Genomic DNA, 564,299 nt, shown 5'->3' with positions numbered 1-564,299 from the left:
GGAAGGACAATGCAGGAGGATTGCTTGAGCCTAAGAGTTCAAGACCAGCCCAAGAAACATAGTGAAATCCTGTCTTTACAAAAAAAAATAAAGATAACAAATTAGCCAGGTGTGGTGGTGTGCACCTGAGGTTTAAGCTACTCAGGAGGCTGAGGCAGGAGGATTGCTTGAGCCCAGGAGTTCAGAGTTACAATGAGCTATGATCATGTCACTGCACTCCAGCCTAGGCAACATGGTGAGACCTTATCTCAAAAGGAAGTAAGGAGAGAAGGAAGGCAGGAAGGCAGGAAGGAAGGAAGAAAGGGAGGGAGGGAGGGAGGGGGAAAATTGAAGAAGATACAAATAAATGGGAAGATATTCTGTGCTAATGGATTAGAATAATTTATATTGTTAAAATGTCCATATCCACAAAGCAATCTGCAGATTCAGTGCAATCCCCATGAAAATCCCAATGACATTTTTCACAGAAATAGAAAAAAAATCCTAAAATTTATATGGAACCACAAAAGACCCTGAAAAGCCAGAAATATCTTTATCAGAAAGAACCATGATGAAGGTATCACATTACCTGATCTCAAAATCTACTACACAGCTATAGTAATCAAAACAGCACAGTACTGGCATAAAAAAGATATACAGACCAGTGGAACAGGAAGCTCAGAAATAAATCCATGCATTTATGGTCAGTTGATCTTCAACAAGGGTCCCAAGAATACACAATAGTGAAAGGACAGTTTCTTCAATAAATGGTGTTGGGAAAACTAGATGTCCACATGCAGAAGAATGTAATTAAACCCTTATTTCACACCATATACAAAAACCAACTCCAAATGAATTAAAGACTTAAATATAAGACTTGAAACTCCAAAACTACTAGAAGAAAACATAGGGAGAAAGCTCCATGACATTGGTTTGAGTAATAATATTTTGGCTATGAGCTCAAAAGCACAGGCAACAAAAGCGACAATAGACAAATCAGACTGCATCAAGCTAAAAAGCTTCTGACAGCAAAGGAAACAACCAACAGAGTGAAAAGAAAATCTACAGGAAGGGAGAAAATATTTGCAAGTCATACATTTAATATCCAAAATATATAAGGGACTCAAACAACTCAGTAGCAAGAAGGCAACCTGATTTTTAAAATGAGGAAAAGTAGTTCCCAGAGGCTAGGAAGTGTAGTGAGGGTGATGGAGGTGGGAGCACTCAGAGGTAGTTACTGGATACAAACACTATAGTTAGGTACAATGAATAAGATCTAGTATTTGATAGCACAACAGGGTGACCACAGTCAACAATAATTTACTGTACATTTAAAAATAACAGAAAGAGGCTGGGCGTAGTGGCTCACGCCTGTAATCCCAGCACTTTGGGAGGCTGAGGTGGGTGGATCATGAGGTCAGGAGATCAAGACCATCCTGGCTAATACAGTGTAACCCCGTCTCTACTAAAAATACAAAAATTAGCCTGGCATGCTGGCAGGCACCTGTAGTCCCAGCTGCTCAGGAGGCTGAGGCAGGAGAATGGCGTGAACCCGGGAGGCAGGGCTTGCAGTGAGCCTGCCACTGCACTCCAGCCTGGGCAACAGAGTGAGATTCCATCTCAAAAAAAATAATAATTAAAAAAAGTAATAATAACAGAAAGAAGGCCAGGCATGGTGGCTCATGCCTGTAATCTCAGCATTTTGGGAGACCGAGGCGGGTGGATCACTTGAAGTCAGGAGTTCAAGAGCGCCCTAGCCAACATGGTGAAACCCCATCTCTACTAAAAATACAAAAATTAGCCAGGCGCAGTGGCATGGACCTGTAATCCCAACTATTCGGGAGGCTGAGGCAGCAGGAGAATCGCTTGAACCCATGCATTTGACAACATTCAACAGGCGGAGGTTGCGGTGAGCCGAGATCGCATCACTACACTCCAGCCTGGGTGACAGAGTGAGCCTCTGTCTCAAAAAATAAATAAATAAAACAGAAAGAGTATAATTGGAAGGTTTATAACACAAAGAAATGATCAGTGCTTGAGGAGATAGATATCCCACTTTTGCTAATGTCATTATTATGCATTGTATACCCATATCAAAGTATCTCATGTACTCCATAAATATATATACCTACTATGTACCCATAAAAATAAATAGTTAAAATTTTAAAAATTAGCAAAGGACTTAAATAGACTTTTCTCAAAAGAAGACATATGAAGAACCAATAGGTATATGAAAAGATGTTCAACATCACTACTCATCTGGGCAATGCAAAGCAAAACCACATGAGATGCCACCCCACACCTGCTAGCATGGCTGTCACTGAAAAGACAAAAGGTAACAAGAGTTGGCAAGGATGTGGAGGAAAGGGAATGTTAATTAATATAGCCATGATGGAAAGCAGTATGGAGGTTCTTCAAAAAACTATAAACAGAACTACCATATGATCCAGCCGTCCCTCTTCTAGGTATACATCCAAGGAAATGAAATCAGTATATTGAAGAAATATCTACACTCCCACACCTAACTGTACATCAACAGATGAATGGATAAAGAAATGTGACTTATACATAATGGAACACTATCTAGCCTTAGAAAGGAAGCAAATCCTGTCATTTGTGTCAACATGGATGAACCTGGAGGACATTATGCTAAGTGGAATAAGCCAGGCACAGAAAGAAAACTAGTTCATGATCTCACTTATATGTGGAATCTAAAAAAGTCAAACTCAGGCCAGGCGTGGTGGCTCACATCTGTAATCCCAGCACTTTGGGAGGCGAGGCAGGTGGATCACTTGAAGCCAGGAGTTTGAGACTAGCCTGGCCAACATGGCGAAACCCCGTCTCTACTGAAAATACAAAAAGTTAGCTGGGCATGGTGGCACACGCCTGTAATCCCAGCTACTCAGGAGGCTGAGGCAGGAGAATTGCTTGATCCCCGGAGGTGGAGGTTGCAGTGAGCAGAGATCACGCCACTGCACTGCAGCCTGGGAGACTGAGCAACAGAAGACTAGAAAGGTGGTTACGAGGGTTGCACAGGGGGAAGGTCTGGGGAGATGTTGGTCAAAGGATACAAAATTTCAATTAGACAGGAAGAGTCAGTTCAAAAGACCTTTTGTACAATCACCATGACTATAGTTAGTAACAGTAACGATGTAATGTATTCTTGAAAATTGCTGAGAGTGTCTAAACCACCAAAAAAAACCAACAAAAAAATCCAAAAAAAACAGTATGTGAGGTAATGGATATGTTAATTAGCTTGATGTAGCCCTTCACAGTGTATACAAATTTCAAAACATCATGTTGTAGATCGTAAATACTTGCAATTTTTGTCAATTAAAAATTATCTTAATTTTATAAAGATCACACATTTAGCCAAAGACTCCAATAGAACATACTTGCAGAAATATTACATTTTTTTTGGCTTAGTTCTCAAAGCATGTGGTTGAGCTGCTGCTGCTGTGCTGGCCAGATATTTACACTGTATTCATTTAGAAGAAAAGTAGCAACAGGAAGTAGACTTCTCCCCGGAGGTTTCCAAACCATTCACTTAAATCTGAGGGCCTCACAGCACTCACACCAGCTTCCTCCTGTGGTCCCTCCTGTGGTCCCAGCTGGCTCTGGCCTGCCGCCCATCCAACAGTCTGCAAAAAATCCGTAAAGCAGAGAAGAGATTCACTTCACTCCGTGTGAGAGCAGTAACATTCTGATCACTTAACAACGGATGCGTCCAGTTGTTCCCACTTTCTCCTAGGAGCTCTCTCATCCATTGAGTTGTTCCCTAACTTCACTGACAGTATTACACGAAATCACTCTGCTCAGAACCCCAGAGCTGCACAGCCTCCACCAACAATTTAAGTCTCTTTAAAGTATCCAAAGTCAACACTGTCTCCTTGGTGACACAGGAGATTCTGCTTTGGTTGAGCTCTGCCAGGACTGGCTACATAATCTGGGGAAGGTACACAGTGCAAAATGACCCTCATTGGCAAAGTATCAGTGAGTTTGAGACAGCATCAGCAGACCATTCCACGCAGGCCTGTGAGGCCGGCCCTCAACTCCAGCCTCCCACTCCCCGCACTGACTGTCCCTTGCTCCCTGAAGAGCTTCCTGAGTGATACAGCCTCTGCATTGAAGTGTTGACATGCGCTTCATTGTGAAACTATATTTACTCAGGTGCGATTTGTCACTTTCTTTTGATTCCAGGCATGCAGGTTCTGAGCAGAGAATCTAGACTCTGGCCTCCTCTGAACTTGCACCAGGCCCCAGTTGCCTGGCAGCCCCTTGTCTATGCCAGCACTGCCTTCCCCAGGCTGTGCCCGCAGGGCCCCCAGGCAGGGAGTGAAGCAGACGCGTGCGCATGTTAAACACAGGCACATTCTTCACTTCCACCAAGAACTACTCAGATCCCACGCTGCCAGCTTTCCAGGTTTCCATGAAAATTCAGATTTTAATGTGAAAAAACTTTTAAATGTTGACAACTAAATAAAATTTTTAAAAGAGACTGTGCAAGCAAAACAATGGATGGGTGTGAGCCCTATGTAGTCGTGAGCTGCAGTTTACCCTCTGCAGCACCTACGCTGTCTCCAGGTGTCATTCCCGGCAGCCCGCCCACGAGGACATTCACTTGTAAGGGAGGAAAATGTCCTTCTGCTGTCTGAGGGCTTCCAGCTGGGACTGACATAAGACAGATTAGCTGGACAAAAGCACACAAATTTGATTTGTGTGCAGTGGAAGCCCTCACAAGAAAGATGAAGACCCAAAGAAGCGGCTAAACCTATGTGCTTACATATTACATTGGACAAAGAATAACAATTGCAGAAAAGTAACTGAAATATATGGGAGACTAAAGAACAATAACGGTTATTTTAACAAGATCTGTTTGTGCAGATTTCTCTCAGCCTCAACTTCCGTTCTCTGCTGAAAAGAATGTTTCTCTTTGCTGGTACAAGATGGTCACTTTTTTTGTTTTGTTTTTTGGAGACGGAGTTTCGCTGTTGTCGCCCAGGCTGGAGTGCAATGGTGTGATATCAGCTCACTGCAACCTCTGCCTTCCGGGCTCAAGCGATTCTCCTGCCTCAACCTCCCCAGTAGCTGGGACTACAGGCACCCGCCACCATGCCTGGCTAATTTTTTATATTTTTAGTAGAGACAGGGTTTCACCACGTTGGCCAGGCTGATCTCGAACTCCTGACCTCAGGTGATCCACCTGCCTTGGCCTCCCAAAGTGCTGGGATTACAGGTGTGAGCCACCACGCCTGCCCAGTGGTCACATTTTATATGGGTATTTTATCCCCTGCTTCTGAAAACAAACAAAAAAAGATCAGAGTGCCCTTCCCACACCTGCTTTTTTCCAGTGTTTTTAACTTAAAATAGTTAATTTTGAGTGAATAGCAGCATATTTTGGGGTGGCGCATCCTGAACTCCTTCCCCCGCCACGAGGCTGTGCTTCCTCCCCTATAGGCCCTACTGGGTTTCACAGGTGCATGGAGCCACTGTTAAGATGTGTGTCCCTCAAGAGTGGCAGAGGCCTTGGGGGTGTGGCGGTCCCTCTGATTGCCACGTGGATAGGCAGGGTCTCAGCAGATGACGGCTGGAGGAGGTGAGAAGGCGGAGCGTGGAGCGTCTTGACAGGGTGGAGGGGAAGCTGGCATCAGATGTAGCCAGGTGTCCTGAATAGTTGGGGGCGAAGGCCGGGCGAGGTGGCTCACGCCTGTAATCCCAGCACTTTGGGAGGCCGAGGCAGGCGGATCACGAGGTCAGGTGATCCAGACCACGGTGAAACCCCGTCTCTACTAAAAATACAAAAAATTAGCTGGGCGCGGTGGCGGGCGCCTGTAGTCCCAGCTACCCGGGAGGCTGAGGTAGGCGAATGGCGTGAACCCGGAAGGCGGAGCTTGCAGTGAGCCGTGATTGCACCACTGCACTCCAGCCTGGGCGACAGAATGAGACTCCATCTCCAAAATAAATAAATAAATAAATAAATAAATAAATAAATATAGTTGGGGGCCAGTGGTGAGAAGGGGGTGGTCGGTTGAACAAGGGTGGTGAGAACAGTAGACCAGAGACCCTAGAAAGGATGTGCTGGGAGAGAAGCCTCAACGGAAAAAGACCAGTAAAGACAAGGCCACCCGCTCGCAGTTCCACCCAAGGCTTCCCCTTGACGTCCAGGTCTCAATGGAGAACTCCTGGATGGCCTTTGGGGCCGCTGGAGAAAAACAGCAGTCCCCCCAGATGCTCCCGGTGGCTCCTGGTTGTGACTCAGAGCCACCTTTTGGGGCAGGCCCCAGCATCTTTCAAGGGAAGAAGCACAGATTGGTTTCCTGCCCGGGCAGCCCCATGAGGTTTGCCTCCCAAAGGCGTTTGTGGGATTGGCCTCCTGGGAGCCCGAGAGGAGCAAACACTTGTAGAATTTGTTCATTTCTCTCATTGTAAGTTTCTGTTTGATGAATTCCATGTTCCCAGGAAATGCCCTCGGCACTTTCAATAACACAATAGCTCTTGTTGAGGTAGGGGGTGGGGGTGAGGGACAACTTTGTAAAGCCCCTTATTGACACCATGAATGGGGAAGGCAGTTGGCACCATTCCTTCCCAGAACTGGGGCCAGTCTGAGCAGGCCAGCCCTGGGGAGCCAGAGAAGCGAGGCAGGAGCTGGGGGAGCACACAGCTGGCCCTGCCCAGGCCCAGGGGCTGAACTCTATCCACAAAGCCTGACTTTGTGGATAGGACGTTAGGCCAGAGAAGTCCAGGCCCAGGCAGGCCCGGTGTTGACTGTTGACCCTCAGAGAGGAACTCAGCTTCCAAGGAGGCTCAAAGGACTGGCATCCTCTTGTGTCCATTAGCCCCTGGTAAGAAGTGACAACGTGCTAGCAGCCCTCGCTCACTCTTGGTGCCTCCTCGGCCTCAGCGTCCACTCTGGCCGCGCTTGAGGAGCCCTTCAGCCGTCGCTGCACTGTGGGGGCCCCTCTCTGGGGCTGGCCAAGGCCGGAACAGGCTCCCTCTGCTCTCAGGGAGGTGTGGAGCGGGAGGCGCCGAAGCCAGCCGGGGCTGAGCGTGGCGCTTGCAGGCTGGTGCGGGTTCCGGGCTGGCACGGGCTCACGGGGCTCCCTCACTAGGCTCAGCCGGCCGGCGCCTGCTGGGCTTGATCCGGGACAAGCTCCCTCTGGGCTGCTGGAGTGCCTGGGCTAGGTGCTGCGAAGTCCCCCGGCGAGTGCCATTGAGAGGTGAAGCCAGCTGGGCTCCTGGGCTGGGTGGGGACTTAGAGAACTTTTCTGCCTAGCCAAAGGATTGTAAATGCACCAATCAGCACTCTGTGTCTAGCTAAAGGTTTTGTAAATGCACCAATCAGCGCTCTGTGTCTAGCTAATCTGTTGGGGACTTGGAGAACTTTTGTGTCTAGCTAAAGGATTGTAAATGCACCAATCAGCACTCTGTCAAAATGGACCAATCAGCTCTCTGTAAAACGGGCCAATCAGCTCTCTGTAAAATGGACCAATCAGTAGGATGTGGGTGGGGCCGGATAAGAGAATAAAAGCACTCCACCTGAGCCAGCGTCGGCAACCTGCGGGGGTCCGTTTCCACGGTGTAGGAACTGTTCTTTTTCTCTTCACAGAAAATCTTGTTGCTGTTCACGTTTTGGGTCTATACCAACTTTATGAGCTGTAACACTCACGGCGAAGGTCTGCAGCTTCACTCCTGAAGCCAGCGAGACCACGAACCCACCAGAAGGAAGAAACTCCAAACACATCTGAATGTCAGAAGGAACCAACTCCCGACACACCATCTTAAGAACTGTAACACTCACTGCAAGGGTCCGTGGCTTCATTCTTGAAGTCATCGAGACCGAAAACCCACCAATTCCGGACACACTGGGATTTAGAGAAGTGACCAGGATTTCTTCAGACCACCTGAGGCCATTGGCAATGGACACCTAGCCACGTTTAACCTTTTCACACAAAGTGAGCATCAGTAGACTAACCCTAGGAGGTTTCGGGTGGACACTGACAGGTGTTGGGCATGTCCTTATAACTGGAATTATTGACAATATCTTTCAAAAACTATCTGTGCAACAAGGAGCCAGGTGAAGATTTGGCAACTACAGTACCTCGCAGATTCAATCAAAGTCGATGAAGTATGTCTTCTTGCCTAAATAACCCAGTGTGGTTTTGAACGCTGAATCCATTAACCAAGTAGATCCTTCCACTTTCATTCTCTCTAAATTGTGTATCTTCATAGCAAATGATTTCCTTTTGAGATGACTTGTGTTCTTTAACTTTACAGGAAAGATGTGCAGTAGTTCCCGTGTTCCAAAGTTTCACTTTCCGTGCTTCTAGTTACCCACTGTCATGTACAATCCAAAAACATGACCTATGATAGGTGGCTTTGAGAGAAAGAAAGAGGCCACATTCACGTAATTTTTTTTTTTTTTTTTTTTTTTTTTGAGAAGGAGTCTTGCTCTGTCGCCCAGGCTGGAGTGCAGTGGTGTGATCTCAGCTCACTGCAAGCTCTGCCTCCCTGGTTCACCCCTATTCTCCCACCTCAGCCTCCCAAGTAGCTGGGACTACAGGTGCCCGCCACCACGCCCGGCTGATTTTGTTTTTGTGTTTTTAGTAGAGGCAGGGTTTCACCATGTTAGCCAGGATGGTTTCGATCTCCTGACCTCATGATCCGCCTGCCTTGGCCTCCCAAAGTGCTGGGATTACAGGCGTGAGCCACCGCCCCCGGCCCACGTAACTTTTATTACAGCATATTGTTATCATTGTTTTATTTTATTATTAGTTGTGGTTGTGAATCCCATACTGTGCATAGGTGTATGTGTACAGTTTAGGAAAAAACACAGTATATATAGAGCCCAGTATTATCGGCAGTCTCAGGCATCTACTGGGGATCTTGGAGCGTATCCCCCACAGGTAAGGGGGACTACTGTATACACTTCATATATTTGCTTTTTTAGAAACATCTTCTAGAGTAAATGAATGAATCCTTACAGCCTTTTACATCGTGTGTTTCATCCTCCTTGCCTGCAAAGCAACGCAGAATTTCTGCTAATTAAGGTAGCTCTAAATGTGCTGTTTAGAACTGTAAAGATTAATTGTAGTAATTATGCTTAATTGTGCCAGTGGGTAAAGGTAGTGGGGAGGACGGGTGGAAGGGGAGGGGAAAAGTCAGTGTCTCTGCCCTCAGCTGGGGGAGGCTGACTTTCTCAGTTGGCAGACACACCTTCTGAAACAGACAGATGTGGGCAAGGCCCCCTTTTCCAAAGCAGAGGGAAGCAGCCCATGACTTTGCTCTAGCCGAGCCTGTCTCCACTGTACTCGTCAGAAACACTCTGCCAAGTCAGCCTCTGCGACTCTGTCTTGGGCAAGTTAGCTTTGGTGGTTTCACCTGCACATTGAGACATTGGGCGTCAAGGGGAGACCCCTCACGTGGGGCTGTGTCTGGAGCTAGTTGTGCGATTACAGGAATGACTGACTCACATTCCCACCCCTCCCCCAGTGCAATGGAGACTTCACAGCTTCAGCCTTTTAGTGTCAAGGTTCTGGTATCTTGAGGCTCTGGTCTTGCACCAGTTTCGGTGATTTTGCACCCATTTCTCAGCATGTTGTTTCTACTTCTAGTATTGATGAAGCAAGTATTTCACAAGACGCTTCAAAGTCACAGTCTCCCCATTGAGGGGTCAGGCACGGTGGTGGCTGCAAAAGGCACGGAGGTCCGTGCTGACCTGGAGATGGATGGGTGCCTCTGAGTCTTCATGGTAGATGGAGTGCGTCTATGCGAGAGGTGCTTTGTCCTGGAAAGTTGCTGAAAGGGGGAAGAAAGGAGGCTGGGGGTGGAGTAGGGAAGGGAAGCGTGTCTCAGGGCAGTACCAAGGGTCCAGGTGCACCTGAAGCAGGAAACCAAGGCAGCTCTCTGCTGAGCGTCTGATCAAACCATGGTGATCTCACTTTATACCAATGATTGTTATTTCTACCATACACAGTCATACGCTATAATTGCCAAAAATGTAGAACTGAAACAACAAAACAATGGATTTGCAAAGAACCAATAAAATCAAACTTTTTGTGCCATGTAGTTACTTATTGCTATATAGCAAATTACCCCCAAAACATAGTGGCTTAAAATAGATATAAACATTTGTTACCTCGTATGGATTCCACAGATCAGGAATTTGGGAGCAGCTTGACTGGGCCGATCCAGCTTTGGGTCTTCCATGAATTACCATCAAGATGTCAGCTACAGGCCGAGTCTGGTGGCTCACGCTTGCAGTCACAGCACTTTAGGGAGCCAAGGTGAGAGGATGGCTTGAGGCCAGGAGTTCAAGACCAGCTTGGCCTAACACAGTGACAACTCGTCTTTTTTTTTTTTTTTAACTGCAATGGCTTCAATATCTGAAGGCTTGACTGGGGCTTGAGAGCCGGCTTCAGGAGGCTTCACTGGCATGGCGGGCAAGCAGGTGCTGGCTGTGGGCATCAATTCCCTGCCACATGGACCTTGCCACAGGGTTACTTCAGAGCCTCACAACCTGGAGGCTGCCTTCCCCCAAAGCAAGTGATCAGTAGAGCAAGCTGAAGCCACAGGGCCTTTTATAATCTAGCCATAGACGTCACACTGTGTCACTTCTGTTGTTGACACAGGACTGGTTGCTCTATTTAGCGTGGGAGGGGATGACACAAATGTGCAAGACCAGGAGGCGAGGATCGCCAGAGGCCATCTTGGAGGAGGGTTGCCACTCCAGGGAAAATGAAAGCTACCTAAGATCACAATTAACACATATGTGTTCTTGGGGAAAATGATCAACTGATATTTTCAGAACATCCAATTTTGTTCAAGTTTCAAATCCTTCATCCTGCATTTGAACCATATGTACTTTAGCAGAAGTGACTGAATGCCACTTTTCTTTCTGCTTTCTGCAACCAAAGCTCCATGGAATGCTCAAAGGTGTGATTTGCAGGAGTAAAAGGAGGCAGGAACTCCATCCTTCTCTTTTCTTGAAATGTATGTTCCAGTTGAAACTCACTGGAACATACATTACCACATGTTTGAAAATACCACCAGGATAAAAAAAAAAGTGCCCTTAATTAATAAATCAAGACTAGGAAATAATTGAAATTCAGCGAAACTCAGTTCTAATATAAAGACTAAAGGAGCAATTTGCTAACATGACAGATAGCATCAAACTCAGAGAAGTGAGAGCAGATACAGGGATGAGTTAAAAAAATGTTCTGATATTAACAAAGTCGCTTTCATATGATGTGACTGGGGCCCACGTGAGAGGAGGTAACATTATCTTCCCTCAAGTAGCAAGGCATTCAAGGAAACTTTCAATTAAATGCAGGCAGCATTTGTAGCAGAATGATTGTGTGCAACGCACTGTGCTGCTTACTTGCAGAGGAAATCTACACACAGAGAAGCTTGGTCCCAGTGCTCAGGGTGCTTAGCCCTCGGGGCAAGAGATAGACACAGGCACAAATAAGAGGAACCTGAGTGCCCACGGGGAAGTACAGGCAAGGGATTATGGGAGAGCTGAATGAAGATGACCCCAAGGAGGGCTTCCCAGAAGAGTTGGCAACTGAGTGAGGCATTGCAGGATGCACAGAATGTTGATGGACAGGGCTAAGGAAGACAGGGGACGGGAAGCAGAGCAATTCTAATGGAAGAGCTTAGCAGTGAGACAGAGGTAGGCAAATGCCGGCTGCGTTTGGAGAAGACACCATCTAGACTCTAACTAGAGTGAAGGGTTAGAAGTGGACAGAGGTAGAGGGTTGTTCTTGATGGGAGAAGAGGCTGAGAGGGTACACTGGAATTAGAACGTGAGGGTTTGTTAAAGTATGAATTTATTCTGAAACAATGAAAACCACATTGCCAGAGTTCACATTCTGGCTCTGCACACTTAGCAATTGTGTGAACTTGAGCAAGTTACTTAAACTCCCATGCCCCAGTGTCTTCATTTGAAAAAGGGAATGATAATGGTACCTACTTCATAAGGTTATGAGATTAAATGACTTCATCATAGAAAGTACTAGGACAGTGCCTGGGACACTATTCCATCCTTGTCATCATCATCTTTGTCATCATTTGTTTAGGGAGATAACTATGACAGTTCTGTGAATGGAAAGTAGGGACGGGTCTGTGGAATGTTGCAAAAATAGAATGGCAAGGACTAATTATTAAAACCAGTGCATGGCCCCACCTAACCAGCAGGAAGGCAGGGCTTTCAGAAGGAATTACGTGGGTATTCAGTGAGCAGTAAGTGCCTCTGCCACAGAATGAATGTATTGGGCAGGAAATAATATTTGGTTCTAGATATATTAGTCAGCTAGCAAAATACTACAAACTGGATGGCTTAAACAACAGCAATTAATTTTTTAAATTTTTTATTTATTTTATTTATTTTTTTTGAGACAGAGTATTGCTCTGTCGCCAGGCTGGAGTGCAGTGGTGCCATCTCGGCTCACTTCAACCTCCGCCTCCCGGGTTCACGCCATTCTCCTGCCTCAGCCTCCCAAGTAGCTGGGACTACAGGCACGTGCCACCACACCCAGCTAATTTTTGTATTTTTGGTAGAGATGGGGTTTCACCATGTTGGCCAGGATGGTCTCAATCTCTTGACCTTGTGATCCACCTGCCTCAGCCTCCCAAAGTACTGGGAATACAGGCGTGAGCCACTGTGCCAGGCCAGTAGTTACTTTTCTGACAGTTCTGGAGGCTGGAAGTTCAGGAGCTACATACGGGCAGGTTTGGTTTCTCCTGAGGCCTCTCTCCTTGCTTTGCAGGTGGCCACCTTCTCATTGTGTCCTTACGTGGTCTTCCCTCTGCAAGTGCACGTCCCTGGCATCTCTGTGTGTCCAAGTTTCCTGCTCTTAAAAGGATGCCAGTCGGATTGCGTGAGGACCCACCCCAATGGCCTCATTTTAATTTAACCATCTCTTTAAAGATCCTTTCTCCAATACAGTCACATTCTAAGGTATTGAGGGTTAGGGCTCCACCATACACATTTGGGGAGTGGGAGAAGGGACACAATTCAGCCCCTAAAGGGTGTATTGAGTTTGACCTAACTGAAGAAATCACCTAACACTTGCCTTAAGAATAAATCCAGCCAGGTGCAGTGGCTCATGCCTGAAATTCCAGAACTTTGGGAGGCTGAGACAGGAGGATTGCTTCAGCCCAGGAGTTCGAGACCAGCCTAGGCAACATAACGAGACCCTGCCACTATTAAAAATAGCAATAATAAATAAATATAAAGAAAAGAATACATTCCATTTGTTAGATATTGCCAAGTTTTACCCTACATCAAATGAGTCCACCCAAACTAAGGAGCAATGATCATAAATGTGATTTCTGTTTAGTTTTTGACAGAACCAACACATTAAATTTCCTAAACATGAAATAAAAAGAAAAATTTCTTTTATAGAAAGAAAGAAAAGTCTGACATCTGAAATATGCATAACAAAGAATGAAACTCACTCACAGCCGCGAAGTAAGTAGTGGATTTAACCTGGCATTGGTTAAAGAAATTGAGGTTACCAAATTGATCCTATTAAAATAAAATTAATCTCAGCGTCATACAGTAAACACTGACAACAGGCAGCATGTCCATGATTTCGTTTACAGGATTCACTAATTAGAATTCTATGTTTTCCTGTGGCTCAATCTGCATATGCTGCCAAAAATTGGAAGAACAATTTAAAATTCAATCATACAAAGTAAGCAAAAAGCAAACAGATATGTTTGAGTTTTCCTGTCTTCATTCAACATGTTTTAGCATTCAGAAGAAAATAGCCAGTAAGTAGAGTTATAAGAAAATGTACCTTAAGAACTTTCAGTGAAACTTCAATCTGGTAAAATATTTTCTCACCATAGTACTTTTTGAAAAGCAGACAATAGGACACACTGTGAGCTGCAGTTCCAAAATAGAATATGAGCCTGGCTTCCCCCTTAGGTGGTTTTCCACAATGGGCTCTCAAGGATGCTGTAGGATCTTCTTCTTTTTTTTTTTTTTTTTTTTTTTTTTTTGAGACAAGGTCTCATTCTGTCACCCAGACTCCCAAATAGCTGGGACCACAGGTGTATGCTACCATGCCAGGCTAATTTTTATTTTTTGTGGAGATGGGGTCTTGCCATGTTGCCTCAGCTGATCTCAAACTCCTGGGCACAAGCAATCTACTTGCCTCGGCCTCCTAAAGTGCTGGGATTACAGGCATGAGCCACTGCACCTGGCCTGTAAAATCTTCTCTAGCGACCTATCTGCCTGCACTATACAATTAAGCAATTGGTTTTTTAACCTTGTATTCGTGATTCATATATATCCCCACCCCCTCACTTTAAGGGGTATCTACCTTACACATTTTACATCTTCCACAATGCTTCTCATGAGGTAGAACATGGCTGCCCCATGGGAAATCCTTATTACTACATTAGGGAATAATTTACATGTTGTAAAATACAGGGCTACTCTAGGTCAGTAGCTTTCAAGCTTTCACACACTAGTTTCCACCCATCACTCAGTTAAATTTTTCTTCACCTCCTCAGGGAGTGTGATCAAAATCATCTCCCCCCAACTCCACCTGCTCCTTAAACAGCAAGGAAGATAGGAAATCAAGGCCAGGCTAAGGTCCAGGCAGGCCCTGCTGAATGGACCTGTCTTCTTGGCATGCACCTTCCTGTAGTATTTGTGGAGGTGTCCTGTGTTATAGATTCAATGTCAACCCCAGCCACCACCAAACACATACATAGTTGACTTTTGAAAAACATGGGATTGAACTGCCCTGGTCTGCTTATACACAGCCTTTTCTCTCCTCTGCCAACCCTGAGTCAACAAGACCAATCCCTTCTCTTCCTCCTCCTCAGCATACTTAGCATGAAGACAATGTTGGGAGGCCAAGGCGGGTGGATCACGAGGTCAGGAGATCGAGACCATCCTGGCTAACACGGTGAAACCCCGTCTCTACTAAAAATACAAAAAATTAGCCGGGTGTGGTGGCAGGCGCCTGTAGTCCCAGCTACTCAGGAGGCTGAGGCAGGAGGGTGGCGTGAACCCAGGAAGACGGAGCTTGCAGTGAGCGGAGATCGCACCACTGTACTCCAGCCTGGGCGACAGAGCGAGACTCCGTCTCAAAAATAAGATAAAAAAATAAAAATAAAATGAATACAATGAAGAAGACCTTTATGATGATCCAATTCCACTTGATGAATAGCAAATACATTTTCTCCTCCTTACGATTTTTTTAAATAACATTTTCTTTTCTCTAGCTTACTTTATTGAAAAAATACAGAATATAACACATATACAAAATATGTGTTAATCCACTTTATCTTATCAGCAAGCCTTCTGGTCAACAGACTAGTAGTAGTTAAGTTTTTGAGGAGTTAACAGTTATATGCACATTGTCAACTATGCAGTGGGTTGGCACCCCGCCTCATGTCGTCCAAGGGTCAACTCTATACAGTAACAACTGCAGCATGTCATAAACACTTGTTTACAGGGGATCAAGAACAGCACTGAATGTCCAAGAACCCACCTACTAGAGGGATGTAGGTGGATAAACCACATACAGGAAGGAGGAACAGAAATCACATCACATTCATTGATGGACTTGGAGAACAAACAAAAGCCATTTCTGGTAGCTGTTATAAAAAACTTGAGGTCCACCTAAATGATGTCTTTATCTTGTTGGTTGAGAATCACTAGACCATGTGACTCCTCATGTCATCCCTTATCACTGGGCAGTCAGAGAAGTCTTCCCAGGGATTGGTGGAGGACAGGACCGGAGGCAGGGAGACCAGTTGAAAGGCCATCTGTGGCTCAACCCAGGCAAGAGGAGACAAGGGCCTAGAACTAAGCCACCACAGGGACCAGAACATAGTGACAGACAAAGATATCAAGGAGGTAGAATTGATGGGATTCCACAGCTAGCTGGATGTGGGGAGGGATATGAAGGAGAGAGAAAAGAGAGGAGGCAGGAATGACTCCCTCCTAGTGTTCTGACCCTGTGGGTTCCATTTATAAGACCGAGAAGGCAAGAGGGAAAGACTGTTGATTTTTGTCTTGGACAGGTTCTATTGGAAATTCCTCTTAGAAGATTCTTAAAGTAAGTGGAGAGAGGCTGAGTGGAAATTTAGAGCTGGGAATCCTACAGAGAGTGTTCAAAGCCAGGGATGGATTGGCTCTCTTGGGCTGGGTGGGGGACATTTGTGCCCTGGAATACTCCATTCTTGGCATTCAAAAGTGAGCCCTGTTGGGAACTCTTCACATGACTGAAAACTTGTATTCTTTTTTTCTAGTTCAAGCAAATATATTCAGACATCTTACACTATCACTCTATTACTACTAAGAAAAACAAAAACCAAGACTGAAGCCGATGTCTAAAAATTCTCATTCCCGCTCTTGCTGACCAAAATATTGTCCCAAGGAATAACTGTGTGGGGTCACTGTGTCACCATCTGGATTGGACATCTTTTTTTTTTTTTTTTAGACAGAGTCTTGCTCTGTCGCCCAGGCTGGAGTGCAGTGGCGCAATCTCGGCTCACTGCAAGCTCCGCCTCCCGGGTTCACACCATTCTCCTGCCTGACCCTCCCGAGTAGCTGGGACTACAGGCGCCTGCCACCATGCCTGGCTAATTTTTTTGTATTTTTAGTAGAGACGGGGTTTCACCGTGTTAGCCAGGATGGTCTCGATCTCCTGACTTCATGATCCGCCCACCTCGGCCTCCCAAAGTGCTGGGATTACAGGCGTGAGCCCCCGTGCCCGGCCTGGATTTGACATCTCTTATCCGCCACTTTGGGTTTTTTGTTTGTTTGTTTGTTTCTGTTTGTTTGTTGAGACAGAGTCTCGTCCTGTCGCCCAAGTTGGAGTGCAGTGGCATGATCTTGGCTCACTGCAAACCTCTGCTTCCCAGGTTCAGGCAATTCTCCTGCCTCAGCCTCCCGAGTAGCTGGGATGACAGCCACGTGCCACCACACCTGGCTACTTTTTGAATTTTTAGTAAAGATAGAGTTTTGTCATGTTGGCCAGGCTAGTCTCGAATTCCTGGCCTCAGGTGATTTGCCCTTCTTGGCCTCCCAAAGGCTGGGATTACAGTCATGAGCCACGGCGCCCGGCCTTATTCACCACTTTGGATCCTCCAGCCTCCTCTATCTGTTATTTTAGCCTCCATGGGGAGGCTACAAAGGAAAAGTCTCTAGTAGGCCAATTCAAAGATTTACCTGTATTTGGAACATTTTATAGAAAAAGAAGACATCTATTGTTAGACTACTAAAAAAAAAATGTTTGGTTAAACAAAGGTCTCCAGTCTCTCCCCATCTCTACTAAAAAAAAATACAAAAAAAATTAGCTGGGCATGGTGGCAGGTGCCTGTAGTCCCAGCTACTGGGGAGGCTGAGGCAGGAGAATGGTGTGAACCCGGGAGGTGGAGCTTGCAGTGAGCCCAGATCGCGCCACTGCACTCCAGCCTGGGCGACAGAATGAGACTCCGTCTCAAAAGAAAAAAAAAGAAATAATACCTACCTTTACTAAGTCCAAAGAGTTTGAATTTTTCTCTTATTTTCTATTTCTTAATTATTATTATTATTATTTTACTTAGAATACACTAATGATCCCCAAACTGCAGTATGACAAAAAAATCCTGCTGTGGACTATTCTGTTTGTGTCCCATAGGTAAAAATAATGCCTGAGACTGCACTTTATAATATCATTTACTTATAAGAATAATGTCATTTGAAATTAACATTATCCTTTAAGTTTGGAGGCTTTATTTTAAATGTTTGATGTTTCTCATTATGTGTCAAAGTCACGTTTTCTATGAAACACATCTGACGTTTTATAAAGATAAATTTTTAAAGAAAGGAAAGTTCATAGCCAATTTATTTTTAGCTGCTGAAAAACAGAAATAGCCCAAATGTCCATCCACAGTGGAATGGCTAGGACAGGTAATAGAACCGTGATATAGTCACACAAAGGGATACTCCTTGCCATTTTACAAAAGAACAAACCACTGATACACACAACTGGGATGACTCTCATAGTTATTATGAGAACAAAAGAAGCTGGACACACTGCACAATGCTATTTTTATGGAGTTAAAGAACAGGCAGGCCAGGCATGGTGGCTCCCGCCTGTAATCCCAGCACTTGGGGAGGCCGAAGCGGGTGGATCACCTGAGGTCGGGAGTTCGAGACCAGCCTGACTAACATGGAGAAACCCCATCTCTACTAAAAATAAAAAATTAGCCGGGCATGGTGGCGCCTGCCTGTAATCCCAGCTACTCGGGAGGCTGAGGCAGGAGAATCCCTTGAACCTGGGAGGCGGAGTTTGTAGTAAGCTGAGATTGCACCATTGCACTCTAGCCTGGGCAACAAGAGCGAAACTCCACCTCAAAAACCAAACCAAACCAAAACAAAACAAAACAAAAACACAAAAAGAACAGGCAAAAACAAATCAACGGTGGGAGAAGGCAAAGTAGTGGTTACCTCTGAAGGGGAAGGCTGTTAGCTATGACGGGTCAGGAAGGAGCCTTCTGTGTGCTGGAAACATTGATTTTTCTTTTTTCAGCTTTATTAAGGTTTACTGAACAAATAAAACTTATATATATTCTGGTGTACAACATTATGCTTTGCAACATGTATATGCAATAAAGTAATTAAATCAAGCTGATTGACACAACCATAAGCTCACTGACTTATTTTTTTATGGAGAGAGCATTTAAGATCTACTCTTAGCAATTTTCTGGAATATAATACACTATTTTTAACTACAGTCACCATGCTATACAATAGATCTGCAGAACTTATTCATCCTGTCTCACTGAAACTTGGACCAGTATCTCCCCATATCCTCGTTCTACAGACCCCGATAACCAACATTCTCCTCTCTGTTTCCATGAGTTCAACTCTTTTAGATTCTACATATAAGTGAGATTATGCAGTATTTGTCTTTCAGTGCCAAGCTTATTTCACTTAGCATAATGTTCTCCAGGCTCATGCATGTCACTGCAAATGACAGGATTACCTTCTTTTTTTAAGGGTGAATAATATTCATTAGATATATGTAACTATATATATGTATGACATTTTCTTTTTTTTTTTTTTCCCGAGATGGAGTTTCGCTCTTGCTGCCCAGGCTGGAGTGTGCAATGGTGTGATCTCTGCTCACCACAACCTCTGCTTCCTGGGTTCAAGTGATTCTTCTGCCTCAGCTTCCCAAGTAGCTGGGATTACAGGCATGCGCCACCATGCCAGGCTGATTTTGTATTTTTAGTAGAGACGGTGTTTCTCCATGTTGTTCAGGCTGGTCTCGAACTCCTGACCTCAGGTGATCCACCCGACATTTTCTTTACCCATTTGTCTGTTGATTGCATACATGGGCTATTGCAAATAATGCTGCAATGAACATGAGAGTGCAAATATCTCTTCCACGTACTGATTTCATTTCCTTTGTATCTATATGTAGAAGAGAAATTACTGGATCATATAGCTGTTCTATTTTTAATTTTTTGAGGAATCTCCATACTGTTTTCCATAATGACTGTACTAATTTGCCAACAGTGTACAAGTGTTTTCTTTTCTCCACATCTTTGCTGACACTTGTTATCAAAAGAGTCTTTTTGATTATAGCCATTCTCACAAGTGTGAAGTGATATCTCATTGTGGTTTTGATTTGCATTTCCCTGATAACTAGTGATGCTGAACATTTTTCCTTAAAACTATTGCCTCTATATGTTTTCTTTTGAGAAATGTCTATTCAGGTCCTTTGCCCATTTTAAAATTGAGTTGTTTTCTTACCATTGAGTTGTTTGAGTTTCTTATATATTTTCTATATTAACTCTTTATCAAATGTATGGTTTGCAGATATTTTCTCCCATTCCATAGGTTGTCTTTTCACTGTATTAAATTGTTTCTTTTGTTGTGCAGAAGCTTTTTAGTTTCATAAAATCCCATTTTTTGTTTTTGTTGCCTGTGCTTTTGGTTCACATGCAAAAATTCTTTGCAAAGACCAAGGTTGGGAAGACTTCCCCCTATGTTTTCTTCTAGTAGTTTTACGGTTTCAGATCTTTTGTGGTTCCATGTGAGTTTTAGAATCATTTTTTCTATTTCTGTGAAAAAGTCATTGGAATTTGGATAGGAATTGCATTGAATCTGTAGGTCATTTTGGGTAGTATGAGCATTTTAACATTATTGATTTTTTCCAGTTCATGAACACAGTGTAGCTTTGCGTTTATTTCTATCTTCTTCGATTTATTTTATCAATGTAAAACGTGATATAGTTTTCAATGAACAGATTTTTTTCTTCTTGGTTAAATTTATTTCTAAGTATTTTTATGCCATTGTAAATGAGATTGTTTCCTTAATTTCTTTTTCAGATAGTTTGTTGTTAACGTATAGAAACGCTACTGATTTTCATAGGTTGATTTTGTATTCTGCAACTTTATGGAATTTATCATTTCTAACAGTTTTTTATTGAAGTCATTAGGGTTTTCTATGTATAAAATCATGTCATCTGCAAAGACAATTTAATGTCTTCCTTGGACACACTTACTTTAAATCCTGGTGGTGGTTACATGTAGATAAAAATGTGTAAAAATGTGTACTTTTGTATGTCATATTGCCAAAAAAGGAAACAAAAACAATGTTCTGATTAGATACCCATTTTAAAGGCCACTTTTGAGGAGTGAATTTATGATAAACTCAAGTTTCTTTGATAGCATCTTACATTTTCTAATGCTGTGTACCTTTGCAACATACCTTTTCATATGGTACAGCCATAAAACCTTGATCATTGTTGCTTCCTCTCATTTCAGTGTCACGATAACTCTGGTGGTGTGGGCTGGCATCATTATTTTCATTTTATAAATAAGCAAATTGCAGCTCAAAAAGATTAAGAGACTTATTCAAAGTTATACAGCTGATTCATTACCAAGTCAGAGCCATAACTCAGATCTCCTGAATCCAGTGAAATAATCATTTCATAACAATCAGCACCACCCCTTTACCTAAGAATGGCTCCCAGGAAGAAGTTCATTGTGATTTCCCTTTGGTTGCTCCTGGAATTTAAGTGATGGCTGAAAATTACCTGGTAACAATCAATACATATGCCACATATCGTGCACATACGACGTGCAGTGTTTCCCATTGTCACAGTGGGTTTATTTCTCTCAACAAAATTATGGATAGAAATATCTATCCCCATCTTACATTTGTAATAGCTAAGACTTAGAGTGACTGGATAACTTGCCCAAGGTCACACAACAAGGAAATGGGAGGCCTGGGATGATTTAAACCCAGATTGTCCTGACTTCAAAGTCTGTGTGTTTAAACAGTAATGGTCTCGCTTCTCGAGCAAGTTTTAACAGAAAGCGATTTTCCTTAAGTGCAAGCAACCATGTCCCATCTCCAACATGTTTGTGGAGCCCCAGTCCTTCAGCCTGAGGACTTGCTGCAACATAGTAGCATCTGCCATATTTAGTTCCCAGGAGAGAAAATTCCTCACTTGCACCACAAAGATGTTAATGGGGTTGGGAGGAACACAGAACTTGAGGTGACACTCTTGTCAACATTTAAGTAACCTTAAACCTGTTTATTTATGCAAAATTAGAGAAAAATTATGCTTCTGTATTAGTAGTACCAGTTAGAGTGTTAAATCTAAATGTTACCTCCATAAAAAAAGTTATGCGTTAGAAACCGGATCTACACCTTAGGACCAAGCTTTTCAAAACCGGTCTCTTCACTTAGCAGTTCACATATCATCTCCCTGCCTTCTATGGTACACCAGGCTGAGGTCTCCCCACAGCTCTCTGTGACATGTTGCTGAGACGGAGAAAAGCTATTGGCAGCAGGAGCTGGCCTGGTACTCACAGCTAAGCCCTGATGTTCTGTGGGACATAATCTCATAGAACATCAACACCAGACAACAAGCACCAGCCCCACTCAGGATGGAGGAAGACGAAGACAAGACCTCCCATAATCATTGCAAGGCTCTTGTATCGGTTCGAACCCCAAGAGCACGCCAACAAACAGCACAAGGCGGTGTGGAGCAACACGCTGTTTTAATGAGCGCCTGGGTGCAGACAGGCTGAGGCCTAAAACGGCGTCAGCACCAAATGAGGATGGGGCAGGGGTTTTATAGTCTCCTGTAAACAGGACGTGTCTCAGTCTGATGTAACTGCTACGCAGTACCCGGACGGCCTCTCTCTCGGTCTTCAGGGGGTACGTGTCTTCCAGCCAGCTCTCTTCCTGCTTCTGCTATCCTGCTGACGCACGCTGCTGGCGCAGGTGGTCTTGCGCTTTGGGACTGGCCCTGAGAATGGAGGAGTTATTCACCCACCACCCCCAGCTTCCAGGCCCCGGGGAAAGTCTTTCATTCCTGTCTATTTCGTTACAGAAAAAGGGAAAAGGGACGACTTTTTCAATAACTGCTTCAAGCGTGACATGGGGTGACGTGGGCACCTTGGAAACAAAGAAAAACTGAATTTTGGGGATATTCTTGAGAGACGGGTTGGTATTCGTCGTGTCGTTGTAGCAGGAGCATCGTCTGGATTGTCTGGCGGTTAACTGTAGTTTCAACAAGACTTTTCATAGCTTTTATTATTAGTGGGATAATACAGGGAGAAACAGGAGGAACCCAATGATGAAGATTGCTGTCCCTACCAGCGTTCTAAATCCTCCTAAATTAGAGAACCACTCTCTAGAAGGTTTGTTGGGTCCCATCCCTTCCAGGTTTGGACTGGTCCATGGGCTACTTTTCTGGTGTTTGAAGCGATTTCTAGTACTGCTTTTCTGTTATCGTCTATGTTAAGACAACAATTGGAGATATTAAACTTACCACAGACCCCACCTTCTTCTGCTGATAAGTAGTCTGGTGCTGGCCTGTTTTGATAAATTGCCGGGGGTATTTGGTTTTGTTGTTGCGCAAGCGTTTCCAGGGCTGAAGCAGTTTGGTTAGTGATTATCTCTAGAATCGCCTGTAGTCTAATTATTCTATTTCGAATATATATGGGAGGTGATAACCCCATGAACCATCCTCAGCCCAAGTGGCAGGACCATAATATTCGATGATCCGTTGCAGAAGTCATTCGTCCCGTTGCCATCTTTGGCTTCCTCCTACCTTTAAGGATCTTTTTGTTGTTGTTGTTGTTTACGTTATTGTATACAGGGACTCTGAGGGTGTTGCCCGCTGTTAATGTTTTGGAGGAAGGAGTAGCCTTGGGGGTGAGATTGACCCTGGTACGATGGATCCAGCAGGGGAGTCCTTGGACTCTCACTGCAGTTGGTGTGCTGAGTATCACAGTGTAGGGGCCTGTCCACTTCGGCTGTAGGTTGTTGTGACGGTCGGGTTGGCAGATAAACACGTCTGTGCCTGCAAGACAGTTATGTTGAGAGGACAAAGAGGTGTTGACAGGAAGGGGCATGGCCTCATCTGCTGCTTCATGAATGAAAGACCGTGTCTGGATTAAGAAAGGGAGGTAATTCCTGAGTGGCTCAGTGTCTGGTAAGATGGAGGCCCCAAGACAAAAGTTTGGTCATACATGATTTCGAAGGGACTATAAAAAGAGGGTGACTTTGGTGTTGTGCAGAGTCTCATGAGGGCAAAAGGGAGATTTTTTCCTCCACGCCTGGTGGGTTTCTAGAGCCAGCTTGGTAAGTTGGGCTTTAAGGACAGAGTTAACTTTTTCAACTTTGCCGGAAGATTGAGGCCAGTAGGGTGTGTGGAGAACCCATTTTATACCTAAGGATGTAGAGACACCTTGGGTAATTTGGCTGATGAAGGTGGGCCCGTTGTTGGACTGGATGGATGTTGGGAGTCCGAAACAGGGAATTATATGCATGATGAGAGTTTGTGTGACGACATTTGCACCTTCTGAAGTTGTTGGGAACGCTTCTACCCACCCAGAAAACGTACAAAGATTAGAAGACAGTGGAACTGTGTATCAGGCGGCATGTGAGTGAAGTCTACTTGCCAATCTTGCCCGGGTACCCAGTCCTGGGCTTGGTGGGTAGGAAAAGGCAGTGGCCAGAGGGAGCCCTGGGGTGACACTGAGTGGCAGATAGAGCAGGACTGGGTGATTTCTTGAACGTGGCTGGAAAGGTGAGAACGAGTGAGAATAAGGCGGAGAAATTGTAAGAGAGGTTTGTAACCGACATGGATTGAGTTGTGGAGACTTTGGAGGATAGGGATTGTTTGAGAGTGAGGAAGAACAAAGCGCCCTTCCTTGACATACCATAGTCCTTGCTTTTGAAGGTTTTGGGCTCGGAAGTCCTCCTTTCCTCCTGAGGAATAAAGAGAAGAGAACAAGGACAGGGACAGAAACTGGCCTTGCATGGGTTGTAGGGCTAGTTTGGCCACCTGATCTGCTAGTGCATTTCTGGCCGATATAGAATTGTCTGGGGTTTGGTGACCCCTGCAGTGAACGATGGCAACTTTCTGTATCCGTTCAAACCCCGAGAGCGCGCCAACAAATAACACAAGTTGGTGTGGAGCAACATGCTGCTTTAATGAGCGCCTGGGTGCAGACGGGCTGAGGCCTAAAATGGCGTCAGCACCAAATGAGGACGGGGCAGGGGTTTATAGTCTCCTGTAAACGGGACGTGTCTCAGTCTGATGTAACTGCTATACAGTACCTGGATGGCCTCTCTCTCGGTCTTCAGGGTGTATGTGTCTTCCGGCCAGCTCTCTTCCTGCTTCTGCTGTCCTGCTGACACATGCTGCTGGCCCAAGTGGTCTTGCGCCTTGGGACTGGCTTTGAGGAGGGAGGAGTTATTCACCCACCACCCCCAGCTTCCAGGCCCCAGGGAAAGTCTTTCATTCATGTCTGAACATGGCCAAAAATAAGAGCATTCCTGAAATCAAAATGACCAGCGTCTCTCTGTCCTGGCCAATATGAGTGGCTGCTGCTTCTTTACCCAGTAGGGCTCTAGCTGCTTCCTTTTTTTTCTTTCTGGATAAGAATGACCAAGATACTCAGTCACAGAATTCCCCACTTCCTGACAGCATCCAAGGCAGAGCAAAGCTAGACTTCCTCAAGTCCTCCCCAAAACACAAATGCAAATTCTCTGTCTTTTCATACCCTCTTACTGAGACTGTCCAAGTTTCCCCATGGTGTGTGTCCTCCAGCACTGCAGTGCGTGGTAAACCCAATATGTTTAGCTCCGGTGTGATCCTGTGGGTCTTTGGCTAAAGACTGATGTCCTCAGCTACTTGCCTTCCAGTTCCTGTGTCATTGAGAAGTGCATTACATTTAGAAAACAAGATGAAACATACTTCAGTATAAATCACTTAATCCTCCTTTTAAGACTGAGAATTCTTTGTAATTATAACATAAACCAGAGTCAATGGTGGTCAGTGAAAAGACAAGTGCTTTTGCCTAGGAATACAAATTTTAATGAGTGCCTATTAAAACAGGCCCTCCTTTTAACTTCTTCCTTATTTAATACTTAACGTAAGAGGAAGGCCAAGGGGGCTGATGAAGAGTGTTCATGTCTGGAAGGTCAGACCCCAAGGAGGAACATGCAGAGAGCCTGATCCACAAATGCAAGGAAGGAAAAGGCAGGCTCCCCACTGTTCCAGGCAAGAACATAGCCATGAACCAGGGAGACAGGGTCCCTGCTCACTGGAGGCAAGTATTCTCATGAGAGGAGATAGCAAACAATGAACAGGATAATTTCAGAGAGTCGGCGGGGGCTGGTGGGGTGCGTGACATTAGAGGGTAAAGAGGGGTGGACTCATAAAAGATCAGTTCTAAATATTGCTGAAGCATTAGCAAAAGAAGATGAGCTATATCTTTTTTCTACAATGCATATATGCTGTCCAGATGCCACCAGACTTCTGGGAATTTCTATAATGAATTCCAGATAATGTAACAATACTTTGTAAAGCAGTAACTTATACATGGCTGCTGACTAGGAGCTCAGCTTGTGCCATTGACCAGGAACCCAGGCTGTGCCACATTTGGACCAAGGTTATAAATGCAGTTGCTGCCTACCCCTCCTCAGAATGAGTATAGGATGATGACACGCTGAACTGCCACTAAGGTATACAAATATTCAATTTCTAGGTAATTCTTTTTTTTTTTTTTGAGACAGAGCCTCACTGTGTCACCCAGGCTGGAGTGCAGTGGTGCCACCTCGGCTCACTGTAACCTCCACTTCCTGAGTTCAAGCAATTCTCCTGCCTCAGCCTCCTGAGTAGCTGGGATTACAGATGTGTACCACGACTCCCGGCTAATTTTTTTTTTTTTTTTTAGTGGAGACGGGGTTTCACCATGTTGACCAGGCTAGTCTCAAACTACTGACCTCAAGTGATCCACCCGCCTCAGCCTCCCAAAGTGCTGGGATTACAGACATGAGCCACCACACCTGTCCAATTTCTAGGTAATTCCTTATTGTAGCTATGGAATCACTTATCTTGGAAAAACAATAATCAGGAACATAGATAATTGGGTAATATGATCTGGGATTGTATTTTTCCATATTGGCTCAAAATCGCTTCACTGAGCCTCCAGAATCCCCAGCGTAGAAGGCCAGCGTGGTGGAGAGGCAAAGCTGCCACTCAGAGCAGCCACTGTCTGTGTGGGTTGGAAGTTTGCCTGCGGCCAGGCAGTTCCCTCGCACTTATGGGTGAGTGCTCCATCAAAGGGGGCCGTTCTGCTTCCAAATACTAAAGGAGCAAAGCATGAGCTGGGGCCAGCAGCTTCAGAGCAAGTTCCCACCATGAGGCTGCCCACAGGGTCAGAAGGAGCCATCGTTCATCCTTCTGTAGAGCCACCCAGCAATGCCCTTGACTTGCATAAAGTCTCTGGCACTCATAGCCTTCTCATCAGCAGCTGCTGCTGCAGCCTGCAACAGGCTAATGGTACCTGGGCTCACCAATAATTACACAGGTGACAGCTCCTCATTTGTAATAAACATCAAGAGAAGGGCTTTTGCTGTCACCCTCACCCCAAAGTGTCAGTCACAGCCACACAGCACTCCCCCAACCCCTGCCCCAGCCATCTGTACACAAGCCAAAGGCTTCCAATGACTCCCCAGTGACCTAAAAATGAAGGAAGTCAAGAAGCTCCGCACCTGGGCTCTGAACTTCGTTCCAACACAATTTTCTCCCATTCCATATCAGGCTTCCTTTGGTGCAGACTTTCTCCCTTCATTGAGCCTGCACTTTCTCATTCTATGCCTCTGCCCTCAATATCCTTCCCACCTAGGACCCCCTCCCCCAGGTGGGCAGGACCAAATTCCACCTGCCATTATTCAGGTCCTGGTTCTCAGGCTTCCTCCTCCCCAACACCTGCTTGCACCGTCCCAGCAGAGAGGAATCTTGCCTCCTCTGAGACCCTTGGGACCAGTTCTGGGCTTCTGGCTTTCATGTCTCATCATCCACCTGCAATACACAGTCCAGCTCCCTGAGAAACCCTGGGGTCTCCAAGTCTCACTCACACATGCTTCATCCATAGCACAGCACAGACCCTGGGCATGATAGGGACTTCATAAATGGCTATGGAATGAGTGGAAGGCTGTGATGATACTGTCTATAAGACACATGAGCTTGGAATAATAATTCTGTGTTCTCCCTTTACCACTTCTTCCTTTCTTCATTTGTTTTACTTATGTATTTTTTTTGTCACCTGCCTTTGAAATTGATTCTGCCTATTCCCAATTTTCCACCTCTAAAGTCCTCCACCCATTCCAAGAAATGTTTTCTGTTTTTCCTCCCTTTTATGTCTTTCCATAAAAAATAAAAGTCTTTCACTAGAACAGACAAAAATACAACAAAGAATGAAAAAACCAGAACCCAGGAGGAGATGTGATTTTACCAGGGATATGTCAAGACTCTGTGAACTTGCATAGTTCACAAGCACGTGGAAGCCCATGGTAGGATTCATAGGAGTGTGCTAGGGCCTCTCTAACATCGAACACACATAGGAGTGTGCTAGGGCCTTTCTCCTGCTCAGTGTCAGGGTCCTTTCAGAGACTCCTTATGAGTCTCCGGGCTTTTATCTCTTTCCCTGTTCTGGCCACCAAAAATCAGCCTTCATCCTCTCCTAACAAAGCAGCCCCTCACTGTCCCCTAGGGCCATTCTCTCCCCATCTGCCTAGAGCCAGTTCACCCATCACCTGCTTTCTCCTCTTTATCTCTTTTGCTGCCCAGGAAGCAAGTGTGTGGAACCTTTTCTTTGTGTGTTTTTGACAGGAAGCAGGCACTAGTCAGCAAGCACACATTTGCAGAGGTTCCGGAAGTTCTTATGCTCATGGTTCCTGAAGGACCCAGTAGACTTGGCCCTCCACTTACATCAAGCTTGAGGTTGGGGCTCACTTGTCCCCTCACCCTCTACCCTTCCCTGAAGGCCGGGAGTCCTTTCCTCCACCATAGTCCTTCTTCCAAGACAATCCGGCAGGACAAGTGTGATCCCCTGTATCAAGCGGGCGACTCTTTGTCCATTTCTACCTAAGGAGCAAATAGTTAGAAGTAATGTCAAGATTGTCAGGTGCAGTACTTGGATTAGCTATTAAAAATAATTTCCCAATGGTTACACACTGCTTTCAGGGAACAGGGGGGTCACTTTCTTTTTTTTTTTTTTTTTTGAGACGGAGTCTTGCTCTGTCACCCAGGCTGGAGTGCAGTGGCGTGATCTCTGCTCGCTGCAAGCTCTGCCCCCCGGGTTCGTGCCATTCTCTTGCCTCCCGAGTAGCTGGGACTACAGGCGTGAGCCACCGCGCCCGGCCACAGAGGGGTCACTTTCTTTAGGAAACTTTTAAAACATGTAGAACCTCATGTATCTGGAATAATTCAATATCTGCCCAAAGCTGGGGAAATAAATGGACCCGCTGCTCAGAGCCCTGTGGTCTGTAGCAACCACCATTTTGACAGTGTTCTTTTATTTCTTTAAATAGTCACGCCTTCTAGCGCAACACAGTGTCTTCTTAATCACTAATTTGTCATAACATGTGTCTAAGCAGTTGAGAACATCCCAACAGAAACAACTTTAAGAATCCAAGACTCTCAAAGCAATGGATTCACTGGCAGAGGGGCTGGCATGTGGGCTGTGGGTTGCTGAGGAAACCGCTTTCTCCTGGAAGGCATCCCGAGAATGGGAGAAGCTCCCTTACCACTGAAATGTGGATTAAAGCCTAAACTTCCTCCCAGGCCAAAAGAAGAGAGGGGCCCTGTACTGAGAAAGTCAGTCTTCTCTCTTGTGAAGAAACATTTGGATGTTACTTAAAAAAAATTTGTTGCTACTGTGAAGGAACAGTAAGTTGTAAAAGGAGAGAGAGTTTCTACAGCACAGGAGTTAACAGCAAATGGCCTTTGGGCTCAGGTGACCATGGCTTGAATTCTGGCTGTGGCACTACTAACTACCTTGTCCCAGTTATTTACCCTTTGTAATGGGAATGAACCTGCAGCCATGTCACAGCACAGCTACACGGCTCCCATGAGAGGCGTCCATGTGACGTGCTTAGCACGGTTGCCCGCACACTGTCGGGGGTGGATTGAGGCTGGCTCATGCTGCTGTTAGGATGCTTATGATGATTATTGTGTTATGCATATGATGCTCCCAGGAAGTTCCAGTTTTTGAAGGGTGGGGAGGAAAGGAGGATTTGTCCCTGGACTAAATTAGAAAGCAGCAGTGAACTCAGAGACACAGAAGGGGCTGTGCTGCTCAGATGTAGGTCCCTGGTGTCTTAGTCCCAGGAAGTTCACAGCTGGACTCCTTGGGACTAACTATACTGCCCGGTGGCCAGAGGAGGATGTGGACGGTAGCCCCAGAACTTGAAGGGTTCTCTAAGCCTTTCCTCTCAAGGCACTCATTCTGGAGTTTTTGTTTTTTTGTTTTTTTGAGACGGAGTCTCTCTTTGTCGCCCAGGCTGGAGTGCAGTGGTGCAGTCTCGGCTCACTGCAACCTCTGCCTCCCGGGTTCAAGCGATTCTTCTGCCTCAGCCTCCCGAGTAGCTGGGATTACAGATGCGCACCACCACACCCAGCTAATTTTTGTGTTTTTAGTAGAGACAGGGTTTCACCATGTTGGTCAGGCTGGTCTCGAACTCCTGACCTCATGATCCACCTGCCTCGGCCTCCCAAAGTGTTGGGATTATGGGCATGAGCCACCACGCCCGGCCCATTCTGGAGTTTTAAAAGAGTAGCGCCTCTCTAATCAAGTACCACACGTAAAGAACTGCATTCAGCCAGACTTCACAGTCTCAATAAATAACTCCACTGAACCCCTACCCCTCTGAGATGTTGTGAAGGGTCAGATAAAGTAGCTGTCTCTTTTGCCAGGGTAAAAACTAAACTCTGCTTTCTCTTATTTAACAACAACAACAACAACAAAAACGAAAGCAGGCTGGATGCAGTGGCTCACCCCTGTAATCCCAGAGCTTTGGGAGGCTGAGGCAGAGTATCACAAGGCCAGGAGTTCAAGACCAGACAGGGCAACACAGGGAGACCCCATTTCTAGAAACAAAAATTAAAAATTAGCCAGGTGGTCGGGCTAATTATGAAGTGTACACAGTAGCCCCCTTATCTGTGGGGGATATGCTCCAAGACCCCCAGTGGATGCCTGAGACTGCAGATAATATTGGGCCCTATATGTACTGTGTTTTTTCCTAAATTGTACACATACACCTATGCACAGTATGGGATTTGCAACCACAACTAATAATAAAATAGAACAATGATAACAATATGCTGTAAGAAAAGTTATGTGGGCCAGGCGCAGTGGCTCACGTCTGTAATCCCAGCACTTTGGGAGGCCGAGGCAGGCGGATCATGAGGTCAGGAGATCGAGACCATTCTGGCTAACATGGTGAAACCCCGTCTCTACTAAAAATACAAAAACAAAATTAGCTGGGCATGGTGGCAGGCGCCTGTAGTCCCAGCTACTCAGGAGGTTGAGGTGGGAGAATGGGGTGAGCCCGGGAGGCGGAGCTTGCAGTGAGCCAAGATTGCGCCACTGCACTCCAGCCTGGGTGACAAAGTGAGACTCTGTCTCAAAAAAAAAAAAAAAAAAATTAGCCGGTTCTCAGGAGGCTGAGGCAGGAGGATTGCTTGAGCCCAGGACTTGCAGGTTGCAGTGAGCTAAGATTGCACCCACCACTGTACTCCAGCCTGGGCAACAGAGCAAGACCCTATCTCTAATATATATTAAAAATTGTAAAAATAAAAACAACAGCAAGGACACTCTCCATGGGGCAGACATCAACTCTGGAGCTTCTCCTCTTCTGTTTCCCAGACTGAAGGGAGTCAGGGAGCCGTGGACTCCTGTGGTGCCTCTCTGTGGGGCCTGGTGAGATATGTTTCCACTTCCACATCATTTTCAACAGTGTCACTATGAAGCACATGGGCAGATTGAAGTGGAGCTGAAAACTGGTCGGCTTCCAAAGAAAATTACCATAAATGGGAAACCTGAATATAGCTATTCATCCTCTAGCTTCAGGCTATGAATGGCTCATTAATTAGGGCCAGAAAACAGTGGTGCCGTCTCAGACAGGATGGCAAAAAGGAAATTCTTCTTAACCAGGGGCCATGGCTAAGATTGGTGTTCCCGGTGCCCAGCCCAGCTGTAGGCACATGGTAGGTGGTCCTCACGTGGGGAATGAAGAAATCAATACAAGGTTGGTGTCAAAATATTGGGGTTTAAGCCCCTGCTCCACCATTTCCAGACACCACAAGCCTGCAAAAATCCTTTCCAAATTGCAGATTTCCACCTCTGTAAAGCAGACAATAAACAACACACATCTCAAGAACATTGTGAGAATTATACAGGCTAATTCCAAAGAAAAGGTTTTTTTTTGTTGTTTGTTTGTTTGTTTGTTTGTTTTTTTAGACAAAGTCTCGTTCTGTCGCCCAGGCTGGGCTCACTGCAAGCTCCGCCTCCTGAGTTCACGCCATTCTCCTGCCTCAGCCTCCCAAGTAGCTGGGACTACAGGCGCCCACCACGAAGCCCGGCTAATTTTTTGTATTTTCAGTAGAGACGGGGTTTCTCCGTGTTAGCCAGGATAGTCTCGATCTCCTGACCTTGTGATCCGCCCACCTTGGCCTCCCAAAGTGCTGGGATTACAGGCGTGAGCCACCGCGCCCGGCCCAAAGAAAAGTTTTTAAGAGATACAGATTTTATATAAGAAAGAGAGAAAGGAACTGAACATTCCCTTAAAACCTGTATTTCACTAAGCAGACTGAGAAAGACCTTTCATATCCACTGCCCTGTGTAATAGAATACAATGTGGTTTATTATCAAATATTCATTAATGAAGTGTTGATTGACCTACTTTATAGTGGAGGATTCGACTGCTTCCTCCAAAGCCATCACTGCTCATTGGAGTGGTGGGCTGCTCCTGGACCAGTGCTGCTCACAACCTGCCTTCCTTCCACTACCCGGGAAGAGCCGCATCCCTGGGTGGGGAGCTCAGCGTGGATGCTTGGAACTGTAAGCCTTGCTTGGGTGGATTGTGCACCTTCCATCAGGGCCTGGGGCAATGTGACTGACCCAACTCAGAGGAATTGTGCCACCATTTATGATAAATGCTGAGTGTGTTTAATTTATAATAGACTCTTTATAATCTAGATTTTCTTGGGCACTCTGGCAGGCAAAATAAACAGGTTCAATTAACTGTTGACTAACAGATCAGTAATGGACCTGAAAACAGACAATCCAGGTGGCATTTTAGGGTCATATAAAACTTCCTAAACATCTGCTTGGCTTCCTCCCCATCTCACTGCTCCCTCTCCCTGATCTCATTCCCCTTTTAGAGGTTGGTGAGAGTATGCTGACAAGGAAGACTCCTAAACTTATGTAAGAAGGGACACAGCCAGTCAAGAAAGGACCCACCTATTAGCATTGCCGTGAGAGCTGAATTCAGCCATGTGCTTAAATAAAAGAAATAACTTCCATTTACTGAGCCCCCACCGTGTGCCAGGCACTGTGCTGGGCACTTTGCATGTGCTGTGCAGAATCCCTGTGAAATAGAAATTATTATCTCTATTCTGCAGATGAGGCTCAAACAAGATAAATAACGTGTCCAAGCCCCCAGAAGTACATTAAATGATAGAATTGAAATCAAATCTGTCTGACTCCTAATCTATGTTTTAACCAATACATCCCTTCCATAGCCTACCTGCTATGGTCTGAATGTCCCCCCAAATTCATGTATTGAAACTGAACTCCCATTGTGGCGGGGTTAAGAGGTGAGACCTTTTGGGGAGTGATTAAGTCGTGAGGGCTCCACCCTCCTGAGTGGATTAGTGCCTTGCAAAAGGGCTGAAGGGAACTAGCTCAGACCCTTTTCTGCCCTTCCACCTTCCACGCCATGGGGACACAGCATTCTCCCCTTCTGCCACATAAAGACCCTCACCAGACACTGAATGCCACACCCTTGAACTTGGACTTCCCAGGCACCAGAACTGTTAGAAATAAATTTCTATTGATTATAAATCACTCAGTCTGTGGTATTTTGTTATAGCAACACAAACAACAAAGACACCACCAATTGCCTCTCACATTGACAACCCAGTATGTGTGACTTCTGCTCTCCTCCCCTGGAAATGCCAGTAACATAGAGATTAGCCAGTTTCATTCATGACAACTAGCTCAGCAATCAGTTTAAACATCTATACATATTTAATCACAGACCTGCTTGTAAATCGATTTCCCATGAAAACTTAAACTGGACAGGATTTGACAGTCACTCAGATTCCGGTCACTTCTGGGGGTGCAGAAGAGCAAACAACAGGCTTATAGCACAGGAGAGGCCCCGTTTGAATCCTGACTCTGCCTCTTTCTGGCTGCATTGGTTGGGTTTTCATTTGCAAACAGTAGAACCCATCTGTAGCCAAAAACCAGCCTATTGAAAGGGAGCTTATCAAGATGACGGGAGGGCTGGAGATCCACGCTGGCCAACCGCAGAAGCCCGGTGAGGCTGGGCCCAGCCAGGGTGATCACAGGAACATCCTAAAGGATGCCACCCTTGCCCCACTGGGCAGTCGACTCCCTGCTGAGCAGCATCGTGGATTCTCCCCGCCTCTCCTTTCCAAGTCAGCGTCCCGGGAACAGCATCCAGTGCTCATGCTCAGGCCATCACCTGCTGCCTCCCTGTTGGAGGCTGAGAGAGAACATCTGCCCTGCAGGCTCCGCCCTCCCACTGTGGAGCTTAAGGGAGCGCTGTGCTTCACATGGTGCAGGTGTCCCATGAGTGGTAACCCCCTCCCTCTCCCCCTTCCCCTCCCTCCACCACTGATGGCTGTAGCTCCTCCAGTCTACCAGACCCTTGCAAATAGTCCAGCTCCTGCCCAGCCTTTGAGAAGCAGGAACTGGTGACGGTCATCCCATCCTGACACTTCCCCCTCTTCGCTGCTGTGGCCACTTGCTGTCCCCTGGCCACAAGATGTGAGCTTTTCATAGAGTCCCTGAATGGTTCTGTATTGCTGGTCACAAAAGATCTTTGTTTGTTTGGTTGGTTGGTTGGTTTTTTGAGTTTTTTTGTTTTTTTTTTTCTTTGAGATGGAGTCTCGCTCTGTCACTCAGGCTGGAGAGCAAGTGGTACAAACTCTGCTCACTGTAACCTCTGCCTCCCGGGTTCAAGTGATTCTCCTGCCTCAGCCTCCTGAGTAGCTGGGATTGATTACAGGCACATGCCACCACATCCAGCTAATTTTATTATTATTATTATTTTATATATATATATATATATTTTTTTTTTTGAGACGGAGTCTTGCTCTGTCACCCAGGCTGGAGTGCAGTGGCACGATCTCAGCTCACTGCAAGCTCTGCCTCCTGGGTTCACGCCATTCTTCCACCTTAGCATCCTGAGTAGCTGGGACTACAGGCGCCCGCCACCATGCTCAGCTAATTTTTGTATTTTTAGTAGAGACAGGGTTTCACCATGTTAGCCAGGATGGTCTCAATCTCCTGACCTCGTGATCCACCCGCCTCGGCCTCCTAAAGTGCTGGTATTACAGGCGTGAGCCACTGTGCCCAGCCAATTTTTTTATTTTTAATAGAGATGGGGTTTCGCCACGTTGACCAGGCTGGTCTCGAACTCCTGACCTCAAGTGATCTGCCTGCCTCTGCCTCCCAAAGTGCTGGGATTACAAGTGTGAGCCACCGTGCCTGGCCTGGTTATAAAAGATCTTATTAACACTGGGCTACAAGTGAAATGATGGAAAGACAGCAAATCAGTTGCAGGAAATATTCTGAGAATTTCTTTTAGAAGTCATAGGGACCCCAGAGAGAACATTTCATTTGATGACAAGCGATCTGGGTTCAAAAGCAACCTCTGTTACTAACTAGTGTGACCCTGGGCCTGTGCATTCACCTTCCAATGTTTCTTTCCTCACCTAAGAAATGTAGTAAATAATATTTCCTGAGCAACCTGCAACTTGAAAGTCAACAAGTGCCTCCCATAGAAAGAGCTGCACAAACAAAGGTTGTCTTTGAGAGGGCAGAGGGAGAGCTGTGCAAGGGAAGGACAGGACTGTGGAGGGTGTCTGACCTTCCATATGGCTCCTGCTCTGCTCAGTTCAGCCCAAAGGCAGAGCCAATACAGATTTCCCAGCCACAGGCGCCAGCACACCTACTTGTAGGGGCCTGTCCTTCCTACAACAGCAGTGGGTGCCCAGAATCCTGCCTCCCTAAAACTATATTCACTCTGTCTACATAGCTTTCAAAGTACATGTTCTGATGCAGTAGGTTTAAAAATCAGCCTTTTTATATGTCTTTTCCCTTTGCTGTGGCTCTATCATGCAAAGCCTCATTGGGAGCTGGCTAATACAGCTCACACTCTGTGAAAGACTTGCGGCTCATCCCAGATGACCACTTACACATTCTCACCAACCACATATGAACAGAGGAGCATCTTGTAGAAAGACCGAACCCATGCCCTCCCCTCTTCCCCAGCCTGGAATGAAGTAGCCACGTTTACAGAGGAAAAAGACATAAAAATCAGCTTTTTCAACACTGTCAGCACTATGGGTGGTTTCTTTCTAAAGCCAGAAAATTTGGTAAAAATGAAGGGCAGCTTAAATTTGACTTGGTGAAGCCAAGGGAGAGACAAACATAGTTATCCTAAGCAGTACTGCAGCAAAGTAAGGTATGATTGCTTCCATTCTTTGAAGATAACTCCAGCCACCATTTTTCTCAGAAGTCCTAACTTTTGCATTATGTGTGGGTATGAACTTATATACCCACGAATATTTATAATTCCAAGATGCAACACTCACGCTTGCATTTTCTAAAGTCAAAGGCATGGAAATGTCTGTGACGCTGTGCTGGAAATCAGATAACTTGCTAGCTGCGTATCACAAAGGAAATGCAAAGAAAACAAAGGATCTACAATTGTTAACTTAATGTCCCCTGTCACTCAAGGGACTTTTGAGAAACACAATTTATAACTGTATTAATCTTTTCCAAACACAGACTTCAAAAATAAGCAATAACCTACTCTGATAATAACTATATAGCTATGAAAAAAATCACTCATTGAATCATAATTTGATTAGTCCTTTTTCAGGAGGCTCTGCGATAAAACTTTGCTTTATATACAGGATCACAGACTTTTGGAGATTGATGAAGGCTTGTTCTATTCCCTAATTTCGTATTCAGATGAGCAAAGTTGACCTGGAACAGTCAACTGGCTGTTCCAGGGTCACCCAGCAATAGTGGGCAAGGGAGAGCAGAACCCGCCCACTACTCTGACACTGGCGTCCCTCCGTTGCCCCACCTGTATACAGCAAGCATTTATTTATTATCACCCCATTTGCTCCACGGAAGATGAAATACATAAAAGCCTCCATACCAGGACCAACAAAGCCTACCTAATGAAAAGAGACAGGTCGCAAAGCATTTGGCAGGAACGGAGTCATTTCAGGTGGTGACTGGTTTTAGTCTAATTTATTTCTGAGTGAGGAAGATGCATTGATTCATTTTTCTGTCAACCTAGTCATACCACTAGCTTTTCATCATCGTACATATCCATTTGTTACATGTTCTTACCAATGCAAGTTCCTGTTCACAAGTATTTCAAACATCAAGATTTTAAAATGTGTCTTGAACCTAAAACCATTTTTATCATTACAACCTCAACTTATAAACAGGTTGTGTTCAGAAGTCCATTTGCACATCATTTTTGTTTTATTTATTTATTTTTAACTTTTTTTTTTTTTTTGAGACGGAGTCTCGCTCTGTTGGTGGAGCTGGAGTGCAGTGGCGCGATCTCGGCTCACTGCAAGCTCCACCTCCCGGGTTCACACCATTCTCCTGCCTCAGCCTCCCGAATAGCTGGGACTACAGGCGCCCGCCACCACGCCCGGCTAATTTTGTTTTTGTATTTTTAGTAGAGATGGGGTTTCACCGTGTTAGCCAAGATGGTCTCTATCTCCTGACCTCGTGATCTGCCCGCCTCGGCCTCCCAAAGTGCTGGGATTACAGGCGTGAGCCACCGCGCCCTGCCTATTTTTAACTTTTTGAGACTGAGTCTCACTCTGTTGCCCAGGCAGGAGTTCAGTGGCATGATATTGGCTCACTGCAACATCTGCCTCCCAGGCTCAAGCAATCCTCCCACCTCATCCTCCCAAGTAGGTGGACCATAGGGGCACACCACTATGCCTGGCTAATTTTTTGTATTTTTGGTAGAGATGGGATCTCACCATGTTGCCCAGGCTAGTCTCGAACTCCTGAGCTCAAGCAGTCCACCCACCTTGGCCTCCCAGAATGCTTGGGATTAAAGGCGAGAGACACCACACCTGGCCTTGCACTTCATGTTTAGAACCTGGAACTTACTTTCTACCAGAAAGGATTCTAAAAATAGAAATTAGGTGCCCAGCCAGGTCTTCCCAGGAGTCTAACCCACAAAGCCCATAGAGTCACTCAAGCGGCCCCCCAAGCACTCACGACCCGGGAATCTGAGCCCCTCCTCTTTCCTGCTTCTCCTTCATTCAGGTGAGGACAGTAGTAGGAATCCAGCCCTTTTCCTCTCCCAAAGTCCACTAAAAGAAAACCCAGAGAGCACACCTGAAATGGAACCTCTTCCATGTGACTGAGAGCCAGTTCAGCTGCGGTGTGGCCAAGATTTTCATTTGGATTCCTCCTGCTGCTGGGGGACAAACGGCTCCCCTAGAGCCTCCTTCCTCAGACCAATTGGCTGTGGGCCTTTTGCACTGGAAATTCAGGAAAATCTCGTAGTACAAATCTAGCTGACAATGAAGGTTCCTGAAAGTTCTACCACTCTCTTCCTAATTCCAACAAGATAAACAGTTTATACCCACCTCAGTGAGATAAATATGGGCTTTGGAGCCAGACGAAACATGAGTCTAAATCTCTGCCTTCCACTTTCTAGTGAAGTGTCTAGTGTCTCCGTGAGACAGTGCATATGTGGACGCTTTTATCCCTGGTGTCTGGTGCTCCCCACGCTATGGCACCAATCTCCCTCAGGAGTCTCCCTCCTCCCAGCAGCATTTCCGGTCACCAGATGCAATGAAAACGGAGAGAAAGGTAAAGTGAGAAACACTAAACAAAGGAATGGTGATACGGCACAGGTTTCTCTTAGGGCTTAATTCTTCACAGTGTCATGGGGTGAAGAAGGGGAGCTCTCTTTCCCAGGAGGATGGAGGAAGAAAGGAAGGCAGGTTCTGTGATCCCCACAAGACCTGGGACTCCCTGCTCACCAAGCCCCATTCTCACTTGGCTTTCCCAAGTGTGCTGAAAGGAAGGATCACAAATACTTGGGAAGGTGAAAGAATAAAACACACTCCACCAGCCTGAGCTCCATCCTGCCTTTAGAACTACTGATAAACATCAGGGATTTTTCTGTGCTAGCAAGGAGGGACATAAGTCTAATCATGCACATCTGTTTTACAAAGTTATCCATCTCCTTCTCCCAGCAAACCCCTCTGATTTGAGTTCTACTGCAAATGCCAACCACCTCTGCAGGGTTTCCCATGATGCCTCATTCATTCAGCAGAGGCACATTAACCACCTATGATGTGTTCATCACTGTGCCCAGTGCTGGAGTCACCAACCACAGGCCATGCAGATAAGGCAGAGGGCAAGTGTGCTAGCTTGAGATTGGACTTGCTCCTGGGCAGCCCACCTCCGTTCCTTACCAAAGTGCCTTCAATCGCTGGACTCCAGGTTTCAGGCTCCACCACTTCACACAGCCCTTCACACTCCACTTTTACATGTCTCTGTCACCGAGGGACTGGGACATGCAATCCCTTGCTTGAGTCACATGGTTGGTTAGTGGCACAACAGGAACTAGAATCATGGACCCTCCTGTGCTCCTCCCTGGACCACTAGACCAGGCTTCCTTTGAATTGTCTACTTGGTCAAGGCTGAGGTTGAAAGTAGGAAGACATAGCCAAAGTTTAATGGAAGAAGGAAGGTGTATGAAGCCCAAATCACATCCACACATCAGTTTTCTCCTTGTGCTTTAGTTTCCTTGGATGTGAAATGAAATTGATAAATGAGAATCCGGTCTCCAGATGATTCTCCTGAACTGCCCCTCCTGGCAGAAGAGCAGGAGTGAGTATATGTTTTGCTCCTAAGGACCAAAACCCAGCCCACAGCAGCCCTCTACAAAGCAGTAATTTTTTGATGTTCCTTGTTTTCACTGAAAAAGAAAATCAAGTCCAGTTCTGCATTTTACACCGTAGTACAGTTGGATTTGTTTTAATATAAACAAATATGAATACGCTTATCCTGTACAAATTTTTGACCAAAATGAGTCTCTGGAGCAATGCACCAGCTGACCCTGTGGTTTCTTGCACTTTTGTCACTCATCTGAGTCCTAACGGGTACATGGCTCAGTGTGAGATGTGGAGACTTACACATCTCCTAAATCTCACCCGCACATCATGCAGGCGTACACTTGAGCTTCAAATAAAAAGCTGGGGAGTCACACTCAGGTTTGGATAATGAGTACCGAGAAGAGATCAATTCAATAATGATTTTTGCATTTATATGTGCTCCATATAAATGACCTCCCCCTTGCACCCACGCCAGCTTGGCCCAGGACCCAAGATACCCCTGGAAGAGGTTCAGTCAGGTGCCAGGCAGAGTTGTCCGCTGGAAAGAAACACACCTGCTCCCGCTTAACAAACTAGCATACCGTGGATCTTCACAATAATGTGGAACAATGAGGGATTGCTTTTCAATGTTTAAAATCACTCCATCATTTACTAATCACTAAAAAGTTTATTGTCAACTTCTTGTGAAAAGCAACCACACTTCTTTTTGATAGCTCTTAGTAACCAAAACTTTTTTTTTTTTTTTGAGACGGAGTCTCGCTCCATCGCCCAGGCTGGAGTGCAGTGGCGCGATCTCCACTCACCGCAAGCTCCGCCTCCCGGGTTCACGCCATTCTCCTGCCTCAGCCTCCCGAGTAACTGGGAATATGGGTGCCCGCCACCACTCCCAGCTAATTTTTTGTGTTTTTTTTTTTTTTTATATAGACGGGGTTTCACCGTGTTAGCCAGGATGGTCTCAATCTCCTGACCTCGTGATCCACCCGCCTCAGCCTCCCAAAGTGCTGGGATTACAGGCGTGAGAGCCACCGCGCCCAGCCAGTAACCAAAACATTTTAAAAATTGTATTTAAGCACTTCCTTTTGTAGGGTAGCTAATGCACTGTGCAGGTATCTGCTCAGATTTTGGAATTTTCATATGTTCTCTCTGTGGGATGGATGGATCCCTCATCCATCCACTGAGTTAGAACTGGTAAGAGTTTCCAGCCTTCTGATTTTCTGAACACGCAGTGCCGAGGTTAAGATGGAGGGCAGGAGTTAGTGGGAACCCTTTTGTTATCTATGAGGCTTCATTTGCCTAACTTTCATCATTTCTGAACCTCCATAAGGGCAGTTTATTGTATTATAAAAGGTTATTTGCATAAAAATCTTCATTTGTTTTCTTGAAATTATGTTAACAGAAAAAACAGCACACGACAGTATAAACACCTCTCACACAAACAGCTATCAAGAGATAATTTAAATGTTTTCTAGGGAGGCCGAGGTGAACAAATCGCTTGAGGCCAGAAGTTCAAGACCAGCCTGGCCAACATGGTGAAATGCTATCTCTACTAAAAATACAAAAATTAGCTGGGTGTGGTGGTACATGCCTGTAATTTCAGCTACTGCCGCGAGGGGGTGGGGGTTGGGGGTTGGGGGCTGAGGCAAGAGGATTGCATGAGCCCAGGAGGCAGAGTTTGCAGTGAGCTGAGATTGCCTGGGTGACAGAGAGAGACCCTGTCTAAAAAAAAAAAAAAAAAAAAATTTAAATTTAACATTTATGAGGGCCTTTTTTCTATGAAGTTGCCTGTATTTCCATTTTTTTTTTCAAAAAGTATATCTGTATTGGAGTTAAAAATGGTTTGATGGAATAATATTTCAACTAACTGAAATTATATTTTAATTATTATCCATCTCCAATATTTATTATAGTCCTAGTGTACAGTTTGTTGAGCCCATATTTTCCCTGAGGACTGAAGTCACTGTGAGTAAACTGCCACAAGGTTATTTTATTTCTGGAGGTTGTCTCCCCTAAGTACTGTGAAAACCTATCCTCTTGACGGGGTGCCAACATGGACATTTTCTCATTCACCGAGTAGGAGAAGTCTGCAGGCACTTTTCATTATTTAAGAATTCATGGCCCGGCGCGGTGGCTCATGCCTGTAATTTGGAAGGCCGAGGCAGGCGGATCACGAGGTCGGGAGATCGAGACCATCCTGGCTAACACGGTGAAACCCCACCTCTACTAAAAATACAAAAAAATTAGCCGGTGCGGTGGCGGACACCTGTAGTCCCAGCTACTCGGGAGGCTGAGGCAGGAGAATGGTGTGAACCCGGGAGGCGGAGCTTGCAGTGAGCCGGGATCCCGCCACTGCACTCCAGCCTGGGTGACAGAGCGAGACTCCGTCTCAGAAAAAAAAAAAAAAAAGAATTCACAGCAAAAGATAAAAGCTTTTATTTTTGTTATTTATTTTTGTTTTATGAACGTGGCCCTTTCAGCTTTATAAGAACAATCCATATCGGTGTGCGAAAACCACACACAACCACTCTCCCGAGGAACACACATCCAGGTAGCCGAAGCCTGAATGAAACAGTATGTTTGCCCTTGGTTTTCATGGAAGCCTCAGGTCCTCCTACCGCCTCCCCAAGGCCTGTGCTCATAGCTTTTCTAGACCCTAGGAGACTGGACCCGGGCAGCCCGCTCACCTCTGCCTCGCTCTTTAACTGCAGCGCCCTCTGGTGTACGTCTTGATTTTAGCAGCCGAAGTCACTGGCCCTGTGTCATGCTGCTGGTGCGTCCTGGTGGTAGTTTTATCTTCTGTTTCTCTCAGGTAGCATCTAGAGATAAGTTAGAACGACAAGAGTTTGTAAGAAAAAAATAACAATAAAAACTCTGGAAGCCAGATTCTCCAATGCCCACCATAAAATGCCAAGGAAATAACCTCACTCTCCCCTAAGGACCTGGAGACATTGGCTTAGGAACTCACCTCATTTAGGGCAACTGCCTCATCTGAAAGACAAGAAATGAACACCCGGAGGAGTTAAGTGGCTTGTCAGGCTGATACAGTGAGTTGGGTTGACCACCTAGGCCTTCTGCTATCTATGATGGAAAGAGCTACAATTCACTGAGTATTTATTACCACGAGCCAAGCACCATGCTAAGTCTATTACAGGCATTGGCTTATTTGAGGCCCACAGCAATATATTGAGGTGGGTACTATCATGATGCCTATTTTACACACAGAGAAGCATAAGCTTTGCAATCAAGACTGAGGAAACGTGCATGCTCCATGTCACACAAACACAGGTTTTGAAGCAGGCAGTCTGACTGCAGGGCCGGTGCTTGAAACCACTACTGATCTTACTGTCTTTGTGGCAATTGTATACTTAGATATGGATATGCACATATGTAGATACATGGATACAGGTGTATGGATGTACATGAATTTACACGTGTATGATATATCAGTAAGCAAGATATGGTATCATTTTGCATATTTTGAAACTTAAACCAAATGGTATTATAATTGTATGTACTTGGAGGGCAGATGGGGGAAGGATAAATCCATTCACCTGCTTTCTGCTGTGCCTTCCTATACTACAGAAACAGGAAAGCTAAAAACTACATTTCCCAGACTCCTTTACAACCAGAGTCAGGATGTGGTGCAGATTCAGTCACTCTAATGTGGGGGAATTGCAGCAGGGACCAGGCATCTGCTGCTCTTGCTGCCAAGCCCAGCAGGGGAGATATTCAGGTTTCTGGGCAGCATTAGCTGAGGTCTTGGGCTCTGGTCGCTGGCTCTGAGGTGCTGAGAGCAGGGCACGTGGCATCCACTTTGAAGCTGAAAATCTTCGCAGGCACAGTGGGGTCTGGAGCAGGCAACAGCGGATGTGGCTTCTGAGGGTGGTAGGTTTCTGATTATGGATGGATTCCTTCCTTGTCTTGGTGGCTTCCTAACTGTGGCAGTAGTGATGTGGTAAAGAGTCAGCAGCCTTTTGATCCTAGTGGCTCACATGGGCTTTGGATGGCTTCATGGGGCTATGCAAACAGATGTTGGAGTCCAGAGTCTGCCAAGAGTGGGACTGGACCCTCGGAGTAAAGGTGGACTGAAGATCAACCAGTCTTCAAACAGAAGGCAGTCCAGGTTCAAGGCTTCTGAATGTCCCAAAATATCTCAATTCCTGCAGCAAAATTCAAGCAATTTTATAGCTACAAAGTGCCTGATATAAGCAAATGAAATTCATTTCTGGAGGAAGGTAATATCATCCTATTTTTTTTTTTTTTGAGATGGGGTCTCATTCTGTCACCCAGGCTAGAGTGCAGTGGCACGATCACAGCACACAGCAGCCTCCACCTCCCAGGCCCAGGTGATCCTCCCACCTCAGTCTCCCGAGTAGCTGAAACTACAGGTGCATGACACCATGCCCAGCTAATTTTTGTATTTTTACTAGAGACAAGGTTTTACCATGTTGCCCAGACTGGTCTCAAACATCTGGCTTCAAGCCATCTGCCCCACCTCAGCCTCACAAAGTGCTGGGATTATAGGAATGAGTCACTATGGCCAGCCCATCCTACACTTTATATTCTGTCAACAGCAATTTTTAAAACATCGTATCCAGAACATAGACAAAGATAACCAACCACATAGGGAGATAAGATAGCAAAAATGAGAACCAGCTGAAATGTGCAACAGAGACAGAAGATACATGGAACCTCTAGATCAGTCCTCTGATAGAAATATAATGCAAGCCACAAGTGTGAGCCACACAGGGAATTTTAAATATTCTAGTGAACAATATTTTTATTGTTCACTAGAATATTCAATATTTTTATTGAAAAAATAAAAAGAAACAGATGAAATACATTTTTACAATATTTTTAACTCAATATGTTTTAACTCCATTTTTTAAACCAAAACTATTATTTCAACATGTCATCAATAGATAAATGAATAATTAGACATTTGACTTTTTTTTTTTTTTGAGACAGAGTCTCACTGTGTCGCCCAGGCTGGAGTGCAGTGGCGCGATCTTGGCTCACTGCAAGCTCCGCCTCCCGGGTTCACGCCATTCTCCTGCCTCAGCCTCCTGAGTAGCTGGGACTACAGGCACCCACCACCACACCCGGCTAATTTTTTGTATTTTTAGTAGAGACGGGGTTTCACCGTGTTAGCCAGGATGTTCTCCATCTCCTGACCTCGTGGTCCGCCCGCCTCGGCCTCCCAAATGCTGGGATTACAGGCGTGAGCCACTGCACCTGGCCGACATTTGACATTTTTATACTAAACCTTTGAAATTTGGTGTGCACCGTATACTACAGTACATCTCAATTCAAAGTAGTCACATTTCAACCTTTCAATAGCCTCATGTAGCTAGTAACTGCTGGGTTAGACCTCGCAACTTTAGATTTAAGAATTATCTGGCCAGGTGTGGTGGCTCACGCCTATAATCCCAGCACTTTGGGAGACCAAGGCGGGAGAATCACCTGAGGCCAGGAGTTCAAGACCAGTCAGGCCAACATCATGAAACCCTGTCTCTACTAAAAATACAAAAATTAGCTGGTGTGGTTGGGCACGTCTATAGACCCAGCTACTCAGGAGGCTAAAGCACGAGAATCAATTGAACCCAGGAAATAGAGGTTGCAGTGAGCCGAGATGGCACCACTGCACTTCAGCCCGGGCCACCCAGGAGACAGAGCAAAACTCTGTCTCAAAAATAAAATAAAATAAAATAATTATCAGGCAGGGATTTAAAAATAACTATGCTTACTATGTTTCAATAACTTTAAAAAAATGAAAAAACAACAGAAAAAAATTCATTACTTCAAATGTAAGATACATGGGCTATCGAATAATCTATAAGTATAAAACTAAATAACTGGAATGAAGAACTCAACAGATGGCTTTAATAGCAAATTAGACAGAGCTGAAAAGAGAAGTGTAAACTGGAAGGCAGGTCAAGAGAAACCATTTGGAATGCAGTACAGGAAGACCGAAGGGTAGAAAAATTTAGAAGAGACAGTAAAATTCAGAAGCCACAGCTGCTGTGGCAGACACTATGGAATGGTTCACCCCACATTTAATTGGAATCCTAAAAGCACAGGTAAAAGACAACACAGAAGGCATATTTTGAGAGACAATGGCTGCAAATTTTAAAAACTGGCTAGGAGGCTGTTATCAAATTGTCTTTCCTATTGATTGTATTTTATCAACAGTTGCTTTTAAATTTTTCTCTTTTAAGTTGTTCTCTTCAAAGATATTCTTCTTGAAGACGACCTTTAAGATATTCTGCAATTTCATCACAATGCACCTAGGAGTGAATTTATTTTTATTTATTCTAATTGAGATTTGTTATGTTTCCTAAAATTGAGAATCTATGTCTTTCATAAAATCTGAAAAGTTCTTAGCCATTAGCTCTTTGAAAATTTCCTCTCCCTCATTTTCTGCTCTCCTTTTGGAAGTCCAGTTAGAGGCAGGTTGGCCTTTTTCATTGTACATCCATATCTTTACACTTCTCTCTTGCAGTTTCAGCATGAAACTCTCTCTCTACCAAATTTTGAATGATTTCTTCAGATCCATCCAGTTCAGTGACTTCATCCTCTATTTAATATGCTGCTTCATCAGTGTGTTGAGTTTCAAATTTTAATTAACATATTTTTCATTGCTGTAAGTGCTGCTTGGTTTTTTCTATTTTAGATACAACTAGTCTTTTTTGACAATGTCTCAATATTTGCAGTGTGTTTTATTATGTCTTTAATGATTTAAGGATACATATTTTACTATTTTCTTTGTAGTTCTAATATCTGTAGTTCTTCAGGGCCGAACCTACTCTGTGGGATTGGCTCACTCACTTACTGTGGTTTGACTCGACACATTCTGTAGGTTTCTGAGCTTTTTGTGGCATGGCTTTCTTACTGCAGGAAACCTCTGTTGCCTACGTGAGGTTGTGTTCTGCAGAGATATTATGTTTGATTCTGTTCAATGCCTGTGGATCTCCACAAGCCAGGGATCATTTTTGTTAATTTTTTGGCTTGCACATTCCCGGATCAGTCAGGTAGAAAACATTCTAACCCTTAGGAAAGCTGCAGTGATGAATCCTCGGGGCAGAGTGCTTTACTGGATTTTACATGCACAGTGCTGCTCTCGCTGGTCATCATTGGTGCTGCTGTGGCTCTTTGTTAGTTTCTTGGGTGGAAGAGGCACCTCAGCAAAAAAGCTTTGAAAACAAGATTTGAAATAACTTTATTTTGAGCAAAAGCTTTTCCTGGTTTTCTTGCTCTGTTGTTGCTATGGCACGTGGTGCCTGCCAGTTACAGCTAAACAGTCAGTTTTGCCGTTTCTAGGCAGAAAAATGCTCAAATCCCAAGTAAATGTCCAGGCATCCCAGGAGGTGACTCTGGTAATGTGTATTTTCATTACTCATTTCCACTCTTAAAGGTACAATTCTCCTGACGTTTTAACATTTTCTAGGGTGCCATCCTGTATGTTAAATCCAAAACTGATGATTTCTTCTCAAAGGCAGTGTTACCATAATTGACACAGTTTAGATATATTATAAAAAGTATTGAAATCTATTCAACATTGTTCATTAAGCTTCTGTTAGGGTCATAAAATATCCTGTCACGTCTGATTAACTCAACTAAGTTCAGTTTTTAAACGACACTGCTGTTCTACAATGTGCTATTTGTTGTTAAAGCCTAGAATTTATAAGTGTTTCCAGTAACTGAAAGAGATTGGGTATTTTACTAAGATATCTATTACAATTATCATAAATTTAAGACTGTGGGCCGATTTTATGAAATCTATAAAATATAGAAATGATAGGAAGTAAAAATGAATTTAATAGAGTTCTAGCATTCATTTTGTCTAAAAGCCAATGTCCAGTGAAAACATTGTTGTTTTTCTCTCCTGCAAACCTGAAGCAAGCACTGCTAGAAATGTGATTTTCTACAGAATTGGCATGTTAGTAAGATGATTCATGACTGAAGTAATATCATTCATCTGTTTAATGTTTATAGCTTGGGAACATGCCTTATCATATGGCCAAATGCCTACATGTTTCAATATACTCCCAAAGATAAGAGACTTTAAGCTCCTATGTTCACAAAGGAGTATTGTCTGTAAATTACATCTCAATAAATTTAATATTTATAAAAGATAGAAGGAGAGAAGACTAGCAGTAGTCGAATAAGAGAAAACCAATAAACTTGTCCAATCTACAAGTGCTTCTATGAAAAGGTAGGTTAAACTAGAAACCATTCTCCACCTCTTTGAGACTGTGACTAACAGCCTGGAACGGTACAAATCCACTGGATGAAGACAGGAAAGAATCTCAGGCTTCTGGCTCCCTCCCCCATATTACCCCAGAGAAACAATGGAAGAAAGAAGGAAACATTTGGCTCTCAGACTACACAACAGCAACCCTGGTTGCAAGATAACAATGGAGTATTCTTTCTAAAATATGAAGGAAAAGAACTTCAGCCTAGAATTTTATATCCAGTCAAATTCTCATTTAAACAGGAAGATATCTTTTCTGTTGCAGCTATAACAAATTGCCACATACTTATCTGCTTAAATCTGTACATCTTTATTATTTCACAGTCCTCTAGGTTGCAAGTCTGAGATGGCTTGATTTGTTTCTCTGCTCCCAGTTCCTCAAGGTCAAGGTCAAGGTGTCCACCCGCTGGGCTCTGATTGGGAGGTTCTAGGAAGTATCTGCTTCCAAGTGCACTCAGGTTGCTGGCAGAATCCAGTCCTTGGACCTGTGGGACTGAGGTCTCAGCTTCCCTGCAGGCTGTCAGCTGCAGCCCTTCCCTAACTCCCAGAGGCCCCTCTCCAGTCTTGCTCATGGCCCCCACATCTCAGAGCCAGCAACAGTGCATGGAATCCTTCTCATGCTTAGAATCTCTCTGACATTAGACGCATATTTCTTGGCTCCAGCCTGAGAAAATTCTCTGCTTTTTAGAGCTCATGTAATGGCACTGGGCCCACTCAGAGAATCCAGTAAAATCTCTCTATTTTAAGGTCAACTGATGAGTAGCTTTAATTATGACTGTGCAGAGCCTAGACTAGAGGTACCTAGACTCTCAGTGCCCAGACTAGTGGTACCTAGACTCACAGTACCTAGACTAGCGGTGCCTAGACGAGGAGCAGCTGGTTTCTCTAGGCCCTCACCCCTTATTATCTCCATCCCCTTCTTCCTTGTCCCCTTTCCTTTCCCATTTCCATTCCCACTTTCATATGCATTCCTTCTTTGCTTAAAATACTGGATTTTCCTGCCGCTGGTATGCACCAGGCTCAAACAAACAGGCTAAGACAGCCGTTAGTTGTCCTATCATCAGTGTTTTCTAGAACATATTGTTCTAGAAAGGTACAGGAAACTTGAAGGGACAGCTGCCGAATCCTGCCCACCACAGTGTATTAGAAATATTCAAAACGTAGAAAACTTGAAGGATATTTGCCTCCTAAAGATCCAAGTTGGAAATAGTTTAGAGGAAGTTACCTCAATAGCGAGAGAAACACAGGAGATACGACAAGAGAACCGAGGAGGACAAGTGACTAAGGAATCTATTCCAGATTACTGTTATTTCACAACAAGGGGAAATGTGAAGTTAGGATCACAGAAACAAAGAAGTGTAGCTAAGAATAACCGAGAATTACAGCTAGGAAAGATATCAGGAAAATGGGGCTGGAGGTGGCACACGAAAGGGATAGGAAAACATGCTGAGACTTCTAAAATTAGGAATAAAACAAAACCAATAATACCAATAAATGTGACACATATTGGTATGAGTCATAGGTTAAGGGCAGCCACCCTGAGAAGAAAACTAGAATGTATAACTTTTAAACCAACAGAAAAAAAACCCTCAGTATACTAAATAGAACACAGTTACGGAGGGGAAATGCCAGCAATAAAAAACACAATAAATACATGTGCACCAGGCACAGTGGCTCACGCCTGTAATCCCTGCACTTTGGGAGGCCAAGGCAGGAGGATCGCTTGAGCTCAGGAGTTCAAGACCAGCCTGGGCAATATAGGCAGACCCCATCTCTACAGACAAATATAGAAAATTAGCCCAGTGGGTGGCGCATGCTTGTAGTCCTGGCTACTCGGAGGCTGAGGCAGTAAGATGGCCTGAGCCCAGGAGTTAGAGGCTGCAGTGAGCTATGACCACGCGGCTGCACTCCAACCTGGGCAACAGAGGAAGACCCCATATCTTAAAAAAAATAAATAGATAGGCTGGGCACGGTGGCTCATGCCTGTAATCCCAGCACTATGGGAGGCAGAGGTGGGTGGATCACAAGGTCAGGAGATTGAGACCATCCTGGCTAACAAGGTGAAACCTCGTCTCTACTAAAAATACAAAAAAAAAAAAAAAAAAAAAAAAAAAAACTAGCTGGGCGTGGTGGCGGGCGCCTATAGTCCCAGTTACTCGGGAGGCTGAAGCAGGAGAACGGTATGAACCCAGGAGGAGGAGCTTGCATCAAGCCGAGACCGTGCCACTGCACTACAGCCTGGGCGACAGAGAAAAAATAAATAAATAAAAATAAATAAATAATAAATAAAAAAGATGGCAGAGCTAAATCCTAAACAGTAGTAATTACAATAAAAGTGAACTACTAAACTTATCACATAAATCACTGAAACTCCCAGGTTGGATTTTAAAATATCAAATAATATACACTATTTTCAAAAGACAATGTTAAATGTAAAGATTAAAAATAAAACGTGCTGTATCTGCGAAGAAAGGCTACTTTTTAATTTTTTTTGTATTTGTTTCTTTTAGCGACTACAATATGCTTTATTGTTCTTAGAAAGGACTCAGGGTTTGGCTTTAAATCAGGCTGCACGCTTTTCATCAGTCTCGCATCGCTCTCCCCATGCCAAGCTGGCTCTAGCTAGCAATGTCGCATTAAATCCCAGGGCAACCTTCAGGAACTTCCAGAAGCCTCCCCTCTCCTGACCCCCTGCAGTCCAAGACCCCCATATTTGCCCACACCCCTGCTTAGGGTCCAGCCCTAGAACTCACTGCCCCGCCCCAACCTGCCCTGGACCAGCCTGGCAGCAGGAGCAGAGGCTGGAGGCAAACACCCAACTTCGCGCCAGCACCTGTGCCACTGGGGACCAGGAGCCCAGGGTGTGACACACCCAGAGGAAGCAGAGAGCCGCTGCGTGAGTCACCCTGGCCCTCAAGGCTGTCACAGCTCCAGTAGCCCTGCCCCGCCCACTTGCAACTCCAGGCCATGGGGCAGGAAATGCTTGAATCCTTGCTACCTCTCAGACCCCAACCCTTCTTTTCTCCTCTTTCCTCCTGGCCCGGTTATCTTTTCCCATTTCCATTCCCACTTTCAGACTCGTTCTTTCTTTGCTTAAAAGGCAAGTATTTCAGCCATGCGCGGTGGCTCACGCCTGTAATACCAGCACTTTGGGAGGCCAAGGCGGGCGGATCATGAGATCAGGAGTTCGAGACCAGCCTAGCCAACATAGTGAAACCCCATCTCGACTAAAAATACAAAAAACTAGCCGGGCATGGTGGGGATGCCTGTAATCCTAGCCACTCAGGAGGCTGAGGCAGGAAAATCGCTTGAACCCGGGAGGCGGAGGTTGCAGCGAGCCTAGATCACACCACTGCACACCAGCCCGGGCGATAGTATGAGACAACGTCTCAAAAAAAAAAAAAGGCAAGAAAAAGACAAGATTTTCCTGGCCCTGGTGCACTCTAGGCTCAGTCAAACCAACTGAAGACAGCAGTTTGCTGTCCGTCATCACACTATGTTTTCTAGAAGATTCTATCCTGATGAAGCACCCCCCAGACTGGTTGAAAACCAAAGTTACTCTTCCTTGGAAAATCTTTGTGGACACCCAGGTGGAGATTCAAATTTCCAAGTTGGGGCCAGGCGAAGTGGCTCACGCCTGTAATCCCAACACTTTGGGAGGCCGAGGCAGGCAGATCACCTGAGGCCGGGAGTTCGAGATCAGCCTGGCCAACACGGTGAGACCCTGTCTCTATTAAAATTGCAAAAATTAGCCGGGGGTGGTGGCAGGTGCCTCTAATCCCAGCTACTCGGGAGGCTGAGGGAAGAGAATCGCTTGAACCCGGGTGGCAGAGATTGTAGTGAGCTGAGATCGTCCCATTGCACTCCAGTCTGGGCGACAGAGTGAGACTGTCTCAAAAACAAACAAACCGGAAAACAACAAATAAAACCCAACAACTAAAAAAGGCAAAAAAAAAAAAAAATTACCAACCTCGATGCTGCCACCTTCAGGCCGCTGGGGGTTACAACCTCCGCTCCAGCTCCCCTCTGAACCTGTGCTATTCTTCTGAGTCCCATTCACTCCCACAACTGTCTCATTCATTCACTGGTTCACTCAGCTTCCAACCACCCTTACATCACGTCAGGCTCACCAGGTGATGGAGAGAAAAATCATCCTCTGTGGGTCTGAAAAACATGCCTGAGTCTTGATGGTGGGTCTTGTTTTCATTTCCTCCCCATCACAGCGCCCCCAGGGCCATGAAGAGGCCATGGCCTGGGCTCAGAGATCCAGCTCTCCTCAGGGTGGGCCTGGCAGTTGCTGACTTCAGGGAGAGCTGGAGGCCTCACAACTGAAATAGGAGACCTGCCCTGGGTCCTTAGCATGTGCAAGGACAGGGTTCCTTGTAGAATCTGCTCATTTCATCTGTGTTCATAGCATTTGTCATTTTCCACATGCAGACATCCATTCCTAGAAAGCTGAAGAAGCTTGCACAGGAATATTCAGCCACAATATCAGCTGACTTCCATATCTGAATGCATGATCTCTAGATCCCGGCCATTACAATAACATTTGGGCCACTTCTATCCCCATCCTGGGCAGGCCTGAGTCTGTTGGCCAGATGCCTGCAGCAGGGGTGAGTCAGGAGGGCCCAGGTGTGCACAAAAGCCCCTCCTCCTGTCCTGCTTGGGGCTCTCCTGCCAGCCTCCTTCTACCTTCCTCCTGTTCCCCCAGTCACTGGCCCAGGTCACCTGGCCTCGGGGTGGTGCTGCCAGGGCCTTCCCAGAGGCCTCCTCCCAGGACTAACCTGGGCTCCTGCCCCCAGCCCTGTACATGGGAGGCTCTTCTCACACACAGATCCTGGGACCCGCCAAGCTCTGCCCCTCCCAAATCTGAGAACTGCCCACCCTTGTGTGTCTGTTGTCCTCCAAACTACCCTCCACATGGCCCCTCCTGCACAGGGGCTCTAGTGCATCAGGCCAGAATCTTCTAGGCTCCTGTGTCCCTGCTCAGTCACAGAGGTGGCTGCCCTCCCATGACTCTGTCCTGAAGCAGAAACAGGCCCTGGGCTTTGTCCAGGCCTCCTCCTCTTTCCCACAGCCTCAGGACCCTCGGGATTGATGATCACCAGGTGCAGGTGATCCCAACATGAAGACTGTACGGAGTGGGAGGTCTGTGCCGATTTTTCTCATTCAATAGGGAATGGGCTGAGTGGCTGGGGCCTGAGTGGCACTCAAGATCTCTGTCCACTCCTCATCCCAGGCTAAAGCCCTCCCTTGCGGCCAAGGGCCACTGGGCCCATCACCTCCCTCTGGCTTCTGCCCACAGATCTAGATGTTTCCATGGTGACTGAGACGAGGATACACTCGGGTTGCCGCTTTGAGGATGGCTGCAGTCACCATCCAGGGACAGGGCAGAGATGCGCGTGCAGCCATGGATTTGCGTGTAGCTGGCCACAGATGGGTGTACAGCAAAGTGAGCCCCACGCATGCGTAGACCCTCCCTCGGCTTCTGCTCTCCATGGAAACACAATTGATCATTTGATCACTGATCACGGTAGGCCACTAGGGCTTTCTTTTCTTTCTTTTTTTTCCCAGAAGTCATAAAGGGATATAGAATATACTTTATTCTATATATATTCTATATATTCCTCATGCTTTTAGTGGAGAGGCAAAGAAGGTCTGCTCCGGACTGGGAAGCAGCTGCGCCCTGGACGGAGAGGGGCGGGGACTCCTTGGCGCAGGCTGAAGGAGGGCAGGTGTCGCTGGCGGAGGCAGTGACGGGGGGACACAGCCGCCACTGGATATCCCTGTGCAAGTTTCTTCGCTTTCCTGTGCATCAGTGCTTACATTGGGGTAATAATAAATGGTGTGTTAAAAAATTAAATGAGGCGGTCAAGAAGGAATCGTGTCCTGGCCCGCGCGGAGCCTGGGGTGGAGGGTAAGGGTTGGCCAGAGGGGGCCGCTGTCAGGCCACGAGCCCGGGGCGGGACGAAGCGGAGCCACAGCAGGCATAGGCTCCCCGGGTCCCAGCCTGGGGTGGGGCGGGGAAGGGCGGGACGGGGCGGGATAGGGCGGAGCATCCCTCCAAACGTGGGCAGGCGTAGGCTCCCCTGGATCCCGGGGCGGGACGGGACCGGACGGGGCCGAGCACACTCAATCACTAGCTGGCATGCGAGGGCCGAAGTGATTCATACGCTGGTCTCCACATCGACTGCGCCTTGTGTCCCGGGCGCTCCTGGTCTACAATGGCAGCGGCCGCCAGCCCCGCGATCCTTCCGCGCCTCGCGATTCTTCCGTACCTGCTATTCGACTGGTCCGGGACGGGGCGGGCCGGTGAGTTCGGGGATGGAGCCTAAGCGGGGCGGGGGCCAAACCTGGGGGGCTGTGGACTGCAGCGGGTTTCAGAGGAGGGAAGCCTTCTAGAAGGACCGGCGCGATCTCCCCGGACTGCCCCCACGCTCAGTTCCGATTCGCTGCTCTTTTTCGCCAGGTCCGCTTCCTGCGGCTGCTGCTTGCCCTGCAGAGCAGGAGGGGGGTCAAAGAAGGCGAAAAAAGAACCGCAGGAGGGTGGAGGGGCCAAAAAGCTGCAGAGGGCGAGGTGGGGAGGGGATCCCTGGTGCAACCCCGCAGCCCCACTCGTCCTCGGGAAGGAGAAACCAGAGCCCCCGGAACCCGAGCTGGGGTCAAGACATGGGTGACGCCAGCGTCATATAGAATAGTCACTAAGCAGACAGGAGTCAGCAAACCCTTTCTAGAAAGGAAAGGCTGAAGGCACTTTGGTCCTTGCTGGCCGTGAGTTCTCTGTCTCTGTGTCAAGTCCCGTCCCTTTGTAGAGCAACAGCAGGCAATGGCAACCTGCAAGTAAAAGAGAAACCTGAAATGGACCCTGTCCTAGGTTGCAGACTCCAGATGAGGGCACATGCTGTGTCCTGGCAATTGCTGCCCCATCCCCTAGGGTGTCATCTCTAAGTTGTGTAAGTTGAAGAGTCACAAGTGTGTCCTACCCTGCCTGTGGCTTCTGGGAGGTGTGGATGTGATGAATGTGAGGGGGAGTCCCATGGTTCGGGGCCTACTGCTCCCCTCCTTTGTTGCTGAGTAGCATTAACGGTCCCCAGGGGCCATTCAGGGACCCTCCCTGAAGCCTCAGGTGTGACCTGAGGGTGGGGGGGTGTAGCCATGTGGTGTCCTGGGGATCAGAGCCAACTGCTTGTGCAGCTTCTTGGTTCCCTGTGGCCCTGCTCCTGCCCATCCCAGGAGACCCACCTGTGTCTTCTCACTGTGGGGCCTATCTTCCTAATGACCTAAAGGGTGAGGAGCACACCCTGTGATGGGCAGCTCTGAGGCTGTGTGGTCACTGCCCTCCCATAGCTGGAGGCCCATCTCCACAGGGGCCCAGGACCACAGCAGGAGCCACTTTTAAATGAGGGGATTTCACTGCTGTGAGTGGCACAGCTTTGCTTCTGAGCACTAGGGGACCCTGTTGGATTCTGTGGTTGGGAATAGCCATGAAATCCACATAGCACCTTTTCCAACCACACATGCTTCTGGGATCTTAGGGAGTCCAGGGTCAAATAGCTGTAGTGGCAGGTCCAGCCACACCCCTCATCACAGAGTGTGTATGGCTGCATCCCAGCTATAAGAGCAGAGTTGAGTAGTGACAGGGGAGGTCATATGACCAGCACAAACTATAATAGTTACTACATTAACTACAAACACTATCCATTCCCGGTAGAAATCCAGGAAATGTGAAATTACCATTGAATGGGTCTATGAACCCAGCACATCCCTCTAAGCTGGACCTGACACAGAAGTCCATCTGTTACTTTGCCCCAAATGCACCTCATGAGTAACAGGGGAGCAAGTTAATGCTTCACATCCCTGGGAAGAGCTCGGATCACACACTGTGTCCACTAGGAGTGTCTGAGTATTTGCTGTTTCATGGTGTACAGTTACCAGAGTGACTACCCATCTGGCTCTGTGGGGGAGGCTGAAGGAGTCATTGCAATTGCTGTGGGGTTGAAGGAGCCCACCAGGGGCTCTGGGCTCTCCTTCTAGTAATGGACTCTGCGTCTGAGATGTGGCTCAGTTCTCAAAGCTGGGCGAGGGAGCTCAGTTATTTCCCGGGGTGACAACTTTCAGCCTCCTGGTCATCCATCCTTGCATTTTGTCTTTGTGGTAATTATTTAAATCTAGTAGTATCCGGGTGGAGTCTCCATCTCTTTTGGATCTTGGACCCTTTTGTTCTATGAGCCATGGGCATAGCTTTGTAAGACTGAGGACCCCAGCTAGCATTGTGACTTCTCTAATTATTTCCATCATTGCACCCTCCTTCCTGCTGACAGTTGACGGCCTCCACTTGAGATCTCTTATTTCAGGATTTTCCATCCCCATTACTACTGGGAGCCCATTTCAGGAAGAGCATCTCCTACCCCTGACCCTGGGCTTCAGCAACAGGCATCCCTGAGCTTCTTGACAGTCTGCTGCCTTCTCCTGGGGCCTTCTTTATATGCTAGGTAAACAGGAGTCTTCCAGGCTTCCCTTGAGCACAGAGGGTGAACATTGTTCTGGATTTTCATACTGCAGTCACTCTGGCATGGGCACTTCTCTTAGTATTTTGTTCCTTCCTGTACAACCTGCCACGTAAGACCTGGGTTTTCTGTTTCATGCGGTGTGGGTCATTCCTTTTTCCAAGGTTCCAAGGGCAACCTACTAGCAGCTGACCACATTCCAGGGAACTTACCATGTCTTGTTACCCATAATAAATGAACTCATCCTTATCCAATGTTAACTACATCGTACCCACTGCACCACGCTCCAACATCCTCAGGGTGCCCTCCCACACTCTCCCGCCTCTTGCAGTCCACCTGGGCTGCTCCTGCAGATCCTGCCATCTAAGTCCTTCTTCCTGTAGTGGGCCTGCCACCTCCCTGGCAGGGTCCTGTGCTGACGGATGTGAGTATAGGCCTGGGCAGAGTGGGGAGATAGACATGTTAGCGACCCATGGTTCCTCCACAGGCAGAGACCACCGTCCAGGAAGAGAAATCCATGCTCTGCCAGCCCAGCCCTTCAGGAAACCCTCTTGCTGTCACAGTGTTTGGGGTCTTTCCCCCACCCCAACACTCTCTGGTGTTTTTTTTTTTTTTCCTTAGACGCTCACTCTCTCTGGTATAACTTCACCATCATTCATTTGCCCAGACATGGGCAACAGTGGTGTGAGGTCCAGAGCCAGGTGGATCAGAAGAATTTTCTCTCCTATGACTGTGGCAGTGACAAGGTCTTATCTATGGGTCACCTAGAAGAGCAGCTGTATGCCACAGATGCCTGGGGAAAACAACTGGAAATGCTGAGAGAGGTGGGGCAGAGGCTCAGACTGGAACTGGCTGACACTGAGCTGGAGGATTTCACACCCAGTGGTGAGTGAAAGAGACCAAGGACAGAAGGGAGCAGACTGTGGGCTCAGGGGCTGTTCTGTGTGTGGGGAGAAGAAATTAGACATGGGACCTCCATGAAGCCCAGCAGCAAGGGCAGGACTTGGAGGAGACAACAGGACCAGATGAGAATGGTCTCAGCATAGGAGGATGTGGGACAGGGAAGAGAATTTGTAAACACCAGGGCTGATCTCTTTCTGATTGGGGCAGGACCCCTCACGCTGCAGGTCAGGATGTCTTGTGAGTGTGAAGCCGATGGATACATCCGTGGATCTTGGCAGTTCAGCTTCGATGGACGGAAGTTCCTCCTCTTTGACTCAAACAACAGAAAGTGGACAGTGGTTCACGCTGGAGCCAGGCGGATGAAAGAGAAGTGGGAGAAGGATAGCGGACTGACCACCTTCTTCAAGATGGTCTCAATGAGAGACTGCAAGAGCTGGCTTAGGGACTTCCTGATGCACAGGAAGAAGAGGCTGGAACCCACAGGTAACTGACAGGGGAGCACTGGGAGCATGTTGGAGATGCCATCGAGTTACACCCTTGTCTGTCAGTGTCTGAGTATGGTGGGTGTGGGTGTATGGGTGTGAGTGGGTGTGAGTCTATGTATGTGTGAGTGTGAGTGTGTGTTTGAGTGAGTGTAAGAACATGAACCCCTCATGGGGGCCTCCTCCTTGGGGTGCCTATGCTCTCCCTCCTGACTCCTCTTCCTCACTGCACTTGCTTTTGCTCCACTCACTGTGGATTTCTCACCAGCCTCAAAACTGTGGGCGTCATTGTGTTTCTAGACCTTTCTCCTTAGATTTCCCTCCTCCTAGGATCACTTTTCCTTTCCTCTCCCTTGGTTTGTTTCTGGAAATCCATCAAAACCACCTCGAATGGCAGCCCCGAGACTCTCCTGTCCCGGCCCTAGGGCATCACCTCCTCTTCCGCCACAGCAGGAGGGTGGGCTGTGCTGTCACCTTGCTTCCCTCAGCAGCTGTGTGAGCTCCCTGAGGACAGGGAGCACCCCTTCTCCCTTCCTACCCCCAGGACCTGTCACAGCGGCTGCCCCACAGCAGGGGAGACAAATCCTCTGCCTTCCCGGATGACCTGGGGTAGCAGGAGCTAAGGAGCCATCTCCTCAGATTTGGAGCGTGGACAAGAGTTGTCACTTTTGTGTTTCCCTTTCAGCACCACCCACCATGGCCCCAGGCTTAGCTCAACCCAAAGCCATAGCCACCACCCTCAGTCCCTGGAGCTTCCTCATCATCCTCTGCTTCATCCTCCCTGGCATCTGAGAAGAGTCATTTAGAGTGACAGGTACTGTGGGCAAAACTGTGAGGGGAACGAGAGACAGATGGGTGAGGTGGGAGGAAGGGAAAGGAGAATTTCCAGAGTCCCACCTCTCCCCATGGCCGGGACCTTCTCGTTCTGACATGAGACAGGTGAATGAGACCTGGTGTCGCCTGTTTGCAATGACCTGGGCAGCTCAACCTTGAGTTCTGATGGATTCTCACCATCAGGGCCAGAGGGAAAGGGAGGGACCCATATCAAGGCTCAGGGCCGGTTGAGTTCAAGAGGGTTTAGACAGTTCAGGCCTATTTCACAGCAGGTTTCTATCTGGGAAGGGTAGTGGTGTGTGGCCTGCAGGCAGCAGGAACTCAGGCATGGGCAGTCTGCACAGTAGGAGAGGAGTAGCATGGCCACTTCACCAAGGATGTCAAGGGAAGGGGTGTCCCTGGAGGAGGCTAAGAAGAGAGAAACCTGGGGGAATCCCAGGACGAGGGGGCTGTGAGGGCCTTGGCCCACCCAGTTCCTAAGGCTGCATTCCCAGAGAGAGCACCTTGAGTCCCAGCAGTTAAGGTGGAAGGTGAAGAGTAGAGCGTGTCCAGGATGAGGTTTAGGAAATGGCCGAGCCCCTTGGACCCATGGGATTCCTGGCTAGGCCCTGGGACGATGCCACTGCCATTCTGCCTCGTGCACACTCCAGATCCTGAGCCAGCTGATGGCCCTGCCTGGAGCAGAGTGGACTCAGCTAGGGCAGCTGAGCTGCTGCTAGAGGTCCGTGGTCACCACTGAGCTTGGCCAGGAATGAATGGGGCAGGGCAGGGACAGTCCCATTCAGAGCTATGGGTGCAGCTCCCAGGGTGAGGAGAGGCTGAGAGCGAAGGAGAAAGAAGGTTTGCCTACAAACCCACCCAAGGCCAGGGAACATGGATCCAGAGACCTCTCTTTGGACAGGGCTCCCCCAGGTCCTCTAGACCCTTCTATGAAAGGGAGGAGCAGGCCCTGAGTGAGGGTGCAGACCCCTCATTACCAGCCTCAGGTCTGAGCCCCTATGGGCTGTAACAGGACCTGGGCTGCCTCTGTGGTGTGGTGAAGGAGGGTGGAGGTTGGGAAAGGCTGCACAGCCAGGGGTAGGGTTGGAGGGAAAAACATGTTCCTTATCTGGGGGAGAAGCTCTGAAATGGGGAGGGCCTGGGAAGGATCACCCAGGAGAACAGACCCAGGTTTTTCTCAGCCACTTAAACCAATGCTTCATCTTTCCTCAAGGTGGAAGGTGATATCAAGAAGCCTCTGTTAGCCTGGTCTGGTTCCTGCTCTCCCTTCAGGGAGGCCGCCTGTCTACTCACCACTGTGCCTTTCTGGAAAGCAGGAGTTCAAGCCTTAGCAAGCCCAGAGGCCCCCAGCAGATGATGAGGACATTGTCGGCTCAACATCTCAGGCCACTCATTACCTTCGCTCATGATCCCAGCAGCCATTTTTCTTTTTTTTTTTTTGTTTTTTTTTTTTTTTGAGACGGAGTCTCGCTCTGTCGCCCAGGCCGGACTGCGGACTGCAGTGGCGCAATCTCGGCTCACTGCAAGCTCCGCTTCCCGGGTTCACGCCATTCTCCTGCCTCAGCCTCCCGAGTAGCTGGGACTACAGGCACCCGCCACCGCGCCCGGCTAATTTTTTGTATTTTTAGTAGAGACAGGGTTTCACCTTGTTAGCCAGGATGGTCTCGATCTCCTGACCTCATGATCCACCTGCCTCGGCCTCCCAGAGTGCTGGGATTACAGGCGTGAGCCACCGCGCCCGGCCAGCCATTTTTCTTAACACCTTCTGCCACTTTCTCTCGGTGCTAATGGATGGAATTCCTGCACAAGTTTTAACTGAACAAGAAATCCCAGCAAAAGGCATTTTCTTTCTACTTCTTTGATTGTGGAAAAGCAGACATTTCTCTGAAGCATGACCTTATTCTTCGAAACGGTATTGCTAGTAAAATAGCATGCAGGACTTCAGACCTCAGGGATCCTTTCCATGCACTGACCAAGAATTGTATTAATCCTTTTTATCATTATAGTTTTTTTACATTTTCTCATTCTGTCAACCATATTGGAGTGAAGTGGCATAGTCATCACTCACTGTAATCTCCAACTCCTGGGCTCAAGTGATCCTCTAGACTCAGCCTCTAGAGTAGCTGGGACTACAGGCGCATGCCACCATGCCTGGCAAATTGTTTTATATTTAGGTAGAGATTGGGTCTTCCTATGTTGCGCAGGTAATAAAACTGTGAAAATCCTGGAATATAAGCTAAGAAATACCAATGTGGACATAGGGCCTGGCAAAGATTTCATGAAGAAGACACTAAAAACAATTGTAACAAAAACAAAAATTGACAAATGGGACCTCATTAAACTAAAGAGCTTCTGCACAGAAAAAGAAACTAGCAACACGGTAAACAGACAGCGTGTAGAATGGGGAAACTATTTGCAAACTCTGCATCTGACAAAGGTCCAATATCCAGAATCTACAAAGTACTTAAACAATTAGACAAGCAAGAAAAAAAAACCCAATTAAAAAATGTGCAAAGACATGAACAGACACTTTTCAAAAGAAGACATACAAGTGGCCAACAAACGTGAAAAAATGCTCAATATCACTAATCATCAGATAAGTGCAAATCAAAACTGCAATGAGTTACCATCTCTTACCAGTCACAAAGTTGGAGATGGTGGTGAGGCTGCAGAGGAAAAGAAACAGACACTGTTGGTGGGAAAGCAAACTTGTTCAGCCGCTATGGAAAGCAGTTTGGAGATTTCTCCAAGAACTTAAAATAGAACTACCATTCAAGCCTGCAATCCCACTACTCGGGATATATCCACAGGAAAAGAATTCATTTTATCCAAAAGACACCTGCACCAATATGTTCATTACAGTGCTATTCTTACTAGCAAGGACACAGAATCAACCTAAGTGCCCAGCAACACTGAATTGAATGAAAAAAATGTGGTACATAAACACCATGGAAATCTATGCAGCCACCAAACACAGCAAAATCATGTCCTTTTCAGCAACATGGATGGAACTAGAGGCTATTATCCTAAGCAACCTAATGCAAGAACAGAAAACTACATACTGCATGTTCCCATTGGAAAGTGGCAGCTACACATTGAATTCACATGAACCAGAGGCACTGGAGATTACTAGACAGGTGAGACAGGAGGGGCACCTGGGCTGAAAAACCACCTGTTGGGTACCATGCTTACTGTTTGAGTGATGAGATCATTGGGACACCAAGCCTCAGCCTTCCAAAATCTACCCATGTAACAAACCTGTATGTGTACCCTTTAATCTATAATAAAGGTTAAAATTAAAGATTCGTAAGTAAAATAAAATGACATAGAGCCCTCCAAAAAATGGGGTTAACTGAGTGGAACGAGAGAACTTTGCACTATGAACGCTAACCCAGATCAAAAACTAAACTCTAGTCATTTAAAATAATCGTAAGTTGTATATGATGATAATTGTATAAAAGTTATACGTGAAAGTGCCAAACCCTAAAATTAAACACTGCATAATGAAATTATACAAGATTTCCATTTCCATCTTGTTCTTTATACCCTTACTTTTTTTTTTTTTTTTTTTTTTTTTTGCCAGTTTCAAGTGACATTTTTTTTGTTTATCCTCAGGAAATCCTTGCTGTCAGCCTTCTCCTTCTACACCCACCCCCTCCTTTTCCACCGTCCACATCAGCTCTTCCTCTGGTCTGGGACTGTGGCATTCTTGGCACTGAAGGCACAAGAGCTGCATTCAGCCTCAGGAGAGAGGAGGACACAGGGCAGGTTGTGGAGGTGGTCTCACCATTGGAGGGGAACCTAACAGCTTAGGCCCTCTATCACAGATGGCTGTGTTTCTCCACCAGGTTAGCTACAACCAAGCCAACCTTGCCCCTTTCCTCATTGTTTTTTTTCTAATTCTTCCCAACTCGTACTTGAAAATTTATATTCTTCCTCCTAATATTTCTTCGTATTTCTTGTCTGCACAATATATCCTGATTTATTGTGCCCAGAAAACAGTGGACTCACCATGTCCGTGACAGCTGCAAGGACACAGTCTCCACTCACTGGAGGGGCATGCTGGGCTTGGAGCCCCTCAAAAGCCCCTGCCCCAGAGAACTCTATTTGACTAGTCTGGGACTCACTGGAAAAGCCCCATTCATTGGGTTTGTCATTATTTGACCAGCTGAGGTCTCTCTCTAGGGGAAAAGCCAGATCCTCAGACCACTGGCTAAAAGCAATCATTCCAACTGTACAACCTCACCGTTTGCATGTGGGACAAACAAGAGACTAGTGGGGGAAATTGAGAGAAAGATTTGGGGAATAAGATGTGCATAGGGGCCGGCACGTGCCCAGGAAGCACCTGAGAAGGCCACATCTCTGACCTTTGGCTGACCTGGAGGCTGTGTGCAGGCAGGAAGTGGAGCTGCAGTGGTGACATCAGCTGCCCGCCTGAGTGCGGCAGGGGCAGGAGTGCACCACACACACAAAGCCCTCCGCACTGAGGAGAGACTTACCGGCTCAAGGCATTGATGCAAACCTCTATCCAACCTCACCTAACTGAGCAGAGACTTCAGGGTCCACCTGTGACAGGGAATACAGATGTTATAAGATCCATCCAGGAAAGTCAGTAAACAAGCAGCAGCAACACACCTTGAAGAGAGGGGACATCTGATTCTCAGAGATGCCACGTTGTATTCTTGTAAATGTTCAGTTTCATCTCAAAAAACATAAGATGTGCAAAGAAGCAGGGAAGGATCCCCAGACACAAACAAGGAACCAGCCCTTGGAACTGTCCCCAAGGAAGCCCAGCCATTGGCCTTAGTGAGTTACTTAATGTCACTCCGAGGCGATGGCAGTCAAGGGGAGACTGTGTGGAGGAGGCTGTCCAGCTTCCTTATTTCCATGGAGGACTCAACAGATGTGGTGCTAGAGACTGAATGTCTGTGTCCCCCCAAACCTAATCCCCAATGTGTACTAGGAGGGGGAAGTTTGATAGGTCATTAGGTTTTGAGAGAAAAGCTTTCAAGAATGGGGTTGGAGGGCCAGGCATGGTGGGGTCGTACCTGTAATCCCAACATTTTGAGAGCCTGAGACCGGAAGATCACTTGAGGTCAGGAGTTCAAGACCAGCTTGGCCAACAAGGTGAAACCCTGTTTTTGCTAAAAATACAAAAATTAGCCATGGTGTGGTGGCAGGCACCTGTAATCCCAGCTACTCGGTAGGCCAAGGCAGGAGAATCACTTGAACCCAGGAGGTGGAGGTTGCAGTGAGGCAAGATCGCGCCATTGCACTCCAACCTGGGCAACAAGAGGGAAACTTTGTCAAGGAAGGAAAGGGAAGGGAATGGGAAAGGGAAAGGGAAACTGAAAGGGAAGGGAAGGGAGAAGGAAGGAAGGAAGTTAGGAAAAAAGGAAGGAAGGAAGGAAAAGGATATAAAAGGAAGGAAAAGAAAGAGAAAGAAAAGAAAAAAGAAAACATGGAAGTAAATCCTTGTGACGTCGGGTTTGGCTAAGGCTGCTTAAGTACTGTATGCCAAAGCACTAGTGACGAAAGAAAAATAGTTTAATTTGACTTATTCCAATGGTAAAACTTCTGTGCTTATAAAAGAATGCCGTTTAGAAAGTGAAAAGACAGCTTACAGCATGGAGAAAAAATGTGCAAATTATATATCTGGTAAGGGACTGGTATCCTGAATCTATAAAGCACTCTTACAACTCAATATTATAAAGATAAATAATGCAATATAAATATGTGGAAAGGATTTGAATGGACATTTCTCCAGAGAAGTATACATTGGTCACTAAGCCCATGAAAAGAGGCTCAATATTAACAGCCATGAGGGAAACGTAAATCACACCCACAAGGAGATGCCACCTCACACCGAGTAGGAAGGCTGTCATCATAATCACAGTGAGGACATGGAGAGACTGGATCCTTCACCCCTTCCAGGGGCAGCGCGAAGAGAGATGGAGTCGGGGTGGAGTGTGGGCGAGAGTGTGGTCTGCAGGGCTGTGATGGTGAATATTAGGTGTCCAGTGTGGATGGTCACCATACCATGGACTGCCAGCGGGGCTAGAGGAGAGCAGGCGGGAGAGGGTGAGGTGACTCTGCGGGTGGAGCTCTCTGGCTTCTCTTTGCGTTCCCTGAGAGTTCTTGCTTCCTTCCTCCTTGGACATCAGACTCCGGGTTCTTTGGCCTTCGGGCTCTGGGACTTGCACCAGCAGTTTCCGACTTTCGGGGTCTCTGGGACATTTGGCAGGGGCTGAAGGCTGCCCTGTGGGCTTTTCTGGTTTTGAGGCTTTCTGACTTGCACTGGCCTCTGCTGGCTTGTCTCCTCCCCAGCTTGCAGACGGTCTACCATTGGACTTTGCCTTGAAATCGTGTGCACCAATTTTCCCTAATAAATTCCCGTTCATATATATACCTATATCCCATTGGGGCCGTCCCTCTGGAGAACCCTGACTAACTGGGGGTGGGGGGTTGTCCCTGTGTCACCCTCTCCCCATTTTCGGGGCGGGGGTTTCTTCTGGTTCTCCTGCCACCTGCTTCTCCTTCCCTTTTTCCCATCCTCTCTCTGAACGTACTTTTCCACACGTTCTGGGCTCAGGACGTCCATCCTGGAAGGGGCCTCAGCCCAGCGGAAGAACCAGGGACCCTGTACTGCAGGCGACGGGGTGGGGAAGGGGACGACTACAAGCTCCTGGCCCGACCCGTGGACCCTAAGGACCAAGTGGATCACGGGCGCCACCCACCAGCACCCTCAAAGCAAGCAGGAGGGGGATCCGCGTGGGAGCCGCTCTGTTGGAGCCCGAAGGACCCCAGCTGGAAGGTGACGTCTCCGCAGGAGCCAGGTGTAAAGTCGTCCCAGCCCCCCGCGCCAGGCTGTGGGAGGAAACCAGCAGTCACCTCTGATTTCCCCTCATCTCAAGCCCCAAGAAAAAAACCTTATCCCTGCCACGATGGGCTAGTCCTCCCACGTCTTCCAAAGGCGTTTCTGCCCGCGGTGACCCGCCCGGGGCCAGTCCCTCCCGGTGGGACATCCGCGGCAGCCGGGCGCCCCCTGTGAGGCATCAGGCTAGTGGGGACCCCAGCCTAGTAGTTCATCTACCTGAAGAGATAAAAGATCTTTACAGGAGAACTACAAAACACTGCTTAAAAAAAAAAAAAAATCAGACACAACACAAATGAAGGGAAAAAAATATTTCATGCTCATGGGTTGGAAGAATCAATATAGCTAAAATGGCCATACTTCCCAAAACAATGTATAGATGCAAAGGTATCACTATCAAAATACCAATATTGTTTTTCACAGAATTAAAACAATCTATTCTAAAATTTATTTGGAACCAAAAGGAAAAAAAAAAGTTCAAGCTGTCAAAACAATCCTGAGCAAAAAGGACATGTGGAGCTCGCACGGTTCCAACCCTCAGCCTAAAGTCAAGCCCAGAATAGATCAGCCTAAGCCCAGCCAAACCAAAGGTCCGGGAGAGAAAAGCAAATGCTAACTGTCTGTGACATTGAACTTCAAAGGGGCCTGTCACGTTATGTGGGTCATCCCAGCAACAATGAAGATATTTCTGTATCAGTCAGTCAGTAAATAATTATTGACAATGTGCTAGAAAGGTGGAGTGATTTGAGTAGATTTGCTCCCTATTCTCATAGAGATTACTTTCTAGAGGGGAAGACAGATGATGGATGAATAAATATAAATTATTCTATTACGTTGGTGCAGCAGTAATCTCGGTTTTTGCCATTAAAAGTAATGGCAATAAAAAGCAGGGAGGAGCCGGTGCTGCAGTTCATTAAAAGTAATGGCAAAAACTGTGATGACTTTGCACCAACCTGATAGAATAATTACGAGTGTGCAAAACACTGCAATGGGAAAGTTCCAAGAGCTAGAATCGCATCTAGCTTCCTGGAGTCAGGAGACAGGGGTTGGCAACCTAACCAAGGTTAAGTCCAAGTGATGGGGGCAGGCAGGGAGTGATATTTCAGTGGAGACTCCAAAGATAAATGGTAATTAGAAAAGTGAACCCAGACGATGAGAGAGGGAAGTGTTTCAGGCAGAGAGAATAGCGTGTGCAAAGGCCTATGTGGGGAGGATGTCGTGTGTTCATCGACCTGAGGGGTGCTCTGCAGGCTGGAACTGAGCAGGTTGAGAGGAGGATGGGGAGCCGGGGAAAGGCACCCCACGCAGAGGGCACAGCAGAGGCAGAGGCCCGGAGTCGGGCCTGAGCCTGTGTGGTTTGAAGAACTGACAGAGGCCTTTCTGGCAGGAAAGAGAGCAGGGCCGTGCTGGGCACTGTGGGCTGTGGATGGGAGCTGGCATTTATGCTCGAGTGATGGGAACGTGTTAGAAGATTTTAAGGAGGGCAGTAATATTTGGGGATAATGCGTATTCTGGGAATCTCAACAAACTAAATTCATAGTTTGAATGTTCATAAGACTTCTGCACAGGCAGAGAGAAATAAGATCATTTCTACAGCTGTGACATAAGATCATATTAAAAAATATTACTAAGTTTTTAAAGGTCATTTCAAATGGTGGATTTCTATCTTATATTTGAACACAAGTAGATTGCAAGGTTGGGGAAAGCAGAAAAGTTTCCTGACTTGTGTGAACATAAAAGAAATATCAATCTGAAAGCAAAACATTTATTCATTTACTTCCTCTGCAGTTTTCTTGACTGCTGAATTTCATAAGAAGGGATTGTTCATGAGGGTCATGGAGCTGGGGACCTGGGGAGGAGCTGGTGTTCTCCTAGTTTGAGGGTCGTGGAGCTGAAGACTCAGGGAGGAGCTGGTGCTGCTGTTCTAGTTTGAGTATCATGGAACTGGAGCACCGGGAAAGAACCCACTCATGTATTAGGGTAATAGATCTGGAGATCCGGATGGAGCTGGTGCTGCTGTTCTAGTTTGAGGGTTGAGGAGCTGGAGACCCAGGGAGGAGCTGATGCTACTGCTGTTCAAATCTGAGGGTAATGGAGCTGGAGCCTTGGGGAAGAGTGTTGCTGCCTTTCAGGTCTGAGAGTCATTGAACTGGGGCTCCAGGGAGGAGCTTGTGCTCCCGTTGTAGTTTGAGGGTCATAGAGCTGGAGACCCAGGGAGGAGCTGGTGATGCTGTTTTAGTTTGAGGGTTGTGGAGCTGAAGATCTAGGGAGGAGCTGATGCTGCTGTTCAAGTCTGAGGGTCCTGGAGCTGGAGGCCTGGGGAGGAGCTGGTGCTGTTGTTCTAGTTTGAGGGACATGGAGCTGGAAACCTGGGGAGGAGCCGGTGTTGATCTTCTTTGAGGGTCATGGAGCTGGAGATCCGAGGAGGAGCCGGTGTTGTTCTAGTTTGAGGGTCGTGGAGCCGGAGACCCGGGGAGGAGCTGGTACTGTTGTTCTGGTTTGAGTGTCGTGAAGCTGGAGACCTGGGGAGGAGCCAGTTTCGTTCTAATTTGGGAGTCGTGGAGCTGGAGACCCGGGGAGCAGTCGCTGTTTTTTTAGTTTGAGGGTCGTGAAGCTGCAGACCTAGGGAGGAGCGCTGTTGTTCTAGTTTAAGGATCGTGGAGCTGGAAACTCAGGGAGGAGCCGGTGTTGTTCTAGTTTTCAGGTCGTGGACCTGGAGACCTGGGGATGAGTGGTATTGTTCTTGTTTTAAGGTCATGGAGCTAGAGACCCAAGGAGGAGCCATTGTTTTTTTAGTTTTAGGGTCATGGAGCTGGAGACCCAAGGAGGAGCTGGTGTTGTTCCAGTTATAGAGTCGTGGAGCTGAAGACTCGAGGAGGAGCTTGTGTTGTACTAATTCGAACGTTGTGGAGCTGGAGATCCTGGGAGGAGCTGTGTTGCCCTTGTTTGAGGGTTGTGGAGCTACAGACCCAGGGAGGAGAAGTGTTGTTCTAGTTTGAGGATCATAGAGCTGGAGAACCAGGGAGGACCTGGTGTTGTTCTAGTTTGAGGATTGTGGAGCTGGAGACCTGGGGAGGAGCTGGTGCTGTTGTAGTGTGAGGTGCATGGAGTGGAGACCCAGAAATGAGCATTATTGTTTTAGTTTGAGAGTCATGGAGCTGGAGACCCAAGGAGGAGCTGGTGTTGCTGTTTAAATTTTAGTGTTATGGAACTGGAGAACCGGGGACGAGTTGGTGCTGCTGTTCTAGTGTGAGGGTCATGGAGCTGGAGACCTGGTGAGGAGCTGGTGCTTCTGTTGTTTAATTCAAAGGGTGGTGGAGCTGTAGACCAAGGGAGGGGCCGGTGTTTTTCTAGTTTGAGGCTTGTGGAGCTGGAGACTCAGGGAGGAGCTGGTGCTTCTGTTCTAGTGTGAGGGTTGTGGAGGTGAGGACCCAGGGAGGAACTTTGTTGTTCTAGTTTGAGGGTTGTGGAGCTTGAGACCCAGGAGGAGCTGGTGCTGCTGTGGTTTCAGGTTGAGGGTCATGGAGCTGGAGACCTAGGGAGGAGCTGTGCTGTTGTTCAATTCTGGGGGTCGTGGAGCTGGAGGGCGGGGAGGAGCTAGTTCTGGTGTTCTAGTGTGAGGATCGTGGAGCTGTAGACCCAGGCAGGAGCCAGTGCTGCTGTGTAGTTTGAGGATCGTGGAGCTGGAGACCTAGGGAGGAGCTGGTGCTACCACCATTTAAGTCAGAGGGTCATGGATCTGGAGGTTTAGAGGAGGAGTCCATGCTGCTGTTCAACTGTGGGTAGGATCCAGTGCTTCAGTTGAAGTCTGAGGGTTTGGGAGCTGGAGATCCAGGAAGGAGCCGATGCTGTTCTATTTTAAGGGTCGTGGAGCTGGAGACCCTAGGGAGAGGCTGGTGCCGCTGTTGTAGTTTGAGGGTCATGGAGCTGGAGACCCGGGTAGGAGCCGGTGCTGCTGCTGTTCATGTTTGAGGGTTGTATAGCTGGAAACCCAGGGAGAAGCCAGTACTATCGCTTTTAAAGTTTGAAGGTCATGGAGTCTGAGACCTGGGGAGGAGCCAGTGCTGCTCTTCAAAGGGCTCCTCCTCGGGTCTCCATTTCCACGACCTTCACACTAGAACAGCAGCAGCAGTTCCTCCCCGGGTCTCCAGCTCCATGACCCTCACACTAGCAGCACCGGCTGCACCTTGGGTCTCCAGATCCACCACCCTCAAACTAGAACGGCAGCAGCAGCTCCTCCCCGAGTCTCCAGATCCACAAGCCTCAAACTAGAACAGCAGCACTGGCTCCTCCCTGGGTCTCCAGCTCTATGACCCTCAGACTTGAGGAGCTGGAGACTCAGGGAGGAGCCAGTGCTGCTATTCTACTTTGAGGGTTGTGGAGCTGGAGACCCAACGTGCAGCTGCAGCTGCTCTTCTAGTTTGAGGGTCTTGGAGCTGGAGCCTTTCTGAGGACCTGGTGCTGCCTTTCAAGTCTGAGAGTCGTTAAGCTGGAGATCCAGGGAGGAACCAGTGTTGCTGTTGTAGTCTGAGGGTTGTGGAGCTGGAGACCAAGGTAGGTGCTGATGCTGCTGCAATTCAAGTTTGAGGGTGGTGAAGCTAGAGACCCAAGGAGGAGTCAGTGCTGCTGTTCCTGTCTGAGGGTTGTGGAGCTGGAGACCCGGGGAGAGGCTCGTGCTGCTGTTCTAGTTTGAGGGTCATGGAGCTGGAGATCCGGGGAAGAGCTGTTGCTGCCGTTCAAATCTGTGGGTCCTGGAGCTGGAGCCCTGGGGAGGAGCCGGTGCTGCCATTCATGTCTTAGGGTCATGGAGCTGGAAACCCAGGGAGGAGGCGATGCTGCTGTTCTAGTTTAAGGATCGTGGAGCTGAAGACCCGGACAGGAGCTGGTGCTACCGCTGTTTAAATCTGAAGGAAGGTCGTGGAGCTGGAGCCTTGGGGAGGTACCGGTGCTGCCTCTCAAGTCTGAGAGTCATTGAGCTGGAGATCCAGGGAGGAGCCGGTGCTGCTGTCATAGTTTGAGGATCGTGGAGCTGGAGATGGGAGGAGCTGGTGCTGCAGTTCAAGTTTGATGGCTGTGGAGCTGGAGACCTAGGGAGGAGCTGGTGCTACCACTGTGTAAGTCTGAGGGTCGTGGAGCTGGTGGCCCTGGGGAGGAGCAAGTGCTACAGTTGAGGGTCTACAGTTTTGAGGGTCAGGGAGCTGGAGACCCAGGGAGTAGCTGGTGCTGCTGTTTTAGTTTGAGGGTCTTGAAGCTGGAGCCTTGGGGAGGAGCCAGTGCTGCCTCTCAAGTCTGAGAATCATTGAGCTGGAGGGAAGCTGGTGCTGCTGTTGTAGTTTGAGGATCGTGGAGCTGTAGACCCGGGGAGGAGCTGGTTCCGCAGTTGAAGTTTGAGGGTCGGGGAGCTGGGGAGCTGGAGATCTTGGGAGGAGCCAGTGCTTCTGTTTAAGTCTGAGGGTCATGGAGCTAAACATGGAGCCAAATTTGGGGAAGTAGAGAGAGAGAGTCACAGGACGCCACTTGAAACTGTAGATGTAGCTGTACCCCAAGCAAGTTAAGCTTGGGAACTTCTCAATTCTAGTGATTAATACATTCTTTTTCCTCTTACACAGTTTGGATTTGTTTTCTGTCTCATGAGACGGAAAGACAATGATTAATACCCTTAAGAACTGAAAAGCTTAAAAAAACTAATGATGTTGGTAATAATAATAATAATAATAATCGGAATTAAACCATCATTATCCTGACTGACAGAGACGAAATTACACACACACTATATATATATTTTCAATCAGTTAGTAAAATAAAAAATGAATTGAAAAATAGACCCAAGCAAAGCTATAAAATCTTCTTTCATGGAGACGCAATGGAGGACAGAGATTAATCTGAGAGCTGCTGTTAATGGAGAAACTGAGAATTTACCATTTTTCCTGTGAGGTTTTGGTGCAGAATGATATTCTGTGAGTTCTGGCAGCTGAGTCACTTTGCACAGCCTGGTGATGCAGTTGGTGTCACAGAAAGACCCTGTCCCAGCTGATCCTGCCTCTCTGCTATGATGAGTGCGGCCTCTGATGCCCGACAACTGACTGTGTCTTGAGAGGAGACCAGGCCCATGAGCACAAGGGTATCCATCCATGGTGAGGTTCCATGGATGGAACACCATGGATGTTCCTGATGTTCCTTCCTGATGTGTATCTGCCATCTTGCTATTTAATGGATCTTTTTTATAATTGCCTTCTAAACATTGAACAGAAGAAAGTATTTATACAATATGGGTAGAATATCGACACGTTGGACACACAGGACCTCCACCAAGTTTAGGAAATAGAATCTGAAGAGACTTAACTTTGGATGCTCCCTGGAGGCCCCTCCTGAATCCCAGTCCCTTCCCTTGTACAGAGGGAGTCACTTTCTGCTTTAGTCTTTATTATTCCCATGCTTTTCTTCTTAGTACATTTCTTTCACCATGTATGTGTACATCCCTAAACAATATGCCATTTAGTTTTTGAACTTTCTGTTGTCTTTTTGAGACAGGGTCTTGCTCTGTTGCCTCAGCTGCAGTTTTTGAACTTTGATGTGAAGGAATTCTTTTGTGTGGCTGCAATGAGTCTGAGCATTTGCTTGATGTCTATTTTTGTCCTCCATTCTCTTCCTGAGACCCATCCACATTGACGTGATTCATTTTCATTGCTGCGTGATCTTGATCTCCCGTGGTATGAGGGGAACATGGGAAATGTCTTCATTTTCCTGTTGATGAGTGTTTGGCCAGGTTGGGGCCCTTAGGGCTGTGTTGCTAGAACGTTCTTGAGCATTTCTTTTGTACAGAAGTGCAAGTTTCTTCTGGTCTGTAGCTTTCAATTTTTAAAACTTCATCCCTGGTAAGACATGTAATTTTTCTCATAACCCACAACACACATCCTTTCATATACAAGTATACTAAAAAAAAAAAAACAAATTTACAACCATTCTTAGAAGGGGCTGAGTGTTCTTGTTGCTCTCCATTCTCCCCAACCCTTGCATTTATTGGGTTGTGGGGGTTTTGCCAGTCTAGTGGGTGTCATGTGATACCTCATCCTGTTAGGCTGAAACCCTCTTCATGTTTTTATTGGCCATTCCTTCACATTTCCTCTTCTGTGAAGGGCTGGTTCAACTCTTTTGCCCATTTTCCCTTTAGTTGTCTGAATTTTTGCCTTTTTCTTTTGTTATTATTATTTGAGATGGAGTCTCACTCTGTTGCTCAGGCTGGAGTGCAATGGCACGATCTTGGCTCACTGCCACCTCCGCCTTCCTGGTTCAAGTGATTCTCCTGCCTCAGCCTCCAGATTAGCTGGAATTACGGGTTGCATGTCAAACTCTCCCTTCTGGCTGGCAGCCTGTGCATCACTCACTCTTCATTTCTAGACCACCAGGAATTCGAATTCAAGCCTTAGCAAATCCAGAGGCCTCCAGCAGATCAGGATGACCCCATAGACTCAGCATCTCAGGAGCCTTAATCCCTTTGGCAATAATCCTATTGCTGGAATTTCTTAAAATGCTTTGCCATTTTCTCTTGTGCTACCTGATGGAAGAATTCCTGCCCTTAAAGTTTTAACTTATTGAAGAAGAAATCTCAACCAAAAGAACATTTTCTGTCATCTTCTTTGGTTGTGGAAAAACAGATGCTTCTCTAAACCATGATTTTGTTCTTCTAAAGCATTGCCACTGAAATACCATGGCCGACTTCAGAACACCAGGGATTCTTTTCATGTCGTGAATCAGAATTTTCTAATTTGTTCATAAGAAAATATATAGGCATGATTCTTTCCTTTGGTAATTTATCTGCTACTGATATTTAATTAAAAATATCTATTTTCTTTCTTTTTTTTTTTTTTTTTGAGAGGCGGAGTCTCACTCTGTGGCCCAGGCTGGAATGCAGTGGCGCGCGATCTCAGCTCACTGCAAGCTCCGCCTCCTGTGTTCCTGCCATTCTCCTGCCTCAGCCTCCCGAGTAGCTGGGACTACAGGCGCCCACCACCACGCCTGGCTAATTTTTTTGTATTTTTAGTCGAGACGGGGTTTCACCATGTTAGCCAGGATGGTCTCGATCTCCTTGAACCGGTGGTCCGCCTGCCTCTGCCTCCCAAAGTGCTGGGATTACAGGCGTGAGCCACCGCGCCTGGCCAAAAATCTCTATTTTCTAAAATATTTATTGACTTCTGAATTTTGTGTTATAATCCAGTAGAGAATTAATGGGATTTCATTCTTTCTTCATGTGATTGAGTAATAAGCTAGGGATTCCGCTAGACTCTTTGGGAAGAAGGTAACTAAACAACACTTCTAAATTACAGGACCTCTGACTGTCAGTCTTGAACATTGTCCTAATACTTGACAGACACCAATGTTCCTATTCTTAAAAGACGTGACTGGCTGGGCACGGTGGCTCACGCCTGTAATCCTAGCACTTTGGGAGGCCAAGGTGGGTGGATCACCTGAGGTTGGGAGTTCACTACCAGCCTGACCAACGTGGAGAAACCCCGTCTACTAAAAATACAAAATTAGCTGGGCCTGGTGGTGGGCGCCTGTAGTCCCAGCTACTTGGGAGGCTGAGGCAGGAGACTCGTTTGAACCCTGGAGTTGGAGGTTGCAGTGAGCCGAGATCACGCCATTGCACTCCCACCTGGGCAACAAGAGCAAAACACTGTATCAAAACAAACAAACAAACAAACAAACAAACAAAAACAGGCTGGGCGCGGTGGCTCACGCCTGTAATCCCAGCACTTTGGGAGGCCAAGGCGGGCGGATCACAAGGTCAGGAGATCGAGACTATCCTGGCTAACACTGTGAAACCCCGTCTCTACTAAAAACACAGCAAAAAAATTAGCCGGGTGTGGGGGCGGGCGCCTGTAGTCCCAGCTACCCGGGAGGCTGAGGCAGGAGAATGGTGTGAACCTGGGAGGCAGAGCTTGCAGTGAGCCAAGATCACACCACTGCACTCTAGCCTGGGCAACAGAGCAAGACTCTGTCTCAAAACAAAACAAACAAACAAACAAACAAAAAAACCTTTTTCTGGTTTGGCCCCAGTACACTACACCCTGGGCGGTGACGTTCCTTGTCATCCCTCAGCCCTGACCACAACTAATTCTATTAGAAGTAATCTCCACATCAGATTAATCTCTATTTTTAAGAGTTATTTTATTCCTCTGTGGACAAAAGATCAGATTTGGAATGTATAAAAAACTCCTTCAAATAAATAAGAATACATCTAATTCTCCTATGATTGGGCAAATGCCACGAGCAGTTCAGAGATTCCGAAGAAGCCCATGAAAGATTTGACATGTCCCACATAATCAAGATAACACACATGAAAGGACAATGCAATGCCCTCTCACACCCATTCTACTGACAGATGTTTAAATCTGTCTACACCAGGTGGTGGGCAGGAAGTGGAACATCAGAGACTTCTTCCATTGTGGGTAAGAGTCTATATTGAATCGTTCCTTTGACACAGACTCAGGTGATATCCAGGACAGTGGACACTGTGCTCATCCCACTACCCAGCAATCCGAGTCAGTTTCAGGCTCCAAGCATGTTCCAGAAAGCATGGAGATATTTGGTTGTTTACTTTGCTGTTGTTTTCATATTAAAAAGTTAGCAATAAAACATTCCACTAAAGTACAGCATGTTTTCTCATGTTGGTGTTAGATTTCTGTTTCTATGTCAGACTAGAACATCTGAACTAGCAAAAGATTAAGCAACCAAAACGCTGGATAAAAAGATGTTAAATCTTTCAAATATATTAATGAGGACCTCTGAGTGACACACAGGAAGAAGTACCACATCAATCCAAATCTCTCCTCATATTTCCAGAAATACAGAGGTCAAGTAATGGGGCAAATAAAACACCCTGATCTGTATTTTCAGTAAAATAAGTAGATAAAAAATGCCTAAATCCATCAGATCCTTGTTTGTAAAACAGATAATCAAAACAACTGGTGAACTTTGAGTGGTGTCTGAGCATGAGATGGATGTAACGTATGGATGTGAAATCTGTTTTGGTGATTGTATTGTGCTTATTAGGAGAGTGTCATGGTTGTTAGGAAGAACACTAAAGTATGGGGCATGAGGTGGCATCATTAAAGATGAGGCATCAGCGTGGCAGCTCGCTCTCAAGTAGTGCAGGCAGAGAAGTCCTCTGGATTCTGCCTGCAAATACTTTGCAATTCTTGCTTGTTTCAAATTTTGTTGTTGTTGTTGTTGTTGTTTACTAGTTGAAAATAGGAACTTAAGAAAAATGTACTTTTCAGAAACTGATGTAAAGATATAAATCCCTCAATAAATCCACTATGGTTTCTTCTCCTCCTCCGAAGCCAGGGCCTCCAGGTGTTTCCCTCTCACCCTCTGTTCTCTGCTTAAGGCAGCTTCTCCTCCCTTCTCCTCTCCTGCAGGCAACTCCTAGGTCCTTCTAGAGCCTGAAGCAGCTCAGCCTAAAACAGGAGCTGGGGTCATTCAGGTTCACAGGCCTTGACCCTCACTTGAATGCAGGAGCTGGCAGGAGGTGAGTCAGAGAAAAGGCTCAGCAGCTATTCTGAGATTAGATCAGCTGTCTTAGCTGCCTAGGTGTGTGCATGTGTGTGCATTGTATGTGTGTATGTGTGTCTGTGTCTGTTTATGTGTGCATGTGTGTTTCCATGGATTTTCTGGCTGGAACTCATGACTATAATAGGAATTTCCCACATATCCGCCCTGTCCCTTCTCACCTCCTGACATCTCTTCTTTTCTGATCCTCTATAGTCAAACCCTCCTGGCCTACTCCTGGTCCTATCTAGTTGCCTTCAGGCTTTCTGTTCTGGTGCATCTTCTAGAGGGTATCATATTTCCCACCAGCTCAGAGCCAGTCATGCTTTAAAAGTTGGGCACAAATGTCATCTCCCGTTAGGTTAGCCATACCTTCTTATACTAGGATTCTCCAGAGAAACAGAAGCAAGTGTGTGTGTGTGTGTGTGTGTGTGTGTGTGTGTGTGTGTGTGTGTGTGTGTAGCAGGCTAGAGAGAGAGAGAGAGATTATTAGAAATTGCCTATCGCCAATATGTGACTGGCAAGCCCACAATCTGCAGTGTGGGCCACCCGGCTGGAGACCCAGGAATGCTGATGGGGCAGGTGCAGTCTGCGGAGAATTTTTCTTTTTTGGAGAGGCCAATCTTTTAGATGTTTTCAAGACTTCCACTAATTAGATTCAAGCCCACCTCTGTTACAGGGGTAATCTGCTTTACTCAGCGTTCACCAATTTAAATGTCAATCTCATCCAAATCACCTTCCAGGTTGACATATCACATCACACCTCCCCAGGCTAAATTATTCCCCCCTCCTGTGTCCTGAACCCACGGTGAGAGGATTTCGCTGTGTGAGATCAGATTGAATGAAGAAAATGTGGCCCACATACACCATGAAAATCTATGCAGCCGTGAAAGACAACAAAATGAAGTTCTTTCCAGCTACATGGATGGACCTGGAGGCCATTATCATAAGCAACCTAACACAGGAGTAGAAGACCACATGCTGCAGGTTCCCATTTACAGATAGGAGCTAAACATTGAATACACATGAATGTAAAGATGGAGACACTGGAGATCACTAGACAGGGGAGCGGGGAGGGGAACATGGGCTGAAGAACCACCTGTTGGGTACCATGCTTACTGGCTGAGTGATGGGATCACTAGGACCCCAAGCCTCAGCCTCCCACAATTGACCCATATAACAAACCTGCATGTGTACCCCTTACAATAAGAATTGAAATAAAAAATGAATAAATAATTAAAATGACATGAGGCCAAAAAAAAATAATTAAGTGGTAGGAGCAAGAGAGAGCTCTGCACTATGAACTCTATCCCTGCTCTAAAAATATACACTCTAGTCATTTAAAATAATTCTAAGGTGTATGATCATAATTTTATAAAAATTACATATGATTACACCAAAACCCTAACATTAAACACCGCATGATAGAATTTCAGATGATTTCCACCTTGTTCTTTATACCCTTCTTTTTTGTCATATTTTCCAGTGATATTTTTTGTTTATTCTCCACAAGTCATTGCTTCCAGGTGTCCCCTTCTGCACCCACTCCCTCCTTTTCTACTGTCCACCTCAGCCCTTCCTCTGGCCTGGGACTGTGGCTTCCTTGGCACCGAAGGCACAAGAGCTGCATTCAGCATCAGGAGAGAAGAGGATGCAGAGAAGGTTGTGGAGATGGTCTCGACAAAGCAGAGAAACCTAACAGCGCCCAGTCTCTATTGCAGATAGCTGCGTTTCTCCACCATGTTAGCTGCAACCAAGCCAAACTTGTCCCTTTCCTGATTGGTTTTTCTCTCACTCTTCCCAACTCCCACTTGAAAATTCACATTCTTCCACCTACTATTTATTTCTACTTCTTGTCTTCACAATATATTCTGATTTACTGTGCCCAGAAAACACTGGTCCCACCATGTCTTAAGTTACCATCTAAAGTGTAGTGAATGAATGAACAAGAAAGAAGCCCCTGCCCCAATCACTGCCTCTGATTTATTCACTCACAGGATTAGTATAGCCTCAGCACCAACAATGGGCTGTGCTGCGGATGCTTCCCTGAGGAAAACAGACAAAATCCCTGCTCCAGTGGGGACAGCAGGTGAACGTAATGAGCAGGTGCATTGCATCGGGCATAGGAAGGTGACAGATGATTCGGGGGCGGGGAACAAGGTTGTGGGGAGGAAGAGTGGGAGGGGAGCCCCCAGGTCCTCAGTAGCCTGAACAGGAAGTTCTCCCAAGAAGGTGACCTGTGAGTCCTGGCTTCAAGGAGGTGAGCATTCCCTCAGGAGGCAGAGCCGGCGAAATGGCCTGGAGTGGTCCAGGGAAAATCCAGAAGGTGCCTCCGTAAGATTTTCAAGACAACCTTAAAACAAAGGCTGGGTGCGGTGGCTCACAGCTGTAAATCCCAGCACTTTGGGAGGCCAAGGTCAGTGGATCACGAGGTCAGGATATCAAGACCATCCTGGCCAACATGGTGAAACCCTGTCTTTACTAAAAGTACAAAACTTAGCTGGGCATGGTGAGGTGTTCCTGTAGTCACAGACACTCAGGAGGCTGAGGCAGGAAAATCACTTGAATCCAGGAGATAGAGGTTGCAGTAGGCCGAGATCACGCCACTGCACTCTGGCCTGGGGACAGAGCGAGACTCTGTCTCAAAAAAACAAAACAAAAGAAAACAAAAAACAAAACAAACAAAAAAGAAATACCGGAGAATGTATTTTGTAAGTAATTAGGACCAAACAATCAATATTTATCACCGAGCAATTTAATCATGATTTAAGAAAATATTTCACATGAATTGAAAAAGTAGTATGTTTATTTCGTGTTTTTTTTTTTTTTGAGCTGAAAGGGCCAGGTGTCATTAATTAACAGCAGTTTATACACATTTGTTTCCTTCCCACGGTTGTTTCCTTCCCAGGGCAGGCCCAGAGCCCTTGAGAAGCGCAGTCTCTGAATGAGGGAGGCAGGAACGCAGATTGGACACATCCTTGGCGGCACATCCAGCCCCAACAGTATACAATCCTTCAAGTTGGAATTCCGTTGGGTATTTGAGAGGGAGCAAGGTTGGGGGTAGAGAGGGAGTCTTCGACAGGACTCACATCTCAGTCCAGGCCTCCTCACTATCCAAGTCCATACAAGTTTTAGGACCCTGAGGGGCAACAATCAGGCCTACCCACCTCAACAGGGGCAAATTCTTCCATCTGTGCCCAGTTCACACACACCCGCTTCCACTGGTCGCACAGTTCAGGAGAATCACCCTTATGGTAAGACACAGACCACGTCCTCACTGCCCCTCCCCGGCACCTCTCTTCAGCGGCACCTGTGCAGGAACTGCTGGGAAGATTGAGACCTGCCTTCTAAGTTCAGCCACATGTGCCCTCATCCGCAAATCTTTCATCAGTGACAGGATGGAGGCCACACGTGGACCCAGGTGGACACCTGTGCTCCCCAATCCATCACACGCTGCCCTGCCTGCGTGCTGCCAGCGGCTGGTTCCCAAGCCAAAGCTCCAGCAGACCCCGAATTGGGACCTAAAGCCAGTTTGCATAGGCACTTGGCAATTTTTGGTAGGGAGGTGGATAAAAAAGTAGATGGGTGTGAGAAGAATGAAAGAGTTTCATTTGATAGACTGATTAGAGATCTGAAGTGATTTTACTTTTCTTTCCTTCACTTTAAGCAAATCATGAAATTTCACAGTCATTTCTGGGGAGGGGGCAGAAGGAAGGCGGTGTTAAGAATCATCGGGTCTGTGGGCCGTCGGTCCATGGAGGTGAAGGCAGGGTGGGCCCTCACTGGGGCAGCTGGAGGAGCACGGACCGCCCCGCCGGCAGGTAGGTGATGTTCCGAGAGCCTGAGAGCTGGTGCGCGATGTCCTCTGCAGCTTCCAGCTTGCTCAGCTCCATCAAGCTGTCCCCTGAGGTGGCCAGTTCGTTGGCAATCAGCTCAGCTTCCTTGGAGTCGCCCTCAGTAGAGATGATGGCCACCTTTTTCTGCTGCTCAGCCTTTTCCACAATTCTGGCCCTCTCTGCTTCCTGCTGAGCCACCTGTTTGGCTTCCACCGCTTCTGTGAACAACTTCTTGAAGGCCAGATGTGTCCAGGACACGTTGTCCAGGATGAGCCCAAAGATGGCTGCTTGCTCTGTAAGGTCGTCACTCACCTGCCTGGAAACCAGCTCTCTCTGGGTGATTAGTTCTCCAGCATCAAAACGAGCCACCACTGACTTGAGGATCTCAGTCATGATGGACGTCAGCACACGCTCATCATAGTCCTCTCCGGTGATGGCGAAGATGCGAGGAAGCTGGCTAGAGACGGGCCGGAAGAGGATGCACAGTGTGATGTTGACATTCTGTAAATATTTGCTACCAGTGATGACTGGCACAGTATGTGGTCGAGAACGGCAGTCAAAGATCATTGATTTCTGTACCCATGGGATGAGAAAGTGAGTCCTTTCCCTACCACAATGTCTGGTAATCCACAGAATCATTCAAAGATGACAGCTCTGTGCCCAGCATCCTTATTATATAAGCCTGACTTCACCATGCCTCCTGCAACAGCTAAGGCCAGGCCAAACTTGCCGATGGACTCAAACACTTTGGCAGCCATGTTTTCTTCTGCTGGATCCTCTCACACCTGTTTCCACTCTGACCTCCACAAGAATTCCCCCTATTTCATTCTTAAATAGACACATGTGTTTATTAATGGACATGTGTACCTGCTGGGCACTGAGCAACTTCTCAAACCTTGCAAGCAGATTGGACACAGCCATCCTTATTTCCTATTTCATACCGATTTTTGCAGAGGTTCTTGGTTTTTTATCACAACAACTGTTGAAATCACAGATTTTAAAAATACTATGTCATCTAAAGCAATGTTGCATAGTCTAATGTTGAAATTATAAAAAATCTTGGACTAGTACTTTCTAGTGTGGTCCAGCACACTATTTCAATAGGCCCAGAGGGTTTGCTCAAGGTGCGTTTGTGCCCTGAGCTCCTTGGCACACAGCTTGGGATCCACAGCCAAGGGCTACAGAGAAGACAAAACAGACGTTGACATCATGGTGGATGAGGGGTCCATAAAGAGTTCCTTTTTAGGGGTTGGGGCAGTTCCTCCCACCCTGCAGATAAAGATGCTCTGAGAGTAAAGAGCAGAGGGGTGCTCTCTGGTGGCCCAGCAGTTCTGCCCCACGGGAGAGGTTTCTCGTCTGCTGCAACGTAAACCAATAGGACTCTGCTTCATCCCAGAACCAAGGGGACCAGGAATGAAGGTCAGAGTGAGGAGCTGTCTGAGTGTTTCAGATCACACAGTGACATCCTGATTGACGACTTCAGAAATCCTTCATGAGCGAGGAGGCAGCCCCTGAGGTGACAGGTGAGTGGGCAGGATGGGCCAGACATGACAACTCTTGAGATGACACCCAGTTTCTTCTGTGTGTTTATGTGTCTTTGTGTGTGCACGTGCATTTGTGTCTGTGTCTCTATTTCAGTATACATTTGTGTATGTGTGTGTTTTTGTGTGAGTGTATGTGTATGTGTGGTGTGAGTGTGTGAGAGACTGTGCGTGCATATCTCTGTGTGTGTTTGCGTGTGTGTGTGTTAACATACATGTATGAATGGTGAATTGATTTCCTGGTTGATTTGCTGTGGATGGAGACAGGGACTCCAGGGGGGTTCCTGCCCACCCCTCCTTCCCTATCTTCCCTCCTGACATTCCCTCCTCCCTGTGGAAAGAGTCTACCCCAGTAACTGAGGTTTCATTACTACAGACTTCTCACAGATTCCCAACGTTCTATGATATTTGTACCCCCAGGCCACCTCCTCATCCTTGTCCCTCTGCCAGGTGCCCTGTTTTCTCTTCCCACCTGGCTATGCTGTATTCTTCCCATTCCCAAAAGAAGAGTCTGAAATGCCACCTCCCGAGAAGCCTCCATGCAACTCCCCAGGCAGAATGAGTCACCCCCTCTTCTGTACTCTGATAGCCCCAACCACCTCGAGGACATCACATCAGCAGGAGCAGCCACGTGGGTATTTGTTTCTGTCCCTGGATTCTAAGTTCCTGAAGGACTGGACACATCCATCACCCACATGTAAACCCAGCACCTAGCACAGTGGCTACCATACAATAGGGTTTAAGACACATGGGAGGAATCCAATCATCAGACTACCCCAGGGCTGCTAGAACTCAGAAAGGGATCCCCATCATTTGGGGGATTGGACGAAGGTCTTCATTTCTGTTCTTTCCAGCACCAACCTCCATGGCTCCACTCATCCCTACTCCTTCCTCCTGTTAAGATTGGCCAGTCAGGAGAGGTGTAGAGGCAGGAGCAGCTACACCTGGTCTCCTCCACCACCCACAGTGGGGTGCACCCTTGATGGGACCTGGTGAGCATGACAGCCCCTGAGCCATGGGGACCTGGAGCCTCTGCAGCCCCACAGAGACCAGGAGGAGCTGTTCAGCCACTTGCAGAGACAGCCAGAGAGTGCTTCAAGGACTGCATGGAGCTCTGCAGAAGCAGGGCGTTCAGGGCCCTCTTTTGAGGGGCATGAGATATTTAGGCAGGATCATGTCTACAAAAGAGGCTGTCACTTTGGCTTATCAATACTTTCACCTCCTTACCCCTTCCAGATCAGAGTGGGCGCTTTACTTGTTTTTATGGATTATTGTGTCAACCAAAATGAGAGGTTAGAATCAACCTAAAAATTTGAAACTTCTTCAAGATTTGACGAATGCACAACATTTTAATACCACTTCTATCTTTAGGAAGCTGTGGCTAAAGAAAACATTATATTATATAGCATTCCCCAAATTACTTATACAGAATTTTAAAAATCTACATAATGTCATACAACCATGTGAAAAGTAAAAACTAAAAAGCAATAACTTTTGGGGCCAGGAGTGGTGGTTCATGTCTGTAATCCCAGAACTTTGGGAAGCCAATGCCGAGGATTGCTTGGGGCTAGGAGTTGGAGATGAGCCGTGGCAACGTGGTGAGACCCTGTCTCTACAGAAAATTTTAAAACAGACCAAGTATAGTAGCATGTCACTGTAGTCCCAGCTCCTCAGGAGGCTAAGGTGGAAGGATCACTTGAGCCTGGGAGTTTGAGGTAGCAGTGAGTCATGGTGGTGCCACTGCACTCCAGACTGGGTGACAGAGTGAGAGCCTGTCTCAAAGAAAACAACAACAACAGCAACAATAACAGCAGAAATAACAAAAAAAAAATTTAAACTCCAATAAGCTAAATTGACAGAAGACTTGTGGGACCCAAATGACCAAATCATGCAATTTCTTACTTTTGATGTATTCAGGGGTATGCTGAGTGTTACTATTCTCAGAAGGTTACATCTCATGAAATATAATTTCCTCTGGCAAATCCACTCCTTAGTCCAGGTCCTCTGAGAAGCAGACGCCTACACAGGATTCATAAGGGGACTTCATTGGTGGAAACCCTGGGAGAACCGTTCAGCAGGAGGCAGTTCTGACACCAAGTGCAGGAGGAGGGACAGGAGGTGGGACAGGTGCATCCTACACTGCAGTGAATGGTGCTGGGACAACTGGATGCCACATGCAGAAGAATGAGGCTGACCCCTTCCTTACAGCACACACAAAAACTAGCTCTAGATGAATGGCAGGTGTTCACCTAAGACATGAAACTATGACAGTCTCAGAAGAAAGTAGAGCAGTAAATTTTTGTGACCCCGGATTTGGCTAATGCTTCTTAAGTACTGTATGCCAGTAGTGCAAATGGCAAAATAAAAGGTAGCTTAATTTCATTTCATGCTAATGTAAAACCTCTGTACTTCAAAAAGACTTCCATTTAGAAGGTTAAAACACTTTAAAAATTTAGAAAATGTTTGAAAATCCTATATCTGGTAAGGGGCTGCTATGCTGAATACATAAAGAACTCTTGCAACTCAACATTATAAAGCAAAATAACCCAATTTAAATATATGCAAAGGATTTGAATAGATATTTCTCCAAAGTGAGACACAAAGTGGTCACAAAAGAATAGAAAATTTTAGGCAGCAGTTTCAGGTGACTAGCAAAAGGAATTTGTTGAAATATCTGTTAGGCTCTGGGCTGATAAAACCCTAAAAGACAGGATGTGGACCAAGCTGGCTAGGAAAGAGTGGACCAAACATGGCCCTGGATTTGACCTAGGTTTCACCTAGGACCTCATTATATGCTCATTAACATACTAAACACACACCCACCAGTGTCCTGGCAATTCTGAGAATACCCATATTGGGTGTAAAAATGGGTGGCACCACAGTTCTGAGAAATCTCCACCTTCTTCCAGGAATTTTGATGAATATTCCACCCCTTGGTTGAAGAAACGCTGAAAGTTGGCAGCCCCAAACCCCCTTGCCCCTGCCTCTCTCTTGAGTTCCCCTGCACTCCCTTTACTTGAGTGTGTACTTTTCCTTTTACAATAAATCTCCATCCTTTCTCTATTTTCCTACTCGTCCTTGAATTCATTTCCTCATGCGGTGTCAAGAGCCCCACACCGGCTAGAGTCGGGGTCCCATCAGCGTTTGGGGACCTCCCCTTGCCCACTGGCATCAGAAGAAGAATGCAAATTGCAGTGAGCCCAGGAAAAGGTGTTTGGTGTTCACAGCCCTCAGGGAAATGCCAATCGCACCCACAAGAGGCATCCCGCTGAAATGGCTGATCCCAAACACAGTGAGGGTGGAGGGGGTGGGGCCTGCGTTCCTTACAGGGCAGAGAGCAGGAGACGGAGAGTCGGTGGAGTGTGGGGGCTGTGCGCGTGTCCCCCTCTCCCCACTTTCGTGGTGGGGGTTGCTCATTGTTCTCCGGCCTTACCTGCTTCCTTCCTCTCCCTTTCTCCCGCCCTCTCTCCGATCCTTCTTTTCCACCCATCCCAAGGTTTTCTCCGCCTCACGACGTCCATGCTCCGGGCCCCCAGCCCAGTGGAGAAACCAGGAGCCCTGGACCGCGAGCGGCGGGGTCGGGGAGGCGACAACGGGAAGCCCCTGCCGGACCCTGGACACTCAGGACCTAGTGCGGCCCGGGCGCCCTCCCGCAGCATCCCCAGGGCAAGGAGGATGGGGGTCCTCGCGGAGGCCACACTGCCGGAGCCCCACGGATCCAAGCGGGACGGTGAGGTCTCCACACTGAGCCGGTGGCAAAGTTTCCGCGAGGATGAAGTAGGAACCCCGTGCTCCTCACCCCACCGACCCCCGCATTTCCTGGCTCCTTCCCTTGCCGCTACCGGCGAGTCCTCCCAGGTCTTCCAAAGGCCGTTTTGTCCGGACGCTGTGGACTCGGAGGCCCGGGAGCATCGGCCGCAAGCGGGGCACCAACTCCGCGGTCTCCACTGGGCAGGACCCGGGTCCAGAGCTCGGGGACAGCGGGCGCCCTGGGAGGAGCGCGCAGAACTCGGAGAGGACGCGGCGGGGTAGAAACAGAAACCCCCAGGAGAGAACTTTCCCCGAAAGTCATCTGTGGTTGAAATCAGCAATCACCTGTAATGTCCCCCCTATGACAACACCGTTGGGTAAATTTCTAGAACCAGTGCCTCATCACTGCAGCAGCCTCGTGCGACTCTGCCCAGATTGCCCGTCCCCGGACTCTCGTAGCCCACAACAGATCAGGCGAGCTCAACTGGTGACCGTCGCCGGGGCTCCCGGCCCCACCCTTCCTTACTACTTCACCTCCATATATTCACGTGTATCAGGATCGAAACCATGAAAAGTCATGTGTGAAAGGCTCCCCCGCCCCTGCCTGCGTCCACTCTCATTGGCCACACAGACGAAACTTTATTGGATTCTTTTCATCTTTCCAGGGAATCTTTACTCCATTTCAAATGCATATGAATACATATTCTTCATTCAGACTTGGATATTTTTGACTCTTGATGAACCCTGTCACCTTGTCCCTCAGGAAGCCTGTACCAGTTTCCCCTCCCTCTGCAGTGGATGTTTCACCATCCTCTGCCCAAGCTGGGTCATCACAATCACAGACAAGAGTGTTACCAGCATTGCCATCCCGTGACATGAGACACTTTAAAGGTGCATTACTTTGCACAGCAATTCTGTGTCTGGAAATCTATTCTACACAATTGAATTGAGATTCATTCAAGCACACTTTCTGCAGCATTTGGTTTCTGTAAAAATAACTGACTGGAGACCATCTAGATCTTCAGACATAGACACTGGTTACATGTTGTGATGCAGTCATTCTATACAATGTCGTGCAGAGAAAAAAAGGAAAAGAATCTGTATGTGTGGGTCTTGGAACATCTTCAGAGTGTTTTATTTTGAGATAGAATCTGCATGCAGCAGAGTGCCTATGGGCTTATATTTAAAAACCAGCATTGATATGTATACACATCTCTATTGTTAGTAAGGAAAACAGTGTTTCCACAACTTATTGCTAATCTGTTTATCCATTTTAGGAAAAATCAATATAGTTGAAAAGCCATGGTGGCAGGAATTGGTCATCACCGATCCAGATTCTACACTGCCCTACAGATGATCCCAACTGAGGTTGCCAGAGGAACAGGATGTGGAATGCAGTCACGTTTCAGAGAGGAACGTAAAGTCAATCTGGACCAGGAGTCTTGCCCTGACCTCTGCCTCTTCACCCAACCCCCACCTGGTCAGGCAGTGCCCTAGAGGGGCTGGGAGGATGCTGGGAGGGCAGTGATGATGGGGAGCCAATGGTGAGAGCATGGTGAACACAGTGAGCCTGGACCCTGCAGTGTCTGGGAAGGAGCTGGTGTGATGCTGGGAGCATTGGGAAGGCAGCGAGCCTGGGCTCAGCACTCACTGCTCCTCCCATCTGGGACAGGATTGGGGTGGCTGATGAGAAAATTTTCCTGAGTAGCACAGTCCCCAAGCCTGGCAGAATGACTCGCCCCGATTGCACTCACAGCCAAGACCCACTTGGACCCTGGACCGATCTACCACATGGCATGGTAAAGGCAGGAGTATGACTACTACTGAGGCTTCTGCCAGGGCATGGGAAACAGCAACCCGAGGGGCTCAGACTACCCTGCACCCCACTCTCCCACACTGAGTGGGGAGAAAGCCTTGAGCCCAGGAGATTGAGGTTTCAGTGAACTATGATCGTGCCACTGCACTCCAGACTGGTCATACACATGCTCACACGCACAAATTAAATTGTGGCATGATACATGTAACATGAAAGTTTGCATCTTAACCATTTTTAAATGTAAAGGCATCTTTTTCAAAATGCAGTATTTCCACCTGCCTGAGCAATCCTAGGCCTTCCTCACCTGAATTTTTTCTTCCTAAAGCAAGGACCACTTTAAAACAGATAGTGTTAGCTTTCAATAGCTGTTGTAAAAAAATACTGCAAATTTAGTGGCTTAGCACAAGACATATTGATTTTCTTATGGTTCTGGAGCTCAGAAGTCCGAATGGTCTCAGGGGGATAACGTCACTGCGCTGTCAGAGCTGTGTTCCTTCAGGAGGCTCTCAGAGAGAACCTGTCTCCTCCTTTCCTTTTCCAGCTTCTCCAGCTGCCCACATCCATGGCACAGGACCCATTTCCCACCTACAAATGGAGCTCCACCAGGCTGGGTCCTCAGTGTGCCCTCTGTCTCGTTCTCCCTCTTCTGTCCCCATCTTCCTATATAAAGATCCTGTGGTTACAATGGACCCCTGGGAAATCCAGAGAATTACCCCATCTCCAGGACAGATGATGAGCAACCTCAGCTCCATCTGCAGCCTTCATTCCCCTTTCCATGTAACCCAATGCAGAGGTTCCAGGGACTCAGACCCGCATCTTGTCAGGGAGGTAGGGGTGAGGGTAGAATGATTCTGCCCAGCATCCATATCATATACTTTTTATATTTATCATTTTTCCACCTTAAAATGGCGGAGGGAGCAGAGCAATCTTGGAGAAGAGATTTTGCATCCTATTAAAATTAAGCATGCAGCTCATCCCTCTGCTTTTAGCACTTTGTAAGGCCAAGGAGGAAACATTGCTTGAGCCAGGAGGTCAAGGCTACAGTGAGCTATGATCACACCACTGCATGCCAGCCCAGGTCAGCCCAGGAGGTCAAGGGTGCAGTGAGTTATGATCATGCCACTGCATGCCAGCCTGGGTCAGCCCAGGAGGTCAAGGCTACAGTGAACTATGATCATACCACTGCATGCCAGCCTTGGTCCGCCCAGGAGGTCAAGGCTGCAATGAGCTATGATCTTGCCACTGCATGCCAGCCTGGGTATCAGAGTGAGACCCTGCCTCAGAAAATAAAATAGCATAAAATAAGATTAAAAGTTGTTTTTAATCCAATCTAGGTTGTGATAAATTAAGATATTAATTGCTATTCCCCAGGAAAACCACTAAGAAAGTAAGATTTTAAAAATAATCAAGGAAAAAGAAACAAAAGGAAACTAAAGTGATGCAGTAGAAAATATCTATTTAACACAAAGGAAGGAAATAATGGTGGAAAAGACCAACAGGAAAGATATAGGACACATGGAAAAGTAAGAGCAAGGTGACAGGTGTAAATTCTGCCTTAGCAGTAATTCCATTAACTCTCAAACTATTAAATACTCAAAAGCAAAAGCAGAGGTTGACAGAATGCATTTTATAAATGATCTAAAGATACAATATAGATCCAAAGATACAAGTAGGTTGAAAGTAAAACTATGAAAAAGATAAAGCACACCAATAGTAAAGAAAGACAGTTGAGATTGCTATTAACAATTTTTTGTCTGTGTTTCTAGAGACAGGGTCTTGATTTGTTGCCCAGGCTGGCCTTGCTCCTGGGCTCAAGCAATCCTCCAATCTCGGCCTCTCAAAGTGCTGGGATTACAGGTGTGAGCCACAGTGCCCGGCCTGAAATTAATAACATCAGGCAATATGGTCTTTAAGACAAAAATATTTTCCAAAACACTCTTTAAAAATGAAATGATCAAGAAGAAAATGACAAGGAAAATCAGAAAATACTTTAAGGTGAATTAAAACAAAAACACAGCATATTATAACTTATGAGAAGTAGCTAAAGCAGTCCTTAGAGGGAAATGTATTGCTGTCAGTGTGAATATATTGAGAAAGATAAAAGAAACAAAGGAGTAATCTCAAATTGAGAACCTAATATTTCACTTGAAGAAACTCAAAAAAGAAGCCATCTACTCAAAATAAACAAAGAATAGAAATTAAAAGTGTAAATAAATGAAGTAGAGAAGAGAAAAACATTGGAGAACTCAACAAAACCAATAGCTGAGTGTTTGAAAAGCTTGTTCATTGCCATTGGAGGTGGCTTTGATGGATTTCTAGAAACAGACCACAGAGAGGAAAGGAAAAGTAATTCTCAAGAGAGGGAACACTAAGGAGAAAGGTCTGAAAACACAGTGACACCCACAGTTTCGAGGCTGGTGAGAAATCCACAGTGAGTGGAGCAGAAGCAAGTGCAGTGAGGAAGAAGAGTCAGGAGGGAGAAGGGAGAGGAGGATGGGAGAGCACAGGCATGCCAGCATGACTAGGAGGAGCCTCCCATGAGGGGGTCATGTTCACAGTCGCACACACACTCACACTCACACACACTCTCACACATAAACCTACACCCCCCCCACACACACACACACAAGGGTGTACTTCAACGGCATCTCCAGGGCGCTCCCAGTGCTCTGCTGTCAGTTACCTGCGAGCTCCAGCCTCTTCTCCCTGTGAATGGGGAAGTCCATAAGCTAGCTTTTGCAATGTCCCTTGGAGACCTTCTGGAAGAACATGGTCACTTCCCTTCATTCTTCCACTTCTCTTTCTTCTGTCTGCCTCCAGCATGAATCACTGTCCACTTTCTCTTCTCTGAGTCAGAGAGGAGGAAGATCTGTCTATCAAAGTCTAAATGCCAAGATCCACTACTATGTCCATCACCTTCCCGCTCACGAGACATCCTGGCCTGCAGGGTGAGGGGTTCTGCCCCCTTGGAAAGAGATCAGCTCTGGTCTTGACAAATCCTGTGCCACCACCCTGTCCCACTTCCAACCTCCTGCTCTTGCTCTCGCTGCCATATCCTGTCCTTGCCTCTGGCCCTCTCGGATTTATATTGCTACAGGAAATCAATAATTGCCTCCAACCTACTACTGTCTGCTCCCTCCTGTCCTGGACCATTTTAAACTTATCCCTGGGTGTGTCATTCTCCAGCTGAATGTCCAGCAGTTGCTCTGTGAGCATGTCCACCACCTTTTTCAGTACTGGATTCTGTGCTTTCCAGGCCCGTGTGACATTTATTTTCTTCCGCAGGGAACTGAAGGATTTAACTGTGTTATTGCAACAGTCAGAGAGAAGAAAAATCTTTTTATCCACCTGACCTTGAACCTCGCACTACCGTGGTTCAGATCTGAACTTAGGGATGATGGTGACGTCATAGCAAAGAGAGTGAGGGCCTGAGCAGGAGAAATGTAGGTGACGGTTGGGTGGGAGTAAAAGGACAGCTAGACACCGCTCCCCCACACTGTGACAGCAAGAGGATGCCTCTGGAGAGATGGGTTGGCCAAGTAAGAAGTCCCCTCCTGGCCAGGCCTGGTGGCCTACGCCTGTAATCCCAGCACTTTGGGAGGCCGAGGTGGTCAGATCACCTGAGGTCGGGAGTTTGAGACCAGCCTGACCAACATCGAGAAACCCCATCTCTACTAAAAATACAAAATTAGTCGGGTATGGTGGTGCATGCCTGTAATCCCAGCTACTTGGGAGGCTGAGGCAGGAGAATCGCTTGAACCCAGGAGGCAGAGGTCGCAGTGAGCCAAGATCACGCCATTGCACTCCAGCTTGGGCAACAAGAGCAAAACTCCATCTCAAAAAAAAAAAAAAAAAAAAAAAAGAAAGTGAAAAAGAAGTCCCCTCTCCAGGGCTATGGCCTCCACCAGGTATAGGCGAGTGCTCCTCCCTTGCTTGAAGACAAGGAGGAGGAGGAAGACCCTGCCTGCTGAGAAACCACATGTCCCAAGAAATGTCCCAGTGCCCCTATGTCCACATTGTTAACACATGACCATGCCGGGGAGGTGCCTGGCCTGCTAGAGGAGGAAGGGCCTGGATGGCAAAGGATCCTTAGCAGGAGGTGGGAGAGGGGAGGGGCTGCCTCTGAGGATGCTGAACATGTTGAGGGTGGGGTGAGGACAGAATCCAAGTTGGATGATGGAGAGTTAATTATCATGGTCACAGGATTTAACATGTTGGTAAAGCACCTGGTGATGGTGCCCATCTGCTAAGAGGATGCATTCTGGCAACCTTGAACAAAGAGATGATCCATACAGCAAAAAACAGAAAATCCAGAACTTCTAAGGCAGGGAACAGAGCAAGGGATCAAAGAGTCAGAGAAGTGCCCATGCTGGAGGGGTCTGAGTGTGAAAATCCAGAACAATGTCCATCTACGGTGGTCATGGGAAGCCTGGAGGACTCCTGTTCACCCAACATATAAAGAAGGCCCTGAGAGAAAGAAGCAGAATGGGAAGAAGCCCAGGGATGCCTGTTGCTGAAGGCCAGGGTTGCAGACAGGAGATGCTGTTTTTGAAATGGGCTCCCAGGAGTAATGGGATGAAAAATCCTGGGCTCAACTATCAGTAGCGTGGAAGGTGCAATGATGGAAAGAATTGGAGAAGTCACAATGCCTGCTCGGGACGTAAGCCACAGAGAGCTATGCCAATGGCTCATATAAAACAAGGAGATCTGAGAGGCAAGCAACACAGAGACCCAGCCCGGATACAGCTGGATTGATATAATTATAACAAGTGAACATTAAACACAAGGATGGATGACCTGGAGGCTGAAACTAGGCAGTCTATTAAAAACCGGGCTTCTCTGACCAACTTGCAAAACCAAGCCACTTCTCAGACTCTGAAGCCATTACTAGAAGGAGACACCAGGTTCCAATGAGGAAGGACCTTTCAACCCCACCTCAAGTGCAATGAGTCTTTCTGGCCTTCCGCATAGATATTTATGGCCTCTAGAGTTTGCTGTGAATGGTGATTTTGTAAACTCTTAAAGGTTTGCAGGGAATATATTCTCTGTCATAACTACTTAACTCTGCTGTTGTAGCTCAAAAGCACTCACAGACAATCCATAAATGATGAAGGAGGCTGGACCTGTTTTGAGCATCCTAGGACCCAGGACACCCTAATCTCCTAGAGGTACCTGTGGTTGCAATTACTAATTGGAAAATCACAACATGGATGGTTAGTGTTACAGAGGCAAGGCAATGACACTGACAGCAGGGAAATCCCAACATTAAAAAGTGGCTCCTGTAGAGTACTGGCAGAGATGGGGCCTTTAGCCATGGGAGGGCAGTGATCACACAGCCTCAGAGCTGCCTGTCACCGAGTGTGCTCTTCACTCTCTAGGTCATTAAGAAGATAGGCCCCGCAGTGAGAATACGAAGGTGGTTATCCTGGGATGGGCAGAAGCAAGGCCACAGGGAAACAAGAAGCTGCACAATCAGTTGGCTCCTCTCCCCAGGACACCACATGGCTGCAATCCCTCACCCTCAGATCACAGCTGTGGTTTCTGGGAGGATCCCTGATGGCCTCCATAGAGCAAAGAAGCTACTCAGCAGCCAAGGAGGGGAGAGTAGGCTTCAAACCATGAAACCCCACTGCCATTACATCCAACCACCCAGAAGCCACAGGCAGGATGGGAACCACTTCTGATTCTTCAACCAGCAGCTGAGACACCACTTGGAGATGACACCTTAAGGGAAGGGGCACCAATTGCTGGGACACTGTAATCCATTTATTTGGGTCAGCAACCTAGGACAGTGTTCAAATCTGGTCCCTCTGTCATTTGCAGGTTGTCCTGGCCTGCTGTTGCTCTATAAAGGAACAAAACTTGACACAGAGACAGAGAAACCATGGCCTGCAAAGATCAAAGTGCCTCCCACCTTCCCTTTCTAGAAAGGTTTTGCCAACCCCTGTTTACATAGTGACTATTTTCTATGATGCTGGCTCCCCATTAGGAAGAACAGGCAGGGCTGGGACCCAAGGGAAGAGTGGATGCCTCTACTCACCAGCATTCCTAGGGTCACGAACAAAACAATGAAAGAATAAAAAGGAAAAATGAAAGCACAGACTTACTGAAATTAAAGTACACCTGACCGAGTGGTAGCTGGCTGGGGGAAGCCCCTCAAGAATGCAGCTGGTTACAGAATTTTCTGGTGTTGGAATACCCTTAGTGGTTTCCCATTGGTTACTTGGTTACACACTATGCAAATGAGAGAGTGGCCTGTGCCCAAGGGAACAATCAGAGACTGAAGTGAAGTTACAAAGTTACACCCTATGCACCTGAAGACTGGTTGCAGAAGGGGACCAATCAGAGGTAATTTCTGCTTTTCATCTGCAAGAGAGTTGAAAGTGGAGAGGTCGCGGATTGTCAAGGGAGTATCCTCTGGTCCTTTTGTTGCTTGGGCACAGAGAGGTGGGGCTCCTTTTGATTCACTTCTAAGAAGTCAGAGCAAATCACCCTTAGGTTCCCTACATCCAGACCCTATTCGCCTGCCTCACTGAAGCCTCCTTCAATGGATTTGGGGGTGAGGTGGGCCTATGGGGTGACGAAAGGTGACAAGGTTGGGTAGAGAGGGAGTAAAAGGATGTGACTTGGGTGGTGGCAGTGAACGGTGAGGGGAGGGGTGGGAAGTGTCTGCTGATCTCCTGGATGCAGGTAAGTGTCTGCAGCAAAGTGCAGGGGGAAGTTCAAGGGCAGGGAGCCCTGGGGGTGCTGGAGAGTTTGTGAGGTGGAGAGTGGATGAGAGCAGAGCAGGCCTGTGGCTGCTGAGGGCGGGGGTCTGGGGTTGACTCCCTGCGGAACCATCCACTTTCCCATACCCCTAGCCACACAAGGTCCCCCGCCTCCCGCACCAGACATGACCAGGGAAGAGTAACCTTGGTTTACAGATGCTCTCCGGCCCCAGCTGTATAGAATCTGCCAGAAAACATTTCATCCCTCCTCACCTCCCTCTTCCCCACCACTCCAGACTACAGCTTCCTGCTGCTGGCCAGGGCTCCCAGTTCCCAAGGGCAGGTGAGGCTGGAGAGGGGGCGCTTTGCCATCATCTCGCCCTCTCCAGCCCTCTCACTGCTCTCCTCCTGCCATTACTCCTTCGAGGACCAACACAGTGATGGTGGCCACTGCTGCTGGGAACCTGGAGCCAGGAGGAGGACAGCCCAGGAGGAAGCACAGTGGCAATGCTGAGTCTCGACCACGTCCCCCAGGCTTTTACAGGGCTAGGTTCGGCAGGTTCCCAACCACCAGCTGGAGCCAGTCCACGCCCCACCCACCTGCTCTTTCTCCAGATCCAGAGGAATCGCTCTGACCCTTTTTTTGTATCTGCCCCTCACCCCTTCTTTTCTCCTTCCCTTCCCTCCTGACCCTTCCTTTTCCCATTTCCATTCCTGATTTCAGGCTCGTTCCTTTAAACAAAGTTTAAAGGGCAAGGTTTTCCTGCCCCAACCACTCACAATTGTACCCTCTGGGTTCAATCAAAGGGGCTAAAGAGAGCAGCTTGCTGTCCTTCTTCAATAATGTTTTCTAGATTTTATCCTGCTGGGGCCCAGACCAGCTGCAAACCAAAGTTATTCTTCCTTGGAAAATCTTTGTGGCCGCCCAGGCAGGCATTCACATTTCCAAATTGTGCCAGCAGTGAGGTCTCCAACCACGATATCCTCACCTTCAGGCCTCTGGGGGTTACAACCTCCACTCCAGCTCCACTTCTGCACCTGGGGTTTTCCCCTGAGCCCCATTCACTCCCACAACTGTCTCATTCATTCAGTCATTTGCTCAGCCTCCAGCCACCCTTAAATCATGTTAGGCTTACCTGGTGATGGAGAGTAAAACCACCGTCCTCTCTGGGTCCAGTCTTTGCCTTCATTTACACCCATTCAAAGAGCCCCCAGGGCCATGAAGAGGCCATGGCATGATCGCAGGGCTCCAGCTGTCATCTGGTTGGGTCTGGCCTTTGCTGATGTTATGGAAGGCAGGGCTCACATGTGAAATAGGAAACCTTCCCTGAGTCCTTAGCATGTGCAAGGACAGGGTTCCTGGCATAAACTGCTCATTTCCTCTGTGTTCATAGTATTAATTTCCACATGTGGACATCCATGCCCAGAAAGGTGAAGAAACTTGCACAAGAATATTCAGCCACAATGCCAGCTGACTTCCATGTCTGAATGCATGCTCTCTAGATCACGGCCATTATAATCACCTTTCAGCCACGTCTATCCCCATCCTGGGCTGGCCTGAATCTGGTGGCCGAGAGTCTGCAGCAGGTGTGAGGCAGGAGGGCCCAGGTGTGCACAGAGTCCCCTCCTACTGTCACCTGGCTGTGCTGCCTGGGACTCTTCTGCCAGGCTTCTGCCTTCCTCCTGTTCCCCCAGTCCCCCGGTCACTGGCCCAGGTCACCCAGCCTCAGGGGTGGGGGCTGCCAGGGCCTTCCCAGTACCCTCCTTTCAAACGCTCCTGTTCCCAGCCCTATGCATGGGAGGCACTTCTCACACACAGATCCCTGGACCTGCCAAGCTCTGCCCCTCTCAGATCTGAGAACTGCCCACCCCCGTGTGTCTGTTGTCCTCCAGACCACCCTCCACATGGCCCCTCCTGGACAGAGGCTCTAGTGCATCAGGCCAGAAACTTCTAGGCTCCTGTGTCCCTGCACAGTCACAGAGGGGCTGCTATCCCATCCCCCTGTGCAGAAGCAGAGACAGTCCCTGGGCTTGGTCTAGGCCTCCTCCCCTTTCCCGCAGCCTCAGGGCTCTGGGGATTGCTGGTCACCAGGTGTGCATCCTCCCCACATGACAACTGTGTGGAGAAGAAGGTCTGTGTCTATTTTACTCATTTAATAGGGAGAAGGCTGAGTGGCTGGGGGCAGTGTGGGACTCAGGGGCTCTGCCCATTCCTTATCCCAACAGCCAGGGATCGCTGGGCCCCCCACCTCCCTCTGCCTTCTGCCCACAGGTCTAGATGCCTTCATGGTGACTAAGACAAGGGGGCACTTGGGGTTGCCCCTTTGATAATGAGTCCAGTGACCATCTAGGGGCTGAGCAGAGGTGTGGGTGCAGCCATGGATTCAGGTGTGGTTGGCCACGGATTGGTGTGCTGGAAAGTGAACCCCACACGTGTGTAGACTCCTCCCTCGGCTCCTGCTCTTCGTGGAAACACAATTGATTACATGATTGAGCAAGTTGTTCACTAGGTCTTTTTAGGAAGGGATGTAGTATATTCTCAAAGACCTCATGCTTCTAGCAGAGAGGCAAAGAAATGTGTGAGCAATTGTCACACAGGGAGATCTGGATGCACCCACTGTGAACCCAGGTCTCAGGGAGCAGGAGGGTGTTCTGTATTGTGGGAACATGCAGGACACACATGGGAGGGGGTATTTGTGCCCGGCTTTGAAGGATGGCTGGCTCTTTGCCCAGGGGGAAGAGGCCAGCAGAATGCGCTGACAGTTGGGAACCACTAGGAACTTTCAGTTGAACCTGCTCTGCTGAGCCCCCTGTGCCATCGGTGGACCTGGGCCAGGGCGGCTGCTGAACTGGGAGCTCAGAGGTAATCTCTCTGAGGAGCTTTCTAAATCAGCAAGCGTGTCACAGGTTGAGATTCTAGGGATGAGGTCCTCAATGCTGTCCTCGATTTTAATGAGCAGCCTTTTGGCCAGTCTGCACTGGGTGAAGCAGAAGCAAGACATAAATTGTTAAGATAATTTTTAAAGCTGCTTAATTTTGGTAAAAACATAGAACATAGAATTTACCATCTTCACCAATTGTTTACTATACAATATGTTGTTTTGAACCTCTGAAACCCTACCTGCTGTTTCTGTAATAAAACCTAGCCCAGGCCGGGCACGCTGACTCATGCCTGTAATCCCAGCACTTTGGGAGGCCGAGGTGGGTGGATCACCTGAGGAAAGGAGTTTGAGACCAGCCTGGCCAACAAGGTGAAACCCCATCTCTACCAAAACTACAAACAATTCGCCGGGCTTGGTGGTGGGCACCCGTAATCCCAGCTACTCCAGAAGCTGAGGCAAGAGAATCGCTTGAACCCAGGAGACAAGGCTGCGGCGAGCCGACATCGGGCCGTTGCACTCCAGCCTGTGCAATAAGAGAGAAACCCCATCTCCAAATACATAAATAGATAAAGAAATAAAAAATAAAACCCAGCCCGGACTGTAACCACGCCCACCGGGGACTGGGGAAGTAGTGGAGGGGACGCGAACAGGCCCATGGCTGTGCCCAGGGCGGGGTGAGCCAGGGACCCCGCGGCGCAAGCGGAAGGAGGGAGAGTGCCGCGGACCCAGGCGGGGACAAGGAGACGCCGAGGCCGCTGAATATTCCTCTGCACGTTTCTTCACCATTAATAAAAAATGCTATAATGATTAAATGAGTCTGTCGTGGAAGGAATCGTGTCCTGGCAGGAGTGGGGCCCGGGCACGAGGCCACCAAGCTGCCGGAGCGGGTGAAGAAGGGAAGGGACACTAGCATGGAAACTGGATTTCGTCCAGACAATGAAACGAAGAGGTGGAACGCGCCCAGTGACTACGCCCAGTAGCATTAAAATCTGGCTTTTCAGAATCGAGGTGACTCATTCCCCGGTACATTCCCCAGTAACTAACAGTATATAAGCCAGCCTTTCAGCACAGAGGTGATTTCATCTTCCAGGATCCACCTTGATTAAATCTCTTGTCCCCAGCCCTCCTGGTCCCCAATGGCAGCAGCCGCCATCCCAGCTTTGCTTCTGTGCCTCCCGCTTCTGTTCCTGCTGTTCGGCTGGTCCCGGGCTAGGCGAGACGGTGAGCTGGTGGATGGAGCCTAAGCGGGGCGGGGGCCAAACCTGAGGGACTGTGGACTGCAGCGGGTTTCAGAGGAGGGAAGGCTTCTGGAAGGACAAGGGAGATCTCCCCGAACTGCGCCCCCAGCTCAGTTCCCCTCCTGGGCTCCTTCCCGCCGGGTCCACTCCCCAAGGCTGTTCTTGCCCCAGTAGGGGCGAAAAAGAGCAGGGTGAAAACGAGGCTGGCAGGAGGGTGGAGGGGCCAGAGGGCTGCGAGGGCTAGGTGGGGCCCGGATTCCTAGTGCAGCCCGGCAGTCCCACCCGCCTTTCGGAAGGAGAAACCAGAGCCCCCCCGGGAACAGAGCTGGGGTCAGGACTGGGTGAAGGGGGGTACCACAGGGATACAATCACAGACGCCCCCACCAGCCACAAGCCTGCTCTGCTCTCACCTGCTCTCTACCACACAAACCCTCCAGCACCCCCAGGACTCCCTGCCTTTGTTTTCCCCGCACTTTTCCTGTAGACACTCACCTGCACCCAGGGGCTCAGCAGATACCCGCCACCCCTCCCCTCACCATCCACTGCCACCACCCAGGTCACATCCTCTTACTGCCCACCTCAGCCCAGCTGGTCACCCCTGAGGTCTCCCCATCCATGAAGGGTACCTCACCACCTCCTACACCACGTCGCACCTTCTGCCTCTTGCCTGAGGACACACCCCAACAAACACACCCCAAGCTCCCCTCAGAACCTGTGCAGGGGGGATGGGAAGCACCATTTCCTCCAGGATGACCCTGGGAACTCTGGTGAGTAGAGGCACCCACTTCTGCCCTTGGGGCCCAGACCGCCTGTTCTTCCTACGGGGGTGTCAGCGTCATAGAGAATAGTCACTGTGTAGACAGGGGTCAGCAAACCCTTTCTAGAAAGGGAGGAAGGATGCCCTGTGATCTTTGCAGGCCATGGGTTCTCCGTCTCTGTGTCCAGTCCTGTCCCTTTGTAGAGCAACAGCAGGCAATGGCAACCTTCAAAGAGGGGGGACCAGATTTGGACCCTGTCCTAGGTTGCTGATCCCAGATCAGGGGATTACAGTGTCCCAGTGCCCCATCCCCTAGGGTGTCATCTCCAAGTGATGTCTCTGATGTCAGTTGGAAAGTAGAAGGTGGCCCTACCTTGCCTGTGGCTTCTGGGTGGTGTGGATGTGATGGGAGTGGGGGTCCCATAGTTGGGGGCTTATTCTCCCCTCCTTTGTGCTGAGTGGCATCCATGGGGACCATCAGGTACCCTCCCTGAAGCCTCAGGTGTGAGCTGAGGGTGAGTGGGTGCAGCCACGTGGTGTCCTGGGGATCAGGTCCAACTGCTTGTGCAACTTCTTGGTTCCCGGTGGCCCTGCTCCTGCCCATCCCAGAAGAACCACCTGCATCTTCTCACTGCTGGGCCTATCTTCCTAATGACCTAGAGGGCGAGGAGCCCACCAGTAATGGGCAGCTCTGAGGCCTTCAGGAATAGGCATCCCTAAGCTTCATTCCATTCTGGTGCCTTGTCATGGGGCCTTCTTTATATGCATGGCAAAAGGCCCCATCTCTGCCAAGGTGCAGTACTCTACAGGAGCCACTGCTTAATGTTGCGATTTCCTTGCTGTGAGTGGCATTGCCTTGTCTCTGAATATTCACATGGAATCTCTGTTGTGATTCTCCAATTAGACATTGTGACCACATGTACCTCTAGGATCTTAGGGGGTCTTGGGTCATTGGGCACTTAAGGTAGGTCCAGCCTCGCTCATCATTCATGGATTGTCTATGGCTGCTTTTGAGCTTCAACAGCAGAGTTGAGTAGTTACAATGGAGAATATATTCCCTGAACACCTTTACATGTTTACAAAATTGCCCTTCACAGCAAACTCTATTGGCCATAAATATCTCTGGAGAAGGCCACAAGGACTCACTGTCCTGGCTGCAGGGTTAAAGGGTCCTTCCTCACTAGAAACTGGTGTCTTCTTATAGTCATGGGTTCAGGGTCTGAGAAGTGGCTTCATTCTGCAAATTAGGCAAAGCAGCCTCGTTCTTGATGGACTGGCTACTTTCAGCCTCCTGATTTGGTTTATCTCTGTTTCTTGTAATTATTTAAATCCAGCAGTATCCGGGGTGGGTTTCCATCTCTTTTGGACTTTGGACCCCTTTGTTCTATGAGCCATGGGCATAACTTTGTATAACTGAGGTCCCCAGCTGGCATTGTGACTTCTCTAATCATTTCCATCATTGCACCCTCCTTGCTCCTGACAGTTGACAGCCTCCACCTGGAATTTGGAATTTCAGAATTGTTCATCCCATTACTCTGGGAGCAGATTTCAGGAACAGCATCTCCTACCCCCAACCCTGGCCTTCAGCAATAGGCATCCCTAAGCTTCATTCCATTCTGGTGCCTTCTCATGGGGCCTTCTTTATATGCTGGGTAAACAGGAGTCCTCCAGGTTTCCCATAAGCACAGTGGATGGACATTGTTCTGGATTTTCACACTTAGACCCCTCTGGCATGGGCACTTCTCTGAGCCTGTGATCTCTCCCTCCACTACCTGCCTTAGACTTTCAGATTTTCCATTTCTTGCTGTGTGGACCATCTCTTTGTCCAAGGTTTCAGGAAGGCCTCCTCATAGCAGATGCATGCCATCACCAGGGGCTTTGCCAACATGTTACATCCTGTGACCATGATAATTAACTCTTCTTTATCCAACGGGGTTCCATCCTCACTCTGTTCAACCAGCACCAGCATCCACAGGGGTGGACCCACACCCTCTCCCACCTCCCGCAGTCCACGTGGGCTACTGCTGAAGATCCTCTGCCATCCAGGCCCTTCCTCCTCTCTTGCTAGAGAGGCCTGGCACCTTTCTAGCAAGGTCATGTGTTGACTGATGTGGGCAGAGGGGCAGTGGGACATGTCTGGGGACATGTGGTTTCTCAGCAGACAGAGACTTCCTCCTCCTCCTCCTCCTTGTCCTCATGCAAGGGGCGAGCACTCGCCTTAAACTTGTAGACACCACAGTTCTGGAGGGGGCACTCCTTCCTGGGCCAGCCCAGCCTGCCAGAGGCATCCTCTTATTGACACAGCGTGGAGGGGGGCTAACTAGGGGTCTTTTCCTCCCCACCCACCCCTCACCTGCCTTTCTCCACAGACCCTCACTCTCTTTGCTATGACATCACCGTCATCCCTAAGTTCAGACCTGGACCACGGTGGTGTGCGGTTCAAGGCCAGGTGGATGAAAAGACTTTTCTTCACTATGACTGTGGCAACAAGACAGTCACACCCGTCAGTCCCCTGGGGAAGAAACTAAATGTCACAATGGCCTGGAAAGCACAGAACCCAGTACTGAGAGAGGTGGTGGACATACTTACAGAGCAACTGCTTGACATTCAGCTGGAGAATTACACACCCAAGGGTAAGTTTCAGATGGCCCAGGACAGCAGGGAGCAGATACAGTGGTAGGTTAGAGGCATTTATAGTTTTCATGTAAAAATACAAAAGGGTCCTGGGCACGGTGGCTCACGCCTGTAGTCCCAGCACTTTGTGAGGTAGAGGTGGGCCGATCACAAGGTCAGGAATTCGAGACCGCCTGACCAACATAGTGAAACACTGTCTCTACCGAAATGCAAAAATTAGCCAGGCATGGTGGCGCATGCCTGTAATCCCAGCAACTTGGGAGGCTGAGGCAGGAGGATCCCTTGAACCCGGCAGGCAGACGCTGCAGTGAGCCGAGGTGGTGCCATTGCACTCCAGCCTGGGCAACAGAGTGAGACTTTGTCTCAAAAAAAAAAAAAAAAGCCAGGTGCAGTGGCTCAAGCCTGTAATCCCAGCATTTTGGGAGGCTGAGGTAGGCGGATCACAAGGTCAAGAGATCGAGACCATCCTGGTTAACACAGTGAAACCCTGTCTGTACTAAAAATACAAAAAAATAGCCGGGTATGGTGGCGGGCGCCTGTAGTCCTAGCTACTTAGGAGGCTGAGTGAGCCGAGATCGCGCCACTGCACTCCATCCAGCCTGGGTGACAGAGCGAGACCCTTTCTCAAAAAAAAAAAAAAAAATACAAATGGGAAGGTCATCTTACCCCTCAAGAGTCTAGAGGCAAGGCCAAGATGTAGCAGAGAGAGTAAGGCCAGCAAATTGTAAGGGGAACAGGATGGGGGTGCAAAATTTGTCAAGATCAGAGCTGATCTCTCTCTGATGGGGGCAGAACCCCTCACCCTGCAGGCAAGGATGTCTTGTGAGCAGAAAGCTGAAGGACACAGCAGTGGATCTTGGCAGTTCAGTATCGATGGACAGACCTTCCTACTCTTTGACTCAGAGAAGAGAATGTGGACAACGGTTCATCCTGGAGCCAGAAAGATGAAAGAAAAGTGGGAGAATGACAAGGATGTGGCCATGTCCTTCCATTACATCTCAATGGGAGACTGCATAGGATGGCTTGAGGACTTCTTGATGGGCATGGACAGCACCCTGGAGCCAAGTGCAGGAGGTAACAGGAGAAAAAGAAACGGGGATCTTAAATGAGATCAGAAATGGGGATCTCAAGAAGTTAGTTCTTGAGTTCAGCTTCAATCATCCCAGTGTACACGTTTATGTTAAAATGACCTCCTCGTCGGGCCCTCCTCCTGGGGTTACTGGCATGCCTGTGCCCTCCCACCCTCCTCTTCCTTCTCCCTCCTGACTCCTATTCCTCACTGCACTTGCTTCTGCTCCCCACACTGTGGATTTCTCACCAGCCTTGAAACTGCAGGTGTCACTGTTTTCAGAACTTTTTCCTTAGTGTTTCCTCTTTTGAGAATCACTTTTCCTTTCCTTTCCCTGGTCTGGTTCTGGAAATCCATCAAAACCACTTCCAACACCAGCCAGAGATCCTCCCCTCCCCAACTCTGGGGCATCACCTCCTCTTCCCCCACAGCAGGAGGGTGGGGTGTGTTGTCACCTTGCTTCCCTCAGCAGCTGTGTGAGCTCCCTGAGGACAAGACACACCCCGTCTCCCTTCCTAAGCCAGGACCTGTCATACTGGCTGCCCCACACCAGGGGGGAGGGGACAAAACTTTTGCCTTCCAGGATGACCTAGGGTGGCAGGAACTGAGGAGGTGTCTCCTCAGATTTGGGGCCTGGACAAGGGTTGTCACTTTTGTGTTTCCATTTCAGCACCACTCGCCATGTCCTCAGGCACAACCCAACTCAGGGCCACAGCCACCACCCTCATCCTTTGCTGCCTCCTCATCATCCTCCCCTGCTTCATCCTCCCTGGCATCTGAGGAGAGTCCTTTAGAGTGACAGGTACTGTGGGCAGAATTGGAAGTGGAGCAAGGAGCAGGTGGGTGAGGAGGCAGGATGGGGAAAGAGAATTCCCGGAGTCCCGCCCCTCCCCGTGGCTGGGACCTTCTCATCCTAACATGAGACAGGTGAATGAGACCTTGTGTTGCCTGTTGGCAATGTTGGCAATGACCTGGGCAGCTCAGCCCTGAGTTCTGATGGTTTCTCACCTTCAGAGTCCAGAGGGAAAGGGAGGGGCCCATACCAAGGCTCAGGGTCTGTTGAGCTTGAGAAGGTTTAGCAAGTTCAGGCCTGATTCAGAGCAGGTTCCTATTCAGGAAGGGTGTGTGGCCTGCAGGCAGCAGGAATTCAGACATGGGCAGTCCTCTTAATTGGGTTAGGTGCATCATGGTAGCTTTACATGAGGTGTGACAGGGGAAGGGGGATTCCATCTCTGAGGCTAAGAGAGATCTGGGTGTAATCCCAGGAGGAGGGGGCTGGGAGAGCCTTGGTACACCTAATTGAAAAGGAGGGAGTGCAGGGCTGCCTTCCCACAGAAAGTAGGTGGAAGGTGAAGAGTAGAGGCTGCTCAAGAGAAGGATTTTTAAAAAGTCAGTCCCATGTACCCGTGGGGTTTGAGTCTGGGCCCTGAGGCAGCTCCCCTGCCATCACACTCCTGCACACCCCAGATCCTGAGCCCAGTCATAGCCCTGCCAGGAGCAGAGTGGACTCAGAGGAAGGAGCATCTGAGCTGCTGCTGGGGTTCCACGGGCACCACTGGGCTGGATAAGGAATGGAAAAGGTGGAACAGGGACAGTCACCTTCAGAACTATGGGTGCTGCTCCCAGTGTGAGGTGATGCTCAAGAAGAAGGGGAAAGAAGGATGTTTGCCTGCAGGCCCACCAAAGGCCAAGGGCACAGGAATACAGAGCCCTCTCTTTGGAAGTCTGTCCCACCCCTTGCCATGTTTTAGACCCTGTCATCAGATGATAAAGAGGGCCTTGAGTGAGGGAGCGGACCCATCACTACCAGCTTCAGACCTGTGGGCCCCTCCACTCCATCCCCTGGTCAGGTGCAGGGCCTGGGCTGACTCTGTGATGTGACAAAGGAGGAAAGAGGTAGGTCCAAGCTGCAGTCGCCAGGGTTGGGGCTCAAGGGAAAAATAGGTCCCTTAGTGCAGGGGGCTCTGAGACATAGAGTGACTAGGGAAAGATTACCGTGGAAAAGTGATCCGGGTTCTCTGCCTCTTAAACCAACATTTGGGTCCTTTCTGAAGGTTAAAGATGATACCAAAAAGCCCCTGTGAGCACGGTCTTGATCAACCTCGCCCTTCTGTCTGGCCAGCTGCCCACCACCTACGGTGTATGTCCAGCAGCCTCCAGCAGATGATGATGACACCATGGACCCAATAGCTCATTCACTGCCTTGATTCCTTTTGCCAACAATTTAACCAGTGATTATTCCTAACATATTATGCAATTTTCTCTTGGTGCTACCTGATGGAATTCCTGCACTTAAAGTTCTGGCTGACTAAACAAGATATGTCAACATTTTCTTTCTTCTCTTTTTGTTTGGAAAATCAAGTACTTCTTTGAATGATGATTTCTTTCTTTCATTACTGACATGATTGTCAGTAAAACAATCATGTTAGACTTCAGACCTCCAGGGATTCTTTCCATGTCCTGAAAGAGAATTGTTTAATTATTTAATAAGAAAAAAATTTATATTAATGATTGTTTCCTTTAGTAATTTATTGCTGTGTACTGATATTTAAATAAAGAGTTATATTTCCCAAAAACCTACTGAGTTTAGAATTTTGTTGTATTACTCAGTAGAGAATTAATGTTATTTCATTTTTCCTCCATGATATGGAGTAATAAATGAGTGATTCTGCCAGACTTTGTGTGGAAAAAGAGAATCTACAAAACATGGCTGAAAAAAATCAGAGACAAAACAAATACATGGAAAAATATTTCATGCTCATGGGTTGGAGAATCAATATAGCTAAAATGGCCATACTTCCAAAAGCAATTTATAGATGCAACACTATCTCTATCAATACCAATGTCATTTTCCACAAAATTAGACAAATCTAATCTAAAAGTTCTTTGGAGTTAAAAAAGAGCCCAAATAGCCAAAACAATCATAAGCAAAAAGAACAAAGCCAGAGACACCACATAGCCTGACTTCAAACTATAATATAAGGCTACAGTGATCAAAACAGAATGGTACTGGTACCAAAATAGACACTTAGATCAGTGGAACAGAATAGACAGCTCAGAAAGAAACCTTCACACCTTTTAACTTTCAACAAAATCAACAAAAAAAGCAATGAGGAAAGAGTCCTAATTCAATAAATGGTGCTGGGATAACTGGCTAGCCATGTGTAGGAGAACGAAACTGAACCTCTACCTTTCACCATATATGTAAAATAACTCGACATGAATTAAAGATTTAAATGTAAGTCCTAAAACTATAAAAATCCTGGAAGATAACCTAGGAAATGCCACTTTGGACATACAGCCTGACAAAGATATCATGATGAAGACACCAAAAGCATTTGCAACCAAAAACAAAAATTGACAAATGTGACCTCATTAAACTAAAGCGCTTCTCCACAGTAAAAGAAATTAGCAACACAGTAAACAGCCTATAGAATGGGAGAAATATCTGCAATCTATGCATCTGGCAAAGCTCTAATATCCAGAATCTACACGGAACTTAAACAACTCAACAAGCAGGAACAAAATTCCAATTAAAAAATAAGCAAAGAATGTGAACAGACACTTTGCAAAAGAAGACCTGCAAGTGGCCAACGAACATGAAAAAATGCTCTTTGGGAAGCCGCGGTGGGCAGATCATGAAGTCAGGAGTTTGAGACCAGCCTGACCAACATGGTGAAACTCCGTCTCTACTAAAAATACAAAAATTAGCCAGATGTGGTGGTGCATACCTGTAACCTGTAATGGTGCATAGTCTGATGTTGGAACTATGAAATACCTTGGACTGGTACTTTCCAGTCTTTTCCAGCAGATGGCACTGTTCATCTTTCAAATATTTCAATAAGCCCAGAGGGTTTGCCAACAGCGAGTTTGTGCCCTGAGCTCCTTGGCACACAACCTGGGATCCACAGCCAAGGGCTAGAGAAGACAAAAGAGACATTGACATCATGGTGGAAGAGGAATCCATAAAGAGTTCATTTCTGAGGACTGGGGCAGTTCCTCCCACCCTGCAGATCAAGATGCCCTGAGGGCAAAGAGCAGAGGGGTACTCTGGTGGCCCAGCAGTTCTGCCCTGGGGGAGGATTCTCTTCTGCTGCAGTGAAAACCAACAGGACGCTGCTTCATCCCAAGGGGACCAGGAAGATAGATCAGAGTGAGGAGCTGTCTGAGTGTTTCAGATCACACAGTGACTGCCTGCTTGATGGCTTCAGAACTCCTTCATGAGCTGGGAGACAGCCCCCAAGGTGAAAGGTGTGTGGGCAGGATGGGCTCGACATGACAACTCTCAAGATGACACGCAGTTTCTCCCATGTGTTTCTGTGTGTCTTTTTGTGTGCCCGTGTATGTGCATGGCTGTGTCTGTATTTCTGCATGCATTTGTGTATGTGTGTCTCTGTGAATGTGTGTGCCTGTGTGGTGTGAGTGTGTGTGAGAGATTGTGCCTGCATGTCTCTGTGTGTGTGCATGTGTGTGTGTGTGTGAGATAACATGCATGTATGAATGTTGAATTGATTTTCTGGTTGACTTGCTGTGGAGGGAGTCAGGGACTCCAGGGGGCTTCCTGCCCACCCCTCGTTCCCTGTAGCCAGTAGCACAAATGGCGTAATAAAAGGTAGTTTAATTTCATTTCATGCAAATGTAAAACTTTTGTGCTTCCAAAAGAACTCCAATTAGAAGATTAAAAAAAAACTTCCAGAACGAGAGAAAATCATTGAAAATCATATATCTGGTAATGGACTGTTATTCTGAATATATAAAGAACTCTTCCAACTCAATATTACAAAGGGAAATAACCCAATTTAAATATATGCAAGGAATTTGAATAGACATTTCTCCAAAGTGAGACAGGTATACTACACGGTGGTCTCAAAAGAATAGAAAATTTTGGGCAGCAGTTTCAGGTGACTAGCAAAAGAAATCTGTTGAAATATCTGCAGTGGCTCTGGGCTGATAAGTTGCTGAGAAACAGCATGTGGACCAAGCTGACTAAGAATGAGTGGATCCAACATGGCCCTGGATTTGACCTAGGTTTCACCTGGGACCTCATTACATGCTGATAAACACACTAAACACACACTAGCCAGCTCCCTAGCAGTTCTGAGAATACCCATATTTGGTGTAAAAATTCGAGGCACCAGAGTTCTGAGAATCCCTGTCCTTCTTCCAGGAATTTTCATGAATATTCCACCCCTTGGTTGAAGAAACCAGGAAAGGTGGCAGCACCAAACCCCCTTGCACCTGCCTCTCTCTTGAGTTCCCCTGCACTCCCTTTACTTGAGTGTGTACTTTTCCTTTTACAATAAATCTCCGTCCTTCCTCTATTTTCCTACTGGTCTTCGAATTCACTTCCCCAAGCGCTGCCAAGAGCCCCGCACCGGCTGGGGTCGCGGTCCAACCGGCGTTTAGGGACCTCCCCTTGCCCACTGGCATCAGAAGAAGAATGCAAATGGCAGTGAGCCCAGGAAAAGGGGCTCAGTGTCCACAGACCTCAGGGAAATGCCAACCGCACCCACAAGGCGACGCCTCACCCCGCTAGAATGGGTGACCCCAAACACTGTGAGGCTGGAGGGGGTGGGGCCTGCGTTCCTTACAAGGCAGAGAGCAGGAGACTGAGAGTTGGTGGAGTGTAGGGCTGTTCCTGTGTCATCCTCTTCCCGTTTTCCTGGCGGAGGTTTCTCTTTGTTCTCTGGCCCTCCCTGCTTCCTTCCTCTCCCTTTCTCTGGTTCTCCCTCCCATCCTTCATTTCCAACCATCCCAAGGTTTTCTCCGCCCCACGACATGCATGCTCCGGGTCCCCAGCCCAGCGTAGAAACCAGGAGCCCTGGACCGCGAGCGGCGGGATCCGGGAGGCGACAACCTGACGCCCCTGCCGGACCCTGGACACTCAGGACCTAGTGCGTCCCGGCGCCCTCCTGTAGCGGCCCCAGGGCAAGGAGGATGGGGGTCCTCGCGGGGCCCACACTGTCGGAGCCCCACAGATTCGAGTGGGACGGTGAGGTCTACACACTGAGCCGGTGACAAAGTCCCCGCGAGGATGAAGGAGGGACCTCGTGCTCCTCACCTCAACAGGCCCCGCATTTCCTTGATCCTTCTGACACGGGAACCAAGGGTCCCTTGCCGCGACCAGCGAGTCATCCCAGGTCTTCGAAAGGCCGTTTTTTTCCGGACGCTGTGGACCCGGAGGCCCGGGGGTATCGGCCGGCAGCGGCGCACCCACTCCGGGGTCTCCACAGGGCAGGACCTGGGTCCGGAGCTCGGGCGAAGCGGACGCCCTGGGCGGAGCCCGCAGAAGCCAGAATGGACGCGGAGGGGTCGAAACTGAAACCCCCAGGAGCGAACTTTCCCCCAAAGTCATCTGTGGTTGAAATCAGCAATCGCCTATAACATCCCCGGTGTGTCAACACCGTTTGGTAAATATCTAGAACCAGTGCCTCGTCACTGAGGCAGCCCCGCGCGCCCCTGCTTGGGTTCCGCGTCCCAGGACCCTCGGGGCCCACAACAGATCAGGCGAGCCCATCCGGTGACCCTCCCTGGGGCTCCGGCCCCACTCTTTCTTACTTCTTCACCTACATATTTTCACGTGTTTCAGGATCGAAACCATGAAAAGTCATGTGTGAAAGTCTCCCCCGCCCCTGCCTGCATCCAATCTCATTGGCCACAGCCCGGAATGAGACATGATTGGATTCTTTGAATCTTTCCAGGGAGTCTTTATGCCATTTCAAACGCATATGTATAGATATTCTTCATTCAGACTTGGATATTTTTTGCTCTTGATGAAACCTGTCTCCCTGTCCTTCAGTTTCCCCTCCCACTATAGTGGATGTTTCACCATCCTCTGCCCAAGCTGGGTCATCACAATCACAGACAAGAGTGTCGCCAGCATTGCCATCCGTGACATGAGATGCTTTAAAGGTGCATTAATTTGCACAGCAATTCTGTGTCTGCAAATCTATTCTACACAATTAAATTGAGATTCATGCAAGCACAGTTTCTGCAGCATTTAGTTTCTCTAAAAGTAACTGACTGGAGACCATCTGGATCTTCAGACACAGACACTGGTAACATTTGTTGTGATGCAGTCATTCTATGTAATGTGCAGAGATAAAAAGGAAAAGAATCTGTATGTGCAGGTATTGGAAGATCTTGAAAATGTGTTATTTTGAGATAGAATCTGCGTTCAGCAGAGTGCCTATGGGCTTATATTTGTTTTAAAAATCAGCATTGATACATGTACACATCTCTACTGTTAGTAAAGAAAACAGTATTTCCATAACTTATTGCCAGTCTGTTTGTCCGTTTTAGGAAAAATCAATATAGCTGAAAAGCCATGGTGGCAGGAATTGGTCATCACCCGCCAACATTCTACACTGCCCTACACATCGTCCCAGCTGAGGTTGCCGGAGGAACAGGATGTGGAATGCAGTCACGTTTCAGTGAAGAACCTGAAGTCAAACTGGACCAAGTGTCTTGTCTTGATCTCTGCCTCTTCACCCAACCCCCACCTGGTCAGGCAGTGACCCTGGAGGAGCTGGGACCATGCTTTGTGGGCAGTGAAGATGGGGAGCCAATTTTGGGAGCATGGTGAACATGGAGAGTCGGGACCCCACAGCAACTGGGGAGGAGCTGGTGTGATGCTGGGAGCACTGGGAAGACAGGGAGCCTAGGCACAGCACTTACTGCTCCTCCAATCTGGGACAGGATTGGGGTGGGTGATGAGAAAAGTTTCCTGAGTAGCACAGTTCCCAAGCCTGGCAGAATGGCTGGCCCCGGTTGCCACTATGCCCAGCCCATCCTACACTTTATATTCTGTCAACAGCAATTTTTAAAACACTGTATCCAGAACATAGACAAAGATAACCAACCACATGGGGAGATAAGATAGCAACAACAAGAACCAGCTGAAATGTGCAACAGAGACAGAAAATACATGGAACCTCTAGATCAGTCCTCTGATAGAAATATAATGCAAGCCACAAGTGTGAGCCACACAGGGAATTTTAAATATTCTAGTGAACACACTGAAAAAAATAAAAAGAAACAGGTGAAATATATTTTTACAACATTTTTAACTCAATATGTTTTAACTAAATTTTTTTAACCAAAATGATTATTTCAACATGTCATCAATGGAAAAATGAATAATGAGACATTTGACATTTTCATACTAAACCTTTGGAATTTGGTGTGCACCATATACTGACAGTACTTCTCAATTTAAACTAGTTGTATTGCAAGCTCTTAATAGCCTCATGTAGCTAGTAACTGCTGGGTTAGACTTTGCAGCTTTAGATTTTAGAATGATCTTGCCGGGGGCGGTAGCTCACCCCTGTAATCCCAGCACTTTGGGAGGCCAAGGTGGGTGGATCACCTGAGGTCGGGAGGTCGAGACCATCCTGACCAACCTGGTGAAACCTCTTCTCTATTAAAAATACGAAAATTAGCTGGGTATGGTGGTGCGCGCCTATAGTCCCGGCTACTCAGGAGGCTGAGGCACAAGAATCAATTGAACCCAGGAAGTGGAGGTTGCAGTGAGCCGAGATCATGCCACTGTAATTCTGCGCTAACCAGCGAGTGAGACTCTGTCTCAAAAAAAAAAAAAAAAATTAGAATTATCAGGCACGGACTTAAAAATAAATTTTCCTGGTTTTCTTGCTCTGTTGTTGCTATGGCATGTGGTGCCTGCCAGTTACAGCTAAACAGTCAGTTTTGCTGTTTCTAGGCAGGAAAATGCTCGCATCACAAGTAAATGTCCAGGCATCCCAGGAGGTTTCTCTGGTAATGTATATTTTCATTAGTCAATTCCAGTCTTAAAGGTACAATTCTCCTGACTTTTTAACGTTTTCCTAGGGTGCCATCCTGTATGTGAAATCCAAAATTGATGATTTCTTCTCAAAGGCAGTGTTACCATAATTCACACCATTTAGATATATTATAAAAAAGTGTTTAAATCTATTTAACATTGTTCATTAAGCTTCTGTCAGAATCATAAAAACATCTTGTCATGCCTGATTAATTCAACTGAGTTCAGTTTTGAAACAGCACTGCTGTTCTACAATGTGCTATTTATTGTTTAAGCCTAGAATTCATTAGTGTTTCCAATAACTGAAAGGGATGGAGTATTTTACTAAGATATCTGTCATAAATTGTAATAAATTTAAGACAGTGGGCCGGTTTTATGAAATCTATAAAATACAGAAATGATAGGAAGTAAAAATGAATTTAATATAGTTCTAGCCCTCATTTTGTCTAAAAGCCAATGTTCAGTGAAAACATTGTTGTTTTTCTCTCCTGCAAACCTGAAGCAAGTAATGCTAGAAATGTGATTTTCTACAGAACTGACAGGTTGGTAAGATGATGCATGACTGAAGTAATATCATTCAACTATTTAACATTTATAGCCTGGGAACATGCCTTATAATACGGCCAAATGCCTACAAGTTTCAATATACTCCTAAAGATAAGAGACTTTAAGCTCCTATGTTCACAAAGGAGTATTGTCTGTAAATTATGTCTCAGTAAGTTTAATATTTATGAAAGGTGGTAGGAGAGAAGACTAACAGTAGCTGAATAAGAGAAAAACAATAAGCTTGTCTGATCTACAAGTGCATCTATGAAAAGGTAGGTTAAACTAGAAACCATTCTCCACCTCCTTGAGACTGTGACTAACAGCCTGGAACAGTACAAATCCACTGGATGAAGACAGGAAAGAAGCTCAGGCTTCTGGCTCCCTCACCCATATTACCCCAGAGAAACAATGGAAGGAAGAAGGAAACACTTGGCCAACAGACTACACAACAGCAACCCTGGTTGCAAGATAACAACGGAGTATTCTTTCTAAAATATGAAGGAAAAGAACTTGAGCTTAGAATTTTTTATCCAGTCAAATTCTCATTTAAATAGGAAGGTATCTTTTCTGTTGCAGCCATAACAAATTGCCACATACTTACCTGCTTAAATCAGTACATCTTTATTATTTCACAGTCCTCTAGGTTGCAAGTCTGAGATGGCTTGATTGGTTTCTCTGCTCCCAGTTCCTCAAGGTCAAGGTCAAGGTGTCCACCTGCTGGGCTCTGGTTGGGAGGTTCTGGGAAGCATCTGCTTCCAAGTGCACTCAGGTTGATGGCAGAATCCAGTCCTTGGACCTGTGGGACTAAGGTCCCAGCTTCCCTGCTGGCTGTCAGCTGCAGCCCTTCCCTAACTCCCAGAGGCCCCTCTCCAGTCTTGCTCATGGCCCCCACATCTCAGAGCCAGCAACAGTGCATGAAATCCTTCTCATGCTTAGAATCTGTCTGACATTGGACGCATCTTTCTTGGCTCCAGCCTGAGAAAATTCTCTGCTTTTTAGAGCTCATGTGATGGCACTGGGCCCACTCAGAGAATCCAGGAAAATCTCTCTATTTTAAGGTTAACTGATGAGTAGCTTTAATTATGACTGTGCAGAGCCTAGACTAGCGGTACCTAGACTCTCAGTACCTAGACTAGCGGTGCCTAGACTAGGAGCAGCTGGTTTCTCTAGGCCCCTCACCCCTTACTCTCTCCATCCCCTTCTTCCTGGCCCCCCTTTTCTTTCCCGTTTGCATTCCCACTTTCATACTCCTTCCTTCCTTGCTTAAAATACTGGATTTTCCTGCGGCTGGTATGCTCCATGCTCAATGAAACAGGCTAAGACAGTGGTTAGTTGTCCTATCATCAGTGTTTTCTATAACATATCGTTCTAGAAAAGGTACAGGAAACTTGAAGGGGCAGCTTCCAAATCCTACCCACTGCAGTGTATTAGAAATATTCGAAATTATAGAAAACCTGAAGGATATTTGCCTCCTAAAGATCCAAGTTGGAAATAGTTCAGAGGAAGGTACCTCAACAGCAAGAGAAACACAGGAGATGCGACAAGAGAACCAAGGAGGACAAGTGACCAAGGAATCCATTCCAGATTACTGTTATCTCACAACAAGGGGAAATGTGAAGTTAGGATCACAGAAACAAGGAAGTGTAGCTAAGAATAACCGAGAATTACAGCTAGGAAAATTATCAGGAAAATGGGGCTGGAGGTGGCACGTGAAAGGGATAGGAAAACATGCTGAGACTTCTAAAATTAGGAATAAAACAAAACCAATAATACCAATAAATGTGAATACATATTGGTATGAGTCATAGGTTAAGGGCAGCCACCCTGAGAAGAAAACTAGAATGTATAACTTTTAAACCAACAGAAAAGAACCCTCAGTATACTAAATGGAACACAGCTACGGAGGGGAAATGCCAGCATTAAAAAACACAATAAATACATGTGCACCAGGCACAGTGGCTCACGCCTGTAATCCCTGCACTTTGGGAGGCCGAGGTGGGAGGATCGCTTGAGCTCAGGAGTTCAAGACCACCCTTTGCAATATAGGCAGACCCCATCTCTACAAACAAATACAGAAAATTAGCCCAGTGGGTGGCGCATGCTTGTAGTCCTGGCTACTCGGAGGCTGAGGCAGTAAGATGGCCTGAGCCCAGGAGTTAGAGGCTGCAGTGAGCTATGACCACGCCATTGCACTCCAGCCTGGACAACAGAGAGAGCTAGTATCAAAAAAAAAATAAAAAATAAAAAAATGGCATAGCTAAATCCTAAACAGTAATAATTAACAATAAACGTGAATTACTAAACTCATCACATAAATCAGCGAAACTCCCAGGTTGGATTTTAAAATATCGAATAATATACAGTATTTTAAAAAGGCAATGTTAAATGTAAAGATTAAAAATAAAAGGTGCTGTATCTGCCAAGAAAGGCTACTTTGTTTTTTTGTATTTGTTTCTTTTAGCGACTACAATATGCTTTATAGTTCTTGGAAAGGACTCAGGGTTTGGCTTTAAATCAGGCTGCACGCTCTTCATCAGTCTCACATCTCTCTCCCCATGCCAGGCTGGCTCCAGCCTGCAATGCTGCATTACATTCCAGGGAGACATTCAGGAGCTTACAGAAGCCTCCCCTCCTCCTGGCCTCCCTGCAGTCCAAGAACCCCCATGACCCCTGTTTAGGGTCCAGCCTGGAACTCACCGACCCGACCCACCCTGGACCATCCTGGCACCAGGAACAGAAGCTGGATGCAGACACCCAACTCTGTGCCAGCACCTGTGCCACTGGGGACCTGGAGCCCAGGGCGTGACACACCCGGAGGAAACAGAGGGCCCCCACGTGAGTCACCGAGGCTCTCGATGCTGTCACAGCTCCAGTGGCCCCGCCCCGCCCACTTGCAACTCCAGGCCCTGGGGCTGGAAATACTTGGATCCTGGCTCCCTCTCAGACCCTAACCCTTCTTTTCTCCTTCACTTTCCTCCTGGCCCCCTTATCTTTTCCCAATGCCATTCCTGCTTTCAGACTCATTCCTTTTTTGCTTAAATACAAGATTTTCGGCTAGGGCGTAGTGGCTCACAGCTTTAATCCCAACACTTTCCGAGGCCAAGGCTGGCGGATCATGAGGTCAGGAGTTCGAGACCAGCCTGGCCAACATAGTGAAACCCCGTCTCTACTAAAAATAAAAATAAAAATAATTAGCCAGGTGTGGTGGTAGGTGTTTGTAATCCTAGCTACTGAGAAGGCTGAGGCAGGAGAATCACTTGAACCAAGGAGGTGGAGGTTGCAGTGAACGAAGATTGTGCCACTGCATACCAGCCCGGGCAACAGTACAAGATTCCGTCAAAAATAATAAAATAATAATAATAATAATAATGACAACAACAATAACAAAGGCAAGATTTTCCTGGCCATGGTGCGCCCTAGGCTCAGTCAAACCATATGAAGACAGCAGTTTGCTGTCCATCATCACACTATGTTTTCTAGAAGTTTCTATCCTGATGAAGCACCCCAGACTGGTTGAAAACCAAAGTTACTCTTCCTTGGAAAATCTTTGTGGACACCCAGGTGGGCATACAAATTTCCAAGTTGTGGCCGGGAGCAGTGGCTCACACCTGTAATCCCAGCACTTTGAGAGGCCAAGGCAGGTGGATCACCTGAGGCCAGGAGATCGAGACCAGCCTGGCCAACATGGTGAGACCCTGTCTCTACTAAAATTGCAAAAATTAGCCAGGCACAGTGGCAGGCACCTATAATCCCAGCTACTTGGGAGGCTGAGGCAGGAGAATCACTTGAATCCAGGAGCCGGAGGTTGCACTGAGCTGAGATCATCCCACTGAACTCCAGCTTGAGCAATAGAGCAAGACTTCGCCTCAAAAAAAAAAAAGTAGGGACATGGATGAAGCTGGAAACCATCATTCTCAGCAAACTATCCCAAGGACAAAAAACCAAACACCGCATGTTCTCACTCATAGATGGGAATTGAACAATGACAACACTTGGACACAGGAAGGGGAACATCACACACCAGGGCCTGTTGCGGGGTAGGGGGAGGGGGAAGGGATAGCATTAGGAGATATACCTAATGTAAATGACCAGTTAATGGGTGCAGCACACCAACATGGCACATGTATACATATGTAATAAACCTGCATGTTGTGCACATGTACCCTAGAACTTAAAGTATAATTAAAAAAAAAAAACTAAAACACGAAAAATGGGCAAAAAAATTTTACCAACCTCAATGCTGCCACCTTCAGGCCCCTGGAGGTTACATCCTCCGCTCCAGCTCCCCTCTGCACCTGTGCTATTCCTCCCAGCCCCACTCACTCCCACAACTGTCTCATTCATTCACTGGTTCACTCAGCCTCCAACCACACTTACATCATGTCAGGCTCACCAGGTGATGGAGAAAAAAATCATCCTCTGTGGGTCTGAAAAACATGCCTGAGTCCTGATTGCGGGTCTCGCTTTCATTTCCACCCCCTCACAGCACACTCAGGGCCATGAAGAGGCCGCGGCCTGGGTTCAGAGCTCCAGCTCTCCTCAGGGTGGGCCTGGCAGTTGCTGACTTCAGGGAGGGCGGCAGGGCTCACAACTGAAATAGGAGACCTGCCCTGGGTCCTTAGCATGTGCAAGGACAGGGTTCCTTGTAGAATCTGCTCATTTCATCTGTGTTCATAGCATTTGTCATTTTCCACATGCGGACATCCATGCCCAGAAAGCTGAAGAACCTTGCACAGGAATATTCAGCTGCAATATCAGCTGACTTCCATGTCTGAATGCATGATCTCTAAATCACAGCCATTACAGTCACTTTTGGGCCACTTCTATGCCCATCCTGGGCTGGCCTGAGTGTGGTGGCCAAATGCCGGCAGCAGGGGTGAGGCAGGAGGGCCCAGGTGTGCACAGAGGCCCCTTCTCCTCTCACCTGGCTATCCTGCTGGAGGCTCTCCTGCTGGCCTCCTTCTGCCTTCCTCCTGTTCCCCCAGTCACTGGCCCAGGTCACCCAGCCTCACGAGTGGTGCTGCCAGGGTCTTCCCAGTGGCCTACTTCCAGGACTAACCCGGGTTCCTTGTCCCCAGCCCTATGCATGGGAGGCTCTTCTCACAACACAGATCCCCAGACCCACCAAGCTATGCCCCTCCGAAGTCTGAGAACTGCTCACCCCCGTGTGTCTGTTGGCCTGCAGACCGCTCTCCATGTGGCCCTTCCTGGACAGTGGCTTTAGTGCATCAGGCGAGAACCTTCTAGGCTCCTGTGTCCCTGCTCAGTCACAGAGGTGGCTGCCCTCCCATGACCCTGTCCTGAAGCAGAGACAGGCCCTGGGCTTGGTCCAGGCCTCCTCCTCTTTCCCACAGCCTCAGGACCCTAGGGATTGCTGGTCACCAGGTGAAGTTCTCCCCACATGAAGACTCATTCAATGGAGAACGGGCTGAGTGGCCGGGGGTAGAGTGGGCTCAGCTCTGCCCACTCCTCACCCCAGGCTAAGCCCTCCCTTGCCACCAGAGGCCACTGGGCTCCCCACCTCCCTCTGGCTTCTGTCCATAGATCTAGATGGTTCCATGGTGACTCAGAGGAGGACGCACTCGAGTGTCCCCTTTGAGGATGGTTACAGGGACCATCCAGGGACTGAGCCGAGGTGCGGATACAGCCATGGATTTGGGTGTGGTTGGACATAGATGGGAGTGCAGCAAAGTGAGCCCCACCCATGCGTAGACCCCTACTATCGGGTTCTGCTCTCCATGGAAACACAATTGATCACATGATGGTTGATCACAGTAGGCCTCTAGGGCTTTCTTTTCTTTTTTTTCCAAAAGTCATAAAGGGATATAGAATATACTCAAAGACCTCCTCATGCTTTTAGTGGAGAGGCAAAGAAGGTCCGCTTTGGACTGGGGAGGCGGCTGCGCGCTGGACAGAGAGGGTCGGGGACTCCGCGACGCAGGCGGAGGGAGGGGGTGTGTCGCTGGCGCAGGCGGTGACGGGGTCACCGCCGCCACTGTATATTCCTGTTAAGTTTCTTCACCTTCCTGTGCATCAGTGTTTACATTGGGGTAATGATAAATGCTGTGTTGAAAAATTAAACGAGGCAGTCATGGAAGGCACCGTGTCCTGCCCCGCGCGGAGCCCGGTGACGCCGCCACCAAGCCGCGGGGCCGAGGTGGAGGGGGAGGGTTCGCCCGCCGGGGCCGCTGTCACGTGACGAGCCCCGGAGCAGGGCGGGGTGGAGCATGCCCAAACAAGGCAGCCGTCGGATCACGCCCCTTGGATCCCAGCCTGCGGCGGGGCGGAACGGGGCTGGACGGGGCGGAGCGGTCCAATTCACTAGCCTGAATGTGAGGCACCAGGCGATTCCTCCGCCCATATCCGCCTCGACCCCGACTCCCGTCCCCTGTGCCCCAGGTCCCCAATGGCAGCGGCCGCTTGCCCCGCGTTTCTTCTGTGCTTCCCGCTTCTGCTACTGCTGTCCGGCTGGTCCGGGTCAGGGCGGGCCGGTGAGTTCGGGGATGGAGCCTAATCGGGGGCTGGAGCCTAATCGGGGGCTGGGGCCAAACTTGGCGGGCTGTGGACTGCAGCGTGTTTCAGAGGAAGGAAAGCTTCTAGAAGGACCGGCGCGATCTCCCCGAGCATCGGCCCCCCCGCCCCCGGAGTTCCCCGCTGCGGCTCCTTTACGCTGGGTCCGCTTCCTGCGGCTGCAGCTTGCACTGCAGACCAGGAGGGTTTTTAAAGAGCGCGGAAAAGGCACCACAGGAGGGTGGAGGGGCCAACGGGCTGCAGAGGGCAGGGTGGAGCGGGGATCCCTGATGCAGCTCCGCAGCCCTACTCGCCCTCGGGAAGAAGAAACCAGAGCCCCCGAAACCCTAGCTGGGGTCAGGACAGGGGTGAAGCGGGGTTCCACAGGGATGCGATCACAAACTCCCCCACCAACCACAGAAATGCTCTGCTCTCACCCGCTCTCCACCCTCCAGCACCTGTAGGGCTCCGCCCTGGAACTTCCCCTGCAATTTGCTGCAGACACTCACCTGCACCCAGGGGCTCACCAGACACTTCCCACCATTCACCACTTCCTCACCATTCACTTCTGCTACTCAGGTCTCATTCTTTCACTCCCCATCTCAGCCCAGCCCTGTCACCCCACAGGCCTCCCTCACCTCCCCATCCATGAAGGGGCCCTTAGCACCTCCCCACACCAACTAGCACCTTGTCCCCTTTTGCCTGAGGGCACACCCCAGCAAACACACCCCAGGCTTTCTACAGAACTTAATGCAGGGGGGACGGGAAATCCCATTTCCCTCAGGATGACCCTGGGAGCGCCCGTGAGTAGAGGTGCCCACTTCTGCCCTTGGGTCCCAGACCCGCCTGTTCTTCCTACTGGGGAGCCAGGGTCATATAGAATAGTCACTACGCAGACAGGAGTCAGCAAACCCTTTCTAGAAAGAAAAGGCTGAAGTCACTTTGGTCCTTGCTGGCCGTGAGTTCTCTGTCTGTGTGTCAAGTCCTGTCCCTTTGTAGAGCAACAGCAGGCAATGGTAACCTGCAAGTAAAAGGGAGAGCAGATGTGGACCCTGTCCTAGGTTGCTGACCCCAGATGAGGGCACATGCTGTGTCCTGGCAATTGCTGCCCCATCCCCTAGGGTGTCATCTCCAAGTTGTGTAAGTTGAAGAGTCACAAGTGTGTCCTACCCTGCCTGTGGCTTCTGGGTGGTGTGGATGTGATGGATGTGAATGGAGGTTCCATGGGTCCAGGCCTACTGCCCCCATCCTTTGCTGCTGGGTGGCATCATCGGTACCTCAAGGCAATCAGGGACCCTCCCTGAAGCCTCAGGTGTGAGCTGAGGGTGAGGCGGTACAGCCACATGGTGTCCTGGGGATCGGGGCCAACTGCCTGTGCAGCTTCTTGGTTCCCTGTGGCCCTGCTCCTGCCCATCCCAGGAGACCCACCTGTGTCTTCTCACTGTGGGGCCTATCTTCCTAATGACCTAAAGGGTGAGGAGCCCACCCTGTGATGGGCAGCTCTGAGGCTGTGTGGTCACTGCCCTCCCATAGCTGGAGGCCCATCTCCACAGGGGCCCAGGACCACAGCAGGAGCCACTTTTAAATGAGGGGATTTCACTGCTGTGAGTGGCACAGCCTTGCTTCTGAGCACTAGGGGATCCTGTTGTGATTCTGCGGTTGGCAATTGCCATGAAATCCACATAGCACCTTTTCCAACCACACATGCCTCTGGGATCTTAGGGAGTCCAGGGTCAAATAGCCATATTGGTAGGTCCAGCGTCACGCCTCATCACAGAGTGTGTATGGCTGCATCCCAGCTACAAGAGCAGAGTTGAGTAGTGACAGGGGAGGTCATATGACCAGCACAACCTATAATAGATACTACATTAACTACAAACACTATCCATTCCCGGTAGAAATCCAGGAAATGTGAAATTACCATCGAATGGGTCTATGAACCCAGCACATCCCCCTAAGCTGGACCTGACACAGGTGTCCATCCGTTACTTTGCCCCAAATGCACCTCATGAGTAACAGGAAGTTAATGCTTCAGATCTCTGAAAGGAGGTTGGATCACACACTGTGTCCACCAGAAGTGTCTGGGTATTTGCTGTTTCATGGTGTACAGTTACCAGAGTGAATGCCCATCTGGCTCTCTGGGGGAGGCTGAAGGAGTCATTGCAGTTGCTGTGGTGTTGAAGGGGCCCACCAGGGCCTCTGGGCTCTCCTTCTAGTAATGGACTCTGGGTCTGAGATGTGACTCAGTTCTCAAAGCTGGGCAAAGGAGCTCGGTTATTTCCTGGGGTGACTCCTTTCAGCCTCCAGGTCATCCATCCTTGTGTTTTGTCTTTGTTTGTTGTAGTTATTTAAATCTAGCAGCATCCGGGTTGAGTTTCCATCTCTTTTGGATTCTTGACCCCTTTGTTCTATGAGCCATGGGCACACCTTTGTATGACTGAGGTCCCCACCTGGCATTGTGACTTCTCTAATTATTTCCATCTTTGCCCCCTCCTTCCTCCTGACAGTTGACGGCCTCCACTTGAGATCTCTTATTTCAGGATTTTCCATCCCCATTACTACTGGGAGCCCGTTTCAGGAACAGCATTTCCTACCCTCAACCCCAGCCTTCAGCAACAGGCATCCCTGGGCTTCCTGATAGACTGCTGCCTTCTCCTGGGGCCTTCTTTGTATGCTGGGTAATCAGGAGTCCTCCAGGCTTCCCATGAGCACAGAGGATGGACATTGTTCTGGATTTTCGTACTGCAGCCACTCTGGCATGGGTGCTTCTCTGAGCCTTTTGGCTCTTTCCTCTACACCCTGACTTAGAAGTTCTGGATTTTCCACTTCTTGCCCTGTGAACCATCCCTTTACAAGGTTCCAGGAATGCATCTTCAAAGCAGATGGGTGTCATCGCCGGGCTTTGCCAAAGTGTTAAATCATGTGACCCATGACAATAATCACTTGCTTATCTAAACTGAATTCTGCCCTCACCCCACCCACTGTGCTGGAGCATCCCAGGGCAGCCCCCACACCCTCTCCCACCTCCTGCAGTCCACATGGGCTGCTGCTGAGGGTCCTCCTCATCCAGGCCTTTTCCTGCCACAACAGGCCTGGCACCTCCACCACAAGGTCATGTGCTGACTGATGTTGGCACAGGGCAGGTGAGACATGTCTGGAGGGGACATGTGGTTTCATGGCTGCAGGAACCTTCCCCTCCATGTACTCAAGCAAGGGAGATGCTCTAGTCTTTAATTAGTTGACATGACAGGCTTGGCTGGGGCACATCTTGCTCTGCCAGCCCAGCCCCTCAGAGGCCTTCATTTGCAGTCACCATAAGGGGGAGGAGGGGTCTCAGATTCCACTTTCCTCCACACCAACCCTCTCCTGTGTTTTTCTTCCACAGACACACACTGTCTTTGCTATGACTTCATCATCACTCCTAAGTTCAGACCTGAACCACGATGGTGTGAAGTTCAAGGCCTGGTGGATGAAAGGCCTTTTCTTCACTATGACTGTGTTAACCACAAGGCCAAAGCCTTTGCTTCTCTGCGGAAGAAAGTAAATGTCACAAAAACCTGGGAAGAACAAACTGAAACACTAAGAGATTTCTCCCTTCTCTCCCACACAAGCACACTAAGACAAACTGAAACACTAAGAGATGTGGGGGATTTCCTCAAAGGGCAACTGCCTGACATTGAAATGGAGAATGTAATACCCATCGGTAAGTTTAAAATAGTCCAGGACAGCAGAGAGCAGACACAGTAGTGTCTTAGAGGCATTTATTGGTTTCCTGTAAAAAATAAATCAGAAGTTTGTGTCACCCAAGAGGTTGAGGAGCATGGGCCGGATGCAGCAGAGAGAGCAAGTCCAGGAGCCAGGAAAGGAAGCAGGGTGGGGCTCAGGATTTGTCAAGATCAGAGCTGATCTCTTTGCAATAGGGCAGAGCCCCTCATTCTGCAGGCCAGGATGTCTTGTGAGCATGAAGCCCACGGACACGGCAGAGGATCTTGGCAGTTCCTCTTCAATGGACAGACTTTCCTCCTCTTTGACTCAAACAACAGAAAGTAGACAGCACTTCATCCTGGAGCCAAGAAGATGACAGAGAAGTGGGAGAAGAACAAGGAGGTGACCGTGTTCTTCCATAACATTTCAATGGGGGATTGTAAGACATGGCTTGAAGACTTTTTGATATACTGGGAACAAATGCTGGATCCAACAAGTAAGTGAGAGGTGAAAAAAGGCAGCTCTCTTGAGTTCAGATCTTATCAGCCCGTTGTGTGAGTGTGTGTGTGTGTGTGTGTGCGTGTGCGTGTTTAAGTGAGTGTGAACATGACCCCCTCATGGGGGGCTCCTCCTGGGGGTGCTGGCATACCTATGCTCTCCATCCTCCTCTCCCTTCTTCCCCCGACTCCTCTTCCTCACTGCACCTGCTTCTGCTCAACCCACTGTGCATTTCTCACCAGCCTCAAATCTGTGGGTGTCATAGTGTTTCTAGACCTTTTTCATTAGTGTTCCTTCCTCCTAGAATCACTTTTCCTTTCCTCTCCCCCTGTCTGTGTCTGTATATCCATCGAAACCACCTAGAATGCCAGCCCCGAGACCCTCCCCTCCCTGGCCCTGGGGCATCATCTCCTCTTCCGCCACAGCAGGAGGGTGGGCTGTGCTGTCACCTTGCTTCCCTCAGCAGCTGTGTGAGCTCCCTGAGGACAGGGGACACCCCCCTCCCTTCCCAACCCAGGAACGGTCACAGCAGCTTCCTCACAGCATTGTGGGACAAAAGCTCTTCCAGGATGAGTTGAGGGGGGCAGGAGCTGAGGAGGCATCCCCTAAGATTTGGGGCCTGGACGAGGGTTGTCACTCCTGTGTTTCCATTTCAGAACCACCCTCTCTGACCCCAGGCACAACCCAACCCAAAGCCATGGCCAGCACCCTCAGTCCCTGGAGCCTCCTCATCATCCTCTGCTTTATCCTCCCTGGCATCTGAGGAGAGTTCTTTAGAGTGACAGGTAATGTGGGCAATATTGGGAGGGGAGCAAGAGGCAGATGGGTGAGGTGGGAGGATGCAGAAGGAGAATTCCCAGAGTCCCACCCATCCCCATGGCTGGGACCTTCTCATCCTGACATGAGACAGATGAATGAGACCTAGTGTCACCTACTGGCAATGACCTGGGTAGCTCAGCCCTGAGTTCTGATGGATTCTCACTGTCAGAACCAGAGGGAAAGGGAGGGGCCCATACCAAGGCTCAAGGCCTGTTGAGCTTGAGAGAGTTTAGCCATTTCAGGCCTGTTTCAGAGCAGGTTCCTATTCGGGAAGGGTAGTGGTGTGTGGCCTGCAGGCAGCAGGAACTCAGGCATGGGCAGTCTGCACAGTAGGAGAGGAGCAGCATGGCTGCTTCACCAAGGATGTCAAGGGAAAGGGCGTCCCTGGAGGAGGCTAAGAAGAGAGTGATCTGGGAGAATCCCAGGATGAGGGAGCTGTGAGGGCCTTGGCCCACCCAGTTCCTAAGGCTGCATTCCCAGAGAAAGCAGCTCGGGTCCCAGCAGTTAAGGTGGAAGGTGAAGAGTAGAGCGTGTCCAGGGTGAGATTTAGGAAAAGGCCAGGCCCCTTGGACCCATGGGAGTCCTTGCTGGGCCCTGGGGCGATGCCCCTGCCATTCCGCCTCTTGCACACTCCAGATCCTGAGCCAGCTGATGGCCCTGCCTGGAGCAGAGTGGACTCAGGCAGGGGAGCTAAGCTGCTGTTGGAGTTCCATGCTCACCACTGAGCTTGGCCAGGAATGAATGGGGCAGGGCAAGGACAGTCCCATTCAGAGCTATGGGTGCAGCTCCCAGGGTGAGGAAAGGCTGAGAGTGAAGGGAAAAGAAGGTGGTTTGTCTACAAGCCCACCTAAGGCCAGGGAACATGGATCCAGAGACCTCTCTTTGGACAGGGCTCCCCCAGGTCCTCTAGACCCTTCTATGAGAGGGTGGAGCAGTCCCTGAGTGAGCGTGCAGACCCCTCATTCCCAGCCTCAAGGAGGGTGGAGGCTGGAACAGGGTACAGAGCCAGGGGTAGGGTTGGAGGGAAAAACATGTTCCTTATTTGGGGGAGAGGCTCCAAAATGGGGAGGGTCTGGGAGGGATCACCCAGGAGAACAGACCCAGGTTTTTCTCAGCCACTTAAACCAACACATCATCTTTCCTCAAGGTGGAAGGTGATATCAAGAAGCCTCTGTTAGCCTGGTCTGGGTCCTGCTCTCCCTTCAGGGAGGCCGCCTGTCTACTCACCACTGTGCCTTTCTGGAAAGCAGGAGTTCAAGCCTTAGCAAGCCCAGAGGCCCCCAGCAGATGATGAGGACATTGTCGGCTCAACATCTCAGGCCACTCATTACCTTCGCTCATGATCCCAGCAGCCATTTTTCTTAACACCTTCTGCCACTTTCTCTCGGTGCTAATGGATGGAACTCCTGCACAAGTTTTAACTGAACAAGAAATCCCAGCAAAAAAGCATTTTCTTTCTACTTTTTTGATTGTGGAAAAGCAGACACTTCTCTGAAGCATGACCTTATTCTTCCAAACAGTATCGCTTATTCTTCCAGTGCATGCTGGACTTCAGACCTCAGGGATCCTTTCGATGCACTGACCAAGAATTGTATTAATTTTTTTTATTTTTATGGTTTTTTACATTTTCTCATCCTGTCAACCATACTGGAGTGAAGTGGCATAGTCTTCACTCACTGTAATCTCCAGCTCCTGGGCTCAAGTGATCCTCTAGACTCAGCCTCTAGAAATAGCTGGGACTACAAGCGCATGCCACCATGCCCGGCACATTGTTTTATTTTTAGGTAGAGATTGGGTCTTCCTATGTTGCTCAGGCTAGTCTTCAACTCCTGGCCTCAAGCAATCCTCCCACCTTGGCCTCCCAATGCTCTGGGATTACAGGCATGAACCACAGTGCCTGTTGTAGAAATTTTAAATTATTTAATACGGAAAAGTATTACATTCATGATTATTTTATTTAGTAATTTATTAGCCTAGATTTATAGTTAAATAAAGATGTCTATTTTCAAAGAACCTTATTGACTTTGGAATTTTGGTTTATAACCCAGTAGAGAATTAATGGAATTTCATTATTCTGCCATGTTGTTTTTAGTAATACAACTAGGGATGCTGCTAGATATCTTTTGGAAACAGAGACTTTAAAGATCACTCTTAATTTACAAGCAGGCTGGCTGTCAGTCTATTTACAAGCAGCCTGGCTGTCAGTCTTCACTACTGTCCTGATGCCCTGGGGGCTGGCAGATATTCCTGCCTCTATCCCTGCTTCCAGAATGTGATGCTTTCTGGTTTGGCCCCAGCCCACTCCACGCTCGGCAGTGGCTTTTCTCATCATTCTTCAGCCCTGACCACGCTCACTTCTAGTAGAAGAAATCCTCACCACAGATGCATCTCTATTTGTAAAAGTTATTCTATTCCCCCACAGATGAAAGATCAGGAGCAAACTATATAAAGAACTCCTAGAAATTAATAAAGTGCACCTAATTCTTGAGCAAATGCTCTGAGCAGTTCAGAGATGCTGAAGAAACCTGTGAAAGCTTTCATAGCTCTGACACAATCAAGAGAACAGTGGTCTACCCCTGCACACCCACCCTACTGATAATTTTTTAAATCTGTCTCTACCAATTGGTGGACAGGAAATGGAATATCAGAGACTTCTTACATTGTAGGTAGGAGTCCAGATTGAATCACTACTTTGACGTCTACTCAGGCAGTATCCAGGACAGCGGACGCTGTGCTCATCCCACTAACCAGCAATCCCAGAGTCAGTTCGGGGCTCCAAACGTTCCAGAGAGCATGGAGATACTAGACTGCTGACCGTGCTGTTCTTTGCCATAGCAAAGAGTTAGCAATGAAATATGCTAGTACAGTACAGGATGCTTTTCAATGCTGATGAAAGATTTCTCTTTTGCTCTACATCAGACTACAAAATCTGAACTGGCAAAAATGAACCAATCCAAATGCAGGATGAAAATGTTAAACTTTTCCAACATGTTAGTGAGGATTGCAGATTTACACGCAATAAAAATAATCACATCAATTTAGATCACTTTCCATATTTCCAAAAATATACAGATCTACCACTGGGACAAATAGAACACCATAACGTATATATTTAGGAAAATAAGGGGGTAGGAAATGCCCACATATATCAGCTCCCTGGTGATTAAAGACATTCTTAGAACAATTGCTGAACCCGGAGTGGCATCTGAGCATGAGGTGGTCGTAATGTCTGGAGTGAAATCTAATTTGGAGTTTGCACAGTGGTTATCTGGAGATTGTCCTGGTTTGCAAGGAAACCACAGTAAAGTATGGGGCATAAGGTGGCATCATTAAGATGGGGCATCAGTGTGACAGCTCACTCTTAAGTAGTGCAGGCAGAGAAGTTCTCCGTAATGTGCTTGCAACCACTCTGTTCATTCTGATTGTTTCATATTTCTTTTACTAGTTGAAGATAGAAATTGAAGAAAAACTTACTTTTCAGAAATTGATGTGAATACCTCCATAAATGGCTGCAGAGCTCCTCCCCTTCCTGCAAAGCCAGGGCCTCCAGGCATTTCCTTCTCATCCCTCAGCCTCAGGCAGCTTCTCCTGCCCCCTCCTCCTCTGCAGGCAGCCCCCAGGCCCCTCTAGAGAATGAAGCAGCTCAGGCCCAGAGTCCCTTCATCACCTAAATATATGGCCTAATCCAGATGAGACTCAGATCTGTGAAGGGTTGGATTTCCATGGGCACAGGAGCTGAGGGAGGGTTCTCCTTCCGCGTGGGGCTTGCTTTACCACACAGCCATCGATGGTCGCCCAGGCCTGAGTCTGCAGCTGTACCTCCTCTCCATTTGGTTCATCCATGTGGTCACTTCATTTAACCACAACTGAGGAATCCCCAGCAGATCCTCGTGTCAGTCACCACGGAGGCATCTAGACCTGTGGGCAGAAATATGAGGGACATGAAGAGCCCAGTGGCCCCTGGCTGGTGGGGAGGGCTTAGCCTGGGGTGAGGACTGGGCAGAGCCCCTGAGTCCCACTCTTCCCACAGCCGCTCAGCCCTTTCCCCATTAAATGACAAAAAGTAAGCACTGACCTCCCTCTCCACACAGTCTTCATGTGGGGATCACCTTCACCTGGTGGCCATCAATCCCTAGGGCCCTGAAGCTTTGGGAAAGAGGAGGAGGCCTGGACCAAGCCCAGGGCCTGTCTCTGCTTCCGGACAGGGGCATAGGATGGCAGCTACCTCTGTGACTGTGCAGGGACATAGGAGCCTAGAAGGTTCTCGCCTGATGCACTAGAGCCTCTGTCCAGGAGAGGCCACATGAAGGGTGGTCTGGAGAACAACAGACACACGGGGGTGGGCAGTTCTCAGACTTGGGAGGGGCAGAGCTTGGTGGGTCCCGGGATCTGTGTGTGAGAAGAGCCTCCCATGCATAGGGCTGAGGACAGGAGCCCGGGTTAGTCCTGGGAGGAGGCCAGTGGGAAAGGCCCTGGCAGCCCCCACCCCGAGGCTGGGTGACCTGGGCCAGTGACTGGGGGAACAGGAAGAAGACAAAAAGCTGGCAGGAGAGTCCTGGGCAGCACAGCCAGGTGACAGGAGGAGGGGCATCTCTGCACACCTGGGCCCTCCTGCCTCACCCCTGCTGCAGGCTCCTGGCCACCAGACTCAGGCCCACGGAAGCTGGGAATGGAAGCAGCCAGGTGACTGTAATGGCTATGATCTAGCAATTATGCACCTCCTCCAGCAACCACGGGGACCCAGGACACAGTTATCAGGAATCCAGAGTCCTTTTCAAACTCACAGAGGTTGGTTTTTCTCTCCTTCATCAAGTGAACCTGACATGATTTAAGGGTGGCTGGAGGCTGAGCAAGCAAGTGAATGAAAGAGACAGTTGTGGGAGTGAATGGGGCTCAGAGGAAAACCCCAGGTGCAGAAGGGGAGCTGGCGTGGAGGTTATAACCCCCAGAGGCCTGAAGGAGGCAGCAGGAAAATCCTAGCTGAAGAATAAGGCAAGACAAAAAAAGAAAAGGCATTCAAATAGGAAAAGAACAAGCCAAAGCACCTCCCTTTGCCATGATGTGATTCCATACATAGAAAACCCGAAAGACGGCTGGTCATGGTGGCTCACACCTGTAATCTCAGCGCTTTGGGAGGCCAAAGTGGGTGGATCACGAGGTCAGGAGTTTGAGACCAGCCTGGCCAATATTGTGAAACCCCATCTCTACTAAAAATACAAATAAATTAGCAGGGCGTGGTGGCGGGCAACTGTAATTCCAGCTACGTGGGAGACTGAGACAGGAGAATTGCTTGAACCCAGGAGGTGGAGGTTTGGAGTGAGCCGAGATCGCACCACTGCACTCCAGCCCGGGCAACAGTGCAAGACTCCATCTCAAAAAAAAAAAAAAAAAGAAAACCCGAAAGACTCTGTCAAAAGGCTCCTGGAACTGATGCATGAATTCAGTCAAGTTTCAGGATACCAAATCAATGTACACAATCAGTAGCATTCTTATGCACCAACAACATTCTAGCTGAGAATGAAAGCAAGAACACGATCTTATTTACAACAGCCACAAGGAAAGTGCAGTACCTAGTAGTTCATCTACCTGAAGAGATGAAAGATCTTTACAAGAGAACTACAAAACACTGCTGAAAAAAATCAGAGGCAACACAAATAAATGGAAAAAATATTTCATGCTCTTTGATTGGAAGAATCAATATAGCTAAAATGGCCACACTTCCCAAAACAATTTATATATGCAAAGCTATCTCTATTAAAATACCAATATTATTTTTCACAGAATTAGAAAAATCTATTCTAAAATTTGTTTAGAGCCAAAAAAAAAAGAAAGAAAGAAAGAAAAAAAGAAAGGAAGCTCGAACTGTCAAAATCCTAAGCAAAAAGGACAAAGCCAGAGGCATCACATTGTCAGACTTCAAACTATACTATAAGACTACAGTGACCAACACAGACCAACACTGGTACAAAAATAGACAGTTAGATGAGTGGAACAAAATAGAGAGCGCAGAAATAAACCTGCACACCTAAAGCCATCTAATCTTCAACAGAAATGAGTAATGGGGGAAAAACTCCCTATTCGACAAATAGTGCTGGGATATCTGGCCAGCCATATGCGGAAGAATGAAACTGAACCCCTACCTCTTCCCACATATGTAAAATAACTAGATATGGATGAAAGATTTGAATGTAAGTACCAAAACTGTAATAATCCCGGAATATAACCTAAGAAATACCAATGCGGACATAGGGCCTGGCAAAGATTTCATGAAGAAGACACTAAAAACAATTGCAACAAAAAAAATTAACAAATGGGGCCTCATTAAACTAAAGAGCTTCTGCACAGAAAAAGAAACTAGCAACACAGTAAACAGACAGCCTGTAGAATGGGGAAGACTATTTGCAAACTATGCATCTGACAAAGGTCCAATATCCAGAATCTACAAGGAACTTAATTCAACAAGCAAGAACAAAAAACCCAATTAAAAAATGGGCAAAGACATGAGCAGACACTTTTCAAAAGAAGACATACAAGTATCCAACAAACATGAAAAAGTGCTCAATATCATTAATCATCAGATAAGTGCAAATCAAAACTGCAATGAGTTACCATCTCTTACCAGTCACAAAGTCAGAGATGGTGGTGAGGCTGCAGAGAAAAAGAAACAGACATTGTTAGTGGGAAAGCAAACTTGTTCAGCCACTATGGAAAGCAGTTTGGAGATTTCTCCAAGAACTTAAAATAGAACTACCATTCAATCCCACAATCCCACTACTCGGGATATATCCACAGGAAAAGAATTCATTTTATCCAAAAGACACCTGCACCAATATGTTCATTACAGTGCTACTCTCACCAGCAAGGACACAGAATCAATCTAAGTGCCCAGCAACAGTGAATTGAATGAAAAAAAATGTGGTACATAGACACCATGGAAATCTATGCAGCCATGAAACACAAGAAAATCATGTCCTTTTCAGCAACATGGATGGAACTAGAGGCTATTATCCTAAGCAACCTAATGCAAGAACAGAAAACCACATACTGCATGTTCCCATTGGAAACTAGCAGCTAAACATTGAATTCACATGAACCATGGACACTGGAGATCACTAGATGGGAGGGAGAGGAGAGGCACCTGGGCTGAAAAAAACACTTGTTAGGTGCCATGTTTACTGTTTGAGCGATGGGATCATTGGGACACCAAGCCTCAGCCTCCCAAAATCTACCCATGCAACAAACCTGTATGTGTACCCTTTAATCAATTATATAGGTTGAAATTAAAATGAATAAATAAAATAAAATGACATAAGGCCAAAAAAATGGGGTTAACTGACCAGAGTTAACCCCATTTTTCTCTGCACTATGAACCCAAACCCAGCTTAAAAAAATAAACTCTAGTCATTTAAAATAATCATAAGTTCTGTGATGCTGATTGTATAAAAATTATACATGAAAGTGCCAAAACCCTAAAATTAAACGCTGTATAATGGAATTACAGATGATTTCCATCTTCTTCTTTATACCCTTACTACTTTTTCTCCATTTTCAAGTGACATTTTTTGTTTATCCTCAGGAAATCCTTGCTGTCAGCCTTCTCCTTCTGCACCCACCTCCTCCTTTTCCACTGTCCACCTCAGCCCTTCCTCTGGCCTAGGACTGTGGCTTCCTTGGCACTGAAAGCACAAGAGCTGCATTCAGCCTCGGGAGAGAGAATGACGCAGGGCAGGTTGTGGAGGTGGTCTCGGCATTGCAGAGGAACCTAACAGCTCTGGTCCTCTATTGCAGACGGCTGCGTTTCTCCACCAGGTTAGCTACAACCAAGTCAACCTTGCCCCTTTCCTCATTGTTTTTTTTTTTTTTTTCTAATTCTTCCCTTCGTACTTAAACTTTATATTCTTCCTCCTAACATTTCTTTCTACTTCTTGTCTGCACAATATATGCTGATTTATTACGCCCAGAAAACACTGGACTCACCATGTCCATGACAGCTGCAAAGCCACAGTCTCCACTTGCTGAAGGGGCACGCTGGTCTTGGAGCCATTCAAAAGCCCCAGCCCCAGAGAACTCTATTTGGTCTATCTGGGACTCAGTGGAAAAGCTCCATTCATTGGGTTTGTCCTCCTTTGACCTGCTGAGGTCTCTTTCTAGGGGAAAAGCCAGATCTTCAGAGCATTGGCTAAAAGCAATCATTCCAACTATACAACCTCACCGTTTGCATGTAGGGCAAACAAGAGGCTAGTGGGAGAAATTGAGAGAAAGATTTGGGGAATGAGATGTGCATAGGGGCTGGCACGTGCCCAGGAAGCACCTGAGAAGGCCACATCTCTGATCTTTGGCTGACCTGGAGGTTCTGTGCGGGCAGGAAGTGGAGCTGCAGTGGTGACATCAGCTGCCCGCCTGAGTGCGGCAGGGGCAGGAGTGCACCACACACACAAAGCCCTCAGCACTGGGGAGAGACTCGCCGGCTCAAGGCATTGATGCAAACCTCTGTCCAACCTCACCTAACTGAGCAGAGACTCAAGCCTCAACATAGAGTCCCACCGTGTCCTCTGGCCCCCTCCAATCCTCTCGTCCCTCCCATCCTCCTGCTGTTATAGGAGATAAGAAAGAAATCATTTAGGTAGATAGGGTAAAAATAGTCCACGGCAAAAAATTTTCCTTCTAACAAAAAACAGCTCAGAAATTGCTCTCTTTCTAACCCCAAGCAGTTCAAAGAAATCACTTCTCTTCTAACAAGAGCAGTCTAGAAGATCAATAAAACACAAGTAAGCAACTCGGGCACACAACTTCCCCTGCGCAGGCGCCGCTCACCAGCAGCCTCAAAGCAAGCAGGAATGGGATCCGCGCGGAAGCCGCACTTTTGGAGCCCCAAGGACCCCAGCTGTAAGGTCACGTCTCGGCAGGAGCTGGGTGTAAAGTCCTCCCCGCGCCCAGCACCAGGCTGTAGGAGGAAACCATCAGCCGCCTCTGATTTCCCCTCACCTCAAGCTCGGAGATAATAACTGTCCCCTGCCGCGATGGGGTGGAGTTCTCACGCGTCTTCCAAAGGCAGTTCCGCCCGCGGGTCCCGCTAGGCGCCCGGTGCCTGCTGGTGGGACATCGGCGGCCGCTGGGCGCTCCCTGCGGGGCATCAGGCAATCGGGACGGGACCGGAGCTCGGGCGCAGACGGTGCCACGGGAGCGCGCAGAACCCTGAGGGATGCTGCCGGGCGGAACTGAAACCCCTCGCAATGAACTTTGAGGAAAGGCTTTAGCGGTTGAAATCCACAAAAGCCTTTAATATCCTCCCTGAGGCGCGCAAGAGACAAAAATGACTTTAGAGCGACTCCGACCCGATTTCATCACCCACAGACACACAAAAACCAACCACACAGAAAAAGTACAAAACCCAATCCGTGCTCTTTGTGAAACACTCATTTAAGACAATAAAGAAGCAGCGCTCAGATGGGAGAAAAGATTTGCAAAACAATGAAGTGAAATGATCTCCTGGAAAGGATGGGAAGCAGGAGACAGGAGGAGTGAAACGTCAGGACTTTTCTCCGCGCTTCGGCTCCACCCGGGTGACCAAAGCCCCACACGGCTCAGCGGGAAGCTCCGCAGTTTCCCCTGCGCGGCGAACACCGGTGTCCTCGGCATTCCGTCGCCAGGTCCCGGTCCCAAAGGCGCTGGCTGAGGGCCCCACGTTGATTCATTGCATTCTGGCTCTGCTTCTGCTGCAGGACTGTCCCTGGACGGCGCGAGCCGGTGAGTTCCAGGAATGGGTCGGAGAAAGAGGAGAGGGCGTCGCGGAGGACGGATCTTTCTGACCGCGCCGCACCCTTCTCAATTCCCCACGCAGGGCTCCTTCTGCCCCTGTCGCGTCCCTGGGACTGCTTCTCCCGGCCCGAGAAAACACAGTGGCGGAAACGAGACCAGAAACTAAGGGCAGTGAAACAGCTGGTCGCCTGGAATAAATGCTTGGTCTCGCGGCCAAGGAAATCAAGGACGGGGACGCAAATCCACGGAGTGAGATTGGAGCAGGAGTTTTATGGGAGAAAGGAAAGAACAGCTCTCTGTCACAGAGAGGTGTCCCGAACGGGTTGCCAGGTTGTAGTAAAAATGTCAGAGTTTTTATAAATGGGCCAGTGAGGAGGGGGTGTCTTATCTCCATAGGGCCCGAAGAAGCGGTTAGGACCAGGTGTGCCATCTGCATAGGGCAGAGTCTCTAGCAGCCCACACCCCATTCTTTGATCATACAGTCAGGCTCTTGGTTTGTGTTGCTCTGCGCTGCTTATCTGCCTGTGACAAAAGAGGATGAAGAGTTTCTGTGCCTGTTCCCAGGCACCTTCTTGCAGCTGCAGGCATCCCCACCCCATGCGCGCTTCCGGCTTCCCTATCTCAGTGTGCCTAAAGAAATGGACAGGGGCCAGGCGCAGTGGTTCATGTCTGAAATCCCAGCCCATTGGGAGGCTGAGGCCAGTGAATCACCTGAGGTCAGGATTTCGATATCAGCCTGGCCAACATGGTGAAACCCCGTCTCTACTAAAAATGCAAAAATTAGCTGGGCATGGTGGCGGGCGCCTGTAATCCCAGTTACTTGGGAGGCTGAAGCAGGAGAATCGCTTGAACCCGGGAGGCAGAGGCTGCGGTGAGCCGAGATGGCGCGACTGCACTCCAGCCTGGGCGACAATAGCGAAACTCCGTCTCAAAAAAAGAAAACAAAAGAAAGGACAGGAATGTGCTCATTGAGGCTCCGTTTCCATCTTCTGTATGTGAAGTTCGGTCATTATCCAGGAAGCTCCCCCTTCTGTGCCTATTATGTGCTCCTTCTGTGAGGTGCTTATCTGTGTTTTACAGCCTGATCTTCTAGGATGCTCTTTGTTAGAAGCCAAGTGATTTCTTTGAACTGCTTGAGCTTAGAAAGGGAGCAATTTCTGAGGTGCTTTTTGTTCGGAGGAAAGTTTTTTGACGGGGACTCTCTTTACCCTATCTACGTAAATGATTTCTTTCTATCTTCTATAACAGCAGGAGGATGGGAGGGACGAGAGGATTGGAGGGGGCAGAGGACACGGCGGGACTCTGTGTTGAGGCTGGAACCTCCACTGCGCCCTGGGGCTGAAGGAGCCTGAGCTACCAAGACACAGGCATGACCAGAGGTGAGGGAGGGGATGTCGCAGAAACAGGAGCACACACATCCCGGACAAACACAGATGCTCTGTTCCCACCGGCTCTCCACCACACAAACCCTCCCGCACTCCCAGGGCTCCCTGCCCTTAAACTTCGCCCTGCACTTGGTGCACTCACCTGCAACCAGGGGCCCAGCAGACGCTTCCCTCCCAATCCCCTCACCACCCACTGCCGCCAAACAGGTCACATCCTTTCACCTTCAATCTCAGCCCAGCAATGTCACCCCACAGGGCTCCTCCTAGTCATGCTGGTGTGCCTGTGCTCTCCCATCCTCCTCTCCCTTCTCCCTCCTGACTCTTCTTCCTCACTGCGCTTGCTTCTGCTCCACTCACTGTGGATTTCTCACGAGCCTCGAAACTGTGGGTGTCATTGTGTTTTCAGACCTTTCTCCTTAGTGTTCCCTCTCTTGAGAATTACTTTTCCTTTCCTCTCCCTGGTCTGTTTCTAGAAATCCATCAAAGCCACCTCCAATGCCAATGACCAAGCTTTTCGAACACTCAGCTATCAGTTTTGTTGAGTTCTCCAATGTTTTTCTCTTCTCTACTTCATTTATTTACATTCTAATTCCTATTCATTGTTCGTTTATTTTGAGTAGATGGCTTCTTTTTTGAGTTTCTTCAAGTGAAATATTAGGTTCTCAATTTGAGATTACTCCTTTGTTTCTTTTCTCTTTCTCAATATATTCACACTGACAGCAATGCATTTCCCTCTAAGGACTGCTTTAGCTACTTCTCATAAGTTATAATATGCTGTGTTTTTGTTTTAATTTATCTTATTTTCTGATTTTTTGTGATTTTCTTTTTAATCATTTAGTTTTAAAAGAGTGTTTCAGAAAAAATTTTTGTCTTAAACACCACATTGCTTGATATTATTAATTTCAGGCTGGGCATTGTGGTTCACACCTGTAATCCCAGTACTTTGAGAGGCCCAGATCAGAGGACTGTTTGAGCCCAGGAGCAAGACCAACCTGGGCAACAAATCAAGACCCTGTTTCTAGAAACACAGACAAAAAATCGTTAATAGCAATTTCAACTGTCTTTCTTTACTATTGGTGTGCTTTGTCTTTTTTATACTTTTACTTTCAACCGACTTGTATCTTTGGATCTACATTGTATCTTTAGATCATTTATAAAATGCATTCTGTCAACCTCTGCTTTTGCTTTTGAGTATTTAATAGTTTGAGAGGTAATGGAAGTATTGCTAAGGCAGAATTTACACCTGTCACCTTGTTCTTACTTTTCCATATGTATTTATTGTATTTTTTAGTAGAGACAGGGTTTCTCCATGTTGGTCAGGTTGGTCTTAAACTCCCAACTTCAGGGGATTTGCCCGCCTCAGCCTCCCAAAGTGCTGGGTTTACAGGCATGAGCCACTACACCCGGCCCCTTAATTATTTTTAAAATGTTACTTTCTTAGTGGTTTTCCTGTGGAATAGCAATTAATATCTTAATTTATCACAACCTAGATTGGATAAAAAGCAACTTTTTATCTTATTTTATGTTATTTTATTTTTGAAACAGGGTCTCACTCTGTGACCCAGGCTGGCATGCAGTGGAATGATCATAATTCACTGTAGCCTTGACCTCCTGGGCTGACCCAGGCTGGCATGCAGTGGTATGATCATAGCTCACTGTAGCCTTGACCTCCTGGGCTCAAGCAATATTTCTTACTTGGCCTCCCAAAGTACTGAGAGCAAAGATGTGTGCCTCATGCTTAATTTTAATAGGATGAAAAATCTCTTCTCCAGTATTGCTCTGCTCCCTCCTGCATTTTGTGCTGTAAAAATGATAAATATAAAAAGTATATGGTATGGGTCCTGGGCAGAATCATCCCACCCCCACCCCCACCTCCCTGACAAGATGCAGGTCCGAGTCCCTGGAACCTCTGCACTGGGTTACATGGAAAGGGGAATGAAGGCTGCAGGTGGAGCTGAGGTTGCTTATCATCTGTCCTGGAGATGGGGTAATTCTCTGGATTTCCCAGGGGTCCATTGTAACCACAGGATCTTTATACAGGAAGATGGGGACAGAAGAGGGAGAACAAGACAGAGGGCACCCTGAGGATCCAGCCTGGTGGAGCTCCATTTGAAGGTGGGGAAATGGGTCCTGTGTCATGGATGTGGGCAGCTGGAGAAGCTGGAAAAGGTGAGGAGGAGACAGGTTCTCTCCAAGAGCCTCCCAAAGAAACACAGCTCTGACAGCGCAGTGATGTTAGCCTCGAAAGACCATTCAGACTTCTGAGCTCCAGAACCATAGGAGAATTTAAGAAAATCAATGTGTGTTTTTGTTTTGTTTTGTTTTGTTTTTGAGTTAGAGACTCGCTCTGTCACCAGGCTGTAGTGCAGCGGCATGATCTCGGCTCAGTGCAACCCCGTCTCCCGGGTTCAAATGATTCTCCTGCCTCAGCCTCCTGAGTAGCTGGGACTACAGCCACATGCCATCATGCCTGGCTAGTTTTTGTATTATTAGTAGGACGGGGTTTCGTGATGTTGGCCTGGATCTCTTGACATCGTGATCTGCCCAACTCAGCCTCCCAAAGTGGTGGGATTACAGGCGTGAGCCACCGTGCCTGGATGAATGTATGTTGTTTTAAAACACTAAATTTGTAGTAATTTGTAACAACAGCTATTGAAAACTAATACAGTCTGATTTAAAGTGGTCCTTGCTTTAGGAAGAAAAAATTCAGGTGAAGAAGGTCCAGGATTGCTCAGGCAGGTGGAAATACTGCATTTTGAAAAAGATACTTTTACATTTAAAAATGGTTAAGATGGAAACTTTCATGTTACATGTATTATATCACAATTTAATTTGTGTGTGTGAACATGTGTGTGACAGAGTCTTGCTCTGTCACCAGTCTGGAGTGCGGTGGCACGATCATAGTTCACTGAAATCTCAACCCCCTGGGCTCAAGGCTTCCTCCCCACTCAAAGTGGGAGAGTGCAGGGCAGGGTAGTCTGAGCCTCCTGCTGGTCATCCTACACTTGCTGTTTCTTATGCCCTGGCAGAAGGCTCAGTAGTATTCACACTCCTGACTTTACCATCCCCTGCGGTAGATTGGTCCAGAGGCCGAGTGGGTCTTGGCTGTGAGTGCAACCGGGGTGAGTCATCCTGCCAGGTTTGGAAACTATGATATTCAGGAAACTTTTCTCATCATCCACCCCAATCCGGTCCCAGATGAGAGGAACAGTGAGTGCTGCAGCCAGGCTCCCTGCCTTCCCAGTGCTCCCAGCATCACATGAGTTCCTCCCCAGATGGTGTGGGGTCTGGGCTCTCTGTGTTCACCATGCTCTCACCATTGGCTCCCCATTTCACGGCCCTCCCAGCATCATCCCAGCCCCTCCAGGGTCACTGCCTGACCAGGTGGGGGTTGGGTGAAGAGGCAGAGGTCGGGGCAAGACCCCTGGTCCAGTTTGACTTTAGGTTCCTCTCTGAAACGTGACTGTATTCCACATCCTGTTCCTCCAGCAACCTCAGTTGAGATGATGTGTAGGGCAGTGTAGAATCAGGGCTGGTGATGACCAATTCCTGCCACCATGGCTTTTTAACTATATTGATTTTTCCTAAAACGGATAAACAGACTGGCAAGAAGTTATGGAAACACTGTTTTCTTTACTAATAGTGCAGACATGTGTACGTATCAATGCTGGTTTTTATAACAAAGATAAGCCCATAGGCACTCTGCTGCACGCAGATTCTATCCCAAAATAACAGTTTGAAGATCTTCCAAGACCCACACATACAGATTCTTTTCCTTTTTATCTCTGCACAATATTGCACAGAATGACTGCATCACAACAAATGTAACCAGTGTCTATGTGTCCATCTTCCCAGCAGTTCCTGCACAGATGCCGCTGAAGAGAGGTGCCAGGGAAGGGCAGAGAAGAGGCAGTCTGTCCCTTAACATAAGGCTGATTCTCTCGAACTGTGCGACCGGCAGAAGCAGATGTGTGTGAACTGGACACAGATTGAAGAATCTGCCCCTGTTGAGGTGGATGGGCCTGATTGTTGTCCCCCAGCGTCCTAAAACTTGTATGGACTTGGATAATGAGGAGGCTTGGGCTGAGATGTGAGTCCTGTTGGAGACTCCCTCTCTACCTCTCACCGTGGTCCCTCTCAAATACCCAACGGAATTCCAACTTGAAGGATTGCATCCTGGTGGAGCTGAACTTGCCTGCCAAAGATGTGTCCGACCTGCGTTCCTGGCTCCCTGGTTCAGAGACTACCTTTCTCAAGGGCTCTGTGCCTGTGCTGGGAAGGAAACAACCATGGGAAGGAAACAAATGTGTATAAACTGCTGTCAATAAATGACACCCAGCCCTTCCAGCTCAAAAAAAAAAAAAAAAAAAAGACACCCAGCCCTTCCAGCTCAAAAAAAAAAAAGAAAAAGAAAAAGACACCCAGCCCTTCCACTCAAAAAAAAAGAAAAAGAAAATGACACCCAGCCCTTCCAGCTCAAAAAAAAGAAAAAGAAAAAGACACCCAGCCCTTCCACTCAAAAAAAAAAGACACCCAGCCCTTCCACTCAAAAAAAAAAAAAGAAAAAGACACCCAGCCCTTCCACTCAAAAAACAAAAGAAAAAGACACCCAGCCCTTCCAGCTCAAAAAAAAAAAAGACACCCAGCCCTTCCAGCTCAAAAAAAAGAAAAAGAAAAAGACACCCAGCCCTTCCAGCTCAAAAAAAAAGAAAAAAAAAAAAGACACCCAGCCCTTCCACTCAAAAAAAAAAAAAGACACCCAGCCCTTCCACTCAAAAAAAAAAAAGACACCCAGCCCTTCCACTCAAAAAAAAAAGACACCCAGCCCTTCCACTCAAAAAAAAGACACCCAGCCCTTCCACTCAAAAAAAAAGACACCCAGCCCTTCCACTCAAAAAAAAAAAAAGAAAAAGACACCCAGCCCTTCCAGCTCAAAAAAAAAGAAAAAGAAAATGACACCCAGCCCTTCCAGCTCAAAAAAAAGAAAAAGAAAATGACACCCAGCCCTTCCAGCTCAAAAAAAAAAAGAAAAAAAAAGACACCCAGCCCTTCCAGCTCAAAAAAAAGAAAAAGAAAATGACACCCAGCCCTTCCAGCTCAAAAAAAAAAAAGAAAAAAAAAGACACCCAGCCCTTCCAGCTCAAAAAAAAAAAGAAAAAGAAAAAGACACCCAGCCCTTCCAGCTCAAAAAAAAGAAAAACAAAAAGAAAAAGACACCCAGCCCTTCCAGCTCAAAAAAAAAAAAGAGAATGAAATAAATATACTACTTTTTCAATTCATGTGAAATATTTTCTTAAACGGTGATTAAATTGCTAGGTCATGAATATTTCTTTCTTGGTCCTAACTACTTAATAAATACATTCTTCGGTATTTCTTTTGTTTTGGGGTTGTCTTGAAAATGTTACGGAGGCACCTTCTGGATTTTCCCTGGACCGCTCAAGGCCATATTCGCGGGCTCTGCCTCCTGCGGGGAATGCTCACTTCCTTGAAGCCAGGACTCATATGTCACCTTCTTTAGAGACCTTCCTGTTCAGACTACTGAGGACCTGGGAGGTCCCCTCCCAGTCTCCTTCCCACAACCTTGTTCCCCGCCCCCAGAATCATCTGTCACCTTCCTACACCCGATGCAATGCCCCTGCTCATTAGGTTCACCTGCTGTCCCCACTGGAGCAGGGATTTTGTCTGTTTTCCTCAGGGAAGCATCCGCAGCACAGCCCATTGTTGGTGCTGAGGCTGTACTTACCCTGTGAGTGAATAAATGAGAGGCAGTGATTGGGGCAGGGGCCTCTTTCCTGTCCATTCATTCACTACACTTTAGATGGTAACTTACGACATGGTGGGACCAGTGTTTTCTGGGCACAACAAATCAGTGTACATTGTGAAGTCAAGAAGTAGAAAGAAATGTTAGGTGGAAGAATATGAATTTTCAAGAAGCAGTTGGGAAGAGTGAGACAAAAACCAAACAAGAAAGGGGCAAGGTTGGCTTGGTTGTAGCTAACATGGTGGAGAAATGCAGCCGTCTGCAATGGAGACTGGGCGCTGTTAGACTCATCTGCAATGCTGAGACCACCTCCACAACCTACCCTGCATCATCCTCTCCTGAGGCTGAATGTAGCTCTTGTGCCTTCAGTGCCAAGGAAGCCATAGTCCCAGGCCAGAGGAAGGGCTCAGGTGGACAGTGGAAAAGGTGGTAGGTACAGAAGGGGACCCCTGTAAGCAATGAGTTCCTGAGGATAAACAAAAAATGTCACTTGAAAATGGGACAAAAAAGAAAGGTATAATAACAAGATGGCAATTATCCATAATTCCATTACACAGTGTTTAATGTTAGGGTTTTGGTATAATCATATGTAATTTTTATAACATTATGGTCATATACCTTACACTTATTTTAAATGACTAGAGTTTATTTTTTTAGAGCAGGGTTAGAGTTGATAATGCAGAGTTCTCTCTCACCCCTGTCAGTTAAACCCATTTTTTGTTTTTGCCTCATGTCATTTTATTTTCTTTATTCATTTTTAATTTCAACTCTTTTTATAGATTAAAGAGTACACGTGCAGGTTCGTTACATGGGTCAATTGTGGGAGGCTGCGGCTTGGGGTCCCAACTATCCCATCACCCAGACAGTAAAAGCGGTACCCAGTGGGTGGTTCTTCAGCCCACATGCCCCTCCTCCCTCCCCTGTCTAGTGATCTCCAGTGTCTGTGGTTCCCATCTTTATATTCATATATATTTAATGTTTAGCCCTCCTCTTATAAACGAGAACCTGCAGAATGCAGTTGTCTGTTCTGTTAAGTCACCTAGGATAATGGCCTCCAGCTCCATCCATGTTGCTGAAAATGACATGATTTTGTTGTCTTTCGTGGCTGCATAGATTTCCATGGTGCATACGTACCACGCTTCCTTCATTCAGTCCCCTGCTGCTGGGCACTTAGATTGGTTCTGCGTCCTTGCTCATGAGAATAGCACTGCAATGAACATATGGGTCTATTTGATTGAATAAATTATTTTCCTTTAGATATATCCCCAGCAGCAGGACTACTGGGTTGAATGGTAGTTCTATTTTACCTTCTTTGAGAAATCTCCAAACTTCTTTCCGTAGTGGCTGGACTAGTTTGCTTTCCCAGCAACAGAGTCTAAGTGTTCCTTTTTCTCCTCGGCTTCACCAACATCTGTGGTTTTTTTGACTTTTTAAGAATTGCCGTTTTGGGCCGGGCGCGGTGGCTCACGCCTGTAATCCCAGTACTTTGGGAGGCCGAGGCGGGCGGATCACGAGGTCAGGAGATTGAGACCATCCTGGCTAGCACCGTGAAACTCCGTCTCTACTAAACATACAAAAAATTAGCCGGGCCTGGTGGCGGGCGCCTGCAGTCTCAGCTACACGGGAGGCTGAGGCAGGAGAATGGCGTGAACCCGGGAGGCGGAGCTTGCAGTGAGCCAAGATTGCGCCAATGCACTCCAGCCTGGGAGACAGCGAGACTCCGTCTCAAAAAAAAATAAAAATAAAAAATAAATAAAGAATTGCCGTTTTGACTGGTATGAGATGGTAGCTCACTGTGGTTTTGATCTGCATTTCTCTGATGATGATTCATATTGAGCATTTGTTCATGTTTGTCCGCCACTTGCAGGTCTTCTTTGAAAAGCGTCTGTTCATGTTCTTTGCTTACTTTTTAATAGGGTTTTTTCTTCTTGCTTGTTGAGTTGTTTAAACTCCTTGTAGATTCTGCATATTAGACATTTGTGAGATGCATAGTTTGCAGATATTTCTCCTACTCTATAGGCTGTTTACTGTGTTGCTAGTTTCTTTTGCTGTGCAGAAGTTCTTTAGTTTAATGAGATCCCATTTGCCAATTTTTGGTTTTGGTTCCAGTTGCTTTTGGTGTCTTCATCATGAAATCTCTGCCAGGTCCTATGTCCAGAGTGGTATTTCTAGGTTATCTTCCAGGATTTTTATAGTTTTAAGACGTACATTTAAATCTTTAATCCATGTTGAGATATTTTACATATATGGTGAAAGACAGGGGTTCAGTTTCATTCCTCTGCACATGACTAGCCAGTTATCCCAGCACCATATGTTGAATAGAGAGTCTTTCCCCATTGCTTATTTTTGTTGATTTTGTTGAAGGTTAGATGGCTGTAGGTGTGAAGGTTTCCTTCTGAGCTCTCTATTCTGTTCCACTGATCTAAGTGTCTATTTTTGTACCAGTACCATTCTGTTTTGATCACCATAGCCATATATATATATATATATATATATATATATATTTTTTTTTTTTTTTTTTTTTTTTTTTGAGACGGAGTCTCGCTCTGTCACCCAGGCTGGAGTGCCGTGGCGCGATCTCGGCTCACTCCAAGCTCCGCCTCCCGGGTTCACCCCATTCTCCTGCCTCAGCCTCCCAAGTAGCTGGGACTACAGGCGCCCACCATCACGCCCGGCTAATTTTTTTGTATTTTTAGTAGAGACGGGGTTTCATCGTGTTAACCAGGATGGTCTCGAACTCCTGACCTCGTGATCCGCCCGCCTCAGCCTCCCAAAGTGCTGGGATTACAGGCGTGAGCCACCGCGCCCGGCACCATAGCCGGGCAATGTGATGTCTCTGGCTTTGTTCTTTTTGCGTATGATTGTTTTGGCTATTTGGGCTCTTTTTTAATTCCAGAGAACTTTTAGATTAGATTTTTCTAATTTTGTGGAAAATGACATTGGTATTGATAGAGACAGTGTTGCATCTATAAATTGCTTTTGGAAGTATGACCATTTTAGCTATATTGATTCTCCAACCCATGAGCATGAAATATTTTTCCATGTATTTTTGTTGTCTCTGATTTTTTCAGCCATGTTTTGTAGATTCTGTTTCCACACAAAATCTAGCAGAATCACTCATTTATTACTCCATATCATGGAGGAAAAATGATATAACATTAATTCTCTACTGGGTAATACAACAAAATTCCAAACTCAGTAGGTTTTTGGTACATAGAACTCTTTATTTAAATATCAGTAGAGGGCAACAAATTACTAAAGGAAACTCATTAATATAATTTTTTATTAGATATTTAACAAATTATCTTTCAGGACATGGAAAGAATCCCTGGAGGTCTGAAGTCTAACATGATTGTTTTACTGACAATATCATTTGGAAGAACAGGGTCATCATTCAAAGAAGTAACTGATTTTCTAAACAAAAGCAAAAGAAAGAAAATGTTGACATATCTTATTTAGTCAGCCAGAACTTTAAGTGCAAAAATTCCATCAGGTAACACCAAGAGAAAATAGCATAAGATGTTAGGAATAACCGGTGGTAAAATTGTTGACAAAAGGGATCAAGGCAGTGAATGAGCTATTGGGTCCATGGTGTCATCATGATCTGCTGGAGGCCTCTGGACATACACAGTACGTGGTGGGCAGGTGGCCAGCCAGAAGGGAAAGTTTGATCGAGACCGTGCTCACAGGGGCTTTTTGGTTTCATCTTCAGCCTTCAGAAAGGATACAAATGTTGGTTTAAATGGTGAAGGAGAACCCGGATCACTTTTCCAGGTCTGGAAACTCAGTGACACCCGCAGTTTCAAGGCTGGTGAGAAATCCACAAGGAGGGGAGCAGAAGCAAGTGCAGTGAGGAAGAGGAGTCAGGAGGGAGAAGGGAGAGGAGGATGGGAGAGCACAGGCACCCCCAGGAGGAGCCCTCCATGAGGGGGTCTTGTTCACACTCACTCAAACACACACACACACACACACACAGACACTGGACTGATTAGATCTGAACTCAGGACAGCTACCTTTGTTTTCTTCCCACTTACTTGTTCTCTTCAGCATTTTTTCCCAGTGTATCAAGAATTCCTCAAGCCAAGTTTCCGTCTCCCAGTGAAATCTTCTGGAAGAACATGGCCACATCCCTGTTCTTCTCCCACTTCTCTTTCATCTTCTTGACTCCAGGATGAAGCACTGTCTACTTTCTGTTGTTTGGGTCAAAGAGGAGGAACCTCTGTCCATTGAAGAGAAACTGCCAAGATCCTCTGCTGTGTCCATGGGCTTTGTGCTCACAAGACATCCTGGCCTGCAGGGTGAGAGGCTCTGCCCCTTTGGAAAGAGATCAGCTCTGATCTTGACAAATTGTGAGCCCCACCCTGCTTCCTTTCCTGTCTGCTGCCCTTGCTCCTTGACCTCTCAAGTGATATAAACCTGATTTATTTGTTTATTTTTAATTAATTAATTATTTTTTTAACTAGGCTAAGAACATTATTAACCTTTGTTTCAAACTTTATTCTCAGGCTTCTTTGGCTTAATTAGCTGCAAAGAATAAATTGTGTATATGCAAAAACTGAAAAGAGCTCAGTGTCCAAGAGGCTTGGGCTCAAAAGTATTAGACACCTAGATTTTATCACATCCATAAACAAACATTTCTTAAAAAGCAGTCATAATATAAAATAGCAGTTCCTAGTAACTTATTCAAGTTTTATCTTCAGAAGTTGACTCAATTCAGTTTGCCTCATCCTTGAAAGCCTCATAAAAATTCTCCACAAGATCTGGAACTTCATCATCATCATCCTCTCCAGTTGCAAATGGTGCTGTTCCATCCACAGATTGTTTGGGCAGAGCTTCAGCCAGTCTCCTTAAACTAGCCAGACTGTCTACACCAAGCTGGATTAAGATGCTGGGTAGCATTTCTGTCAGCTGCTTTGTCTTAGCATGGCCTGTAATGGTGAAAGTGTTCCCTGCCAGAGATGTCTGAACTTCAGGGTTGTTAAAGTGGATCACTGTTCCTTGGTTTGTAAACATATTCACCTCTTCAATACCAGAGATATTGTTTACCCCTAACTTCTTTAAGGAGAACTGAAAGTTTTTATCTTCTGCTGTGGCTGTTCTATGAACCACCTTCTTCTTTCTGCAAGCAGGTCCTTTCCCACCAATGCACACTTGTGCCTGCAGTTTGGCAAGTTTTTCCTGGTTCGTGATTGTTTCTTTCATCTTGTCGGAGTGGATAAGGGGCCGCATGGGAGACTAGGGTTGGTGTTCAGGTTGTCTCAGGTGGACCAACTGAGATTAGGCACACACAAGCTGGGATGCCCACCTGATTTATTTGTTGCATGAACACATTAAAGGTTTCTAAGCTATTATAGTGTCTGCTCCCTCCTGTCCTGGGCCATTTTAAACTTACCACTGGATATTCAATTCTCCACTCGAACGTCAGGCAGTTGCTCTTTGAGGAAATCCACCATGTCTCTTAGTGTTTCAGTCTGTTCTTCCCAGGCTTTTGTGACATTGACTTTCTTCCCCAGAGAAGCAAAGGCTTTGGCCTTATGGCTAACACAGTCATAGTGAAGAAAAGGCCTTTTATCCACCTGATCTTGAACTTCACACCATCGTGGTTCAGGTCTGAACTTAGGAGTGACGATGAAGTCATAGCAAAGGCAGTGTGTGTGTATGGAAGAAAAACACAGGAGGGGGATGGTGTGGCTGGGAGTGGAACCTGAGACCCCTCCTCCCCCTTATGGTGACTGCAAGTGAAGGCCTTTGAGGGGCTGGGCTGGCAGAGCAAGACGTGCCCCAGCTAGGACTGTCATGTCAACTAGTTAAAGACTAGAGTGTCTCCTTTGCTAGAGTACAAGGCGAGGAAGGTCCCTGCAGCCATGAAACCACATGTCCTCCCAAAACATATCCCACCTGGGCTCTGCCCACATCGGTCAGCACATGACCTTGTCATGTCAGCAGCCAGGCCTGCTGTGGCAGGAAAAGGCCTGGATGAGGAGGATCTTCCTCAGCAGCCCCTGGGGACTGCAGGAGGTGGGAGAGGGTGTGGGGGCTGCCCTAGGATGCTCCAGCACAGTGGGTGGGGTGAGGACAGAATCCAATTTGTATCATAAAGAGATTATTGTCATAGTCACAGGATTTAACACATTGGCAAAGCCCCTGGTGATGCTGCCCATCTGCTATGAGATGCATTCCTGAAACCTTGGAAGAGGGATGGTTCACAAGGCTAGAAGTAGAAAATCTAGAACTTCTAAGGTAGGGCGTAGAGGAAGGGATCACAGGCTCAGAGAAGTGCCCATGCCAGAGGGGTGTCAGTGTGAAAATCCAGAACAATGTCCGTCCTCTATGCTCATGGGAAGCCTGGAGGACTCTTGTTTACCCAGCATATAAAGAAGGCTCTGGGAGAAGGCAGCAGACTGTCAAGAAGCTCAGGGATACCTGTTACTGAAGGCCAGGGTTGGGAGTAGGAAATGCTGTTCCCTAAATGACTCCCAGGAGTAATGATCTGAAATAACTGATCCCAGGTAGAGGCTGTCACCTGTCAGGAGGAGGGAAGGCCAAACAACCTGCAGTCTGATGTCCAAGGAGGAAGGAAGCAAGAACCCGCAGGGAAGGCAGAGAGAAGCCAGAGAGCTCCGCCAACAGAGTCACCCCACCCTCTCTCACCTGCTCTCATCTAGCCCAGCTGGCAACCCATGGTATGGTGCCCACCCACACTGATAGGGGTCTTCCTCTCCCCATCCCCCGACTCAAACGTCAGTCTCCTCTGGCAACACCCTGACAGACACACCCAGAAAGAGTACATTACCAGCCATCTAGGCATCCCTTATCCAATCCACTGGACACCTAATATTCACCATCACAGTCCCACAGACCACACTCTCATCCACACTCCACCCCAACCCCAACTCCCTGCGCTCTGCCTCTGGCAGGGGTGAAGGATCCAGTCTCTCCCTGTCTTCACTGTGATTATGATGACAGCCATCCTACTAGGTGTGAGGTGGCATCTTCTTGTGGCTGTGATTTGCATTTCCGTAATGGCTATTGATGTTGAGCCTCTTTTCATGGGCTTAGTGACCAATGTATACTTCTCTGGAGAAATGATCATTCAAAAACTTTCCACATATTTATATTGCATTATTTCTCTTTACAATATTGAGTTGTAAAGAGTGCTTTATATATTTGGGATACCAGTCCCTTACCAGATATGTAATTTGCACATATTTTTTCCATGCTGTAAGTTGTCTTTTCACTTTCTAAATGACATTCTTTTTGAAGCAAAGAAGTTTTACCTTTAGAATAAGTCAAATGAAACTATTTTTCTTTTGTCAATATTGCCTTAGCATACACTACTTTAGCAGTCTTAGCCAAACCCCAAGGCACAAAGATTTACTTCCATGTTTTTTTTCTTTCTTTCCCTTCCTTCCTTTTTCCTTTTTCCTTCCTTCCTTCTTCCTTCCTTCCTTTCCTTCCCTTTCCTTCCTACCTTCATTCCTTCTTTTCTTCCTTCCTTCCTTTCCTTCCCTTTCCTTCCTACCTTCTTTCCTTTTCTTCCTTCCTTCCTTTCTTCCTACTTTCCTTCCTTCCTTCCTTCCTTCCTTTCTTCCTACTTTCCTTCCTTCATTCCTTCCCTCCTTCCTTCCTTCTTTTCTTGACAAAGTTTCACTCTTGTTGCCCAGGCTGGAGTACAATGGTGTGGTCTTGGCTCACTTCAACCTCTGTCTCCCAGGTTCAAGCAATTCTCCTGTCTCAGCCTCCCGAGTAGGTGGGATTACAGGCACCTGCCACTATGCACAGCTAATTTTTGTATTTTTAGCAGAAATGGGGTTTCACCATGTTGGCCAGGCTGGTCTCGAACTCCTGACCTCAAGTGGTCCACCCCCCTCAGCCTCCCAAAGTGTTGGGATTACAGGCATGAGCCACCACACCTGGCCATCCAGCCCCATTCTTGAGGGCTTTTCTCTCATACCCTAATAACCTATCAAAGCCTCCCTCTCCTAGTACACATTAGGCACTATGTTTAGGGGCACATAGACATTCAGTCTCTAGCGCCACCTCTGCTGAGTCCTGTCTCCATGGAAATGAGGAAGCTGAACAGCCTCCTCCACACAGTCTCCCCTTGACTGCCATTGCCTCAGAGTGACAGTGAGTAACTCACTAAGACCAATGGCTGGGCTTTCTTGGGGACAGTTCCAGGGACTAGTTTCTTGTTCGTGTCTGGGGATCCTTCCCTGCTTCTTTGCACCTCTTGTGGTTTTTTGAGATGAAACGGAATGTTTACAAGAATACAATGTGACAGCTCTGGGAATCAGATGTCCCCTCTCTTCAAGGTGTGTTACTGCTGCTTGTTTAGTGACTTTCCTGGATGGATCTTATAACATCTGTATTCCCTGTCACAGGTGGACCCTGAAGTCTCTGCTCAGTTAGGTGAGGTTGGATAGAGGTTTGCATCAATGCCTTGAGCCGGCGAGTCTCTCCCCAGTGCGGAGGGTTTTGTGTGTGTGGTGCACTCCTGCCCCTGCTGCACTCAGGCGGGCAGCTGATGTCACCACTGCAGCTCCACTTCCTGCCTGCACAGAACCTCCAGGTCAGCCAAAGATCAGAGATGTGGCCTTCTCAGGTGCTTCCTGGGCACGTGCCAGCCTCTATGCACATCTCATTCCCCAAATCTTTCTCTCAATTTCCCCCACTAGCCTCTTGTTTGCCCCACATACAAACGGTGGAGTTGTATGGTTGCAAAGACTGCTTTTAGCCAATGCTCTGAGGATCTGGCTTTTCCCTAGAAAGAGACCTCAGCAGGTCAAACAATGACAAACCCAATGAATGGGGCTTTTCCAGTGAGTCCCAGATAGGCCAAATAGAGTTCTCTGGGGCAGGGGCTTTTGAAGGGCTCCAAGCCCCTGGTGCCCCTTCAGCAAGTGGAGACTTGTAGCTGTGGCCTTGTAGCTGTCATGGACATGGTGAGTCCAGTGTTTTCTGGGCATAATAAATCAGGATATATTGTGCGGACAAGAAGTAGAAAGAACTGTTAGGAGGAAGAATATAAATTTTCAAGTACGAGTTCGGAAGTATTAGGAAAAAAACGAGGAAAAGGGCAAGGTTGGCTTGGTTGTAGCTAACCTGGTGGAGAAACGCAGTTGTCTGAGATAGAGTACTCGAGCTGTTAGGTTCCTCTGCAATGCCAAGACCACCTCCACAACCTGCCCTGCATCCTCCTCTCTCCCAAAGCTGAATGCAACTCTTGGGCCTTCAGTGCCAAGGAAGCCACAGTCCCAGACCAGAGGAAGGCCTGAGGTGGACAGTGGAAAAGGAGGTGGTGGGTGCAGAAGGAGAAGGCTGACAGCAAGGATTTCCTGAGGATAAACAAAAATGTCACTTGAAAATGGAAAAAAAAGTGAGGGCATAAAGAACAAGATGGAACTCATCTGTAATTCCATTATACAGTGTTTAATTGTAGGGTTTTGGCACTTTCATGTATAATTATTATACAATTATCATCATACAAATTTTTATACAATTATCATCATACAACTTATGATTATCTTAAATGACTAGATTTTATCTTTTTGAGCTGGGTTTGGGTTCATAGTGCAGAGTTCTCTCGCTCTGGTCAGTTAAACCCATTTGTTTTTGGCCTTGTGTCATTTTATTTTATTTATTCATCTTTAATTTCAACCTATATAATACAAGGTACATATACAGGTTTGTTACATGGGTAGAATTTGAGAAGCTGAGGCTTGGTGTCCCAATGATCCCATCGCCCAGACAGTAAGCATGATACCCAACAGGTGTGTTTTTCAGCCCAGGTGCCCCTCTTCTCTCCCCGGTCTGGTGATCTCCAGCATCTGTGGTTCATGCGAATTTAATGTTTAGCTGCCACTTTCCAATGGGAAGATGCAGTATGTGGTTTTCTGTTCTTGCATTAGGTTGCTTAGGATAATAGCCTCTAGTTGCATCCATGTTGCTGAAAAGGACATGATTTTCTTGTGTTTCATGGCTGCATAGTTTTCCATCGTATCTATGTACCACATTTTTTTTCATTGAATTTACTGTTGTTGGGCACTTAGATTGATTCTCTGTCCTTGCTGGTGAGAATAGCACTGTAATGAACATATTGGTGCAGGTGTCTTTTTGATAAAATGAATTCTTTTCCTGTGGGTATATCCCGAGTAGTGGGATTGCGGGATTGAATGGTAGTTCTATTTTAAGTTCTTGGAGAAATCTCCAAACTGCTTTCCATAGTGGCTGAACAAGTTTGCTTTCCCACCAACAGTGTCTGTTTCTTTTGCTCTGCAGCCTCACCACCATCTCTGACTTTGTGACTGGTAAGAGATGGTAACTCATTGCAGTTTTGATTTGCACTTATCTGATGATTAGTGATACTGAGCATTTTTTCATGTTTGTTGGCCAATTGTAGGTCTTCTTTTGAAAAGTGTCTGTTCATGCCTTTGCCCAATTTTAATTGGGTTTTTTCTTCTTGCTTGTTGAATTGTTTAAGTTCCTTGTAGATTCTGGATATTGGACCTTCATCAGATGCAGAGTTTGCAAATAGTTTTCCCCATTCTACAGGCTGTCTGTTTACTGTGTTGCTAGTTTCTTTTTCTGTGCAGAAGCTCTTTAGTTTAATGAGGCCCCATTTGTCAATTTCTGTTTTTGTTGCAATTGTTTTTAGTGTCTTCTTCATGAAATCTTTGCCAGGCCCTATGTCCACATTGGTATTTCTTAGGTTATATTCCAGGATTTTTACAGTTTTAGTACTTATATTTAAATCTTTCATCCATATTGAATTATTTTACATATATGGGGAGAAGTAGGGGTTCAGTTTCATTCTTCTGCATATGGTTGGCCAGATATTCCAGCACTAATTTTCGAATAGGGAGTCTTTCCCACATTGCCCATTTCTATTGAAGATTAGATGGCGGTAGGTGTGCAGGTTGATTTCTGGGCTCTCTATTATTTTATTTACTAAATAAAATAATCATGAATGTAATATTTTCATATTAAATAATTAAAAATTTCTACAACAGGCACTGTGGTTCATGTCTGTAATCCCAGAGCATTGGGAGGCCAAGGTGGTAGCATTGCTCGAGACCAAGATTTGAAGACCATCCTGGGCAACATAGGAAGACCCTACCTCTACCTAAAAATAAAACAGTTTGCCAGTCCTGGTGGCATGTGCCTGTAGTCCCAGCTATTCTAGAGGCTGAGTCTAGAGGATCACTTGAGCCCAGGAGCTGGAGATTACAGTGAGTGAAGACTATGCCACTTCACTTCAATATGGTTGACAGAATGAGAAACTGTAAAAAGCCATAAAAATGAAAAGGATTATCACAATTCCTGGTCAGTGCATCAAAAGGATCCCTGAGGTCTGAAGTCCAGCATGCTATTTTACTAGCGATACTGTTTGGAAGAATAAGGTCATGTTTCAGAGAAGTGTCTGCTTTTCTACAATCAAAGAAGTAGAAAAAAAAATGCCTTTTGCTGGGATTTCTTGTTCAGTTAAAACTTGTGCAGGAGTTCCATCCATTAGCACCGACAGAAAGTGGCAGAAGGTGTTAAGAAAAATGGCTGCTGGGATCATGAGCGAAGGTAATGAGTGGCCTGAGATGTTGAGCCGACAATGTCCTCATCGTCTGCTGGGGGCCTCTGGGCTTGCTAAGGCTTGAACTCCTGCTTTCCAGAAAGGCACAGTGGTGAGTAGACAGGCGGCCTCCCTGAAGGGAGAGCAGGACCCAGACCAGGCTAACAGAGGCTTCTTGATATCACTTTCCACCTTGAGAAAAGATGAAGCATTGGTTTAAGTGGCTGAGAAAAACCTGGGTCTGTTCTCCTGGGTGATCCTTCCCAGGCCCTCCCCATTTCGGAACCTCTCCCACAAATAAGAAACATGCTTTTCCCTCCAACACTACCCCTGGCTCTGTACCCTGTTCCAACCTCCACCCTCCTTCACCACACCACAGAGCCAGCCCAGGTCCTGTTACAGCCCAGGGGGGCTCACAACTGAGGCTGGTAATGAGGGGTCTGCACCCTCACTGAGGGCCTGCTCCTCCCTCTCATAGAAGGGTCTAGAGGACCTGGGGGAACCCTGTCCAAAGAGAGCTCTTTCTATCCACGTTCCCTGGCCTTGGGTGGGCTTGTAGACAAACCACCTTCTTTTCCCTTCACTCTCAGCCTTTCCTCACCCTGGGAGCTGCACCCATAGCTCTGAATGGGACTGTCCTTGCCCTGCCCCATTCATTCCTGGCCAAGTTCAGTGGTGAGCATGGAACTCCAGCAGCAGCTCAGCTCCCCTGCCTGAGTCCACTCTGCTCCAGGCAGGGCCATCAGCTGGCTCAGGATCTGGAGTATGAAGGAGGCAGAATGGCAGGGGCATCGCCCCAGGGCCTGGCAAGGACTCCCATGGGTCCAAGGGGCCTGGCCTTTTCCTAAATCTCACCCTGGACACGCTCTACTCTTCACCTTCCACCTTAACTGCTGGGACCCGAGCTGCTTTCTCTGGGAATGCAGCCTTTGGAACTGGGTGGGCCAAGACCCTCACAGCTCCCTCGTCCTGGGATTCTCCCAGATCACTCTCTTCTTAGCCTCCTCCAGGGACACCCCTTCCCTTGACATCCTTGGTGAAGTGGCCATGCTACTCCTCTCCTACTGTGCAGACTGCCCATGCCTGAGTTTCTGCTGCCTGCAGGCCACACACCATCCCGAATAGGAACCTGCTCTGAAACAGGCCTGAATTGGTTAAACCCTCTCAAGCTCAACAGGCCTTGAGCCTTGGTATGGGTCCCTCCCTTTCCCTCTGGCCTCTGACAGTTAGAATCCATCAGAACTCAAGGTTGAGCTGCCCAGGTCATTGCCAACAGGTGACAGCAGGTCTCATTCATCTGTCTAATGTCAGGATGAGAAGTTCCCGGCCTCTGGGACTCTGGGAATTCTCCTTCCACATCCTCCCATCTCACCCATCTGCCTCTTGCTCCCCTCCCAATATTGCCCACAGTACCTGTCACTCTAAACAACTCTCCTCATCTGCCAGCTAGAATGAAGCAGAGGAAGATGATGAGAAGGCTCCAGGGACTGAGGGTGGTGGCCATGGCCTTGGGTTGGGTTGTGCCTGGGGCCAGAGAGGGTGGTTCTGAAATGGAAACACAGGAGTGACAACCCTTGTCCAGGCTCAAAATCTTAGGGGATGTCTCCTCAGCTCCTGCCACCCCAGGTCATCCTGGAAGGCAGACCTTTTGTCCCCCTCTGCTGTGGGGCAACCTCTGGGACAAGTCTTGGGGTAAGAAGGGAGAGGGGGTGTCCCCTGCCCTCAGGGAGCTCACACATCTGCTAAGGGAAGCGAGGTGACAGCACAGTCCACCCTCCTGCTGTGGAGAAAGAGGAGGTGATGTCCCAGGGCCAGGGAGGGGAGGGCCTCAGGCCCTGGCATTGGAGGTGATTTTGATGGATTTACAGAAACCGATGAGGGGAGAGGAAAGAAAAGGTGATTCTAGGAGGAAGGAACACTAATGAAAAAGATGTGGAAACACTATGACACCCACAGATTTGAGGCTGGTGAGAAATGCGGTGGGTAGAGCAGAAGCAGGTGCAGTGAGGAAGAGGAGTCAGGGGGAAGAAGGGAGAGGAGGATGAGAGAGCACAGGCATGCCAGGACCCCCAGGAGGAGCCCCCCATGAGGGGGTCATGTTCATACTCACTCAAACACACACACACACGCACTCACACACATACACCAGCTGATAAGATCTGAACTCGAGACAGCTTCCATTTATCCCCCTCTCACTTACTTGTTGGATCCAGCATTTGTTCCCAGTACATCAAAAATTCTTCAAGCCACATCTTACAATCCCCCAGTGAAATCTTCTGGAAGAACATGGTCACATCCCTGTTCTTCTCCCACTTCTCTGTCATCTTCTTGGCTCCAGGATGAAGTGCTGTCCACTTTCTGTTGTTTGAGTCAAAGAGGAGGAACTTCTGTCCATTGAAGAGGAACTGCCAAGATCCTCTGCCGTGTCCATGGGCTTCATGCTCACAAGACATCCTGGCCTGCAGGGTGAGGGGCTCTGCCCCATTGCAAAGAGATCAGCTCTGATCTTGACAAAGCCTGAGCCCCACCCTGCTTCCTTTCCTGGCTCCTGGACTTGCTCTCTCTGCTGCATCCGGCCCATGCTCCTCAACCTCTTGGGTGACACAAACTTCTGATTTATTTTTCATATGAAATCAATAAATGACTCTAAGTTACTACTGTGTCTGCTCCCTGGGCCATTTTAAACTTACCAATGGGTATTAAATTCTCCACTTGAATGTCAAGCAGTTGCCCTTTAAGGAAATCCACCACGTCTCTTAGTGTTTCAGTTTGTTCTTCCCAGGTTTTTGTGACATTGACTTTCTTCCCCAGAGAAGCAAAGGCTTTGGCCTTGTGGTTAACACAGTCATAGTGAAGAAAAGGCCTTTCATCCACCAGGCCTTGAACTTCACACCACTGTGGTTCAGGTCTGGACTTAGGAGTGATGATGAAGTCATAGCAAAGACAGTGTGTGTCTGTGGAAGAAAAACACAGGAGGGGGTTGGTGTGGGGGGAAATGGAACCTGTATCCCCTCCTCCCACTTATGGTGACTGCAAGTGAAGGCCTCTGAGGGGCTGGGCTGGCAGACCAAGACATGCCCCAGCCAGGACTGTCATGAAAACTAGTTAATGACTAGAGCGTCTCCCTTGCTTGAGTACACGGAGGGGAAGGTTCCTGCAGCCATGAAACCACATGTCCCCTCCAGACATGTCCCACCTGCTCTGTGCCGACATCAGTCAGCACATGACCTTGTGGTGGAGGTGCCAGGCCTATTGTGGCAGGAAAAGGCCTGGATGAGGAGGACCCTCAGCAGCAGCCCATGTGGACTGCAGGAGGTGGGAGAGTGTGTGGGAGCTGCCCTGGGATGCTCCAGCACAGTGGGTGGGGTGAGGGCAGAATTCAGTTTAGATAAGCAAGTGATTATTGTCATGGGTCACATGATTTAACACGTTGGCAAAGCCCCAGTGAAGATGCCCATCTGCTATGAGCATGCATTTCTGGAACCTTGTAAAGGGATGGTTCACAGGGCAAGAAGTTGAAAACCCAGAACTTCTACATCAGGGTGTAAGGGAAAGAATCAAAAGGCTCAGAGAAGCACCCATGCCAGAGTGGTTGCAATATGAAAATCCAGAACAACGTCCATCCTCTGTGCTCATGGGATGACTGGAGGACTCTTGTATACCCAGCATATAAAGAAGGCCCCAGGAGAAGGCAGCAGACTATCAAGAAGCCCAGGAATGCCTGTTGCTGAAGGCCGGGGTTGGGGGTAGGAAATGCTGTTCCTGAAATGGGCTCCCAGTAGTAATGGGGATGGAAAATCCTGAAATAAGAGATCTCAAGCGGAGGCCGTCAACTGTCAGCAGGAAGGAGGGTGCAATGATGTAAATAATTAAAGAAGTCACAATGCCAGTGGGGGACCTCAGCCTTAAAAATGTATGCCCATGGCTCATAGAACAAAGGGGTCAAGGATCCAAAAGAAATGGAAACTCAACCCGGATACTGCTAGATATAAATAATTACAACAAACAAAGACAAAACGCAAGGATGGATGACCTGAAGGCTGAAAGGAGTCACCCTAGGAAATAACTGAGCTCCTTTGCCCAGCTTTGAGAACTGAGCCACATCTCAGACCCAGAGTCCATTGCTAGAAGGAGAGCCCAGAGGCCCTGGTGGGCTCCTTCAACCCCACAGCAACTGCAATGACTCCCTCAGCCTCCCCCAGAGAGCCAGATGGGCATTCACTCTGGTAACTGTATGCCATGAAATGGCAAATACCCAGACACTCCTAGTAGACACAGTGTGTGATCCAACCTCCTCCCAGGGACCTAAAGCATTAACTTGCTCCCCTATTACTCATGAGGTGCATTTAGGGCAAAGTAACAGATGGACACCTCTGTCAGGTCCAGCTTAGAGGGATGGGCTGGGTTCATAGACCCATTCGATGGTAATTTCACATTTCCTGGATTTCTACCGGGAATGGATAGTGTTTGTAGTTAATGTAGTAACTATTATAGGTTGTGCTGGTCATATGACCTCCCCTGTCACTACTTAACTCTGCTCTTGTAGCTGGGATGCAGCCATACACACCCTGTGATGAGGGGTGACGCTGGACCTACCAATACAGCTATTTGACCCTGGACTCCCTAAGATCCCAGAGGCATATGTGGTTGGAAAAGGTGCTATGTGGATTTCATGGCAATTGCCAACCGCAGAATCACAACAGGATCCCCTAGTGCTCAGAAGCAAGGCTGTGCCACTCACAGCAGTGAAATCCCCTCATTTAAAAGTGGCTCCTGCTGTGGTCCTGGGCCCCTGTGGAGATGGGCCTCCAGCTATGGGAGGGCAGTGACCACACAGCCTCAGAGCTGCCCATCACAGGGTGGGCTCCTCACCCTTTAGGTCATTAGGAATATAGGCCCCACAGTGAGAAGACACAGGTGGGTCTCCTGGGATGGGCAGGAGCAGGGCCACAGGGAACCAAGAAGCTGCACAAGCAGTTGGCCCCGATCCCCAGGACACTACATGGCTGCACCCCCTCACCCTTAGCTCACACCTGAGGCTTTAAGGAGGGTCCCTGATTGCCCTGAGGGACCTATGATGCCACCCAGCAGCAAAGGAGGGGCGCAGTAGGCCCAGAACCATAGGACCTCCATTCACATCCATCACATCCACACCACCCAGAAGCCACAGGCAGGGTAGGACACACTTGTGACTCTTCAACTTACACTACTTGGAGATGACACCCTAGGGGATGGGGCAGCAATTGCCAGGACACAGCATGTGCCCTCATCTGGGGTCAGCAACCTAGGACAGGGTCCACATCTGCTCTCCCTTTTATTTGCAGGTTACCATTGCCTGCTGTTGCTCTACAAAGGGACAGGACTTGACACACAGACAGAGAACTCACGGCCAGCAAGGACCAAAGTGCCTTCAGCCTTTCCTTTCTAGAAAGGGTTTGCTGACTCCTGTCTGCTTAGTGACTATTCTATATGACCCTGGCTCCCCAGTCGGAAGAACAGGCGGGTCTGGGACCCAAGGGCAGAAGTGGGCACCTCTACTCACCGGCGCTCCCAGGGTCATCGTGAGGGAAATGGGATTTCCCGTCCCCCCTGCATTAAGTTTTGTGGAAAGCCTGGGGTGTGTTTGCTGGGGTGTGTCCTCAGGCAAAAGGGGACAAGGTGCTAGTTGGTCGGGGGAGGTGCTAAGGGCCCCTTCATGGATGGGGAGGTGAGGGAGGCCTGTGTGGTGACAGGGGTGAGCTGAGATGGGGAGTGAAAGGATGCGACCTGGGTGGTGAAAGTGAATGGTGAGGGGAAGGGTAGCAAGTGTCTGGTGAGCCCCTGCGTGCAGGTGAGTGTCTGCAGCAAAGTGTAGGGGCGAAGTTCCAGGGCAGGGAGCCCTGGGGCTGCTGGAAGCTTTGTGTGGTGAACAGCAGGTCAGAGCAGAGCAGGGCTGTGGCTGATGGGGGAGTCTGTGATCGCGTCCCTGTGGAACTCCCCTTTACCCCTGTCCTGACCCCAGCTAGGGTTCGGGAATCTGGTTTCTCCTTCCCTAGGGCCAGTGGGGCTGCGGGTCTGCACCAGGGATCCCCGCCCTACCTTGCCCTCTGTAGCCTTTTGGTCCCTCCACCCTCCTGCAATTCCTTTTCAGCCTTCTTTGACACTCCCCCTGGACTGCGGTGCTAGCAGCAGCTGCAGGAAGCGGACTCGGCGGAAAGGAGCCCCGGAGGGGAACTGAGTGCCTTCAGCCAGGCACGTTCGGGGAGACAGCGATGTTCGGGGAGACCGCGATGTTCTGGGGGATCGCGATGTTCGGGGAGACCGCGATGTTCGGGGAGGCCGCGATGTTCGGGTAGACCGCGATGTTCTGGGGGATCGCGATGTTCGGGGAGACCGCGATGTTCGGGGAGGCCGCGATGTTCTGGGGGATCGCGATGTTCGGGGAGACCGCGATGTTCGGGGAGGCCGCGATGTTCGGGTAGACCGCGATATTCGGGGAGATCGCGCTGGTCCACCCAGAAGCCTCCTGGCCTATGGGGCAAGCAGCAGCCGCAGGAAGCGGACCCGGAGGAAAGGAGCCGCGGAGGGGAACTGAGTGCCTTCAGCCGGGCATGTTCGGCGAGATCGCGATGTTCGGGGAGATCGCAATGTTTCGGGGGATCGCAATGTACGGGGAGACGGCGATGTTCGGGGGTACCGCGATGTTCGGGGGGACCGCGATGTTCGGGGAGACCGCGTTACTCGGGGGGACGGCGATGTTCGGGGGGGATCACGATGTTCGGAGGGATCGCGATGTTGGGGTAGAACGCGATGTTCGGGGGCATCGCGCCGGTGCTACCAGAAGCCTCCTGGCCTGCGGGGCAAGCAGCAGCCGCAGGAATCAGACCCGGCGGAAAGGAGCCGCGGAGGGGAACTGAGTGCCTTCAGCCGGGCATGTTCGGCGAGATCGCGATGTTCGGTGAGATGGCAATGTTCGGGGAGATCGCGATTTTCGGGGAGACCGCGATGTTCGGGGAGATCGCGTTGCTCGGAGAGAGGGCGATGTTCGGAGAGGCCGCGATGTTCGGGGAGACCACGATGTTCGGGGAGACAGCACCGGTCCTTCCAGAAACCTCCTGGCCTGAGGGGCAAGCAGCAGCCGCAGGAAGCGGACCCGGCGGAAAGGAGCCACCGAGGGGAACTGAGTGCCTTCAGCTGGGCATGTCTGGGGAGATCACGATGTTCGGGGAGATCGCGATGTTCGGGGAGACAGCGATGTTCGGGGGCACCGCGATGTTCGGGGAGACCGCGACGTTCGGAGGGACCGCGACGTTCGGGGAGACCGCGATGTTCGTTCAGGGAGATCGCGCCGGTCCTTCCAGAAGCCTCCCCTCCTCTGAAACCCGCTGCAGTCCACAACCTCCCAGGTTTGGCCCCCGCCCTGCTTAGGCTACATCCCCGAACTCACCGACCCATCCTGCCCGGGACCAGCCAGACAGCAGGTGCAGAAGCGGGAGGCACAGAAGGAACGCGGGGCTGGCGGCCGCTGCCATTGTAGACCTGGAGCTCCGTGGACAGGAGGCGCTGATGGTTCCCTTCGAGGCTCACACCACGGCTGTTTATAAAGCTGCCCAGCCCGGCCCGCCGCGCGCAGGGATACACTGGGCGGGATCCTAGGCATGCACTTTTTTGGGGATGCTCCACCCCGTCACGCCCCGGGCTCGTCATCTGACAGCGGCCTGGCTGACGCAACTCTCCCCTCCGACCCGCCCCCGCGGCTTGGTGGCGGCGTGCGCGGGCCCCGAGCGGGCCAGGACGCCGTTCCTTCCGTTCCTTCCATGGCCCCATCAAATAATTTTTCAACACAGCATTTATCATTACCCCAGTGTAAACACTGATGCACAGGAAGATGAAGAAACTTGCATAGGAATACTCAGTGGCGGCGGTGTCTCCCTGTCACCGCCTGCGCCAGCGACACCCGCCCTCCCTCCGCCTGCAGTCGCGAAGTCCCCGCCCCTCTCCGTCCAGGGCGCAGCCGCTTCCCCATTCCGGAGCGAACCTTTTTTGCCTCTCCACTAAAAGCATGAGGTGGTCTTTGAGTATATTCTATATCCCTTTATGACTTCTGGAAAAAAAAAAAAAGAAAAGAAAGAAAGCCCTAGAGGGCTACCGTGATCAATCATGATGTGATCAGTTGTGTTTCCATGGAGAGCAGAAGCCGAGGGAAGAGTCTACGCATGCGTGGGGCTCACTTTGCTACACACCCTTCTGTGTCTAACAACACCCAAATCCGTGGCTGTATCTGCACCTCGGCTCAGTCCCTGGATGGTCCCTGCAGCCATCCTCAAAAGGGACGCCCGAGTGCATCCTCCTCTGAGTCACCATGAAACCATCTAGATCTGCGGGTAGAAGCCAGAGGGAGGTGGAGGGCCCAGTGGCTCTTGGCCGCAAGGGAGGGCTTAGCCTGCAGTAAGGACTGGGCAGAGCCCCTGAGTCCCACTTTGCCCCCAGCCACTCAGCCCATTCCCCAATGAATGAGAAAAATAGGCACAGACCTCCCACTCCACACAGTCTTCATGTGGGGAGACCTTCACCTGGTGACCATCAATCACCAGGGTCCTGAGGCTGTGGGAAAGGGGAGGAGGCCTGGACCAAGCCCAGGGCCTGACTATGCTTCAGGACAGGGACATGGGATGGCAGCCATCTCTGTGACTGAGCAGGGACACAGGAGCCAAAAGGTTCTGGCCTGATGCACTAGAGCCTCTGTCCAGGAGGGGCTACATGAAGGGTGGTCGGCAGGACAACAGTCACACGGGGGTGGGCAGTTCTCAGATTTGGGAGGGGAATAGCTTGGTGGGCCCAGGGATCTGTGTGTGAGAAAAGCCTCCCATGTACAGGGCTGGGGGCAGGAGCTCAGGTTAGTCCTAGGAGGAGGCCACTGGGAAGTCCCTGGCAGCACCACCCCTGAGGCCGGGTGACCTGGGCCAGTGACTGCGGGAACAGGAGGAAGGCAGAAGGAGGCTGGCAGGAGAGCCCCAAGCAGGACAGCCAGGTGACAGGAGGAGGGGCCTGTGTGCACACCTGGGCCCTCCTGCCTCACCCCTGCTGCAGGCATCCGGCCACTAGACTCAGGCCTGCCCAGGATGGGCATAGAAGTGGCCCAAAGGTTATTGTAATGGCCGGGATCTAGAGATCATGCATTCAGATATGGAAGTCAGCTCATATTGTGGCTGAATATTCCTGTGCAAGCTTCTTCAGCTTTCTGGGTGTGGATGTCCGCATGTGGAAAATGACAGATGCTATGAACACAGATGAAATGAGCAGATTCTACAAAGAACCCTATCCTTGCACATGCTAAGGACCCAGGGCAGGTCTCCTATTTCAGTTGTGAGCCCTGCCACCCTCCCTGAAGTCAGCAAATGCCAGGCCCACCCTGAGGAGAGCTGGAGCTCTGAGCCCAGGCCATGGCCTCTTCATGGCCCTGAGTGTGCTGTGAGGGGGTGGAAATGAAAACAAGACCCACCATCAGGATTCAGACACGTTTTTCAGACCTACAAAGGATGATTTTTCTCTCCGTCAGCTGGTGAGCCTGACATGATTTAAGGGTGGTTGGAGGCTGAGTGAACCAGTGAATGAATGAGACAGTTGTGGGAGTGAATGGGGCTCAGAGGAAAAGCACAGGTTCAGAGGGGAGCTGGAGTGGAGGTTGTAACCCCCAGGGTCCTGAGGGTGGCAGCATCGAGGTTGTAGACCTCATGGCTGGCACAAGTTGGTAATACTTTTTTTGTCTTTTTTTTTTTTTTTCTTGAGACTGAGTCTTACTCTGTTGCCCAGGCTGGAGTGAAGTGGGATGATCTCAGTTCAGTGCAACCGCCTCCTCCAGGGTTGAAGCGATTCTTTTAACTCAGCCTCCCAAGTAGCTAGGATTACAGGGCCTGCCACTGTGCCCAACTAATTTTTGCAATTTTAGTAGAGACAGGTCTCACCATGTTGGCTAGGCTGGTCTTATAAACTCCTGGCCTCAGGTGATCCACCTGCCTCAGCCTCCCATAGTGCTGGGATTACAGGTGTGAGCCACTGAAACTGGCCAAGACTTGGAAATTTGTATGCCCACCTGGGTGTCCACAAAGATTTTCCAAGGAAGAGTAACTTGGTTTTCAACCAGTCTGGGGGTGCTTCAACAGGATAGAATCTTCTAGAAAAACATAGCATAATGATGGACAGCATAATGATAGACTTCAGCTGGTTTGACTGAGCCTAGAGTGCACCAGGGCCAAACGAATCTTGCCTTTTTTTTTTTTTTTTAGACAGAGTCTCTCACTGTCGCAGGGGCTGGTGTGCAGTTGTGCAATGTCGGCTCGCTGCAACCTCCGCCTCCCAGGTTCAAGAGATCCTCCTGCCTCAGCCTCCCCAGTAGCTAGGATTACAGGTGCCAGCCAACACACCCGGCTAATTTTTTTGTATTTTTAGTAGGGACGGGGTTTCATTATGTTGGCCAGGCTGGTCTTGAACTCCTGACTTCGTGATCTGCCCGCCTCAGACTCCCAAAGTGCTGGGATTACAGGCATGAGCCACAGTACCCAGCCGAAAATCTGTGCTTTAAACAAATAAGGAACGAGTCTGAAAGTGGGAATGGAAATGGGAAAAGATAAGGGGGCCAGGAGGAAAGAGAAGGAGAAGAGAAAGGTTGGGGTCTGAAAGGGAACAAGAATCCAGACATTTCTGGACCCATGGCCTGGAGTTGCAAGTGGGCGGGGTGGGGCCACTGGAGCTGTGACAGCCTTGAGGGCCGGGGTGACTCACACAGGGACCCTCTGCTTCCTCCAAGCATATCACACCCTGGGCTCCAGGTCTCCAGTGGCACAGGTGCTGGCGCAGAGTTGGGTGTTTGCCTCCAGCCTCTACTCCTGCTACCAGGCTGGTCCGGAGTGGGTCGGATCAGTGAGTTCCAGGCTGGACCCTAAGCAGGGGTCGTGGGCCAACATGGGAGATCTTGGACTGCAGGGGTGGGGGGTCAGGAGGAAGGGAGGCTTCTGGAAGTTTCTAAAGGTCTCCCTGGAATTTAATGTGGCATTGCTAGCTGGAGCCAGCTTGGCATGGGGAGAGAGATGTGGGACTGATGAAAAGCGTGCAGCCTGATTTAAAGCCAAACCCTGAGCCCTTTCCAAGAACAATAAAGCATATTGTAGTCGCTAAAAGAAACGAACGAACAAATAAAGTAGCCTTTCTTGGTAGATACCTTCCATTTTTAAGCTTTACATTTAACATTGCCTTTTGAAAATAGTGTATATTATTTGATATTTTAAAATCCAACCTGGGAGTTTCACTGATTTATGTGATGAGTTTAGCAATTCAGCTTTATTGTAATTATTACTGTTTAGGATTTAGCTATGCCATCTTTTTTGTTTGTTTGTTTTAAGATATGGGATCTCCCTCTGTTGCCCAGGCTGGAGTGCAATGGCGTGGTCATAGCTCACTGCAGCCTCTAACTCCTGGGCTCAGGCCATCTTACTGCCTCAGCCTCCGAGTAGCCAGGACTACAAGCATGCGCCACCCACTGGGCTAATTTTCTATATTTGTCTGTAGAGATGGGGTCTGCCTATATTGCCCAGGCTGGTCTTGAACTCCTGAGCTCAAGCGATCCTCCCACCTCAGCCTCCCAAAGTGCAGGGATTACAGGCATGAGCCACTGTGCCTGGTCCACATGTATTTATTGTGTTTTTTAATGCTGGCATTTCCCCTCCATACCTGTGTTCCATTTAGTATACTGAGGGTTTTTTTCTGTTGGTTTAAAAGTTATACATTCTAGTTTTCTTCTCAGGGTGGCCGCCGTTAACCTATGACTCATACCAGTATGTGTCACATTTATTGGTATTATTGGTTTTGTTTTATTCCTAATTTTAGAAGTCTCAGCATGTTTTCATATCCCTTTCACGTGCCACCTCCAGCCCCATTTTCCTGATAGCTTTCCTAGCTGTAATTCTCGGTTATTCTTAGCTATACTTCTTTGTTTCTATGATCCCAACTTCACATTTCCCCTTGTTGTGAGATAACAGTAATCTGGAATAGATTCCTTGGTCACTTGTCCTCCTCGGTTCTCTTGTCGCATCACCTGTGTTTCTCTTGCTATTGAGGTACCTTCCTCTAAACTATTTCCAACTTGGATCTTTAGGAGGCAAATATCCTTCAAGTTTTCTGTTTTGAATATTTCTGATACACCATGGTGGGCAGGATTTGGAAGCTGCCCCCTCAAGTTTCCTGTACCTTTTCTAGAACGATATGTTCTAGAAAAGACTGATGATAGGACAACTAACGGCTGTCTTAGCCTGCTTGTTTGAGCCTGGTGCATACCAGCGGCAGGAAAATCCAGTATTTTAAGCAAAGAAAACATGATTATGAAAATGGGAATGGAAATGGGAAAGGAAGGGGGGCCAGGAAGAAGGGGATGGAGAGAGTGAGGGGTGAGGGGCCTAGAGAAACCAGCTGCTCCTAGTCTAGGCACCGCTAGTCTAGGTACTGTGAGTATAGGTACTGCTAGTCTAGGCTCTGTACAGTCATCATTAAAGTTACTAATCAGTTGACCTTAAAATAGAGAGATTTTCCTGGATTCTCTGAGTGGGCCCAGTGCCATCACATGAGCTCTAAAAAGCAGAGAATTTTCTCAGGCTGGAGCCAAGAAATATGCGTCCAATGTCAGAGAGATTCTAAGCATGAGAAGGATTCCATGCACTGTTGCTGGCTCTGAGATGTGGGGGCCATGAGCAAGACTGGAGAGGGGCCTCTGGGAGTTAGGGAAGGGCTGCAGCTGACAGCCAGCAGGGAAGCTGGGACCTTAGTCCCACAGGTCCAAGGACTGGATTCTGCCATCAACCTGAGTGCACTTGGAAGCAGATGCTTCCCAGAACCTCCCAACCAGAGCCCAGCAGGTGGACACCTTGACCTTGACCTTGAGGAACTGGGAGCAGAGAAACCAATCAAGCCATCTCAGACTTGCAACCTAGAGGACTCTGTGAAATAATAAAGATGTACTGATTTAAGCAGGTAAGTATGTGGCAATTTGTTATGGCTGCAACAGAAAAGATACCTTCCTATTTAAATGAGAATTTGACTGGATAAAAAATTCTAGGCTCAAGTTCTTTTCCTTTATATTTTAGAAAGAATACTCCGTTGTTATCTTGCAACCAGGGTTGCTGTTGTGTAGTCTGTTGGCCAAGTGTTTCCTTCTTCCTTCCATTGTTTCTCTGGGGTAATTTGGGTGAGGGAGCCAGAAGCCTGACCTTATTTCCTGTCTTCATCCAGTGGATTTGTACTGTTCTAGGCTGTTAGTCACAGTCTCAAGGAGGTGGAGAATGGTTTCTAGTTTAACCTACCTTTCATAGATGCACTTGTAGATCGGACAAGCTTATTGTTTTTCTCTTATTCAGCTACTGTTAGTCTTCTCTCCTATCGCCTTTCATAAATATTAAACTTACTGAGATATAATTTACAGACAATACTCCTTTGTGAACATAGGAGCTTAAAGTCTCTTATCTTTAGGAGTATATTGAAACTTGTAGGCATTTGGCCGTATTATAAGGCATGTTCCCAGGCTATAAATGTTAAACAGATGAATGATATTACTCCAGTCATGTATCATCTTACCAACCTGTCAGTTCTGTAGAAAATCACATTTCTAGCATTACTTGCTTCAGGTTTGCAGAAGAGAAAAACAACAATGTTTTCACTGAACATTGGCTTTTAGACAAAATGAATTCTAGGACTATATTAAATTCATTTTTACTTCCTATTCTTTCTATATTTTATAGGTTTCATAAAATCAGCCCACAGTCTTAAATTTATTATAATTTTGATAGATATCTTAGTAAAATACTCCATCCCTTTCAGTTATTGGAAACATTAATGAATTCTAGGCTTAAACAATAAATAGCACATTGTAGAACAGCAGTGCTGTTTCAAAACTGAACTCAGTTGAATTAATCAGGCATGACAAGATATTTTTATGATTCTGACAGAAGCTTAATGAACAATGTTGAATAGATTTAAACACTTTTTTATAATATATCTAAATGGTGTGAATTATGGTAACACTGCCTTTGAGAAGAAATCATCAATTTTGGATTTCACATACAGGATGGCACCCTAGGAAAACGTTAAAAAGTCAGGAGAATAGTACCTTTAAGACTGGAATTGACTAATGAAAATATACATTACCAGGGAAACCTCCTGGGATGCCTCGACATTTACTTGTGATGTGAGCGTTTTCCTGCCTAGAAACAGCAAAACTGACTGTTTAGCTCTAACGGGCAGGTCCCATGTGACATAGCAACAACAGAGCAAGAAAACCAGGAAAATTTTTTGCTCAATGATTTTTTTCATTATTTTAAAGCTATTGAAACATAGTAAGCATAGTTATTTGTAAATCCCTGCCTGATAACTCTGATATTTTTTATTTTATTTTATTTTATTTTTTGAGACAGAGTCTCACTCGCTGGCCAGGGCTGAAGTGTAGTGGCATGATCTCGGCTCACTGCAACCTCCACTTCCTGGGTTCAATTGATTCTTGTGCCTCAGCCTCCTGAGTAGCTGGGACTATAGGCATGCACTACCATACTGAGCTAATTTTCGTATTTTTAGTAGAGAAGGGGATTCACCAGGTTGGTCAGGATGGTCTCGACCTCCCGACCTCAGGTGATCCACCCACCTTGGCCTCCCAAAGTGCTGGGATTACAGGGGTGAGCTGCCGCGCCCGGCAAGATCATTCTAAAATCTAAAGCTGCAAAGTCTAACCCAGCAGTTACTAGCTACATGAGGCTATTAAGAGCTTGCAATACAACTAGTTTAAATTGAGAAGTACTGTCAGTATATGGTGCACACCAAATTCCAAAGGTTTAGTATGAAAATGTCAAATGTCTCATTATTCATTTTTCCATTGATGACACGTTGAAATAATAATTTTGGTTAAAAAAAATTTAGTTAAAACATATTGAGTTAAAAATGTTGTAAAAATATATTTCACCTGTTTCTTTTTATTTTTTCAATGTGTTCACTAGAATATTTAAAATTCCCTGTGTGGCTCACACTTGTGGCTTGCATTATATTTCTATCAGAGGACTGATCTAGAGGTTCCATGTATTTTCTGTCTCTGTTGCACATTTCAGCTGGTTCCTGTTATTGCTACCTTATCTCCCCATGTGGTTGGTTATCTTTGTCTATGTTCTGAATACAGTGTTTTAAAAATTGCTCTTGACAGAATATAAAGTGTAGGATGGGCTGGGCATAGTGGCAACCAGGGCGAGCCATTCTGCCATGCTTGGGAATTGTGCTACTCAGGAAACTTTTCTCATCACCACCCCAATCCTGTCCCAGATGGGAGGAGCAGTGAGTGCTGTGCCTAGGCTCCCTGTCTTCCCAGTGCTCCCAGCATCACACCAGCTCCTCCCCAGTTGCTGTGGGGTCCCGACTCTCCATGTTCACCATGCTCCCAAAATTGGCTCCCCATCTTCACTGCCCACCAAGCATCGTCCCTGCTCCTCCAGGGTCACTGCCTGACCAGGTGGGGGTTGGGTGAAGAGGCAGAAATCAAGACAAGACACCTGGTCCAGTTTGACTTCAGGTTCTTCACTGAAACGTGACTGCATTCCACATCCTGTTCCTCTGGCAACCTCAGCTGGGACCATGTGTAAGGCAGTGTAGAATCTTGGCGGGTGATGACCAATATCTGCCACCATGGCTTTTCAGCTATATTGATTTTTCCTAAAACGGACAAACAGACTGGCAATAAGTTATGGAAATACTGTTTTCCTTACTAACAGTAGAGATGTGTACATGTATCAGTGCTGGTCTTTAAAACAAATATAAGCCCATAGGCACTCTGCTGAACGCAGATCCTATCTCAAAATAACACACTTTCAAGATCTTCCAATACCTGCACATACAGATTCTTTTCCTTTTTATCTCTGCACATTACATAGAATGACTGCATCACAACAAATGTTACCAGTGTCTGTGTCTGAAGATCCAGACGGTCTCCAGTCAGTTACTTTTAGAAAAACTAAATGCTGCAGAAACTGTGCTTGCATGAATCTCAACTTAATTGTGTAGAATAGATTTCCAGACACAGAATTGTTGTGCAAATTAATGCACCTTTAAAGCGTCTCATGTCACGGATGGCAATGCTGGCGACACTCTTGTCTGTGATTGTGATGACCCAGCTTGGGCAGAGGATGGTGAAACATCCACTATAGCGGGAGGGGAAACTGAAGGACAGGGAGACAGGTTTCATCAAGAGCAAAAAATATCCAAGTCTGAATGAAGAATATCTATACATATGCGTTTGAAATGGCATAAAGACTCCCTGGAAAGATTCAAAGAATCCAATCATGTCTCATTCCGGGCTGTGGCCAATGAGAGTGGACGAAGGCAGGGGCGGGGGAGCCTTTCGCACATGACTTTTCATGGTTTCGATCCTGAAACACGTGAAAATATGTAGGTGAAGAAGTAAGAAAGAGTGGGGCCGGAGCCCCAGGGAGGGTCACCGGATGGGCTCGCCTGATCTGTTGTGGGCCCCGAGGGTCCTGGGACGCGGAACCCAAGCAGGGGCGCGCGGGGCTGCCTCAGTGACGAGGCACTGGTTCTAGATATTTACCAAACGGTGTTGACACACCGGGGATGTTATAGGCGATTGCTGATTTCAACCACAGATGACTTTGGGGGAAAGTTCGCTCCTGGGGGTTTCAGTTTCGACCCCTCCGCGTCCATTCTGGCTTCTGCGGGCTCCGCCAGGGCGTCCGCTTCGCCCGAGCTCCGGACCCAGGTCCTGCCCTGTGGAGACCCCGGAGTGGGTGCGCCGCTGCCGGCCGATACCCCCGGGCCTCCGGGTCCACAGCGTCCGGGAAAAAACGGCCTTTCGAAGACCTGGGATGACTCGCTGGTCGCGGCAAGGGACCCTTGGTTCCCGTGTCAGAAGGATCAAGGAAATGCGGGGCCTGTTGGGGTGAGGAGCACGAGGTCCCTCCTCCATCCTCGCGGGGACTTTGTCACCGGCTCAGTGTGTAGACCTCACCGTCCCACTCGAATCTGTGGGGCTCCGACAGTGTGGGCCCCGCGAGGACCCCCATCCTCCTTGCCCTGGGGCCGCTACAGGAGGGCGCCGGGACGCACTAGGTCCTGAGTGTCCAGGGTCCGGCAGGGGCGTCAGGTTGTCGCCTCCTGGATCCCGCCGCTCGCGGTCCAGGGCTCCTGGTTTCTACGCTGGGCTGGGGACCCGGAGCATGCATGTCGTGGGGCGGAGAAAACCTTGGGATGGTTGGAAATGAAGGACGGGAGGGAGAACCAGAGAAAGGGAGAGGAAGGAAGCAGGGAGGGCCAGAGAACAAAGAGAAACCTCCGCCAGGAAAATGGGAAGAGGATGACACAGGCACAGCCCTACACTCCACCAACTCTCAGTCTCCTGCTCTCTGCCTTGTAAGGAACGCAGGCCCCACCCCCTCCAGCCTCACAGTGTTTGGGGTCACCCATTCCAGCGGGGTGAGGCGTCCCCTTGTGGGTGCTGTTGGCATTTCCCTGAGGTCTGTGGACACTGAGCACCTTTTCCTGGGCTCACTGCCATTTGCATTCTTCTTCCGATGCCAGTGGGCAACCGGTGGTCCCCAAACTCTGATGAGACCTCGACCCCAGCCGGTGTCGGGCTCTTGACACCGCCTGGGGAAATGAATTCTAGGACCAGTAGGAAAATAGAGAAAAGACGGAGATTTTTTTGTAAAAGGGAAAGTACACACTCGTGTAAAGGGAATGCAGGGGAACTCAAGAGAGAGGCAGGTGCAAGGGGGTTTGGGGCTGCCACCTTTCCTGGTTTCTTCAACCAAGGGATGGAATATTCATGAAAATTCCTGGAAGAAGGACAGGGATTCTCAGAACTCTGGTGCCTCGAATTTTTACACCAAATATGGGCATTCTCAGAACTGCTAGGGAGCTGGCTGGTATGTGTTTATTATGTTTATCAGCATGTAATGAGGTCCCAGGTGAAACCTAGGTCAAATCCAGGGCCATGTTGGATCCACTCATTCTTAGTCACCTTGGTCCACATGCTGTTTCTCAGCAACTTACCAGCCCAGAGCTGCTGCAGATATTTCAACAGATTCCTTTTGCTAGTCACCTGAAACTGCTGCCTAAAATTTCCTATTCTTTTGAGACCACCGTGTAGTATACCTGTCTCACTTTGGAGAAATGTCTATTCAAATTCCTTGCATATATTTAAATTGGGTTACTTCATTTTATAATATTGAGTTGCAAGAGTTCTTTTATGTTCAGAATAACAGTCCCTTACCAGATACATGATTTTCAATTATTTTCTCTCATTCTGCAAGTTTTCTTTTTACCTTCTAAATGGAGTCCTTTTTGAAGCACAAAAGTTTTACATTTGCATAAAATGAAATCAAACTACCTTTTATTTTGCCATTTTTGCTACTGGCCTACAGTAGTTAAGCATTTGCCAAATCCAGGGTCACAAAAATTTACTGCTCTATTTTCTTCTGAGACAATCATAGTTTCATGTCTTAGCTGGACATCTGCCATTCATCTAGAGCTAGTTTTTGTGTGTGCTGTAAGGAAGGGGCCCATCTCATTCTTCTGCATGTGGCATCCAGTTGTCCCAGCACCATTCACTGTAGTGTAGGATGCACCTGCCCAACCTTCTGTCCCTCCTCCTGCACTTGGGGTCAGAAGTGCGTCCTGCTGAACGGTTCTCCCAGGGTTTCCACCAATGAAATCCCCTCATGTGAATCCCATGTAGGCATCTACTTCTCAGAGGACCTGGACTAAGGAGTGGGTTTACCAGAGGAAATCATATTTCATGAGATGGAACATTCTGGGAATACTGGCACTCAGCATACCCCTTTCTACATCAAAAGAAGGACATTGCATGATATGGTCATTTGGGTCCCACAAGTCTGTCAACTTAGCTTATTTGTGTTTAATTTGTTTTGTTATTTCTTCTTCTGTTGTTGTTTTGTTGTTGTTTTCTTTGAGACAGGCTCTCACTCTGCCATCCAGTCTGGAGTGCCGTGGCACCATCTCAACTCCCTGCAACCTCAAACTCTCAGGCTCAAGTCATCCTCCCACCTTAGCCTCCTGAGGGGCTGGGACTACAGTCACATGCTACTACACCTGGTTAATTTTTAAAGTTTTCTGTAGAGACAGGGTCTCACCATGTTGCCACGGCTGATCTCCAACTCCTAGCTTCAAGCTATCCTCCAGCATTGGCCTCCCAAGGTTCTGAGATCACAGGCATGAGCCACCACTACTGGCCCAAAAAGTTATGGCATTTTAGTTTTACTTTTCACATGGTTGTATGACATTATGTAGATTTTTAAAATTCTGTATAAGTAATTTGGGCAATGCTATATAATAAAATGTTTTCTTTAGCCACAGCTTCCTGAAAATAGGAGGGGCATTAAAATGCGCATTTGTCAAATCTTGAAGAAGTTTCAAATCTTTAGGGTGATTCTGACCTCTCATCTTGGTTGACACAATAATCCATAAAAACAAGTAAAGCACCCACTGTGATCTGGAAGGGGTAGGGAGATGAAAGTATTGATAAGCCAAAGTGACAGCCTCTTTGGTAGAAATGATCCTGCCTATATATCTCATGCCCCACAAAAGAGGGTCCTGAATTTGCCACTTCTCCAGAGCTCCATGCAGTCCTTGAAGCACTCTCTGGCTGTCTCTGCAAGTTGCTGAACAGCTCCTCCTGCTTTCTGTGGGGCCGCGGAGGCTGCAGGTCCCCTAGGCCCAGGGGTTGTCTTGCGCACCTGGTCCCACCAAGGGTGCACCCACCACCATGGGAGGTGGAGGGGACCAGGTATAGCTGCTTCTGCCCCTACTCCTCTCCTGACCAGCCAATCTTAATAGGATGAAGGAGTAGGGATGAGTGGAGCCATGGAGGTTGGTGCTGGAAAGAACAGAAATGAAGACCTTTGTCCAATCCCTTAAATTATGTGGATCCCTGTCTGAGTACTAGCAGCCCTGGGGTAGTCCGATGATTGGATTCCTCCCATGCATTTTAAACCCCATAGTATGGCAACCATTGTGCTAGGTGCTGGGTTTACATGTGGGTGATGGATGTGTCCGGTCCTCAAGTCACTTAGAATCGAGGGACAGAAACAAACACCCACATGGCTGCTGCTGCTGATGTGATGTCCTCGCCGCCATTGGGGCTATCGGGGGGCAGAAGAGGGGGTAACTCATTCTGCCTGGAGAGTTGCATGGAGGCTTCTCAGGAGATGGCATTTCAGACTGTTCTTGTAGGCATAGGAAGAATACAGCGTGGCCAGGTGGCCTCGAGAAGACAGGGCATCCAGCAGATGGACAAGCATGAGGAGGAGGCCTGGGGATACAAATATCACAGAACTTTGGAGAGCTGTGAGACGTCTGCACTAACGAACCCTCAGTTACTGGGGTAGACTCTTTCCACAGGGAGGAGGGAATGTCAGAAGACAGGGAACAAGGGGTGGGCAGGAACCCCCCCTGGAGTCCCTGTCTCCCTCCATAGCAAATCAAGCAGAAAATCAATTCACCATTCATATATGCATGTTATCACACACACACACAGACACACATGCACACACACAGAGACATGCAGGCACAGTCACACACACACACTCACACCACACAGGCACACACACACACAAACAAACACACATACATAAATGCATGCAGAAATACAGACACAGCCATGCACATACACGGGCACACACAAAGACACATAGAAACACACGGGAGAAACTGCCTGTCATCTCGAAAGCTGTCATGTCGAGCCCATCGTGCCCATGCACCTTTTACCTCGGGGGCTGTCTCCCAGCTAATGAAGGAGTTCTGAAGCCATCAAGCAGGCAGTCACTGTGTGATCTGAAACACTCAGAAAGCTCCTCACTCTGACCTATCTTCCTAGTCCCCTTGGGATGAAGCAGCGTCCTGTTGGTTTTCACTGCAGCAGAAGAGAATCCTCCCCCGGGGCAGAAATGCTGGGCCACCAGACCACACCCCTCTGCTCTTTGCCCTCAGTGCCAAAGAGCTCAGGGCACAAACTCGCTGTCAGCAAACCCTCCCGACTTATTGAAATATTTGAAAAATAAGCAGTGCTGTCTGCTGGAAAACACTATAAAGTACCAGTCCAAGGTACTTCATAGTTCCAACATCAGACTATGCACCATTACAGGTTACAGGTATGCACCACCACATCTGGCTAATTTTTGTATTTTTAGTAGAGACGGAGTTTCACTATGTTGGTCAGGCTGGTCTCAAACTCCTGACCTTGTGACCTGCCCACTGCGGCTTCCCAAAGAGCATTTTTTCATGTTTGTTGGCCACTTGCATGTCTTCTTTTGAAAAGCGTCTGTTCACATTCTTTGCTTATTTTTTAATTGCAATTTTGTTCTTGCTTGTTAAGTTCCATGTAGATTCTGGATATTAGAGCTTTGCCAGATGCATAGATTGCAGATATTGCTCCCATTCTATAGGCTGTTAACTGTGTTGCTAATTTCTTTTACTGTGGAGAATCTCTTTAGTTTAATGAGATCACATTTGTCAGTTTTTGTTTTTGGTTGCAAATACTTTTGGTGTCTTCATTATGATATCTTTGCCAGGCCCTATGTCCAAAGTGGCATTTCCTAGGTTATCTTCCAGGATTTTTATAGTTTTAGGACTTACATTTAAATCTTTAATTCATGTCGAGTTATTTTACATATATGGTGAAATGTAGAGGTTCAGTTTCATTCTTCTGCACATGGCTAGCCAGTTATCCCAGCACCATTTGTTGAATTGGGACTCTTTCCCATTGCTTATTTTTGTTGATTTTGTTGAAGGTTAGAAGGTGTGAAGGTTTCTTTCTGAGCTCTCTATTCTGTTCCACTGATCTAAGTGTCTATTTTGGTACCAGTACCATTCTGTTTCGATCACCGTAGCCTTATATTATAGTTTGAAGTCAGGCAATGTGATGCCTCTGGCGTTGTTCTTTTTGCTTATGATTGTTTTGGCTATTTGGGCTCTTTTTTAATTCCAAATACCTTTTAGATTAGATTTTTCTAATTTTGTGAAAAATGACATTGGTGTTGATAGAGAAAGTGTTGCATCTATAAATCGCTTTTGGAAGTATGACCATTTTAGCTATATTGATTCTCCAACCCATGAGCATGAAATATTTTTCTATGTATTTGTGTTGTCTCTGATTTTTCTCAGCCATGTTTTGTAGATTCTCTTTTTCCACACAAAATCTGGTAGAATCACTCATTTATTACTCCATATCATGGAGGAAAAATGAAATAACATTAATTCCCTACTGAGTAATACAACAAAATTCTAAACACCGTAGGTTTTTGGGAAATAGAACTCTTTATTTAAATATCAGTACAGAACAATAAATTACTAAAGGAAACAATCATTAATATAAATTTTTTCTTATTAAATAATTTAAAAATTCTCTTTCAGGACACGGAAAGAATCCCCAGAGGTCTGAAGTCTAACGTGATTATTTTACTGACAATATCATTTGCAAGAAAGAGATCATCATTCAAAGAAGTACTTGATTTTCCAAACAAAAAGAGAAGAAAGAAAATGATATATCTTGTTTAGTCAGCCAGAACTTTAAGTGCAGGAATTCCATCAGGTAGCACCAAGAGAAAATTGCATAATATGTTAGGTATAACTGCTGGTAAAATTGTTGGCAAAAGGAATCAAGGCAGTGAATGAGCTATTGGGTCCATGATGTCATCATGATCTGCTGGAGGCCACTGGACATACACCGTAGGTCGTGGGCAGCTGGCCAGACAGAAGGGCGAGTTTGATCAAGACCGTGCTCACAGGAGCCTTTTGGTATCAGCTTTAACCTTCAGAAAGGACACAAATGTTGGTTTAAGGGGCAGAGAACCCGGATCACTTTTCCAGGGTAATCTTTCCCTAGTCACTCTATGTCTCAGAGCCCCCTGCACTAAGGGACCTATTTTTCCCTTGAGCCTCAACCCTGGCGACTGCAGCTTGGACCTACCTCTTTCCTCCTCTGTCACATCACAGAGTCAGCCCAGGCCCTGCACCTGACCAGGGGATGGAGTGGAGGGGCCTGCAGGTCTGAAGCTGGTAGTGATGGGTCCGCGCCCTCACTCAAGGCCCTCTCTATGATCTGATGTGAAGGCCTAAAACAGGCAAGGGGTGGGGCAGACTTCCAAAAAGAGGGCTCCATATTCCTGTGCCCTTGGCCTTTGGTGGGCCTGCAGGCAAACATCCTTCTTTCCCCTTCTTCTTGAGCCTCTCCTCACACTGGGAGCAGCACCCATTGCTCTGAAGGTGACTGTCCCTGTTCCACCTTATCAATTCCTTGTCCAGCCCAGTGGTGCCTGTGGAACCCCAGCAGCAGCTCAGACCCCCCTTCCTCTGAGTCCACTCTGCTCCAGGCAGGGCCATCAGTGGGCTCAGGATCTGGGGTGTGCAGGAGGATGATGGCAGGGGAGCTGCCTCAGGGCCCAGACTCGAGCTGCACATGTCCATGGGACTGACTTTTTAAAAATCCTTCTCTTGAGCAGCCTCTACTCTTCACCTTCCACCTTAATTCCTGGAACCCAAGCCACTTTCTGTGGGAAGGCAGCCCTGCACTCCCTCCTTTTCAATTAGGTGTACCAAGGTTCTCCCAGCCCCCTCCTCCTGGGATTACACCCAGATCTCTCTTAGCCTCAGAGATGGAATCCCCCTTCCCCTGTCACACCTCATGTAAAGCTACCATGATGCACCTAACCCAATTAAGAGGACTGCCCATGTCTGAATTCCTGCTGCCTGCAGGCCACACACCCTTCCTGAATAGGAACCTGCTCTGAATCAGGCCTGAACTTGCTAAACCTTCTCAAGCTCAACAGACCCTGAGCCTTGGTATGGGCCCCTCCCTTTCCCTCTGGACTCTGAAGGTGAGAATCCATCAGAACTCAGGGCTGAGCTGCCCAGGTCATTGCCAACATTGCCAACAGGCAACACAAGGTCTCATTCACCTGTCTCATGTTAGGATGAGAAGGTCCCAGCCACGGGGAGGGGCGGGACTCCGGGAATTCTCTTTCCCCATCCTGCCTCCTCACCCACCTGCTCCTTGCTCCACTTCCAATTCTGCCCACAGTACCTGTCACTCTAAAGGACTCTCCTCAGATGCCAGGGAGGATGAAGCAGGGGAGGATGATGAGGAGGCAGCAAAGGATGAGGGTGGTGGCTGTGGCCCTGAGTTGGGTTGTGCCTGAGGACATGGCGAGTGGTGCTGAAATGGAAACACAAAAGTGACAACCCTTGTCCAGGCCCCAAATCTGAGGAGACACCTCCTCAGTTCCTGCCACCCTAGGTCATCCTGGAAGGCAAAAGTTTTGTCCTCTCCCCCCTGGTGTGGGGCAGCCAGTATGACAGGTCCTGGCTTAGGAAGGGAGACGGGGTGAGTCTTGTCCTCAGGGAGCTCACACAGCTGCTGAGGGAAGCAAGGTGACAACACACCCCACCCTCCTGCTGTGGGGGAAGAGGAGGTGATGCCCCAGAGTTGGGGAGGGGAGGATCTCTGGGCTGGCGTTGGAAGTGGTTTTGATGGATTTCCAGAACCAGACCAGGGAAAGGAAAGGAAAAGTGATTCTCAAAAGAGGAAACACTAAGGAAAAAGGTCTGAAAACAGTGACACCTGCAGTTTCAAGGCTGGTGAGAAATCCACAGGGCGGGGAGCAGGAGCAAGTGCAGTGAGGAATAGGAGTCAGGAGGGAGAAGGAAGAGGACGGTGGGAGAGCACAGGCATGCCAGTAACCCCAGGAGGAGCGCCCCACGAGGAGGTCATTTTAACGTGAATGTGTATACTGGGATGATTGAAGCTGAACTCAAGAACTAACTTCTTGAGGTCACCATTTCTGATCACATTTGAGATCCCCGTTTCTTTTTCTCCTGTTACCTCCTGCACTTGGCTCCAGGGTGCTGTCCATGCCCATCAAGAAGTCCTCAAGCCATCCTATACAGTCTCCCATTGAGAAGTAATGGAAGGACATGGCCACAACCTTGTCATTCTCCCACTTTTCTTTCATCTTTCTGGCTCCAGGATGAACCGTTGTCCACATTCTCTTCTCTGAGTCAAAGAGGAGGAAGATCTGCCCATCGAAACTGAACTGCCAAGATCCACTGCTGTGTCCTTCAGCTTTCTGCTCACAAGACATCCTTGCCTGCAGGGTGAGGGGTTCTGCCCCCATCAGAGAGAGATCAGCTCTGATCTTGACAAATTTTGCACCCCCATCCTGTTCCCCTTACAATTTGCTGGCCTTACTCTCTCTGCTACATCTTGGCCTTGCCTCTAGACTCTTGAGGGGTATGATGACCTTCCCATTTGTATTTTTTTTTTTTTTTTGAGAAAGGGTCTCGCTCTGTCACCCAGGCTGGATGGAGTGCAGTGGCGCGATCTCGGCTCACTCAGCCTCCTAAGTAGCTGGGACTACAGGCGCCCGCCACCATACCCGGCTAATTTTTTGTATTTTTAGTACAGACAGGGTTTCACTGTGTTAACCAGGATGGTCTCGATCTCTTAACCTCGTGATCCGCCTGCCTCAGCCTCCCAAAATGCTGGGATTACAGGCTTGAGCCACTGCACCTGGCTTTTTTTTTTTTTTTTTTTTTGAGACAAAGTCTCACTCTGTTGCCCAGGCTGGAGTGCAGTGGCACCACCTCGGCTCACTGCAGCGTCTGCCTGCCGGGTTCAAGGGATCCTCCTGCCTCAGCCTCCCAAGTTGCTGGGATTACAGGCATGCGCCACCATGCCTGGCTAATTTTTGCATTTTTGGTAGAGACAGTGTTTCACCATGTTGGTCAGGCTGGTCTCGAATTCCTGACCTTGTGATCGGCCCACCTCTACCTCACAAAGTGCTGGGACTACAGGCGTGAGCCACCGTGCCCAGGACCCTTTTGTATTTTTACATGAAAACTATAAATGCCTCTAACCTACCACTGTATCTGTTCCCTGCTGTCCTGGGCCATCTGAAACTTACCCTTGGGTGTGTAATTCTCCAGCTGAATGTCACGCAGTTGCTCTGTAAGTATGTCCACCACCTCTCTCAGTACTGGGTTCTGTGCTTTCCAGGCCGTTGTGACATTTAGTTTCTTCCCCAGGGGACTGACAGGTGTGACTGTCTTGTTGCCACAGTCATAGTGAAGAAAAGTCTTTTCATCCACCTGGCCTTGAACCGCACACCACCGTGGTCCAGGTCTGAACTTAGGGATGACGGTGATGTCATAGCAAAGAGAGTGAGGGTCTGTGGAGAAAGGCAGGTGAGGGGTGGGTGGGGAGGAAAAGACCCCTAGTTAGCCCCCCTCCACGCTGTGTCAATAAGAGGATGCCTCTGGCAGGCTGGGCTGGCCCAGGAAGGAGTGCCCCCTCCAGAACTGTGGTGTCTACAAGTTTAAGGCGAGTGCTCGCCCCTTGCATGAGGACAAGGAGGAGGAGGAGGAGGAAGTCTCTGTCTGCTGAGAAACCACATGTCCCCAGACATGTCCCACTGCCCCTCTGCCCACATCAGTCAACACGTGACCTTGCTAGAAAGGTGCCAGGCCTCTCTAGCAAGAGAGGAGGAAGGGCCTGGATGGCAGAGGATCTTCAGCAGTAGCCCACGTGGACTGCGGGAGGTGGGAGAGGGTGTGGGTCCACCCCTGTGGATGCTGGTGCTGGTTGAACAGAGTGAGGATGGAACCCCGTTGGATAAAGAAGAGTTAATTATCATGGCCACAGGATTTAACATGTTGGCAAAGCCCCTGGTGATGGCATGCATCTGCTATGAGGAGGCCTTCCTGAAACCTTGGACAAAGAGATGGTCCACACAGCAAGAAATGGAAAATCTGAAAGTCTAAGGCAGGTAGTGGAGGGAGAGATCACAGGCTCAGAGAAGTGCCCATGCCAGAGGGGTCTAAGTGTGAAAATCCAGAACAATGTCCATCCACTGTGCTTATGGGAAACCTGGAGGACTCCTGTTTACCCAGCATATAAAGAAGGCCCCATGAGAAGGCACCAGAATGGAATGAAGCTTAGGGATGCCTATTGCTGAAGGCCAGGGTTGGGGGTAGGAGATGCTGTTCCTGAAATCTGCTCCCAGAGTAATGGGATGAACAATTCTGAAATTCCAAATTCCAGGTGGAGGCTGTCAACTGTCAGGAGCAAGGAGGGTGCAATGATGGAAATGATTAGAGAAGTCACAATGCCAGCTGGGGACCTCAGTTATACAAAGTTATGCCCATGGCTCATAGAACAAAGGGGTCCAAGGTCCAAAAGAGATGCAAACCCACCCCAGATACTGCTGGATTTAAATAATTACAAGAAACAGAGATAAACCAAATCAGGAGGCTGAAAGTAGCCAGTCCATCAAGAACGAGGCTGCTTTGCCTAATTTGCAGAATGAAGCCACTTCTCAGACCCTGAACCCATGACTAGAAGAAGACACCAGTTTCTAGTGAGGAAGGACCCTTTAACCCTGCAGCCAGGACAGTGAGTCCTTGTGGCCTTCTCCAAAGATATTTATGGCCAGTAGAGTTTGCTGTGAAGGGCAATTTTGTAAACATGTAAAGGTGTGCAGGGAATATATTCTCCATTGTAACTACTCAACTCTGCTGTTGAAGTTCAAAAGCAGCCATAGACAATCCATGCATGATGAGCGAGGCTGGACCTACCTTAAGTGCCCAATGACCCAAGACCCCCTAAGACCCTAGAGGTACATGTGGTCACAATGTCTAATTGGAGAATCACAACAGAGATTCCATGTGAATATTCAGAGACAAGGCAATGCCACTCACAGCAAGGAAATCGCAACATTAAGCAGTGGCTCCTGTAGAGTACTGCACCTTGGCAGAGATGGGGCCTTTTGCCATGCATATAAAGAAGGCCCATGACAAGGCACCAGAATGGAATGAAGCTTAGGGATGCCTATTGCTGAAGGCCTCAGAGCTGCCCATTACTGGTGGGCTCCTCACCCTCTAGGTCATTAGGAAGTTAGGCCCAGCAGTGAGAAGACGCAGGTGGTTCTTCTGGGATGGGCAGGAGCAGGGCCACCGGGAACCAAGAAGCTGCACAAGCAGTTGGACCCGATCCCCAGGACACCACGTGGCTGCACCCCCTCACCCTCAGCTCACACCTGAGGCTTCAGGGAGGGTACCTGATGGTCCCCGTGGATGCCACTCAGCACAAAGGAGGGGAGAATAAGCCCCCAACTATGGGACCCCCACTCCCATCACATCCACACCACCCAGAAGCCACAGACAAGGTAGGACCACCTTCTACTCTCCAACTGACATCAGAGACATCACTTGGAGATGACACCATAGGGGATGGGGCACTATTCACTGGGACATTGTAATCCCCTGATCTGGGATCAGCAACCTAGGACAGGGTCCAAATCTGGTCCCCCCTATTTGAAGGTTGCCATTGCCTGCTGTTGCTCTACAAAGGGACAGGACTGGACACTGAGACGGAGAACCCACGGCCTGCAAAGATCACAGGGCATCCTTCCTCCCTTTCTAGAAAGAGTTTGCTGACCCCTGTCTACACAGTGACTATTCTCTATGACGCTGACACCCCCGTAGGAAGAACAGGCGGTCTGGGCCCCAAGGGCAGAAGTGGGTGCCTCTACTCACCAGAGTTCCCAGGGTCATCCTGGAGGAAATGGTGCTTCCCATCCCCCCTGCACAGGTTCTGAGGGGAGCTTGGGGTGTGTTTGCTGGGGTGTGTCCTCAGGCAAGAGGCAGAAGGTGCGACGTGGTGTAGGAGGTGGTGAGGTCCCCTTCATGGATGGGGAGACCTCTGGGGTGACCAGCTGGGCTGAGGTGGGCAGTAAGAGGACGTGACCTGGGTGGTGGCAGTGGATGGTGAGGGGAGGGGTGGCGGTTGTCTGCTGAGCCCCTGGGTGCAGGTGAGTGTCTACAGGAAAGTGCAGGGAAAAATTCAAGGGCACGCAGCCCTGGGGGCGCTGGAGGGTTTGTGTGGTGGAGAGCGGGTGAGAGCAGAGCAGGCCTGTGGCTGGTGGGGGTGTCTGTGATCGCGTCCCTGTGGAATCCCGCTTCACCCCTGTCCTGTCCCCAGCTCCGGTTCCGGGGGCTCTGGTTTTTCCTTCCCGAGGGCGGGTGGGACTGCCAGGCTGCACCAGGGATCCCCGCCCCACCTCGCTCTCTGCAGCCCTCCGGCCCCTCCACCCTCCTGCCAGCCTCCTTTCCACCCCGCTCCTTTTCGCCTCTTCCCGGGCAAGAAGCAGCCTCGGGGACTGCACCCAGCAGGAAGGAGCCGCCGACCGGAACTGAACGGGGGCGCAGTTAGGGGAGATCTCCCCCGTCCTTCTAGAAGCCTCCCCTCCTCTGAAACCCGCGGCAGTTCACAGCCCTCCAGGCTTGGTCCCCGCCCGGCTTAGGCTCCATCCACGAACTCACCGGCTCGCCCAGCCCGGGACCAGCCGGACAGCAGGAGCAGAAGCGGGAGGCACAGAAGGATCTTGGTAGCGGCGGCTGCTGCCATTAAGGACCCAGAGCGCTAGGGATGAGAGACTTGATGGAAGGAGAGCCTGGAAGATGAATCACCTCAAGGTTTTAAAGCCTCCCTATGTACGGGCGCGCCCCCCGTTTCCCGCTGTCATAGCGTCAAGCGGGTCATAGCGTCACGCGGCTAGAAATATGATTGGCTGCCCTGACGGTGTCCCTCCCCTTCCCGGGCGTCCCTCCCCTTTGTCCCAACCCCCTTCGGGTTGGTGTCTGGGTGTCCGCCCGGCTCCTGCCAAGACACGGTTCCTTCCACGACAGACTCATTTAATCATCACAACATTTTTTTATTGAAGGTGAAGAAACTTGCAGAGGAATATTCAGCGGCGGCGGCGTCTCCCTGTCCCCGCCTGGGTCCGCGACGCTCTCCCTCCCTCCGCCTGCGCCGCGAGGTCCCTGGCTTATCATGCTCTGGGCGCAGCCACGGGCCTGATCGCGTCCCCTCCACTACTGCGCCAGTTCCCAGTGGACGTGATTACAGTCCGGGCTAGGTTTTATTATTTATTTATTTATTTATTTATTTATTTAGAGACGGAGTTTCGCTCTTGTTGCCCAGGCTGGAGTGCAGTGGCGTGATCTCGGCTCACCGCAATCGCCGCTTCCCGGGTTCAAGGGATTCTCTGGCCTCAGCTTCCGGAGTAGCTGGGATTACAGACGCCCTCCACCACGCCCGGCGAATTGTTTGTATTTTTGGTAGAGATGGGGTTTCATCTTGTTGGCCAGGCTGGTCTCAAACTCATGACCTTAGGTGATCCACCCGTCTCGGCCTCCCAAAGTGCTGGGATTACAGGCGTTAGCCACCGCGCCTGGCCCGGGCTAGGTTTTATTACAGGAGCAGCAGGCAGGGTTCCAGAGGTTTAAAACAACATATTGTGCACTAAACAACTGGTCAAGATGGTAAATTTTATCTTCTATGTTTTTACCAAAATTAAACAGCTTTAAAAATATATATTAAAAAATTATGTCTTGTTCCTGCTCTGCCCAATGCAGATTGGCCAAAAGAGTCTACTTATTAAAATCGAGGACAACATGGAGGACCCCGTTCCTAAAATCTCAACCTGTGACACACTTGCTGATTTAGAAAGCTCCTCAGAGAGATGGGCCCTGAGCTCCCAGTTCAGCAGCCTCCCTCGCCCAGGTCCACGGATGGCACAGGGGGCTCAGCAGAGCAGGTTCAAGTGAAAGTTCCTGGTGGTTCCCCACTGTTAGTGCATTCTGCTGGCCTCTTCGCCCTGGGCAAAGGGCCAGCCACCCTTCAAAGCTAGGCACAAATGCCCGGTCCCATGCGTGTCCCTCATGTTCCCACAATACAGAACACCCTCCTGCTCGCTGAGACCTGGGTCCACAGTGAGTGCATCCAGATCTCCCTGTGTGACAACTGCTCACACAATTTAATTTGTGTGTGTAAGCATGTGTGACAGACTCTTACTCTGTCACCAGTCTGGAGTGCAGTGGCACGATCATAATTCACTGAATCCTCAACCTCCTGGGCTCAAGGCTTACTCCCTACTCAATATTGGAGAGTGTGGGGCAAGATAGTCTGAGCCACTAGCTGAGCCGTCCTCTTGTTACTGTTTCCTATGCCCTGGCAGATGCCTCAGTAGTATTCACTCCTGGATTTACCAAGCCCTGTGTTAGACTGGTCCAGGGGCTGAGTGGGTCTTGGCTGTGAGTGCAACTGGGGTGAGTTATTCTGCCAGGATTGGGAACTGTGTTACTCAGGAAACTTTTCTCATCACCCACCCCAATCCTGTCCCAGATGGGAGGAGCAGTGAGTGCTGTGTCCAGGCTCCCTGTCTTCCCAGTGCTCCCAGCATCACATGAGCTCCTCCCCAGATGGTGTGGGGTCTGGGCTCTCCATGTTCACCATGCTCCCACCATTGGCTCCCCATTTCACTGCTCTCCCAGGATCATCCCAGCCCCTCCAGGGTCACTGCCTGACCAGGTGGGGGTTGGGTGAAGAGGCAGAGGTCAGGGCAAGACCCCTGGTCCATTCTGACTTTAGGTTCCTCTCTGAAACGCGACTGCATTCCACATCCTGTTCCTCTGGCAACCTCAGTTGGGATCACCTGTAGGGCAGTGTAGAATCCTGGTGGGTGATGACCAATTCCTGCCACCGTGGCTTTTCAAGTATATCGATTTTTCCTAAAATGGATAAAGAGACTGGCAATAAGTTATGGAAATACTGTTTTCCTTACTAACAGTAGATACGTGTTTATGTATCAATTCTGGTTTTTAAAACAAATATAAACCCATAGGCACTCTGCTGAACACAGATTCTATCTCAAAATAACACACTTTGAAGATCTTGCAATACCTGCACATACAGATTTTTTCCTTTTTATCTCTGCACATTACATAGAATGACTGCATCACAACAAAAGTAACCAGTGTCTGTGTCTGAAGATCCAGACGGTCTCCAGTGACTTTTAGAGAAGCGAAATGCTGCAGAAACTGTGCTTGCATGAATCACAATTTCATTGTGTAGAATAGATTTCCAGACACAGAATTGCTGTGCGAAGTAATGCACCTTTAAAGCATCTCATGTCATAGGATGGCAATGCTGGCGACACTCTTGTCTGTGATTGTGATGACCCAGCTTGGGCAGAGGATGGTGAAACATCCACCGTAGAGGGAGGGGAAACTGGTACAGGCTTCCTGAAGGACAGGGTGACAGGGTTCATCAAGGGTCAAAAATATCCGCGTCTGAATTGAGAATATGTATTTATATTCGTTTGAAACGGCATAAAGACTCCCTGGAAAGATGAGAAGAATCAAATAAACTTTCCTCCCTGGCGTGTGGCCAATGAGAGTGGACGCAGGCAGGGGCGGGGGAGCCTTTCACACATGACTTTTCAGGGTTTTGATTCTGAAACAGGTGAAAATGTGGAGGTGAAGTAGTAAGTAAGAGTGGGGCCGAGAGTCCCAGGGACGGTCACACGGTGGGCCCGCCTGATCTGTTGGGGGCCACTAGGGTCCGGGGAGGGGAACCCGGGCAGCTGCGTGCGGGGCTGCTGCAGTGACGAGGCACCGGTTCTAGATATTTACCCAACGGTGTTGTCACAAAGGGGATATTATAGGTGATTTCTGATTTCAACCGCAGATGACTTTCGGAGACAGTTCGCATATGCGGTTTCAGTTTTCACCCTGCTGCGTCCTCTCCGGGTTCTGCGCGCTCCTCCCAGGACGCCCGCTTCGCCCGAGCTCCGGACCCGGGTCCTGCCCGGTTGAGACCGCCGAGTGGGTGCCACGCTGCCCGCCGATGCTCCCGGGCCTCCGGGTCCACAGCCTCCGGACAAAACGGCCTTTCGAAGACCTGGGAGGACTCGCCGGTCGCGACAAGGAACCGTGGCAGGAGACAGGAAATGCGGGGCCTGGTGGGGTGAAGAGCACGAGGTTCCTCCTTCATCCTCGCGGCGACTTTGCCACCGGCTCAGTGTGGAGACGTCACAGTCCCGCTCGGATCCCTGGGGATCCGACAGTGTGGCCCCCACGAGGACCCCCATCCTCCTTGCCCTGGGGCTGCTGCGGGAGGGCGCCCATGGCGCACTAGGTCCTGAGTGCCCAGGATCCAACAGGGGCTTCCCGTTGTCGCCTCCCCGACCCCGCCGCTCGCGGTCCAGGGCTCCTGGTTTCTCCACTGGGCTGGGGGCCCCGAGCATGGACGTCTTGAGGCAGAGAAAACCTTGGGATGGTTGGAAATGAAGGACGGGAGGGAGAACCAGAGAAAGGGAGAGGAAGGAAGCAGGTAGGGCCAGAGAACAAAGAGAAACCTCCGCCAGGAAAATGGGAAGAGGATGACACAGGAACAGCCCTACACTCCACCAACTCTCAGTCTCCTGCTCTCTGCCTTGTAAGGAACGCAGGCCCCACCCCCTCCAGCCTCACAGTGTTTGGGGTCACCCATTCCAGCGGGGTGAGGCGTCCCCTTGTGGGTGCTGTTGGCATTTCCCTGAGGTCTGTGGACACTGAGCACCTTTTCCTGGGCTCACTGCCATTTGCATTCTTCTTCCGATGCCAGTGGGCAACCGGTGGTCCCCAAACTCTGATGAGACCTCGACCCCAGCCGGTGTCGGGCTCTTGACACCGCCTGGGGAAATGAATTCTAGGACCAGTAGGAAAATAGAGAAAGGACGGAGATTTTTTTGTAAAAGGGAAAGTACACACTCATGTAAAGGGAATGCAGGGGAACTCAAGAGAGAGGCAGGTGCAAGGGGGTTTAGGGCTGCCACCTTTCTGGGTTTCTTTAACAAGGGGTGGAATATTCATGAAAATTCCTAAAAGAAGGTGGAGACTGCTCAGAACTGTGGTGCCACCCATTTTTACACCAAATATTGGTGTTCTCTGAATTGCCAAGACGCTGGTGTGTGTGCGTTTAGTATGTCAATTAGTGTATAATAGGGTCCTAGGTGAAACCGAGGCCAAACCCAGGGCCATGTTGGGTCCACTCATTCTTAGCCAGCCTGGTCCATACCCTGTCTTTTAGGGTCTTATCAGCCCAGAGCCTCTGCAGATATTTCAACAGATTCCTTTTGCTAGTCACCTGAAACTGCTGCCTAAAGTTTTTTTCTTCTTTTGTGACCACACTGTATTATACCTGTCTCACTTTGGAGAAACATCTTTTTGAATTCTTTGCATATATTTAAATTGGGTTATTTTGCTTTATAATGTTGGGTTGCAAGAGTTCTTTATGTATTCAGGATACCAGTCCCTTACTAGATATACGATTTTCAAATGCTTTCTCTCATTCTATAAGGATTTTTTTAACCTAAATGGAGTCCTTTTTGAAGCACAAAAGTTTTACATTTGCATGAAATGAAATTAAACTACCTTTTATTTTGTCATTTATGCTACTGGCATACAGTACTTAAGAAGCATTAGCCAAATCCGGGGTCACAAAAATTTACTGCTCTGCTTTCTTCTGAGACTTTCATAGTTTCATGTCTTAGGTGAACATCTGCCATTCATCTAGAACTAGTTTTTGTGTGTGCTGTAAGGAAGGGGTCAGCCTCATTCTTCTGCATGCAGCATCCAGTTGTCCCAGCACCATTCACTGTAGTGTAGGAGGCACCTGCCCAACCTCCTGTCCCTCCCTCCTGCACTTGGGGTCAGAATTGCCTCCTACTGAACGGTTCTCACAGGGTTTGCACCAATGAAATCCCCTCATGTGAAACCCATGTAGGAACCTGCTTCTCGGAGGACCTGGACTAGGGAGTGGGTTCACCAGAGGAAATCATATTTCATGAGATGGAACATTCTGGGAATACTGGCACTCAGCATACCCTTTAATTCATCAAAAGTGAAAAATCACATTATTTGGTCATTTGGGTCCCACAATTCTTCTGTCAATTTAGTTTACTTGGGTTTATATTTTTTGTTGTTGTTTCTGCTGCAATTGTTGTTGTTTTCTTTGAGACAGGCTCTCACACTGTCACCCAGGCTCAAGTGATCCTCCTACCTTAGCCTCCTGAGGAGCTGGGACTACAGTCACATCCTACTACACCTGGTCAATTTTTTAAATTTTCTGTAGAGACAGGGTCTCACCATGTTACTTGCCATGGCTGATCTCCAACTCCTAGCCTCAAGTGTTCCTCCAACATTGGCCTTCCAAAGTTCTGGGATTACAGGCATGAGTCACCAATTCTGACCCAAAAAGTTACGGCTTTTTAGTTTTTACTTTTCACATGGTTGTATGACATTATGTAGATTAAAATTCCATATAAGTAACTTGGGTAATGCTATACAATAAAATGCTTTATTCAGCCACAGCTTTCTAAAAATAGATGTGGCATCAAAATGCGCATTCATCAAATCTTGAAGGAGTTTCAAATCTTTAGAGTGACTCTGAACTCTCGTTTTGGTTGACACAATAATCCATAAAAACAAATAAAGCACCCATTCTGATCTGGAAGGGGTAACGAGGTGAAAATATTGATAAGCCAAAGTGACAGCCTCTTTTGTAGACATGATCCTGCCTAAATTTCTCATGCCTCACAAAAGAGGGCCCTGAATTCCCTGCTTCTCCAGAGCTCCACGCAGTCCTTGAAGCACTCTCTGGCTGTCTCTGCAAGTGGCTGAACAGCTCCTCTTGCTCTCTGTGGGTCTGTGGAGGCTCCAGGTCCCCTAGGCCCAGGTGCTGTCATGCTCACCAGGTCCCACCAAGAGTGCACCCCACCGTGGATGGTGGAGGAGACCAGGTATAGCTGCTCCTGCCCCTACCCCTCTCCTGACCAGCCAATCTTAATAGGAGGAAGGAGCAGGGATGAGTGGAGCCATGGAGGTTGGTGCTGGAAAGAACAGAAATGAAGACCTTTATCCCATCCCCCAAATGATGGGGATCCCTTTCTGAGTTCTAGCAGCCCTTTGGTAGTCTGATGATTAGATTCCTCCCATGCGTCTTAAACCCTATCGTATGGCAGGCACTGTGCTAGGTGCTGGGTTTACACGTGGGTGATGGATGTGTCCAGTCCTCCTGGAACTTAGAAACCAGATATGTCCAGTCCTTCAGGCACTTAGAATCCAGGTACAGAAACAAACATCTACGTGGCTGCTGCTGCTGATGTGTTGTCCTCGAGATGGTTGGGGCTATGAAAGGGCAGAAGAGGGGGTGACTCATTCTGCTTGGGAAGTTGCATGGAGGTTTCTTGGGAGGTGGCATTTCAGACTGCTCTTGTAGAAACTGGAAGAATACAGTGTGGCCAGGTGGGAGGAGAAGACAGGGCACCCAGCAGAGGGACAAGCATGAGGAGGAGGCCTGGGGTGCAAATATCATAGAACTTTGGGGAGCTATGAGAAGTCTGCAGTAATGAACCCTTAGTTACTGGGGTAGACTCTTTCCACAGGGAGGAGGGAATATCTGGAAGGAAGGTAGGGAAGGAGGGGTGGGCAGGAACCTGTCCTGGGGTCCCTGTCTCCCTTCACAGGAAATCAAGTCACCATTCATACATATACATATAGCATACACTCCCACACACACACAGACACACACATAGAGATATGCACATGTGGTCTCACACACACAGAGAGACATGCATGCATAGTCTCACACAAACACACACAGTCGCATGCACAGTCTCACACACACACTACACAGGCACACACACATATGCACACACACAGGCACACAGACACACACATACAAACATACAAACGTTCATGCACAAATACAGACACACACACACACGCACGTGCACACACAGACATACATAAACACACGGGAGAAAGTGGGTGTCATCTCGAGAGTTCTTGTGTCTGTCCCATCCCACCCACTCACCTGTCACCTCTGGGGCTGTCTCCCAGCTCATGAAGGATTTCTGAAGCCATCAAGCAGTATGTCACTGTGTGATCTGAAACACTCAGACACCTCCTCACTCTGACCTTCCTTCCTGGTATCCTTGGCTCTGGGATGAAGCAGCGTCCTGTGGGTTTTCGCGGTAGTAAAAGAGAAACCTCTCCCCTGGGGCAGAACTGCTGGGCCACCAGAGAGCACCCCTCTGCTCTTTGCCCTCAGGGCATCTTGATCTGCAGGGTGAGAGGAACTGCCCCAATCCCCTGAAATAAACTCTTTATTGATCTCTCATCCACCATGATGTCACAATTGTCTCATCCACCATGATGTCACAATTGTCTCATCCGCCATGATGTCACAAACTCACTGTGAGCAAACCCTCTGGGCTTATTGAAATATTTGAAAGATTAGTGGTGCCATCTGCTGGACACCGCAGGAAGTACTGATCCAAAGTATTTTATAGTTTCAACATCAGACTATGCACCATTGCTTTAGATGACATTGTAGTTTTACAATCTGTGATTTCAACAGTTGCTGTGATAAAAAACCAAGAATCCCTGCAAAAATAGGTATGAAATAGGAAATCAGGGTGGCTGTGTCCAATCTGCTTCCAAAGTTTGAGAAGTTGTTCAGTGCCCAGTAGGTACACATGTCCATTAGTAAACATTTGTGCTTATTTAAGAAAGAAATAAACATACTACTTTTTCAATTTATGTGAAATATTTTCTTAAATGGCAATAAAATTGCTAGGTCATAAATATTTATTGTTTGCTCCTGACTACTTAACGAATACATTCTTGGGTACTCTTTTTTTATAGGGTTGTCTTGAAAATGTTACAAAGGCACCTTCTGGATTTTCCCTGGACCACTCCAGTACATTTCATGGGCTCTGCCTCCTGCAGGAAGGCATGAAGCCAGGACACACATGTTACTTTTTTGGGAGTCCTTCCTGTTTAGCCTGTTGAGGACCTGGAGACTCCCTTCCCACTCTTCCTCTCCATTACCTTGCTCCCCACCACCTGAATCATCTGTCACTTTCCTACACCTGATGCAATGCACCTGCTCATTACGTTCACCTGCTGTCCCCACTGGAGCACGGATTTTGTCTGTTTTCCTCAGAGAAGTATCCACAGCACAGCTCACTGTTGGTTCTGAGGCTGTACTTACCCTGTGAGTGAATAAATGAGAGGCAGTGAGTGGGGCAGCGGCCTCTTTCCTGTCCATTTGTTCACTACACTTTAGATGGTAACTTAGGATGTGGTGTAGACCAGTGTTTCCTGGGCACAATAAATCAGAATATATTGTGAAGACAAGAAGTAGAAAGAAATGTTAGGTGGAAGAATATGAATTTTCAAGTAGGAGTTGGGCAGAGTGAGAAACCAATCAGGAAAGGGGTAAGTTTGGTTTGCTTGTAGATAACATGTGGAGAAATGCAGCCATCTGCAATGGAGACTGGGCGCTGTTAGATTCGTTTGCGCCAAGACCACCTCCACTACCTGCCCTTGTCCTACTCTCTCCCGAGGCTGAATGCAGCTCCTGTGCCTTCAGTGCCAAGGAAGCCATAGTTTCAGGTCAGAGGAAGGGCTGGGGCGGACCCTGGAAAAGGAGAGGGTGGGTACAGAAGGGGACAGCTGGGAGCAATGAGTTCCTGAGGATAAACAAAAAAGGTCACTTGAAAATGGAACAAAAAAGGAATAAAGAACAAGGTGGAAATCATCTGAAATTCCATTATGCACAGTTTAATGTTAGGGTTTTAGTAGAATCATCTTCAATTTTTATAAAATTATGATCATACACCTTATAATTATTTTAAATGACTAGAGTTTATTTTTCTAGGGCAGGGTTAGAGTTTATAGTGCAGAGTTCTCTCTTGCCTGTGTCAGTTAAACCCACTTTTTTTTGCCTCGTGTCAATTTGTTTATTCATTTTTATTTTTAAATTTTACTTTAAGTTATTGGATACATGTGCAGAATGCGCAGGTTTGTTACATAGGTATACATCTGCCATGGTGGTTTACTGCACCTATCAATCCATCACCTAGGTTTTAAGCCCCACATGCATTAGGTATTTGTCCTAATGCTCTCTCTCCCCTTGCCCCCAACCCCCTGACAGGCCCCGGTGTGTGATGTTCTCCTCCCTGTGTCCATGTGTTCTCATTGGTCAACTCCCGCTTATGAGTGAGAACATTCGGTTTTCTGTTCCTGTGTTAGTTTGCTGAGAATGATGGTTTCCAGCTTCATTCATGTCCCTGCAAAGGACATGAACTCATTCTTTTTTTTTTTTTTTTTTTTTTTTTTGAGATGGAGTCTCACCACTCTGTCACCCAGGCTGGAATGCAGTGGCGCAATCTCGGCTCACTGCAAGTTCTGCCTCCTAGGTTCACGCCATTCTCCTGCCTCAGCCTCCCGAGTAACTGGGACTATAGGTGCCTGCCACCAAACCCGTCTATTTTTTGTATTTTTAGTAGAGACGGGGTTTTGCCGTGTTATCCAGGATTGTCTTGATCTCCTGACCTCGTGATCTGCCCGCCTTGGCCTCCCAAAGTGCTGGTAGTACAGGCGTGAGCCACCGCGCCCGGCCTGAATTCATTCTTTTTTATGGCTGCATACTATTGCCTGGTATATATGTGCCACGTTTTCTTTATCTGGTCTATTATTGATAGCCATTCAGGTTGGTTCCAAGTCTTTGCTATTGTAAATAGTGCTGCAATAAACATACCTGTGTATGTGTTTTTATAGTAGAATGATTTATGATCCTTTGGGTATACACCCAGTAATGGGATTGCTGTGTCAAACGGTATTACTCGTTCTAGATTCTTGACGAATCACCACACTGTCTTCCACAATGGTTGAACTAATTTACACTCCCACCAACAGTGTAGAAGAGCTCTTATTTCTCCACATCCTCGCCATCATATTTATTCATTTTTATTTTCAACTTTTATTATAAAGAGTACACGTGCAGGTTTGTTACATGGGTCAATTGTGGGAGGCTGCGGCTTGGGGTCCCAATAATCCCAGACAGTAAGCATCATACCCAGTGGGTGGTTCTTCAGCCCACGTGCCCCTCCCCACTCCCCTGTCTAGTGATCTCCAGTGTCTGTGGTTCCCATCTTTACATTCATGTGTATTTAATGTTTAGCTCCCACTTATAAACGGGAACCTGCGGTGTGCAGTTGCCTGTTCTTGTGTTAGGTCACCTAGGATAATGGCCTCCAATTCCAACCATGTTGCTGAAAAGAACTTGACTTTGTTGTGTTTCATGGCTGCATGGATTTCCATGGTCCATATGTACCAGGTTTTCTTCATTCAGTCCACTGCTCCTGGGCACTTAGATTGATTCTGTGTCCTTGCTAGTGAGAATAGCACTGCAATGAACATACGGGCCTATTGGACTGAATAAATTATTCTCCTTTAAGTATATCCCCAGCAGTGGAATTGCTGGGTCAAATGGTAGTTCTATTTTTGGTTCTTTGAGAAATCTCCAAACTGCTTTCCATAGTGGCTGAACTAGTACTACTTTGCCTTTTCAGCAAAAGTGTCTAAGTGTTCCCTTTTCTTCTCAGCCTCACCAATATCTGTGGTTTTTTTGAAATTTTAAGGATAGCCATTTTGATGGGTATGGGATGGTACCTCACTGTGGTTTTGATCTGCATTTCTCTGATGATTGCTCATATTGAGCATTATTTCATGTTTCTTGGCCACTTGTAGGTCTTCTTTTGAAAAGTGTCTGTTCACGTTCTTTGCTTATTTTTTAACTGGGTTTTTTGTTCTTGCTTGTTTAATTGTTTAATTTCCTTGTAGATTGTGCATATTCGACGCTTGTCAGATGCATAGTTTGCAGACATTTCTCCCATTTTATAGACTGTTGACTGTGTTCCTAGTTTCTTTTGCTGTGCAGAAGCTCTTCAGTTTAATGAAGTCCCATTTGGCAATTTTCAGTTTTGGTTGCAATTGCTTTGGCTGTCTTCATCATGAAATCTTCGCCAGGCCCTACGTCCAGAGTGGTATTTCCTAGGTTATTTTCCAGAATTTTTATAGTTTTAGGACTTACATTTAAATCTTTAATCCATATCAAGTTATTTTACATATATGGTGAAATGTAGAGGTTCAGTTTCATTCTTCTGCACATGGATATCCCAGTACCATTTGTTGAATGGGGAGTCTTTCCCCATTGCTTATTTTTGTTGATTTTGTTGAAGGTTAGATGGCTGTAGGTGTGAAGGTTTCTTTCTGAGTTCTCTATTCTGTTCCACTGATCTAAGTGTCTATTTTTGTACCAGTACCATTCTGTTTTGATCACTGTAGCCTTATATTATAGTTTGAAGTCGGGCAATGTGATGTCTCTGGCTTTGTTCTTTTTGCTTATGATTGTTTTGGCTATTTGGGCTCTTTTTAAATTCCCAATAATTTTTAGGTTAGATTTTTCTGTGAAAAATGACATTGGTATTTTGATAGGGATAGCGTTGGATCTATAAATTGCTTTTGGAAGTATTGCCATTTTGCCTATATCGATTCTCCCAACCCATGAGCATGAAATATTTTTTCCACTTATTTGTGTTGTCTCTGATTTTTTTTCAGCCACGTTTTGTAGTTTTCTTGGAAAGATCTTTCATCTCTTTGGTTAGATTAACTATTAGGCATTTACTTTTCTTTGTTGGTTTTGTAAATGCGATTGTGTTCTTGCTTTCATTCTCAGCTAGAATATTATTGGTGTATAAGAATGCTCTTGATTGTGTACATTGATTTTGTATCCTGAAACTTTACTGAATTGATATGTCAGTTCCAGGAGCCTTCCGACAGGGTCTTTAGGGTTTACTATGTATGGAATCACATCACTGGCAAAGAGACATGTTTGACTTTTTCTTTTCCTATTTGAACGCCTTTTCTTTCCTTCACTTGCCAATGGCTCTGGTTAGGATTTTTCTGTCCTGAGTACACTCTGGTCTCAATCAAATGGGCTGAAGACAGCAATTTCCTGTCCTGTGATCAACAAGTTTATTAAAAGATTCTATGCTGATGGAGCTCTATACCTGTTGTAAGCCAAAATTTCTCCTCTTTGGAAAAACTCTGTGGGCACCCAGGTGACTACACATATTTCCAAATTCTGCCCAGCCTGGAGGTCTCCAACCACGGTACCGCCACCTTCAGGCCTCTGGGGGCTACAGCATCCACTGCAGCTCCCCTTCTGCACCTGGGGTTTTCTTCTGAGCCCATTCACTCCCACAACTCTCATTCATTCAGCCGTTCCCTCAGCCTCCAACCACCACTTAAATTATGTCAGGCTCACCTAGTGCTACACAGAAGAATCATCCTCTGTGGGTCTGAAAAAGACTCTGGATTCCTGGTAAGTGGGTCCTGGGTCCCCCTGGTTGCTGGAGAAAGTGGTGAGGACCCTTCATGGATGGAGAGGTGAGTGAGGTTTGTGTGGGTAAAAGTGCCAGGCTGAGATGGGGAACTAAAGGATGTGACTTGGGTGGTGGCAGTGAATGGTGAGGAGAGGGGTGAAAAATGTCTGGTGAGCCCCTGGGTGCAGGTGAGTGTCTGCAGCAAAGTGCAGGGGAAAGATCAAGGGCAGAGAACCCTGGGGGTGCTGGAGGGCTTGTGTGGTAGAGAGTGTGTGGGAGCAGACTGTGTGGTTGTTGGCGGAAAGTTGACAAGCAACTTCAGCAAAGTCTCAGGATACAAAATAAACATGCAAAAATCACAAGCATTCCTTTACACCAATAATAGACAAACAGAGAGCCAAATCATGAGTGAACTCCCATTCACAATTGCTACAAACAGAATAAAATACCTAGGAATCCAACTTACAAGGGATGTGAAGGACCTCTTCAAGGAGAACTATGAACCACTGCTCAACTAAATAAAAGAGGACACAAACAAATGGAAGAACATTCCATACTCATAGATAGGAAATTGTGAAAATGGCCATACTCCCCAAGGTAATTTATAGATTCAATGCTATCCCCATCAAGCTACCACTGACTTTCTTCACAGAATTGGAAAAACTACTTTAAACTTCATATGGAACCAAAAGAAAGCCTGCAGAGCCAAGACAATCCTAAGCCAAAAGAACAAAGCTGGAGGCATCACTCTACCTGACTTCAAACTATACTACAAGGCTACAGTAACCAAACAGCATGGTACTGGTACCAAAACAGATATATAGACCAATGGAACAGAACAGGGGCCTCAGAAATAACACTACACAACTACAACCATCTGGTCTTTGATCTGACAAAAACAAGCAATGGGGAAAGGATTCCCTATTTAATAAATGGTGCTGAGAAAACTGGCTGGTCATAGGTAGAAAGCTGAAACTGGATCCCTTCCTTATACCTTATACAAAAATTAACTCAAGATGGATTAAAGACTTAAATGTTAGACCTAACACCATAAAAACCCTAGAAGAAAACCTAGGCAATACCATTCAGGACATAGGCATGGGCAAAGACTTCATGACTAAAACACTAAAAGCAATGGCAGTAAAAGGCAAAGTACACAAATGGGATCTGATTAAACTGAAGAGCTTCTGCACAGCAAAAGAAACTATCATCAGAGTGAACAGGCAACCTACAGAATAGGAGAAAATCTTTGCAATCTACCCATCTGACAAAGGGCTAACATCCAGAATCTACAGAGAACTTAAACAAATTTACAAGAAAAAAAAAACAACCCCATCAAAAAGTGGGCAAAGGATATGAACAGACACTTCTCAAAAGAAGACATTTATGCCGCCAACAGACATACGAAAAAATGGTCATCATCACTGGCCATCAGAGAAATGCATATGAAAACCGCAATGAGATACCATCTCACACCAGTTAGAATGGTAATCATTAAAAAGTCAGGAAACAACAGATGCTGGAGAGGATGTGGAGAAAGAGGAACGCTTTCACACTGTTGGTGGGAGTGTAAATTAGTTAAACCATTGTGGAAGACAGTGTGGTGATTCCTCAAGGATCTAGAATTAGAAATACCATTTGACCCAGCAATCCCATTACTGGGTATATACCCAAAGGATTATAAATCATGCTACTGTAAAGACACATGCACATATATGTTTATTGTGGCACTATTCACAATAGCAAAGAGTTGTCCATCAATGATAGACTGGATTAAGAAAATGTGGCACATATACAACACAGACTACTATGCAGCCATAAAAAAGGATGAGTTCATGTCCTTTGCAGGGACATGGATTAAGCTGGAAACGATCATTCTAAGCAAACTATCACAAGGACAGAAAACCAAACACCACATGTTCTCACTCATAGGTGGGAGTTGAACAATGAGAACACATGGACACAGGGCGGGGAACATCACACACTGGGCCCTATTGGGAGGTGAGGGGCTGGGGGAGGGATAGCATTAGGAGAAATACCTAATGTAAATGACGAGTTGATGGGTGCAGCAACCGAACATGGCACAAGTATACCTACGTAACAAACCTGCACGTTGTGCACATGTACCCTAGAACTTAAAGTATAATTTTTAAAAATTATTTAAAAATTAAAAAATAAATAAATAAATAAATTTTAAAAAATAAAATAAAAATCATATATCAGGTAAGGGACTGGTATTCTGAATATATAATATTGCAACAAAATATAATTGCAATTATATATTATATATAATATATAATGTTGCAACTCAACATTATAAAGTGAAATAACCCAATTTAAATATATGCAAGGAATTTGAATAGACATTTCTCCAAAGTAAGACAGGTATACTACACGGTGGTCTCAAAAGAATAGAAAATTTTGGGCAGCAGTTTCAGGTGACTAGCAAAAGGAATCTGTTGAAATATGTGCAGAGGCTCTGGGCTGATAAGATGCTGAAAAACAGCATGTGGACCAAGCTGGCTAAGAATGACTGGACCCAACAAGGCCCTGCATTTGACCTAGGTTTCACCTAGGACCTCATTACATGCTGATTAACATACTAAACACACACCAGCCAGCTCCTGAGCAGTTCTGAGAACACTTATATTTAGTGTAAAAATGCGGGGCACCACAGTTCTGAGAAATCTCTACCTTCTTCCAGGAATTTTCATGAATATTCCACTCCTTGGTTAAAGAAACCCAGAAAGGTGGCAGCCCCAAACTTGCACCTGCTTCTCTCTCGAGTTCCCCTGCACTCCCTTTACTTGACTGTGTACTTTGCCTTTTACAATAAATCTCCGTCCTTTCTCTATTTCCTACTGGTCCTTGAATTAATTTCCCCGGCAATATCAAGAATCTGGACACTGGCTGGAGTCGAGGTCCCACCGGCGTTTGGGGACCTCCCCTTGCCCGCTGGCATCAGAAGAAGAATGCAAATCGCAGTGAGCCCAGGAAAAGGTGTTCAGTGTTCACAGCCCTCAGGGAAATGCCAATCGCACCCACAAGGGGACGCCTCACCCCGCTGAAATGGCTGATCCCAAACACAGTGAGGGTGGAGGGGGTGGGGCCTGTGTTCCTTACTGGGCAGAGAGCAGGAGACGGAGAGTCGGTGGAGTGTGGGGGCTGTGCGCGTGTCCCCCTCTCCCCATTTTCGTGGTGGGGGTTTCTCATTGTTCTCCGGCCCTGTTTCCTTCCTCTCCCTTTCTGCCGCCCTCCCTCCAATCCTTCTTTTCCACCCATCCCAAGGTTTTCTCCGCCTCACGACGTCCATGCTAGGGCCTCCCAGACCAGCGGAGAAACCAGCAGCCCTGGACCGCAAGCGGCGGGGTCAGGGAGGCGACAACGGGAAGCCCCTGCCGGACCCTGGACACTCAGGACCTAGTGCTGCCCGGGCGCCCTCCCGCAGCAGCCCCAGGGCGAGGAGGATGGGGGGGGTCCTCGCAGGGGCCACACTGTCGGAGCCCCACGGATCCGGGCGGGACGGTGAGGCCTCCACACTGAGCCGGTGGCAAAGTCCCCGCGAGGATGAAGGAGGAACCCCGTGCTCCTCACCCCACCAGGCCCCGCATTTCCTGGCTCCTCCTGTCTCAGGAACCGCCTGTCCCTTGCCGCGACCGGCGAGTCCTTCCGGGTCTTCCTGAAACAGTTTCGTCCCGAGGCTCTGGATCTGGAAGCCCAGGGGCATCGTCCGGGAGCGGGGCACCCACTGTGGGTCTCCGCCAGCCAGCACTCAGGCCCGGAGCTCGGGGACAGCGGGCGCCCTGGGAGGAGCACACAGAACCATATCAAGGCTTAGGTCCTGTCGAGCTCTAGAGGGTTTAGCAAATTCAGGTCTGTTTCAGACTGTGTCTCTGGTCATAAGGAACCCCCACGGTGCGTGGTGTGCAGACAGCAGGAGCTCAGGCATGTGCGGTCCTCACATTTGAGTGGGGCAGCAGATTGGTGGCTCCAGATGCTGTGTGTCAAGGAGAAGGAGATTCCATCCACTGGAGAAGAGCAGAGGAACTGGGTGTAACCCCAGGAAGGAGAGGCTGCCAAGGACTGTGTCGACCCAGAGGACAATGCTGGAGTTAATTCCCAGGGAAGGTGCCTGGGTCACAGCCTTTAAGGCAGACGCTGACTGAAAAGACTGTATACAAGTAGGAGGTCAGGTCTCTGGGAACCCTCAGAATACGGCTCAGTCCTGGGGCAATGCCCCTGCCATCCGGCCTCCTGCACACTCCAGATTCTGGCCCTGCCTGGAGCAGAGCTGACTCGGAGACAGGGGTACTGAGCTGCTCCTGGAGTTCCAAGGTCACTGCTGAGCTGGACCAGGAGTGGATGGGGCGGGGCAGGGACAGTCTCATTCAGAGCTTTGGGTACAGCCCTAGGGTGAGAAGAGGCTGAGAGAGAAGGGGAAAAGAGGATATTGCCTGAGTGGCTGGGGGCAGAATGGGACCCAGGGGCTCTGTCCAGTCCTCACCCTAAGCTAAGCCCTTCACAGCTGCCAGGAACCACTGGGACCCTCACCTGTCTCTGGCTTCTGCCACCACTTCCAGATGCCCTCATGATAATTAAGACAAGGATACAATTGGGGTTTCCTTTTGAGGATGGCCGCAGGGACCGTCCAGGGACTGAGCAGAGGTGTGGGTGCAGCCATGGATCCAGGCATCAATGGTTGGCCACAGATGGGTGTACTGCAAAGTGAGCTCCACGCACGCACAGACCCCTCCCTTGCCTCCTGCTCCCATGGGAAACACAATTGATCACATTCCAATTGAGCAACAGTAGGCCACTAGGGCTTTTTTCCCTCAAAAGCTGTACACAGATCTAGTATAGTCTCAAAGACCTCATGCTTCTAGTAGAGAAGCAAAGAAATGTGTGAGCATTTGTCACACAGGGAGATCCGGATACGCTCCATCACTGTGGATCCAGGCCTCAGGGAGCAGGAGGGTGTTCCTTCATGTGGGAAGATGAGGGACACACATGGGAGGGGGTATTTGTGCGCGGCTTGGAAGGATGGCTGGTCCTTGCCCAGGGGGAACAGGCCCAAAGCAAGCGCTGGCAGTTAGTAGCTATGGGGAGCTTTCATTTGAACCTGCTCTGCTGAGTCCCCTGGGCCATCCCCACACCTGGTGGGGCACTGTTCTAAGGGGAGCTCAGGGTCAATCTCTCTGATGTGCTTTCTAAATCAGCAAGGTGCCTCACAGGTTGTGATTTTAGAGACAAGGTTTTCAATGCTTTGCATTAAAATGCAAAGATTTTAATGAGCAGAGTCTTTTTGCCAATCCGAATTGGGCAGATCCCAGCAAGACACATATTTTTAAGATAATTTTTAAAGCTGTTTAATTTTGGTAAAAAAGTAGAACATAAAATTTACTATCTTAACCAATTGTTTAGTGTACAATATCTTCTTTGAAGCTTCTGAAGACCTGGTGCTTCTGTAATAAAATCTAGCCCCGGGCCAGGCGTGGTGGCTCACCCTTGTGATCTCAGCACTTTGAGAGGCCGTGTCGGGCCGATCACTTGAGCCCAGGAGTCCAAAGCCAGCCTGGGCAACATGGTGAAACCCCGTCCCCACTGAAATACAAAACTTAACCGGGCTTGGTGGCGCGCACCTGTGGTCCCAGCTACTTGGGAGGCTGAAGCAGGAGAATCGTTTGAATTCGCGAGGCAGAGGTTGCAGCGAACCCAGATCGCGCCGCTGCACTCCAGCCTGGGCGGCAGAGCGAGACTCTGTCACGAAGAAAAAAAAGAAAAGAAAGAAAAACCAACCAACCAAACAAACAAACCTAGCCCAGGCTATAACCACGTCCACTCGGGATTTGGGATGAGGCCGCGGGGATGGGACTGGGCTTGGATCTGCGCACAGGACGGTGGGTTGGGAGCACTCTGCAACGCAGGGAGAGGGAAGGCGGGTGTCGCAGGTACAGGCGAGGACAGGGAGACCCTGTCGCGGCTGAACACTTCTGTGCATTTTCTTCACCTTTCTGTGCATCGGTATCCACATTGGATTAATACAAAATGAAAAAATTGCGGTGATGATTACATGAGGGGGTCATGGAAAGAAGCCTTTGGCAGGACTGGTCCCGGGCAGGCAGCCAGCAAAGTCTGACTGGCTGAAGCAGGGGGAAGTGCGCGAGCGCTGCAGTAGAAAGTGGGGTAGACTTGGATGAGCAACTTGGCTGAGAGACACCTGATTGGCTAGCGGCTCAGCAAAGGGGGTGTGTTTCCTCCGAGGGGCGGGGCAGAAGGAGTGCTAGAGTTTAGGGCTTACTGGAGTTTAGGGCTGCATTCAGACGGGCTGCATTCAGACAGCCTGCGAGCCGCCAGGTGATCCACGGGCTGGGCTTCGCTTCTGCTGTCCCCTGCGATCCAACTCCCCAATGGCAGCGGCCGCCAGCCCCGCGTTCCTTCTACGCCTCCCGCTTCTGCTCCTGCTGTCCAGCTGGTGCAGGACCGGGCTGGCCGGTGAGTTCGGGGATGGAGCCTAAGCGGGGCGGAGGCCAACCGTGGGGGGCTGTGGACTGTGGGCTTCAGAGGAGGGGAGGCTTCTGGAAGGACCCGTGCGATCACCCCGGACTGCGCCCCCGCTCAGTTTCCCTCCGCGTCTCCTTCCCGCCGGGTCCGTTCCCAGAGGCTACTTATCCTCCGAGGGGAGGAGCTGGTCAGAGAGGAGGCTGGAAAGGAACCCCCGGAGAGTGGAGGGGCCAGAGGGCTGCAGAGGGCGACGTGGAGCGGGGATCCCTAGTGCAGCCCGGCAGTCCCACCCGCCCTCGGGAAGGAGAAACCAGAGCCCCCAGAATCCGAGCTGGGGTCAGGACAGGGGTGAAGTGGGGTTGCACAGGGACACAATCACAGACACTCCCACCAGCCACCAGCCTGCTCTGTTCTCACCCGCTCTCAACCACACAAACCTTCCAGCACCCCCAGGGCTGCGTGCCCTTGAATTTTTCCCTGCACTTTCCTGTAGACACTCACCTGCACCCAGCGGCTCAGCAGACACTTCCCACCCTCCCCTCACCATCCACTGCCACCACCCAGGTAACATCCTCTTACTCCCCACCTCAGCCCAGCTGGTCACCCCAGAGGTCTCCCCATCCATGAAGGGGCCCTCGCGACCTCTTACACCACGTGACACCTTCTGCCTCTTGCCTGAGGACACACCCCAGCAAACACACCCCAAGCTCCCCACAGAACCTGTGCAGGGGGGATGGGAAGCACCATTTCCTCCAGGATGACCCTGGGAACTCTGGTGAGTAGAGGCACCCACTTCTGCCCTTGGGGCCCAGACCTGCCTGTTCTTCCTACTGGGGCGCCAGCATCATAGAGAATAGTCAGTGTGTAGACAGGGGTCAGCAAACCCTTTCTAGAAAGGGAGGAAGGATGCCCTGTGATCTTTGCAGGCCTTGGGTTCTCCGTCTCAGTGTCCAGTCCTGTCCCTTTGCAGAGCAACAGCAGGCAATGGCAACCTTCAAATAGGGGGGACCAGATTTGGACCCTGTCCTAGGTTGCTGACCCTAGATGAGGGGATTACAGTGTACCAGCAAATAGTACCCCATCCCCTATGGTGTCATCTCCAAGTGGTGTCTCAGGTGTCAGTTGGAGAGTAGAAGGTGGTCCTACCTTGCCTGTGGCTTCTGGGTGGTGTGGATGTGATGGGAGTGGGGGTCCCATGGTTCAGGGTCTACTCTCCCCTCCTTTGCTGCTGAGTGGCATCTATGGTCCACGGGGGCCATCAGTGACCTTCCCTGAAACCTGAGGTGTAAGCTGAGGGTAAGGGGGTGCAGCCACGTGGTGTCCTGGGAATCGGGGCCAACTGCTTGTGCAGCTTCCCGGTTCCCTGTGGCCCTACTTCTGCCCATCCCAGGAGAACCACCTGTGTCTTCTCACTGCCAGACCTCTCTTCCTAATGACCTAGAGGGTGAGGAGCCCACCCGTAATGGGCAGCTCTGAGGCTGGATGGTCACGGCCCTTCCATGGCTAAAGGCCCCATCTCTGCCAAGGCCCAGTACTCTACAGGAGACACTTTTTAATGTTGAGATTTCCTTGCTGTGAGTGGCGTTGCCTTGCCTCTGAACATTCACATGGAATCTATGTTGTGATTCTCCAATTAGACATTGGAACCACATGCACCTCTAGGATCTTAGGGGGTCTTGGGTCATTGGGCACTTAAGGCAGGTCCAGCCTCGCTCATTCATGGATTGCCTGTGGCTGCCTTTGCGCTTCAACAGCAGAGCTGAGTAGTTACAATGGAGAATATATTCCCTGCACACCTTTACATGTTTACAAAATTGCCCTTCATAGCAAACTCTAGTGGCCATAAATACGTTTGGAGAAGCCCACAAAGAATCATTGCACTTGTTGCGGGGTTAAAGGGTCCTTCCTCACTGGAAACTGGTGTCTTCTTCTAGTCATGGGTTCACGGTCTGAGAAGTGGCTTTATTCTGCAAATTAGGCAAAGCAGCCTTGTTCTTGAAGGACTGGCTACTTTCAGCCTCCTGGTCATCCATCATTTGTTTTATCTCTGTTTCTTGTAATTATTTAAATCCAGCACTATTCAGGTTGGGTTTCCATCTCTTCTGGATCTTGGACCCCTTTGTTCTATGAGCCATGGGCATAGCTTTGTATGACTGAGGTCTCCAGCTGGCATTGTGACTTCTCTAATCATTTCCATCATTGCACCCTCCTTGTTCCTGACAGTTGACAACCTCCACCTGGAATCTGTTATTTCGGGATTTTTCATCCCATTACTACTGGGAGCCCATTTCAGGAAGAGCATCTCCTACCCCCAACCCTGGCCTTCAGCAATAGGCATCCCTGAGCTTCATCCCATTCTGGTGCCTTCTCATGGGGCCTTCTTTATATGCCAGGTAAACAGGAGTCCTCCAGGCTTCCCATGAGCACAGCAGATGGACATTGTTCTGGATTTTCACACTCAGACCCCTCCAGCCTGGGCACTTCTCTGAGCCTGTGATCCCTCCGTCTACTGCCTGCCTTAGATTTTCAGATTTTTCTATTTCTTGCTGTGTGGACCATCCCTTTGTCCAAGGTTTCAGGAAGGCATCCTCATAGTAGATGAGCACCACCACCAGGGGCTTTGCCAACGTGTTAAATCCTGTGACCATGATAATTAACTCTTCTTTATCCAACTGGGTTCCATCCTCACTCCGTCCCACCATGCACCAGTATCCTCAGGTGCAGCTCCCACACCCTGTCCCACCTCCCACAGTCCACGTGGGCTACTGCTGAAGATCCTCTGTCATCCAGGCCCTTCCTCCTCTAGCACTCCTGGCACCTCTCTAGCAAGGTCCTGTGTTGACCGATGTGGACAGAGGGGCAGTGGGACATGTCTGGGGACATGTGGTTTCTCAGCAGGCAGGGACCTCCTCCTCCTCTTTGCCCTCATGGAAGTGGGGAGCACTCGCCTTAATCTTGTGGACACCACAGTTCTGGAGGAGGCACTCCTTGCTGGGCCAGCCCAGCCCTCCAGAGGCTTCCTCTTATTGTCACAGTGTGGAGGAGGGGTATCTAGGGGTCTTTTCCTCCCCACCCACCCCTCACCTGCCTTTCTCCACAGACCCTCACTCTCTTTGCTATGACATCACCGTCATCCCTAAGTTCAGACCTGGACCACGGTGGTGTGCGGTTCAAGGCCAGGTGGATGAAAAGACTTTTCTTCACTATGACTGTGGCAGCAAGACAGTCACACCCGTCAGTCCCCTGGGGAAGAAACTAAATGTCACAACGGCCTGGAAAGCACAGAACCCAGTACTGAGAGAGGTGGTGGACATACTTACAGAGCAACTGCTTGACATTCAGCTGGAGAATTACATACCCAAGGGTAAGTTTCAGATGGCCCAGGACAGCAGGGAGCAGATACAGTGGTAGGTTAGAGGCATTTATAGTTTTCATGTAAAAATACAAATAGGAAGGTCATCTCACCCCGCAAGACGTCTAGAGGCAAGGCCAGGATGTGGCAGAGCAAGTAAGACCAGGAAATTGCAAGTGGAAGAGGATGGGGGCTCAATATCTGTCAAGGCCAGAGCTGATCTCTCTTTGATGGGGGCAGAACCCCTCACCCTGCAGGCCAGGATGTCTTGTGAGCAGAAAGCCGAAGGACACGGCAGTGGATCTTGGCAGCTCAGTTTCGATGGACAGATCTTCCTCCTCTTTGACTCAGAAAACAGAATGTGGACAACGGTTCATCCTGGAGCCAGAAAGATGAAAGAAAAGTGGGAGAATGACAAGGATATGACCATGTCCTTCCATTACATCTCAATGGGAGACTGCACAGGATGGCTTGAGGACTTCTTGATGGGCATGGACAGCACCCTGGAGCCAAGTGCAGGAGGTAACAGGAGAAAAAGAAATGGGGATCTCCAATGAGATCAGAAATGGGGATCTCAAGAAACTAATTCTTGAGTTCAGCTTCAATCATCCCAGTGTACACGTTTATGTTAAAATGACCTCCTCGTGGGGTGCTCCTCCTGGGGGTGCTGGCGTGCCTGTGCTCTCCCACCCTCCTCTTCCTTCTCCCTCCTGACTCCTCTTCCTCACTGCACTTGCTTCTGTTCCCCACACTGTGGATTTCTCACCAGCCTCGAAACTGCAGGTGTCACTATTTTCAGGCCTTTCTCCTTAGTGTTCCCTCTTGAGAATCACTTTTCCTTTCCTCCTCTGGTCTGTTTCTGGAAATCCATCAAAACCTCCTCCAAGGCCAGCCTCGTGACCCTCCCCTCCCGCACCCTGGAGCATCACCTCCTCTTCCGCCACAGCAGGAGGGTGGGCTTTGCTGTCACCTTGCTTCCCTCAGCAGCTCTGTGAGCTCCCTGAGGCCAAGGGACACCCCCTCTCCCTTCCTACCCCAGGAACTCTCCCAGGGGCTGCCCCATAGCAGAGGGGACAAAACCTCTGCCTTCCAGGATGACCTGGGTCAGCAGGAGCTGAGGAGGCATCTCCTCAGATTTGGGGCCTGGACAAGGGTTGTCACTCTTGTGCTTCCATTTCAGCACCACCCACCATGTCCTCAGGCACAGCCCAACCCAGGGCCACGGCCACCACCCTCATCCTTTGCTGCCTCCTCATCATGTGTCTCCTCATATGCTCCAGGCACAGTCTGACCCAAAGCCATGGCCACCACCCTCAGTCCCTGCAGCCTCCTCCTCATCCTCCCCTGCTTCATCCTACCTGGCTGCTGAGGAGAGTCCTTTGGAGTGACAGGTATGGGGGCAGAATTGGGAGTGGAGCAAAGGGCAGGTGGGTGAGGAGGGAGGACAGGGATGGAGAATTCCCAGAGTCCCACTCCCTATGGCTGGGACCTTCTCATCCTAACATGAGACAGGTGAATGAGACCTTGTGTTGCTTGTTGGAAATGACCTGGGCAGCTCTGCCCTGAGTTCTGATGGATTCTCACCATCAAAGGCCAGAGGGAAAGGCGCAGTGGTGCCATACCAAGGCTCAGGGTCTGTTGAGCTTGAGAGGGTTTAGCAAGTTCAGGCCTGATTCAGAGCAGGTTTCTGTTCAGGAAGGGTGTGTGGCCTGCAGGCAGCAGGAATTCAGACATGGGCAGTCCTCTTAATTGGGTTAGGTGCATCAGGGTAGCTTTACATGAGGTATGACAAGGGAAGGGGGATTCCATCTCTGAGGCTAAGAGAGAGATATGTGTGGGCGGCAAGCCACCCAGGTGCCAAGGCAAGAGACTGAAGGCACAAGCTGTTCCAGTATAATAAAGAAAATACTTAAAATAAGAATAGTTGTATTAGACGTAGAATACAGACATGATTATCTATGAATATTATCAATCATTAGTCTGTAGTGTTACTCTTTTTTCCAATGTTATAATAATCTCTGTTCCACAATTATAACCCAGGAAAAACCAGGCCATGCAGAGACAGGAGCTGAAGGGACACGGTGAGAAGTGACCAGAAGACAAGAGTGTGAGCCCTCTGTCATGCCCAGACAGGGCCAGTAGTGGGCTCCTCAGTCTAGCAGTAGCGCCAGTGCCTGGGAAGGCACTTGTTACTTAGCAGACCGGGAAAAGGAGTTTCCCTTTCCCCGGGGGAGTTAGAGAAGACTCTGCTCCACCACCTCTTGTGGAAGGCCTGACATCAGTCAAGCCTGCCCGCAGCCATCCGGAGGCCTAAACGTCTCCCTGTGATGCTGTGCTTCAGGGTCACGCTCCTGGTCCACTTTCATGTTCCGCCCTGTACACCTGGCTCCGCCTTCTAGATAGCGGTAGCAGAATTAGTGAAAGTATTGAAGTCCGAGAAATACATAGAAGAAACAATGACGTAAGCTGTCCTCTCTCTCTCCGCCTCAGCTACCAAATAGCGAAGCGCCCCTTGTCTGGTGGACACGTGACTCGCGTGACTTTACCTATCATTGGAGACGACTCACACTCCTTACCCTGCCCTCTTGCCTTGTATACAATAAATAACGGCGCAGCCAGGTATTCGGAGCCACTACAGGTCTCCATATCTTGATGGTTCCCTGGGCCCAGCTGTCTTTTCTTCCGTCTCTTTGTCTTGTGTCTTTATTTCTACGATCTCTCATCTCCGCACACGAAGAGAAAAACCCACAGGCCCTGTAGGGCTGGTCCCTACAACTATGAGTGTAATCCCAGAAGGAGGGGGCTGGGAGAGCCTTGGTACACCTAATTGAAAAGGAGGGGGCGCAGGGCTGCCTTCCCACAGAAAGTGGCTTGGGTTCCAGGAATTAAGGTGGAAGGCGAAGAGTAGAGGCTGCACATGAAAAAAATTTTTAAAAAGTCAGTCCCATGGACCCATGGGGTTCGAGTCCAGACCTTGAGGCAGCTCCCTTGCCATCACCTTCCTGCACACCCCAGATCCTGAGCCCGCTCATGGCCCTGCCAGGAGCAGAGTGGACTCAGACACGGGGGACCTGAGCTGCTGCTTAAGTCCATGGGCACCACTGGGCTGGACCAGGAATGAATAAGGTGGAACAGGGACAGTCACCTTCAGAGCTATGGGTGCTGATTGCAGTGTGAGGAGAGGCTGAGGAAGAAGGGGAAGGAGGAATATTTGCCTGCAGGCCCACCCAATGCCAAGGACACAGGAATACAGAGCCCTCTCTTTGGATGGGCTCCCCCTACCCCTTGCCATGTTTTAGGCCTTCTCATCAGATGGTAGAGAGGGCCTTGAGTGAGGGAGCAGGCCCATCACTACCAGCTTCAGTCTTGCAGGCCCCTCCACTCCATCCCCTGGTCAGGTGCAGGGCCTGGGCTGACACTGTGATTTGACAAAGGAGGAAAGAGGCTGCTCCAAGCTGCAGGTGCCAGGGTTGGGGCTCAAGGGAAAAACGGGTCCTTTAGTGCAGTGGGCTCTGAGACGTGGAGTGCCTAGGGAAAGATTGCCCTGCAAAAGTGATCCAGGTTCTCCTTCATCTCTTAAACCAACATTTGTGTCCTTTTTGAAAGTTAAAGATGATACCAAAAAGCCCCTGTGAGCAGGGTCTTGATCAAACTCGCCCTTCTGTCTGGCCACCTGCCCACCACCTACTGTGTATGTCCAGTGGCCTCCAGCAGATCATGATGACACCATGGACCCAATAGCTCATTCACTGCCTTGATTCCTTTTGTCAATAATTTTACCAGCGGTTATTCCTAACATCTTATGTTATTTTTTATTGGTGCTACCTGATGGAATTCCTGCAATTAAAGTTCTGGCTGACTAAAAAAGATATGTCAACATTTTCTTTCTTCTGCTTTTGTTTGAAAAATCAAGTACTTTTTGAATGATGACCTCTTTCTTCCAAATGATACAGTCAGTAAAACAATCATGTTAGATTTCAGACCTCCAAGGTTTCTTTCCGCGTCCTGAAGGATAATTCTTTATTTAATAAGAAAAAATTATATTAATGATATTTCCTCAGTAATTTATTGCTCTGTACTAATATTTCCACAAAGAGTTCTATTTCCCAAAAACCTACTGAGTTTAGAATTTTCTTGTATTACCCAGTAGAGAATTAATGTTATTTCATTTTTCCTCCATGGTGTGAGTAATAAATGAGTGATTCTGCTAGATTTTGTGTGGAAACAGAATCTACAAAACGTGGCTGAAAAAAATCAGGGACAATACAAATACATGGAAAAATAATTTATGCTCATGGGTTAGAAGATACAATATAGCTAAAATGGCCATACTTCCAAAAGCAATTTATAGATGCAACACTATCCCTATCGAACCAACATCATTTTTCACAAAATTAGAAAAATCTAATCTAAAAGTTATTTGGAATTAAAACAGAGCCCAAATAGCCAAAACAATCATACGCAAAAAAAAAAAAAAAAAAAAAAAGCCAGGGGCATCTCACTGCCAGACTTCAAACTATAATATAAGGCTACAGTGATCAAAACAGAATGGTACTGGTACAAAAATAGACACTTAGGTCAGTGGAACACAATAGAGAACTCAGAAAGAATCCTTCACACCTACAGCCGTCTAACCTTCAACAAAATCAACAAATAGTGCTGGGATAACTGGCTAGCCATGTGTGGAAGAATGAAACTGAAGCCCTGCCTTTCACCATATAAGTAAAATAACTCGACATGGACTAAAGATTTAAATGTAAGTCCTAATACTATAAAAATCCTGGAAGATAACCTTGGAAATACCACTCTGGACATAGGGCCTGGCGAAGATTTCATGATGAAGACACCCAAAGCAATTGCAACCAAAACTGAAAATTGCCAAATGGGACTTCATTAAACTAAAGAGCTTCTGCAGAGCAAAGGAAACTAGCAACGCAGTAAACAGCCTATAGAATGGGAGAAATAGCTGAAAACTATGCATCTGGCAAAGCTCTAATATCCAGAATCTACAAGGAACTTAAACAACTCAACAAGCAAGAACAAAAAAACCCAGTTAAAAAATAAGCAAAGAATATGAACAGACACTTTTCAAAAGAAGACCTGCAAGTGGCCGACAAACATGAAAAAATGCTCTTTCGGAGGCCAAGGTGGGCAGATCATGAGCTCAGGAGTTTGAGACCAGCCTGATCAACATGGTAAAACACCGTGTCTGCTAAAAATGGTAAAATTAGCCTGACACTGCTCATCTTTCAAATATTTCAATAAACCCAGAGGGTTTGCTCACAGTGAGTTTGCACCATGAGCTCCTTGGCACACAGCTTGGGATCCACAGTCAAGGGCTACAGAGAAGACAAAAGAGACGTTGACATCATGTCGAATGAGGAATCCATAAAGAGTTCATTTTTGAGGATTGGGGAAGTTCCTCCCACCATGCAGATCAAGATGCCCTGAGGGCAAAGAGCAGAGCGGTGCGCTCTGGTGGCCCAGCAGTTCTGCCCCACGGGAGAGGTTTCTCTTCTGATGCAGTGAAAACTAGCAGGACACTGTTTCATCCCAGAGCCAAGGAAACCAGGAAGGAAGGTCAGAGTGAGGAGGTGTCTGAGTGTTTCAGATCACACAGTGACATCCTGCTTGATGGCTTCAGGAATCCTTCATGAGCTGGGAGACAGCCCCCGAGGTGACAAGTGAGGGGGCAGGATGGGCCCAACACGACAACTCTTGAGATGACACCCAGTTTCTCCCATGTGTTTATGTGTGTCTTTGTGTGTGCATGTGCGTGTCTGTGTCTGTATTTCTGCATGCATTTGTGTATGTGTGTGTGTGTGAATGTGTAAACACCTGTGTGGTGTGAGTGTGTGTGAGAGAGACTGTGCGTGCATGTCTGTGTGTCTGTGTGTGTGTGATAACATGCATGTATGAATGGTGAATTGATTTCCTGGTTGATTTGCTGTGGAGAGAGAAGGGACTCCAGGGTGGTTCCTGCCCTCCCCTCCTTCCCTGTCTTCCCTCCTGACATTTCCTCCTCCCTGTGGAAAGAGTCTACCCTAGTAACTGAGGGTTCATTACTACAGACTTCTCAGAGCTCCCCAAAGTTCTATGATATTTGCACCCCCAGGCCTCCTCTTCATGCTTGTCCCTCTGCTGGGTGCCCTATCTTCTCCTCCCACCTGGCCACGCTGTATTCTTCCTATTCCTACAAGAACAGTCTGAAATGCCACCTCCCAAGAAGCCTCCATGCAAATCCCCAGGCAGAATGAGTCACCCCCTCTTCTGTCCTCTGATAGCCCCAACCACCACAAGGACATCACATCAGCAGTAGCAGCCATGTGGGTGTTTGTTTCTGTCCCTGGACTCTAAGTTCCTGGAGGACTGGACACATCAGTCACCACCTGTAAACCCAGCACCTAGCACAGTGGCTGCCATATGATAGGGTTTAAGACACGTGGGAGGAATCCAATCATCAGACTACCCCAGGGCTACTAGAACTCAGAAAAGGATCTCCATAACTTGGGAGAATTGGACAAAGGTCTTCATTTCTGTTCTTTCCAGCACCAACCTCCATGGCTCCACTCATCCCTACTCATTCCTCCTGTTAAGATTGGCCGGTAAGGAGAGGGGTAGGGGCAGGAGCAGCTACATCTGGTCTCCTCCACCACCCACGGTGGGGAGCACCCTTGGTGGGACCTGGTGAGCATGACAGCCCCTGAGCCATGGGGACCTGGAGCCTCTGCAGCCCCATAGAGACCAGGAGGAGCTGTTCAGCCACTTGCAGAGACAGCCAGAGAGTGCTTCAAGGACTGCATGAAGCTCTGGAGAAGCGGGGAGTTCAGGGCCCTCTTTTGTAGGGCATGAGAAATTTAGGCAGGATCATGTCTACAAAAGAGGCTGTCACTTTGGCTTATCAATGCTTTCACCTCCTTACCCCTTCCAGATCAGAGTGGGCACTTTACTTGTTTTTATGGATTATTGTGTCAACCAAAATGAGAGGTCAGAATCACCCTAAACATTTGAAACTTCTTCAAGATTTGACAAATGCACATTTTAATACCACTTCTATTTTTAGGAAGCTGTGGCTGTAGAAAACATTTTCTAATACAGTATTGTCTAAATTATTTATACAGAATTTTAAAAGTCTACATAATGTCATACAACCATGTGAAAAGTAACTTGTTATTTTCAGAGTTGGAGATAAGCCATGGCAACATGGTGAGACCCTGTCTCTTCAGAAAATTTTGAAAATTGACCAAGTGTAGTAGCATGTGCCTGTAGTCCCAGCCCCTCAGGAGGCTAAGGTGGGAGGATCACTTGAGCCTGGGAGTCTGAGGTTGCAGGCAGTTGAGGTGGTGCCACTGCACTCCAGACTGGGTGCAGAGTGAGAGCCTGTCTCAAAGAAAACAACAACAACAACAGAAATAAGAAAAAATAAATAAACATTGATAAGCTATGTTGACATAAGAATTGTGGAACCCAAATGACCAAATCATGCAATTTCTTACCTTTTTTTTTTTTTTTTTTGAGACAGAGTCTCACTCTGTCACCCAGGCTGGAGTGCAGTGGCACGATCTCAGCTCAGTGCAATCTCTGCCTCCCGGATTCAAGCAATTCTCCTGCCTCAGCCTTCCCAGTAGCTAGGACTACAGGCACGTGCCACCACACCCGGCTAATTTTTTGTATTTTTAGTAGAGAAGGGGTTTCACCGTGTTAGCCAGGATGGTCTTGATCTACTGACCTCGTGATCTGCCGCCTCAGCCTCCCAAAGTGCTGGAATTACAGGCATGAGCCACCGTGCCAGGCCAATTTCTTACTTTTGATGTAGTAAGGGGTATGCCAAGTGTTACTATTCTCAGAATGTTCTATCTTATGAAATATAATTTCCTCCAGTGAATCCACTCCTCGGTCCAGGTCCTCTGAGAAGCAGATGCCTATATGGGATTCACATGAGGGGAATTCATTGGTGGAAACCCTGGGAGAACCATTCAGCAGGACGCACTTCTGATGCTGAGTGCAGGAGGGAGGGACAGGAGGTTGGGCAGGTGCATTGTACACTACAGTGAATGGTGCTGGGACAACTGGATGCTGCATGCAGAAGAATGAGGCGGGCCCCTTCCTTACAGCACACACAAAAACTAGCTCTAGATGAATGGCAGATGTCCACATAAGACATGAAACTATGAAAGTCTCAGAAGAAAATAGAGCAGTAAATTTTTGTGACCCTGGATTTGGCAAAGGCTTCTTAAGTACTGTATGCCAATAGCACAGATGGCAAAATAAAAGGTAGTTTAATTTCATTTCATGCAAATATAAAACTTTTGTGCTTCAAAAAGGATTCCATTTAGAAAGAAAAAAAAACTTGCAGAATGAGAGAAAATATTTGAAAATGATGTATCTGGTAAGGGACTGGTATCCTGAATATATAAAGAACTCTTGCGGTGGGCGGCGGGGCACCCACTCGTTGGTTTCCACTGGGTAGGACCCAGGTCCAGAACTGGGGCACAGCGGGCGCCCTGGGAGGAGCACGCAGAACCCGGAGAGCACGCGGCTAGGTGGAAACTGAAACCCTCAGGAGCCAACTTTCCCCGAAAGTCATCTGTGGTTGAAATCAGCAATCACCTGTAATATCATCCTTATGACAACACAGTTGGGTAAATATCTAGAACCAGTGCCTCGTCACTGCAGCAGCCCCGCGCGCCCCTGCCCGGGTTCCACGTTTCCGGACCCTCATGGCCCACAACAGATCTGGCGAGCATACTTGGTGACCGTCCCCGGGGCTCCCGGCCCCACTCTTCCTTACTCCTTCACCTCCATATTTTCACCTGTTTCAGGATCGAAACCATGAAAAGTCATGTGTGAAAGGCTCCCCGGCCCCTGCCTGCATCCACTCTCATTGGCCACAGCCCGGGACGAAATTTGATTGGATTCTTCTCATCTTTCCAGGGAGTCTTTGCCGCCATTTGAAACGCATATGAATACATATTCTTCATTCAGATGTGGATATTTTTGACTCTTGGTGAGCCCTGTTACCCTGTCCTTCAGGAAGCCTGTACCAGTTTCCTCTCCCTCTGCATGGAACTCTCCTCAGATGCCAAGTAGAATGAAGAAGAGGAGGACGATGATGAGGCTTCAGGAGCTGAGGGTGGTGGCCATGGCTTTAGGTTGAGCTGTGCCTGGGGCCACGGTGGGTGGTGCCGAAAGGGAAACACAGGAGTGACAGCCCTTGTCCAGGCCCCAAATCTGAGGAGACGCCTCCTCAGCTCCTGCCGAGCCAGGTCATCCTGGAAGGCAGAGGTTTTGTCCCCTCCCCCTCGCTATGGGGTAGCCCCTGGGACAGGTTTTGGGGTAGGGAGAGGGGGTGTCCCCTGTCCTCAGGGAGCTCACACAGCTGCTGAGGGAAGCAAGATGACAGCACACCCCACCCTCCCGCTGTGGCAGAAGAGGAGGTGATGCCCCAGGGTGGGGGAGGGGAGGGTCTCAGGGCTGGCATTGGAGGTAGTTTTGATAGATTTCCAGAAACAGACCAAGAAAGAGGAAAGGAAAAGTGGTCCTAGGAGGTGGGAACAACCTCCATGGCTCCACTCATCCCTACTGCTTCCTCCTATTAAGATTGGCAGGTCAGGAGAGGGGTAGGGGCAAGAGCAGCTACACCTGGTCTCCTCCACCACCCACGGTGGGGGGCACCCTTGGTGGGACCTGGTGAGCGTGACAGCCCCTGAGCCATAGGGACCTGGAGCCTCTGCAGCCCCATAGAGACCAGGAGGAGCTGTTCAGCCACTTGCAGAGACAGCCAGAGAGTGCTTCAAGGACTGCATGAAGCTCTGGAGAAGTGGGGAGTTCAGTGCCCTCTTCTGTGGGGCATGAGAAATTTAGGCAGGATCATGTCTACAAAAGAGGCTGTCACTTTGGCTTATCAATGCTTTCACCTCCTTACCCCATCCAGATCATAGTGGGCGGGGACACAGAGCCAAAATATCATTCTGCCCTTGGACCCTCGCAAATCTCATGTCCTCACATTTCAAAACCAATCCTACCTTCCCAACAGTCCCCCAAAGTCTTAACTCATTTTAGCATTAACTCAAAATTCCATAGTCCAAAGTCTCATCTGAGACAAGGCAAGTCCCTTCTGCCTATGAGCCTGTAAAGTCAAAAGCAAGTTAGTTACTTCCTAGATACAATGGAGGTACAGACATTGGGTAATTACAGCTGTTGCAAATGGGAGAAATTGGCCAAACAAGGGGACTACAGGCCCCATGCAAGTCCAAAACCCAGTGGGGCAGTCAAATCCTAAAGTTCCAAAATGATCTCCTTTGACTCCATGTCCCACATCCAGGACATGCTGATGCAAGAGGTGAGCTCCCATGGTCTTCGGCAGCTCTGCCCCTGTGGCTTTGCAAGGTTCAGCCCCTCTCCTGGCTGCTTTCAAGGACTGACATTGAGTGTCTCTGGCTTTTCCAGGCACACAGTGCAAGCTGTCAGTGGATCTACCATTCCAGAATCTGAAGGACAGTGACCCTCTTCTCACAGCTCCACTAGGCAGTGTCCCAGTGGGGACTTTGTGTGAGGGCTCCAACCCCATATTTCCCTTCCACACTGCCCTGGCAGAGGTTCTTCATGAGGGTGTCGCTCCTGTGGCAAACTTCTGCCTGGACATCCAGGCCTTTCTATTCATCCTCTGAAATCTAGGAAGAGGTTCCCAAACCTCAATTCTTGACTTCTGTGCACCTGTAGGCTCAACACCACATGGAAGCGGTCAAAGCTTTGGGCTTGCACCTTCTGAAGCAACAACCCAAGCCGTACCTTGGCCCTTTCTAGCAATGGGTAGAGCAGCTGGGACATAGGGTACCAAGTCCCTAGGCTGCACACAGCAGGGGGACCCTGGGCCTGGCCCAGGAAATCATTCTGTGGTTTCGTGAGCCAGGCCATTTTTTCCTCCTAGGCCTCTGGGCCTGTGATGGGAGGGGCTGTTACAAATGTCTCTGACATGCCCTGGAGACATTTTCCCCATTGTTTTGGCGATTAACATTTGGATCCTTGTTACTTATGCAAATTTATGCAGCCAGCTTGAATTTCTCCCCAGAAAATGGGTTTTTCTTTCCTATCCCATCACCAGATTTTTTGAACTTTTATGTGCATTTTCCTTTTGAAACTGAATGCCTTTAACAGCACCCAAGTCACCTCTTGAATGCTTTGCTGCTTAGAAATTTCTTCTGCTAGATACCCTAAATCATCTCCCTCAAGTTCAAAGTTCCACAAATCGCTAGGGCAGGGGCAAACTGCCACTAGTCTCTTTGCTAAAACATAGCAAGAATCACCTTTACTCCAATTCCCAACAAGTTCCTCATCTCCATTAGAGACCACCTCAGCCTGGACTTCATTGTCCATATCATTATCAGCATTTTGATCAAAGCCATTCGACAAGTCTCGAGGGAGTTTCAAACTTTCCCACATTGTTCTGTCTTCTTCTGAGCCCTCCAAACTGTTCCAACCTCTGCCTGTTACCCAGTTCCAAAGTCGTTTCCACATTTTCAGGGATCTTTACAGCACTGCCCCACTCCCAATACCAATTTATTGTATTAGTTAGTTTTCATGCTGCTGATAAAGAAATACCTGAGACTGGATAATTTATAAAGAAAAAGAGGTTTAATGGACTCATAGTTCCACATGACTGGGGAGGCTTCACAATCATCATGGAAGGCAAAAGGCACATCCCACATGGCAGCAGGCAAGACAGAATGAAAATCAAGTGAAAGGGGTTTCCCCTTATAAAACCATCAGATCTCATGAGACTTATTCACTACCATGAGAACAGTATCAGGGAAACTGCCCCCATGATTCAATTATCTCTCACTGGGTCCCTCCCACAACATGTGAGAATCTTGGGAGCTACAATTGAAGATGAGATTTAAGTGGGGACACAGCCAAACCATACCACCCTCCAAACGCACCCTTTTCCTCTCAGTAAAACCAAAGCCACTGCAGAGGCCTAGGGAGCCCTGCACAGCTGTCCCTGACTCTGTCCTTGCTCGTTCATCTCCTATCCCTGGCATCCTTGCTGGTTCTCAGGGCCTGTTCCCCTGCCTCAGGGCCTTTGCATCACCCTCCCCTGGGCCTGGACTGTTCTTCCCTCAGAAGTCTACCCAGCTCACTTCCACACCTGTTCCTAAGTGATACACCCTTCCACACCTGCTGCCACCACCCTCCCACTTTGGAATCCTTTTATTATTTTCTTTGTTTAATTTTTAAATTTTGATATAATTGATGTAACACAAAATGTTCCATCTTAACCACATATATATCTATATCTGTTTATCTATCTCTCTATCTATGGGCATCGCTTTACCCCAAGGTTGATCATTATTGAGAGGTATTTTTACAGTCCTCCTTCACTCCTTCCTCAGCTGCCTCCTGGTTAGACATGCTAGCAAGAATTCAGATGGCCCAAAGATACTGGAGGAAGTAAAAATGGTGAAGGCCATATACATTTTGGTTCACATTTGGCATGTTTGGGCCTTTGCTCTGTGTATGGCAAGGAGAGAAAGATATGAAATTAAAATTACAGATAAATACAAGGAATAACTGAAACGAAAGATACTAATTTTCTTTCTCTTGTTGACTCAACCAGGTTTTCTTCTCCATTTCTGGCTGACAGAGACCAAACAGGTTGGCTTTATTCCACTGTCCTCTAGTCGTTGGAGACTGCTTTCCAATACTGTCCAAATGTCACCTCCATCTTAGAGACTCCTTCTGGGAAAGATGACTTTGTAGCCAACAATTAGGGAGAAGAGAATAGGAAGCAGGAGAAAGAGTTAAAGTGCTGCACAGAAGCTTCCATCCACAAGAGGAGCACGCCACCAAAGCAGCTGTAGAATACACAGTATGGCAAAGGGCTGGAGTCCAGCCTGTGCTGTCTGAGAAGGCATACCAAGCTCAGAACCAGGTCCCACCCAGAGAAGTAGTCCAGTCCCCCTTGTCATTGAGAAATAGCCAAACCCAGTGCGCTAGACAGAGACCACGTACACCACACTCTCTCGCAGAAGCTGTCCAGGGAAGAGATAGACCAACAGGATGATCTGCAGACCATCCTTGGCCAGAGCCCTAGACCAAGGAGAGCTGGGCAAGTCCATGATGTCCAATCAGAGCTGGGCCCAGGGTTCATGTCTTGAACATCAGGAAGCCCCCAAATGCAGTGCCTCGCTGGTTTCTGTTTGTTACCAATGCCTGGGTTAACTCCAACCACACTCTCTCACCCTTTCGCAGCTCAGCCATGGCAAAGGTGGCTGCTGTGCTTCCCGCCCAGGGTCCCTGATGGAGCCCTCCAAACACCAGGTGCCTGGTTCCTGGCCCTGGGCCAAATTCAATGCTCACTGCAAATGGGACACCAAACTCCGGCTTGGTAGTAGCCATGTTCAGGGAAGTTGCTGCTGTCAGTGTCGATGTAGCTAGTGTTGAACTTCCATGTCTGCAGGGCAGCTGTCCTTTCTGAGAAACTGGCATAGAAGGCCACAGGGGAGCCTGCCTGCCAGAGCTCAGTGTTCAAGGCATCTGGCACTGGCCCTTTGATGTGTGTGTCTGGCAAAGGCTCAGCTTCTTTCCTGTCCCTCTTCCGGGGAACTTCTGGGCCTTTCTGCTTCTGCTTCCTTTTCCTGCTGGGCACGGTTTCCAGCTTCCCCAGATTTAGGCTGACACTGCTGTCACCAGCTCTTGGAAGTTTCCAAGGAGGAGCAGCTGGTGCAGTCCAAGCTGCACTCGGAGGCGGACCATGGAGGCCCCGAGGCAGGTGAGAGAGGTGGCTGGGCAGCCTTGCAGCACCACCCGAGCCACTGAAGTCAGATCTCAGGAGCTGGAGCTCCTGAGCCAGCCCAGCCAGGGCTTCACACAGCTTCTTCTGGGCCCAAGTGGTCGCCAGCTCCAAGTGCTCTGCCGGCCATGGGGGCTCCAAGCCACGGCCCACTCGTGGCCTGCTCCAGGGCTGCCACCCGGGTAGCCAGCGAGTCCCAACCGAGCACCTGCTCCTTCAGGGCCAGGCAGATCTGCTCACGGGCAGGGGAAGCTGGCCGTGCGCCTCCTTTGACCTCTCCTCCATCACCTCCTCCCCAGAGAGGGAGGCCAGCAGGCCTCCATCAGGGCAGCCTAGGAGCTGTGCAGCTGGCGCCGCCATCCAGGCTCCCCTGGGTCTCCTTCAGGGTGCGTGGTGTCCCCGTGGCACTCCCGGACGGCCTCCAAGTGAAAGTAGAGCTTGTGGCAGCTGCCTCCTTGACATACTTGATGAGGTCAGTGTGGTCGCCCCACAGGTGCTGCAGGGTGAGGCTGAGCTCCAGGAGCTGCTACTCCACCTCCACCTTGTTTGCCTCCATAATTAAAGGCTTCATCAGGACCACACACAGCTCACAGAGCGCCCTGTGGTTCACCTCCATCTCTGGCTCCATTTTGCTGATCTGATGGAAGGTCTCGTCCAATTCGGAGCACAGCTCCTTCATCTCATCCACGTGCCGGGTCAGGGTAGCCCTCATATCCCTGAGGGGTGTTTTGCAATTCCTCCTCCCTGCAGGCTGAGTCCATGTGCAGCACCCAGAGGTTCCTCTGCAGTTGGCCAGCCTGGCCTGCAGGCTCTCCAGTTCAGGCCTTGCCCCAGCCCCTGCCGTCATCAACACGCAGCTGCCATTAGTCCTTGGGGCCTCCTGGGTTTGGCCTCTTCAATTTGGTGTCCACATCAGCCTGGACCTCAGAGAGGGAGTGTACAGGGAAGAGCACCGAGCATGCCGTCAGTCCTCCACATCCTTTCACAGCTGGCCCACTCTCTGAGCATTTTCCTGGATCTTGGCTTCAAATTTACCACCAAGCTCCTGGCAGTCAGCCCTGGCCACAGCACTATCCTGGACCATCGTGATGGCCTGGTGTTGGCCTCCACATCAAGAAACAGATTTGTTATGTCCGGGGAAAAGCCATGCAAGCTTTCCTTTAAGCTCTTTCAGATGGGGCCGAAATGCACTTGCAGGAAGGTGTCCATGTGGGGCAGCAGCACCTGCTCCAAGGATCTACCAGACAACTCCAGCTCTGTTTGATTTGCCACACTGCAGCTGTGAGGTTACTAGCCAGGGCTTTCCACGGGCCTGGTAGGCTGTCACCTGGGGGAATGTCATCCTGGAGATCTCCCAGGAGGGATTCCTGCTGCTCCTGTTGCACTTCAGCCTCATTGATCTCCACAGCCAGGTGGCGTGACTTTAACTTCCTGGCCGTCTGGAGCACCCTGTGGACATGGCTGCTGTGAGTGGATGTAGAATTTCTCTGTTTTGCAAGCAGCTGTGAAGGTAACCAGCTAGGACTTCTGGAAAAGCATTGTTTTCACAGCCCCTTAATCTCAGGCTGGCTCCCTCTTTGTGCCTTCCCTTGGGGACCCCTGCTGGGTGCCCTCATCTCTCAGTGAGCTACTGAGAGGCAGGTGCCTGCCCAGAGTGTATGTGAAGCTCCTGCAGTCTGATTTGGGCCTGCACTTGGCCTGCCATGGCCCCAGCCTGCTGCCCTGCCACAGCCAGGAGCCATTTCAACCGTTTTCAAATGTACAGGCATCTATTTAAAATGGCAGTATCTGTGCCTGCTCAGGCAATCCTGAACCTTCTTAACCTGAACTTTTTCCTCCTAAAGCAATGACCACTTTAAAACAGACAGTGTTAGCTTTTGATTGCTATTGTAAGAAATTACAAATTTAGTGGCTTAAAATAACACAAATTTGTTCTCTTACCATTCTAGAGATCTGAAGTTGGAATGGATCTCAATGGGCTAACATCACTGTGTTGTCAGGGCTGTTATTTCAGGAGACTCTCGGGGAGAACCTGTCTCCTTCTCCCCTTTTCCAGCTTCTCCAACTGCCCACATCCATGGCTCAGGGCCCATTTCCCCATCTTCAAAGGCAGTTCCATCAGATTAAGTCCTCACTGTGCCCCTCATCTGGTTCTCCCTCTTCCGTCTGCCTCTTCCTCTATAAAGATCCTGTGATTACATTGGAACCCCAGGGAAATCCAGAAAATCACCCCGTTTCCGGGGCAGATGATGAGCAACCTCAACTCCATCTGTAGCCTTCACTCCCTTTTCCATATAACCCAGTGGGGGGTTCCAGGGATTCACACCGGCATCCTCTGGGATTGGCGGGAGTGGGTGGGGGTGGCAGGTGATTATTCTTTGCAAAACACATGCCATATAATTTATGTATATATCATTTTTATACCACAAAGATGGGGGAAGAAGCAGAGCAATATTGGAGCAGAGATTTTGCATCCTGTTAAAATTAAGTTGGTTTTAATATGATCTAGGTTGTGGTAAATTAAGATATTAATTGGAATCCCCTGAAATGACTAACAAAATAACTTTTTTAAATAAAAAATGAAAAAGAGACAATAAAGGAAGTAAAATGATGCAGTAGAAAATATCTGTTTAACACAAAACAAAGCAATAGTGGTGGAAAAGATGAAGAAAATGACATAGTGCATATGGAAAACTAAGAAAAAGGTGGCAGACGTAAATTCTGTTCCACCTTAGCAGTAATTCCCTTACATGTCAAAGTGATAAACATTCAAAAGAAAAAGCAAAGATTCTCAGAATGCATTTAAAAAATGATCTAAAGATACAATGTAGATCCCAAGATACAAGTAGTTTAAAAGTAGACATATGGAAAAGATAAAACACATCCATAGTAAACAAAGACAACTGAAATTGCTATTAATAATATCAGGCAGAATCATCTTTAAGACAAACAATTTTATAAACATTCTAAGAACCAATCAACGAAAGGGAAACTCACAAGGAAAATTAGAAAATACTTTGAGATGAATGGAAACAAATACACAGCATACTATGATTTATAAGAAGCAGATAAAGCAGCACTTAAAGGAAAACTTACTGCTGTAAATGCCAGTATACTGAGAAAGAACAGGACAAAGAAAGGATTATGTCAAATTAATAACTTGATATTTCACTTTAAGAAACTCAAAGAGCAAAGCGACCTAAGCCCCAAATAACAAATGGAAGGAAATAAAAATTGGAGTGTAAATAAATGAAATAAAGAATAGAAAAACATTGGCAAACTCAATAAAACCAAAAGTTGGTTCTTTGAAAAGATCAACCAAATTGTCAAACCTTAACCTAGAATGACTAGGTAAATGGTGGAGGGATAAAACTCAAATGACTAATACCAGGAATGAAAGAAGAAACATCCCTACCAACTTTACAGAAACAAAAAGGATTATAAGGGAATACTATGTACAACCGTATGTCAATGAATTCAAGAACCTGGATGAAATGAACATCTTTCTTTTCCATTTATTTTCCAGTTATTATTGAGCCACTTTTGATTGTATCCTCCCTTCTCTACCAGAAAGGACAAAGGTTGATCACCAAAGACAATTTCAGACTCTTGTCAGGCCTAGGGACAGCAGCAGAGGCACCACAAGCTTCTCTGATGCCATAGATTGGCCTTCCCATGATCTGCCACTTCTCTAGACGTTTATTGTTTTCTGTTGAAGATGCTGGAGCTCTAAGCCAGCACTTTAAGGATTACTTGTTTTCTCCAGGTGTTTCCTGTGTATATACAAGAGACGATAGATAGATAGATAGATAGATAGATAGATAGATAGATAGATAGATAGATAGATAGATAGATAATAAACTCCTGTTTGTTTGTTTTTTTCATGAAAATCATTTTTCCTCCCCGCCGTACAAAGGCTTGTCAAAGGCACACTAATGAGCAGCTGATTGGGCTCCTCCAACCGATGAACTCTGTGTTTGGCTCTGTTTGGAAACACACTGAGGAGTCCAGCCTCTTTGGCTGCCACAGGATACATTTCCAGAAACACCTGTTAGGCGTCTGTGGATGAGGAAGGCATCAGGCCTTCCTACCTGAAGCCTTATTGACTCCTGCAAGTGCTAAAGAAACCCCTGGGGACAGGCTAGGCTGCCTGTTCCTACTGGATTTTAGGCCTGGAGACTTCTGGTGGGGGCAGCCCAGGCAGGGAAATCAGGAGCTGTGGACAGGGAGTGGAGGAGATCAGGAGGGGATGGCAAGACCCCCAGCCTGACCCCAGTCCCCAGTGCCCTCTAGCAGCAGAAATAGGAAAAGGAGGTTGAGGGCAGGCAATACTGCAACCTCCTGTGCTGAGCATACAGATAGGTCCAGCCTGGTGGCCCCGCACCTGCAGATTCAAGGCAGCCCTGCCCTGCACTAACCCTGCACCTCCCAGGCCCACTGCTCTCCCACTGTGACCCCATCCGGAGACTGGTCTATCTAAAGACCAGGACATTGACCAGCAGCCCAGTGCTCTGCTCCACGGCCTCTGTCAGGCAGGACGGAGCTGGAGCCCAGGCAGAGATAAGGACAGGGGAAGATGGCCCTTGTCAGCCAGGGATGTTCTGTCCTGCTGGGCATGCGGCCTCTCTCACAGAGAACCTACGTGATCTTGCTTCCCCCACTTTCTTATCTCATAGGCCCTACATATTTGCCAGAAACACCTGCATTCCTAACTCTTTGCCAGATGTCAGGGGCCAGCCGCCAGGGGAACTGCGTGGCAGAGCCCCTGTGCCAATGGCCAGAGAAATTCAGGAGTTCCCAGAAAACAGAGGGTGCTGGAAATCCAGGTGGGAGAGCTGCTCCTTGTGCCAAGATTTTCCTCAGAGGCTCCTTCTCCGGTGCCCTGAGCAGGGCCAAGCCTGGCGAATATTAGAATTTCTGCTGGGCTGAGAAAAAACAGCAAAAGGAGAAGCAGTCTGGGGGGTGACTTGGAGGTGGAAACTGGGTGCGGTCAGAAAAGTGAGTGGAGCCTGGAGGCCAATGAGCACCCCACCCTGGCAAGTCACAGCAGGACAGGGCAGGGGACCAGGCATAGAATTGGGCCAGTTGTAACCTGCACAACCTGGAAAAGGATTTGTATTTGTATTTCATGTACCCATTGGGTAAGGTGGCATTTATCTCCAGCTTCCTTGAGGTGAGCTCAGTTTAGGAAGTTTCTTTTCGACTGAACTGTGTCAGGAATCTCGCCAATGCCTGATGCTGCCCACCACATCTCTTTTGCTGCTGCTGTGGCTGGAACCTGCCTGGGAGGCACCGGCTGTGAAGGCTGGAGACCCAGGGAGGCTGCCCTGACACCTCTCCTTGTTCCCTGAGCCAGGGGGCCCATCTGAGCCCCTTCACCCCTGGGGAGCTGTTTTCTGTGCCTTGTATGAGGTTTTTGTCTTCACAGAAATGGCATTCTAGTAAGAGATAGAAATTTTAAATGGATAGATATGTAAATTATATGGTATGTGTGTTGGGCAGAAGAATTCCCTCTCCAATCCTCAGGATGGCAGATCCAGTCCCTGGAACCTCTGTGTTGGGGTACATGGAAAGGGCGGTGAAAGCTGTGGATGGAGCTGAGGTGGCTAATCAGCTGCCCTGGGAAAACCAGCCATGGAGGGGTAGTGTTCTCATGTAAACCAGGACTCAGCCTGGTGGAGCTGCCTTTGAAGATGAGGAAATGGGGTCCTGAGCCATGGACGTGGGCAGTTGAGCAGCTGGAAAAGGCAAGGAGGAGACAGGTTCTCCCCGAGAGCCTCCCAAAGGAACACAGCCCTGACAGCACAGTGATGATAGCTCCGTGAGACTATTCAGACTTCTGAGCTCCAGAATGGTAAAAGAATGAATGTATGTTGTTTTAAGGCACTAAATTTGCAGTAATTTGTTGCAACCACAATTAAAAGTTAATAAGGTTTGTTTGATTGTTTGTTTATAGGGATAGAGTCTCATTCTGTTGCCCAGGCTGCAAAGCAGTGGCGTGATCTCGGCTCACTGCAACCTCCGCCTCCTGGCTTCAAGTGATTCTCCTGACTCAATAAGCTGAGTAGATGGGATTACAGGCACTGGCCACCACACCCGGCTAATTCTCTTATTTTTAGTAGAGACAGGGTTTCAACATGTTGGCCAGGCTGGTCTCAAACTCAACCTCAGGTGATCCAGCCTCCCTGACCTCCCAAAATGCTGGGATTACAGGTGTAAGCCACTGTGCGCGGCTTACTAAGGTATGTTTTAAAGTGGTCATTGCTTTAGGGGAACAAGTTCAGGTGAAGAAGGTCCAGGATGGCCTGGGCAGGCAGAGGTCTCCCATTATGAAATAGAGGCCTTTACATTTAACAGTGGTTAAGATGAAAAATCACGTTACATGAATCATACCACAATTTTAAAAAAAGAAAGAAAGAAAGAAATACAAGGGTTCCAAATGCGAGGGGCAGGGAGAACCAGGCGTGGAAGGGTGTGCCACCTGGGAGCAGGAGTGGGAGTGAGCCGGGCAGATGCCTGAAGGGCAGTCCATGCTGAAGGGAGGGCAATGCAAAGTCCCAAGGCACGGGGACATCTGCAGGGCTCTGAAGACCAGCAAGGAGGCCGAGGGTGGAGGTCGGAACTGAGCGAGTGAGGGGGCATAATGGACAGCTGGCCAGACTGTGCAGGGCTCTCTAGGCATCTGTAGTGACTTTGGTTTTACTGAGAGAAAAAGGGCACTTTTGGAGAATTGGAGCAGAGGGGGGCGTGAGTGATGAGGTTCTGAAGATCACTCTGGCTGCGCTGTAGCCATTTGGGAGGTGGGGACAGGCACGGAGAACCAAGTAGGGCAGCACTGCAATCACCCTGGCCAGGAGGACGGTGGCCTAGAACCAGGGTCGAGTACTAGATGACAGTGTGGTCAAATCATAGATATTTTATTTCTAGTCCAAAGAAGAGATAAGAAAGAGGTCGAGCAAATAGGTGATTTTTTTTTTAAATTATTCACAGCCTTATAACATAACCTCTAAATCTTCAGTAAAGTTGGCTACATTCACAAGTAGCTGGTGTCACTTTGGTGGGGGCTTTGTAAGGAAGTGGGCAGGGTGTCTTTTAAGGAAGACTCAGGAGAAGTGCTGGTCTTCCAGTTGCAGAGGGGAATGGAGTTGCAAGAAGAAAACAGCGAGGTTCAGTGACACACAGTGCGAACACGAGCTCAGGGGGCAGGAGCTCCAGGTCTCAAGAGGGCAGGACGATAATGCAGTGTTTGCACAGAAACCAAGCAATAGAGGGAGCCAGCACCCACCAGAAATGAGGTAGGGCCGCTGTCACAGCTATGCCAGGACCTGCAGAAGCCTAAACCCTGAAAAAAGGTGGGGGCCCCCACCTACATATCAAGGAAAACATATGTATGCCATCACATGCTGGTCTCCAACAACTGCTAAAATTACATTAAATCCTTTCTAGAATTTCGTGGCTGGGACTTGAGTCTGGTCTTGGTCCTTCTACTGATGGTGAATCCAGTACTGAATTGGATCCAATTCTGGACGAGTTACCCTGTCCTAGAATCACTCACACGTGACAGTTGACAGGTGGCCCCACCCGGTTTGCATGGTGGACGGGTGTTCTGCTAGGCCGGCCTCTCCACACCCAGAGAGACTGAACTGGTTTCTGCTCCTCAGAGAGTTTGCACAGAGACTCTGAGGAAGCAGTCACCTCAGGCCTCTCCATCCTAGAGACGGCAGAAGGACAAACATCTCCTGCTGGCACAAGGTAGGGGGTGGGGGATGGCTGGTGTTCCAAACACCCGTGCAGAGGGAACGTGTGCATGTTTGGGAGTGAAGGAGGAAAGCAGGGGCTCGAGTGGTGAGAGAACCAGGGGCAGATAATGAAGTAAAAGTGGGGTTGGGGGAGATGCTGGGGGTGTGGCGGCGGGGACGCTGGATAAGGCAGGGAGGACGGGGTGGCTCTGCGGGTCCTCTGCCTCCACACCAAGCACTCAGGGATCCGTGCCTCCTTCCAGTCTGGAGTCCCAATCGCCCCTCTCTCCAATTTGGGGGACAGGGATTTCTCCTTGTTCTCCTGCCCTAACTCCTTCTTTCCGACTTCTCTTGTCCCATTCTCCCTCAGATCCTCCCTTCCGCTTATGCCAAGGCTTCCACAGCCTCGCTCTGCCGGGCCTTGGCATTCCTAGCCTGAGTGTTGAAACCATTGGCCGGGACCTCAAGGCAGCTGGGGCAGGGAGAGGACGGTTAGAAGCCCAGGGCACACTGCCACAAAAAGGCTGTGACTCATTTTCAGGGATTGAAAACTGCAGTCCAATTCATTTTAAAATTTTCGTCTCTCTTTGGACTTCAGGCTGAAAGTTCTTTATAGCAACGGGCTTCCAGGGACTATGTGAAATTATTGGTTTCACTTTCCTTATCACCCGCTTCTTACTTCAATTAAAATTCCATTTCAGCCGGGTGTGGTGGCTCACTCCTGTAATCCCAACACTTTGGGAGGCTGAGGGGGGAGGATTGTTTGAGCCCAGGAGTTCGAGATCAGCCTGGGCAACGTGATGAGACCCCATCTCCACACCAAAAATTTAAAAATTAGCTGGGTGTGGTGGCTCATGCCTGTAGTGCCAGCTATTCTGGAGGCTGAAGTGGAAGGACTGATTGAGCCTGGGAGTTCAAGGCTGCAGTGAGCCGTGCTCATGCCACTGCACTCCACCTGGATGACAGAGCAAGACCTGGTCTCAAAAAACAAAACAAACAAAAATCTACTTCATATGTAACCATTACTTCAGTTTTGAAACCATTGCCTGAAGCTGACATTTTGCAGTTGGAAAATGGCTATTCCTTCCCATCTTCAGGTTGGCTCAGGCCAAGCTGAGATTCAGGACCACAGAGGGCAACAAAGGTGGAAGGGCCCCTTTCCCCTTTCTGTATATTTTTCCCAGCCTGTCTGCAGCTCTTTCTTTTTCTTCAGTGTTAGGTTGGCATCCCAGATGTCAGGACCCAAGTATAGGCCTGGTGTGCTCCTTCCTGTGAGTCATCAGACTTGTAGAAAATATTGGCCCTGCTAAGGAGCTACTCAGTGGTCATATCACACATATGCACGCACACACACACAAGCACCCATGCACACACACACACACACACACAAACACACACATACACTCTGTTCTTGGCCCACCCCCGCTGGTGTCCCCACAGCAGCAGTATTGGCAGGGCGGTAGCAGTGAGTTCCTCTCTGTGTACTCTCAGGGCCTGGATGTGTACAGAACAGGCTCCACTCAGGACAGATTTGAGACCCCTTCTCCAGACCAAGAGGTGGAAGTGCACCCTCAAAATTGAGGTTCTTTAACCTTAGCAGACAGAGAACCACATAGGGGACATGTAAAAAATGTGCATTCCTCGGCTCCTTCAAACGCTTGACCCACTGTCCTCTGAGCAGACAACCCCTTATCCCCCAGCCCCAGAGATAGAGCCCTGCCGATAGTCCATGGTTACTTTCTTTGAAGTCTGTTCCATCTAGTTAAGAAAGGACAGTGGTAAAGACCCACTTACCTTACCAGGCATCATAAGGGCCCTAGCATCTGAGTCACAGGATGTCACCCTCTGGGTCTGACATGCACTTGAATTAACTGGCATACTGCCCGGCACACAGAGGGAACCTAGATGTGGAACGGATATGGGTGGTGTTACAGGCCGCATGTTTGCCTGCCTTCCAAATTCATATGCAGAAATCCTAATTCTCAAGGTGATGCTATTTAGGAAGTCATAACTCATGTGAGTGGAGCCATGTGGGATTAAGAAGTGATAGGAGAGCTTGCTGTCTGTCTCTGCTCTCCACTGTGTGAGGATACAACAGGAAGACAGCCATCTGGTGAGGAAGAGAGGGCCCTCGCCAGATACCGGACCTGCTGACACCTTGATCTTGGACTTCCCATCTTCCAGGAAGGTAAGAAATAAATGCTTGGTGTTTCAGCCACCTTGTCTATTCTGTTGTAGCAGCCTGAACTGGCTAAGGTAGCAGGGTCTGATGATCAAATGGGACAGCTGTAAAAGTGAGGTGGGAAGGGGGTCTACAGATACTAAGTTTTATGAGGAAAACTTGTGCTTTATTTGAAAATGACACAAAATTTTGTTCTAAGAAAAATTTTCAGAATTCAAAACTTAGAGCCCTAAGACTTTTCCCAATGATAGACTTGGCTTTCCTTGAGGTCTTGGCCCCAGTAGGACTGCTGGAGTCTATTACAAAACTCATCTGGAAGGACCTCTGCCGTTGCTGAGGCTTGAGGAAATGGTTTTAAGGTCACAGTGTAAACAAAACTGCTGGGAAGTTGGAACTGGGCGGAGCCCACTGCAGCTCAGCAAGGCTGCTATGGCCAGACTGCCAGATTTCTCCTCTCTGGTCAGGGCATGTTGGTAAACAAGGCAGCAGCCCCAATCAGGGGCTTATAGCAGACTTAAATGTCCCCGCCTGATGGCTCTGAAGAGGGCAGCAGACCTCCCAGCACAGCATTCGAGCTCTGCTAAGGGTCAGACTGCCTCCTCAAGTGGGTGCCTGACACCCACGTATACTGACTGGGAGACACCTCCCAGTAGGGGCCGACAGACACCTCATACAGGAGAGCTCTGGCTGGCATCTGGCAGGTGCCCCACTGGGTCAAAGCTTCCAGAGGAAGGAACAGGCAGCAATCTTAGCTGCTCTGCAGCCTCCGCTGGTGATACCCAGGTAAACAGGGTTGGGAGTGGACCACCGGCAAACTCCAGCAGACTGGCAGCAGAGGGGCCTGATGGTTAGAAGGAAAAGAAACAAACAGAAAGGATTAGCACGTCCCCTCAAAGACCCCATCTGAAGGTCACCAACATTAAAGACCAAAGGTGGATAAATCCACAAAGATAGGAAAAAACCAGTGCGCAAAGCCTGAAAATTCCAAAAACAAGAACGCCTCTCCTCCTCCAAATGATCACAACTCCTCGCCAGCAATGGAACAAAACTGGACAGAAAATGAGTTTCACGAACTAACAGAAGTAGCCTTCAGAAGGTGAATAATAACAAACAACTCCAAGCTAAAGGAGCATGTTCTAACAAATGCTAGGAAGATAAGAACCTTGAAAAAAGGTTAGTCGAATTGCTAATTAGAATAACCAATGTAGAGAGGAACATAAATGACCTGATGGAGCTAAAAAACAGCATGAGAACTTTGTGAAGAATACTCAAGTATCAATAGCCAAATCAATCAAGCGGAAGAAAGGATATCAGTGATTGAAGATCAACTTAATGAAATAAAGAGAGAAGACAAGATTAGAGAAAAAAGAATAAAAAGGAATGAACAAAGCCTCCAAGAAATGTGGTACTATGTGAAAAGACCAAATCTACATTTGATTGGTGTACCTGAAAGTGACAGTGAGAATAGAACCAAGTTGGAAAACACTCTTCAGGTTATTATCCAGGAAAACTTCCCCAACCTAGCAAGGCAGGCCAACATTCAAATTCAGGAAATACAGAGAACATCACAAAGATACTCCTCAAGAAGAGGAGTTCTGAAACTATTCCAAACAATAGAAAAAGAGGGAATCCTCCCTAACTCATTTTATGAGGCCAGCATCATCCTGATACCAAAACCTGGCAGAGACACAACAAAAAAATAAAATTTCAGGCCAATATCCCTAATGAACATTGATGCAAAAATCCTGGCAAACCGAACCCAGCATTACATCAAAAAGCTTATCCACCACGATCAAGTTGGCTTCATACCTGGGATGCAAGGCTGGTTCAACATACACAAGTCAATAAACGTAATCCATCACATAAACAGAACCGATGACAAAAACCACATGATTATCTCAATAGATGCAGAAAAGAACTTTGATAAAATTCAACACCACTTCATGCTAAAAACTCTCAATAAACTAGGTATTGATGGAACATATCCGAAAATAATGAGAGCTATTTATGACAAACCCACAGCCAATATCATACTGAATGGGCAAAAACTGGAAGCGTTCCCTTTGAAAATCAGCACAAGACAAGGATGCCCTCTCTCACCACTCCTATTCAACATAGTATTGGAACTTCTGGCCAGGGCAATCAGGCAAGAGAAAGCAATAAAGTACATTCAAACAAGAGAAGAGGAAGTCAAATTGTCTCTGTTTGCAGATGACATGATTGTATATTTAGAAAACTCCATCATCTCAGCCCAAAATCTCCTTAAGCTGACAAGCAACTTCAGCAAAGTCTCAGGATACAAAATCAATGTGCAAAAATCACAAGCATTCCTATGCAACAATAACAGACAAACAGACAGCCAAATCATGAGTGAAGTCCCATTCACAATTGCTACAAAGAGAATAAAATACCTAGGAATACAACTTACAAGGGATGTAAAGGACCTCTTCAAGGAGATCTACAAACCACTGCTCAAGGAAATAAGAGAGGACATAAACAAATGGAAAAACATTCCATGCTCATGGATAGGAAGCACTAATATCGTGAAAATGGCCATACTGCCCAAAGTAATTTATAGATTCAATGCTATCCCCATTAAGCTACCACTGACTTTCTTCACAGAACTGGAAAAAACTACTTTAAACTTCATATGGAACCAAAAAGGAGGCTGCATATCCAAGACAATCCTGGGCAAGAAGAGCAAAGCTGGAGGCACCGTGCTACCTGACTTCAAGCTATACTACAAGTCTACAGTAACCAAAATAGCATGGTGCTGGTACCAAATATATAGACCAATGGAACAGAATGGAGGCCTCAGAAATAACACCACACAGCTACAACCATCTGATCTTTGACAAACCTGACACACACAAGCAATGGGGAAAAGATCCCCTGTTTAATAAATGGTGTTGGGAAAACTGGCTAGCCATATGCAGAAAACTGAAACTGGACCCCTTCCTTACACCTTATACAAAAATCAACTCAAGATGGATCAAAGACTTAAACATAAGACATAGGACCATAAAAATCCTAGAAGAAAACCCGGGCAATACCATTCGGGATATAGGCATGGGCAAAGACTTCCTTTCTAAAACACCAAAAGCACTGGCAACAAAAGCCAAAATTGGCAAATGGGATCTAATTAAACTAAAGAGCTTCTGCACAGCAAAAGAAACTATCATCAGAGTGAACAGGCCACCTACAGAATGGGAGAAGATTTTTGCAATCTATCCATCTGACAAGGGGCTAATATCCAGAATCTACAAAGAACTTAAACAAATTTACTAGAAAAAAAACAACCCCATCAAAAAATGGGCAAAGTATATGAACAGACCCTTCTCCAAAGAAGATATTTATGCAGCCAACAGACATATGAAAAAATGCTCATCATCACTGGTCGTTAGAGAAATGCAAATCAAAACCACAATGAGATACCATCTCACGCCAGTTAGAATGACGTTCATTAAAAAGTCAGGAAATAACAGATGTTGGAGAGGTTGTGGAAAAATAGAAACACTTTTACACTGTTGGTGGGAGTGTAGATTAGTTCAAACATTGTGGAAGACAGTGTGGCAATTCCTTACGGATCTAGAACGAGAAATACCATTTGACTCAGTGATCCCATTACTGGGTATATACCCAAAGGATTATAAATCATGCTGCTATAAAGACACACGCACACGTATGTTTATTGTGGCACTATTCACAATAGCAAAACTTGTCCATCAATGATAGATTAAGAAAATGTGGCACGTATACACCATGGAACACTATGCAGCCATAAAAAGGGATGAGTTTATGCCCTTTGCAGGGACGTGGATAAAGCTGGAAACCAACATTCTCAGCAAGCTATCACAAGATCAGAAAACCAAATACCACATGTTCTCACTCATAGGTGAGAGTTGACCAATGAGAACACATGGACACAGGGAGGGGAACATCACACACCAGGGCCTGTCACGGGGTGGGGGGCTAGGAGAGGGGTAACATTAGGAGAAATACCTAATGTAGGTGATGGGTTGATGGGTGCAGCAAACTACCAGGGCACGTATATACCTATGTAACAAAACTACACGTTCTGCACATGTAACCCAAAACTTAAAGTATAATAAAAAAAAATTTTTTTTTGTAGAGATGGAGTCTTACTATGTTGCCCAGGCTGGTCTTGAACTCCCGGCCTCAAGTGATCCTCCTGCCTCATCCTCCCAAAGTGCTGGGATTATAGGCATGAGCCACTGTGAGGGCCTGGCCATTTCAGTTTCGTTAATTAGCATCTATGATAGTGCCTGATACATGTAGTAGACACTCTGTGTTTATTGAGTGACTCAATATGTTTTATTACAATTACACACACACACACACACACAAAACCCATCTGTCATGGTAGACCACTTGCTGCCTGTTTGCAGCTAGTTTAATTAATACTGGGGTGTGCTTGGTGAGAGAAAATCTCAACCATTTAAGAGGAAAGAGTTTGAACGGGTTAGGGACAGTGGGAGAGGGGAGAATGGCGATGGGAGAAAATACAGGAATGGGCAGGGGGTACCAGGAAGAAAGGGAAAAGCAAAAGAGGCAGGGAGGAGAAGGGAAGAGGAAACTGGAGGAAAGGAGAAGGAGCTCACATAACCTCCAACCATCCTGCTCACACCAGAGGGGGTTTTTTTTGCAGGGGCAGCAGGGACAGGAGAGGAGAGAGAGTTTATTCAAAGTTAATTTTGTTTTTAAATGTCTTCTTTTATTTTTCAATAAATGATTATATTCTGAATACTTGGAAAACACTCTCTTCACAAAATTGTTCTTTAATTGGGTCTCTACAGGCCTGACCTCAGTTGTTCCAGGGTAAAGAATTTGGGCAGTGCCCACACCCACGCTGTTGGATAACATTTCTTCACCATACCAGTGAGGGTGAATGTGTACACGCCCAGCTTCCTGCCTGTTACTCTCCACAGTATGCGAAGAATATCCCTGACTTCTAGCCCTGTGCGCCTTCTTTTGTTTCTGCTGTTGCTACTAATAGCCTTGGAGATCATGGTTGGTGAGTGTCCTGAGCACAAGAACTGGCTGAGGACAAGGAGGAGGGAGAAAGGTAGGGGGTAGGCGAATGGGGCTTCATGCAGGCTTCAGACAAGTGGGTGCCTGCTCTTAAGGATGACGTGAGGAAGAGGATCCCTGGGATGTTACACCCAGTTCATGGGAGACCACAGCCTGAGGCCCTAGGCAAGGCACTGGCTCACAGAGGGCAGTTCTACAATGCTACCCCCCGCCTTCTACTCCAGGTCACTTTCCTGAACATCTGGGACCCCACAGGAATTCAGCGTGTGTCCTGTGATAAATGCCTCTTTTTCCTTTCTATTGAATGTCATGTGTGTTCAGCTAGAGTTTAAGTCTCAGGAGGTCATACACTGGCTTGTCTGTTTTGTGCCTCAGAACTTGGTAGATGTTGCTAAAAGTACTTGTGACATGAATCCTCCTGTTAACACCATTAACACTAAGTGCACCCCAGGGGTCCCTGGTACCATCAAGTATCTCATCCCAGACAGTCAGGGAGAGATGGGAACAGGGATCCAGAAGGTTGAGGGAGTCTGGGATGGAGCTGCCCCGCCTCTGCTAGCCTGGCCCAGTCCAGGGAGTCTTGGGTCACAGAAGCGCAGGTTCTAATGGGCCTCTTCCCCTGTCCTGGACCTCACCTGCATCTTTGTCTCACAGGTGGTCACTCTCTTTGCTTCAACTTCACTATAAAATCATTGTCCAGACCTGGACAGCCCTGGTGTGAAGCGCAGGTCTTCTTGAATAAAAATCTTTTCCTTCAGTACAACAGTGACAACAACATGGTCAAACCTCTGGGCCTCCTGGGGAAGAAGGTATATGCCACCAGCACTTGGGGAGAATTGACCCAAACGCTGGGAGAAGTGGGGCGAGACCTCAGGATGCTCCTTTGTGACATCAAACCCCAGATAAAGACCAGTGGTAAGTGTGGAATGGGGTGGGCAAACAGAGGCAGGCAGTAAGAGAGGGGAGGGAAGAACACAGATGGGGAGGGGCTTTAGGTATATCTGTGTATTGATCATTGGCCCAACCATAGAGGCACATGGGACCCAATGGGCAGGAAAGGGCAAGTCTGGGCAGAAAGAATACAGACCCCTAAATGTGCAGAGAAACACTTGACCTATTGGAGGATGATGGACTTCTCAAAGAGTGGAGGATGATGGCTTTGTGTTTGGATTGCAGATCCTTCCACTCTGCAAGTCGAGATGTTTTGTCAACGTGAAGCAGAACGGTGCACTGGTGCATCCTGGCAGTTCGCCACCAATGGAGAGAAATCCCTCCTCTTTGACGCAATGAACATGACCTGGACAGTAATTAATCATGAAGCCAGTAAGATCAAGGAGACATGGAAGAAAGACAGAGGGCTGGAAAAGTATTTCAGGAAGCTCTCAAAGGGAGACTGCGATCACTGGCTCAGGGAATTCTTAGGGCACTGGGAGGCAATGCCAGAACCGACAGGTAACTGAGCTGGGTGGGAGAATGTGGCAGCTCCCTTTAAAGGTCAAAAGCCTTCCCTGTGTGGGTGTCAGTGTGTGTGTGCGATAGAAAATTTGATTGACTTCTCCGTGGGCTTCCTGTCTGGAGAGTCAGTGATGGCTATAAGGATTTCCCACCATCCTCCCTTTCCCATCCCACCTCCCACTGTTTCTTCCTCAGTGTAGAAACCCCTTCCCATTAACCAATGATCCAGTCACAATGACCCACTGCTAAATGGTCCCAAGTCTATCTGTGTCATTGCAAACATCCAGGCCTTCTCTTCCTCTATTATAATTACCCTTCCACCAGCTCTAATGCCACTTCTTAGGAAGCCTTCCCCACCTTCCCCACACAGAATTAAGCACCACCCATTGTGTCATCCTCCAAACAGTTCTAACCACAGTAATCGTGAAACTGTGTGGTAATCAGATGGATATTTGCTACCTCTCTCAGTAGAAATCTGAGCTCCATAAGGACAAGGCACAACCCCTATTCATCTTCATGGCCCAGGGCCTGGTAGAGTGGCTGTCACATGAGCCAGTGATTATGTGGGGCACCATGTGTTCCTGGGGAAAGCAGGGGCTAAGGAAAGCATATTTTTATGCTTTTTTTTTTTATGTGACAGGGCTTGTGCTTTTTTTTCTTTTTTTTTTTTTTTTTAGTGTCACCAGTAAATGCTTCAGATATCCACTGGTCTTCTTCTAGTCTACCAGATAGATGGATCATCCTGGGGGCATTCATCCTGTTAGTTTTAATGGGAATTGTTCTCATCTGTGTCTGGTGGCAAAATGGTGAGTGGCAGGCTGGTCTCTGGCCCTTGAGGACGTCTTAGTCTGGTAAGGACTCAAGAGAGGTGAATCATGGGTCTCATCCAAGCCCCCGCTCCCTGATCCATCTCTCTCCACAGAAATGGTGCACTGCCTTAGTCTTGAGCCCCCACACTACACAGCAGGGCTGGCAGCACAATGTGCAGTGAGAGGAGGGATGAAGCAATCATCTCCTCTCGAGGAGGGGCAAGGTCAAAGATCTGGAACGCCTGCCTGGGGTGTTGTCTCCTTGCCATCCGGCCCAGGTTTCATCCAGCTCTTTGACGGAAAGTTTGTTTGCTGTCTGCGTTTACCGTGATTTAGCTCAGCAGGTCCCATCCCCTTTTCCCGTTCACCCTGAGAAGACTTGCTGGTGGCGCTTGTGGCTGCAGCATTTACTCCCAGATAACATACAAGATGTGGTATAAGAAATCCTTTCACCACCCTCTAAACATTACAGTGCCGAACTACATCCTACATTTTTAGTAGAGATGGGGTTTCTCCATGTTGGTCAGGCTCGTCTTGAACTCCCGACCTCAGGTGATGCTCCCGCCTCGGCCTCCCAAAGCGCTGGGATTACAGGGGGAGCCAACACACCTGGCTGAGAGAACTATTATATGCCAGACACATTGCCAGACATCTTCTGCTCTTTGGTCCTGTTTCTCCGCCACTGCTCTGACATGAAGAATTCATTTCTTTCTTCCATTGCTGTCTTTGTCCTCATAGTGTCTTCTCTAAATTGACCCAGGCAGACCTCAACATTTTCAAGTACAGCAATTTGGAAAAGTTAAGTAGAGCTCTAGGGTTCAAGTCACAGTTCCTGGGGCTCTCTCTGTGGAGTTCAAAGTTAGGATTCCCTCTAATGAGAAAAATAGGCTACTCCATCTGACTCACTGAGGATCAATGTTTCTGATGTAAGAAATGATTCTACCCTTTTCATTGCTTAAACGAATACCATGACTCAGATATGTGTCTGTTTTGCAGGGGCCCTGACATGAAAAGTGAGTTTGCCAAGATCGGTGTCACAACAGGCTTGGCAAGATATGGCTTGAGTCAGATAAGGGCCACTGGTCCAGAAGGGGCTCGTGTGGTGGGTGGTGTGATGGCAGCAGGAACCCAGGGAGTGAATATGCTGAGATAGGAAGGGGTCCCACCCACAGAGCTGCAGGCAAAGGGGTCCCACCTTAATCCCTGGTGGAAGGTGACTGAGAAGGACTTAACTGCCCCAACCAAGCAGGCTGGGACTTCAGTGCCATTGACAATAGTGAAGGGGATTGGTGAGTAGGAAGGGAGGCAAAAGAACAGTTTTAGAAGCTGGGTCTGAACAGTAGGGATTTAAAGGAGGTGGGACCTCCATAGACACCTGGGAGTTCCTGGCCTCTAGCCTCATCCTGGTAACCGAGTCGGCTGCTGAAGGGCTTCCTGTCTGGGCAGGAGCAGGCAGGGATCAAGCGCCGGTGGAGGTCAGTGCCCACAGCTGAGCTGAACAGAAGTGGGAGGCAGAGTGGGCCTGGGGAAAGGTGTATTACAATTCAAGGGGAAAAAAATATATCTGCCACCCTTTGGGGAGGGCCTCCCCACTGTGTCGCATGGATTTCTCTGTCACGGGGAAGAGCAGCACCCAGGGAAAAAGAGCTTTGTGTGCCCATGACACATTCCTATTTTGTTGTCTCTGGCATTTCTGGGCATTGTTTCTGCTGAAGTGACAGAAGAGAGAAAAAGCTGATCAAAGCTAAATGACAGAGCAAAGGGGTTGACAGGGAGTGTCTTTTCAAATACACAGGGACATTCACCAAGAAGGGCCATTTTTGGATCATAAAATAAATCTCATCTGGGCGTGATAGCTCACTCCTGTAATCCCAGCACTTTGGGAGGCCAAGTTGGGTGGATCATTTGAGGTCAGGAGTTCGAGACCAGCCTGGCCAACATGGCGAAACCCTGTCTCTACTAAAAATACAAAAATTAGCCGGGTGTGGTGGCATGGGCCTGTAATCCCAGCTACTCGGGAGGCTGAGACAGGAGAATCGCTTGAACTCAGGAGGCGGAGTTTGCAGTGAGCTGATATTGCGCCATTGCACTCCAGCCTGGGTGACAGAGTGAGATTCCATCTCAATAAATAAATAAATAAATAAATCTCAACATATGTAAAGGGTTAAAATCATGCGAAGCATCTTGTCCAAGCACAATGGAAATAAACTAGAAATCAACAGCAGGAAGCTATCTGGAAAAATCCTCAAATGTTTGGATATCAAATAATATGCTTCCAAATAACTATATATCAAATTAAAAAGTACAAGGAAAACTAGAAAGTATTTTGAAATGAATGAAAATGATAATACAAAATATCAAAATCTATCAGACACAGATAAGAAAATGTCTAGAGGCATCCACACTGAACTTTTTGATCTCTGAATCACCGTGCATCATTGCTGCCAAATTTTTTGCTCATGCTCATCTCTGCCTGGAATTTTCTTTCTTACCTGACCGAATTCCAGACAGCTATCCAAGTCCAGTTTAACTGTCACCTCCTCTAAGAAGTCACCATTCTTCCTGGATAGAATTAACTACCCCCACTCGTAGCTCAGAAACTCTGACCACAGAAAAATTATCACATTGTTTTATGATTGGGTGTATGTCAGTAAATTGATGCGCTTACTTGAGGACATTACTTTTGTAACCTGAGAATCTATCATGGCTGCTATATAGTAGACGCTCAGGACATGTGAGGACTTGAGTGGCAGCGGAGGTAAGGGTCATCTCCTGGGTATGGAGCTTGGACAAGAACCTGCACTCTTCTGTTCCATTTCACCTCAACCATCCATGTCCCCAACCACATCTCCACCATCCTACCTGTACCAAGTGCTAATCCTTTGAATCATGTCAGTGACTATCTTCAGCTCAATCCCAATCACAGGTCAGGAGGGAGGGCATCAGGTATACTGTGAGCAAAACAGAGTATGAGATGGGGCCAACTGGCCTCTGGATTAGGGGCAGGGCTTGTCCTGTATGAGGACAGGGAGAAATGAGGTTGCTAAGTCTCCCCAAGACCCCTGCCAAATCTCACCATAGACATAAGATGAGGTGAATTTCATTTATCGCCTGGGCATTCACGACCTGAGAGGCTTAGCTCTGGGTCAAGTTGAGCCCTCTCTGTCCCTGGCCAACAGGAGAAAGGCAAAGGCTGAATGAGTCTCGGGGACTGTCTCTGCTTTGCAAGTGGGCCCTGAGGTGAACAGGGACCTTTCCAAATTAATGCATCCACAGCGGTTTGGCAAAGTCGGGCTTTAAACCAGGGTCACTCTCCAGGGGTTGCCTATGTGATGGGTGGTCTGATGGACAGAAACACAGAGGGTGGGCAAGACACAATTTTGGGTGGGGCAGCAGCTTGATGATCTGACCATCTGACCATGGGAAAGTATATCACATGCCAAAGGTTGAGGGGTCTCTAGGTTTAATTCCTAGGAGGACATAATGAAGAAGGCTGCCTGGGCTCCAACAAAGCAGGCTGGAGGCAGGGCCACACAGACCGTGGGAGAGGGGATTGTGAGCAGAAGGGAAGGCTGAAAGTGAACCCTAGACACTCTGTGAGGACAGCAAGGACTAGAAGGTGGGATTCCTTTGACACCTGGGTTTCTGGTTCACCCCTGACACAGGAATCCTGGCAAATGGCGTCGTGCCAAGCCCCACCCTCAGTGCTCTGGACCTGCCGCAGGGATACCCTTGCCCACAGCTGGAAGACTCTTGCCCCCGCTGTGGGCCTTCCCACTGTGTTCCCACTGATACTTTGCCTTCCTTGGCTCTGAACCCCTAAAATCTCTGCTGGGGTCTGGGTCTAACTAATGATGAAGTAACGGAAAGTGAACAATCATAAACTAGATGACAGAGAGGCAGAATGTGAACAATAGCGGCTGATCTCTCCCTGAGAGAGAGGTGGGATCTGAGTCCTGAGAGATCACGGAGGGGTCAATCCTGAGCTGATCTGACCCAGGGTTCTGCACTCTTTTGTCTCCTTCCTAAAGGCAGAAGATCCACCTAGAGGTGATACCACGGCGGCGCAGAGTTGTTCACCTGTGGTCCTCGATCGCTGACAGCCTTGGCTCCCACTGCTGTGTGTTCCCTGAGTCAAGTGGAGGCGGAGCCTGCAATGAGCGGAGATCGCGCCTCTGCATTCCAGTCTTGGCAACAGAGCAAGACTCCGTCTCAAAAAAAAAAAATTTTTTTTCAGTACATATTTTTTAAAAGATAGGGCTGGGCACAGCAGCTCACATCTATAATCCCAACACTTTGGGAGGCCTAGGCAGGAGGATCACTTGAGCCCAGGAATCTGAAGCTGCAGTGAGCCTTTGCTCGTGAGATTGTGGACCTATGATCCTACCACCAGCCCACCTGGTTCTAACACCCCCTCCTCTATGTGTGAGAGGGAGAGAAGAAAAGTGAGGGAGAAAAGAGAGATAAGCAAAGAACAGAGAGGAAAAATGGAAAATAAGAGGAAATTGGGGGAATTAAACAGAGGGGAGGGCATGGATCCCCGGGAGTTAGAAGAGTAGCAGCTTGTGGATTACTACGCAGTGGAGGAAGAAGAGTTGTTGGAAATTATTTGAGAGGTAGTATAATCATTTGTGAGGCAGTTTTCTGCATTCACCATTTCTCACAGACTAAGTTACTCATAAGCAAACGTGCAATTCACATTACACTGAAATTCTTCCCTAATACATCATTTGCATTGGAATAAAGTACGGTTTTCAAACAACCTGATATAGCAGAACTGACTGTATAAATTATGTGAGCACAGTGCAAGTAATTCTTTGTTTGTTTGTTTGTTTTTTTGAGACAGAGTCTCACTCTATCTCCCAGGCTGGAGTGTAGTGGTGCGATCCCGGCTCACTGCAACCTCGATCTCCCAGGCTCAAGCGATTCCCCTGCCTCAGCCTCCTGAGTAGCTGGGATTACAGGCATGAGCCACCACGCCCGGCTAATTTTTGTATTTTTAGTAGAGACGGGGTTTCACCCTGTTGGCCAGGCTGGTCTCGAACTACGGACCTCAGGTGATCTGCCCCCCTCAGCCTCTCAAAGTGCTGGGATTATAGCATGAGCCACTGAGCCCAGACACAAGTAGTTCTTTCTGATAAACACTTTAACACTGAATGCAAAAAAAAAAAAAAAATTGTGTGTGTACTTTTTTTAATTTTACTTTAAAATAGACACACCAAACATGTTTCTAAATAAATGTAATATGGAAATCTTTCTTTTTCTCCTCCATTCTCAGTGATGATATGGTTGTAAATTCTTATCATCTGATAATTTTTATCAGATCTTTACAAATTATAAACTTATTTGCAACTCTGTTTTCAGACTATCCCTTCTATTATGATCATGAAACTGAATTAAATAGGTAGCTATTTTTTTGACTTTTACTCCTTTATTTTTATTTTCATAGTTTTACAAGAATATAATATATGTAATCTGTCTTCCATTTTAAACCTAAAGTCTTCCTAATCTCTTCTTCATAGTTTCAACAAACATAAAGGTAACAATTCAAAGCACCTGTCGCTTCGACAAGAAGATATTTTACATATTTAAAAAAACAGATAACAATTTTAAAATACTTGCTATAAGAATAAAATTGTATTTAATAAGTAGAACTAAAATTTTGACTGATGTTGCAATAGATTTGGTGGGGGCTTTTTTTGTGGGTCTTTTTTTTTTTGAGTCAGGGTCTTGCTCTGTTGTCCAGGCTGGAGTACAGAGGTGTGAACGCAGCCCACTACAGCCTTGAACTCCTAAGCTGAAACGATCCTCCTGCTTCAGCCTCCCATACTGCTGGGACCACAGGCATGAGCCATCCCACCCAGCTAATTTTCAGATTTTTTTTATAGATATGGGCGTTTCACTATGTTGCCTAGGCTGGTCTCAAACACCTGGGCTCAGGTGATCCCCTGCCTCAGCCTCCCAAATCGCTAGGATTACAGGCATAAGCCTCTGTGCCTGGCCTCTTTATTATCATTATTATTTTATATTTTCAAACTAGGAAAAAAGCTATGCAGTAACAGAAAATTCTAGTTATATTTAAAACAGGATTGTAAGAGAAACATGTTAATGTAATTTTGGTTTTCTCTTTTTTATAATTTTAACATTTTAGATTCAGGGAGTACATGTGCAGTTTTGTTACATGGATATATTGTGTGACACTGAGGTTTGAGATATGAATGATCTCATGTAGTGAGCAGCAGCACAGTACTCAATGGCAGTTTTTAGTCCTCGCCCCTCCATCTCTCCCCTCCTCATAGTCCCCAGTGTCTACTCTTCCCATCTTTATGTCCATGTGTACCCAAAGCTTAGCTCCCACTTAAGAATGAGAACATGCAGTATTTGGTTTTCTGTTCCTATATTAATTCACTTAGGATAATGGCCTCCAGTTGCATCCATGTTGATCCAAAGGACACAATTTTGTTCTTTTTTATGGCTGCATGGTATTCCATGGTGTATATGTGCCACATTTCCCTTATCCAATCCACAATTGATGGGCACCTAGGTTGATTCTACGTCTGCTGTTGTGAATAGTGCTGCAATGAACATGTGAGCATGTGTGTCTTTTCGCTAGAATGATTTCTTTTCCTTTGGGTATATGCCCAGTAGTGAAATTGCTGGTCAAATGGCAGTTCTGTTTTAAGTTCTTTGAGAAACCTCTGAACTGCTTTCTGCAGTGGCTAAACTATTTCACATTTTCACCAGCAGTGTAAAGTGTTCCCTTTTCTCTATAGCCTCATCACCCATATGCTATTTTTTTACTTTTTCCCCCCAAAGTCTCAAGTTTTATTTAAATAGCCTCCAGTGAGAACAGAGTGGGCCAGTGACTACCCCTTCCTTGTAAAGTCTATTAACCAAACCAAGGAGAGTAAGCACACCCTGCAGCCAGCCTGCCAGCCAGTCATGTGATAGGCGGGGTGCCTCTCAATGGGGGCGGCCACGACCACGGCCCCAGCTAGCTGCTGGGGGAGCATCCACAGTCAATCGGATTCTTGATGGTTTCATCCACAGACACAATCAGGCACACAGCCTAAGAGGCCACTGCCAGGGCATTGATCCATACCAAAGCTGGCTCCCACACGAAGGCCTCAAAGTTGTCAGCAATGTCCTCGTTGTTGATGTCCACCTCATATCACGTGCCCCTGGGAATGCCATGCCTGCAGCTTGTTGAGAATCTCTGTGGCCCCAAAGCCAGCATTATTGTACAGCTGGAATGAGACAATCTCCAAGGCCTTGGCATATGCCCCAATCAACAGCTGTTGTTTTCCTGGAATAGTCTTTGAGGAATCCTGGAGGTACTTGGAGAACTCCCTCTCAATGGCCCTGCCACCAGCCACCACTGACTCATTCCCGATGGCCCTCCTGATGATCATGATGGCATCACACAGGGACCGCTCTGTCTCCTCAATAAACTGCTCACTACCACCATGGAGGATGAAGGTGCCTGTCTTGGCTTTGAGGCAGCCAGTAAAAAAGTTGTACCTCTCACCTTTAATCAGGGTCTCTTCAAACACCTGGCGTCGACCCAGCACATCTGCTAAGAAAGCATTCGTACTGGTCTGGATTGAGCCTCCACAGGCCATCATTGTCCTCTTCAGATTCTCCTCAGGTACTTGGCCAGCACAGAACATGTTCCTGTCAGCAAAGTACTGGGCGGCCACATCTCCAGTGGGGAGTTCAGACAAGACAACTTTGGCTCCAAAATGATAGATCCTCTCTAACTTGTCATAGAGAATGTTCCACTCGGCATCAACAATCGCCTGATAATCCTCAACCGTGTGGACTTTTATCTAAGCATTATCTTTCTCAGCTTTCAACTCGAGCTCAACATTCAAAAGGGCAATCTAGGGATTTTGGTATTTTTGGGAGGGTTGCATTTTAAACCCAGCATAAGAGAAAGTCTTCTTAAATGCAACACCAGCTGGGCTCCATCCTGTACCTTCTTGATTCCAATCATTTTAAGCTGCAGCAAATCATCACACGTCATCACTGCATCCACCACCATCTTAGCAAAGAAAGCTTTCTGCTGTGAGATCAGTTGGAGCTCAGAGTGGTCCTGGCACACTACTCCAGCAGCTTCCTCTACTCCACTTTATCTGCCTTCTTCACAGTCACAGCAATCTCTTTGATCGTGTTAACTACCAACTGGGTGGCTGTGCAGACAGCTCGAATGTTGAGCTGAGGGTGTAAACCATCCTTCACCTGCAGTTTCACCTGCTTCAGAAACTCTGCAGCCAGCAAGGTCACTGAGATGGTGCCATCACCGACCTCAGTGTCTTGGGATTTGGCAATGTCTACTAACGTCTTTGCTGCAAGATGGACAACATGAAGAAGTTTCAGAATTGTGGCCACATCGTTAGATATTGTTGCTTTGCCTCCGCCATCCACAATAAGCTTGTCCATGCCACAGGCACCCAGGGTGGCTCTTACAGCCTTGGCAATCACCTGGCAGGTACTGAGGTTATTCACAAGCTGGGGGATGCCTTGGGAGCTATCAGTCCCCTCTTTCAACAGGATAACTAGTGTGGGCATCATTTTGGAAGCTTATTCAGTGGCCCGCGACTCTCCTCTCTTCTCCGTGACGGGTCCGCCCAGCAATCCACCTAATTTTTGACTTTTTAATAATCACCATTCAGGCTGGTGTGAGATGGTATCTCACTGTAGTTTTGTTTTGCATTTCTCTGATGATTAGTGATGCTGAGAATTTTTTCATGTTTGTTGGACACTTAGTATGTCTTCTTTTGAGAAGTGTCTGTTCCTGTTCTTTGCCCACTTTTTCATGGGGTTATTTGGTTTTTGCTTGTTGAATTGTTTAAGTTTCTTACAGATTCTGGATATTAGACCTTTGTTGGCTGCATAGTTTGCAAATATTTTCTCCCATTCTGTAGGCTGCCTGTTTACTCTGTTGATAGTTTTTTTTTTTTTTTTTTTTTTTCCCCTGCAGAAGCTCTTTAGTTTAATTAGGTCTCACTTTTCAACTTTTGGTTTTGTCGCAATTGCTTTTGAGGACTTGTTATAAATTGTTTCCCAAGGCCAATGTCCAGAATGGTATTTCTGAAAATTTCTTTTAGGATTCTTATAGTTTGAGGTCATATATTTAAATCTTCAATCTGGCTGGGTGTGGTGACCCTCAACTGCAATCCCAGTACTTTAGGAGGCTGAGGCAGGTGGATCCCCTGAGGTCAGGTGTTCGAGACCAGCCTGGGCAACATGGTGAAACCCAGTCTCTACTAAAAATACAAAAATTAGTTGGGTGTGGTGGCAGGTAACTGTAATCCCAGCTACTCGAGAGACTGAGGCAGGAGAATCGCTTGAACCCAGGAGGCAGAGGTTGCAGTGAGCTGAGATCATGCCACTGCACTCCAGCCTGGGTGACAAGAGCGAGACTCCTTCTCAAAAAATAAAAAATAAATAAATATTCAATCCATCTTGAGTTGATTTTTGTATATAGTGAAAGTTAAGGGTCCAGTTTCATTTTTCTGCATATAAATAGCCAGCTATCCCAGCACCATTTATTGAATAGGGAATACCTTTTCCCATTGCTTATTTGTGTCAGTTTTGTCAAAGATCAGATGGCTGCAGATGTGCAGCTTTATTTCTGGGTTTTCTGTTCCAGCCATTATCCTAAGTGAATTATGCAGGAACAGAAAACCAAATACTTCATGTTCTCACTATGTACTAGTACCATGTTGTTTTGGTTACTGTAGCCTTATAGGATAGCTTGAAGTCAGGTGATGTGATTGAAGTCAGGTGATGTGATGCCTCTCCCTTTTTTTTTTTTTTTTTTTTTTTTGGCTTAGGATTGCTTTGGCTAATGGGGCTGTTTTTCAGTTCCATATGAATTTTAGAATAGTTTTTTCTAATTGTGTGAAAAATAACATTGGAAGTTTGATAGGAATAGCATTGAATCTGTAGATTGCTTCGGGCAGTATGGCCATTTTAATGGTACTGATTCTTCCAACCTGTGAGCATGGAACGTTCTTCCATTTGCTTGTGTCATCTATGATTTCTTTCAGCAGGATTTTGTAGTTATCCCTGTAGAGATCTTTCATCTCCTTGGTTAGATATACTTCTAGGGGTGTGTGTGTGCGTGTGTCTGTGTGTGTGTGTTGTAAATGGGACTGCATTCTTGATTTGGCTCTCAGCTTGGACATTATTGGTGTATGGAATAACTAATTTGTATACATTGATTTTGTATCCTGAAACTTTACTGAAATCATTTACCAGTTCTAGGAGCCTCGTGGCAGAGTCTTTAAGGTTTTCTAGTTACTATCATGTCGACAGTGAAGAGTGACAGCTTGACTTCTTTTCCTATTTGGATGTCTTTTCTTTGTTTCTCTTGCCTGACTGCTGTGGCTGGGACTGCCAGTACTATGTTGAATAGAAGTGGTGAGAGTGGGCATCCTTGTCTTGTTGCTGTTCTTAAGGGGAATGTTTCCAGCTTTTGCCCATTCAGTATGATGTTGGCTGTGGGTTTGTCACAGACAGCTCTTATTATTTTGAGGTATGTTCCTTCAGTGACTAGTTTGTTGAGAGTTTTTGCCATGAAGGTATGTTGGATTTTATTGAAAGCTTTTTCTGCATCTACTGAGATGATCATATGGTTTTTGCTTTCAATTCTGCTGATGTGGTGAATCATATTTATTACTTTGCATATGTTAAACCACCTTGCATCCCAGGAATAAAGAAAATAGGCAGCTATTGTCAGGCAGTGGACAACAGACAGTGCAAGACTGCTATCCTTGAGAGAGGGGACATTCCCATGGTGAGCCCTACAACTGTCTGCCGGGGACAGTTCCCCATGGTGCTATGAGCTGAAGTCCAAACACAGCACAGGGGCCTCACTAGCATAGAAGGCAGAGATCAGAGATTGGGGCAGCTAAAGTGACTGGAATTTGCAGGACAGGTCACCAAAGAGGGGATTGCCAAGTGGAGAGGAGGGGCAGAAGTCTGTGGGGGAAGTCCTTGGCCGAGTAGTGCTTGCTCAGAGTGAGACCTCCTGAAGTTTGCCAGAGAACCACTGCTATGGGGTTGAAACAGAGATAGTAGAGGCAGAGACATGTTGCAGGACATTGGGGGCCAGCCCAGCCAGAGAGGAGAGATGTTGTTAATACTTTATTAACACCATGAACATCCTAAGGCCATAGCTTAGAAATAAGGGTCACGTCCCAGAGTGAGATCTACCCAACAAAGCTTAAAATCAATCCCTGTCAAGATGAGCAGGGGAGACAGAGTTTTGAAGTTGCATTTAGAAGGTCATAGGAACTGCGTGGACTTTCCACAGATCTACCTAATAGAGCATAAAACCAAGCCTTCTAAAGTTCAAGATGGTTAACAGGTCATTGAATTGCCTACTGGAACAAAAATCAACACAGTTCAGAGGAAAACAACAGAATCCAGAGTTTCTACAACGTGTCATCAATAATAGTCAAGATATAATAATGAAAAATCTCTGGACAGTATGGTGGTTTTGTAAAATGGCTGCCAATTCTTTGACACACTTCCCATCAAGAGGTAGAATCTCTGCCTTTTCCCCTTGATTCTCGGTGGGTGCTATAGTCTGAATGTGTCCCCCAAAATTCATGTGTCAGAAACTTAATCCGCAATGCAACAGTGTTGGGATGTGAGGCCTTTTGGAAGATGTTTAGGTCAGACCACTCAGGCCAATGGTGTGAGAAAGCCAAGCCACATGTGGGTAGTAAAGTCAGTGGGCCTAGACATCAAATCATCTTAACCCAGGCATCAGACATGCTAGTAAAGGAATCTCCATGTCATTCCACCAAGAACTGAGTCACCACTTTCTGGTCTTTCCAGCCATGGAACAGAGACAGACAATAGTTATTGTGCCCTCTCCAAATTTCCTGACCCACAGAATCTATAAGAACCCATAAAACGGTTGTTGTTTTAAACTATTAATCTTTGGAATGGTTGTTTTAGTTTTGTTTTCTTTAAAAAGCAAAAATCATCAGTGCAACCTGCAAAGTAGCAAGAAAATGTTGCTCAAGAAAAAAAAGCAGTCAATAAAAACAAACTCTGAACTAATCCAGATGTTGGATATAGCAGACAAAGCTTTACTACGTGCACAGTCATTCATGTCATCTGAAAAGAGAAACAGTTTTCTTTCTTTCTCTCCAGTCCTCTCCAGTGTCTGGCCCCTACCCCTTTCCTATCACCTATTCAATCAGAAATACTGTCAGCTTCCAGTATTTTATAGGTGCCATGGAAACTTAGGTGCTTGGGCATTGAGTATTTCTTTTTTGGCAAAGGGAATGATTTTCAGACTAACCAGGGAGAACAAACACTAGTTAGGGGAGGAACGAACATCAGGGAGTCCTAACTGCTCTCGGTGAGCCCAGGTTTCCTGATCTACATGAATGACAGTCCCAGATACCAATTTGCAAATGAGAGGACTGGACCATTGTTTGTGACCTTTGAGAGATTATGGACATTATCAAAGGTGTCTAGACTACAGAAATGGGCAAAAGATAACAAACGTCAAGAGGGGAGTATAGTTTATTTTGCAAAGACGATACCAGTCCAATATCAATCCTGTACAAGATTCTAGCAACAGTTTTTGAGGGCCTATTTGGAAAATTCTGACAAAAAAAACGATGCTCATCAGAACCTTAAATTGCTTACTAAATTCCCCGGTATATTTTTATTTTTTAAATTGCTGTTATAAATTGGCAAGTATGAGAATACAATAACCTCAACTCCAAGATTTTCAACAATTTTGCATATGTTTGTGGAGAAGATGGAAATACATGGGCTGGATAAGGGCAACTGGGTGGATTAATAAACTAATAATCGCCGGGCACGGTGACTCATGCCTGTAATCCCAGCACTCTGGGAGGCCGAGGCGGGCGGATCACCTGAGGTCGGGAGTTTGAGACCAGCCTGACCAACATGGAGAACCCTGTCTCTACTAAAAATACAAAATTAGCCTGGCATAGTGGCGCATGTCTGTAATCCCAGCTACTTTGGGGAGGCTAAAGCAGGAGAATTGCTTGAACCCGGGAGGCGGAGGTTGCTGTGAGATGAGATTATGCCATTGTACACCTAGGCAACAAGAGCGAAACTCCATCTCAAAAAAAAATTAAAATAAAATAACCTAATAATCATAGTTAGAGGATTCAAATTAATGAATTGATATCAATGTTGGCATAAGCCTTTAATGAAGTGTCTCAAGGCTCTCACCTTGGCCTTCTCATAGTCCATATTTTACATGGATTTCTTGGATGAAGACATAGAAGGCAGGATCATCAGTTTATAGAGGATACAAAGCCAGGTGAGCAAAAAGTATCTTGAGACAAACAAAATGGAACCACAACATGCTAACACTTATGTAATGCAGCAAAAGCAGTTCTAAGAAGGATGTTGCTATTGTCTAGATGTGTTCTCTCCAAAATTCAGGTGTTACCACTGTGATAGTGTTAAGAGGTGGGCCTTTAAGAGTTGATTAGGTCACGAGGGCTCCTCCCACCTCGATGGGATTACTACTCTTATAAAAGAGGTTTCATGTGCCATTTGGCTAGCTTGTCCTTCTGCCTTCCACCATGTGGGGATGCAGCAAGAAGGCCATCACTAGACACCAAATGCCAGTGCCTTGATCTTAAACTTCTCAGTTTCTAGAATTGTGAGAAAATAAATTTATGGTATTTATAAATGACCCAATCTCAGGTATTTGTTATACCAGCACAAAACAGACTAAGACAGGTATTTACGGCAATAAATGCCTAGATTAAAAAAGATTCAGCAGAACATTAAGTCTAATAAATAAATAATAACAAAAGAAAAAAGGAAGATCTCAAATAATGTAACTTTAAATCCCAAGGAACTAGAAAAAAAAAAGCAAACTAAGTTGATAGTCAGCAGAAGGAAGGAAATAATAAAAATTAAAGCAGAAATAATCGATGAATTTGAGACTAGAAAAACAATAGATGAGATAAACGAAACTAAGAGTTGGTTTTATGAAAGATAAAATTGACAAACGTAGACTAATGAAGAAAAACAGAGAAGACTCAAATGATTAAAATTATAAATGAAAGACATCACAATTGATATCACAGAAAGACAAAAGATCATGAGAGACTACTATAAACAATTGTGCACCCACAAATTGGGTAACCTAGAAGAAATGGATAAATTGCTAGAAACATAACCTATCAAGACTGCATCATGAAGAAAGAAAACCAGAATAGACAATTAGTGAGAAAGGAGATTGAATCAACAATCAAAAATCTCCTCAGGAAGAAAAGGCCAGGGTCAGATGGCTTCATCAGTAAATTCTACAAGACATTTAAAGAAGAAATAACATCTGTTTTTCTCAAACTCTTCCAAAAAATTGAAGGAGATGGAGCACTTCCAAACTCCTTTTACAAGAGCAGCATTACCCTCACACCAAAGCCAGATAAGAAAAATATAAGAAAAGAAAATTACAGGCCAATATCCCCAGTGATCACAGATGCAAACATTCTCAACAAAATACCAGCAAACTGAATTCAACAGCACATTAAAAGGATCATACACCACGATCAAGTGGGATTTATCCCTGGGATGCAAGAATGGTTCAACATGCAAAGCAATAAATGTGACACACCATATTAACATAATGAAGGATAAAAATTATATGATCATCTCAACAGACACAGAAAAAGCATTTGACAAAATTTAGCATCTTTTTATAAAAAAACTCTCAACAAATTAGATGTAGAAGAAATGTATCTCAACATAATAAAGACTGTATACAACAAGCCCACAGCTAACGTCATACTCAAAGGTGAAAACCTGAAAGCTTTCCCCCAAAAATCAGGAAAAAGACAAGAATGCCCACTCTCAGTGCTTCTATTCCAGAAAGTATTAGAAATCCTAGCCAGAGCAATTAGGCAAGAGAAGAAAATAAAATATTCAGATGAGAAAGGAACAAGTTAAATTGTCTTTGTTTGCATATGACATGATCTTATATATAGAAAACTCTAAAAACTACTCCCCCAAACCATTAGAACTAATAAATAAATTCAGTAGGCCAGACATGGTGGCTCACAACTGTAATCCCAGTACTTTGGAGGGCTAAGGCAGGAGGATTGCTTCAGGCTAGGAGTTTGAGACCTGCCTGGGCAACATAGTGAGACCCTCATTCTCAGGAGGCTAAAAATGGGAGGATCACTTGAGCCCAGGAAGTCAAGTCTGCAGTGAGCCGTGATTGTACCACTGCACTCCAGCCTGGGTGACAGAGTGACCCTGTCTCAAAAATAAATAAGTTAATGTATACAACAAAGTTGTAGGATACAAAATCAACATACAAAAATCAGTTGGATTTCAATACACTAACAATGTATTATCTAAAAAATAAATTAAGACACATTTATAATTGCATCAAAAAGCATAAAATACTTAGGAATAAATTTAACAAAGGAAGTAAAAGGTGTGTACACTGAAAAATATAGACATTGATGAAAGAAATTAAAGTAGACACAAATAAAAGGAAAGATATCCTGTGTTCATGGATTGGAAGAATTAATATTGTTCCAATGTCCATACTACACAAAATGTTTTACAGGTTCATTACAATCCCTATCAAAATTCCAGTGACATTTTTCACAGAAATAGAAAATACAATCGTAAAATTCAAATGGAACCACAAGGCTGGGCACAATAGCTTATGCCTGTAATCCCAGCACTTTGGGAGGCTGAGGTGGGCTGGTCACCTGAGGTCAGGAGTTCAAGACCAGCCTGGCCAACATGGTGAAACCCCGTCTCTACTAAAAATACAAAAATTAGCCAGGCGTTGTGGTGCACGCCTGTAGTCCCAGATACTCAGGAGGCTGAGGCAGGAGGATCACTTGAATCCAGGAGGCAGAGGTTGCAGTGATCTAAGATTATGCCATGAACTCCAGCCTAGGTGATAGAGCACGACTCCATCTCAAAAAAAAAAAAAAAAATGGAACCACAAATGAACTCAAATAGCCAAAGCAATCTGAGAAAGAAGAACAAAACTGGAGACATCACACTTCTTGATTTCAAATTATACTACAAAGCTATAGTAATCAAAACAGTATGGTACTGGCATCAATGCAGACATATAGACCAATAGTGGAACAGAACAGAGAGCCCAGAAATAACCCCACACATATATGGTCAACTAATTTTGACAAGGGTGTCAAGAATATGCAATAGGGAAAGGATAGTCTCTTCAGTCAATGGTATTGAGAATAAGTGGTAACCACATCCAAAGAATGAAATTGGACCTTTATCTTACAACCTATACAAAAGTTAACCCAAAATGTATTAAGATTTAAATGTAAGACCTGAAACTGAAACTACTAGAAGAAAACATAGGGAAAAAGCTTCTTAACATTGGTCTTGGTAATAATTTTCTTGATGTGACACCAGAAGCACACAAAAGCAAAAATAAACAGCTGGGACTGTATCAAACTAAAAAGCTTCCGCACAATAAAGGAAACAATCAACAGAGTGAAAAGACAACCCACAAAATGGGAGAAAATACTTGCAAACCATGTATCTGATAAAGAATTAATATCCAATGTTCGTCTTTAACACAGAAAGAACTCATATAACTCAATAGCAAAAACAAAAACAAAACCTGCTTTTCAAAAACTGGCAAAGGACACGAATAGACATTTTATTCAAAGAAAACCTACAAGTGGGTGACAAATACATAAAACGGTGCTCCACATTATTAATAATCGGAGAAATGCAAATCAAAATCACAATGAGATATCACCTTGCATCTGTTAAAGTGGTGTTATCATTTAAAAAAAAACACAAGAAATAACAAGTGTTGGTGAGTGTGTGGAGAAAAGAGAACCCTTGCACACTGTCAGTGGGAATGTAAATTGGTATAGCCATTATGGAAAACAGTACAAAAAAAAGTTCTATTAGAAACAGAGCTAACATATGACCCAGCAATCCCACTTCTAGGTATGTATCCAAACGAACTGAAAGCAGTATCTCCAAGAGATATCTGTACCCCCATGTTTATTGCAGCACTGTTCACAATAGCCAAGATATGGAAACAACCTAAGTGTTCACTGACAGGCCAATTAAGAAAATGTGATATAGATACACAGATAGATGTAGATACAGATAGATATGCAATGGAGTATTATACAGCCATAAAAAGGAGGAAATCCTGCCATTTGTGACAATATGGGTGAATCTGGAGAACATTAGGACATTATGCTACTTAAGTAAGCTAGACATCAACATAAAATATTATATGATTTTTCTTCATTTGGAATCTAAAAAGTCAAACTTAAGCAGAGAATAGAACGGTCATTGTCAGGGGCTGGGGGAGATGTTGCTCAAAGGGTCAAACTTTAAAGTTGGTCAAACTTTCAGTTATAAGATGTTAAGTTGGATCTAATGTACAGCATGGTGACTATAGTTAATAATACTGTATTGTTTACTTGAAATTTGCTAAAAGAGTAGACCTTAAGTACCCTCACCACACACACAACACACACAATGGTAACTGTGTGTGGTGATGGATATGTTCATTAATGTGATTGTGGTAATCATACACAATATATATGTACGTAAAATGGTCATGTCATATTTGTCAAATACATACAATTTTTTTTTTGAGGTGGAGTCTCACTCTGTTGCCCAGCTGGGGTACAGTGGCACCATCTCAGCTCACTGCAACCTGGGCCTCCCAGGTTCAAGCGATTCTCCTGCCTCAGCCTCCCGAGTAGCTGGGATTACAGGTGCCAGCCATTATGCTCAGCTATTTTTTTTTTTTTTTGTATTTTTAGTAGAGATGCGGGTTTCACTATGTTGGCCAGGCTGGTCTTGAACTCCTGACCTCGTGATTTGCCCGCCTCAGCCTCCCAAAGTGCTAGAATTACCGGCGTGAGCCACTGCTCCAGCCTACAATTTTTATTTGTCAGTTATACCTCAGTAATGCTGAAAAACGCAACAATAACAAAGCCAGGTGGGATAGAAAACAGGTTAGATGACAGAATGGAGATCTGCAAGCCTCACGATGTGATGAATCGATGAACTGAGAGGGGATGATCCCAGCTAACACTTAGGAGCCTTTAGCGCACTAGCCATTGTGCTAAGTGCTTTATGTGCTGTGTTTCACTTAATCCTCACCACACTTGTGGGAAGCAAGGTGAGGCAATTATTCCTATATTACGGCGGGGTGATCTGGTGCTTGAAGAGGGTAGGTGACTTGCCCAAAGTCACACAGCCAGCAGGTGTTTGACACTGCTGTCATAAGCCACACTCAACACTGTGCTGTACTAAGCAAGCTGAGTTGCCTGAGCTTCAATGGCATTTTAAAATTATTTAAAGGACTATCACTTGGGAGTAGGTGTAGGTTGCTCTGAGTGGTCCCAAGAGAAGGAACTGGGACAAATACTTGGAAGCTACAAAACAGATTGTAACTGAATATAAGGAAAACATTCTAATGAATAGTAAGAGTTGCCCAAAGATGGAAGGAGCTTTGGTGTGTGAAGGTGAAACTAGCTCAATTTCCCCCGAGAACTGATGTTTGCCATTTTTTTCCTATTAAAGCTAGAAATGGACCCTGCTTTTCTTAATGCTTAAAACTTACATTTGTCTTATCTGAATTCCTTTTTCAGGAAACCCTCCGACTTCCAGATAATATCGAGGAAGTAAAACTCACATCACCACATCCAGATAACGAGACACCAGACTCCTCTCCTTACTCCTCCATAATTCCTGTTTTCCTAACCAACCATCTGCTTCCCGTTGACCAATTGTTCTTCCTTACCCCTCCTTAATTCCTGTTTTCCTGTGGGTAGCTACACTCCTTCCCCACTATATACACCCCAATTTAAGTTGGTCGAAGATCTGAGACTTATCTCCACTTATCTTTATTTGGCAGCACCAAAGAAAGCCTTCTTCCCCCAAAAATACTTGATCCAGTGATTGGCTTTCTGTGCTGCAAGCAACAGGACCTAAACTGAACCCCTGGTGTTTCAGTAACAAAATATTGCATTCCCTACCTGTGAATTGGGGGTAATACTAGCACATGCTGCGTAATTGTTGTTTTAAGTAAATAAGTGACTGTGCAGAACTCAGAACGGTTCCTGGTAGTCGTAGCACAGTACTTTTTATAAGCGTTTCTTAAATTTAAAATGAAAATTAATGAACATGTTCAAGCAGACATGGGGCATTGCCTGAGTCAACGCAGAAGACAACTTCTCAGGATTTTCCCCAGTTACTACCACGTCCTTCCTCTAAGAACGGCCTCTCTTTCCATCCTCAATGAGGAGAGGGAAGGCCATGTTTGTAGCCCTGTTTGTGCCTCATGGTCTCTGCACACTAACCTCAGTTTAGGGTGGACACAGGACCAAGCTAGACTCATCAGAGTCTCTCTCTTGGTACTGATGGTCACTGTTCTGAGTTTCTGTTCATTGCTGCAGGTGAGGTGAGATAGACTCAGGCTCTGTGCATGGAGGGCAGAAAACTCCAGACTCTGAGAGAAGCATGAATCAGATGTGCAGAGAGAAGTGGAGATCTCAGACTACTTGGTCCCAGAAGAGAGAAGCAGCAACTGGGAGACCAGCTGCTTGACTGCTGAGGGTTCTGCCATGTCTGGTCCAGGCCCTCCCAAGGCCTGGCTGCATTTCCTCCCTGCCTGTGAGTGCATGTGTGTAAACACGGTAGCTATTTTTTCTTTAAACCAATCTAAAATGAGTTTCTGTTGTTTGCAATCCACAGAGATTTAACTAGGATGAACCTAGATCACTGAGCTGCAAGGCAAGAACTCCATGAGAGGAATTCCAGGTAGAAGGCCAAGTAGGTGCTCAGGGGAGAGATTTGAGACCAGAAAGTGTCAGGCAACTCCTGTCTTCACTCCCTCCCTCTCTCAAGGCTATGTATGCACTGTTCTCTATTTCCTCTTTTCACGGTTCCATTTGTCCCCCTCTGCTGAACAGCTTCTCTCTGCTATCATCCCCTTCCATGTCCCCTGGAGCTCACCTGGCTTCCCAGCTACACTTCCCTCCCTGACTCAATTTGTTGAGTCAGTTTGTTGAGTTGATTTGCTGAGTCAGTTTGTTTCTCAATTCTGTTTTTACATTCCTTGGAGAGAGTATCTGATTGGCTGTGCTTGGGCCAGGCATTCATTATTGATTCCATCCCTAGTGAACAGGGGGTGTGGCCACCTGGGGGTTGGGGCTGCCCCTTCCAGGGACGTGAGCAGAGCAGATTCCATGAAAGGGGTATGGAGAAGGAAGAATCTTAGTGCAACAGCCACTCAGCTGGGATGTTGTAGAGGAGATTCAGGCTTCAAGTGGTTTCATGACTTCTAATCTTAGGAAAGGTCCTTCATTTCTGTTGTAATAACAACAACAACTAGCATTTATTGAACTTCTATAATGTGTCAGATGCCCTTCTAAGCACTTCACATGCACTGACTTAACTTATTCGATGCCTGTAAAAGTACTTAGATGGGCAGTAGAGGGGAGGGGAGGGCAACAAAAAACGATGTCACTAGGGTGTTGCTGTAGATTGGATGTTTGTAACCCCCCAAAATTCCTATGTTGAAACCTAATGTGATGATGTTTGCAGTGGAGAATTTGGAAGATGATTAGGGCATGAAGGTGGAGCCCTCATGAATGGGATTAGTGTTCTTATAAAAAAGATCCCAGGCCAGGCACGGTGCCTCATGCCTGAAATCATAGCACTTTGGGAGGCTGAGGCAGCCAGATCATAAGGTCATGAGTTCGAGACCAGCCTGACCAACATGGTGAAACCCAGTCTCTACTAAAAATACAAAAATTAGCCAGGCGTGGTGGTGTGCGCCTGTAATCCCAGCCACTCAGGAGGCTGAGGCAGAAGAATCGTTTGAACCCAGGAGGCAGAGGTTGCAGTAAGCAGAGATTGTGCCTCTGAACTCCAGCCTGGGCAACAGAGCGAGACTTTGTCTCAAAAAAGAAAAGAAAAGAAAAGAAAAAAATCCCAGAGAGCTCCCTAACTCCTCCCACAAGGTGAGGACTCAGTGAGAAGACTGCTGTCTATGAACCAGGAAGTGGGCCCTCACCAGATATCAGCGTCTGCCAGCACCATGATCTTGAACTTCTCAGCCACTAGAATTGTGAGGAATAAATTTCTGTTGTTTAGAAGCCTCCCAGTCTGTGGTATTCTGTTACAGCAGCCCAGCTAAGACACAGGTTATCTCATTCCAACATTCAACAAACTGACCTACGAAGTCCAATCTCAATTTGATCCACTCTTACTCTTAATGATCTATCTTATAAAACAGAAACACATCTTCCTGACATTTTCATCCTCACATAAAAATTCTTCTATCCATTGATAAGGTTTTGATGTTTAGGCTTTTAAAACAAAGATAGTTTATTTCTGAAAAAAACTGAAAAGAGAACTAGAAAAAGAAGATAAATCACAATGCACAGTGCAATGAAACTTCGTTTTTAAAAAATAGCCTTATTAACATATAATTGACTATACCCACTTAAAATACACAATTTGATGAACTTTGATCAATGTATTCACCAGTGAAACCATCACCACAATCAAGGTAATGAACACACCTATCACCTGCAAAAGTTTTCATGTGCTTCTCTGTAATCCCTTCCCTTCCTACTCAAACTCATGCCTCTTGTCACAAGGTTTCTCCACTCTGGCTGTTGGGAACGAACTATTGCCTGGCCAATGCAAGCTCAGAAGTTTTTCTGCCAGCTTTTTTCTAGTGGTTGCCTCTCTGTCTTGGGAAGTTTCCTCACATGCATGTACCTGGTCGAACTTCTGCTGAAGACTCAGAGGAACCCTGCACAGATCTCCAGAGCTCCCTCCTTCCGTTGCACTCTCTCCTCTCTGGTACTCTAGCCACCCTGGCCTCCCTGAATTCTCAGCTCTATTTTCCAACTCAGAGTCTCTTTTGGTTCGCCTGTCTGCATTGCGGCTTGGAAACCCTCTCCAGGCAGTAAGCTGGAGCAAGCAGCATGTTCACTTCCTTTGTCTCCCTTCTCTTGGGCCCTGCATTGCCTGTTGCCCAATGTCTGAAAACCATTGTTCCATACATTTTTTTCACAGATTTTTCATTTCAGGTCACAGAGTAAGTCCAGTCCTTGTTGCTCCCTCCTGGCTGAAGCAGATGTCAACACTTATTTTTAAAAAATAGAAAATCATTTACAACAAGCTCATTGCAAAAAAAAAATTCAACAAAGTCTTATAAATTATAAAAGTCAGTATTTCCCCTTCAGTACTTGCAACTCACAGCCCAGAAATAACCACTGCTCACGGTAAACACAACATTAAATAATTTCCACTTCTCCCAAAAAGACCTATTGTAAAGTTGCAGATGCAGGAAAATCTTTGATGGTGCTGGAGGGATTTAGAAATGAATGCCCCTGAGAAATGCTGTCCTCTCCCCTGTCCACTTCCCTACCACGGAACATGTGAGCTAGGGCTCACTCTATACTGACTTCTCTTTCACGGTCCCAAAGGCAGGAGTGAGGTGGTCAAAGTCTCTGTGAAGGCACATAAAATCATGTATGTGAAAGTGTTTGGCAAACTTTGAAATCATGTACAATTCTTAGTTAATATTATATATTATCATGTTATTTTTAATATTAATAACTTATATAACAACTAGTCCTTGGAGGGTTTGATGATACCCTCAGTCAGCATTTTCATCACTAGTGAAAGTTTCTCCTCATAACAATCCTGCTCAAGCTCTCCAAGGTCTATGGCAAAAAATAAAAATAAAAAATAAAAAGCATTATGTTGCTTCAAGGTCATCTTACAATGACTGCAGTTGTGTGGGATGAGTATGCCATATGAGGAAGAATCTCCAGGCCGAAGTGGTACAGTCCAGACACAGCCTTTAGAGCTAAGAGGCCATTTCTTTTAGCCTCAAAAATCACTCAAATATACCCCTGCAAAAACTTTATAATTTCTCCCTTTGATGGAATGGCAAGTAACATTGAGCTTTTTTCTTTCTTTTCTATTGCTACCTTTTAATTTTACCTCCTACTCTGATCTGGATCTGCAAGCAATGGGTTCCTAAATGTCAACTCTGGAGATAATAAACACATAGCAGAGACTGATATTTTCCCACCAATTATTTATTCTTTCAATCCTAAAAAATACAGACACTTAACAGTGTTCTATTTACAATGTGCGCATCCAGGCAAAAATTTCCGGACAGGCTAAAAAGCAAGAAAATGCGATCCACAATCAGGAGAAAAATGAATCAACAGAAACTGATTCAGAAACAAACAAGATGCAGATGCTGCTCACAGAAGTCTAGAACGCCAAGGTGAAGCCCCCACTGGGTTGGACATTTTCTTATTCCTTATGTCATTTAAAGCACAACTCCCGAGATTTTACGTGATATAACCGCTAGAGGCCTCTCTGTCACAGGCTGTATTACTCCCAGGTCCCCATGTTGGCTGTGTTCAGATTTTTTGTTATATTTGTGGAAATCTGAGTGCATGTGACGACTGCTATTTATGGGTTTTGTTTTTATTTTTAAAGACAGGGTCTTGTTCTGTCCCCCAGGCTGGAGTACAGTGGTGTGATCACAGCTCATTGCAGTCTCGAACTCCTGGGTCCAAGCCATCCTCCCAACTCAGCCTCAGGACTTACAGGCGAGTACCACCTCACCAGGCTTGATTTTTGTGTTTTTAAACAGACTGAACATCTTTCAGTACTTCCCATCCCCACCCCTCCCGGCCCTGACTCCGCCACCCCAACCCCGCCCCACTTTGTACTACCCAAGCACATCTTGGGAACATGATGCGGAAAGTCAGGGACGCTGGAGGTGAAGGACTGATGACGCGCTACGGTGGTCCTAGGTGCGCGTGCCCCCTCTCTGGAGTAGTCCCGGGGGTCACGAGGATTTGAAGACAGGCCCTCCCTTCCCACTGCCCCCATTCCCCCGAATGCCAAGCCCCTGTGGGCAGGCGCCCTGGGCAGGTGTGGTTGGTTGCTAAAGCCTGCTGGGCCCAGACATGAACCCTGCCCTAGCTGGGCAGCGGCGCGGGAGCAAAGTTGTTCTGAGGCTGCCCTCCCCGGGGCCTGCTCTCCCAGCCCTGGAGGAGCCGGCGCGAGACGCGCGGGGGCGGGGCCGCGCGGGGGGGCGGGGCTCACCAAGGCTCCACCCCGCCGCGGCCACTGTTCGCACACACCTGGTGCTGATCAACGCCGAGGCCGACTCGTCGCCACCCAGCGCGCCGCAGGCCGGGGCGGAGAGGCGCAGGGCGCTGGGCAGTCTCCGGCGAGGGCAAGGAGCGGTGCCCGGCTGGGCCGGCTATGTCTCCCGCTACTGCGGTTCCCGCCGGCGCCCGCGACCTCGGGGGAGCAGCCGGGTTCGGGGGCGCCGCGCTGTGAGGCCGGGGCCTAGAGCCAGCCGCGGCCGCGCAGGAGGGGCCCAGGGCCCGCGCTCGCCCGCGTCCCCGCCTTCCTCCCGCGCTCAGCCCCGCCTCGGCTCGCTGCCCTTGGCTCTCGTCGCCATGGCCTCCGTCGCCCAGGAGAGCGCGGGCTCGCAGCGCCGGCTACCGCCGCGTCACGGGGCGCTGCGCGGGCTGCTACTGCTCTGCCTGTGGCTGCCAAGCGGCCGTGCGGCCTTGCCGCCCGCGGCGCCGCTGTCCGAACTGCACGCGCAGCTGTCGGGCGTGGAGCAGCTGCTGGAGGAGTTCCGCCGGCAACTGCAGCAGGAGCGGCCTCAGGAGGAGCTGGAGCTGGAGCTGCGCGCGGGCGGCGGCCCCCAGGAGGACTGCCCGGGCCCGGGCAGCGGCGGCTACAGCGCAATGCCTGACGCCATCATCCGCACCAAGGACTCCCTGGCGGCGGGTGCCAGCTTCCTGCGGGCGCCGGCGGCCGTGCGGGGCTGGCGGCAATGCGTGGCGGCCTGCTGCTCCGAGCCGCGCTGCTCCGTGGCCGTGGTGGAGCTGCCCCGGCGCCCCGCGCCCCCGGCAGCCGTGCTCGGCTGCTACCTCTTCAACTGCACGGCGCGCGGCCGCAACGTCTGCAAGTTCGCGCTGCACAGCGGCTACAGCAGCTACAGCCTCAGCCGCGCGCCGGACGGCGCCGCCCTGGCCACCGCGCGCGCCTCGCCCCGGCAGGGTAAGCGCGCGACTGAGGGGCCGGCCTTGGCCAGAGCGCTCGAGACCCGCAGCGCCCTCGCCAAGTTGGAAGCGAAACACACTCGTGCCAAGTTATTTTAGCCGCGGGCACCCAGAAGAGTTTCTGGCATGGGTTTCTCTGTCTTAGGGAAGAGGAAGCCCAGTAGTTTGGCAGAAGCGGGCGGGCGGGCGCGGTGACGTGCTACTGGAATTTTTCTAGGCTTGAAGAGAAAGGCTGATCTGAGAGGATTCGTGGAAATATGACTTAAAAGGGGAGAAATGCTGAGAGAAAAAAGTTTGTTTTAGTCTCATGGGTTGTATAAGGCATGGTTTGTGTTAAGTAATTGCAAGAGCAAAATCTAATTAGATGCCGGGCTTCTCGTAACACCCACTCCTTTTTCTTGACGTGGCTCTCCTGACTTTGCCTGCGGTGGCTTTCATCATACAAAAATGGGAGGAAAACTTCTGGTCCCTTTTATAAAAAGTGAAAAGAGGGGACTTGATTTTCGTTGAAAATAAGAAACTTTAAGGCCGGGCGTGGTGGCTTATGCCTGTAATCCCAGCACTTTGGGAGGCCGAGGAGGGCGGATCACCTGAGGTCAGGAGTTTGAGACCTGCCTGACCAATGTGATGAAACCCCATCTCTACTAAAAATACAAAAATTAGCCAGAGCTGGTGGCATGCGCCTGTAATCCCAGCTATTCGGGAGGCTGAGGCAGGAGAATCGCTTGAACCTAGGAGGCGGAGGTTGCAGTGAGCCGAGATCGCGCCATTGCACTCCAGCCTGGGCAACAAGAGCGAAACTCCATCTTAAAAAAAAAAAAAAAAAAAGGAAAAGAAAATAGGAAACTTTAAAGCGTGTTTCTTAAGGACTAAAAATGATGCTGATTCGACGGTTTGACTTTTTGTAGATGCTCTGAATGAGAGAATCAGGACACATACAGGAGGCACAAAAATGGTAGTGGTTGGACATGAATGTCACGGAGGGAATAAGAGACCTTGATTGTGCCCACGTGTGGTCAGGCTCCGTGTGTTTAATCATGCCCTGTTGCTGTTTGATTTATAATAGCACGAATGATATCAGCAAGATGGGGGCGGAGCTCAGCCCCTTTGGAAGTGTGGATTCTCCAAAACCTGTGGATCCATTGAAAGAGTCTGGAAATCTGTGTCCATCACATCCTGCCTCCCTCCCCACCTCTACCTTAGATGAGGCTCAGAATCCTTGTCAGGGGAGCAGATATCAAAGGGTCACCCTGCGACTGCTTGGCCTTGAGGCAAACACTGGGAAGGACTCCATAGCTTTCCTTCTGAAGTGGAGGCAGGCAGCACTTTCACTTGGACCCCCCATCAGCATCTCTGAGGCCCACCACGGCTGTTGCACACACATCCTCTCTGCCCAAACACAGACCAAAATATCCCAGCAGCAAAGAAACAAAGTCTTTTCTCTGTGTTCTCACTACTTACCTGGAAGAAACTGACATTGCCAAAGTGAGCTTTCCTATAAACCCAGAGGAAACCTTTGAAAAGGAAAATAAACAAGGAAAGAATATGCCATAGAACAAAAATTTTAAAGTTTAGATTACTTGGAGACGCCAGGCACGGTGGCTCATAACTAACCCCAGGACTTTGGGAGGCCAAGGCGGGTGAATCACTTGAGGCCAAGAGTTAGAGACCAGCCTGGCCAACATGACAAAACCCGTCTTTGCTAAAAAGAAATAAACACAAAAATTATCCTGGCATGGTGGCGCCTGTCTATGATCCCAGCTCCTCGGGCGGCTGAGGCAGGAGAATCGCTTGAACTGTGGTGGTGGAGGTCGCAGTGAGTACAGATTGCGCCACTGCACTCCAGCCTGGGCAACAGAGGGAGACACTGCCTCAGAAACAGAAACAAAAACTTCAGGTTACTATGAGAAGTTTCTGGGTTGTTTTTCCTCTTGCTTGCTTCGTTGCCCTTCCTTTCCCCAGGGGAGTTTGTCTAGGAATTGTTTTGTAGATGTTTGGGATGAAAATAGGCGAGCGCGGTGCTGGTCCTCATTTCTGGGAGAACACTGCTGTGCTCAGACTTCCTGAGGTCCCAGCAACATGGAAACGCGGAAGGTGCGGCTCAGGTTCCTGTAGAGGCTCATTTGTTCTCTCTGCGTGGAGGTCAAAAATTGTTCCCCAGTGTCCTGTGTGTCCCCTGCTCAGATGCTTGACAGGTTGAAGTTGTTTATGCTTCAGAGACTAAGTTTTTCCTTCTTGAATTGTTCGTTTTTGGGTTGTGAGCATGTGAAAATGGTTTAGAAGAGCCCTTGGAGAGGAGCTGTGACTGGATCCATCTGAGGTGGATGAAAGCACCATGAAGAAATGGTGATGGGATAGCACGAACTTACAGCAGGACACACCAGCCCTGTTTTCATGCCCACATTTGTTGACTTTGGTGTTAGGTGCTGTCCTCAGCCCTTTGCACGCATGAACTCACTCTGTCCTCACAACAACACAAAGGCCTAGGTTCTGTTATAATCCCTAGTGTATACAAGGCTTGGCAAGCGAAAGTAACCTGCCCAAGGGTCACACAGCATGGGGTTGTGGAGCCTGAACTCCTATGCTTTCTCCAGCAGCACCAGCAGAAGCTGAGAAAGGGATCACTAGGCTGGGACTGCGAGGGTAGAGGTAGGGAAGGCGGGAGGATGCAGGAATGAGTGAGAGATGCTGGAGAGAGGTGTCTTGTAGTGACTGAGCCTGCCTGCTAGAATCTGTAGAACAGAGGAGGGTGCTTGAAGTTCTGGGGCCTGGCGTCTCCACAAACAAGTCCCTGCTCATGCCCCCAGGACTTGGTGTCTGCTTGTCCTCCATCCCAGGCTGTCGTGAGGTTCAAGGGGGGACATGCTTTGTGAGTTAGGAAGGTGGCACGCATGTACATGATACTGTTCTAGGAACCTGGTTGGGTCATGCCCATGACTAGAGGGTTGGGGGACTGGATGTCATGATAAAAAGTGAAGAACAGCAGGAGGGAGGGAGGGAGGGAGGAGAGGTAGAAGCTAGAGCTGCTAGGATTCCAGAAGAGCAGGGAATATAACCTCCAAGGACTCAAGGACGATAACCTTTATGTGGTTTTTGCTGGATATTCAGCCTGAAGTCCAGTATCTCGGGGAAGAATTTGGGAAGTGGGCCCCTTGCCTTGTGTGTCAGGGAAAATCAAAGCTATTAGGCAGAGGTCTGCTCTCCTCTCTGCAGACCCACCTGCTGCCACCCCCAGCCTTTCCCTGTCTCCGCCAAGTGCAAACAAAAGAGTTGACCTTCCCATTCAAGGTTAATCCCTCTGCAGATGCTTGACCACTCTCCCTCTCCAAGGGCCTTACTTTCTCACATTCTTATCTTCTCCCTTTTGTGTTATAAACAATTATATTTAATAAATAATAGTAAGATAACTGGTTGGCAGTGTCAGGGAAAGTACATTTAGACCTACAACTCTGACCATACACAAATTCCAGATGGATTAAAGAATTAAATTTTTTTTAAATTAAGCCATAGATTACTCCATACATAAAAAAACTTAAAGGAAGTAAACTTCCATATCTGGAAGGAAGACAGGTTTCAAATCAATTAAAGAGGTCACAAAGAAAGGGGATAGATTATATGCACATTTATAAAAAACTTCATATCAAGAAACAAAAGGAATTGCAAACAAGAGTCTGGGAAAAATGTGACATTATTTATTCGTAGAGTTTATGGGCCAGGCACAGTGGCTCACACCTGTAATCCCAGCGCTTTGGGAGGCCAACGCAGGTGGATTGCTGGAGGCCAGGAGTTAGAAACCAGCCTGACAAACATGGTGAAACTCCATCTGTACTAAAAATAGAAAAATTAGCCTGGTTTGTTGACACACGCCTGTAGTCCTAGCTACTGGGGAGGCTGAGACATGAGAATAGCTTAAACCCTGGAGTCGGAGGTTACAGTAAGCTGAGATTGCAACACTGGACTCCAGCCTGGGCGACAGAGCAAGACTCGGTCAAAAAAAAAAAAAAAAAAATATATATATATATATATATGAGTCAGCAAGAAAAATAAAAATAAATGGGCAAAGGACATGAGCAGACACTTCCCAGAAGAGGAGGTATGGTGGATAAACATGGAAAAATGTTCGACCTTAGAATCAAAGAAATGTAAATAAGGCCAATTTTCATTTATTAACTTGGTAAAAATAGGTTTACTCATATTGGCATGCATATGGGAGACTTCATATACACTTCTGTGCTCACCGATGGTGTAAATTGCTACTTCCCTCTTGGAAACCAGTTGGGAAATATGTGGCAGAGACCATTAAAATATTCATTTCATACTTCTGGAATATTTTTTAGGAAAAGGAACCATGCTGAAGAGAACATATGAGCAAAAAAGTGTTTTACTCATATTGACATGCATATGGGAAACTTTATATACACTTCTAGCTCACTGATGGTGTAAATTGGTACTTCCCTCTTGGAAAGTAATTGGAAAATATGTGGCAGAAACCATTAAAATATTCATACTTCTGGAATATTTTTTAGGAAAATCATCTATGCTGAAGAGAACGTATGAGCAAAACATGTTTATTATGGCATTATTTATAATGGTGAAAAAGTAACAAAGTAAATGTCCAGTAGTACAGATTAGGAAACTCAAGTGGCAATTGTGAAGCTTAGGTTATCACATGGGCAGTGCTAAGATATATGAAGAAATATCAATAACAGGAATATACCAATAAGTTGATGGATTAAATTCAGGATGTAAAATTATATTTATTGTAACTGGAATACACCTAGGGTTGTCTCGAAGTATAGTGGAAGGATAGAACCTTTGAGTTAGAAATAACTGGGCTGCATTCCTGGGTATATATTCAAAGGATTATAAATCATGCTACTATAAAGACACATGCACATGTATGTTTATTGTGGCACTATTCACAATAGCAAAGACTTGGAACCAACCCAGATGTCCATTAATAATAGACTGGATTAAGAAAATGTGGCACATATACTCCATGGACTACTGTGCAGCCATAAAAAAAGGATGAGTTCATGTCCTTTGCAGGGACATGGGTGAAGCTGGAAACCATTCTCAGCAAACTATCACAAGGACAGAAAACCAAACACCGCATATTCTCACTCATAAGTGGGAGTTGAACAATGAGAACACACGGACACGGAGGAGAACATCACACACCAGGGCCTGTCGGGGTGGGGGTCAAGGGAAGGGATAGCATTAGGACAAATACCTAATGTAAATGACGAGTTGAAGGGGGCAGCAAACCAACATGGCACATGTATACCTATGTAACAAACCTGCACGTTGTGCACATGTACCTTAGAACTTTTAAGTATAATAATAAAAAAATAATTAAAAAGAAGTATCTGATCTGACAAATTTATCGCCTGTGTGATGTAACTTAGCCCTCTGAGCCTAGTTTCTGCATCAGTATTATGCAGATGATAATACCTACCTCAGAGATTCGTTGTGAAAGTTAAGTTCTTTCTATAACTTCACCTGGCCTGGTACCTGGTACAAGGAAATTGTAACCGCCCAATGGGTTCTCCTTGCCCACTGCCTACACAGAGCTGATTTATCAAGACAGGGGAATTGCAATAGAGAAAGAGTTTAATTCACAAGGAACTGGTTGTGCGGATAAAACACAAGACCAGATGAGCCAGTTTATCAACCTAGGTACTGCCAACGGGGTGCTGCCAACCATCGAGGACAGGGTCTATAAAATATCTCAAGCACTGAACTTAGGTTTTATAATAGTGATGCCTAAGCCATAATTTCTAATCTTGTGGCTTATTTGTTAGTTTTGCAAAGGCAGTCCAGTCCTCAGGCAAGAAAGGGGCTTATTTGGGGAAAGGGCTGTTACCATCTTTGTTTCTTTTTACTTTTTTTTTTTTTTTTGACACAGGGACTCACTTTGTTATGCAGGCAGGAGTGAAGTGGCACAGTCTTGGCTCACCGTAGCTTTGAATTCCTCAGCCCCCCAAGTAACTGGGACTATAGGCATGTGCCACACATCAGGCTACTTTCTGTATTTTTAGTAGAGATGGGGTTTCACCAGTTCCAGGCTGGTCTGGAACTCCTGGGCTCAAGCAGTCTGCCCACCTCAGCCTCCCAAAGTGCTGGGATTACAAGCATGAATCACCACACCCGGCCGCGTCTGTTTCAAAGTCAGACTGTAAACCAAGTTCCTCCCAAAATTAGTTCGGCCTATGCCCAGGAATGGACAAGGACAGCTTGGAGATTAGAAGCCACATGGAGTCAGGTCAGATCTATTTCACTGTTATAATTTTCTCAGCTATAATTTTTGCAAAGTCAGCTTCAAAATCCCTCAGTAAATGGCAACTATTATAATTATTATCAGCAGCACCATAGGGAGAAGGACTGGATCAGTACATACCAAAAATCACAATAATCATATTGGGGTTGCGGATAATTTTTTTTCCGAAGTGTTGCAGTTGGAAATCCATGATGGATTTTGACCGCATGTATCTGAGCCTCTTCCCCTAGTCTCGCCCCGCTTCCGTACCCTGACTTCAGGGTTCTTTCCAGTTGCTCTGCCTGAGCTATACCATTCGTTCCCACACAGCACAGAATGTCTTCCTTGTCATGGAGGCTCTGTGCACAGTAGCGTGTTGTGAATGAGGCTGGTTGATATTATATTACACTTCTCTGAATAAAATGCCACCTTGATTTGCTCATTCTCAATCGGCAGGAGTCTTATTTCACCTCTGTAGGTCTTACTAAGTGTGTTTAGTTTTCAAAAGAAACCAGTGTTTCCCTAGTACTTAACATGGGTTTATTACATTTTTTTGACAAAAATTCAAAATTACATATATTTTGTTCTTCATTAGCAAGTCACACATTTTAAAATGGCACACTCCCTTCCTCTTCGTGTTGTTATTTGTTTATTTTAAGGACTGTTTCTGGGTAGATAAGCTCTGGGTTATTTTAAAATACATTTTACAATGGAAATGGCCTGGACTTGAACTGAAAAGGAAACATTATCTGTGTTATTTCAGACACATCAGTGATCAGTTTAGAAGATAGGATGATTTCACTAAGCTTATAATTCATCTTAAAGCTCACCTAAATAAAAGTAAGTGACTAAAATGATCTTTTTCTTCCAGGAGAGGTAGGATTAATTAATTGTATAATGTGTGGAATATTTCAGCGCTTATCTGATTCTTCCATCTTAAATCTTTGAGAGTTTTTAAAAAATTATGTGTCCATTACTGTTTATATCACATAGACATATTTTCATTTGTCTACTTAAAAATGTATTTTTAACAAAGTTTAAATAGCTGCTAGCTGTAATGTATAACTGCTGAGTTATAAGATGCTTTCCAGAATTATAAAGTCATAAACCATTGTGTGGAAACAATGAACCTTTCAGAACCAAAGAAAAGGTCAACACTATGAAAGGACTATCAAAATAATGCAAGTGTCCTATCTCTCCTTACCTGGCAGAAGCAGCATAAAGACATCAGACACTCCGTGTTTGTTCAGAGGTGGAAAAAGGCAGAAGAACAAGTTTCTTCCTAGGCAGGGGATTGTTTACTTGGCTTATTTAAATCACAGTTACTAGTCCTCACTCTTAAGTGACTGGAAAAATGGGACACGTCTTCTCCATAGTTAGCAATAGCATGTAAAAAGCAATTGTGCTTAATTCCTCATAATGTGTTTTTTTTTTAAAAAAAAAAAAAAAGGCATCTTCCCTTTGTGGCTGGCAGCAGCATTCTCATTCAGAAAAGCCGCATCTCTAAGAGCCCCAGACCCCTCACATAAATCCCCTTGTTCCTGGATGATCAAGGTCCGGCTGCTTTTTCTCGCTTTCCAATGAGATGCAGACAGACTGGGAAAGAAGGGAGTTTATTTCTGCAACTGGTGACAGGAAGATGGTGGGAGTGACTCACCAGACCAACTCAAAGTTACAAGTTTTTCTTCAGTGTTTATTTACATTCAATTCAACCTCTATGCCTGTGTGAGAGTGTGCACCTACAAGCAGGAGTGTTTCATTCAGTCTAATCTTTAGGGTCTGGGGTCTGGAAAGTCTCTAGAGCCTTGGAAAATTTTCTTTAATCTTAAGTGGCCTTGATACAAGGTATATGTGTAAGAATGCCTTCGATCAGATGTTAGGGTCTGAGAAAGTCCAGGCGAGGTCTTAATGTATTTGTTTTCACATTCCAGGCCTTGTACTCAGGCACCAGTTTCTCCAGCTTGAATGTTTAACTTATGCATTCATCAGAATTACAGGAAAGGGTTAGTGGAAACTGGCTGCTCTGGTTGCTGATGACAACCTGTTGCCACACCCTGGTGCTGGGCATTGAGGGAACCACTAGAAGAGAAGAGAATCCTGGAGGGTTAGGTCCTAAACATCTGAAAGGCAATGGTAACTTGCTGAAGGGTTTTTCCTACTCGCAGAATGACCCCGTCAGATTAGCTTTCCAGAAGAGTCATTTCAGCTGCAATGTATCAAGAGTGGTCACCTTTTGTTCCGTAATGAGACACTGAGGTGGGATTGCAGTAAGCCCCGAAACTCAAGCACTGGGATGTGTGGCTTGGCCCTTTAGAAGTTTGTGTAGGTAGCAACATTGGCCCCTGTGGAGGAAAGTGATGGGCTCGAAAGCAGGAGGAGAGGCGGTGCCTTGCAGCACTGTGCAGGGTGAGCCAAAGAGGGGCAAGCCCAGCCAGCACTCGAACCAGAGCTTTGGCACTGAAGGAATGGGGAAGTGGATGCCAAAGAGGGCGTGGTACACAAACCTGTAGAGTTTTTCCAGTTCTGTTGCTGTTTCTTTAAAATATGTGTGCATTTGGGTGAATTTACTAAGAAGCTTACATCAATTAAAATTTTGGTAACTATGCTCTTAGAAATGTTTTCTTTGTACAGCTTATCCTTTCGGTCATCCCTGTAGCAGCTGTCAGTAAAGTATTAATATTGAAATAAACATAATTAACCTTATATTATTTAGTACCATTCTAGGTTAAAGGTAAATATAGGCTGGGTGCAGTGGCTCACACTTGTAATTCCAGCACTTTGGGAGGCTGAGGTGGGAGGATCACTTGAGGTCAGGAGTTCAAGACCAGCCTGGGCAACTCTCACTACAAAAGAGTGAAAATAGGTGGGAAGGTTAGCACACACCTGCAGTCCTAACTACTCGGGAGGCTAAGGCAGGAGGATCACTTGAGCCCAGGAGTTGGAGGCTACAGTGAGTGAGCTATGATCGTGCACCAGCCTGGGTGATAGAGACCCTGTCTCAAAAGCAAAACAAAACAAAAACAAAGGTAAATACAGATTTATTTTGCTGTTGTAGTCATCTGAGCCTGCTGGCTTCTATTATAAAAATTAGTTATTAGAAACGGTGAACGTCTTCAATTTTCCTAGATGAAAAATTGGATTCCAGAGAATTTACATGCAGGCTTTATTTTGTATGGCTCTAAAAATTTGCCTTAACTTTTCAAACTTAATATATTTCCCATTCATTGAATACTTTATATCACTCCTATTTTTAAAACTTGAGGATAAGAAAAAAAGAAAATCCATATTAGAGGTGAATTTGGTGTTTTTCAGGTTTGTTTTAATAATCTTTTCAAGGCCAGGCGCAGTGGCTCACGCTGCTAATCCCAGCACTTTGAGAGGCCGAGGCAGATGGATCACCTGAGGCCAGGAGTTCGAGACCAGCCTGGCCAACATGGCAAAACCCTGTGTCTACTAAAAATACAAAAAACAATTAGCAGGATGTGGTGGCACACACATGTAATCCCAGCTACTCGGGCGGTTGAGGCAGAAGAACCGCTTGAACCCGGGAGGGAGAGGCTGCAGTGAGCCGAGGCTGCACCATTGCACTCCAGCCTGGGTGACAAGAGCAAAACTCCATCTCAAAATAATAATAATCTTTTAAAATAAATTTATTTAACAGTATTTTGAACTTAAGTGATTTTAAAATTAAGTGAAAAATCCACTCTAGAAAATAAAACTGCTTCTCCATATTTACACATTGGTGGGACCTCGTATGCTGCCTTGTACCCAAAATCGCTACCAGCCAACACTCCACACAGCCTCTTCTGCGCATATTATAGCTAAATTCCACGATCATAAAATAAATAGAAAAATAATTTCCATTTAATATGGATTCTCTTAGCAGTTATTTGCCGAATCATATCTATTCAGCAAACAAGATACCTCTCCATAAATTAGAAAAAATAAGAAATCATCTTTTATGAATTATTTATTTTCTTTCTCAGAAAAGGATGCGCCTCCACTTAGCAAGGCTGGGCAGGATGTGGTTCTGCATCTGCCCACAGACGGGGTGGTTCTAGACGGCCGCGAGAGCACAGATGACCACGCCATCGTCCAGTATGAGTGGGCACTGCTGCAGGGGGACCCGTCAGTGGACATGAAGGTAACGCATGTTGTCACTGCTAACAAAAACGAGTATTTCAGTGAAGTGGTCTTTTGTAATGTCCTGCCACTTCATGCTCCCTAAATGTCTGTACGCTAGCAGAAGGCATAAAATGGAGACTGTATAAAACTGATTATGCCAAAATGGTTTATTATCTCAATGTGCTTTTCTGCTGAGAGTGAGCAGCAATCTCGATCATTTGTCTTGGAGCCTACCCTCCTTCTAGCTGCTGTTTGTGACTTGTCTAGAGGACAAAGACACTTCAAGGAAGAAGGCTCATGCTTTGTTTTAATGACTCAGATTACTTTTTTAAAGTTCTATTTCTTTTTCTGAGCTCAAGATCCAGGTAGAAAATTTGAAACTACAAAGGAGTCTAAAGAGGACAATAACAATAGGATGAACTTATCCTTCACATGAGCCGGAAAGTAGACAGCTTACCTGGCAGCTAGGTCTGCTGGGGCACACCGAGCCTGTGAGGGAGGGAGGCCAGCATGCGGTGCTCCTGCCCGGGGCTCCTGCCCGGGGCTCCTGGGATAGCCGCCGATGGAAATCAGCCATGTGGCTGGTGGCTGCCTATGCTCAGGAAGTCTTGGGTGGTGAGACAAGTGGCTTTTTATTCACCCTCTCAGGGTGGATTCCTGGCTTAGGCAAATAAGCACTTCCTGGCTTAGGCAGATAAACTGCATCCAAACCACTTCAGTTAGAGGAAGTGGAGAAAGAGGGTGAGGTAAGGAGGCACTGATTTGTACTCTACTGGAACCAAAACAAAAACAAATCTGGAAGTCCCTCATCACTGGTTTAAGTAAGAGTGATTTTACTCCCTGATTATATTGCATTAGAATTGGACTCACCCTCGTCCAGTATGGTTTGCCTTTGTCCCCACCCAAAAATCTCATCTTGAATTGTAATCCCCATAATCTCCACGTGTCAAGGGAGAGACCAGGTGGAGGTTACTGAATTATGGAGGCAGTCACCCCCATGCTATTCTCATGATAGTGAGTGAGTTCTCGCAAGATCTGCTGGTTTTATAAGTATTTGGTTGTTTCTCCTGCCACCTTGTGAAGAAGGTGCCTTGCTTCCCCTTTGCCTTCTGCGGTGATTATACTAGTAAGTTTCCTGAGGCCTCCCCAGCCATGTGGAACTATGAGTCAATTAAACCTCTTTCCTTTGTAAATTACCCAGTTTCGGGCAGTTCTTTGTAGCAGTGTGAGAATGGACTAATACACCCAGCATCCTTCCCAGCCTCTCCTCCAAACAAGAGTGCCTTCCACAACACCCCTTCCAAGGCTCATCTGCCATCTGTCTGACTTTTCCAAGGGCAGAAGCTCACTACTTCACATCATGTCCATGACATTACTCATCACTGTGTTGGGCAAGCAGGCTACGCCTCCCCTTACTTCTGTGCATTGGTGTTGGGTCTTCCCTTTGGAAAAACACTGAACTCATCTTTTTATCCTGTGTAAAAGCTTTGGAAGTCTTTGAAAAAAAGAAAGAAAGAAAGAAAGAACATCACCAATTGGTATGCTGTTCTCAGAACTCAGCACCCCACAGTTTGTCAGATGTTCCTCATATGAATTGATTTTTCAGGCCCGCCACTATCCTGCCTTGTCTGGATTTTCTCATATTAATCCATACCCTTCTTAACATCTAATACCCCTAATTGAACCCCATATTTAAGCTTTGGTTTTCTGACTCATTCATTACCTACTGTGATCCAGATATTGCCTCTCCTTCTATTAATGAGCTTCGTTACATGAACTGTGTCAGTAGCTGCATCACACAGTGGGTTCGTGCTGCATTTTTCTTGCCTTCAAGAGGAAACTCTGAACCAGTTCCCAATCGTGTATAACAGTGACGGCAGGTAGACCTCAAGTTATGAAGCCATCATCTAAATGACAGGGCCTGTACTAGGGGAAACATCTGTTACCAATTTGTGACTGTCTTAGAATGATATACATTCATGAATGTCACCCAAAGTTAACACTCATCCTGCTGAGACTTCATCATAATCAAAGCCCCCACGGATTGAGCACCCACTGAGTGCCAGGCAGCTTAGAGAGATCTGTAATCCACTGGACACCCTCACTTGTAGGCACATCCCCATTTGGTGGATGAAGACTGTCAGGAAACATTGTGGAAGACTTTGAGGTGGGCAAAAGATTACTAAGTACCTTTCAATGGAATGCTGGGTTGGTTAGTGGATCCTTCAGGGTTAACATCTATAAGTTGCAGAAAACTGATAGTAACCAAATGATTCTTGTCCATAGAAATGCAAAAGAAAATTAGGTATATAGGGGTAATTGACTTTCACCCTAGAGAAAATAAGATTTCAAACATGACATTTTAGTACATGTAGATACTAACCGATCTATTAGTAGATTCATTTCAGTACTGATTAGCAAACCCATTTCAGTTTTGCATCTCCTAGCAACTTCTTTTTGGCATTCATGATTGCCTGTATATGTGTAGTCTTCAGATTCTTTAAATCAGTTGAACACCTTATTGGTTCCCTCTTTAACTAATGTCTTTGAAAAATATTCATATTATATTTGTGTGACAGTCATAGCTTTACTATTTTGAGAATTTTCCTTTAACAGTAATTAACCCTCAGGAGCTATGCCTCTGATCCCTTTAACTTGAGCAGCCTTATTTCACACCCCAACATTTCTGCCAGGAGAATTGGGCCTCTCAAATCAAATTCCTTTTTCTCTGAGAATGGCTTCCTGCTGACTGGAACACTGATGCACTCCGCCCTCAAGCTGCAAAATGGGGCTAAGTTTGAAGGTTGTTGAGAATAGAGGGAGGGCAGTCACACAGCAAAATAGTTAAGTTAAAACCTGTTATTGGATGCCCTTGTTCCTAAGTCCCTTGACTGTCCCTAGCACCCAAGAGTGTCCATTGATTGGGCTTTCCCCTGAGCGCCCATCTCCTCCTCTTCTTGAGCCATTCATCCCTCCTCTCATCTCCCCTGCTCTCCACCATCTGCACGGGCTCCTCACCCTTGCTGTCTGTTCTCAGGCAGAGTAGTGATCTCTCCCTTTGCCTCGTGATACTTTAAGATCAGCTTCTAGGGCCCATCTTTTCATGTCCAAGTGACCCAGACAGGTATTCAACCTGCAAGGAATTATGCTGTCAGATTAGTTATGAAACAATTAATAGTTAATTTTTAAGCATCTGGTATGTGTCCAGTACTGTACTAGGCACTAAGCATACAGGAAAGCTCATGTTCCTGACTTGTCTCATTCATTCGTTTATTCATTCATTCATTCATTGACAGGGTCTCTGTTGCCCAGGCTGGAGTGCAGTGAGTGGCACAATCATAGCTCACTGCAGCCTCAAGCAGTCCTCCCACCTCAGCCTACTGAGTAGCTGGGACTATAGTCATGGCTAATTTTTTTTTTAACTTTTTGTAGAGATGAGGTCTCACTATGCTGCCCAGGCTGATCTCAAACTCCTGGGCTCAAGCAATCCTCCCTCCTTGGCCTCCCAAAGTGTTGAAATTACAGGCATGAGCCACAGCACCTGATCTGTCTTTTTCATTTGTGAAGACAGAATGGATGATTGGTCAGAACCAAGAGGCTATCCACTGGATTTAAAGTTATATATTTTATGCCCTTGAACAGGATATTTTACATCCACTTAACTGAATATTTATAATACATCAAAATGCAAGATGACACATATTTTTCAGGCAACCCATTAAATGATGCTGACTTTCATGGTTATTAAACATAATACATTTAAATCTGAAGTCAGAATGTAAAATATGACATTTAGGAACATGATACAAAGTAGGACATTCAGGAGATTTGGAATTCATAAATCAGTATATTGATTTACATTCGTCAGTTGCTTAAAATTTTCTAAATGATTATCTTAGTCCATTTGGTCTGCTATAATAAAACACCATGACTGGGTGGCTTCTAAAGAGCAGAAATGAATTTCTTTCAGTTCTGGATGCTGGGAAGTCCAAAATCAAGGTACAATCAGCTTTGGCGTCTAGTGAGGACCCATTTCTTATTTTATAACCAGCCATCTTCTCACTGTGTCCTCATATGGCAACAGAGGCAAGGCAGCCCTCTGGGGCCTCTTTTATTTTATATTTAAACATATTTTAACTTTTAGGTTAAGGGGTACATGTGCAGGTTTGTTATATAGATAAACTTATGACTTAGGGGCTTGGTGTACAGATTATATCCTCACCTGGGTATTAAGCATATTACCCAGCAGTTTTGTTTTTTTTCTAAACCTCTCCCTCCTTCCATCCTCCACCCTCAAGTAGGTCCCAGCGTTGTGCTGTTCCCCTTTCTCTGTCCATGTGTTCTCATTTAGCTCCCACTTATAAGTGAGAACATGTGGTATTTGGTTTTCTGTTCTTGCATTAGTTTGCTGAGAATAAGGACCTCCAGCTGCATCCATGTTCCTACAAAGGACATGATCTTGTTGTTTTGTATGGCTGCATAGTATTCCATGGTGTATATGTACCACATATTCTTCATCCAGTCTACCGTTGATGGGCATTTAGGTTGATTCCATATCTTTGCTATTGTGAATAGCGCTGCAGTGAACGTATGCATGCATGTGTCTTTATAGTAGAACAGTTTGTATTCTTTGGGTATATACCTAGTAATGGGATTGCTGGGTCAAATGATAGTTCTGTTTTTAGTTATTTGAGGAATTGTCACACCACTTTCCACAGTACACCACTTTTCACAATGGGTGAACTAATTTGCACTCCCACCAGCAGTGTGTAAGTGTTCCCTTTGCTCCACAACCTCACCAGCATCTGGTGGGGTTTTTTTTGTTTTGTTTTGTTTTTTACTTTTTAATAACATGGGACCTCTTTTATAAGGGCACTAACCTCATTCATGAGCACGTATCTCCAAACGCCATCACACTGGGCGTTAGGTTTGAACATGTGACCTTGGGAGGGCACTCAGCCATTCAGTCTACAGCAGTGACTTCAGAAAACCACACGTAAGGAAGCTTGCTAAAGGATGGGCATTATTTAAACCAACAACTTCATTATTAAATTAAAACTAACTGCATCCTGGCCTACCTGCTGTACATAATTTTTTTAAATAGACAGGTATTACTAAGTCTTTGTAACCAAGTATATACAATGTGTGTGTGTGTGTGTGTGTGTGTGTGTGTGTGTGTGTGTGTGTGTGTGTGTGTAATTTAGTTTAGACATATATGAGAAGCCCAAACGTGTATTGCTAGCCACTGAATTCCTAGCTAGGAAGATGGGGTTGAGTCAGACAACAGGCTGAGTCATTCATTGATTTGGCCAGAAGCCAACCACCAAAGGCTGTTACTGCTGAACAGGGATCTTGAGCAGAGATTGGGAGCTCCTGGTTTATGATCATGTCTTTTTCCAAGTTACAAATTGGATATGTTGTGTGTACATATATAGATAGTTTTTTATCCTGATACTTGGAACATGTCTGTGAAACACTGTAAACCCTCTCTCCAGTGTCATCCTAATGGGAGAAAATGTATAGAAGGGTCACCTGGGCCCTTAAAGGGAAAGCATCCGTGTGACAGTTCTACATCTTCTAAATATCTGAATGCAGGAGAGACAGCTCTCGTTAGCTAAAAGAGCTAGGGAAGGGACATTCAATCTGGATAGATCTAAACTGGAGTGTGCTCAGGAGGCTGAGGTGATATCATCATCTGCATCTGGACCCAGTGTTGCCTGTATCAGAGAGGCAGTGCCTGGGCAGGCAGGGGGGAAGCATGCCAAGGCCAGGTGTGAGGATGGCCCCTGACCCAGGGATGCTCTGTCCTTTCAGCCCCAGTGTTGACAAGAGGCTTGCTAGTGAACCGCAGGCCTGCAGAGTTTAGTCTGACATTGGCACTCTGAGCTTTGACACCCAGAAGCTCAGTGACTCACTGACTTTTGCAGGGAGCTCTGGCACAGGGTGACGCCAGCAGCCTCATGGATGGTACACCCAGCTCCCTGGCCTCAGTGCTTCCTTGGTTTATTCTATTCTATTCTATTCTATTCTATTCTATTCTATTCTATTCTATTCTATTCTATTCTATTATTTTATTTTATTTTATATTGAGATAGGATCTCGCTCTGTCACCCAGGCTAGAGTGCAGTGGTGCAATCTTGGCTCACTGCAACCTCTGCCTCCTGGGTTCAAGAGTTTCTCATGCCTCAGCCTCCCAAGTAGCTGGGACTACAGGCATGCACCACCTGGCTAATTTTTGTATTTTTAGTAAAGATGGGGTTTCACCATTGTTGGCCAGGCTGGTCTCAAACTCCTGGCCTCAACTGATCCACCCACCTCAGCCTCCCAAAGTGGTGAGATTACAGGCGTGAGCCACTGTGCCCGGCCCCTTGGTGTTTTTTAAAATCTCTGTTAACTTTGTCTCCACTCCGATGGCCACTCTCAGAATCTGGTCATGACTCAGCATCCCCGTCACACCAACCTTCTAAATCTCTGCTCCGAATCAATCCTGCAGCCCACGCCTCCACTCACATACCATGGCAGGGGGCCAGCACCTGCTGCTCCCTGGCAGTCTCAGGGCTTCTTGTCTGCTTTCAGGCGGAGCAGCTGGGACAGAGCAGCTTTCTTGTGTCACCTTACTTGACTGAAGGCTGCAGGGTCTCACCTAGACATACTCCAGCATGCCTGTCATTTGCAGCCATGCTCCCTTGTGTTCCTAAGTCCCAAGAGACAGTAAATGAGGGCATAAGCTATTGCACTGCTGCCCACCAGCCTGGTTCCGAGCTAGGATTAAAGAGAGCCAGAGCCTGTGACACACCCGCCCACCTCTCCACTTATGCAGCTCTGAGCTTCACCACCTGCACCTTGCCCTGTCTTTGTCTTGCCTTGGTTCAGCCTGGTGCCCATGGGAAGAGGCCATAACTGACCTTCCTCTCACTGCGGATGAAGGTGGGAGGAAAAGTTTCCAGAAAAAAGGAGACAGCAGACCCTGGTCTTCCCAGAGCTCAGGCCTCCTGGCCACTGCAGTGACCCAGGCAAGAGACAGGCTGGGGTCAGAGCAAGGTGGTACCCGCGGACAGGGTGATACATGGTCAAATTCTGGATGTGTTTTTAAGGCAGACCCCATGGAAATTCCTGATGGATTGGAGGTGAGATAGAAGGATCATTAAATGCAATCTTGAGGTCTCAAACCAGAGTTCTAGTCTTGTTTTCACTCTTATTTATCTGATTCTCTGATCTTATCTGACCAGATAAGACCTGGTCTTATCCGACAGATAAGACCTGAGCCCCAAGTCTTATCTGATCAGATTAAGACATTATCTGGTCTTGTCCTGTCTCAGACTGACTTCCACTTTTATTTCAGTGGGTTCTGATTCCTAGCATCAGCAGCCCACTCCAGGCTCTTTGGAAGTTCTCTTATTGTCATTAGAGCTCTCTCTGCTGCCCTTAGTATTTTAGCACTCACGTAAATGACCCGTTTGGCATTCTGTCAGTGTAGTTGGGCCTGAAGGTAATGTAACAGCGTGGCAGTGAGCACTGCTTAACATCTCTTTGAAATAAACAACAAAAGGCAGGTGGCCGTCATTGCCAGCCCTCCAAAGTAAGGCTTTTGCAGGGAAAGTGGTGGACAGCTTGTAGGCCAGTGTAGACTGTTTTACAACTCGAGGTCTCAATTCTGTCACTGTCGCAGTGAATGAAAATCACTTCACGGGGATTCGTTTCTTTGTCTGTAAAGAGTCATTGTGTAATGTTCAGTTAGAGATAAGAATCAACCAGTGGAGATGGTGGATATATTTAAGCGCTTACTATGGGCCAGGCCCAGCTCTTTTACATGAGTTACCTTATTTGATCCTCATCAGGTAGGTGCTATTATTACTTCCATTTTACAAATGAAAACAATGAGGTTTGGAGACGTTAAGTGACTTGTACATCATCAGCCAGCTGGTACGGGGTAGGGCTGGCATTCAAACCCATGTCTATTGGACACCGGGTTCTGTGCTCTTAACCACGCACCAGTGTTTCTTTCAGTGTGATCATGGGTCACCTGGGTGGGCTTGGTAAGTGTAGAATCCTGGGTCCTGCTCTCCTGACCAACCCACTGACTCTGACTCTCTGAGGCTGGGACCTGGAAATCCATACCTTAGCTAAAGTGGCATAACATATGACAACCACGGTAATCTCATTATATCTAAATGATTGTAAAGCATCCTATGGGTGTGTATATGTAATGTTGACAAATCCTCTAAGCCTAAGTCAGTCCAAATTCTAGGATTTCCTAATTAAAAACAAGCAGATGGTTCTTATAATAGTACAATCCCATCCTCTGTAATTTCCAAAGTCCATTATTAACGCATCAATGTAATAGAATGTCAAATGGTCAGCATTCTGCAGAGGACAATATCCAGACTAGTTCATTTAAGCAGAAAGGAATTTTTTTAAATAGAATATTAAATAGGTAATAGAATCATTAGGAGAGCTGGAAAAACAGTCTTCAGGCTGACTGTCCAGCAGTGACTCCCAAAATCCTACCACAGAGCTGAGCTTCAGAAGCTGTTGTTCCAGCATGCTCAGCAAGCTGCCTGTGAATGTTGGGAGAGCAGAGGGCAAGCATGGAGCCCTGGGTTAGGGAGTGATCAGAACTGAAGCCCAGGAGGGCTTCTGCAATGAATGACTGGGGGAACTTGGATAGAAAAGGAGGCCAAGGAAGCAGGGGTTTTCAAACAGCCAAAGTGGCCAGCATGGCCAGATACAGTAAGAGGGCCAGTTAAACATGGATTTTTTTTTTTTTTTTTGAGATGGAGTCTTGCTCTGTCAGCAGATTGGAATGCAGTGGGTGATCTTGGCACACTACAACCTCTGTCTCCCAGTTTTAAGCGATTCTCCTGCCTCAGCCTCCCGAGTACCTGGGACTACAGGCGCACGCCACCATGCCCAGCTGATTTTTGTATTTTTAGTAGAGATGGGGTCTCACCATGTTGGCCAAGATGGTCTCCATCTCCTGACCTCATCATCCGCCCGCCTTGGCCTCCCAAAGTGCTGGGATTACAGGCATGAGCCACCGTGCCCAACCAAGCATGGATTTTTTAAAAATAGTATTGTTGGTCTTGACACCTAGGAGACTTTTGCTAGGTCAGTTAGTGAGTTTTGCCAGCACTGTTTCAGGGGGATGGTGGGGAAAGCAGCTACATTGGGTGGGCGAAGACTAAATGGGAAGTGAGCAAACAGAAACAGCAAGCACGGCACAGCCAGGCCTTTCAGGGAGCCAAGTGGAGATGGGAAGGAAGCGGGGCTGTGGCTGGTGAGCCCTTAGAGCTCAGGGAATTTTTTTTATTTGTTGTTTTGTTTGTTTCTTAGGATGAGAGAAACTTGAGCATAGTAATAGCAGAGCCATTTGAAAGAGAAATGAGTCGATGTGTCAGTGTTCTAAAGGTCCTAGAAAGAAAGGGGGCAAGGACTAGAAGGAGGGGTTGGCCTGGAACACAGGAGGGACAGCTTCTCCCTGCTGGCTGTCAGAAGGAAGTGACAGTGGGTACAGGTAGGGTACCAGGAGGAGGTGGGTGGTGGAGCCCTAGTCATGGTCCTGATTTTCTCCCTGAAGCTGATGAGTCCCCCTGCTGAGACGGCAGGGCCTGGATCCTGAGCGTGAGGCTGGGGATGAGGTGCAGGTTTGGAGCAGCAACTGCTGCAGACAAGTGAAGGGATTGTCAGTCAAGGCCTTGGCCACCTAAATAAACTAGAACTTATGAGTTCAAGGTGGGCCAGCTGCCAACAGTGTGTGATGTAGTTCAGCAGCCTCGGGCCGGAGTGCAGAGGCAGGTCCTGGGGCTGCTCTGAGGACATGGACTTTCGGTTGAGGATGGTGTTGGGCTCGGAGCTCAAGTCTGCTGCTCGACGTGATGTGTCCCATCTGTGTGGCAGGTGCCTCAATCAGGAACCCTGAAGCTGTCCCACCTACAGGAGGGAACCTACACCTTCCAGCTGACCGTGACGGACACTGCCGGGCAGAGAAGCTCTGACAACGTGTCAGTGACAGTGCTTCGCGCAGCCTACTCCACAGGAGGTGAGAAGAAAGTCCTTCCCTCGCTTCCCACTGCTTGTGGAAGGCAATGTCGGGTTGGCGCTTTGTCCTCTGGCTCTGCGCTCCATGGGCTCTTCCATTTTATTTTTGGTTATTGCTGAATGAGAGAGTCTTTGCTAAAAACACAATAACAAAAGCAGGCTCTCTTCTGTTTTGGGCTTAGCCGATGCTACTGGGTTGGGGTGGAGGAAGCACTCCAGGGGATGAGAAGAGATGCTCCCGCTTCTCTTGACTCGACTTCATCAAAGACAATTGCTTGGCTATTCTGGGAGAGGACTTTGTTTACAGATGGATGGTCCATTTGCTGCATCTGTTCCAAGAGGGAAGCTAAGGAGTTTAGTGAAACCAGTTGAACTCGTGGAAGCAGAGAGTGGAATGGCGGTTACTGGAGGCTGTGCGGGGGACGGACTGGGAAAGGAGAGACGCTGGTCAAAGGGTACAAAGTGTCACTGAGACCGGAGGAACAGGTTCTGGTGATCTGTTGCACAGCATGGTGACTATAGTTAATGATAATGTATTGTCTGTTTCAAAATTGCTAAAACAGTAGGTTTTAAATGTTGTCATCACAAAAAGATTACAAGTAGGGGAGATGATAGATATGTCAGTTAGCTTGATGTAATCATTCCACAATGCAAACATATATCAAAACATCACATTGTGCCTCATAAATATATACTCTCCTCTTTTGTCAATTAAAAATACATATTAAAAAAACAAGGAAAAGGCATACCACAGGATTGAAGAAAGACTTGGCTCTTGGGTGTAATCAATTGCTGATATAATAAGTCACTTCAAAAATTTTAGAAAGAGAAAAAGAGTGCAGCTAAGGAGTACGGTTAAAATTAATTGAAATACGCAAAGGACCCATCAATTTGAAAGTGCTACCTACACATTTTCATAGACACTTTACGCAGATGCAGTTATATTAATAATATAACTTTAAATACATATGATGGTTCTCACATTCTGTTGTACAATGTAACAATGTAAAACTTATTTCATTCATCTATGTTTCTTACTTTTCTAAACATCTACATTTTTTTTTTGAGAGGGAGTTTTGCTCTTGTTGCCTAGGCTGGAGTGGGAGTGCAGTGGTGCAGTCTCGGCTCACTGCAGCCTCTGCCTCCTGGGTTCAAGTGATTCTCCTGCCTCAGCCTCCCAAGTAGCTGGGACTACAGGTGTGCACCACCACGCCCTGCTAATTTTGTATTTTTAGTAGAGACAGGGTTTCACCATGTTGGCCAACCTGGTCTCGAATTCCTGACCTCAGGTGATCCACCCGCCTCAGCCTCCCGAAGCACTTAGACTACAGGCGTGAACCACCGCGCCCAGCCCAACGTCTACATGTCTAAGAAAGATTAGGTCATCAAATTTTTTAAAATATCCATTGCATGGAACTTAGCGACACTAAAGATATTGTAGTATTGTAGAGGGAACCCCTCACCACACACACAATTCACTTCTGGAGAGGTGCTAAGGTCTTGTACATTTAAATATCCTGTTACTCGGTCATCGTGTATTTTCTTAGTGTATGCAGTGTGCAGGGTCCTTGCCAGGCACTGGGGATAGAGTGGTGCACTGGTGGTCCCTGACTCTGGTAAACTTGCAGTAAGTCTGTGACATTTTTGAATTCTCAGTATTCAATACTCAGGATCCAGATGGTAATTAAGCCAGCAGAGTGCAGAATGAGGATAAAAGAGTTGGAACAGGACTGTGATTTACTTGTACTATATTGGATCTAGCCTTCTATCAAAAACTGAGGTTAGTATGCATACTGGAAATGAAATTTTCTAAGGAGTTAGAGATTTTAGGATCCTAAGGACTTGTCAACTTTGATAATTTTCATAGGCGGCATTAAAAATTTGTTTGGCTGATGACAACCTGTCCAGCCAGGGGTTAAGCTTACTGTAAGGAAGCAGGGTAACCATTCACAGACAGGACAGGCACCAAACTCCAGCCCGTGCCAGCACTGTGAGGTCACCAGTGATAGCGAGTAAACAGTCTGTCCAGCTCAGCCCGGATTCCATCAGCCCTGCTAATTCATTGCAGCTGGACAGGAGAGCCAGCCAGCTACTCAAAACATTGTTGAGTCCCTTTGCTGGGCAGCTACTCAAAACATCATTGGTCCCTTGGCCACCAGGACCAGTGGAGACATGACATTGTCTCCAGCAGGGATGGCTCACTTCTGTAGATCTGGGCGCCCTCTAGAGGGCTTTCCCCCTGGGTACCGGGACTCACCTGGACAGGGTCTGAGTCAAGTGCTGACTCTGGGAGGAAGGGACTCTTGGGAAAAAGACACAGATACCCTGTCATCCCCACAGAAATCAGAAAAGGATTGCTCTTGTACAGCTGAAGTGCCTGGGAGGGAGGAAGGGCCTGCACTGATATGAGCAGATGGCCAGCACCTCACCGGCCACTTGTTTGTCCTGGTTTATTTCCTCAGGCAGCTTTCCGGGCTCCAGAGGTAAATTGCCAGCTGTAAATTTCTGGCCCTTCTCCAAGATGATAATAAACTGTATTTGAAGTAGCAGAGAGTGGTGTGTGAATCATTTTTGATTACTCAGTGGCCGCTTGAGTATAGGTCTTGTGTGGGTAACTTTATATGGAAAATAAAAAGGAATTGGTGAAGTACTAACTGCTGTCTAGAATCACTTAGTGGTTATATTGGAATAACATGCTATGAATTAAAGTTAATAAAACACCACAGAGAGACATTGGAAAATAGAGGTAGAAGAGACAAGTGTTTCCCTCCCCTGCATTGTATGTATTGGTCTTGCAATGAATGACCCAGATGTTATGGTAACCAAGGGTGACACTAGCTGAGGTAGACAGATGAGCAGGTACCCTGCTTATATGATCATAACTTGGTTCAATTTTTAATAAGTTGACATTTTGAACATTTTTCATGCTTAGAAAAATGATCAAACAGCAAGCCAGCAAGCTCTTCCAACATGATCTAACTCAGCAGTCTCCAAACAGGATGCCCCTGAGTTGTTCAAGACATTTTTAGGGTGAGAAAGAAGACAGCAGAGTTTATATTTTTGCTGATTTTTAATTTTTTTCCTTAAAATTTGAGTATATTTTATAAGATACACCCCATGTTAGTACAGTAGTATGCACGTATTATTTATAAATAAACCGGACTAGCCGGATGTGGTGGGACACGCCTGTAATCCCAGCTACTCAGGAGGCTGAGACATGAGAGTCAGTTGAGCCTGGGAGCTGGAGGCTGCAGTGAGCTGAGATTGTGCCACCGCACTCCAGCCTGGGCGACACAGCGAGACTCCGTCTCAAATAAATAGATAAATAAATAAACTGGAGATGCCTGTTCAACAATATATTATTGATCAGGATGCATGATCAAAAAAGTTTGGAGGCTGCTAATCCAAAAATAGATAGAAAATTTACAAATATGGATCCATCTCCAAAATCACCAAAGAATAAATAAAACCTTGAGATATCTGGGATTTTCATGCCATGAATTTAAGAAACCTGACGAGGAACTGTATCCTGCTTGATATCCAGCGTGTCCCCCACCTCCGCTCCCTGCTTCTTCCCAGTGGCCGGAGCTGACTCTCCTTCAGGCCCATGTTCTCAGTCATAACTGCAGGCTCTTTGCTTCCTCTTCTTCCGCAGGAGCTTCTATCACCATTTATTTTCTTTAACTTCTCTTCCTCCTGGATCAATATATCTTCAAATTGCCTCACACCAAGATAGACTCCTTTTCCAACCTCTTGATTTAACCACGTTTCAATAAAAGATGTGTCCAAGGCCGGGCGCAGTGGCTTACACCTGTAATCTCAGCACTTTGGGAGGCTGAGGCAGGAGGATTGCTTGAGTCCAGTAGTTCAAGACCAGCCTGGGCAACATAGTGACACCCTGTATCTACAAAAAAAAAAAAAACAAAAAAAAACCAAGTGTATGTCCAAGATTTCACTTGGGTTTGTGAACTGTGCTCAGCCATTTGGTTTTGAAGGAATATCATATAATCTGCCACTTCCCCATGTTCCTGAGAGAATTGTCTAGTCCACTCTGTCCCTGTAAAACCGTGGAGCTCCTGTGACCTGCTTCTAGCCTTGTGCCTTAGTCCATGTTGCCAGTACCAGATAGTCACCCGGTTCTCCTCTAGCTAAGTCTAATAAAGTTGGCTTAATCAAGGGAGAGGGAAAATGCATTTCAGGAAAATATTTGTAGCTCCTATGAATTGCACTGCAAATTAAAAGCTCCTAAGAACTCCAGAAGGGAGAAATGTCGTTATTTCTTTCTTTTTTTTTTTTTTTGAGACAGAGTCTCCCTCTGTCGCCCAGGCTGGAGTGCAGTGTCACAATCTTGGCTCACTGCAACCTCTGCCTCCCAGACTCAAGTGATTCTCCTGTCTCAGCCTCCCGAGTACCTGGGACTACAGGTGCATGCCACCAAGCCCGGCTAATTTTTTGTATTTTTAGTAGAGACGGGGTTTCACCGTGTTAGCCAGGATGGTCTCGATCTCCTGACCTTGTGATCCACCCGCCTTAGCTTCCCAAAGTGCTGGGATTACAGGTGTGAGCCACCACGCCTGGCCAATGTCATTATTTCATGAAACTAAATTCATGCCAGCCCATAACTAAATTTTGTTTATTCTCTACAGTACCAGGGACGTTATGATAATCAACAAATAGGATTCAATAGTAAAAACTTAATCTCAGTGAAAAGTATTACTTAGGAGACAAGAATGTAAGACATAGCATATGTAAAATAGTACCTCTGGGCCAGGCACGGTGGCTAACACCTGTAATCCCAGCACTTTGGGAGGCCGAGGCAGGTGGATCAGTTGAGGTCAGGAGTTCGAGACCAGCCTGGCCAACAAGGTGAAATCCCATCTCTACCAAAAAACACAAAAATTAACCGGGTGTGGTGGTGCATGTCTGTAGTCCCAGCTACTCCAGAGGCTGAGGCAAGAGAATCTCTTGAACCCGGGAGGCGGAGGTTGCAGTGAGCCAAGATTGTGCCACTGCACTTCAGCCTGGGCGACAGAGTGAGACCTTGTCTTAAGTAAGTAAATAAATAAATAAATGGTATCTCTGTTAAAACATAGCCAACTGCCATCCAGGGGATGGGATGGTATTAGGTGCCCTCCTGCAGAGCAATCGACAGCCAGAAGAAGAGGTTCCAACAATGGTTTCTATGAATGAATGAATGAAGAGGGAGACAGCTGAGGCGGGGAATCAAGGGTGGAGAGAGACCTGGGCTGTTGCTTCTGTGTGCCACCTCCTGGCAAGGCAAGCATGGAGAACAGCCCTCAGACCAAGAGCCCCTGAGGAGTCTGAAGAATTAAGTCGGGAGGCTCAAAAAGAGCCCTCCAACCTCTCCAGAACCTGTTGCTGGAATTGTTAGGTTTGCCTCATTATTTGCATCTCTTCCCCGAAGTGCATTTTATCATCCCCACGGACTCCCCTTTGTCATCCCCATCTTGAGAGTCTGAACTTCTGCACTCGTGTGACTTGAGATTTGTTTACAAATAGGATGTTTGCACACTTGCTCACGCTACCACTTCTTCTGTGACGATGGCTGCTGCATTGACATCACGCTCGCCTGCGATGGAGTGCAGCAGTGTCCTGATGGGTCTGATGAAGACTTCTGCCAGAATCGTGAGTTGGCTATGTCACATTGCTAGGCAGTGGCTGGAAGGGATGGAGTTGGGAGGTCTGTGTTCTGAGAATGAAATGCAAACACAGTGTCCTTCCCCTGCTTGATTTTAGTTATAACTTTACATGTAAAAGCTATGCCTTAAATGAGAATTCAATATGTCTCTAGTCTAAGTCTCAAATGTCAAATTTTTAGTATTGCTTATGTTTTTAATTTTTTTCAATTTTCCAGGTTCTTTCTATCCTAAAAATGCTGCATGTCATGTGCTTTCTTAAAAACTGCAGTGATTTGATGCTTTGTTTTGATAATTTTTTAAAGAAAATTTGCGATACACCAGGGTGTGGCTAAGTCAGAGCTGTAAATCAGTCTTATAATATCATACACATAGAAACACCCTGTAAGAAAGAAGAAAAACTGAAGAAAATGTAATGAAGTATGGATTTGAGGAAGGACGAAGAGTCTCAAAACCTTAAGTTTACGTTTAGTCTTTGTCCATTTCTTTTTTCTTTTCTTTCTTTTTTTTATGAGACCAGTTCTCACTCTGTCACCCAGGCTGGAGTGCAGTGGCATAATCATGGCTCACTGCAGCCTCGACTTCCCCAGCCTTAGGTGTTTCTCCCACCTCAGCCTCCCCAGTAGCTGGGACTGCAGGCATGTACCACCATGCCCAGCTAATTTTTGTTAATTTTTTGTAGAGATGGGGTTTTGCCTTGTTGCCCAGGCTGGTCACGAACTCGTGGGCTCAAGTGATTGCCTACTTCTGCCTCCCAAGGTGCTAGGATTACAGGCATGAGCCACCGTGCTGGGCCCCGTCCATTTCTTTATGTGTAACATTTGGAAAGCTGACTATTGGAAGAAGAAAGAACAGATTACCCATTTGAAAACGTGAGAATAGATTTTTATGGTCCTCTGACATGTCTTAGATGAGTGGGCTGTTACATCCAAATATCCGTGATTTTAAATCAGCTGCAGATGTAGTGTTTTTAGTATTAAAGCTCAGAAAAGAAATCCAGCAACTAACAGTAGCTCTTCCACACTTCAGTGGGCCTGGACCGCAAGATGGTAACCCACACGGCAGCTAGTCCTGCCCTGCCAAGAACCACAGGGCCGAGTGAAGATGCAGGGGGTGACTCCTTGGTGGAAAAGTCTCAGAAAGCCACTGCCCCAAACAAGCCACCTGCATTATCAAACACAGAGAAGAGGAATCATTCCGCCTTTTGGGGACCAGAGAGTCAAATCATTCCTGTGATGCCAGGTAAGGATTCACGGTGGGTTCTCAATGAAGAACCTTGTTTTCTGTAGCCAAACTTGGCTCACAATTAAGTTTATGTTTGAAGAGTGTTAAGGAAGTATCTTGAAATAAGAGTTAAAATTAAGAATTTGGCCAGAAAGGCGGGGGGAAATCTTGACATTTGCACTAATTTGTAGTAAGGGACACTTACTAAATACACTCATGTACCTACTCCAGAGACACTAATACATTTATTTGTAAATACATTAACACTTAGCTTACGTAAACCAATACCCAAAGTGTTAAATTTTAGGTTGTTTTGAGATGAAACAGCATAACCATTATGTATTTGTGTAAATCCTCTTCACCCAAGCAAGTGAACATTTAAACAAGTTGTCTTGAAAGAGATGCATGTGCTAGTAATTCAACGTTATGCCTCCAATTTAACTAAATCTATCACTAAAAAAAGTAAGGCTAATGAGATTTATTTTTATTTTTTTTGAGACAGGGTCTCACTCTGTTTCCCAGGCTGGAGTACAGTGACGCGATCACAGCTCACTGCAGCCTCAGCCTCCCAAACTCACATGATCCTCCCATCTCAGCCTCCTGAGTAGCTGGGACTATAGGCGTAGTAGCTGGGACCACCATGCCTGACTAATTTTTGTATTTTTTATAGAGACAAGGTTTTGCCATGTTGCCCAGGCTGGTCTTGAACTCTTGGGCTCAAGCAATCTGCCCACCTCGGCTGGCCTCCCAAAGTGCTAGGATTATAGGTGTGAGTCACTGCACCTGGCCTAAAATACATTAACATGACTAAAGCATTACAGAATTTAGCCAGATGCAGTGACTCACCTATAATCCCAGCTACTCTGGAGGCTGAGGCAGAAGAATTGCTTGAGGCCAAGAGTTTGAGACCAGCCTGGGCAACATAGTGAGACCTTGTCTCAATCAGTCAATCAATAAGTATTACAGGATTCCATCATTTTTTACACACTTATTATTTGCATGATTATGTGACATGAGACAGAAATAGAGATTATCACATTTCCAAAAGCTTTTCTAATGTCTTTTCAGACTCTGCATAAGTTGTATTGAAATAACCTGACATGATTTTAGTAAGTTTATTAAGAAAAATTTTTGTTCATTGTACAAGATACGGAAGATGCAAAATAATTTAAGAAGGAAAGTGAATTTAAAATACCACCTCTTTTGAAAACTGCTTTTAATATTTGTTATATTTCCTTCCACTCTTGTTTATGTGCCTTGTAGATTTTAAGTGCCTCCATAAAAATATGTCTGCAAAACATTGCATTCTATCAGGGGCTTTTCTTTCTGAGTTTTGGTTAAGAATGCTGCCAAGTGTCTGCTTTTTTGGTCCATTCCTGGTTGGTACTGCCACCTACTGGTAAAATCGGTCACTACATGCAAGCCTTTGGATGTGGTTTTAGTGGGTTTTCTCTGCTTAAGATAGTTTGTATGGAGAAGAGCATCACAATCTAAGAAACAGAGTTGGGCAGACCAGGCATCTTTGGCAGGACTGCCGAAGGGGTGAAGAGTTTATGGAGAGATCTGTGTTATCAGAGGCCAGGATGGATGAATTCCTACCACATTACTGTGGTGGAGAGAACCACGTGAGCATGAACAAATTAGCTGAAAGTAGAGTCGAGACCAAAGCCCAGGTCTTGGCTCTACCTTTAGAACCTTGAATAAGTCACTTCATATCTCTGGACCTCAGTTGCCTCATCTGTTAATAAGGGACTTCAACCAGATGTCCTCCAAGGTGCTGTCCAGCACTGAGGAATGATAAATAGGCTGACATTCATACTTTACCCCATCAGCCCTTACCCATGCTAGGTGTCACTCATTGGTCCCAGCACTGTCCCATGGGGAATGTGGACTTAGCTCAGAATCCTTTTGAAAATAGTGCTCCAGGCTAGAAGCCATTATTCTCAGCAAACTAACGCAGGAACAGAAAACCAAATACTGCATGTCCTCACGTTAGAAATGGAAGCCGAATGATGAGAACACATGAACATATGGAGGGAAACAACACACACTGGGGCCTGTCAGAGGGTGGGAGGTAGGGGGAGGGGGAGCATCAGGCAGAACAGCTAATGGATGCTGGGCTTAATACCTAGGGATGGGATGATCTGTGCAGCAAACCACCATGACACGTTTACCTGTGTGACAAACCTGCACATCCTACACATGTACCCCGGAACTTAGAAGTTGGAGGGAAAAAAAAGAAAATAATGCTCCAGGCTGCCACCTGCGGCTGATGGGAGTCAGCACCCAATTTCCAATCTATTTATGATCTCTCCTTTTGCTTTTTGATAATCAGCCTTTGGATTTGGTTATGAAGATGTAAAGAGTGGTCTTTCACAGATGCAGAGAGATTAGATGTACAGTTATTATATTAGGGCTTTTTCTAATTATTAAAATAATATGGATTTACTGTAGAAAATATAGAAAAATACAAAGAAAGTTAAAAGCATCTAGCAAAACTCACCATTAAAATTTTGTCGCATTTTCTTCTGGTTACTTCTATTCATACACATATACATATTTATTCATTTTTAACAAAAGCAGGATAATGCTTTTATAAAACTTTTTTCTTACTCATGAGCATTTTCATGTATTATTAACTATTCATCAAAAACACACTTTTTGAAAGTCCTGGGGTGAAGAAAGTGGGAAGAAAAAAACAAAACTGAAAATGTTAGAAAGAGCCCTCACATCCTGTAGTTTCTGTTCAGACAGTAGCTGTCCCTGCCCTCCCCCTCTGCTGTCCCTAAGACCACCAGAGTAGAGTCCTCAGCCTCTGATTTCATGTAAGTTAAAGACCCATAAGTAGATTTAAAAGTGCATTATTGGCCGGGCACGGTGGCTCACGCCTGTAATCTCAGCACTTTGGGAGGCCGAGGTGGGCGGATCATGAGGTCAGGAGATCGAGATCATCCTGGCTAACACGGTGAAACCCCATCTCTACTAAAAATACAAAGGCCAGGAACGGTGGCTTACGCTTGTAATCCCAGCACTTTGGGAGGCCGAGGCAGGCGGATCACAAGGTCAGGAGATCGAGACCATCCTGGCTAACATGGTGAAACGCTGTCTCTACTAAAACTACAAAAAATTAGCTGGACGTGGTGGCGGGCACCTGTGGTCCCAGCTACTCGGGAGGCTGAGGCAGGAGAATGGCGTGAACCCGGGAGGTGGAGCTTGCAGTGAGCCAAGATCGCACCACTGCACTCCAGCCTGGGCGACAGAGCAAGACTCCGTCTCAAAAATAAAATAAAAAAATAAAAATAAAAATACAAAAAATTAGCCGGGCATGGTGGCGGGCACCTGTAGTCCCAGCTACTTAGGAGGCTGAGGCAGGAGAATGGTGTGAACCCAGGAGGCAGAGCTTTCAGTGAGCTGAGATTGCGCCACTGCACTCCAGCCTGAGCAACAGAGCGAGACTCCATCTCAAAAAAAAAAAAAAAAAAGTACATTGTTGTTCATGACACATGCCTGGGTTTTAAGAAGACCATCAGCTAGTACAATAAATATGAATGAGTTAAATTCACTGCTGCCTCCTTCCTGCACAGACATGTGGTGAGGACAAATAAGACTTAGCTCGGCTGGGCGCGGTGGCTCATGCTTGTAATCCCAGCACTTTGGGAGGCCGAGGCAGGCAAATCACGAGGTCAGTTCAAGACCAGCCTGGCCAACATGGTGAAACCCCATCTCTACTAAAAATACAAAAAATTAGCTGGGCGTAGTGTCAGGCACCTGTAATCCCAGCTACTCAGGAGGCTGAGGCAGGAGAATCACTTGAACCCAGGAGGCGGAGGTTGCAGTGAGCCAAGATTGCGCCACTGCACTCCAGCCCAGGTGACAGAGTGAGACTCAGTCTCAAAAAAAAAAAAAAAAAAGACTTAGCTCATGGAAGACTTGTTAACAAGATACTAAGATTAATACTAACAGTGTAGCATGCAAAGTAGTGAGATGTAGTTTTTCACCTATCACATTGACAATGATGAAGAATTATAATAATTAATGTTTCTAAGAGTAGAGAGAAACAAGTCTCACACTCTGCTGGTAGCAATGCAATTAGTACGTCCTTCCAGAGGCCAGTTTCTGAAGGCTTAAAACTATGTATATGATCGGGTGCAGCAGCTCACACCTGTAATCCCAGCACTTTGGAAGGCCAAGGCAGGTGGATTGCTTAAGGCCAGGAGTTCTAGACCAGCCCTAGCAACATGGCAAAACCCCATCTCTACAAAAACTACAGAAATCAGCTTGTGGTATTCACCTGTAATCCCAGCTACTTGAAAGGCTGAGGTGGGAGAATTGCTTGAGCTTGGGAGGTCGAGGCTGCAGTGAGCTGTAATCCCACCACTGTACTCCAGCCTGGGTGACAGAGTAAGACCTCATCTCTAAAACAAAACTATGTGTGCTTTGACCCAATTGTCCCACTTTTGGGGATTTATTCCACACAGGTTACTGAGGATAAAATGAAGGTATGTGCAGACATTCAGTTACACCAGCGAATGCATGCTCAGTACACTCTGAGCCACCGGGCAGGAGGAGCACAGAGCTCCAGTGTGGCCTGTGTTTGCTCAGCATGTAAAGGCACAATGGCTGGATTGTTGACCATGGTCATAGCCGTAGGGCCTGTTCTCTGTGTGGTCCATGTCATTCATTAACAATTCCACCCTCTTGTATCCAAGCTACCCCGAGGAAAGAAATCTGGTTTCCAGCCCTACAAAGGGCTAGAAAAGTGGTGCTACATCCACATTCACGTGGAATCTGCTTTTTGAAACTTGAGAATTCCTGGGCATGTTAAAGTATTTCTTCCGGATCATGCCTGCATGCTCTATGGCAGCTGGAAATGAAATGAAAACAGCTTCCATCCAGCTGCCAATTCCCTCTGTGAATGTGTCGCCATGCATAGTAAACATAATACATTCAGAAGAAAGGAAAAATGGTCTCCTAAGACATGTAACTCTTCCAGAAGGATCATTACCAAAAGTAACTATTTCCAGAAGCAAGTGATGTCATTGTTTTGTTTTGTTTCGATTCGCCACACTGGCTAGAGCCTGTGATTGGATGTGTGAAAGTGAAGCATTTCTCTATGGCGTTCCTTATGCTGAAATCTAGGAAAAATGAATCAGGCAGACTGGGAAATCATAGGGAATTCCTTCATGGAATGTAAACAGCAGAAATTCACATTTCAGTTACCCAGAAGGCAGGGCCAGGTTCCTGGGTAATCCTAGAGTCTGGGGCAACTGCGCCTTCTGAAGTCTCCCATGCACACTGCCCGCTGCCTGATACCTGATCCCTCCCTACATCACCATCTTCCTCTCCCCAGGGAATAAGGGCATTTAAGAAAATGCTGTTTAAAAAAATTTTTCTTAAAGAAAGAAAGTGCTCTTTAATTTTGACAACTGAAGATTCAGAAAGAATTTGCATAGTTTTTTACATGAACCCACCTGTGAGGTTAGGTCCCTTTTGCAAGTACAGTTAGCCAATTTCTCTACTGCATCCTTAATAAAGCTTTGTCCAGAACCTTCCTAAAAATCATTTAAAAGTGTGTGATTTTGCCTGGGTATGAGTAAATAAATATAGTATTGACTTGGTTCTTGGAGTAAAAAACTCGTATTTGCTAGTTGTGACCTTGAGAGCAGTATGGTTCAATGGAAAACTGCTTTGGATCAGTCCTGGGTTCTAATTCCAGCACCACCAATTACTAGCTACTAAGTAATCAACTTCTCTAAACTTCATTTCCTTACCTGTAAGAGGATAATAATCTCAGCTGGGCACGGTGGCTCATGCCTGTAATTCCAGCACTTTGGGAGGCCACGGCGGGTGGATCACCTGAGGTAGGGAGTTCGAGACCAGCCTGGCCAACACGGAGAAACCCCATCTCTACTAATAATACAAAAATTAGCCAGGCGTGGTGGTGCATGCCTACAATCCCAGCTTCTCGGGAGGCTGAGGCAGGAGAATCGCTTGAACCCAGGAGGTGGAGGTTGCAGTGAGCCGAGATTGCGCCAGTGCACTCCAGCCTGGGCAACAAGAGTGAAATTCTGTCTCAAAAAAAAAAAAAAAAAAAAGAGGATAATAATCTCTCATAATATGGCTACAAAGATTGCAGGAGATATTATATGTAAATATAATTGATGTCTCTCAGTAAATGTTAGTGCTGTTTGAATTTTTGCTAGAACATTCAAGTCCAGTGGTATTCGCTAGGAAACCAGGGTAAGAGAGCGCCAAGTGTATAAGGCAGTTAATTCAAATAAAAAATAGAAATAGTGCAGTAGTGTTTCCAGTACTGAGTTCCTTTAAGAATTAAGATGAGCAAGCTCTCATCTTCATTGGGAAGAAACAGTGAGGTGAACACTGTAAATGCAGTTATCTTATTTTTTTTATTGGGTGAAAGACAAACCAGTTAGTCCTCTGAAAAAAATCGGGAGTTGGTGAATTTTGGCACTTTGTTTTTATTCCTGGCTCATTTTTAATTTTATTTTTATTTTTATTTTATTTTATTTTATTTATTTTTTTAGATGGAGTCTCGTTCTCTTACCCAGGCTGGAATGCAGTGGCGCTGTCTGGGGTCACTGCAACCTCCACCTCCCAAATTCAAGCGATTCACCTGCCTCAGCCTCCCAAGTAGCTGAGATCACAAGCGTGTGCCGTCATTCCCAGCTAATTTTTGTATTTTTAGTAGAGATGGGGTTTCACCATGTTGGCTAGGCTGGTCTCGAACTCCTGACCTCAAGTGATCCACCTGCCTTGGCCTCCTAAAGTGCTGGGATTACAGGCGTGAGCCACCATGCCCAGGCCCTGGCTTATTATTTTTAAAAAGTAGGACTTGAGTTTCCCACCATGTGATCTTCCCACTTCCAAATTTATTATTGGAGAGAGAGATAAAGCAGAATGCATAGAAGTTCCTTTGCAAGCTAACCTGGCAGTACGGCATGGGGGAGGAGGAAAGGGATGAAGGGAGAAGTGCCACAAGTGGTTTTTAGGTAACTTAGCAGTTTGATTTCCAAGCTGTTTCAGGGCTGCTAGTTTTGTGTGTGCGGCTGCTGGATGGACTGTTTTGCATATCACTGATTTATATCTCTACAGAACAAATCTTGTGTTTCTTTTGGAGATCCACGAGCAACTGGCATTTGAAAAAATCAGGCATTATTGACTTTAAAACACAGTAATGTTTTCTATATCTCTACCAAGCAAAAGCTCAGGAACATTCACTGGAGTCTCTGTAGTAATCTAAACAAGGCTTACATTGAACCTTCAAAATGCTATTGAAAATATTCATATTTTTAGGTCAGGTGCTGTGGCTCACACCTGCAATTCCAGCACTTTGGGAGGTCAAGGCGGGAGGCTTGCTTGAGCTCAGGAGTTCAAGACCAGCCTGGGAAACATGGCAAAACCCCATCTCTACAAAAAAATAGAAAAATTAGTCAGGTGTGGTGATGCTTACCTGTAGTCCCAGTTAGTTGGGAGGCTGAGGTGGGAGGATCACTTGAGCCTGGGAAGTCGAGGCTGCAGTGAGCTGAGATTGCACCACTGCACTCTAGCCTGGGCAACAAAGGGAGACCCTGTCTCAAAAAAAAAAAAGAAAATAAAACATACTCATATTTTCAATATGGATATCAACACCATGAGATTTGCACCATAAAAGCAGTGGTTAAATATGTACCTATTAACTACCTCACCCCTGAGAAAAAGTGTAAAAATTACTTGCCACAAAAATTGCACTCTGGTCTGTCTACTAGCAGTAAAAATATAATAAAATAAAAAAGCTGCATGGTCTTATTTTTCTGTATTAAATAGTGCTTTCCTATGTCAGCAGATGTTTACAGTACTTCTAGTATAGCTTCCTAGGCCAGAATCATATATAATAAAATCTTTTTTTTTTTTCTTTTGAAAAGGAGTCTCTGTTGCCCAGGTTGGAGTGCGGTGGCATGATCTTGGCTCACTGCACCCTCCGCCTCCCAAGTTCAAGTGATTCTCCTGCCTCAGTTTCCCAAGTAGCTGGGATTACAGGCGCCCACCACCATGCCTGGCTAATTTTTTTTTTTTTTTTTTTTGAGACGGAGTCTTGCTCAGTCGCCCAGGCTGGAGTGCAGTGGCGCGATCTCGGCTCACTGCAAGCTCCGCCTCCAGGGTTCACGCCATTCTCCTGCCTCAGCCTCCCCAGCAGCTGGGACTACAGGCGCCCACCATGCCTGGCTAATTTTTTTTGTATTTTAAGTAGAGACAGGGTTTTGCCATGTTGGCCAGGCATGAGCCACTGCGTGCGGCCCTTATGTAATACAATCTTATAGAACTACCTGGCCTGGGATCAGGTATCATATAAGAGAATCCAGGTAGCTGGAGAGGTCCTTGGTGACCACTGTCGTGGCTACTGCAGTGAGTTGGACAGTAACAGAACTCTTTTTGCAGGGAAATCTGATCCTGCAGCCTATGAGCAATGGCTGTGCTTTCCTCATCTCTCTCCTTCTGTCTGAGCTCAGAGTTTATGGAGAAAGCCCAAATTATTGGCTGTATGTAGGACCAACATACATGGAACTTTCTAGAGTAACAAGACACAGTAGACTGTCCCCAAAGTGCCAGGATTATAGGCATGAGCCAGTGCACCTGGCCAACTTTGTGACTTAGTAAATTTGCAAAATGCAAGTTACCAAAGAATTTTATATACTACCTTTAAATAGTCTTATTTCATTTGCAGGAATTAGGAACATTTATGTTGATGCCATATGAGTAAAGAAGCTTTAAAAATTTTCTCAATAAAATTTGTCAGTAGATTATTTCTAATTCATTGCCATTAAGCATTGTAATACTCAAAAATCCCACTTAAGGCTGGGCATGGTGGCTCACGCCTGTCATCCCAGCACTTTGGGAGGCTGAGGTGAGCGGATCACTTGAGCCCATCTGGGGAACATGGCAAAACCCCGTCTCTACTAAAAATACAAAAATTAGCGAGGCATGGTGGCACGCACCTGTAATCCCAGCTACTCGGGAGGCTGAGGCAGGAGAATTGCTTGAACCCAGGAGGTGGACGTTGCAGTGAGCCAAGATCGTGCCACTGCACTCCAATCTGGGCAACAGAGACTCTGTCTCAAAAAAAAAAAAAAGTAAATAAATAATAATAATTTCCCCCTCAGTATTATAACTTAATAGTTAAGTAATATATCATTAAATTAGAAGTACTGGTCTCTACCAAGAAACCAGTTTGCATCCCAGCCCTGTGACCCACTTACTTGTGTGAACCTAGGTACGAACCTGACCCTGAGCCTAACCAGAAAGAAAATTGAGCTATTTATACCTGCCATCCAGAGTTGTGAGAAAGAGAAAGAGCATGTCTAAATGCCTTATATATGCCCATTGTTTATTCTTCAAAGAAAAACCTTTCTGGTTTCTGCTTTTCATGGCGTGATATCCGGAGACTCCCTGTGACTCTTCTAGCCTGAGATCTCCCTTCTCCAAGAGGCGTGGTGGTAGTTCGGTGCAGGGTGTGTCTTCCGCTCTCTCTGTCGGTGGTTTCGTATTAGCTGCGTACTTTGCTTTATTCAGTGGGTCACCTTAGTTATTTACTGCTTAACTATCAAACATAGGCCTTTGTTTAGTAGAGAAATAAACAGTTCTTCTCTAAGTCCATCTTAAAAAAAAATAAGGCTGTATTTTCACATTTGTTTCCTGAAGTTTCTGATGCATACACCTTCAATATATGTTCTCTTTCTTTTCTGCAGATAGTAGTTCCTCAGGGAAGAACAGAAAAGAGGAAAGTTATATATTTGAGTCAAAGGGTGATGGAGGAGGAGGGGAACACCCAGCCCCAGAAACAGGTAAATGTCCACCTTGGAAACCCTTTGCAGACTGTAGTCTTCTCAGAACTGCATGCCCTCTGGCTGAGGATATTCCCTGAGGCCATGAGAGCTCAGGACAGGAGGAGTCCGTCAGTGGACCGAAAGAACTGTCTCCTCGTTGCTTGTATTGCACTGCGTCTTGGGGCTCCTGATAGTAACCTTCCATCTTTGGACCTCAGCTGCCTTTTCTATACACCCTTCCAGGTGTGACACCTGTGGAAAATGTCATACTTGTGGCATGGTGGGAGAACACAAGCTTTAGAGTCAGATGCCACAATTCAAATCCTTGCTCAAAGCTGGGCACAGTGGCTCACGCCTGTAATCCCAGCACTTTGGGAGGCCAAGGCAGGAGGATCGCTTGAGCTCAGGAGTTCAAGACCGGCCTGGGCAATATGGCAAAATCCTGTCTCTACAAAAAATACAAAAATTAGCCAAGTGTGGTGACATTCGCCTGTAGTCCCAGGGAGGCTGAGGTGGGAGGATCACTTGAGCCTGGGAGGTCGAGGCTGCAGTGAGATAAGATTGTGCCACTGCACTCCAGCCTGGGTGACAGAGTGAGACCGTCTCAAAAAAAAAAAAAAAAAATTCTCACTTACCCACTAAACTGTATGACCTTGAGCAGGCTATCTTATCTCTCTGGATCTCAGTTTCCTCATTCGTAAGATGAGGATAGTAACAATACCTGCCTCATAGGGTTGCTGAGAAGAATATATGGGATAATTAATCTCAAGCATTGAATGCACTGTGTGGCTCATATGATGAGCCAAATATAGAAACGATGGCAGTTATTACTCAGTTATTTACGATGAAAGAAGAGTAAAGGTCTTAGAATACCTAGTTCTCTTTCCAAGTGCCCTAGTGACAAAGACAGAAAACAACAGAAATGAGGGAAGGGTGTAGGAAGTAGAATATTTACTAAGTGGAAGAAGAATACAATAATTTCTTTAATTTTGGTTGATTTTAACTAGGAAGAAAAGACTTTGGAAACCATCCTTTAGAAAGGCAGGCTTTAGTCTTAAATCCCACAAACTAGTAAAAGAAGCTTTAGAAGAACAAAATATAAGCTTAAGTTATAAACATTGAGAAAACTTTCTTTTTACCCTATTTATAATATCAGGACAATATTAAAATATAATGTTTAAACAATAGATAGCTAAGAATACTCCAGATGTCAAGTACCTGGGTGACCCCCTTGGTCTGCTGGCCTCCTGGACTTAGCCTGTCCCAAGATATTTGAATAAAAGGGGCCCTGTCCCCTATCAAGGGAAGAGGGAAACCAGCCTGCCTCTTGCCTCCCCACACATATGTATCCAGAGAGTCTCAGCTCTAGTTGGCTGTTGCCTATTCTGGTTGTTACATATTTTTGTTTTGTTTTGTTTTTGAGACATCGAGTCTCACTCTGTTGTCCAGGTTGGAGTACAGCGGCGCGATCTCAGCTCACTGCAGCCTCTGCTTCCCGGGTTCAAACGATTCCCCTGCCTCAGCCTCCCTAGTAGCTGGGATTACAGGTGCATGCCACCACACCTGGCTAATTTTTGTATTTTTAGCAGAGATGGGGTTTTGCCATGTTGGCCAGGCTGGTCTCAAAACTTCTGACCTCAAGTGATCCTCCTGCCTCAGCCTCCCACCATGCTGGGATTACAGGTGTGAACCACTGTGCCCAGCCTGTTACATATTTTAAATGTCACCCCCATTCATATGAACAGAATACATAATTCATCACCCTAGCTGGTTACTGAGAATAGCATCATGGTGTGTTTTAGAAGGAGCTAGAAAGTTGTAAATCTCAAATTATCCAAACTAAGCCAACTAAATATTAAAAGTCAAGAATAATTTTCAATATTCTGGCAAGTACTTTTGGGAGATTTCATTTTCCTTGTCATAAAAGCATTAAACAGGAATCAGATCAGACAGTTCAGCAGCCTCATATCTGACTTAGCAAATAGAACATTTTCCCAGATCTCGTCTGTTTTATTGTTACCATAGCTAAACCTGAGCCCCGGCATTGGGATTGGCATCTTCAACCACAGCTTCATAACCCTTTAGCCTAAATGCTGATGCTCATCTTTAAGCAAGTCCCCCGGACTGGGGCTGGGTGTTGCGGTCCAATTCATGAGAAATGATTTGGGGTTCCTGGGGTTTTCTGTGGGTATTGACCAAAGTCTCTTTTTTTGTCCTGTTCCTTTGTAACATATGCAACTTATAGGAAGGTGGAGGGAGAATGACACCTTGGGGCCACTTAGCCTTGTCAGAACTTCTTTCATCAGGTGGAGACTAGGAGGCAGTAGTAGCTACTGAAGCCCCAAACTGCTGGCATGGAGAGACCAGGCAGCCATCTTGACACCTCCAGAACTGCTGTGTATGGAATGAGACAGCCGTAGAATCCAATTCCAGTCCATAGGGTTATCACCGATTTGTATCTTTCACAATTCTCTGGAGGAATGCTGGCCTCTTCCAGAACTTTGTTTGATACCTAACAGTCTCTAAAGCAGCTTTCCCATCCCCTCCTCCGGCAACCAGACACTTTCAAACTGTTCTTGAGAATCTTGTTCAGGAGTTTTACCTGGGATTCTAAAAATACACCAGAGTTCAAGTGCCGTGAGTGTGTCATCAGCTCCAGGTCCTCTTGTCTTCAAGAGGCGGCCAGCTATACCTGGGACCAGTTTTAAGCCCAGTAAATCAAGACTGTCTGGAGTGAACTTCCTCAGCTACCTGCCCCCCAAATGTAAAAACTCATCTGGTTGCATTCACCCCTCTTCCTCCCCTCCAGTACTAAAGGAAGAGGTGTCGCCTCTTTCCAAGGTCTCTCCCTGATCTGGCTAAAGCCCCTGATTTCCTCAGGTTCATTTCTCATCATCTCCTAGCTCTCCCGTGTTTTTCATCTCTGTTTCTTTACTGGCTCATTCTCCTGACTGTGATCATGTTCAGATTTCTTAATGTGTAAAGAAACAAAGTAGCATCCTCCATCTTCTGTACTCCCATAAATGAATTACCAATTGCTAAATCCAGGGGGCTCTCCAGGCTTCACCTCACTTGACATTTCCTTAGCATTTGATTCAGCTGAGGACTTTCTTCTTGGACGTCTCTTTCCTCAGCTTCCAAAAGCCCACTCCCTACTATAGCGGTTGTCCTCCTATTTCTCTGACTGGTCTTCTTCTGTTTTTTTTTGGTCCTCTGCTTTTGTCTGCCCTCTAAATGCTGGTGTTTCCCAGGACCTCGTTCCTGGCTCACCTTTCTTCTTCCTTTCTCTCTGGCTGTCCTAACCCCTATTGTGACTGCAGCTACCACCTTTATGCTAAAGGCTCCCACATATTTAGGCCCAGCTAATCCAAAAGCCTAAGAGAAAATTCCACCTGATCGCTGATAGGCATCTCAATCTGAAAATGTCAAAAAATAAACTTACCTCCTTCAGCCACCCAACAGTCTCTATCATACATCAAAATCACTCAGGCAAAAATCCTACAGACCAGGTAGATGGACCACCTATTTTATTAATACAACTATGCTTCATCTATAATTCTATCATAGTAAGTATAACACTTTGTTGCATTTTTTCCCATTTAAATGTCTGTCTACCCAGACTTACTCGTTCAAAAACTGTCTCATTTACATTTTGTAGAAGTAGAGTACCATAGTGGATAGAACCACAGGCTCTGGGGCTGTCCTGTCTGGGGTTATTTGCTAGCTCTACCACTTAACAATCTTAGACAAGTCACTTCAGTCTTTTTTTTTTTTTTTTTTAAGACAGGATCTTACTTTGCCACCCAAGCTGGAGTACAGTTTAAGAGCTCACTGAAGCCTCTACCTCCCAGACTCAAGTGATCCTTCTGCTTTAGCCTCCCTAAGTATTGGGATTATAGGCATGAGCCACTGTGCCCAGCCTCACTTCTCTTTTTTTTTTTTGAGATAGGCCCTTACACTGTCACCCAGGCTGGAGTGCAGTAGCCTGATCATGGCTCATAACAGCCTCAACTTTCTGGGCTCAGGTGATTCTCCTACTTCAGCCTCCCGAGTAGCTGGGACTGCAGGTGCATGCCACAACTGGCTAATAATTTTTTGTAGAGACAAGGTCTCGCCATGTTGCCCAGGCTGGTCTCGAACTCCTGGGATCAAGCAATTTGCCCACCTCTGCCTTCCAAAGTGCTGGTATCACAGGCCTGAGCCACCGTGCCTGGCCCTCACTTCATTGTTGATGCCTTAGCTCCCTCATTTGTAAAATGGGGATAATAATAGCACCAACTTATGTGGTGGTTGTGAGAATTCAGTGATTTAAGCTATAAAGCTGGTATTCTTGGCCTTAGCTTATCTTGAGGGGGGTGGTATTTATTTACAAATAAAAGGATTATCAGCACTTAGCTCAGTGTCTGGCACATGGAAGAAGGCTTTTAATGAATGCAGAATGAATGAATAAATGAGAGCAAATGGTATAGAATGAGCCTACACAAAGGAGATGTTTCTCCTCTAGTTCTACCAGTTGGCAAGATCCCTACAGCTAAAAACAGTTCCACCATATAATCTCCAGACCTGGCCTGGCCACAGAGTAGATCAGACTAAAAATAGAGCCTGCTAAGCTTGATAAAAAAGACTGATATTGGCACACCCTGTCCTTCCAGACTCCTGCAAGCCTCGCTACTTCTACTCTGGTGTCTAGAATCCACCTCACAGGAAAAACTAAAGAAATGTTTTCCTTTAATGTCCAAAATCACACCAGCATATTTGGAAGTTAGTTTTCAACAAAGGTTCTACTGACTGAGTCAGTTCCCTGGATTTAGAAGGAAATAAATTTCTTAAGCCCTAACTAGAACAAGAAATCAGGAGTTAGTTCATACTTAGTTGAAGAATGATCATGTATGAATTCATAAATATAGTCAATGACTACAACAAAAAAATTTCGTGATCAGAATGCCTATTTCAGTTGGATATGAGTGATCAGATGGTAGTATGTGTACCCATTGATGCCATACAAATTTTGTAGGAAGCTGGTAGAGAATTTGGTTTTAAAGAGGTCTGTGTTGGCCGGGCACGGTGGCTCACGCCTGTAATCCCAGCACTTTGGGAGGCCGAGGCAGGTGGATCACGAGGTCAGAAGTTTGAGACCAGCCTGGCCAAGATGTTGAAACCCCATCTCTACTAAAAATACAAAATTTAGCTGGGCACAGTGGCAGGCACCTGTAATCCCAGCTACTCGGGAGGCTGAGGCAGGGGAATCGCTTGAACCCAGGAGGTAGAGGTTGCAGTGAGCCGAGATTGAGCCATTACACTCCAGCCTGGGCAACAGAGCAAGACTCCATCTCAAAAAAAAAAAAAAAAAAAAGTCTAGGTTTGGGACCTGAACCTACAACTTACAGCCTCCTAGGCAAATAAGCAAATTACTTAACCTTGGTACACCTTAGTTAATCTGCAAAATAGTGATAATACTAATAACAATTTGTTTGGATTAAATAAAATAGTGCATGCAAAGCGCGTATCATATAGTGACCAGTAGCTGTCACTGTGACTAATCACTGGCTTGCCCTCTTCATGTCTAACCTTCTCAAAGGTGCAGTGCTACCCCTGGCGCTGGGTTTGGCTATCACTGCTCTGCTGCTTCTCATGGTTGCATGCCGACTACGACTGGTGAAACAGAAACTGAAAAAAGCTCGTCCCATTACATCTGAGGAATCGGACTACCTCATAAATGGGATGTATCTATAGTAATGTAATTTCAATACCTTGGGGCAGGGACATGTTTTGTTTATAATTTATACATCTATTAAGTTCTGGATATTTACAGCTTCTTTTGTTTTTAATTGGGCCAGAAGATTCTGCAAATCCCAAATCTTTCTTTATTATTTATTGTAAAAAAAGTTTCCTTAGAAGTCATAAAATATTTTGAAATTTAGAGAGGAATTCATGATTAAAGATTCCTAAAAATATAATTCTGATTTATGTAAGCTGTCCCTGAAAATAGAAATGTGTACTTAGCTGAGAGAAAATTCAGCATCTCAGGAGGTGGTATTAGGATGACTGTGTTAACCCATTACCTTTTAGAAGCCAACTGTTGGCCCCTTACCATGCTGGACTGCTATAGGCCCAGCTTCCCCTTGTTCTGTGGCCCTTTTCTTCCTCCTTGAAGCTCCCAGTATTCTTTTTCTTTTCCCCTCTAAACCTGTTTCTGAGAGTGGATCTCAAGCAAGTTCATGCCTTCAATCAGATGTTACTTAGGGTGGGTATACCTAAATTATAAACCTTATGTACAAGTCAGTAAGCCTTAGGGAAGGTGAGTGTGGGTCCTTCCTAATCCCTCTGACGTCATGTCATATAGGTGGCTGCCTCCTTAGACTGACCTTTGGGAGAAAAAAACCCCAGACTTTGAATTAGTAACAGCTCTAAGATGGTCATGCAGTGAGATAGGAAATCAAGATGGAAGCAGAGAATCTGGCATGCCAAAAACTAACAGAAACTTAGTTGAAGGCAAAGAGAGCAAGGAGAACGTTTAATACTTCATTACATCAAATCAACACTGCTCCATGGTGAGAGCACAGCAACTCATTTATATATATATATATAGGCTTTGTTGATGAAAAACGACAATTGAAGAGAGGACGTTGAGTGGATTCCTGGGTACAGCTTTTGTAAAAATGTCACCATGGCTTTCATCCAATGGAATGAGTCGATGTTTTTTAATGCTATAAAATGTTAGAATGTGCCATCAGCTAATGCCAGGCTTACGTATTTCTAGACCATAAAGCAGTTTTTCACAAATTCATCTTTACAGAAAACCAGCATCTAGCTTAGCATCTTTCCCCTTTTAATTTGTAGGCTTTTAAAGGCAAATCATTCCCACCATCACTTAACGCCGGGATTATACACATTCTAGAAATGATTCTGAGAGGAGTGTATAGTATGGTGCCTATCTACACTCACATGATATTCTTATTCACGTTTTTTTTAACCATAAGTGGCAAATATTTTAAAATATTTGAAAAACACTCCAGAATCTAGTACGCTTTATTTTTAGACTGAACCTAAAGTAGGTTGTTCTTTTAACAAAGGGTTTAATTCGGGTGGGGAATATAACATATCAAAATACATGAACAAATGGAAAGTTACTTCTAGAAAAGCAAAGAAATTGGGTATCATTTTTGTTTCTTGGGAAGCTAATTTTGTTGAATGTTTAGAATTGAGCAAAGATGTAAATTTTTGAAGGGCAGTTTAGAAAAATTAACTTTGTGAATGAACTTAAGATGTCTGTACTCTATATGTGATGCTGTGCAGTTTGTTTTTATATGGAAAGATGTCAACTATAGCCATAACCAATAAAATAAAAACTGATGAGGCATGCAGCTTTCAGCACATCTTTTATACATGAAGAAATTAATTTTGTGTTGCTATGGTGTTGAAATATCCAAGATGTTCTGTATCTATGTAAACATGATTCCTTTAATAAATTGTATTTTATTATTAAGCCTTTTTTTCCTTTTAATATAATCATAAGTTGCTATTATTGACTGAGCTGTTACTGCATTATTTGGATTCAATCATACCAACCCTATTTTACAACGGGGGAAATTGAGTATTAGAGAAAGTGACATGCCCAGGGCCACATAAAGCATACTCGAGGGAAGGAGAATCAAGGTCTACAAAATATTTATATCAGGTAGACTGAATGTGACTTTTAAAAGTGATCTTCTTACCTGTAGATTATCTGATTGAAGGAGTTCTGCATCTAAGACAATGGAAACATAATTTTAAAGGGAAAGGTGTCCACAATTTCTCTCTTAAACATGTTCTTGTGTTTTACATGTCTTTTCCTAAGGCTCACTAACTCCTCCTGAACACTTAAAACTTACTTTTTCCTTTCATTCTTAGTAGATAGCAGCTACTCCTCCAGCCTTCCACAGCATTTTACTGTTTCAAATCAGCTGAGTACCCAATACATTCTCTTCCATAGGAAAATAACAGGATTTTTTTCATCTTGCTCCCAATGACTTCAAAACCTGTGTTCTGGCCCCACAACTCAGTGCCACTCAGCAACACCTCTCTTCAGTTACTGATGGCTGTTCACATGGCCCTTTACTAGATTTTCCTTTGACCCACACATAGAGATGCTCTTTTTCTTTTTTTGGGACCGAGTCTCACTCTGTTGCCCAGGCTGTAGTGCAGTGGCATGATCTCACCTCAGCTCACTGCAACCTCCGCCTCACAGGTTCAAGCAGTTCTCGTGCCTCAGCCTCCGATTAGCTGGGACTACAGGTGTGCGCCACCATGCCCAGCTAATTTTTGTATTTTTTTTAGTAGAGATGGGGTTTCACCATGTTGGCCAGGCTGGTCTCAAGCTCCTGACCTCAGATGATCCACCCGCCTCGGCCTCCCAAAATGCTGGGATTACAGGCGTGAGCCACCATGCCTGGCCGAGATGCATATTTCTATTTCCCTTTCCATTTTGCTGTTCAAGGCCAACTCTGTTGATTACTTCACCTGTGTAAACAAACAGGTGTGCTGTGCCCCAGAACACAAGCCACCATCCTTACCTTCAGATGTTCCCTCAACATCATGTTGATGATGCCTCTTAACACAGCATCTGAGCCTGAGATTCCGTAATTTGGGCTCCTTGTTAAATTCAACTATAGCATCTCAAAACAATTTCATGTTTTGGCTTACTTTCTCAAAATGGATTATGCCACTTTATTCCTAGCAGAATTACTTTAATGTTTTGTTTTCTGGACTCCAGGTTTTCTACAACTTTTCAGATTAAAATTGAATGAGAATTTCTAACAAAGAACTGCCCAAGCTGAATACAAAGAGGGAGAAGCTTAGTTTGCAGTTTGCCATTCACAAATTTCTCGTCTCGTTGGCTTTTTAAGCATCTGTGTTGCAGACTTTTCTGTTCCTGTCCCCATTTTCCGACCTACTGGATTCTAGTATTCTAAAAATAAAATGAATATTTTAAGTTATAGCTACTTTAGTGGATAAACACAGATTCTCCAGCTAAATAGAAAACCACCAAGGACAAAAATAAGGTTCGACATCCCAAAGCTGAATGTTTTTGGGAATTGACTGGTTAGAACTGAGCCTTCTCCTATATTTCCCATATTTAGGTCTAAGCATATCTTCCTTCCTACTTATTTTAATTCTCAAATCACATCAGTTTTTAAAATCTTATGTCATCACCCTGCAAATTGGAAAGAGATCAATTTATAATATTATTCAGCTTAAATCCTTTTATGAAGTTATTTCAAAATTTAGGAAACTTCTCAAAATATTTTAATACAAAAATAATGTTAACTTTTACAAAAATAGCTTAGGGAAATTGGACCAGGTGCAGTGGATCATGCTTGTAATCCCAACACTTCGAGAGGCGAGGTGGGCAGATCGCCTGAGGTCAGGAGTTTGAGACCAGCCTGGCCAAAATGGTGAGACTAAAAATACAAAAATTACTAAAAATACAAAATTAGCTGGGCATGGTGGCAAGCCTGTAAAGCCCAGCTATTTGGGAGGCTGAAGTGGGAGAATCGCTTGAACCCAGGAGGTGGAGGTTGCAGTGAGCTGAGATTGTGCACTCCAGCATGGGCAACAGAGCAAGACTCCATCTCAAAAAAAAAAAAAAAAAAAAAAAAAAAAAAAAAGGCCACGCGCAGTGGCTCACACCTGTAATCCCAACACTTTGGGAGGCCGAGGTGGGCAGACCACGAGGTCAGGAGTTCGACACCAGCCTGGCCAACATAGTGAAACCCCGTCGCTACTAAAAAAAATTAGCTGGGCGTGCTGGCACACGCCTGTAGTCCCAGCTACTCGGGAGGCTGAGGTAGGAGAATCGCTTGAACCCAGGAGGCAGAGGCTGCAGCGAGCCAAGATAGTGCCACTGCACTCCAGCCCGGGCAACAGTGTGAGACTCCATCTCAAAAAAAAAAAAAAAAAAGCTCAGGAAAATAGTGTACGGGCTTTTTTTTTTAAAGGTGCTCTTTCATTTTCATAGTCATTTCATATGACCAAATACTCAAAATCCAAATGAATCAAAAGAGTTCTTACATATAAACAAAACAGTTCTACAGATGAAACTAGAGATCTTGATAAATCTGTAAATATATGATCTAGAGATTTGTGTATAGAAAAAGAAATCAGAACCATGAACTGCAATCTGTGAGACCACAGCTTTAACTTTTTTTCTGCCAGGGAGGTGGAAAGATGAGGAAAAACAGGGGGGTGAGAGGAGGGACAGACAGAAGCATGCCTCAGAGGTTCTGAGGGCCCCCTAGCACAGCACAGTACTATATGGGAACTGAAAGTTAGATTTTACTCTATTTTCTCTCCCAGCAAGCAAAGGGCCGTTTCACAGAGATTCCTGACTGAAACAACACAAAGTCAGTTAAAAAGATGAAGCTGGGGCTGGGCATGGTGGCTCACGCCTGTAATCCCAGCATTTTGGGAGGCTGAGGTGGGAGGATCACGAGGTCAAGAGATCGAGACCATCCTGGCCAACATGGTGAAACCCTGTCTCTACTAAAAATACAAAAATTAGCTGAGCATGGTGGCGCACGCCTGTAGTCCCAGCTACTTGGGAGGCTGAGGCAGGAGAATCACTTGAACCTGGCAGGCGGAGGTTGCAGTGAGCCGAGACTGCGCCACTGCACTCCAGCTTGGAGAAAGAGTGAGAGACTGTCTCAAAAAAAAAAAAAAAAAAAAAAAGCCAGAAAGATGAAGCCGGAAGTGGGGAACCAACAATCATTATTGTAGCAATGATATTAGAAGGATTAAGGATAAGGAAATTATTGGACTTGATTCCCTCTTTTTTGTTTTTTTTGAGAGAGTCTGGCTCTGTCGCCCAGGCTGGAGTGCAGTGGCGTGATCTCGGCTCATTGCAACCTCTGCCTCCTGGGTTCTAGTGATTCTCCTGTCTCAACCTCCCAAGTAGCTGGGATTACAGGCACCCACCACCACACCCGGCTAATTTTGTATTTTTAGTAGAGATGGGGTTTCGCCATGTTGGTCAGGCTGGTCTTGAACTCCTAACCTCAGGTGATCCACCCACCTCGGCCTCCCAAAGTGCTGGGATTAAAGGCGTGAGCCACCCCACCCGGCCTGATTTCCTTTTTATCATATTACAATACACAAACATTCCTTGGCCCCTTGGGTCAGCTGGTTTTCTTCAAGTGGGATTCTTTCACCAGCCCTCTATTTGAGCCACGTGCTAGGTTCAGTGAGAACACAACACTCATCTTTCTGGAAAATGGTCAGAGGAATCCAGAGATCCAACTGAAATCCAATCAGAACCCATTTGTTTTACTGTTCAGTTCTTTAAGAACACAATAAGTTGTAGGCAATGATTTATACCTAGAAGAATGTTAGCACTTACCTAAAATAATGTATTAGCCTCTGAACCCCATTTAGAACACTAAAAATAATCCATTAGTTCATTTACAATATTAGTGTTCAGTTACCATACTCATATATTTTAGTAAAATATCAAACTATTGAAAATTTGTTAACATTTAGCTGAAAACCAAAAATACCCACCTGGCTAATGAAACAAAACTAAGCAGCTGTTTCCTGGCTGACAATCACACACCAAGAATAGCTTCAAAAATTCATGAGCATTATTACTCAAAGATGTCAGTCTATTTTAGATCAATTGAATTTTTAAGATGCTTTAATAGAGGTACATTATATACCAATTTTAAAAGTTCAGTGGGCCAGGGACGGTGGCTCACGCCTGTAATCCCAACACTTTGGGAGGCCAAGGCAGGCAGATCCCAGGGTCAGGAGATGGAGACCATCTTGGCTAACCCAGTGAAACCCTGTATCTACTAAAAATACAAAAAATTAGCTGGGCATGGTGACGTGGAAGGCTGAGGCAGGAGAATCACTTGAACCCGGGAGGTAGAGGTTGCAGTGAGCCGAGATCGCACCACTGCACAGTGAACTTTTTTTGAACAATGGCAGTATTTAAAATTAGGGCAGTGGAATTTAAAACACTTGCATGAACAATGTTAATGGATTATTTTCCTCCCAGAATGTCATTTTCTTCTAATGTTATTGACTGGAAAAGAGTTGAAACCCTCGACCGGGTGTGGTGGCTCACACCTGTAATCCCAGCACTTTGGGAGGCTAAGGTGGGTGGATCACTTGAGGTCAGGAGTTCGAGACCAGCCTGACCAACATGGTGAAACCCCATCTCTACTAAAAAAATACAAAATTAGCCGGGTGTGGTGGCGTCTGCCTGTAATCTCAGCTACTTGGGAGGCTGAGGCAGAATTGCTTGAACCCCGGAGGTGACGGTTGCAGTAAGCTGAGATCACACCATTGCACTCAAAAAAAAGAAACCCTCAATAAAAAGCTGATATTCATAATTCAGGCTTAGATTATATAAGTGGTTTTTGTTTTAAGAGATAGGCTTCTTAGGTTTCTATTAGAAGGGTGGAGGAAAAGAGTTTTTAAAAAAGAGAGGGAGAGACTGAGTCTTACTCGTTGCCCAGGCTGGAGTGCAGTGGCATGATCATAGCTCACTATAGCTTTGCTCACTACAGCCTCGAACTCCTGGGCTCAAGCAATTCTCCTGCATCAGCCCCCCAAGTAGCTAGGACTACAGGAGCACATCACCATGCCTGGCTAATTTTTGTTTTTTTGTAGAGACAAGATGTCACTTTGTTGCTCAAGCTGGTCTTGAACTCCTGGCCTCAAGCAATCCTCCTCGCTCGGCCTCCCAAAGTGCTGAGATTGCAAGTTTGAGCCACCATGCCTGGGCAAGATTACATAAATTTTGAGAGCTTGATTTGGCCTTTAATAAAACCAAATCTGTAGAAAAAATCTCATTTCAACATGATCTCACTAGACTGAAACTTTTTGAAATGTTTTCATTGTTGCCCTTCATATTATGTAAAGGAATCATGTCTATTAAGGAAAATGACATAAGGAAATGTTTTAGAAATTATGAATACTAAAGATTAAGGAGACTTTTCTTGCCTGTAACCTGTACACACACACACACACACACACACACACATCTTACAGAAAAAAAAACTCTTAGGCCTAGCTAAAATCCATTATTTCCGTTTCTACCCATTTATTCATGCTCCCTTAAAGCCCATTCCTGTTTATTCAACATTCTACAATTTTAATTCATAAACATGTAAAGTCCAAGAGCAGTGCTTGAACAATGCTGAAGGCATAGCACTGTCTGTACTAATCAGGTGGCACTTAAGTTTGTCTTGTCATATTTATATAATTGTCTCCTCAAACAGACTTCACACTTTTGAGAGTAAGGGCCCTTTTCTATTCCCAAAACCAAACATAGAGACTCATATATAGTAAAATGTTGGTAATGGCTATGAAAGACACAGACCAGTGGATACATTTAAGAATTAACTTCAGTTGTAAGGAATATCTGACCTTGGCTGGGCGTGGTGGCTCACGCCTGTAATCCCAGCATTTTGGGAGGCCGAGGTGGGGGGATCACAAGGTCAGGAGATCGAGACCACCCTGGCTAACACAGTGAAACCCCATCTGTACTAAAAATACAAAAAATTAGCTGGCGTGGTGGCGGGCACCTGTAATCCCAGCTACTCTGGAGGCTGAGGCAGGAGAATGGCGTGAACCTGGGAGGCGGAGCTTGCAGTGAGCCGAGATCGCGCCACTGCACTCCAGCCTGGGCGACAGAGCGAGACTCCGTCTCAAAAAATAAAAAATAAAAAAAAAAAGAATATTTGACCTTTACAACTATTTAAAATGGACTAGTCCTGGACCACAGGGATTCATGGCCTGAGTATGGAAGCAATTAACAGCAGCAAACTGAAGCCAACAATAAATTTAAACTCTCAAGTTTTGGGCACCAAATAATGCTAGTTTCCTGTGTCTAAGACCTTACCCAAGAAGAGGCACTTGTGAAAAGATGCATCAGTTTTAAAAGCCATTTTATTTATTTATTTATTTATTGAGAGAGTTTCACTCGTCACCCAGGCTGAAGTGCAATGGCGCGATCTTGGCTCACTGCAACCTCTGCCTCCCTGGTTCAAGCAGTTCTCCTGCCTCAGCTTCCCAAGTAGCTGGGATTACAGGTGTGTGCCACCATGCCCAGCTAATTTTTGTATTTTTAGTAGAGAGGGGTAGAGAGGGGATTTCATCATGTTGGCCAGGCTGGTCTTGAACTCCTGACCTCAGGTGATCTGCCCATCTCAGCCTCCCAAAGTGCTGGGATTACAGGCGTGAGCCACCGCACCCAGCCTAAAAGCCATTTGTAAAGAAGTAATATTTAAGACTTTTTTCAAGAGCTGGGGGGAGTGTTCACATGCCCACGAAGGTTCTTTGCCAGAATTACGCACCCACACATGCACCCAGTAGAAGGGCTTTGCTGGGAGTGCTGATTCTGCTCATTCTGGAGCTTATATTTCCTCAGTTCCAGAACTACTTCTTATAAAAGTTATAAATCACAACATTTAAATAAGATCCCAAAGTGCTACTGCCTTCTTAGAAATTCAGCTATAGTCATTATATTAATAAATCTTTGTATAGGTGAGAGATGGGTTTTGGTCTGTTCACCCTCAATCCTGTTCTTTCCTGACTTTAAGTCGATTCATTCACCACTCACTCACTCACCAGCATTTACTGTATAGCTACTACAGGGCAAGCCCTGGGCTAGGGAGTCAAAGAGAAATGACGACTGAAGTACGGTCCTGGCCCTGGAGCAGTGTAGTCACATTCTACAATGTACAGTTGGATTAATGCTAATTACTTACTCAGACTTCGCAAAAGGAAACAACCAGAGAAACAGTCTTTTTCCCATGATCGTAAACACTCCCTATCTGGTGGACTTGCTGTTCTTCCTTCTATATTCAAAAACAACCAATGCCTCTTTTACTTTTAACTTTATTTGGCAAAGCAGCACTGCATAAACTGTTCAAGAACTAGGACACAGCTTACACAGCATGTTAAGTTCATATACATTATCAGCAGCAAATTAGAAACAGAAAACCACACTAAACTACAAGTCTCCTATAATTTTGAGAGAGAGAGAAGGGAAGAACTAAGTCAGTTATGTCCAATCTGAACAGCTGAGTGTTTACAGGACATCACCTGCCATCTTATGGTTTAATATTTACAAATGCCTAGTTTTAAGGTAACAAAGCAGCTGATTGTATCTACAACATGCTATTCTATGACACCACATCAAAAGCTTTAAAAAGAAAGCTCATCTCTATTTTCTTAGTAGCATCTAACAGATATCCAAATACCAAGAATCTTAACTTGTGAATGGTGGTGTTATCCAATGCACAAAAGCAATCTGATAAATTAATATCAGAACAGAATTAAGTGTCCAAGAAAAGAAAAACCACTCCTCAAAATCAATTCACAAACTAAGTTTTCCATTTTACAGAACCCTTTCTTTTAATATTTCCAAGTAAAATATGGGCATGTTAAAGTAATATTACACAAATTTATACTTTGCATCCTTCCTCTACCAATTTGGCTCTGTGCCTCTTTGAAGAATCAGAAACCCTAAAAAAACACACATTTTCATGCTGAAAATAACAGTGTAACAAAGTCCAAAACAAGCTGTGATGGTGTTGGTTTTCAAAAAGCTTTGAGGACTGAGATGAGCAATCCACTGTAATTTTATACTGGTCAAGCTGATGTTGCTTTTACAATTCATCCCTGTGAGGAAAAAAGAGAGAAATACATTAGTAGGAGTTACACACTACCCAATTTGGCTTTATAATAGTTTAGACACAACTATTAAGTCAATAAAAATGCGCTGATCACCAAGCAATATATTTAAAAAATAAAAATGCAAACAACCCAAGTGAAAGCAACAGAGGGTCAGCCATTCCAAACATCTTCCATGCCACTCCAGAACCAAGTATGCAACCTAAAGGGCGTGAGTTCTTCATTTTTGATTTCTAAAAATAGATTTCTTCCTTCAATGTCAAAATTCAGAAAAAATATCTTTTAGATCTACGGTCATCTTTACACTATAGTAAAATGACAACTTAAGTGTTTTAGAGTTCAAATGAGTTGATAGTTACATTCACAAAATTGGACAGAAATGTGGTCTTTTGCTCAGAATGTCCACTAGCAATTGTGGAGTGGGTCAATCTCAACCCAAGCGCTCTGAGAGAAAAGGCATCATCTGTAGGTATAATATACCTGTCAGCTGATTTCATAAGGCAGCTTTATCAGCTCCAAAAGAAACCATTCACTCAGCCAGGTGCAGCACTGTACCAGCAACTGCCAGTGAGAGGAAGGAAGGAATAAAAATGCAGTCTAAAATAAACTGTATGGTATCTCAGTTATACCTCAGTAAAACTGTTAAAAGTGAAAAAATGAATAAAACCACGAGAGAAGCCCACAAGCCTCATAGCTGAAGGTAATGTGAGTGACAAAAACAAGAACTTTAGGGGTAAAGAAGCATGATATTGATAATTAAGTCTCAAGTGGTTTAAGAAAAAGGAAAAAAATTACATATATGTATATATAGAAAGAGGGGAAAGAAATGTAGAAAAATGATAATAATTGATGACTCTGGATGAAGAGATTTAGGAGTTATTTGTACTATCCTAGCAACTTGTTGGCAATAAAAATTAAAGTTAAAAGTTTTGAAAAAGTTGTTAAGATAAATTTGAAGGGAAGAAGAAATAAAGAGCTCATAATTTCACAAGTAAGTGGGGGTAAATTACTGGACAATTTTTTTAAACTAAATTTTGTAAATTGTGCAAGAAAATATTTTTAAAATCATTTCTCCAATAAGCTGCCTTTATCCTATAGTATTGGATTATCTATTAAATGACAAATCATAAGTCTGCTTCCTCTTAATATATTCTTCCAAATAACAATGTTATAATTCTCATAGAACAGCTTTTACTTAACTCATGCAGGCATTAAAATATTTGGTCAACAAAGAATTATTTGCAAAGTGCTCTATTCATAAAGTAAAATTCACTTCTGCTTTTTAGAATATGAACTGAAGATATTGTTTTTCTTGTTTTGGCTTTTTTTTTTTTTTTTTTTTTTTGAGACAGAGTCTCGCTCTGTCACCTAGGCTGGAGTGCAGTGGTGTGATCATGGCTCACTGCAACCTCTGCCTCCCAGGTTCCAGCAATTCTCCTGCCTCAGCCTCCCGAGTCGCTGGGATTACAGGCAGGCACCACCATACCCGGCTAAATTTTTTTTGTATTATTAGTAGAGACAGGGTTTCACCACGTTGCTCAGGCTGGTCTCGAACTCCTGACCTCAAGTGATCTGCCCACCTCAGCCTCCCAAAGTGCTGGGATTACAGGTGTGAGCCACCATGCCCAAGCCAAAGATATTGTTATTTTTAAATAATTTACTACAATTTGCCAGGGGCAGTGGCTCACACCTGTAATCCCAGCACTTTGGGAGGCCAAGGCGGGCGGATCATGAGGTCAGGAGATCGAGACCATCCTGGCTAACATGGTGAAACCTCGTCTCTACTAAAAATACAAATAATTAGCCGGGTGTGGTGGCATGCACCTGTAATCCTAGCTATTCGGGAGGCTGAGGCAGGAGAATCGCTTAAACCAGGGAGGCGGAGGTTGCAGCAAGCTGAGATCACGCCACTGCACTCCAGCCTGAGCGACAGAGCGAGACTCCATCTCAGAAAACAATAATAATAATAATAATTTACTACAATTTACCTGCTGCAAGACATTAAGTATACTGTAAATAAATTAATGCCCCCTCAACAACATAGGTACCATTTTTCCAACTATCCTCTCTGTCTAAAAAATACTTTAAAAAAGGAAAAGAAATTAGGTTTATAGACCTGAATTTTAAAATTAGAGGTGCTAGGGAAAAACAAAAACTTGCTGCCAGCGCGTGCACAATTTTTTAAAAGCCTAATACTCTAAAATCCATGTAACTTTCAAGTTATTAAATTTTCCCCAATGTTCAAAATTCTGTATGACCATTTCTTTATCTGACTTACATGTATAGATCATTTACAATAAAAAATAGTATGTACTAAATTTTTAGAAAGGCTCTTTAAAATTGCTATATACTATGCTAAATATATTCATTAGGTTAATAACTGTATATATTTCTACTAGTATATAATTATACATAATTTAATTATTTATTAGATTTTATTAACTCTATGATACTAACATTTAGTCTTATACATTCTTTACCAAGAATAAATGAAAAGATATACTATAAGGAAACAACAATCAAAATCCATGAACGTTTTCTAATAATTTCATGGATCTTCCAAGGTAATAAAAGTGTTGTACAATTTGCTTTGTACGAAGCACTATGAGAGACAAAAAGAATTCCAAAAGTAACAGAATATATCCCTGCTTTTAAGGATGTAATGTATGTCACAATACTGGAACATATGTAAAGAGATTAAAAAGGAACAATATAGAATATGGAACACGGGATCAATTGGATCCCTTAGCACCAATACTGTCAGTCTTGGAAATGCAGTCAATTCCTAACATCTTTTTCATAGATGCAAGGCACTTTAAGAAGACATCAATAAACAAAGAGCTTATGGAATAATAAACTTGAACATTCCTCAGTTTCACAAACTAAAGATGGACCAATTACACTAACTCTTGTGACTACTAAAAACAAAAATAGTCTGGGTGTGGTGGCTCACACCTGTAATTCCAGCAGTTTTGGAGGCTGAGGCGGGTGGATCACTTGATGTCAGGAGTTTGAGACCAGCCTGGTCAACACAGTGAAACCCCGTCTCTACTAAAAATACAAAAATTAGCCGGGCCTCGTGGTGCGTGCCTGTAGTCCCAGCTATGCGGGAGGCTGAGGCAGGAGAATCACTTGAACCCAGGAGGCGGAGGTGCAGTGAGCCAAGATCGCATCACTGCACTCCAGCCTGGGTGACAGAGCAAGACTCTGTCTCAAAAATATCTATAAATAAATAAAAATAAAACTTTTACCAGAAGATTAACAAAATATTTTTACATATAAATTATTTATTTAAAATAAAATAATACTTAAGAACTATTAACTTTCTGTAGCAACTAATACAACTATTACATGTCCATAGTCATGAACACAATTCCACAGATTCTAGGTCTCTGGCCTATAGATCTGGCATTGTCTCCCCTTCTATTAATCCACCAAAATTACAAGTGACATCTTTCCAAGTGTAAAAAGACTCAAGTCTACATTCAAGTTTGGATCTTTACTTGGTACTAGAATTCCACATGTCCACTAATTCTCATTTTTAAAAATACAGTTTCTGCCACATCGCCTCAGCAAAAATGGGATCTCACCCTCATCAGAGCACCGCAATTAGCTCTGGATTATTCCTCAGTAAGAAAGGTGGAAAGCTGGTGAGACACAAGAGAAGGTTCCTAGGAAAGTATTATAATGAGTTAAAGTAATCCTGAAGAAAGTTTGAGGCTGGTGGCTCAAGCCTGTAATCCCAGCACTTTGGGAGGCTGAGGTGGGTGGAACGCTTGAGCTCAGGAGTCCGAGACCAGCCTGGGCAACATGGCAAAACCCCTTGTCTACAAAAAAAACAAGAAAATCAGCTGAGTATGGTGGCACACCCTGTGGTCCCAGCTACTCAGAAGGCTGAGGCAGGGGGGATCGCTTGAGCCCAGGAGGTTGAGGCTGCAGTGAGCAGAGATCATGCCACTGCACTCCAGCCTGGGTGACAGAGAGAGACTGTATCAAAACAAAACAAAATAAAACAAAACAAAAACAAAAACGGAAAGTTTGAAAGAACAGAAATCACGTAGCCTGGCAAGAAGTTGACTAGGGAACTTTTTAGATGATAATTCCCAGAAAACAGTGACAGTATTTTAGATGTAGCTATCCACCCACTTCTCTCTATCCTTACTAACACTGCCTTAATGCAGACCATCATTTCATCCTTGAATTGCTATAACCACTTCCTGTTTCTGACTCGACTTTTGTCCCTTCCCAGGCTAGTCTCTACATAACAGCTAGAGTTATCTTTCTGAAATGTAATTCTGACCACTTCAATGCCTGGCTCCCTACCGCGAGTCTGAACACTACCCTATAACTGCCTATTCATCTTGGTCTTTGCATCTCCTACGTTACTGTAAGCTCCATGAGAGCAGTCAGTTTCAAATTCACAGCTGATGACTCCTGGCACCTAGTACAGTGCCTGGCCTAGTTGGCATATGCATATTGGTTGAATTCACGAATAATATTAAGAAGATCCTCACGCTGAAAAATATTTAGCAACTGAACAAATGGCCAAAGAAAAGCATCTACAACAGAAAAATTAGAAAGTCCTCCTGGTACACCTGGAGAAATTTTTTTTTTTTCTGATAGTGCGAACATGTAAGTTTGCTCAATTTTTTTTTTTTTTTTTTGAGACAGAGTCTTACTCTGTCGCCAGGTTAGAGTACAGTGGCACAATGTAGGCTCAATGCAACCTCCACCTCCCAGGTTCAAGTGATTCTCCTGCCTCAGCCTCCCGAGTAGCTGGAATTACAGGTGCCTGCCACCACGCCCAGCTAATTTTTGTATTGTTTTTTTAGTAGAGATGGAGTTTCACCATGTTGGCCAGGATGGTCTCGATCTCCTGACCTCGTGATCCGCCCGCCTCAGCCTCCCAAAGTGCTGGGATTACAGGCGTGAGCCACTGTGCCCAGCCTAAATTTGTTCAATTTTTAAAAAACTTTGAAGGTCAAAAAGAAAACCAGGTATACATTTTTTGAGACGGAGTCTCGCTCTGTTGCCCAGGCTGGAGTGCAATGGCGCGATCTCAGCTCACTGCAAGCTCGGCCTCCCAGGTTCACGCCATTCTCCTGCTTCAGCCTCCCGAGTAGCTGGGACTAGAGGTACCTGCCACCACGCCCGGCTAATTTTTTTGTATTTTTAGGAGAGACGGGGTTTCGCCATGTTACCCAGGATGGTCTCGATCTCCTGACCTTGTGATCTGCCCGCCTTGGCCTCCCAAAGTGCTGGGATTACAGGCGTGAGCCACTGCGCCCAGCCTAAAAGCAGGTATACATTTAATGTTTAGCAGATGACTAATTGTCCATAAATTTAAAAATTATTCTAAATATATTTTTTAAAGATAAGGTCTTGCTCTGTTGCCCAGCCTGGAATGCTGTGGTGATCACAGCTCACTGCCGCTTCTGGGCTTAAGTGATCCTCTTATCTCAGCCTCCCAAGTAGCCAGAACTAGAGGTGCACACCACTACGCCTGGCTAGTTCTTAAATTTTTAGTAGATACGAGGTCTCACTATGTTTCCCAGGCTTCTCTTGAACTTCTGGCCTCAAGTGATCCTCCCACCTCAACCTCCCAAAGCATTGGGATTACAGGCATAAGCCACCATACCTGGCCCTATTTTAAATTTCTTAATACAAATAGTTTGGTTTTATCAAAGGTGGATTCAGGTTTTGTGGGGGCCTAAGGTTTATATAATTAGAAAACAGGGGAACCTTTTTATGAAGTTAAAAAAAAAATCAGTAAGACTATGCATAATATAAAATTAAGAACAGGGCCAGGCATGGTGGCTGACACCTGTAATCCTAGCACTTTGGGAGGCCGAGGCGGGCAGATCACCTGAGGTCAGGAGTTCGAGACCAGCCTGGCCAACATGGTGAAACCCCTTCTCTACTAAAAATACAAAATTTAGCTGGGCGCCTATACTCTCAGCTACTTGGGAAGCTGAGGCAGGAGAATTGCTTGAACCTGGGAGACGGAGGTTGTAGTGAGCTGAGATTGCACCACTGCTCTACACAGCCTGGGTAACAGAGCAGGACTCCGTCTCAAAAAAAACACTTTTTTAAATTAAATTAAATTAAGAACAGGGTCAGAGAAAACCTAGACAAGCAAGGGCTCTGCAGCTTCAGCTTTGTTAGCTTCACAGTAAATCTACCTCTAGTCATAAAAACAAAATTCCCTTTTTATAATTCCTTCATAATTATAAATTATAAATTATAGGCAAGATGTTCAACACTAATATTTATTGTATATAAAAAGAAAAATTTCTAAGTTGCTAATGAAAATCAACTCTTCTTATCAAATTTCAGTAATTTCAGTAACATATTTGCCCCTTTTATACTACAATAATCTCACAATTATGTAATTGTATAAACCATACTAGAAGCAAAGTGAAGGAAGGTTTTAGTTAGTTGTTAATAACTACATCTGATTCCAGTTGAAAAAACCAGTAATTTTTTAAATGCCTTTTTAATTTTTTTTTTTTTTTTTTTTTTTGAGACAGAGTCTCGCTCTGTCACCCAGGCTAGAAGGCAGTAGTGTGATCTCGACTCACTGCAACCTCTGCCTCCTGGGTTCAAACAATTCTCCTGCCTCAGCCTCCTGAGTGCCTGGGACTACAGATGCAAGCCAACATGCCCAGCTAATTTTTGTGTTTTTAGTAGAGACAGGGTTTCACCATGTTGGCCAGGCTGGTCTCAAACTCCTGACTTAAGATGATTGGCTCACCTCAGCCTCCCAAAATGCCTGGACTAAAATGCTTTTTTTTTTTTTTTTTTTTCCAGTGGCTGTGCTCCACGTATAATTCACAGAAAATAGCTATTGGTGAAGAATAAAAACAACATTGAGAGATCTATTAAACTTATTATCACCCCTTTTACTTATTAAGAAACTAATTATTTTAAAATAAGAATCTTTATGTCAAATAAAAATAAGATGCTAAGACAAGGAAACTGTAAAGCCGTTCTTGTTTTGGCATTTAATTTCAAGTAATTTGAGCTAATGGCACTGTTATGTACTGATGTCACTCTCTCTCATGGAAGGGAGTGGGAAGGGGAGGAAAAGAGAAATCTTGGCTTCAAACAAAATATTCAGATTATGCTGAGACATAAAACAAAAGTGGACATTCTTTATAAACCATGCTGTGCTGAAAGTTGCTGCATGCTGCTGACCCTCTGGGTGGGTTTGTGAGACCTGGGCACTCATTGGGTAACTTGTAGAATCCTTGCCTCTTCCTAGGAATTTAGCCAGAATAGCTTAAACAGTGGCTGGCCTATTCTATAGAATGGGGAGAAGGTGACTCTTAAACAAGGCTGAATGAAAAATAGGCATGGGCTGTCAGGTATCTATGATTTGGTTGAAACAGATAAACCAAGCTGAGAGGTAGAATGTCCTCTCTGGTATTCTGACATTTTAGAAAACTGAGACGACCGTTATCTTTCCCCTTCTTTCTCCTTGTTGGTACAATAAACAGGGCAGGAAATGATGGCCCCTTGTTTTTTTTTTTTTTTTTTTTTTTTTTTTTTGAGACAGAGCCTTGCTCTGTCTCCCAGGCTGGAGTGCAGTGTCAAAATCTCGGCCCACTGCAACCTCCGCCTCCAGGGTTTAAGCAATTCTCCTGGCTCAGCCTCCCGAGTAGCTGGGATTACAGGCCTGTGCCATCACGCCCAGCTGATTTTGTATTTTTAATAGAGACGGGGTTTCACCATGTTGGCCAGGCTAGTCTCAAACTCCTGACCTCAAGTGATCCGCCCACCTAGGCCTCCCAAAGTGCTGGGATTACAGGCATGAGCCACTCCGCCTGGCCTCTTTTACAGACCAAACTCATTGTTTCCATGCCCATCCAGTGCTATAAAAATAATTTAAAAACATAAAAACAGAGTGGCTGATAATGAAGAAAAAATCCTTACAAAGTACTGAATTGAAGCTGAAAGTCTCTCTAAAAAAAAAACAAACAAACAAACAAAAAAAGCCTTTGTGCCAACCAAGTCTCACCCTCCCTTTCCCAAAGATATATATGTTAAACCAAAATAAGGGCAGACCATGCAACATTTTTCACATTTTTAATGTAATGAATTTCTGACGTTATAATGGAGGAGCATAAAGGTGACAACCAAAAACAGCTCTTGTAGTCTAATGTCTTAAAATCCACACCCTTTCACCTTGCATGTGTGGAAGAAGAAAGAGCAGAAGATAAAATCACTTCCACCTGGACCACTGCTTTTCTTTATCTGTTAAAGGCACGTATATCACCCCCATCAGAGGCTTCATTTTGATGCTGCCATCTTGTAGCTTGTCATACTGCTCCAACATTTGGTTTCCGCCTGCAGGACCAACAGGCAATATCAATCTTCCTCCGGGCTTTAACTGATCTATTAGCTAAAAGAAAAAAAAAAAAGCACATACATCACCAAGTTACAGATTTTATTTTATTTTATTTATTTATTTTTGAGACAGGGTCTCACTCTGTCGCCCAGGCTGGAGTGCAATGACACGATCTCAGCTCACTGCAACCTCTGCCTCCCAGGTTCAAGTGATTCTCCTGCCTCAGTCTCCCAAGTAGCTGGGACTACAGGCACACGCCACCATGCCCAGCTAATTTTTGTATTTTTAGTAGAGACAAGGTTTCACCATATTGGCCACACTGGTCTCGAACTCCTAACCTCAAGTACTCCACCCACCTCGGCTTCCCAAAGTGCTTGGATTACAGGCGTGAGCTACTGTGCCCGGCCCAGATTTTATATTAATAGTCATTTGACATCATTATAAACAACTTTTAGTGTCCATAGGCAGAAAGCAGAAACGTTCTTTATTTAGTATATACAAATTAAGGCCAGACACGGTGGCTCACGCCTGTGATCCCAGCACTTTGGGAGGCCAAGGTGGGCAGATCACTTGAGGTCAAGAGTTCAAGACCAGCCTGGCCAACACAGTGAAACTCCAACTCTACTAAAAAAGTACAAAATTAGCCAGGCATGGTGTCAGATGCCTGTAGTCCTATCTACTTGGGAGGCTGAGGCAGGAGAATTGCTTGAACCCAGAGATGGAGGCTGCAGTTAGCCAAGATCACGCCACCACACTCCAGCCTGGGTGACAGAGCGAGACTCCGTCTTAAAAATAAATACATAGTATATACAGGTTGAGCATCAATAATCTGAAAACCCGAAACTGGAAATGCTCCAAAATCCAAAACTCTGAACATCAACATGACACCACAAGTAGATAATTTCACACCTGACCTCATGTGGCAAGTCACAGTCAAAATGCAATCACAACTTTATTCCATGCACAAAATTATTTGAAATATTATACAAAATTACCTTCAGGCTATGTGTATAAGAGGTATAACATAAATGAGTTTTATGTTTAGACTTGGTCCCATTCCCAAGATATCTCATTATGTATATGTAAATATTCCAAAATGTGAAAAAATCTGAAAAAATCCAAAATCCAAAACACTTCTGGTCCCAAATATTTTGGAGAAGGGATACTCACCCTGTACATACTTTGATTGTTATATTATTACTCAACTATCAGCCTCCTCTATTAAACGACAAGCTCTTGAGGATGGGGACTGTGTCTTATTCATCTTTGTGTCTTTAGCATCTAACACAGTACCTGGTACAACTGTAGTGCTCAAAATGTTTGAACTGAACCAACTAATATAGAACTATCCTCTTGGCGGGCCAAAGGCAGAGCATAGAATTCTAATGCCTGTGTGCCTGTTTTGAATCTTTGTGGGTTTGAAGGAAGGAGGAGGGGAGGAGAGGAAGTGTAGAAAATCAGCAAGGAATCCCTATCCTATTATTGTAGAATCTAGGGCATCACTGAAGGGATAAGGGAACCCTAGTTATACGATTCAATTGAGGTTTACTGGTACCATAAGGAGGGAAGGTAGGGCTGGAGTCCCTGCAGTGTTAGAATGAGGACACTCCTGTCAATGAAGAACCAAGAGTACTCAATGGAAGCTCTTACAGTCAGAAAACTTTTAAATCATGTTACCATTTTCATATAGCTTTACGCATCACTATTAATAAAAAACATTAAAGAAGAAACCTTACTCTGGTTTTTTGTTTTGTTTTGTTTTTTGTTGTAGTTTTTTGTTGTTTTGAGACTGAGTCTCGCTCTGTCACCCAGGCTGGAGTGCAGTGGCACGATCTCGGCTCACTGCAACCTCCGCCTCCCAGGTTCAAGCAATTCTCATGCCTCAGCCTCCCAAGTAGCTGGGATTACAGGTGCCCACCACCGAGCCCGACTAATTTTTTTTGTATTTTTAATAGAGACGGGCTTTCAACATGTTGGCCAGGCTGGTCTCGAACTCCTAACCTCAAGTGATCCGCTCTCCTCGGCCTCTTAAAGTACTGGGATTACAGGCATGAGCCACCATGCCCAGCCAGAAACCTTACTTTGGATATTTATTACCTCAGGAAAGGGTGCCCTCAATCAAAGTTTTGGTTGTCTGCAAGTCTATCTTCTTGTTTTTCTCAATTTCAAGGCTTATAATGAAAAACAGCTGACTTCCTCTCCCTACCCCACCCTTGCTCTCTAAATCCAGTCATTTCAAATCCTTTTAGCTATGTCTTCTAGTATTTACCTTTATATTTCAAAACATACGCTAGATAAGGATTGAACTCCCTTAATCTACATTTTGCTTCCTTCCCCCAATCCAACCAATCATTTTTTATTAAAATCATTTCTAGTTATGACTGTGTAACTATGATTTGCTGCTGAGTCAAGAAGTATCCAATCATTGTTTCCTTTCCTCCTCTTGCTCCAAATCTGAGCTGGTTATTCTCCAGGCCTGCTGCACAGCTTCCATCCAGGCCCTTCCCTTTGTAACAATCCTGCAAACTTCCATGCCTCTGCCTGATTAAGATGCCCTATGTGGTTTCCTCTTTTGGTTTTTCCTACTATCTGTCTCTTCCCTCATTTCATTTTTGGATGACAAAAATGGCATTTTAATACATTAAATTTTAAGACATTTTAAGACATCTTAATCATTTAAGAAAGTTCCTTCAGAAGCATTTTGTGAAATAGTGCATGGAATGTATTAAAAGAAAGAGATGGAGATTTGCAAACCTAAAACTATCTTGGTGATGTGTGTGCATACAGAATTCGAGGTTGGAAATAATTTTCAACTCAGAATTTGATGGTTTGGTACTCTGACTTACGAATTCTAATGCTGTTTGCAGTCTGATGCCTTTCTGATTACCAGTCCTTAACAGGAGATCTGTTTTATTTTTCTAGAAGCTTTTATTTTTTTTAGAGACAGGGTCTTTCTCTGTCACCTCGGCTGGAATACAGTGGTGCAATCATGGTTCACTGAAATCTCAACTTCCTGGGCTCAAGCAATCCTCCCACCTCAGCCTCCCATGTAGCTGGGACTACAGGCACAGGCTGCCACATCTGGCTAATTTTAAAATTTTTTTGTACAGATGGGGTCTCGCTATGTTGCCCAGGCTGGTCTCAAACTCAGATCCTCAAGCGATCCTCCTTCCTTGGCCTCCCAAACTGCTGAGAAGTGTGAGCCACCACACCTGGCCTCTAGAGGCTTTCAGAATCTTCTCTTTATCCCCTAATATTCTGAATATAAATGATATGGTTGTTCTTTTTTCTTATTTTAAAAATTCTTTGTGTTAGAATTATGTCCATCAGTTTTTAGAAAATTTCTTACGTAGAGATTAGTGCTGATTATTCCTCATGCAGAGTCTCAAGCAGCATTCCCTCTTTTCAGACCCATGTTTTACCTATGATTTTCAAGGTCTTGATGCCACCAATTCCTAAGCCTTTTCAGAGTTTTGCAGTGCAAACTGCGTATGCATAATATTTCACTCTGTAGTCTCTTTAGTTTCTACTTCCTCTACCCTCCTGGGTCAGCTATTATTCCATCTGCTTTCTATCTTCACACACTGTGGAGTTCAGGACTGCAGGTATAGTCTCCTAGTTAATTGAGTATGGAGTTTATGCTTCTGTTTTTCTGGTTATCTTGGGGTGATATCCAAAAGAAGGCATAAACATCTTCATTCTGCTATCTTAAAACTGGAAAGCCCCTTCAGTACATCTATCTTAAATCAGATGTATACATACCCCTATAATACTTGCAAGTATTACTACAATATTTAAATTCAATTTAATTAAATCTAGAAATATCTTTCAAGATCACTTCAGGGTCCCAGTAGGGAGAAATGGGCCCTGCACCCACCCGCCTCATTTAAGCACAGTTCTATTTCAGATTTTAACTGTTCACTCTAGGTTATCAATATTTTTTTTGAAAAGTTAAAAACCCATTGGTCATGTGTTCAAATTCATTGAGCTGTTCGTTTATGACTTGTAAAATTTTCTACATTATATTAATACTTCAGTTAAAATGTGTAAAACCACCAGTTCAATCTACCTTTTTTTTTTTTTTTGAGACAGGGTCTCACTTTGTCACCCAGGCTGGAATGCAGTAGTACAAGCATGGCTCACTGCAGCCTCAACCTGTCAGGCTCACGCAATCCAAGCTATCCTCCCACCTCAGCCTCTTGAGTAGCTGGGACTACAAGTGCCTGCCACATCTAATTTTTTGTATTTTTTGTAGAGATGGAGTTTTGCCATGTTGCCCAGGCTGGTCTCGAACTTCTGAGCGCAAGTGATTCATCTGCCTTAGCCTCCCAAAGTGCTGGGATTACAGGCGTGAGCTACTTTTTTTTTTTAAACAGATAATCAACAGGGCCAAAGCAATTAAGTCATTTTCCCAGTCACTTGGCCAATAAGCAGCAAGTCAATGACCAGAACAAATTATACAACTTTCATCTTCCCATAACTGATCTAAGCCTACCAAAAAAACGGATGAGACTAGACAGAAGAAACAGTGTCACCTTCATCCCCGGTCATCTAGTCAAGAACTACGCAAAAGCCATATGTAACAGAAATCTAGGACCACAGGCTACAGTGCCATGGCACAAACATGGCTCAATGCAGCCTCAACAGCTTGGGCTCAAGCAATTCTCCCACCTCAGCCTCCAGAGTAGCTGGGGCTACAGGCATATGCGCCACTGTGCCTGGCTAATTTTTTTTTTAAACAGGGTCTTGCCATGTTACTCAGACTGGTCTCAAACTCCTAGGCTCAAGCAATCCTCCCACCTTGGCCTCCCAAGGTGCTGGGGTTACATGCATGAGCCACCATGCCCGGCCATATATCCTACTATTCTTTAAGATTCAGTTCAAGTTCCATCCGTGTGTGATGTCTCCTTGACCACTCACTGCACAATTCTCTCCCTCATATGCATATTTTATTTTCCTTCCAATAGATATCCTGTGTTAATTATATGTTATCATATCGCTAATTTCCCAGTTACATATATGACATATCTCTTCTAGAATACAAGCTTTGTGAGAATATAATGTATGGCAAATACTTTCTCATATCTCCCATACACCAAATACAGCCTTACATATTCTGCTATTTAAAAAACATCAAACTGGCCGGGTGCAGTGGCTCACACCTGTAATCCCAGCACTTTCGGAGGCTGAGGCGGGCAGATCACCCGAGGTCAGGAGTTCGAGACCAGCCTGGCCAACATGGTGAAACCCCGTCTCTACTAAAAATACAAAAATTAGCTGGGCGTGGTGGCGGGCGCCTGTTATCCCAGCTACTCGGGAGGCTAAGGCAGGAGAATCACTTGAACCCGGGAGGCGGAGGTTGCAGTGAGCTGAAATTGGGCCACTGCACTCCAGCCTGGGTGACAAGAGCAAAACTCCACCTCAAAAACAAAAAACAAAAAACAAAAAACAAACAAACAAAAAAAACCTGATTATCAGGTCATAAACTCCAGAGGGATTTTCCCAATTCTACTGTTGTCCTAGTTCTTACCTGGATCAAATATGAGCGCCACAAACTGGGGTTTAGTAATTTTCATGTCATTTATACAATTGTTTGCATATGAAAAAAGAAAAGAGTAACAGCTAAATGTAACCAAAATGTATGATATAAAAGTCTAATTATATTTTGAACATCATCTAGAAGTCTTTTCTATTTAAGTCTTGTAGAGTTTTAGTTGAATAAAAACACACAAACAGAAAAAATCCCGACTCACCGCCTGGGGTACAACAGGGGCTGCAGCTCCCACATGAATGGCATCATAAGGGGCTTCTTCAGCATATCCCATTCTTCCATCCCCCACTGAAAGAAAAACAGCTATGCTTTAAAAACCTGTTTAGATCAAACTTAATGTGAAGAATTCTAGTACAGGAGGTTTACAATGGAGAAAGGATAGATTTTTCAATAAATGATCCTGGGACAACTGGATATTCACTTTTTTGCTGTTTTTAACTCATTTTATTTTATTTTTTGTTTGGTCAGAAACATTAAAACAATGGAATTTTATTTTGATGAAAAACTGGAGTTAACAATCATTTAGTAAATGAAAAGCGCTTCATTTTCCTATCTCACAACTCTTTTTTTTGAACTCCTGACCTCAGGTGATCCACCCGCCTCAGCCTCCCAAAGTGCTGGGTTTACAGGTGTGAGACACTGCGCCCAGCCTCTATCCCACAACTCTTAAGAACGAAAGCATTAGTAAATAAATATCTGTGAACAGATTAAGGATAAGGCAGACTGGATAATAAACCACCTCTGACGTTCACACTCCCTGCACGTGACTCACTCTAAAGCATGAAACGGCACTGGAGATAACGGAACTGAAAAGTTCTGTTTTAAATCTCATCCTAATCATTCAAATAAGCCCAAGATAAATATTTTTTGCTCCTTATGGGCAGCAAACTATATGAATTTTACTGGAGGAATACTTTGGCAGCAGCACCTATTTAAGTTAACTTAAGATATAGTACCTTAATAGTACTACATTCAAAAGACATACATAGATAGTCCCATGCTTCTCTCAATTCAGGAACAGTTATGCCATCAGGACAACAGGTAATTCCTATTTTATAGTAATCCAGAATAGATTGAAACACAGTGGAACCAATTCCCTCTGCTACTTCATACTCTCCTTTCTCATTGGGTTGTGTAAAGTTGTGTTCTCGGCCAGATCCAAACAAACATCCTGCCCAACACTGTATTTGGCTGTGCAGTAGAAACGGATGGGTCTACAACAAATATAGTGTTACTCACTATTGGTGCTATTTGTTCTTATGTTCTTATATTCAGAGCTCCTTCTTTTGCATTCTCAAATACAAACACCATCTCCCCAGATATCTTAACAGCTATTATCTAAACTTGACTGACTAGTGTTTCTACTGCTGTTCCCAGTACTGCTAATGGAACCATCTGGAGAGGCTTTTGGAGAACAAGGACTGCTTGGACGAGAGGAACTGTGATCTTTTTCTCATGCAACATGGCGCTGTCGTGTTGGAGAAGTTAACATTTCTTTTTTTTTTTTTTGAGACGAAGTCTCGCTCTTGTCTGCCAGGCTAGAGTGCAATGGCGTGATCTCAGCTCACTGCAACCTCCGCCTCCCAGGTTCAAGCGATTCTCCTGCCTCAGCCTCCTGAGTAGCTAGGATTACAGGTGCCTGCCACCATGCCTGGCTTATTTCTGTATTTTTAGTAGAGACGGGGTTTCACCATGTTGGCCAGGCTGGTCTCGAACTCCTGACAAGTGATCCGCCCGCCTTGGCCTCCCAAAGTGCTGGGATTACAGGCATGAGCCACCACATCCAGCCAGAGAAGAAACGTTTCTAATACAAGAAGTGAGTTGAGACTCTGTTCTTTCATGAGATGAATCCCGTGATCTGTCACTTGACCTTCGTCTATCTCTTGATCTCTCATGTCCCTCACTGGCAACATGAGACTCATTTTGGTGTGGTTTACTCCTGTATTCCCCTTTCAGTGTCCACACAGGATCAGGGCAAAGGCCAAGGCAAGCAACACCTCCACTTCCTCCTCAGCCAGATCCCTCTAGGGGATGGCTGTGGCTACTAGAGCTGCCCGGGCCTTTATTTTATTTTATTTGTTTTTTTGAGACGGACTCTAGCTCTGTCGCCAGACTGTAGTTCAGTGGTGCGATCTCAGCTTACTGCAACCTCCACCTCTCGGGTTCAAGCGATTCTCCTGCCTCAGCCTCCCGAGTAGCTAGGACTACAGGCGTGCGCCACCACGCCCAGCTTATTTTTGTATTTTTAGTAGAGACGGAGTTTCACCATGTTGGTCAGGCTGGTCTCAAACTCTTGACCTCATGATCTGCCCACCTCAGCCTCCCAAAGTGCTGGGATTACAGGTGTGAGCCACCGCTCCTGGCCAATATTTTATCTTTTAAACAAAACTGAGTGTGTCTGGGGAATACAACTGGATATTCATACACAAAAACATATAACTGCACCTTTACCTCACACATACACAAAAACCAACATCAGGAAGATCAAAAACCTAAACATGAAAAGCTAAAAATGATAAAGGTTCTAAGAAATAATAAGAGACATATCTTCATGGTCTCAGAGTATCCTTAAAAAGGACACAGAAAGCACTGAAAAAAATTGGTAAGTCTGACTACATTAAAATTAAGAATTTCTATTATCAAAAGGGTACCAATAAGATGAAAAGGCACACCTCAGATGGGAGAAGAAATGTATTTATATATATAGACAAAGGGCTAGAAGCCCTGTAAGTCAAAAATACAAGCAATCCAATATCTGAACAGGTACTTCACAAAAGACAAAATCCTAATGGTCAGACACATTACAAAAAATTCAATCTCAGAGGTTAATAGGAAAATACAAAATTAAACTCACAAAGAGATGGCTGCAAAATACACACTAGGTGAGCAAAAATAATCGTTTTTATTTTTTAGTACTTAAAAGTGATTGTAAAAAAAAATACAATAATTACCTCTGAGTATTATTTAGCTTGCATTGGATCTTCTGAAAATAAAAATCCTCTGAAGAAATTTTTAAAGTTTTCTGATACTTACCAACAAGCTGTACTCTCCCTGAAGACAGAAGTGTTGGATCGTCCTTCCTGACATTATTTACTGAGTCATCTACTAGCTCTTTAATGTGATCAATTCCTATGACTTTTCCAGTACATCCAACCTGGAAAAGAGAAAACAATTCAGTAGCTCATTGGGCTAAATTTGTTTTTCTAAAGTATTATTGAAGTTTTTCCTTATCGAAAGTCATATTCTACAAAGAGAAAACAAAAATAGCTTAAGGCTTCTATAGATTGCTAAACACTCAGTTTATCATAAATTATTTACCATATATACAACTTTCTCAACTATCACTCTCATTGAATAAAACTTGTAATACTAAGAAAAATTATATCTTTCTTAGATTAAATCTAGAACTTTGAAGAAAATTACCAATATTTAATAGTAGTACAATAATTTTTTATTTAAATTCCATCTAAAGTATAACTTTAAATATTAAAATGTTACATAAAGAATTTGACAGGGAGGAATTTCTTTTTTTTTTTTTTTGAGAGAGAGTCTCGCTCTGTCACCCAGGCTGGAGTACAGTGGCACGATCTCAGCTCACTGCAACCTCTGCCTCCCAGGTTCAAGCAATTCTCCTGCCTCAGCCTCCTGAGTAGCTGGGACTACAGGCCCCCGCCACCATGCCCAGCTAATTTTTTTGTATTTTTAGTAGAGACAGGGTTTCACCACGTTGGTCAGGCTGGTCTCAAATTCCTGACCTCGTGATCTGCCCGCCTTGGCCTCCCAGAGTGCTGGGATTACAGGACTGAGCCACCACACACCCTGCCTCCCGCCTGATGGGAAGGAATTTCTACACTTGTTTCTACTGCTTTTAGTAGAAAACATGAAAATATATACAGTGGCTCACACCTATAATCCCAGCACTTTGGGAGGCAGAGGCAGGTAGACTGCTTGAGCCCAGGAGTTTGAGACCAGCCTGAGCAACATGGCAAAACCCCATCTCTACAAAAGAATACAAAAACTAGCCAGGTGTGGTAGCATGTGCCTCCTAAGTCCCAGCTACTTAGGAGGCTGATGTGGTGTGAGGATCACTTGAGCCTGGGAGGCAGAGGCTGCAGTGAGTTGAGATCGTGCCACTGCACTCCAGCCTGGATGACAGACTGAGACCCTGTCTCAGAAAACAAACAAAAAGCAACAACAACAAAAATCCCTTCTTTGCATATTTATTTGTAAATTAAAATATTAAGTATAAATGTTTCAAGAAAAAATATAAAAATTTAAAAAATTAACACATAAAGGCTTTGAAGTCAAACTATCTGGGTTCTTGTCTAAGTGTCATCACTTACATACATACATACCTTGGCAAGTTAACCGTTCCTTCTTTTTTTTTTGAGATAAAGTCTCGCTTTGTTGGCCAGGCTGGAGTACAGTGGCGTGATCTCAGCTCACTGCAACCTCTGTCTCCCGGGCTCAAGCAATTCTCCTGCCTCAGCCTCCCAAATAGCTGGGATTACAGGCGTGTGCCACCACACCCAGCTAATTTTTGTATTTTTAGTGGAGACGGGGTTTCACCATGTTGGCCAGGCTGGTCTCGAACTCCAGACCTCAGGTGATCCACCTGCCTCGGCCTCCCAAAGTGCTGGGATTACAGGCGTGAGCCACCACACCCGGCCTATCATTCCTTGTATGAATCAGGTTCCTCAGTACAAAATGGGGAGGAAAAAGGCATAAACCCCATCATAAAAATGGGGTAGCACTTAGAACACAGGCTCTAGTGCTTAAAACACAAAGTACTTTCACACATGGTAAATGTGTGAAAAACATTAATGCCATTTTATGAAAAACAACTCAGAAACCAAATGATTTTTTAAAATGAATACATCCTCTAAAACTATAAACATGTCAAGTATAGAGAATGAGTCATTTATTAAATGGCATTTCTAACCTTAAAAAAAATCACTGATATCCATTAATGAGGACTTAACCTCTACAAAATGAGCAAAACATCTGAGAAAATATGAGTCCTTATTATGTGCCAGGCATTGTTTTAGATGTTTAGGATACCATCATGATAAAAAAGAGCAGACAAAATTTCCAACTCCCTGGAGCTTACATTCTAGTAAGTCTGCTGATTATACATTTATAGCAAGTTACATGGATTCTAGTCCAAGGTGGATCCACAACTCCCAATTTAACTAGATCAGAATATTCCAATCTGTCCTCCAGGCACGATATTTCTCAAATCAAACTGATGTGATGATCTAAGCAATGATCAACCTTTACTCCAACATATATTAGTGGGTCCCCAGTTAATACTCTGGATAGCCATTGACCAGATAAGACTCTGATGAGAAAAGGCAGAAGTATAACAAGGCATTATTTTTCTAAGAGCACTTTTTCTAATGCAGAAGTTTTACCTTCATCCTGGTAAATCTGCAGGAATGTTTAGAAACCAGGCTCATTCTGGGCAGGGACAGTGGAGAGGGTGCTGGGAAATGAGTCCCCTGGGAGACGGGGCCCAGCTACGATGCTAAATATCTCAGGCTCCTGAGTGACTGGATTTCCCTGGGACCCTCAGACATGTCCCAGGGCCCGGTGGGGAAACTGAGGCCTGTACAAGGAAGTAGAATTCTGAGTTGTCGGGGCTAAGCCTGACCCCCTCTCCATGCTAAGCCCACCCCCCACACTGTGCCTCAGTAGGTTTTTGTTGTTGTTGTTGTTGCCCAGGCTGGAGTGCAGTGGTGCAATCAAGGCTTACTGCACCTCCACCTCCTGGGCTCAAGGGATTTTCCTGCCTCAGCCTCCTGAATAGCTGGGACTGCAGGTGCTCCACCATGCCTGGCTAATTTTTCTATTTTTAGTAGAGATGGGGTTTCACCACGTTGGCCAGGCTGGTCTCGAACTCCTGGCCTCATGTGATCTGCCTGCCTAAGCCTCCCAAAGTGCTGGGATTATAGGTGTGAGCCACCGCGTCTGGTCCCTCAGTAGGTTTTAAGGAGCCTCCAGCCTTCCTTCTCCCCTTCTGGGCCTGACCAGCTATACTGCTCTGTCTCCCCCAGCCACATGCCCCACCAAGTACTGTAGAGAGTCCCCTACCCAGGGTCCCTGCACCATGAGATAAGGTGAAATACCAACTGTGGACCAAATGCAATAAAACCTCTGTTTTTAAGAAGAAAAAAAAAAAAAAAAGAAAAGAAAACCAGGCTTATTCTATTCTTTTCTGCCAAATCAGAACTTGGAAGAAGGTAGTTTGGGAGCTACTGGCCACCATCTTGTGATTACAAGGGTAGAGCTTACCGGATAATGACACCAACATGTGGAGGAAAGTAAAGCCAAATCAAGAAACAGAGAGAACCCTATCGTCAATAACAACATCTGCTCTTCTAAATCCAGCCACACAACAGACCGTATACACCCCTAGACTTTTCTGTTATATGAACTAAATAAACTCCCTTTTAGCTCTGCCAGTTTGGGTTGCATGTTCTGTCACTTGCAACAACAACAAAATCCTAAGTGATGCTCATTCCAACTGCTATCCTAATAGAATTAACAAACAAATAAACATGAAAACCACTAGTTAAAAAAACATACAGCCAAATCATATAATATTCTTCTGTTGGGGCCAGAGTGAGAAATAAAACTCTTACCATACGTGCAAAACATGCAGTAAGGATTCCACTTCCAGATCCTACATCAAGAGCTTTAGCTCCTTCATGCAACTGATCAAATAGAAGTTCTAGCGCATATGCATGCTGCCAAAAGAAAACAAAATATTCATTAAGACTAAAGTACACACATCATGGTATATAAATAAAGTTGCCAACTTTCTACCAATTTTTCTACTATTGTCATCTACCAAGATAACCAAGTTATCTTGGCTATCTGCCCAGGTATTACTTAAGTAAACTGTTTGATTAGAATTCTTACATTCAGATCATGTGTTTCAGTAATTTTAGACCTCCAGTGTGTGAATTTTTAACTTTTAATTAATTCAGTAAAAAAATTAAAAGATTTATAAGTGAAAAGTCTCCACCCTACTCCCATTTCCAACCATCCAGGTTTCACTCTGTAAAGGTAACCAATATTACTAGTTTCTTGTGACTCCTTCCAAAAAGGAAGGAATAGATTCTTTGCATATATAAGCAAATACAAAAATACAAAGGCTAATTTTGTATTTTTAATAGAGATGAGGTTTCTCCATGTTGGTCAGGCTGGTCTCGAACTCTCGACCTCAGGTGATCCGCCCACCTCGGCCTCCCAAAGTGCTGGGATGACATACATAAGCCACCACACCCAGCCAGTATTCTCATTATTAAAAATAATCAGATCAGGCTGGGCGTGGTGGCTCAGGCCTGACATTCCAGCACTTTGGGAGGCTGAGGCAGGTAGATCACGAGGTCAGGAGTTCAAGACCAGTCTGGCTAAGATGGTGAAACTCCATCTCTACTAAAAATACAAGAAAATTAGCTGGGCATGGTGGCAGCCACCTGTAATCCCAGCTACTCGGGAGGCTGAGGCAGAGAACTGCTTGAACCCGGGACGGGGAGATTGCAGTGATCCGAGATCATGCCACTGCACTCCAGCCTGGGCTGTAACAGAGCGAGACTCCATCTCAAAAAAAAAAAAAAAAAAAAAAAAATCAGATCCAATAGCAGTAAACACATTTACTACCAGATCTTGGTTGATAAAAATACCCATCCATTAATCTATAGTGATAAATTAATACATCATTCTATACATATATAAATGAAAAATAGGGAAAACCGTTCCCAACAAATATATAGATACATAATGAATGCACATAGAAAAAATTAAGAAAATCAGCCTTTGGGCAGCCATCTCAATAATAACTGATTGATTCAGGTAAAAATCATAAATGGAAGCTAAAACTAGTGGACTAACATTTGAAAAATAAACAGGATATTTACATAATCTCAAAGGGTTTGCCCCAGATAATTATTAATCACAAAAGGAAAAATAGTAATTTTACAATGGAGTTCAGAAAAAAGTTCTCCAGTGGAAAAACTGGGTCAACACTACCTTAATCAGATGATCAAAGTTAACACCACAATTATGGGACACACTGACATCAAATGCCTCTGCTAAGATACTTCATTTCTGGGATATGCCAGGCAAAAATGCATAACCTATATTGAATTATGAGGAAACATCAAACAAACCCAAATTGAGGGACATTATACAAAATAAATGGCCCATATTCGTAAAAATTTTCAAGGTTTTCAAGGTCATAAAAGAATAAGGAACCATTTCTCAGTCATTCTTTAAAGGAAACTAAAAAGACATGACAATCAAATAAAACTCACAATCTACTATTTTCTTTTCCTATAAGGAATATTATCAGAATAATTGATGAAATCTGAATAAGGTCTATAAATTGGCTAATAGTGTTATATCAATGCTGACTTCCAGATTTCAAAAATTGTACTATGGGTATGTAAGAGAATGTCCTTATTTTTAAAGGTAAAGAGCATTGGCCGGGCACAGTGGCTCACACCTGTAATCCCAGCACTTTGGGAGGCCGAGGCGGATCACGAGGTCAGGAGATCGAGACCATCCTGGCTAACACAGTAAAACCCCATCTCTACTAAAAATACAAAAAATTAGCTGGGCGTGGTGGTGGGCGCCTGTAGTCCCAGTTACTTGGGAGGCTGAGGCAGGACAATGGCGTGAACCCGAGAGGCGGAGCTTGCAGTGAGCTGAGAACGTGCCACTGCACCACTGCACCCCAGCCTGGGCGACAGAGCAAGACTCCATCTCAAAAAAAGTTAAAGGTAAAGAGCATTATGCCTGTAATTTACCCTCAAAGAGCTCAGAAAAACGGAAATATAATACACACACATACACACACACACACACACACAGAGGAGAGAGGGGATAAAGGGAGAGAGAATAAATGATAAAGCAAATGGTGAGATTTGCTTTACCAATGGTAAGACTGTGTGGACAAAAGTACACAGGAACTGTACTATCTGCATAATATTTCTGTAAGTCAGAAATTATGTCAAAGATTTAAAAACATTTGGGCCGGGCATGGTGGCTCACACCTGTAATCCCAGCACTTTGAGAGGCCGAGGCGGGCAGATGACCTAAGGTCAGGAGTTCAAGACCAGCCTGCCCAACATGATGAAACCCTGTCTCTGCTAAAAATACAAAAAATTAGCCGGGCGTGGTGGCGGCTGTAATCCCAGCTACTGGGAAGCTGAAGCAGGAGAATCGCTTGAACCCGGGAGGTGGATGTTGCAGTGAGCCAAGATGGCGCCACTGCACTCCAGCCTGGGTGACAGAGCGAGATTCCGTCTCAAAAAAAAAAAAAAATTATAACTATTTTATCAATGAAAACAGCCAGCTCCCGCTCCCGCTCCCTCTCCCTCTCCCTCTCCCCACGGTCTCCCTCTACCCACGGTCTCCCTCTCTTTCCACGGTCTCCCTCTGATGCCGAGCCGAAGCTGGACTGTACTGCCGCCATCTCAACTCACTGCAATCTCCCTGCCTGATTCTCCTGCCTCAGCCTGCCGAGTGCCTGCGATTGCAGGCGCGCGCCACCACACCTGACTGGTTTTCGTATTTTTTTGGTGGAGACGGGGTTTCGCTGTGTTGGCCGGGCTGGTCTCCAGCTCCTAACCGGAGTGATCCACCAGCCTCGGCCTCCCGAGGTGCCAGGATTGCAGACAGAGTCTCGCTCACTCAGTGCTCAATGGTGCCCAGGCTGGAGTGCAGTGGCGTGATCTCGGCTAGCTACAACCTCTACCTCCCAGCCGCCTGCCTTGGCCTCCCAAAGTGCCGAGATTGCAGCCTCTGCCCGGCCGCCACCCCGTCTGGGATATGAGGAGCGTCTCTGCCCAGCCGCCATCCCATCTAGGAAGTGAGGAGCGCCTCTTTCCGGCCACCATCCCATCTAGGAAGTGAGGAGCGTCTCTGCTCAGCCGCCCATCGTCTGAGATGTGGGGAGCGCCTCTGCCCCGCCGCCCCGTCTGGGATGTGAGGAGCGCCTCTGCCCGGCCGCGACCCCGTCTGGGAGGTGAGGAGCGTCTCTGCCCGGCCGCGACCCCGTCTGGGAGGTGAGGAGCGTCTCTGCCCGGCCGCCCCATCTGAGAAGTGAGGAGACCCTCTGCCTGGCAACCGCCCCGTCTGAGAAGTGAGGAGCCCCTCCGCCCGGCAGCCGCCCCGTCTGAGAAGTGAGGAGCCCCTCCGCCTGGCAGCCACCCCGTCTGGGAAGTGAGGAGCGTCTCCGCCCAGCAGCCACCCCGTCCGGGAGGGAGGTGGGGGGTCAGCCCCCGCCCGGCCAGCCACCCCGTCCGGGAGGGAGGTGGGGGGGTCAGCCCCCCGCCCGGCCAGCCGCCCCGTCCGGGAGGGAGGTGGGGGGGTCAGCCCCCGCCCGGCCAGCCGCCCCGTCCTGGAGGGAGGTGGGGGGGGTCAGCACCCCCGCCCGGCCAGCCGCCCTGTCCCGTCTGGGAGGGAGGTGGGGGGGTCAGCCCCCCCGCCCGGCCAGCCGCCCCGTCTGGGAGGGAGGTTGGGGGGTCAGCCCCCCGCCCGGCCAGCCGCCCCGTCCGGGAGGTGAGGGGCGCCTCTGCCCGGCCGCCCCTACTGGGAAGGAGGAGCTCCTCTGCCCGGCTAGCCACCCCGTCCGGGAGGGAGGTGGGGGGGTCAGCCCCCCGCCCGGCCAGCCGCCCCGTCCGGGAGGTGAGGGGCGCCTCTGCCCGGCCGCCCCTACTGGGAAGTGAGGAGCCCCTCTGCCCGGCCACCACCCCGTCTGGGAGGTGTGCCCAACAGCTCATTGAGAACGGGCCAGGATGACAATGGCGGCTTTGTGGAATAGAAAGGGGGGAAAGGTGGGGAAGAGATTGAGAAATCGGATGGTTGCCGTGTCTGTGTAGAAAGAAGTAGACATGGGAGACTTTTCATTTTGTTCTGTACTAAGAAAAATTCTTCTGCCTTGGGATCCTGTTGATCTGTGACCTTACCCCCAACCCTGTGCTCTCTGAAACAAGTGCTGTGTCCACTCAGGGTTAAATGGATTAAGGGCGGTGCAAGATGTGCTTTGTTAAACAGATGCTTGAAGGCAGCGTGCTCGTTAAGAGTCATCACCACTCCCTAATCTCAAGTACCCAGGGACACAAACACTGCGGAAGGCCTCAGGGTCCTCTGCCTAGGAAAACCAGAGACCTTTGTTCACTTGTTTATCTGCTGACCTTCCCTCCACTATTGTCCTATGACCCTGCCAAATCCCCCTCTGCGAGAAACACCCAAGAATGATCAATAAAAAAAAATAAAAATAAAAAAAAAGAACTGAATAAACATACCACATTTAAATTAAAAAAAAAAAAAAAAAGAAAACAGCCAATGCCAAAGAGAAAGATAGAACGAAAATGCCCTATTCCATGGAACAATTAAAAAAAAATTAACAACTACTTATTCCAGTCACTAAAAGTGGATGACCAGACATTATGGACCTCCTGATATGATGCAACAGGAAGGACCATTAGGAAGTGTTCCTGAAAAAAAAAGTTTTAAGAATAAGTCAACCACCACTAGGAAACAATTAACCAAATTCAGAATATGGGAAATTCTATATAACAAATGAACTACTTTAGTCAATAAACAAATGGCATTTAAAAAAAGAAAGGGGTCTTTCTTTAAAAATTAAAAGATACTTTAAAAAACTGAAACAAGACCAAAAATATGCAATGTATAGACTCTGTGTGGATACTGATTTAAGCGAATTAACTATAAAAATTTTTAAGCACCTGGCAAACTTTGAACGTGGAGTAGACATAAGATATTAAGAAACATTGTTAGGTATGATAATGACATTGTAGTTTATGTTTAAAGTCATTGAGATTTATAATAAAGTATCCAGGGATGAAATAATATTATGTATGTTTGGGATTTGCTTTAAAATACTTCAGCAAAAGAGAGAGTTACACTAGGAGCAGTGGTTCATAGCCTGTAATCCCAGTCTTTGGGAGGCCGAGGTGGGTGGATTGCTTAAGTTCAGGAGTTCAAGACCAGCCTGGGCAACACAGCGATACCCCATCTCTACAAAAATACAAAAATGAGGTGGATGTGGTGGTGCACACCTGTAGTCCCAGCTACTCGAGAGGCTGAGGTGAGAGGATGATTTGAGCCCAGCAGGCCGCAGTGAGCTGAGATTGCGCTACTACATTCCAGCCTGGGCCACAGAGCATGACTCTGCCTCAAAAAAAAAAAAAGAGAGAGTTAAATAAAACAAGATTAGTAAATTGTTGGTCATTATTAAAGCTGGGTGATTTATAGGTTCATTATACTATTTTATTTGTATATATGGTACTGGAACTCTTCCATAATTTTCCATAATAAGAAGTTGTGTTTTTATTTAAAGCTAAGGTTTCCAAGCACTTGGGAGCTTAAAAAAAGAATTTTTAAAAAGTTAAAGCTATCTTTTCCCCCAACTTATATATGGAGAGAAGGCCTTGAATAGATACAGCCTCACATAATCCAAGACATTTCAAACTTTCAAACCAGAAAGTCCTTAATGTTCCACAGAACCCTTTTAGGGGTAACACACAAATATGTGTTAAATGGCTGTTTTTTCCCCCAATATATTCAAGGTTCATGCATTACATTTGCCAATCTAGAATGTTCCCCCAATTATCTCCCTCCACCTACCACTTTGCTCTGTTCTTCAGGACACTGACTCATTTAAGGAGTCCTGGCAAGGCATGGTGACTTATACCTATAATCCGAGTGCTCTGAAAGGCCAAAGTGGAAGGATAACTTGAGACCAGGAGTTTGAAATAAGCCTGGACAACACAGTTGAGACCGTATGTCTACAAAAAAGTTAAAAATTATCTGAGTGTGGGTCATGGCACATGCCTATAGTCCCAGCTCCTTGGGAGGCAGAGGCAGGAAGATCACTGGAGCTGAAGAGCTTGAGGTTATAGTGAGCTATGATCTTTGCACTCCAGCCTGGGCAACAGAGCAAGACCCTGTCTCAGGGGGGAGAAAAAAAAAGAGTCCTGTCCAGTTGTCCCACACATAATGCACCACATTCTAGATGTCTCTGCTTCCTCAGGGTTAGATTCAGATCAAAGACGTCTAGCAAGAACACACGCAAGTCTTGCTATGCAACTCCCTAAGAGCATCACATTAAGAAGTATATAATATTGGACCACCACACCACCGGACATGTCAACCTCAACCACTCAGTAAATGTGGTCACCAATAGATCACTCTACTTTCAAGGCATATTTTTTTCTTTATAATTAATAACATGTGGGACGGGTGCGGTGGCTTATGCCTCTTATCCCAGCACTTTGGGAGGCTGAGGTGGGCAGATCACGAGGTCAAGAGTTCGAGACCAGGCTGGCTAACATGGTGAAACCCCGTCTCTACTAAAACTACAGAAATTATCCAGGCATGGTGGTGCATGCCTGTAATCCCAGCTATTTGGGAGGCTGAGGCAGAAGAATTGCTTTAACCCAGAAGGCGGAGGTTGCAGTGAGCCAAGATCACGCCACTGCATCCAGCCTGGGTGACACAGCAAGACTATGACTTGAAAAAAAATAATAATAATATGTGGAGTACTAATTTGAGACTACATGAGTATTTTTGTTCTCCAACAATCTTCCTCCTAATGGTTTTAGATTCATTAATAATCTTTGCCTAATTCATTACATTGATGATAACAAAATAGTGATCTTTATTTTTATTTTTGTAGAGTCAGGGTCTTGCTTTGTTGCCCAGGGTGGTCTTGAACTCCTGGGCTCAAGGGATCTGCCCGCTCGGCCTCCTGAAGTGCTGAGATTACACGCATCAGCCACTGCACCCAGCCAAAATACTGATTTTTAAAATTTCATTATTCCTTCCACATTTATTCATTAACATTCTTCTGTTTTTCTGAAAAAAATCATTTTCGCTTTTTTCCCTGTCTTGCTCTTTTTGTTTTTTTTTAAGTCTCCATAGACTCACAAATTTTTGTTTTTCAATTCACTGTGCTATAATCTGTTACCATCATTATTCTTGTTGATTCTCAAATTCTCTCCAATTTGGCCTTTGGGAGCCTCTTCAAATCTGCTCGTATGTCCTTCTGACATTACCTCCTCAGCCTTTGAGTACTTCCTCACTTGACAGATGTCAGTCACTACTCCAAGGAGCACTTGACTCTTTTAGTAAGCAGTGGTATTTAGGATCCCAAACCTGGATGCCAGGTGTGCTCACTGCTACCAGGATACCATTTTAACAGATTGCCTTTAATCTCTTCACCACTGCACGCATCACATTTTTCTTTACAGGTTTGGAAAATATTCCAGGATTATAGTTAATTCCAAGCTTGTGATTTTAAGGTTCATTAGATGTAGATGTCATTTCTCTTTGCATCCTCACTTTCTGCTTGTCTTATAATACTGCTAAGATTTATGCAATAAATGATTCAAGATCACAACTGCTTATTCATATAATACAATTAAAAATATTTTACCCTATTCACATCTTGCACTGTATGCTTACTGTTATGTGCATATATATAAACATTCATATAGATGTTTCATGTGACTATATACATACATAGATACACAAGTTTTCCTTATTAACAGTCATAGATGGCTCAGAAAATATAAGTAATTAAAAATGCATCAGCTTTGGGAGAAAATTCTGACATAAGCTATGACATATGCTAAGTGAAATAAGCCAGTCACAAAAAGACAAACACTTTATGATTCCACTTATATGATGTACCTAGAGGAACCAAATTCATAGAAACAGAAAATAGAATGGTGGTTGCCAGGGGCTGAGGTAAAGAAAGAATGAGAAAAGTGGGAAATTGTTATTGAATGAGTATAGAGTGTTAGTTTTGCAAGATGAAAAGTGTTCTGAAGACTGATTGCATAACAATGTAAATGTACTTAACACTACTAAATGGTACACTTAAAATGGTTAAGATGGTAAATTTTATGTTATGTGTATTTTAACACAATTAAAAATTTTAATGCATTTATATAAAATACAGTTTTAACAATGAAAAGACAAATAACCCAATTAAGAAATGGTCAAGAGGCCAGTTATGGTGGCTCGTGCTTGTAATCCCAGCACTTTGAGAGGCACAGGCAGGAGGATTGCTTGAGCTCAGGAGTTTGAGACCAGCCTGGGCGACATAGCAAGACCCTGTCTTTAAAAAAAATTTTTTGGCCGGGCGCCGTGGCTCACGCCTGTAATCCCAACACTTTGGGAGGCTGAGGTGGGCGGATCACGAGGTCAGGAGTTCAAGACCAGCCTGGCCAACACGGTGAAACCTTGTCTCTACTAAAAATACAAAAATTAGCCAGGTGTGGTGGTGCATGCCTATAATCCTAGCTACTCAGGAGGCTGAGGCAGGAGAATTGCTTGAACCTGGGAGGCGGAGGTTGCAGTGAGCTGAGATGGCACCACTGCACTCCAGCCCGGGTGACAGAGCGAGACTCTGTCTCAGAAAAAAAAAAAAAGTTTTAATTATCTAAAAAAAAAAAACAAAAAAAAAAAAACAAGAAAGGGGTAAGAGACTGAATAAATGTTTCTCCAAAGAAGATACAGAAATGGCCAAAACGCACATGAAAAGACGCTCAACATCATTCATCATTAGGGAAATGCAAATCAAAACCACAATGAGACACCACTTCATAGTCACTAGGATGGATAAAATTCTTTTAAAAAAAGAAAATAACAAATGTTAACAAGGAAGCAGAGAAACTGGAACCCTCATACATTGCTAGTGGGACTGTAAAATGGTGCAGCTGCTTTGAAAAACGGTTTGGCCATTCCACAAAATGTTAAACATAGAGTTTTCATATATGATCTGGTAATTCCACTCCTAGGTAAATACTCGAGAGAAATGAAAACACACAAAAATGTGTACACAAATGTTCACTGCAGCATTATTTAGAATAGCCAAACACTGGAAACAATCCAAATGTCCCTCAACAGTTAATAGATAAATGTTGTATATCCATACAATCGGATATTATTCAGTCATAAAAAGGACAGAAGTACTGATTCACACTACAACAGGGATCAATCTTGAAAACATTATGCTAAATTTAAAAAGTCAGTCATAAAAGGCAACATATTATATGATTCTATTTATATGAAATGTCTAGAATAGGCAAATCTATAGAAACAAATAATAGATTAGTAGTTGCCAGGACCTGAGCAGAGCAGGGGTTGGGATCTGACTGCTAATGGGTATAAGGAAGGTTTCTTTCTGCAGTGATGAAAACCTCATATTAGAGAGTGCTGATGTTTGTGTAACTCTGAATAAACTAAAAACTGCAGAATTCTACACTTTAAAGGGATGAATTCTACAGTATAAGAATTATACCTTTTTTTTTTTTTTCTGAGACAGGGTCTTGATCTGTCACTCAGGCAGGGGTGTAGTGGTGTTATCATGACTCACTGCAGCCTCCATCTCCCAGGCTCAAGCAATCCTTCCACCTCAGTCTGCAGAATAGCTGGGACCACAGGCACGTACTATCACGCCCAGCTAAATGTTTTTTATTTTTTGTAGAGATGGGATCTCACCATGTTGCCCAGGCTGGTCTCAAACTCCTGGGCTCAAGTGATCCTCTGGCCTCGGCCTCCCAAAGTGCTGGAATTACAGGCTCAAGGTACTGTACCTAGCCAAGAATTGTATCTTAATAAAGCTGTTTTGTATTGTTGTTTTAAAATGCATCTTTTGCCATGAAGTAACTGCTATGCTTTGTTCAGCAATGAACTGGACACCCAGACCAAACTTCAGGGGAAAGAAAAAAATCACAAAGTATTTCCCTTAATACCTGAAAGCATACCACTCCAGTCAATTTCCCAACCATGCTAGATACTGGTTCTCCAAAATGACTTTTAGCATTCATACTTCTTTTTTTTTTTTGAGTCAGAGTTTTGATCTTTTGCCCAGGCTGGAGTGAAGTGGTGCGATCTTGGCTCACTGCAACCTGCACCCTCCCCAGGTCCAAGTGATTCTCTTGTCTCAGGCTCCTGAGTAGCTGGGATTATAGGCTCCTGCCACCACACGTGGCTAATTTTTGTATTTTTAGTAGAGACGGGATATTGCCATGTTGGCCAGGCTGGTCTCGAACTCCTGACCTCAGGTGACCCACCTGCCTCGGCCTCCCAAAGTGCTAGGGTTACAGGCATGAGCCACCCCGCCCAGTCACATTCATGCTTCTATATAAATCTTTCATTTAGGTAGTGTTGTGGGACAAATCAGAGACGGGAGAGACTGAGCACAGTTCAGGAGAGTGTCTAATTATTAAGGTGATCACTGGCGCAGTCGGACTAGGGTCCAGAAAGTCTGATCCCTGAACAAAGGGATCAATCACCTTTTAAGCAGTTTGTGGCAGGAGTTAGGGAGTTACGTGCTGCAGGAAGGGTACTTGCAGAAGCGAGATCAAAGGCAGTTAATTACTCTTTTACATTTGTTACACCATATGTTTTACATCCTTGGGAATACATGCTTTTGTAGCAATTGCTTATCAACTTTGTGACTTTACAGCCGAGCTAGGGAGGGAAGCAAGAACTCGCTGTGCCTCAAGGAATGTAAAACGATGGAACACAGATAAGCCTCTCTGCGCATAGAGGAGGGATAAGCAGTTAATATTCTCTCTCAACCCGGGCCCCGCACCAGAGTGGGGGGGTGGGGTGGGGCTATATTACGTTCTACCTTCAAGAAAAAGAATAAATTTTTCTACCATTATACTTATAAAATTCATTAATTCCCCCTTCAGTAGTAGTTCAAACTGTTTGCAGATTATCTTAAGACTATAACTTTTCTTTTTAATCACTTATTGAATAGGTAATATACAAAAAAGTCATTCCTAATCTATGGTTTAAAGAAAAAAGAAAGCCCGGCCCAGTGGCTCACACCTGTAATGCTAACACTTTGGGAGGCTGAGGTGGGAGGATCGCTTGAGCTCCAGGGTTCAGAACTAGCTTGGGCAACACAGTGAGTCCTCATCTCTACAGAAAATGTTTTTAAAAAGTAAAGGGTGGTGGTATGTGCCTATAGTCCCAGCTACTCAGGAGGCTAAGGTGGGAGGATCTTTTAAGCTCAGCAGGTCTCGGCTGCAGTGGGCCATCATCATGCTTCTGTACTCCAGCCTGGGCAACAAAGCAACACCCTGTCTTAAAAAAAACAAAAACTAAAAAATTAAGGGCTAGACGCAGTGGCTCAGGCCTGTAATCCCAGCACTTTGGGAGGCCAAGGAGGGTGGATCGCTTGAGGTCAGGAGTTTGAGACCAGCCTGGCCAACACGGTGAAATCCCATCTCTACTAAAAATACAAAAATTAGCCGGGTGTGGTGGTGCACACTTGTAATCCTAGCTACTCAGGAGGCTGAAGCAGGAGAACTGCTTGAACCTGGGAGGCAAAAGTTTCACTAAGCTGAGACTGTGCCACTGCACTCCAGCCTGGGCGACAGAGAGAGACTCCATCTCAAAAATAATAATAATAAAAAATTAAAATGTTAAAAAAAATTAAGCAAAAGGAATAAAGAAATTGATAACACGCCAGACACAGTGGCTCAAGCTTGTAATCCCAGCACTTTGGGAGGCCGAGTCAGGCAGATCACTTGAGGCCAGGAGTTCAAGACCAGCCTGGCCAACGTGACGAAACCCTGTCTCTACTAAAAATACAAAAATTAGCCAGGCTTGGTGGTGTATATCTGTAATCCCAGCTATCTGAGAGGCTGAGGCAGGAGAATCACTTGAATCCGGGAGGCAGAGGTTGCAGTAAGCCAAGATCACCCCACTGCACTCCAGCCTGGGCAACAGAGTGAGACTTTGTGGAAAAAAAAAAAAAAAAAAAGAAGAAAAGAAGGAAAGAAGGAAGGAAGGAAGGAAGGAGAAAAAGAAAGAAGAAAAGAAAGAGAAAGGACAAAGAAAGAAAGTCAAAGAAAGCAAAGAAAGAAAGGAAGGAATTGATAACAGATCAAGGACACAGAGTGAAAATCAGATCTCAATTCCACCCATATATCCTAAATAAGCTAATTCCTATCTTAGAAGAAATTATTTTTAGTTTTCATTCCCAAAGAAAAACATATATGTGCATGTATGTGTGCATATGTGATTTTCATACATTACAGAATATTCTAAATACCCTTTGGGACTCAACTTTTATACTGTTTCATTCTTATTTTTCCCACCCAAAAAACCACCTGTAAGTATTATACTGCATTTCTTGAAGACTTTGTCATATTTGTACTTGCAGAGTTCTTTTAACAGTTTCACAATACTCCACAACATGGAGGTTAAGATGGTCCCTGACTTAACAGTGGTTCAACATATGATTTCTCGACTTTACGATGATGTAAAAATTATACACGTTCTGTACAAATTGTACTTCAAGTACCCATACATGCATTCTATTTTCCACTTTCAGTACAATATTCAATAAATTACATGTGATATTCACCATTTTATTATAAAACAGACTTTGTGTTAGTTGATTTTGCCCAACTGTAGGCTAACGTAAGTGTTCTGAGCACATTTAAGGTAGGCAAGGCTAAGCTATGAAGTTTGGTAGGCTAAGTATATTAAATGCATTTTAGAGTTACAGTATTTTCAACTTATGATGGGTTTACCAGGACATACCCCCATGTAAGTCAAGGAGCATCTGTACTGTAATTTATTAACCATCCACCATTTGTGGACATTGCTTTTTGTAATTATAATAAATAAGACGTCAATAAATAACTTAAGTCACTCTGCACTCATGTATATATTATGGGATAAATATCTTGAAATAAAACTGGGAAATCTAAGTTATATTTATTTCACATTTCGATAGATACTGCCAAATTGTCTTCCAAAAACATTCAATGTACTCTCCCACACAAAAAAAGTATGTGACTGCCAGTTTTCCATTTCCAATACAAAGTATCAAATTTTTTAATCTCTAACAATCTGATAGGTGAAAACTGGTACCTCATTATAGTGCTAATTTGCAATTTACTAAGTATAAGTGAAGATGAGGCTGGGCATGGTGGCTTATGCCTGTAATCCAACATTTTAGAAGGCCAAAGCAAGAGGATCACTAGAGCCCAGGAGTTCACGACCAACCTGGGGTAACAAAGTGAGGCCCTGTCTCTACAAAAAAAAATTTTAATGGCCAGGCACAGTGGCTCACACCTGTAATCCCAGCACTCTGGGAGGCCAAGGCGGGTGGATCACTTGAGGTCAGGAGATCACTTGAGGTCAGGAGGTCAGGTCAGGAGACAAGCCTGGCCAACATGGCGAAACCCCATCTCTACTAAAAATACAAAAATTAGCCGGGCATGGTAGTGCACACCTGTAATCCCAGCTACGAGGAAGGCTGAGTAAGGCACGCGAATTGCTTGAATCCACGGGGCGGAGGTTGCAGTGAGCCGAGATCATGCCACTGCACTCCAGCCTGGGCAACAGAGCAAGACTCTGCCTCAAAAAAAAAAAAATTTAAATACGTGAAGATGACATCTTTTCATTTGTTTAAATGTCAAAGTCATTTGTATTTCTGTTCAATGAACTATCTTAGCCTTTTCTTTTTTGAGACAGACTTTCACTCTTGCTGCCCAGGCTGGAGGGCAATGGTGCAATTTCAGCTCAACGCAACCTCTGCCTCCCGGGTTCAAGCGATTCTCCTGCCTCAGCCTCCCAAGTAGCTGGGATTACAGGCATGCGCCACCACGCCCAGCTAATTTTGTATTTTTAGTAGAGACAGGGTTTCTCCATGTTGGTGAGGCTGGTCTCAAACTCCCAACCTCTGGTGATTCGCCCACTTTGGCCTCCCAAAGTGCTGGGATTACAGATGTGAGCCACCACGCCTGGCCACGATGAACTATCAATCCTGTCCTTTACACATTTTCTTTTGGGCTTACCGGTCTTTCACTTATTAACAGGATACACACAAACACAAATGTATGCATACATGTCTACATATTGAAATTTTCCCTTGCTGTCATATGTATTACAATATTTCCCTCAATCGTTAATTATTATTATTGAGATGAGGGTCTCTGTCAACCAGGCTGGAGTGCAGTAGCACAATCATGGCTCACTGCAGCCTCAAATTCCTGGACTCAGACAATCCTTCTGCCTTGGCCTCCCTTGTAGCTGGGACTACAGGAACATTGCCACCACACCCAACTAATTTTTAAAATTTTTTGTAGAGACAGAGTCTTGCTTTGTTGCCCAGGCTGGTCTCAAACTCCTGGCTTCTAGCGATATTCCTGCCTCGGCCTCCCAAAGTGTTGAGATTACACAGGTGTGAGCCACCACACACAGCCAATTTTTCCTCTTTAATTTTTGCTTATAACATTTTTTCTCCGCAAAAATCCTAGATATGTAAGTTTCAAAATGTATCAGGTTTTTTTAATGGCTTCTGTGTTTTCTGTCATGTTTCAAGAAGACATTACTATTCAATTTTTATAAATGTCTGCTTTTTTCTTCTAGTATAATTATCAATTTGCTATAAATACATATAGAATTTATATTAGTATTAAGTTTAAATAAGAGCTTCTCCAACCCCAAATACTTGCAGAGAATCAGAAAAGTTATTGTTCTGGCCAGGCCCAGTGGCTCATGCCTATAATCCCAGCATTTTGGGAGGCAAAGGCGAGTGGATCACCTGAGGTCAGGAGTTCAAAACCAGCCTGGCCAACAAGGTGAAACCCTGTCTCTATTAAAAATACAAAAAGTTAAGGCTGGGTGGGGTGGCTCACGCCTGTAATCCCAGCACTTTGGGAGGCCGAGGCGGGCGGATCACAAGGTCACGAGATCGAGACCATCCTGGCTAACATGGTGAAACCCCGTCTCTACTAAAAAATACAAAAAACTAGCAGGGCATGGTGGCGGGCACCTGTAGTCCCAGCTACTCAGGAGGCTGAGGCAGGAGAATGGCGTGAACCCAGGAGGCGGAGCTTGCAGTGAGCCAAGATGGCGCCACTGCACTCCAGCCTGGGCCACAGGTGAGAGTCCGTCTCAAAAAAAAAAAAAAAAAAAAGTTAGCCAGGTGTGGTGGCGGGTGCCTGTAATCCCAGCTACTAGGGAGGCTGAGGCAAGAGAATTACTTGAACCTAGGAGGTGGAGGTTGCAGTGAGCAGAGATGACAATATTGCACTCCAGCCTGGGCACAAGAACGAAACTCCGTCTCAAAAAAAAAAAAAAAAAGACTGGGCCCAGTGGCTCACACCTATAATCCCAGCACTTTGGGAGGCTGAGGCGGGTGGATCACAAGGTCAGGAGTTCAAGACCAGCCTGGCCAACATAGTGAAGCCCCGTCTCTACTAAAAATACAAAACATAAGCTGAGTGTGGTGGCGGGCACCTGTAATGCTAGTTACTCAGGAGGCTGAGGCAGGAGAATCACTTGAACCCAGGAGGCGGAGGTTGCAGCAAGCCAAGATCGCGCCACTGCACACCAGCCTGGGCAACAGTGTGAGACTCCATCTCAAAAAAAAAAAAGAAAAGAAAAAGAAAAGAAAAGCTATTGTTCTTTCCTACAAAATAAAACAAAAGTACTCATTCAAATACTGACATTTAAACCCTAAGAAAAGGTTGGGCACAGTGGCTCATGCCTGTAATCCTAGCACTTTAGGAGGCTGAGGTGGGAGGACTGCATGAGCCCGGGAGTCAAGGCTGCAGTGAGCTGTGATGATTATACCACTGCATTCCAGCCTGGGTGACAAGGTAAGAAGTTGTCTCAAAAATAAATAAATAAATAAATAAAACCCAAGAAAATTCCCAACAGATTAAAACTGCTAGATCACTCAAAGTAAGTCTTTCTCAAGGAGCTATGCAGCTTAATGGCTCTTATACTTAACCACTCCCTAATGAATTTTCCACATAAAATGTGAAATAATATTCAACTTGAGATTTCTATAAAATGTCCATTATACTATTTAAAATATTATCTCCATTAATTAACTGTCTACTAAATAACCTTTTATGTTCAATTTTTACATGTCACAGATACTGACAACCACCAAAATCTTTTAATATGCCAGTTTCTACCTTAAAAAGCTCCTTCTGGGCCAAGCGCAGTGGCTCACGCCTGTAATCCCAGCACTTTGGGAGGCCGAGGCAGGCGGATCACGAGGGTCAGGAGATCGAGACCATCCTGGCTAAGACCATGAAACCCCGTCTCTACTAAAAATATAAAAAATTAGCCGGGCATCGTGGTGGGCACCTGTAGTCCCAGCTCCTGGGGAGGCTGAGGCAGGAGAATGGCATGAACCCGGAAGTGGGAGGTTGCAGTGAGCCGAGATTGTGCCACTGCACTCTAGCCTGGGCGACAGAGCGAGACTCCATCTCAAAAACAAAACAAAACAAAACAAAACAAAACAAAACAAAACAAAACTCCTTCTACAGACCCTGTATTAAGAATAAGATGTTCAAAAAAGAAAATGATGTTCATTACCAATTCACATAACTCATAGATGATAAATTGATACAACTTTCTTTAAATCTTTTTTACTAAAGAAAATGATTATAGAGAAAAATGTAATCCATTTGTAACCAAGTGAACAAACTTAACTTACCATGTGTGGAGCACTGATTGTTGCTTGGAAACCTGCAAAAGAAGAAGAGAACTACTGATACAGTCAGCTGTAAAAATATACTATTTCACATAATTTCTTTTCTACCATCCATACGTTATTTTTCACAATAATTCTTTTTTTTTTTTTTTTTTTCTGAGACAGTCTCACTGTGTCGCCCAGGCTAGAGTGCAGTGGCGCGATCTTGGCTCACTGCAAGCTCCGCCTCCCAGGTTCACGCCATTCTACTGCCTCAGCCTCCCGAGTAGCTGGGACTACAGGCCCCCACCACCACGCCCGGCTAATTTTTTGTACTTTTAGTAGAGACGGGGTTTCACCGCGTTAGCCAGGATGGTCTCGATCTCCTGACCTCGTGATCCACCCACCTCGGCCTCCCAAAGTGCTAGGATTACAGGCGTGAGCCACCACGCCCGGCTTTCACAATAATTCTTTTTTAGTTTTTATGATCTCAAGAAAATAAAACTTACTTCTATTAGAGTACTGTCACCCAGCAGTTAAAATTAGAAAATATAATCATGCCAAAGGGTAACGTGCTCATCTAGTAAAACAGTCCCTCTAAAGTACGGCAGCTAAAAATTTCTTCTCCTGTAGAGTCAGCTAAGAAAGGAAGAATTTCAGTAAGTTGAGAGTTGATATATTTTTGGCTTGTTTTTACTTCAGATTGTTTTTTAAAAATAAGTTTTCATATGTAATAGGTATACAAAGTCTGTGCAAAATTAAATTGCTTCATATTTCTGTCAACTTAAAAAAAAACTAGAATAACTGAAAAAGTAGCTTAAAAGACCAATAAAATACTTCATTTTATTCTTTATCTTATCATCTAATGTTAATTCACACAATCTTTTCGTGGTTCTTAACTTTTAGTTTCTTTTCTTGTGGTGTTGCTTTCTCAAAACTTATTTACCTGCTTCTTTCTGCCTCTGAAGCAAGTTTCACTGAGCGGTGGTAGCAGGTGCCTTCGGGGTTCAGAAGCTCCCCAGGATCTTCTCTGCTGACTGTTATAGTGCGTCAAAAGAAGATAGCATGGCAGCCGACTGACAGAATCCTGAGGCACTTCTAAGCCTCAAAGGCGCCCACTGCCAAGGCTCAGCAGTTCAGCAAAACCTGCTTCAGGAGAAGGAGTTAAATACAGGACTTTCTAAAAACAAACACAAGCCAAAAAAGCAGGGCAAATAAAGCAGAGAAGTCATTAATAACTTAAGCACACTTATTTAAATATTGATTTAAAAAATTAATCCTAACCTGAAAACTAATCTTTAGTCAACACTAAGGCCCCTAAAGAAAACTCAGCACTCGGCTAATACTGTAAGTTTTCATTAAAAGTTTTTTTTTACGGCAGGGTGTGGTGGCTCATGCCTGTAATCCTAGTGCTTTGGGAGGCCAACACGGGTGGTTTGCCTGAGCTCAGGAGTTCCGAGACCAGCTTGGGCAACACGCTGAAACCCCGTCTCTACTAAAATACAAAAAATTAGCCAGGCATGGTGGCATGCACCTGTAATCCCAGCTACTCGGGAGGTTAAGGCAGGAAAACTGCTTGAACCCAGGAGGTGAAGGTTGCAGTGAGCCGATATTGTGCCACTGCAATCCAGCCTGGATGATAGAATGAGACTCCGTCTCCAAATACAAAAGTTTTTTTCACTAAAATATTTTATTTCAAAAAATGTTTTTAATTCTTTATACATATTATATATTGTTCGAGAAAACAGAAAAACATACATAATTTTATTAAAATAGGTATGTTTGGGATTATGAAACTTGCTGAGTCATAAAATTCAAATTAAGAAGGTAATAATAGATAAATATCTGTGTCCCAGGCTTTTTCTACTTCCAAAAATCATAAAGTAAATGATGAAAACTATGATATTTTCAGAAATCTAAAGCTTACCTATTGATTGTGGAGAATCCATGTATGGGTTACATTTTGCATAGTGGGAGCGGTCTGTAGCCAGCATCACTTCAAATACTTTATCTGTCTTGATGATTCCATTTTCTGAAACAAGTGAGGCAAATATTTTCAGAAGAGAGAGACATGATCAGAGATATTTTAGAATAATTACACCAGCTGTGCTATAGAGACTGAACTGGAAGAGAGAATGATTGGAAGTTGTTGTAATGGCCCAGGTAATGGCAACCTGGTTTCTTTTTTTTTTTCTGAGACAGAGTCTCGCTCTGTCGCCCAGGCTGGAGTGCAGTGGCGCAATCTCGGCTCACTGCAAGCTCTGCCTCCTGGGTTCACGCTATTCTCCTGCCTCAGCCTCCCGAGTAGCTGGGACTACAGGTGCCCGCCACCACGCCTGGCTAATTTTTTGTATTTTAGAAACAGGGTTTCACCATGTTAGCCAGGATGGTCTCGATCTCCTGACCTTGTGATCTGCTCACCTTGGCCTCCCAAAGCACTGGGATTACAGGTGTGAGCCACTGGACCCGGCTTTTTTTTTTTTTTTTTGAGATGGAGTCTTGCTGTGTTGCCCAGGCTGGAGTGCAGTGGTGCGATCTCGGCTCACTGCAACCTCCGCCTCCCAGGTTCAAGTGATTCTCCTGCCTCAGCCTCCCAAGTAGCTGCGACTACAGGTGCATGCCACCACGCCCAGCTAATTTTTTGTATTTTTAGTAGGGATGGGGTTTCACTGTGTTAGCCAGGCTGGCCTTCATCTCCTGACCTCATGATCCACCCACCTCAGCCTCCCAAAGCTGGATTATAGGTGTGAGCCACCGTGCCCAGCCCAACCTGGTCTTTAGTAACAGCAAGGACACAGAAAACTAGAAGGATAATGAGTTATATTTGGTAGGTAATATATACCTGACTGACTGGATTTGGGGATGGGAGTGGAGGTAATCATTGATACGCTGATGCCATTTACCAATTTAAGAAATCCTGTAGAAGGATCAAAGTTAAGGGGTAAAAAGTTAGGGGCTTCAGATCATACAACTGGAGATATTCTGTAGTCAGCTGGACACATGGATCTGGAGCTCAGGAAAGAGATCTAGAATAAAGATTTCTATTTATTATGGATGGCAACTAAAGCAATCAAAGTGAATTCAAAGTGGCCAGAGAATAAGTAGAGAAGACAAAGCCAACATCTAAAAGATATGCAAAGAAAACAGAGCCATGAAAGATGATGAGCAGTCACAGAGGCAGGATGAAGACCAGACCATACTGTTGACTGTTGTAGAGCCAGGAGACGTGAATTTCTCAGGAAGGAAAGCAAGATCAATAATATATATTTGCCTTCCCCAACAATTAGCTGAGATTAAGGCCAGGTGCAGCGGCCCATGCCTATAATCTCAAAGCCTGGGGAGGCCAACAGGGAGGATAGCTTGAGACCAGGCAAGGCAACATAGGCCCTGTCTCCACAAAAAAAAAAAAAAAAAAAAAAAAAATTTAATTAGCTGGGGATCATGGCACAACCATGTAGTCATAAATACTCAGGAGGCTGAGGTGGGAGAATTGCTTGAGCCCAGGAGTTTGAGATTATAGTGAGGTATGATCATACCACTGCACTCCAGCTTGGGTGAGAAAGCATGACCCCTGTCTCAAGGCCAGGCACGGTAGCTCACACCTGTAATTCCAGCACTTTGGGAGGCCCAGGCGGGCAAATTACTTAAGGTCAGGAGTTTGAGACCAGCCTGTCCAACATGGTGAAACCCCATCTCTACTAAAAATACAAAAATTAGCCAGGTGTGGTGGCGCACCCCTGTAATCCCAGCTACTCAGGAGGCTGAGACGGGAGAACTGCTTGAACCCGGAGGCTGAGGTTGCAGTGAGCCGAGATCGTGCCACTGAACTCCAGCCTGCGTGACAGAGTAAGACTCAGTCTCAAAAAAAAAAAAAAAAAAAAAAAAGAATCCTGCACAAATAGGTGCTAACTCCCCTTTTCCTCCCCACTACCAATATCATCATCCATTAAAGAAGGTGCAGGATGCTATACTAACAGGAGGGGGTACACAATGAACTCTGTCCACAAAATGCCTAAAAGTAGGAAAAAGAAAAAAACCAATCAAACCAATGCCATTCAAATCTAATGTAAAAAGAAAACTAAATGCAAATAAAAACATTTCTGCTGATTAAAGAAAACCAGTATTTAAAACTATACTCTAAGAAAATGTGCCAGGGAGTAAACATATTACCAGGAAGAATTAACTTCAAAATACATTCTAATGAAACTATTAGATTTTAAAGGAAAGGAAAAAAATTCTCAAAACATCAAGGCAAAAATAATTAGCCAGGCTGGCGCGGTGGCTAACGTCCGTAATCCTAGCACTTTGGGAGGCTGAGGTAGGCGGATCACTTGAGGTCAGGAGTTCAAGACCAATACGGCCAACATGGCGAAACCCCATCTCTACTAAAAATACAAAAATTAGCTGGGCGTGGTGGCACATGCCTGTAATCCCAGCTCCTAAGGAGGCCGAGGCACAAGAATCGCTTGAACCCAGGAGAAGGAGGCTGCAGTGAGCCGAGATCATGCCACTGCACTCAAGCATGAGCAACAGAGCGAGGCTCTGTCTTTAAAAAAATTAAAAAAGAAAAAAAAAACTAGCCGTGCATGGTGGTTCATGTCTGTGATCCCAGCTACTCAGAGGCTAAGGTAGGAGGATCACTTGAGCCTGGGAGGCGGAGGTTGCAGTGAGTCAAGATCATGCCACTGCGCTCCAGCCTGAGTGACAGGGTGAGACTCCATCTCAAAAAAAAAAAAAAAAAAAAAAAAATTCAAGACTAAAAGATCAAATCACCTATTATAATAAGAATTTTAAAAATTAGGGGCCAGGTGCGGTAGCTCATGCCTGTAATCCGAGCACTTTGGGAGACCAAGGCAAAAGGATTGCTTAAGCCTAGGAGCTCAAGACCAGCCTGGGCAACATAGGGAGACCCCGTTTCTTTAAAAAAATTTGAAAATTAGCCAGGTGTGGTGCCATGTGCCTGTGGTCCCAGCTACTTGGAGGCTGAGGTGGCAGGATCACTTAAGCTCAGTAAGTTGAGGCTACAGTGAGCTGTGATCATGCCACTGTACTCCAGCCTGGGCAACAGAGTAAGGCCCTGTCTCAAAACACAAACAAACAGGTCGGGCATGGTGGCTCATGCCTGTAATCCCAGCACTTTGGGAGGCCGAGGTGGGTGGATCACCTGAGGTCAGGAGTTTAAGACCAGCCTGGCCAACATGGCGAAACCCTATCTCTACTAAAAATACAAACATTAGCCGGGTGTGGTGGTGCGCACCTGTAATCCCAGCTACTCAGAAGGCTGAGGCAGGAGAATCGCTTGAACCTGGGAGGTGGAGGCTGCAGTGAGCCAAGATCGCGCCACTGCACTCCAGCCTGGGTGACAGAGCAAGACGTCATCTCAAAACAAACAAACGAACAAAAAATTAGGTCACTACAGATTTCTTAAGAGCAACAAACAAGCCAGATGCAGTGGCTCACGTCTGTAATCCCAGCAATTTAGAAAGCCAAGGTGGGTGGATCACTTGAGTCCAGGAGTTCGAGACCAGCCTGGGCAACACGAAGAGACCCCATCTCTACAAAAAACTTAAAAAATTAGCTGGACGTAGTGACGCATACCTGTAGACCCAGCTACTCAGGGGACTGAGGTGGGAGGATTGCTTGAGCTTGGGAGGTCAAGGCTGCAGTATGCCCTGATCATGCCACTGCACCCTAGCCTGGGTGACAGAGTGAAACCCTGTCTCAATAAATAAAAATAAAAATTAAGAGCAAGATTCAAAGCAAAGTAAGAATAAGGCAGCATTTTCAAGAAATTCAAGGAAAGAAAGTGCAAGTCACCATAAAAAGGAGTGAACGGCTGGGTGCGGTGACTCATGCCTATAATTCCAGCACTGTGGGAGGCCAAGGTAGGAGGATCACTTGAGCCTGAGTTGAAGAGCAGCAGAAAAAAAAAAAAGAGTGAATTACTGATATACCCAACATGAATGAATTTCTTTTTCTTTTTTTTTGAGAAGGAGTCTTCCTCTGTTGCCCAGGCTGGAGTGCAGTGGCGTGATCTCGGCTCACTGCAACCTGCCTCCTGGGTTCAAGTGATTCTCCTGCCTCAGCCTCCCAAGTAGCTGGGATTATAAGCGCCTGCCACCACATCCAGCTAAGTTTGGTATTTTTAGCAGAGACAGGGTTTCACTGTGTTGGCCAGGCTGGTCTTGAACTCCTGACCTCGTGATCCACCCACCTCAGCCTCCCAAAGTGCTGGGATTACAGATGTGAGCCACCACACTCAGCTTGAATGAATCTCAAAAGCACTAATCTAAGTGAAAGAAGCCAGGTGAGGAGACTACATGATTCCATTTTTAACACATTCTAGAAAAGCCAAAACCATAGTGGTAGAAGGCCCGTCTGTAGTTGCTAGAGGATAGGAGAAGGGAGGAGATTAATTACAAAGAGACACCAGAAAACTTTTTGGGTGAAAGAAACATTCTATAGCAGAGATCAGCAAACAACTGTAAAGGTCCAAATAGTAAATATTTTAGGATTTGCAAGCCGTGTAATCTCTGTTGCAACTACTAAGCACTACCACTGTGATGCAAGAACAGCCAGAAACACTACATAAATGAAAGTGTGGCTGTGTTCCAATAAAAATTTATAAAACCAGGCAGCAGGCCAAATTTTGTCTGTGGCCTGTAGTTTGCTGACCCATGTTCCACATCATAATGAAGTTGGGGGTTACACTTTCTGTTTGTCACATTTTTCAAATTGTATTCTTACAACTGGTGAATTTTTATATAACTTATACCTCAATAAAGCTGATTTTTTTTAAGTGTAAGCCAACGATTTTATACCCAGCCAAGCTGTCCTTCAAATATCGAGGCCATAGGAAGGAAAAAAACCATTTTGAATATGCAGGAACTCAGAGAATGCTGTACACACAAGCCCTTTCTGAGGAATCTTCTAGAGGATGTGTTTCATTTAACCAAGAGATAACCAGGGATATGTTGGCAAAGGACACATACCCAATTGTATAGCAAAGACAGAAATAAGGATAGGAACATGGGTGAAATAATAGCACTTAAATGTTACATGTTCTGACAAAGTAGAAAGAATACAACTAAAAACAATGGGAGGAGGAAAAAAGGGAAAGTATAATTAGATCACTGACTGCTGTACAGGTAATAGAAGGAATCAAAGCATACCATTTCATACTGATAAACCAGATAGTAAAAAAAAAAAAAAATTTATTTTTTTTTTGAGACAGAGTTTCACTCTTGTTGCCCAGGCTGGAGTTCAGTGGCGCGATCTCCACTCACGGCAACCTCCACCTCCCGGGTTCAAGCAATTCTCCTGCCTCAGCCTCCTAAGTAGCTGGGATTACAGATGCCCACCGCCACACCCAGCTAATATTGTATTTTTAGTACAGGCAGAGTTTCACCATGTTGGTCAGGCTGGTCTCAAACTCCTGACCTTAGGTGATCCACCTTCCTCGTCCTCCCAAAGTGCTGGTATTACAGGTATGAGCCATCATGCCTAGCAAAAAAATAAAAAATAAAAAATAAAAAATAAAAAAATAAGGTCAATTAACGACACTATAAAGGGTATAAATACAAACTTTCCAAGTAACAATGAATATTTTTTAAAATTAGCAAAAAAGGCACATCAAATAGAGAAAACAATGTAAATAGTAATAAACTAGCAAAGACAAACTTATATGGTCTTTCCATTTTAAAATATAAATTTTGGATAAATTACCCAAATAGAAAATATTATTTCTACCCGAAGAAGCATAGGCAAGCTACCCAAAAAGGTAATTAGAATAAAACACTGAAAGCATTTTTTAATTTTTTTTTTTTTTTTTTTTGAGACAGAGTCTCGCTCTGTCTCCCAGGCTGGAGTGCAGTGGCACGATCTTGGCTCACTGCAAGCTCCACCTCCCGGGTTCACGCCATTCTCCTGCCTCAGCCTCCCGAGTAGCTGGGACTACAGGCACCCGCCACCACACCCGGCTAATTTTCTGTATTTTTAGTAGAGACGGGGTTTCACCGTGTTAGCCAGGATGGTCTCGATCTCCTGACCTCGTGGATCCGCCCGCCTCGGCCTCCCAAAGTGCTAGGATTACAGGCGTGAGCCACCGCACCTGGCCGCATTATTTTATTTTTTATATTTATTTATTTATTTATTTAGAGACGGAATCTCACTCTCGCCAGGCTGGAGTGCAGTGGCGCGATCTCGGCTCACTGCAAGCTCCGCCTCCCGGGTTCACGCCGTTTTCCTGCCTCAGCCTCCAGAGTAGCTGGGACTACAGGCACCCGCCACCACGACTGGCTAATTTTTTGTATTTTTAGTAGAGACGGGGTTTCACTGTGTTAGCCAGGATGGTCTCGATCTTCTGATCTCGTGATCTACCCGCCTCGGCCTCCCAAAGTGCTGGGATTAAAGGCGTTCAGCCACCGCGCCTGGCCCCATTTTTTAATTTTTAAAGAGATATGGTCTGGCTTTGTTGCCCAGGCTGGAGTGCAGTGGCACCATCATAGTTTATTATAACCTCAGACTCCTGAGTTCCAGTGCTCTTCCTGCCTTAGCCACCCCAACACCTAGGCCTACATGTGCATGCCACCACACTCGGCTAATTTTTAAAAGTTTTTTTTTAGAGAGTGGGTCTTGCCATGTTGCCCAGGCTGGTCTCAAATTTCTGGCCTCAAGTGATCCTCCCACCTCAGCTGAGATTACAGGTGTGAGCCCCTGTCCCTAGCCTGAAAGCATTTTTTTTTAAAGTTTTAAAAGCAGAGTAATAATAGCAGTGATATTCGCTTAATGTTTACCATGTGAAAGATACAGTACTAATAAACAGAATCTTATGTTGTCTCAAATAAGCCTATAAAGTAGGCACTATTATTATTTCATTTGACAGATCATAACATTGAGGTTAGAAAGACTAGTTAAGTAGTCCAAGATAACAGAGCAAATAAGGGGTAGGGTTATTCAAATTAAGATGTTAGATTTCTATGATCACTTCACTATACTGCTACTAACATATTCAAATAGCTTAGTGAGTTCTACTAATTCATTTCCCAAAATAATTCTTGAGTGGTTCATTTCCCCTGAAATTAATTCAAATCCCAGAGGGTGATTCATAGACTCTCAAAGTCACAAGAGGCTTTAGGAGCCATTGAGTCTAACTTCATAAATTGGTACCATATTCTCTTCTAAAAGAGTTCCATTATTGTGGTTCTTACTAGCTCATTCAGACCACTCTGATTATTAGACAATTTCCCTGTATTAAGATGAATCTCCCTTTTCATAATTCACTCACATGACACTCTTAGTGTTATTCTCTGAAGCCACAAAGAATATATTGAATTTCTATCTAGTCAACCATTTTTTACATAAAGATAAATCAGGACTACCTCCAGCTTTATTTTTTTCAGGTTAGGCAGCTTCACTCAACACTGCCAATTATTCATCAATTTTTGAAACCATCATCATATTCACTGTATTCATTCTTCTCTAGATGGATACTTAAAGTGTGACATCTTAAAGATTTTACTTGAGGCACATTCTAAAAATCAAAGTAAATTAAAGAAATCACTTCCTTCAAGCTCGATAATATACTTCTATCAAATTTATGTGAGCTTCTTTGGCTCTACAGATATGAAGGCATATGGAAGTTACTAAAAACTCTAAATTGTTATTAATAGCATGCCATCAGCCATTTATTAAAAAGCTGAACCCATCATGTCTCAGAATAAAGCTTTTTTAGGCATTACTGGGTGGTTTCCAAAATTTTCACAAGTTTCTTATTATTTATTTTTGCCCAGGATCCCATGTTCTAAAAGATGCTTAAACCAAACTATTATATATTTACTAAGCTATTAAATAATTTTTCTGTCATTGGTAATCTATGATATATATATCATAGATATATATATCATAGATATCATAGATATTTATATCATAGATATCATAGATATATATATCATAGATATCATAGATATTTATATCATAGATATCATAGATATATATATCATAGATATCATAGATATATATCATAGATATCATAGATATATATCATAGATATATATATCATATATATCATAGATATACATATCATAGATATATATATCATATATATCATAGATATACATATCATAGATATATATATCATAGATATACATATCATAGATATCATAGATATATCATATATATCATAGATATATATATCATATATATCATAGATATATATATCATATATATCATAGATATACATATCATAGATATATATATCATATATATCATAGATATATATATCATAGATATATATCATAGATATATATAACATATATATCATAGATATATATATCATAGATATATATCATAGATATATATATCATATATATCATAGATTATCATAGATATATATATCATAGGTATATATATCATAGGTATATATATATCATAGGTATATATATCATAGATATATATATATCATAGATATATATATCATAGATATATATATCATAGATATATATATATCATAGATATATATATATCATAGATATATATATCATATATATATCATAGATATATATATATCATAGATATATATATATCATAGATATATATATCATAGATATATATATCATAGATATATATATCATAGATATATATATATCATAGATATATATATCATAGATATATATATCATAGATATATATATATATCATAGATTACCAGCACTCTAAAATATTTCTAACAAACAGAAAAGTAATTTGATGTTTTACTTTGCATGTACAGGCTAATTAGGGGTAAATGTGCAATTACCATTAGGCTTTTCTGAAATAGAGAACAGCTTGAGAGCCACCCATACCCGATCTGCTTGCCGCCCTAGGGTCTAAAGACCCTCATTAAATGATTATAATAATGGCTAATGTTGGTCCAAATATGCAACTGATCCAAATGAAAACAGGATTCAAAAAGGAGACTACAATAGAATCCAAGCTATCAGCCAAATAATAAAAACCTTGAAAAAATTAGGGTCATGGTAAGAAAAATATGTTTCTTTTCCCAACTTGAAGCGTGGGTGAAAACGGGCACAGAGGATAAATCAAATTCCAGGAAAAAAAACAAAAACACTATACAAGAGTTATGATTTACATATAAGGAAAACTAAAATGTAGCAAGATTTAAAGCAACTGATGAAGCATTAAAAAACAAAGGAAAAACATTTGACAGTCTTCAATAGCAGAAAGGTCTGTAATATAGGAAACAAAGGGCAAGGAATAAACTCAATACACTACATCGTTCAGCAAAGTATGGATACAGTCATAAATATTAATGATGGCTACTGATTTTCAACTTTTGAAATCAACAATAAGGTGCAGAAGATTTATTTACTGCTCAAAACAAAATGTAAATGTTATCAACTTTGACAATGTAAAAGAACTGTCAATCAATTAGGAAATGAGAGCGGGAACTCCCTAATACCCTTTCTTACCAAGTAGATGGGTTAAGAGGTAGTGTCAGTTTATAAATTATGGAACAAGAAACAGAGGTTAAAGTCTATTACTTAAAGTTACAAAGGTAACCACAAAAGAGGAACCAAAAACTATGATATAACTATATGAAGGAAGGGGATAGGTTTGTATTGTGTAAATACTCATCCATCTTGGCAGGAGGTCAGCAGATGATGTCTAAAGTAGATAAAACATGAAACATCAGTTTAAGCATATGATTTAGAGATATGAAGATAATCACAAGAACCAAAAACAGTTAAAAGTGGTTCACTCTAAGCAATGAGTCTGGGAATGGCGAAGAATGTTGTTTTTCATTATAAGCTCATCTTATTCTGTATCTTTTAAATATGTACATATATTACTTGATTAAAAATTAATATTCTCAATTCTCCTATCATAGATAGTATGTATGTGTATATATATATGTACACACACACACACACACACACATCACCCTTACAATTAGCAAGATACAGCAAGGACTGCTTTACTTTCATAGTGATAAAATTTTATGTGTGTGTGTGTGTGTATTTCATGTTTTATCTACTTTAGACATCATCTGCTGACCTCCTGCCAAGATGGATGAGTATTTACACAACACAAACCTATCCCCTTCCTTCATATAGTTATATCAGTTTTATATATGTGTGTATACACACACACACACACACACACACACACTTTTTTACCTGCATCCTCTATAATCCAGTATATAGTGATAGAATTATTTGGGTGCATTCCCAATTAGTCTCCCTGTGATTATGTGAACTCTTACAATTAAGTTCTTGTCAATGGAACATACGTAGAAATTATGGATACAACTTCCAGAACATGCTCTTTTTGTTTTGTTTGTTTTTTGAGACGGAGTCTTGCTCTGTGCCAGGCTGGAGTGCAGTGGTACGATCTTGGCTCACTGCAACCTCCGACTCCCTGGTTCAAGCGATTGTCCTGCCTCAGCCTCCCAAGTAGCTGGGACTATAGGCATGCACCACCATGCCCAGCTATTTTTTGTATTTTTAGTAGAGACAGGGTTTCACAGTGTTAGCCAAGATGGTCTCGATCTCCTGACCTCGTGATCCGCCCACCTCGACCTCCCAAAGTGCTGGGATTACAGGCATGAGCCACTACACCTGGCCCAGATCATGCTCTTAAAAGGAATGGGTGTTTTCCTTTTTCTCCTGCTTACCTCCCCATTGGCTGGAAGAGGGAAATGGTGAAGGTAAACTATCTTTAACCTTGTAGATGAGGGAAAGAGCAGAGCAACAAGAGAGGAGTCTAGGTCTTCAGCACCATGGAACCACCATATTAGTCTTGAACTGTTTGGACTGCTATGGGAGAGAGAAACTTATTTTGTTTAAGGTATTGTGGTTTGGTCTTTTTTTATAGCAACTGAACAATGTACCCTCATGCACAAGGCATATGAAGAGGCAAATAAGACCAGCCTGCAGAACAGGATTGGAGTTGGAGCATGGGAGTAAGCTATATAAGACTCTAAAAAGGCCTGGAAAGGTAAGCAAAAGGTGTTTACACCTGATACAGTAAGCATTAAGAAGCCTAAGCAGCAAAGTGACATAACAGAAATCAGTACACTAGGAAAAAATCAGTATAATGTGTAGAATGGATTGGATCTGAAAGGAGGGAAAATGAAAAGTATGACAACCAATCAGACACCAGGTATGTTACTCGTAAGTTTCAACTACGAACCTGGGCTGGGATGGTATCAATGAAAATATGGTGAAAGGGATGGCTATGAAAGGCATTTGTAAGAACTGCTGAGTTAATCTGATGACAGTCTGAAAGAATCAGTGATTATTCTAAGATATATGATCTAAAATGCTGAAAACTCTGGCAGAAATAAAAAAATAAAGAGGGCCTGTGTTGGTATAAGCACTGAAAATACAGGTAAGAAAATAGGCCGGGCGCAGTGGCTCACGCCTGTAATCCCAGCACTTTGGGAGGCCGAGGTGGGTGGATCACCTGAGGTCAGGAGTTTGAGACCAGCCTGGCCAATATGGTGAAACCCCGTCTCTACTAAAAATACAAAAATTAGCCAGATGTGGTGGCAGGTGCCCGTAATCTCTGCTACTTGGGAGGCTGAAGCAGGAGAATCACTTGAACAAGGGAGGCGGAGGTTGCAGTGAGCTGAGATCCCGCCATTGCACTCCAGCCCGGGCAACAAGAACAAAACTCCATCTCAAAAAAAAGAAAGAAAGAAAGAAAGAAAATAAGCTGCAGATAGATTTCAAGTCATATAGAAACTTTCTAAGCTTGTTACAAGGTTACATCTAAATAAAAGAAATATTACCTTATTATATTAGTTTATAAGACTTGGATAGCTGTTAACCATCTACCCCACATTTCTTCTCTGCTATCAACATGTCTGGAAAAACAATAAGAAATTAACAAAACTTTCACCTTTTTCTTCCCATTCAGAATGATTAGGCATGATAGATGCTAAGTAGAGGCTGAGACACTCCCAGGTACTTTCTGTACTGAAAAAATGTGAAAGGAATTAGTTTTAAATTCACAACATGGCCGGGCGCGGTGGCTCACGCCTGTAATCCCAGCACTTTGGGAGGCCGAGCCGGGCAGATCACGAGGTCAAGAGATTGAGACCATCCTGGCCAACTTGGTGAAACCCTGTCTCTACTAAAAATACAAAAACTAGCTGGGCATGGTGGCATGTGCCTGTAATCCCAGCTATTCGGGAGGCTGAGGTAGGAGAATCACTTGAACCCACAAGGTGGAGGTTGTCGTGAGCCGAGATCGCGCCATTGCACTCTAGCCTGGGCAACAAGAGCAAAACTCCGTCTCAAAAAAGAAAAAAAAAATTCACAATATAATTAAGGAAGAATTTTATGTGATGGCAAGTTACGGTAAAGCATATTCTCTAAGTACCAGAGATTATTTTAAAATATGTACCTTCCTCTGCCAATCAATGGGGAAAAAAAATAAAATGGATCTTTCACTATACCTTAATAACTTTTAATTGATACATAGTATTTAGATGTTATTTCTCAAAGGATATGTTCCTTGGATTCCTTTACATCTCTAACAAACTACAATGTTATACAAAACCTAAAATGCAGGTAACATTAGAAGTTAATGTTAAACTTCTGTAGCTGGCTACTAAAACACATACACTCCACAAGTAATTTCATGCAATCCATAACACTATTAAAAAAAAGAAAAAAATTGGGCCAGGTGCAGTGGCTAATGCTTGTAATCCCAGCACTTTGGGAGGCCGAGGTGGGCAGATCACAAAGTCAGGAGTTTGAGACCAGCCTGGCCAACATGGTGAAACCTCGCCTCTACTAAAAAATACAAAAATTAGCCAGGCGTGGTAGCATATGCCTGTAATCCTAGCTACTCAGGAGGCTGAGGCAGGAGAATTGCTTGAACCGGGGAGGCGGAGGTTGCAGTGAGCTGAGGTTGCGCCACTGCACTCCAGCCTGGACGACAGAGCAAGACTCTGTCTCAGAAAAAAAAAAAAAAAAAAGAAAGAAAGAAAGAAAAAAAAAATTGGTTGGGCGCAGTGGCTCACTCCTGTAATCCTAGCACTTTGGGAGGCCAAGTCGGGTGGATCACTTGAGGTCAGGAGTTTGAGGCCATCCTGGCCAACATGGTGAAACCCCATCTCTACTAAAAGTACAAAAATTAGCTGGGTATGGTGGCACGTGCCTGTAAGTCCCAGCTACTCGGGAGGCTAAGACACGAGAATCACTTAAACCGGAGAGGCAGAGGTTGCAGTGAGCCAAGATCACACCACTGCATTCCAGCTTAGGCAACAGAGTGAGACTCTGTCTCAAAAAATAAAATAAAATATTTTTTAAATCATAAAATCTAGGTACAAGGGACCACTGGGGAAAAAAATCACAGAATCTTGGATTTGGAAGGGTCCTTAGAGATCTAGTGTACATTCAAATCTGATGACAAAATCCCTTCTACAATATCCCTTACAGTGAAATGGTCAACCATTCTTTGCTTCAACATATTTGGTGACAGAAAACACTTTTTCAAAGCCAACTTTTTGATTGTTAGGATAGCTTTGTGAATACTTACTTATAATGAGCCAAAATCTGCCTCCCATTTGTCCTGGTTTGACCCTCTACTACATGACATTTCTTCAAATTTAAACACCACTGCTCCCTAAAGGTTTTGCTAAACCAAACCACCTCCATCCCTTCAAAGCACCATGTAAGATGCTGATCCTCTTGTTATCTTCATCACTCTTATCCAATAATCTTTAGTTTTACACTGCCACCCTGAAAGCATTTAACCAAAGCTAAATATAATATTAATAAAAATATTTTTGTAACAGCACAATCGAATCTTTCCCCTCCTACAGCCTAAGATCTCATTAACCAGAATGTAATACAGCCAAGCATCAAGATCTACTGCAATCCAAAAGAACCTTCAGTGATGGCAGATCTATTCTCTATCTGCACTGTCCAACAGGGTGGGCACTAGCTCCATGTGGCTACTGAGCTCTTGAAATGTGGCTAATATGACTAAAGATATAAATTTTTAATTTTATTTATTTATGTATTTATTTTGAGGCAGTTTCGCTTTTTCACCCAGGCTGGGGTACAATGGAGCGATCTCAGGTCACTGCAAACTCCACTCCCCGGGTTCAAGCGATTCTCCTGCTTCAGCCTCCGAGTAGCTGGGATTATAGGCTCCTGTCACCATGCCCAGCTAATTTTTGTATTTTTAGTAGAGACGGGTTTTCGCATTGTTGGCCAGGCTGGTCTGGTACCCCTGACCTCAGGTGATCCACCCACCTCGGCCTCCCAAAGTGCTAGGATTACAGGCATGACCCACCACGCCCGGCCAATTTTATTTATTTTTATATAATTTAAATTTAAATATATACATAGGATTTCAAGTTTACTTACTAGTACCTATCCATAAGACTGGTTTGAAATAAGTCAAAATGAGAAGGCCTCTGGACTTTGAGGCTCCAATTTCTTAGGATTTTACCAGCTGGTTCTATTTTTCCCATGTGCATACAAAAGTAGTGGAATATTAAGAGTAAATGCTGGCTGGGCGCAGGGGCTCATGCCTATAATCCCAGCAATATTGGAGACTGAGGCGGGTGGATCACTTGAGCCCAGGGGTTTGAGACCTGCCTGGGCAACATGACAAAACCCCGTCTCTACCAAAAAAAAAAAAAAAAAAAAAAAAAAAAAAAAGCCAGTCATGGTGGTGTGCATCTGTAGTCCCAGTTACTCGGGAGGCTGAGATGGAGGAGTCGCTTGAACCCAGGAAACAGAGGTTGCAGTGAGCTAAGATCACGCCACGGCACTCCAGCTTGGGCGACAGAAAGAGGCTCTGTCTCAAAAAAAAAAAAAGGGAAAGAATAAATGCTCTTTTCTACTAGCAACACCTACTAGTGGCTAAGAACTGGTGCTGTAGATAGAAAATAATTTCATTATTTACAAAAGTAAATGCTTTTAGGATATAAAAACTACAAATCATAATTCTTGCATATTCAAATGCCTACTAAAAATCTCGACTTAAATGTCTTATAAGAAAAGCATTCCTCAAAATAATCTGATCTCCCACAGTCCCCTCCTCACAGAATAAACGTGGCTGCTCACTCACTCACCATTTCCAATTTAGAAAATGGCAAATCATTCCAGTTGCCAAGGCCTAAAACCTTGGTGTTGGATCCTTGCCTCCAATCTTTTCTCCCAGATCCTAAATCCAAATCTGGAATTCGCTATTTCTTCTGCCTGGAATGCTTATCCCAAGTCTACCTGCGTGATATGTGTCTACTCCTCCAGCAAATCTTTGGTCTAATGATACCTTACTGAGGCCTTCTCTACAACTATAAACCTACTGCCCCACACACTCTGTCCTCCCTCCCTACTTTGTCACTTATCATGTGACATACTATACTTGGCTGCTCCCATTAGAAGCTACAAGAGGGAGTGGATGTTTGTTTTGTTCACTGCTGTATCCCCAGTGCCTGTCATATAGAAAGCACTAAAATATCAGCTGACTAAATGACAAATTCCATAAACATTATATATGTAAAATGACAAAATCAAGAATGCAAAAGAAACATAAGTAGAAACAATTGATCATTAGGGGAATGGACTGAATTATTTTTACAAATAAAAATAGATAAAAGAACAATTGCTTTCAGTGGTCAGTACAGTAGTTTCCCTTTACCCACAGGAAATACGGTCCAAGACCCTTAATAGATGCCTGAAACCGCATACAATACCAAAGCCCATACAGCCCATACAGATACTCAACATTTTTTTTTTTTTGAGACAAAGTATTGCTCCATCACCCAGGCTCGAGTGCAGTGGCATGATCTTGGCTTACTGCACCCTCAACCTCTCGGGCTCAAGTGATCCTCCCATCTCAGCCTCCCACGTAGCTCATGTAGCTGAGACTACAGGCATGCACCATAATGCCCAGCTAATTTTGTTTATTTTTTGTAGAGAAAATGACAAATGTTATTTTCACTATGTTGCCTAGGCTGGTCTCAAACTCCTGGACTGAAGCGATCCTCCTGACTCAGCCTCCCAAAGTTCTGAGATTACAGGTGTGAGCCACCGCACTCGGCCTTCCTTAACTTATAACAGGTTTATTATGACAGGTTTACATCCAGTAAAGTAAAAAACTTGTAAGTCAAACCACTGTTAAGTCAGGGACCATCTGTATGTTGTTTTCTTCCTATACGTAACATACCTATAATAAAGTTTAGTTTATAAATTAGGCACAATTAAGAAATTAACAAAAATAATGAATAAAATAGAACAAGTATCATTACATGCCAGCACCATTATTCTTGCACTTTGGGTCCATTATTAAGTAAAATAAGGATTATTTGGACACAAGCCCTGTGATACTATGACAGTCACTGCTAACCAAATAGGCTACTAAGTGACAAACGGGCAGGTGTAGACAGCATAGATATGCTGAACAAAGGGATGATTCATGTCACGGGCAGGATCAAGTGGGACGTCCAGAGAGTTCCTCACGCTACTCAAAACAGCACACAATTTAAAACTTATGAATTGCTTGTTTCAGGAATTTCCCATTTAATATTTTCAGACCTCAGTTGACTTGGGGTAACTGAAACTTCAGAAAGCAAAACCATGGGATAAGGGAGGGACTACTCTATAGCATTTGAAGCCTATCCATTAAGTTAACATCCCACAAACCCTCTGGTTTAAATACCCCTGCTCCAGAACATCACCTCACCTACTCTGGCTATCTTCCTAAATTTTACCATGGCTTGAAATTATCTCAATACGAGTAGGAAGTAAACTCTAATATAAACATTATTTAAATAGTCACATTCCCTGGATTAAGCAGGCTCACGGTTTCAAATTAAGCTAATTTGTTTCACGAGCACATTACCAGTCCATAATCATAAAATAATTGTATTTTTTCATTTCTAGAGACCTGTGCTGTCCAATATGGTAACTACTGGATACATGTGGTTATTTCATTAAGTTAATTTTTTAAAAAATTGAATTTCGGTTCTTCAGTTGTCCACATTTCAAATGTTAAATGCCACATGTAGCTAGTAGCTACCACACTGGACAATATAGAGAACATCACCAAGCACTCTATAGGGCAAGACTGCTATAGACTTTTTCTAAAACATTATTCTAAAGCATAAAACTGATTTAGCTGATATGCTGGCAGAATTCAACCTTATAATTTTCAATTCTCCATGTCACTGGTTCTCAAAATGTGGTCCCTGGACCAGCAGTGGCACCACTTACAAATCTGTTAGAAATACAAATTCTCAAGCTCCGGCAATCTGTATTTTGAAAAGCTCTCCAGGTGATTCAGGAGATTTTGAAGCATGCTCAAGTTTTAGTCACTGTTCTAAGTTACTTAAGAGTGGTTATAATATAAGCCATGACATAAGAAATCTACCATTACAATCTGAAATATTCTATAAATGATGCATCAACTATGAAATCATACAACCACAGTCCTATTATGATAGATTTTAATACAAAAGGAAAACAAAATATTCTTAACAAATTATATTAAGCTTCATTTCTTAAAAACAAAACAAAACAAAACAAAAAAAACTATTGGCCAGGTGTGGTGGATCATGCCTGTAATCCCAGCACTTTGGGAGGCTGAGGCAGGCAGATCACCTGAGGTTGGGAATTCAAGACCAGCTGACCAACATGGAGAAACCTTGTCTCTACTAAAAATACAAAATTAGCTGGGTGTGGTGGCGCCTGCCTGTAATCCCAGCTACTCGGGAGGCTGAGGCCAGAGAATTGCTTGAACCTGGGAAGCAGAGGTTGTGGTGAGCTGAGATCGTGCCATTGCACTCCAGCCTGGGCAATAAGAGCGAAACTCTGTCTCAAAAAAAAAAAACCATTAAAAATGTAATTTCCTTCCCCTTCTAGTAAGCAGGCCCCTTTTCATTTCAACATCAACACAATCACATTTTTATATTTTTCTAAGATTTCAATTAAAAGCCTTTAATTTAGGAAGAATATACACAGTAGAATAATGAGGAAGGAAGGCAATATTTTCAAATTTTATGTCAATTACAATTTTCACATGAGCAAGTATTACTTTTATAATAAGCTAATAAAAAGAAATCTATTAGCTAGAATTACCTCAGCAAGAAGTTGAAACTAAAGTTGCACAAGTGTTACAAAAGAGGCTAAACAACTATTCTACTCTAATTTCCTCTTACCAATCATAAATCTAGTATAAAACTATTTGCAAAATCAACATCTATGTATATTAAATATTCCTTATTAAATTTCCTGACAGAAAAACATCCTTAGAAATTTCAGCTAAGAACAGTAATGCAATACATTAAAGTGATTATGAAACCACCGGGAAAAGATCTATCTAGTCTTGGCTTACCACAAATTTGGCCCAAAAAAGGAGAGACTTTAAGAGCCTGATTGATTACAAATTTCTGCCACAGCCAAGTGCCTACTATGATAACCTACCGGTGGAAAATTACTTAATCACAATTTGTGTACAAAATGTTTCAGGTACATATACTGCAATAGAAGGCACTGAGATCATGTTAAGGGATTTCGTAAAAAATATTTACAACATATTGAGCTTATGTGCCATCCATGAGAACCCAAATCATACTTCATACTACTGTTGTAGCACATAAATGTCCATTTCCAATCAAGCATCATTCCATAAAATGAACCTGACAATGCTTGACAAAATATTGACATCTAGGCTGGGCGTGGTGGCTCACACCTGTAATTCAAGCACTTTGGGAGGCCGAGGCAGGCAGATCACCTTAGGTCAAGAGTTTGAGACCAGCCTGGCCAACATAGTGAAACCCCGTTTCTACTAAAAATACTAAAAATTAGCCAGGCGTGGTAGTGGGTGCCTGTAATCCCAGCTACTCGGGAGGCTGAGGCAGAAGAATCGCTTGAACCCAGGAGGCAGAGGTTGCAGTGAGCCAAGATCACGCCATTGCACTCCAGCTTGGGAAACAAGAGCAAAACTCTGTCTCAAAAAAAAAAAATGTTGACATCTAAACATTCACCATGGCCAGGTGCGGTGGCTCACTCTTGTAATCCCAAAATTTTGGGAGCCTGAGTCCAACAAATTGCTTGAGTCCAGGAGTTCAAGACCAGCCTGGGCAACATAGCAAGACCCCATCTCATAAACTACCAAAAAAAAAAAAAAAACCCTAAAAATTAGCCTGGTATGGTGGCACCACTGTACTCAGGAGGCTGAAGTGGGAAAATCGCTTGAGCACAGAAAGCAGGGGTTGCAGTGAGCCGAGCTCACACCACTGCACTCCAACCTGGGTGACAGTGAAACCCTGTCTAAAAAAAAAAAATAATCAACATTCTCTCTTACCAAACACTAAAGACTCAGTTTCCACATTAAGTATTGTCCCCCCACCAAAAAAAAATCCAAAATGACTAATATATCAAGTACCGGCCTGGCGCGGTGGCTCACGCCTATAATCCCAGCACTTTGGGAGGCCGAGGTGGGCAGATCATGAAGTCAGGAGTTCGACATCAGCCTGGCCAACATAGTGAAACCCCTTCTCTACTAAAAATACAAAAATTAGCCAGGCGTGCTGGCAGGCGCCTGTAGTCCCAGCCACTCAGGAGGCTGAGACAGGACAATTGTTTGAACCTGGGAGGCGGAGGTTGCAGTGAGCTAAGACCGCGCCATTGCACTCCAGTCTGGGCTACAGAGGGAGTCTCTGTCTCAAAAAAAAAAAAAAAAAAAAAAAGTACCAACCATGTGCCAAACAGTACTCCTAATTTCTCTCAATTACCTTTGTCTGTCTAGCACAGATTTAGGCATATAACGGACATTTAATGGGCATTTATGAAAAAAAGGGATGACTGTTAAATTCTTAGAGAAAATTCAAAAAAAAATTTTTTTTTTGAGGCGGAGTTTCCTCCCTTGTTGCCCAGGCTGGAGTGCAGTGGCAAGATCTTGGCTCACTGCAACCTCCCCGTCCCGGGTTCACGCGATTCTCCTGCCTCAGCCTCACAAGTAGCTGGGATTACAGGCAGGCACCACCACGCCCGGCTAATTTTTGTATTTTTAGTAGAGATGGGGTTTCACCATGTCGGCCTGGCTGGTCTCGAACTCCTGAACTCAGGTAATCCACCCGCCTCGGCCTCCCAAAGTGCTGGCATTACAGGCGTGAGCCAATGAGCCCGGCCAAAAAAAATTTTTTTTAATGGTGCCAGCCGTTAAGGAAATTACAAATCGAGTTGAGAAATAAGACAAACACATGAAAAGCTAAGTAACACAGGACAATTAAAAATACCATGTGACAAGATATGATTACTGCATAGTAGCGAATAATGCTATAAATTCTGACCAGTGAGTTTATTATAGACTGCGGCCCTTGTAGTCTCCCAACAAAACGGGGACGCTATATTTCGATTTAAAAAAAGAAAGTGACACAGCACTCATCCTATCCTAAAATTATCATCAGAAGAAGGAATACAGTAACTAAGGAGAGTGATATAAAGAAACTCCACATAAGGTTTTTAAAGCCTATGGTAGCCCTGAAAAAAGTTAGAACATCAGACACACAACCCTCTGCTGATCCAGGACCTGCAAAGGCTCCTGAAATACAAGTCTCTCAGGAACAGCATCCCCTGTTCTTTCTCCGCCCCGCACGGAGCTTTCCACTGGACAGCCGCCCGAGAAATTTCTCCCAGCATCTGCAATGGCAATACTCTCATCTTCCTCCCCTCGCCTGTATCAGACGGTGGCATCTCCCTCCAGGGGAAAAAACGGAGGGCGGGGGAGGCTGCATAAGAGGGAAAGCTTGCAGCGAGGTTGATTATGGAGGAGGAAGGTGAGAAAAATGCAGGGGACGAGGGTGGGGTCTCCTGAGCGCCAGCCCACTCTCCATAAGGCCTAGCCCACACGCTCCCACCCCGAAGGCACGCCCCTCACAAGCCGGACCCGGACGCGGACCTGAGTGACAGCAGCATCACCTGTACTGCACTCCCTCCCCCAGGGCCTGCAGGGAGACGACTGCCCCTGCCCCCACCAGCAGCGGCCCCTGGCTCTTTCTCTCCCCTTCCAGTCCACGTCGTCGACGAGTGACAGGTCCCGAGGGAGGCGACTGCAAGCGCACGCCGTTCGGGACTACCGGGGCAACTCTGCGCCGAAGCCCTCCAACAGGCGCGCGGGGACAGACAGAACGTTCCGGACGGCCCAGGGGGACCCGGTCCAGGCCCAGCCTGCCCCAGCTGCCCTACAACGGGCGGAGGTGGCACTTACTGCGGAGATTGTGGATTAGCTCCGAGTGGCTGGCGCCGCCGGATTTCCAGGCCATCGCTAAGCACACTCGGAGCAGGTACAGAACCACCTTCAGCGCGACGACGGTGCCCAGCAGTTTTCCCAAGAGTGAGACCACCTCCCACACCGTCACCGCCCCGCTCGCGTCCCCGCTGTAGCTGCCGCTGTTACTGCCGTCGCCGCCGCTGCCGCCACTGCGCGCTCCCGGCATCCCCCGCGGCACGCATGCGCTCTGTGACGCCGCGCGGCTTAGGGTGCGGCCGGGTGGGGCCGAGGGCGGGGGAGGCGTGTGGCCCAGCCGCCCGCCCCTGTGGCTGCTACCGCTGCCAGGGGACTGCAGGGAGGCCGGGCTGAGTCAGCGCCACTTCCGCTGCTGCGTGTCCCTTTCTGAGGCCTCGGACCGCACCGCTTTCGCCCTGCGGCCCGGCTCGGTAGCCTGATCAGTCGCGTTCCCGGCTGTGTCTCCGGTCACCGAGCGGGACGGCGGGATGGCGGGGTCGATCTGTGCAGACGCTGCTAGTGGTTCCGCAGTCGTCGCTGGGTCAGCTGTTTCGAGCGGCGGATCTGCTCCTATAGATGTCCAGATTGTTAGACGGTGGGCTTCATCCGTCCTACCTCGCCCAACCCAGTTGACTAATATTTGGGTCGGTGGAGCCCGAATAATACAATAAGAATAAAACCCAACGACAAAGGCCCTCTCTAACCCGAGTACACCGGCCTCTGGCTTTGTGACAAGCACGTCACTGTTAGGCTAAGCAGAGACTTTGGAACCCCGGTTCTAAAGCTCTCAGAGTGGAAGAGTACCAGGACATGGGGGTGGGGGTTGGGGCAAAGCTTTGCTCCCTTAGAATAATACCAACGTACAGAGTTGCGATTGGTTAAAAAATACCACTGTGTCCTTTGGTGAACGTGTTATTCTCCCGACGTAAGTGTGCATTTCCACCTAATTAAGCCTCACAAATTCCACCGTGGCTTTATTGCTCTCAGCTCTGCAAGACCATGAGTGAGAAGCTCACTGAGAACATTGCTTGTCGCGTCCAAATCGCTGACTCCTAATTAGACCTGAGACTGACAGAATCCAGCCATCATCTAGTCCAGTAACTTTTTTTTTTTTTTTTTTTTTTTTTTTTGAGACGGAGTCTCGCTCTGTCGCCCAGACTGGAGTGCAGTGGCGCGATCTCGGCTCACTGCAAGCTCCGCCTCCCAGGTTCAGGCCATTCTCCTGCCTCAGCCTCCCGAGTAGCTGGGACTACAGGCACCCGCCACCACGCCCGGCTAATTTTTTGTATTTTTAGTAGAGACAGGGTTTCACCGTGTTAGCCAGGATGGTCTCGATCTCCTGACCTTATGATCCGCCCGCCTCGGCCTCCCAAAGTGCTGGGATTACAGGCATGAGCCACAGCGCCCGGCCTCCAGTAATCTTTTAGAAGGAAACAAAGCTAAGACATCTGTGCCACTATATCAGCACAATTTTCAAATTCTAGTTCTTATCCGATTTTGTAAAATGTGACACTGGCCTGCTTCCAATCCAAAATCAACATTACCTATTTTCTGGGATTATGTGACCATAAATGAAACTACAGGCAAAACTGGTTTCTTTTTGTTTTTTTGCTTTTGATTGAGACGGAGTCTCACTCTGTAGCCCAGGCTGGAATGCAGTGGCATGATCTTGGCTCATTGCAACCTCCACCTCCCAGGTCCCGGTTCAAGCAATTCTGCCGCAGCCTCCCGAGTAGCTGGAATTACAGGCACGCACCACCATGCCCAGCTAATATTTTTGTATTTTTAGTAGAGACAGGGTTTCACCATGTTGACCAGGCTGGTCTTGAACTCCTGACCTCGTGATCTGCCTGCCTTGGCCTCCCAAAGTGCTGGGATTACAGGCGTGAGCCACCGTGCCTGGCCAAAACAGTGTTCTTTACTTCAATATTAAACATGAATAAAATTGTTGATTTGGGACTGTAACCCACTTAATATTTTCCATTTCATCTTTCTACAGTTTCTTGATGATCTTCCATTTGGAGAAAAGAAAAAAGTCAAATCCTTGATAGGAAACTGGTAACTCTAAAGCTGACCCAGATGGATTGCATTTACATGCAGTGCTTCCGTAAACTGTCCCTGTGAAGTAGGACTACCAATATCACATAAAAACAACAGTAGCATAATGGCCCTTTTTAAAGAAATAACCAACATACAGTTATGAATACCTATAGTGTAAAAGAGCTTCATTTTTTAGTTGAATAAGTCATATCTCTTGTATTCAGTAGGATTTACATTCTAATGGGGGAGGAATATGCATCTAAAGAAAACTAACATAAGATATATCCAAAATATATGTCATTAGTGGTCTAGATATCAAATGCTAGCTCACGCCTGTAATCCCAGCACTTTGGGAGGACAAGGCAGTTGGATCACCTGAGGTCAAGAGTTCGAGACCAGCCTGGCCAATATGGTGAAATCCCGTCTCTCCAAAAAAAAAAAAAAAAAATTAGCCAGGCATGGTGGCGCACACCTGTAGTCCCAGCTACCCTGGAAGCTGAGGTGGGAGAATCACTTGAACCTGGGAGGCGGAGGCAGAGGTTGCAGTGAGCTGAGATTGTACCACTGCACTCCAGCTTGGGCCACAGAGACCCTGTCTTAAAAAAGAAAAAAAATGGTGTTGATTTAGATCAACATTGGCTGGGGTCGTCAGGAAATGGTAAAGGAAAGAACAGATCCTTGAAGGATAGGCAGGATTCTGAGGAGTAAAGAGGAAGGGAAGAATATTATAGGTGTAACCAAAAGCACAGAAGGAACCTAGAAAACTGATTCCTGGGCCGTTGACAATAGGTATCACAAACTTCATTCTTAATCATGCACGTAATTGAATTGATCAAAGCTAGGCAATTGGCATCAAAACTAAAACTGGAGTCTTTCAGAATTCCAACTCCAGGCTCTGACAGTGTGTATTAACTTTGAAGCAAAGTATTTGTTTGGGAGACAAGAGGGAGAGGTTTGGGATAGTAGGTTGGCACTTTATTCGAGGTACTTCCACGAGTATTTAAGGATTTTTGAATCGTTTTCTATGCGCAGTGACCTGCAACTGCTTAGGTGTGGTTTCAAGGTGGTTTCTACTGCATTGTTTTTGTTCTGTTTTTGCACTTAAATTTTACACTGCACAATTATTGAACACAAGAAAATACTGACATTGCAGATTAGGAGCAAGTCCTACTGCTCAAAGGCCAAAGCGCTCTTGCCTTTGCTCAGAGCTGCTCTGTGAGATGGGTGGGCCTCTCAGTCTAGGTACTGACTGTGCCCACACTGGCTATCGACGAGAATTGACTCTCTGCAGCCACCGTCTCCGTCCTAAAGTCCCATCCAATCAGGGTTCCGCGGGAAGAGGCGGTGCTGAGAGGCGCGTACTGTGCTTGCTTTTTGCAGTACCTGCTGCGGCCGCTTTCGGCATGGAGGAAATTTATGCGAAGTTTGTGTCCCAGAAAATCAGCAAAACCCGCTGGCGACCGCTGCCTCCGGGAAGTTTACAGACCGCGGAGACGTTCGCTACAGGATCTTGGGACAATGAGGTATCGCCGCTGATAGGGACGAGCCCCTACCTCCTCCCTCTCTCCGGTTGAGCTGACCCCTGGCCTTCCGCGCGCCAACTCCCACCTTCTGGTTCTTCTCGCACTTTTAGGTCCCCCGGACCCCTGTCTCAGGCGCGGTTGCTCCGTAGCTCAGAGCCGGTGATGGCATGCCTGAGCCTCGTATCTCGTTGTGTTTTAAACTCACCATACCATTTGAGATGTTTTGGAGCAACATTTCCGGACGGGAGCACAACTTTTATTTTCCGAGAGTTGACGTTTATGTCATCTCAAGACAAAACTTTCTGTTTTACAGGAAAATTATATTTCACTGTGGTCTATTGGAGATTTTGGAAACTTGGACTCTGATGGAGGGTTTGAAGGAGACCATCAGTTATTGTGTGATATCAGACACCATGGTGATGTAATGGATTTACAGGTAAATCTGTGTAGCATCCAAAAGCTAACTTTGAAAGTCCTGAGTAATACATTTAAACAAGCAGAGCATCATAAAAGTTGTCTGGTGTCACCCCTCGTTTACAGAAAACTGAGTGCTCTGTAAGTTATGATTTGCCCAACATCATTTAGCCATTTAGTGGCAGAAAAAGGACTGGGAAAGGGGATGTAGATTTAATCATACTTTTTTATTAATTGACTGTCGACTATGTGCTAAATACCGTTTGGGGAGCTTTACAAAAATTAATTATTGTTGCATGCCAGTGAATCAAGTATCGTTACTTTGTTTTACTAATGAGAAAATTGAGACTAATATATCTTGAGCATGTACTATGTGACAGATACTGTGCAGGGGGATAACATCATTTTGTTTTTTGAATTCTCATAACAACTCCCTAAGTAGAGATTAGTGCTCCCGTTTTAAAGATTTACCACGATTTAGTGAACTTAACTTGGCCAAAGTCTCAAAACCAGTAATGAGTGGTGGGGATGAAATTGAGTTTTCTTTTTTTTTTTTTTTTCCAAGATGGAGTCTCGCTCTGTCACCCAGGCTGGAGTACAGTGGCATGATCTGAGCTCACTACAACCTCCGCTTCCCGGGTTCAAGCGATTCTCCTGCCTCAGCCTCCCGGGTAGCTGGGACTACAGGCGCAGGCCACCATACCCGGCTAATTTTTTGTATTTTTAATAGAGACGGGGTTTCACCATATTAGCCACGATGGTCTCTATTTCCTGACCTGGTGATTTGCCTGCCTCGGCCTCCCAAAGTGCTGGGATTACAGGAGTGAGCCATGGCGCCCGGCCGAAATTAAGTTTTCAAATCCTGGTGTGGAGAGCCCCTGCATTTTCCATAGAAAGCTACCTAGCCCTGGTGCGCGCTTGTAATCCCAGCTACTCTGGAGTCTGAGGCAGGAGAATCGCTTGAACCCGGGCGCAGAGGTTGCAGTGAGCCGAGAGTGCGCCAGCTTGGGCAACAAGAGCGAAACTCTGTCTCAAAAAATAATAATAATAAATAAATAAATAAATAAATAAATAAAATAAAAAAGAAAGCTATCTAGCTCTAGGAAAGATACATTTTTTTTTTTTGGAGACGAAGTCTTATACTGTCACCCGAGCTGGAGTGCAGTGGCGAGAGCTCAGCTTACTGCAACTTCTGCCTCCTGGGTTCAAGCAATTCTCCTGCCTCAGCCTCCCGAGTAGCTGGGACAACAGGCACATGCCACCATGCCTGGCTAATTTTTGTATTTTTAGTAGAGATGGAGTTTCACCATGTTGGCCAGGCTGGTCTTGAACTCGTGACCTCGTGGTCCACCCGGCTTGGCCTCCCAAAGTGCTGGGATTACAGGTGTGAGCCACCATGCCCAGACGATATTTTCCTTTCCTTTTTTTTTTTTCTTTTTTATGACGAGTCTTGCTCTGTCACCCAGGCTGGAGTGCAGTGGCTCGATCTCGGCTCACTGCAACCCCACCTCGTGGGTTCAAGTGATTCTTCTGCCTCAGCCTCCTGAGTAGCTGGGAGTACAGGCACATGCCAGCACGCCCAGCTAATTTTTGTATTTTTAGTAGAGATGAGGTTTCAACGTATTGGCCAGGCTGGTCTCGAACTCCTGACCTCGTGATCCGCTTGCCTCAGCCTCCCAAAGTGCTGGGATTACAGGCGTCAGCCACCGTGCCTGGCTTTTCTTTTTTAAAATTTTTATTCTTTTTTTGAAACTGAGTCTTGCTCTGTCAACTAGGCTGGAATGCAGGGGCTCAATCTTGGCTCACTGCAACCTCCACTTCCCTACAACCCCAACTCATTTTTGTATTTTTGTAGAGACGAGGCCTCGCCATCTTGCGCAGGCTGGTCTTGAACTCCTGAGCTCAAGTGATCCGTCCACCTAGGCCTCCCAAAATGCTGGGATTACAGGCGTGAGCCACTGCACCCAGCCAGGAATAATATTTTCCTAAGGTTTTATTGTGTTGGTCCCAAATTAAATCAATTGTGGGTGAATGTGTCTAGGAAAAAATATTGTTTATTCATGAAAATACTTTGTATGGCAGTTTGGCCTTTCAGCTTCATTAACACATTTTATTTCCTTAGCACTCATGGCTCTTTGCTTTTTAAAATTGTTATAAGATTTGCTACTAATTGAGTTAAATAAACAAATGGACTTCCTCCCTGCTAATATTTCTGAATCTTTAACAAGCAGAAATTTTCTCTTTAGTTTTTTGACCAGGAAAGAATTGTCGCTGCTTCATCAACAGGATGTGTAACAGTTTTCCTTCACCATCCAAATAACCAGGTAAAGAACTTTAGTTTGAGAAGTGATTTTTTTTTTTTTTGAAATGGAGTTTTGCTCTTGTTGCCCGCGCACTGGAGTGCAGTGGCGCAGTCTCGGCTCACCGCAGCCTCCACCTTCTGAGTTCAAGTGATTCTCCTGCCTCAGCCTCCCAAGTAGCTGGGATTACAGGCACGTGCCACCACGCCCGGCTAATTTTATATTTTTAGTAGAGACGGGGTTTCTCCATGTTGGTCAGGCTGATCTCACCTGACCTCAGGTGATCAGCCCTCTTCGGCCTCCCAAAGTGCTGGGATTACAGGTGTGAGCCACCGCGCCCAGCCAAAGGTAACCTTTTCTAATAGACATGCCTAGTTAATATAAGTCCCAGTTCATGTTAAGGGTTTTTTTGAGTCATTTAGAAAAAGCTATAGAGATTAATATTTTATTTATTTTATTTTATTTTATTTATTTATTTTTTTTTTTGAGACAGAGTCTCTCTCTGTCACCCAGGCTGGAGTGCAGTGGTGCGATCTCTGCTCACTGCAACCTGCATCTCTCTGGTTCAAGCAATTCTCACACCTCAGCCTTTCAAGTAGCTGGGATTACAGGCGCGTGCCACCACACCTAGCAAATTTTTGTATTTTTAGTAGAGACGGGATTTTGCCATATTGGCCAGGCTGGTCTCGAACCCCTGATCTCAGATGATCTGCCTGCCTTGGCCTCCCAAAGTGCTAGGATTACAGGCATGAGCGACAGCCGTGGGCCAGATATGTATATTTTAGATGTAGGTTAATTCCCATAAGAATACAAAGAGTTGCCTTTGAACATCCAACTGCTTGATCCCTAAAAGTCATTACTGTAGTTTGAGATAAATGTGGGGCATTATTAAACAATATTCCTTTTGTATCTAATTCAGTGTATATAGAACTTTGATGGCAGTAGTTTCTAGATTTCATTATTCTAAAGGAAAAAGGAGAGATTTATTCTTGTAGAAGGGTGTGAGTCAGAATTTAAAGATACTCTTGTTGGGAAGAAGTGCTAATTCCTTAGTACTTTGCTTTAATAGTATCCTCATTTCTGATGCCTAGACTCTGTCAGTCAACCAGCAGTGGACTACAGCTCACTACCACACAGGCCCTGGCAGTCCTTCCTATAGCAGTGCACCATGTACAGGTGTTGTGTGCAACAACCCAGAAATCGTTACAGTTGGAGAGGATGGTCGAATAAATCTCTTCAGAGCTGATCACAAGGAAGCTGTAAGAACCATAGGTAAGAAAAATCCCAGCCTGGCCAACATGGCGAAACCTAGTCTCTTCTAAAAATACAAAAGTTAGGCTGGGTGTGGTGGCTCACCCCGGCAATTGCAGCACTTTGGGAGGCCGAGGCAGGTGGATCACCTGAGGTCGGGAGTCCGAGACCAGCCTGACCAACATGGAGAAACACCGTCTCTACTAAAACTACAGAATTTGCTGGGCATGGTGGCACATGCCTGTAATCCCAGCTACTTGGGAGGCTGAGGCAGGAGAATCGCTTGAACCTGGGAGGCGGAGGTTGCAGTGAGCAGAGATCGCACCATTGCACTCCAGCCAGGGCAACAAAAGTGAAACTCTGTTTAAAAAAAAAAAAAGAAAAGTTAGCCAGGCGTGGTGGCGCATGCCTGTAATCCCAGCTACTCAGGAGGCTGAGGCAGGAGAATCGCTTGAACCTGAGAGGTGGAGGTTGTGGTGAGCTATGATGGCACTCTGCAGTCCCACCTGGGTGACAGAGGGAGACCCTGTTTCAAAAAAAGAAAAATCATTGTACTCCTTTCATCCATCAGAGTAATTGAGCACTTACCATATACTAAGTAAATACTGCCAGGCACGGTGGCTCATGCCTGTTACCCCAGCACTTTGGGAGGGTGATGCAGGCGGATCACAAGGTCAAGCGATCAAGATCATCCTGGCCAACGTGGTGAAAATCCGTCTCTACTGAAAATAACAAAAATAAGCTGGGTGAGGTGGTGTGCATCTGTAGTCCCAGCTACTCGGGAGGCTGAGGCAGGAGAATCACTTAAACCCGGGAGGCAGAGGTTGCAGTGAGCCAAGATTACACCACTGCACGCTAGCCTTGTGACAGAGAGAGACTTCATCTAAAAAAAAAAAGTAAACACAATGTTAAGTGATGGAGGGATGTAAAAATATATGGCCGGGTACAGTGGCTGACGCCTATAATCCCAGCACCTTAGGAGGCAAAGGCGAGCAGATCATTTGAGGCCAAGAGTTTGAGACCAGCCTGACCAATATTGCAAAACCCCATCTCTACTAAAAATACAAAAATTAGCTGGGCATGGTGGCACAGGCCTGTAATCCCAGCTGCTTGGGAGGCTGAGGCATGAGAATCGCTTGAACCTGAGAGACTGAGAGGCTGCAGTGAGCCGAGATCATGCCACCGCACTCCAGCCTGGGTGACAGAGCAAGACTCTGTCTCAAAAAAATATAAAATATATGTACACATGTGCACACACAACGCAAGGCAGGATCCCTTTGTCAAGACAGTATGTTGATGAGACCAGTATGAATGACTGACTAGAGGAAACAGAAACCTTTTTTTTTTTGGTGAGAGGGCATTATCAGATAAAACATCTGGAAGCAGGTAGTAATTAATAGTTTTTCTAGGTTCTAGACCATAAGTAATACTAAAAGATGGCGTGCTAGACAAAGGGAATAGGCCAGAGGCAGGATAAAGACATTCAGAGAATGACAAAAAGTATAGTTTGACCCGACTTTAGATATTTATTTAGGAGAGATGAAAGATGAAGCAAGAGAGAAGTAAGCTGGGGCCAGATTGCAAAGAGTCTGTAATGCAAAATCACAGAAGTTACATCTTTTAGGTGGAAAACTAAGTGTATTGGTTCTGAACTATGCTTCAGCCAGACTTCTCTGAGGAAATTTTTTAACTGTCGACCACTCTAGACCTTTTAAATCAGAATCTCTAGGAATTGAGCCCATGAATCCATTTTGTATGTGTGTGTTTTGTTTGTTTGTTTGTTTAGATGGAGTCACGCTCTGTCACCAGGCTGGAGTGCAATGGCACGACCTCAGCTCACTGCAACCTCCACCTCCTGGGTTCACGCGATTCTCCAGCCTCAGCCTCCCGAGGAGCTGGGACTACAGGCGCACGCCACCACACCCACCTAATTTTTGTATTTTTAGTAGAGACAGGCTTTCAACATGTTGGCCAGGATGGTCTTGATTTCTTGACTTTGTCATTCGCCTGCCTCGGCCTCCCAAAGTGCTGGGATTACAGGCGTGAGCCACTGTACCTGGCCTTTTGTGTTGTTTATTATGATTTTCATTTCTGAGTTAAGTTGCATTACTTTTTTTTTTTTTTTTTTTTTTTTTGAGACAGGGTCTTGCTCTGTCACCCAGGCTGGAGTGCAGTGGCATGATCCCAGCTCATTGCAACCTCTGCCTCCCAGGTTCAAGCGATCCTCCCACCTCAGCCTTCCAGGGATGTGGGACTACAGATGCACACCACCATGCCCAGCTAATTTTTGTAGAAACGAGGTTTCACCATGTTGCCCAGGCTGGTGTCAAACTCCTGGGCTCAAGTGGTCTGCCCACCTCGGCCTCCCGAAGTGCTGAGATTACAGACATGACCCACTGCACTGGGCGACATTACTTATTTGTTAATTAATGACCATTGCCTGGTGGCAGTGTAGAGGAGTGGCACAAACTAAAGTCCATAAAGTATATGTTAAATTATGAGGCATAAGTTCTAAACACTAGGAAATCAACAAAAAGGACCATTATGACAATAAGGAGTGACTTCATGGAGAGGGCGAGAGTTGATGAGGGTGAAAATGAGTAGATTTGGGATGAGTCTGCAGAATAATACAAGGTTAGAATGAGCTCTGTAGGAAGCACTGGAGTTTGGCTCAATAGAATGGAAGTTCTAGGTCAGGGACTAGTGGGAAGTAAGATTGGGTTTAGAGGAGCTTGAACAACTCTCTCAGAAATGCAGGGTAACAATCTTAAGAGTTAAAAAGAAATGTATGAAAACTCAGCCTTCCATTTAGAAAACAGTTCAAGGCTGGGCCTGGTGGGTCATGCCTGTAATTCTAGCACTTTGGGAGGCTGAGTGAGGCGGATCACCTGAGCTCAGGAGTTCGAGACCAGCCTGGCCAACATGGTGAAACTCCGTCTCTACTAAAAATACAAAAATTAGCCAGGCATGGTGGCATGTACCTGTAATCCCAGGTACTAGAGAGGCCGAGGCAAGAGAATCGCTTGAACCTGGGAGGCGGAGGTTGTAGTGAGCCCAGAGTACGCCACTGCCCTCTAGCCTGGGTGACAGAGCGAGATCCATCTCAAAAAACAAAAAGAAAAAGAAAACAGTAGGCCAGGCGTGGTGGCTCAAGCCTGTAATCCCAGCATTTTGGGAGGCCGAGGCTGGTGGATCACCTGAGGTCGGGAGTTCGAGACCAGCCTGACCAACATGGAGAAACCCAGTCTCTACTAAACATACAAAATTAGCTGGGTGTGGTGGCACATTTCTAATCCCAGCTATTTGGGAGGCTGAGGCAGGAGAATAGCTTGAATCCGAGAGGTGGAGATTGCGGTGAGCCGAGATCGCGCCATTGCAGTCCAGCCTGGGCAACGAGCAAAAAAAAAAAAAAGAAACAGAAAACAGTTCAGATGTCCTGTGAGTAAATGTTTTTCCCATCCAAAGAGAATCCATTTAAACATATACATTAACCATGCATTTTTCTATAGAAATTTAAATTATAAGTTACTGGAAATTGTAATATATCAATCCATGAAAGGAGTGTGATTTAAGATTTTCTTGGGAAAAAAAGGGGACTCATTAACACATACTACCATTTTTTAAATTTTTAGACAATGCAGATAGTAGTACACTCCATGCTGTAACCTTTCTTCGAACTCCTGAGATTCTTACTGTAAATTCAATTGGACAGTTGAAAATATGGGATTTCAGACAACAAGGAAATGAGCCTTCTCAGATATTGTCACTGTAAGTGTTGATTTGTAATTTCAGTAATGTAATCCACAAATTAATGTGTTAGGTTGTTTATAGCTACTGGCTTTAAGCCATATTGAATTTTAATTGCATTTTAAGAGGGAGATCCCTGATTAAAATTTGGTAGAGCAAGCATAACTTGACGGGGTTGGTACTACTATGCTTCATTTAGTAATTATTTGTTATAGTGATTCAGAGCCTTTACTCTTTGAAGTTTGTATTATTTCATGGAGAACTTATTTCTGCTCTTTCAATGATTGTTTAATGGATAAAATATACTCCAGATGTAATGATTGGGGGAAAAATATAATTCCAAATATTTTTTCTGAGCAGAAATCCCCCTTTGTAGGTGTACAACGTTCTCTCGTAAGAAAATAGAATGTGTCACACTGAAAAAATAGTTACATAAACTAAGCATTAAATAAGATGATAAATAATATTTAGTATATAATTGATGTATGAGTTTTTAAATAATTTAACAAGTGGAAATGTGATTTGTACATCTTACCATCGGATTGTCTTTCATTCCATGTCTCCAAATTGAAGTGAAAATGAATAATTGTGGCCTTGAATTATTTCAAAATTGTACTATTTAGAAATATATCTAATTTAGTTCATTTTTTTTGGTATCATTAAGATTCAGCCAGGCTGGGCGTGGTTGCTCATGCTTGTAATCCCAGCACTTTGGGAGGCCGAGGCAGGCAGATCACTTGAGGTCAGGAGTTCAATACCAGCCTGGCCAACACAGTGAAACCCCGTCTCTACTAAAAATACAAAAACTAGCCAGGCATGGTGGCACGTGCCTATAGACCCCGCTACTCAGGAGGCTGAGGCAGGAGAATCACTTGAACCTGGGAGCCAGAGTTTGCAGGAGAATCACTTGAACCTGGGAGGCAGAGTTTGCAGGAGAATCACTTGAACCTGGGAGGCAGAGTTTGCAGTGAGCTAAGATCGTGCCATTGCACTCCAGCCTGGGCAACAAGAACAAAACTCTGTCTCAAATAAAAAAAAGATTCAGCCAGTAGCTCCAGCCACTAAGTTGACACTTAGTTACCATATAAAACATGTTTCTTGGCTGAGCATGGTGACTCATGCCTGTAATCCCAACATTTTGGAAGGATTATCTGCGGTGAGAAGTTTGAGACCAGCTAGGGCAACACAGTGAGACCCCATCTCTACCAAAATTTCTTAAAATAGCCTGGCACGGTAGCATGTGCCTGTAGTCCTAGCTACTTGGGAGGCTGAGGCAAAAGGCTCTTTTGAGCCCAGCTTGCAGCAAGCTGTAGATAGGCCATTGCACTGTAGCCTGGGTGACAAGACAAGACCCTGTCTCTCTTTTTTTTTTTTTTCTTTGAGACAGAGTCTTACTCTGTCACCCAGGCTGGAGTGCAGTGGCATGATCTTGGCTCACTGCAACTTCTGCCTACTGGGTTCAGGCGATTCTCATGCCTCAGCCTCCCAAGTAGCTGGAACTACAGGCATGTGCCACCATGCCTGGCTAGTTTTTGTATTTTTAGTAGAGATGGGGTTTCGCCATTTTGGCCTGGTTGGTCTTGAACCTCAAGTCATCCACCTGCCTTGGCCTCCCAAAGTGCTGGGATTACAGGTGTGAGCCACTGAGCCTGGTCTCTTAAAAAATAAACAAAAAAAAACAGGCTGGGCACGGTTACCAGTCATCCCAGCACTTTGGAAGGCCAGGGTGGCTAGATCACTGGAGCCTGGGAGTTTGAGACCAACCTGGGCAACATGGAGAAACCCCATCTCTACAAAAATACAAAAAGTTAACCAGGCATGATGGTACACACATGTACTCCCAGCAACTCAGGAGGCTGAGGTGGGAGGATACCTGAGCCCAGGGAGTTTGAGCCTACAGTAAGCAATGATTGCAGCGCTGCATTCCAGCCTGGGTAAGTGAGGCCTTGTCTCAAAACAAACAAAAAACGTGTTTCCTGTGTTACACAAAGATAAATTATACTTTATTTGATTTTGACGTCATTGTTATCTCCCACAAAAGGACTGGTGACCGAGTGCCACTCCACTGTGTTGATAGACATCCCAACCAACAGCATGTTGTAGCTACTGGTGGCCAAGATGGAATGTTGAGTATTTGGGATGTTAGACAAGGTACTATGCCTGTATCTCTGCTGAAGGCTCATGAAGCTGAAAGTAAGTATTGTGAAGATACAGAAAGTTTATATTGGGTGAGTTATATGACATATAATAAGCACCTTTCCATAATGATACATGTGGATCATTTTACATCATAGCTTTTAATGGCTGAATTGTGTAAATTTAAATAGTTATGTAATTTCTTTTTACTCGACATTTAAGTTCTTTAACATTTGTTTTTGTTTTTTTGGAGACGGAGATTCACCCTTGTTGCCCAGGCTGGAGTGCAATGGCGCTATCTTGGCCCACCGCAACCTCTGCCTCCTGGGTTCAAGCGATTCTCCTGCCTCAGCCTCCCGAGTAGCTGGGATTACAGGCATGCACCACCACACCTGGCTAATTTTATATTTTTAGTAGAGACTGGGTTTCTCCATGTTGGTCAGGCTGGTCTTGAACTCCTGACCTGAGGTGATCTGCCCAGCTCGGCCTCCTAAAGTGCTGGGATTACAGGCATGAGCCGCCGTGCCTGGTTTTTTTTTTTTTTTTTTTTTTAAAGAGACAGGGTCTGGTTCTGTCGCCCAGGCTGGAGTGCAGTGGTGCAGTCACGGCTCACTACAGCCTTGACTTCCAGGGCTCAGGTGATCCTCCCGCATCAGCCTCCCAAGTAGATAGGACTATAGGTGTGTGTCACCATGCCTAGCTGATTTTTTGTTGTTGTTTGTTTTTTTTTTTGTAGATATGGGGTTTCACTTTATTGCCCAGGCTGGTCTCAAACTCCTGGGCTCAAGTGATCCTCAGGAAGTGCTGAGATTACAGGTATGAGTTATGAGCCACCACATCAACCACAGGTTTAATTCTTATATCCAAAACTGTAGTTAGAATCCTTAGATATTTATCTCTGTGTGTGTTTTTTTTTTTTTTTTTTTTTTGGAGACAGGGTCTCTCTCTGTTGCCTAGGCCAGAGTGCAGTAGTGGTGTGATCATAGCTCATTGCAGCCTTGAACTCCTGGACTTACACGATTCTCCCAAAGTGCTGGGCATAGCCATTATGCCCATGCCCAGCCTTATGTACTTATTTTCTTAGGATAATTTTTTAGAAGTAGAATTGCTAGGCCAAACATTTTGCATAGCGCATTGACAGATTTTTCTACACAAAAATAATACCAGTTTAAGCCAGGCACATTGGCACATGCCTGTAGTTCCAGGCTCCTCCTACTCAGGAGCCTGAGGCAGGAAGATTGCTTGAGCCTGAGAGTTTGAGGCCAGCTTAGGCAACATAACCTCTTTAAAAAGTTAATAATACTAGTTTAATCCAGGTGAGTGGCATGCACCAGCTTCTCAGGAGGCCGAGGCAGGAGGATTGCTTGAGTCCAGGAATTCAAGGCTGTAGTGCATTATGATTGCACCTATGCACTCCAGCCTGGACAATATAGTGAGACCCCACTCCCTGAAAAGTGATAAAAATCATACCATTTTATATGCCATAGTGAAGTGTGCAAGAATGCCCTTTTCCCATGCAAATGCAGGCTGTCATATTTGTTAATAAATGTTGTGCTCCTCAATTTATTGTTGCATCACATCATTTTTTTTAACATGAACAATAGATTTATAAGCTTTTTTTTTTCTTTTGATTCTGGTGGAGATGATTTAGCCGGACAGAAATTTTTCATTTTCTCACTCTGTCTTTGATATCATGCCAGAATGGATTATCCTTTTTTTTTTTTTTTTTTGAGACAGAGTCTTGTTCTGTCGCCCAGGCTGGAGTGCAGTGGCACAATCGCGGTTCACTGAAACCTCTGCCTCCTGGGTTCAAGCCATTCTTCTGCCTCAGCCTCCCTAGTAGCTGGGACTAAAGGCATTTGCCACCATGCCTAGCTAATTTTTGTATTTTTAGTAGGAATGGGGTTTCACCATGTTGGCCAGGCTGGTCTCAAACTCCTGACCTCAGGTTATCTGCCTGCCTTGGCATCCCAAAGTGCTGGGATTACAGGTGTGAGCCACTGCGCCCGGCCCTATATATTTTTTTAAAAATGGGGTCTCTCTCACCCAGGTTGGAATGCAGTGGCATGATCACAGCCCACTGCAGCCTCAGCCTTGCCTCCCTGGCTCAATCAGTCCTCCCACCTCAGCCTCCCGAGTAGCTGAGGCTACAGGCACGCACCCCTACTACACCCGGCTAATTTTTTATTTTTTGTAGAGACAGGGTCTCAATATGTTGCCCAGGCTGGAGTGCAGTGGCATGGTACCTCACTTAAGCCTCAACCTCCTGGGGTCAAGTGATCCTCTTGCCTTGCCCTTCTGAGTAGCTGGGACTACAGGTATATGCCACTACACCTAGCTAATTTTTTTTATTATTAGATTTCTATAGAAATTATGATTCCATAAAAGATTTTGAGGAAATGATGGCCGGGGGCGGTGGCTTATGCTTGTAATCCCAGCACTTTGGGAGGCCGAGGCAGGTGGATCACCTGAGGTCAGGAGTTCGAGACCAGCCTGACCAACATGGAGAAAGCCCGTCGCTACTAAAAATACAAAATTAGCCGGGCGTGGTGGCACATGCCTGTAATCCCAGCTACTAGGGAGGCAGAGGCAGGACAGTCACTTGAACCTGGGAGGCAGAGGTTGTGGTGAGCCAAGATCGCACCATTGCACTCCAGCCTGGGCAACAAGAGTGAAACTCCGTCTCAAAAAAAAAACAAAACAAAACAGATTTTGAGGAAATGAGGAAGACTGGTATCTTTCAGAATTGAAAGTGATTTTGGAATATATAGAATTTCTTTGGGGCTGGGCACGGTAGTTCATGCCTGTAATTTTAGCACTTTGGGAGTCCAAGGCAAACAGATCTCTTGAGCCCAGTTGTTTGAGACCAGCCTGGGCAACATGGAGAAACCCCATGTCTGTTAAAAATACAAAAGTTAGCCAGGTATGGTGATACATACCTGTAGTCCTAGCTACTCAGGAGGCTGAGATAGGCGGATTGCTTAAGCCTTGGAGGTCAAGGCTGCAGTGAGCCATGACCATGCCATTCTGCACTCCAGCCTGGGCGCCAGAGCAAGACCCTGTTTCAAAAAGAGAGAGAGAATTTCTTTGAGTTGAATTATGTAGAAGTTTGTCACTGACCTATGTTCCTAAAGTATGAAGCATACATATGTGGGCTAAGAAATAGTTTTTCTTGATAAATAATCAACAAATAAAAAATAAAAAGCCCTCCATCTGAGACTGGATCCAAATTCTTGGAACATTTCCAAATTTTGGTTTGGTAGAAGTCAGTTGCTATTTCTGTGATAAAGACCAGAAGTATTCAGAATCTTGGCATTAACCAATATTGGATATTGCCTCTTAGAAATTCATTTTTATATTTCATTAGGATCTTTCTCAGTTTTTCCAATAATATAATCTTCATATATTAATGACACAGGAATTGAAAAATAAGACAACTTACCAATTTAAAAAAAAACTTTTCCGTAAAAGACAGTCATTCCTAGCTGGGCACACACCTATAATTCCAGCACTTTTGGGAGGCTGAGGCAGGAGGATTGCTTGACGCCAGGAGTAGAAGACCAAGGTAGACAACATAGCAAAACCCTGTCTCTATTTAAAAAAATAAAAATAAAATAAAATAAGCTTTTTCATAAAGTAATAGGGTTAAATGTTTTAGCAATGATTTTCTTTTCTTTTTTTTGAGACGTAGTTTTGCTCTTTTTGCCCAGGCTGGAGTGCAGTGATGCAATCTCAGCTCACTGCAACCTTGCCTCCCGGGTTCAAGCAATTCTCCTACCTCACCCTCCCAAGTAGCTGGGATTACAGGCACCTGCCACCACGCCGGGCTAATTTTTTGTATTTTTGGTAGAGATGGGGTTTCACCATGTTGGTTAGCTGGTCTTGAACTCCAGATCTCAGGTGATCCACTCACCTCGGCCTCCCAAAGTGGTAGGATTACAGGCATGAGCCACTGCGCCTGGACATTTTTTTTTTTCCTTGAGACAGAGTCTCACTCTTGTTGCCCAGACTGGAGTGCAATGGTGTGATGTTGGCTCATTGCAACCTCTGCCTCCCGGGTTCAAGCGATTCTCCTGCCTCAGCCTCCTGAGTAGCTGGGATTATAGGCACCCACCACCATGCCTGGCTAATTTTTAGTATTTTTAGTAGAGACGGAGTTTCACCACGTTGGCCAGGCTGGTCTTGAACTCCTGACCTCAAGTGATCCACCCACCTTGGCCTCCCAAAGTGTTAGGATTACAAGCATGAGCCACTGTGCCTGGCTACTATTTTCATTTATTTCCTTGCCCAGTACGCAAATTTAGTTGGCTTCTTTTTCCTTTCTTTTCTTTTTTTTTTTTTTTTCTCAGACAGTGTCTCACTTTGTCGCCCAGGCTGGAGTGCAGTGGTGCGAGCTCGGCTCACTGCAACCTCCGCCTCCCAGGTTCAAGTGATTTTCCTGTCTCAGCCTCCTAAGTAGCTGGGACTACAAGCACGCGCCACCACGCCTGGCTAACTTTTGTATTTTTAGTAGAGATGGTGTTTCACCATGTTGCCCAGGCTGGTCCTGACCTCAGGTGATCCACCCGCCTTAGCCTCCTAAAGTGTTCTTTTTCCTTTCTATGTGTTATAGCCATTGGAAAGTTACATTATGTCTTTTCTTTAATTCTGAAGCCTTTAATTTTTAGGACAGACTTGAGGCTCGAAGGTATGTGATGGAGGATAATGGAAGATGATGCCTAGAGATGGGGGTTTAATGTTGTTTGTTCAGCGAATCTGCACAGGAATGAGCTTATTGATTCTTGTCTCTTAGTGTGGGAAGTTCACTTTCACCCATCCAACCCAGAACATCTTTTTACCTGCTCTGAAGATGGATCCCTCTGGCACTGGGATGCTTCCACAGATGTACCTGAAAAGTCGTCACTCTTTCACCAAGGTAAAACTTTTTAATGAATACTGTTATGTGTACTTTTTTTTTTTTTTTTTAAGACAGAGTCTCACTCTATCACCCAGGCTGGAATGCAGTGGCACGATCTCAGCTCACTGCAACCTCCGCCTCCTGGGTTCAAGCGATTCTCGTGCCTCAGCCTCCCGAGTAGCCAGGACTACTAGTCATGCACCACCGTGCCCGGCTAATTTTTTTGTATTTTTAGTGGAGATGGGGTTTCACCATGTTGGCCAGGCTGGTCTCGAACTCCTGACCTCAAATGATCCGCCTGCCTCAGCCTCCCAAAGTGCTGAGATTACAGGAGTGAGCCACCACACCTGGCCTTTTTTTTGAGACAGAGTCTTACTCAGTCACCCAGAATGGAGTGTAGTGGTGCAGTCTCAGCTCACTGCAACCTCTGCCTCTCAGGTTCAAGCTTTTCTTGTGCCTTAGCTTCCCTAGTAGCTGGGATTACAGGTGTGTGCCACCACAACTGGCTAATTTTTTTGTATTTTTAGTAGAGATGGGGTTTTGCTATGTTGGCCAGGCTGGTCTCAAACTCCTGGCCTCAAGTGATCTGACCACCTCAGCCTCCCCAAAGTGCTGGGATTACAGGCATGAGCCACTGTGCCCAGCCTGTTATGTGTAATTTTATCATACTTTTATTTTGTTTTTTTTTTGTTTGAGACAGCGTCTCACTCTGACATGCAGGCTGGACTGCAGTGGCATGATCACAGCTCGCTACATCCTCGCCCTCCTGGGCTTAAGTGGTCCTCCTGCCCCAGCCTCCCAAATAGCTAAGACCAGAGATGCTTGCAACCACAACCAGCTAATTTTTTTTTTTTAATTTTTTTGTAGAGATGAGCTCTCACTATGCTGCCCAGGCTGCTCTCAAACTCCTGAGCTCAAGCAATCTTCCTGCCTGGGCCTCCCGAGGTATTGCAATTATAAGCATGAGCTGGCTGTACCCAGCCATTTTATACTTTTAAATACCAAATTAGACATCCTCGTATTTTTTACTTAATGGCAAAACATTTTTATTCTCTTGCCTCAGAGTAAATTTGAGTATCACAGGGCTTGAAATCTGACTGTCAAGTTACTTACTACTGTATGGCTGATGGCTAGAAATGCTGTAAGCTGGCTCACTTGAGACAGCCAAGGTTCTCCTTTGTGAGTGCCATTAACCTGGACCCTCATGCCATAGCATAGACAGTGGCAAATCTTTCATATTGCATTGCCAAGTTTGTGTGAATGGCAAGAAAAAAGTTGATATTTGATGTAACTGAGGGTACTGGTTAAATGGCCTGATCTCAGGCCGGGTGTGGTGGCTCATGCCTGTAATCCCAGCACTTTGGGAGGCCAAGGCAGGTGGATCACCTGAGTTTGGGAGTTCGAGACCAGCCTGACCAACATGGAGAAACCCCGTCTCTACTAAAAATACAAAATTAGCCGGGTGTGGTGGCTCATGCCTGTAATCCTAGCTATTCAGGAGGCTGAGGCAGGAGAATTGCTTTTACCCAGGAGACAGAGGTTTCAGCGAGCCGAGATTGCACCATTGCACTCCAGCCTGGATAGCAAAAGCGAAACTCCGTCTCAAAAAAAAAAAAAAAGGGCGTGCTTTCCTCATTACAGTCAGTTGTAGGTTATGGTCAGCCAAAGACCATGCACTTGTAATCGGGGTTTATGTGTTTTTGCATTTTCCAAGTTTCCTGTTTTTGAGGGTTTGTCTGTGGCTCCAAAGTTCTTTTGCTTATTCATTTATTCAGAAATATTTACTGAATGCCTACCATGTGGTAGGCATTCTTCTAGGTGTTAGGACGTGTAACAGTGAGCAGAACGAAATGTCGAAACGCATAGAGCAAATATTCTAATAGTTAAAAAAATAGATAATGTATCAGTAAGAGTCCAATTAGAATGTCAGAAACTACCTTAGATGTAGAAGGAATTGGTCTCACATGTGTTAGAAGGGCTGGGAAAACAAAAGGTAATAGGAGGGGTGCTGGGAGAACAAATAGGAAGAAAAGGGAAAACCCAGAAATAGTAATTGTTAGTACCCCTGCTACTTGACTGTTGAAAATGCTGTAAAAGTTTGTTCTGAATTAGGAGAAAAGGCGCTCCCTCAACCAGGCTGAAACTACCACCAGTGTTGTTGCCAGAAACCTGGAGCAGGAAGGAGCTGCTTCTCCCTTCCGCCTTCCAGTCACCCACCATTAATACCTGCTATTGGCAAGGCCCATCTGGATGGCAGATGGCAAAGCAGCCTGGAAAGTGGAGTTTACCAACTTCTACCTCCTACAGTATATAGTGGAGCACAGCAAAGTGGAAAAGGAGGCCGGGCGCGGTGGCTCACACCTGTAATCCCAGCAATTTGGGAGGCCGAGGTGGGCAGATGACCTGAGGCCAGGAGTTCAAGACCAGCCTGGTCCAACATGGTGAAACCCTGTGTCTACTAAAAATACAAAAATTAGCTGAACGTGGTGGTGGGTGCCTGTAATCCCAGCTACTCTGGAGGCTGAGGCAGGAGAATTGCTTGAACCCGGGAGTTGGAGGTTGCAGTGAGCCAAGGTCACGCCACTGCACTCCAGCCTGGGCAACAGAGCAAGACTCCATCTCAAAAAAAAAGAAAAAGGAAAATAACATGGCCAAATACACTGCTAATTACCATGAAGAAGAATACAGCAGAGTAGGAGGATAAAGAATAAAGACAGGGGTGAGGGGAGCTACTCTAGTGAGAGTCAGAAGAGGCCACTTGGCAGAAGGAACATTTGAGCAGAGACTTAAGAGAAGTGAAGGCATAAGTGACATGAAAGCATTCCAGGCAGAGGAAACAGCAAATGCTGAGGGCCTGAGACAGGCAGAGAACTGCAAGGACACCACGGTTGGAGCTCAGGCAGCAGGGTACAGTGGTGGGAGATAAGGACTGGTGGCTGAGGAGCCCTGGGACTTTGTAGCCCATGATAAGGACTTTAGACTTATGGGAGGGGGAGGAGAAAAGTGGAAAACAGGGAGATGAGGAAGGAGTCTTATCACAGTGGCTTGAATAATGTGTTAATCTTTACAGCGTCCAAGAGCAATGTAAAATGTAGGGGCAGTAAAAGATAAACAGAAAAACTAAGGGGAAAAAAATTCTAAAACTTCTTCAGAAAAATTCTGGAGCGGAGAGCATGTGTGGAGCATGCATGCATGTCCATGCTATAACTTCATCTACAGAGAAACAAACAGTTTCATCTAAGGATTAACTAAGTATGTACTTCGTTTTTACTTCCTTCCTCCCCTAACCGCACAGTCTTGAACTTGCAAGTTTACTTTTAAGGAACCTTGGTTAGACTGGAAATAAAACTTTATTCTGTGTCTACTATTGCAAGGCACAGTATTAGACACTGTGAAAAAGTAAAACATATAAAATATGCATCCTGCTCTTAAGACATATTTAGTCATGGACAGAGGCATGGATAGTTCAATTAGGATATAAGAATTGTTATAAAGTAGTAAATTAATGGTACATACAAGTGCTGAGGGTTCAAGGAAAGAGAAAAACATGAAGTAGAGGTTGTCTTCAAAGTTTTCTTAGAGAAGGAAGTTCAGCCATATTTTAAAGGATCAGCAAGATTTTAAATGTACTAATCTTTAAGCTTCAAGACATAGGGACTTGGCACAGAGCACTTAGCACAGAGCCTGGCACATAGTAGGTACTCAGTCATTTGTTGAGTGAATTAAATTTGTACTTATTTGATATGACAGCAAGTTGAGAGGAAAGTAAGTTGCGAATAATGACTAAAATTGAAATATACTGCCTCTGCCTCACTTTATTCTATAGTAAGTACAGTGCGCTGTTAGAGATAAAACCTTATAATCTAGTAGTGTTCTAATCTGCTTGTAAGAACATTTATCTAAAAAGCATAAGAATGAAAGATTTGAGGTAAGGCGATTATATTTTAAGAAATATAGTAACAAATATATATTTAGAAATATATTTCTAGAAATGTTCATCTAGAAATATGTCTAGAAATTCTTTCTCATGATCATTTTATTTTGTTATTACCCAAGAGTTTATATTTCCATGTATTACCTACATTTTTGGTTTCTTTTTTTTCTTTCCTTATTCAACTTGTATGCTGGCCGTTTTGCTACCTTTCTGAGACTTTCCATTAAAAGATGAACAGAAAGTCAGTTGAAATCACCTGCTTTTCCTGAAGACTTCGAGTTTGGTATCCATATTATCCCATGGAAATTTGAATATTTAATATCACTGAATAAGCCTTTGGTCCAAAGTGGTGATGTATAATAATGGAATTATTAGCCTATTATTCTGAGAATTAAACACATTGATATCATCACCTTTCTAAATATCAGTAGAAGTTTGAATGTTTACTAATATAAAAATCATCTTGAAAGATTTCTTCCTTTTCTTTTTTTCTCCCAGGAGGAAGAAGCAGTACTTTTTTGTCTCATAGCATTAGTAACCAAGCTAATGTTCACCAGTCTGTCATTAGCTCCTGGCTCAGCACTGATCCTGCAAAAGACCGAATTGAAATCACAAGCTTACTTCCCAGTAGGTCTCTGTCTGTGAACACTTTGGATGTTTTAGGTCCTTGTCTTGTTTGTGGAACCGATGCAGAAGCAATTTATGTTACTAGACATCTTTTTTCGTAGAAGTACTATAATTATAAGATTTCAGATAGAACATGCAATTAGCCTTTTGAAATCCAACTTCTGTGCAAAATTTTAGTATCAGAAAATACGAGATTTGCAGGGGAAACATCAGTAAACTACCATTAATGTCAATGCCCAGTTTTGACTTTTGTTAGCCTGACACTCCCAAACAGTTGTAGAATCCGATAGATGACTGATGGCAAAAGATTGTGAACATGTGGAAGAAAATCAGTGGGATTCTGGTGCTGATGAATAGGTTGCCTTCAGAGTATTATTGACAGACAGCTTGTGGAACTAATTCTTTATTTTTGATGTTGTGGGAATTAACACATCAATGGTGGTTATGGGAACTACCAATGGGTTCCTACAATTTTTATCAGTAGTATGTGGCATATACACCTTCCTAGTGGCAGTTGCCAATGTTAATGATTATTCTTTTTATTGCAAGTATTTCCTATGATCCTTCCACACTTTATTTCCTTAATAATAATAAACTTTTTCAGAAAGAATTGAGTAGAGCAAAAATGACAAAGATGTGTAGCTGTGTTCAATTTTTTTTTTTTTTTTTTTTTGAGGCAGAGTCTTGCTCTGCTGGAGTGCGGTGGTGCAATCTCGGCTCACTGCAACCTCCACCTCCCAGGTTCAAGCAATTCTCCTGCCTCAGTCTCCTGAGTAGCTGGAACTACAGGTGTGCGCCACCACGCCCAGCTAATTTTTGTAATTTTAGTAGAGACAGAGTTTCACCATGTTGGCCAGGATGGTCTCGATCTCTTGACCTCATGATCCACCCGCCTCGACCTCCCAAAGTGCTGTGATTACAGGTGTGAGCCACTGCACCCGGCCTGAAATTTTTTTAAGGTGAAAATGTTTTGACAAGTTCCTTTTTCAGAATAGGTTTTTGAGCAGAACTCTTTCAGCTTGTTAGACCCAACTTTGCTTTTGTTTAGCTTCACAGCATAGCTGAAAGTTGCCAAACTGGACATTGTGCAATAAAGTAGAATTCTATATTGATAAGCAAACTATTTCCAAACTAAAAATGTGATAGATAAAAGTGTGATTAATCAAATGATATGATCAGAGTAAAGAATTTTGCCATTTTGATCCTTTTACTTTGTTTTAGCCACCTATAGTGTTACCAACCATCTTTATCCTTGTCTGCAGGGATAATAATGAACTAATGTAGTGTTTTAAGATAATTTAATGATACTATCTTTCCAAACTTTGTTAGATTTTAAATGTATTATTGACCTGAGACCTTAATGACAAATCACTGCTATTAGACAATTGAAGTGTTCATTTACTTTGTAATTCCAATAATCATAGTTATGGAATTATGGTAAGGTTTTGCTTTTCTGTCCTAATAAATATATATATTTTTTGAGATGGAGTTTTGCTCTTGTTGCTGAGGCTGGAGTGAAATGGCATGATCTCAGCTCACTGCAACCTCCGTCTCTTAGGTTCAAGCAATTCTCCTGCCTCAGCCTCCCGAGTAGCTGGGATTACAGGTGCTCACCACCACACCCAGCTAATTTTTGTATTTTTAGTAGAGATGGGGTTTCACTGTGTTGGCCAGGCTGGTCTTGAACTGACCTCATGATCCACCTGCCTCAGCCTCCCAAAATGCTGGGATTACAGGCTTGAGCCACTGCTCCCGGCTGATTTTTGTATTAGTAGAGACGACAGGGTTTCACCATGTTGGCCAGGGCTGGTCTCGAACTCCTGACCACAGGTAATCAGCCCGCCTCGGCCTCCCAAAGTGCTGGGATTACAGGCGTGAGCCACTTAGTATTTGTAACCATAAGAGAAAGTATATTTTAACAGCATTACATTTCATGCCAATTGACAAGTTTTGCCAATTTTAATAAGAAACTAAGCTTTATGTAATGTAACACCGTAATTTATGAATTTGTTCATTGTCACTGCCTTTATTCATGAAACTGTCAAATAGAGTGTCTTTCAAGGGTTGCAGGATCTTAGAGATAGAAAGTACCTTGGTGATCATCTCCAGCCTAAATTTCATCATCCCTTCTATGGTATTCCCAACAAATTATCATCCAACCTATACTTAAAAACATATGGTGGCCAGGCATGGTGGCTCACGCCTGTAATGCTAGCACTTTGGGAGGCCGAGGTGGGTGAAGCACCTGAGGTCAAGAGTTCGAGATCAGCCTGGCCAACATGGCGAAACCCCGTCTCCACTAAAAATGCAAAAAAAAAATTAACCGGGCGTGGTGGCAGGCATCTATAATCCCAGCTACTTGGGAGGCTGAGGCAGGAGAATTGCTCAAACCCGGGAGGCAGAGGTTGCAGTGACCCAAGATCGTGCCACTTCACTCCAGCCTGGGCAAAAGAGCAAAACGCCATCTCAAAAAATATACATATATAAGGAGATAAAGTTTCCCATTTTCCAATACAGTTTCACATTTGAACAGCCCTAATTGATACAACTTTATGGCAGGGTTTTAGTGTGTGAGTGGGATCCAAAACACTCAATCCTGTAAAAGGGTACAGTCCTATTGTATGTTAACACACTGATGATGTGAGCCTGTGAGATGAGCCAATCACCAGTTGTTATGTTCGAATCTGCTTTGTGTTGGGACGCTTTAATGTCAGGGTTTCACTAAATAAATGAATTTTCATATACTGAACTGAAATTTGCTTCTATCTGTCTTATCTCGGGAGCCACACACACAAAATTCCTCTCATCACATATTCAAATATTCAAAATTGATTATTATAGTCTCTCCAGTGAAGGTTTCCTTCTCTTTCTTTCCATTTTTGGCTAAATCCTTCTTATCCTTCAAGACTCCTTCTAGGTGTCATTTTCTCCAGACAGCTTTTATTGGCCTCCAGCAATCCGGACTAAATTGCACTCTGCTTCAAAAGCCCATTGTGCAGAACTTAAATTGTGCGCAAAGCAGTGTGTTAAGGAGCCTGTCTCCCCCTACTGGGCCACAAGATCAAGAACAGCGCCCATGTCTTCGTGTAACAGTGTTTAACAGTATCTGAACCATAGTAAGCAATGAGTCACTGTTAATTGACCTTGTTTTCACAATCTTGTTTTCCCTTTAAAAATTACTGCTCTTTGTCAAAGGCCTTTTTTTTTTTTTTTGAGACTTTAAGTCTCGCTCTGTCGCCCAGGCAGGAGTGCAATGGCACGATCTCAGCTCACTGCAACCTCTGCCTCCCAGGTTCAAGCAATTCTCCTGTTTCAGCCTCCCGAGTAGCAGGGATTACAGGTGTGCGCCCAGCTAATTTTTTGTATTTTTAGTAGAGACAGGGTTTCACCATGTTGGCCAGGCTGGTCTTGAACTCCTGACCTCAAGTGATCCACCCTCCTCCACCTCCGAAAGTGCTGGGATTATAGGCATGAGCCACCGTGCTCGGCCAGAGGCCTTCTTTTAAGTGTGACTTCCAAGATAAACACTTTTTCATATATTGTCTACCTTGGTGATTATGACAGAAATCTTGCCATCCTGTTAATAGGAATGATATTCCTTTGTAATGCTGTGTCAGCTTTCTGAAGTGTTCACATGTGATACTCCTAAGCCACACTTCCTATATTCGGAAGTTAATACAAATGGTTTTTAATCCTTAATATGGGCCTTTCTTGTTCTAAGAAAAATTTCATTTCAATATAGGAAAGGACTAACTATTTTCTTTGAATCTTTTGTAGAAGCTATTATTTTCTCCATAATTAGCCCAGCGTGCTCTCTCCACTTTCATCCCATTGATTAAGAAAGATGTTTGAGACAGGATTTCACTCTGTCACCCAGGCTGGAGTGCAGTGGTGTGATCCCCAGCTCACTACAGCCTCGATATCCTGGGCCCAAGTGATCCTTCCACCTCGGTCTCCCAAGTATCTGGGACTGCAGGCATGTACCACCAAGCCTGACTAATTTTTGCAATTTTTATTGAGATGGTGTTTCACTATATTGCCCAGGCTGGTCTTGAACTCCTGGGCTCAAGCAATCTACTTGCCTTGGCCTCCCGAAGTGCTAGGATTACAGGCAAGAGCCACCATGCCCAGCCAGAAAGATGTTAAATGAAATGAAGTTTTTAGGCCCACTGCTGGAGTCTTCTCAATTATCAATGAAACATGAATCTCTGGTATTTGGCTACAGTTACTGAAATATTTATAAAACAACCTAATTTATTGACATTTCATTCCATTTATCTTATTTCCAAGGTTATTGTGAGAAAATGTGCTGTAGTTATACTATCAAAAATTTGGCATAATTGAAAAATTCCTGGTCCTTTGTGAATAGTACTTTTATTTAATTGTATTGTGGAAACATCCTTTTAATAATCCACTCTAGACTCTTGTCCAAGAAGCATATTAAATTCAACAGTATATAGTTTATATTGAACCTTTAGTTAAGCTTATGGTGTCAATAGTATCTAGCTCAGACTAATAGAAGGTCTGGCCAGGTGCAGTGGCTCACGCCTGTAATCCCAGCACTTTGGGAGGCCAAGGGGGGTGGATCACCTGAGATCAGGTGTTCAAGACCAACATGGTGAAACCCCGTCTCTACTAAAAACACAAAAATTAGCCTGGCCTGGTGGCAGGCACCTGTAGTCCCAGCTACTCAGGAGGCTGAGGCAGGAGAATTGCTTGAACCCAGGAGGCAGAGGTTGCAGTGAGCGGAGATCGTGCCACTGCACTCCAGCCTGGCAACACAGCAAGACTCCATCTCAAAAAAAGAAAAAATGGGGCTGGGCACGGTGGCTCACACCTGTAATTCCAGCACTTTGGGAGGCGGAGGCAGGCGGATCACCTGGGGTGGGAAGTTCGAGACCAGCCTGACCAACATGGTGAAACCCCATCTCTACTAAAAAAAAAAAAAAAGAAAATTAGCCAGGCATATTGGCACATGCCTGTAATCCCAGCTACTTGGGAGGCTGAGCCAGGAGGATTGCTTGAGCCTGGGAGGCAGAGGTGCAGTGAGTGAGCCGAGATTGCACCATTGCATTCTAGCCTGGGTGACACAGCATGACTCAAAACTAAATTACATTAATTTAAATTTAATTAAAGTATTTTTTAAAAAATTTGTAGCTGCAAAAAATCAGAAGAGTTTTTACCCCTCTATAGGGGTAGAATAAACTAAAAAATCTTAGCCAGAGAAGTCTTAGAATCCATGATACACCAGTAGCAAGGCATACACCTAGCACCCAGATTTGGTTTCTTATACCATATTCCAATAAAAGGAACCAGGGATCCTTGGAGGAATGGTGATCCCTGAACCGGGGCAAGAAATATACAAGATATCTTGGAGAACTGGGCGCGGCAGCTCAAGCTTGTAATCCCGCACTTTGGGAGGCCAAGGCGGGCGGATCGCTTGAGCTCAGGAGTTCAAGGCCAGCCTGGGTGACATAGGGAGACCTGGTCTCGACAAAAAATACAAAAATTAGGCGTGCCAGGCGCGGTGGCTCACGCCTGTAATGCCAGCACTTTGGGAGGCCGAGATGGGCAGATCATCTGAGGTCGGGAGTTCAAGACCAGCTTGACCAACATGGAGAAACCCCTTCTCTACTAAAAATACAAAATTAGCCAGGCATGGTGGCGCATGCCTGTAATCCCAGCTTCTCAGGGAGGCTGAGGCAGAAGAATTGCTTGAACCCAGCAGGCGGAGGTTGCGGTGAGCAGAGATGGCGCCACTGTACTCCAGCCTGGGCAACAAGAGAAACTTGGTCTCAAAAAAAAAAAAAGTTGGACATGGTGGCCTGCGCCTGTAATCCCAAGTTACTTGGATGCTGAGGCATCACCTGAGTCCCGGGGGTTGAGGCTGCAGTGAGCCATAATCATGTCACTGCACTTCAACCAGGGTGACACAGTGAGACCCCATCTAAAAAAAAAAAAAAAAAAAAAAAAAAAGATTTTGGAACATAATGTACTGCCAGAAAAGAAGAAAGTTCTTTTTTTTTTTTTTTTTTTTTTTTTTAGGTGAGGTCTTGCTTTGTCACCCAGGCTGGAGTGCAGTGGCTAGATCTCGGCTCACTGCAGCCTCAGCCTCCTGAGCTCAGGCGATCCTTCTGCCTCAGCCTCCTGAGTAGCTGGGACTACAGTTGTGTACCACCACACCTGGCTGATTTATAGAGATGAGGTCTTGCTATGTTACCCAGGCTGGTCTTGAACTCTTGGGCCCAAGTGATCCTCCTGCCTCAGCCTCCAGAAGTACTGGGATTAAAAAGTGCTGGGATTAAAGGGGTGAGCCACCAAACTGGGCAGAAAGTTCTTTAAAACACACACACACACACACACACACACACACACACACGCCAACTGAAAGAGCTCCAGTGGCCAAAACTGAAACAACTTGAGCAACAAAATAAATACCCAAAGCATAAAATAAATATCCATGAGGCCATACTGACATAACGAGTTTTTGTTTTGTTTATGTTTTTGCTTTTTGTTTTTTTTGTAAGACAGTCTTGCTCTGTCACCCAGACTAGAGTGCAGTAGCACAGTCTCGGCTCACTGCAACCTCCACCTCCTGAGTTCAAGCGATTCTCCTGCCTCAGCCTCCCAAGTAGCTGGGACTATAGGCATGCGCCCACCACGCCCAGCCAATTTTTTTTATTTTTAGTAGAGACGAGGTTTCACCATGTTGGCCAGACTGGTCTGGAACTCCTGACCTCAAGTGATCCGCCTGCCTCGGCCTCCCAAAGTGCTAGGATTATAGGTGTGAGCCACCACACCCGGCCAATAAATGTTTGAATAAATAAAGGAGAAGGGATAAATCTGCAGAATGTCAAATAATTTATTTGAATTCTCCACTTTATTTATTTTATTTATTTATTTTTTGGGGACAGAGTCTGGCTGGATTCTCCACTTTCAAGAAGATGGAGCACAACTCCCCATTCCTTAAGAGTGGGTGGCACATAGTCTGGTGTCTTCCCCTAAGATCGTATGAATTTCTGGAAGGGTTTATGTTCTCAGGGCCACACTGGTCTCCAGACTTCTTCCATGTACACTGCCCCCTAATTCCTTTCTAAGGTCACACAAGCATGAAATCGGATTCTACATCTATTGCTAAAAACAAGCCCCATTTCCATGAAGCACTGAAGAATTGAGTAGGCTGAAACTGGACCAAGATCTTCCATCACAATAATATAAAAACCTGCAAATGTGATGGCAGGTATCACCATTCCCACACATCCAGCACCCACAGTAAGTATTTCCCCAACCATCATCACTCTCCGCACCTACAGTCCCCAATGCTTTGCATCTCGTCAGTTCTCTTCCTGATCATTCCACCTCTGCTTTCCCTGCTCTTTTATCTCTCGCCCTACTTCACAGGAGTAAGCCTCCTAGTCCTACACAGAGCAATTTACTCAGCTCCCTGAATTATCTAGGAATTTCCCCAAAGACTAGAGTTTGTGGAGATACTTTCCTTTAGGTTTAGAGAGCATTGAGGAGCTTAAGTACCATGGGTTGATGACAGACGTGACAGGATTCTGGGGGCAGTCTGCCCTTCCAGATGCATAATCCTTTTGGATAGGGCAAGCAGACCTGTGGACATATTAGATTCCTATAATTCATATAATTTTAGGGCTGAAAAGGTCTTTATGGGGCACCCTTACGTTGAAGAAAGTAAGCCCTGGGGCTCTTTAGTGACCCACCTTGGGTCACATTGCCTTCTACAAACTCTGTGCTTGTAGAAAATAGACTTTCAACCAAATGTTCTTGGAACATAATCTTTTTTTTTTTTTTTTTTTTTTTGAGACGGAGTCTCGCTCTGTCGTCCAGGCTGGAGTGCGGTGGCGCGATCTCGGCTCAATGCAAGCTCCGCCTCCCGGGTTCCTGCCATTCTCCTGCCTCAGCCTCCCGAGTAGCTAGGACTACAGGCGCCCGCCACCACGCCGGGCAAATTTTTCTGGATTTTTTAGCAGAGACGGGGTTTCACCGTGTTAGGCAGGATGTTCTCGATCTCCTGACCTCGTGATCCGCCCGCCTCGGCCTCCCAAAGTGCTGGGATTACAGGCGTGAGACACCGCGCCCGTCCGGAACATAATCTTTTAACGGGTTTTCACATTTGGATTTCTAGATACAGTAAGTAGCCAGTTATTACTTTAACGTCAGAAAAAGATGTCTTTAATTTTTTTGTACTCTGTAGTAGAAAAATTACGAAAGAAGGTACTTGAAAACACTAACTGTATATTTCCTAGAGGAAAAACTGGCAAAGGCGATCTTCACAAAGGGTGGACCGTACCTTATACATCAAACCCAACGATCCCATCCCACACTTTACATTCAGCTTAACCAGAAGTAAAACCTCTTGTCACACCGTCACCGGTATTCCAATTATGGCAATAACGATCTCCTTCTACGGATGCGGTTGACAGATAAGATCTCTAAACCGCTGCTAATCAATCGGTCCTGGCTCAAGCATTTCTTATCTGCCGGATTCAGAAAATACAGATGCTGGAAGCTCACCGGCTTGTTCGGGGAAAGAACGCTAAGCAAGAATAAAATTTTATTTCAAAGCGCCAAAAATCTGGAATTCTGAGGTCCACAGGGAGGTTTCCCAGAGCAACTCAGTTGTTCCCTTCTGAGAACGTAGCTCCGTGAAATGCACATCCCTACTCGGTCCAGAGAAATAGATCAATGGGGAAAAGGATTGAATCAACCAAGTAGGCTGGGCGGGAGACAGCCTTAACCCACGGGCGCGGGCGAGTCGTATGGGCAGGGGCAGGCGGGAGCGACGTGGGGCGACGCTCACGAACGATCAGAGCTGCGGGCGACGCAACGAAGCCCGGAGGCCGCAGGCTGCGCGCTCCCTCGCAGCAGCCGGGCGGGCAAAAGCCCCCAGTCCTCGGCCCCCGCGCAAGCGACGCCGGGAAATGCCCACATCCGGGAAACCTGCAGCGGAGTGCGGCGGCGGCGACACTGAGTGGAAGGCAAAATGGCGGCGGCGGCGGCGGTGGCCTGGTGTTAAGGGGAGAGCCAGGTCCTCACGACCCCTGGGACGGGCCGCGCTGGCCCGCGGCAGCCCCCCCGTTCGTCTCCCCGCTCTGCCCCACCAGGGATACTTGGGGTTGCTGGGACGGACTCTGGCCGCCTCAGCGTCCGCCCTCAGGCCCGTGGCCGCTGTCCAGGAGCTCTGCTCTCCCCTCCAGGTAGGTCCGGGGCTGGCGTAGCGGGTGCGCTCCTCCAGTGCTCGAGTTGGCGGGGCGGTGGCCGCCGGGGCCCACGCCCATCCCCGCTGGCGAGGGTCCAGAGGTTTGGACTGGCGGGCAGAGCCGGCCCGCTCCGGGCCTGACTTGGCTGGTTGCATTGACCCGAGCTGAGCCCTGCCCTGGGGAAGCGAGGGTTGGCCGCGCCCGGTGCTGCAGGAAGAGCCCCAGGCTTTTCGGCCTCGGAGGTGCAGGTTTGGCTGGGTAGAGCCTGTCTTTCTGGCGGCGTGTCTCCCACCCCACCCCCAACACGCGAGTCGGCGGTGTCCAGGAGGGAAGGAACGGGAAAGGTGGTTCTGAAGGAAAATTGCAGTAAAAGAGCTACAGTTCTTTGGATCCCAGAGGGCCTTGATCCTGGGTATACCTTAGAGAAATCCTGGGAGTCTCTTACGTCTAGTTCAGTGTGATTTTAGGTTACTGTTCATAGTTGGAAGAGGTGGGAGAGATGGAGAGGTCTTTATGGAGTAGGAGTGTGTATATAAATACAGCAAATGAAGGAACGACAATTAAGGGAACAGTGTTTTTTATAACCTGAAATAGCTTGTAGCTCAATGAATGCCTCAGATGACTTGATTTATCCCCATTCTGACTTCTCTGTCAATTTCTAAGGGAACAAAATTTAATGTTTGTCAACTCATATGTTAATACGGCTTTTAAAACATGTATCATCCTCCAGAAGTTATTCATAAATCTAGTGAACAATAAGTATAATCTCATGCACAGAAGTAATATTGTATAACTCCAGTTTTGGAAATGGATTTGAATGTTAGCGATCATGAAACTTGTTTGAACTTTATGAATTATTTATTGAAGGTTAATAAATTTATCAGTTTATCAGTTTATCAGAAGTTTCTGATAAACTTAATTTTTTATCAAATTTCCTCCATGAGGAAGAAAAGGTAGGACATTATAATTGGAGTGAATGTTCTGTGCTACGAAAACAAAGCTTATTATCTCTGACGGTAAAATGGGGTAGTTGATTCCTTAAGGCAGTGGAGGAATTTGATTGAACAGTAAAAGAAGTAGCATTGTGTTAGTCCAATTGGCTGCTACTGCAAGAAACTAGATCATGGTCCATGCTTGGAATGGCACATTCTATGCCTAAATATTGATGGAATATGCCTTGCTGCTCACCAAAAAATACTTCTACTACATTTTTAATGTATAATATCTGGCTTTCATTGTGTAGGTCGTTTTTATTTTTGTTTTGTTTTTATTGCAAGTCCTTGTTCTATATAAATAGTGTTGGAACTGTTCTAACCCTGGTTATTTGGTTATTTTAGATGTTTTATTTACATCAATGGGAGATTGTTATACATCACAAAAGTTATTTAGTCATTGAATAACATTTTCGCTAAGTAGGAACAGCAATCATTTTTCAGCATGAAGATACAGCGTTGCTTTCACTTTTGATCTGACAATTATTAGAAAGTGAACTGAAGAAAATGTCAGTATGCAGTTTCCTTTAAAGATGGGAACTCGCTATGTTGCCTGCGCTGGATTCCAACTCCTGGACTCGAGCAATCCTCCCACCACAGCCTCTCAAGTAGCTGGGACTACAGGTGCACTACTGCACCCAGCCAGGGTACCTTTCTGATAAACTTAATTCAACCCAAATTAACACTTTGAAATCTTATGTAATGGTATCATTTTTTTTTTCCTAAGTTGGACAAACTAATCAATGATACTTGTTTGTTGATGTTTGTATTTTTGATGAGGGTCTGAACTTTAAAAAAAAAAAAATGGCGATCTGTCATACCCAGGCAGTTTGATTCCAGAGCTCTTACTTTAACCATGAGATTAAAGTCATTGAAAGTTATGGGGTAGGTAGGTGACATGATCAGAATTGTTTATTAAGACGAATCTGGCCCCATCGTAGTGTGGGTTAAAAAGGTAAGCAGTTTTGCTTTGAAGAATTATTTTAAAAATTCTTTTTGCCTAGTAATAATTTGAATTTTCACATGTCATAGCAGCAAAGATTGTTGAGATTTAGTAATGCCAGTATTAACCATACCTTGTTGTGGGGATTATAAAATTAGTATAACTTTCTAGAAGGCATTCTGACAATAAGTATCAGAATTTTAAATATGTATTCTCTTTGATCCAGCAATTCCACTTCTGGGAATTTATTTTAAGAAAAATGCTCAGCAATGTGTGCACAAGAATTTTTATTGCAGCAATTTTTTTATTAACTAATTTCGTTATGTGCAAGGAATATGCTATATGTATATTATACATATGTTCATTTTATTAAACTATGAGGCATAATAAAATGAACATCCATGAACTTACCACCTGAACTCAGAACAAGAATATTACCAGTATAATTGAAGTTACCAGTTTGCAGTATTATTTTACATTAGCAAAAAAATGAGGAACAACCTAAATGTCCATCAGTCAGGGATTTATAAGTAATAGTACATCTAGCCGGGCGCAGTGGCTCACGCCTGTAACCAGCACTTTGGGAGGCCAAGGAGGGCGGATTACCTGAGGTCTGGAGTTCGAGACCAGCCTGGCCAACATGGTGAAACCCCATCTCTACTAAAAATACAAAAATTAGCTCGGTGTGGTAGCGCGGGTCTGTAGTCCCAGCTACTTGTAAGGCTGAGGCAGGAGAATCACTTGAACCCGAGAGACGGAGGTTGCAGTGAGCTGAGATGGCACCACGGCACTCCAGCCTGCGACAGTGAGACTCTGTCTCAAAAATAAATAAAGAAATAAAGAAATAATAAATAAATAAATAAAAAATAGTACATCTACATGATGAAATTCAATATCGGTATTTAAAGGAATAAGGTTGAACTATCATACTTTATCAATTCTGAAATACCACTAAATCTAAGATAAGCCATCTATTTAGTAGCAATTTTTTAGCAGGAAGAAAGTAAACATAAAGCTTTTATTAATAATAGCATACATTTATTCATTCAATTGTATACCATTTTCGTCTGTCACAATAAAGTTTGAGTCTCAGCCTTATTCACATTCAGAATCTAGGATCCTTCTGAATTACTTCGGTTAGTTAATGCAACATCATGATAACAGGCTGCTTTTCATAATGCTAGTTAATTATCTTAACCTATATTGTCTTTATGATTGTGTGTATAATTTTAAGGTATATTGAAGAATACTGGGGTTTTGCTTGCCTTTCATTTTTGCTTACTTAGTTTTTTTTTCTTCTTCTTAATTGAATTACCTATTGCTGGAAATTAAACAGCTTCTTCTGAAGATAACTCCAAAAGTTTTGGCAGACTTTTGAGTCTGTCTTACCTTTGAAAATTCTGTGATCTTGCTTGAATTTAATAATTACTTATGCCTTTAATTGCATTGTCTATTGAATGACAGTTTGAGTGCACAATACTATGTCACAATGGAATCTTTCAGAACATTTTGTGGACCAGGCATGGTATCATCCCAGTATTTTGGGAGGCTGAGGCAGGAGGAACACTTGAATTCAGGAGTTTGAGACCAGCCTGGGCAACCTAGCAAGATCTCCATCTGTATTTACAAAAATAATAATAGCTGGGCGTGGTAGCTCATGCTTGTAATCCCAGCACTTTGGGAGGCTGAGGTGTGTGGATCACATGAGGTCAGGAGTTCAAGACCAACCTGGCCAACGTGGCAAACCCCTGTCTCTACTAAAAATACAAAAATTAGCCAGGTGTGGTGGTGGGTACCTGTAGTCCCAGCTACTCCGGAGGCTGAGGCATGAGAATCACTTGAACTTGGAAAGCAGAGGTTGCAGTGAGCCAGAATACGACACTGCACTCCAGCCTGAGTGAGACAGTCTCACAAAAAAAAAAAAGTAATAATGATAAAAGAAAAAAAGAGGCCGTGCGCAGTGGTTCATGCCTATATAATCCCAGCACTTCGGGAGGCCGAGGCAGGTGGATCACCTGAGGTTAGGAGTTCAAGACCACCCTGGCCAACATGGTGAAACCCCATCTCTACTAAAAATACAAAAATTAGCCACACATGGTGGCACATGCCTGTAATTCCAGCTACTTGGGAGGCTGAGGCAGGAGAATTGCTTGAACCCGGGAGGCAGAGGTTGCAGTCAGCTGAGATCACGCCATTGCACTCCAACCTGGGCAACAAGAGAGAAACTCCTTCTCAAAAAAACAAAAACAAAACAGAAAAAAAGAAAAAACATTTTGAGCATCATATATGGTGCTGCCAATGAAAATATTACAATTGTCCGGGTATGGTGGCTCACACCTGTAATCGCAGCACTTTGAGAGGCCAAGGCGGGTGGATCACCCGAGGTCAGGCATTCGAGACCAGCCTAGGCAACATGGAGAAACCCCGTCTCTACTAAAAATACAAAAAATTAGCCGGGTGTGGTGGTGGGCTCCTGTAATCCCAGCTACTTGGGAGGCTGAGGCAGAAGAATTGCTTGAACCCGGGAGGCAGAGGTTGCAGTGAGCCGAGATGGCACCATTGCACTCCAGCCTGGGCAACAGAGGGAGACTCTGTCTCAAAAAAAAAAAAAGAAAATAATACAATTGAGGTAACAGAGATTTCGACTTTTATGTATGGTTAAGTTAGGCATGTGCAATGACTGCTACTCTAGAACTTCTCTGCTTTGGAGGGGAGATTGGACCTTGATTTATTTGGAAGGAACTCTCATCCATTGTTTTCATTATCATACTCGGCCACCTGTGAAGTGTGTGTTGGGTGAGTATTCTCTCTTTGGAAGGTACACATCTTTCTCAGCTAGCTTATTGCTCATAGAAGTTGGGGGCCCAAGGGTTGATCTTAAGATATACTCAATTTATTTATTTATTTATTTTTTCTGGGACAGAGTTTTGCTCTGATGCCCGGGCTGGAGTGTAGTGGCACAATCACAGCTCACTGCAGCCTCGACCTCCTGGGCTCAATTGATCCACCCACCTCAGTCTCTCCAGTAGCTGGGACTGCAGGTGCACACCAACATAATTGGCTGATTTTTTCTATTTTTTGTAGAGTTAGGGTCTCACTTTGTTTCCCAGGCTAGTCTCAAACACCTGGGCTCAAGAGATCCGCCCACCTCAGCCTCCAAAAGTTTTGGAATTACAGGCATGAGCCACTGCACCCGGCCCTAACTTTTAGAAATATTAAAATGTAGAAAAGCATGCTTAGAATCAAACAAACATGATACTGGCCGGGCATGGTGGCTCACACCTGTAATCCCAGCACTTTGGGAGGCTAAGGTGGGAGGATCGCTTGAGGCCAGGAGTTTGAGACCAGCCTCGTCAACATAGCGAGACCCTCATCTCTATTCAAAAAGAAAAGAGAGAATAGAAGATAAAATATGGCTGGGCGCAGTGGCTCACACCTGTAATCCCAGCACTTTGGGAGGCCAAGGTGGGCGGTCACCTGAGGTCGGGAGTTCGAGACCAGCCTGACCAACATGGAGAAACTCCGTCTCTACTAAAAATAGAAAATTAACCGGGTGTGGTGGCACATGGCCTGTAATCCCAGCTGCTTGGGAGGCTGAGGCAGGAGAATTGCTTGAACCCGGGAGGTGGAGGTTGCGGTGAGCCAAGATCGCGCCATTGCACTCCAGCCTGGGCAACGAGCGAAACTCCATCTATAAATAAATAAATAAATAAATAAAAGAAACATGACACCTAACTGTGGAAAGATGTTCACGGTATTATGTTATTCTTTTGCTAAGAAATTGGGCCCTGATTAGTGACAGAGGCAAGATTCATGGGTCCTATTATCCACATGCCCAATAATCTCTTAATCAGGTCCAGATATGGTTCCTCTTGGTCCAGGGACCTGTGAAGTAATGTGTCCTGTGTGCTGCGTGTGTGCGCACTCTCTCTCTCTCTGTCACTCACTGTGTCTCCTCTCTATCTCCCTTCCTTTTCTTTTCCCCTTACTCACTCACCGCAGTACACAAGGGCCACAGTAAGCGCTCTTCCTAGAAAAAGAGAATAATGGGAGATAAGCAGCAAATGCTGATCTATAATCTGAAATCTCCTAGGCAGATTCTGTGTAAGCAACCGGGCCTGGAGGTAGGGGAGATTGGACCCTGATTTATTTGGAAGGAACTCTCCCATCCATTGTTTTAATGATCATCCTTGACCACCTGTGAAGTGTGTGTTGTACCTTCCCTTTGGAACGTACAAATCTTTTTCAACTAGCTTCTTGCTCATAGAAGTCGGGGACCCAAGGGTTTTAAATTTTGAATAGACAAGAAGATTTTTTTAGTATGAACTTGAGATGATTTAAGAAAAAAAAATTTCATTTTGTTTTTTGAGATGGAGTCTCACCCTGTCACCCAGGCTAGAGTGCAGTGGCACAATCTCCGCTCACTGCAACCTCCGCCTCCCAGGTTCAAGCAATTCTTCTGCCTCAGCCTCCTGAGTAGCTGGGACTACAGGCACATGCCACCACGCCCAGCTAATTTTTGTATTTTTTAGTAGAGATGAGGTTTCACCTTATTGGCCAGGCTGGTCTCAAACTCCTGACCTCGTGATCCGCCTGTCTCGGCCTCCCAAAGTGCTGGAATTACAGGTGTGAGGCACCGTGCCCGGCCAAAAGATATTTTTTTTTTTTTTAACAAAACAGTTTCTTTAAAGTTAGTAAGCCTCTTCCGATCTGTTTGGTTTCCTTCAGTTCTATGTGTCAGTAACCACAGTCGAAGTTCACATGTATTGGTAAACTCATCCAAAGATTTAAGAGCGTCTATTCCTCCTCCTCTCATTTGGTTGTTTGAGGCTATTAGGTTTGATGGGAAGGCTACGTCTTTAATATGGTCTTAACCACAGAAGCACTAGTTAGCTAAGGGGTTTCAGTGGGCATCTGTGCTCAGTCTTTTAATCCTGCCTCTAGGGGTCTAGGTACAAGCTGCTTTTCCAATCCTTCAAGGCTTTAAATTTCTGAACTTTTTCTATTCTCTTCTGTTTTTGCTTTCAAATCTACTACTTCCTTCTTGAACTCATCATTTACTTATAATACTTGCCAAATATCTAATAGCAGCCAATACTCACTTCCAAAATCCTCTTTACCAAACTCCTATAACACTACAAGGTCAGTAGCCTCTTTGTATGTTCACTGACCTTGTAGTTGTATGAAAAGTTATTATAGGCAACAGCGTTACCAGATATTTTGCCACTATAAAACATGATCCTCCATCTTTCCAGCCTCCGGTATCTGTTTCCTCTCAGCCCTTAATCTGACCACTAAGGCAGTATCACTAAGGCAGGACTGCATAGGTTTTTATTGTAGCAGCACCTCACTTCCAGGTACCAGTTTTCTGTATTAGGATAATGAAACACTGAATATACAGATGGACAATGGCCAGATCATATATAAAACTAGAACTCTGACCCATGACCTATGTAGCAATAGGCCCAGTCAGGACTTGGTCAGTAATTACCAGCTTCCCTAATTTTTGTGCCTTCTTCCAATTCGGGACGACTCAGAGAAAGCCAAATATGCTTCCCAAATCAACCACATAGGATACCCCGCTTCCAGTGTCGACGAAGAGTCAAACTCTGTAAAATATTTTAAGAGATCTATTCTAAGCCAAATATGAATGGCTATTGCCCCATGACACAGCCCTCAGGAGCTCCTGAGAACATGTGCCCAAGGTGATCAGACTACAGCTTGGTTTTATACATTTTAGGGAGACATAAGACATCAATCAGTATATGTAAGATGTACATTGGTTAGGTCCAGAAAGGAAGACACCTTGAAGCAGATGGCTTCCAGGTCATAGGTAGATTCACAGATTTTCTGATTGGCAGTTGGTCGAAAGAGTTGTTACTGTCTAAAGACCTAGAATCAATAGAAGGGAGTATCTAGGTTAAGATAAGGGGTTGTGGGCAGGCACAGTGGCTCACGCCTGTAATCCCAACACCTTGGGAGGCCGAGGCAGGTGGATCACGAGGTCAGGAGTTCAAGACCAGCTTGGCCAACATAGTGAAACCCCATCTCTACTAAAAATACAAAAATTAGCGAGGCATGGTAGCGCACGCCTGTAATCCCAGCTACTCAGGAGGCTGAGGCAGGAGAATCACTTGAAACCGGGAGGCGGAGATTGTGGTGAGCCAAGATCAAGCCACTGCATTCCAACCTGGGCAACAGAGTGAGACTCCATCTAAAAAAAAAAAAAAAAAAAAAAAAAAGATAAGGGGTTGTGGAGACCAGGGTTCCCATTATGCAGATAGAATCAATAGGAAGGAATGTCTGAGCCAAGGTAAGGGGTTGTGGAGACCAAAGTTCCCATTATGTAAAGGAAGCCTCCAGGTGGCAGGCTTCAGAGATAATACATTGTAAATGTTTCTTATCAGGGTTGATTCTCTCCTGGATCAGGCAAAAGGCCTGAGAAAGGAAGGGAATTAACTTCAGAATGTAGATTTTCCGCACAAGAGACAGCTTTGCAGGACTGTTTGAAGATATGGCAAAGAAACATAATTTGGGGTCAAATACTTGGATTTCTTTCAGGGCCTGCCATCTGTCATGTGATACTATGCTAGAGTCAGGCTGGAATTGGGTATCTTATTGCTACAGAGAGTCTGTTTTGTCAGTCTTAAGATTTGTTTTAATGTTAGTGCTGGTCAGCTGTGCCTGAATTCCAACAGGGAGGAGGGAATAATGAGGTATGGCCAAACTCCGCTTCCCATCATGGCTGGAACTAGTTTTTCAGGTTAACTTTCAAATGCTCTTGGCTGGGAGGAGGGGTTCATTCAGATGGTTGAAGGACTTAGAATTTTATTTTTGGTTTACATCAGTTAGCCCACCTCCAGTTTCCCATGCCAACAACCTACAATCAGAGCATACCTGATGTCTTCCCCCTTTTTTTAGTATAAAGATTTCCCACTCCCCTGCTTGCCTTTGAATCTTTGCCAAGCACAAGTTGACAGTGGCTGACTCCCTACCTATATAGTAAGATCTAATTAAATAGCCTTTGTTTGTTTCCATTTGGGCAGTCTTTGTCTATTTTCACAATGTTATTAGGCTGTTTTGTGGTAACAAATCCCCAAATATCAATGGCTTAACACAACAGAAATGTTTCTCTTGCTCAGAGTTCAGTGGGAGTCAGTAGGGTTCTCCATCCAGTGGCTTAGGGATCCACCTTCCTTCCATATTGTCAAGCCACCATCTCAGAATGTAACCTACATTGTCATTAAAGCAGGAAAACCGAAGCAAAGTGACTTTTAACTGCCTCAGTCCAGAATTGAGATATGTTACATCTGCTCATCCAGCTTTGGCCAAATCTGGGAAATGGAGTCGAGTACTGTATGTGAATATAGTCTCTGCCAGAATATATTTACCAAAAGCAATTGGCTAAAGATATACACAATTCCTCCATTTCAGCGTTTTTGAGATCAGAAGATTTAGATTATCTTACAATTGAAATTTTTTTTTTTTTTTTTTTTGAGATCCAGTCTCGCTCTGTCGCCCAGGCTGGAGTGCAGTGGTGCAGTCTCGGCTCACTGCAACCTCTGCCTCTGTGGTTCAAGCGATTCTCCTGCCTCAGCCTTCCGAGTAGCTGGGACTACAGGTGCCTGCCACCACGCTCGGCTAATTTTTGTGTTTTTAGTAGAGACGGGGTTTCACCATATTGACCAGGGTGGTCTTGTACAATTAAAATTGAAATGAATATTCAAATGTAATGCTTCTGTTATTTCCCCTGATAAATGAAGTGACATTGTTTCATGGAAATAATAGTTTCTTTAAAATGAATCCTGTGTATTTTAATTGCATGTATTTAAATAAGAATTTGTAGCAGAACCATTCTAGGATCCAGTCATTTCCTTTCCTTTTTTTTTCTTTTTTAACTCTCTATTTTGGAAAACTTCAAGAATACACAAAAGTAAAGAGAAAGGCCAAGGCAGTAGGATTGCTTGATGCCAGGAGTTCAAGACTAGCCTGGGCAACATGGTGAGCCCCTGTCTCTAAAAAATAAATAATAAGAAGAAAGAGACTAGTACAGTGAACCCTCATATACCCATTACTCAGCTACAACAGTTTTCAACAAATGAAAACTTCTGTCTCATTTATATCCCCAACCCCTTCAGCACACAACCAAATTATTTTGAAATAAATTCCAGACATTATTTATTTTATCCACAAGTATTTTCAACATGTAGATGATAGAAATATGCTTAAAATAAGTTTTCAGTTATTTAAACCTAAAACACATTGTTACACATATACCAGAACTCAGTCCTTTCTCTGACCTTTGTGCACTCAATGTTAGGAGTTACATCAGCCTATAGGACTAGAGAATGAATTTCTCTGGTCCAGCGTTTTCTAATGTATACTACATGGAATGTAAATCTCATGAAATGTTATGGGGGGAAAAGGTAAGATAAGATAAATTTGGGCAACAATACATTCTCTTCTTGTCTTGAATTCCTTGCCTCAAGTGATCCTCCCACCTGGGCCTCTGAAAGTATTGGGATTACAGGCGTAAACCCCCAGACCCCATTGTCTTCTCATAATTCCCCATGATTATGTAAAAGAATGAGATGTCCGGCCGGGCACAGTGGCTCATACCTGTAATCCCAGCACTTTGGGAGGCCAAGGCGGGCAGATCACGAGGTCAGGAGTTCGAGACCAGCCTGACCTACATGGTGAAACCCCATCTCTACTAAAAATACAAAAATTAGCCTGGCGTGGTGGTACACACCTGTGATCTCGGCTACTCAGGAGGCTGAGGCAGGAAAATTGCTTGAACCAGGGAGGCAGAGGTTGCAGTGAGCCAAGATCACCCCACTGCACTCCAGCCTGGGCAACAGAGCGAGACTCCATCTTCAAAAAAAAAAAAAAAAAAAAAGAGATGTCCAGTTTTGTGTATTATGATCCCATTTTGGTTAATAGTAGTATATGTTAGAATATTCAGTATTAATAGTGATTATTATTAGTTTCCTGTGTCTTATGTAACAAATCACTATAAACCTGGTGGCTTAAAACAACATAAATTTATCCTCTCACAGTTCTGGAGGCCAGACGTCTAAAATCAAGGCATTAGCAAGGCCAGTTTTCTTCCAGAGGCTCTAGGAGAGAAGCTGTCCCTTGCCACTTCCAGCTTCTGTTGGCTGCTGTCATCCTTGGCTTCTGACTTCATCATCACATTGCCTTCCTTTTTCTGTGTGAATCAGACCTCCTTCTGCCTCTCAAAAGGACACTTGTAATTGCATGTGGGACTTACTCTGTTAATCCATGACAATAACTTAATCTCAGAATCCTTAATCACATCTGCAGCATCCCTTTTTCCAAATAAGATAACATTTACAAGTTCCAGAGAAGATTAGGAAGGGGAATATCTTTTTTTTTTTGAGACAGGGTCTCACTGTCTCTCCTAGGCTGGAGTGCAGTGGTACAGTCATGGCTCACTGTAGCCTCTACCTCCTGGGCTCAAGTGATCCTCCCACCTCAGTCACCTGAGCAGCTGGTACCACAGTCACACACACTGCCACACTCAGCTCATTTTTTGCAGTATTTGTGGAGACGGGGTTTTGCCATGTTGCCCACCCAGGCTGGTCTTGAACTCCTGAGCTCAAGTGATCCTCCCACTTTGGCCTCCCAAAGTGTTGGGATTACAGGCATAAGCCAGGAATATCTTTTTTTTTTTTTTTTTTTTTTTTTTTTTTTTTTTTTTTTTGCGACCGGGTTTCGCTCTTGTTGCCCAGGCTGGAGTGCAATGGCACGATCTCGGCTCACCACAACCTCCACCTCCCGGGTTCAAGCGATTCTCCTGCCTTAGCCTCCCGAGTAGCTGAGATTACAGGCATGTGCCACCACACCCAGCTAATTTTGTATTTTTAGTAGAGACGGGGTTTCTCCATGTTGGTCAGGCTGGTCTCAAACTCCCGACCTCAGGTGATCCACCCGCCTTGGCCTCCCAAAGTGCTGGGATTATAGGAGTGAGCCACTGTGCCTGGCTCAGGAATATCTTTTGAGAGGCCATTATTCAGCCCGCTACAGTGATTCTCACTCTTGAGGAAGGTGAATTATGAGGGACTTCTACTTTTTCCTACTGTATATATTTATATAAATACTTGAATTTTTCAATAAGGATGCATGCTGTATTTTTTTAACAGCAGAAAGAAGGGGCAAGTTACCTGCATTTGTAAGTTCAAATATTTTTGCGCTACCTACTGGTGACCAGGTCCCATTATAGGGAAATGGAAGCAAATATTTTGACAGAAGCAAAACTATGTTTCTTTTCTTTTTTTCTTTTTTTTTTCTCTCTCTCTCTCTGTCAGAATGATCTTGGAAATGGTAAAATAACAATAATAATAAAGTGATGATTAACTTAGAGTTGAAACCCAAAGTAAGTGAGATATTGAAAGAATACCTAGATCCTATAAATGAATTGCAATCCAGATACTAAAAGAACTGACATGTAAGATTCCACAACAGTGTTAATCCTTGATCATGGAGAAATGGTAGGTTTCAGAAGACCTAATATAGAAAGTATCTTCACTTTTAGAAAGGGCCAGAGGTGAATTCTGCAAACTTTAGACTGGCGAGCTAAATGTTAAGCTTAGAAAAACTCATTAGTAAGCTATTAAATTAATATTTTGGGAAAGCTTAGAAAAGAAAATGCTTTAGGGACCAGCTTCCTTCATAAAAAGCACATGGTATGTCCATCCTAATTTCATTTACAAAATAATTATATTATTCATGTATTATTATGTTATAGATAGAATATGTGCAATTTTCAGGCAATGAAAAAGTTCATCTTTTTTTTTTTCAAAGTGGAGAAATGTGAGCTGCTTGTAATAGAGTTTGATTGATTCATAGCTAATTTAGCAATTGTGCCATGAGAGCACTGATTTATGAGGTGAAGTCATCAGGAAACTACCTCTAGTGGCTGCTACAGGGCTTCGTCATGTCTCAGGCCTGCTGCAAATTGTGTGTGTGTGTGTGTGTGTGTGTGTGTGTGTGTGTGTGTATAATTAATTTCTATAAATATAAATTTTAAAAAATTAAAAATGGGTATATTTTTAACAGCTTTATTAACATACAATTTATATACTATAAAGTTTACTCAGGCTAGGTGGGGTGGCTCATGCCTATAATCCCACCACTTTGGGAGGCTGAGGCAGGAGGCTTACCTGAGCACTTGAACCCAGGAGTTCAAGACCAGCCTGAGCAACATAGGGAGACTTTGTTTTACAAAAAATTAACAACTTAGCTGGACAGGGTGGCATGTTCCTGCATTCCCAGCTACTTGGGAGGCTTAGGCAGGAGGATGAGCACAGGAGGTTGAGGCTGCAGTGAGCTGTGATCAAACCACTGTACTCCAGCCTGAGCAACAGAATGAGACCCTGTCTCAAAAAAAAAAACAAAAAAAAAACCCCTAAGTTTACCCATTTAAAGTGTTTTTTTAGCATATTTTCACAGCAATAAATTGTAATCTAATTTTAGAACAGAAAATAGGTTAGTTTTGTATACAGTATGGTGAATTTGCTTTTTTTGCTTAGGATACATTTACTTATCTGTTTATATCTGTACATTATATAGAACTACATCATTCTGCCGGCCACAGTGGCTCACGCCTGTAATCCCAGCACTTTGGGAGGCTGAGGTGGGTGGATCACCTGAGGTCGGGAGTCCGAGACCAGCCTGACCAACATGGATAAATCCTGTCTCTACTAAAAATACAAAATTAGCTGGGCACGGTGGTGCATGCCTGTAATCCCAGCTATTCGGGAGGCTGAGGCAGGAGAATCACTTGAACCCGGGAGGTAGAGGTTGCAGTGAGCCAAGATCGTGCCATTGCACTCCAGCCTGGGGAACAAGAGCGAAACTCCATCTCAGAAAAAAAGAACTGCATCATTCTTTTTGACTTAGATGTATATTATATAAATGTACTATGAATTACTTGAACAATCCTCCACTGATGAACATCTGGACTGGTGTCAACTTTTGCTGTTATAAATGATGTTGCGAGGAACAGCCTACATCTTCACATACTTGTGTGTATATTCCTTTACTTGTGTTGCATTGTTCCTCTTAATCCTAGTTCAATTTATTAGATGTTGATAACCACTTTATGTCTCAGGAGTCAGTTTCAGAGAATTAAATGTCCAAGTCCACATTGCTACTAATTAACAGAACAAGTAATTTTTTTTTTTAATGTAGACAGGGTCTCCCTATGTTGCCCAGGCTGGTCTCAAATTCCTGAGCTCAAGCAGTCCTCCCTTCTTGGCCTCCCAAGTGTTGTGATTATAGGCCTGAGCCACCATGCCTGGCCCCTGAACAAGTACTTGAATCTCATTTTTTGTTGCTGCTTTCCATTACAAGTGCTGTGCTTTTCTAGTACTCAGAGAAGTACTGTATATCCAGCTAAGCCATTCATGAGATTCATCCACAAGATCCAACCACCTCCCACCAGACCCCACCTTCAAGAGTGGGGACTAAAGTTCGACATGAGATTTGGTGGGGACACAGATCCAAACCATATCAGAGTCCTAGTTCATAGCTTGGAAAATAAACTCAGGCATCTGTTTTTGAAGCATAAAGGGACCTTCTGGAATAGTGGTTTAAAAATCTTTTTAAAGTGGAGGATTGCAGTGGCTCAAGCCTGCAATCCCAGCACTTTGGGAGGCCAAGGCAGGTGAATCACTTGAGGCCAGGAGTTCGAGACCAGCCTGGCCAACATAGTGAAACCCCATCTCTACTAAACGATACAAAAATTAGCTGGGCGTGGTGGCAGACACCTGTAATCACAGCTACTTGGGATGCTGAGGCATGAGAATCACTTGAACCTGAGAGGCGGAGGTTGCAGTGAGCCAAGGTTGCACCACTACACTCCTGCACTCTAGCCTGGGTGGTAGAGCAAGATTCTGTCTCAAAAAAAAAAAGGCTGGGCACGGTGGCTCACACCTGTAATCCCAGCACTTTGGGAGGCTGAGGTGGGTGGATCATGAGGTCAGGAGTTCAAGACCAGCCTGGCCAACATGGCGAAACCCCCTCTCTACTAAAAATACAAAAAAAGTTAGCTGGGCGTGGTGGCGGGTGCCTGTAATCCCAGCTATTGGGGAGGCTGAGGCAGGAGAATTGCTTGAACCCAGGAGGCAGAGTTTGCAGTGAGGCAAGATCGCACCACTGCACTCCAGTCTGGGTGACAGAGTGAGACTCCATCTCAAAAAATAAAAATAAAAAAATAAAAATAAATTTAAAGCAACAATACCCTTCTAAAGAAATCTTGAAGTCTGATTTGTAAAATTTAAAATTTGATCCTCTAGGTGAAGTTGTTAATAAGAGGTTACCTGTTTTATTGTTCACTTAATAATCCCTGGCATTTGTATAAATGCTTGGTATGCTTACTAAGGAACTTTTTTTTTTTTTTTAAATCATCATAGCTACGATTTGAGGTAAATCTAGGTTATAGGCTAGGAAGTAGGCATGGAGAGATTAAGTAACTTGTCCTGAACCCGGAGTAATCCTTAATGGAGTCAGAACTATAACCTGAATCTCTTAACCCCTATATCAATGGACTTTTCCTCTAATACATGGTACTGCTGTATTAACCACTTTATAGCTTTCCTTTCTTTCTTTCTTTTACAGAGTTAATTATTTATATTGTAAAGAATTTTAACAGTCCTGGGGACTTCCTTGAAGGATCATTTTCACTTTTGCTCAGAAGAAAGCTCTGGATCTATCAAATAAAGAAGTCCTTCGTGTGGGCTACATATATAGATGTTTTCATGAAGAGGAGTGAAAAGCCAGAAGGATATAGACAAATGAGGCCTAAGACCTTTCCTGCCAGTAACTATACTGTCAGTAGCCGGCAAATGTTACAAGAAATTCGGGAATCCCTTAGGAATTTATCTAAACCATCTGATGCTGCTAAGGCTGAGCATAACATGAGTAAAATGTCAACCGAAGATCCTCGACAAGTCAGAAATCCACCCAAATTTGGGACGCATCATAAAGCCTTGCAGGAAATTCGAAACTCTCTGCTTCCATTTGCAAATGAAACAAATTCTTCTCGGAGTACTTCAGAAGTTAATCCACAAATGCTTCAAGACTTGCAAGCTGCTGGATTTGATGAGGTAAGAATGTTTAAAGACAAAAGAAAGGATTCTTCTTACCTTATGCTACATAACACTTTTTGGGTGATAACATGCCAAAATGTTTCCTTTGGGAGAATTTAACCCTGTATACACATTTATGTATTCTATCAGCAAAGAATGTTACGTTTATAATTCCATTAATTACTATTAAAAATAATATTTCTTTAGTTTCTTCTGTGATATGTATCACTAAATTCTGGAGTTTCTGGAATTTAAAAGGCCAGATCATGAAGTCATAATGGAAGTGCAGTTGAAGAAAGCCATAGGTGAGGGTAGGGGAAGGACATCTGTTTGTGTGAAATACAAGCTTGGTGAACTAAGTGGCTGTTGGGGAAATGATAGTTCCAAGGATATGAAATTTAACTTTATAGTAGGGAGAAAGAATTATAGTTAAGAGTTTGTGTAAGCAGTTGTGTTCTCAGGCCCAAATCTTAAATTCACAAAAACTAACAAAATTTCACTTCAGGCTAACTGCCAAGTCTTTAATATTTCTCTTCAGAATTCATTTTGAAGTTTTTTCATAACCCATATATTTAATCATTTCATTTAGGTTATTAATAGAATTTTCTTCTTATGATAACATACCTTGTAAGCATGAATATTTTAGGTGTCAGGAGTCATTTTAGATGGGCAATGTAAAATTTAAGTAAATGTGAATAATCAAAAGTTAGGCCAGGCCGGGTGCAGTGGCTCACGCCTGTAATCCCAGCCCTTTGGGAAGCCAAGGTGGGTGGATCATCTGAGGTCAAGAGTTCCAGACCAGCCTAACCAACATGGTGAAACCCTGTCTCTACTAAAGATATCAAATTAGCTGGGCATAGTGGCACATGCCTGTAATCCCAGCTACCTGGGAGGCTGAAGCAGGATAATCTCTTGAACCCGGGAGGCAGAGGTTACAGTGAGCCGAGATCGCGCCATTGCACTCCAGCCTGGTCAACAAGAGGGAAACTCCATCTCAAAAAAACAGTTAATTACATTTTTCAAAATTATAGTAATGTTTTTTCTGATTGCAAAAATATTACCTATTTTCTGTTAACAATTTAAAAGTGTAAAGAAGAAACTGAAAATTATATTTAGCTTCACTGTATAAAGATAACTACTCTTAAAATTCCTTCACTGTTTGTTTTTTGTTGTTTTGTGTGTTTTTTTGGTGGCCGAATTTCCATATATATCTGTATTTAATTTAAAAAATGAGAACCTAAGTATGCATTGTAGTAAAGGATTTGAAAAGGGAGATTTACAACTAAACTAGAAGGAAAAAAAAGTTTTATTTTTTATATTTTTTGAGACGGAGCCTTGCTCAGTCACCCAAACTGGAGTGCAGTGGTGCGATCTCAGCTCTCTGCAACCTCTGCCTCCCGGGTTCAAGCAATTCTCCTGCCTCAGCCTCCCGAGTAGCTGGGACTATAGGCGCCCACCACGACGCCTGGCTATTTTTGTATTTTTAGTAGAGATGGGGTTTCACCATGTTGGCCAGGCTGGTCTCGAACTCCTGACCTCGTGATCAGCCCACCTTGGCCTCCCAAAGTGCTGGGATTACAGGCATGAGCCACCACACCCAGCTGAAAATAAGAAATTTTATTTCTGGCACATTCTGTTTACTTATTTGATTAATATTATTTTCTATCATTTTTACACTTAAGTGTTCTAAAAATACTGGATTTGGACCAGGAAATAGAGAGAGGAGGAGGAGGGAAGGACCTGGGATAATGTTTTTCTCGTTAGTATTTGGAGGATTAAAGAAATGGCTTGAGTGGAGATTGTCCCAAGCACTTTCTTCCTAATCCCTTAGCCAAAAGGCAAAGTATAATTATTGATCTTATTCTTTCCTTTTACATATTGCTAAGCAAAGAGAAGTTATGAAATCACATAGCTATAAAGGCCCCAAGTGGTAATGTGTTATGTCAGATAAGTCACCCAGTAATATGTATTTATGGAGTTCTTACTATGTGTGCACCCCACCCATCAGTCAGGATAGTGACATGGCCTATACCTTTAAGGTAATTAAAAGTTCTTTCTAATAAAGACAGTTTTAGGAAATCTAAGGCATTGGTCAATGCTCTATTCATTATTGGTAATAATAACAATAATTGGTTTGTATTACAAAGATATGTTTGTGCTTTTTTTCATTGAAGTGCTACTACACAAATGATAGCTTTATTGTAATTACACATTTCAAATTGTCACAAGATTGCTTTATTGAAAGTATTTAGACATTTATCATTCCCTGTTTGTCCAAATAATGAAGTATGGTGTTATTTATTTATTTTATTTTTTTTTTTTATTAAAAAGTAAACTTTAATGTCAAAATGCAAACTTGGGGAGGGCAGAAAGATCACACACAAGGCTGTCACTTCACACTTGGAGGATTGCACAGCGGCCAGGCAGAGGCGCTCTTCACTTCCCAGACTGTGAGGTGGCTGGGCAGAGGTGCACCTCACTTCCCAGACAGTGCAGAAGTATGGTATTATTTATACCAATGGTGATATAAAGATTCTGGCAGTCCACTTCTACTTCCTTGAATCACTCATTCTGGTAGCATCCTATTATATTGTAGAGTTTATCTTGTTCAAGATCCTAACTTGGTATTTCAAAATTATTATCTAGTTTTCACTTCATTCTTTTTTATCATTTCAGAAACCCTAACCTACTCTTTTTATTAGCTATGCCAAGTTCAAGATAGTGCCTTTTTTTTTTTTGAGAATGTGTTTCTGGTGACCCTGTAAAATGAAAAGCTCAAATATTTCAAGATTAATTTTCTCATAGGAATAAATGTTAAATAGGATTGATGCATTCTTGGAGCACATAATACAATCACTGGGGTATATTTTTGCTTATAAGCATGAAAAACAAAGGCATAATTATGTGGACATATTTTCTTATCACATAAGACTTCTGGCTAGGCATGGTGGCTCACGCCTGTATCCTAGCACTTTGGGAGGCCAAGGCGGGTGGATCACTTGAGGCCAGGTGTTCGAGACCAGCCTGGCCAATATGGTGAAACTCCGACTCTACAAAATATATGAAAAAAAAAACATTAGCTGGGCCTAGTGGCACATGCTTGTAGTCCCAGCTACTTGGGTGGCTGAGGTAGGAGAATCATCACTTGAACCTGGGCGGCGGAGGTTGCAGTGGGCCGAGATCACACCATTGTACTCCAGCCTGGGCGACAGAGTGAGACTCTGCCTCAAAAAAAAAAAAAAAAGACTTCTGGCTGGGTGTGATGGTTCACTCTTGTAATTCCAGTGCTCTGGGATGCCAAAGCAGGAGGATTGCTTGAGGCCAGGAGTTCAAGTCCAGCCTGGGCAACATAGTGAGACCCTGTCTCTACAAAAAAAAGTTAAAAATCAGCCAGGTGTGGTGGCATGTTCTTGTAGTCCCCAACCACTTAGGAGGGTGAGGTGGGAGGATCACTCAAACCCAGGAGATTGGGTCGCAATGAGTTGTGGTTGCACCACTGCACTCCAGCCTGGGCAACAGAGCAAGACCCTGTCTCTAATGGGAAAAAAAAAAAAAAAGACTCCCATTCCAAAGTTACTGATTTGAGCGTTCTTTTTCACACTGGCACTAACACCTCCACTTAATGAATGCTTGGTTGATGTTTTTACAGCTATAAGAAATATTGTAAAACATAGCAATAAATATTAAAATATAAAGGTTAGCATAGTAATCACCAGAATCACAAGGCTGAAATTCTAGTGCATTTAACAAGAATATGGGCCGGGTGTGGTGGCTCACACCGGTAATGCCAGCACTTCAGGAGGCCAAGGTGGGTAGATCACTTGAGGTCAGGAGTTCGAGACCAACCTGGCCAACAAGGCAAAACCTTTTATATATTTACTAAAAAATATAAATTAGCCAGGCGTGTTTTTGGGCGCCTGTAAATGCCAGCTTCTCTGGAGGCTGAGGCAGGAGAACTGCTTGAACCCGGGAGGTGGAGATTGTCGTGAGCTGAGATCACGCCACTGCACTCCAACCCCAGGCGACAGCGAGTCTCCATCTCAAAAACAAAAAAAAGAAAAGAAAAATGATTCCCACAATATTGGAAAAGGGTAGTGGGTGCTAATTTTCTTACCAATGGAGATGTTACTGCTGTGTAATAATAGCATAAATACATATAGAGTTCACTTGACTTAACCAGTTTTAAAATTAAACACTCCCTGATGAATTTTAATGGGTGATTTCTATTATTTTACATTTACACATATTTGGTTTTAACAAAAATCTAAATAATAATGCTTTTAGCAAGATAGTGATTCAGTTAATTACGATTAGCTCAACGTCTTAAAGATTTCAGAGCCTAGGACTCTTATGAATATCTTAAATTTTACTTCTTGGTGGCAACATGCTCTAGCACAGGTGTCATATCTGTTGCCTAGGAAACGGGGTCGAGGAAGGACCAGTACCTAGATAAGGCAGGCATGGCAAAATTTTTATGGCAACCCTTGCTGCTTCCAACAAAATCAGTAACTTTTTCTAAGAAAGGGAGAAATGACCTTAGGTAGGCAATAAGTTCTTACCACATCCTTTCTTTGGTTGGTCTCACATTCTTCTCTTATCATTTCATATAGGAGGATCATCTGTCAGTAGCCTGTTCACCCATTAGTCTTACTAAGCCATTTCTCATTTAAAAATGTCGTTTGAAATACTGAATCCTCTAGGACAAGTAAGTAGTTGCCTCCCTCTTGAAAAATGCATGTCAACATACTTTCTGCATGATAGTGAGTGATTTATGTTTATATAAAACATAAAGTACAAGGAGTGGAAGAGAGCAGCCAACATTTTAGCTCCAGGCACTGTGCTTGGTAGTTTACATGTTTTCTTATTTAATCCTCACATCAACCCTATGAGCCTATTACAGGCAAAGACACTGAGCCTCTGAAATGTGAAATAATTTGCCAGGTGTCACTCTACTTTACAGAGCTGCTGGAACTCAAACTCACATCTGTCTGATTCCAAATCCTCTGTTTTTTTCATCGTACTATATAGCCTCCTAAAGTCTTTATCACATAATCATATATAGTCTAAGTATCTTCTTTTGTCTTATATTTGTATTCCTGTAATATAGTTCTCTGAAAACGTAATCTCTAAGAGGATAAGAGCCAGAACTACTATGCACAATGGCAATGTGCTTAATAAAATACCAAGATACTCATATAAAAAAGTAGTTCTTTTTTTTTTTTTTTTTTTTTTTTTTTAAGACGGAGTTTTACTCTTGTTGCCCAGGCTGGAGTGTAGTGACGTGATCTGTACTCACTGCAACCTCCACCTCCTGGGTTCTCCTGCCTCAGCCTCCCAAACAGCTGGGATTATAGACACGTACCACTACACCCAGACAATTTTATATTTTTAGTAGAGATGGGGTTTTACCATGTTGGTCAGGCTGGTCTGGAGCTCCTGACCTCAGGTGATCTATCCGCCTCGGCCTCCCAGAGTGCTGGGATTACAGGTGTGAGCCACCGCACTCAGCCCAAAAGAGTTGTTTCTGATATTTTGATTGCTACCTTTTTAACAATCTGATAGTCTCTGATTGTTTATATAAGAATTAGGAAGCTGGGAGCAGTGGCTCACACCTGTAATCCCAGCACTTTGGGAGGCCGAGGTGGGTGGATCACCTGAGGTCAGGAGTTTGAGACCAGCCTGGCCAACATGGTAAAATGCTGTCTCTACTAAAAGTATAAAAAATAAGCCAGGCCTGGTAGAGCGTGCCTGTAATCCCAGCTACTTGGGAGGCTGAGGCAGGAGAATCGCTTGAGCCCAGGAGGTAGAAGTTGCTAGTGAGCCAAGATCGCACCATTGCACTCCAACTTGAGCAACAAGAGCGAAACTCCATCTCAGAAAAAAAAAAGTAAAAAGAATTAGAAGTAATCAGAATCATGTTGCTATGATTGTACCCAGAGAAGTTGTTAATCCTAATTCAAGCCAACAATGGTGTGTTGAAAAAAATAAAAATTTAAAAATACTTTAAAAAAAGACGTTAATCCTAGGAGGAAATAGAAATATGTTACATAAAGATGAAAATGCTAAAGAAACATTTGGAAGATTTGAGGGTTTTGTTTTCTTTCTTTTTTTTTTTTTTTTCCAAGACAGCATCTCGCTCTGTTGCCCAGGCTGGAATACAGTGGTCATCTCAGCTTGCTGCAACATCCACCTCCCAGGTTCAAACAATTCTCATGTCTCAGCCTCCTGAGTAGCTGGAATTACAAGCGTGCGCCAGCACACCCAGCTAATTTTTGTGTTTTTTTGCAGAGACTGGGTTTTTTACCATGTTGGTCAGGCTGGTCTTGAACTCCTGGTCTTAAGTGATCTGACCACCTCGGCCTCCCAAAGTGGCTTGAGCCACTGCGCCCTGCCTGTTTTAGTTGAGATTTTGTGCGGGGTTTTTAGTAGCTACAAACAGAACATTAATATCATGGTTTGGGGCTGTGTTCTTCATAATTATGGATTTCTCTAGTGGAACTCATAGTGTTCTTTCCCTTGTATTATTGTAAGATTTAAATTTTGTTTCTTTTTTTTTAAACTTCAATTCATATCAGGATATGGTTATACAAGCTCTTCAGAAAACTAACAACAGAAGTATAGAAGCAGCAATTGAATTCATTAGTAAAATGAGTTACCAAGATCCTCGACGAGAGCAGATGGCTGCAGCAGCTGCCAGACCTATTAATGCCAGCATGAAACCAGGTGATTAATCAAATATTTTATTTTCTCATCTCTTCTTTTACTGTGTAGTTTAAAAATACTGAAGTCTATCAAATCTTCCTTCTTAGAAATTGTAAAAGCATCCCAGTAAATGAAAGTCTCAAATTAAGATAACATTATAATGTTATACCAAAATGAATTTAAGGATGGGGTCCTCACATTTAAAAGTTAATAGATAATTCTGGTAAGCAGCAGTCTAGATTGAGATCTATTTGATTGGTAATACTGCAGCTGAAATATGTCTATTTTCCCTCCAAATCCCATCATTCAGACTACTCTTTTTTCTTTTTATATATTTTTTTCATATTATGGGAGTAAAATATGATCAACATAGAATATTTAGAAAGCAAATACAAACATCGCTGTTAATAACAATATTTTGGTGTATTTTGTTTCCCAGTCTTTTTTCCTGTGGGAAACCAGAATAGGTTTATCTATGCGTATTTTGATTCTTGTTGTTTAAGCAAAAAATGGGAACATACTAAAACCTACTTTTTTCACTTAATATACCATGTACAATTTTACTTGTTATTAAATTTTCTACAGAATAATTTTACTAGCCACATTAAAATAGACTTATTTGCTGACTGCAGTGGCTCACACCTATAAGCTCAATACTATGGGAGACTGATGCGGGAGGCTTACCTAAGCCCGGGTGATCCTGCCACTGCACTCCAGCCTGGGCAACAGAGCCAGACCCTGTCTCAAAACAAACAACCCAACAAAAAAGATGTATCATATACTTCATTTAACTAATCTCCCATTTTTGGGCATCGGCTTTATTTCCTTTATTATTTGCCATTATAGACAGCACTGCAGTAATTACCCTTATAGCTAAATCTTTGTACATACCTAATGATTTCCTAAAAGTAAGTTTTAGAAAACTTAAAAAACGTTAAGGCTTTTCATAGATATTGCTGTCTAGAAAGATAGCACCAATTTATTATTTTATTTTTTTATTTTTTTGAGATGGAGTTTCACTCTGTTGCCCAGGCTGGAGTACAGTGGTATGTTCTCAGCTCACTGCAACCTCTGCATCCCAGGTTCAAGCAGTTCTCCTGCCCCAGCCCACAAGTAGCTGGGATTACAGGTGCCCGCCACTATGCCCGGCTAATTTTTTGTATTTTTAGTAGAGACGGGGTTTCACCATGTTGGCCAGACTGGTCTTGAACTCCTGACCTCAAGTGATCTGCCTGTCTCAGCCTCCCAAAGTGCTGGGATTACAGGCGTGAGCCACCGCGCCCAGCTAGTAGTACCAATTTATATTCTCCCTATCCGTTTACTATGAGAATGCCTATGTTTGTAAAGCCTCGGTATTATTATTTTTGTCTGTTTAATGGTTATGGAAACACCATCTTATTTTACATTTGCATTTCTTTGATCACTGCATTTGTTTATTGGTTTGTTTTGGTGTTTGTTTGTTTGTTTGTTTGTTTGTTTGTTTTTGAGATGGAGTCTCACTCTGTCACCCAGGCCGGAGTGCAGTGGCGCAATCTTGGCTCACTGCAACCTCCACCCCCTGGGTTCAAGTGATTCTCCTGCCACAGCCTGAGTAGTAGCTGGGATTATAGGCACCTGCCACCGTGCCCAGCTAATTTTTGTATTTTTAGTAGAGATGGGGTTTCACCATCTTGGCCATGCTGGTCTTGAACTCCTGACCTCGTGATCTGCCTGCCTTGGCCTCCCAAAGTGCTGGGATTACAGGTATGAGCCACCGCGCCTGGCCTATTGGTTATTTTTCATTGCCACTTTACCTCTTTTAATTTTTTTTTTTTTTTCTCTTTGAGACAGAGTCTTGTCACCCAGGCTGGAGTGCAGTGGCACAATCTTGGCTTACTGCAACCTCCACCTCCCAACCTCCGCCTCCCGGGTTCAAGCAGTTCTCCAGCGTCAGCCTCCAGAGTAGCTGGGGTTACAGGTGCACACCACCATGCTTGGCTAATTTTTGTATTTTTAGTAGAGATAGGGTTTCACCATGTAGATCAGGCTGGTCTCGAACTCCTGACCTTGTTATCTGCCTGCCTCAGCCTCCCGAAGTGCTGGGATTATAGGCGTGAGCCACCACACCTGGCCTGTCTTTGTGTCCTGGTGCAGTGGCTTATGCCTGTAATCCCAGCACTTTGGGAGGCCAAGGCGGGCAGATCACCTGAGGTCGGGAGTTAGAGACCAGCCAGACCAACATGAAGAAACCTCGTCTCTACTAAAAATACAAAATTAGCTGGGTGTGGTGGCGCGTGTCTCTAATCTCAGCTACTTGAGAGGCTCAGGCAGGAGAATTGTTTGAACCCAGGAGGCGGAGGTTTCGGTAAGCTGAGATCGCACCATTGCACTCCAGCCTGGGCAACAAGATCGAAACTCCCTCTCAAAAAAAAAAAAAAGAAAGAAAAAGAAAAAGAATTGATTTATAAGAGGGCTGTAGTCATTCTTCCTATTCAACAAATTTTTATTGGTCAACCACTGTTTCAGGCTCTTTGTTCTGCATTGGGTAAGTTCTTGCCCTTTTGTGGAGCTTAGCTAGTAAGGGAGATTAAATAATCACCCAGATACATGTAGAATTACAGCTATATATGGTGTGAATGAAGAGAGGAGAGTTACATGGTACTGTGGACTCATATAATAGTGGGATTTTTTTTTTAACCGCATCAAGAAGTTCAGAAAAACCCTTCCTAACAAACTGATAATAAAGCTGATATCTGAAGAAGTACAGAGTTAATGGGAATGGGTTTAGTGAGTGTCCCTTTGCATGGCTGCTTTGGCAGATTCTGATGCCACAAAAAAATGAAAATGTTTGGAGCACTGAACACAGGATTGTGAAATGTGACTGGAAAAGTCCATAGGGGCCTGACTCTGCAGAACTGTTTATTAATTTTATGCTAAGAGCAGCAGAAAGGTATAGAAGTGTTTCAAGCAGGGTAATAACATTATTAGATTTGTATTTCAGAAAGATGGCTGCAATGGATGAGAATGGGTTAGAGAGGTGTGAGGATAGATATGAGGACAGGTGTGATAGGAAACACAGTAGTTTGTGAGGGTAATTTGGGCTTGGGCGATAGCAGTGAAGAAAATAAATGAATTAAGAGGGATGGGAGTGGTAAAATTGACAAGGACTTGGTAATAGATTACATATGGTGCGTGATGGTAGAAGGGGATAACTTAGGTTTTTGGCTTAGAAAAATAGATGGATGATAATACCCTACATTAAGAAAGGGAATGTTAAGAGAGAATGGAATTGGGTGGGAAAGATCATAAATCTGGCTATAGTTTTCCAAGTGAAGATGTCAAGTAGGGAGGTGGGGATGTATGTATGAGCCATACATATGAAATAGGTCACCTAAGGGATGTTACATAGACAAAATAATAAGATGGCCTGCAACCAAGCTTATTATTTAATAGCTAGTAGGAAGGGGTAAACCTGCAAAGGGGACAGAGAAGAAATAGGTGAAAAGGAAGAAAACCAATAAGGTTTTCAGTGTTTTGGAAGCCACAGTAAGAGAGTGTTTCAAGAAGGGGAGGGAATGGTCAAAATGCCAAATACTGCTAAGAAAGAGATACTGACCAAGATGAGAGCTAAAAAATAATCTTGTTGACTTTAGTGACATGGTGTATTAGTTTGCTAGGGCTGCCATAACAAAATAACACAGACTGGGTGGCTTAAACAATGAAGATTTATTTGAGTGCTGGAGACTAGAAGTCCAAGATTAGTTACTGGCAGGTCTAGTTTCTTCTGAGGCCATTCTCCTTGGCTTGCAGATGGCGGCCGCCTTGCTGTGTCCTCATATGTTTGTCCCTCTGCATGTGCATGTGTCTGGGGTCTCCATCTCCATGTCCAAATTTTCTCTTACAGGGATACAGGTCATACTGCATTAGGACCCACCCTAATGACCTAATTTAATCTTAATTACCAAATACAGTCACATCTTGTGGTACTGGTGGTTAGGACTTCAGCATATGGATTGGGGGTTCAGCAAATGAGGTAACTTGTCATGTCCTGGGAGCATAATTCAGATTGGAGTGGGTTGAGGACTAAATAGGATATGTAGTAGTAAAAAAAAACAAGGTATACCTTCAAGAAGTGTTTCTGGAGGAGAGAGTGAGGATGTTAGCAAGAGTAGTGCTTCTCAAACCATCTATGGTGATTTTTCAAATTTCCAGTTCATCATGACTTCAATTCATAATTTTATAACATACAATAAATTATTAGAAAATGAAAATTTAAGTGCCACACATGGTAGCTCACGCTTGTGATCACAGCACTTTGGGAGACTGAGGCAGGAGGATCACTTGAGCTCAGAAGTTTTAGACCAGCCTGAGCATCATGGTGAAACCCTGGCTCTACAAAAAATTATCCAGGTTTGGTGACATGTGCCTGTAGTCCCACCTACTCAGGAGGCTGAGTTGGGGGGATTGCTTGTACCCAGAAAGTTGAGGCTGCAGTGAGCTGTGATTGCGCCGCTGCACTCCAGCCTGAGCAATAGAGTGAGCCCCTTTCTCAAAAAAAAAAAAAGAAAGTTAAAATTTTAAATGACATAAAAATATAAGTTGAGGCTGGGCACAGTGGCTCACACCTGTAATCCCAGCACTTTGGGAGGCTGGGGCGGGTGGATCACCTGAGGTTGGGAGTTCGAGACCAGCCTGACCAACATGGAGAAACCCCGTGTCTAATAAAAATACCAAATTAGCTGGGCGTGGTGGTGCATGCCTGTAATCCCAGCTACTGGGGAGGCTGAGGCAGGAGAATCACTTGAACCTGGGAGGCAGAGATTGCGGTGAGCCGAGATCGCGCCATTGCACTCCAGCCTGGTCAACGAGAACAAAACTCCGTCTCAAAAAAAAAAAAAAAAAGAAAAAAAGAAAAGAATACATATATGTATATGTTTAAATAGTTTATCATTGTATTTAACAGACGTAAGTTTATTCTGTCAAATTTCTATAAATGTTTCTCAATCCTCACTCTCCATTTCCATACTTAATCTCATGTCAGTTTGTAATATATCTTATGTCAGTTTGTGGACCAGCACCAGATAACACTTTGAGGTAGAGCTCTATATATGGGAGTGGAAGGAGAGTCTTATTTTTTTTTTTTTAAGTAAAGACTTAAACATGTTTAAAAGATAATTGGAAGACTCCAGTTAAGAGGATGAAATTAAATATTCAAGAGATACTTGAGGATCAAGTAAGCTTCCTGAGAAACTGGGAGGAATAGGATCCAAAGCATAGCATGAGGGACTATTAGCCTTAGATAGAGGAACAGTCATTTTTCTCTAACAGCAGCAGACGGGCCTAGGTTATGTAAGGAAGCTAAGGGAGTACTTTCTGATGCCTGCTGTTTTCTCTGAAATAGAAAACCAAGTCATTTTCTAAGAGTGATGAGTGAGGACTAGAGCAGGCAGTTTGAGGAGACTGAGGACTGGCAATAGTGGAGACTATAGAAAGAGTTTCCTGGTGGTGCTGAGGCCATTGAAGGATGCTGATCTTGAATTATAGTAAAATCAGTCTGCCCACTGCATCACTTTTTCTTTTAAGTTAAAAACAACAACAAAAAAAGATAGCTGGAATTATCCCTGACTGGAGTTTCACTAAACAAGTACAAAATAAGATCGATAATATTGCTAAAAGGGTAATTTTTTTTTTTTTTTTGAGACAGGCATGAGCCACCGTGCCCAGCCTGAAAGGATAATTTAAATCCTTAATCAGAGCGTACTCCTCCTCTACCTTTATCGGCTTCTTATTCTTCCAAATTCCTTGTCCATGGCCTGGCTACCTCTTAGATCCCATCCAATACCACTTTCCCCCTTCATTTACTGTTCTACAGCCGTACTGGGTTTATTTTGTTCTTGGAAAATACCAAGCTCCCACCTCAGGACCTTTATGCAGTCTTTTTTTTTTTTGAGACAAAGTTTTGCTCTGTCGCCCAGACTGGAGTGCAGTGGCGCTATCTCAGCTCACTGCAACCTCCGCCCCCTGAGTTCCAGTGATTCTTCTGCCTCAGCCTCCCAGGTAGCTGGGATTACAGGCATGTGCCACCATACCCAGCTAATTTTTGTATTTTTAGTAGAGACAGGGTTTCACCATGTTGGCCAGGCTGGTCTTGAACTCCTGACCTCAGGTGATCCGCCCACCTCGGCCTCCTAAAGTGCTAGGATTACAGGCTTGAGCCACCGCGCCTGGCCTGTGCTGTCTGAACTCATATATTATCCCTCAGAGGAGCCCTTATCCCTTTCTAGCCTCCTGTTACTCTCTATCATTTGATGCCATTTATGTTTCATTCACAGAGCATTTATCATACCCTGAAGTTACCTCATTTATTTATTCACCTGCTTTGTGTCTGGCTTCTCCTTCGAGAATGTAGGTTCATGGGCCACGGATGTTCTGTTGTTTACCAATGTCATTGGATTGCTTAGAGCAGTGCCTGGCATATAGTTGATGCACAATAAATATTTAATGAACGGCCCGGGTGCAGTGGCTCACGCCTGTAATCCCAGCACTTTGGGAGGCCGAGGTGGGCGGGTCACGACGTCAGGAATTCAAGACCAGCCTGGCCAGCATAGTGAAACCCCATCTCTACTAAAAATACAAAAAATTAGCCAGGCGTGGTGGTGGGCGCCTGTAATCCCAGCTACTTGGGAGGCTGAGGCAGGAGAATCATTTAAACCCGGGAGGCAGAGGTTGCGGTGAGCTGAGATTGCGCCATTGCATTCCAGCCTAGGTGACAAAGCGAAGACTCCATGTCAAAAAACAAACAAACAAACAAAAAACCCAAATATTTAATGAATGAATAAAAAGGAGGTGATCTCAGAGAAAAAGAATAGAGAGGGAAGAACAAAGTGATAGACCATGGATTTAAGTTGGATAAAATGTGTCATAAAGAAAGAGGAAGGCCAGGCTAGGCAAGGTGGCTCATGCCTGGAATCCCAGCACTTTGGGAGGCCAAGACGGGCAGATCATGAGGTCAGGAGATCGAGACCATCCTGGCTAACACGGTGAAACCCTGTCTCTACTAAAAATACAAAAACCTTAGCTGGGCGTGGTGGTGGGCGCCTGTAGTCCTAGCTACTCAGGAGGCTGAGGCAGGAGAATGGCGTGAACCCGGGAGGCGGAGCTTGCAGTGAGCCGAGATCGCACCACTGCACTCCCAGCCTGGGCGACAGAGCGAGACTCCGCCTCAAAAAAAAAAAAAAAAAAGAGGAGGGTCAAGTACGGTGGCTCACGCCTGTAATCCCAGCACTTTGGAGGCCAAGGTGGGAGGATTGCTTGAAGCCAGGAGTTCGAGACCAGCCTGGGTATATTAGGGAGACCCCGTCTCTACAAAAAGTTTTAAAAATAGGCTAGGCTTAGTGTCTCCTGCCTATAATCCTAGCATTTTGGGAGGCTGAGGAAGGAGGATCACTTGAGCCCAGGAGTTTGAGACCAGCCTGGACAACTTAGATACCATCTCTACAATAATAAATAAATAAAATAATTAGCTGGGCATGGTGATGCATGCCTGTAATCCCAACTACTTGGAAGGCTGAGGTGGGAGGATTGCTTGAGCCCAGGGGTTCAAGGCTGCAGTGATTCATGATCATGCCACTGCCCTCCAGCCTGGGTGACATCAAGACTGTCTCAAAAGAATAAAAATAAGAAAAAGGAGGACTGATAAAGTAGGGGATTAACCTTGGAGATGTTGGCTGGATGCGGTAGCTCATGCCTGTAATCCCAACACTTTGGGATGCTGAGGTGGGCGGATCACCTGAGGTCAGGAGTTCAAGACCAGCCTGACCAACATGGTGAAACCCCATTTCTACTGAAAATACAAAAATTAGCTGGGTGTGGTGGCACCTGCCTGTAATCCCAGCTACACAGGGGGCTGAGGCAGGAGAATCGCCTAAACCCAGGAGGCAGAGGTTTCGCTGAGCCGAGATCATGCCACCGCGCTCCAGCCTGGGCGACAGAGCAAGTCTCTGTCTCAAAAAAAAAAAAATAAAAATCTTGGAGATCTTGGTGAGGTTGCTACTTAATAAAGTTTAAAAACTTTTGCAGTAGGAGTAAACAGAAGAAGTAGTTGTGGTCTGGGAGTATAAGCGTATAAACCTTAAAGTAGTTATTCTGAAACAAGAGCAGATATGAGTAATACCAAAGTTTGAAATACAATCATGAGAATGATACTTGATGTGGAGTGGAAGAGGGGACGTCAAGAAGCTGAGATATGAGGGCAATAGATGGTTTATCCTCGTGGTTATTGAGGTTACAGGATGAAGGCAGGGCTTAGGGTAGACTGAATGCTGAAGCTGTGGCTGAATGAAATAGAGCAAATAGGCAGGAGCTCATTAGGTGAGAGGAATTAGTGTGGCCTCCCACATAGCATGAAGTTCAAAAGAGCTGGCTTTTTAAAAGGAATAATATCAACCTGTAAGAACAAATGTTAGAACCCCATCTTTAGGCCAGGTTATTTTTAAAGGAAACCTTAATTTCAAAGGGCTGAAAGGAAAGTAGTATCAGCAGAAGAAAACCAGCTTCAAGGAGGTGGCAGGAAAGCTTGGAGGAGAGGTTACTGATAAGGCACATTTGCTGGCTGTGGAGCCGAGTGGATCCGGAGGGCATGGTGGAAAGGTTCGGGAAGTGGAAGAACATGGAGAGCTCTGTGGGAGGCGCAGAACAACAGGGGTGACTGTATACTCTAAAAGCTGAATGAGTGACATGGTGTATTTGGCCTCAGCTGGCCTCTGAGGAAAGTGAGAAAGAGCCTGATGGCCAGAGGACTTGTCCAGTTTATCCGGAATGATAATGTTCCCCAAACATTATTTACTCACTTGCTTTTCGTCTGGCTCCTGCTTCGAGAATGTAGACCCAAAATGCTGTCCAGCCTAGATGAAAGGGAGTGTTAAACTGAACATTATGAACATTTACCACATTTTACCACTTTTTTTCTCAGATGTATTGTTAGATATATTTTTGCCCAGGATGATGTTGACCTTTCAAATTTATTAGTATTCTTTTTTGTTTTGTTTTTAATGGTAATGAGTGTTTGTATTTAGATCTCTACTTTTGTCATGCCTGGGAAGACATTCGCAAGAGGTACCCCAATACTATTGAATGGTCTTTTGTTTTTTTCTAGTGCTTACATGATTTCATCTTTAATATTTAAACCTTTAGTCTTTCTAGAATGTATATATGTATTGTCTTTATACCAGTGTATCTTGTATATTTTTCCTAAGTGGCTGGACTATTCTATTTTAAATACTTCTCTTTTTTTGGTATTGTATTTTTTTTTTTGCTTGTTTTATTGATTTGGAAATTCCGTTAAAGACAGTTTCTGTAAAATCTATACTTTATTTAATATTCAGCTAATTATAGCCTACTATCTTTTTCTGTTTTAAAAACCATATTAAAAGGCCAGGTGCAGTGGCTCACACCTGTAATCCCAGCACTTTGGAAGGCTTAGGAGGGCAGATCACTTGAGGTCGGGAGTTTAAGACCAGCCTCGCTAACATGGCGAAACCCCGTCTCTACTAAAAATACAAAAGTTAGCTGGGCGTGGTGGCGTGCGCCTGTAGTCCCAGCTACTCAGGAGGCTGAGGAAGGAGAATTACTTGAACCCGGGAGACGGAGGTTGCAGTGAGTCTGTGCCACTGCACTCCAGCCTGGGTGACAGAGTGAGACTTTGTCTCAATTTAAAAATATAGATATATATTAAAATATATTTAAAATCAGTAGAGCTATGAAAATTACAAATAGATACGCCCTTTGGCCTAATAATGCTACCTCTAATAATTTATCTACAAATATACATGCATATATATGAAATTATATCTCTTCAAAAATATATATATATTTTTTTTGAGATGGAGTCTTGCACTGTCACCCAGGCTGGAGTGCAGTGGCACGATCTCAGTTCACTGCAGCGTTGGCCTTCTTGGTTCATGCAATTCTCCTGCCTCAGCCTCCCGAGTGGCTGGGACTACAGGTGCACACCACCACGCCTGGCTAATTTTTTTGTATTTTTAGTAGAAATGGAGTTTCACCATGTTGGCCAGGCTGGTCTCGAACTCCTGGCCTCAAGTGATCTGCCTACCTCAGCCTCCCAAAGTGCTGGGATTACAGGCGTGAGCCACCACGCCTGGTCAAAAATAAATAAAATTCTAAAAGGTAAAAGGAAACCACTTAGTGAAATTTTATTTTTATAACTCTTTTTTTTCTTTTTTTGCTAAATTGAGCCAAATAACATGTATTATTACCTCACATATCATTTTTTTGTAGTGAGAATACTTCAAATTTACTCTCGGCAATTTTCAGGAGTACAATACGTTGTTATTAACTACAGTCACCATTTTGTACAAGAGATCACTTGAACTTTTTTATATTTTTATAATTCTTGAAAGAGAATTGAGTATCATTTGTAATATCAGAATTGCAAGCTAAGGTTTTCAAAAATTAGAGGTTAAAAACATGATTCTTTTTTCTCTTTATCTCTCTTATAACCATAGGGAATGTGCAGCAATCAGTTAACCGCAAACAGAGCTGGAAAGGTTCTAAAGAATCCTTAGTTCCTCAGAGGCATGGCCCGCCACTAGGAGAAAGTGTGGCCTATCATTCTGAGAGTCCCAACTCACAGACAGATGTAGGAAGACCTTTGTCTGGATCTGGTATATCAGCATTTGTTCAAGCTCACCCTAGCAACGGACAGAGAGTGAACCCCCCACCACCACCTCAAGTAAGGAGTGTTACTCCTCCACCACCTCCAAGAGGCCAGACTCCCCCTCCAAGAGGTACAACTCCACCTCCCCCTTCATGGGAACCAAACTCTCAAACAAAGCGCTATTCTGGAAACATGGAATACGTAATCTCCCGAATCTCTCCTGTCCCACCTGGGGCATGGCAAGAGGGCTATCCTCCACCACCTCTCAACACTTCCCCCATGAATCCTCCTAATCAAGGACAGAGAGGCATTAGTTCTGTTCCTGTTGGCAGACAACCAATCATCATGCAGAGTTCTAGCAAATTTAACTTTCCATCAGGGAGACCTGGAATGCAGAATGGTACTGGACAAACTGATTTCATGATACACCAAAATGTTGTCCCTGCTGGCACTGTGAATCGGCAGCCACCACCTCCATATCCTCTGACAGCAGCTAATGGACAAAGCCCTTCTGCTTTACAAACAGGGGGATCTGCTGCTCCTTCGTCATATACAAATGGAAGTATTCCTCAGTCTATGATGGTGCCAAACAGAAATAGTCATAACATGGAACTATATAACATTAGTGTACCTGGACTGCAAACAAATTGGCCTCAGTCATCTTCTGCTCCAGCCCAGTCATCCCCGAGCAGTGGGCATGAAATCCCTACATGGCAACCTAACATACCAGTGAGGTCAAATTCTTTTAATAACCCATTAGGAAATAGAGCAAGTCACTCTGCTAATTCTCAGCCTTCTGCTACAACAGTCACTGCAATTACACCAGCTCCTATTCAACAGCCTGTGAAAAGTATGCGTGTATTAAAACCAGAGCTACAGACTGCTTTAGCACCTACACACCCTTCTTGGATACCACAGCCAATTCAAACTGTTCAACCCAGTCCTTTTCCTGAGGGAACCGCTTCAAATGTGACTGTGATGCCACCTGTTGCTGAAGCTCCAAACTATCAAGGACCACCACCACCCTACCCAAAACATCTGCTGCACCAAAACCCATCTGTTCCTCCATACGAGTCAATCAGTAAGCCTAGCAAAGAGGATCAGCCAAGCTTGCCCAAGGAAGATGAGAGTGAAAAGAGTTATGAAAATGTTGATAGTGGGGATAAAGAAAAGAAACAGATTACAACTTCACCTATTACTGTTAGGAAAAACAAGAAAGATGAAGAGCGAAGGGAATCTCGTATTCAAAGTTATTCTCCTCAAGCATTTAAATTCTTTATGGAGCAACATGTAGAAAATGTACTCAAATCTCATCAGCAGCGTCTACATCGTAAAAAACAATTAGAGAATGAAATGATGCGGGTAAAACCTTTTAAAATGTCCATTTTTATACTTAATCATCTGTTTGCTTGGTGTTTATTTTAAAATATTGTGTCCAGTATTTTTCTTTCTTTTTATAGCTAAATAAAATATATTATCAGTTATGGAATTTAAAAGTGAATAAATATTAAAGTACTTTTGATTGTAGCATTTTATTTTAGTATTTCAATATTTATTCAGAATTTCCTATAATAAAATCTCGTGTAAATTAAGAAAAATATAATTTGCGGTATACAGTTTAGGTGTACATAATACCTTTATATGAAAATTGGAGGAAGGGTTGTCTTCTAGGCTTCATACAATATCTTACAACATTTAAAAATAAACTAGAAATATGTGGGTCTCAGGCTGGGGCATGGGGGCTCACGCCTGTAATCAAAGCACTTTGGAAGGCTGAGGCAGGCAGATCATGAGGTCAGGAGATCGAGACCATCCTGCCTAACACAGTGAAACCCCGTCTCTACTAAAAATACCAAAAAAAATTAGCTGGGCATGGTGGCGGGCGCCTGTAGTCCCAGCTACTTGGAAGGCTGAGGCAGGAGAATGGCGTGAACCCCGGAGGCGGAGGTTGCAGTGAGCCGAGATCGCGCCACTGCACTCCAGTGTGGGCGACAGTGAGACTCCGTCTCAAAAAAAAAAAAAAAAGAAAAAAGAAATACGTGGGTCTCATCTCTTGATATACTTATAAAACATTTACTTTTAGAAAATTTGGAGTTTATAGGTTTATTCATCACATATATCTTATTAAAAAGTGTAAAGAAGTTTCCTTCAGTTATATCTCCCTTCTCATTTCATTTTTATAATATACTGGAGAAAAATGTGCTAAAATTATTTAGTGAAACTATACTAAAAGGGAGATCAGAGTAAGTAAACACACTTTAATCTGTGTTGTCATTCCACATAGATCTCTAGATATTAAGGTAGTACGATCATCATTTTTTTTTTTTTTTGAGACGACATCTCACTCTGTCGCCAGGCTGGAGTGCAGTGGCGCCATCTCAGCTCACTGCAACCTCCGCCTCCCGGGTTCAAGCAGTTCTCCTGCCTCAGCCTCCCCACTAGCTGGGACTACAAGCGCCCGTCAGCACGCTGAGCTAATTTTTTATTTTTAGTAGAGGCGGGGTTTCACCATGTTGGCCAGGCCGGTCTTGATCTCTTGACGCCATGACCCACCCGCGTCTGCCTCCCAAAGCACTGGGATTACAGGCATGAGCCACTGTGCCTGGCCATTATTGTTTTTATCATATGCTTAGAGTTCAAAGATTTGACTCCTAATCTTACATCTGTCACTCACAATCCAAGAGGCTTAACCTTGTGATTAAACACCTTTATATACTTGAACCATTCTTTTAAAATGATTTTAATAAATCTGATTTTACAGTATTGTTATTTCTATTTTATATTTTATTAAATGAGAAATACCATAATAATTTCTATGACTTATCCATATTTTAATTCTTAGGATTTCTTACTAAAGTCTGCCTATGTGTATTTTCTTAGTTTATTTTTCCTTTTTCCTCTTCACTTTCACTAATAGCTGATTTAAACTTTTATGGTGTTGGAAGCTTTGCTGACTTCTGTAGTCTCCATTACTGTGTAGGCAAGTAAGATTTTAAGAGAAACAGTTCTGAACTAAGTCTGGCATGCCATCCTTCTTAAAAGATTTTGCATGCAAATGTGAATCCTAACAGAAGCATGTGGTTGTTCTATTTTAGTCTTGTATTTCTAGAATTAGACCCCACTTTTCCAACTGGATTTCTTTTCTATTTAAACCCTTTAATTAATTCTTTATTAATTAGCCAAAATGTTTCTCCCTTCTAAATCCAGGCATTCCATATCTATAATACTTAGAAGTTAGTTTTTGTTTTTAATCTATTTTTTGATATTTTCATGAGTCACACTGAAGTATTCCTAAGTATCCAAAGGATATCTTGTAAACAACCAGGTTGTTCTTTTCGAAGTAGGAGAAACCCTTTGCAATTTGTGTTAGTGGTAGACTGTGAGTCGCACCTTTACTCTGATGCCCTGAAAAATAGAAAAGGAAAGATTATTAATGACTGTTGTATATTTATTGAGAATAGGGAAAGGATTGGTGGGTTAGAAAAGGCATTGTTTTGTTGTTCTTTGGTACATTAATTTTTTAGAATAAATGAGCCTGGAGTGGAAGAATTTTTTTTCATGAAAGACAAAATAGGAAGAATATTTGAGGCCTAGGCATTCCACCAAGAGAAGCATATACAGAGAGATAAATGAATATGCATGTTAACATGTTAACAGATGTTTGTTGCACATTGAGAACCTTTTTTTTTTTTTTTTTCGGAGTGCATTAGAGAAGAGTAGAAAGCTTACTCATCTGGTACCCTCTTCTTGCACTCCACAGCTGAATTTGCATAGGTACTCACTTTGAATATCCTTTTAACTACCCCTTAGGCTGCACTTTTGATCATTAATTTCCTTTGAAATGTTTTCTAGATTTCTAACATGCTTTATTAAAAATTATGCATTTAACCTTTAAATATATGCCTGAATTTTTCCCAAGCTATTTCTTAATATTCAATATTGAAGAAGATAATTCTTATTTAACATCTAGTTTATTTGCCTAGGTTGGATTATCTCAAGATGCCCAGGATCAAATGAGAAAGATGCTTTGCCAAAAAGAATCTAATTACATCCGTCTTAAAAGGGCTAAAATGGACAAGTCTATGTTTGTGAAGATAAAGACACTAGGAATAGGAGCATTTGGTGAAGTCTGTCTAGCAAGAAAAGTAGATACTAAGGCTTTGTATGCAACAAAAACTCTTCGAAAGAAAGATGTTCTTCTTCGAAATCAAGTCGCTCATGTTAAGGCTGAGAGAGATATCCTGGCTGAAGCTGACAATGAATGGGTAGTTCGTCTATATTATTCATTCCAAGATAAGGACAATTTATACTTTGTAATGGACTACATTCCTGGGGGTGATATGATGAGCCTATTAATTAGAATGGGCATCTTTCCAGAAAGTCTGGCACGATTCTACATAGCAGAACTTACCTGTGCAGTTGAAAGTGTTCATAAAATGGGTTTTATTCATAGAGATATTAAACCTGATAATATTTTGATTGATCGTGATGGTCATATTAAATTGACTGACTTTGGCCTCTGCACTGGCTTCAGATGGACACACGATTCTAAGTACTATCAGAGTGGTAAGTAAACTCATAAAATTTATTTTAGTTTGTTCATAATAATGTAATTTATTGATGTAGTAAAATATAAGATGGTATCATCACTGGATGAGAGCCAGAAGATGTGGGTCAGGTCTTGATTCTGTTGGATAAACTTGGGTGACTCCATTAGGCACTTAGACTTATGAAATGAAAGAATGTGCTAGACTTGATTGTTTAGACTTATGAAATGAAAGAATGTGCTAGACTTGATTGTTTCTAAATATTATTAACATTTTTGAGTCACACCTTTTACATTTTATTTGAAAATATGCCAGACAAACAATTTTTTTTTTTTTTTTTTTTTGATGGAGTCTCGCTCTGTCGCCCAGGCTGGAGTGCAGTGGCACCATCTTGGCTCACTGCAATATCCCCCTCCTGGGTTCAAGTGATTCTCCTGCCTCAGCCTCCCGAGTAGCTGGGATTATAAGCACCTGCCAGTACGCCCGGCTAATTTTTGTATTTTTAATAGAGATGGGGTTTCACCATGTTGGCCAGGCTGATCTCGAACTCCTGACCTCAGGTGATCCACCTGTCTCAGCCACCCAAAGTGCTGAGATTATAGGTGTGAGCCCCCTGCGCCTGGCCAAAAACATTTTTAAAATAATTTTTTAATGAATCCTCATATCCAACATTCAGTTAAAGAACTAGATTATCAGTACTTTAGAAGCCCTTAAACAATCACTTCCCCTTTTCTCCTCCACAAAGATAATTATTATTTCAGAACTTTATAATCGGTTCTTTACTTTTATCGATCCTTTTATCACAAATGTGTATATCTTTAAATAATATATTATTTCATTTTGCCTACTCTTTAACCTTTATTTAAATATAATCTATATATATTCTTTGTGTTGACTTGTTTGAGGTTCCTCCATGTTATTGCTTGTAACATTTATTTTCACTACTATTTAGGATTTCATTACATGACTGTTACACAACTTATATAACCCTAAACACTTTATGATCCTTGATCCTATTTTATCCTCACAATGTCACTGTGAGGCAGGATGAAGAAACTGAGACCTAGTTAGATGAAGTAACTTGCCCAAGGTCAGACAGAAATCAAGTGTAAGGGCTAGGCTTTGAACCCAGGTTTGTCTGATTTCAGGGCCCATGTTATTTCTACTACACCACACTGCCTCACCAAGATCCCTCCAAGCGCTAATGGAAGTGTAAGTCAATCTAACATTTGTTAAATACTATGTACTAGGTGCTTAACCATATATTCTAATATGCTCGCAACAATTCTCTGAGGTAAGTATTATTAGCCTCCTGTGCTTCTGTGAACACAAGTAGATTGACATTAAAATGGGTAGAACTGAGACAATTGAACCTACTTTAATGTTCGACATAGTGGAATTTAGTGTCTTCCCAGATTCGACTGAATTATTACCTGGAAAGCTTCTTAAAAATATGATTCCTAGGCTCTATTCCCATCTTTTGATCAAAAATCTTCACTGGGGCATAGAAATCTTTTTGTTGTTTTTTGTTTGTTTGTTTGTTTGTTTTTGAGACGGAGTCTCGCTCTGTTGCCCAGGCTGGAGTGCAGTGGCGCAATCTCGGCTCACTGCTAGCTCTGCCTCCCAGGTTCACGCCATTCTCTTGCCTCAGCTTCCCGAGTAGTTGGGACTACAGCCGCCGGCAACCACGCCCGGCTATTTTTTTTTTTTTTTTTTTTTTTTTTTTTTTGGATTTTTAGTAGAGACCAGGTTTCACCGTGTTAGCCAGGACGGTCTCAATCTTCTGACCTCATGATTTGCCTGCCTCTGCCTCCCAAAGTGGCTGGGATTACAGGCGTGAGCGACCACGCCCAGCCTGTTTGTTTTTTTTTTTTTGAGACGGAGTTTTGGTCTGTTGCCAGGCTGGAGTGCAGTGGCGCGATCTCGGCCCACTGCAACCTCCATCTCCTGGGCTCAAGCGATTCTCCTGCTTCAGCCTCCCAAGTAGCTGGAATTACAAGTGTGCTCCACCACACCCAGCTAATTTTTGTATTTTTAGTAGAGATGGGGTTTCACCATGTTGGCCAGGATGGTCTCAATCTCTTGACCTCATGATCCACCCTCCCTGGCCTCCCAAAGGGAAATCATATTTTAATCAAACATCCCAGATAAATATTACAGTTAGGTTAATTTCTTATATTCTAGGTGACTTCATGCCATCTATATGTCAATGAATTCCAAATCTCTCTCTCCAGAAATGGCCTTTCTCTGAAATTCGTAATTTCTCTATCCAGCTGCTTCCTGGCTATCTTCACATGGATTTCAAATAGGCCTTTCAAACTTCACATGACCCATAAAGAACTTTTTTTTTTAAGCATAAATCAGATACTGTTATCTTCTTGCTTCGAACTCTGCAATATCTTCTCACTTTACTTGAGGTAAAAGGCAGACCATTTCTATTGCTTGCAAAACCCACATGTATTCCTGCCGCATTTCTTACAGTTCTTGCCCCATTTCCTACAGTTCTCCCCTTTATCAGCTGTGCTGGTCTTCTCTCTGTTGCTGTTATTTCTGTGTGGAATACCTAATCCTGATTTATAAATGGTTGAGTCCTTCTTGTTTTTTTACGGTTTAGCTGAAGTCACCTTCTTAACTGGTCTTCCCTAGCCATTCAGTCTTATGTAGCTATCCAGTCACATTTGTTACATCACCCTGTGTTGATTCTCTGTGTAGGGTATGTCACTGTTCCTTATATGTGTAATTGTTTTGTTTCTTTTCCTACTAGAATGTAACCAGAGCTTTGTCTTATTATCACTGTCATTTATTGAATGAAAGATGGATCTAATTTGTTTGAAAGTTTGTCCAGAGTAGTAACAGGGAGTGGGCTAAATAACAAACTCTTAATCTCCCCATGACTCATATTGTTGTTATTTAACATTGCATAAATTACTAAATCTTAGGCTAATTTTTTTTAAGTGTAAAATCCTTCCTATTGACATCTCAGAAAATAGGCTCTAATTGGTAATAAACACCATCAGTGATTTGGCATACATTGTGTCTTAGTTTGTCACAAGGGAGAATGTTGTTAACCCTAAACCACGATGTCAGAAGATTAAATAGACTTCAGGTTTACTGTTGTCATTGTTGACTTTATTTACTTATTCTTTTGTTGTGCAGGTGACCATCCACGGCAAGATAGCATGGATTTCAGTAATGAATGGGGGGATCCCTCAAGCTGTCGATGTGGAGACAGACTGAAGCCATTAGAGCGGAGAGCTGCACGCCAGCACCAGCGATGTCTAGCACATTCTTTGGTTGGGACTCCCAATTATATTGCACCTGAAGTGTTGCTACGAACAGGTAAAGCACTTCTTTCATATATATTCTCAGTAGACCTTTAGACCAGCCAAAACGACACTAGAATATGCCTTATTTTTCAGGCTTATAATAAAAGTATTAATTTTAAAGTATAAATTGGTGATTTAATGTTAATTTTTATTGTATTCTGAGCATTTTTAAAGTGCTTATAAATAACTTTGTTATTTTAGGATACACACAGTTGTGTGATTGGTGGAGTGTTGGTGTTATTCTTTTTGAAATGTTGGTGGGACAACCTCCTTTCTTGGCACAAACACCATTAGAAACACAAATGAAGGTAAGGTATGGCATCTATATCAAAAGAATTCTCACAAAGTTGCTACATCATTGACTTTTATTTATTAGTACGTAGAGCATTTTAGTCTGGAGTTAAAGAATGAACTTGGGCCGGGTGCAGTGGCTCACACCCATAATGCCAGTTCTTTGGGAGGCTGAGGCAGGAGGATTGCTTGAGCCTAGGAGTTCAAGATCAGCCTGGCAACAATGTGAGACCACATCTCTACAAACAAATATTTTTTAATTTAAAAAAGGAAAAGAATGAACTTGTAAGGGTATAGGAACTCACCAGAATTGCATGCGTGAACTCCAGTCTCCATGATGCCATATCCCCATAATCTTGTATCCCCCCTCACTCATACAGCATACTCATATATCATATATCATTCTCAAAAAGGTCTTTAGGCCAGGCACGGTGGCTCATGCCTGTAATCCTACCACTTTGGGAGGTGTAGGCGGGTGGATCACCTGAGGTCAGGAGTTTGAGATCAGCCTGGCCAACATGGCGAAACCCCGTCTCTACTGAAAATACAAAAATTAGCGGGGTGTGGTGGCAGGCGCCTGTAATCCCAGCTACTTGGGAAGCTGAGGCGGGAAAATCCCTTGAACTCAGAAGGCGGAGGTTGCAGTGAGCCAAGATCTTGCCATCGCACTCCACCCTGGGTGAAAGGGCGAAACTCCTCAAACAAAACAAAACAAAACAAAAAGGTCTTTAGTCCATTTTGAAGATTTAGTCCAGTTTACTCTTTGTCACCTACTGCCTCCTGGCCTTGTCTCCTTCTATGCAAACTACAAACAAATGTTTATATCCCCACTTGAAAATACCTCTGGCACTTAAATGAGAAGTTACCCACAATTTTGACCATACACTGTCTGATTTAATACTCTTTAGTGATTGTCCGTGGGTTAAAGTTGAAATTTGCCCTCTGTTCATACCGTTCCCTCTGTCTGGAATGTCCTACTTCCATCTCTCTCTTCTATAACCCTTCCTCCTTTCTGAAGTCTAATTAACTCTTGGTCATTCTCTCTTTTTTTTTTTTTTTTTGATACAGAGTCTTGCTCTGTCATCAGGCTAGAGTGCAGTGGCGTGATCTCAGTTCACTACAACTTCTGCCTCCTGGGTTCAAGCAATTCTCGTGCCTCAGCCTCCCGAGTAGCTGGGATTACAGGCATGCGCCATCATACCCAGCTAGTTTTTGTATTTTTAGTAGAGACGAGGTTTCACCGTGTTGGCCAGGATGGTCTCAATCTCCTGAACTTGTGATCTGCCCGCCTCGGCCTCCTGATCATTCTTAATTATTCTTTGAGGGCCAGACATGATGGCTCATGTCTGTAATCCCAGCACTTTATTTATTTTGAGATAAGGTCAAAACATTTCACCTAGGGTGTAATGCAGTGGCGTGATCTCCTCTCATGCAACCTCTGTCTCCTGGCTCAAATGACCTATCTCAGCCTCCTGGGTAGATGGGACCGCAGGTGCATTTTTTTTTGTATTTTTTGTAGATACAGGGTTTTGCCATGTTGCCCAGGCTGGTCTCAAACTCCTGGGCTCAAGTGATCCACCCACCTCAGCCTCCCAAAGTGCTGGGATGGGTGCAGTGGTTCACACCTGTAATCCCAACACTTTGCAAGGTCGTGGCAGACAGATCACTTGAGCCCAGGAGTTTGAGACCAGCCTGGGCAACATGGTGAAACCCCCTCTGTACAAAAAATACAAAAAACTTAGCCAGGCATGGTAATGCATATTTGTGGTCCTAGCTACCTGGGAGGCTAAGGTTGGAGGGTCACTGGAGCCTAGGAGACGTTGCAGTGAGCCATATTTGTGCCACTGCACTCCAGCCTAGGTGACAGAGTGAGATCCCATCTCAAAAAATAAAAAATTTGGCTGGGTGTGGTGGCTCACACCTATTATAATCCCAGCACTTTGGGAGGCCAAGGCAGGTGGATCACCTGAGGTCAGGAGTTTGAGACCAGCCTGGCCAACATGGTGAAACCCTGTCTCTACTAACAATACAAATATTAGCTGGGTGTGGTGGCGCGCCCCTGTAATCCCAGCTACTTGGGAGGCTGAGGCACGGGGATTGCTTGAACCCAGGAGGCAGAGGTTGCAGTGAGCTGAGATCACACCATTGCACTCCAGCCTGGGCAATAAGAGCAAAACTCTGTCTAAAAAAAACAAATTATTCTTTGAGAGTTTCCTGAGATTCCATCGTTTCTTTGATTTCCACCTTTCTTAAGCTATAACTTCTTCAGTCATTGCATTTAATATAGAAATGGTTTTACATTAGCCGGGTGTGGTGGCTCATGCCTGTAATCCCAGCACTTTGGGAGGCTGAGGCGGGTGGATCACCTGAAGTCGGGAGTTCGAGACCAGCCTGACCAACATGGTGAAACCCCGTCTCTACTAAAAATACAAAAATTAGCCGTGCATGGTGGCTGGTACCTGTAGTCCCAGCTATATGGAGGCCCTGAGGCAGGAGAACTCCTTGAACCTGGGAGGCAGAGGTTGCAGTGAGCCGAGATCGCGCCATTGCACTCCAGCCTGGGCGACAGAGTGAGACTCTATCTCAAAAAAAAAAAAAGGAAAAAAAAGAAATGGTTTTACATTTTAAAACTTCTTTTAGGATTTTTTATAGTATAGGTCTGCTGATAAGGCATTCTCTCAGGTTTGTCTCAGGTATGTCTGAAATTATCTTTATTTTGTCTTCATTTGAATATATTTGTGTGTAGGTGTATGAGAGAGAGAAAAAAAATTGTATGCTTTCTCCCTAAGGTTGAGAACAAGGCAGGAATGTCCATTCTCATCAATTCTATGTTCTGGAATCTTAGCCAGCATAATACAGCAATGAAAAGAAATAAAAGGGCTGGGCGCGGTAGCTCATGCCTGTAATCCTAGCACTTTGGTAAGCCAAGGCGGGTGGATTGCTTGAGCCAAGAATTGGAGACCAGCCTGGGCAACATGGCGCAACCGTGTCTCTACAAAAAAAATAGAAAAATTAGCCGAGCATGGCAGTGTGCACCTGTAGTCCCAGCTACTCACGAGGCTGAGGTGGGAGGATCACCTGAGCCTGGGGAGGTCAAGGCTGCAGTGAGCCATGATTATACCACTGCACTCCAGCCTGGGTAATAGAGTAAGATCCTATCTCAAAAAAAAAAAAAAAAAAGAAAAGAAAAGAAAAGGAAGAAGTAAAAAATAAAAACTTCCCCTATTCAAAAATGATATAATTTTCTATATAGAAAATCCCAGGGAATCTATAGGTGTAAAGTACAAGAATAACACATAAAATCTATCCATTTCTTCGTTGTTGTTTTTTTTGAAACAGAGTTTCACTCTTGTTGCCCAGACTGGAGTGCAATGGTGCTATCTTGGCTCACTGCAACCTCTGCCTCCTGGGTTCAAGTGAGCCTCCTGCCTCAGTCTCCTGAGTAGCTGAGACTACAGGCATGCGCCACCATCCCAGTTAATTTTGTATTTTTAGTAAAGACTGGGTTTTACCATGTTGGTCAGGCTGGTCTTGAACTCCTGACCTCAGGTGGTCCACCCACCTCGGCCTCCCAAAGTGCTGGGATTACAGGCGTGAGCCACTGCGCCCGGCCAAAATCCATCTATTTCTATATTTAAGCAATGAAAACTGGAAACTAAAATTTAAAAGCAATACCATTCACAATAGCTCCTCTGACATAAAATACTTTGTTATAAATCTAGAACATGAGCAAGATTTGTATGCAAATTGCTACTGAAAGAAATCATAGGCTGGGCATGGTGACTCACACCTGTAATCCCAGCACTTTGGGAGGCCAGGGCAGGCAGATCACCTGAGGTCAGGAGTTTGAGACCAGCCTGGCCAAATTGTGAAACCCTGTCTCTACTAAAAATAAAAAATTAGCCAGGCATGATGGCAGGCACCTATAAACTCCAGCTACTCAGGAGGCTGAGGGAGGAGAATCACTTGAACCTGGGAGGTAAAGATTGCAGTGAGCTAAGATTGTGCCACTGCACTCCAGCCTGGGTGACAGAGCGAGACTCCATGTCAAAAAAAAAAAGAAAAGAAAAGAAATCATAGATCTTGGCCAGGTATGGTGGCTCACGCCTGTAATCCCAGCACTTTGGGAGGTCAGGTGGGCGGATCACTTGAGGTCAGGAGTTTGAGACCAGCCTGGCCAACTTGGCGAAACCCCATCTCTACTAAAAATACAAAAAAAAATTAGCTGGGTGTGGCTGCACACACCTGTAATCCCAGCTACTCGGGAGGTGGAGACAGGAAAATAGCTTGAATCTGGGAGGAGGAGGTTGCAGTGAGCCCGTACAGTGCCACTGTACTCCAGCCTGGGCAACAGAGTGAGACTCTGTCTCAAAAAAAAAAGAAAGAAATCATAGATCTAAATAAGTGGAGACACATACCATGTTCATTGATTGGAAGAGTTAATGTAGTAAAGCTGTAACTTCTCCTGTAATTAATGTGTAGGTTTAACTCACCTCCAGTCAAAATCTCAACAGGATTTTTTGTAGATATAGGTGAGTCAATTTTAAAATTTATATGGATGGACAAAGAAAGTAGAATAGCAAAATCGATTTTTAACAAGAAAAGTTGGAGGGTTCAACTACCTGATTTTAAAATGTACTGTGAAGCTTCAATAATGTAGACAGTAAGATAGTGGCAAACAGATACACACTTAGATCAATGGAAGAGAATATAGAATGCAGACATAAGACCACACCACTATGGCCATTTGATCTTTGACAAAGGTGCAAATGGAAAAATGATAGTTTTCCAACAAATGGTATTGAAAAAACTGGTCAGCCGTATACAAAAAAACTGAACATCAGGCCAGGTGCGGTGGCTCACGCCTGTAATCCTAGCACTTTGGGAGGCCAAGGTGGGTGGATCACCTGAGGTTAGGGGTTTGAGACCAGCCTAGTCAACATGGCGAAACCCCGTCTCTGCTAAAACTACAAAAATTAGCCAAGTGTGGTGGTGCATGCCTGTAATCCCAGCTACTTGGGAGCCTGAGGCAGGAGGATCTCTTGAACCCAGGAGGCAGAGCTTGCAGTGAGCCAAGATCATGCCACTGCACTCCAGCCTGGGATGACAGAGCGAGACTCTGTCTCAAAACAAACAAACAAACAAACAAACAAAAAAACAACTGAACCTCAAGTGACCTCACACCTTTACAAAGATTAACTCAAACTGAGTCACATATATATAGATAAAGCTTAAAGCTATAGTACTTTTAGAAGAAAACATAGGAGAAAATCTCTGTGGGCTGGAGTTAGGTAAAGAGTTCCTAGAAATGACCCCAGAATCATGACCCATAGAAAAAAAAATTCATCAAAACTAAGAACTTTCCCTCTACCACAGATAACAGTCAAGAGAAAAGACAAGCTACAGGCTGGGAGAAAATATTTACAAATCACATAGCTAAGAAAGGTTTTTTAAAACTATAATATATAAAGAACCCTCAAAACTCAACAGTAAGGAAACAAATAACCCAAGCCAGTGACCTGACATGTTTCTTTAAATGTCTGGGTCAAAAAAAGAAATGGATCTCTGTCTCTTTAAATCTGCCAGAGCAGGTCAAAGAAAGGCAGGCATCTGTGCTAGTCCCTCAGGGAATCACTAACACCAACCAAGATAGACAACCTCAAATTTTTGGAGGGCAGAGTTCTTACTGCCCACCTTGGCACTAACGAGCTGCTCCAGGAAGGCAAGCTGTGGTTTTCATGACTGCTGCAGGACTGAGGAATGGTAGATGTAGTGGGTTCACACACGCTGCTGCCTGAACCAAATTTTAGCAGCCTCTCCCTTCATGAAGCACTCTCCTGGCTGCTGTAAGTATCTGATCAGGTTCCAAAGTTCCAAAATAGTTTATCCTGATAGTCTTTTTCCAGTTTAATTATTTTTAGGGAAGGGTGGACCTCTGATGCTTCCTACTCTGCTATTTTCTGTGATGTCTCCTTCTACTGTGGTTTTTACTATTATCTCTTTGTATGGTTTTTGTTTGTGGTTGCTCTAGTGACTACAAAATATATATTAAGTTTTCTTTTCTTTTCTTTTCTTTTCTTTTCTTTTTTTTTTTTTTTTTTTTTTGAGATGCAATTTCACTCTGTTGCCCAGGCTGGCGTGTAGTGGTACAACCTCATCTCACTGCAACCTCCACCTCCCAGGTTCAAGCGATTCTCCTGCCTCAGCCTCCTGAGTAGCTGGGATTACAGGTGCCCTCCCCAACACCTGGCTAATTTTTGTATTTTTAGTAGAGACAGGGTTTCACTGTGTTGGCCAGGCTGGTCTCAAACTCCTGACCTCAAGTGATCCACCTGCCTCGGCCTCCCAAAGTGTTGGGATTACAGGCATGAGCCATCACGCCCAGCCTAAGTTTTCACTATCTACCTAGAATTTATACTTTACCACTTCAAGTTCAATGTAGAACCATACTGCCATATAGGTCCCTTTATTCTCTACTATTTATGTTGTAGTTATTTGATTTTTCTTCTTTTTTCCTTTTGACAAGGTCTTGCTCTGTCGCCCACGCTGGAGTGCAGGGTCGTGATCTCAGCTCACTGCAACCTCTGCCTCCCGGGTTCAAGATTCTCCCGTGTCATCCTCCCAAGTAGCCTGGATTACAGGCACATGCCATCACGCTTGGCTAATTTTATTATTATTTTGTAATCAAGACTAGTCACTATGTTGCCCAGGCTGGTCTTGAACTTCTGGGCTGAAGCAATCCTCCCACGTTGGCCTCCCAAAATGTTGGGATTGCAAGCATGAGCCTGCACCTGGCTTGTAGTTATTTTATACATTACATCTACATACGTTTAAAACCTCATCCAGCCAGGCACGGTGGCTCACACCTGTAATCCCAGCACTTTGGGAGGCCAAGGCAGGTAGATCATGAGGTCAGGAGATCGAGACCATCCTGGCTAACACGGTGAAACCCCGTCTCTACTAAAAGTACAAAAAATTAGCTGGGTGTGGTGGCAGGTGCCTGTAGTGCCAGCTACTCAGGAGGCTGAGGCAGGAGAATGGCGTGAACCTGGGAGGCAGAGCTTGAAGTGAGCCGAGATGGCGCCACTGCACTCCAGCCTGGGTAACAGAGAGACGCCGTCTCAATCAATCAATCAATCAATCAATCCTTATCCAGCCAGGTATGGTGGCTCACACCTGTAATCCCAGCGCTTTGGAAGGCCACAGCAGGAAGAACACTGGAACCCAGGAGTTTGAGATCGGCTTGGGCAACATAGTAAGACCCTGTCTCTACAAAAAAATTTTTTTAATTAGCCTAGCATGCTGGTGTGTGGCAGTACATGCCTACAGTCCCAGCTACTTGGGGCGGGGGCACCAGTAAGTGGGAGGATCCCTTAAGTCCAGGAGGTCAAGGCTGCAGTAAGAGCTAAGAGTGTACCACTGCACACCAGCCTGGGCAACAAAATGTGACCCTGTCTCAAAACCTACCTCATCCAACAATGTAACAATTTTGCTTTCAACCATCAAGTTCTTTTAAAGAACTCAAGGTGACAGGCTGAATGCAGTGGCTTATGCCTGCAATCCCAGCACTTTGGGAGGCTGACGCAAGAGGATTGCTTGAAGTCAGGAGTTCAAGACCAGCGTGAGTAACAAATCATAGACAGTGTCTCTACCAAAAAAAAAAAAAAATAGCTGGGCATGGTGGATGGTGGCACATGCCTGTGGTCCCAGCTACTCCAGACACAAGAGGATCACTTGAGCCCAGGAGTTTGAGGCTGTAGTGAGCTATAATCATACCACTATGCTGTAGCCTGAGCAACAGAATGAGACCCTGTCTCTTAAAAAAAAAAAAAATCAAGATGAGAAGAATAGTCATTTATGTTTACCTGGATATTTAGCGTTTTCCTTGCTCTTCATGCTTTCCTGGTGTTTCAAGATTCCTTCTCTATCATGTCTCTTCCATCTGAACAACTTCCTAAAGCAGATACTTTAGAGCAAGTGTGTTGACAACAGAGTCTCTTAATTTCTCTTCATATGAGAATGTCTTTATTTTGCCTTCCTTAGAATATTATCACTTGAGGCCGGGCGCAGTGGCTCATGCCTGTAATCCCAGCACTTTGGGAGGCCAAGGCAGGTGGATCACCTGAGGTCAGGAGTTTGAGACCAGCCTGGCCAACATGTTGAAACCCCGTCTCTACTAAAATATAAAAATTATCTGGGCTGGTGGCGTGCACCTGTAATCCCAGCTACTTGGGAAGCTGAGGCAGGAGAATTGCTTGAACCCAGGAGGCGGAGGTTGTAGGGAGACAAGATGACACCACTGCACTCCAGCCGGGGCGACAGCCCGAGACTCCATCTCAAAAAATATATGTATTATCACTTGATACAAAATTCTGGGTTTTAGTTCTTACAGCACTTTAAAATGTCTACTTCCTTCTGTCGTTCATAATTTGATGAGACATCTGCAATTATTCAGATCTCTCAAATAATGCATTATGTTTCTCTAGTTGCTTTCAATAATTTTTTTTCTGTATCGTAATTATGATAGGTCTGGGCATGGATTTCTCAGGCTTTATTCCGTTTGGTATTCACCAGGCATCTTAAATCTGTAGGTTTATGTGTTTGATCAAATTTGGGGTGTGTTCAGCCATCATGTCTTCAAATATTTATCTGTACCACACATTTTCTTTTGTGATGTTAATCACAGGAATGTTAGGCCTTTTGGTGTGGTCCCACAGATTCCTGAAGTTCTACTTATATTTTAAGTTTTTGTTTTTTCTGCTGTTCAGAATGAGCAGTTGATTGAATTGCATAATTAGTATCCACCTCCTTTTTTTTTTTTTTTTTTTTTTTTTTTTTGAGATACAGTCTTGTTTTGTTGCCCAGGCTGGAGTGCGGAGGCATGATTTCAGCTCACTGCAACCTCCAGCTCAAGCTCCTGGTTCAAGTGATCCTTCCACCTCAGCCTCCTGAGTCGCTGGGACTGTAGGCACACCACCACACCCAGCTAATTTTCTGTATTTTTATTAAGACAGGGTTCTCACCATGTTGGCCAGGCTGGTCTCCAGCTTCTGGCCTCAAGTGATCCACCTGCCTCGGCCTCCCAAAGTGCTGGCATTACAGGAGTGACACCACCGTGCACAGCCAGTATCAACCTATCTTCAAGTTCACTGATTTTTTTTCCTCTGACATCTTCACTCTGCTATTGAGACTATCCATTGAGTTTTTTATTTTGGTTATTTTTCCATTATAAAATTTCTTTTTGATACTTTATATCTTCAATTTCTTTGCTGAGACCTATCTTTCATTTCATGAGTGTTCATCCTTATTTGGAGCATTTTTTTTTTTTTTTTTGAGACAGAGTCTCACTCTGTTGCCCAGGCTGGAGTGCAGTGGCTCAATCTCTGCTCACTGCAAGCTCCGCCTCCTGAGTTTACACCATTCTCCTGCCTCAGCCTCCCGGGAGTAGGTGGGACTACAGGCGCCCACCACCACGCCCGGCTAATTTTTTGTATTTTTAGTAGAGGTGGGGTTTCACCGTGTTAGCCAGGATGGTCTCGATCTCCTGACCTCGTGATCTGCCCACCTCGGCCTCCCAAAGTGCTGGGATTACAGGCGTGAGCCACCATGCCCAACCTGGAGCATTTTTATAATGGCTACTTTTTTTTTTTTTTGAGACAGAGTCTTGCCCTGTTGCCCAAGCTGGGGTGCAGTGGCACTATCTCGGCTCACTGCAGCCTCCGCCACCGCCTCCCGGGTTCAAGCAATTGTTCCGCCTCAGCCTCCCAGGTAGCTGGGACTACAGTTGCTCGCCACCACACCCGGGTAATTTTTTTGTGTTTTTAGTAGAGACGGGGTTTCACCGCATTGGCCAGGCTGATCTCGAACTCCTGACCTTGTGATCTGCCCGCCTCAGCCTCCCAAAGTGCTGGGATTACAGGCATGAGCCACCGCACCCGGCCTATAATGGCTACTTTCAAGTTTTTGTCAGAAAATTCTAGCATCTATGTCATATCAATACTGACTTTTTCTATGTTGAAATTTTCTGTTTTTGTTTTTTGTTTGTTTGTTTTGTATACTAAGTTATTTTGGATTGTATCCTGGACATTTTGAATAATATGTTATGAGACTCTGGATTTTTTTTTTTTTTTTTTTTTTGGAGACGGAGTCTCTCTCTGTCACCCAGGCTGGAGTGAGTGCAGTGGTGCGATCTCGGCTCACTACACCACCCAGGTTCAAGCGACTGTCCTGCCTCAGCCTCCCAGGTAGCTAGGACTACAGGCGTGTGCTACCATGCCCAGCTAATTTTTGTATTTTTAGTAGAGACGGGGTTTCACTATGTTGGCCAGGCTGGTCTCAAACTCCTGACCTCAGGTGATCTGCCTACCTTGGCCTCCCAAAGTGCTGGGATTACAGCGTGAGCCACCGTGCCCAGCCAAGATTCTGGATCTTATGGAGAATTTTGACCTTGTTTTGACAAGCATTAAACCCGGTTGGGTTCAGGCCACAAGTTCCAACCAGTCTTTTTTGATTTCAATGTCAGTTTCAAAGGCTTTTCCTTTCTAGGCAGATAGATCTCTTTGTAGGCTGTGGTCTTTTCCTTAGTTCAGTTCTCAAAGTCTTTGGTATGCTCCTTAGGATTAGATCCACATAGTTACAGTTTGGAGGGGGAGCCCAGCAGTTCATAAGCAACTTAATGGGGTCACTTGCCCAATCTCCTCCCTCTCTGTGATGTCCCCAGTACTTTCCTGTTCCCTGGGGCTCCCTATTTAGTTCTCTGACCAGAAAGTGAGGCTTTACTTATCCAACTCTGCCAATATCTCATAACTGCATCTGAATCCAGGACAAGGTGGCAAAAGGACACAGAGAGAAAACGAGCAACAGAGATTCAACCCATCTTCTTGGGACCCCATGCTTTATTAATTTATATATTTATGAGATATTGTCTCACTCTGTCACCCAGGCTGGAGTGCAGTGGCACAATCTTGGCTCACTGCAACCTCTGCCACCTGGGTTCAAGTGATTCTCCTGCCTCAGCCTCCCGGAGTAGCTGGGATTACAGGTATGCACCACCACACCCCACTAATTTTTGTATTTTAATAGAGACGGGGCTTCACCATTTTGGCCAAGCTGGTCTCGAACTCCTGACCTCAAGTGATCCACCCGCCTCGGCCTCCCAAAGTGCTGGGATTACAGGCGTGATGAGCCACTGCACCCAGCCCCATGCTTTGTTATTTTATTTACAATTGGAGAGGAAGGTTTGGCTGTCAGTTTTAGGTGCATACTGGCTCTTATTGCCACCTCCGTTGCTACCAGGAAACTCCTTTTCTACTCCCTGAGCCTGAACTAGAGGGAATTCTCCTAGAGCTCTCTGTGCTCAGCTTCTTCCAAGTTTTGGGCTACCTTGAGTCCAGCCTGCAGACTACTAGAGACAAAAAAATGGAGCTGGGTGTGCTGGCAGAGGCCTGTAGTCCCAGTTACTCGGGAGGCTGAGGTGGGAGGATTGCTTGAGGCTAGGAGTTCAAGACCAGCGTGGACAACATAGTGAGAATTAATTTTTTAAAAAAATAATTTTTTTTAAATGGTCACCAGGTTTAATGGTACTTCAAATTTACATCTTCTCCCCTAATCTACCTGTTATTATTTACTTTTCAGGATCTTGAAGTAGCTGCTTCCTGCATCCTGACCAGGTTTTATAGCTGCCTTCTGTGGGAGGGAGACAGGAGAGTATATGTAGTACATCTTCCTCAAAACTGGGACCTCTCTGGTTGCTTTTAGGGTTTTCTTCTCTTTAACTTTGGTTTTCTTCAGTTTGACCATGGTGTGCCTATGTGTAGTTTTCTTTGTATTTTTCTTGGTTGAGATTCACTCAGTTTCTTGAAATGTACATTAATGACTTTCATCGATTTGGGGAAATTCTCTGTCATTATCCCTTCAAAGATTTATTTTGCTTTCTTACCTTTTGAGACTCTAATGATTATACATGTGCTATTCCTTTGATACTGTCCTCCATTTCTCTTATGCTTTATTCTTTCTTTTATTCTACATGTTTTCTCTCTGTGCTTCAGTTTATATAATTTTATTCATCCATCTTTGAATTATCTGAATCTTTTGCTGTGCTCTTTTTTTTTTTTTTGCCTTAAACTGAAAAATCCTAAATATACCTTAAAATAAAAAATATTAAACTTGGCCAGGCACAGTGACTCACGCCTGTAATTATAGCACTTTAGGAGGCCAAGGTGGACAGATCACTTGAGGTCAGGAGTTTGAAACCAGCCAGGCCAACATGGTGAAACCCCGTCTCTACTAAAAATACAAAAAAATTAGCTGTGCGAGGTGGCGGGCACCTGTAATCCCAGCTACTCAGGAGGCTGAGGCAGGAGAATCGCTTGAAACCAGGAGGCAGAGGTTGCAATGAGCCGAGATCACGCCACTGCACTCCATCCTGGGCGACAGAGCAAGACTGTTTCAAAAAAAAAAAAAAATTGTTCATCTCATTGTGTATATTTTTTATTTCTCCTGTTTGAAATAAGTGATGAAACTGGAAGCATAAATAACTATTATTAACTGTATCATTTTTTTTTTCCAAAAAGGGTTTTTAAAATATTCTATTATTAGTTGAAGCCTCTCCATTTTCTAATCTGGGATAAGACTTTAAAAGGAACAAATAATAGACGAGGGAGTATATTTTTCTTCCCTCTATAGTAGCTGACTAGCTCCTCTACAAATAAGGAAGATTATACTGTTCATTTATTCAGCTTTTTAAAAAATATTTATTGACTGCCTACCATGCAACAAGTTGAAGATTTTTTTTCCCTCTTTTGAGACAGGGTCTTGCTCTGTCGCCCAGGCTGGAGTGCAGTGGCACAATCACGGCTCACTCTAGCCTCGACCTCCCTGGGCTCAGGTCATCCTCCCACCTCAAGTAGCTGGGACCACAGGTGTACACCACCAACCTGGCTAACTTTTGTATTTTTTGTAGATATGGGGTTTCACCATGTTGCCCAGGCTGGTCTTGAACTTCTGGGCTCAAGCAATTCATCTACCTCGGCCTCCCAAAGTGCTAGGATTACAGGTGTGAGCCACAGTGCCTGCCCAAGTTAAAGGTATCTAAACTTGGTTAAATGACAATGCATTCTACCACTTAACAGAGTTTGCCCCAAATCCATTTAATATCGTACTTGGAGTTGTATACCAATTCCCCTGCCTCCAAGAGTTCAGCGGGAGAGACTAGGTAGTCTTAGGTAGTCTGGCTTCACTTGGCATTCCTTTCTTCATCATTTCATTTTATTCATAACCAGAGATTTTTCTTTTTTTTTTTTTTTTTTTTTGGAGACAGTGTCTCGCTCTGTCACACAGGCTGGAGTGCAGTGGTGCAGTCATGGCTCACTGCAGCCTCAAACTCCTGGGCTCCAGGAATCCTTCTGCTTCAACCTCCTGAGTAGCTAGGACTACAGATGCATGCCACCATACCTGGCTAATTTTTAAAGTTTTTTTGTAGAGAGGGGGTCTCGCTTTGTTGCCCAGGTTTGTCTTGAACCTTCCCGGCTTCAAGCAGTCCTCCCACCTCCGCCTCCCAGGGTGCTGGGATTACAGGCAAAAGCCACCACGCTTGGCACCAGAAAAAGTTTTATCAAACATGTATTAAGTATGTGCCAGGCAATTTACTGAGCACTAGGAGATACAAAGACCACTAAAACATAATCCCTAGCCTTAATGGATATATTTCAGTAGGACATAAACATAAATAGGTACCACAAGCTATTAGAAATATGATAGAAATAAATATATGGTACAGGGGAGGCAGAGTAGAAGTAGTCACTTCTACCATAGGCCAAAAGGTTTACTAGGGGAGATTAAAACTGACAGTGAGTCTTATAATGTGAGTAGAAGTTGCTTGGAGAGGATGGGATAGGAGAAAAAATTATTTTCCAGCAAAATATCATGTAATTTATTTAAAATACAAAAATAGCCCAGTGAGACTTTTGGTATAAAACTTGAAGGAAATCTTTATTTTTCTAATTTATCTCTTCCCCCTAATTTTAAAAAATCTTTAAAGGTTATCAACTGGCAAACATCTCTTCACATTCCACCACAAGCTAAACTCAGTCCTGAAGCTTCTGATCTTATTATTAAACTTTGCCGAGGACCCGAAGATCGCTTAGGCAAGAATGGTGCTGATGAAATAAAAGCTCATCCATTTTTTAAAACAATTGACTTCTCCAGTGACCTGAGACAGCAGTCTGCTTCATACATTCCTAAAATCACACACCCAACAGATACATCAAATTTTGATCCTGTTGATCCTGATAAATTATGGAGTGATGATAACGAGGAAGAAAATGTAAATGACACTCTCAATGGATGGTATAAAAATGGAAAGCATCCTGAACATGCATTCTATGAATTTACCTTCCGAAGGTTTTTTGATGACAATGGCTACCCATATAATTATCCGAAGCCTATTGAATATGAATACATTAATTCACAAGGCTCAGAGCAGCAGTCGGATGAAGATGATCAAAACACAGGCTCAGAGATTAAAAATCGCGATCTAGTATATGTTTAACACACTAGTAAATAAATGTAATGAGGATTTGTAAAAGGGCCTGAAATGCGAGGTGTTTTGAGGTTCTGAGAGTAAAATTATGCAAATATGACAGAGCTATATATGTGTGCTCTGTGTACAATATTTTATTTTCCTAAATTATGGGAAATCCTTTTAAAATGTTAATTTATTCCAGCCGTTTAAATCAGTATTTAGAAAAAAATTGTTATAAGGAAAGTAAATTATGAACTGAATATTATAGTCAGTTCTTGGTACTTAAAGTACTTAAAATAAGTAGTGCTTTGTTTAAAAGGAGAAACCTGGTATCTATTTGTATATATGCTAAATAATTTTAAAATACAAGAGTTTTTGAAATTTTTTTGAAAGACAGTTTTAGTTTTATCTTGCTTTAACCAAATATGAAACATACCCCCTATTTTACAGAGCTCTTTTTTCCCCTCATAACCTTGTTTTTGGTAGAAAATAAGCTAGAGAAATTAAGCCATCGTGTTGGTGAGTGTTCCTAGGCTAATGATAATCTGTATAATTCACATCCTGAAACTAAGGAATACAGGGTTGAAAAAATATTAATATGTTTGTCAGAAGGAAAAATAATGCATTTATCTTCCCCCCCACCCCCCGCCCCATGGAATATTTAATCTATTTAATCTTCTTGCATTTATTTCTCAAGAATTACTGGCTTTAAAAGAAGCCAAAGCACTACTAGCTTTTTTTCCATATTGGTATTTTTGATGCTGCTTCCAATTTTAAAAGGGAACAAAGCTGCCATAAATCGAAATGTTCAATACTAAAAGCTAAAATATTTCTCACCATCCTAAGCAGATAATTATTTTAATTTTCATATACTTTTCCTGTATAGTAACTATTTTGATTATATCATCAATGTTACCTGTTTCCTCTTTCAGAACAGTGCTGCATATACAGATTGTTATTGGCAAAGGAAAATCTGGCTATCTGGCAATATTTTACCTAAGCGCAGATTAATTGGTGAAAAAATTAACTCTTAAGATGGCCATTAATAATTAGGAAAGTTTACAGAGTGGTCTTAGTAGAAAATTCAAGTCCTCCTAATTTATTTAAGGTTCAATAATGCGTTCAACATGCCTGTTATGTATAACGCTTAGGTTCTAAGGAAGATTAAGGTTTCATACCAAAATACATGTAGCTTATCTTTTAGGAAGGGGAAAAAGGCTCCATTTTGACCATAGTAAAATTTGTGTTGTGTTTTATTTCCTTTTCTTAAGCTCCACTGATAAGGGATTGTTTTTATCAAAAGTTACTATTTGTAGATTGGAGGCATAATTTTAGTGATTTTCATACTTTTAGCTTTCTTCGCATAAAAGCTAATTGAAACCGTATATGTAGTAAAATTAAAGGCAGAGCTGTTGCAGTTGAATTGGAGAGTTAGGGCAAAGAACACTTATTAGCCCACACTTCCCACCTTTCTACAGGTGGTCCTTTCAGAGCTCAGCCTGAAAACCCACTACTGTGTTATCGTGCGTCTTTTGGGGTTAGTGGTTCTTTTGAGAATCTGAAGGAAGCTGTGGACTCTTCCTAGAAAAAAAAACCACACATACACATACAATGTTGCATGCAGTTTCAAGGGATTTTGGACATATTGAAACCTATCACAGGCTGTAGGTTATGGACCTCTGTGCCATGAGAAAATTGATACATTAAACTAAGAACTTTGTTTTTAACTTACCAATCACTACTCAGCACATCTTATATAAGCTGATAATTTGTGATGGAAAAGGTCTGTAGCATGTGATATAAGGTGACCTTATGAATGCCTCTCTTGCTGGTACATTAAGTTGTTTTAATATATCATTTGGAGGGGACTGAAATGTTAGGCTCATTACAAGCTTGATACAGAAATATTTCTGAAGGATTTCTAATCAGAATTGTAAAACAATGTGCTATCATGAAATCGCAGTCTTCACCTCATGGTTCATGGAACATTTGGTTAGTCCCATAAAATCCTATGCAAAACAAAGTAGTTCAAGAATTTTTAGGTGGGTAGTCACATTTATAAGGTATTCCTCTTACTCTTTGGGCTTTTTCAGTCTGATTTATTTAAATTTTCATTTAGTTGTTTTACTTTTGGACTAAGGTGCAATACAGTAGAAGATAACTTTGTTACATTTATGTTGTAGGAAAACTAAGGTGCTGTCTCCTCCCCCTTCCCTTCCCACAAAATCTGTATTCCCCCTATTGCTGAAATGTAACAGACACTACAAATTTTGTATTCTTTTTTTGTTTTTTGTTTTGAGACAGGGTCTCACTCTGTCACCCAGGCTGGAGGGCAGTGGCGCTTCACAGCTCACTGCATCCTCAACCTTGGGGGCTCACGCAGTCCTCCCGCCTCAGCCTCCCAAGTAGCTGGGCATGCGCCACCAAGCCCAGCTAATTTTTGTATCTTTAGTAGAGATGGGGTTTCGCCATGTTGCCCAGGTTGGTGTGGAATTCCTGGGCTCCAGTTATATGCCCACCTCAGCCTCCCAAAGTGCTGGGATTACAGACGTGACCCACCGCGCCTGGCGCAAATATGTATTCTTTTAAAATTTCCTCTGATACTATAAGCTTTTTGCATTTATCTGAAGCAGTATACATGCCTTTGGTATCAGCAATTTTAACAGTTTGGATATACTTATCAGCTATCTTATTCCAAAACTACATCTACTTCTTCCAGTATAGAATCTGGTGCTTCCTGACCAAAAAGATGAGAAAAACAATGTTAAAAATATAGATGCTTTCCATTGAAATGGAGTGAAAACATTGGTTCTATATGTTTTCTTTTAAAATAATTTTCTTATTAAAAACTTGCTGTCTTTATTATACTTACCCTTTTTATGCATATCAATAGTATTTATAAGATGTGTTCTATAATTATGTAATTGTAGATACTGTTATGCATTGTCCAGTGACATCATAAGGCAGGCCCTACTGCTGTATCTTTTCTACCTTCTTATTTGTAATAGAAACTATAGAATGTATGACTAAAAAGTCACTTTGAGATTGACTTTTTTAAAAAGTTATTACCTTCTGCTGTTGCAAAGTGCAAAACTGTGAGTGGAATTGTTTTATTCTGACTTAATGTGTTAGAAATTAGAGAATACAGTGGGAGGATTTTTAGACATTGCTGCTGCTGTTACCCAAGGTATTTTAGATAAAAAATTTTTAATAAACATCCCTTTGGTATTTAAAGTGGAACATTTAGCCTGTTCATTTTAATCTAAAGCAAAAAGTAATTTGGGTCAAAATATTGGTATATTTGTAAAGCGCCTTAATATATCCCTTTGTGGAAGGCACTACACAGTTTACTTTTATATTGTATTGTGTATATAAGTATTTTGTATTAAAATTGAATCAGTGGCAACATTAAAGTTTTATAAAATCATGCTTTGTTAGAAAAAGAATTACAGCTTTGCAATATAACTAATTGTTTCGCATAATTCTGAATGTAATAGATATGAATAATCAGCCTGTGTTTTTAATGAACTTATTTGTATTTTCCCAATCATTTTCTCTAGTGTAATGTTTGCTGGGATAATAAAAAAAATTCAAATCTTTCAATTATGTGTGGAAAGCTAATTTTTACACTGCTTAACTATGTTGTTTTCTGATTCAAAAATTTATGTAAATCTTTTTATTCTCTGAGAAAGTTATGATTAAAATTTTGATGCTTTGGAATTAAAATAACTAATGATAGTACTTAGGTTAAGGCAAACTGAGTATCATGTAAATGTCAAATGTTTTCATTTAAATGTTTTCATTTTGTCCAATATAAGTACAATATTTCCTGTTAAAGGCTTCCATTAGATTACAGGTTTAGAATTTAATGATTAAGTTCTACATTCAGTACCATTTGATTATGGTATATAATTTTTTAAATGTAAAATTGTTGGTTAGTCTGTTTTCCTTTATAATCCTTTTTGTTTGTTTTATTTCTTAGAGATGGTCTTGCTCTGTCACCCAGGCTGGAGTGCAGTGGCAAGATCAAAGCTCACTTTAACCTCGAACTCTGGGCTCAAGCTGTCCTCCTGCTTTTGTCTCCCAAGTAGCTAGGACTACAGGAGTGTGCCACCACACGCAACTAATTTTTTATTTTTATATTTGTAGAGATGGAGTCTTGCTAAGTTGCCCAGTCTGATCTCAAACTCCTGGATGCAAGCGATCCTCCCGCCTCTGCCTCCCGAAGTATTGGGATTACAGACCTGAACCAGTGTCAAAATATATATGTTGATATTATATCTTATATCAACTTTATATGGATAAACAAGTACTGTTTTTCATCCTCTTTTCAAGCTTTACCATCATTAGATCTTCTTTTATCCTCTTGTTTGCACTCCCTTGTAAGTTTGTATTTGTTCTACATAAGGCTGTTGTACAGCTGACACAAATTGCATTATTCCTATGATTTATTGTGCTACATTGTGGGCCCACATTTGGTGTACTTAAAATTGTGACTATACTTTGCTACACACACACACACGCGTGCACATCTGCTTGTGTATGTGAAGAGTAGAGGGAGGTTGCCAAACAGACAGTTATTGTCCAGTTTTTCCTCCTTTCTTTCAGTAACGGAGCTACCCAGAGATTCCAAACATTTTGCTGGATTTAGGCTATGAATGGAACTTTGGGTTGTTTCCCTTGAGGAAGGGTTAAATTTGTTCTGCAGGAGAAAAAAAAGACTCTCATGAATACCTAGTTCACAGAGGGGTTGACAAATGACAGAGGCCACTCTTGCTCCCCAGTATCCACTCTCCCATTTTTCCTTTTACTAATAGAGCCAATATCCCTTTCTAAGTTTTGACTACCCCAGTAGAGTCCATGTTTCTCCTATTCCCTTGTAATTAGTTTTGGGCACATGACTAGGTTTTGGCCATTGGGACATGAGCAGACGTGGTATGTGCAAATTATACATATAATTAAAGTTGACATTGCTTGCCCACCACTTGCTTTTTACCTCTTCCCACAGGATGGAACACGTACATAGTGGTGACTTTATATTGACCATGAAAATTAGAAAAACACTCTAGTGGCTGGGTGCAGTGGCTCACGCCTGTAATCCCAGCACTTTGGGAGGCCAAGGCGGGCGGATCACGAGGTCAAGAGATTGAGACCATCCTGGCCAACTAACATGGTGAAACCCGTCTCTACTAAAAATACAAAAATTAGCTGGGCGTAGTGGCGAACGCCTGTAGTCCCAGCTACTCTGGAGGCTGAGGCAGGAGAATCGCTTGAACCCAGGAGGCGGAGGTTGCAATGAGCCTAGATCACGCCACTACACTCCAGCCTGGGCAACAGGGCGAGACTCCATCTCAAAAAAAAAACAAAAAACAAACACTCTAGTGATGGTGAATCAACCAAATGAATACAATCTGATTACCTGAGAGACTGTGTGAAGCAGGGTCATCTTTCTACTCTGGACTGACTGCAGAATGTGAGAGAGGGGAGAAAAATCAAATTATATCTATAATATCCATTTGTTACTGCTGCTGAGCCTATACCTTAAGTAATACAGCATGCAATTTGTATTAGTGTATAATCTGATTTGCAGAACAATTTAACAAAGTCATTTTGTACTTTGGCCATCTCCTATGGACTCAACCATAAAATTCAGTTATTTTACCTCTTAGGTTTTTCTCTAATTCATCATCTTTATTCTCGTTGTTAACTAATTTGGTTAAGGTCCTCATCAGCCTGAATTAATGTAATAATTTTCTAACACGAGTCTTACTTTATTCTGGTACCTCAAGTTTATTATCCAACCTGTCAACCAAAATGACCGTAAAAGGTAATTCCAGATTCTGCTTCTAGTACAACCAATCAGATCCTAATGGATTTACTGTATGACAGCTAACAACTATAAAGTCTGGGGGAAAATACCCAACTACCCAAAGATATTGGAATGGAACAAAACCAGGCAAATTCTGGAACGGAGCTGATCCTTGGAAGAGAGGAAGGGCACTAGATGAGTATTCTGTTTTTATGACATCTTGCCTGAGAAAGGCCCAAATCTTTGGCTGAATCATGAATCAAATATGTAGGGAAGGCTGGGTGCGGTGGCTCACGCCTGTAATCCCAACACTTTGGGAGGCTGAGGTAGGCAGATCACTTGAGGTCAGGAGTTTGAGATCAGGCTGGCCAACATGGTGAAACCCCGTCTCTACTAAAAATACAAAAATTAGCAGGTGTGGTGGTGCATGCCTGTAGTCCTAGCTACTCAGGAGGCTGAGGCAGGAGAATCACTTGAATCCCGGAGGCAGAGGTTGCAGTGAGCCGAGATCACCACTGCACTCCAGCCTGGGAGACAGACAGAGACTCCAAAAGGAGAAGAGAAGTGAGCAGAGAGGAGGAGAAGGGAGGGGAGGGAAGATTACTCAAGAAAATCTACTAAAATTTGGTGTGAGTTTTGAGAGTCTGTGATATTTGAACCAATATTCACTTTTAAGGGTTTTCTGTCGCCCATGTTAAGCAATTTAATTACGATGTGCCTGGTGTCATTTTGTTTATTTTTCTTGTGCTTGGGGTTCATTGAGCTTCTTAAATCTGTGAAGCAATGGTTTTCATTAATGCAAGATTTTTTTTAGCCACCATTTCTTTCTTCTTTTTTTTTCCATCCTTTTTTTAATTATACTTAAGTTCTGGGATACATGTGCAGAACGTGCAGGTTTGTTACATAGGTATACATGTACCGTGGTAGTTTGCTGCACCCATCAACTCGTCATCTACATTAGGTATTTCTCCTAATGCTATCCCTCCCCTAGCCCTCCACCCGCTGACAGGCCCCGGTGTGTGATGTTCCCCTTCCTGTGCCCCCGTGTTCTCATTATTCAATTCCTACTTGTGAGTGAGAACATGCGGTGTTTGGTTTTCTGTTCCTGTGTTAGTTTGCTAAGAATGATGGCTTCCAGCTTCATCCATGTCCCTGCAAAGGACATTAACTCATTCTTTTTTATGTTCAGCCACCATTTCTTCCAATCGAGTGCATACTAAAATAATATCTCTGAAAGGTAATGAATGAATTTGGTATCCTTTTTTTTTGAGACAGAGTCTCACTTTGTTGCCCAGGCTGGAGTGCAATGGTGTGATCTTGGCTCACTGCAACCTCCACCTCCTGGGTTCAAGTGATTCTCCTTCCTCAGCCTCCCAAGTATCTGGGATTACAGGTGTCCACCACCACCCCTGGTTAATTTTTATATTTTTTAGTAGAGACGGGGTTTCACCATGTTGGCCAGGCTGGTCTCAAACTCCTGACCTTAGGTGATCCACCTGCCTGGGCCTCCCAAAGTGCTGGGGATTACAGGCGTGAGCCACCACGCCCAGCCCTGAATTTGGTATCTTCAATTGCCTCTGGGAATGGTAAAATGGATTTGTAGGGTGACAAGAATCGTAGAAATACTTCTCACTATATAACCCTTTATATCATTTGATTTTGCATCATGTGAATGCATTGCCTATCCAAATATATAACATAAAATGGAATTAAAAAAACAACTCAAAACTTTAAGTCCAAGTGGAAGAACTGGATTTAGACAAAGGAAGATACACATTCATTGGGACGTGAGGCAAAAACCAAAAGGCAGATGTGAGGCAAAGAAGTTTGTAAGTTGGAGGGTAAGAGTATTAATTTAGGTTAAGCTCAGCTGCACATAAAACCCAAAACAGCCATACCTTAGACATATAATGTCTGAAGTTGGCAGTCCACTTCTGGTATGGCAGCTCCACAAAGTCAGCCCACACTTCATCTGTTCAATTCTGCTGTCCTTGTCAACCTAAAGTTTGCTCTGGTTAGTAGTTGGCTGCTTATGTTCTCTACACCTTGGGTGTGTGTGGTTTTTTTGTTTGTTTGTTTCTTTGTTTTTCGGGTTTTTTTTTTTATATTGCGTCTTGCTCTGTCTCCCAGGCTGGAGTGCAGCGGCACGATGGCTCACTGCAACCTCCGCCTCCCAGATTCAAGCAATTCTTGTGCCTCAGCCTCCAGAGTAGCTGGGATTACAGGTGCCCGCCACCACGTCCAGCTAATTTTTGTGTTTTTAGTAGAAATGAGGTTTTTATCATATTGCCCAGGCTGGTCTCAAACTCCTGGGCTCAAGCAATCCACCCACCTCAGCCTTCCAAAGTGTTGGGATTACAGATGTGAGCCACTGCGCCCAGCCTTCTTTTCCTTGTTCTCACCTGGTGAAAAGAGAGGGGGAGGGGTGGAGGGAGATTTCTATGGCTTCTCCTTTTAAAGATGCCTTCCTAAAAGTTCTACACAACACTTTCACTGCCAGAAGTTAGATCCATGGTCACATCTAGCAGCAAGAGTGTCTGGGAAATAGTCCTTATTCCAGGTGGTCTGATTTTATCAACCAGGTTCTGTTATGAGAATGGGTATTTGGCATCCAGTCTCTGCCGCAGTGAGCAAGCTGAGAGAATTTCTTTTTTTTTTTAATTATTATTTTTTGAGACAGGGTCTTGCTGTGTTGCCCAGGCTGGAGTGCAGTGGTGTGATCTCGGTTCACTGAAAGCTCTGCCTCCTGGGTTCAAGCAATTCGCCTCCCTCAGCCTCCCAAGTAGCTGGGATTATAGGCACGTGCCACCATGCCCAGCTAATTTTTGTATTTTTAGTAGAGATAGGGTTTCACCATGTTGGACAGCCTGGTCTTGAACTCCTGACCTCAGGTGATCCACCCACCTCGGCCTCCCAAAGTGCTGGGATTACAGGCCTGAACCACCGTGCCTGGCCCAAGTTGAGAGAATTTCTGATAGCTTCTATTTCTTTGAGGTTGGAGGCATAGTAATTCACTGAAAGGGCAGAAAGGGCTGGGTAGCTGCCTTTCTGGGGTAAAAGTCTGAAATAGGTTGGGTGCACTGGCTCACGTCTGTAATCCCAGCACTTTGGGAGGCTGCAGTGGGAAGATCATCTGAACCCAGGAGTTCGAGACCAGCCTGGGCCAACATGGTGAGACCTTGTCTCTACAAAAAATTTAAAAATTTTCTGGGCTTGGTGTCATGTGCCCGTAGTTCTAGCTACTCAGGAGGCTGAGACAGGACGATGGCTTGAGCCTAGTGGGTCAAGGCTGCGGTGAGCCGAGATCCTGCCACTGCACTCCAGCCTGGGGGACAGAGCAAGACCCTGTTTCAAAAAATGAAAGTCTGAACTAATGGGAAGAGTGAGACATAACTGAAGTGAGACAGGCAGAAAAATGTTTCGGCTGGGTTAGAAAGACATGAAATTATGGCGCATCAATCTTCACAGAGATGTGATTTTCTTCGTAGCATTCAACAGCCTGGTATTAGCAGATCAGTGATGGAAGCTGTTGTTTAGGAAGAATGTGTATAAGGTTAGTGAAGAACACTGGTGAATCTGTCCCAGTCTGTTACTGCAGCTATGGTGTGACATAATCTAAAAATTCAGTAAATCTTACTTATGGTTAGATTTTTCTAGCCTTATACATACTGTATCCCAGGAGATGGCTCAAATGTTTGAAGTATAGAAGAGGAATGCCAGATGCATCAACCACGTGAGTGAAGTTAATAAACTGGCCCTAAAAGTCCTTTCCAATTTCTCTCATGAAATGTAAAAAGTGTCTCAAATTCTTTTATGTATTTATTTTTTGAGACAGAGTCTTGCTCTGTTGCCCAGGCTGGAGTGCAGTGGTGCAATCTCTGCTCACGGCAACCTCCACTTCTGGGTTCAAGTGATTCTCCTGCCTCAGCCTCCCGAGTAGCTGGGACTACAGGCGCCCACCAGCACACCCACTAATTTATGTGTTTTTAGTAGAGATGGGGTTTTGACATTTTGGCCAGGCTGGTCTCAAACTCCTGACCTCAGGTGATCCTCCTGCCTTGGCTTCCCAAAGTGCTGCGATTACAGGCGTGAGCCACCACACTTGGCCCTCAAATTCTTTGAAATTATTTTATTTATTCTACAAATATCTAATTAACACCTACAATATGCCAGACATTGCTCTACTCAAATGGACAAAGTATCTGACTTCATTAAGTTTACTCACTGGGGCAAGAGAAACAAATATATAATGTGAAGAAGGTCTTCATGGCCATTCACCTTCTGTGTAATTCCAGGGGTCACAGTACCTCTTGCAACAGTCCCCCAATCTATTCTCTCTCCCCTCCAAAACTTCCTACGTTTAGCTGTCAAATTAATCCTCCTATTTGCTATATAACTTATGTCTTCATTTGACACCTTTCAATGGGTCCCCTTTTGTCTACTGAATAAAGTTTAACTCTTTAGCTGGCACCTATCTTTCTACCTCTTTTCCCCTAACTTGTTTTTGTGTGTCCTGTGATTCTGCCAAATTAACCTGACCATTCACCAGGAAAATATAATCTCAGATTTTCTGAGTCACAGTTTGGATACAATCATTTTAGAAGGGTGGTGGTTGTAGAAGCCACACTGTAAAAGAAGAAATGACTCCTAGTCATGAGAGTGGTACACAAATATTCTGCTTCTTCAAGGCACAATGCAGAGATGAACACCTGCATTTCTTTGAAGTCAGGCTTGACCAGTGACTTGCTCTGGCCAAAAATATGTAGGCAGAGCAGCAAGTTTCACATCCAGGCAGAGGCTGTGCAATTTATTTCCCTTTCTTTTTTTCACTGCCAAGGGTCCCACTGCCTGCATCCACTCAAGCTATGAACATAAAAAGTAGATAAGAAAAAAATGCTATTGTTGAAGCCTCTGTGACTTAGAGGTTGCTACAGCATAACCCACTCCTGCCTGACTAGTACAGCTAGTAAAGAAATGGAAGTAGTGAATGTAAGCCACTCTCTGGAGGTTTGTCTTTCCACCTAAAAAAAGTCTTCAGCCAGGAGCGGTGGCTCACACTTGTAATCCCAGCACTTTGGGAGGCTGAGGCGGGCAGATCATGAGGTCAGGAGTTCGTGACCAGACTGGCCAACACAGTGAAACCCCGTCTCTACTAAAAATACAAAAATTAGCTGGGCATGGTGGCGGGCACCTGTAATCCCAGCTACTCGGGGAGGGTGAGGCTTCAACCTGGGAGGTGGAGGTTGCAGTGAGCCGAGATCGCACCACTACACTCCAGCTTGGGCGACAGAGCTACACTCTGTCTCAAAACAACAACAAAAACCCAAAAAATCTTCATATATAATACGCGTACGTACACGTAATAAAATGTGCCCAGTTTGTGTACTGTTGATGAATTTTAATAAATGTTTACACCTGTGTAAGCACTACCCTAACAGAACATTTCCTTTCCATCACCTTAAATATTTCCTGGGGACTTTCAGCAATCTATTTCTTCTCCCCCTCCTCCTGAATACAGCCTCAGGCAGCCAACCACTGATCAGCTATTATTATAGATTAGTTTTGCCTGTTCTAAAATTTCTTTTCTTTTTCTTTTTTTTTTTTTTGAGACAGAGTCTTGCTCTGTCACCCAGGCTGGAGTGCAATGGCGCGATCTTGGCTCACTGCAGCCTCTGCCTCCTGGGTTCAAGCGATTCTCGTGCCTCAGCCACCCAAGTAGCTGAGATTACAGGTGTGCGCCACCAGACCCAGCTAATATTTGTATTTTTAGTAGAGACGGGGTTTCACCATGTTGGCCAGGCTGGTCTCAAACGCCTTGACCTCAAGTGACCCACCCGTCTCGGCCTCCCAAAGTGCTGGGATTACAGGTATGAGCCACCGTGCCTGGCCTAGAATTTCTTATCAATGGAATCATACAATATGTATTAATTTTGTGGCCTTTGAGAAGTTTTTTAACTGTAAATTGGCTTTATAAATTAGCATACCTTTGAACTCACATAAAGGATGAAGGTTGAATTAGGGTAATTAATCTGTACCTCCCTGAATTGGTTTTGATTCCAAAAATATATACTAAATATAGTTTCCTGTTCCCTATTACAATAGAGTTCATATTTACTACAGTGAAACTATCATTTTCCACTCAGTTGAGACGTTACAAGACTTTAAGCCCCATGAAACATTCTATTTCGTGACCACTGTATACCCAGTGCCAACACTGTCTCACACATAGTAGTTGCTGAGTAAACATTTGTTGACTGAATGGATGTATTTCCCCTGAATTGCTTCTACATGTCTATGTTAGATGACTGGGGTGCTTTTATTTTTTTAGAGATAGGGCCTCACTTTGTCTCCCAGACTGGAGTGCAATGGCGCCATCATGGCCCACTGCAGCCTCCAACTCCTGGGCTCAAGTGATCCTCTTGTGTCAGCCTCCTGAGTAGTTGTGACTACAGGCGTGCGCCACCATGTCCAGCCAATTTTTGTACTTTTTGTAGAGACGGGGGGTCTCACTATATTGCCCAGGCTGGTCTTGAACTCCCGGCTCAAGCTATTCTCCCGCCTCAGCCTCCCAAAGTGCTGGGATTACAGGGATGAGCCACTGTGCCCAGTCGGGATGCTTTAATGTTAGAAACTTAATTACCTTGCGTTTTTAAAGGAATGTGTGAGAAGTGCCCTATTCTGCCTCAAGTGATGGCAGAGGGTGGAGATTGAGACTGGAGGAAGCCCTGTGCAGTACATATCTGTAAGTCATGAAATAGCATCATTTTCCTTGTCTGGTCATATTAAAACGGTGATTAAAAAATCAAGAAAATAAAATCCCACTAGCAGTGTGTCCGAGAATCTTTGTTTACCTCCTCCCTATTGTTATGTCATGACATGGAGCCCAGCTGGGGAATTCTGAATACTAGGTTCTAAAACAGGATTTGTCATAAACGAATTGCTTGATCCTGGACATTCACCTCTAAAATAGACACCTGACCTCGGTGTGTGTGTGAGTGTGGTGAAAATCAAGTGGGAGGGAAAGTGAGCAAGCACCTGAACAAGGTACAGAGGCGCGCGAGGTAGTACCATAATACCATCTACACCAAGGTCTATACTATCCCTGGTCTCCGCTGCGTCCGCCGGGAGGAGGCGGTGCAAGAATGCGCACGCGCGGCCCCGGGCCCGGCCACACCCTCTTCCGCCGCTCCCGCCCAGCGACCTCGCTCCCGGGGCGACGCCCCGCGTGCGCCAGAGTCGCCGAGGTCGTCCCCGGCACCGGAAGTGACCCTGGCGGGTTTGTCTTCAAATTCTCGGCGAGCAGGAGCCGCGCCGGCAGGTGGTGTTGACGATTGAACTGGGCAGTACTGGGGCCGTGAGCGGAGAGCAAAGTGGGCTGGACTGGGTCAGGCCCTCCTTCCTCGCTGCCGGGATCTCCACTCCGCCAATCCCCTGTGCCTGGCGTTGGGCGGTTTCCCGAGGAGCTTGGGCCGCCGCAGGTGAGTTTTCACTCTGGCGGTGCTCTGGGGACCCCCGATTTTCCAGGGCCGGGCTGGTGAGGGACTCGGGGGGCCCACAGCGAGAACCCGCCGCGCAACCCTCCGTGAGCCTGCCTGTGCCTGAGCTGAGGTCCTAGGTCCTTGCTGTTGTCCACGATAACTTGGCTTAGGTGACAGTCCCCCTACCTGAGGAATCCTGTCAGGCGGAGGACTTTTCGGGGGCTCCTGTCGATCCCATCTTTTGATCTGTGTCGTTAGCGAAGTCACCAGCCGAGTTTTTAGTTCTTCGATTTTTCGACTGGTTCTCTCCAGAACCCGCTCACGCCCCCCACCCCGAAACCCTCACAGGTAAAAATCCCGATGGCCATGACATTGGGAGGCAACTTCTTTTCTTAAAATTTGTTAGGTTCGAGTGATATTGTTGGGGATGTTATTTCTTATTTATTCTAGAGCCCGGCGTCCTCTGGAAGGCCTGTGGGCCTTTTGGTTTAGAGTTGGTACCTTTTAGAAAAGTTTTCCCTCGAAACAGTTGTTTCATACAAATGTGATGACAAAGTTAGAGATAAACGTAGATCCTGAAGTGCCTTACAGTGGATAATCTCAAGCTCTTATTTAATCAAAAATAGTTTCCTGTTAAAACCGCGAAGGGCCGCTTTTATATTAGTTACTAACTTCCAACAGCACAGTGATGCTCTTTTCTCTTGAAAGCACTAATTTACGTCTTCCTCTTTGAAATTAGACCTCTAGTTATTGCTGAAAACATTCCCGATGTTTTAGAATGGGTGCAGTAGATCTTTGTCACGTAATCACAATGATAATCACCTTAGTAGATGTTAAGACAGATTCTTGAAATGTTTTTACGGGCTTAAATGTCTCAGTATAAAGCCCTATTTTCTTTTCCAAAAGAGCTGGGTTTTGTTCTTTTTTTTTTTTTTTTTTTTTTTTTTGAGACGGAGTCTTGCTCTGTCGCCAGGCTGGAGTGCAGTGGCGCAATCTTGGCTCACTGCAACCTCCGCCTCCCGGGTTCAAGCGATTCCCCTGCCTCAGCCTCCTTGAGTAGCTGTGACTACAGGCGCGCTCCACTACGCGCGGCAAATTTTTTGTATTTTAGTAGAGATGGGGTTTCACCATGTTGGCCAGGCTGGTCTCGATTTCCAGACATTGTGATCCGCCCGCCTAGGCCTCCCAAAGTGTTGGGATTACAGACGTGAGCCACTGCGCCCGGCCGGTTTTTGTTCTTATACCAAGAAATAGGAGCAAAACTTTGTTTTGTATTAACATTAACAAGTTGTGGCCTGTAAATACCTTTAAAAAAAAAAACACGCAGTAGTGATCAACTTCCCAACATTCCTAGACTATGAAAAGCTATATAAAGCTTCTTTATAGCGTTGGTTATTCAAGAAGCGTTTACATTTTTATAGGTAATAGGCATGCTATGTAGTCCACAAGGGATTCTCCACCTCATTTTGAAACTGGTATCAAGATGCTGACAAATATTGAGGATTAGAGAATCTTGTTGAATTCACTCTATTAACAACATTGTTGAATTTCTATTAACAATAGTTTGGGTTTTTTTAGCCACTTGACTGTTTAAAAAAGATAGTATTATCACATAAATATGGTCAGTGTTGATAACATGCCAAATAGCTTTTGCTTGTGGCGTTTATCGATAGGGCTTGAATATGACTTTTAAATTACGTTTTAATAATTAAACTCACTGATTTGTTTGTTTAGGGTAAACTGAAAGTTTACTGTACAAATAGAGTGGACTTTATATGTACTTTTTTTCTGAACAGGTTGCTTTTTGGTGTTTTTAAAAAATAGTGGTAACTTTCTTGTGCTTAAGTATTTATCATATGATGGTTATAAAGGTAAGAAAAATGTATGCCATGCTGTAATTGGTCATGGGTCATTCATTTATTGTGCTTATTCGTAATCATCAGTGGCTGACTATAAATTAGCATGTGGTTTCTTTCATATCCCAGAGATGAACATTCTGAAAATTACTTACCAATGTATGGCCACTTTTGAAGTCATATACACTTGCTTTACTGAAATGCCTTCAGGAAGATGCATGATTGGGCTTCGTGATCTTTTTGTTTTAGGAGGTAAATTTTACAGAGAGGTATTTAAAAAACACTTTCAGCCTTCCAACATTGCTGCTGATTTTTTAGTCTGTGTTTAATAATATTCTATGTTTGTCTTCTCTTACTAAGCAAAGAAAACCCACCTAGAATAAATAAGGTGATATCCCTTCTATTAAACTTCAAGGATTTCAAGGTCTAATTCTGTCTTATTTTTGTCTTCAGTGCAATTCCTTGCAACTTAGTTGGTGTTCCTTTAATATTTCTTGAATGAATGACCCATGCACATTATGTTAAAAAAAACTGCAAATAAGTGGAGCCCAGCCTGAGTCCTTTAAAAATTAAATGGGTAAGGTATCCTCTTTAGGTGTGAAATAGGCAGGGCCCTGTATTTGTTGTTTAGAGAGAGAATAAGAATCTTAGAACTCAGATATTTCAATATTTTGCCTGTTCTTTTTCAGTCTCTGTGATCACTTCTTTTTCCTAATCCTAGAGGAGAAAAAAAAAAACTTTCTCTGTGGAGAGACAGCACTGCATCACATACTATATTGCTAGAAAATTTGCTGTAAAATTGCGATTTCAGTATTTTTAAAAATTTGATTCTGTCACTTGAGTTAAAATTTCACATTGCATCTTGCTTACTCTAAGTAAGTTAATTTAGTCATTAGCTAACTCATAAATACTCAAGGCATGTAAGCAAAAGGGTGGTTCTGTTAGAATAATGTAAAGGAAAAACTTGCTGTGAATAAAGCAGGCATAGTGTATGGTTATCCTTCTCTCTAATAATCTGTGTAACCAAGAGCCTGAATTTTGGGGCAATCTCATCTTTATAAGTGTTCTATTAATGTTGAACCAATAGATTGTGTTTATAGTTCATGGTGCTTACACTGAGTCAGTCAGCTTTTTTTTCTTTCTTTTTTTTTTTTTTGTTTTTTGTTTTTTGAGATGGAGTCTTGCTCTGTCGCCCAGGCTGGAGTGCAGTGGCGCGAGCTTGGCTCACTTGCACGCTCTGCCTCCCGGTTCATGCCATTCTCCTGCCTCAGCCTCCCAAGTAGCTGGGACTACAGGCGCTGGCCACCACGCCCGGCTAATTTTTTGTATTTTTAGTAGAGATGGGGTTTCACTGTGTTAGCCAGGATGGTCTTGATCTGACCTGGTGATCCACCTGCCTCGGCCTCCCAAAGTGCTGTGATTACAGGCGTGAGCCACTGCGCGCGGCCAGCTTTTTATTTCAAATGGATTCAATTCTTCAAATATTGCCAGATATTGTGCTTAATACAGCCAGTTTCTAGTCTTCCTGCAGTGGAATTTTAGCAATGATAAAGATATATTGTTGAAAATTGGGATAATTTCATAAATTTACAGTTGTGACATTCGAGAAGGATGTTTTGGGCTTAGAGAGTAATAAGGGAATGGGGAAAATTATTTTCGGCTAACAATTAGGGAACTAAGAGTGCTTTAATACTATTTTCTGCAAGCACATTGTTTCTTTGATAATCAGGGATTTTTCAAGTCATTTGTTAATGTGGCCTTGGATTAGACTTTACATTCATGTTTGTTAGAAAATATCAATTCATTGGCTTCTAAAGAATTTTATCTGACTAGAAAGAGTTCAAAACATGGAACCTTTAAAGAAGGCTTGGAGGGACTTGTATGAGTTTTGGGCCGTTGAATCATGGCCCTCAAGAAAAAAACGAGGACCACCTATATATAAGTAACAACTTAATTTAAATTTATTTTTATTTTATTTTATTTTATTTTTTTGATACAGAGCCTTACTCTTTTACCCAGGCTAGAGTGCAGTGGTGTGATCACAGCTCATTGCATCTTTGACCTCCTGGGCTTGGGTGATCCTCCCACCTCAACCTCCTGGTAGCTGGGACTACAGGTGTGCCCTGTCATGCCCAGCTAATTTTTTGTATTTTTTGTAGAGACAGGGTTTCACTATGTTGGCCAGGCTGGTCTTGAACTCCTGGGCTCAAGCAATCCTCCCACCTTGGCACCCCAAAGTACTAGGATTACAGGCGTGAACCACCATGCCTGACTATTTTAGATTTTTTTTAGTGGGAAAATGGGAAGAAAGATCTCCAGGGAGACTATTAAGGAAAAGAGGGAGAGAGGCTTTCATGTCAAAAGACATGAAAGGCTTTTGACATCCAAGCTCATCTAGAACAACTATATACTTTTAGCAGCGGGTCCCAATTATACTTTTCTAACACCCTTGCCCAGACTAGGTGTCTCTGTAGGGCATGGATGGCTTCAGGGCAGAAGTAATCACACAAGAATCAAGCTGTAATCCCAGCTTGGAAGGGATGAGCTGAGGATCAAGAATGTGACCATGCTGAGGGTCAGGAACTGGACAAGGTTACGAACTCTTGGTAGTTACAACAAAAACCTGGCCAGGCATGGTGGCTCACGCCTGTAATCCTAGCACTTTGGGAGGCTAAGGTGGGCTGATCGCTTGAGCCCAGGAGTTCAAGACCAGCCTGGGCAACATGGTGAAATCCCCATCTCTACAAAACATACCAAAAAAAAAATATATATATATATTAGCTGGGTGTGGTGGTACACATCTGTGGTCCCAGCTACTCAGGATCAGTTGAGCCCAGAAGATCAAGGCTGCAGTGAGCTGTAATGGCACCACTGCACTCCAGCCTGGGCTGCAGAATGAGACCCTGTCTCAAAAAAAAAAAAAAGGACAACAACTAGGCAGTATTCAGTCATTCAAAGGTTGATTGAGATCTACATTTGAGGACATGGTTCTAGGTGCTAGAGATGTATCAGTAAATAACAGAGAGATATGGTCCTTGGCCTTTAGGCTTTTATTAAGATAGAATATGATCAGTGGTCATGAATCCAGGGAGGCAAGATTTAGGTGATAGGATTTTATTCCTTTTCTTTTGGAGCTCAGATGCCCAGTCTTGAGTTACTCATAGACCTTAGTTCATAGCTATATTGCTTCATAACAGATTATCCCAAAACTTGGTGACTTAAAACAACAGACATTTTTTATCTCTTTCACTGTTTCACTGGGTCAGGAATTTGGGCATGACTTAGCTGGATGCCTTAGATTCAGGGTGTTTCTCAGAGCTGTGATCAGGTATTGGCCAGGCCTGTAGTCATCTCAAGGCTCTAGTGAGGAAAGATTCACTTCTGATCTCACTCACATGGTTGTTGGCAGGATTCAGTTCCTCAGGGGCTGGTGGACTGAGGGTCTCAGTTCCTCACTGATTGTTGGCCTGGATCCTGCCTCAGCTCTTTGCCACATGAGCCTCTGCCCAGGCAGCTCACTCTGTGGAGCTGGTATTCCATTTGAGTGGGGCCAGCAAGAGACAGCAAGCAAGATGCAAGTCATAGTCTAATCTCGGAAATGGTATTATGTTATTTGTTACAGGCACACATTCAAGGGGTAGTAATTATATAAGGGTACAGATACCAAGAGGCAAAGGTCATTGAGTGCCATCTTAGAGGCTCCCTATGATTATCCATGGATATAAGGCCCTTCTTTTGTTATATTTATTTTTTGTTTCTCTCCTACTTGTCATAAGCAATTTCTCCACTCACATATTTTCCTCCTCACCTTCCATAGACTCTCTAATATATTTAAGGTACTTTCTTGGATATGTATGCATCCTTTAAAAATGAGTATTTTATATAGCATATGTATTTTTAATTTATAAAATGACATTGGGATTTAGATCTTGTTCTATGTCTGAGACCTTTTTTTAGCCAACCCTGTATTTTGATGATCCATCCATGTTGCTATATGTAAATTTTATTCATTGCTTCTGTCTGCTACATGGTACCATGTGGTCTGTATCCACCATATTTCCCCTAGCAGGGAATAAATAGATTGACTCTACTTGATTTCTCAAAGATTTCTGTCATTAATGTCCAAAACCAAGTTCCTTTGTGGATCTGTGTGAGACTTTCTCTGGAAGATTTACACAAGAGTGGGATTGCTGGGTCATGGGGTGTATATATACATATATATGTGTGTGTATGTGTGTGTCTATGTACATATACATGCATACATAATTTCCCCAAGTACTGCCAGATTGCACTCCAAAATGACTATGCCAGTTTATTCCTGCAAATTGATGTAAAGATTTCCTTTTTCCCAAATCCTTGCCAATACTTAGTATCATTGCTTTTTTGAGTCTGGTAAATAAAAGAGGTCTCTCGGCCAGGCGCATAGGCTCATGCCTGTAATCCCAGCACTTTGGGAGGCCCAGGTGGGCGGATCACAAGGTCAAGAGATTGAGACCATCCTGGCCAACATGGTGAAATCCCATCTCTACTAAAAATACAAAAATTAGCTGGGCATGGTGGTGAGCGCCTGTAGTCCTAGCTACTCGGGAGGCCGAGGCAGGAGAATTGCTTGAACCTGGGAGGCAGAGGTTGCAGTGAGCCGAGATCACACCACTGCACTCCAGCCTGGGCAACAGAGTGAGACTCTGTCTCCAGAAAAATAAAAAATAAAAGAATAAAAAGAGGTTTCTCATGGCTTCAGTTTGTATTTATTGGTCACTCCTGTCTGTGCTTGTTAGCTGTTTGGGTTTCCCTTCTGTGAATTGTCCTTTATGCTCTGTCCTCATTTTCTTGTGAGGTACTTTTGTCCATTAATGTGAAGAATTACAGTGATAGATTTTCTGATCTTAAGTCATCCATGCATTTCTGGGATAAACCCTTCTTGATCATGTGGTGTGTGTCTTGATGCATTGTAGGTAAACTAATATTAGGATTTCCATGTTCATAAGTGAAATGGGTCTTGTGTTCTTATTCAGTTGAGATGATTTCAGCCACATAAAAAAGAGTTGCTCAGCTTTTCTCTTGTTTTCTGGATCAACTTTTATGTGGTTGGAATTATTTCTGTTTAGAAGTTTGGTTAAAAAAAAACCCCAAGGCAGGCCAGGCGCTGTGGCTCACACCTGTAATCCCAGCACTCTGGGAGGCCTAGGCGGGTAGATCCTGAGGTCAGGAGATTAAGACCATCCTGGCTAACATGGTGAAACCCCATCTCTACTAAAAATACAAAAAATTAGCCGAGCGTGGTGGTGGGCGCCTGTAGTCCCAGCTACTCGGGAGGCTAAGGCAGGAGAATGGCATGAACCCGGGAGGCGGAGCTTGCAGTGAGCCGAGAACATGCCACCGCACTCCAGCCTGGGTGACAGAGTGAGACTCCATCTCAAAAAAAAAAAAAAACCCGAGGCCAGACCAGGTGCGGTGGCTCACACCTGTAATCCCAGCACTTTGGGAGGCCGAGGTGGGCAGATCACCCGAGATCGGGAGTTCGAGACCAGCGTGACCAAAATGGAGAAACCCTGTCTCTACTAAAAATACAAAATTAGCCAGGCGTGTTGGCACATGCCTGTAATCCCAGCTACTCAGGAGCCTGAGTCAGGAGAATCGCTTGAACCCGAGAGGCGGAGGTTGTGGTGAGCCGAGATTGCACCATTGCACTCCAGCCTGGGCAACAAGAGCAAAACTCCGTCTCAAAAAAACAAAAACAAAAACAACAACAACAAAAATACCCGAGGCCAGGCATGGTGGCTCACGCCTGTAATCCCAGCACTTTGGGAGGCCGAGGCGGGCGGATCACGAGGTCCCAAGATCGAGACCAACCTGGCCAACATGGTGAAACCCTATCTCTACTAAAATACAAAAATTTAGCCGGGCGTGGTGGATGCATGGCTGTAGTCCCAGCCACTCTGGAGGCTGAGGCAGGGGAATCGCTTGAACCTGGGAGGCAGAGGTTGCAGTGAGCCGAGATTGCGCCACTGCACTCCAGCCTGGCAACACAGTAAGACTCCATCTCAAAAAAACAAAAACAAAACCCAAAAAAACCCAAAAAAACCCCCACCATACTTACAGAAATCATCTGGGCCTGGAGCTTTTTTGTCTTTTTTTAATGTTTTCTTGAGACACAGTCTCACTCTGTCTCTGTTGCCCAGGCTGGAGTACAGTGGCACTATCTCGGCTTACTGCAGCTTTGACCTCCCCAGGCTCAGGTAATCCTCCCACCTCAGCCTCCTGAGTAGCTGGGACTACAGGCACACACCACCATGCTCTGCTAATTTTTGTATTTTTTGTAGAGATGGGGTTTTGCCGTGTTGCCCAGGCTGGTCTTGAACTCCTAGGTTCAAAGGTTGGATTAGGTTCTCATATATAGAAAGTTTCATGGCAGACACATTTAACATTTATTGAAGACCTACTATTTGTCAAGTAGTATGCTTAGTACTTTAAATAGCCATTTATTGTTTATAGCGTAACTCCTGAAAGTAGTTGCTATGGCAGTTCCACAGATATTAAAACAGGCTTAGAAAAAAGTTAAGGGACTTGATTAAGGTGGCACAATTATAATTCTAGCCAAGATTTTTCTAACTTCAAAATACATACGCCTTCTGCTAATCCACACTGCTTCAAAAAATGTATCTAATATTCACTATTTATTCTGCAGATGTTTAATAAAATGTGTGTCATGCAAGGATCATATAGTCTCACACCTTTCAGATGCAAATCCTACTGTCAGATAACAGTCTACTAGAGATAAGACATATATAGAAACTGTAATTTGAAGTAGACAAGTGTCTTGGGATGAAAGTCACAGTAAAGTGCAAGGGGACTTTAGAGGAGGGAGAGTTTATTTTGAACTGAGGAGTTCAGGGGGTAGACATACTAGGAAAACTGCCATCTGAGCTGGGCTTTGACAATAGGGAGGGTTTGAATGTGGGAACTTTTTTAAAACAATGTTTTAAATTTATTTTATTTTATTTTTTTATTTTTTGAGACAGAGTCTCATGCTGTTGCCAGGCTGGAGTGCTGTGGTGCGATCTCGGCTCACTGCAGCCTCCGACTCCCTGGTTCAAGTGATTCTCCTGCCTCAGCCTCCTGAGTAGCTGTGATTACAGGCACGTGCCACCATGCCCAGCTAATTTTTGTATTTTTAGTAGAGACCGAGTTTCACCATGTTGGCCAGGATGGTCTTGATCTCCTGACCTCGTGATCCACCCACCTCAGCCTCCCAAAGTGTTGGGATTACAGGTGTGAGCCACCGCACCGGGCCTGTTTTTTGTTTTGTTTTGTTAAACAGAGTCTTGCTCCATCTCCCAGGCTGGAGTACAGTGGCACGATCTTGGCCTACTGCAACCTCTGCTACCCTGGTTCAAGCAATTCTTGTGTCTCAGCCTCCCAAGTAGCTGGGACTATAGGCATGTGCCACCACGCCCAGCTAGTTTTTACATTTTAGTAGAGACAGGGTTTCGCCATATTGGCCAGGCTGGTCTTGAACTCCTGGCCTGAAGTGAGCTGCCTGCCTTAGCCTCCTAAATAAAATATTTCTTTGAGGCCAGGCGCGGTGGCTCATGCCTGTAATCCCAGCACTTTGGGAGGCCGAGGCGGGCAGATCACCTGAGGTCAGGAGTTCGAGACCAGCCTGGCCAACATGGTGAAACCCCATCTCTACAAAAATACAAAAAAAATTAGCCGGGCATGGCGGTGGGTGCCTGTAATCCCAACTACTTGGGAGGCTGAGGTGGGAGAATTGCTTGAACCCGGGAGGCAGAGGTTGCAGTGAGCCGAGATCATGCCATTGCGCTCCAGCCGGGGCCACAGAGCGAGACTCCGTCTCAAAAAAAAAAAAAAAAAAAAAAAACAATGTTTTTTTTAAAGGAGTGAAATAGCATGAGCACACATATAGAGATGGGAAGTGTGGTATGTGTGATTGTTTCTTGAGGGAGCCCTGGAAAGTATTTTTTAATAACTATACTTATTTTTAAGAGACATGTAAACCTAAAGTGTTTCTTTTTTTCTTCTTCTTTTTAGCTTACAGTTGAACATGAGTCTTCTTATGATTAGTGAGAATGTAAAATTGGCTCGTGAATATGCATTGCTGGGAAACTATGACTCTGCGATGGTCTATTATCAGGGAGTTCTTGACCAAATGAACAAGTATCTGTACTCAGTCAAAGATACATACCTCCAGCAGAAATGGCAACAGGTGAGAGTAATGGCTGCTGTATGTTTTAATGGCTTAAGTACTCGGAAGAGAAAATTTAGATCAGATGTCAATGCTGTATGTAGTTACATGTTAAGACTGTATGACTACCGAGCACAGTACACAGTGGCTCACTCCTGTAGTCCTAGCACTTTGGAAAGCCAAAGCAGAAGGATCACTTGAGGCCAGGAGTTCAAGTCCAGCCTAGACAACATAGCAAGACTTCATTCTACAAAAATAAAAAAATTAGCCAGATGTGGTGGTGTGTGCCTGTAGTCCTAGCTACTAGGGAGGTTGAGGTGGGAGGATCACTTGAGCCTGGGAGATTGAGGCTGCAGTGAGCTATGCTTGTACCACTACACTCCAGCCTGGGCAACAGAGCTAGACCTTGTCTCAAAAATAAAAAACAAAACAAAACATGAGTATGTGAGTTATTACACAGATTTCTATATAATATTACTTGACACTTTATTATATGAATAATAATCCACTTTCACCATCAGCAGTATTATGAGTTCTACTTAATTCTAATTGCTGGAATCTAATAAGAGGGGTTTTTTTTGTTTTGTTTTTTCCTCGAGACAGAGTTTTGCTCTTGTCATCCAGGGTGGAGTGCAGTGGCACGATCTCGGCTCACTGCAACCTTCACCTCCCAGGTTCAAGCCTCCCGAGTAGCTGGGATTACAGGCGCCTGCCTCCACACCCAGCTAATTTTTGTATTTTTGGTAGAGACGGGCTTTCACCATGTTGGCCAGGCTGGTGTTGAACTCCTGACCTCAGGTGATCTGCCCACCTTGACCTCCCAAAGTGCTGGGATTACAGGCATGAGCCACCACGCCTAGCCAAGAGTTTTTTAAAACAATGGTTTTGACATTTTTTGATCAGATTTTTACTTCGTAAAAATAGAGTAGACTTTATTAAGCCATTGTCGAAACTGTAAATGGCTTGTGAATCTCACAGGTACCATATTTTTTAAAAAACTTTTTGAGAGAGGGTCTTGCTCTCTTGCCCAGGAGGGAGTGCAGTCTCTACAGCCTTGACCTCCCAGGCTCAGGCTCAAACAATCCTCCCACCTCAGCCTCCTGAGTGGGTGGAACCACAGGTGTTCCCCACTGTGACCTGCTAATTTTTCAATTTTTGGTAGAGATGGGATCTCCCTATGTTTGCCAGGCTGGTCTCAAACTCTTAGGCTAAAGTGATCCTTCCACCTCAGCCTCCCTAAGTGCTGGGATTACAGGTGTGAGCCACCATGCCTGGCCTCATATTCCTTGTATAATAGAACTTTATGAAGCAGATTATGTTGAATCCCATTGAGAAACTTCAGTTACTGAGGACTAACAAAAATTTAAAATTGGAAATTGTAGAACTTACAGGTCCAGTGGAGGGTGGTATTTCTAACAAGGCTCAACTATGTCAAAGAGGAAAAAAAGGTTAAGAAAATAAGTCTTGCGGGGCATGGTGGCTCACGCCTGTAATCCCAGCACTTTGGGAGGCTGAGGTGGGCAGATCACCTGAGGTCAGGAGTTCGAGACCAGCCTGACCAACATGGTGAAACCCCATCTCTACTAAAATACAAAAAAATTAGCTGGGTATAGTGGCGGGCATCTGTAATGTCAGCTACTTGGGAGGCTGAGGTGGGAGAATCACTTGATATCAGAAGGCAGAGGTTGCAGTGAGCCGAGATCGCACCATTGCACTCCAGCCTGGCAACAGAGCAAGACTCTGTCTCAAAAAAAAAAAATGAAAGTAATAGTCTTTTTGAGGTGGTCTTCTAGATAGAATATTATACCTCAGATTCTGCTGAGCTGCTTTTTAAATATTGTTCAATATTTGTCCTTAATTTTTTTGAGAGAAACAGCCTATCTCTTTGAACTTCATCTATTTTCCTATATCTGTCCCTCCATATCCTTTACCATATCCATGTAATTACCAGAAAGGGCAACTATTTTATTTTATTTATCTTTTATTTATTTATTTTTTACAGACATGGCATCTCACTATGTTGTTCAGGCTGGTCTTGAACTCCTGGGATCAAATGATCCTCTTGGCTCCGCCTCCCAAATTCCTAGGATTATAGGCATGAGTCACCATGCTCGGCCTAGTAAATATTTTATTTCATAAGGAGTCTTAAGTTTGTCAGTGAAGGACTTTTTAGATCTTTTGTTGTTAGGCCAAAGACTTTTACTTAAGTCTAAGCTTTTGTTTAAAGGTACTTAAGATTAAATCATTTAAGTTATAAAGCAAAACATTATCATCTTAAATTTCATTTCAATATTATATATATAGTTTATTTTTATTTTTATTTTTTACCATTTTCTGGTTTGTTTTCTTTTGAGATGGATTTTCTCACTTGTTGCCCAGGCTGGAGTGCAATGGCGCGGTCTCAGCTCACTGCAACCTCCACCTCCCGGGTTCAAGTGATTCTTCTGCCTCAGACTCCCGAGTAGCTGGGATTACAGGAGCCCACCACCACACCCAGCTAATTTTTGTATTTTTAGTAGAGACGGGGTTTCACCATGTAGCCAGCTGGTCTCAAACTCCTGACCTCAGGTGATCTGCTTGCCTCGGCCTCCCAAAGTGCTGGGATTGCAGGCATGAGCCACCATGCCTGGCCTACCATTTTCTTATTGTGGTAAAATATACATAACACTTTACTGTTTTTTGTTTGTTTGTTTGTTTTGAGACGGAGTCTCACTCTGTTGCCCAGGCTGTAGTGCAGTGGCGCAGTCTCGGCTCATTGCAACCTCTGCCTCCTGGGGTCAAGTGATTCTCCTGCCTCAGCCTCCCGAGTAGCTGGAATTACAGGTGTGTGCCACCACACCCAGATAATTTTTTTGTACTTTTAGTAGAGACGGGGTTTTTGCCATGTTGGCCAGGCTGGTCTGGAACTCCTGACCTCAGGTGATCTGCCCTCCTCAGCCTCCCAAAGTACTGAGATTACAGACGTGAGCCACTGCACTTGGCCTTGGCCATTTTTAAGTATACAGTTCAGTGGCATTAAATACATATATAATGTACAACCATCACCATATATAGTTTTTAGGCTGAGTTAAGACCCATTACTATAATACAGTTGAATCAAAACTATATATAGGTTTTTGAGGGTTTTTTGGAGGCAGAGTCTCGGTCTGTTCCCCAGGCTGGAGTATGGTGGTGCAATCATGGCTCACTGCAGCCTTAACTCCTCAGGCTCAAGCAATCCTCCCACCCAGCCTCCAGAGTAGCTGGGGCCACAGGCACAAACCAACATGCCTGGCTTATATTTTTTTTAGAGATGGGTTATTGTTATGTTGCCCAAGATTAGTTTTTAAATTGCGTCAAGATTCCTTTTCTCTTTTATTTTTGAGGTGGAGCCTTACTCTCAAAACTAGGGCCATTTTACTGCATTCCAGACTGGATGACAGAATGAGACCCTGTCTCTAAAAAATATTTGAAAAAAAAAAAAAAGACTGCTTTTAAAAAAATACCTTGGTTGCATATGAATTGAGACCTATTTTAGTCTGTAGGTTGTGACCCATTAGCCATAAAATTAGTATATTCTGATCAGTGTTGTATTGATTTTTAGAAATTATTTACTGATATATAATAGTTGTACATATCTTGGGCATACACATTATATTTTGATTCCTGTATACAATATCTAATGATCAAATCAGGGTAATTGGGATTAATCAGCATTTTAAAAGTTAATTAAACAGAATAAAAATTATCAAAGTAGGGCTGGGCATGGTGGCTCACACCTGTAATCCCAGCACTTTGAGAAGCTGAGGTGAGAGGATGGCTTGAACCCAGGAGTTTGAGGTTATGGTGAGCTATGATCGTGCCACTGTAGTACAGCCTGGGCAACAGAATGAAACCTTGTCTCTAAAACATAAAAATAAAAGTTTGACAAAAATGAAACTTTCACAAGTTGTGCTTTGATGGTTTTTTTTCCCCCTTGGGCTCAAGCAATTCTCTCACCTCAGCCTCTAAAGTAGGCAGGACTACAGGCATGGGCCACCATGCCCAGCTAATTATTCTTGTAGAACTTTAAAGTTATGCCTAACTTTTCAATTTGTTATGCAATTTATTTTATTTTATTTTATTTTATTTTATTTTATTTTATTTTATTTTTTTGAGATGGAGTCTTGCTCTGTTGCCCAGGCAGGAGTGCAATGGTGCGATCTCGGCTCACTGCAACTTCCGCCTCCTGGGTTCAAGCGATTGTTGTGGCTCGGCCTCCCAAGTAGCTGAGATTCCAGGTGCCCGCCACCACACCCAGCTAATTTTTGTATTTTTAATAGAGATGGGGTTTCAACATGTTGGCCAGGCTGGTCTTGAATGCCTGACCTCAGGTGATCTGCCCTCCTTGGCCTCCCAAAGTGTTGAGATTACAGGTGTGAGCCACCGCGCCTGGCCTGTTATGCAATTTATTTATTTATTTATTTATTTGAGCCGGAGTTTCACTCTTGTTGCCCAGGCTGGAGTGCAATGGTGTGATCTCCGGCTTGCCGCAACCTCCGCCTCCCAGGTTCAAGCGATTCTCCTGCCTCAGCCTCCCGAGTAGCTGGGATTACGTGCATGTGCCACCACACCCGGCTATGCAATTTAAATAAGAATATAAATTAGTAGTATGATTTAGTTAGCCTGGATTTTTTTTTTATTTTTTATTTTTTTGAGACAGATTCTTGCTATGTTGCCCAGGCTGGAGTGCAGTGGCGTGATCTTGGCTTTCTGCAACCTCCATCTCCTGGGCTCAAGAGATTCCCCTGCCTCAGCCTCCCAGGTAGCTGGGCCTGTAGGTGCCTGCCCCCATGCCTGGCTAACTTTTTGTATTTTTAGTAGAGATGGGGTTTTTACCATGTTGGCCAGGCTTGTCTCAAACTCCTGAGCTCAAGTGATCCATCTACCTCAGCCTCCCTAAAGTGCTGGGATTACAGGCGTGGATGTTTCCTATCCTGGATGTTTTAATTCATTTTATCAGAATTAATTTTGCAATTGAGGGCCGAGCGCAGTGGCTCACGCCTGTAATCCCAGCATTTTGGGAGGCCTAGGCGGGTGGATCACGAGGTCAGGAGATCAAGACCATCCTGGCTAACATGGTGAAACCCTGTCTCTACTAAAAATACACAAAATTAGCCAGGCGTGGTGGCGGGCGCCTGTAGTCCCAGCTACTCGGGAGGCTGAGGCAGGAGAATGGCCTGAACCCAGGAAGCAGAGCTTGCAATGAGCCGAGAGTGATCACGCCACTGCACTCCAGCCTGGGCGACAGAGTGAGACTCCATCTCCAAAAAAAAAAAAAAAAAAAATTGCAATTGAAAACATAAATTTAATAAACTGTTATTAACATTTTGATAGAATATCTTGATGTGGTTTACTGGATATCTGATATCAAAATGGAGTTTTGTAACATCTCTAGTAAATGGCCCTCATTTAATTTTGACAGTGATATATTATAGAAATTTAAACATCCATCTTCTTCTTTGAAATCAGGTTTGGCAGGAAATAAATGTGGAAGCTAAACATGTTAAAGATATCATGAAAACACTAGAGAGCTTTAAACTGGACAGCACTCCCTTGAAAGCGGCACAGCATGACCTTCCAGCTTCTGAGGGAGAAGTCTGGTCCATGCCTGTACCTGTTGAACGAAGGTAAGTGGAAACCTTTTAAGAAACCAGTTATCCCAAGAAGCTTATAGCATTGATTATATTTAGGAGGAGGATGGGGTGGCTGAGAGACAGGAATGGGAGGGAGTTTTCTTTACTGAACGTTCTCTCTTTTATAACTCACTGGTCTTGAACCTTGTGCCTTTTTGACCTATTTCAAAAAATAAGATTTAGGTAGGAATAATTTAAAAATATGCTTTTGTGAATGACCTTACAGTGGTAGAGACAGTGTTATCTTGTGGAAGGAGAATGGGGTTAGGAATTGAAATATCCAAGCTCCGTGTCTGTCTTTGCCACTCTCTGTAGCTTTGGGAAAATAATAAAACCTTTTTAGGCCTCAGATTTTTCTTTTTTTTCTTTTTTTTTTTTTTAGACAGAGTCTCACTCTGTCACGAGGCTGGAGTGCAGTGGCACGATCTCGGCTCGCTGCAATCTCTGCCTCCCGGGTTCAAGTGACTTCCCTGCCTCAGCCTCCTGAGCAGCTGGGACTACAGGCACACACCACCTGTATTTTAGTAGAGACGGGGTTTCACCATGTTGGCCAGGCTGGTCTCGTTCTCCTCACCTCGTGATCCACCTGCCTCAGCCTCCCAAAGTGCTGGGATTACAGGCCTGAGCCACCGTGCCCAGCCAGGCCTCAGATTTTTCTTACGCAAAGAGAGGAAGTTAGACTAACAGTGGTTCTCAAACAGGGATCACAGAATACTTCTTTTCATCAAGCTATAATGAAAAATGGAAAATTTTTCTAAATTTGCTAAAATTGAAAAAATTGGCTTTTTAATTCATAGAGAACAGTAAAAATAAAATGTTCTGAATTTTAGGGTTTTCTCTGGCTTTTTTTCCCCAACTTCCTACTACCAAGTGCCAGCAGATGAACAACTAGTGATACTGATATTTACTGAAATACTGTAACTAGCCAATCATGCATAGTTTTACTGCACATTTTTCAACTGACAAGTGTGCAGGTGGATGTTATCTATTTCACTTACATAATAGATTTCCTAGTTTGTATTATAGATTTAAATATTGACTGTGTCATGCCTTTCTAGAAAGAACACTTATGACTTCCCAGGTTCATTGCCCGTTAACCTTGCATTAAGATGTTGATCAGATTGTTTTCAGTTTTAACATTTTGTCATTGCAACTCTGATTACTTGTGTTTTTTTTTGTTTTTTTTTTGTTTTTTTTGTTTTTTTAAGACTAGTTAAGGGCAGTAGTGAGAAGGAGGGGAAGAATAGAACAAGGAGTTTGATCTGTAACTGACTGTGAACAATCAATTGAGATAACTCACTACATTCGGACCAGCCTTGGTTACATTTTATTTTATTTTATTTATTTGTTTTTTGAGACGGAGTCTCACTCTGTCACCTGGGCTGGAGTGCAGTGGCATGATCTCGGCTCACTGCAACCTCTGCCTCCTGAGTTCAAGCAATTCTCCTGCCTCAACCCCCCAAGTAGCTGGAATTACAGGCACCTGCCATCATGCCCAGCTAATTTTTTGTATTTTTAGTAGAGACAGGGTTTCAACATGTTGGCCAGACTGGTCTCGAACTCCTGACCTCGTGATTCACCCACCTTGGCCTCCTAAAGTGCTGGGATTACAGGCGTGAGCCACCACACCCGGCCTGGTTGTATTTTATAATACAGGTACTGCATTATACACCCACAGTGTCCTGAACTATTTTAGGCTATAGGTGTTATTTTATTGCAATAAGCCTTCCAAATAAGTCATATTTTCCCTGTATTTCAGATAAGACAGCTGAGGTACAATAAGGTTGGGTAACTTTTCCCCACTATCACAAAACTGATAAATGGTAGAGCTAGGATTTGAACCTAGATATATTGTGTTTTATAATAATGATTACAAAGCTGGCACTCTCTGCTGTAGCAGTCCTAACAATCTCTAATTAAAAACGTGGATTTAGGGGCATCACTCCCAGAGAGTCTGATATGGTAGATAGCAGGTAGAACTCAGGAATCTGCCGGTGATTCTGATGTCGGTGGTCCATAGGCCACATTTTGAGAAGACCCATACCATCATGTTCTTGACATTTAAAATCAATTAATGAGTACTGATTATTTCTTAGCCACTTTTATTTTTATTTTTATTTTTTTTGAGACAGAGTCTTGCTCTTTCGCCCAGGCTGGAGTGCAGTGGCGCTATCTCGGCTCACTGCAACCTCCGCCTCCCGGTTCAAGCAATTCTCCTGTCTCTGCCTCCCAAGTAGCTGGAATTACAGGCACGTGCCACCACGCCCGGCTAATTTTTGTATTTTTAGTAGAGACGGGGTTTCACCGTGTTGGCCAGGCTGGTCTTGAACTCCTGACCTCAGGTGATCCACTCGCCTTGGCCTCCCAAAATGTTGGGATTATAGGCGTGAGCCACCGCACCCAGCCGCAACTTTTATTTTCTTAATCTCCACATAAAAGGACTGTACTAATGTTCTGTTACTGACTCCTGATATCCTTTGGATATTTACTAAATTTTTCCCTTGCCTCATACGCACTTTCACATAATTACATTTCTTGTTATAGTACATAATAGTTCACTAAAGCACAGTAGCTCATTAAAGAAAAATAGAAAAATTCATTGAAGTAGGGGGAAAATCACATAGTCATCCTAGCTTGTTTCCTTCTGTTCTTTTATGCATTATTTTCATAGTTGCAGGTGTGCTATATCCATAATTTACAACATTGTACCCTCTTTTAAGAAAAATCCTAATAATAGTCAACAATCATTGCATATTACTGTGTGCCAGGTACTGTGTTTGTTGTTTTACATGTATTATTTAATTCTCAAAACCACCTTAGAAGGTAGGTACTAATTTTTTTAGCCCCAATTTCTGATGAGGATAAGCTAAGATAGGTTAAGTAATTTGCTCTTCATATTTTAAACATTTATGATTTATATACCATGTCAGATCTTTTTCTCTGCAGTTTTTTAAGAGTTATTTGCCACTGTTCTGACTGGTATGTAACCTATATATAGTTAACCATGCTCTTAATGTTTTTTCCCTTCTTTTTTCATTATTATAAATAAAGTTGCACTGAATGGTTGTAAAAATTTTTCCACATTTATAATTTTTTCCCCTAATTTCAGAAGTAGAACTAATAGATGAGTCAAGTTGTGTTTTTGCTTTTGTCTGTTAATTTGTTTTATTCTTATTTACTTGCTCTTTTCTCCTTCTGGAGAATCATCACTTGGGTCTTGTATTAGTCTGCTTGGGCTACCACAATAAAATACCATACACTGGGTGGCTTAAACAACATACATTTGTTTCTCACACTTCTGGAGGCCGGGAAGTCCAAGATCAAGATGTGGCCAATTTGGTTCCAGGTGAGGGCTCTCTTCCTGAGCAGACAGCCACCTTCTGTCTGTGTGCTCACATGACAGAGAGAGTGAGTAAGCTCTTTCACATCAGGGACTCTTACTTACTTCCTTACTCCTAATATTCATATTGCGCACTGGGGCTTTAACATATGAACTTTGGGGAGGACACAAACATTCAGCCTCTAACAGTCCTGTAACTCCTCTCAGTTATTGGTAAGATCTTTCCAACAAATAGATGTTCCCAGTGGGAAATCAGTTGATTCTGAATTTAATGAAGTATTTGGTCACCTCAGTCTCACAAGCAGAGAGGGAGGATTTCCTCTGAGGGGTGGTGGGAAGTTAAGCCCTAAATGGTGTTCCTTCTTATTGCTTCTCGCTTTCTTCTGTATCGTTTTCTGTTCCTGATTTTGAATGCTCTAGATTACTGGTAAGTTTTCCTCTTTGACTTTATTTGTGGCATCTGTTTCTTCCTATAATTTATTTTACTTGCTCTCTTAACTGGGCATCTTTTAATATTCTTTTTATTTTTCTATTAGTCTTTATTTGTACTCATGCTTAAGAGGGTCATTCTTTTTTTTTTCTTTTTTTTTTTTGAGATGGAGTCTCGCTCTGTTGCCCAGGCTGGAGTGCAGTGGCACAATCTCAGCTCACTGCAACCTCTGCCTCCCAGGTTCAAGCAATTCTCCTGCCTCAGCCTCCCATGTAGCTGGGACTACAGGTGTGTGCCACCATGCCCGGCTAATTTTTGTATTATTAGTAGAGACGGGGTTTCACCTTGTTGGCCAAGCTGATCTCGAACTCCTGACCTCGTGATCCACCTGCCTTGGCCTCCCAAAGTGCTGGGATTACAGGCGTGAGCCTATGCTCCCGGCCGAGAGTCATTCTTTCTTCACCTATGTTGGTGATCCTAACCTTATGATCAGCTAAATTTTAGTACCATTAAAGAACAGATTCAACTGATCCAGTATTCTCTTCTAGAATTGTACACAAAAAATGTGAGTACAGGCCAGGCACGGTGGCTCACGCCTGTAATCCCAGCACTTTGGGAGGTCGAGGCGGGCGGATGCCAAGGTCGGGAGTTCGAAACCATTCTGCCTAACACAGTGAAACCCCGTCTCTACTAAAAATACAAAAAAAAAAAAAAAAAATTAGCCGGGCATGGTGACAGGCACCTGTAGTCCCAGCTACTCTGGAGGCTGAGGCAGGAGAATGGCGTGAACCCAGGAGGCGGAGCTTGCAGTGAGCCGAGATGGCGCCACTGCACTCCAGCCTGGGCGACAGACACTCCGTTTCAAAAAAAAAAAATGTGAGTACAAGGAGGTTCATTAAAGCCTTATATAGAAAAGGTTAGACATAGCTTAAATGCCACTAGATGTGACATTCTTTTCAAATGTCAGCTGATGTCCCTCAAATATCTTCCCATCTCACAGAATAAAACCCAGAGTTTTCATGTCTTTCAAGCCCTATGAGACCTGGTTCCCCACAGCCTCTGGAACCTAAGTTCTTACAGCTCTCTCCCTCAGGCACTGTGCTGTGGCCTTGAACAAGCCCAGCCCACAAATGCTTCACTCCTTTCACCTGCCTTTCCCTCAGCTCCAGTGCTGAATGACCTGTTCCCTTCTTTCATTTAGGTCTCTACTCAGTTGTCACCTCAGAAAGTCTGTCTCTGACTTTGCCACCTAAAAACCACCCCTGATGATCCTGTAGCCCCTTTCCCTTCTCTTTTTTTTTGAGACAGAGTCTCACTCTGTCACCCAGGCTGGAATGCAATAGTGCATCTCAGCTCACTGTAGCCTCCACCTCCTGGGTCCAGGCAATTCTAATGCCTCAGCTTCCTGAGTAGCTGGAATAATTACCCAACAATTTTTTTTTTTTTTTTTTTTTTGAGATGGAGTCTCACTCTGTCGTCCAGGCTGGAATGCAGTGGTGTAATCTTGGCTTACTGCAGCCTCCCAAGTAGCTGGGATTACAGGCATGCACCACCACGCCCAGCTAATTTTTTTGTATTTTTAGTAGACAGGGTTTCGCCATATTTGCCAGGCTAGTCTCGAACTCCTGACTTCAAGTGATCTGTCCGCCTGGTCTTGAACTCCTGACCTCAAGTGATCCACCTGCCTTGGCCTCCCAAAGTACTGGGATCACATGTGTGAGCCACCACGGCCAGCCAAATTTTTGTATTTTTAGTAGAGATGGGGTTTCTCCATGTTGGCCAGACGGGTTTCAAACTCCTGACCTCAAATGATCCACCTGCCTCAGCCTCAAAGTGCTGGGATTACAGGCATGAGCCACCATGCCTGGCCCCCTTCTTTATTCTTCTTGATAGCACTTAATATTACCTGATGTACTGTTTCATGCACTGCTTATACACACACACGTATGTAAGTCTATGACAGTAAGGGTTGTTGTTGAAATTATTATTATTATTTTTTAAGATGGAGTCTCACTCTGTTGCCCAGGCTGGAGTGCAGTGGCATGACCTCAGCTCACTGCAACCTCCGCCTCCCGGGTTCAAGCGATTCTTCCGCCTCAGCTTTCCAAGTAACTGGGATTATAGGCGCCTGCCACCAGGCCAGGCTAATTTTTGTATTTTTAGTAGAGACGGGGTTTTACCATGTTGGCCAGGCTGTTCTCGAACTCCTGACCTCAGGTGATCCACCTGCCTCAGCCTCCCAAAGTGCTGAGATTACAGGCGTGAGCCACTGCGTCCAGCCAGATGGTGTATATTTGCACATACCCTGCACACATCCTCCTGTATGCTTTAAATCATATTTAGATTACTTGTAACACCTAATACAATGTTATATGTAACATTGTATGTAAAAGTAAATGTTGGCCGGGCGCGGTGGCTCACGCCTGTAATCCCAGCACTTTGGGAGGCCGAGGCGGGCGGATCACGAGGTCAGGAGATCGAGACCACGGTGAAACCCCGTCTCTACTAAAAATACAAAAAATTAGCCGGGCGCAGTGGCGGGCGCCTGTAGTCCCAGCTACTCGGGAGGCTGAGGCAGGAGAATGGCGTGAACCCGGAAGGCGGAGCTTGCAGTGAGCGGAGATCGCGCCACAGCACTCCCGCCTGGGCGACAGAACGAGACTCCGTCTCAAAAAAAAAAAAAAAAAAAAGTAAATGTTATATAAATAGTTGTTTCACTATATTATATAGAGAGTAATGACAAAAAAAGGTTTGTACATGTTCAGTACCGACTCAACCATCTTTATTTTCAAAATATTTTTCATTGGCAATTGGTCGACTCCACATTGTGGAATCTGCAGATATGGAAGGCCAACTATACTTTATTATATGTCAGTGTCTATTTTGTATTATTTCTCTAGCAAAGGGAAAAATACATACACAGAAATACTTCCTGAATCCAAAATTGAACCCCCATCATTGCTTCACATACACGTTAGTTTGGTGTTATCATCCTCCCAAATTCTCATTCTCAACTTTCCACATCTGGGAGTGTCTTTTTTTTTTTTTTGAGATGGAGTCTCGCTCTGTCACCCAGGCTGGAGTGCAGTGGCGTGAGCTCGGCTCACTGCAACCTCTGCCTCCTGGGTTCAAGCGATTTTCATGCCTCAGCCTCCCAAGTAGCTGAGATTACAGGTCCACAGCACCATGCCCATCTAATTTTTGTATTTTTAGTAGAGACGGGGTTTCGCCATGTTGGCCAGGCTGGTCTTGAACTCCTGACCTCAGGTGATCCACCTGCCTCGGCCTCCCACAGTACTGGAATTACAGGCGTGAGCCACCGCACCCAGCCTAGGAGTATCTTTTCTTTCTTTTTGAGACAGTCGTGGTCTGTTTCCCAGGCTGGAGTGCAGTGGTGCAATCTCGGCTGACTGCAACCTCTGCCTCCTGGGTTCAAGTGATTCTTTTGCCTCAGCCTCCTGAGTAGCTGGGATTACCAGTGCGTGCCACCACACCCAGCTAATTTTTTGTATTTTTAGTAGAGATGGAGTTTTGCTATGTTGGCCAGGCTGGTCTCGAACTCCTGGCCTCACATGATCTACCCACTTCAGCCTCCCAAATTGCTGGGATTGTGAGCCACCGTGCCCGGCCTGAAGTGTCTTTACTACTAGAGTGTCTCTGAGACTCTTCTCATTGTTACTCCCTTAAACTAGGCCCTCATCTCATGTCTCAGTGATATTTGTAATCACAAACATCTCACTGCTTTCTGTGTTTTCTTTATCAGTATATCATGTTCAGTATTAGACTAATCTTTCTAAAATGTTTTCAGTGGATCCTTGTTGGCAGTTAGCTAAAAGCTAAGCCTCTTGAACTGGTATTCATATCTTCTATGGACCGAACCATTTCTGCTCAGTATTATCACTTAATGTTCAGCATTATGTGTTAGACTGGTGTCTTTATTATCCTTTACATGGATTAAGCTCATTTTTGTTTCTTTGCTTTTCTTTACTGATGTTCTGTCTATAATTGTACCCTCTTGTTTAGTTCAACTCCTGCATTTCCAGTCCCAGTTTCTTTTCTGTCTTCATGAGGCCATTCCCATTGCCATGGTGCTAGGTCTGTTTCACACCATCTAGTATACGTGCCTAGCTTTACATAGCTTCTGTCTGTTTAACTATACTGTGGTTTATTTGAGAATAGGACTCCTTTTTTGTTTGTTTGTTTTCCCCCTTGTAAATGGCTGCAACCAAATCTGGGAGCAGAGTAGGAGCCTAACAGATATTTGAGAAGTCTGAATTCTGTTATAGAAATAAGGATGAAATGAGGACCAACACAGGGGCTCACGCCTGTAGTCCCAGCTCTTTGGGAGGCCAAGGTGGGAGGATCGATTGAGCCCAGGGGTTTGATACTAGCCTAGGCAACATAGTGAGACCTTGTCTCTACAAAATACAAAAATTAGCCTTGTGTGGTGCCATGTGGCTGTAGTCCTTGCTACTCGGGAGGCTGAGGTGGGAGGATTGCTTGAGCTTGGGAGGTCAAGGCTGCAGTGACAGAGCAAGACCTTGTCTCAAAAAATAATAATAATAAAAAATAAATACATAAAGGTGAAATGAGGTGATGTATGTAAATGTAAAGCACTGAACATGAGTTCTAGTAACTGTTCATAGCTAGTGCTATATCAGTTTTTTAAATGGGAAAATGATTAAATTTTATTAATTAAAACACAAAAATTATGGTATAGATTGAGCTTCCCTGATCCGAAAATTCAAAGTGTTTCAAAAACTGAAACTTTTTGAGCACCAACATGACACTCAAAGGTCATGCCAAAGGAAGTGCTCATTGGGACATTTTAGATTGTGGATTTTCAGATTAGAGATGCTCAGCTGGTATGTATATGGAAATATTCCAAAATCTGAAAAAATCCAAAATTCAAAACACTTCTGGTCCCCAGAATTTTGAATAAGGGTTACTCAATCTGTATATTCTAAATAAATGGTACCAAATTACATACATACCATTGGATAAATGTGAATTGAATACTTGTATTGTATTCTGGTTGTCTCGATAAAACTCTCTTCTCTGATAATTTTTTTTCAGTTTCCAACAATCAGATGCATTCATCTTTGATATACAACAATTTCCTTTCTAAGTAGAGGTGACCATTACTTCCCCTCCATTATTTCTGTAATATAACTATACTGCATTCCTTTAATTAAATCACCAACAGATATATCAGATTTAAATTTTATTTTATTTTTATTTTTTTGAAACGGAGTCTCGTTCTGTTGCCCAGGATAGAGTACAGTGGCATGATCTTGGCTCACTCCAGTCTCCACCTCCCAGGTTCAAACGATTGTCCTGCTTCAGCCTCCCGAGTGGCTGGGATTACAGGTGCACACCACCACGCCTGGCTAATTTTTTGTATTTTTAGTAGAGACGGGGTATCAACATGTTGGCCAGGCTGGTCTTGAACTCCTGACCTCAAGTGATCCACCCACCTTGGCCTCCCAAAATGCTAGGGTTGCAGGTGTGAGCCACCGCGCCTTGCCCAGATTTAAATTTTAGATCTTAGGTTTCAACATCCTGAAGTTTATTCAGTCGTGTCTTGTGTTCAGTTGTTGCATTGGCTTCTTTAGTTCATAGACTCTTAACTTACACAGTATGTGTGTTCATCCATATGTGGAGTTGATTATGATATTAATGAGTTTTTGTTTGATTAGACCCTCACCAGGACCTAGAAAACGCCAATCTTCTCAGTACAGTGACCCTAAATCACATGGTAATCGTCCAAGTACAACTGTCAGAGTTCACCGTTCATCTGCACAGAATGTTCACAATGACAGAGGGAAAGCTGTTCGTTGTCGTGAAAAGAAAGAACAGAATAAAGGAAGAGAGGAAAAGGTAAATGTTAATTGATTTTTATAAATGAAAGTTATTTTTGAACCGTAAAAATGAAGACTGTACAAATTTATTTATTTTTTCTTTTTTTCCTTTTTTGAGACAGTCTCACTCTGTCACCCAGGCTGGGGTGCAGTGGCATGATCTTGGCTCACTGCAACTTCCACCTCCTGGGTTCAAGCAATTCTCATACCTCAGCCTTCCGAGTGGCAGGGATTACAAGTGGGCGCCACCACATCGAGCTAATTTTGTATTATTAGTAAAGATGGGGCTTCAGCAAGTTGGCCAGGCTAGTCTCGAACTCTTTACCTCAGGTTATCTGCGCGCCCCACCCCCCGCCCCCCTGCCAGGCCTCCCAAGGTGCTGGGATTACAGGTGTGAGCCATTGTGCCCAGCCCAAATTTCAATAAGCTGTAGTCATCAGTTTGCCAGCGCTCTAATAAAACCTTAGTTATACTACATCTAGGCTGGGATTTTCCCCACTTGCAATTCAACAAATATTTTGGCTTTTTTTGGTAACTTTATATTGTGATATAATTTCAGACTAGCAGACAATTTGCAGGAATGGTATAAGGAACTTCCATATATACTTTACCTAGTTTTACCAATTATTAATATTATGCCCCTTTTGACTTATCATTTTATTTTTCTGTATACCCTTTTCCTGAACCATTTGAGACTAAGTTGTATATATAATGCTCCTTTAACCTTCAATATTTCAGAATGTATATCCTGAGTACTAAGACATTCTTTTACGTAAAAACAACACAATTATTGGCTAACACAGTGAAACCCCATCTCTACTAAAAATTAGCCGTGGTGGCGGGCGCCTGTAGTCCCAGCTACTCAGGAGGCTGAGGCAGGAGAATGGCGTGAACCCGAGAGGCGGAGCTTGCAGTGAGCCGAGACCGCGCCACCGCACTCCAGCCTGGGCGACAGAGCGAGACTCCGTCTTGAGGAAAAAAAAAAAAAACAAAAAAAACACAGTTATCAAAAGCTGTAAATTTTACATTGTTATAGTACTGTTCATCTAATCCACAGACCTTTATAAAATTTTGCCAATTATCCCAATAATGTCATATAGAGATTTCCCCCCTTCTGTCCCCGCTAGGTCAGATTACAATGTAGAAGGACACATCGAATTTAGTTATCATGTTTCTTTAGCCCCTTTTAATACAAACATCTCAGCTTTTGCCTTTCTCGGACTGGAATTTTTGAAGAATTCAGGCCAGTTATTTTGTGGAATATTCCTCAGTTTGGGCTTGCCTGATACTTCCTCAGGATTAGATTAAGATTATTCATTTTTTTTTTTTGGCCGGGCATGGTGGCTCATGCCTGTAATCCCAGCACTTTGGGAGGCTGAGGCGGGTGAATCACTTGAGGCCAGGAGCTCTAGACTAGCCTGGCCAACATGGTGAAACCCTGTCTCTACTAAAAATACAAAAATTAGCCGGACATGTTGGCAGGCACCTATAATCCCAGCTACTGGGGAGGCTGAGGCCAGAGAATCACTTGAACCCGGGAGGCGGAGGTTGCAGTGAGCTGAGATCACACCACTGCAGTCTAGCCTGACCAACAGAGCGAGACTCAGTCTCAAAAAAAAAAAAAATTATTCATTTTTGGCAGGCATACCATTGGTATGATGGTTTTTTTCTCTCAGTGTATCATATAAGAAGGCACAGGGCCGGGCGCGGTGGCTCACGCCTGTAATCCCAGCACTTTGGGAGGCCGAGTTGGGCGGATCACGAGGTCAGGAGATCGAGACCATCCTGGCTAACACGGTGAATCCCCGTCTCTACTAAAAATACAAAAAAATTAGCCAGGCGAGGTGGCAGGCGCCTGTAGTCCCAGCTACTGGGGAGGCTGAGGCAGGACAATGGCTTGAACCCGGGAGGTGGAGCTTGCAGTGACCTAAGATCGCGCCACTGCACTCCAGCCTGGGAGACTGAGTGAGACTCCATCTCAAAAAAAAAAAAAAAAAAGAAGGCATAGGATTTCTGTTTGTCCTATTACTGGTGATAAGTTGGATCGCTTGGTTAGGTGGTGTCTGCTTGGTCTCTCCACAATAAACTTACCATTTGACCCTTGTAATAATTTGTGGGAAGTACTTTGAGACTATGTAAATACTCTGTTTCTCATCAATATCTCATCTGCTAGTTTTAGCACCCAGTGATTCTTGTCTGAATCAGCTATTTCTGCACTGACTGCAAAATCATAATTTTCTAATGCCAGTGTTGCTTCTATATTAATTATAAAAGCTGAGTGTAGATGTTGCTTTGGTTTTTAAAAATTTTTGTTTGTTATTTTTAATTTGACACATAATAATCATACATATTTATGGGGTACACTGTGATAATTCAATACACATATACAATGGGTAATGATCAAATCAGAGTAATTAACATATCCATCACCTCAAACATTTATCATTTCTTTGTGTTGGGAATATTCAAAATCTGTTCTTCTAGTTATTTGAAAATGTACCATAAGTTGTTTTTAATTACAGTCACCTGGCTGGGCATGTTGGCTCACTCCTGTAATCCCATCACTTTGGGAGGCCAAGGCGGGCAGATCACTTGAGGTCAGGAGTTCGAGACCAGCCTGGCCAGCATGGTGAAACACTGTCTCTACTAAAAATACAAAAAAAATTAGCCGGGGTGGTGGCACACACCTGTAATCCCAGCTACTTGGGAGGTTGATGCAGGAGGATTGCTTGAGCCTGGGAGGCGGAGTGAGCCAAGATCGCGCCACTGCACTCCAGCCTGGGAGACAAAGTGAGACTCTGTCTCAAAAAAATTAAAAAATAATAGTCATTACAGTCACCCTATAGCACTATAGAACACTAGAATTCATTCCACCTATCTGGCTGTACTTTTGTATTTGTTAACCAATGTCTGATACACCCACCTTCCCCTACCCATCCCAGCCTCTAGTAACCATTATTGTACTCTGTACGTCTATGAGATCAACTTTTTTAGCTTCGTCATGAGTGAGAACATGTGTTATTTATCTTTCTGTGCCTGCCTTATTTCTCTGAACATGATATCCTCCAAACTCATCCATGTTGCCATGAATGACAGAATTTCATTCTTTTTTGTGGTTACGTAGTATTTCACCATATATATGTATGTATGTATGTATGTATATGCATGCCACAGTTTCTTTATTCATTCATCTGTCGATAGGAACTTAGGTTGATTCCATGTCTTGGCTATTGTGAATAGTGTTTATAATAGTATGGCGGTTCCTTAAAAAACAAAAACTAGAACTACCATATAATCTAGCAATCCTGATTCTGGGTATATCCAAAGGAAGGGAAATGAATATGTCAGACATATCTGCACTCCTATGTTCATTAATCCTATTCCTCCCATGAGGAACCTCCATACTGTTCATAGTGGCTATATCATCTTACATTTCCAAGAACTTTGTATATGAATTCTTTCTCTAAATCCTCACCAGCATTTGTTAGTTTTTGTCTTTTTTTTTTTTGTGGAGACAGTCTCACTCTGTTGCCCAGGCTGGAGTGCAGTGGCATCATCTTGGCTAACTACAACCTCCGCCTCTCAGGTTCAAGCAGTTCTCATGCCTCAGCCTCCTGAGTAGCTGCAACTACAGGCACACGCTACCACGCCTAGCTAATTTTTTGTATTTTAGTAGAGACGGGGTTTCACCATGTTGCCCAGTCTGGTCTCGAACCCCTGAGCTCAGGCAGTCCACCTGCCTCAGCCTCCCAGAGTGCTGTGATTACAGGTGTGAGCCACCACGCCCAGCAGTTTTTGTCTTTTTGCTTACACCCATCCTAATTAGGGCAAGATGGTATCTCATGGTGGTTTTGATTTGCAATTCCCTGATGATTAGTGACATTGAGGATTTTTTTTTCATATGCCTCTTGACCATTTATATGTCTTCTTTTGAGAGATGTCTATTCCAATTCATTTACCCATTTTTTAATTGGATTATTTGTGGGGGGTTTTTTGCTCTTGTTTGAGTTCTTTGTATATTCTGGATATTAATCCCTTGTCAGATGAATAGTTTGCAAATATTTTCTCCCATTCTACAGGTTGCCTCTTTATTCTTTTAATTGTTGCCTTTACTGTGCAGAAGCATTTTAGTTTTATATAATCACATTTGTTTAGTTTTGCTTTTGTTGCCTGTGCTTTTGAGGTCTTCCTAAAATCTTGGCCCAGACCAATGTCCTGAAGCATTTCTCCTACATCATCTTCTAATAATTTCATAGTTTCAGGTGTAAACGTTTATATCTTTAATTTATTTTGAGTTGGTTTTATATATGGTGAGAGTTAGGGGGTCTAGCTCCTTATTTCTGCAAATGGATATCTAGTTTTCTCAGCACCACTTATTAAAAACACTGCACTTGCTCCAGTGTATGTTCTTGGTGCTTTTGTTGAAAATCAGTTGACTGTAAATACATGGATTTCCGGATTCTCTATTCTGTTCCATTGGTCTGTATGTCTGTTTTTATGCCAGTACCATGCTGTTTTGGTTACTAGAGCATTGCAGTTTAGGGTCAAGTAGTGTGATGTCTCCAACTTTGTTCCTTTTGCTCAGGATCTCTTTGGAGTCTTTTGTGGTTCTCCTTTTCTATTTCTTTTTTTTATTTTTTTTTTGAGACGAAGTCTCGCTCTATCACCCAGTCTGGAGTGCAGTGGCAGGATCTCGGCTCACTGCAACCTCCACCTCCCGGATTCAAGCAATTGTCTCTGCTCAGCCTCCTGAGTAGCTGGAGTTATAGGTGCCCACTACCATGCCCGGCTAATTTTTCTATTTTTAGTAGAGACGGGGTTTCACCATGTTGGCCAGGCTGGTCTTGAACTCCTGACCTCAGGTGATCCGCCCGTCTCAACCTCCCAAAGTGCTGGGATTACAGGAGTGAGCCACTGTGCCCAACCAATTTTTTTTCTTTCTTTCTTTTTCCTTTTTTTTTTTTTTCTGAGATGGAGTCTTGCTCTGTCACCAGGCTGGAGTGCAGTGGTGCGATCTCAGCTCACTGCAACCTCCGCCTCCCAGGTTCAAGCGATCCTCCTGCCTCAGCCTGCCGAGTAGCTGGGACTACAGGCATGTGCCACCATGCCCAGCTAATTTTATATATATATATTTATTTATTTATTTATTTTATTATTTATTTATTTATTTATTTATTTATTTTTGGAGACAAGAGTTTCACTCTGTCACCCTGGCTGGAGTGCAGTGGCACGATCTTGGCTCACTGCAACCTCCACCTCTCAGGTTCAAGCGATTCTCCTGCCTCAGACTCCCAAGTAGCTGAGACTACAGGCGCAGGCCACCATGCCCAGCTAATTTTTGTGTTTTTTAGTAGAGACGGGGTTTCACCATATTGGTCAGGCTGGTTTCGAACTCCTGACCTTAGGTGATCCACCTGCCTCGGCCTCCCAAAGTGCTGGGATTACAGGCGTGAGCCACCTCGTCTGGCAATATTTTGTATTTGTAGTGGAGACAGGGTTTCACCATGTTGATCAGGATAGTCTCGATCTCTTGACCTCGTGATCCGCCCGCCTCGGCCTCCCAAAGTGTTGGGATTACAGGCGTGAGCCACTGCGCCTGGCCAGTGTTTTATAGTTTTTAGCACATGTCATATATATGTCTTGTTAGCTTTTATACCTAAGTATTTCATTTTTGTAATGATTGTAAACAGTGATGTATTTTTAATTTCAGTCTGTATGTTAATTGTTAAGCTATAGAAATTCAACTGAGTTTTAAAAATTATTTATTTTTTAAAAGTTGTGGCAAAATATACATAACATAAAATTTACCATTTAAAATATTTCAAGTGTGCAGTTCAGTGGTATTAAGTAGTACATTCACATGTTCCACTAGTTGTGGAATCATCACTACTGTCTATCCACAGAACATTATTTATTTTTCAGAACTGAAACACTACACCCATTAAAGTCATCATTCTTATCATTCTCCCCTTCATCCCAGACCTTGGTAACCACCATTCTGTTTCTCTATGAATTTGACTATTCGAGGTACCTCATCTGAGTGGAATCATACAGTATTTTCCCTTTTGTGACTTACTTGTTTTACTTAGCATAGTGTTTTAGGGATTTTGCCATGTTGTAGTATGTCAAAATTTCCTTCCTCTTTAAGGCTGAGTGCTATTCCATTGCATATATATTTCATGCTTTGTTTATCATTCATTTGTTGATGTACACTTGGGTTGCTGTCACTGTTTGGCTTTTGTGAATAATGCTGCTTTGAATATGAGTGCACAGATATTTCTCCAAGACCCTGCTTTTAAGATTTTTGGATATATACAAGAAGTGGATTTGCTGGGTCATATGGTAATTCCATTTTTAATTTTTTTTTTAAGACAGAGTCTTGCTCTGTTTCCCAGGCTGGAGTGCAATGGCGCGATCTTGGCTCACCGCACCCTCCGCTTACCGGGTTCAAGTGATTCTCCTGCCTCAGCCTCCCAAGTGTCTGGGATTACAGGCACCCGCCACCAGGCCCGACTAATTTTTTTAGTAGAGATGGGGTTTCACCATGTTGGCCAGGCTGGTCTTGAACTCTTGACCTCAGATGATCTGCCCGCCTTGGCCTCCAAAAGTGCTGGGATTACAGGCATAAGCCACTGCATCCGGCCTCATTTTTAATTTTTTGAAGAATGACAAAACTGTTTTCCACAGTGGCTGCACCATTTTATATTCCTACCAGGATTACAGTTTCTCTACATCCTCATCAATGCTTGTTATTTTCGGGTTTCTTTGATAATAACCATGTAATTGGGTGTGAAGTAGTATCTCATTGTGGTATTGATTTGCATTTTCCCAATCATATAGTTGACATTTTTCCCAATAATATAGTTGACTTTTTTGCATATAGTAAAATGCACATAACATAAAATTTACCATTTTAACGGTTTTTAAGTGTACGGTGCAGTTGTACTAAGCGTATCAACATTGCTATGCAGCCATCACAACCATTCATTTTCAGATCTCTTCATCTTGCAAAGCTGAAACTCTGTACTCATTAAACAATAACTCACCATTCACCCTCCCTGCAGCCCCTGGCAACCACCATTCTACCTCCTCTCTCTGTGAATTCGGCTACTTATGTAAGTGGATCATATGGCATTTGTCTTTTTGTGACAGGCTTATTTATAGCCGTCCCTGCTATCTTTAGGTTACTGTTTGTGTGGAGTATCTTTTTTCATTCTTGCACTTTTAACCTATTTGTGTGTCTAGATCTAAAGTGTCTCTTGTAGACAACATATAATTGGTTCATGTTTTTTTATTTTAAAATTTATTTTATTAATTAATTTTAGAGACAGGGTCTGACTGTGTTGCCCAGGCTGGAGTACAGTAAATATTCACAGTGTACTATATCATAATGCACTAAAGCCTCAAACTCCTGAGTTCCAGTGATCCGCGCCCCTACCCAGCCTCCCAGGTAGTTGAGACTATAGGTGCACACCCTGTCAGTTTTTTGTCCGTTCTGCCAGTTTGTCTTTTGATGGGAGGGTTTAATCCATTTAAGCCAATTACTGATAAGGAGGGACTTCTGTTATTTCAGTCTTTATATGCCTATCTGTCTTTTTCCTTAATTTTCTACATTACTCGCCGGGGATGGTGCTCATGCCTGTAATCCTAGCACTTTGGGAGGCCAAGACAGGCAGATTGCCTGAGCTCAGGAGTTCGAGACCAGCATGGACAAGATGGTGAAAGCCCGTTTCTACTAAAATACAAAAAATCAGCCAGGCATGGTGGCGGGCACCTGTAATCCCAGCTACTCAGGAGGCCGAGGCATGAGAATCTCTTGAACCCGGGAGGCAGAGGTTGCAGTGAGCCAAGATTGCACCATTGCACCCCCAGCCTGGACGACAGAGCAAAACTCCATCTCAAAAAAAAAAAAAATCAAAACAAAAAAATAATTTTCTACATTACTGTCTTCTTTTGTGTTTAGTTGTTTTTTTTTTTTTTTTTTTTTTTGAGACAGAGTCTTGCTCTGTCACCCAGCCTGGAGTGCAGTGACACAATCTCAGCTTACTGCGACCTCAGCCTCCCAGGTTCAAGCGATTCTCTTGCATCAGCCTCCTGCATAGCTGGAATTACAGATGTGTGTCACCACACCTGGCTAATTTTTGTATTTTTAGTAGAGACGGTTTCACCATGTTGGTCAGGCTGGTCTCGAACTCTTGACCTCAAGTGATCCACCCGCCTCACCTCCCAAAGTATTGGGATTACAGGCGTGAGCCACTGCGCTAGGCCATTTAGTTGAGTTTTTGCAGTGAAATGTTTTAATTCCCTTCTCATTTTCTTTTGTGTATATTTGTATATTTTATAGCTGTTTTCTTTGTGGTCTCCATGTTTCTCAGGCTGGTATATGGTGGCAGGATCGTAGCTACTTGTAGACTCAAGTTTCTGGGCTCAAGCAGTCCTCCCACCTTAGCTTCCTGAGTAGCTGGGACTACAGGTGTACACCTCCAAGCTTGGCTGATGTTTTCATCTTTTTTGTAGAGACAGGGTCTCACTGCATTGCCCAGGCTTGTCTCAAATCCTGGCCTTAAGCAATCCTTGCATTTCAGCGTCTCAAAATACTGGGATTACAAGCATGAGCCAACCATGTGTGACTCACAGAGACTTTAAAAATTCCCGTGTGTGGTTACTTTTGAATTTCCTAGACTTTAAATGTCTATTTCCCCAAAAGGGAAAAAAGAGAAAAATGAAGGGGATGGGGGAAATAAAAGGTCGGTGGCCCTTTAACTCTCCTGAAGTTGCTTCAGCCTGAAGGGGAAGGGCTTGCAACAATGGGAGGAGGGGTGCAACCATAGCTGCCCCTGTGACTGCAAGGTCAGAAGCTGCATTCGGCAATCAAAACACACATACCTAGTTTTTGGAGGACAGGGTCCTTTTTGACCATCCTGGCTCCTGTGAACTGCCTGCAGACTACTCCAGGAGCACGTGTACAGTTGCCTACTAAGGGCCTACGGGCTGAGTTGTTTATTCCATTTTGTGCTGCTATCACAGAATACCACAGACTGGGTAATCTATAAAGAACAGGATTTTTTTCCCTCACAGTTCTGGAGGTTAGGAAGTCCAAGATCAGGGTGCTGGCATGTTCAGTTGTTTGGTGAGGGCTGCATCCTCTGGAGTAGAGGAACACTTTGTTCTCACATGGCTGAAGGAATAAGAGCAGGAAATCCAAATGCTGTGTGATACCTCTTTGTAAGGGCCTTAATCCCATTCATGAGGAAGGAACCCTTGTGGCATAATCCCCTCTCAAAGGCCCAACTTTTAATACTAGCACATTAGCTACTGAGTTTCAACACCTTGCTTTTGGAGGGACACATTAAAACCATAGCAGTAGCTGGGCTGAAATTAACCAGAATTAACCATAATTTGTCATTTACTATCCAGGTTTCCCCCTGGAAGTTGCAGTCCTCCCAATAGACTCCAGAGTTCCTAAATAGTTGCATCAAACAGATTCTGCAGGTGCAGTTTTTGTTTAGGTGGAAATACAGATTCTTGATGCTTCCTACTCTGTCAGTCTTCCACGATCCTGTCCCAATAATTGATTTTTATATGTTTATCTTCTATCTTGTCAGCTTAATACTATGCTAGAATTGTTCATTCTAGGAGAATTTTTGTAGATTCCTTAGTATTTTCTGTGTGGACAATTATGTTATCTGCAAATATTTCTGTATTTTTGGATTTCTATGCCTTTTATTTCCTCTTCTTACCTTATTGCATTGGCTAGAACTTCCAGTACTATGTCAAATATTTAAGAGTGACAAAGTAGATGTCCTTGCTGTGTTCCTGTTCCTGATTTTAGGAGGAAAGAATTCAATGTTTCATCACAGAGAGTATAATGTTAGCTGTAGGTGAGGTGTTTTTGTAGATGTTCTTTTTTTTTTTTTTTTTTTTTTTTTTTTTTTTTTTTTTGAGACAGAGTCTCGCTCTGTTGCCCAGGCTGGAGTGCAGTGGCGTGATCCCCACTCACTGCAAGCTCCGCCTCCCGGGTTCACGCCATTCTCCTGCCTCAGCCTCCCGAGTAGCTGGGACTACAGGCGCCCGCCACCACACCCAGCTAATTTTTTGTATTTTTAGTAGAGATGAGGTTTCACCGTGTTAGCCAGGATGGTTTTGTGGATACTCTTTATCAGGTTGAGGATATTCCCTTTAAATTCTATTTTTCTGAGAGCTTCTGTCCTGGATAGGTATTCAGTTTTAGCACATGCTTTTCTGCGTTTGTTGCATGATCACATGGGTCTTTTTCTTTAGTCTCTTAATATAGTGGATTATATTGATTAATTTTTGAACATTGAACTAGTCTTATGTCCCTGGAATAATTCTCACTTGGTCATGGTATGTAATTCTTTTTATATCTTGCTGAATTCTATTTGGTAATATTTTGTTAACAATTTTTGCATCTGTATATTCATGAATGATACTGGTCTATAGTTTTTCCTTTGTTTTGTTTTTTGGAACTGTCTTCATCTGATTTCAGTATCAGGGTAATATAGCCTTTTATAAAATGAATTGAGAAATTTTCCTTCTGTGCTCTGGAAGAGTTTGTGTAGAATTGATTTAATTCTTTTTTAAAAATTTTTTTTGAGACAGGGTCTCACTCTGTCACCCAGGCTGGAGTGCAGTGGCGCGATCTTGGCTCACTGCAACCTCCGCCTCCTGGGTTCAATAGATTCTCGTGCTTCAGCTTCACGAGTAGCTGGGGTTACAGATGCGTGCCACCACGCCTGGCTAATTTTTTTGTATTTTAGTAGAGACAGAGTTTCACCATGTTGGTCAGGCTGATCTTGAACTCCTGACCTCAGGTGATCCACCTGCCTCGGCCTCCCAAAGTGCTGGGATTATAGGGGTGAGCCACCACGCCGGGCCTTAATTCTTTTTTAAATGTTTCTACAATGAAACTACCTGGGCTTGAATATTTCTTTAAAACTATGAATCACCTTCATTAATAGTTATGGTACTGTTCAGATTATCTTCTTTTATTAGGTGAGTTGTGGTAGTTTGTGATTTTCAAAGAATTAGTCCATTTAATCCAAGTTGTCAAATTTATGTATGTAGCATTTTTGTAGGATTCCTTATGCTTTTTTTATTTTTTGAGATGGAGTCTCGCTTTGTCGCCCAGGCTGGAGTGCAGTGGCATGATCTTGGCTCACTGCAAGCTCCGCCTCCTGGGTTCACACCATTCTCCTGCCTCAGCCTCCCTGAGTAGCTGGGACTACAGGCGCCCGCCACCACACCCGGCTAATTTTTTGTATTTTTAGCAGTGACGGGGTTTCACCATGTTAGCCAGGATGGTCTCGATCTCCTGACCTCGTGATCCACCCACCTTGACCTCCCAAAGTGCTGGGATTACAGGCATAAGCCACCATGCCTGGCCATATTCCTTATTCTTTAAGTGCTTGCAGGTCTATAATGATAGCTCCTTTTTCATTCCTTATACCAGTAATACGTGTTCTCTGTCCTTTTTGCATTGTCAGTATTGCTAGAGGTTTGTCAATTTTTAATCTTTTTAAAAGACTCCTTTGTTTCATTGAATTTTCTCTATAGTTATTCTGTTTTTAACTTTATTGCTTTTTGCTCTTATCAATATCTTTTTTTTTCTTTTTTCTTTTTTCTTTTTTTTTTTTTTTTTGAGACAGAGTTTTGCTCTTGTTGCCCAGGCTGGAGTACGATGGCGCCATCTCAGCTCACTGCAACCTCCACCTCCCAGGTTCAAGTGATTCTCCTGCCTCAGCCTCCTGAGTAGCTGAGATTACAGGCCCCCGCCACCACTCTCAGCTAATTTTTGTATTTTTAGTAGAGACAGGGTTTCGCTGTGGTGGGTAGGCTGGTCTCGAACTCCTGATCTCAGGCAATCCCTCCTGCCTTGGCCTCCCAAAGTGCTGAGATTACAGGCGTGAGCCACTGCACCTGGCCTATTATTTTCCTTTTTAGCTTTGAGTTTATTTTGTTCTTTTCTACATTCATGAGGTAAAAGCTTAAATGATTATTTGAGACTTTTTTGTTTGTTTCTGAGACGGAATCTTGCTCTGTTGCCTGGGCTGGAGTACAGTGGTGCAGTCTTGGCTCACTGCAACCACCACCTCCCAGGTTGAAGCAATTCTGCCTCAGTTTCCCAAGTAGCTGAGACTATAGGCGTGGAACACCACGCCCGGCTAGTTTTTGTATTTTTAGAAGAGACGGGGTTTTGCCACGTTGGCCAAGCTGGTCTCAAATTCCTGACCTCAGGTGATCCACCTGCTGCGGAGTCTCACTCTTATCGCCCAGGCTGGAGTGCAGTGGTGTGATCCCAAAGTGCTGGGATTACAGGTGTGAGCCACCATGCCCAGCCTGAGACTTTTTTTCTTGTCTAACATATGCATTTAGTGCTCTAAATTGCCCTCTCAGCACTGCTTTAACTGTGTCCCAGAAATTTTGATAAGTTGTATCTTTATTTTTCTTCAGGTCAGTGTGTTCTTTGATAGCCATTGAGACTTCCTCTTTGACCTGGATTATTTAGTACCATGCTGTTTAGTTTCCAATTGTGTGGAGATTTTCTTGTTTTCTTCCTGTTACTGATTTCTAGTTTGAATCTTTTGTGCTTTGAGAATATACTTCATATAATTTCAATTTTTTTAAACTTGTCTAAGTTTGTTTTTGGCTTAAGATATGGTCTGTTTTGGTATATGTTCTGTGAACACTTGAAAAGAGTATGTATTTTGCTGTGGTTAGGTGGAATTTTCTATAAATGTCTGTCGGATCCTTTGGATGGTGGTGTTATTGAGCTCTATATCCTTGCTGATTTTTTTTTTTTTTTTGAGATAGGATCTCTGTTGCCCAGGCTGGAGTGCAGTGGCACTGATCATAGCTCAATGCAACCTTGAACTCCTTCGGCTCAAGGGATCTTCCTGACTCAGTCTCCCAAGTAGCTGGGACTACAGATGTGTGCTACCACACCTGGCTAATTTTTTAATTTTTATTTTGTAGAGACAGGATTTTTTTTTTTTTTTTTTTTTGAGACGGAGTTTCACTCTTGTTGCCCAGGCTGGAGTGCAATGGCGTGATCTCGGCTCACCACAACCTTCACCTCCTGGATTCAAGTGATTCTCCTGCCTCAGCCTCCCGAGTAGCTGGGATTACAGGCATGTGCTACCACACCCAGCTAATTTTGTATTTTTAGTAGAGACAGGGTTTCTCCATGTTGGTCGGGCTGGTCTCCAACTCCGACCTCAGGTGATTCGCCTGCCTCGGCCTCCCAAAGTGCTGGGATTACAGACATGAGCCACCGCACCTGGCCTATTTTTTTTTTTTTTGAGATGGAGTCTAGCTCTGTCGCCCAGGCTGAAGTGCAGTGGCACGATCTCAGCTTACTGCAACTTGTGCCTCCGGGGTTCAAGTGATTCTCCTGCCTCAGCCTCCCGAGTAGCTAGGATTATAGGTGCCCATGACCATGCCCAGCTAATTTTTGTATTTTTAGTAGAGACGGGGTTTCACTGTGTTGGCCAGGCTGGTCTCAAACTCCTGACTTCGTGACCCACCCACCTCGGCCTCCCAAAATGCTGGGATTACAGGCCTGAGCCACCATGCCTGGCCGAGACAGGATCTTATTTTATTGCCCAAGCTGGTTCTTGAAGTCTTGAGCTCAAGCAGTCTTGCCACCTTGGCCTCCCAAAGTGCTAAGATTATAGGCGTGGGCCACCACACCTGGCCTGAGTTTTTTTCTTGAAAAAATACTTTTTTTTTTTCCTTAAAAAATACTATGCTACTTCCTCTGGCTTGCTTTTCTGAGAAGAAATCTGCTTTCATCTGAATTGTTTTTCCCTATAAGCAAGGTGTTGATATTCTTTCATTGCTTTCAATTTTTTCTGTGTCTTTGGTTTTCAGAAATTAAAGTATAATGTGTGTTGGCATGGAGTCTTTGGGGTGTTCTATTTGTTTCTGAGGCTATTTTTCTTCATAATCTTTCAAGTACATTCATAATTATTGAAGCATGTAAAAGGCTTTAAAATCTGTCAGGAAACTAACATCACTGTCATTTTGGTCTTGGCATCTGTTCATTGTCTCTTTACATTTAATTTGAGATTTTCATGGTTCTTGGTATGAGGAATTTTCTGTTGAAACCTGGACATTTTCATATTATATCATGAGACTCTAGATCTTATTTAAACCTTCTGTTTAGCTGATTTTTCCTAACATTGCTCTGGCAGAGAGATTGGGGTGCCACCGCTGCCAGGTGGGGATGGAAGTTCAGGTTCCCCAGCCAGCCTCTGTCGGCACCTGCCTAGGGGCAGAGGCCTTCTCATTACTGCTGAGCTGCGGTGGAAGTTCTCCACACGCTCTCCAGGGACACTGTGGTTGGGGAGTGGAAGTCTAGGTTCCCTCTATGATGTCCAGTGACTGTGGCGGGGAGGGGTGGGGGAGAGAACATGCAGGGGCTCTTGTTCATTTCATTTTTGGGAATGAAAGTTTCAGCTTCTTATTTAGCCTCTGATTCTACCCTGGTGGGGGTTTGAGGTAACTCACTGTAGGCTTCCAGAAGTAGAAAGTCCTAGGCCTTCCACCCTGCCTTTGCTGCCCTGGGTGGGGCCGGGGCCACAAGTCTTTGGTGGTGCTTGACTGGAGTAGAGTGTTACTGTCTAAAAGCTCTGTCTTGCTAGACTGCCCCTTCCTTGGTCCTTTGCCTAGAAAGAGCAAGCTTCTGTTGGGGTGTTTTTGTTTGTTCAAATTGGCGTATCCAGGTTGCCGGCTCTTCAGCCCCAAGTTTGGATATTTGAAAGAAAGAAAACCCAGGGAACTCACACCATGTTTGAGTTCCTTAGTGGCTCTGCTGGCTTCTTTGCACCTTTCAGAGTCCTCCTGTGTTTGTGGTATGTATAATACCCAAGGGTTTTAGCTCTGTTTAGCAGAAGAAATGCTGAAAAGTATGCTCCATCTTCCTGGAAATGAGAACCCAGCTGTCATTTTTAATTAACTCTTTTAATTGAGGTAATGGGTTTTGTATTTATAATTTTGCCAGCTTTAAAAGAACTAGTTTTTGTTTTTGTTTTTTTGAGACGGAGTCTCACTCTGTCGCCCAGGCTGGAGTGCAGTGGCCTGATCTTGGCTTACTGCAGCTTCTGCCTCCCAGGTTCAAGCGATTCTCCTGCCTCAGCCTCCCGAGCAGCTGGGATTACAGGTGTGAACCATCACACCTGGCTAATTTTTGTATTGTTAGTAGAGACGGGGTTTCATCATGTTGGCCAGGCTGGTCTCGAACTACTGACCTAAGGTGATCTGCCTGCCTCTGCCTCCCAAAGTGCTGGGATTACAGGCGTGAGCCACTGAGCCCAGCAAAAGAACTAGTTTTAAACCCAAGGACTTATGTCCTGATTAATCCGTCTATCTGAAACTTTATTTTGAGCATGAAAAAAGGAGTCTAGGTCCCTTTGAATCCCTCAACTGTTTTTTTCCACTTCCTACTGGTTACTGTTTTCACTTAGAACAAGTTATTGTTTGTTTTTATTTGAGATGGAGTCTTGTTCTGTTGCCCAGGCTGGACTGCAGTAGTGCAATCTCAGCTCAGTGTAACCTCCGCCTCCTGGGTTCAAGCGATTCTCCTCTCAGCCTCTTGAGTAGCTGGGACTACAGGCATGTACCACTATGCCCAGCTAATATTTTTGTATTTTTAGTAGAGAGGGGGTTTCACCATGTTGGCCAGCCTGATCTCGAACTCCTGGCCTCAACTGATCCACCCCCCTCAGCCTAAGTGCTAGAATTATAGGCATGAGCCACTGCACCTGGCCAGGAGCAAATTATTAGATAGATGTATATCTAAAAGAAATTGTACTACTTCAACTAATTAAGTAAAATCCTATTAAATATGTCAGCATTTGAAGTTCCACAGCTTTCTTTGGCTGTCCTATTACAACACTGTTTCTTTCTTCTGCCTACTTAAATTTGTTTTGCTTTGTCTGCGAACATTCCCTTAGTACTGTGTTCTATGGGAGAAAAGAAAGAGAAAGAGAAAATGCCTTATATTTGTATCTTCCCTGGCTTACAGTATATGTTCCTGATAGTCAGGTACAGTGTCCTTTTCCTGTTCTCCATAGCTGCTAACACAGAACAGATACTTGTTAAATATCTGTAAATGAGTAACAACTTTATAAATACTTTGAAGAAAAGATTATCTTCTTCTCTTTTAAATGTTACACAGTTCTGGCTGGGTGTGGTGGCTCACCCCTGTAATCCCAGCACTTTGGGAGGCTGAGGTGGGCAAATCACCTGAGGTCAGGAGTTCAAGACCAGCCTAGCTGACATGGTGAAACCCCATCTCTACTAAAAATATAAAAAGTTAGCCAGGCATGGTGGTACATGTCTGTAATCCCAGCTACTCGGAAGGCTGAGGCAGGAGAATTGCTTGAACCGGGGAAGCAGAGGTTGCAGTGAGCCAAGATCGTGCCACTGCACTCCAGCCTGGGCAACAAGAATGAAACTCCATCTCAAAAAAAAAAAAAAAAAAAGTTACACAGTTCCTTCCTTGAATCTTTTATGCTAATATTGGAGGCTCAATACACACATTGTGGAACTGATGCTTATTTGGCCATCTAGGTTAACATTTTGAATATCATAAATATTGGTTAAGTCTGGACATTAATAATGGCATTAGACAGCACCAGTTGGCAAAGGAATCATCATGTTACGTGCAAAAAAAATGTTATGGGAATTGGGTAACAATCTTAGTACGGCAGAAAAAATGTTTATTTACCCTAATGCAGGGCTTCATAAATTTTCTTGGCCTATAATATTCATAAGTATCTTAGTAATTTTTATATAGCATCTCTAGGCCAGGATACCCATCCACTTATGAAAAATACCTATCCATTTATGAAGAAGTTAGGTTCAAACAGTTTATGTTCTAGCAGTTTAACACCTATTGGGCCCTGTTACACAGTTTCTCAAACCCTGCAGTCAGAACGGACATTCTACCCTCATTCCTCTTCCACATTGATTTTCTCTCTGTACATCTTATCACAGCAACTGCCCAAAACCCAGCTTCACAAAAATATGGTATTATTCAGGCCGGACACAGTGGCTCACACCTGTAATCCCAGCACTTTGGGAGGCCGAGGTGGGCGGATCACTTGAGGTCAGCAGTTCAAGACTAGCATGGCCAACGTGCTGAAACCCCATCTCCACTAAAAATAATTAGCCGGGCGTGGTGGTGCACACCTGTCATCCTACTCAGAAGGCTGAGACAGGAGAATTGCTTGAACCCAGGAGGTGGAGGTTGCAATGAGCCAAGATCACACTACTACACTCTAGCCTGGGCGACAGAGTGAGACTCTAGCTCAAAAATAAATAAATAAATAAATAAATAAAGCATTATTGAAGAGGAGTATAGCAGTCTTATGTAGGAATCGTGAACTACCTCTAGCTAGTAGTTCACACAGTGTTCAACAGATGTTGCTGTGTTTCTTTCAAAAATTTAAACTATCCCACAATACCTCGTGAGTTTGCCATTGTGTCCTGGGTATTGAGTACATAGTTTGGGAACCGTGGCCCTAATGACTGTCATCACAGAGGATGAGAGGAATCCCATGTAAGGACTGAGATGTGTCTTTTGGAGGGTAGTGGGAATAATGAAAAGGGATATTTTTAGGAGCATTGATGAGGGACAAGTAGGTGTTTAAAGATTGAGCCATAGTCTTGGCTAAATAAGCCATCTGTCTTTAATCTTATCTCCTCTAAAGGATTGAAATACATTTTGTGTATATCTGATATTCACTTGCGACCACATTTATCTCAGTATTAATTTTTTTATGCTAGCCAGTTCATTTGCATGGTCATTTTTATTTTTCTTTGATACTTTTGATGTATCAAACCAATGTTGATGTAGAAGGATGACTTAGAGTCTTTGGTCCTATCCTTGTTATTGTATTATTATTATTAGCCTTTTTTTTTTTTGAGTTGGTGTCTCGGTCTGTCACCCAGGCTGGAGTGCAGTAGCATGATCTTGGCTCACTGCAAGCTCTGCCTCCCGGGTTCACACTGTTCTCCTGCCTCAGCCTCCCGAGTAGCTGGGACTACAGGTGCCGCCACCATGCCTGGCTAATTTTTTGTATTTTTAGTAGAGATGGGGTTTCACCCTGTTAGCCAGGATGGTCTCGATTTCCTGACCTCGTGATCCACCCATCTTGGCCTCCCAAAGTGCTGGGATTACAGGTGTGAGCCACTGCGCCTGGCCAAATGATGTATTAGCTTTTTAAAGGACGTCACTTGAGTCCAATCTGTGTTTCCGACTCACAGAAACAAAATAAATGAATCAAAAGCGCTTGTTTTTTTCTCTTCATGTAGAACAAATCACCTGCTGCAGTAACAGAACCAGAGACAAATAAATTTGATAGTACCGGATATGATAAAGACTTAGTAGAAGCTTTGGAAAGAGATATAATTTCCCAGAATCCCAATGTTCGATGGTAAGTTATATCACAACCAAATAATTGGGTGCTGGTGATGCTATTCGGAATGGAAAATGGAGCAAATGTGAGCATGTACTGAAGAGCAGAGCTTGAGGACAGAACCGGAGTATGTGCAGCGTGAGCATGACTTCCCTGCATTCAGCCTATTCCAATTTTTGTCTGAGAGTCTGAGGTTTTTGTTTTTGTTTTTTAGAGACAGGGTCTCACTTTATTGCCCAGGCTGGAGGACAGTGGCTCGATCATAGCTCACTGCAGGCTCAAACTCCTAGACTCAAGTGATCCTCCTGCCACAGCTTTCCAAGTAGCTAGGACCACAGGTGCACACCACCACATCTAGCTAATTTTAAAAAATGTTTTGTAGAGATGGAGTCTTGATCAGGCTGGTCTTGAGCTCCTGGGTTCAAGTGATCCTCCTGCCTCAGCCTCCCAAAGTGCTAGGATTACAGTCATGAGCCTTTGCACCTGGCCAAGGCAATGATTTGTATGTATGTGTGTTGCTTATTATCTATAGCATCCTAGAAATGTTGCTTTTATTTTCTTTTAGAGCAGTGGTTCTCAACTTGATTAATATTACATGTAATCAAAGATCTGTAATGTATTACAATGAGTTATAAAAGTTAACTTTTCCACAAAGTTAGGTATTTTATATTTCTGTTAAAACCTTAATGATTATTAGGTATGGGTTTGAATGATATTAAAAAATATTGGGGACATTAATATTTTATACAATGAAAATACTTTTTTTAACAGAAATTGCCACATGTAGCAGTAGTAGTAGGTATTCTAGTGGTTGGAGATGACTTTATAGTAATCTCTGTGATACTCTTTAACCTTGGCATCTACCTCTTAGTAAAGCTGGAGGCAAAGCAGCTATGTTGTAGCCTGTCTCTGCTTTATACGATTTTTATTCTTTATGCTTTTTTTTAGTTTTAAAATACATGGGCTCATTGTTTCTAAATCATGGAGATTATGGAATGAGGACCATAAGAGCAGGAGTTTAAAATGAGTTGACACATAACCCTGAAGAGTGTGCCTGTAGACTATGTTCTCGTGATCCAGGCTAAAAACTGTCAACCGCCAATAACTGAAGAAAAGGTTGTGCTCTTTATATATCTGCTGGTTGACATGGTGGGCCTCATCACAGTGCATTAGTTCACCCGGGCTCAGAGAGAGGCTCACCATTCTGTCAGCAGTGCAACATCATGTGCTTCCAGTGGTTCTCAAGAGTGACTGCATAGACATGTATCATCTAAAGGGTTGTTAATAAAATGTCTTCTCTTTCAGGGATGATATCGCTGATTTAGTAGAAGCTAAAAAGTTGCTTAAGGAAGCCGTAGTGTTACCAATGTGGATGCCCGAATTCTTTAAGGGCATTAGGAGACCATGGAAAGTAAGTTTATTACTGTGATGGCATTGTCAAAGTAAATGGCAGCATGTTGATACAGAGAGCCAATATTTATCTATATTGGGAAAAGTGGAGGGAGAAAGTGGAGTCAGGAAATGTTTAAATTAAAAGGTATATGTTGTGCTACTGAGAATTTTGTTAGACCAGAAGCTGTTGCATGATTCCTAGAATAAGAAATACATACAATGTGATCTTTGGAAAGTTGAATACACAGCATTAAAATTTAGAATTTGGCCGGGCGTGGTGGCTCACGCCTGTAATCCCAGCACTTTAGGAGGCCGAGGCGGGCGGATCACCTGAGGTCAGGAGTTCGAGACCAGCCTGACCAACATGGAGAAACCCCGTCTCTACTAAAAATACAAAACTAGCCGGGCGTGGTTGTGCGTGCCTGTAATCCCAGCTATCCGGGAGGCTGAGGCAGGAGAATTGCCTGAACCTGGGAGGTGGAGGTTGTGGTGAGCTGAGATCACGCCATTGCACTCCAGCCTGGGCAACAAGAGCGAAACTCTGTCTCAAAAAAAAAAAAAAAAATTAGAATTCACCCCATTTAGAATGAGCTCATATTTGCAAATATGACCTAGTCAGCTAATGCAAAAACACTCCATTTTATATGTCATGTTGCATGATTGTAACCTGTATTTTGGGGATTGTTCTCAATAAATTAATGAGAAATATCTGCATGTGATAAATACTTTTTAAAGTCATGGGCTGATCTAAAAAAAGACCATCAAAAAAGCTTTTCTTGGATTTGGAAAACACACTGATAGGTAACTCTGCATGTATGAATAGTTGTAAAAATCCTTTATACATTAAGTGATAAGCAAGATACAAAATGATAGATATACTTTGAATAAATTATATATATATATGTATTTTGTTTGTTTTGTTTTGAGATGGAGTCTCGCTCTGTCGCCAGGCTGGAGTGCAGTGCGATCTTGCCTCACTGCAATCTCCGCCTAACGGGTTGAATTGATTCCGCTGCCTCAGCCTCCCGAGTAGCTGGGATTACAGGCATGTACCACCACGCCCAGCTAACTTTTTTTGTATTTTAGTAGAAACGGGGCTTCACCATGTTGGCCAGGATGGTCCCAATCTCCTGACCTCGTGATCTGCCTGCCTCGGCCTCTCAAAGTGCTGGGATTACAGGTGTGAGCCACCATGGCTGGCCGAATAAGTTATATTTTTAAACAACCTAATTTGTCTGAGCAAAAGGACAATCAGGATATAAATCCAGATGCTAATGGTACCTCTGTTAGGGTGCTGATATTATAAACTACTTTTTCTCATCTTTGAGTTCCAAATTTTTCATAATGTGGTTATCTTCTTTTTTAACGGGAAGAGTAAATTTGTGACAAAGTATCCTCCTGTTTATCTGTTTGTCTTTTATTTGTCTTGATATTATATATAAGTTGGTCGAAATTTGCTACTTAGTAATGACACTTTTATGAATTAGAACAATGGCAGATAAATCCTCTGCTGAGGCTATTATATTCGCAACAGGGAGTACTGATGGTCGGCCCACCTGGCACGGGGAAGACGCTCCTTGCTAAAGCAGTAGCTACAGAATGCAAGACAACATTCTTCAATGTCTCTTCATCAACTTTGACTTCCAAATACAGAGGAGAATCTGAGAAGCTTGTTCGTCTTCTGTTTGAAATGGTGAATGTTTGAGACAGCTCTAATGATTCTTTACCTCTCTAAAAGGGGAGAAAGTGAGCTGTAACTATCTCCAGTATATGGAATAGTTAGGCAGGATGCCATTTTGCCCAGAGTATGAGTCCTATGCCCTTAAAGCTAGATTTCTTTACAAACATGAATAATTAGAGTTTCTCTTTGTCTCTTTTTCTCCAGATGTAGATCCAAATCTACCAGTTTTGGGGCATGCTCACATTATGGGATCTGCATTACTAATCTTCTGTAGGAATCTGAAATTATGTTTTTTAAATCAATAGGTTTAGTTATAATATGATAACCACAGTATTGTAACAATGATGCCAAAAGGTGAGAATCATAATTTATTGTGGAACTTAGGTCACCTCCGATCTATTAACTGCACCAAATGCCTTCATTTTAATGACCTAATCTTTGGATTAGGTTCTTTCTTCCACCAATACAAATCAGAGTACCAATAGAAGAAATGTAATTCAACAAGTTCTGGTAGAGTGTTTAGATTGAATTCCACAGCCTTTTAAACTTCAGACTTTGTTAAGCTTCACTGATTACGTCACTCTTGCCTCTAAGAAACAGAGTAGTTTTATGTAATTAGGATAGAGTTATGCTATTAGTGACAAAGACGTGAATCTTCTTTTTTTTGAAATGGGTTCTCAGTCTTGCCTAGGCTGGTATGCAGGAGCATGATCACAACTCGCTGCATCCGTGACCTCCCAGGCCCAAGTGCTCTTCCCATCTAAGCCTCCCAAGCAGCTGGGATGATGGACATGAGCCACCACACTCAGCTCATTTTTTTTTTTTTTTTTTTTTTACAGATGGGGTCTTGCTGTGTTGCCCAGGCTGATCTTGAACTCCTGGGTTCAAGTGATCCTCTTGCTTCAGACTCCCAAAGTGCTAGATTTATAGGCATGGGTCACCAATCCTGGTCAAGACATGAATTCTATTTTTTTTGACAGGGTCTCATTCTGTCACCTAGGCTGGAGTGCAGTGTTGCAATCTCGGCTCACAGCAGCCTTCACCTCCTAGCCTCAAGCGATCCTCCCACCTTAGCCTCCTGAGTAGCTGGGACTACACAAGTGCACTACCATGCCTGGCTAATTTTTGTATTTTTAGTAGAGATGAGGTTTTGCCATGTTGACCAGGCTGGTCTTGAACTCCTGACCTCAGGTGATCTGCCCACCTTGGCCTCCCAAAGTGTTAGGATTATAGGTATGAGCCACTGCGCCTGGCCTTTTTTGATTTTTTTGTAGAGATGAAGTCTCACTACGTTGCCCAGGCAGTCTAGAACTCCTGGCCTAACACTCCTCTTGCCTAGACCCCATAAAGTGCCGGGATTACAGGCAAGAGCCATTGTGTTCAGCTTTTTTTTTTTTTTTTTTTTTTTTTTAAGATAAGCTCTCACTATATTGCACAGGTTGTAGTGCAGTGGTTATTCACAGGCACAATCATAGCATACTGCATCCTCCTCTCTCAGCATCCCAAGTAGCTGGGACTTCAGTCGTGTACCACTGCACTCAGCTTTCAAGCCTTATTTTTATTGTCCTTAGGGTAATGAACTCTCAGCAAAGTTAGCCCTCATTTTGTCATAGTTCCAGCAAAAGTCCAAAGATTAATATTTGGCCTGTTTTGAGTTTCATACCTATGCCGAAACTCCTTGTTTTTGGTCAGAGAATTGGAGTGCTCTGATTGGCCAGGTCTGAATAAAACCCCTGGAGTTCCAAGTAAAGTTAGCCTCTTTTGAAGTAGTGGAATAGGAATGAGAGGGGCCCGGCATGGTGGCTCATGCCTGTAATCCCCGCACTTTGGGAGGTTGAGGCGGGCAGATCACTTGAGGTCAGGAGTTCGAGACCAGCCTGGCCAACATGATGAAACCCCGTCTCTACTAAAAATACAAAAATTAGCCAGGTGTGGTGGCGTGCACCTGTAATCCCAGCTACTTGGGAGGCTGAGGCAGGAGAATTGCTTGAACCGGGGTGGCAGAGGTTACAGAGAGAGGGAGAGGGGAGAGGGGAGAGGGGAGGAAAGAAAGAAAGGGATGATTTGCAAATGAAAAAGAGGCTTCTCTTACCAGAAGTGTGCTGTGCAGGGAGAACCAATTGGTGTCCTCTACCGTACCTTCCTGGGCCAGCTAAACCCAGGACACATAGCCTTTCCTTGAAGTCAGATCATTCTACATAACCTCAGTATGTGGGAAGAATCAGTCTAGTCACTTTTGCTTGGTGTGGCAACAGACTGAAGTTTAATTTTTGTTGATGTAGGTGCTTTTGATAGATGCTTCCTAAAATTTTAGTTGAGAATTTTCTTGGATGTTTTAATGATGATGAAGTTCACTCTTTCCCTCTCTCCATTTGTTGAAAAAGTACAAAAATATTTATACATAAAGACCCAAGTATTGACTCTCTTTAAAGATGAAATTATCCCACTAGGTACAGTGGCTCATTGTAATCCTAGCATTTTGGGAGGCCGAGGCAGGAAGATTGCTTGAGTCTAGGAGTTTGAGACCAGCCTAGGCAACATAATAAGACACCATCTCTACCAAAAATATAAAAATAAGCCTGGTGTGGTGGCACACACCTGTAGTCCTAGCTACTCGGGAGGTTGAGGTGAGAGGATTGCTTGAGCCCAGGAGCTCAAGGTTGAAGTGAGCCAAAATCATATCACTGCACTCCAGCCTGGATGACAGAGCAAGACCTTGCCTCTTAAAAAAAAATAAATAAATAAAAAACGGTTCATTAGAAGCCATATTTTAGCTGTTCTAATTCTATCCCATCTCCCCAGTATTAGCGTGAGAGAAAGATGCACAGTGTGGCAGGCTCCTTAGCTGTTTTGTTGTTTTCTTTCTTTCCTCTTGTTTTAGAGACAGGTTCTCACTCTGTCACCCAGTCTGGAATACAGTGGTGTGGTGTGATCATAGCTCACTGCAGCCTTGAACTCCTGGGCTCAAGGGATCCTCTCACCTAGCCTCCTGAGTAGCTGGGACTCAGACACGTGTAACCACACTCAACTAATATTTTAATTTTCTGTAGAGATGGAGTCTTGCTATGTTGCCCAGGCTGGTCTCGAACTCTTGGGCTCAATCCATCCTCCTGCCTCACCCTCCCAGTGTTGGGATTACAGGTGTGAGCCACTGTGCCCAGCCTCCCTCAGCTATTTTCTGATTGCTAATCTGTAGATTATTTTAAAATGAAATAATAGCTTAATAGCTTGATATTGCATGGTTTCTTCCTTTAGGCTCGATTTTATTCTCCAGCCACCATATTTATTGATGAGATAGACTCCATCTGTAGTCGCCGAGGGACTTCTGAAGAACATGAAGCAAGCAGAAGGGTGAAAGCGGAGCTGCTGGTTCAGATGGATGGTATCTGTGTTTAGCTTGAGTTGAACAGGGACGGGAGGTTGTTAGGTGTGGTGTCTCCAGTTCCAGTGGGTCAAACTTTACTCATAGTGCTAACCCAAGCTTTTAATAGGTATTCTTAACTTCAGATGGACTAGAGGGGGTGGCAAGAAGTTCCTGATAGTGATAGTAATAGATTTGGTACACTGACAGTGGTGACAAGTCAGAATTAATGGCCACACACAGGGCACCCTTTTGGTATATACAACTATCTTACTTTAGCTATGAAATTGAAATAAAAATAAATGCAGATAAATTGGCCTTAGAGTTTATGTACGCTTTGAAAAAGATTTAAAATTGTTATGTATTTGAGATCTGGCTTTTCGATTAAATCTATTTTGAGTCATATATTTGCATACTACAGAACTCATTTTCTTTGGATTACAAATTCACATAGGTACCAGTTAACCTAAGTCTTAAGGAGGCATTAAGACTGTGCTTCCTTGTATTGTTGTACTAAATAGTTGTTGATCTTTAAATAGCTGAGCTTCATTTGGTATAATCCAACTTAATATCTTTTTCACTCTCCCCTTACCCTTATTTTAGGTGTTGGAGGTACTTCTGAAAATGATGACCCTTCCAAAATGGTTATGGTTCTGGCAGCTACTAATTTTCCCTGGGATATAGATGAGGCTTTAAGACGACGCCTTGAGAAACGAATCTATATTCCTTTGCCGTCAGGTATCTTCCTTTCAATCTTGTCAGAAAGCCTGTTAACTTTCATGTAGTTTTGTTTAGAGAATTTAAAATTTGTTATTAACTAACTTTCTGGAAGAGATACATGAGGAGTATCTTCCTTTACAGTACTAGTTTGGCTATATGCCTTAATACTAAATAGTAAGGAATTAAAAAGTAAAGAATGGCTCTTTACTTAATTATCTCTTCTTAGAGATCCAATTCTTACTGGAAGACAACATCTCACACAAAGAAGATTTGAGACAATAGTATACTATGTTTATGCTGCAGGCTTACATTTTAAAATTTGTTTCTACCATTAGCAAAAGGCAGGGAGGAGCTATTACGAATAAGTCTACGTGAGTTGGAATTGGCTGATGATGTTGACCTTGCAAGTATAGCAGAAAACATGGAAGGTTATTCAGGTGCGGACATTACCAACGTGTGCAGGTATGAATTATCATGGAAGCATAGGTTTTTGTAAGCATAAACTTCTAGTATGAAGTTTTTTGGTTTTGTTTTTTGAGACACAGTCTCGCTCTGTTGCCTAGACTGGAGAGTAGAGGCGCAGTCACAGCTTACTGCAGCCTGAAACTCCTGGGCTCAAGTGATCCTCTGACGTGAAGTTTTTATGCTGAATTAAGACAGATCAATATCTTGGTGGTGGCTCACGCCTGTAATCTCAGCACTTTGGGAGGCCAAGTGGGAGATCACTTGAGCCCAGGAGTTTGACTGGCCTGGGTAACATTGCAAGACCTCATATCCATGAAAAAAATTTTAAAAATTAGCCGGGCATGGTGGTTCCCACCTGCTCAGGAAGCTGAGGCAGGAGGATCGCTTGAGCCCAGGAGTTTGAGGCTGCAGTGAGCCATGATTGTGCCACTGCACCCCAGCCTGGGCGACAAAGCAAGACCCTGTGTCCAAAGAAAAAAAAAAAAGATGAATAAAGACCCACATTCCAGTTTTGTTTTGTTTTTTGAGACGGAGTCTCGCTCTGTCACCCAGGCTGAAGTGCAGTGGTCCGATCTCGGCTCACTGCAACCTTTGCCTCCTGGGTTCAAGTGATTCTTGTGCCTCAGCCTCCCGAGTAGCTGGGATTACAGGCATGCACCACCACACCTGGCTAATTTTTGTATTTTTAGTAGAGACGGTGTTTCACCATGTTGACCAGGCTGGTGTCGAACTCCTGACCTCAAGTGATCCGCCTGCCTCAGCCTCCCAAAATGCTAAGATTACAGGCGTGAGCCACCATGCCCGGCCCCACATACATTTTGTAGTCAGGGTCACAAATTCTGGTTTTGTTGGTGTTAGCAGGTGCTGGTAAGATATCTGGTATCTTTCATGTCAGTGAAGAGTCTACAGTTCATTTGAAAGCTACAAGTTCAAGAAGCTAATGTTAGGATAAATTGTGTAAAATAGAAAATCAGTAATTGTCTTGGATTAAATAAATTGTTGGTGCCTTTGTTCACTATATTATAAAATACGAAATGACTGTGAAATATATTGACTTGGCATATGCACAGAATACAGTCTCATTCTCAGTGAACTTATCCTAAATGTGACAGAATAGCAGTAAAAAGAAAAAAAGAATGTCTTTAATCCAGCTGGTTCAAGTAGGTTTTGTCCTAATCTAAGTATTAGTAGAGACACTTAATTAACCAGGGGCTTGACTGCGCTCGTTTCCTCCTTTCTAAAGTGAGCATACCACACAGGGTTCTGAGGATTAAAGCTAAAGTGTATACATCAAACAGCTCTATTGCTATCCCTTTGCATAAATGGTGGCTGCTATTAAGGATAAAACTTGGTAAAAGGCAAGAGCTGTTTGAATCTGAAGTTTTGTTTTTTTTTTTTAACACAAATGAGAAAAGGAGAAACCCTGAACTTACCTAGCTTTTCCTCTACATGGAGAAAATATTTAATTTTCTTGTTAACAGTTTCTCTTCTCTTCTGACTCTGTGATGCTTATTCTTCATTTTATTGAATAGTTATAATGAAATTCAAATTGCTAGCTTTAACCCCACTTTTACTTTTTCTGGGATTTTATATTCAGTATTAATTATTTAAATTAGCATCCTTTTTCATTACAGAAGATTTAACTGCTTAAAAATCAATCACAACAGGCTTTGTATTCCAATAAGTTTCTATACAATACTACATATATATGTAATATAATTAGAGAATGCTACAACAGATCAATTGAAAATTTTTCTATTAACAGGTTTTCATTTAACCAAAGTAACATTGTGTGTGTTGTTGTTGTTTTTAACTTAAAACCTAGGGATGCGTCCTTGATGGCAATGAGAAGGCGCATTGAAGGTTTGACTCCAGAGGAAATCCGAAATCTTTCCAAAGAAGAAATGCACATGCCTACAACTATGGAGGATTTCGAGATGGCTTTAAAAAAGGTTTCTAAGTCAGTGTCTGCTGCAGACATTGAAAGATACGAGAAATGGATATTTGAGTTTGGATCATGCTAAATTCTCACATGTAAACTGTGAGAAATGTGCCTTAAGTGTTTGAATATTAAATGCAGTAATTCATTGTACTGAGTGCTATATTTTTTTTAACTTTCATAATGGTAAGATTTTTTTAAAAAAACCCTTATGATTCTGAATAAAGGCAATATTTTTAAGCTGAAAATTTGTTTTACTTTAGCATTACTAGATTTCTATTATTATTTCACTGACCACAAATGTTACTTAGCTTGGAAAGCTGTCTTTTTTTTCTTTGCTTTTTCTATTTTTTTCAAGACTGTTTGTTTCTTCTAGCTGAACTGGCCATTCATACTGGGATTAGCCAACAGACCATAAGAAAGACATCAATCTTGGCTCTTGTTTGAAACCAATAGCTACAATGGCAAACCATCACGTTTCTTGATTCAGGGCCTAGGAAAGCTGACTTTATATGCACTTTTTTTTTTTTTTTTTTTTGGTATATAAACTATTTATTAACAGACAAGGCCTACAGACTTACTTCTTCTTAGACACACCCACGATGCGGCCACGGCAGCCTGTGGTCTTGGTGTGCTGGCCTCGGACACGAAGGCCCCAGAAGTGACGCAGCCCTCTACGGGCCCGAATCTTTTTCAGTCGCTCCAGGTCTTCACAGAGCTTGTTGTCCAGACCATTGGCTAGGACCTGGCTATATTTTCCATCCTTTACATCCTTCTGTCTGTTCAAGAACCAGGCTGGCATCTTGTACTAGTGTGGATTCTGCATAATGGTGATCACATGTTCCACCTCATCCTCAGTGAGTTCTCCCGCCCTCTTGGTGAGGTCAGTGTCTGCTTTCCTCAACACCACATGAGCATATCTTCGGCCCACACCCTTAACGGCAGTGATGGCAAAGGCCATTTTCCGCCACCCATCAATGTTGGTGTTGACTACTCGGCAAAATATGCTGGGACTTTTCAGGGATCACTAGAGACATGGCGGCAGCACAAGTGGCGGCATGTAGGCCTCCTGTGGAAGAGAGCTATATGCACTTCTAACTTGGCATCTTCTCTCCTACTGTTTGCTGCTGTTACTCCTTCTAGGAAGAAAAAAATATTGGCTCTAGCTCCAGTTAACCTTACCCATTGCCTCTGGGTGCCAGCGGATAACTGAAAATCCCTGAACATTTTTACACAGTAGCTAATTAAAGCATGAGCCAAGCCCAGTATGTCTTCCTTCCCACCTGGTGTTATGGTAGCTTCCCTTCACCTCCTGGGAGAGTTTTAAAGACACATTTTACTTTGCATTTTAAAAAAATAAAATAAAATTCTTACTTGACTTTTATTTTGCCTATGTAAGAGGCTGCACTATAGGCAAATAGGCATTTCTAAACCTGTGCTGCTCATAGTACTCTAATCACTCATTAACTCATGCATACCAAACATAGCTAAAGTAAAGTATTAATGGTATGAGTTAATAAGTGAAATAAAAGTTAATGGTATAAAATTTTAGATAAGATTTCCATGTGTGACTACTTAGAAGAAAATAACTTACCATGTTATCCCAACCATAGAAAACAGAGCCTCAGGAGATTGCGGACCTTGCTGTGGTCCCAAGTCTTACTGAGAAAGACAGAAGCCTGGGTAGGGATCTTCTGACTGCAGAGCCTACACTCTCCAATAGACCATGTAGCCTCCTAAAGTTTTTTCTTCACTAGAATCTGTAAGCTTATGGTTAATAGATAAAATAAGACCATGTCATCATTTGGAGTTAGAACTGGTGCTTTCTAATGACTTAGGGAATGAGAAAGGGTGTAAAGAACAAGTGTTACTGGTTGGTAACTCAAGGATCAAATTGTAAGTTGCAGATTATTTTTTTCAGCAGTATGGAGAGAGTATTGCATAATAGAGCTCCATGCAATGTAATTAATTTAAAGTCTGGCAAAGTGAAACATCACTCCTTCATTCTACTTGTCATCCTCTCCACCCCCATCACACACATACCTATTTGGCCTAAATATAAAGTGGTCTCAAAAAAACCAACCATGGCCGGGCATGGTGGCTCACGCCTGTAATTCCAGCATTTTGGGAGGTCTAGGTGGGTGGATTACCTGAGGTCAGGAGTTTGAGACCAGCCTGCCCAACACAGTGAAACCCCATCTCTACTAAAAATACAAAAATTAGCCGGGCATGGTGGTGGGAGTCTGTAATCCCAGCTACTCAGGAGGCTGAGGCAGAATTGCTTGAACTTGGGAGGTGGAGGTTGCAGTGAGCTAAGATCACACCATTGTACTCCAGCCTAGGCAACACGAGTGAAACTCCATCTCAAAAAAACAAACAAACAAAAAACAACCATTACTTTCTTGGATAGTGTTTTCAAAATGATGGGTTGCAGTATATATATATATATATATTTTTTTTTTTTTTTTTGAGACAGAGCCTTGCTCTGTCGCCCAGGCTGGAGTGCAGTGGTGTGATCTCGGCTCACTGCAAGCTCTGTCTCCCGGGTTCACACCAATTCTCCTGCCTCAGCCTCCCGAGTAGCTGGGCCTACAGGTGCCCCCCACCACGCCCGGCTAATTTTTTGTATTTTTTTTTTTTTTAGTAGAGACGAGGTTTCACCGTGTTGGCCAGGATGGTCTCGATCTCCTGACCTCGTGATCTGCCCACCTCGGCCTCCCAAAGTGCTGGGATTACAGGCATGAGCCACTGTGCCCGGCCAGTAAAAATATTTTTTAATGAAACAACAGAAAGTATCACATAGAGGGCCAGGCGCGGTGGCTCATGCCTGTAATCCCAGCACTTTGGGAGGCCAAGGCAGGCAGATCACAAGGTCAGGAGATCGAGACCATCCTGGCTAACATGGTGAAACCCCATCTCTACTAAAAATACAAAAAATTAGCCGGGCATAGTAGCGGGCGCCTGTAGTCCCAGCTACTCGGGAGGCTGAGGCAGGAGAATGGCATGAACTCGGGAGACGGAGCTTGCAGTGAGCCGAGATTGCGCCACTGCACTCCAGCCTAGGCGACAGAGCCAGACTCCATCTCAAAAAAGTATCACATAGAGATGAGTTATATGTACTCGTTCACATTGTAAAATATTAATATGTCAATATGAGTGATGGTTAAAAAAGGTAATAAAACACTTTTAGGGTAAACAGCACTATATCTAGAACCACAAGACCAAGGGCACAGTCTAATTCATGACATCAATGGACTCATTCAATTTGAGCCATGGTTTCAGCCAGTGTAAATGAAAGTATACCTACTCCTGCATCTCAGCCATTCTTACCTGGGCAAAGGTTTTATATCAGTGTAACCAAAACAGCTATACTTTTTTCCTCAAAAAAAAAAAAAAAAAGTTTATTTTAGAGTGAGAACATGTCATACTACTTTTAAATCTTGGAGCATTCAAGGTAAGTAGTCTTGGTACAGGATACAATCAAATCATGATACACTTCAGTGATTTTATACTGAGTCACATACTTAATATAAAGGCACACTGTACTGAATAAAAAAATAAGTGTTAAGTTCTTGACCTTTTAAATTAGAATTTTATAAAGTGCTTTTCATAAAGTCTTATATATTATAGTAATTAAGTGGATATAATTTCCTTAACAAAGGCACCTTGAAAAGTTATTGGCACATGAGATTTTGTCTGGTCTTTTTTTTTTCTTTTGATAATTTCAAAGTCTCTTCACATGTGTTCTCTTCCACTTTAAGTTTTCCTTAACAATTCATCATATGAATAGCCAGCCCTTTTAGAGAATAAGGTCAACTTTTTTTTTTTTGAAACAGAGTCTCGCTCTGTCACCCAGGCTGGAGTGCAGTGGCGTGATCTTGGCTCACTGCAGCCTCCGCCTCCCGGGTTCAAGCAATTCTCCTGCCTCAGCCTCCCAAGTAGCTGGGACTACAGGCGTGCACCGCCACACCCAGCTAATTTTTTTATTTTTTTTAGTAGAGACAGGGTTTCACCATGTTGGCAGGATGGTCTTGATCTGACCTCGTGATCCGCCCGCATTGGCCTCCCAAAGTCCTGGGATTACAGGCATGAGCCACTGCACCCGGCCGAGAATAAGGTAAACTTTAACTTGGCACTGTAAAGGTCAATTTTCAGGCAGTCTTAGAGTTTAGCAATTTCTCTAGTGTATAAACTGATTCTTAACGATTTAAAGAAAATTATATTCAAGTGGCAAATTTGGAGGCAACAGGCTACTTCGGAGTCCATGATATGAGATGGCGTTTTAAATACATGTTTTATCTTCAAGGTTTTCAGCTCTTTTCTCTGGACCATCTGGATATAAGTTGATAGCTGTCACAGGTATGACGTCCACTTTATCCAACTGAAGAATTCCTCTGAAATAGAAAGTGATTAATTACTATCAAAATTAAATGTTTCCTCTGCCTGTAGTTTGATAGTGAGAAAAGGCTACTTCAAGGTTATAATATACACCTAAGGTTAGGTGCTTTTGCTACATTCTATTTAAAAATTCATAGTGGTTGTACAAACTGAGCCCAAAGTCACTTTAACCAAACTGGCTGAGAGAATAGAAAGGCATCGAGGAAGTTCATTATTTCCTATTTTAGGGAAGAATAGGGTAAGTATAGATCTCCAAGGCAGAGTTAGGTTCCTAGATACACCCAGGCTGAGCAAAAAGCCTAAGCCTAAGCCTCTCTCTAAATAATACTCACCACCACAACACAACCTTAGGTCTTTAGATAGTGTTGCTCTTTTTGTTACTTAAAATCCCTGACCAGAGAGTACGTCTTTGGATTGAATCTAGGACCCTGCATTGTAAATTCAGTGTTATTCTAATAAGAACATCAACGGGGGTTAGTTGTTTATAGAACCAAACAGATTCTAAAGTTCACAGGGGAGTAACTGCAAGAACAGCCATAAGATTTTTTTTAAAAGAACAATGGGGAGAAGACAAAGTTGTCTTAAGTAGCTCTCAAAGGTTTTATTAAAACATGATAGTAGGCCAGGTGTAGGGGCTCACACCTATAATCCCAGCACTTTGGGAGGCCAAGGCGGGCAGATCACTTGAGCCCAGGAGTTCAAGATCAGCCTGGGAAACATGGCAAAACCCCATCTCTACTAAAAATAGAAAAAATTAGCTGGGCATGGGACACATGCAGTCCCAGCTAGCTAGCTATTCAGGAGGCTGAGGTGGGAGGATCGCTTGAACCCGGGAAGTGGAGGTTGCAGTGAGCCGAGATCGTGCCACTGCACTGCCGCCTGGGTGACAAAGTTAGCCCCTGTCTCAAAAACAAAAACAAAACATGAGAGTAATTAAAACTGTGCTACTGGCACAGGAATAGACAAATAGATCACTAGGACAGAAAACAGTCCAGAAAAAGACTAACATATATGGAAATTTAGTTTATAATAAGGTAACATTCTAAGTCAATGATAAATTACTAATGGAAAAATGGCCTCTGTCTGGGAAACAAAATGAGAACTCTAGCTTTAAAAGTATACAGAAAAGTAATGCTAAAAAATAAATTTTGGCTGGGTGCAGTGGCTCATGCCTGTAATCCCAGCACTTTGGGAGGCTGAGGTGGGTGGATCACCTGAGGTCAGGAGTTCGAGGCCAGCCTGGCCAACATGGTGAAACCCTGTCTCTACTAAAAATACATAAATTAGCCGGCTGTGGTGGTGCACGCCTGTAATCCCAGCTACTCGGGAGGCTGAGGCAGGAGAATCTCTTGACCCCGGGAAGTTGAGGTTGCAGTGAGCAGAGATTGTGCCACTGCACTCTAGCCTGGGCAACAAAGCGAGACTCTGTCTCAAATATATAAATAAATAAATAAATAAATTTTAAGAAAATATAATGGCTGGGCACAGTGGCTCATGCCCTTAGTAATCCCAGCACCTTTGGAGGCTGAAGCAGGAGGACTGCTTGGGCCCAAGGAGTCCAGCCTGGGCAACATAGTGAGACCCTGTCTCTACACAAAATAAATTTTTTTTAAAAAAATGGCTGGGCACGGTGGCTCACGCCTGCAATCCCAGCACTTTGGGAGGCCGAGACGGGTGGGTCACTTGAGGTCAGGAGTTCGAGACCATCCTGGCCAACATGGTGAAACCCATCTCTACTAAAAATACAAAAATTGGCCAGGCATGGTGGCGGGCGCCTGTAATCTCAAGCTATTCAGGAGGCTGAGGCATGAGAATTGCTTGAAACCAGGAGGTGGAGGTTGCAGCAAGCCAAGATCACACCACTGCACTCCAGCCAGGGCAACAGAGCAAGACTGTGTCTCAACAACAACAACAACAACAACAACAAATTAGCCAGGCAGGGTGGCAAGTGCCTGTAGTCCCAGCTACTTGGGAGGCTGAGGCAGGAGGATCGCTTGAACCCAGGAGGGTCAAGGCTGCAGTGGGCCTTGATAGCACTGCCACTGTACTCCAGCCTGGGCAACAGAACAAAACCCTGTCTTTAAAAAACAAAAAACAAACAAAAAAAGCCCCATAATTTTAAGATAGGAAAGTCTGGCCTACTTAGTAGGCAAAATAAAAACCCTACATGCTGTAAAGGAATAACATGAATTACTTAGGCCTTGAATTTAAAGCTTTTGTATGATGAGATACCATAAATAAGCAAAAGACAAACGATAGGCTGGGATTAGTAAAAAAATCTGCAATGTGCATTACATATGTATAACAGACAAAAGAGCTCTTATATACTAATAGTTACAAAATGCCAACACAATTGAAAAATGGCCAGAGGCTCTACGTAAGCAAGTCATGAGAGAATCATATATAGCCAATTATCACAAAGATGTTGAACCCACCCAGACCTAAACTAGCAAAGATGCTAGTAAGATGAAAATGCAAATTAAGATGAATTATATTTTTAGTAGCAAAACCAAAAAAGATTATCATCAGGTTGTAAGGAGTTAATACAATTACTTGTGACACAGTAATTTTACTTTTAGGAATCTATTCTACATAAATACACATGTGCAAAGAAATATATGTGCAAGGATGTATACTAGAACATTATTGGGATTAACATGAAATTGGAAATTACCTAAATGTTAGAGGAATGGTTATATTAAGGTATATCTATACTGTGGAACACCTGTGATATTATGACTTGTAAGTTCCTCTGGCTTCCTGGAACAGCTCCTAAAATCCTTAAATCTCCAAAGTGGTAAGTATCTTTTGGATGCTAATGATGACTGATGGCTGGGGGATCCTGGATAGCCTCAACAGGGGAGCTGGTTGCCAGGGGTATCAACCATGAGATCAGTCCCATCCCCCAACCTTGGGGAAGGGAACGGGGTACTGAAGGTTGAGTTGATCACCAGTGACCAATGATGTAATCAATCATGCCTGTGTGATGAAACCTGCAAAAGAACCCAAAAGGACTAGCTTTGGAGAGCTTCTGGATAGCTGAACACACAGAGGTATGGGACCTGGATAGAGGTGCACCTAGGGAGGGCAGGGAAGCTCTGAACCCCTCTCCCCCTCCCCATGTCTTGCCCTATGCACTTCTTCCATCTGCCTCTTCATGTTTCCTTTGTAATAAACCAGTAAGTGGAGGTGTTTCCCTGAGATCTGTGAGCCGCCCCAAAGACGTCCCAAGCAAATTAATCAAACCCAAAGAGGAAGTCATGGCAACCTCTTTATACCCAGCTGGTCAGAATCACACATCACAACCTGGGGCTTACAACTGGCATCTGAAGGGGGGCAGTCTTGTGGAACTAAGCCCTTAGCCTGTGGGATCTGACGCTGTGTCCAGGTGGAAAGTGTCAGAACTGAACTGAATTAGAGGACACCCAGCTGGTGTCCACTGGAGAATTAGTTATTGGTGGTGAAAAATCCCCACACACGTATTGGTGCCCAAACGTGAAGTACTCCAGAGTGTCAGAGTAGGAAAAACCAAAGTATTTTTCCTATGCTTTGGTTTTTCCTATCTCCTTTAGAACTATGCAGCCATAAAAAGAATAGGTAAGCTATACATAATTATGACATGTCAGTTAAAAATAATATTAAGGGCTGGGCATGGTGGCTGATGCCTGTAATCCCAGAACTTTGGGAAGCCAAGGTGGAAGGACTGCTTGACCCCAGGAGTTTGAGACCAGCCTGGGCCAACCTGGCCTCTACAAAAAATAAATTAAAAAAATTAGCTGGGCATGGTGACACACACCTTAGTCCTAGCTACTCAGGAGGCTGAGGTGAGAGGATCACTTGAGTCTTGGGAGATTGAGGTGAGAGGATCACTTGAGTCTTGGGAGATTGAGGCTGCAGTGAGCCATGACTGAGCCACTGCATTCCAGCCTGGGTGTCAAGGTGAGACCTTGTCTCAAAAATAAGTAATAAAAAATAAAATAGAATTAAAATAACTAAGGGGACAAAAAAGAATATATGTAGTGATAAGAAAAGATCTTAGGTCTATGGTTCCCAAACTGCACTGAGGTCCCTGGGTTGGTGAGCAAACTCACAGAGGCACCACAGAATAATATAAATTTTCAAGAGACTTCATGTGTAATATTACCTTGAGGTTACTTCATGCTTTTAACATTAGATTGCAAAACATTCAATGAAGTCAATCTTTCCAAAGCTGGGTTTTGGTGGTGCTAGATTTGGAAAGTTTTTCCCCTCCAAACCTCATGTTAAAATTTAATCCCCTATGTTGGAGGTGTGGCCTAATAGGAAGTGTTTGGGCCATGAGGACAGATCCTTCATGAACAGATTAATGCCCTCTCTGGAGGGGAAGGGAATGAGTTCTCATTATTCATTCCCTGGAGACCTGGTTGTTAAAAAGAGCCTGACACCCCCCTGCTGTTCCTCTTGCTTCTTTTCTTGATATGTGATCTCTGCACATGCTTTGCCTTGCGAAGCTGCTGAGTGGAAGCAGCCTGAGGACCTCACCAGAAGCCCAGCTGATGGCAGCACCATGCTTCTTGTACAGCCTACACGGTTCTTGCAGAACCATGAGCTAAATAAATAACCTCTTTTCTTTATAAAGTAACCAGCCCAGGTATTACTTTATAAGCAACACAAAATGGCTTAACACAGGTGGTTACTATGATAAAAAGCAAATACTGTACAAAACTAACACTGAACAAGAAATGAGGATGCCAATTTCCAGTCTGATGCCAAGATATGAGGTATTGTGTAGTGCTCTATAGGCACTCACATCCCATTAGTATTTCTTAAATTAGTAATTTAAGAACAAAATTGCTGGGCGCGGTGGCTCACCCCTGTAATCCCAGCACTTTGGGAGGCCAAGGCAGGGGGCTCACGAGGTCAGGGGATCAAGACCATCCTGGCTAACACAGTGAAACCTCGTCTCTACTAAACATACAAAAAATTAGCTGGGCGTGGTGGTGGGTGCCTGTAGTCCCAGCTACTCGGGAGGCTGAGGCAGGAGAATGGCATGAACCCGGGAGGTGGAGCTTGCAGCGAGCCGAGATTGTGCCACTGCACTTCAGCCTGGGCGACAGAGTGAGACTCTGTCTCAAAATAAATAAATAAATAAAAAATAAAAATAAAAATCTTTATATTTGTCTTTTGGCCTAAGTATAGGGGCATTAAAAAAATTTACTGGCACACTAAGGATACTGTAAACCAAGAAAGTTTGGGAAACCTGTGTCTTAAGTGAAAAATGCAATGTAGAACAATTAACAATCTGAGTTGATAAACAATTATGATTATCTAGTGTACATTTACATTAATACATAGAATTTGGATTAAAAATGTCAACTCAGTTGACAATGACTACCTCTAGGTAGAATAAGAATTGAAGAACAGAGAAGGGATACTTTCAGTTCATTGCTCTCTATAGTTCTGTATTAAATCCTTTTCTACCAGGAAGTATCTGCAGTACAACTGCAAATTTGGTTTTTAATTTTATATTGCATCTGTTCCTGCAGAGAAACCCATAACAAAACAATGGCAAAAGAAAAAGAAAAACATTACAACACCGTTTTCTATGCAGGTATACATAATAAAGTTCAAAAAAGTTTGGAACTTCCTGGCAGCCAAAGGGGAAAGAAATCTGTTAAACTACAGAATTTTTATTACAGGTCAAGCATCCCTAATCCAAAATCCAAAATGCTCCAAAATCCAAAACTTTTTGAGTGCCAACATGATACTTAAAGAAAATGCTTGGCCAGGCACAGTGGTTCACACCTGTAATCCTAGCACTTTGGGAGGCCAAGGCAGGAGGACAACTTGAGGCCAAGAGTTCAAGACCAACCTAGCCAACATAGCAAGATCCCCGTGTCTCTCTCTCTCTCTCTCTATATATATATACATTTATAAATATTTATATAAAATATATACAAGTATTATATATATATTTCCATATATGCAAAGGAAATGCTCCCAAGAGCATTTTGGATTTTGGATTGAGGATGCTCAACCAGTAAGTATAATGCAAATGTTCAAAATTCCAAAAAAATCTGAAATCTGAAACACTTTTGGTTCTAAGCATTTTGGATAAGGATATTTCTATATCAGAAAGGAATGGGAATGCCAATTCAGTGGAAATGTAAACTAAGAGGTGGGAGGGGCAACTAATATTTCTTTACTCTGCAGGTGCTTTGCTTGCTTCATGACTTTGACTTTCAACAATCCTTCAAGGGAGGCATTAGTTCATCATTACACCTGAAGAAGTCGGAGGTTCAAAGACCTCACAACAAGCAAGTGGAAAAGTAAATGTTCAAATTAGGTCTTCTTTTCCAAAAATCCTGTTACATAACAGTATAATGCAATGTAGCTAAGCCAAGAACTGTGGTCATCTGCATTGAGATTTGTTTCTGTTAAGATAATTAAAATGACTAATGGGCCAGGTGCAGTGGCTCACGCCTGTAATCCCAGCATTTTGGGAGGCCGAGACGTGATCCACCTGATCCACCTGAGGTCAGGAGTTCGAGACCAGCTGGGCCAACGTGGAAAAACCCCATCTCTACTAAAAATACAAAAATTAACCAAGCAAGGTGGCGCATGCCTGTAATCCCAGCTACTCGGGAGGCTGAGGCAGGAGAATCGCTTGAACCCAGGAGGCGGAGGTTGCAGTGAGCCAAGATCATGCCACTGCACTCCAGCCTGGGTGATGGAGTGACATTCCATCTCAATAAATAAATAAAATAAAATAAAATAAAACGACTGATTTAACTTGAAAAAATACTAACAATAATTCATTTTAAATTTTATAATTTTTGACTAAAAAATATACAAAAGGAAGTCAAAGTCAGTCTCTCCACCTCTGCTCTCATTCCCACTCATTAGAGATAACTTGTTTTCTCATTCCAGAAATTTTCTATGCATTTATATACACATAATACTTTTGTTTTACCTAAATGTGATCATACTGCTTTGCCATATTTCCCCCCACATAATAGATTTTGGACTTATTCAGCCAGAGAAAATCTCATTAGACCTCACTGATATACAGTTAAGAGGGCTTTTATTTTGCTTTTACTTTTTTTTTTTTTTTTCGAGAGGGAGTTTTGCTCGTTTCCCAGGCTGGAGTGCAATGGCGCGATCTCGGCTCACCACAACCTCCGCCTTCCGGGTTCAAGCGATTCTCCTGCCTCAGCCTCCCAAGAAGCTGGGACTACAGATGGGTGCCACACGCCCAGCTAGTTTTTATTTTTATTTTTTGAGATGAAGTCTCACTCTGTCGCCCAGACTGGAGTGCAGTGGTGCAATCTCGGCTCACTGCAACCTCTGCCTCCCAGGTTCAAGTGATTCTCCTGCCTCAGCCTCCTGAGTAACTGGGACTACAGGCGCCTGCCACCACGGCTGGCTAATTTTTGTATTTTTAGTAGAGACAGGGTTTCATCATATTGGCCAGGCTGGTCTCAAATTCCTGACCTTGTGATCTGCCCGCCTCGGCCTCCCAAAGTGCCAGGATTACAGGCATGAGCCACCAGGTCCAGGCTAATTTTTTTTTATTTTTAGTAGAGATGGGGTTTTACCATGTTGGCCAGGATGGTCTCGATCTCTTGACCTCATGATCCACCTGCCTTGGACTCCCAAAGTGCTGGGATTACAGCCATGAGCCACCGTGCCCAGCCTATTTTGCTTTTATTTTCTATTACAAACAATGCTGCAATGAATATCCTGCTTGTCTACTGAAATTAACATTTTAAACTGATACTCTGGGGTTGAAAATACATCATGAAGTCCTCGGGTTTTGTTCACCTCTGATCATACAGTTGCATTTTCCATTACATGTATTTGTTTCCTTCCTCTGCTACTAGATTTTAAGTTCTTAGCAGAGTTTGTCTTACTTACATCTGAATCTCTCCAAGAATGTCTTGATCACAATAGCTATTCAATAAATGTGTTTCAATTTTGCTAACATTGGAAGATGAGCTAGAAAAACAGTAGGTGTTATTTTCCCTCCCATTTGTCTTACCCTTTCTAATTTTTATATTTTCTATTCTAAAACATAGCAAATATGTCTCACTTTTTAATCATTAAAAATACTAACATTTCAAAAATAAGAAATACTTACTTGTATTCAGAAACTGGGAAAAACACCTTTAAGATGGTTATTACCACAGCTGCTCCTGTAATTCCAACCACCATGATGTTCAAAAACTGAAAGAATACTGGGAAAACGTTGCTCCAGAACCTACACAGATCTTTTCTAAACTTTTCCATCCACTGACACATTACCTGAAAAAGGAATTTCGATTAGATATGCAAGTTGCATCAATCTCTAAGAATAAACTTTAAATTTTTTAATGTTTTAGCTTTGGGATGATAAAAATATTCTATATTTTGATTGTGCTGGTAGTTACATGGGTGACTACATTTGTCAAAACTAATTGTATATTTTAAATGGTGATTTTATTTTAGAATGTACCTCAATGAAGTTACTTACAACTTTAAAAATTATGTTCTAACAATACAAGCACAAAAATGTTAATAGCCTGTAAAATTATTTATATTGTTTTCTAACTACAAATCAAGTGAAAATAATTGCTAATTGACAAGAGATTCGTTAGGCTAGTCCATTATAAACGAAATGGAGCAGAGTCAACTGTTTCCAGTACCTAGAGCACAAGAGAAGGAAGAGAAAGACAAACATATTAGAAAATTTTAGAATACATGGGAAGTTCACTGTGTACAAAACATGTTTCTATACTTTAAGAGCGAGAGCAGAACTTAAGGTCGGCACTGATGGCACGGACTATGAAGACAGTCTGCTCTGGGGCTGAGCTGCTAAGGGAGGTGAGGTAGACAGGGTAAAGGTGCTACAGTCCAGACTGCTGAAGTGACCTCAAATATGCAAGCCTGACCTTCAGTGAGAACTACTACTCCTTTAATACCAACCATAGACCCTGCTCATTTAAAATGAATTTTGGGTAGGAGTCTACTTAATATACAGAGAGATATCGGGATACTCTCTGAACCCATGAATATATTCCTGGTAAGCAGTATAAATGTCACAGGTAACATCTGAGAAATTAGTAGGTGCCAATGCATATTTATATGTAGTACCCAACTTATTTAATCCTTGTAACAACTTCATGAGATACTACTTTACACTGCTATTCAGATTAAGTGGGTGCCCCATTGTACAGATAAAGAAACTGAGGGTAGAGAGATTAAGTGCCCCAAAGTGGGAGTACGGGGAAATAAAGAGTAATTATCGGCCGGGGATGGTGGCTCATGCCTATAATCCCAACACTTTGGGAGGCCAAGATGGGCGGATCACTTGAAGTCAGGAGTTTGAGACCAGCCTGGCCAACATGGTGAAACTCCATCTCTACTAAAAATACAAAAATTAGCTGGGCGTGGTAGCGTGTGCCTGTAATCCCAGCTACTCAGGAGGCTGAGGTGGGAGAATCACTTGAACCCAGGAGGTGGAGGAGTAAGCCGAGATCACACCACTGCACTCCAGCCTAAGTGACAGAGTGAGACTCCATCTCAAAGAAAAAGAAAAAATTTGTTCAAGATCACACAACTAGTCAGCGGCAGAACCAGGTTTCAAGCCTGGGCAGGCTGACTCTAGGAAGTATATTCTCAACCACCTGAGCTGAATCACTGGGCAAGATCCTGGGGGCACAATGCATATGTGTGTATGCGAGGTAGCGGGTACAGAATAAACACAGAAATCTGGATATGAGAAATAACTGTGGAATTTATAATTCCAACCAAATGAAATCCAGCACCTTGATAATCATGATCTGACTACAATATTATTAAACAAAGCTCGAAGAGGAAAATAGGAATACTAAAAATATCACATTAAGACCAAGATGAGTCCATTATCACCAATGCTCTACAGTTCCATTCTTCAGGATTTCCACTCCATTTTAAATGCTAGGGTCGATTTTCTTCATCTTAACCATGAATGCTTATGATAACACCAAATACTTGATTTACCTTATATGAAGATGGCGGCTCTGCTCTGAGAGGAGTTTCAGGTAACTTGCCAGGTAAAACATCTTCATCTACAGTGGTTTCCACATTCCTGATAAGATACTGGCTAGTGGTTTGCAGTGAACTAACACTTTCTACCCAGGAGAAAGAGCAACGTTACCAAAATGCTGGTGTCTTATCCTACTAGTCCTAAGATTACGATACCAATAGCATTTAGGATAGTAAGAACACATATTTTACCATGGGAGAAAAAATTAACACATCTGAATGTTCACTGATTTAAATGTCAGAAGAGAACTATAAACTAAGACACGTATAAGGAGCTAAAGCAGTTATGATTCTGTCACATAGAAAGCCAAAATTTTAGAAGTTCTATGTTTCTGTGAAAAAATGAATAGTTCTTCCTCTGAATGAACCTTTACAATAGTCTTATTACATATTTTGTGATCAGTACCCAGAGTAAGAGTAATTACTGAAAAATGTCACTATGCAACCAGCACTGATCACATTCTACTAATGCTCCAAATAGAGTCCTAAAGTCCTTAAATGGACATATGAAGCAATACATGTTATGAAGCATTTTTTTAAACAAGCTCATTTCCAAACATATTAACTATTAAAGATAAATAGCAACTTTTGCAAATAGTGTAAAAAATAACAAAGTTCAAGAGTATATAAAGCTACCAACTAAATAAATAATCTCCTTAATACTTTAAATAATGGTCTTTTAAGTTACCTTTTTTGGAGAGGTTAGGAAGGGTAAATAAAATGTCACTGTCTCGAGAAATAGAGTAGAGCATGCTTTCTTCCAAAGGGAGGGTATAGTTTGAATGTCTGAGTACTCCCCGGTTCTTAACTAAAATATCAATTTCAGTGACATCCTTTTGCTGAACCTGTGAAAGAAAATATAATTATTCTTTATTTTAAATAGTAGCACAGCCCCATAAAAATTTAAAAGCAAATTTTCCTCCCAGATTTATATAACTAAAACATGTGTCCTATTCAGACAATTACTCTTTTTTTTTTTTTTTGAGATGGAGTTTCGCTCTTGTTGTTGCCCAGGCTGGAGTGCAATGGTGCGATCTCAGCTTGCCGCAACCTCCGCCTTCTGGGTTCAAGCGATTCTCCTGCCTCAGCCTCCCGAGTAGCTAGGATTACAGGCATGCGCCACCATGCCCAGCTAACTTTGTATTTTTAGTAGAGACAAGGAGTTTCTCCATGTTGGTCAGGCTGGTCTAGAACTCCTGACCTCAGGTGATTCGTCCACCTTGGCCTCCCAAAGTGCTGGGATTACAGGTGTGAGCCACCATGCCCAGCTAACAATTACTATTTATTTCCCCGTACTCCCACTTTGGGGCACTTAACTTGCAACTTTAATAATATTCCTGTCCTGCTTTAACACTTACTATTATAAGCTTAATCTCGATTCTACTTCATTTACACACAGAGACTTCATTTACCATAGAGGAAATGGTAGCAGAACTATGAGCCAAATTGAATCTCTTTGCTTACTTTCTATTTAATAATGTCTGTACATTTTAAAGTGATACAAACATGTATGAATATGGGAAATTTTAAAAATACATTTCAAATGCTAAAATAAATATACAAAAATTCTAAATAATTGGATATAGGCAACATTAGGCACCTTCCTTATCAAGTCGGAAACAAATAAAATAACTGAACACATGCATAATATCTAGCACAAATCTAAATATCATTTAATTCCCAATTAATAAACATACTATCTTACTTGTTTTCCATCAATCTCTACTACCTCTTCTTGAATGACAATTAGTTGCAAACTGGAACCAGATGTCATAGGCCACTCATGAACTAAAATCCTTACACTGACAATTCCAAAATATTCTTTTTCCTCCAAATTTTCAAGATTTTCATTCTTCACTATAAAAAAAAAAGTAGTGACACCTTTGAACAAAGATTACCACCAAATCTGTGAGTGAGTGTGATTATTTTGATGACATTTACATGGAACAAGACAGTTGAAAACCCATTTCTTTGGCTTTCTTCATCCCTGACCTCAATGCTGTTTCAGATTTATTAAAAACAAAGACAATCTGACAAATCTTTATGACTGCTTACACTCATTTGAAAGGGTAAAATGTGTTGATCTTTAGACTTTGTATGAAATACCACACTAGCAACATCTTTCCTATTCTTTTTTTTTTTTTTTTTTTTTTGAGATGGAGTCTTGCTCTGTCGCCCAGGCTGGAGTGCAGTGGTGCCACCTTGGCTCACTGCAACCTTTGCCTCCTGGGTTCAAGGGATTCTCCTGCCTCAGCCTCCCAAGTAGCTGGGTTTACAGGCTTGCACCACCATGCTCAGCTGTTTTTTTGTATTTTTAGCAGAGATAGGGTTTCACCATATTGGCCGGGCTGGTCTTGCTAACTCCTGACCTCAAGTGATTCACCCACCTTGGCTGCCCAAAGTGCTGGGATTACAGGCGTGAACGACCACGCCTGGCCCATCTTTCCTATTCTTTTATACAGGTTGGCCATGAGGAACCAACATGGCACAACTATAAAGCCAGCCAGAAGATACAGCCAATCCCACGTTTTAACATAATAAGCACATACATTCATCCATCCACAAAATCCTGTGAGAGAAGATGCCCAAGCAGTAAGAACATTGAGTTTTTTAATCAATCCTTTCCCCGATTAGTGACTCATTACTATTAGAGAGAGCAGGAATGGGGAAAGAGGGTGGGGGAGGCCTGTCATTTCTCTCTGGTAATCGATAATGGGGTAGGACTAGCTATTGTCCACGTTCTTCTCTAGCTAGGAAACCTCTACTCCTGCTCCAGTAGAAACGGGGTGTAGTAGCTGCAGCTGGTTTACAGAGCCAACGGCTACTCTATTAAGGTAGAAGTGCTATCGAAAAAGATAAAACAACATACACCAATGCACCTGTCACAGATGGAGCATTTTATTTCTATCCCTCAAATAATCTGAAGATTTTTGCCAAACAGGAATCCAGATATACAATCTGAATGCACACCCAGCTGTTTAGTCTGATTCTGTGCATCTATAGGGCTACTTCCTTTGTCTGGAATATCTCAATATCTAGTTCATTAACTACTTACTATTACAAGATATACCTACCTATTCTCCCCTGCTTTAGTCCCCGCCGCCAAACCATTCAGACAACATGCCAAGCTCGTCTCACTGTGACGTGGTTTTCAGTCCACAGCCTCCTGCTCACACACCTTTAGTGGCACTTCTGTGAAGTTCCCGGTCCTCTCACTGGTCCTCCTCAGGCTCCTCATCTGGCCCCTCGCTGCTCCTCTCTCTAGTGTGCCTAATCCTTCATGCCCTTTGAAAAGCACCACTGTCAAAGGTACCCCCTCTCTCATGGTCCATCCCCGTGTTTTAACTGACCATTACCACCCGTGGGTCTCCTTCGTGGAACAGCAGGCGCTGTGTCAGCATGTCCGTAAGCCCAAAGACTAAGGTACAGGAGACTCAATGGGTGAGAAAATGCAGTCATAAAAATACACCCAAGTGGCAATTCTTCAGCCTGCAAATTTGGTACCTGATATAGTTTGGATGTTCCCCGCAAATCTCATGTTGAGATGTAATTCCCAATGTTGGAGGCGGGGCCTGGTGGGAGATGTTTGGGCCATGGGGGCAGATCCCTCATGGCTTGGGGTTACGGCACCCCACTGCCACTCTTGCTCTCTCTTGCTCCTGCTCTGCCATGTGAGATACTGGCTCCCCCTTTGCCTTCCACCATGAGTAAAAGCTTCCTGACGCCTCCTTAGAAGCTGAGCAGATGCTGGTGCCATGCTTCCTGTACAGCCTGCAGAACCATGAGCCAATTAAACCTCTTTTCTTTATAAATTACCCAGTCTCAGGTATTTCTTTATAGCAATGTGAGAAGAGCCTCATACAGTACCTCTAATACAGCATAAAATTAAATAAAAAACAACAAAGCCCTTCATATTGACTTCCTTACTGTGGTAGGCGGCTTTCAAAAATGCCCCTCAATGACCCTTGCCTCTAAGGAGTCAGACATTTCTGCAATTCCTCCCTCAAGTGGGCTGGACCTAGTGACTAGTCAGTTAGTTACCTATCTATCTATCGATCTATGAATGATTTTTTTTTCTTTTTTTGTTCTTTTGAAAGAGACAGCCTTGCTATCTTGCCTAGGCTGGTCTTGAACTCCTGGCCTCAAGTGATCCTCCAGCCTTAGCCTCCCAAATAGCTGGGATTACAGGCATGAGCCAATGCACACAGCCTAGTGACTCGTTTCTAACAAACAGAGCATAGCCCAAGTGATGGAATGTTACTGCCACAATTAGATTATTAATGGCTATGACTTCTGTCTTGCTAGTACTCTTTTTCTTACTGGCAGTCTCTCTTGTCCTCTCGATGAAGCTAGTTGCCATGTTGTGAGATGCTCTATGGGGAGCTTCGTGTGACAAGGAACTGAGGAAGACCTTCAACCAACATCTGGTGAGGAACTGAGGCCTCAGTTCAAGAGCTCAGAAGGAACTGACTCCTGCCAACAACCACATGAGTGAGCTGGGAAGCAGATTTTTCCCAGCTGAGCCCTGACGTGATGGCAGCCTTTTGAGAACCACAGGACCCTGCTAAGCCAAGCTCAGATTCTCGACCTACAGAAACTATGAAATAATAAATATTGTCTTAGGCCACTGATTTCTGGGTTAAACTGTTATGCAGCAATAAACAAATACACCAACTAAAGAAAAAGTTTCTTTAAAGAATTAAAGAAGATTTGTTGTTGTTGCTGCATTTAATGTTTTGAAGATTCTTGCTGTAACTGGATAAGATGAGCATTTATTTCAGTTATCATAGAAACAAACTCAGTGCAATGACTGGGATGACTAAAAGATGGCCATAAGAGAGGAGACAGGCTGTATTCCACGTCCAATTCCCAGTGAATACAACAACAAAAGAATTATTATTTCAGTAGTACTAGCACTTCCTTTCTTAGCTACCATGGATCAGCTTGCAGCACACCAACCCTCTTGCAATGAACCACTTGCAAAGAACTGCTAGAAAAGATGTAAAAAATACACACCCACACATACACACAAAACCTACATCTGTGTAGAGGCATCAGAAGCTAAAGACAGCCAGCACTTGAAGGGCCAAGAAAAGAGCTCCCTGAGGTGAGTACAATATCCTATGTGATTTCTTCCCGCAAAGGCATTTGCCAACTCCCAGACAGAACAGGTGGAGAGGTTGAAAAGCTGAGTAGAAAGCAACGACTAGGAGGCAAAAAAGCTCGACAAAGTGTCTGGCAGTCTCACCCAGCAGGGGAGAAAATGAAGTGTTTAAATGTTAAAACAAAAATGCTAAGCTATGCTTCCACAGCCAGCAAAAATAGCCTTCTAAAATGAAGGCAAAGAGATGTTTTCAGACAAATAAAACCTCAGACCATTCACTGCTAACAAACCTGTACTGAAAGAAATACCAAAGGGAATTCTTTAGGCCGAAGGAAAATGACAACCAGGGCACAATGCATGTGTGTGAGGGCAAGGCAGGAGTTGCAGAATGTACAGAGAAATAGGGATAGAAGAAAGAATTTTGGAACTTGAAATTCCAACCAAATGATATAGAGTGGAGCACAGATAGGAAGGAATAAAGAGCAATGAAAAAGGTAACTATGATGGTAAACACACATGAATATTGGACTACATAAAACAATAATTATGTCACATGGGGTTTAAGAACACAAAGAGTTAAAATATATAATAATAACCCAAAGGCAAAAAGGGAATAAATGGAATTTAAGTGTTCTAAGGTTCTTGCATTGTTTGGGAAGTGATAAAAGTACAAATTTATTTATTTTTATTTTTTAAATTCATTTTTTGAGACAGGGTCTCACTCTGTCACCCAGGATGGACTACAGTGGTACAATCACAGCTTACTGCAGCCTCTATCTCCTGAGCTCAAGGGATCCTTTCACCTCAGCCTCCTAAGTAGCTGGGAAAACAAGCCTGCACCACCACACTGGGCTCATAGGTTTCCCTATGTTGCCCAGGCTGGTCTCGAACTCCCAGACTGAAGTGATCCTCCAGCTTTGGCCTCCCAAAGGGCTGGGAATACAGGCATGAGCAACCATGCCCAGCCAAAAGTACTAATCTATTGATAGCAAGGGTAACCACTAAAAGAATAGTAAAATTACGTAAAACCAAGACAGAAGGGAACTATGATACCAAAAATAACTAACCTAGAAGAAGGCAAAGGGGGAAGAAAAAGAAACACAGAACAGTTGGGACAAAGAGGAAACAAGAAGGAGGATTTAAATCCAAATGTATCAGTAATTTTATTAATGTAAATAAGTTAAAATCCCAACTAAAAGACAGACTGACAGAAACAACAAGTGGGCCGGGCACGGTGGCTCACGCCTGTAATCCCAGCACTTTGGGAGGCCGAGGCAGGCGGATCACCTGAGGTCAGGAGTTCGAGACCGGCCTTGACCAATATGGTGAAACCCCATCTCTACTAAAAATACAAAAATTAGCCGGGCATGGTGGCGGGCACCTGTAATCCAAGCTACTCGGGAGGCTGAGGCAGGAGAATCACTTGAACCCAGGAGGAGGAGGTTGCAGGGAGCCGAGATCGCGCCACTGCATTCCAGCCTGGACAACAAGAGCAAAAACTCCATCTCAAAAAAAAAAAAAAAAAAATCCTATGTATATTCTTTGTATTTGCTATTTCATCCAAATAATATGGCATATTCCAATGCAACATACCTGCTTACCTTTAAACAACTCAAAATTTTTAAAGGTTAAAAAGAAAATGTTCTACTGACATAAGGGTAGAAGAAACTGAATACTAGATAATCAGACAATTCATTTTCTTGGCTCTTGCTATCCCATTTACTACCTTTATGCACATTTTTTTTTTTTTGAGCCAGGGTCTTACTCTGTTGCCCAGGCTGGAGTACAGTGGCGATCCTCCCACCTCTCAGGAGTAGCTGGGACTACAGGCACACATCACCACACCCAGCTAATTTATTTTTGTATTTTTTGCAGAGACAAGGTTTTACCATGTTGCCCGGGCTGGTCTCGAACTCAGGGCTCAGGCAGTTCACCCGCCTCAGCCTCCCAAAGTGCTAGAGCCGCCATGCCCCGCCTCTATGCACATTCTTACATCGTTATCTACTTACCAGAAATACAGTTTCATCAATACTGATCTTATGGAAAATAGTGAATATGCGAGAAGCAGCCAATATAAAACAAGAACAGAGTTTTAAACACATTAGTGTTATTGTACATTCTGATAATGATCTGTGTGTGTGTTTTAGAGATGGGGTCTTGTTCTGTCACCCATGCTGGAGTGCAGTGGCATGATTATAGCTCACTGCAGCCTCAAACTCCTGGGATCTTGCTTCAGTGATGTATATTTTTACTTTATTTTTATTTTTTTTGTGACGGAGCCTTGCTCTGTTGCTCAGGCTAGAGTGCAGTGGCGTGATCTCAGCTCACAGCAGCCTCCGCCTCCTGGGTTCAAACGATTCTCCTGCCTCAGCCTCCTGAGTAGCTGGGATTACAGGCGCACACACCACATTTTCAGTAGAGATGGGGTTTCACCGTGTTGGCCAGTTTGGTCTCAAACTCCTGACCTCTCGTGATCTGCCCACCTCGGCCTCCCAAAGTGTTGGGATTACAGGCGTGAGCCACTGCACCCAGCCTATTTTTACTTTAAAATGGAAATATATAACATCCAAAAATTGTTTTGCTAATTTAGTATTATTAAAAACAGAACAGGCCAGGCACAGGGGCTCACATCTGTAATCCCAGCACTTTGAGAGGCAGAGGAGGGTAGATGGTTTGAGGCTAGGAGTTCAATCAAGACCAGCCTGGCCAACATGGCGAAACCCTGTCTCTACTAAAATTACAAAAGTTAGCCGGGTATGGTGGCACATGCCTGCAGTCCCAGCTACTTTGGAGGCTGAGGAATGAGAATCATTTGAACCTAGGAGGTAGAGGTTGCAGTGAGCTGAGATCGCACCATTGCACTCCAGCCTGGGTGACAGAGCAAGACTGTCTCAAAAAACAAACAACAACAACAACAACAACAAACACACAAAAAACAGAGCAATTATGGAAATAATTTAGTAATACTCACCTATCAAAGTCTGACAGCTTATTCGGGTTACACCACTATTTACAGGTAAGTCATTTACATACACCTGTCCACTCTCATAGGTTATGTTAAGAACAACCTTAAAATAAAGCAGCATATACATTAATTCCAATATTTATAAACAATAGCAAACTCTTCAAGTCAAAAAAGATTAACTAAATGAGACGTGCAAGTTAAAAAATCAAATAAGCTGCATAGCACTTAGCTAAATTATATATTAAAACCAGAAAAGGAGACAAACCTGCTGTTTAGATATGTCCCCATCATCTTTCAGTGTAGTTACATTAATTCTGATGCCGTCCTGTAAAACAAGTATTGTGTAAATTGGAAGGTGTGCATCTCACAGATTGAGAACAACGTGGCTTTCTCTTTTCCCTCCAATTGTATCTATTGTACAATCACTTATAACAGCATTAAGAGAGTTTAAAAGATCATCTTTTCCATTTTATAGCCATTTTTCCACCCTTATTTACAATTCCAATTATTTATTTATTTATTTATTTATTTTTTGAGAGTCTCACTTTGTCGCCAGGCTGGAGTGCAGTACCGCAATCTGGGCTCACTGCAATCTCCATCTCCTGGGTTCAAGCAATTCTCCTGCCTCAGCCTCCCGAGTAGCTGGGATTACAGGCATGCACCACCACACCCAGCTAATGTTTGTATTTTTAGTAGAGATGGGGTTTCACCATGTTGGCCAGGATGGTCTTGAACTCCTGATCTCGTGATCCGCCCTCCTCGGCCTCCCAAAGTGCTGGAATTACAGGCGTGAGTCACCGCGCCCGGTCTAATTTTTTATAATATATACTTTTTCTATTTACTTGTGAAAAGTATCACATGAGTATATAATATGCAAATATAGAGTTTAAAAGATGAGCACTCCTGTAAGTACCACCGAGGATAAAATATAAAATATTACCCCTACCTTGGCAGGCTCTGCATGATTGCCCTCTATCCCCCCAGAAGGAATCCTATACCCAATTCCATTTGAATCATTTCTTGCTTTTCTTTATAGTTTTACTACCTGTGTCTCTCTCTCTAAACAATATGTTGCTTAGTTTTATCTGTTTCTGAGCTTTATGTAAGTGGGATAACAGTACACATGTATTCTTCCGTAACTGTAGTTGATACTGTTGATGCACATAGCTGTAATCACAGTAGTCCATCTCTGACTACCAATTTACTTATTTATTCTATTACCCACGGACATCTGAGTTGTTTCCAACTTTTTTCCTTTTATAAATAAAGTTGCAATGACTTTTTTTTTTTTTTTTTTGAGAGGGAGTCTCGCTCTGTTGCCCAGGCTAGAGTGCAGTGGCGATCTTGGCTCACTGCAATCTCCGCCTCCCGGGTTCAAGTGATTCTCCTGCCTCAGCCTTCTGAGTAGCTGGGATTACAGGCATGCATCACCACACCTGGCTAATTTTTGTATTTTTAGTAGAGACGGGGGTTTCACCACGTTGGTCAGGCTGGTTGCGAACTCCCGACCTCGTGATCCACCCACCTCGGCCTCCCAAAGTGCTGGGATTACAGGCGTGAGCCACCGCACCTGACCAAAGTTGCACTGACCCTTTCTTGAGTGTGTTTCTTATACAAGCATCTGTAATGCTCCAATTTTATTGCCTCTCAAGGTATTATCAAAAGCAGGATACCCAAATATTGAAGATGACATGCTTTATATACAGAAGCAAGCACTATTTTAAGAAGTATTTACCACTGACCACAGGAACTACAATCTATCATTTCTAAATCAAATTCTTTCCTAAGTTTATTCACAAATAGACATTGTTATTCTGGAATAAAAACAATACTCTCAAATACTTTTTCTTTGAGGTTGTATTAACTTAGAAAATAGGAAAACTGTTCATAAACATCAAAAAGAATATACAAGTATATCTGCTGGCCCTGAGTATCCTAAATACTTTATATATAATTTCCCACAAATGAGAGAATAAGACTGATGAAATTTCATGAGGTCGAGCTGATTCCAGGAATAATTTGTGAAAGAGGATTCATACCACACAAGACCAACATCATACATTTAGGGTGACTTTGGTTCACTTCCCAACTAGGAGCCTAGGAAGCTTTCTAACTAGAAATTCCTCAGAACTAGCCAGCTTTTTCCTGGCTCACCTTGATCTAGACGGTTAGAACCAATAGTGCATCTAAAACAAATCCACATTCAATGAGCTATGAGATTGATAGCTACATTGTTTTGTGTCCAAATTCAAGTCATATGGATCTCCTTTGCAAACTAGAGAATGTATTAATTATAAACTATTATTCTTCTAACAGCCCAGAAGTAAGCCTCCAATGTTGTTCTAGGAAACCATTTTATAGCTTCTGCCTTTTAGCAGTGAACACTATATTGTTAGCAAGTTACTGAACTTTATATATATATATATATATATATATATATATATATATATATATATATATATATATATATATAAAACCTACCTAGTAAAATTACAGAGTTTGAAAAAGACAATTAACAGACACAAGCACACTATATTTTCCAGAGAACCAAGTACAACAAAATTATTTTCTGGTCTTTCTGAATGATTTCACTGCAAAAGGGAATCACACTCCTTACTGCCCCCTGGCCAGGAGTTCAGAGCCAGGTCATATTTATTGTTCTTGAGAACTTCTGATTGAACTGGAAGTTCAGGCTCGTAAGCCAGGGTTGCATATACTTAAAAAGTGCTTGGGGACACTGAAAAGTTTCTCCCTAAAAATCTTCAATTCTTCTAATTCCTTTACTCATAGGATGCCCACTGGGGACATAAGTGTCTTCCTAAGAATAAAGGTAATAGACAGCTGGTTTAAAATACGTCTGAGCGAAATATACAGTTATGCATACAAGAAAGTAAGTGTCCTCCGAATGCCTCTCTTTGGTGACCAAGTTATTTTAGTATTAGAAGAATTTACTATAAAGACTTTTATTTTTCGGTCGGGCATGGTGGCTCATGCCTGTAATCCTAGCACTTTGGGAGGCTGAGGCGGGTGGATCACCTGAGGTCAGGAGTTTGAGACCAGCTAGCCAACATGGTGAAACCCCGTCTCTACTAAAAATACAAAAATTAGCCAGGCATGGTGGCACGTGCCTGTAATCCCAGCTATCTGGGAGGCTGAGGCAGGAGAATCGCTGGAACCCGGGAGGCAGAGGCTGCAGTGAGCCGAGATTGCACCACTGCACTGTGCAGGATGGGGGACAGAGCGAGACTTCACGTCAAAAAAAAAAAAAAAAAGTGACCGGGCGCAGTGGCTCACACCTGTAATCCCAGCACTTTGGAAGGCTGAGGCGGGTGGATCACTTGAGGTCAGGAGTTCGAGACCAACCTAGCCAACATGGTGAAACCCCATCTCTACTAAAAATATAAAAAAATTAGCTGGGCGCAGTGGCGGGAGCCTGTAATCCCAGCTACTTGGGAAGCTGAGGCAGGAGAATCACTTGAACCTGAACCCAGGAGGCAGAAGTTGCAGTGAGCCGAGATCATGCCAGTGCACTCCAGCCTGGGAGACAGAGTGAGACTCTCTCTCAAAAATAAAAAACAAAAAATAAAAAAATAAAAATAAAAATACAAAAACTAGCCAGGTGTGGTGGCACGCGCCAGTAGTACCAGCTACTCAGGAGGCTGAGATAGGAGAATCACTTGAACCTGGGAGGCAGAGGCTGCAGTGAGCCGAGATCATGCCACTGCACTCCAGCCTGTGTGAGACAGAGCGAGATATTCCGTCTCAAAAAAAAAAAGACTTTTATTTTTCAATCTTATGTGCAATCTTGTATTACCTCAACTTCTGACAACTGCATACATAAAAACAGAAAAATGCTTATAGTCCAATAAATCTGAGTCATCGGAAGAAGGCAGAATTTTCCTGACTTCAACCAGTTTAATTTATATCAGACTGGAAACGAGGATGGACAGATGTGATAAAGCTAGTAATGTTAAGGGTAGTCTGGTTCTGCACTGTTCAATATGGTACACACTAATCACTTGTGACTATTTACATTTACATTGATTAAAATTAAATAAAAATTTAAAAACAGTTCCTCACTGGCACTGGCCACATTTCAAGTGCTCAGTGGCCACAGCAGTCTAGTGGCTACCCACAAGGTGAGAAAAGACATAACCATCAAGGCAGAAAGTTCTACTGGACAGCACTTACACAATATGTGGGACCACTGTGAAATTCTTTCCTATTGGAAATGTTTCACAATAAGACGTTGAGAAGACTTAGATCAAGGGACTTCAGTTTCCCACAGACACAGTCCAGGTAATGAGATTCTCTTTCTAGTTGTTCAGCACTCATTTAATCTGTGAAACTTTTTGTTGTTGAGACAGGCTCTTGCTATGTTAACCAGGCTTATCATCCAACACCCAACTCTTGGTCTCAGGCAATCCTCTGGCTTTGGATTCCCAGTAGCTGGGATTACAGGCGTGAGCCACTGCACCCAGCGTAATATGTGAATTTCCGAGTTTAGATCTGGACTTTCTGAAAGTGAAATGAAGGCCCAAGAAGGGAGAACTGAAATAGTAAAATCATCACTAAGAGCCAGCCGACAATGCAGTGTATTTTAAGCCTGCAGTCAAAATGTATTTTTCGCAGATTATATAGACGTAAACATCTCATTGACACATAGGTGTCAATTATGAATCTTTAAAACTTGAAAAATAGGAAAATAATGTCCGTATTTCCAGAACTTTTTAGAACTATTTCACTTTTATTTGGTCCCTTGGTGCCTGTCCATCACATTCCTATTGTTTAACCAGATGCAACTGTGGTCCACATATAATTTCAGATATAGGTGGTTCTTATGGCAGGCAATGTCGTGGCTTCTTGGAATGCCCTGCAGAACTGAGACATGCTCATCATTTTTGTACCCACGTGGGGTAATGTCATTATCCTAAAACGTTAACACTTGGTTTTTTTGTTTTTGTTTGTTTGTTTTGTTTTGAGCTCCCTCACCCAGGCTGGAATGCAGTGGCACGATCTCGGCTCACTGCAACCTCTGCCTCCCGGGTTCAAGCAATTCTCCTGTCTCCGCCTCCCGAGTAGCTGGGACTACAGGCACCTGCAACCACGCCCAGCTAATTTTTCTATTTTTAGTAGAGACGGGGTTTCACCTTGTTGGTCAAAGTGACACTTACCGTGCCCTTCGCCTTTGTATTTAGAGTGTTCATATTCAAGTCTTGACTAGGAAGAGGTGTACCGACATAGTTTCTTGTCATTCTCAGAACACTTGCTCTTTAAAATATTCAAACTTTTCCCTACCATTCTACTGAAAAAAGGCTGATACTGGCCTAGGTAGGCACGACTCTACGGCAGGAATGGTGAGCATCAGCCACGTTTTAATGTTAGGATGCCTCGATTCTCCCACCTCAGCTGGCATCAGAAGCACCTGCAGGACTCTCCAACCCGGACTGCTGGGCCCCGCCCCCAGAGGCCGGGCTGAGTCCCCAGGGGATGCGGACACCGCCGATCGCGCCCCGCCGTGAGAACTTCTCCTCCAACATCCGACAAAAACATTACGTCGCGCGAGGGCCAGGTCTCTCCCTCTGCCCACCTGAGCCCGGCGGAGCCCCGCAGCCTCGGAACGGCGGACCCTCGCGATCGCAGGCCGAGCAGGCACAAGTGGCCTGGAAATGCGCGAAGTGGGCAACTTCCACACTTCCCGAGCACACAAACATTCCTTGCCCAAGCGCTGGCTCTACCCCGGGAAGGCGCCATTACGAAGGCCTGATCACCGGCAACCGCGCGCTTCGACGGCAAAGCCCCGTCAGGTCGCGCGCCGGCTTGGGCCGCCGGAGAGTCGGTGTGGAGTGGCTCGAGGCTCACTCACAGCGACGCAGCCCCAGTGGGTCCCTTTCCTCTTACCTCGGCCTCCCACGCCGCCCCCATTTCCTGGGGTGCTTCTCCCCACACCTCCTTCGGGGGCCCGGACCCCCGCCCCTGCCCGCCGGTGGGATGTGGGAAGCGTCACTGTGGACAGCCCGGGCCTCCCGGAGAGTCGGAGTCGTAAAGCGGCCAGCCAGGCCCGCCCTGCCCTACCTGTGGGGCTCCGGACAGCGGCGGCGGCTCGGGGGCGCCCGTCGTCAGCCAGCCGGAGGCGGGTAGCGCCACGAACAGCAGGAGCCGGAGGGCGAGCGACCCCGGTGGAGCGCCCTCCATCTTGGACAACCCGGGCAGAGGGCAGCCGCGGCCGGGAGGTGAGGGCGGAGCCGGCCCGCGGGCGGGACGGAGCTTCGGCGGGAGGGACGGGGAGGGGCGGGGAGAGACGGGGAGGGGCGGGACGGGCCCTCCCCTCCCCGGGCGGCCGCGGAGAGGCGCGGGGACGCTCCGAGATCCGGCTCGCCAGGGAAAGGCGTTTGCGCACGCGCAGCGCCGCGCGGCGTCGAGGGGCGGAGTGAAATCTTGGAAGGTACGGCCCCTCATTAGACCCGCCCTCAGGATTGGACAGGACTCCAACTGGAGCGATGTAAATGTCCTCGTAACCATTATTTTTAAAATTAGTATTTACACACATGCATGTGTCTGTGTGTGCACATGTACATGTACCTATACGATGAAAACAACGGTAATATTTCAGAAAACTGTTATACATTAAAAATGAAACATCGCATTTACAGGGGAAGTTTTTATTAAGTGGGTAATTCCCCACCCTTGGCTGCACGTGGGACTCTCCCGGGCAGCTTTAAAAAGTACTGGGGTCTTCCTGAACACCCCACTTTCCAGCCTGGGCTGCGGCTCGGGCCCTGGTGGTTTTTTAATTTTCTCGGGTGATTCATTGTGGGGCCAAGGTTGAGGATGCGCCATGCTTACTGTTCAGCATTCTGCCGACCCCTGGAGGCGGCGCGGGGACAGCGCTCAGCTGGAAGGAAGCCAGCGCACCTGGGCTGTCAGTGCCTTTTTGGTCAGTATCGTAACTCTAAAGTGAAAGTGTTAGACTTTTCTTCCACCTTGCAGATTTAAAAAAAAAAAAAAGTTACGGAACCCTGTAAAGCAGAGTAGCAAGAAATTCAAGCATTTTAGATTAACAGGATTGCATGTTGATTGAGAAAAACTTGGAAACTTGGCCATTCAGGCAGAATAAGAGTAATATTTAGTCTTCCTTTGAAATAAAACTTTTGACATGAAATAAAACTTTTGACATGAAAAAGGAAACAAGAATCTATTTCTCTCTTTGAGCCCCCTTTACTCCTTTGAACACCCTCCTCCCACAGGCCTGCTGACCGCCACCGCCCCCTCCCCCGGCCCCGCCCCAGAATAAATTATAAACGTTTTGGCTAAAGACTCCTTTCAACTAACTCCGGGCTTACTCTGAGATTCCCCACGCCATTGTTAAGCTACAAGTGATTTCACAGCGAAGCCCCACACACTTCTGGGTTCCATCTGCAAACTTGGCCTTTTCCTTTTTTTCCTACTGCTGGAATTAAAAATGAATTTGGAGATGGGCGTGGTCATTTGTGCCTGTACTCCCAGCTATGCAGCAAACGCAGGCAGGAGGATCGCCTGAGTCTATTAAAAAAAAAAAAAAAAAAAGGAATCTAGAAGCCGGGTGCAGTGGCTCACGCCTGTAATCCCAACACTTTAGGAGGCCGAGGCGGGTGGATCACTTGAGGTCAGGAGTTCGAGAATAGCCTGGCCAACATGGTGAAACCCCATCTCTACTAAAAATACAAAAATTATCCAGGCATACTGGCACGCACCTGTAATTCCAGCTACTAGGGAGGCTGAGGCAGGAGAATCGCTTGAACCCAGGAGGCGAAGGTTGCAGTGAGCCAAGATCGCGCCATTGCACTCCAGCCTGCGCGGTGGAGCGAGACTCCGTCTCCAAAAAAAAAAAAAAGAATCTGGAAGTCAGAAAACATGACATGTGGATCTGTATAATTTGAATTAGTAATATAAGGTTACAAAGTACGTCTATATGAAAAGATAATAGGTAAAGTTGAGGCTCTCTGTTTTCTTACAAAGCCTTTCCCATGGTCTAACTGTCCATTATTCTTTATTGTTTATCTGTCTCGTCAGATAGATGTGAGCTCCAGGAAGAGGGTGGCCAAACCTTAAAGCAAACAGCTTGCTAGAGTAAGCCCTCAGTGGGGGTTTGTTGGACAAATAATGTCTAAGTGGTTGACAGTATTATTTAATAATCAAAAATTTTACTGTTTTGTATGAAATGGTTCTCTTTAGGCCATTGTTTTGCTACATGCACCCATGAGCGCTACGGAATTTCATTTAAAAAACCCCATCATTTGGGGAAAAAGCACCATACCACAACTCTAATGAGTTACAACAAAACTTTAAACAAGCTTTGTGGCTGAGTTCCACTTGTCCATTGGAAAACTCAGCTTGGTTTACTGAGCCTTCACATTAATCTGAGAAACAAAAGACAGAATTAACTTGGCAGTTGCTTACACGACAAATAAATCTGTCAATGTTAATACGGTGAGTACTTTGATGTTCCTTTGAGTCAGCTCATGTCAACTTGATATCCTCTATCATAAAAAGAGTTCAAGTTGCCTGACAGCAACCCACTGCGGTTCTGTGCACATTAGATGCTTTCTCTTCTTTGAAGGTAATCTTTCATATAGGAGAAGATATTCTAAAATATTTCTAATACTACAGAAAACAAAGTATATATTAAAATGTCTTTATTCTTTCACCAGATAATACCTTTTGATTCCAAACCTTGATATATTTCCTTTTTCAGTAGCCGATTTCATTGTCATTTTCATCATTCCCACAATCAAAATTTGAGTCCATCTTTTTCTGCAATTTAAAGCAGGCTTGATGCCAAAAGGAAATCTGGGACCTGATTTGTATCTGTTTCCAGTTTCTGGGAGTGAGTGAGTCACTGCACTTCTATTACAACACAGTCTACTCCAGTATTTTCCAGAGTTAGTCATCTACATATTTTTGAACTTTTTGAAAGACCCCTAGAAGATGACAAGAGGGAGAGCAAGAAACAAAGATATTATATTTTATTTTTTTGAGACAGGGTCTTGCTTTGACACCCAGGCTGGAGTGCCATGGCAAGATAGATCATGGCTCACTGCAGCCTTGACCTCCTGAGCTGAAGCCATCTTCCTACCTCAGACTCCTGAGTAGCTGGGACTGTAGGCACATGCCCCCATGCCCTGCTAATTTTTTTTTTTAAGTGAAGACGAGGGCTTGCTAGCTTGCCCAGGTTGGTCTTGAATTCCTGAGCTGAAGCAATCCTCCTGCCTCGGCCTTCCAAAATGTTGGGATTACAGGCATGAGCCACTTTTTTTTTTTTTTTTTTTTTTTGAGACAAGAGTTTCATTCTTGTCACCAAGGCTAGGGTGCAATGGCACAATCTCAGCTCACGCAACCTCCTCCTCCCAGGTTCAAGCGATTCTCCTGCCTCAACCTCCCAAGTAGCTGGGATAACAGGTGCCCACCACCACGCCCAGCTAATTTTTGTATTTTTAATAGAGACGGAGTTTCACCACGTTGGCCAGGCTGGTCTCAAACTCCTGAACTCAGGTGATCCACCTGCCTCGGCCTCCCAAAGTGCTGGGATTACAGTCATGAGCCACTGTGCCTGGCCTAAAATATTTTAAAACTGCTTTTGCTGTAACTTTCTTGTCCATATATTTATGAATGAATTTAATTAGCTCATAATGATGGGTGATGCCTCTCATATGAAGAACAACTCATAGAAATATTATCATTGTAGTAGCCAGCATTTATTATGCTAATTGTGTTAAGTGCTTTATGTATATTATTTAAACCTTATAACAGCCTAATGACATGATTACAATTTATTATCCCATTTTTATATACAAAACAGAAATTTATAGAAATTAAGTGTTTTTCTCTGAGTTACAGAACAGTAAATGATGAAGCTGTGGTTTTAAACTCTGGCATTCTAAGCCAACACAGTATAATGAAACAAAAGGCATTTAGTTAATTTATATACATTTATAGAGATGATTATAAATTATTCTACTCATTAGCTTTCTAAAAATATGAGCTGGGTTGCACTTTGGGAGGTGGAGGCAGGCGGATCACCTGAGGTCGGGAGTTCGAGGCCAGCCGGGAGTTCAAGAAACCCCGTCTCTATTAACAACACAAAAATTAGCTGGGCGTGGTGGCGCATGCCTGTAATCCCAGGTACTCAGGAGGCTGGGGCGGGAGAATTGCTTGAACCCGGGAGGCAGAGGTTGCGGTGAGCCGAGATCGCGCCATTGCACTCCAGCCTGGGCAACAAGAGTGAAACTTCGTCTTAAAAAAAAAAAAAAAAAATATATATATATATATATATATATATATATATATATATATATATATATATATATAAGCTGTGTTGGGAGAAATGGAGAAACAGTAAAGTGTAAGAGAGCTATGCCTTCTCCACCATCACAGGAGCTAGAGGGGCTCCAGGGCCAAGATGCAGACCCTGCTCTCTGCTCCCTCAGCTAACTAGTTTCAACAACCTGAAAATCTGCAGAGACGTTTGTACTCAAGGATGCTAAAAATCATACTATAATTTAATATTTGGTACCCTAATAAAAATCCTGAAGATAAAAGATTAAAGGGCCGGGCGCGGTGGCTCACCCCTGTAATCCCAGAACTTTGGGAGGCTGAGGCAGGCGGATCACGAGGTCAGGAGGTCGAGACCATGCTGGCTAACACGGTGAAACCCTGTCTTTACTAAAAATACAAAAAATTAGCCGGGCGTGGTGGCAGGCGCCTGTAGTCCCAGCTACTCGGGAGGCTGAGGCAGGAGAATGGCATGAACTCGGGAGGCAGAGCTTGCAGTGAGCCGAGATCTAGCCACTGTACTCCAGCCTGGGCGACACAGCGAGACTCCGCCTTGAAAAAAAAAAAAAAAAGATTAAAATAAGTATCCTAAGGAATAAGAAATCTTATCAGGTTTCAGGTTTTAAAAAATAGAACATCTGTAACAGATACTGCAAGAAGAGTTTGTTTAGAGATCATTTCATATTCAGTAACCCAGATAAGTAGGTTATATTTGTGGTAAGATGCCATTTTCATTTGTCTTATTTGACTTTTTTTTTTTTTTCTGAGATGGAGTCTTGCTCTGTCACCCAGGCTGGAGTGCAGTGGCACGATCTCAGCGCACTGCAACCTCCAACTCCCGGGTTCAAGCAATTCTCCTGCCTCAGCCTCCCGACTAGCTGGGATTACAGGTGCCTGCCACCACACCTGGCTAATTTTTGTATTTTTAGTAGAGACGGGGTTTCACCATGTTGGCCAGGCTGGTCTTGAACTCCTGACCATGTCATGATCCACCTGCCTCAGCCTCCCAAAGTGCTGGGATTACAGGTGTGAGCCACCGTGCCCAGCCTTATTTGACTTTTTAAATCACCTTTAGAAATGAAAGAAGCCTCCACTTGGAAGCAGAAGCAGAGTGTAGGGTGTCTTTCCTCTGCCTTCAGTGGATTTCCCTCTTGGGAGTGGATTTTCTTCTTTTAAGTCAGGATTCACTTTATTTAATTCACTAGAATATAAAAGCCTCACTTTATCATTGTTTACCTCAGTTGGTGCTAAAATGACAGGCAACTTCATAGCCATATGTATTAACTGTATTTGCCTATTTTCTGTATTCTTGATGTTACGGCACCTGGGGCCTTGCTGGCCCTGGAGACACTGCTGCTCCGAGGGTTAGCTAATTCCTAGAAATCGCAAACTACTTCCCTGGGCACCTCTGGGAGTTTACATCTCATATACAACACAGCCAATCCAGAGCTCATGCCCTGGTGGGCACCTCTGGGAGTGCACCTCTCATATACAACCCAACCAATCTATTTGTGTTTTTATTTATTTATGTTTGTACAGATTTATGGGGTATATGTGAAACTTTGTTATATGTATGTAGTGTATAGTGATCAATTCAGGGTATGTAGGGTACGTATCACCTGAGTATAGTACATTTTTGTTTGACTAACATCACCCAACTCTTCTATCAAACATTGAATTTATTTCTTCTATCTAACTGTATGTTTATACCCTTTAACCCACTTGACTTCATCCTTCCCTTTCCCCCTCACTCACCTTACCCAGTTTTTGTCATCTACCTTTCCATTGTCTACCTCCATGTGGTCCAATTGTTTAGCTCCCACATGTAAATGAGAACATGCAATATTTTTTCTTTCTGTGCCTGGCATATTTTACTTAAGATAATGACCTCCAGTTCCATCCATGTTGCTATAAATGACATTATTTCATTCTTTTTAATAACCAAATAGTATTCAATTGTGTATATATATCTTTTTTTTATCTGTTCATCTGTTGATGGACACTGAGGTTGATCCTCTATATTTCTATTGTGAATAGTGGTGAAATAAACATGTGAGTGCAGGTATTCCTTTGATATATTGATTTCTTTTTCCTCAGGTAGATAGCCAGCAGTGGGATTGCTGGATTGAATGGTAATTCTATTTTAGTTTTTCGAGAAATATCCATACTGTTTTCCACAGTGGCTATACTAATTTACATTCTCCCAGTGTATAAAAGTTTTTTTCTCTGCATCATTGCCAACATCTGTTATTTTTTGTCTTTTTAATCATAGCCATTCCAAATGGTAAGATATCTCATTGTGGTTTTGCTTTGCATTTCTGTGACAGTTAGAGATGTTGAGCATTTTTTCATATATCTGTTGGACATTTGTATGTCTTTTTCTGAGAAATGTCTATTTATGTTCTTTGCCGACTTTAAAAAAAAATAAGGGACAGGGTCTTGCTATGTTGCCCAGGGTCTTGCTATGTTGCTATGTTGCCCAGACTGGTTTTGAACTCCTGGGCTCAAAGGATCCTCCCACCTTGGCCTCCCAAAGTGCTAGGATTAAAGGTGTGAGCCACCATGCCCAGCCGACTTTGGCCACTTTTTAAAGAGATTGTTGTTTTTTCCTGTTCAGTAACGTTCCTTATATATTCTGGATATTAGTGCCCTGTTGAATGAATAGTTTGCAAATGTTTTCTCCCATTCAACAGGTTGTCTCTTCATTCTGCTGATTCTTTTGCTATGTAGAAGCTTTTTAGTTTAATTAATTCCCATTTGTCTATTTCTGTTTTTGTTGTATGTGCTTTTGAGGTCTTAGTCATAAATTATTTGCCTAGGCCAATGTCCAGCAGAGGTTTCCCTAGGTTTTTGTCCAGTATTTTTGTAGTTTCAGATCTTATGTTTAATTTTTTAATCCAGCTTTACTTGATTTTTGTATATGGTGAGAGATAGGTGTCCGGTTTTATTCTTTTGCATGTGGCTATCCAATTTTCCCAGCACCATTGATTGAAGGAGATGTACTTTTCCCAATATAAACTCTTTTCAGCTTTGTCAAAGATCAGTTGGCTGTAAATATATGGCTTTGTTTCTGGGTTCTCTCTTCTGTTTCATTTGTCTGTGTGTCAATTTTTATACAAATACCATGCTGTTTTGGTTACTATATTGTTTTGGTAACTATATTGTTTTGGTAATATGTTTTGAAGCCAGGTAATATGATGCCTCCAGCTTTATTCTTCTTGCTCAGGATTACATTGGTTATTTGGGCTCTGTTTTGGTTGCATGTGAATTTTAGGATTGTTTTTAATAATTCTATAAAAAATGAATTGGTATTTTAATAGGGATTGCATTGAATCTGTAGATTACTTTGGGCAATATGATCATTTTAATTATATTAATTTTTCCAGTTCATGAGCGTGGGATATTTTCCATTCATTTGTGTCATCTTCGATTTCTTTAAACAGTGTTTTATAGTTTTCTTTGTAGTGATATTTCACCTCCCTGGTTAAATTTATTTCTAGGTATTTTGGGTTTTTTTATATTTATTGTACATGGAATTGCCTTCTTAATTTCTTTCTTGGCTAGATCATTATTGGCATACAGGAACTAC

General features: G+C 44.7%; 12 protein-coding genes, 7 long non-coding RNA genes, 1 other non-coding gene and 9 pseudogenes across 74 annotated transcripts, besides 51 other annotated features; 12 read left to right on the top strand and 17 right to left on the bottom strand.

The window, feature by feature from the left end:
- Positions 51,999–52,866: an enhancer, noted in NCBI's record as "H3K4me1 hESC enhancer chr6:150391279-150392146 (GRCh37/hg19 assembly coordinates)". NCBI's record gives its function as "activates a minimal SCP1, AML or CMV promoter by ChIP-STARR-seq in naive H9 embryonic stem cells {active_cell/tissue: H9 hESC(naive)}" and the evidence as "EXISTENCE:reporter gene assay evidence [ECO:0000049][PMID:30033119]".
- Positions 52,736–53,581, top strand: LOC124901428 (uncharacterized). The gene is made up of 2 exons (XR_007059809.1): positions 52,736–53,251; positions 53,359–53,581. It is a non-coding gene; the product is annotated as an uncharacterized LOC124901428 (long non-coding RNA).
- A 306-nt stretch (positions 53,582–53,887) lies between these two features.
- On the top strand, positions 53,888–61,956 carry ULBP3 (UL16 binding protein 3). The gene is made up of 5 exons (NM_024518.3): positions 53,888–54,030; positions 56,847–57,110; positions 57,336–57,611; positions 58,296–58,424; positions 59,658–61,956. Exons 1-4 carry the CDS (start codon positions 53,943–53,945, stop codon positions 58,400–58,402), a joined length of 735 nt encoding a protein of 244 aa, NP_078794.1. The 5' UTR covers positions 53,888–53,942; the 3' UTR covers positions 58,403–58,424; positions 59,658–61,956.
- Positions 54,064–54,143: an enhancer, noted in NCBI's record as "active region_25272". NCBI's record gives its function as "activates an Ori minimal core promoter by ATAC-STARR-seq in GM12878 lymphoblastoid cells {active_cell/tissue: GM12878}" and the evidence as "EXISTENCE:reporter gene assay evidence [ECO:0000049][PMID:35858748]".
- Positions 54,164–54,213: an enhancer, noted in NCBI's record as "active region_25271". NCBI's record gives its function as "activates an Ori minimal core promoter by ATAC-STARR-seq in GM12878 lymphoblastoid cells {active_cell/tissue: GM12878}" and the evidence as "EXISTENCE:reporter gene assay evidence [ECO:0000049][PMID:35858748]".
- On the bottom strand, positions 78,698–80,523 carry PHB1P1 (PHB1 pseudogene 1; annotated as a pseudogene).
- Positions 89,443–90,240, bottom strand: RAET1M (retinoic acid early transcript 1M (pseudogene); annotated as a pseudogene).
- RAET1L (retinoic acid early transcript 1L) lies at positions 97,477–104,675 on the top strand. The gene is made up of 5 exons (NM_130900.3): positions 97,477–97,622; positions 100,766–101,029; positions 101,823–102,104; positions 102,770–102,901; positions 104,154–104,675. Exons 1-4 carry the CDS (start codon positions 97,538–97,540, stop codon positions 102,877–102,879), a joined length of 741 nt encoding a protein of 246 aa, NP_570970.2. The 5' UTR covers positions 97,477–97,537; the 3' UTR covers positions 102,880–102,901; positions 104,154–104,675.
- Positions 105,824–106,063: an enhancer, noted in NCBI's record as "active region_25270". NCBI's record gives its function as "activates an Ori minimal core promoter by ATAC-STARR-seq in GM12878 lymphoblastoid cells {active_cell/tissue: GM12878}" and the evidence as "EXISTENCE:reporter gene assay evidence [ECO:0000049][PMID:35858748]".
- Positions 115,958–116,673: an enhancer, noted in NCBI's record as "H3K4me1 hESC enhancer chr6:150327472-150328187 (GRCh37/hg19 assembly coordinates)". NCBI's record gives its function as "activates a minimal SCP1, AML or CMV promoter by ChIP-STARR-seq in primed H9 embryonic stem cells {active_cell/tissue: H9 hESC(primed)}" and the evidence as "EXISTENCE:reporter gene assay evidence [ECO:0000049][PMID:30033119]".
- Positions 117,494–117,753: a silencer, noted in NCBI's record as "silent region_17675". NCBI's record gives its function as "represses an Ori minimal core promoter by ATAC-STARR-seq in GM12878 lymphoblastoid cells {active_cell/tissue: GM12878}" and the evidence as "EXISTENCE:reporter gene assay evidence [ECO:0000049][PMID:35858748]".
- Positions 117,805–124,990, top strand: RAET1K (retinoic acid early transcript 1K (pseudogene); annotated as a pseudogene). Its single transcript, NR_024045.2, has 4 exons — positions 117,805–117,936; positions 121,341–122,156; positions 122,815–122,943; positions 124,125–124,990. The product of NR_024045.2 is annotated as a retinoic acid early transcript 1K (pseudogene) (transcript).
- Positions 118,344–118,433: a silencer, noted in NCBI's record as "silent region_17674". NCBI's record gives its function as "represses an Ori minimal core promoter by ATAC-STARR-seq in GM12878 lymphoblastoid cells {active_cell/tissue: GM12878}" and the evidence as "EXISTENCE:reporter gene assay evidence [ECO:0000049][PMID:35858748]".
- Positions 131,441–132,024: an enhancer, noted in NCBI's record as "H3K27ac-H3K4me1 hESC enhancer chr6:150312121-150312704 (GRCh37/hg19 assembly coordinates)". NCBI's record gives its function as "activates a minimal SCP1, AML or CMV promoter by ChIP-STARR-seq in primed H9 embryonic stem cells {active_cell/tissue: H9 hESC(primed)}" and the evidence as "EXISTENCE:reporter gene assay evidence [ECO:0000049][PMID:30033119]".
- Positions 132,185–132,244: a silencer, noted in NCBI's record as "silent region_17673". NCBI's record gives its function as "represses an Ori minimal core promoter by ATAC-STARR-seq in GM12878 lymphoblastoid cells {active_cell/tissue: GM12878}" and the evidence as "EXISTENCE:reporter gene assay evidence [ECO:0000049][PMID:35858748]".
- Positions 144,320–145,183, bottom strand: BTF3P10 (basic transcription factor 3 pseudogene 10; annotated as a pseudogene).
- On the bottom strand, positions 149,294–159,066 carry ULBP1 (UL16 binding protein 1). 4 transcript variants are annotated; one of them, NR_133659.2, is made up of 5 exons: positions 157,527–159,066; positions 154,139–154,402; positions 153,649–153,924; positions 152,862–152,993; positions 149,294–151,640 (listed from the first exon to the last, which is right to left on the bottom strand). NR_133659.2 is itself a non-coding variant. In NM_025218.4 (5 exons), the coding sequence occupies exons 1-4, from the start codon at positions 158,957–158,959 to the stop codon at positions 152,884–152,886; spliced, it is 735 nt and encodes a 244-aa protein (NP_079494.1). In that variant the 5' UTR covers positions 158,960–159,066; the 3' UTR covers positions 149,294–151,640; positions 152,862–152,883. The 4 variants fall into 4 exon arrangements, 3 of the variants coding, with proteins under 3 accessions (NP_079494.1, XP_016866811.1, NP_001304018.1); NM_025218.4 differs by having other exon boundaries at positions 158,875–159,066; XM_017011322.2 differs by lacking the exon at positions 152,862–152,993 and having other exon boundaries at positions 158,875–159,066.
- Positions 157,110–157,649: an enhancer, noted in NCBI's record as "H3K4me1 hESC enhancer chr6:150286496-150287035 (GRCh37/hg19 assembly coordinates)". NCBI's record gives its function as "activates a minimal SCP1, AML or CMV promoter by ChIP-STARR-seq in primed H9 embryonic stem cells {active_cell/tissue: H9 hESC(primed)}" and the evidence as "EXISTENCE:reporter gene assay evidence [ECO:0000049][PMID:30033119]".
- Positions 158,191–158,730: an enhancer, noted in NCBI's record as "H3K4me1 hESC enhancer chr6:150285415-150285954 (GRCh37/hg19 assembly coordinates)". NCBI's record gives its function as "activates a minimal SCP1, AML or CMV promoter by ChIP-STARR-seq in primed H9 embryonic stem cells {active_cell/tissue: H9 hESC(primed)}" and the evidence as "EXISTENCE:reporter gene assay evidence [ECO:0000049][PMID:30033119]".
- Positions 164,582–164,876: a silencer, noted in NCBI's record as "tiled region #14768; K562 Repressive non-DNase unmatched - State 22:ReprW". NCBI's record gives its function as "represses a minimal TATA promoter and a strong SV40 promoter by Sharpr-MPRA in K562 cells {active_cell/tissue: K562}" and the evidence as "EXISTENCE:reporter gene assay evidence [ECO:0000049][PMID:27701403]".
- Positions 167,520–168,491: an enhancer, noted in NCBI's record as "H3K4me1 hESC enhancer chr6:150275654-150276625 (GRCh37/hg19 assembly coordinates)". NCBI's record gives its function as "activates a minimal SCP1, AML or CMV promoter by ChIP-STARR-seq in naive H9 embryonic stem cells {active_cell/tissue: H9 hESC(naive)}" and the evidence as "EXISTENCE:reporter gene assay evidence [ECO:0000049][PMID:30033119]".
- Positions 168,492–169,464: an enhancer, noted in NCBI's record as "H3K4me1 hESC enhancer chr6:150274681-150275653 (GRCh37/hg19 assembly coordinates)". NCBI's record gives its function as "activates a minimal SCP1, AML or CMV promoter by ChIP-STARR-seq in naive H9 embryonic stem cells {active_cell/tissue: H9 hESC(naive)}" and the evidence as "EXISTENCE:reporter gene assay evidence [ECO:0000049][PMID:30033119]".
- On the bottom strand, positions 173,774–180,995 carry ULBP2 (UL16 binding protein 2). 3 transcript variants are annotated; one of them, NM_025217.4, is made up of 5 exons: positions 180,852–180,995; positions 177,437–177,700; positions 176,356–176,637; positions 175,558–175,689; positions 173,774–174,286 (listed from the first exon to the last, which is right to left on the bottom strand). In NM_025217.4, exons 1-4 carry the CDS (start codon positions 180,934–180,936, stop codon positions 175,580–175,582), a joined length of 741 nt encoding a protein of 246 aa, NP_079493.1. In that variant the 5' UTR covers positions 180,937–180,995; the 3' UTR covers positions 173,774–174,286; positions 175,558–175,579. The 3 variants fall into 3 exon arrangements, with proteins under 3 accessions (NP_079493.1, XP_016866810.1, XP_047275333.1); XM_017011321.2 differs by lacking the exon at positions 175,558–175,689; XM_047419377.1 differs by lacking the exon at positions 173,774–174,286 and having other exon boundaries at positions 175,553–175,689.
- Positions 180,998–181,127: a silencer, noted in NCBI's record as "silent region_17672". NCBI's record gives its function as "represses an Ori minimal core promoter by ATAC-STARR-seq in GM12878 lymphoblastoid cells {active_cell/tissue: GM12878}" and the evidence as "EXISTENCE:reporter gene assay evidence [ECO:0000049][PMID:35858748]".
- Positions 183,658–184,348: an enhancer, noted in NCBI's record as "H3K27ac-H3K4me1 hESC enhancer chr6:150259797-150260487 (GRCh37/hg19 assembly coordinates)". NCBI's record gives its function as "activates a minimal SCP1, AML or CMV promoter by ChIP-STARR-seq in naive H9 embryonic stem cells {active_cell/tissue: H9 hESC(naive)}" and the evidence as "EXISTENCE:reporter gene assay evidence [ECO:0000049][PMID:30033119]".
- Positions 183,870–184,169: an enhancer, noted in NCBI's record as "active region_25269". NCBI's record gives its function as "activates an Ori minimal core promoter by ATAC-STARR-seq in GM12878 lymphoblastoid cells {active_cell/tissue: GM12878}" and the evidence as "EXISTENCE:reporter gene assay evidence [ECO:0000049][PMID:35858748]".
- Positions 184,349–185,039: an enhancer, noted in NCBI's record as "H3K27ac-H3K4me1 hESC enhancer chr6:150259106-150259796 (GRCh37/hg19 assembly coordinates)". NCBI's record gives its function as "activates a minimal SCP1, AML or CMV promoter by ChIP-STARR-seq in primed H9 embryonic stem cells {active_cell/tissue: H9 hESC(primed)}" and the evidence as "EXISTENCE:reporter gene assay evidence [ECO:0000049][PMID:30033119]".
- Positions 186,690–188,496, bottom strand: LOC105378052 (uncharacterized). The gene is made up of 2 exons (NR_134598.1): positions 188,230–188,496; positions 186,690–187,541 (listed from the first exon to the last, which is right to left on the bottom strand). It is a non-coding gene; the product is annotated as an uncharacterized LOC105378052 (long non-coding RNA).
- Positions 196,612–196,691: a silencer, noted in NCBI's record as "silent region_17671". NCBI's record gives its function as "represses an Ori minimal core promoter by ATAC-STARR-seq in GM12878 lymphoblastoid cells {active_cell/tissue: GM12878}" and the evidence as "EXISTENCE:reporter gene assay evidence [ECO:0000049][PMID:35858748]".
- Positions 196,612–197,156: a biological region, named in NCBI's record as "H3K4me1 hESC enhancer GRCh37_chr6:150246989-150247523".
- Positions 196,622–197,156: an enhancer, noted in NCBI's record as "H3K4me1 hESC enhancer chr6:150246989-150247523 (GRCh37/hg19 assembly coordinates)". NCBI's record gives its function as "activates a minimal SCP1, AML or CMV promoter by ChIP-STARR-seq in naive H9 embryonic stem cells {active_cell/tissue: H9 hESC(naive)}" and the evidence as "EXISTENCE:reporter gene assay evidence [ECO:0000049][PMID:30033119]".
- Positions 197,157–197,692: an enhancer, noted in NCBI's record as "H3K4me1 hESC enhancer chr6:150246453-150246988 (GRCh37/hg19 assembly coordinates)". NCBI's record gives its function as "activates a minimal SCP1, AML or CMV promoter by ChIP-STARR-seq in naive H9 embryonic stem cells {active_cell/tissue: H9 hESC(naive)}" and the evidence as "EXISTENCE:reporter gene assay evidence [ECO:0000049][PMID:30033119]".
- On the top strand, positions 199,888–206,131 carry RAET1G (retinoic acid early transcript 1G). Of its 5 annotated transcripts, none has more exons than NR_130110.2 (5): positions 199,888–200,083; positions 203,193–203,456; positions 203,685–203,966; positions 204,725–204,835; positions 205,935–206,131. NR_130110.2 is itself a non-coding variant. In NM_001001788.4 (5 exons), exons 1-5 carry the CDS (start codon positions 199,999–200,001, stop codon positions 206,095–206,097), a joined length of 1,005 nt encoding a protein of 334 aa, NP_001001788.2. In that variant the 5' UTR covers positions 199,888–199,998; the 3' UTR covers positions 206,098–206,131. The 5 variants fall into 5 exon arrangements, 4 of the variants coding, with proteins under 4 accessions (NP_001001788.2, XP_011534102.1, XP_016866320.1 ...); NM_001001788.4 differs by having other exon boundaries at positions 204,625–204,835; XM_011535800.4 differs by having other exon boundaries at positions 204,625–204,835; positions 205,485–206,131.
- On the bottom strand, positions 203,501–259,511 carry RAET1E-AS1 (RAET1E antisense RNA 1). 2 transcript variants are annotated; one of them, NR_045127.1, is made up of 3 exons: positions 232,845–232,906; positions 226,770–226,876; positions 203,501–203,822 (listed from the first exon to the last, which is right to left on the bottom strand). It is a non-coding gene; the product is annotated as an RAET1E antisense RNA 1 (long non-coding RNA). The 2 variants fall into 2 exon arrangements; NR_045126.1 differs by lacking the exons at positions 226,770–226,876; positions 232,845–232,906 and adding an exon at positions 258,627–259,511.
- Positions 205,421–205,706: a silencer, noted in NCBI's record as "fragment chr6:150238439-150238724 (GRCh37/hg19 assembly coordinates)". NCBI's record gives its function as "represses an EF-1alpha promoter that drives an FKBP-Casp9 reporter gene in an ReSE screen in phorbol 12-myristate 13-acetate-treated (for megakaryocytic differentiation) K562 erythroleukemia cells {active_cell/tissue: K562(+PMA)}" and the evidence as "EXISTENCE:reporter gene assay evidence [ECO:0000049][PMID:32094911]".
- RAET1F (retinoic acid early transcript 1F (pseudogene)) lies at positions 212,519–212,981 on the bottom strand (annotated as a pseudogene).
- LOC100240714 (multimerin 2 pseudogene) lies at positions 216,003–217,371 on the bottom strand (annotated as a pseudogene).
- Positions 224,342–224,636: a silencer, noted in NCBI's record as "tiled region #9442; HepG2 Repressive non-DNase unmatched - State 20:ReprD, and K562 Repressive DNase unmatched - State 20:ReprD". NCBI's record gives its function as "represses a minimal TATA promoter and a strong SV40 promoter by Sharpr-MPRA in HepG2 and K562 cells {active_cell/tissue: HepG2 | K562}" and the evidence as "EXISTENCE:reporter gene assay evidence [ECO:0000049][PMID:27701403]".
- RAET1E (retinoic acid early transcript 1E) lies at positions 224,896–239,830 on the top strand. 6 transcript variants are annotated; one of them, NM_001394056.1, is made up of 7 exons: positions 224,896–224,988; positions 226,977–227,163; positions 231,975–232,192; positions 232,864–233,124; positions 233,386–233,661; positions 234,342–234,470; positions 238,505–239,830. In NM_001394056.1, exons 3-7 carry the CDS (start codon positions 232,108–232,110, stop codon positions 238,519–238,521), a joined length of 768 nt encoding a protein of 255 aa, NP_001380985.1. In that variant the 5' UTR covers positions 224,896–224,988; positions 226,977–227,163; positions 231,975–232,107; the 3' UTR covers positions 238,522–239,830. The 6 variants fall into 6 exon arrangements, with proteins under 6 accessions (NP_001380985.1, NP_001380986.1, NP_001230257.1 ...); NM_001394057.1 differs by having other exon boundaries at positions 234,342–239,830; NM_001243328.3 differs by lacking the exons at positions 224,896–224,988; positions 234,342–234,470 and having other exon boundaries at positions 226,879–227,163.
- RAET1E-LRP11 (RAET1E-LRP11 readthrough) lies at positions 226,879–304,252 on the top strand. Its single transcript, NR_182438.1, has 15 exons — positions 226,879–227,163; positions 231,975–232,192; positions 232,864–233,124; positions 233,386–233,661; positions 234,342–234,470; positions 253,124–254,147; positions 254,229–254,306; positions 257,665–257,793; positions 258,012–258,124; positions 269,849–270,006; positions 279,885–280,026; positions 285,546–285,671; positions 286,712–286,924; positions 296,650–296,745; positions 302,306–304,252. It is a non-coding gene; the product is annotated as an RAET1E-LRP11 readthrough (long non-coding RNA).
- CCT7P1 (chaperonin containing TCP1 subunit 7 pseudogene 1) lies at positions 241,287–243,115 on the bottom strand (annotated as a pseudogene).
- Positions 258,339–258,839: an enhancer, noted in NCBI's record as "H3K4me1 hESC enhancer chr6:150185306-150185806 (GRCh37/hg19 assembly coordinates)". NCBI's record gives its function as "activates a minimal SCP1, AML or CMV promoter by ChIP-STARR-seq in naive H9 embryonic stem cells {active_cell/tissue: H9 hESC(naive)}" and the evidence as "EXISTENCE:reporter gene assay evidence [ECO:0000049][PMID:30033119]".
- Positions 258,339–258,945: a biological region, named in NCBI's record as "H3K4me1 hESC enhancer GRCh37_chr6:150185306-150185806".
- Positions 258,496–258,945: a silencer, noted in NCBI's record as "silent region_17670". NCBI's record gives its function as "represses an Ori minimal core promoter by ATAC-STARR-seq in GM12878 lymphoblastoid cells {active_cell/tissue: GM12878}" and the evidence as "EXISTENCE:reporter gene assay evidence [ECO:0000049][PMID:35858748]".
- On the top strand, positions 258,650–304,252 carry LRP11 (LDL receptor related protein 11). 2 transcript variants are annotated; one of them, NM_032832.6, is made up of 7 exons: positions 258,650–259,601; positions 269,849–270,006; positions 279,885–280,026; positions 285,546–285,671; positions 286,712–286,924; positions 296,650–296,745; positions 302,306–304,252. In NM_032832.6, the coding sequence occupies exons 1-7, from the start codon at positions 258,989–258,991 to the stop codon at positions 302,458–302,460; spliced, it is 1,503 nt and encodes a 500-aa protein (NP_116221.3). In that variant the 5' UTR covers positions 258,650–258,988; the 3' UTR covers positions 302,461–304,252. The 2 variants fall into 2 exon arrangements, with proteins under 2 accessions (NP_116221.3, NP_001397875.1); NM_001410946.1 differs by lacking the exons at positions 285,546–285,671; positions 286,712–286,924; positions 296,650–296,745; positions 302,306–304,252 and adding an exon at positions 280,333–282,571.
- Positions 259,016–259,075: a silencer, noted in NCBI's record as "silent region_17669". NCBI's record gives its function as "represses an Ori minimal core promoter by ATAC-STARR-seq in GM12878 lymphoblastoid cells {active_cell/tissue: GM12878}" and the evidence as "EXISTENCE:reporter gene assay evidence [ECO:0000049][PMID:35858748]".
- Positions 259,216–259,325: a silencer, noted in NCBI's record as "silent region_17668". NCBI's record gives its function as "represses an Ori minimal core promoter by ATAC-STARR-seq in GM12878 lymphoblastoid cells {active_cell/tissue: GM12878}" and the evidence as "EXISTENCE:reporter gene assay evidence [ECO:0000049][PMID:35858748]".
- Positions 259,496–259,645: a silencer, noted in NCBI's record as "silent region_17667". NCBI's record gives its function as "represses an Ori minimal core promoter by ATAC-STARR-seq in GM12878 lymphoblastoid cells {active_cell/tissue: GM12878}" and the evidence as "EXISTENCE:reporter gene assay evidence [ECO:0000049][PMID:35858748]".
- On the bottom strand, positions 269,818–270,595 carry LOC124901427 (uncharacterized). Its single transcript, XR_007059808.1, has 2 exons — positions 270,445–270,595; positions 269,818–270,025 (listed from the first exon to the last, which is right to left on the bottom strand). It is a non-coding gene; the product is annotated as an uncharacterized LOC124901427 (long non-coding RNA).
- Positions 306,921–306,970: an enhancer, noted in NCBI's record as "active region_25268". NCBI's record gives its function as "activates an Ori minimal core promoter by ATAC-STARR-seq in GM12878 lymphoblastoid cells {active_cell/tissue: GM12878}" and the evidence as "EXISTENCE:reporter gene assay evidence [ECO:0000049][PMID:35858748]".
- Positions 311,588–373,314, bottom strand: PCMT1 (protein-L-isoaspartate (D-aspartate) O-methyltransferase). Of its 9 annotated transcripts, none has more exons than NM_005389.2 (8): positions 373,053–373,314; positions 351,743–351,847; positions 349,840–349,871; positions 332,951–333,055; positions 329,340–329,460; positions 326,509–326,594; positions 320,593–320,809; positions 311,588–312,393 (listed from the first exon to the last, which is right to left on the bottom strand). In NM_005389.2, the coding sequence occupies exons 1-7, from the start codon at positions 373,279–373,281 to the stop codon at positions 320,630–320,632; spliced, it is 858 nt and encodes a 285-aa protein (NP_005380.2). In that variant the 5' UTR covers positions 373,282–373,314; the 3' UTR covers positions 311,588–312,393; positions 320,593–320,629. The 9 variants fall into 9 exon arrangements, with proteins under 9 accessions (NP_005380.2, NP_001238978.1, NP_001347385.1 ...); NM_001252049.1 differs by having other exon boundaries at positions 320,640–320,809; NM_001360456.1 differs by having other exon boundaries at positions 320,640–320,809; positions 373,053–373,268.
- Positions 317,670–319,884, top strand: LOC107986660 (uncharacterized). Its single transcript, XR_001744415.1, has 2 exons — positions 317,670–317,706; positions 319,216–319,884. It is a non-coding gene; the product is annotated as an uncharacterized LOC107986660 (long non-coding RNA).
- Positions 327,260–327,802, bottom strand: BTBD10P2 (BTB domain containing 10 pseudogene 2; annotated as a pseudogene).
- Positions 337,163–337,665: an enhancer, noted in NCBI's record as "NANOG-H3K27ac hESC enhancer chr6:150106480-150106982 (GRCh37/hg19 assembly coordinates)". NCBI's record gives its function as "activates a minimal SCP1, AML or CMV promoter by ChIP-STARR-seq in naive H9 embryonic stem cells {active_cell/tissue: H9 hESC(naive)}" and the evidence as "EXISTENCE:reporter gene assay evidence [ECO:0000049][PMID:30033119]".
- Positions 371,332–371,834: an enhancer, noted in NCBI's record as "H3K4me1 hESC enhancer chr6:150072311-150072813 (GRCh37/hg19 assembly coordinates)". NCBI's record gives its function as "activates a minimal SCP1, AML or CMV promoter by ChIP-STARR-seq in naive and primed H9 embryonic stem cells {active_cell/tissue: H9 hESC(naive and primed)}" and the evidence as "EXISTENCE:reporter gene assay evidence [ECO:0000049][PMID:30033119]".
- Positions 371,835–372,337: an enhancer, noted in NCBI's record as "H3K4me1 hESC enhancer chr6:150071808-150072310 (GRCh37/hg19 assembly coordinates)". NCBI's record gives its function as "activates a minimal SCP1, AML or CMV promoter by ChIP-STARR-seq in primed H9 embryonic stem cells {active_cell/tissue: H9 hESC(primed)}" and the evidence as "EXISTENCE:reporter gene assay evidence [ECO:0000049][PMID:30033119]".
- Positions 372,442–372,736: a silencer, noted in NCBI's record as "tiled region #3985; HepG2 Repressive non-DNase unmatched - State 1:Tss". NCBI's record gives its function as "represses a minimal TATA promoter and a strong SV40 promoter by Sharpr-MPRA in HepG2 cells {active_cell/tissue: HepG2}" and the evidence as "EXISTENCE:reporter gene assay evidence [ECO:0000049][PMID:27701403]".
- Positions 372,442–372,898: a biological region, named in NCBI's record as "Sharpr-MPRA regulatory region 3985".
- Positions 372,662–372,898: a silencer, noted in NCBI's record as "fragment chr6:150071247-150071483 (GRCh37/hg19 assembly coordinates)". NCBI's record gives its function as "represses an EF-1alpha promoter that drives an FKBP-Casp9 reporter gene in an ReSE screen in HepG2 liver carcinoma cells {active_cell/tissue: HepG2}" and the evidence as "EXISTENCE:reporter gene assay evidence [ECO:0000049][PMID:32094911]".
- Positions 373,129–373,518: a silencer, noted in NCBI's record as "silent region_17666". NCBI's record gives its function as "represses an Ori minimal core promoter by ATAC-STARR-seq in GM12878 lymphoblastoid cells {active_cell/tissue: GM12878}" and the evidence as "EXISTENCE:reporter gene assay evidence [ECO:0000049][PMID:35858748]".
- Positions 373,129–374,268: a biological region, named in NCBI's record as "H3K27ac hESC enhancer GRCh37_chr6:150069877-150070842".
- Positions 373,303–374,268: an enhancer, noted in NCBI's record as "H3K27ac hESC enhancer chr6:150069877-150070842 (GRCh37/hg19 assembly coordinates)". NCBI's record gives its function as "activates a minimal SCP1, AML or CMV promoter by ChIP-STARR-seq in naive H9 embryonic stem cells {active_cell/tissue: H9 hESC(naive)}" and the evidence as "EXISTENCE:reporter gene assay evidence [ECO:0000049][PMID:30033119]".
- On the top strand, positions 373,651–398,694 carry NUP43 (nucleoporin 43). Of its 7 annotated transcripts, none has more exons than XM_047418728.1 (9): positions 373,651–373,665; positions 376,491–376,633; positions 376,947–377,069; positions 379,294–379,371; positions 380,439–380,619; positions 384,231–384,366; positions 386,387–386,538; positions 391,274–391,396; positions 395,811–398,694. In XM_047418728.1, exons 2-9 carry the CDS (start codon positions 376,514–376,516, stop codon positions 396,038–396,040), a joined length of 1,143 nt encoding a protein of 380 aa, XP_047274684.1. In that variant the 5' UTR covers positions 373,651–373,665; positions 376,491–376,513; the 3' UTR covers positions 396,041–398,694. The 7 variants fall into 7 exon arrangements, 6 of the variants coding, with proteins under 6 accessions (XP_047274684.1, NP_942590.1, XP_005267017.1 ...); NR_104456.2 differs by lacking the exon at positions 373,651–373,665 and having other exon boundaries at positions 376,480–376,633; positions 395,811–396,680; positions 398,316–398,694; NM_198887.3 differs by lacking the exon at positions 373,651–373,665 and having other exon boundaries at positions 376,480–376,633.
- Positions 376,111–376,170: an enhancer, noted in NCBI's record as "active region_25267". NCBI's record gives its function as "activates an Ori minimal core promoter by ATAC-STARR-seq in GM12878 lymphoblastoid cells {active_cell/tissue: GM12878}" and the evidence as "EXISTENCE:reporter gene assay evidence [ECO:0000049][PMID:35858748]".
- Positions 398,280–398,482: a silencer, noted in NCBI's record as "fragment chr6:150045663-150045865 (GRCh37/hg19 assembly coordinates)". NCBI's record gives its function as "represses an EF-1alpha promoter that drives an FKBP-Casp9 reporter gene in an ReSE screen in K562 erythroleukemia cells {active_cell/tissue: K562}" and the evidence as "EXISTENCE:reporter gene assay evidence [ECO:0000049][PMID:32094911]".
- A 5,418-nt stretch (positions 398,695–404,112) lies between the features above and the next one.
- Positions 404,113–405,388, bottom strand: LOC645967 (uncharacterized). The gene has a single exon (NR_134652.1). It is a non-coding gene; the product is annotated as an uncharacterized LOC645967 (long non-coding RNA).
- Positions 404,908–464,856, top strand: LATS1 (large tumor suppressor kinase 1). 18 transcript variants are annotated; one of them, NM_001350339.2, is made up of 10 exons: positions 404,908–405,160; positions 420,743–421,230; positions 425,823–425,917; positions 427,788–427,935; positions 438,417–439,930; positions 442,552–443,134; positions 446,272–446,454; positions 446,643–446,749; positions 453,889–453,987; positions 460,771–464,856. In NM_001350339.2, exons 3-10 carry the CDS (start codon positions 425,885–425,887, stop codon positions 461,278–461,280), a joined length of 3,177 nt encoding a protein of 1,058 aa, NP_001337268.1. In that variant the 5' UTR covers positions 404,908–405,160; positions 420,743–421,230; positions 425,823–425,884; the 3' UTR covers positions 461,281–464,856. The 18 variants fall into 18 exon arrangements, 16 of the variants coding, with proteins under 16 accessions (NP_001337268.1, XP_024302351.1, XP_016866963.1 ...); XM_024446583.2 differs by lacking the exon at positions 425,823–425,917 and adding an exon at positions 418,694–419,148; XM_017011474.2 differs by lacking the exon at positions 425,823–425,917.
- Positions 405,029–405,418: a silencer, noted in NCBI's record as "silent region_17665". NCBI's record gives its function as "represses an Ori minimal core promoter by ATAC-STARR-seq in GM12878 lymphoblastoid cells {active_cell/tissue: GM12878}" and the evidence as "EXISTENCE:reporter gene assay evidence [ECO:0000049][PMID:35858748]".
- Positions 420,889–421,470: an enhancer, noted in NCBI's record as "OCT4-NANOG hESC enhancer chr6:150022675-150023256 (GRCh37/hg19 assembly coordinates)". NCBI's record gives its function as "activates a minimal SCP1, AML or CMV promoter by ChIP-STARR-seq in primed H9 embryonic stem cells {active_cell/tissue: H9 hESC(primed)}" and the evidence as "EXISTENCE:reporter gene assay evidence [ECO:0000049][PMID:30033119]".
- KATNA1 (katanin catalytic subunit A1) lies at positions 474,019–528,136 on the top strand. Of its 6 annotated transcripts, XM_017010207.3 has the most exons (12): positions 474,295–474,540; positions 476,526–476,648; positions 484,449–484,623; positions 490,093–490,250; positions 499,726–499,906; positions 518,227–518,348; positions 519,636–519,741; positions 521,257–521,415; positions 524,659–524,785; positions 525,368–525,502; positions 525,820–525,946; positions 527,775–528,136. In XM_017010207.3, the coding sequence occupies exons 3-12, from the start codon at positions 484,462–484,464 to the stop codon at positions 527,971–527,973; spliced, it is 1,476 nt and encodes a 491-aa protein (XP_016865696.1). In that variant the 5' UTR covers positions 474,295–474,540; positions 476,526–476,648; positions 484,449–484,461; the 3' UTR covers positions 527,974–528,136. The 6 variants fall into 6 exon arrangements, with proteins under 6 accessions (XP_047274067.1, XP_005266861.1, XP_016865696.1 ...); XM_005266804.3 differs by lacking the exons at positions 474,295–474,540; positions 476,526–476,648 and adding an exon at positions 474,020–474,106; NM_007044.4 differs by lacking the exon at positions 476,526–476,648.
- Positions 474,076–474,345: a silencer, noted in NCBI's record as "silent region_17664". NCBI's record gives its function as "represses an Ori minimal core promoter by ATAC-STARR-seq in GM12878 lymphoblastoid cells {active_cell/tissue: GM12878}" and the evidence as "EXISTENCE:reporter gene assay evidence [ECO:0000049][PMID:35858748]".
- Positions 474,416–474,495: an enhancer, noted in NCBI's record as "active region_25266". NCBI's record gives its function as "activates an Ori minimal core promoter by ATAC-STARR-seq in GM12878 lymphoblastoid cells {active_cell/tissue: GM12878}" and the evidence as "EXISTENCE:reporter gene assay evidence [ECO:0000049][PMID:35858748]".
- Positions 528,137–528,249: 113 nt separating the features above from the next.
- Positions 528,250–528,384, bottom strand: LOC124901526 (small nucleolar RNA SNORA2/SNORA34 family). The gene has a single exon (XR_007059950.1). It is a non-coding gene; the product is annotated as a small nucleolar RNA SNORA2/SNORA34 family (small nucleolar RNA).
- Positions 528,385–528,406: 22 nt separating this feature from the next.
- Positions 528,407–529,393, bottom strand: RPS18P9 (ribosomal protein S18 pseudogene 9; annotated as a pseudogene). The gene has a single exon (NR_077247.1). The product of NR_077247.1 is annotated as a ribosomal protein S18 pseudogene 9 (transcript).
- A 1,867-nt stretch (positions 529,394–531,260) lies between these two features.
- Positions 531,261–556,634, bottom strand: GINM1 (glycosylated integral membrane protein 1). The gene is made up of 8 exons (NM_138785.5): positions 556,475–556,634; positions 550,665–550,724; positions 550,406–550,502; positions 544,036–544,187; positions 543,019–543,175; positions 542,286–542,416; positions 540,406–540,569; positions 531,261–532,282 (listed from the first exon to the last, which is right to left on the bottom strand). Exons 1-8 carry the CDS (start codon positions 556,592–556,594, stop codon positions 532,171–532,173), a joined length of 993 nt encoding a protein of 330 aa, NP_620140.1. The 5' UTR covers positions 556,595–556,634; the 3' UTR covers positions 531,261–532,170.
- Positions 554,842–554,891: an enhancer, noted in NCBI's record as "active region_25265". NCBI's record gives its function as "activates an Ori minimal core promoter by ATAC-STARR-seq in GM12878 lymphoblastoid cells {active_cell/tissue: GM12878}" and the evidence as "EXISTENCE:reporter gene assay evidence [ECO:0000049][PMID:35858748]".
- Positions 556,038–556,087: an enhancer, noted in NCBI's record as "active region_25264". NCBI's record gives its function as "activates an Ori minimal core promoter by ATAC-STARR-seq in GM12878 lymphoblastoid cells {active_cell/tissue: GM12878}" and the evidence as "EXISTENCE:reporter gene assay evidence [ECO:0000049][PMID:35858748]".
- Positions 556,358–556,907: a silencer, noted in NCBI's record as "silent region_17663". NCBI's record gives its function as "represses an Ori minimal core promoter by ATAC-STARR-seq in GM12878 lymphoblastoid cells {active_cell/tissue: GM12878}" and the evidence as "EXISTENCE:reporter gene assay evidence [ECO:0000049][PMID:35858748]".
- Positions 557,338–557,467: an enhancer, noted in NCBI's record as "active region_25263". NCBI's record gives its function as "activates an Ori minimal core promoter by ATAC-STARR-seq in GM12878 lymphoblastoid cells {active_cell/tissue: GM12878}" and the evidence as "EXISTENCE:reporter gene assay evidence [ECO:0000049][PMID:35858748]".
- Positions 562,094–562,143: a silencer, noted in NCBI's record as "silent region_17662". NCBI's record gives its function as "represses an Ori minimal core promoter by ATAC-STARR-seq in GM12878 lymphoblastoid cells {active_cell/tissue: GM12878}" and the evidence as "EXISTENCE:reporter gene assay evidence [ECO:0000049][PMID:35858748]".

The sequence above is a fragment of the Homo sapiens genome, chromosome 6 (assembly GCF_000001405.40).
Source record: "Homo sapiens chromosome 6, GRCh38.p14 Primary Assembly".
Classification (NCBI taxonomy): Eukaryota; Metazoa; Chordata; class Mammalia; order Primates; family Hominidae; genus Homo; species Homo sapiens.
Note: the sequence above shows the minus strand (reverse complement) of the source record. Positions and strands in the feature narration are given on the sequence as shown.

What these genes read in the sequence shown, in the direction of transcription:
- ULBP3 (NM_024518.3), top strand. Translation starts at nt 53,943, where the DNA reads ATGGCAGCGGCCGCCAGCCCCGCGATCCTTCCGCGCCTCGCGATTCTT. An exon ending in GGAGGATTTCACACCCAGTG is followed by an intron (nt 57,111 to 57,335) that starts GTGAGTGAAAGA and finishes TGATTGGGGCAG; the next exon opens with GACCCCTCACGCTGCAGGTC. An exon ending in GAAGAGGCTGGAACCCACAG is followed by an intron (nt 57,612 to 58,295) that starts GTAACTGACAGG and finishes TTTCCCTTTCAG; the next exon opens with CACCACCCACCATGGCCCCA.
- RAET1L (NM_130900.3), top strand. Translation starts at nt 97,538, where the DNA reads ATGGCAGCAGCCGCCATCCCAGCTTTGCTTCTGTGCCTCCCGCTTCTG. An exon ending in GGAGAATTACACACCCAAGG is followed by an intron (nt 101,030 to 101,822) that starts GTAAGTTTCAGA and finishes TGATGGGGGCAG; the next exon opens with AACCCCTCACCCTGCAGGCA. An exon ending in CCTGGAGCCAAGTGCAGGAG is followed by an intron (nt 102,105 to 102,769) that starts GTAACAGGAGAA and finishes TTTCCATTTCAG; the next exon opens with CACCACTCGCCATGTCCTCA.
- ULBP1 (NM_025218.4), bottom strand. Translation starts at nt 158,959, where the DNA reads ATGGCAGCGGCCGCCAGCCCCGCGTTCCTTCTGTGCCTCCCGCTTCTG. An exon ending in GGAGAATTTAATACCCATTG is followed by an intron (nt 153,925 to 154,138) that starts GTAAGTTTAAAA and finishes GCAATGGGGCAG; the next exon opens with AGCCCCTCACCCTGCAGGCC. An exon ending in ACAAATGCTGGATCCAACAA is followed by an intron (nt 152,994 to 153,648) that starts GTAAGTGAGAGG and finishes TTTCCATTTCAG; the next exon opens with AACCACCCTCTCTGGCCCCA.
- ULBP2 (NM_025217.4), bottom strand. Translation starts at nt 180,936, where the DNA reads ATGGCAGCAGCCGCCGCTACCAAGATCCTTCTGTGCCTCCCGCTTCTG. An exon ending in GTCCCGGGCTGGGCGAGCCG is followed by an intron (nt 177,701 to 180,851) that starts GTGAGTTCGTGG and finishes CTTTCTCCACAG; the next exon opens with ACCCTCACTCTCTTTGCTAT. An exon ending in CCTGGAGCCAAGTGCAGGAG is followed by an intron (nt 175,690 to 176,355) that starts GTAACAGGAGAA and finishes TTTCCATTTCAG; the next exon opens with CACCACTCGCCATGTCCTCA.
- RAET1G (XM_017010831.3), top strand. Translation starts at nt 199,999, where the DNA reads ATGGCAGCGGCCGCCAGCCCCGCGTTCCTTCTACGCCTCCCGCTTCTG. An exon ending in GTGCAGGACCGGGCTGGCCG is followed by an intron (nt 200,084 to 203,192) that starts GTGAGTTCGGGG and finishes CTTTCTCCACAG; the next exon opens with ACCCTCACTCTCTTTGCTAT. An exon ending in GGAGAATTACATACCCAAGG is followed by an intron (nt 203,457 to 203,684) that starts GTAAGTTTCAGA and finishes TGATGGGGGCAG; the next exon opens with AACCCCTCACCCTGCAGGCC.
- RAET1E (NM_001394057.1), top strand. Translation starts at nt 232,108, where the DNA reads ATGCGAAGAATATCCCTGACTTCTAGCCCTGTGCGCCTTCTTTTGTTT. An exon ending in AGCCTTGGAGATCATGGTTG is followed by an intron (nt 232,193 to 232,863) that starts GTGAGTGTCCTG and finishes TTTGTCTCACAG; the next exon opens with GTGGTCACTCTCTTTGCTTC. An exon ending in ACCCCAGATAAAGACCAGTG is followed by an intron (nt 233,125 to 233,385) that starts GTAAGTGTGGAA and finishes TTTGGATTGCAG; the next exon opens with ATCCTTCCACTCTGCAAGTC.
- LRP11 (NM_032832.6), top strand. Translation starts at nt 258,989, where the DNA reads ATGGCCTCCGTCGCCCAGGAGAGCGCGGGCTCGCAGCGCCGGCTACCG. An exon ending in TGAAGACTTCTGCCAGAATC is followed by an intron (nt 285,672 to 286,711) that starts GTGAGTTGGCTA and finishes TCCACACTTCAG; the next exon opens with TGGGCCTGGACCGCAAGATG. An exon ending in ACACCCAGCCCCAGAAACAG is followed by an intron (nt 296,746 to 302,305) that starts GTAAATGTCCAC and finishes ACCTTCTCAAAG; the next exon opens with GTGCAGTGCTACCCCTGGCG.
- PCMT1 (NM_001252049.1), bottom strand. Translation starts at nt 373,281, where the DNA reads ATGCCGGGAGCGCGCAGTGGCGGCAGCGGCGGCGACGGCAGTAACAGC. An exon ending in CAATCAGTGCTCCACACATG is followed by an intron (nt 333,056 to 349,839) that starts GTAAGTTAAGTT and finishes TTCTTTTGGCAG; the next exon opens with CATGCATATGCGCTAGAACT. An exon ending in CCCCTGTTGTACCCCAGGCG is followed by an intron (nt 320,810 to 326,508) that starts GTGAGTCGGGAT and finishes TTTTTCTTTTAG; the next exon opens with CTAATAGATCAGTTAAAGCC.
- NUP43 (XM_047418728.1), top strand. Translation starts at nt 376,514, where the DNA reads ATGGAGGAAATTTATGCGAAGTTTGTGTCCCAGAAAATCAGCAAAACC. An exon ending in CAGGATCTTGGGACAATGAG is followed by an intron (nt 376,634 to 376,946) that starts GTATCGCCGCTG and finishes TCTGTTTTACAG; the next exon opens with GAAAATTATATTTCACTGTG. An exon ending in GTGATGTAATGGATTTACAG is followed by an intron (nt 377,070 to 379,293) that starts GTAAATCTGTGT and finishes TTTTCTCTTTAG; the next exon opens with TTTTTTGACCAGGAAAGAAT.
- LATS1 (XM_017011474.2), top strand. Translation starts at nt 420,883, where the DNA reads ATGAAGAGGAGTGAAAAGCCAGAAGGATATAGACAAATGAGGCCTAAG. An exon ending in AAGCTGCTGGATTTGATGAG is followed by an intron (nt 421,231 to 427,787) that starts GTAAGAATGTTT and finishes AATTCATATCAG; the next exon opens with GATATGGTTATACAAGCTCT. An exon ending in TAATGCCAGCATGAAACCAG is followed by an intron (nt 427,936 to 438,416) that starts GTGATTAATCAA and finishes TTATAACCATAG; the next exon opens with GGAATGTGCAGCAATCAGTT.
- KATNA1 (XM_005266804.3), top strand. Translation starts at nt 484,462, where the DNA reads ATGAGTCTTCTTATGATTAGTGAGAATGTAAAATTGGCTCGTGAATAT. An exon ending in CCTGTACCTGTTGAACGAAG is followed by an intron (nt 490,251 to 499,725) that starts GTAAGTGGAAAC and finishes TTGTTTGATTAG; the next exon opens with ACCCTCACCAGGACCTAGAA. An exon ending in GCTGCTGGTTCAGATGGATG is followed by an intron (nt 524,786 to 525,367) that starts GTATCTGTGTTT and finishes CCCTTATTTTAG; the next exon opens with GTGTTGGAGGTACTTCTGAA.
- GINM1 (NM_138785.5), bottom strand. Translation starts at nt 556,594, where the DNA reads ATGGAGGGCGCTCCACCGGGGTCGCTCGCCCTCCGGCTCCTGCTGTTC. An exon ending in GGGACATATCTAAACAGCAG is followed by an intron (nt 550,503 to 550,664) that starts GTTTGTCTCCTT and finishes CTTTATTTTAAG; the next exon opens with GTTGTTCTTAACATAACCTA. An exon ending in AGCCGCCATCTTCATATAAG is followed by an intron (nt 540,570 to 542,285) that starts GTAAATCAAGTA and finishes TTCCTTTTTCAG; the next exon opens with GTAATGTGTCAGTGGATGGA.